A 576,716-nucleotide genomic window follows, 5' to 3' on the forward strand; every position below is an offset into this window, starting at 1 on the left:
TGCAGATAAAAGGAAAGACTCCTTCTGTCTCAATCCATGCTGCATCTTTCTTTAAGGAAGGAAACCATGTTCATCTCAACTGTTATACTTTTGTTTTTGTTAACTTGATAAAGTCTAGTAAGCAGGCTGTGCTTATTCACTTTCTGCAAAAGAAATAGGTTTTCTTGATTAATCCCTTTATCTGGCTGTGAGGTACAAAAGAAAGTATTTCAGTTAACATCTACCTAACCATTGCAATTTAGATTTGGAGTGTTCATTACATTTAGGGAATATATTATTCACCAGCTCATCTTAAAATAACACTGCAGATGCTGTGTTACCAAACATTAGTTTTTGTAAGATTTTCATGGTTCTGATGGTGCTTTTTCTCCACATTTGACATGTTCTCAGTGAACGACCTTTCTGTGATGTTCCTTCCTATGTTATTTTTCATGTTCATTTTCTAGCTCCATGTATATATTGCTAAACACATTCTGTAAACCTTGTATGGGATTTAGTGGGATCTTGTAAAAAAGAAATGCTCTAGATGTGCTAAAGTATTTCTGTAGCAGCACAAAATAAGATGCAATGTGTATGAGGTGGTATATGCTAATGGTTTCTCATGCTCTTACTCTCTTTACTTTGTTTTTTCTGTTTCCCTTGGTGCTCTCTGGTGCCTTCTGTTACGGCTTATTAAAATTCAGGTCCTATAGGTGCTATGTTACCAACAGCTCCCTAATATAATCTACTTCTGGTTTTATACAATTTTTTCATTACAGGTATTTCAGCTGTTGCTCCCTAACTTTTCATAATGCCTTTCTGTGAATTTTCTTTGTGTCCTCCACTATTTCAGTTTTTAGTAAAACAGTCATTGATTATCTTTACATGAATGTTGATAAGAGAATATCTTTTGGTTTAATCCAGGATAGACCTTTTCTCTTGACTAATTGAAGGCCATTCCCCTGAAAACATCTTCTGCAGTGAAAAGACTCCAGCTGTCCCTTTTCTCATTCTAAAATTGAGATAATGTCTTCACCCATGAATTACAAACCTCATTTCAGAACAAACTGTTTATGTCAGGTCAGAGGATGTTTATCAGGAGTGTCTGCGTGTCTGCTTTTCTACGTAGTTAAAACAGAGGCTGCATTACCCCTAAGAAGTGACCTCAGGAAAATCTTACTAGGAAAAAAAAATCAAAATAATATTAATGCATGGCAACTCCATTTAGAGGGTAAGTAAATGTACTCATGGATTCCTCCTTGCACAACCTTAGTCTGGCAGCAGAAGAAAGGGACAAGTGAAGGAGAGAAGCTGTACGTCACACATACCAGGCTCCAGAGGTAGCTGGGCATGAGAGTAAGAGGAAATTTCATACAAAGCTGCTCCCCACGCCAACCATTTATTCTGCTTTCCTCAGTGTGTTCCTCTGTGCTCATCAATCTAAAAAAATTTAAAATCTAGATTCCTGGTTCAGAATTGTTTTGGAGCACACCAGCGATTGGTGCCAGCAGAAAGCATGAACATGGACCAGAATACAGTTCAAGGCCAGCAATGTCCACCTGGATACTCCTGAAGCCAACAGCTGAAGATGAGGTATTAGCAGCCCACTGGAGAGTGAAGAAACAAAAGTATTAATCCAGGGAAAGAAAGGGAAGTGACAAGGATGATGTCAAAAACCAGGATATAGTTCCTGCTACGGGTTTACAGAAATAATTAAGACTTTTTTCAGTGGCAGGACCTGGTGTTGAAAACAGCCTTAATGAAGCTGCTTAATTACAAGAAATGAGGAACCCTATCTAAATACAAATAGAAATTACATGAAAATAGCTATTGGCGTCTCATAACTCATGTAGCTGGAATTCTGTCAAAGAGATTTCCCTGGCATGACAATGGAGCTCTTACTAACATGCCTATCCAGTCTGACCATCTGAATTCTGCTGAATTAATATTCATGCACACCAGGATAATGACATGAGAGAGACACCTGCCTGAGGCTACTCTGGAGAAAATTGTTATGTTCAGGGAGTATTACAGCCATGAGTGTTTGTCAGGTGGAGGATTTGGAGGAGGAGCCACTTTTTTATTTTGAGACCACTGGAGTTTCTCTTGGTGTCTCTGGAGCTCTTTGATTCTTATTCATCGAGGACAAGGTGAATGAGGTGACTGACGATATCTCCCTGTTTTTTGTCCTTTGTGATCACTCCATTATCCATAAGTGCTGTTTGCCCTCTGTTCTTCAGGTTTCCATTTGGCTATCTACATTGTTACTTTCCATCTGGCTGGCCTTTGGTCAGCTCCTTTTTCCTTTCTGCACTGATACCTTCCATGCCTGTGTTGAAAAATGGCACTGATGCTGTCATAAGTGCACCTGCTAAAATATGGAGTCACTGTCTTGTTACACTGATATTTTCTTTCTGCAGACTTTGGCCCATCCTCTTCAAAAAAAATAAAATGGTGGCTCATCATAAGTCCCCAATGACCTTCTCTGGGCTCCCCCAATATCCTGTCTTTTTGTAAAATGATTATTCAGAATTAAACCCCTCCTTGTGCAATTTATTGATACATTTTTTCTTACAAAGTTCAGATGGAAAGGCTATTCAGGATATGGTGGGTCATTCTCTTAAAGACTTTTTGGTCCTCCACATAATTTAACTCCACCAGGGCATTGCTACCACCCTGGGTTACTTTCTCCCTCACAACAATTATGTCCTACATATTTGCTTCCTTCAAACTGGCAGAAGGTTTTCCAAGTTTCTGAACTTGAAAATGAGACCAATATTTCCAATTCAGTTCTCCCTGTTCTTTTAAAAATATCTCTATACATGATTTCATCACAATGAATAAATTGAATTGCTTGTAAACAGTAGCACAGAGTCACAGTACATGCATGCCTTCGTCACATGTGGTTTTATTTTTAAACCCCAGTGAACCATACAAAAGCATCCGTGAAGAAGATTGGTTCAGTGTTTTCAGTCATTAATTTTGACAGCCTGCTCTACCAAGTTGGATTTTAAAAGTCAAATCTCTCAATTGTGTTTCTTTGACTGTGTTTAGTAGCCTATATTTAAAGAAGATTTTTAGTAACCTTTTTGGCAGCCAAGGAAATGAGAATGGAGAGAGAGAATCTGAAGAGCTGCATGGAGCTGTTGCTGGGAGGGTCTTCTGATCTGTGGCCACTCTTCAGGGGAGCTCTGTGTGTTGTTCTGAGCATCTGTTTCAGTATTGCTCTCTACTGAGTATTTTCTCTCTTACCTGTTATTATTTCTCCATTAAGCATACTAACAAAGCTCCCAGTTATACCGTGACAGCAAAACTGAATCCTAAATTAAATAATTAAATTATTAAATTCAGTTTGATGTTGTTCAGGATATTGTCTTAAAAGCTTTGGTTGAAATATCTTTTTCCTCTCCAGGGAGATATATTGCACCTTTCAGTGTTATCTCCAGAGTAATACAATTATCTTTTTAATACATATGTGGGAAGAATGGCTCTTCAGACAATTGGTCATTGACGTCTGTGAACATCAGTGAAATGGACTCGCGAATGTCAGCCTGCTCTAAATATGTGCTGCTGGTAGTGAAACACATCATGATTTAGTTTGATGTAGCAAATTAGAAACATAAAGTAGGTAAAAATGACAAAGATAATTATGAACTATTTCATTCAGAGAGTCTCTTTCTCATCCTATTTCCCAGCTTTTATGGGAAAAAAAACTTTCAATGACTGCAACTAAATAAAAAAAAAAACCACAAGAAAATCACACCTCAACAACCTATAGGCTGCAGAATTTGAAAATATTAAAAAGGACACACTTTGAATGTGTCTCAAATTTTCATGACTGAGAGAATGTAGATCTATAATTAAGCCTTTGCCTAAATATAATTATCACGATATAATATTATATATTATATCGTGATAATTAATATCACTATATTTATTATCAAAAGTGGTTATATACCTTCTCTAAGTTATGTTTGAATGCCCACACATATATATGTTAACAGTGCTAAACAGATTTCTAAAACCTAACAGAGTCTGTGGGGAGACATTGTTGTGCTGAGTGTTCAGAGAGCCCAATCCAGCAGGTCATTGGAAAACATACTTGGATCATCCTGTAAAATGCTGCTGACAAAGGAGAAGAGGGAGAAACTATCCTATATTTTAAATAACATGACATTTATTTTATGTATTTGGAGAGATCATCTGCTGTGTTGGAAACTCTGGTTCCTTTACCTCTTCATCCTCTGTAGAGGTTTAAAGCCACATCTCCCATAAGTGGTCTGGTTACTGAGTCCTAGTGATTGCAGTTGTCCTAACTGGGCTTTGCAAGGAGCCATGGTTCCTTCAGTCACTGTTTCCTCCTGTCCTTTATAGGAAATGGTTGGGTACTTAGCTCTTGCAAAAATAAAGACTCTTCAGTAAATGTAGGTGCTTTCTTATTTTAAGGATTTAGATACCAAAGAGAATGAAAGAGGCTAGGCACGCTCTGAAAGCATGCTAAGTCATAAGCTCCGTGTTTGCTAATTTCTGCACACACTGTTTTCTGTGGACTTTTATTCTGTTCAGTCCCCTTTTTGCAGCATGGATACAGCTTCCACCAGACAGAAGATACCCGGGTCCCCTATAGCATAATTCCCAGTGTAAATACAATTTTCTGTCTAAACTCCACTCTTCATCACTGAGCAGCTACTGCTCATGACAGTTCTTCTCTTTTTAGAAGGTACACCCATGAAAATTCTTCTCTTTTGAAAATGCCTACCACTTCTGATCTCTCGAATCAATTTTAAATATGGCCATTGTATGTTATATTTGACCATTTAAGAGAGACACATTGAAGGTCTTGCAATAACATTTAGGAAGCCCTCAAGCTCACCAGCACTTACATCTGGCAAACACACAGCATTTTTCAGGCCTCGGGATATAAACTGCCATGATACCTCTAGGGTTTGCAATAGTCCCTGGCAGTATAGACTACAGCCTTTGAACTGAAGAAGATTAGATCATTCTGTCTGACAAGAATTTGAGCACTTGTAACCAACCCCAACAGTGATATTCACTAGTGGCAGATAACTGCGTTAAAATATTGCTGAAATAAAAATGTGTCAGAAATGGACACTGAAACGAATATTTAAGGTACTGTAAATGTGAATTCTGATCAATTTCTTCCTGATGGGTCATTCAGGTGCAGCTTTTAATTGCTCTTTGCTGAAAAATCATTTTGACATTGTCACATTTTCTGCTCCTTTAATGTGCCCTTATTTTATATTTTCTTTCTGAAAATTAGTGCCTGTAGTGTGTCTGTTGATAATTCTCTTACTGTAGTTCATATGTAGAGTCTTTAAGTAATTTCAATCATCTTTGAGTTTTTCAGGTGCTTATCTACAAAGAAATAATGTAGTTTCTCAGTTTCTTCCAACTCAGACGGTGAGGACAGAAAGCAGCAAGGTTTTCCTAGTGTGAAAACACGTCCATTAAATTACATTACATTCCTAAGTTATATTACCACTTTCAGTAGTACTGCATGAATGCTTGTGATTGTGGGATCAAAGGCTCAAAGCTTTATGCATTTGGAAACCAAGATTATGTTTCTGTCCTAGAACACCATAAAAATCTAAACATAAGATTCAGTGGCTGATGGATAAATGCATGGATTCAATGTGAATTGTTCTTAAAAACAGGCAGATATTATATTTATTTTTCTGTGCAAGACCTTGGGTAGATATCTAAGTGACATTGATCATAGTATTCAAGAGAAACATAATTTCCCATAAAGCGTTAAGGGAAAGTGACTTATTTTGTGTTCCATATACAGTGAAAGTCTTTTACATGAGACACCAAAAGGCATGAAGAAGAATAAAACACCACTACCAAGACTTGCTTTGCTTAACTGGAGCAGGAAACATCATTAACATCCTTTGATTCTCTATGAGGCAATCATATTTCTGCACAGGATAAAATATAAGTGAACAATTACTTGCCCAAATCAAGAAACCTGGCTTAGGAAAATTAACAGCTCAACCTAGAATGTCCAAAAATACTGGACCAAAGAATATATACTACAAGAACAAGCAGCATAAACTAGCAACTGAGTAAATTTTGTGGGGGAAGGCTCAGGAGCACTGCATGCTGACTCAATTGATCACTGGGAGCCCCAAGTGAATTATGTTTCAACTTAAAGGCTTTGATTAAGGAGGTAAACCTGAGGAACATTTCAAATACTTGAGTTTTGATTACCTTCCCCTAAATAGGTTCACAGATCTATCTCAACTGTGGCAGTAAACAATTTGCCATAGTTCAGGCTATATTTGTCATAGAACCATAGGGTTTAATGACAGAAGGAAGCACTGGATCACACTGGCTGATGTCCTGTATACCCTATTACCCAGATCTGTGAGTCTGTGTTGCGTATGATAGATGCTTTTGCATGCACTGTAAATCCACTCCGCTGATCTCACCTTCTGCACAAGAATCAGGGGTATATCTTGTTCACCAGTTTCATCAGACTCACAGCAATCAAGTGCTGGAGCCCCCACCCTGATGAGCCCGTGCTGAAAATGACCCTGTGGTGCACCTCATTCTGTTTTGTTACCTACTCTCTCTCTTGATCTGAATAATCCATGTCTGAGGAAATTTACCCTTGACTAGTATATGGTTTTCCAAAGAGGACACATTAGGCAAAAGCTGTGTCTAATTTCTATTTTTAATTTTTCTGATATCAGATTCTGAACACTAGTATATTTTTTTTCTTTCCTTTTAGTTTCAGAGCTTCATTAGTATTCACTAATTTTTCCACAATAAAGACAGTTGTACTGTACATGGTATGCCAGTTACCTTTCACTTCTCACCATGAAGAAGAAGATGAAATGACAGTTTGAATTATTTAAAACCCTTTTTTTCCCAAACTACAGACTGATTTTGTGACTCTCGATCATCTTCAATTCTCAAAGCTCTTTTAAAAACACAAATGTTGACAATGGTTGTGTAATCTGAGTTCTAGTTTCACTAAAGTCACAGTCAGGTGTAATTTCTGTTTGCTACTACTGATCACAGCTTTCCCCTTCATCTGTCCTTTTGGCATAGCATGACACTGGGAGTTACTGCTGGGCCTTTGTGCTCTCCCAACCAGGGCTGTCTGATGTTGCTTGTTAGACAGATGACTTAGTGTGAAAATATGTCTTGTTTGAGTGTCCCGTTCTGATGTGGGACTGCTTGCTCTGTGTGATGCACCCCGCTTCTTTTTGTGTTCCCTTACATGAAACGAGCAGCTTTCCCAGTCAACACTATAAGCCAGCTCTCATGCACTCAACACGCCCTACACTGTATGGATCTGATTAGGCAAAGTATGGGCAAAGTATGTACTAGCAACCATTCCCTCACCTATCTGCCCTATACCATGCAAACACATCTGTTGTCATTTGTCCTTTTGCTGATTTTTGTTTCCTCTGAATTTATTACAGCTCTCCAGGTCCTCAGTAAAAATTTAATAACGTGAAGCAAGGTCATTTTGCAGTCTTTGCCTGTCAATTCTCTTAAGGAAAGAAAGTTCCCTACTATTCTATGGGATTTCTATAAATCTCTGTCTCTTGTTAGGTATTTCTCAGTTAGCTCTTTCTTTTTTTCCCAATAAAGTATGCATAAAATTATACTGTGTAGCACTGGCTGTTTGATTAGTATGTCACAGGACACTAAATAAAATGCCTTGCAGAGTTCTGTGTTTATGAGCTCTCCACTCCCCAAATTGTTATCTCCTAAAAGTACAAAATGAGGCCGGGAAGGACATTCCACTTAAAAAAGCCCTAACTCTTATTCTTCAAGACTCAACAGTGTCCTCTTCTTTCTTGCTCTGGTATCAATGTCATATTCAATGGCCCACTGAAGTGTAGCTCATTCTGTCTTTTTTGACTTTATGCAAAGGCCAAATTTATTTTTCCTCTATATGCTGTGGAATGATGGATTTGCCCTTTTGTACTGATATGTTCTGATAATTTCTTTTGTTTTTCTGGGAAACGGATAAAAGTGATACAGAGATAGGACATGGGATAAGGAATGTAACCTCCTGCCAGGAAGCTTGAAGTCCTTTTGCACATGTTACTCGAGAATTGTTGCAGCTGATTTGCTGTGGTTGAACAGTGTAGCAAATGCTGTCATGTTTCAGAAATATTCTGTGCTCATTTCTGCTGCTTGATGTGCCACAGGCATCTTTTAGGAGAATCAGTGCAGAAACCATTTTCAGGTGCATGAGAGGGCAGTGTTTGTCTCATCCTGCTGTGAAATGTTATGATGTAAAATCAATGTAGCTTGCCACTGAGCATTCCCATAACAATTATTGGCTTCATAACCTCTTCTGCTCTGCAGTCTGAGGCATATGTTACATTACAGGCAAGTAGCCATTTCCATATGCAGATAAGTATCTAATCAGAGCAAAAGGTACCCTCCTTGAAGCAGACAAGTAGCTTGTTCCCACAGAAAGGCCGGCAGGAACCAGCTTCGCAATCTGCAGCTGTTGAGAGTATCAGCAGTAGAATGTTCAAATGACAAAAGGGCACATGGTGATCTTTACTTCAGTAACATCCTCTGTAGCTCCTACTACACATGTTTTTTTATCATGAGATCTATGCCACCTCTGGATAGGGCATGAAAAGCTGGATGAGTACATGGCTTACTTTTTGTCTATTTTTCTAGTTAGGAGAAGCTGAATAGATTTGAATGTAGTTAAGAATCTTTATAGAAAATCCCCTCTGTGAAGGACAATTCTGCGCCAATATTTCTGTTAAAGATCTCTGTCAGCTAGTTCTTAATCAATAGTGTGTGTGTAAAGTGGGACTTGGCCTTTATAAAAACACGTTAAATTTGCATCTGAAGTAAGTGCAATACATCAAGCATCTTCTTATGCCACCTTTTCCCACTTGGATCACAGTATTATACTTTATAGTGAAAGGAGATAAAACATTTCTTTTGAACACTGGTTTGGAAGGGCCCCTTGTGCTTGAGCTCCAGATTAATATGCAGCCTGTCCTGTTAAAAAGTATGGGAGTTGTACAGCAACTGTGGCAAGATCAGCATCAGGAAAGAGTCACAACAAGACCGAGACACGGAGATGGCTCATTATCCCAGCACTGCAAAAAATCCCTTCTCCAGCCTTGCTGAGGCAGAAAGGGAAGGGGAAGTGATGATCCCTCTGGAATCTGGCTATTAACACCTATCTGGACTGTATGAGCTCCTGTAAAGGGAAGATCTTTCCTCAGAGGAACTTGCTCCCCAGGAGTGAGATGATGATGAAATGCACTGCAGCTCTTTGCAAAATTCTTTTTGTATAAGGTCTCATTTACAGAACAGACAGAATCTGTAGCTGCTCTGGGGTCAGCAACATGCTGGCAAGCTGTGTTGGATGCTGTCTGGCTGCATCTGCAGGCACAGGCAAACTCCCATCCATCCTGCATCAAAATAGACACCTGAGAGTCCTTACTGAAAGGTGACGGCCAGATGCTGGCCATGATTTGGGCATTTCAGTCTCCATCTAGTACTTATTTTTGCTGGGGTAAGTTGCTAGCCATATGTTAAACTTGTGCAAGCTTTGTTAAGAAGGAAGATAATTTTTTAATGAATATATCAGACCTGACTCCATTGTGCATAAACAGGTGAAAAGACAAAAATATTTACATGAAGGAATAAATGTATTTTGCCTTGGTAACAACCTGTTCCACTGCTTGGGCAGGAATAAAATATGCAATAAATTTACATCAAAATAAATCAGTCCTATGATGTTGAATCAAAGAAGCATAACTCAACAGTTTAATGTGAGTTGATTGTGTGATATTTACATCAATAAAACATGAACCTTGCTAATTTTGCACATTTATGAAAAATCCCTTTTCTGATATAAAGCAATAATAGTATATGAACTGAGGTTTGAAATTCCTCTGTTGTCTGTGTAGCTGGTTGCTATTGCTTGTTTTGGCAAGAGAGATGGAGGTGCTCCAAGGACTGGTATATATGTTCTGGATCACTGACTACATTTCAGAGAAGATTGGCCATAGCTACGTAGTGTGCATGACTTCCTTACTTACAGAAAAATAAGAAATGTTGCTCCTCTGGGAGCAAGTCCCTCCACTCACTCAGATGTGGCTTTGTTAGAGATAACAGTCTTATGGCTGGGCACAAAATAGGGTAGCACAAGAGTGTCTGACACTCAGTCGTCATACACAGGCAAATGGAAATGGCAGAGTGGGACAAAGAACGTGGGGCTTGTGCTCTGGTCATACCAAACATTGGTTTTTCGTTGGAAAACTAGACATAAGGAAGTTAAACATGTTTTTCAGGTATATCACAGTTTTTGTGATAAATCACATCATCTTCCTCTTCCCAATGTGGTATAATTCTGATGTAAATAGTTTAAATTGCCAAGGTAACATGGCCAGTTTTATATGATGTGTGCAGCCTACACCACCAATCGAGGAGTGGCCATAAATTTGTAGGTGATGGTGATAAGAGGCTGAGAGAGAAGAACCTCTTTTACAAGCACCACTACTTGAAAGAGTATGACTATCTATTACGATTGGGCTTGGACTTGTGTTGCAGGCTCATCTTTTCCTATACATTATTCCTTCCTTAGACCCTGGTTCTTCTACCATGTAGCTTATGATGGTGTTCAATTGTTCTTTCTATGTAATTTGAAATACAAATTTTGTAAGCAGGGTATGCGTAATCACTGGAAAGTGCATTCTCTGTGCTGCTATGCTGCACCAGATCATTTGTGTGTTATGCTTACCTTCCAAAACTACTAGTTGTTATGGTTTAGGAATACTACTCCCCAATTCGGTGTCCTCACTGAGACTCTCCCAAACCAGCTGCTGCTTACTTGCTCCCTGCCCCTTCCTCTCCCCCTTCCTGCTCTGGGGATGGAGTTGAGAGTAGGAGGCACAAAAGATGAAAATCACGGGTTGAGATAAGAACAATTTATGGGAAACAGCAATGGGATAAGAAAAATGAACAGTAACAGCAACAATATTAATAATGAAAGGTATAAGACAAAAAAATGACTTACACAGAAAGTAAAACAGTACTGGACCATTTTGCCCACCATGCTTTTTCCCCCAACAAGAAACAAGAGAGAGAATCCCTTACTCCTGCCCCTGGCGAGTGACCTGAGAAAGTACTGAATAACATTAGTTTGGCCATGTTCCCCTCCTGGCTACTGTAAAAAGCTAACCCTGTCCTTGCTGAATCCAGGACAGTAGTGAAATCTGAGCTCATCAGAAACATAATTCAACTCTCCTTTATCTTACCTGTGGAATGTTCTGTAGGACACACATGCCAGAAATCAGACTCTTTACAAACTTTCTATATAATTCTGAGAAAATTACAAGCAAACGTCTTTGATCTATTTAGTGAAGGCGCTTAAGATTTTTCATTTGGAACAACAAATATTTATCATATTAAAAGAAACCAACTAAGCAAACCCAAAACCAACCCAAACCAAAGTCCAGCAATCTGTACAAAGTCAGTATCACAAGGAAAATTGGCTCAAGGAGCTGAGCTGATAGTGCTGAACTTAGTGATACAGAAAAAGTATCTATTTAAACCTCCTGCTCTCTGAACAGATGCTTTGCAGAAGGACCATTTTCAACCTTTGTTTTTAAGTTTCAGACTTTTTGGTTCTTCTATAAGAGCTCATCTCTTTGGAAATCATTCTAGCTATACTTCAGTGTATACCACAATGAAGTCTTCAAACAGTGCTGTTGTTTGGCCCAATCGTATGATCAGTAATTCTTTCAGCCCTTCATCCAGTGAGGTCATAAAAGAAAGAATGACAGCAGTTCCAAAACTCTCTCATACTGCCCCTGTCTGCTCATCTGTCGTTCATTCTGCAACCTGTCCTTTCAAGCCAACAGGCATTAATTCCTTGTAAAATCTGCCAGTTTTAATTCTGATTCTTCAAATTAAAATTAAATATAAATATATATATATATATATATATATATATTTCCCAGAATATTTGGCATCACAGTGATTTTAAAAGTTGAATTCAAAACATGAGAGACTTGTGCCTCACCCAGAGAGGCAAAGCTTCTCTCTACACTGTTTTAAGAAAAAAACTCAGCTGCTTTATCTGTCAGTCATTCTCTTCCAGGAGAAGAAAATACAGGCACTAATAACAAAATGAGATCGCTCTCTAAAAGCAAAAAGTAACAACTTGAAGCTTTTTTATCTCTTCTATGGTCTTTCGTGATCTGTTTCTTGCTGTCAGTAAGGATATAGCTCTAAAAGCAGTGAATTGGACGAACTTGGTTTTTTGTGCTAAACTTCCACTGCTGATGTAGAGAAAGTATAGAGGCATAAAAATAAAAGAAAAAATAGAAGAAAGGAAGATCATGTATGCCTCTATTTCCTGATTGAGAACAGAGCTCAAAATACCTTTTTGGTAGCAACACCACTGAGGCTTCTTCCCCAGTCAGCTCAGCTTCCAAGTGTACTCTAGTCCCTACATATAATGCAACTTCTTTATCCCCAAATATAAAAAATTGCAACACTGAAACAGGCTCTACATCATCACCCTAAACTTAAATCATCTTTCTAAAAATGGCTAGTAATTTATTGCTGGTGCAAATTATTTCCTCTTCAGTACTATCCATAGTAAATATACTGCTGAGTTTATCAAAGTGTAGCAGCAAATTTTCTTCCCATTTATCTGCAGTGTACTGCTAATTAAAGTGGCCTAATACTCCTGTGGCCTCAGGTTTCAAGTACTCTCAAGTAAGTTTTTAGAGACAGAGATGATGAACACCCAATAAGCAAAGAAGACACAGATCTTGAATCACGAGGACATACCCTGCAGCTTCTCCCAAGAACCCCTCATCTTTATCATCATGACATGAGTACACACTGTTCTGCTCTTACATTGCTCCCAATTGATCTCAAAGCTTTGCAAGAGGTGCCATCCATAGTTGATACTACCCTGAAGACTGAAAAATCAATGATCAGAGAAAAAGGGCCATCAATTACCAACCCATTTAGGTCCCGGAGACAAGTTAGTGATGTTTTTTAGAGAAGACATCTTGAAGTCGTTTTAAAAAGACACCAGCTACTATCATTCCAGATGCTAAGAAAACTAAACAGCTTTCTCTAATGATAGTTGTTCCCAGGGGTAAATAACTCCAAAGGCCAGACTAAAATAAGTAAAGTACTCCTCTATTTCAGTCCAACTGTGCCTAGCAAACTAACATTATGTAAATACTGCTTACTGAGAGAACAAAGCATGTGCCTTTGTGAACAGATTTCAGTCTCAAGCTAAATAATACAAGCCTTCTTTTTCTGAAGGGTATTTACATTTCCATGAGTAACACTGGAAGCTTAGTCCTTAAAATTACTTATTTTTCCATATAATTTGTCATAATGATTGTAATGATAAAGGGTTCTTCAAAAGTTCTGAAGAGAACTCAGCATAGGTTTTTCTCCTTTGAAGGCAGAAGTCTTAAGCAACTTAACATATAGAATACAAAGTCCTAGAAAAATATCTGCCCAAATACATCTTGGTCTTTTGGTGGAGGCCCTTCAAATATCAGAGCCAGTCAACTACAGAGTACCTACATGTTTGAAAGGAAAACCAGCTGGTTATGTTTTAAGAAAACAGTTTCCCTTTTAAAAAGCTGCCATCATTTACAAATGGAACCAATTTGTGAGATAACCAAGATAGCCCAAGGTGATATGTGGAAGAAGAGTGAAAGTTCTTTCCACATCTTCAGATTTCTTCAAATTTCAAATTTCTTCAAATTTCATCTTTATCTTTGTTTTAGGTTTGAAATAGAATAATCTTTAGCCAGGCCCTAGAAGTAATCTCTTTTGGGTATCCTTATCAATTACAGATTCTTTTTGTGGCTTTTTTCATCCTTTTCATGGATGTCTTTCATGAATACCATGTGAAAAATATAACCTTGCTTTATTGGATATCTGATTGATAGGTAATGAGTTTTGTAAATCAAGGGGAAAAGTCTACTCATGACAATTCATTTCACCAAAATAGAAATACAAATAATTTTTTCTGTCTTTGACTTGAGAAAACTGGACTGCCTCAGTCTAGTTTTCTTCTTTCTCTCTCTTTTATAATGCTAAGGACACTTTTAGCTCCCTTCAAGATGCATGGTTCCATACTGTGATCCCTTTCTTTTCTGTAAAATATCTGTGATTCACAGCAAAGTAATATTAAGACTCTCCCTGAGAGATGTTTACAGAAGGTGTTCAACTATTTGTGCATATGGAGTTAATGCAGTTAAGTCTGTTCAATTACTTACTCAAACCCATAGATTTCTGGGCACCACTATCATCCTTGAACTTCAGTTTTGTACAAACAGCTGAATTGGATGAGAAACTGAAGCAAATTGTCATTCACTGGAGTTCAAATGGACTACAAATAGAAATTGCATACCTTCCAGAGGAGAGATTTCCAGTCCATCTGGACAGTCATCTGTAACCTCAAGATAAATCTGTCAGAGGCAGATTTCAGACTGTTTCAGACTGTTACACCACATGTCAGCTTGCACTCATGCAATGCCTGAAGCCAGACCTCACCCTTCCTCCTCTGCAGAGCTGGCAGAGGTTGGTATATCAAGCTGTGGAATGTCAAATAGCTATATATGTCTCCTATCTCCGCTTAAACTGACAATGTTCGTAAAGATGCATCTTTCTCACAAAGCCTCGGTTGCTGGCTTACATAAAGGGCTGCTCATTGGGACCATTGGATGATCCATCCTACATGATCCCTGCTACATGAGCCCAGATGGAGACCATACATGAACATTGAAGGCAAGGGAATCAGTGGAAGACATTTGCTCTTCTTTTAACGATTTCCATAGATCAGATGTTCCCAGAAAATACATCACTAAGTCATTGTAAGCACAAGTATGAAAGAGCCCATTAGGGTTTTTTTCCAACGCAATGGCTGGCAACTATTTATATTTTTTTTTTCTTTTCAGGAAACAATCTCTTGTCAGTTTATGCTCTCTTTCATGGTTTGTCCTTGCATCAATGTCTCAACAGTGAGTAAGTCCAGCTAAAGACCTATTCACTATCAAAAATACCTCAAGTGTTTTGTTTTGCTTCATTTTGTTTTGTTTTGTTTCTGCAGAAAGACTCTGATCTCAGAATGTTTGCAAATATAAGGAATAAGGAATTATGCATGAGTTTCCTCTGATCCCCTACCCAGAGTATAAGAAAAAGGAGAAGGAAGGAATTTGGCTATGTTTATCCTAATAGGTTCTACACATTGGGATAGTTGTACTAATGGATTTCTTGCAGTTCATCCCAGCCACTATAAACAAAAGAGAGGAATATTTTCTATGTATCTTGAGATGAAATAGGCATAACGCTGAGTTTTCATTGCCTGACAAAGCCTAATCAGTGCAGTGTGAATCAGGCCGTGGTGCTGACCACTTAATCAGGAATTAGCTATCAGGAGAAACAGTCCCATGGTGTATAATAAGACAGGCTTGTACCTCCCTCCTTACGACTGGACTCTTTCTTAATGCTCTAACAGTAAATTTTCTGGAGATGTGTATGTATTTAAGTTATAATACTTGCTGGAAAACCCATGCTTCCTGACTCCAGTTTTTAAAATTCTTTTATTCCTAATTACTAGTATTCCCCTTTGAGATGCAGAATACCTAATAGATATTTACTTTTATCACTAAAGGATATGTTTGCTTCTAGGAAATACTGACCTTCGAGAAATAGGTATCAGGATTACATCACTATATGAAGTTATGTCACCATATGTAAAGGGATCTGTATGTGTGTAGAAGTAAGTATTGCACTCTGAGGAATAATAAGAAAGCATAGGTAATGGAAGTTATATAAAACTGGGAACAGAAAAGCTGGATTTCGTGGCAGAGATAATGAGTAAGGTACAGAGAGATGATGCAAAATCCTGAACCTGCAATACCCACTAGATCCAGGCTACTGCAGTTCCTCCGAAAGAAAGCTTACAGAGAGCATGGACAACTGGGAGTACGGAGATAAAAAACCCGTACAAATAGAAGTAGCCTTCTATTCAGTAGCACAGACTTCTTTAATCACTTCTTGTACAAGACACATCACACTCACAGGTAAAAGCTGGAATGAAAGTTGTGGAAGCAGACTTAGGCTCTTAAGTTTTGGAAACAGAAATGAAATGACAAATGAGTTAAAATATCAATAAATTCAAGGATTAAGGAAATATGTAGAATCTAATACAAGGCAGATCAGCTGAACTGCCTAGAAGGCCTGAGTGATTGGAAACTTAATTGGTAACTTATGTACTATCTCTGTTCAGTATTAGAAGATGGTCTTTTCAGGAAAGAGAAACACACTTCACTAAAGAGGCCTTCAGTTTTATTTGCAAATTGATGGTGTAAAACCTACTGAGGATATGCAGTCCAGGAAACATCTGGTTCTGTCCTTCTGACACATTTTGTGAAGTCTGCCAACATCATTTATACATAATTATACTGGTTTTAGCAGGACTACTGCCTCTGCAACTCTAATGAGAACAAATATGTTGCAATGTTGGCAGATGTTTGTGCTTTTCTAAACTTTCTGAACTACAATGCTTGTGCAAGATCCCAGCTTAGGAATTTATTTGCTGGGTTGCATCAGTTCAATTTCTGTATGATACAATATAAGTGCTAATTTTGTTATCATTATTGTTCTTAGGACACCCAAGCCCAGATCAGACACTCACTACATAACAGAGCATATTGTCCATCCAAAATAAAGGGTAAAAAACTGAAGACAAACCAGTGTTCCAGGAGATCAGGGGACAATGCCAATTAAATGTGCTTGTCTTCGACACAATAACAGATTAATAATTAGCAGTTGGTTTTTTTTGGGGAGGATTATTAGGCACTACAGCAAAGATGTGAGTGTGAAAGGACCAGGGAAGTGAAAAGCCTAACATTATGTATGTTTATGGGGAGCTCCATATGGGCTTTTTGAACAAATAAGCAGATGGAGCAATAGGTGGACTAATTAAAGCTTGAACCTCATTCCTGGATAATAAATGAAAAATTATTCATAGAATGAGAATAGATGTAAATGTTTTTAAAAATTATTTTTTTGTTTGTTGTGAGGGCTACTGTCGACCTTGCAAAGAGCTGCATGAGCAAATCAAACTGGTGGGTTTTGAAGTCAGCCTTGGCAGCAGTGTATAAGTAGATGTGCCCAGGACAAAAATGCCTTTTTCTGGGGCCAAGATGTTGTAGTAAGGGAGCTGTAAAATAACTGACCTTAATGAGAACTTTAACAGCATGAGTGGATGAAAAAGGCCAAGTTATAGAGATGGTTCTGCGGGCATAGCAAAGAGTCTAAATTAAACCTGGAATCCAGGTTATGGGTGTTTGAAACTAGCAGGACAGGAAGAGTCCTTTCAGAATCTGGAGAAGAGGCAGGGAAGGAGAGGGAGAGAGCACTCTGTTTTAGCTGTACTGAACTTGAGATGACAGCCAAGGCCGTATCAGCAAGGCATGCCTTGATCTTACCCTACAAAGGTAATGTTTTGAGGGAAGAGAGGTCTGGAATGAAGCAGTATCTGAGATCTTCAGGTAAAGATGATAATGGAGTTTTTAGGTGAGATGAAATCAGAAGGGAATCAGGAAGAGAGGGACAAGAACTGTTGGCAGTGTGCAAAATGTGACCTATGAGGAAATGATGAAGGAATAAGGATATTTTTTCCTTAAAAAGAAAAAAGAAAGTTTTGTTACTGTCTACATAAGCATTAAGGGTAACTGGAAAATGGAGAAAATAAACTGCTCTCCATCACACTTGGGAAAACAACATGTCAGTTTAAGGTAAATGACCACAAAAACCTTTGCAATAATATGGGTAGAAATGCATGAAGACTGTGATGTCTCCTCAGCTGGATTTTTTTAGAAACAGATAGTATCTGCCAAGAAAAGCAAGGTACCAAAGCTAGCTACAGCTGAATTTACCAAGGTAAGATGGTTTCTTGCAGTCTCTTCCAATTTTGACAAAATTGAAGGTCCATGAAAAGTCTAAAAATGGGAGACCTTGCATGTATTCTTCACCTTTTAAAATGTTCATATGCTTCCAGTATTATATGTGTGGGTTTCACTGATACTTAGGACTTTTTCACATCTAATATGATTTGAAAGACTAGGTGATACCTATGAACTTCTGTAGTCATTAACCTGTAGTCCAGTAAATATGACTTTTGCCATCGCTAGCAGAAGGTCACAGGCTTGGTAGGCACCTGGCAACATGGGGGCTTGGGACATGTCTGGCTCTGCCTCGGTGGGAGCTGTTTTTAGCTGTGGTAGAAACTGCCTGGTGGACATGTACGTGATGCTTGCCTACACTGGCTTCACTTTGGGAATGCTTAGGCTGGGGGTAGGCACCCCCATGTAGTCACTGTGGGTCAAACAATCCCTGCAGGGTTACAGGGGTAGGGGAGGCAGAGTGCAGTTCCCAGGTTTTGCCTGGGAAACAGAGAGGAGGCAGGCTCTGATAGGAAAACTTATGAAAATAGCCCCATGGGCACCCCAGGGAATGGGTTTCCAGTCACCAGCACAGATCTAAATCTGATGGAAAATCTGGGATGTTGACAAGTGCCTGTGATACCCTTTCATGCCTGAGGAAGCATGGTGCCATCAACCAGAGCAACTGGCAGGAAACAAGAAGGGTGATCATGACATCAGAGAAATGGGGTAGATTTTAGTAAATTTTTTTGAAAAGCAGTTCTTTATGAGTGTCATTATTAATTAGATTTTTCTGTGTATTTTCTGTTGTTGTTATTATTATCATTATCATTATTATTATAATTACTATTATGAATTCTATTAATATTTTTACTAGATGATTTAGATACCAGTTAGGCTCATTGTAAATGGTTAGTTGTGTGTATGTGGTATATTGCCTTTTGCCTGTAAGTATAATCTTTTCATACGAGGGTCTGATGCTGTCTTAGGTTACAATGTAAGACGTAACCTAAAGTATGTATTCTATCACCATCTGTTAAATCCAGGTGGGGCAGGGTTCTTTATCTCTTCCAGGACACATTCCTGATAACTTCCTCCGGGGGATATCTTCTGTTAATGGGCTGTCCAGCCTCACTGCATGACTCATAAAATGACGCAGTCCTGTTGTGAGATGCTCCGCCCAGGGGGAGGAGCCAAGCATTCCTACCTGGATATAATCTGAGGTTTGGAACACCACTCTTAGCCCTTTCCTACTGGATTCTCAGAGGACAAGAGCTACATAACCACCACTGGACCTTCAGAGGAGGACCAGACCCTTCTACAGGATCGCCGCTTCAACAGAACCACATCTATCACCTCAAGAGGACTGCAGCCACCATTTAACTGGACTGCTACCACCACCCTGCCCGACAGGGTGTCAGGCTGTATCCTGGCTCTGTCAGGGTTAAGCCAGTGCTTCTGTATTATTGCCTTGTTATATATACTCGTAAAGAACTGTTATTCCTATTTCCCATATATTTGCCTGAAAGCCCCTTAATTCCAAAATTATAATAATTTGGAGGGAAGAGGATTACATTTTCCATTCCAAGGGAGGCTCCTGCCTTCCTTAGCAGACACCTGTCTTTCAAAACAAGACAGATGCCTGCCTCTGATTCAAAATTGCTCAATTTATTCAATGCATTATTGTTTTAATTTTAATAGGATACTTGATGGATAAGATGGACAGTTTTGGTGCCATATTTCAAAGATAGGATATAAAAATTCTTTGAACATTGAAGAACTGGGACCTGGATATGTATGGGTATTTTCTATGGCAGTCCTATTTATTCAGAAAAAACTTTGTAGCCTAAAATAGTGGTGTTAGAAACCTTTTACATTATGACTGATGTACAAATTGTTGGAGCATTTACAGTATGAAGAGCCACAACTCTTCCACAGAGGCCACAATGAATTAAACTGATAAAAGGAAATAACTTCCCTTAAAAGCCCAGCCTTGTCCTCAGGCTACTCGTTAAAGATGGTATTTGACTCCCACCTGTACAGATTTTTTCTTAAATCTCTGAATAATAGGGAAGGAAATGCAGACAGCTGTGAACCCACTGTGTCTACTGGAAACAGTGACCCAGTCACACTTCCATACTCATTAATTGAATCCCTGAAAATAGGAATTATCAGAAGATAATCCAGTGCCTTGAAGGGATATTAATCCTGTTCTTCTGTTTGTTTTCATCAATATCCTGTTTTCTTCTCATTTTTGCAAATTTTTGTGTTTCTCCTTTTGTTTGTAAAGATTTATGCCTAATTTTTTCAGTGTGTTCAAAAGCCAGAGGCTTATTACACAAAGAATTTAATTAAGCTTTTCCACAAAACAGTTATTCCTTCATCCACTATTTTTTTTATCATGACCTCTTCAATTAGTTTTCTTTATCTCAGATAGTACAGAGAGGACTTTGAAAATTGTGTTTTTATATAAATTAACTTACTCATATTATTTTCTTCATTAAAATGAAGAAAAAGATGGGTAAGTGCCAACCTATTATCTACGAGATATGGGTGTCTGAAATTTTAATATTTAGCAGACATTGGCCAAAAGCATTCTATTATGTGTTCCTTACTTGTTTTAAATTGTGGCCAGTTACAGCTGGAACCAGAAGCTAAAAGGAGCTGCAAGCTGTGAGCTGGTCTGGCACTGTGCATTCACACTTAGTTGTTTTCACTGGTGCAGTTCTGTCATTGTACTACTTGCAGTTCCTCAATAACCTCAGCAGAGCTCCAGAAATAACCAGATTCACTGACTGACCATTGTTTAACACACTTGAATGCCAGTTGTACTTCTTGCACTTTTTCGTCAAAACATCAAACTCAAAAAGTTCTTGTCAGTATTCATCATCAGATCTTAAACTTATGGCTCAAAATGATCACTTCAAACTGAACTGACAATAGTGTCTTACATTCTGATGCTGCTGGTCAAATAAATAATCCAAGCTGTAGAAAATTGTTTGGAAACCCAAACTCTCTGTGTAAAGGCAAGTTTTGTAGGTTTTTTCCAACTCCACCAAAGATCAGTAGAATACTGTTTTCATTTGTACGCATAGCATTATGTTGCATTTTGCTCAAGTGCTTGTAATACTAATTTTAGCTTTTCTGTCTGATATAATCTGATGAAAATTCATCTGTTATTCTTCATGTACTGCAAGAGGTACTTAAGCACATACAGATGATACAGTTATTTTGGGTCTCAAAGATGAAGAACAACTAAAAATTCTGCAGAAAGACCTCAGAATGTGGAGTGAATGGATAAGAGAGGAGGTGAAATTCCATGTATGCAACTGTAATAAGGCACAGAGAAGGAAGCAACCCTTACTTCATGAGAGTGATGGATTCTGAACTTGGTGTTGTCATTCAGGAACAAGATACTGGAATTGCAATAGCTACTTTTGTGAAAACATCAACTCAGTAGTGGTCAAAATTAGTACTGGATGTTAGGAAGTAGTATAAAAGGATAGAGATCAACCAGGATAACCTCCTATTGCTTCTATCTGAGGTTTAATACTATGCAAATCCATACATGCCTAAGCCTAAAAGGCAGTTTGCAGTTCTGATTCCTCCTGTTTAAGGACAGACAGAAAATTCAGAGAAGTGTATGTGGTCTGGAGAGGACAAATAGGTAATGACTAATCACTTTGCTTTATGATACAATGACTTGGGAAACTAGGTGGGAAGCTGTTCAAAACAAAAGGAAGTGCACCCTTTCAAAGGACACTTCAGCTGTGGCATTCCTCAGCCTAAGATGCTGTAGATGCATCAGTGATGGAAGAAATTTTGGAAAGATAGGTCTGTGAAGGACTGTACAAGTGTGCAGAGATCCTGTGTTAATAGATGCCTGTATGTCCTGAATCGCTGATGGGCAGCTGTATGTTTGCCTTGCTTAACTCTTCCTTAAGAATCTCACATGAGTGACCATCAGAGACAGGTTACTTAGGCTGGATGGACTATTGCCCTATTCCATCTCTTGCACTAAAGAATTTGAGTGCTCTGGGTGCAGGGACTATCTGAATATTGTTTGGCAAAGAATGGGTGGATTTCAGGCATAACACTGAAGAAACATTTTATTATTTGGTTGATACAGTGAAGGGCAACATAATTTTGCCTTTTCCTTTTTTCCTTACCCTTAGTTTTTTTTATCTTTCTCCTTTTCCTCATCTGCTTGCTTTGAATCTCTGCTTCTCTTTAAATTATTTTTCCTTTGTATCAAGCAATCCTCCAGCACTAAAGAAAAGTAGGGCTAAAAAAAGTAAGCACCCACACTGGTGAATGTACTCTGAAGCATTTCCAGCTTTCCTTCTTTGCTCTCGGCTCTCTACTGTGGAGCTGTGCTCAGAGTCTGTGTTCTCCCAGCTATCAGACAAGATCAGGAGATGCCATAGGGTGAGATTTGTAGGGAGTTATAATTCTTGTTTAATGTTGTTCTCTCTTATTGTTATTTTATCTACAGAAGAACTTGCAGTTTATTGTATGCTTGTTCATCAGTTGTTTAGAGATCAGGTTAAAAAGTGGTTCCAGAGCAACAGCACTGTCTGAGCTCCTGGTGCAGCATTGGTGGCTGGCATGCGGGGGGGATGCTGGTGGAGTCAGCCTTGTTTGTGCTGGATCTGTTGTGCTTTCCCTGTGTTTTCAGCATTAAGATAGCAATAACAAACATTTGGAGGGATAAAAGTTTTCCTGTTTTTATCCAGACACTGGTGTAAGGCTCTTATTTCTTTCCAAGATGAATCTTTTCTAATCAGGTCACCTTGAATTAACTAACATAAACAAGTGGGGCATTGACAAATTTTTGGAAGTGCTGTAATGCTTTCTTTTCAGTGGGTGGAATTAAGTTGTCCCATTATTAAATTTCTCTCTTTGTCTTCTTTTTTCTCTCTCTGTCTTTATCTCTTAGTTCTTTTACTTAGAGTTCGGATTGAAACGCAGGAGACGCAGGGTTGTTCCTCGGACTCAGATGTTTATTATTTCTTATCTATGGTACAGCTGCACAGAATGTGCCTCTAAGTTAACAAGGTGGAAATGGCCCCGAGTTCTACCTTCCAAGGTCTTTTAAAGTCCAAACTACCCAATTATGGAATTCCAACTAATTTATTTTTACTTATAATCCAGTAACTAATCATTCATGTTCTGCACTGTCATTTTTTGAACCAATACCAGATCACCCAGGCTTGTGAAGAAGAAGGAAGAAGAAAGAAGAAGAACTAACCTACACTCAAAATCCTCCATCTTGTTACATATATATTACCGTATCCCAGAAACCTAAATTTTCTACATCTCTACATATTCCACCCAGTGACATAACAAACTTCTTTTTTAATTACACAGCAACAATCTCAGTGCTATCACATAATTTGGGAAGCTTTTCCCAAGGCCTCAGGTCATATACAGTGTGCTTTTGAGGATCATTGCCTGTCAGCACTGAAAGACTGAAATTCTCTGAATTCAGGGTTCCAACATCCCATGACAAGCTCCATTGAAAATCCAGTATTTCTTGTTATGCTCTTACTAATCTTTTTAGAAAGTGCTTTAAGTGATATATACATAGCACAATATTTCCCCCTTCTCTATTCTAAAATAATCAAAAGGACTTTGGTAAAACACAGGGAATATGCTTGAAATGAGACATGAGATGTTAATTTGGCCTCTACTCCTCTGCCTTGGCATTAGAATAGCAATGCATTGGCAAGTTAAAACATTCCCTTTTAGCTCCTCATGACCCAAACTAGCTTGAGCCCCCAAGCCATCAGTCTTTCTTCATCTACCCTTCCTTCCTTGAGGCCATTGCTATTGGTTTTATAACAAGCAGGGTCTGGTATCATCAAACTCAGCTGTACACATGCAGAGTGATTGCTGTGACATAACAAATTACATTTTCCACAGGCTTTAGTCATATGTATTTTCGTTTATAATGTTACCAGAAAAAAACACTCAAAACAATCAGCAAGACTTGTTCTTCAGCACTTTCAGTTACAAGGAAGAGAGTTATAAGAAAAAGAAGAAAATAAATACCAAGAAAAGATGTATGTTTGTTAGGTAATTAATTTCTGAGAAGCAAAACATACCCTTAAGGATATTTTAATCAGATATAGTTAGACATTTCATTCCTAGGTCCTGGCAGTGTTAAGGAATTCTCAGATCTCTGTATCTGATTATAATATCTTAACATCTATGGCTTTTTTCCCCATCAGATTTGTAGAGTTTATCTGTAGCAGCCTCCACAGAAAAACACAGTGCGTAACTTTCTATCAAGCAGGACTGCCATTGATTGTTTTTTGATACAACATTAATGTCATTGGTAGATCCAAATGAAACCAGAGTCCTGTTGTGGTAACCACTGAGTAAATACACAAAGTTATAAACTTCTCTGTGGTTTCCTCAGGTATGGTATCTGTAGACAACAACACATTATCAGCAGTAACCAGTACTGTTGTGGTCTTAAATAGATAAACCCCCCCCCCCCCCAAAGAACTCTTCATGTTGCATAGTTAGACAACACAGGATATATGTTAGTTAGCTGTATTTTTAGATGAGTGATCTGAATTTGAGAACTGAAATGAAAGCTCATTTAAAATGAAAAGACTCAATTTTGGTTTTCTTTCATGATCTCGACTAACAAATCCGAAGAGTATTTTGGCACACTCTGAGTTTTTTCCTGCTGATTTTTCAGTTGTATTTGCTATACAGAATATGCATTTGAACTTTGTTTTGTGTGTTCCTTTGTAGGGAGTTCCAAGCAGAATGTAATTGATTCAGGTTTAAAGGATAGTTTTTCATGCTGTGTCACTTTTAAGACTTGCAGTGTACTGCAATATGCCACTAAATTCAGCAGGAACTTTTAGCTTTATTTATTTATACTATCTATTAGTTTTCCTCTAATTGCAAATCCCACTGGTGTGCAAGAGAATTGTAGGCACTTCATTTCCTTAAAAGGCTCTTGGTTGTATCAACCCAGAAATGACACAACCCATTCGTGCTCCCACTAAAGTCAGAAAAAAAAAAATCTTTGCCAAGGATTCACTGTTGACCAAAACTTCAAGGTGCTTACTGGTGTTCTTACTGCTGCTAGTGAAGAAGAACAACCCTGTTTAATCAGCCAAGTGGGAGGCTTTGCCTGACAATCTGCTGTAAAGTATATCTAGGGCATTCCTGATGGCAGCTCCATGTCTGCTAACCCTGGCAACATCAACCATTAAGTGTTGAGTAGAAGTGTTTGAAAATTAATTTCCTCAAACATTGTGAAATAAAATTATAAAACAGTAGTATTCTGTCCATTCACATTGCTTTTGATCACAGCAGCAGAATGAAAGCATTTAGGACCATGAAGAGTTTTTCCAGTTCATACAGTTTTTCCCTCAAATGATAGAACATCTCTCCAGTTCCCTCTCTAAAACAAAAGAAGTAACAATGTGAATAGTTTAGAAAAATGCAGACAAAATCTGAGTACCTAAACAAGTAAAAAGGCAATAAAATCGATTATCCCATATGTCTATTGGAGCTGGTCTGTGCTTATTTTCTCCAAAGAGGCCAGAGGACATGGTGGAAGCAGCAAGATCATGAGGGGTGGAGGAACACAGTTCACACCTTTTCCAGAATATCGAAAGCAGGAGGACCTCAGGGTGTCACCATTCAGTCATAGGAGACAGCCTAGGGAAAACAGTCATCACTTATCTTTTCACAGAGCTTCTTGCTTCCACGTGCAGCTGCTGTGACACTGCATTTGCTTTTGTCTCATGGAGAAATTACTATGTAAAACACTCCTAGAACCTGATGATAATGAATGTGTCACTTTTTTTTACTTTTGTTACATGATTTATCATGCTATCACCAGAAACTGCCAACTGTCTACATGTTGAGTGACTGGTTGCTATTCTCCCATGCATACATACTTCAGAAGAACATGTCTCTTCCTTTGTGCTAGTTATCCACTTTTACTCAAAATGAATGGCTTTGGGGAGACTCTCTCAGGAAAGTCCTTAATTTTTGAATGAGTTTTTATCTCCTGGTCAAAGTTGCTGTGTCTTTGGGACATAATACATAGCCTATTTTTGTGAAAAGTCAAGGATGTTGGCAGGCATGGAGGCTTTGGGTTGCAGCTGGAAGAATGTTTTTTTCCTCCTTTTTTTTCTTGGGATAATTCAAGTATTTTTTCCATTTTTCAACTGCGTCCTATTAATGCCTTCATTTTGATAGAACAAGGAAGTGATTATTACAATAAAGAAGATAGCATTACCCATGTAGCGCCTGTGTAGTTTGTCCTTTACTCACTCTTGTCTTTTTAATTAGAATCTCTATCCCCTGCTGACAAACCCAATTGAAATCTGACATTTTTATGCTCATTATTTCATTAACAGTTTTGTCATGCTACAACTATTTTTAAAATGTTAGCCTTTAAATTCTTTGTAAACATATGGCTGATGGAAGAACAAACAGTGAACGGCCATGTTTTGTTTACGTAGTAGCACCAGCGCACACACCAATGCCCCCCACAAGCCCTCCACTTCTGTTCTGGATTGAGAATGTCCACTAGAGAAAAGAGGCACTTTGAGGTGTGTGGACATTAGAGCCTTGGTCTTCTTTTGGTATCTTCTGGTACTATTTAAAGCATGATTTAAAAGGCTAACATGGGTTTAGGTCTCCTTCCTCTCAGCTTGTGTCATTAATGAACCTCCACGTCTGAATAGGTAGTGAAACCCCTTAGAAATTGAGTTGGAGCTTGGCTTAAATGCAAAAAAAAGTAGCTTTTTTTCTTCAACAGCATGTCTGCACATCCCTCCTCCTGCTTGAGTGTTCTGCAATGAGGCTTATTTATGAAAATTCAGGTTTCAAAAATCAAGTTCTGGCTTCCTAGAGCTGACTCAGGCTAGGTCTTCCCTCCTGAAACAAATTCTCTTACAAGTTTTCAGTGTGTCCAACCAAATAATTGTTATGCAGTATTTTTAATAAAGCAGTTTTTATTATGCAAAATATAAAGAAAAAATAAAAATATTTTGAACATGATACTTCTGATTTAAATAATTTCAATAACTACAACGCTTTCAGGCTATGGAAAGGAATAAGAGGGCAACAAATTTAATAACTGAACTTATACTATACAGAATGCTAATTATTGCTAAGGGCAATAAGTCAAGCACTCAAATGTTAGGTAGTAATAGTGGGTGATTTGATCCTGGATAGACACTGGGTAGCCACCAAAGCCATTCTGTCACTCCCCTCCTCAAGTGGGCAGGGGAGAAAAAATATAATGAAGGGCTCATGGGTTGAGATAAGGACATAAGGAGAGATCACTCGCTCATTGCTGTCACAGCTGAAACACAGGCAACACAACTTTGGGAAATTAACTGAACTTATTATTTATTACTTATTACTTATTTTTACCAAGCAAAATAAGAGTATGGTAATGAGAAGTAAAATAAACCCTAAAAACACCTTCCACCCACCACTCCCTCCTTCCTGGGCTTAACTTTATTCCCGATTTTATACCTCAGCCCCAGTGGTGCATGACGATGGGGAAAGGGGGTGACAGACAGTTCATGACATGTTGTTTCTCCTGCCACTTTCTCCACAGGGAGATGAGTCCTTCCCCTGCTCCAGTGTGGGGAGACAGTCCTCCATGGACTTGTCATATATGAGTCCTTCCCATAGGCTGCAGTTCTTCACAAACTGCTCCAGTGTGAGTCCCTTCCATGTGATGCACTCCTGTAGGATCTGGCTGCTCCAGTGTGACCCATCTGGGGTCACAAGTCCTGTAAAAAACCTGTTCCAGTGTGGCTCTCTCTCTGCATGGGGCCACAGGTCCTGCCTGCAGCAAGAAGCATGGGCTTCCCATGGGGTTACAGCCTCCTTTGGACATCCCCCTGCTCTGGCATGGAGCCCTCCAGGGTCTGCAGGGGGATCTCTGCTCCCCTGTGAGCCTTTATGAGCTGCAGGTGGATCTCTACTCCCCTGTGGACCTCCATGGGCTGCAGGAGAATCTCAGCTCCAGCACCTGGAGCATCTCCTTTCTCTCCTTCCTCACCCACCTTGGTGTCTGCAGGGCTGTTGCTCTCATACATCCTCACTCCTCTTTTCTGTGGCCACAATTACTTCTGTGCAACAACTTTTTTTTTCCTTCTTAAATATTACATCCCAGAGATGCTACCACCATTGCTGCTGGCCTCAGCCCTGGCCAGTGGTGTGTCTATCTTAGAGCCAGCCGGCATTGGCTCTGTTGGACATGGGGGAAGCTTCTAGCAGCTTCTCACAGAAGCCATCCATGTAGCCCCTCCACTACCAGAATCTTGCCATGAAAACCCAATACAACTAAAATTAGTATCACCAAGTGATCCTATTTCCATTTTCCTGCAGTGCTACTTCCAATTTTTGTTCATTATGGAATATAACCTTGCTTATACTCTGAACTGACAATGTCACAATGCAGGCTGATTTATTTATATATATATAAGAATGGAAAAAACAACTCATAGTAGAAAACAGCTGTGCACTTTTAAATGGTCTGCCTGCAATAAATGGATATTCTTTACTTTTCCAGCAAGGCTCACAGCTGTTTGGGAAATGGTGGGATCTCTGGTTTGGGGATCACTACGGGACAGAGCACAGAATGAAGGCTAAAAGTTTGACAGCAGAGAGTTCAGCTCAACCCAGATTCTTGACAGATTTTTGGTAGTGCTCATAGGCAATTTTTGAAACACATTAAAAAAATGACACTTGCTAAATTCACAAGTGATAACCAAGATGCACAAAAACTTTGCAGAACTGCGGGCTGGGCTTCTTTTCAAATTGAGAAAGACATAGGTACCTCCTTATACTCTCATTGCTCTAGTCTGGCCTCAGTTAAACTAACAACAAAACAGAAGACCAGACTGCGAGGAGGGGGCTTTAGCGTCTGAGTAAAATCATCAAAGTAACTAAATTCAGTAGGGTTTGCAGAGTGTGTGTGTTTGTGCGTGTGTGCTGGTTATTTGTTTTTATTTCTCAGTAACAAACACTCACTAGTTTTAATTTATTTTCTCTTTTCTCTTTCCCTACTACTGCTTCTATAGCCCCTCTCAAGTTGTTAAGCTTTTTGCTTTATAACAATTCCAGATTACAAAGACTGGCTGTAAACAACACCATCTAGTTCCTTCTGAGCAGGCAACTGAATACAGTGTAGGAGCAACGGAGGAAAAAATCACTTGAACTGGACTTGTAACTGTTATCGCTGCTATCAATGATCTGATAGGAAGTGCATGGCTGGAAAAATGGAAAAATGCTTCCAATATGTCACACGTCTTGTTAAGCTGCTGACTCCCTTTCTACAAAACCCCTCTTGACAAGTACATCTGCCTTATTGTGTTCACTGTCAGTCTTGGAGAGTGAGAAGGCAGAGAGCATCTTGGTTACATAAATATGCTGTCTGTGCCTAACTAAAGGGGCAGAGGAACTAAATCTCATTAAAGACAATCAAACACTGTATAGGAAAACCCATTACTGGTTAGTCTTTTTTTTGTTAATTTCTATTTAATTTAGGTGCAATTTTTAGTGGACTTACGATATGCTCAAAGCAAAGCAAGAAGGTTCATACATAGGTCTGCACTAATTTAGATAATCACTTTTTAAAAGTGACTTATATGTTGGCCTACTTCGAGAATTCAGTATTAAATTCTTGTGCATGGATAACCACCACCATTTGGTAAGCTTGTTTGAGGGCTCCTAGTGCTAGATCAATGCCACAGAAATGTTGTCCAAGTTATGAGGAATTCACAGCTGGTTAAAATTCCTTTTAGAAATGGTGATGGTCTAATTCTATGAAAGCAGGAGTTATGCCAAGTATCCTCTCTATCCAATCATCTCCAAAAAGGCCAGCACAAAACTGAAGTCTAGATGAGCTCTATATCCTGCGTTTTAGACCTCTTGGCAGTGATGAAGTCATATACATATATATGTGTGTGTGTGTGTGTGTGTGTGTGTGTGTGTTTGTGTGTGCTCTCTACCTAAATTCCACTTGTTCTGCTGGGTGATGTAGTAACACAGGAATTCAATATTAATGATTAGGGACAAGCAGACAGAGAGGAGCAACTAATGGATTGCTAATATATATCCTGGCTTAGTTTGAAGAGGTGTCTTGGGGCTAATATAAAAAAAAAAAAAAAGAAAACTTAAATTAAAATTTAAGCCTGTAAAAGAAAGTTGTGTAAGGCAGCAGAATATATTACCATCCAAAGTAGAGGGAAAAAACCCAAATATTTTTATTACGTATCAATTTAAAAATCTGTGAATCTTGATTCAAATTTAATAGCCCTTATGTCTTAGGTTTGTAACTTTACATCATTTCAGTCTAAATTCTGGTCTATGTAATAGACCAGAGTTATTAATATTTACTATTATTTCTACTCCTCCAACTTTATGACTGGATTTCTCCAAGGCATTCTTCATTTTCACTCCTATCTTCCTCTTCAGTTTGAAAGTATCCGTTCAGGGAATTGGCTGAAAGATAGAAAAACAGACACATAAAAATTGTTTGACTGACGGTAATATTTTATTAATATTCTTTTTTTCCTGGAGGAGATATGGAGGTGAATCAGGAAATGGATGGCATTTTCAGATCATATGAATCAGTACCCGAGAGCTCATCATTTTCACCAAATATCTAACTACTTTTAGGGACTTTAAGTTAGATAGCCCTTATTTAGAACTTACATAATAACTTCTTTAACTGCCTTATCTGTCAGAGACTTTAATGGAAAGAAAGCAGCAATTACTAAAAATCAGCTCACAGATTTATAAATACAAGTGCACATATATTTTTGTTATCTAGCTTTGCTGAAAATATCTTATGCATTCATAAAAATAAACCATTTTGTTTATAAAGAGCCTTAATAATAGAAATGCCATGAGAAATATTATTTTGTTGTCTTTTGATCACAAATATAAACTCATCAGAAGAACGTATAGATCTCAAAAGCCAAGTTTTAGGCTCTCACCTAGCTTTCCCTAATTCATAGATAATATGGAGAACAGTCAGTTTAACCTTCAAATACAGCACATAACACAAGACAGTAATTTAATGGAAAACAGCAAAGTTTGTAACTATTGGCATTTTTTCCCCTATGATTTAAATCAAGTATTGCAATGGTGTCTTTTGCTAAGACAATTAAAATTATGCTCAGTCTGGCCTTGCCCTTTGTCTGCTACTGGGCACACAGCTACAGCCTTTCCTGGCCTGCTTTTTAACAGTGTCCTTCCCTACCAGACCCATCTGAGGACAAGGACGGCAAACTTAAATCCTCTGGGTCATCTGCTTCCCTGGGACGAAGACGTCGTTCCTATTTTTACACATAACAATATCACAGGTGCCTGGTATTTAAATATGGCAGACTCATGGTGATCCAGCCTTGGAAGTTGATGCTGCTCAATGCAGGTGGGAATGATAAGGGCTCGCTCAACTCAAATGAAGCAGGGCAAATACTTTCCTGAATCTCAGTGGGAAAGAAGGAGAAACAGTAATGTAGATCTGATGATTAGGTATTTCAACAATGTCATGTAAGTCAGGTGAATTCAAGACACCAGACTGCACAAACTCTCTGTTCTTTAGCATTGGTTCAGGAAAGGCAGCTTGTTTGTATGCACCATCCTCCTGCCTGGTCTGCTCTGGAAAGGCTTTGGCCACCAGTAGGGTTTCTCCTAAGTAATAAATGATGTGGTTAAAAACACAAAAGTAGGCAATTAACTGTGAGACTTCAAAGTTTTCCTCTGCCTGTTTCTCATGAATTAAACAAAAAATGACTAATGTTTTCAATGGTCTGGAAAAAGCAACATGCAGTGGTAATAAAGACTTTGAACTCTGTGATTGTGAAGCAAGGAAAGTCCTTTCCCTATGATGAAAGCATAACTCAAGGCTCAGTTTTACTGAAGCTAACACCTTCTTCCTTTTCTTTCTTTTTTTTTTTTTCTTTTTAACCCAACTTAAACTTTCAATTTACTGTATCTGACTTTGTTTTTCTAAATGGTGAGAGATGCTTACTATTCAAGATTCTTCGATGGGTAATGTGAAGACAGGCCTTCCCTTACACTGTGACTTTCCCACCTAAACAGATGGAAATCCACCCCCTTCCCTGCTTTCTAACACTCCTTATATCCTGCCACCACAGGAATGAGCTGAAATCTGGCTTTCCACCAAACTGGCCAAAAGCCTGAAGGTGCTGTGCAGCCTTTCCTCTTCCAACTGCAGTACCTTTACTGCTTCCACATGCTGCCATCCCTTAATACGCTGGGCTCTATTTTGTTGGAAGGAGAGATCAAAAATTACTATCAGTGAGAAATACAATGTCAGGAAAATACAAGGCAGAGGAGGAGGATGAGCTCCATACTGGAAGAAAAGTTGGTTGGGATGGACTTGGTCTTCTGAGAGGTTTCTTTTTTTTCCCCTTCCTTAAAACAGACAACAGAGCTTCTCTTGCTGCTTTCTCCCTTGCCTTTAGCATAATATTCCTAGATTATATTAGAATATCTTAAATTATTTTGGATATAGTAACACACTGAGGCTTAGCCTAGGATTGAGACACCACTGTGCAACTTGTGAAGAAACAAAAAAAACCTCAGCGCCTACTTGCAAGGGTACATCTGGGGATTGCATCGCCTAAAATGGCTAGGCTCACTCACTCAACTCATCTGGTTTAACTCTATCATTTAGACACAGCACAGAGTTACATGTAAGATTAAAAATGTTACATTTTGTACCTTTATTTCAAACATGGTTAATCTCACAGGCATTTTCAGACATCTTTGCCCTTGAGCTTCTCAAATAAAATTAAATAAAATTAAGCATTGACATCATTACTGTTCTTCCATGAAACTAGTATTGAGCTATGAAGTGCATGACTTAAAAGCTCTGGGGCTGATATAGAGTCAATATGATTCCAGTGGAATTTTTCTTAGAATGCACTGTATGCCATTAACACAGTATGACATAAAGATATAAAAGTGGTGAGTTTTGATAGGTTTTTTTGCTGGCAGTTGGTTTTGGATACTCAGTGCTTACTTTTCACAGATAAAGTAAGGATGTTTTATTTTTTTCACACAGCACTTGGAAAAATAAATATATCTCCTCTTTAAAAAGAAACTCTAAATGTATTGTACTAGGTGGAGATACATAAAAAGTGTGGAACTTGTTGATGTGAAGAAATATGTCTTAATAATACTCCAAAGAAGTTAACAGATACGTGAATCATCTTATATCTGCACTTACTTTGACGGCAACTTTTAGATGTAAAATGAATTCTTATATTTCTATACAAGTATTTTCTGTATCGGAAGGAAATCACATGAGAAAGTGACCCCAGGCATTACAGTAACTACAGTAGTGGCTTATCAAACTTATTGTTATAAATAAGGAAACATCCTTGACTGTCAGGGTTACATGACTATGAAAAAAAAAAAAAAAAAGTTTGGCCTTTAGTATTTGGGTTGTTTTTTTTAATACCAACAAGTAATCAGAAGGAATGTTCCAAATCCCAGGACTTCATTTTTAACGATAATTTCAAACTTTTGTTAATGTTTCTACTTGAACAAGTTTCTTTCATATTCTAGCCAAAGTAAAATTCTCCCTTGAGCTGGAAGTTTAAAGCAATTTGGATTTGCAGCATTTGGCTTGCTGATAAGTTTTGATGCTAGTTGTTTTAATTAGCTAATTTTTATACGATTACTCTAGCAAGGATCAATTCCATGGTTTTATTTGTTTTAATAAACTCTTACTGCTTTTAGTCTTCTAAATGGAGTTCTTGCTGCGAACAACAAAAGTCAGTTTCTGTCGCAGCTTGTAGTAGAAACGCGCAAATGCTGTCATAAAAGAAAAACACAACTCCGATGGAATTAATTACAATGCACACACGAACAAAAATAACCTCCTGGTTTAATACAGGTGAGCTGACAAAACACAAAGGCATGCGCCGAAATCCCGGTGAGCGCGAAAATGCGAACGCACGTACCTGGGGGAGATGCCTGCGCGCCCCGGCTGCAGCCCCGCATTGCCACGTCTTACTGTCCCACGCACGCCCCGGGACCTTTAGACAGGACTCTCCCAGGGCCTGGAAATGAACTTTTGGGGCTGACACGTCGATCGTGCCATGGGGGGAGGGAGGGGACTGGAGGGGGCGGAGAGGGATTCGCCGGAGGCTCTTACGTGGCGGCAGAAATGTCAGCGCCGGGTCCCCTGCGCAGCGGGGCCGGGGTTGCTGCTGCGGGGCTCCTGTTGCCTACGTGGTTCCACGCCGGCCCCCGCAGACGCGGGGCCGGAACATTGGGGCTGACTGACTGACTGACTGCGGCATGGCGTGTGAGGGGTGAGGAGACCCGGCAGGCGCGCAGCTTGGGAGCTCCCGTGGCGATCCCGTGCCCCTTCCATCCCGGGGCAGTCGCTGGCGCCCGGCTCTCCTTCGCCTCCTCTGTGTGCTGCTCCCCGCTTTTGGTACATTCCCCTGGCCCCGGAGCCCCGGGCAGCGGCGGCGCTGCCCGTGTCCCACCGCCTCCCCTCCCTCCTGCTGTCTCTTGCTGCAGCTCGCCGGGATTTGTTGTGCTTAGTTGTACTGGCGCTGGGGCGCCCCTGCTCAGATCTGATGGTAAAGGAGCAGCCTCAGGTCATGTTTTTGTGAGCTGCGGTGATTAAGGAATAAAAGGGAATAAAAACCCCAAACCCCAAGGACAAATATCTCAACCAGTTGCAACTTCTCAGCTGGCCCGGAGGGGGGAGCGCGGGGGAGGGCAAGGAGTAATGCGGGATCGCCCCAGCCCGGGGCAGCGCCGGCTGCGGGACGAGCCGAGCCGCGCACCGCATCGCCGGGGCCGGGCGGCCGTGGCTGCTCCGCCCCCGCGGCGGGGCGCTGGGTCCGGCCGCCGGGCGAGGCGCGCAGCTGCCGCGCCGCAAACTTGGTGGGAGCGAGCGGAGCCCGGGCGGCTCGGCGGGGCTGCGGCCATGGTGGCGTGAGGCGGCAGCGGGCATCAGCGCGGCGGCGGAGCCCCCGCCCGCCCGCTCGCCCGCGGCAAGCGGCCCACGGCGCCTCCAGGTAACCCCTGCCGGCCCCTCTCCCCTCCTCGCCGGGCTCGGACTGCGGGCGGCGGCGCTTCCGGAGCGCCGCGGGCACTGCGCGTTCCCGGGCGCCCTGTCCGTGACCGGGGACGCCTCGCTGGGCGCCGCGGGGCTTCGCCCCTGTGTCCGCCGGGCGCTCCGGGGGGCTCGGAGGCCGGGAGGGCTGGGGTCCGGGTGGGCGCGGCGGCAGGGTGCCGGCAGGGGGAGCCGGCAGCGCGGCGGAGCGCAGCGGCCGCCGGGCACTGGTGCCGGGGAGCGCTGCCGGCGCTCGGAGCCCGTCTCGGGCATTGCCCGGCCCCACCCCCGAAAGTCCACCGAGCCTTTCAGAGCGGGCGGCCGTTCTCCCCGAAGACGGTGCTGTTTGCTCGGGACCAGAAAAACAGACGGGCAGGCTGCCGCATCTCCAGTGGGGCTGGAACCCGGACCGCGGGTGCTCCGCGCAGCGGGACCCCCGCGCCGCTCTTGCCCTCGGTCGCGCCCGCCGGAGCGTGTTCTCGCCCAGCAGAGTGAGGTGCGTTGCTGTCGCTGAGCCCCGGCTGCGGAGAGGCAGCCGCTGGCTCCGGAACGTTTCGGAGGGGTTTTATCGCACTTCAGCAAGTGAAGTTTGCTCAGGCTCATCTGGTGAGAGAAGTGGCGTGGAAGGCACCGGCAGTTGTGTGAGAAACGTGGGTTTTCAGTGTGATGTTTGCGTAATATGATTTGAATCCCCTATCTTCTTTATTCTCGCTGTTGTTTAACTGGACTGCCTTCGGTCTGTGGCGTGACTGTATTTCGGCACTTTCTGAATTGGGGAGTTTGAGTTTACCATTCTACAACGATGCAGATGGAAACACCTCAGTCCGTTGTATACATCTATCATTCTGTGAGGTTTGCTTACAGATAAATGACAACTGTTAGGGTTTGTTTTATCATTCCAGATGCTGAGTGTACATTGTAGACTGACACAACGATAATCTGCCCGGGATTATTCCTGGGGGGCAGCTGGAGTGGGGGGAGCTGTCAGTGCATCTGTTCCTTCAGCAAACCAGGCTATTGGCAGGAGCAGTCTGTGCATGCAGGCACACGCAGCCTTGTGAAGATGGTTAGAATTTGCAAGATTATAGCTGAGAAAAACATCCTAAAACTAAAACATGTTGTTAAAGTTATAGTGATAGCATGTTCCTGGAGCCCTAAGGTAGTGTGTCTGGAGATCCTACTTTCTGAAAGCTGACAAACCACCCTTGGTTTGAGTTTTGGTGTAAAAGGCTGATGTGATGCTAGCCCAGCTAGAGTGCTGTAAAGTAGATTTTTTTTCATAGTGGAAATTGCAATCAAATCTTACTTCTAGCTGTTTGAGCATCTCCTGGTTGTTATTATATAAGGCTGACTCAGTTCAGTAAAGTTTGACTTAGAATTGTTGAACTTGGTGATGTCATATATATAACACATACTCAATCAAAAGTGTATTGCTGCCTTGAAAGGCTTGTATGGCCTTGGGTACTTTGCTTAGTCTAGAGAAAGGTTTTGGTAGATTTCTGGATTTTGTGCTGTGTTCCCACCTTCCTCTCCAGCAGGTACCAATAATATAACTTTATTACGTTTACTAATGAATTCATCTCATTTTCTTATTTTAATGCTGAACAGCTGCGAGGAGTCCTGCTGAGAGCTAAGGTTTTGCTCTGGAGTGTGGCAGTTTACTTCTCTGTTCGAGAGGTTGTTTTGAACTAAGTAGTGTAAACACTGGCTTCTGAGTTGTACTGCTTATTCCTTGGGATGTTGTAACAGATTTGTTTTGGTTGACAAAGCTGAAGGCATTAATATCTGAAGTGTCTAATTTCTTTTAATCTTTAACTAGTGCTGTTTTCATAAAATACTTACAGGTAGTAGGAGTGCCTGTGCACTTTGTAATGATCCATAAACATGGTTGTAGCATGTTTGTTGCACTCATTTCCTGTTGGGCAGAGATGCAGAGGGTGGTAACTGTGTATCTCTGCTGTTTTCGGAAGAAGGAGTTGTGTGGTCGTTTGTTTTTAACTTTCTTCTCCCCCAGCTACTTAGGGAAACCACGTGGATTCTGACTTCTGTTGATATAGTCTTGCACAGACGCAGGATTTTCAATGAATGAAGTTCATTACTTTTCAGGGAGTAACTGTACACTACAATCTATAAACTGCAGAAATACAACATAAGCCTCCTGCAAATTTTGGCTTTTGTGTTAGAGGTTGTATGCAGGAATTCAGCCAAGGGGAGCAACTGAGCTCCTGGAGGTGAGCAGGAGCAGAGAGACCCATTTCTGCCCTCTGGGCTGCAACAGTTTTATCAGCAGTGTTGGCTGGGTCTGATTTCTGTGCTGTAGGACACGTAAGTGGATAGCTGATAGTACTATCAGTGGATAGTAGGTGTGTACTACCAGTACTATCTGTTGATAGTGGGGAGGAGGGTGTGTGAAATCCGATACTGTGCTACTTCATGTAAAGCAGTATCTAGTAATTGGTTAATATGTTGTGATGATGGACTTCTGAATAGCAGTGAAATACGATTTAGCTTTAGATTTAACATCTGGTTTATAAAATTTTGATACGCTCTTGATGTTTGGTAATGTGTGTTCTGAAGTTACTATGGCTCCTGAGATGAATTGCTATTGCTGTGGCCATAATTATAGGAAGCGGCACTGAGGAGCTTCTCCTTTTCTGTAACATCATTTTATGGAAATGTTTAATGGGCATTCTTGTCAATGCAGAGTTCTCCAAATTATTGTTAATCCGTCTGTTTCTCTTTATTATCATCCTTTTATGCTCTTTGGCATGAGTATACATTCCTATTTGGAAACAGTGTTAAGTTATGGCCTAAATGTTCCTTCTCTCCTAATGAGTTTTGCAAAGCTGTAGCTGATTCAAAAGAATGAGTTGTTGGGGTTTTTTGGTTTGTTTTGTTTTGTTTTTGTCAAACACTATAAACGTTTCTCAAACTGACCCTTTTGAGGTATGTTTGCCAACTATTGGCGGTAGGCTGGATTTCATTTCCAGGCTGCAGCATTGCAGCTGTGACCCGTGAAAGGCAGGTGGCACTCTGCTCTCTGCAGTTCTTACAGACACCTGGGGAACGCCACAGCCCGAGCTGTGCATTTCAGGTACGGTTTGCGTTAAATCTGTTGTTGCTGAAACGGCAAATTGTTTGGTTTTTTTTTTTTTTTTTTTTAAAAAAGGCTGGGGCTTTTATTTTAGTTTTCTTTGTAAATTTGTCCTATGATATATTTAAGAAATTTTCCAGTTTGCATCCAACTATAGCACATTTGCTTAACATTTGTCAGGAAGGTAGCAAATGTAAACCAAGTTAATGATCCCCAAACTGCAGTCTAATTAGTGTCCTCTTGATTTTTTTTTTTGCTAGAATGTATATTACAAACTATGAAGCACTTAAATCTTGTCATTTGGTGGATTTGTTCATGCATCTATTCTCAAATTTATGTTTTCCCTCGGGTACTTTGATGCAATCCAATTGTCTGCTGTGTAGTATCAACTCTTTATCTCCATACATAAATATATTAATAAAATCAATCTCCATTTGGGGAGATTGATTTTGGAAGAAATTTCCTGGTGTCCGAGTATATATTAGAAAGTCAGGCAACTCACAAAAAAGCTGATGTTTGTCAGTGATAGTAGCAGAAAACTGGGGTTGATACACAGTCTGCACCGAGGCCTTTGCAGTGAAACTCTTGAGTTTAACTCAACTGTTGAAACTTATCTTTTCAAATATTATCTTTTCTTTGCCAACAGTTTGAATGACTTGTTCAGAAAGTTTAAATGCTGTGTAGCATGTCAGCTGCGCTATCATTTCCAGACTTATCTCCAATTTGCTTATCTGTGTTATGAAATTTCTTGCGTGACAGCCAGATAACACAGCTTTTCATTCCTTTTCCATTTTTTAAAAAATCAGGATATATCCCTCCACTCCATTATACCTTAGAATTGTTGGATCTTAATTTCTGACAGAACTGGTCAATCTTTTCATGGTTACCAACCTCAGTGATGGAGATTAATTTCGTTTAGGGCACGTTGATTGAGCAGCTCTGAATCTTTGGCGTATGATATTTTGATTTTTTAATCCCTTGCTACATTAATAGCAACATGCATCCATTCAGCAGTATTTTTTTGATTTAGGAGAAGTCTCAGAGAAATTATAACTTAGAAAATGCTGAAATGCAGCCTGTTACTCTCCTCTCTCTGTGTAATACTGGGATACATTATTAGACATTACTAAATACATGTGATGAATGAATTAGAGAACATGTGATGGCTGCAGGATTGGCTTATAATGTGAATTGGGTGGGCTGAAAAAATGGGCCACAAAAAATTGTGAGATCTTCCCATTTCTTTTCTCCACCTCTCTCCAAATTTCAAAATTGAGCTGCTATCTTTGGTGCTGTTGTCCTTCTCTGAATTGCTAGTCTAGTTGGACACCCAGAATGCTATTGAAATGTGGTTTCTGGTTCGACCTAGGTTTAACTGGGAATCAGGAATGCTTAATATAAAATTAACTGTAAGGCCTCTGTAGCTAGGGGGAGAATATTTTAATAATTTTGGGCCCTGTCTTCTGACCCACAGTAATCTTACTGCTGAATCAGTCATTTCTAGTACTGGTGAACTCCACAGACAAAGGCATGTGAATGAGTACTTGTTTGTAATTTTAAAAACTATTAGGCAGTTGTTCTTCACTGTAGTTTCTTCAACATAAAGTCACTTCAGAAATTCCTGTTGCCTTTTTCTTTCACTGTCTGTACATGTTTTTTCACCATCTGTGTCATTTCAGTGACCTGCTTTCACTGGAAGCCCACTAACATTTGCATTGCCAAACCCCCTAGTTATGAAGGGCACCCTGGGAGCATGGCTGAAATGACCTTGTTGTGGGAGAAAATGTGTGGGATGAAATGTTAATGTTGACCCTGTCTGATAGTGACATCGCCAAGTACTTGAGGAAGAACTCCTGGCCATGCCAGTTATAGGTCATGTGTATTGCTTTGTGTCTCTCAAAATCTGGCAGAGTTTTAGGGTTTCTTTACTAAGTCATAGTCAAAGCTGAAGAATGTGAAAAGAGATTATCCACAGTCATTGGGCTGTTACATTACTTGAGTTCAGTTGCTGATGGTCTCTTCTCTTGATGGTCTCACTTGCTTTCTTATTCTGAACTTGCAATAGGGATATATGGTTGTTTTCTTAGTTTTTGTCGTATAAACTGCGTGTGTGTATACCAAATTTTGGCTGCTTCTCATGCTCCAGTGCATGCTTTTCCTTCTTGCTTTTTAAACGTAAGCAATGATACTGAAATGTCTAGGAGACAGTACGAACACAAAATTGCTACTAGTGTCTGATGTTATATTACCCAGTGTTGCACAATGGGACTCCTAGCTTAGCCAAAAGATGGGATTTCAGCTTTGGACAGTTTTCTGATAGTTCCCTTCAAGGCAGATCAACCTGAGGTAGGCCAAGAGCCTGATAATTCTTATGGTCCTCCTCAGTAGCTGTGATGCAGAAGTTGCTAAAGATGATGTTGGTGCTGCTGTTGTGTGTTGTGCTCTTTTTCTGACACTGTAAATCCATGTCCTGGCTCTTGATAAAATACTTCAGAAAGCCCAACCAACCAGAAAACCCCCTTTATTCCTGTCCTCTATTAACAACTTCTCTTTGTGACCTGAAGGCCATGGTATGCTGTGTTTCCCGAAGGCAGGCAGATATAGATGGAGGATGCTGTGCTGTCAGAGAGTGCTGTTGTAGTTTGTTGTCCTCCTTGGCAATTCTGGGACTGTGTCAGTCAGTTGCCTACTGGGTCCTTTTAGTTGTGCCAGCATAGCTATTTGTGTGGAACCACAGTGTAAGGGAACTGATTCTTTTAAACGTTGCCTTTGAAGTACCCATGGCCCCGATCCCAGTAAGGCCCCATAGGTGCTGGTCTCACTGTAACTGCAGGTGTGCATTGACTATTGTCAGGTGAGGAAGGAGGGGAGAGGAGGATTGTGTGTGAAGAATAAAATTCGGATTGGTCCCTCAAATAACATGGAAATGTGTAGGATTTTGCCTGAGTGGTTTAGAGTGTATCCAGACAGCTTTTTGTTATGTCAGCTTTATATCAGGCAGCAAGCTCTGTTGTGGAGGCTGCAAATGGGCTGAGGCACAGCTGTATGCCTGTCTTTACCAGCAGTCTAAACTCGCCTCCTGAGGAGTGAGGTACCTGAGAGGCAACGCCTCCTTGCATTGCCCTTGAGTGTGGCAGAAGTGGGGAAATTCAGGGTAATAACCTGTTAAATACTGAAGTTCAGTCTTCCAGAGCTTGTCTGCCAGACCTTACTCTATTCAAAAATGATCGTGGATTCAGATACATGCTGCTGGAATTGATAGTACAAAGCTGCAAAACCCTTCTACATTTATGTGCCAGGAGCATGAGTTCAGGTGTACAGTTCTAGAGACATGCAAGAGGTGAAGCTGGTGTTTGTGGAAAGAAAAACTTCTCTTGATGCATATGGGTAGAAGTCCTAAAATGCTGCTACCCTGGGCTCTGGAGGCTTGTCTAACTGATGTAATTCTGTTGTAAATCTTGGTCAGAGTTTACAGACTTTCTTGAATTGTCCAAGAAAGTTGCTAGATTTTCCAGTTTATCTTCTTTTGCTTTCCTGAGCGCATAGCGTCAGACTCTTTACCTAAGCATTAGTTAAATCTTTAGTATAGAAGGCAAACCAGTGAAGCCTGGGCATCATCCTTTAATGGCTGGCTACAAAAAAAAAAAAAGATGTAACTAGCAACAACAGGAAAAAGAGAGATCTGGGCTCTAGGGCTGAATTGCTGTTCTTTTTGCCATTGTTGTCTGTTGTTTTAAATTAAATTAATGGTCTGGGTGGAGGAACTTGATTTTTTCCATCAGTATTCTTTCTTTAAGCAAGTTTGCAAGTAGCTTTGATTAGAACATTCTTTTTTTGCTCACTTATCTGTAACTGTCAGGAGAGATTGTTTTGCAAATTTATTTAATCTGAAGGCCAATGAGATCAGTGTTGAATTTTGAAGAAAAATAATCTTGAACTAAACACTTAATTCTTATATTTGAGTCTTTATATTTTTCTCTCAAACCCATAACCATAAAGTGCTCTTAAAATAACTTGAGCAAACATTATTTTTCTTAGAGTACCCCTGTGAACTCATTGCTGGCAATGGCTATCTGCCTCTTGGGAAAAGGACACATTAGTCTTTTTATAGGATGACTGTTGACAAAGCTTGTCCTTCAGCTTCACTTGTAGAGCTGCTGTGTTGTAATTGCTTTTTTTTACCAGAAGGCTAAAAAAAGAACTAGTTTGTTGCAGAGGCATATCACTAATATTTTAATAAATGGAAATATAAAACTTGTTTAACTGGAAATGTAGGGAGCTCTGTTTGTTTGTGGGGAACAATTCATGTGCTTAACTTACCTTTCAGATTTACTGTGAATTCTGTATAAACCAGACCTGATTTCTAATTCCATGTATTTGTTTATTTTTGGGATTTAGCATTTCCCTTAAAAAAGTCATTTAAACAAGAGGTTTGTTTTTTTTTCCCCTGCTAATCTTATCAACCTTGATCTTTTTTATAAGCCCCAAATTTCTAACAATGCCAACACTGAAAATTTTGAAAATGGAATTAAAAGTGAGTGGAGCAGTTGACACCAGGCCTTTTCCCAGCTCTCTGCACAAGCTGACACCTTCAAAGACTTACCTGTAGCCATAGATCTAGTTTAGAGAACCTGATTATAGGTGAAACCTGAGGATCTAGAGATTTCTGGTTTTAACTAGCAGCTTTAGTTTGCTTCTTGCTAAGCTGGGTGCTTGTCTTCTCTTGCCACTTTCTGCATTGTGAAAAGTGTTGCTTTATGGTGTCTGAGTACCTTGTCTCCTTGATTATTTGGTAACTAAAACTTTCTAAGCCTTATAAGAAATTTTGCATGTGTTGAATGTTTTTGCTTCCACATAAAAACTTATTTTCTACAAATCAATCTTCATTTGAAGAATAGTGTTTCTGTGTTTGTATTAGTATCTATAGATAATTGATAATTCGAATGATAGGTCTTCGAAAAAAACTGTCTGTTCCTGAATATCACTTGTGTTGTCTTGTAGGTACTTCTAATGCCATCTTTCATCCCAAAACATTGAGAAAAAACCACAACCTTTGGCTTCATAAGAGCATCTGGGTTTACTTCCATAATTGTATCACTTGTCCTACAAACATTAGGGTTGTGTTAACTAGAGTGCTCATAGGAGCCTTACTTTTGTGACTAAGTTGTAAGGATTTGACTTCACCAGACTTAGTATTATGTTGTTCAGGTTTATGTGTTGTACTGTGACTGAAAGGAGTTTGGAATTGCTCTTGCAGTCAGCTGACTAGGGAGAAAGTGATGAGAAGAAGATCTGGATTCTTCAGCTTTAGCAATGGCAACTGGTATAAAACCTAGTAGTTTCTTCTTCTGAAATGTTTCATATGGCTTCTTTTTGCCAGAGTAGTTCCCAAGATTCACCATTTAAACAGCATTTGGGCTTATAACTGGAGTAGTTATGTTGCAAAATGTGGAATATGTAAAATTTTCTCAAAAAAGAATGTTCATTGATGTTTCATCCTTGTATACTTTCAAGCCTAGTCAACAAGAAGGGAGATTTAATGCATGAAACAGATGGCAGCTAACAGGCAAGCTCTAAGTGATGTCCAGGTGTTAGAAGAACAAATTACTTGTTGGTAGAATCGCCTTGTTAAGGTTTAGGGCTTGACATGCTTCAGTGATCTCAGACTTAGGGGGAGGTTAACAAACCTTGGGAAGAAGGATGTCCACCACTGATAGGGGACACACAGAATGCAGAATTTAAGGGCCACAAAGACATCTGGTGGAACTCCCAAGACAATGAAGAAACTACCAAAGCCAGCTCAGCATCTGTGCTGAAATCAGCTCTGTCTGGGTAAAAGGTAATTCTGGCAGGGGCAGATTGCAACCACCAACTCACAGACCACCAACCCAAGAAACCCAGTGACTCAAAAGAAGAGAAACACTGAGCATGGGACTAATTAGCATGGGAAGCAAGAGAATCATTTACCAATAGAAGATAGAATACTAATTAATAAGAGAATTATGTAACTTGTAGCCAAGGAACACTAAAAAAATCTCTGTTTGCTAAAATGTATAAATAGTAAAAAGTTTTGATGGTGTGCTTGATTTGTGTAGTATCACTGAGCACCCAGGCTTGTGCAGCTCTGAAATAAATAATCAATATCTCTTTTGAGTGTGTAATTATTGGCTTGTTGCACACTGGGTAATGAATCCAGTTTTTCTGGACAACATTTACATGTTGGCCCCAGGAACTCATTGACAGAGAAAGCTGTTGCATCAATTTTCCATTATCCAGTTTTTCTGGGGGTATACCTAGCTGTTCAAAAACGAATGGAAATACAGTATCCTTGCCCCAAGGCATCTACGGATGGAATCGGTTTTGTCTGGTATGATCACTCCCAGTGCGTTCCACTGTAGCTCAGCATGGGAAGTGAAGGATGCAAGTCAACGTGCAGAATCCTTGAAATGGTAAGATACTTCTCATACTTCTGGCAGTAATATTTTCATACTTGCAGTCCTGTAGAAAAGATTCTGTACACTCTGTAGTTTGTATTTAAATATCAGCTCCGAACTGTTTTCTTTAAACCTTCCTTACTTAAAGTTCTACTTCAGTAACTCCTGAAAGATTTACTGCTAACTCTTGCCAAGTTTCTAATGTTTCCAGGCCTGTTGGAATGAGTCCAGAGGAGAGCAGAGCTGGAGCACCTCTCCTGTGAGGACTGACTAAGAGTTGGAGCTGTTCAGCCTGGAGAAGGCTCTGGGGAGACCTTGTGGCACCTCACAGTGCCTAAAGGGAACCTACAAGAAAGCTGAAGAGGGACTCTTCACAAGGGCATGTAATGACAGGACAAGGGGTAATGGCCTTAAGATAACAGAGGGCAGGCTTAGATTAGATAGGAAGAAGAAATTCTCTGCTGTGAGGGACGATGGTGAGGCGCTGGAACAGATTGCTCAGAGGGGTTGTGGACTCCCAGTTCCTGGAGGTGTTCAAGACTGGTCTGGATGGGGCTCTCAGTAACCTGGTCTAGTGGAGGGCTCTCTGATCATGGTAGGGGGTTTGGGACTAGATGATCTACCTGAAAGGAGGTTGTAGCAAGGTGGAGGTTGGCCTTTTGTCCCAGGCAACTAGCAACAGGACAAGAGGAAATGGCCTCCAGATGTGTCAGGGCAGGTTCAGGTCAGACATCAGGAAGAATTTCTTCACCTAAAGGGTGGTAAGCATCAGAGTGGGCTGTTCAGGCAAGTGGTGGAGCCACGGTTTCTGGAAGTGTTCAAGATACCACTGGTTGTGGCGCTTACTGCTATGGTTTAGTAGACAAGGTGGTGTTTGGTCAAAGGTTGGACTCCATGACCTTGGAGGTCTTTTCCAACCTTAATGATTCCATGATCTTTAAACTCCCTTCCAACCCTAATCATTCCATGCTTTAATGATTCTGGTGTCTTACGAGTGTGGCATAAAGTAGGCTGGAGACACAAGCTAATTGCCTTCCTCTGGCGTTTCTTTTGGCTGGCAGCTGCCTGTAACCTGCAGGTGACATGTTCAGTTTGCTCAAGGTTCTGAACCATCAAAGGAAAATGAAGTATAACACATCTCTATAGTAAAACTACAGTGTTGATAGATACTTTAGCAATGTGTGATAAATGTTTCTGAATTAAATGAAGGCTGTGCTAGACAGAACTAATTTGAGCAATAATTTCTGTGTAGTAATTGTTGGGTGGAGCTCAGTGACCAAAATTATTCTAGCGAGATAACTGGTTCATAGTAATGTTCCCTCCTGACAGTAAAACTTATATATAATTTAAAAGATTCATATTAATAGTAAAATGTATCTGTGACACTTGTAATTTCCTAAAGAACTCTTTGCAAACAGAATTTATAAACTTCCTGGCTTACTCTATTAATGGTCAAAATTAACCTCACCTTACAGTTCTTACACAGATATGTAAGGGTGCTTGTTTGGGGGTAAGCTTTTTCCCCCCCCTCTCTACACACATGCATGCATTCACCACATTTTAACAGTCTGTTCCAGTTTGTCAAACACTGGCTAGATAATAGATAATAATCTCTTCATTTGTTTAGTCAAATTGCTGCTGTAGTATCCCACAAAGTAATAGTGGAAGGACAGAGAGGCCTTTCTGCTGGGAAGAACTTACTGGCTTCAGTCCAGTGGCTAGTGCACAGGGCTGTTCCAAAGACAAAGTGAATTGAAACAGAGATCAGGACAGTGTTCTGATAGTTGATAGTTTTATTTTGAGCTCTGAAGAGCTCATCTCTTTGAAGAACAAAGGATTATTGGTATCAAATATTGATTATGTGTAATATCTAAAATTCATAGACTTCTTAACTTCTTATTCTGGCAAGCTGGACTGCAGCTGAGAGTGAAGCTTTGTTGGAGAGTGAAAAAAAGTGAATAAAAGAAATGTCCTTTGAATGAATCTTTCATGACTAGTGGGATCTTTTAAAGGCAGATGTGATTAAGTGATTTAACTGGATTCAGAAAATACAATTGAATCAGAAGAATTTTCATAAATTATGAAGTATGTTAATTTAGATGAACCAGAAACATGGACAGGCTAATTGGACTACACTAATGTACACAGATACTTGAGGTTTTAATATACTTTTCTGAAAGCTGGTGAACACTTTTAAGTGCAAATGTTTTTTCATAGTTTGTCTCTGATTTGATGGTATATCTTGCCATGCACTCTTACTACAGGCTGTGATTAAGTCTCTGTGTTCTGGAAGATTTAAGTGCAGTTGTTGTGTTTTAATTTCTAAAGTCTTCAGATTCTGCTGCCTCAAACTACTGTGTAGTTCTGAAAGTGGCATCAATAGGTCCTAATATGTTATTTCAGGTAAAGTGCAGTAATATGTTACTTTTGTAGGGCTCTTAATTAAAGGTTATGTTGCTTAATGTTAATGAAGAGGTGTGGAATATTGAGGGTTGACATTTAGCTCTGCTTCATGTTAAAAAAAATTGGAAATAAAAGTTCTACACAGTTTATCTACATTTCAGATTAGCACAGCCAATAAAATGAGCTCTTATGCTCTGTTGAGCTCGTTTTTGCTGTGTGTACATTTGAAGGCAAAGCCAAATTGGGATATCCCTTGCTTTACTGCTTAGTAATTTGGCTCAGTTCTGCTAGATCTGTCCTGTGCAGGACAATGCCTAAGGTGTAAGACAGGCTGGGGTGCTCCTGCATTCTGCTTCTGGGTTAAATGTGTGTAAATGTATTAATGAACAAATGATTCTCTAGCAGTGCTGCTGTAGTTAGCTGATCCCTCTCTTCCTAATCCATCAACGATAAGAATCTGTTGTGAGTTTTGTAACTAGGTGGAATTACACTTCTCTGCTTTCACTCTGCAGTGAGTCAGCCAAGATGTGTCCCAGCAGGTGAAATTGTGTCTGTGAGCAAGCCGAAGGTTGCCATCAGGAGGTTGCCAAACGCCCTGTTACTGCTATCACATCTGAGACATGCAGGTCACCTTTCCTGCATTCCTGTCACCCAGGCTGAGTGTATTGCTGTCACTGAACTCTGAGCAAGCAGCGGGGCTTGGGCTAGCAGGACTCAGAGCTGTCAGTTTTTTTCCTGCTGCTTTGTGTCCTGAAGCTCAGGACAGAGAAGGGCAGCTGCTGTAGTGTAGGTGGGTGGAGTTTTTTTCTTTTTATTTAAATGCATCATTCAAGGAGCAAAGATAATGATGTAGGTGGTGGCCAAGAGGGGAGAAACAGCTGGTAGAAATAAGAGATGAGATAGGATGTTTTGGATGAGTGAGAGTGGAAGGCTTCAGAGGAAATCAGAGCCCGTGTGCCATAGGAGAACAATGGGGTGGGAGCTAGTAGATGGGCAACTGCAAAGTTGTGAAAGCCTTTCTCCCTTCCCTCCAGCACTACACGCCTGGCACCCTGCTGGGGGGCACAGTGTTACCCTCTTAGTCTCACCCTGACTGCTGCAGCGTCAGTCTCCTTTTGGAATAGACCAAAAACCTGTGTTCCAGCTAACCATATCCACTGCTGCTGCACTGCTTTTCTTAAGTACTTAGAGGTATACAATTAGCTAATGAATGCTTAACACAGAGTTTCTCATACATGTAACTGCGTGAAACTTGATGGCTGTGTTAATGTAAATAATTGCCAGGCAGGAGGAGTTGCTATATAATAGGACCTACAGAAACTGAATTCCAGGTTGGAAAACTGGGTCAGGCTAATTGAAGTAATGTCACCAGCTCTGAGAGTGGACACTGCTCTCATTTGCATGTTGAAGGTCTGTGGATCTACAGGGCTTTCAGCTGTTCTCCAGGTATGAACTTCATGTACCTTGTTTTTTATTTGTTTTGTGTTTCTTTTGTGAATTATTATCTGCTTTGCAGTGGAAGTCTAATAGGGATGATATGGTCCTATAGATGTGTTATGGAAATAAACAAGTTAATTTTTCAAACTTAAAAAATGCACCCTGGTTTCTGGAACCCAGAAGAGGTCGGCAAAGCCATCCCATAAATTAAAGCATGCACTCAGTGTGAAATGATACAACTTTGTTTTATGTCTTCGACAGAGATCTTTGTGTGGTTTAGTGTGGTTACTTCATAACCCAGAGCCAGACTCTTTACTCTTCACCTTTTATTTCTGAAAAAATTAAAAAAGTAATGTTTTTTTACCAAAGCAGTCAAAAAGCCAATCTTCCCATTTGTCTGAGAACTTATGATCATCAGAAGACCTATGAAACATTACAGCTTAGTTTGGTGTGGGAACACAGTTGAAATAGGTTGGAAAATCATGGTGGACTTCTGCCTGAGTTCCATTTATTATGGCGAATATGGAACACAAAATATTTTCTTAAATTATCTGTACTACAAAGCGTACTGTGAGATAATATAGTAAAAAATTCAATACAATTTCTTTATTCCACTGTCAGCACATCCAGACTTTCCTTTTTTCCCCTGTGTCTTTAAATATGTTCTTGAAATCCTTTCAAAGGTAGTTTTATTAACTTAAATGTAGTGCAGATGTTGCTAGCTTGGGAAATAAGTCACAATGACTTGTAGTATTGTGTCAAAAATATCATTTAGAGGCTTAGAATGAGGGAGCAATTAATGAACAGTCTTCACTATGAACAAATAAATGTCAGAGACTCCTCCAGGGCTAAGCTGCTTCTGTGCCCTATTCATTAATTGTTCTTTTGAACAAAGTTGGTGTTGATGAGTGGGTTTAATTAAGCATACCTGATAAAATCCACAAAAACAGATCAGAAGTATTAGAATGAAAAATTTGCATTTAATTTAATAAATAAAGGCTTTTTCCTTCTCAGGGGGTTTCATGCTTCATGTAACTGTCTCTGGCTGACATTTCTCCCTGACTACTGAGTTTTCCTCACTGGAGAGTGGCTGAAGATGTGTCCTATGGTTTGCCTCAGGATGCATGCCAAATACCATGCTCATATTTAAGTCTCTATTATTAAATATGTATTAAATATGTCATAATGGAAGATATCTCTCAGAACAGTCTCAGTCTACCTTTTGAAAAATGGCAGGAAAGGGAAGAAGCACATGTGAGTAGAAAGGTAGAAATCTTAAACTGCTAAAGCTCATTCCAAACTTGCTGACCCTATACCCTGGTTAAAAATACCACCTTGGGAAAAACCTTTGTATTCATATATTTAAAAAAAAAAAAAAAAAAAAAAAAAAAAAAAAAAAAAAAAAATTCATATGTAAATCTGGATTGTTCAATGTACTTGGTGGCTTACAGGTCTAAATTGAAACTTGATGAATGGTGGCCCCCAAAATCCATCTTATTATGTGAAATACAGTAATACATGTATCGGCATGGGTTCTTTGTTACATTTTTGATTCTATTTTCTTAGTTATACTGCTTTAAGTTATTTATTCTGGTTTTATTTGTAAGTTCTGTTGTGTAAAATCAATCAGAATATGAAGAACAGTTTGGTGAAAGTACTCACAGTTTGCAGTTTTGAGCCAAGTGGTAACTGGAAGCTTTAATAGCCTTTCAGTACCACTTCAGAAATGGAGATGTGCCATTGGACAGACATGTCAGAACTCAGTAAAAATAGCATATCCTACAGTGGGCATTCATCCAGAAATCTAAAATTAGCATTGTATCCTGGATATAGTACTGCAGGTGGTCACAAGCACTAAATTGTATTGAGCACCCTCTGTTATTCAAGCAGGTCTCAACATACTTATTTTAAACATTTACTGGTTTTATGCAAGGCTAACTTACTGTCATTACTGTTGTTCTTTATGTGGCATCAAAATATCTGACATGTTTCATAGGAATTAAAACAAAGCCTTAGCCAGAGATGTTTAGCATGGTTCTGTGTGATTGGAAGTCAGTGGCACAATTCCAGCTGACTTCAGCTGGGAGTATCAGTAGATCCTGACTTCTTTCTGTTAATATATATAAACATGCAGCCTGTTGGCAGGTTGGAGTGTGATTTATTTCACATTACTCTATTTTGCTTGTAGCGTTCCAGTAGAGTTTGGCCAAACAAGCTTGAAGAAAAGTTCTTTCCTTGTATCAGGGGAATGTAAAGCTTGAGGAGAAACAGAGCTCAGGTATTATGGTTTGGTTAATTACTTGAATAGTTATGCAAATTACAGTAGGCTCTGATGAGTGTTGTATGGGGAAGGTCTGTACTGACTTTGTTTCCATTATTCTGCTCTCTTCTTCCTGTTTCTGGAAGTATAGTGGGACACAGGCTTTTTAATGACTGTCGGCAGCAGGTTTCTTTAAAACCCACTGGAATGACCTGTAGAAATAAGATAGGATTTTCTTATGACATAATTACTAAGTACAGGTGTTAGTTATTGTGTTTGTTTTCAGATAGGGTAACGAGCATATGTTCCTCACTCTCTCTATAGATGTCTGTATGTGTGTGGGCGGGGTGTGGGAGAGACACGACAGAACTGTGTGTATGTAAATATTCTCCTAGAGGATGAACACCTAAAGAGAAAGAATGTTTCCTTTATTATTTATTTCTTAACTATATATGACCACAATTTTTTAAGTCAGAATATATTGTTTAATATTTTGGAGGTCATAGATAGACTTCTGAATTTTAAACACGATCTTTAAGTAAGGTGAGAGACTGCTGTGTGATGTTTTCAGATTCATCTGTAGATCATTATTGTTTTGGTCACAGTTGTTTTTTTTTTAAAGCAATTCCTTATGTTGAATAGTTGTGAGTATTCCAGCAGGTTCTTGAGTGATAAAATAAATTCTTCATTCTTAATTTACATGATGTCTGATATTTTCATTACTTTCACTTGTAAGAGTTTAAGTAATGCAGGGATGAAGAGGCTGGATTTTTAGGTGTAGCATTCATGACTGCAGTAAAAAGAAAGCCATTCATGTGTACTGAAGGGGGCACAACAAATACAGTGGGTAAGACACAAGTGTAATTTTTCTGAAGATTCATAGCAGAGGCTTATTCTGTTTATTTGCCATAGTAGATTAGTGGCAGGCTTCAAAACACTGATAAGATTGAGCAGTACTTGTGCTTTGAAAGCTGAGGGCAACCCCCCCTCCCTCCCATAAAATGTTTAGTAAAGGTAATTTTAAGTGATTGCAAATGCATCATGTATTTATGGATGTTCCCAGTAAACCTAAACACAGTGGCCTAAGCAAGTTTGCTTTTTTCATTATAAGTCTTTGCTTTTGTAGGAACAGTAAATAAAAAAAAAAAGAAAAGTTTCAGGAAGAAAAGTAAGCTTTTGCCCAGCAAAATAAACGTGGCATTAATGGGCCTGTAGTATGCTGTGGTGCCACACTGATCTCAATTTCTTATTTACATCTTGGAGGTGCAGATGTTACAGCCATGAAAGTGAACAATGTTGATGCCTTTTCCTGGTCTTAAAATCAAGAGTCAAACATGGTTAGAAGGGAAAAAGGGATTTTACCTTGGTATTTATTTTAAGGATCCTTAGGTACACGACATCCAGGTGGAATGCACCGCAATGCACACCCCCAAAAGATTGGGTATAACATTACAGGTCTTACTTATTGGCATATCTATCAAAAATTCCCCAATGAGAGGCTTGAATGAGCCCCCTTCCCCAAGGAACCTTCCCCTGGATGGTTCTATCTTGGTTTACAGAATGTGTTCTGGAGAGGACCTTGGGGTCTGGGGCACACTGGTCCTTAGCAACGAAGCTTCTAAAATGTTTAGTCTCTTAGCTTGACAAACAAGTCCAAGAATGTAGGGAAAAAGCACTAAGAATACAGAAGTTGTGAAAAAGGTATAACAGGGGTATAAAAGAAAAGGGAAGAAATCATCATGGCATCAATGTTACAAAGGCAGCAGCCCCAATGAAACTTAGTGCATTAGATTGAAGCAGAAATGAGTTCTGCAGATCTGGTTTACTTTCCAAGTGAAATTGATGTGTGTGTGTAAATGGGAGCACCAAAAAGAACCTTCTAAGAAGGCAGACTGTACAGGATGAATTTCGGCAAAGCTGAATGCTTTGTCATGAGATCTGATGAAGTTGTAGTTATTTTCTTTGCATGATATCTAATATAAAGGCATATAAATAACAGATTCAAAAAAATACAGGCCTATAATGCCTCTCTCCTGTCTAGGGAGAAATTAATTTGTACATGCTGCTTGCAAAACCTTTTGTAAAGGAGTTCAGACTCCTTCAGCAGAAGGTGCTATATAGGCAAATAGGTCAATTATATCCAAGTTCAGTGAATTTATTTAAAAAATTGACCACTAAGGAGGTACTAATACCCTGATAAAGAAAAAAATCCCATTGTGTTCTAATGTTAACCTGGACAGCAACACAAACAGTTGAAAAACAGATTTAAGATTGAAGAATTCAGAACAGTTTCGGCTTCTCCAGTCTTTCTTTTTATAAAATTCTGATTATGTTCTAAGATTTAGGAAAAAAAAAAGGTAACAACACCTTCCAGCCCTTTCCTGAAAATGACCATTTTAATGCTTATTTCAACTACAGCAGTTGTGCTGGCCTAGATGGGAGCTAGTGAAAAGAAAACTATTGAAGGCTGAGCTTATTCATGGACTCTGCTTCCCCCTCAGCTTCTGTGCTTCTCAGTAAATTCACCCTGTGCAGGCAAAGCATTCTTGATTCATCTCTCTGAACAACCACATCTGTGGCTTAGGTGGTTCATCTCTTTTTATGAAAAGGATTTAAGCTTCACAGAAATAAATTATTCCCATACTGTTGTTAGTTTTAACAGTAATTTTAGACAAAGTTGCTTTAGATGTGGGGAAAAAGAGTCTCCATCTTGTTTAGGTGACAACTGGAGACTTGCATGAGAAGTAGAAAATGTGACTAGTTCTTTATGATATGACATTTTAGGACAGATTGACAAACAGCTTGAATGACATTTGAAATGTGAGATGTTGTAAGAACTCACTGCCTTTGCTATATGTAAACACTACTGGGAGAAAAACAAGCTTTTATTTGAAAAAGAAAAAGGATGAGGGAGAGAAGAGCAAGTTATGCTTTAGGCTATTTCCTTGTGTGATTAACACCTGGACTGTCTTCAGAAAATGGCATGTCTTTCTGCTTCTATAATTTCAGAGTGGTTATTGACTGACTAGTAGGGGGCTTTTTATCTGGTGCCTTACTGAATTCTTTGCAGCCTCTTGACTCTGTTAGGAAGCTAAAATAGCAATTTTAGCTATCAGACATAGAAATCATTAACAACATTTATTGACTTCTAAACACTCTTCTGTTATCTCGATGCTGTCAGATCGCCCTTGCCCACTTTCTACAAAACATAATTGAAAACAATGACATTTCTCAATTTTTGTGGACAGGTTACAGACTGGAGAAGATTTTTATCTGAGAAAACTTCATTCAAGATGAAGCTATAAGAAGCTGCATCTGCAAGCGGTAAGAACAGCTTTAACAAAGAAATCTCAACAAAAAAACCCCTGTGTGCCTTTTCTGCTTTGTCCTTTGCATTAAACTAAGAGATGTTTTTCAGAGGTCACATAAGAAAGTTGTAGTGGAAGTGACACAGAAATCCATTAACACTGACTTCAGATTTCTATATTTCAGTATCTGTAGCTTCCTTGCATAGCTCAGGTCAGTTTTATAGTAACAATTAATGCTCCGGTTTTAATTCTTTAAATTTGATTTATGTATGAAACTCCTTCGAAAGAGTAGGATAGATAACATTGCAACAGCTTCAGGGTGAGGAAGTGAGCAAGAGTAATTAAATGCAGCTTTAAGGTAGTTCTATTTATCGAAGAGCATTCTACATTACGAGTAATAGTATCCTGTCAACTAAGAAATGAAGAAAGGGTAAAGGATAATTTAAATTAAAAAGCAAAGAAATCTTTTAATAGACCAGAAAGTAGGACACAAAGCTGAAAAGCTAAAAAGGAAGCACAGTGTAAAAATGTAAACTCTTTTTGTAATACATTAGCAAGTCAACATATTTCTCTTATGTTTCACTTTGTATTTGGAACCAAAGCTACACACAGATACATCTTGCTGGAAATGTGTGATTATTTTTATTTAGAACCTTGCAAGGTTCTCTGCATATTAAATACAACAAAGGAGTTAGTAAATGGATGTATTAGAATGTTAGAAATAAGGTAAAAAGTAACTTGTATGCTTACTGTTGTGAAATGCTGACTTTGACAGTCTGGGTATGCTAAGTTCTCCCATGTTTTGGAGTACATGTGAAAATTGGGAGTGGTGACAAAAAAGTCTGCTTTCTAATGCTGTATAATAATATCAGTTCTGTATAATAGTATCTGTTCTGAGGGTGACATGGCTGGAACCTTCTTTTCCCCCTCCCTTCCCTCCTTTAAGAAAACAAAATACTACACCTGTTTGCTGAGCTTTGTTCCTTTTTGTCACCTTTGTGTGCTTTTTGTCTCACAGATTGTCCCTCCTCCATAAATTTACCAGACAGTAACATAATCTACTTAGACATCCTATACCATGAGACACTATGAGCTTAAAATGCTCATCAGATCTATGTAGGTGAACTGTATTATTTGTCCTGATCTGGAATCTGTCTTTATTATTATACTTTTTGAATGCTCATTGTGTCATACTGCCAAAGGAAAATAGTTCTCCCTGCCATCTACTGCATTTTGTTGAATTTAAGCAGGTTTTACCAAATTTCTGTCAGGTTGCAGTGCTGTGGCTGTGTGTAGATTAGATGCTAAAAATTGTGTGAGAAGGATAAAAGAAAGGTTGAGAGGATCGGTCAGGAAGTAGCAGGGTGTTAGGAGATGGGTTTGGAGTGAATTCAGAGTGAAGAGGCTGATCAGGATGTGTAGGAAGTGGATATGTTGTTCTCAGACATAAGATGCGGAAGGCTGGTATCAATTTGTTGGGAGGAATGTGATGAAAAATGAGACTCTGATAACTGTTTGAAGGTTTGAAAGCAATCTTTGATGTATTGTGAAGTACGTGTCTGGGGACATTTTCTAAAACCAAGGATGGCAATGCTGTCAGCTCCATTTTAGATGAGGTCTTTAATTGTTTAATGCTGCTACTCTGTGAGTAACAGAGTACAGAAAGTCGCACTTCTGCTAAGCAGTAGAAGTGTTGAGGCTGTGGGGTGCACAGGGAAGGTGCTTGAGACGGGCTGTAAATGGCACCTGAGGCCGTGGTGTGGCACGGGAAGCCGTGTCACTGCCATTGCTACAGCCAGCTTCACGCCTGCCAATGGCCAGGAGCAGTGGGGGACTTCATGGAGAGCGGGTGGTGTTAGCTCCAGAAATAGCTCTGAGGCACCGTCCTGTTGCATCACTTCAAAAAGAGTTAAAGTGATTATCAGGCCATGCCCACAGTGGGTACTCCCTCCAGTAGTCCTCTGGCAGAGGTTTGCCCTCAGCTTTTCCTAAGTGCCTGGGTTCTCCCTGTGGTTTCTGAGGTAGTTGTTTCTGTCACTGAATGTGTGCGGATCACAAAGGTAGCCAAACACTCACTGGTGTTGTGAACTCAAATTTACTGCCTGAACAGTGAATCCCAATCATTATGGGGCACCTGACATTTAAATAAAGAAACAAAATGCCTCAGCCTTGATAATTCAGCTTGCTGCATTCACATACTCATCATTTTGATTGTACAAGGGAGGGAAGGAAAACTTGCCCTGACATGAAGTGCCAAGTGCAGCCAGGCACCAAACTGCAGCAGGTGTTCCCAAGGGATGAAGGACTTGCAATTTGCAAGAAGCCTACTTGGGAGGAGTAGAGGGCTGTCTGCTTTTGAGCAGCAAATTTGCAACTACTTGTTGAAACTTTTGCCTGATGACTGTAGTTGCTGTTGGCCTCTATGAAACATACAGAAGCTTGCTTGCTGTACCGTGGTGATTAGAAATATTAATTTCATTGCACACGAAAATCCCTAATGAAAAGTCCCTAATTAAAGGTTGACCATTTTCTGCCACTGTTAATTTTTTAAACTTTTTTTTTGCAAATGTAATTGCTGCTATGATTACAGAATGCCAAATTGAGTTTGGGGACATATGCAATATTCTTTTACCACTAGTCTAGTCAAATAATTTTTAACGAGACAAAGAGCTCATTGAACAACCAAATTGGTTTGTTTACTTCAGTAGCTTAACTGCATTAAAATCAAAGAGCTTTCATGGGCAGGGGGTAATCTGTGTCATTGCTGGACGCCATTAATCACCCCCTCGACTGAGGGCAGCACTTTTCAAAAGTGACTTATAGATGATTGAATAACTTTACTCTCTACACCATTAATGGTTCCCAGCAGGCTGCTAGCGTGCAATCACAAACATCTGTGCGTTTGAAAGTTTCCACTTCCCCAAACAGAGACACATTTTACAAAGCAAGAAAGAAAAGGGGAAAAAAAGGAGAATTTGTTTTGCATGAGTGGCCTTTTGGAAAAAGGGCTAACGGAAAATGTTCATGCTTTAACTCTTATGTGTTACAGTATCATCTGAGTTTACCTTGAGATCTTTATGCTCTCAATGGCATTAGAAGATTTTTTTGGTTTTAATTTGTTTTTGTTGTTTTTATTCCATAGGATCTTTCTGACATTTGATATCCAGTAGTGAAAGAAAATGTATCCTGCTTGCCTAGTAACTCATGGATGTTTTTGTTTTAACTGTGTTTAAAGTAAATGTAGCCACTTACCCCTAGACACTGCAGAGTGTGCATTATTTATTCAAAGCTGATGATTCAAGTCCTTTTGGAAACCAGCTTAACAGAACAGAGAACAAAAATCGTTTCTGCAGGCAGTCTGCTACTTCTAAAGTGGTCTTTTAGACAAGCATTTAATTACTCAGGGAAAGAGTGCTGGGCATTGATTGTGTTTCCTCTCTTCACAGCGTCACTGTGCTTCCTCACCACACCTGTCCCAGGTGGGTGCTGCATAGCTGTTGTGACCATCACAGAATCACTGAGTGAAGGTTGCTTGGGACTGGAACAGATTGTCCAACCAACCACCCATGTTCAAACCATATTTGTTTTCATTTAGCCTCTTCTAGCACGTTTTATAGAGTATCTCAGCTTTTTACTCTTGAGGACTTCCAGTACTTGTCCTACATATCCTGTAGAGTATTAATCCAAGACTAACATCTTAAAAGCATGAGATTGATGATGCTGTTTCACAATTCACTTTTCACTGTTCTTGCAGTGAAAAGAGCTCATCTAGAAGGACTTGATAAGTAGAAAAAGCAAAAAAAAAGGATGACCCAAAGGAAAGACGAAGAAGGAAGAATGCCTCCGTTATCGGTCAAAGATAATTGGTTCTGTACTGAATACGCATTTTAAGTTATCTATGGGTGAGGATATGACAGGATTAATCAGTTTCATGAAGCAGTGAAAATTTACTGCGTAATTGAGAGGTGAAAGGTTTGCATCCGTTAATCAGATTGGTACTTGGGTAAGATAAAGATAGCCTTGAGTTAGAAGTCTAACAATTAATAATGAAAAGGAAAGTGAGATGAACTGTGTGTGCTCTCTAACAGCTATGCAGAATGGGACTCCTAGGTAAGTATCTGCTACTCCAGAGTATAACAAAAAGTTGAGGTACAGTGGGAGAATAGGACACCTGGAATTTCTGTTAAGTACCTCTTTGACAAAGCTAACTATGATTTTAGAATACTTGGCATGTTTGCCTATTCCAGCATTGCTCCTGGGAGTGGGAAATGTTAGATGGATTCAGAATTCCCACTTTACTACCAGATTTTTCATGCTGTCTCAAATAACTTGTCCAGATACTTAGGCATCCTCTAAGTTGCTGCTTAACGGGTCTTGTGTCCCTAAAAATTCTTCCTATCAAGTTGCTTTTTATGTGAGCTTCTAATCTGTTTAACTTCTGTGGCCTGTGGTTTAAATGTGCTCATCACCAGTGTCTTGGACTGAGCACCCAGGGGGTGATTCTGAGCAGAATATATGAGTTTTGAACTTCCTGAATGTATTCTGGCATGTCATCTGATCTGGTAGTTCCTATTGTTGTTAAGAAAATGGTGGTAAAATCATGGCTGGTAGAGGGATCATGGTGTGCCCTTTTTTTTGCCCACTCAACTCATATGTTTTATCTGCACATGTGTTGCACTACCTGTTTCCTTCTCTTTAGATTCAGAAAATTACTTGATTATTAAAAGCAAATCCACAGTAAGACAAAACTGTCCCATGTACAAATCCTTCCCAGCAGGAATTCTTCTGTAGCCAGAGGAATTTAAGCAGCTACAGTAGCAGTGAAGTGGCAAGGATTGGTCAGAAAACTTCTTTGCCAAAAGGGGATTTTGTTTGGCCTTATGTCCAGCCATACAGATGGTCCTGATCTTGTTAAATGCTTTCTACTACCCAAATTATTTTACATGTATATTTATAATATGCAAGAGAGGGGCTTTGTTTGTCAGGACCAGGAAAATGAGTTTTCATCCCATCAAAGCAGAATCGATAACAGGAGGATCATTAGCTACTGGCACTTGTCCTGGAACAGAAACTGCAGCTGCTATTAAAAGAATGTGTCTGTAGATTAAACCTGTCTTTAGCATGAGTGTCCTGTAGAACATCATGAGGACAGCATATAAATCATATTCAAGTTTTAGAATCCTTTTCTTTTATAAATTAAATTAAGAAATTTATTTGTTCTCTGGATTTCCCCCCCCCCCCCCATGTCCCCTAGTGCCTGTAGGTAGTGTTGGATTATTCAGCTGCAAATAGTTTGTTGAGAATTTATCCCTAAAATTCAGTTTCTTTTTTTTTGTTTGTTTGTTTGTTTTTGGGTTTTTTGTTTTTGGTTTTTTTGTTTGTTTGTTTTCATTGTTAGTGACTGAAACTTGGTTACTTAACTGGTCTTTGTCTTCTCTGCTGCAACTGTCAATGCCAGTGCTCAATTCTGCTGATGGATTTAGTGATACAAAGCTGGGCTCCGATCACCAGTGTTTTCTGTAGGCGGAGGGCAAGCGGTGATATCCAGGAACCGTAACGAGCTGAGAGTGGGTCTGGGCAGGTGCTGGTAGGCACTGGCTGTAGATACCGTGTTCACTTGTGAGTTACTGGTTTATGTCAGCTCTGAGCTTTTCCAGTGAAATTTCTCATTACAGCTTCTGAGCAGCCGTGCTCTCAGGGGGTGGAGAGGGCTCCCTGCACCAGCCCAGTGCATCCTGCAGGCTGCACAGCGTGCTCTGGCTGTTATCTCCTGCCATGTCTCCATACAAGCGAGACCTTGTGGCCTGGCTGCAGGAAACCATCGGGGTCGTTGCAGAAATGGGAGACTGCACTGAGTGAAATGTGCTCTACACGGATCTACAGGTGCTCTGATTTGGAGCTTGTGTGTTTTAGAGATCACAGTAACTAAGGCTAAACAAACCCAAGCAGCCTTTAAAAGAGGTAATATAAACAAACAAGCATGTACATCTCTCTTCCTAGATGCCTTCATTATTCCAGTGGTTTGGAAGTGAGGCTGTAACTAATCTCTGGAAGTGTCAGCCTCCTTTGTTTATACCTGCTTTCTCATCTGAATGATGGAGTCCCACCCTCTCTCATGCTTGCAGTAAAGTTAATTTGGGTTTTTACCCCGCCTTCTAAATTGGTAATCAAAAAGTACAATCATATGTTGTGCTCTTGACTAAGTTTCTTCTGCATCTACCTTTGTTGACACCAAGCATTCATAGCAAAATTTTATTCTCCTGTTTTTGTAGAGAATTGTCTAGCTGAAAACTGAACTCTAAGAGCATGGGGAAAAGTAGTGTGAGCAAAACCAAGCCTGGATATTTAAAAAGAAAATCCAAACTCGTACCTTTACTAATCAGTCTGAACTACGTATAGATGGAGGTTTTGTATTTTGTGAGAACATGCTTTTAGTGTCCTGAACCCTTTGTCTTTGCTTGTAGTCTGGCTTAGGTGTGGCAGCAAAAGCTGTTTGCAGTCTTGCACCATGGCATGGAAATGGCCAGACTTCAACAGCTTTTATGTATCTCTGCTGAATTCCACACTCTAGTGATATTTTTAAAAGTAGCTTCTGGTAAAGCAAAGGCCTGGAAGAAACATTTTTTTCTGGAAGCAGTACTTGTAAAGGACTTGAGGAGTAAGGTACTAGTTAGGGCTTTTTAAGAATACTGAGTTAGTAAGAGTTGCCTTTTAATAAAATAAGATCAAGTGTGTAAGATACATTTACAATATAGCTCTGAAGAGTGTATATGTTCCTAAATCACTGCTGACTGTTTTATGCTTTTCATCCCCAGATGTGAATTTTGAGTACAAATAACAGTATTTAATACTCAGTACTAAAAGTAAAGTGTATGTTTAGTCAATAAATTAAGGAATTATGAAAGGAGTTTTGGATGGTCTGAGTTCACATGTCATACAAAGATAACAACATTAGCTTTATATGAAAAACATGGATCTTTTTGTCCACTAAAGGAAAAAGAGCAACTGCTAATCAAAACTACAATGGGATAGTAATAAATAAATTGGACAGACATATTTTGCTGTGGGTCAATTATGCCACATAAAAAAAGAGTACAACTTTCTTAGGTGTATTAATATAATACAGCACTAGGGTTGTCTCCAGTGTTCACTTCATACTTACTGACACCAGTTTTGACTGGAAGCTATTCAGTAATCATAGAATTGTAGAATATCCTGAGTTGGAAGGGACCCACAGACCCTCAAGTCCAACTCCTAATAATAATGGTGTCCATTTTCTTTTTCCTCTGCCTCTGCTTCTGCCTCTCCTCTCCTCTCTTATTATTCAGCAGGGAACAGTCCAATTGTTCTGGAAGCTAAATACTCTGGTACAGAAAATGTAATACTTTTCATGTTACGGTAAGTGCGGGGAGGTCCTTCTCACAGCGTGGATAAGCATCCAGGGTAGTCTGGCCTGCCTGCATCGTGAGCCAGCAGTGCAGAGTGATCTGCTCTTGTGATGCAGAGTGTTGGGCAGATCAGCTCAGTGTTGCAACCACTGTGGGCTGTGTAGCAAAGGAGCTAGGAGTCCTTTTCCAGTGGGAGCTAGAGTCCTGGTGCTTGGGCTCGTGCATGGAGATGTCAGTGAGAGTTTCCTGGCACAGAAGTTTCTTTCTGGCAACACTTTTAAGCGCTTTTTGTTTTCAGTCATGTAAATTGTGTGTGAGTTGCAGAACAAGGTATATAAAAATGGAAAAAGAGATTAATATTTCTCCTTTGCTAAAGAGCAGGTGGTGGAAATGACACACCTAGCTATTTTGTGCTTTTCACAACTGGGCTGTTACCACCTGGTTTGCGTTAGAAACTGTGAATGAGACTAGTAAAAGAAGTGAACAGAAGAAACTGGCATCTAAGCTAACTACTTTCCCATATCTTAAGGTAGAAATTAAAAAAACCTGACTTTTTTTTATACTTGCGAGGGTAATTACAGCCTGATGAGTATCCTTATAGAAAACAGATTTTTGGCCTTGGGATACTTTGGATTGTGGAAGATAGGCTTCCAGAATAAAAACAACATGTTCAGGCATTTTTAGGTTTTTTTCTAAGAATATGCAATAATTATTTCTTAGCTTAAAGACTTTAGGATAAAAATAGATAAAGCAGTGAGTTGAAAAAGTCTCTTCTGCCCTGGCCAATGGGTTATTGTCTGCTCTTTATATTTAGCTGTATACAAGCAAAGATATGGAGAGAACTCTTCCCCCCCACCAAAAGCTTTGAAGGGTGCTGTTCTTTGTTTCTGAGTGGGCTAGAAAGGGTATTGCTCAGCTTCAAGCCTTGGCTGTCATTTCTTTTAGTATGTATGGAAGTATTCCCCAGCTTCCAGGAACAGACCTGTGAAATCTGTGAGATGAAGACTGTTTTTTAACAAATGTAATCCTGGTATTGGTTTGTGTACTTATTAAGTTACATTTTGAGTATAAATTCTTTGTTTGCAAAGTGCAGAACACAATTTGTTGCTAAACAAATTATAAGCTAATGTAGACTTTTTTTTTTGCAACAAGTCATCTATGATGCTCTTATTTATCTATTTTTATATCAAATACCATCTGTGTTCTTTATTATAATACTGTAGTTTTAGCAATTAGCGCTACATTGATAGAGCTGTACCACATATGTTAATTTCTTTACTAGTTGGCATTGATTTTTTGTTCCATGCTGTTAGTTCTTAAATCTGGAACTCTGTTGCTTGCCTCTGAATTGCTGATCCTTGAGCTGTGAAATATATTTCAGGTTGTTTTGCTATTACGTAGATTAAGCTTAGGATATTTTAAACCCCACAATGCTGTGTGTGTTGATTTATTTATTATTTAAATACAGTACAACTTACCTGAGGTAGCGCAATTCAAATGCAGAAGACATTTGCAGTGCCTCCTGCCCTTTCTGGGAGTTACTGCTCCTTGAATAATTACTGTGTAATCCTTATGCAAGTAACTTCTGGATGAATTGGTGTGTTTTGTAGTCAGAGTCCTTTGTTTGAGGGATAGGGTATTTGGCCTTTTGAACAGGAGGATGTCTCATTAATTATCCACCAATGGCTTCCTCTGACCAAGGAAGAAGTGATACTGAATACCGAGAGGGGTTTGTGATCATCTCTGTTCTACTCTGACTTGACTATAAAGTCAACTGGAGCTAATTCTGTTAGTATAATTCATCCCTCTTGCAGATTAATCTGAACTGGTCAGAAAAATTAGAGAAAGATGACTCTGTGGGAAAGTATCTGATTTCCTCATTCCCACTCCTACAACACTGAAGATGATGGCTAGTTAAGGACCCTCCCAGAACTACCGTTTCCATGTTGTTTGACTCGGCTGCATTGAATGCATCCTGGTATTCAAAAACAAAACAAAACAGCTTTGTGTGATCAGAAGCACAGAGGTACTACTTCTTCCTTGGTGTCCTGTCATGCCTCTCGTTATCATGCTCTGAATGTGCCCACACAACACCTAAAGGCAGAAGGAAGCTTGTTCTGTTTGTGGTTCAAGCTGGCTGGCAGGGAGCCAGCTCCCATCTGAAGGCAGTGCAACTTTTCAGTTCAATGAAGTGTCAGACTTAAGTTAACACAATTCTGCTGTGTCTACAAATCTTATTTTTTCCCCTGGGTTTGTTTGGGCAGCTTGGAGCTCAGGACGTATGACCTTTTCTGCAATAGATGACATAGCTGTATGCTTTATCACATATGCCTTTTTTTTTTTTCTTTGGCAAGCAATTAATTGAGATTCTTCTTAGAAACTTTAAGGCTCTTCACTTTTTGTGCTCTACCTACATGCCCAAATTTGCTGTTTGGAACTTTGAACAACAACAGTTAATGGTTTTGGCTTTTTTTTGTGTTCAGTTGCTCTGTTACTGCAGCACTTAAAAAACAGGGTATGGAAGAAAACCAAAGTAAAGAATTTACAATTTAGAAAATTTGTAGCTAACTTTAAAATTGGAAAATCTAACCCAGGGATTTTATATCTGTGTTGTGACAGTTTAATTCACATTCCACTTGCAAGCTAGGCACCCAGAAAAAAAGGGAGGTGCCTGTGGGAAGTTATGTATATGACTTGTCAATTACAATGGAGTGAAGGGGTACTACTACCCCCAAACTTTGGCTGGAAACCTCAGCTCCGTTGTTCTTTCCTCTATAACCCTCAGCGTTACTAAAGTGAGAACCTACATGTAGATGGCCTCTTCCTGCTCCAGACTCTCCAACTATAAATAAGTGTGTAATAAAAGTGCAGGACTGAACATGAGATGTTGGAAAAGGACAGAGCATCAACAGTCTGGTGAGTGAAACTGCAAAGCTCAAGCAGCTTCCAGCACTGGCTGATGAGCCTGTGCATGTAACGCAACCAAGTCCAAGCATCAAGTGACAGACCAGTAGTGGCTGAGAAAACAGGGAGTGGAATTAGCAATTTGAAGTACCTGTGGTTAGCTTGAGCTGTGCAAGGGCCACCGTTCAAACATGTTTTTCTGCTCTACATGAAAATTTTGAGTCTGTGGATTGGCTGCACTCTTTCTGTATTTATCAGAAAGGACCACTAGGTGCAGGAACTGAGTTGGTGGCAGGTCACCTAATTCCTTTGACCTTTCAACTGGAATAGCAAAAGAAGCCGAAGTCACACTTTGCTTACTTTTTTAATTGCCCCTCTCTAAGGCAGTCATGGTATTCTTGATAATACAAACAGAATTCATTTTTATCAGCAACACTAATTTTATGCTGGTTTCAAAAACTTGAAAATGATCTTTATTAGAAACTGGAGGCCGATCCTTTTGAAAGAAGGCATGATGAAGTCATGAGGGTGCAGGCATTAATCACATCTGCTTGCTGTCAAGCAGGTTTTATGTTCCCTGGATAATCAGAAACCTTGGCTGCTGCTTTGTCTCTTAGCAAGGCTAGCTATGCTTTTACAACCAGAGAAAAGAGAAACTACCTTTTTCTTTTCTCAAGGTTCATCTAGATAGCTCTGGTAATTTCTACACATCTGTTAGCTGGGACTGAAAATCGTTCATTAATTGGCAATGTTCTCTGCAGCAAGGAAATATGATCCCAGTTGTAAGATTAAAGCGTGACCTGTTCCTTTTTAGTGCCAGACCTATATTTCAATATTTGTAGTAATTTTTTTGAAGGGCTTGGCCTGGACACCCATTAAAATGCATTTTTTTAACACTTTCTCCAAAACCTGATAACAGTTTCTTTTTTTAAATGTGCAAGGCTGTGATTTACAGCCCCTCTCTCCAGCTCTGGGGGCACTGTCAAGACCTATGGCTGCTTCAGCATGTGGGTGGGTTGGCAGGTGTGATAGCAGTGCCTGGACTGTGTCTTTTGATTCCACAACAGTTTCTTGTCTATCAAAGATGGTGTTGACCATGAGTTTCATTATTTAAAAGGGTTTTTGTGTCTGTGTGTGTGTGTTGCTTCAATTTTAACACCTTTAACTTAGGATTCTGAAAGGTGTGTTGTTGTTGTTACTTATTTTAAGGAAAACTACTTGAGATGAGAGATTGCTATGTAGTCATTCTTTTAATTTGTTATTTTTATTTTTAGTTTCTCTTTTGTTGCGTGGTTGGAGCAATAGAGCTGATGTGTGTGCAGGATCAGCCTCTTGCTTGTCTTTGGTTCCTCACAGTGTGCATGAGAACTCAGGGGAGTTGCAGATTTAGCAGTTTGTTCTTAGTTGGAAGATCTGATGTTAACCATGATAGTTATATGTATAACTTCTGCCTGTTCTCCACATCAAGGAAGAAGATAAGCTATGGATTTTGGATTCTTTGGCTTCATCTGGGGCTGGATTAGAGGACAAGGACATCGAAGATTACCTTGTTCTTCACTATTGTTTTTCTCTCACTCGTCCTTGTGATTGTTTCAAACCTATGTCTGTATCAGTCCCAAGACCAAGTCTTCAGTGGTCTTGGCTTTGCGGCTGTTTTATGACTTAAGTTTGAAATTTTTTGATTTCAACCTTCTTTAAAAGTTCTTATGGGTGAAGGAGTTATTAATCCTATCTTTCAGAATTTGATACTATTTGGTTTTATAGCTTAATTGTAATGAGTGTTGCCATCTCTTGCGGAATTTAGTATGTCTTTTTTATTGGACATAATGGAATGCATCTTATGGATGGGGAAGAGGAAGCCACAGGGAAGTACATTTAATTTTTTCTGCCACTGAGTCAGAGGACCAAATTTCCCAGACACAGGGCTCTATTACAGCTCTTCATCTACCCTTTTTAATAATTGCACAGCTACCGCCTCAGTTTGATTTGGAAGACTTCACCAGAAACTGGCAGTTCCAGGAGGGATGCTCCTTCCTGTCTGTCTTCCGAGGGCTTGTCCTCACATGTAAACCTCTGGCATACTGTTTGCCAGGTTTGATGCCGGATTTCAGAGGACCTTGCTGCTGTGACCTGGATTTGCTCTGTCTATGGCATTTCAAATTTGTATTTACTTTCCAAAGTACTCAGTCGCTGTCAGATTTGTATGAAAAATCAATCTGAATTCCTGTTCAACACATGTAGCTTACATTTATGCAGCCTTTAGTCTCTTCTCTAAACTTTACAAGAAGCTTAAAAATGTAGAAATTTCCTTAGATGATGATATTGTTATTATGATTATTAGTGGTGGTTGGTGGTATGTTGTACAAAATTTTGAGCACTGCAAAGAGTAAAGGACAATACAGATTGTTTCTGATTGCGACAGAAAATGCATGTGATATAATCAGAAAAAAATATGCAAACGATGATCACGTGTGCTAAATGAAAACAAAGGAAAATGTGAAAAGAAAGTGTAGGTAAATAAGGATCATTTTAAAAAACACTGACAGGAACCTAAATTATCAGGATGGAAAATCATACATAACTTCAGAGAATGTTTGAAGGAGGTTTTTTGGAGTATCTGCAGAATAAACATATATTCTGTGCCAGAGGAATGTTTTCCTGGTGCCAGGTAATTTTTTTGTTGTCCTGACTGAATTTTTTTTTTAATCCTTCTAATCTAGATGAGATTAAAAAAAGCCATAAAACCCTCTTGACTACATTGTTTTCAATATTTTTTTTTCTAACGCTGTCTATTGACATCCCTATCTTATTTTGGTTCTGATACTCTGATGTTTTCTAGTCACGTCATTGAACTAAGTAATATATTTAGGCTTTCTGCGAGATTTAGGATCAAAGGAGAAGTTTACAAGAGGCCAGTTTTCTGGTGTTACAGGTGACTCTTATACTTGTGAAACTGTTATTTTTCCTCACTTCTGTGTCTCTCTTCTCTGCAGTAAAGTGTATAAATCCCACCTTTATTGCATCTTTTTTTTCTTCCTTTTAAATCCAGCATGTCAGCTGTCTGCATCAGGAGAAAGGCATTGTGTGTGTTTGTGTGAAAAGTGTGTGATATGGATCACTACCAGTCATGGAATCTGTCATTCAGGCCTTCCTTACATGAGTTATTGAAGGATATTAAAGGAACTAATTTGCTGCTCTTGAATTTTAGGGCTGTTTGCTAAGGGGAAGCAGGGGTGGAGGCTGGAAATCATCGTAGAGTCGTAACTGGTGGAGTTAGAAGGAACCTTTAAAGACCATCTAGTCTGATCCCACTGCTGTGGACAGGAGCATCTTCCACTAGACCAGGCTGCTCAAACCCATCCAGCCTGACCATGATAACATCAAGGATGGAGATGTTATCAACATCATGGAGTGATGGAGAACTCAGAGTTTCTCTGGGCAACCTGTTCTAGTGTTTCACTGCCCTCATGACAACAAATTTGTTCCTTATGTCCAGTCTAAATCTTTTGATTTAAAACCATTGCCTCCTGCCCTGTCACTGCAGATCTTAGAAAGAGGTCTCTCTCTGTCTTTTTTACAGCCCCCTTTATATATTGTAAGGCCAAAATGTTGGTTTCCCATGCAGTTTCTGTATGGACTTTGCTGTCTGGGTCACTGGGTCGAACAAAACATTATTGTTTTGTTTGTTGTCTACACAGCCCTGTAAGTATATGATATCTCTACTGTTTCTTCCGTTTGTCCCCACTTTTGTATTGTTTCTGCTTCCCTAACCATCCTGTCTTGCCTCTGCAGGCTTTCTGTGCGTGTCTGCTCTGTGCTGTTCAGTCCTGATCTGGCCTCCTGAAGACTTGCTGTCCTATCTCCTCATAGTCCTTCCTTCCTTTCTGTTCCAGCTAATCCTTAATTCATTGCACTTGATAATCTGACTTTTAGCCTTTTTTTTCATTCAGTAATGCAATGTCCTTAAGTTGTTTTTTTAAAAGGTCAACCTTTGCATTTCTTTTCTGTTTAATTTCTGGTTTCTTGTTGAAGTTTTTTCCTCCTTCTTCCCTTCCTTTTATGTCAGGTCTAATGGACTAGCAGATCCTGATTATTATTGTTCCCTCCCTCTCTTGTGCTTTTCTTCCTGAGCCTTACATGGCTGCAGTGGTCTCTTTAACCAGCCAGAAGAATCTGATTTTCAGGTCAAATGAACCCATGTTGTGGGGATATGTAGTTCTCTGCTCATGGCTTTTTTTTTTTTTTTAAGAGATCCTGCCTCAACTGAAGCGTTTTGGTGCCTCTACATAGCTTCCTATCCCCCTTCTTTTCTTCCTTTTTTCCCCAAGCAGCTTCTTTCTGTCTTTGGGTGTCTCAAAAGAGAGTTGCTGCTGATGCAGGAAAGCCCCTGCCTCCCACTGTCAGTCCTTTCTTGTTTTCATCCTTGGTGCAGCTGGATCTATGGGCTGACTTCACTGAGCCTGAGGGAGTGTGCTCTGCAACATCCACATGTCAGTGAGCTGGCCAACTGTTGCTGTTGAAAGATGTGATTTATAATGGATATATTTGTCTCATAGCATTTGACTTCGGCCTAAAGAGAGAGCTAAGTGGAGAAAGTATAGACCTTAGCTGAAATACAATGTACAGCTGTTCTCCAAACATACTGTGTTTATGATCCAGGATAATTCAGCTAAAACTATCTGGAAACCTTCAGAGATAAAATGTGTCATTTAATGGTTATACCTCTTATTTTCTGAAGCAGTAGGAAGCTTGCACTCTTTCACTTTTTGATAGGTGAACAGCTGGAGCTTGGAGTCTAGGATGGGCTGGTTTGTAAGAACAAAAGATCTCAGTTCATTTGGACAGGCTGTATTTTCTCCAAGAGCTGGACCATGCACCTGGTGGATGACAGCTTTTCCAAAGGAGCCAGAATATGGCTGGAAGACACTTCATTCCACCCTGTCGAGTAATAGTGTTATACTGACAGGGAAAAAAAAATTCAGCATGATAGATACCACTCAAGATCACTCTGGACATCTTTGTTTTCACCAGCATATGATGAGGGATCAGCTTATAGTGCAAGGACTGGAATGTGGCCAGGACCATGGAGATGGCTAGACAAGTTACTTATGTGCCTGAGACGCTTGGCCTGAGCCTGGCATTGCTTTTTTTTCCCTCTGTAACCTCTCCAGAGTGGAACTGATGTGCTTCTTATTAGTAGTGCACTGTAACAGTGGTGTGTAAAGGAGGTAAATAACATTTGTTCTCCCATCCGTTAACACACATATTCAATACAAAATGTCAAAATACGTGACTAATAAATGGTGCAAAGTTTCTGTGAAGAATGCCAATAGTTTTTTTTGTTCTCATTTCCACTTAAAAGTTGTTTCTGGTGCTCCAAACAGAAAGCACTGTACATGGCAGTAATTTTCTGTGTGTTTGCTAGAGAACTGCAGGATAGTATCTGTTTATTAACTCCCTGTCAACTTCAATCAGACGTGCTGAATTTTAACCCTAGAACACTTTAACTAATGTGGAAGATTATGATCTCTGGCCTGCGCTCCAGAACAGAGGGAAATTGAAACGGCAGACTTGTAAAAATATTGTGTCAGTCAATATTTGTCTTTACAAAACATCCTGAGGTTGGAAGGTGTTGTAGGTGTTCAGTTCTAGGAAGTGTCTAGCAATTATGTGGCAGTAGATTTTTCTTTTCCTTTTCCAGCTTGTCTCAAGATGTTGCCTAACAAGATTATCTGTGTGCTTGCTGCCACTAGCAGGGCAGTCCTAGTTCTAGCTGTGTGCTGGGTCTTCCTCTATTGAAGGGGACCTGATTCACCCCCAGATGAGAACAGTTTTCTGTTGCTGAGAGGAGTGAACTGGCTTGCAAAGCATCACAGTGAACTCCGAGGAGAGGACAAAGAAAGGTGGACTGTATCCATCTGCTCTGTCAGCAGTACGCCCTTTGCTTACCTCAGCCTCCTTGGCTAACGTAGCAAATGCCACTTGGTTGGTATAGCAAATTTAGGTGGAATTCACAGCAGCAATAGGAAGATGTGTGGTGCCCCATCCTTCCCCTGTTGCCAGAGGCAATGGAATGTCTCAGAAAACAGTCTTGACTAGTCTTCACAATGGTACAGTGTGAGCAAGACCCTGTAATGACCTTGGTCCGTGCAGTGGACCACCATGTAATGACCTTGGTCCACCATGACCTTGGTCCACGCAGTGACTGAACTGTTCAGCTGCAAGTTCCCTGAACTGTTCAGTCTGCTCTTGCCACAAGAGGCTGCAGTTCAAGTGGGTGAAAACAGAATGTGATCGTGTGAGGTGTCGGACAGCCTGGATAGTTGGCAGGGCCGTCCCGCCAGCTCCAGCAGCTCTGCTGGTGCACAGCTCAGGCTGGAGGGAGTCGGGCATTAGGGGAAGGGAGGGAGAAGTGAGGAGAGGAAAGAATAGAGAGAAACATGGAAGGGGAAGAAGTAAAAACAAATGGTGAAAAAGAGAAAGGGAGTAGAAAAAAACCCTTGCATGAGTTTTATATTGCATTAAGATTTTGTAAGGACAGTGTAGTAAAAAAATTATAAGAACAGGTAATTACTTGGATTCCCAAAACTGTCGTCTGATTGCCCTGCATTGTAGTGCCTGACAGATTCTCCTTCATATTTCACTGAAAATGTTTTGGATGGTCAGCTAGAGATTTGGCTGTGGTGTGAGGTGGTAGGGAGGGTCACACTACCTGGCAGAAGCACCCACACTGTCACTCCTCCAGCCCTGCCTTAGGTAGGAGACAGTACTAGAGTTATGCCTGACCTTGTTGCTTGCTTGTTCTGTGGGCCACCATGGGAGCTGGGCATTTGGGATGTCTTTTCTTTCTCCTTCTGGGGTTACTTTGTTCATCCGCTGGCTGTAGCAGGGAGCATATTTTTAAACATGGTAGAATAAGATGTGAGGTGAGAGGATTTGTGATGTACCAGTCTGACAGGAACAAAGATTTGAGGTCCAGCAGTTGGCTTTTGGGGGAGCCATTTTTCATGGAAGTCTTCTGAGAGGGCTTGCATCTATATTACTGTTCTAGTCCCCGGCTGCTTAGCTGAAGCAAACCTCTTACCACAGTTTTAACTTGCATTTTTAATCACAGACCTTGAATCACAGACACTGGATTCCTCACCTATAAAACAAAACAAGAAGGTGTTCTTTATCTACTAATGGATGTTCACACCACGAAACCAGACTAGAAATAGAATGAAGTGAAACACCCCAAAATGTATATGGTATAGTTATGGACATTGTGTTTTTACTGTCGGGGGAAAGTTTTATACAGAAAATGGCCTTTGTATATTTCTTGTTCATTAATTTTCAGTGGCTTTATGTCCTTCTCATTTCAAGGGTATGTGGCTATAGTTACAGATGGTGAAACTTAAACTGGGGAACAGCCTGTGGAAGAAGGACTGGTGGTAGAGGAGGTCCATTTCTGTGTGAAATGCCGATTCCAAGTGGATCCACAGGGATTGGCAGCTTTCCACAGCCTGAGCTGAGTGCTAGTGATCCCTCTGCCAGACAACGAGTGTCACCATGCTAGTGTGTGTTTATACCCGCATTCCAGTTTTGACTTTGTTATTTATAATTTGACTGAATTGCTATAATTATTACTCACTCTTAGGCCAATAGCTGTTGCACCAGATGGCAAAAGTGATCATGCTATGACTCTGCTTTGCCTTGTTTAAGAGTTCTCAGCATCCAACTGCGCCTGCAAAAAAATGCAATCCACTTACTACAGAGCACTTCTGGAGGTTTGACTGCTTTATTAAGGTACTTTGATAAGAATAAAGTTCCAAAAAATCTAAATAGATTTTTTAAGTCTGCATGTACTATGTCATATGAACTTGCAGTGCAGCTGAGCTTGATCTGTAGATGCATTATGGAAACTCATGTCAGCTATTCTGGGCATACGCACACTCATACAAGCTCTGGCCTTAGTTTCATTAACATATGAAAACAGAAGAAATTTTGTTCCTGGTATGAAAATGGATGGATTGCAAAGAAGTTAATTTGATTCCAGTGCCTGGGAATATTCGTTGGTACTGTTTAATCAGCTCGTGCAGATACAGTGTTGGTGGCTTCTATTAGATCACATACAATTAAATAAAATGTTGGAACAAATGATAATTGTGTTTCAATGGCAATAAAATTGCAAGTGGTACTGATGGTACTTTCATGTAATAAGGTACTACTTGTGTATTAATTAATTTGGGCTTCATGCCAACCTATAGCTGTCTGATTTTAGATCCATTTTTAATAGATTGGTGCGTGCAGTAGGTTGGTGTGGTGTGTGCATGCGTGGCATTTGTGCTCTGCAAAATCTTCTAATGGAAATGAGTTCAGGGTGTGACTGAATTCTCTGTCAAAGGTCAGTGGTGTCTCTAAATGAAACCAGGCTGTATCCCATACTTAGATCCCCATAATTCTAAATAACCAGCCAGGGAGTCCACACCAGGTATTTAGACAAGCTAATCTTCTGCATATGTTTCACAGGATTAATCTATTAGTGTGAAAATTAAGATTATTTTTATTCTCTATTGAAGTACATGAAAAACCATGATCAAATTTGCACTGTATCCACTTGGTTATGATAGGGGAAGAGCTTTGTGGACAATATGTTTTTTTAGAGCTGTCCCATTAGGAGCTGCAGGGAGGCTGGTCTGAGATGCTTGTAAGTTTGTGCATGAGGTCTCTGCTCAGCTTTCCCTTAATGTGGCAAGAAGTGGGGGAAGAAGCTTTGAGTGTCAGCACCTTATGGGAACAGAGCTCGTTGTAGGTTTTGGAGGGAGATGCTGGAGATGTCCCCTTAGCAGGAGGGGTGATGTAAAAGGAAGAATGGGGTGAAGGAGGACACCTCGATGCGGGAGCAGATGTCAGAACAGAGGTGTAGTCTCTCACTGTATTTAGATGAGCACAGCTTTTGCCAAACTGGCTATGCCCTCTGCTATCTGTATGTGTTGATTTTGTTGAAAAACCGGGGAGAAGAAATTACAATGCTCTTAGTTGTGCTCTGAGACCGTGATTCACTTTTCAGACTGTTGTCAGAGCTGCTTGGAAGCAGCTTCCACAACAGTATTTAAAGATAAAATTGATTAAGGTTTCTATCAAAAAAGTGTAACAAATTTCTCTGCTTAATTGAATAAAATCCAAGCAGGTATGCATTTGAACCAGTAAAATACTATATTAAATTTTTATATCTGCACTGAGTCTGTCTGAAGGGCAGACGTGGGAACAGAATACTGTCACTAAGCTCTGCCTTCAGGGACCACAGTTGTACATTTTGGAGCTGTCTCCAGGCCACCATTGCAATCAATATTTACTGTAATCACAAATGAAATGAGGGAGTCTTAAAGTGGTGGGTGCATTTAATAAGATGTTATATTAACATAGCAATGAATTGAGGATTAATCGAAACTTTTTAAACTGGTGCTGAATTGATTTAGTGATTTGCATTTGGCTTAGTACTGTATGCCTGTTGACAATAATTTATTAAAAAAAATTGCATTGCAATTTCCTCTTAATTGCACATGGTATGCTTCAGGGTGGCAGGGAAGATATTAAAATATGAGTAACAGATGTGATGTTTGCTAATGGAGCATCACATCCTGTATATTTTCCTCATCCTGTTATTTATTTATCTTTTAGAAAGAGAAAGTCCACTTCTTCCTATCTGTTTTTTTTTCCCAGAGGGCTGAACTAGTCATCTTCTCTCATAAATCAGTAAGTGGAGAACAGCCAAGTATAGTGGTTATGTACCATAATATTATTATTACTTTAGGGTTATTAAGTCTCAGTTTGGCCTTCAGAATTTTAGATGTGCACCACTGTTTGGGATCTGAGCTAAAGATGCCTGGAGATAATAAAAACTTTTGCATTCATGTCAGTGAACTCTCTAGGAAATCCTTTATAGCTGTATTCTGCCAGATGTGTTCTGCTCCAGATGTGGCCAGGTAAAGTTGCTCTTGTCCTAGGTTAACTCTAGGGAAATTCTGTTTTCAAGGGCACTGTTCATATGTTGACCAGCTTTGACAACGTGTGCAGATCTATATATTCTGTTCCCTGCACTCTTGCTCTTCCTTCTCAGTGCAGACACTGTCTCTCTTTTCTGCCATGGGGTGATGCAGCACCTGAAGGAAGCCAGAGGTCTTGGGGTTTCTTTAAAAGCAGGTACAGTTTTGGAGATCTGGTGATTGGAAGGTACTGATCATGGTTCCCAGGCACTTCTCTTGCAGCCTCTTACCCTTTCCCTTGAGAAGAGTGGTGTCTTGCTTAAAGACTTGAAAGGAATTGTTGCTTTAACTCATTGTTTAGCTTGGATTAGATTTCTTTGAAAATAAATTGCATTTCTTTGCCTAGAAGTATTACAAACTTGAGATTTTTGAAGATTCCCCCCCCCCCCCCCCCCGCCTTTTATTTAAGTAAGGGAGGAAAAAAACCAACCTCCAACATGTCTCCCAACCAACCATTAGTAATTATTATTACCAGTAACTATTGCCTGTGCATTTACTTCTTTGGTCACATATCAGAAAGCTTGAAAGAAAACTGTTTAATAAAACTTTGATATAAGAGAAAATGACTTTGCTGAAAGCATAGGAACTTCAAGCTATTTTGGTTTGAGTTTCCTATTAGTTTTCTCTGTAGGTCTGTTGAGAAGTAAAATGTCCTCTAAGACACAGAGCTAGTCTTGTTGTGATGAAATAATATCCTTTAAAGTATTTTTCATATTCTAATATAGCAGTTGTCTTTACTCCTTCTGCTGATACTTAGAACTATAGCCCAGTGTCTTCAGTGGGTGAGAACCTGGTGTTCCTGTTTTGTGAAAAATAATCTCAGTCTGTTGCAAATCAACTTCATGGTCCATGTAACTTCTTGCTAAGAACACATATTTTTAATAGTTTCAGTTAGCTATTCCTGTGTGTTTCCATGGAGACAAAATGGAGCTTTTGAAACAGTCTTTTTCATGAAGAAATGCTGCAAAGTTTTGTGCTCTCTTTTGTTAATAATTCTGATTAATTCCTGTTAATTTCTAAGACATCATATTAGTTTTCTGATTTGTTTCCTTCCAAGTTGTACTGTTCAAATTATCATAACCAATTTCTTTACCATCCCCTAATCATCTGTTTTGACTCCAAACAATACATATTGTATGAAATATGGGTACTAGAAAAATGGCTTTATGCAATAGATATTGGGGAGACTTTCACCAAAAAGATAGTTGCTACCACTGCAAATGAAAAATAACGGGGTGCTACTTTTCCATTACAGTGATCATCCACATAATCCTACATGAACTGGATAGGAATGCTCTGTGCTGCGACTAATACCCTGTTTCAGAATAGCCAATGTTTGATGGGATGCATCACAAATGATAGGACAGATTGATGTTTAGTATTGCCTTTATCCACCTGCATGACCTCTGTGTAGCCTAGGAGTGATGTAGTTGTGCAGAAAGATGGAAAGGTGTGCTGTGTTACCAATAGATTTTTGCTAGGAACAGCCTTTAGAGCATTAAAATGGAACCTAAACTGGCTTTCTGTGGTTTGTATTACAGCTTTGCTGTATTGATGGAGAGTGTGATACAGAGAATAACATCCCAGGTGAGGCTGTGGAGTTTCTATCCGTGGAGACACTCAAAAGCTGCTTGGAAACTGTCATGGCCCAGCTTAAATAGGGCTTTGGACCAGATGACCTCTAGAGGTCCCTGCCAACCTCAGCCCTTATGAGATTTTGTGATATCTTTGCCAGTGTAGTTGCTTCTTAAATGAAAGGAGTAAAGTTGCTATATTGGTAAGGTACTCCTAGTGTAGACTTGACCTGTACTCATTTTGTGCATGGTTTACTATATTGTACCTTTGTTGTCTGTATGGCATTGCAGTAACTGCTTTTTTCCAGCAAGACTTTAGGCACAGAATGAGGGTACTGTACAGTAAGCTGCATTCACTGCTCTGAGATTTAACAGACCTTCTTGTTCTGACATCTGGAATTTTTGTGACCACTGACATCCAGGAATGCATAAAAACAAAAAAATATGGAAGTGCCTATAGGTGAAAAATACTGAGGAATTTTTATTCTGTGTTGTACTTTTGGTGGTGAAAATAGTATTTCTGGAAATTTTTTTTGGCAGGTATGTGGCAAGTGTAATCCATTAATGTGAAAACAACTAGCATTTGTATATAGCTGATAACAGCATTCCAAAAGGCAAGATTGCTAGCTTCTGACAAAATAAAACAACAGAAATATCTGTTTACTGCTTTCCATTTTTACAAATGGACAAATTTGACTTCATTTAACTGAAGTGCTTCTTGGCCCTACCCTCCTGCATATGATAAACTTCAGTAGTTGAGCGAGCCTTGCCAAGATGAACTGTTGCTTCTTCTTGCCTTTTGTAGTGTTCTTAAGCTCCTAAGTAAAGTTGTTCCTAAACTGACCAGCTTTTTTTGGAAATGAACAATGAAAACAAAGATGTATAGGTAGTAGTTAGATGAGACCTTAAAACAGTTTTTTTGTAGGAGCAAACTGTCCTTGACAGTCCAGCTGCTTTTCTTGTAAAACCTGCAGGCTTTTCTGGGTGTGGGCAGTGAACAAGTTGTGAATCTTTGATGTTTATGGCCTTGATGTCTGGCTGGGTGTAATGCTGTCTGGAAGAGTAATGAGAGGGGCTACAGTTCTTCTACCCAGATCCTGACCCCTCTTTAGCCTGCCAGCGGGGGGACTTGCCACATCTGCAAGTTGTATCCGACTGGTAAACAACTCCAGGGTAGATGGCAAAGAGGTTCAAGGAAGGGACCTATCTGCAGGCACTTCCTAGGTGGTTTTTCCTTGATTGCCATGCCTATCAGTTTGTTTTTAAAATCAGTCTGTTTTGTGCTGCATAAAACATTCGTGTGTGTTGTTTCATGGACCGCTGTGTTCAGTGCAATCTCGTGTACGATAAGCACGGAGCTCGCTGCTGAGCAAGGCATGTGTGTAGCCGTTCAAAAGCAGCCTGTGCAATACACACAGAGACGGTAGAAAAGCATATTTGATCTTAGGGCAGCCAGGAACTGCTTGCCTAGCTGACTTCAAGGAAAACAGTTTTTTGCTGGAAACATTGAGTTCAAGTTACTGTGGATTTCTGAGTTTGCTAGACAATTTGTGGGTTTTTTGAAACTCATCTGAGGTGAAACTGAACTCTGAATTGCATCACGAATTTCAGTGCTAATGTGAGTAGAACTTGTTGCATTTTTATATTCACAAAATAAGACACTTAAATTAACTGTTAACACTTGATCTGGGACAAGTCGTGGTTATGAACTGCTGGGTGAGCAACCCAGTCATTTCACTCTCCCAAGAACCAATACTGGTTGTCTTTTGCTAGAACGTTTTTCTTTGTACTTGCTTAACTATTTATTTTTTGTGGTTTTATCATACAAAGGAAAAAGCAAAATGTAAGTAATTGTTATGCAACTGCATAGTCAAAATAGGACTTCATTTAGACATTTTCAGATATAAGTTTTCAAATATAAGTCTTTGACACTGTTTTTATAAAACAAAAGCATGTTGAAATGGATAAAGTGATTTTTGAGGGAAAATAGGATAAAAGAAAAGTTTTCAAACCCCCAAATCTTTGTATATAAAAATCATTTTCATTGACTCTTTTGTAATGCCATGTGTCAAAAATTGCCTTTTAGCAAAAATGTAATCTGATTTGTGGCCTTCAAGGAAAAAAGTATTTGTGATTGTGAAATATTAAAAAAATTAGTAGAGCTTGTGAATATGAATGTGACAAAATAATAGTGTATTGAGGTAAAATTTTGTTTATTCAATGAATGAATAAATACTTGATTGGATAATGGCTGATTAACATGTTGGATCTGGCCAATCTACAAGTGTGTACTTGAACTAGAAGGACTGTGAGGGTTTACCCCTCTTTGTACTTCACAGAGAAGGTATTTTAAACCTCCAAATGTGCAAAATACCCCCAAGTGAGAATTATGTAGTTTTACATTCAAAGTAGCAACTTGTACATTCTTCCTGAATTTATAGGGCTAAAAAGTAGAAAAGGTTGGGATCAAGACTTTAATGAAGGTTTTTAATGAAACAGGAAAGGATCAGTAATTTGGAAATAACCAAAATGACCCTCCTAGTAGAAGGGCTTGGAGTTTTCTTCTGCAAATATATTTATTATTCACTATTAATCATTAACTTAAAAGTCTGCCTCTGCTTTCAAAGTATGTCTTGAAGGTTTGTGCATGAAGGGATACAAACACAGGTTTTCCAAAACAAAAAATAATTTAGATAAATGTTCAGAGAGGAGCCAACTATTCGAATTTGGCTTTGGTTGTGTTACTACTGCCTCGGGACCTGTGGCATAGTTCCTTTATGTAATAAATTATTCTGCCTAATGTGTTTAATTTTTATAGAATCATAGAATATTCGGAGTTGGAAAGGACGCACTAATGATAATATTTGAGCACTAGTGTTTAAGCACTCATTAATAAAATGCAAGTAGTTGTAAAGATGGGTCTCAGTAACAGTGTAAGTAACAGTTCATGAATAGTGGGTCGTACTGAGTTGCCAAATCCGACTTCTCTAGGTACTGAGTTGTGGGGAGGACCATGCTGTATTGGGGAGGTGTGACTGACATGCACACGCATATTCCCAAGCTGGTTTTCCTATATCTATTTCAGTGACTGATGGGTTGGAAACATTGGTGACTTGAGCTTCACCCCGAGTTTAGATTTGTTGGGACGTGATCAGAGTCATGCCTGTCCTGCTATTGATACCTATTCTAACCAACATAAAACTGAATTGGTATGTCTGCAGCATAGATAAACTCTGAAAAGAAAATTTGGTGAAATGCTGCCCTAACCAAATTGACCAAGGGTTTCCACTGGCAAATGGTTTGCAGCATGAGGAGAAAGGAGCCTTTTTTTCAGATGTATTTACAAGCAGTTCCACAATAACCATAGCCACAGAACTGTGTGGGTATTTCCTTGTGTAAACAAGCCCTGCCCTCTGTTTGAAGAGGGTAAATGTGCAGTCTTTCACTATGGTAGTGAGACTTTGGCCGTAGAATGTTGCAGATAGGGAGCTATGTTTACCCTCTGTCTTAGATTTGCCTTGTGAATTTTGAGTCAGAACTCATTTATGGGTATTTAAGGAGTGAGGAATAGCATCATTTGGTTTATAATTCAAACTGAAGTGATCTCTTCACTGCTTGTTAATTGTGTATGTTCACATAAAGGACTGGAAAAGTGATGTTGACAGGAGCTTGGAGTAACTTTACTATACCTGGAGTCATGGGTGTTGAATGCACAAATGTGATTAGAAGAACTGAGTGACTGGTTAAAGGAGTTCACCTTAAAAAAAAAAGTAAAATTAAGGAGATTCTCTTATAGAATGAGGCTAAACATTTGGGTTTCTAGCTGATGACATTTTTGGGTCTAAACTCTTATTCTGTTCCACAGAACATAAACATTTGTTATCTTCCTGGTGCACAAAATACCTGTGTGCCCACTCTGTGATTCATGAAAAAATCATTTGACCAGGAACTTGTAGTTTGGCCAATACTTATCTGTAAAAAGTAGATCATCTTGCAACATTACTCATTTTGAAGAAATTTAGTGAGAAAACAAGGAAAATATTTCTGAAATTTTGTATTTGAAGTCATGTGGAATTTCCTGTATGAAAAAAATCTACTGTAGACTTGGCACACACAGATATGAGTATTTTAAGTTTTTTTGTTTCTATTCTACTTAAAGTGCACTTCCCAGCTGCCAAAGTATTTTTTGCTTTCCAGTTTCCTATGAGGCTGTTCTTTTAATCAGGAGCTGGCTGCTCACATCATTCTTTAAAACACTTGCTCAGCTGCTTCCTAACTCAGGATCAATAACTTCATAGATAATTAAACTAACCATCCCTTAAAAATAGATGCCATCTTCCATATCCCTTATACCCTCAACCTCCCACTTATCCTGTTTGACACTCTGCTTATGCTAGTTTGCCAAGCTGAATATTAATACCGCAGTGCCAGAATGCCTGGCCCAAGCCAGTGAAGGATCCTGGGCAGACAGCTGCACTACCAGCATTGTAACTTCATAGCTTGAAATGCAGGGACTTATTTATTTATCCTAAATATAACTAATGGCAGTAGAAATGCATTTTTTAAAGTACTGCACTTAATTATCAGCCCAGCTGTTGCTGTTACGAACCTTTTCTAGAAAATACTGTTTCAGAAGTTCTGATTTAGTTTTTTTACTTTAAAAGTAAAATTAGCATACACTAACAATATTTTTGAACCTTTAGACACAATATTGAACTTGTGATTTCTATTGAAACACAACTCGTTGACTGTCACAAATGCATAACCTTGAACAACTAAACTGACCTGAAATTTATAATTCTTGTTATGAAACATGACACTGTTCTGCAACAAAAGACATTAAGCTGGTGTAATAAATGCAGTCTTCATTTATTGTTCTTCCTGAATTGTGTTGTCAGCTTTCCTGGAATAAATCATATTTTGTCTATTGATATTTTCAATTGGAAAACAAAGCAGGTATATTCCTTAAGGTAATTCCTGTGTTCTTAGAAATTTTTACTTTACAAAGTTTACTACTGTCAACTCATATTGCATCAAAGAAGTGTGGAATCGAAATCCAGACTTTCTCTGTTAAAGGTTGAGAGATGTTGATAATGGGGATTAGACAAAATCTCTAAAAAGGTTGTCTATAAAATGCAGATTATGGGCCTTTGGGTTGTGTTTTGTAAGAGTATAGACACTAACCTTTTTATCTGTGAAATGTTAGAAAAAACCTTTTGCAAGATCAAAGGAAGTTTAAGGCACAAAACAGAGTTGTGTAAATTTGTGAGGGGGGGGAAATATTTCTGTGCTTAGGTTTCAGATCTCTGTACTTTCAGTCAGTGACATTTTACTTTTGTATGACTTGCTGTGCTGCCTAAGATTTCTGGGGGAAAATAATGCATAAGAATGAGATTATTCTTAAAAGGTATTTGTGTACTTAAAATTTTGCATTCTGACATAGAGAAGACTGTTGCTTCTAAAGTACCTTGAAACATAGAGGTTTTTATCAGTAAAGCTCTGAGTTTGTACTGTGTAATTGAAAGGCTTTTTCATTGTTTGTAAAATTTGGACAAATATCAGTATGTTTAGAAGTCAGTATCTTTCTTACAGGAAATACTACTTGGTTTCTCTGTGAAAACTCTGTTGAAACAGATTAGAGTGGCTCATATGTGGGCCATGATGAAAGACCTGGTAGCATTTGAGTTGTTGTCTTAGTACTTAAAATTACTAATGACACTGAATAAAAATGAATGAGAAATTATGACATAGAGAATAGTAGAACATAATTTTTACAAAGTCACTCTGTGTCTTGATATATGTAGACAAGTTAATTTTTTTTTTTATACACAGCTGTCTCAAAAAGCATTCAGGAACAAATTGCCACATGTAAAGGAAATATATGTTTAATATGTTTAATAACTGCATTCCCATTCCTCTACTGCACCTTTTTTAGTAGTGGATACCTTTTTAGTATTCCAAAATACTGAAGCTGATACAAAATGAATTTGTATCGATCTTTCTATGAATACATATTAGAACATTCAGATGTAGTGTGAATATTCTTATAATCGCATGGTTGGGGTGAACTCTTTTATTTTACTCAATTAAAGTTAAATCTTAATATGATCATTTGGACCTAAGCTTGGGAGGAAGGTGAAAGGAATCAGTTTTCTCTGTAACAAGATGAACTTGTTTTTCTGCCCCTCTCAGCTTCCTCGCAGATTAAAGTTTAATAAAATGTTAGTAACATAGGAACTTTTTAGACATCTTCTTTTTTAAAGTACTTAACTGTTAACACTGTTTCAATGGACTTTAAAGAAACAGTTGAAAAATTTCTAATTAGTAACTTTAACTCAAGTGCTGACAGGTTTTTAATAAACTTTGAAGTAATATGCAATAAAATTTTTTTATTCCCAATAAAAACCACATTTTTATTCCCAATATAAATGCATTAAATAAATTAAATTAATGCCTTTAAAATCTTATCTATTGTACTAGTAAAGTTAATAAACATCTACTGATTGCTTATGTTATGATTCTGATATGACTCTGCCAATACCCACTTGTTGCGGATGATGGAGTTATTTTTCTGAGACGGCTGTGTTTGTAAATGATAGTGCAACATTTTTCAAACTCCATTGGCAGTTACTCAATACATTTCTCCACAGTGTCTCTTTTACTAATGGAAATACTTAGTAGTGGAAAGTATAAATTATCCTTTGCTCAGATGTTGAGGGTTCAGGCTAGTGAAAATCAAATTAGTTTAAAAAGTAGTGGAAACGCCTGGCCTGGGATACACATAGGACTAAACCCAACTGTTCTTTCTGGTGGGAGAAATTTTTTTACCCTCTTGTGTCAGAAGCGTTTGGTTGGTCTCAGCATTTCCAATCTCCTCCCTCCCTGCACTGGGCAGCAGATGTTCCTGCACTGAAGAGATCCAACAGCATGTTAACAAATTCCAAAATATTTTTGGCAGCCAAGTACTATTCATACTGGGTGACTTGAGGAAGATCCTAGGAGCATTGTAGGAGTAGTTTACTAGTTTGGCTGGGAATCCTTTTGGGATGGTGGATTTGTCAGACGGCACAAGTGCCTGTAGTACAGATGAGAGTAATCTTTGCTTGAAATCAAAGCTTTATTTAATTTGAAATGAATGGTATTTATGACACTGGATGATGGATTTTGGTAGTGGGTGGGCTATGAGCTCTTAAAAAGAGATAGGGAGGGGAAGAAGGAAAAAAATAGGGTTGTTATTTAAAAAAAAAAACCCAAATCAACAATATACTTTTCAGTACAAGATACTTTGGAAAATAGGGAAGGTGGGCTGCAAACAAAAAGCTTATTTGTTTCAGATCTTATGAATTTGATATAGTTGCAAATGTTGTATGTGACCTTGGGTCTCTGACTAATTTTTATACTTTTATAGCCACACTATTTCTAATAAGAATAAGGAATTTTGATTTTTCTCTAAATGTGTAAAACTGGGATATGTCCTTTAAAAGCCAGCACTATTTGCTGCAATATTTGCCAAAACTGGGAGGGCTTAAATCAACACAGAAACCTGAAATTATATTCCTTTTTGATAATTTGATGCTGCACCTGCATGTCTGCCTTTGAGTATCTATGGCTGGTGACACACAAGGGTGAACAGCAACATTTGAGTGTGGTGTAGTATTTCCAGCATTGCTTTCAGCTGGTCTAGGGTTGTTTACCATGGATGTGGTGGGTTGACCATGACTGGCTGCCAAAAGCCCATCCAGCTGCTCCTGCTCCTGGAATCTCTGTGTCCCTCCTCGGTGTTTCCCGCACGGTTCCCCCGCTCAGCCCTGGCTGCCGGGCAGCGTTTTGCCCTCCCTTGGCCAGGCTTTTTCCGGGGCTCTCGCCCGCCCGCCCGTGGCTGAGGGGCTCAGCCGTGCCCTGCGCTGGGGCCGCTGCAGCCGTGTCAGCTGCGGGAGCTCCGGACAGATGCTGCACACAGAGGCCGCCCCTTCAGCCCGTGCTGCTACAACAGCTTGACACCTGCACCCAGGTACAGGCACGCGTGTCAGGATGTACGGGCTCTGTCACTGACAGGGGAGGGCTTCATCCCTGTCCTCCAATGCCTTCTGCTCCCAGCTGTGGGGTGCCAGCCTTGCCTTGCCCTGGCTGAGGTGGTTACTGTGCAGTTGCAGGTCACTTCAAGCTGCTTTAAAGGCCGCTTGTGGAGCACCTTGCAGGTGCAAAAACATCAGGGAGGAGCAGTTGTGCCTGTCAGCTGTGTCCTCTCAGTAGTCTGCACAAATGCTGATAGATGTTGTCCCCAGAGGCTTTTTTGTTCATCTCCAGAAACAGGGAAGAACAGGAGCAGGAATAGACTAGTTTTCAGCTTAGTACCTGGTCTCCCTGATTTCATGGCTTTGTCAGTGATGGTGCCTGCCTTGCCCTGGCTGGTAGCTCAGGATCAGAGGGTTCCTGCCACTTTCAAGGGCTTCTTTTGGCAAGCCTTGCCCAGGGCAGAAGGTTGATGGCCTCCCAAAGGCACTGGTCCCTCCATCTCTGTGTGTAAGGTGTCCCTTCTCCAGTTAGAACATTTTACATCTCAAGGATCTAAGTGGATAAGTTTTGAGTCTTGTTCTACCTGCTTTTCTAGAGTTTTGTACAGTGTTTATCTTGTGTGGTGGTGCTGAGCAGCTTCTTAAGGCACTGCATGCAAAAGTAGCATGTTTCCCCACTAAATTCTGTTTTTGAATTTCTAAATACACCCTCTGGAAAACAGAAGACTTCACAAATGCAGTTAAAAGGGATGATCCTGTTTTTCTTGCAGAGATAATGCCGGGTTAGGATTTCAAAGAATGCTTGTCACTATCAGGCTGTGTGCTTGCACAGATACAATCTTTTGTTTGCATGTGTTTGGCCTGAAAGCATATCCCAGTTGTCACTATGATGTGTTACTCTCTTAGGAGCACGTAATTATTTCAGAACTGCGTACAAAGTTCTCATAGCATTTTAATCAAAGGGACATGCAAATATTTCCTCATGGCTGCAGTGTGAAATATTCTCAGCACCCATATAGATGCTTTTCTTCTTTCTACGTCCATTCATCCAGATTGCCAGTAGCATGAACAGCTCAGTTGAGATCTGCTTTGGAGTGGGTTCAGTTTTGGAAGGAGAGCACAAAGCTGCAGTGTTAATGCTTTTCTTTCTTTTCCCACTGGCCAGGTTGTTTTTATCTTTCCTCACTGGATCATCGTGTCAGGGACATAAAAATTGCCTGGAGTAAGAATTACTGTTCCTATTTCATATAAAATGATATACTGGTGTTGAAATTGTGGAGTAGTAGTTCTGACAATACAGACCTCTGAAAATTATTTGGTTTTAATGTACTCAAAGAACGCTGTATGTTTAAATGGTTAGACTCTAGTTTAAGAAAAATAACAGAAAAATTGTACTTACTTCTTAAAAAACAGTGCTTGCAGTCTGATGGTGTTTTTTTATGTCAACACTTTTGAGACCAAGATTGTGATTTGTTTGAAGTTTATTGGTCAGTGTGAAAATTTACTGTGAAAGCTGTCTGTGTTTGTCAAGTTAATTTTTCAGGGGTATGAAACTCAAACTTTGCAAGTTTAAATATTTAGCCTTGAGATTGGAAGCTAATGCACTTCCTATCAAAAATGTTCTAACTCAAATTGTAAGCATAGTGAGTTATTCCAGCATTCATATGGGTAATTTTTATTCTGTTTGTGTGATTAATTAATGCTTGTTATGTTGCAGTGAACTGCAGGATGCTAAAATGAAGAAAAAATACTATATGTATTGATATAAGCTGATTATTTAAATATATTTGATTAATTGAATTTAAAAATTACTTGGGTGTCTTGAAAGCAACACAGTTTAGTCCGTCACATTTTTTTTCTCTATTAGTCTTCAGAATATGTGCTGCATGTTTGTTAAATTGTTAATGACTTGTTCAGATGTCCCCATTCTTTTAAATTCTTAGGAATACTGAAATTGCTGCATGTTGAAGTGGGATAACAAAGCTCTCCAGAGCTTGTCAAATGCAAGTGGAGAGTTATAAATTGGAACTGCTTAATGATTTATGCACACACAGCTCACCAGAAGTTTTGTGAAAAATGTTTAAATTTACGGACTCTTGTGAATGATTACTTTAAAGTTAATTTGAAAATACTTCTGCAGCTGAGAAATCTGCCTCTGGCTAAAACTGCAAGGTGCTACAGTCACAGAAAGGGATAATATGATAACTTGGCTTCATTTCTCCAATTTGTGGGCAGCAAGATCCTAGTACTGTAAAACTGGAAAAATCAGTTTCAGGGTGCCTCCTGATCAGTGTGAAGTTTTGGATTTATTTGTTTCTTATGCCTTTGCGTTTTGGTTAGCTTTTGTGTTCAAATAACTCTTTCTAAACTAAATTTGTTCTTTTTTCTTTTAGCTAGCCTGTTTTTTTCATATGTGAAATAGTTTTCATTAAAAAGTTTATAGTTGTAGCTCAGGGTATCAGTTTTGCATCTGAGAGTATCTGGACGAGTATATTGATCAGTATTATTGTGAGGATAGAAATCATAATGCAACTAAGATGACTTCTTTTAGAGTTAGTTGATCTGGGGATGGGTTGACAGAAGTCTAAACACAGGCAGCTGTGTGCCCTGACAGTGCTGAAGGCTGGCAGTGTTCTGGGTTGTGTCAATGGGAGTAGAGCCAGTAAGTGAAGTGATTATTCCCCATTATTCAACACTTATTAGACCATATGTGGAATCCTGTGTCAGGTTTTGGCTCTCCTGGTACAAGAATGCTGATAAGCCTGAGTGAATCCACAGCCAGTAAGACAGTCAGAGGACTGAAGCATGGAAGGGAGGGAAGAGATTGGGACAGTTGTGCTTGTTCAGACTGCAGAAGAGGTGGTGTCAGGAGGCCTATTAGCAGATACATGGGAGAAAAATGAGAAGTCCTAAATTGAAGCATGGAGCTTCCAGTTCTGAGTGGGGAAAAAAGTCACTATGAAGATGTTTTAGGACTGTAAGCAGTTGCTCAGAGACACTGTGAGCTCTCCATGCTTGAAGGATGTCAAGACCATGCTGGATGAAGCCCTGAGTAGCCTGGTCTAAGTTCTCTGTTGTCCCTGCTTTGAGCAGAATATTGAACATTGCAGCTTGCACCCTAGAATTCTGACAGAATTGCCCATGAAGTCACTGGTGTGACAGCAAAGAGTTTTAGCAACCAATCTATCAAGACAAACACAAATACTTAAGTGGAAAAAAAGGTGAGTGGAAAACAAGAAAACCACCATCTATCTCATATCTCATTGTTCTCATCATGAGAGCTGAAGAGAACAGTTTAAAACGCCAGAGCTATCACCTAAAACACCTGTGTGCTTTGCTGACTTGAAAGACTATACATGTATATTGTCACTATGGTACTATTTATTCAGCTCTTTTTTTTTTTTTTTTTTTTTTTTGTGTTTTTGTTTTGTTTTGTTTTGTTTTTTTTGTGTATTTTGTGTTTTGCTTTTTGCCTTAATTCAGAGTTACTGTCTTCTGTTGTGGTCGTGGGTTTTGTATTGGAACTATATAACACTTTGTAGATGCCTGAACAATAAGCAGCAATGGGAATATTATTGCTGTGACTTGTTAAATGTTTGCTACATTTCAGGCCTTTGCTGATGTGTCAGGGTTTGTGGAAGAGCAGGTATGTGGTGATCCTGCTGTGGCCTTGCTGATATGAATCTGTTAATTGTTTTCATGCTCCTCGCTCAGAACTCACATTGACACCCTGTATTTTCTGAAACCCTTACTAGAGAAGAGAAATTTTGGATGTGAAATATGTATGGGTCTCTTGTTCTGAGATGTTAGGATGCAGTTTCAAAAGGTACCAAGTCCTTCTTTTATACATTTGAGATTTGAAGCATTGCCTGCCTCTTCTTGCACAGGGGATTAATCAAAAAACCAAAAAAGCCAGCCAAAGCTCGCAACTGTTAGTTGTCTGAAGTAATACCAAAATTTTAAATGAGGGTTGACTGAATACTTAATGAAACAATCAGATTAATTTTAAATAGGAAGATCATTTTTAAAAAATGAGGTGTTCATTAATTTGGGGAAGCATTCCTTTCACTAAAGCTGTTTTCCTCTGCATATAGAAGTAAATGCTAGAAGTTTGGGTAGTTTTTGTTGCAGAGACCAAAAAGTCCCTTTTTCATGCTAGTTGCTCAGATGTTTCCCCTCAGAAAACCGGGATGTGTGGATAGGTGATTACATATGGATGTGATATAGGCATACGTTCTTGAAAATACTGATTTAGAAAGCGATACAGTGTTAAAACACTTAATGTTTACTTAAAAAGAAGCAAAAAATCTGCCCTAAACCCACTAAGGCCCCAAAACACTACAGAGAAATGAGGTATTGACAGTTAAAAATGAACTTAACACTCCATCTCCTGAACCAGAATTAGGAATCTTACTGGATTAAATAATTTGAAAGAGTCTTGTGGTATAATTTTTAGTTTACTCTGAAAAAAATTGGTGTGAAAGAATGTAGATGTCTTCAGTAGTTTTTGTTGTGGGTTTCTTTTTTCTTTCTTTTAATTGACTCTTGTCTATTCAGGTCTATATATAGGATCTACATTGCTTTAGCATTCATTGATTTCTTTCAAAAGCAAGTTTGACATGTCTTAGTTTAATGAAGGTGAAATTTTCTTTTGAAAATAATCATTATAAAGATTGTTTTTCAACTTGTGAAGCATTACTTCTGGGATGACTAATATTAAAAGTAAATAAACATCACCTTCTGTTTTTTTGCATGAAATCCCAGTTTAAATGTCAAAAGACTTACTTATAAGAACACATTTTCATTACGAGTTGTGGAAGTGATGGCCATCTTTTATATTTCCCTTTCATTCATTTGCTAAGGCCACTTTAGTTATCAAATAGAAGCAGATTGTTAGACTTGTAATGGCTAATTTTGGTTTTTTGTCTGAATAAACAGAGCCAATCTGAATCTCAAGATACAGCTGACATTATATCTAGAAGATATAAAATAAAATTGAGCATTCTGCTTGTAATTCCAGTTGAGGGTGCAGTCCGGAGAGTTTTGCTTGTTTGGCTTGCTGAAAAAGAGACTCAAACCAGGGATTTTGTATTGGACAGTATTGTAAGGAATTTAGGATTTGCAGTAGAGAATTAAGTATTTATATGGATTGTGAGGCATGTACTGATTTCCTGTAGAAAGACCAAAACTGAAGCATTCAAAACACTGAACCACCCCCCACCCTCGGCCCCCGCCCTTGACTTCAGACTGCCAGGGTGGTAATGGTTTGTCACAGTGAGGTATCTGAATAAAATAAAGCTGTTAATAAATGACATGCATAGTAATTCAGTACAGTGTTCTAGTTAAACATTTGCATCTTTCTGCCACTCTCATAGATTAGAGAGACTGTTGAACATTAGTGGTAACAAGATGCACCTCATATGCATGCTAATGGATTATAACTTTTTATAGGTGCAATTTGTACCTGTCTCTCAGTGGATTGGGAAAGTGGTGCACGAGGAACAGATCGTTAAGCATCAGTAGCCAAGCTTTGCTAATTAGCACATCTTCTAGTGCCAACTCTCTTTGTCCACAGAGAATGTAAATTATTCTTATTTTCTCCCTCAATCTTTTGGGCTTCTTGAGCAACGTATCTCTTAGACTGGAAGATAGAGAGTGCAGATTTGTAGTTTTCAATTCTCATGATTAATTGAAGAACATGCATGGTTTATTCAAAAGCAGGGATACTGCCAAAAATGATCTAATTGGTTAAATAAATAACCCTAAGCTTTTATTACTCAATGTGTTTTTCATTGAATTATTAATGCTATATCACCCTCTGAATCAGTAAGAGTTAATGACTGATTTGCCTGAGGCTATTAATATTTTTCCAATCAGTGGTAAATTGCTATGATGACTTCTTTTGCTGCCTTGTATCTCACTGTATTTGTTCACTTGGTAAAATGGGGTTGATGGTAAGAAAGCACTGAAAAATAGCATCCAAATTTCAGCTTGTTCTAGTTGTTTTTTTGTGCCTGAGGAAATATGTAATTCTGTTCATAAAATTGGTGATGAAGTATGTTTTGGGATAGGGGAAACAAAATGAGGAAATACTTTTTGAGAACCATTTGTTGTAAGTGGGATTAAAACCAGAAAAACATAATGCATTTATTTAGCACCTTTGCTGTGAAAAAAGAGGAGGAATTTGAGCATTATATGATTTTGTAGTGATAAGTAATATTCCCATGTATGAATAGAGGTGTGCACGAGGAAGTGCTGCAATGTAGTATGGAATTGTTCTGATCAGGTGTCCAGAAAATAAGATGAAATAGGCTCTGAACTATGCAATGCACTAAAGGTCTTGAAAATTAAGTTTGAATCCTGTTTCTTTACATTTCTTTAGTTCTAGGAAAGAACCATCACTAAGCAAACCATCACTAAGTGCTTCTAAGTACAGGAATAAGATAGGTAATCATCTAGTTAACTGTATCAGATGGCCCTTATGAATGTGTATGAAAATGTGGGTGTATTTCTGAAAACCAATGAAATAAAAATTATTTTAAAACCAGAAAAACAGTTCATGTTATTAAATATTAGTGGATGATATTACCATGTCTGTATCCAAGCTAGTGTTGCTTAGACCTTTTTGTTTCAAATGTTAGCTTTTGTCCAGCACGTCCGATGTAAGTGAAGTGGCTGTGAGATGCACTTTTTTACTTAACAGATGTTCAAATTTTTTTTTCCTCTTGAAACTTTTCCAAGTGGGTCACACTGCAGTAAATATCAGCCTCTTCCCCTTTTTCAAACCTTCATTTGAGATGAATAGTCACTAAGAGATGGATAAATACAGTAAGAGGAAGGAATAAGGCCATGGACTCTTCATGATGGAGAGGAACAGACTGTGTGTGGGGAAGACAGCTGACTGAGTTTTAGGAAATCACAATGTGGAATTCGGGGAATTGTCATTTGTTAATTCCTGTGATACAAGAACAGAGAGAAACTTGAAACTCAATGATACCCAAACAGCAGTGAACTCCTGGCACTTGCGGCTGCATGAGGTAGTGGAGGCTGATGGTGACAGATGAGATCAAAAAGGGAGCCTGTCTAATTCACATGCCACAGCTCTGTAAGGAGGTATTAGAAATATTGCCTTCCAGCAGCTCTAGTTCAAGAGCTACAGAAATTGGCAAACCTGTGTGTCCCTGTTTGAGACAAATTCAGAGGAACGTCCGAAATGAACATCCTCTGATTCAAGGCAGGTTTCAGCCTCCCCCACCAGGTTTGGAAGAAATTTTCCTCGGCAGAAAGTGAAAGGAAAAAACCTATTTATTTAACAAACACAAGAGAAAAGAATACTAATGCTAAATAATAAAACTCTCCACAGTGAGTTTCTGTCACTGTGGAGAGAAACCTGGGAAGATGTTAGAGTTTTTCTGTGGGTGTGGTCCATCTCTCTCTCCTCTTTGGAGCTGGAGTTCGGCGTGGGGGTGTAAGGTCCGGTGTAAGGTCTCCCAGTGAGGTTCTGATTTTCTGGTGTTCTGAACAGTTCCAGATGAGAAGAAGAAGCCAAAGTCCCAGAAAAACAAAGGAGTTTAACTCTCCATCTCTCTCTTCCCAGAAAAGGAGCCAAGGTCTGGGAAAAGCAGGAAGGTGCTTTCCTCTGCTCTTGCCACCGCAGAAGCACGCAGAGGAGTAGTGACCTTGGAGCACAAACTGCTTTGAAAAGTTCGTCTGGCTTTTTTTTTCTCCTTTCTCTTGCACCCAGTGTTAAAGACACAGAAAGGCACAGGAATCATATCTGGGCATAGAGCGGTGATTGGGGATACACATCATAAAGTCGCCCCAAGACACTGTGGTATTCCTGAGACTCATCTCTTACTACTCTTGGAGATGCAGCACTGGACTAGACACACCTTTGGCCTGACCCTGTGAGGCATTTGCCAGTTACTTAGGGACACTACTATTGATGCATGGAACCCATTTGTGCAAAGAGAATTTGAAGTTCCTTCAGCTGCTGGCCACTGAAATTTTGTATGCCACTGTAGCTTCTAACCTGAATTTGGGATTATCTTTGAGAGGAAAGGATGTAACAGTACTTCAGCATTCTGGTAGTCTCTTAGCTTCCAATGTAGCTTCTTGTGTCATTGAAAAAGTGGATATACCATAGAACAGCTTTGAGGATGTGGGGTCAGAAAATACCCGAAGGCTGGGAGGGGGAAAGTCACTTTGTCACCTTTTGTCCTTTTCCACTCTTGTATGTGTATGTGATAATACTGTTGCCACGAGAGGGTATTGGAGTCTGAATAAGTGCTTTGAGATTAAAGTACTAGCAGTGGATTAGATTAGAGTTCCTATGTCAGTTTTTGTGCATTTGCCTTTTTCATGCAGTCCCTGTAAACTATTACTTTTTTTTTCTATTTCTTGTTGCTAGGTGAAAGACCCAGGGAAAACAAAAAAAGATGGTGCCTGCCCTCCCCATTTATTATTCTCAAGAAACAGTAGTTTGGTGTGTGGAGGGAAAACTGGGACCACTCTCCAATACTTTTTTTAATAGCAATAGCATAAGTTTATTTATAATAATAACAACTAAGTGGTATTTTTAGAAAGAAATACTTTAAATTACTTACCGTTATAAACTCTGCTTCAGTAATAAGCTGGTATAAGAAGTCCATTGTTTACATTAAGAATCGGGTCTGGTTTTGTCACAGAGATTTGGTCAAGTTATAAAATAAACAGGATTTTATTCAGTGCAATGAAGGGAGTTGTTTTCTTGGCTTTTATGAGGATAGTTACCTTTTGCATAGACTTTTATGAAGTTTGCATGCATAAGCCAATCTAATCAGAAGTGTTCTGCATTAGAAAAATACTGCAGTGGCTCTCAGAGAATCAGAGGTAAGGTTAGATGACTTGATTCGCCTTTTGCATTTTCAGTTTTATATTTATGGTTGTGTGATGTAGTTTTGTCACTGGAAGAAAGTGAAAAGTGTGTGTACAGAGAAAGAAACAAAGGCAGAACATGCTGGGGTTTTTTTTTTTGTTTTTGTTTTTTTTTTAAATACTAGTAGTTCTTTGCTCAATGTATTCTTTTCATTGCTCCCTGGCTTTTGGTTATTTTTCTGATGGTGCAAAGGTAGGTCTGTGTTTTTTGCATATTCAGTTTCTTGTGTTACAGGGTCTTAAAGCCTTTTCATCTTATAAAGAAACATAGTGAATGAATGTTTCTTTAGAAAGGGGTTGGATTTTGAGTTGGAAGACCATTGTTGTTGTAGCAGTTGATTTGCTGGGTGATCTGCCTGTGGCTTTGGAGTGGAGCCACTTACAATGCAGCATTCTACAAGTGTTTTAAACTCTTGCAATGGATGGTAGTGCAACGGTTTTAATTTTAAAGATTTCGGCTATTACAAGATTATGTCTACCCGCAAAAGTAATTTCTAGGTCCTTGTAATCAGGAATTTGAGTTTTCCACAGTTCTGCTCAAAGGTATTCTCATCCTGACATTAAAGGTAAGAAGAAATCTTCGAGCAGAAATGCAGTGATTGTGACCAGAAATGGTCACGTCTGTGAACGTGTTTTTTTTTTAAAGTCACATCCTGGTGGTTCATGTGTAGAAATTCTTCTAGACCCCCCACAGAACAGACTTTATCGTGATGGGGAGCTGGGTTAGGGATCAAGCCTGTAGAGAGAGAGGAGGGTGTACCAATATTAGTGTGTACCAATATTTACATTGCTGTGCTTGTACATCAAGGTTATTATCTGAAGGGACATATGTCTCCTGAGAAACAACAAAATATTCAGCATCTGTGCTAAGCTCTGGCCAGCTGGCACTTAGAATAGGAAAAAAGACCCGAATAAAACAAACAAAAAAACCCCCCAAACTTTGTTGCAACTTGCTTCATTTAAAGAAGATAGTGAGAACTTTCTTGAAACAAATAATGAGAATGAACTAATTGACATGATGGATTAGTCATAGCAGAAATACCACTGAGACTTGTGAATCGAAAAGCCTTGAATTCCAACAATGGAAAATGGCATGCTGCCTGTCCATATTTGCCCTGTAAACATCATGATCTGTCATCTTTGTATATGGCTCTGCAGCTGATAAGGATTTAAATCTCCATTTGTCTAATGTTTGGCCTTACATTTTGGGGAATAATCCTAAGAAACATTTATTATCAGATAAAAATTTGGCTATGCATTTAATTATATTATTTATATTTTTAATTCATGGTGTTTATTTGCCCACCATTAAACACATAGCATAATTTTTATTTCCCATATAATAATACAACCAGAAGGTTCTAGTACTATTAGCCACATGTTTGTGCAGGAAGAGAAGGTTCATAAAGCCAATAAGTTATTTTGCATTGAATTTTGTTCAGTACTTGAAAATGAATTTTTTATAGCTATATCAAAATTCTAGTAATACCTGTTCTGGTCACTTCACCTATTCCTGTGTAGCACTTTGACAAGTCAGAAAAGTCAGGATTTCCTTTCTGTAACCAGTGACTTGCCACAGAGCCATTGGGTCCTTCACACAGTTGATTTTCAACTGTACTTGATCAGCTGACACTTGGCCATGCCCTCCTAGCTGCTGCTGTGACGCAGTCCAGGTAGGACACCTTAGTGTATGTTTTGTTATGTGATTTTTTTTTTTTTTTTGACAAAATGGGAACAAGGCTTTTCCATCCCTTTCTCACCTCCCTCCTCTCAATATCTGACAAATCACATTTTGTGCTATTGACCTACACTTTAAAAAGCAATTTTTCAGTGCTTGGAAGCTGATTGTTTTCATGCATGTGAATTGGAAGTAATGCAAAAATCTGCCTCGTGTGCCTCGTTTGAATGAGTTTATGTGAGAGTAGGCCCTTCTCCACTCACTGTCCTACTGACTATATCAAAGGATATGCCACATAAAGCTTTTAACACTTCATTCTCAGTTAGTAGGAAATAATGAAGGAAATCCGTGCCAGGCTGTAGTTGCTGTCTACATCAAGGGCCTCTCTGGTTACCTGGAAGATTTGCTTTTCTCCCTTTTCTCCCCAGGTGTCCTTGCAGCTTGTGCTGCTGAGGACCCCACAAGAGAGACCGTATCTGGTATATACAGATGTAACAGAGTCAGTTAAATGAACTTGTGTTTTTCTCTTGCATTTTAACAAAAGCAAGCCATATCTCACTTTAATCTTTCCCTCTGATTTCTCCTTGTTAGTTTTGGACTTCTTTGTTTTTTCTGTGCATGTATGTGCCGCCTTCTGATTAGAGTACTGCTGACTAGCTAAGTTGCAAGCTGGGTGTACTGAATGCAAAACAAATCTGTTAATTTAGTTCAGTGATGTGCAAATGCTTTTGCTGTTATTCTGCTGGACAAAAGCTACTGGTAAGTATAACCATTTGGAGTGTATTTTCTAGTGCTCTGGACTTTTGGGGAAATTGATTGGATTGGCTCTGATGCCAAGCCAGTGTAGGGGTTGTTTTTGACAATATTTGTATCTTAGCTGAAACTACCAAGACCTCTAAAAACTTTTGTGTGTAAGAATACTGAGAAATGTGAAAAGAGAAGTCAGGAGATTAGAGATACCTGCCAATTAACAGCTAAAATCTGATTTGAAACTTCAATTACTAACTTGGATTAAGTGGTTTTAAAATACTACTTTTTTTTTTTTTTTTTTTTTTTTAAAACAAGTGATGATTTTTTCCTTAGACTTCTAAAACCAGTGTAGTTGCTAAGTTCTACTCTGGTCAAAACTGGATGAGGTATTTAGTCAGAACTGCTATTTCAGAACGGGCAGTAGTTCAGGTGTTGGCATGTGCTCTAGTGTCCCTGCTTGAACTGTGACCCTACCAGGAACTGCATCTCAGCATGGACTGTGTCAAACTTTGTGCCTTCCTGTGAGTTGCTGGCCTAACTATTCTAAATGTAAAAGTGAAACCTGTATTTGTAACTTCCCTAATTCATTTTAGGTAGGTGAAAGCTGTTTTGAGTAAATCCATTTGGTGGTATTTTTTTCTCTTTTTAAAAATTTTTTTCCCCTGTGATGATATGTTTGCATACGTCTTTTGATGAATAACTGCTTCCTAGAATGCAAGAAGTGAAAAGATGAATATCTATATTTAATAATTGTCTGATCAACTTATTTTTTTCTAAATTCTTATCATGATTTTATTTATTGACACATAGTGACTATTACATAATTTCTTTTTAAAGTAGAAAAAAAGAGTTTGGAAGTGGTGATTTTTCTCCTTGTTATTTTATGAACAAGCAACCTGTTCCATTGTTAGAGATGTATTTTGGACACTGACACCAGCTTCAGTCAGGAGCAAATATGCAGCTGAATGTGTTTAGGCTTAATACAAGGTGTTGTTAGTACATCCTGAAGGCTTTGGCACTTTCCCAAATTTATCAGCTGGAAATCATGAGACAAATGAAAATGGTTTATTACTACTCTGTGGTAATTGCTTCTTCCATCCGTCCTTCTTGATTTCCAGCTTCAGAAGAATGCGGCTGACGGGCTGTTCATGCATCTCTTGGGTTGTACTTGCTTCTTCCTCAATCACATGCAATGGGTATACTACTTACATCTATATTTTACTGAAATGTCTGCTTGAAAGAGAGATGTTTGCTCTGATATAAAGGGGATAAGATGGTAGAGTCCAATTAGATGTGGCTTGTATCTTTTAGGCTAATTATGCTGTGGTTTCATGGCAGTAAACCAGTTGACTAAAGAGGAATAATGCTGCAAAGCTGATTATCATAAAAACATGGAGTTTAATAAAGAATTTTGTAAGATAAGAAACAATGGAACCAGTGTAATCTGTTGTCCTTTGATTTTTACCTTGCTTTTCAATGCAAAGTCGGAAGTGGTAAATGTTATGTTTATAGTGAATTTTTGAACAGCTTGAACTGACTGGATTTTATTTCCCTGTATGTAAGAGCTTGCTCCCTTCCAGACTAAAAGGAGGCAGAAAGTACTGTATGTGTACTCAGAAGGGTATCAACCTGTGCATTGTGTGCATGTGTGTGTTGGCATGGTGTGTATGATGGTTGAGCTGCAGTGATATCGGGAGATGTGAACACAAGGTGAGCCACCTTTGTCTAGAGTCTGCTGTGATGTTCTAGAAGTTCAAGATGTTGGAGGAGCAGGGGATGCAAGATGATGGAAATCTTATGAACGAAGAATTAGAACTTAGGCAAAAAAATGAAGCCTTTTAGATTCCTAAAGCATTTGTGATCTGTTCAATATATGAAGCTGGAGAAAAATTAAACAAGAAATGGTTTTATGAGCTTTAGTCTCAATTAAAAAAAAAAATAAAGAAAATAAAAGGGAAACAGGATGCTGGGAAAAAGGTATGAAATAACCAAGATAGTCAAGCTGGAATAATTTGTGTGTGAGTCTAGAAGAATAAATCTAGATAATATTGATACAAAACCCAGTAAGGTCACTCCACATGCATCACAGATCAATTGTAAATAAATGTTAGTTCCCAAGGCATTTTTGAGGAGATCTAGTCTGAAGTTAAATTTGTGTTTTCTGAGATGAAATTTCTGTCATTGTAATAGATGCCAAGTCTTTCTTATTTTGTTAATGTAAGGGATCAGAACACACCCTCATCCCTCCCCCCCACTCCATTAACCCCTAAAAAAGAAAATGTTCTTTGGTTATTATTATTTGGAAAGTCAAGATATAAATGTCAGGGAGCTGCTTTATCCATATTGCTAGAAATTCAAATGATGGGGTGTGATTGGCTATGTGAGTTTCCTACAAACTCCATGTGGGCTTTGGAAGCTGCCTTTTTACAGGGCTAGTTCTTTCCCCAGTATTACTCACACCACAGGGGCACAGGTTTCTAGAAACTGATGTTAATGTTGGTGTGGTGTGGTATTGCAGACTTAAATGTGTGTTCTGTAGATGCTTGTATTATTTCATAGCTCTTTGCATTCCTCAAGTCTCCTATTACTGTTAGAACTGGAATTGCTGTTTGTTTTGACTGGCAGGTAGTCTTATTAACAGGCTGATACTGTTATGGATATTTAATGAGGAATATATTAATTGTTGATAACACTATGGTTAATGCTTTGCATTTTATAAGCATTAAGTAAATATTCAGTGTTTAGTGTTAAATGTTAAGGGAAAAATAGTGAAGCCATGTGTTTCGAAAGAACTTCTCAATGGGGAGAAAATTTCTGCGGGTACTCTTTTGATTGCATGGTGTTAATAAATGCTAAACAACATTTACTTCTTTTTACCCCCAGCATCAGTTTCTTTATGCATATATTTTAAAAATATCTGCATGTAGATAATTAAGAGTACATTGTACTTGCCCTGAGTTAGCTATGGAATGCTCTTTTTATTAGAAATTATTAGAAGCTGATCTAGTTTCATGAAATCAAATACTGTAGGTATGCAGTTACTTCTGGTGAGACAGGTTTATAAAAATGGAAATAGAACTAAATTTAGTTTTTATATTATACGCATCTCAACAAATTTGTGTTTTCTGTAATTAAATAAATTGTTAGGTATTACTCATTTTTGGCTGTGTGCCTCATAAAAGCATGCCTGTTCCTGTTTTTCATAATCCAAGCCAAGATGGGCAATTTAGCAGGCAATCTCTAAGCTGACAGAATGCCAGCTTTGTAGAGAAAAACACTTCAGATGCGTAAGTGATGAGCAGAACACTTTTTTATTGAAGCTGGGTAAGTTGCATAGAAAATGCAAGTTAGAGATAACTGAGTAATATCTTCTTTGTAACCTTTAAAGCAGCCATCACACTGAAAACTCTGTGTTACTGCACAGAGAAACAGCCCTGATGTGGCATTTATTTTCACCTGCTGTACACTTACAGTAGCAAACCATCTGGGACTTTTCATGGTAGATGGTTACATTGTCTTAGAAGATACAGAGGGAATTTCTGCAGCTCTATCTTAGCTTAAAAGCGCAAACATGGTAAGTCATGAAGTTGCTGTCTTTTTAAAAAGAAAACTTACATTGAAGCTGGAAATACTGTGAGCTGTATTCTCCTACACGCTCTTCTAATAAACACGTAACGGTTTGCATTTTTTTGAGTTGCTTCATGGTAGAGAAGAACATCTATTTTAAGAAGTTTAAATAATTTATTTTATTTTAATGGTTTTGGTTGGGTTTTATTTGTGTAGCTCTCAATGTTAGGTTTTTATACATACATGTTTTTAATATGTAACACATATACAGCAAGTGAGTAGACATTGTTTTATGTAGGAAAAAACCACTATAGAAACAGAGTTCTAAGAGAAATGCTAGTGAAGATAGGTGGTGAGCTAGGAAGACTTTTACATTGCTTACTTGGTTCTTGAGGAGAAAGATAGATACAAAGGAAGGAAATATGTAATCCTTTGTTTCTACTTTAGCAAAAAAAAAGTGTTGTACAGAGATATCAGATCATATTTTTATGTAAAAAATTATTTCCTGGAGAGGGTCTTTTGAATCTCAAAGCCTTGTAGTATTGTTTTGTTTCTTTGCTCTAAGATAGAGAGAGAACTTGTGTGGCTTTCCTGGCATGTCCATATGCCCGGCCTTGCTCCATTGGTAAAACTGGGGACCTGAGTTTCCAGGGCAGCTGCCCTCTGTCCAATCTCACCTGGTGCCATTCCTTCCACAGCAGCCAGGTCTCAGCCTTTCTGGCCTCCTCTTTTTAACTTCTCTTAAGGGTGATCCTCTGTGACCCACCCAGACACATAATTTATTAGTTTATGAACTATAAAAATTAAATGTATATGGTTTATAGGAGATAATCCTCTCTGAAGTATTGCTTATCTTTGAATTACAACCGGTTATTTCTATAATAGGCACAGGCCTAATTGCACTGATCACTGTGACTGCAGTTCCACAGGATGACCAGCTCTTTTACCAATAAAAATCATTGAACAGAGTATTTTACTGAGCTTATTGAAATCAGTAAAATGACTGAAAAGCTTAGTGCTGAATACAGAGTTGCTTTTTTTTGTGATGTTCTTGTGATGTTTTACAATGCTTTCGTTGAGATAGGGGTGAAGTTGTTTCTCTCTAATGAGTACTTAATTAATATGAAACCACTTCATCTTCATTGTTGAGACTTTCTTAATCATTGTGGCATAACAGTAGCATAAATAGGAAATAATAAGTCTTGCTTCTTGCTTAAAGGGATTTTGGACTTAATTGAAAAAAAGAATTATATTCTTTATATGAAGAACTTCTCGCTTGTTGTTGTTTTTCTTTTTTAAGGATTTGGACTAATTTACTAGGAATTTTAATGTAGGAAGGTAGGCTCTGGCAAGTGAGTAAAGCCATGATACTTCTTTTTATTAGATAATTTTATTGTGTTTTCTTGCCATGTGCAACCTAAGTTTTATTTAGATGATACACCTTTTCATCCACAATCCAACAATGTATTTATGGTGTTCTGCTTTTATGAAAAGTGAACCTTTTCATCTTGTATGACTGTATCTCTTGAAAGATCATATCTTTTAACATAAAAAAATTGAATAGATTGCACTTCTTATCCGGTATTTCCTGGGTTTCATACTTGTGATGGTAACTGAAGTCAGTGTGCTGTTTTCCTGTGATTTCCCTTCTGACAGGTATTGCTTACATTGGGTCACTTACACTTATGGGATTTCTCACCTCGCACTCAATTGCATTGAAATATATCCATGGAAACTATTTATTTTCTGCATGGGCGTGCTCACTATAAATATTGTATGTGGATTTTTATGAAGGATATTTTATTATTTAATATTTTATTTTGAAAAGGTAATTATCATAAGAGTTGGTCTCTGACTGTCGCATTTATGCCCTCAAGTAGAGGATAAAAGGGAGATGTTTAATAATGAAGAGCTGTAATGAGAACTGTTCTGTTAACCATTGAGGAAGCCTGGAACAAGGCAAAATGTTTCTACCTTAAAATAAAACAATGCATGATGATTTGAAGGGAGTACCCAGGAACAGTGAAACAAGTCTGTCTTGTGTTGTGAACAACGGTGCTCTTGCTAGTTTTTCTTAAGGCATCAACAAATTAAAGTAGGGAGGGACAGCAGAACAGGGAAGGGATTTGCAGATGCTGATGTGCAGCTTCTCTGAAGAGAGATGGAGTGGGAGGAAGGCCTGGTGGTAAATTAGCAACAGTGGCTGGTTGAAAAGGCAGGTTGAAGGTAAAACTAGCAGTAGGTTTTGGAAAAAGATTTTCTAGGAAAACGCTTGTTTACAGTCGTGTACCTGAATGTGTAAGAACAGGCCACAACTGCATTTCCCAGTTAGTGAAAGATGTTGCAGTAATTGCACTTTGCATTTCACCTCTCAAGCATATGTGGCATGGATATCAAGGACCAGGCTTCAGAATATGTGTGTACATTAGATAAAAGGGCTGCTTTGAGTATTTCAGCATGAGAGAATTGCCTGCATGCAATATTGCTGACTCTGATGTCTGTCATGGCTGCAAAAGCCTCCAGCACATTAGAATATCAGGTGACTTTGGTAACTGCCCTGTTTGTGAAAAGCACGTTGCACTTTTTTTCTCATCTGCTGTGTGAAGATGACGGGGAAAGGGTGCTTTAGAAAAGTGGCTGCTGAGGTAAGAAGTTACTCACAACTGCCTTCTGAAAGAAGAACATCCTTACCCGTTCAAATCCCCCAAAATTTACAAAATACTTCAAAACTTTAAAGAATTCTAGTGCTTTTAGACAATTATGCCTTCAGCAATTGCAGTCCTCTGGGAAAGGGTTTTATTTCTTAGGGAATTTTCCCATGAGCTAATATGGTAATTGTTTCACAAAGCATGTTTAGGTAAACTTTTCGATGTTTTCAATGTGGATTCAGCTATAGGGTTTTGTGATTTAGGAGTATTCACATTTATGCACCTTTTTCACTTAGCTTTTAAAAACATTTTCTACTGTTGTATGCAAGAAGCAAACAAAAATTAAATTGTGCAAGCAATAAATTCTGTTTATGTAATCTGTAGGAGAAAATGATAAAGCTTTTTAAACCAGTGGTATTTTTCGAGTACAAAATTATTGAGTTATAAGCTTATGTGCTTTTGTTATTACAGCTGGGTCAGTTTAAGCTTGTTTCTGACCTTAGGTTCCCTTCTTCCCTTTAACCTTTTTGTGCCTCAGAGCTCACTCAGTTCATGGGAAGTCTGGCAGAGAGGAGACACTTGCAGTGTTTGGACAACTGAGCATTTCTAGATACCCAACTGTCACGAATTGTTCTTCGTGCACTTAGGAGGAGGCAAGCTCCAGTAATTTTTGCTAAATGTTTTCCTTCCCCCCACCCCCACACCTTTTTTCAGTTTTACTTTTTAAGAGTAAGAAAGTTGTGAAGTTGTGTTCTGCTTCAAGTACCCTTCTGCTGGTCCTCCTTCATCTGGTGAAGTGCTGGACTATTGATGACTGTGACCAGTGCTAGTTTTAAACCATTAAGCAGTTGGTATTTCCAGCCATTTTGCTGAAGAGTTTAATTTTTTCAAAATCCATCTTAAAAAGTTTGTGTTCATGTCGGGAAAAGAGCAGCTTCTTTTACAGCTTCTGTATAATATGCCAAGAGCTGCAGCTGATTTAAAACAAAGGTTCAGAAAAACCAACAAGGTCTATTCTAAACAGGCTCTGAGTGTGAGTAAAGCATTTCAGGCACATCAGAGGTGAAAATTCTATCCCGTCATTATGTCTCTAGAAGCTGAGGGAGTTGGAACTGATCAGACCTTCTGTAAAGCAGAGTGCAAAGGAGTCATTGGTGGTGTTTTTCCTTGTGTTCAGGATGACATTTTTGTGCTGCATTTACAGTCTGAGGACTACTAGCTGGTGAAATAACATAGCTCAAGCACAGTGTGGTCCTCAGAGCACACAGTGGTCCTTGTCATTAGGCCATTGTTTTTTCATGGGTTTGGTGGCACCAATGTTTTTGTAATCAGATTTCAGTCAGTTGTGATTTGTAACTGGTGAAGTACTTTAAACATCTTGATGATGATGTGATCAATCCCATGAGCTGATTACTATTACTTCTATCATTCTTATCTGGCTTAATTCTGGAGTTTTCTTGGAGGAGGGTTTTTTTTTAATGCTTGGCACAGACTGTGGTCCTTTCTGTGCCTCTTTTTGCATTATTTGCTTCTTGCAATTAAAAGAAACTGTTCTCTGTTCTGGTTAACACCTTGAACACTGTCCCATTTTGTTGGTAATTGTTGTTTCTGTTGTACCTCCATTCTTATCTTTGGTTTCCAGATTGTCCTGAGTCATGGCTGAGATGTTCATATTTTTCCACTTTTCCCTAAAGATGTGCTCTTTATTGGTGGCAGTGTTAATTGTAGGATCCATAGTGTTCAGTTCTTCTCAAGGAAGGGACTTTAATTTCCCCAGTACAGGAACAGAAGGTGATTGTCCTGTGGGGTGACTTTGTTCCTTGACTCTAAATGCATCTCAGATTCTGAACTTCAGTATCCTGATAGCATCCTAGACAAGGATGAAGTAGTGTCTCTGGAGATACCTTCTATGTTAGAAGCTTCTATGTTAGAAGCAAAAAGGACAATGCAGTGTGTGCATGCCTGGATATTAGAAAACTGGGGTTCTCTAAAATATTGTCTTGGGACTTCTGCTGTTGCTTTTTATTTAAATGTATACTGCAGCCTTTTATTTTTAAGTGAAAAATGTTTCTTGGCGTCAGTTCTCAGCTAAATTGTATGTGATGCCCATGACTAGGGATGAAAGAGTTAACACAGTTTTCTAGCAGCTTATTTTTTTCCACTGTTTCATGATTAAATATTTAAAGATTTGTAATGGTTTGGATGACCATGATAAGTGATTCTATTATTGTTCTCTATTTCATATGCATACATGTGTATACGTGTGTTAGAGTTACTTGAATTTTAACGGTGATGGATGATGAAGTTGGAAATAGTACCTACACATCTCTTTCTCTGTTTAAGTGTGAATTACCTATTCAAGCACGCACCATAAAGTGCAATTAAATGTGTGTCTCTTGTGTTTAGGATTGGTGGTGATGGTTTTACTTGTGCTTTCTTTTGTTTACCTCCTCCTAAGTATTAAAGTTCCAGAAAAGGGAAAAACAGTGCAACAAAAAGGGATACTGGAATCCATAGAAATAATTGTAAATTTTGTCTCCTTTTGTAGCTGGAAGTGACCAGCTTTTCTTAGGACTTTAGTGAGAGTTTAGTAAAATAAGTGGTATAGTTAAAATAAATGCTGGATGGGCTTAAGGGATGATTTTTGTTGAGTTTCAAACTTCTATTGTATTTTAAACATATTTCTCATTTTGGTTCAGTTTAATAATCCACGATGTAGAAGTTCTTAGAGCTGTTTTGCAGGACTAAGTTATGGGGTTTCTTTTAATGAAAAACCATGAGGGAACTCAAAGCTTGTCATCTGCAGGATGAGGTACTAGCATTTTAAATTACATTTTGATTTGTGTGTGTGCTGGAGAAAACTCTTTCAAAATACAGCAGGTGATACATTTAAAAAGAATTTCAGAAGAGTTGCCAACCTGTTTGAAGTCTAATTTGCCCAGCCTTGCTACTCATAAAAGTGTTTGAGAGCTCCAGGAGACACCTTTACTTTGTTTTTGTTGCTCTTTGAAATGAGAAGGTAGGGGGATGATTCAAGATAAATAGTGAAGAATTACATTGTAAAATTAGATAATTAAAAGAGGGCAATAAAGCTCTGAAAAACCTTGAAGTGTGGGCCATTTTCTACTTTCACTATGTGTCTGAAGTTCTAGTAGACCAATACCTATGATTAATTTTAAAACAGCATCAGTGCTGCAGAGTATCTTTGAGCAGAAGTATTAGTCCTTCTGTGGAAAGGGAAGGACATCCCGTATTTAGTAAAGAATTTTGCATCTTGGTCAGTTTTCTTGAGGATCAGTTATAACTATTGCCTTGCAAACAAGAGTGTACCCATGTCTTCCTGGTAGTCTGGAACCTGTTTTGAGGAGTAGGGTAGCAACTGAAATGATGTCTGAACTGAGCAAGTTGTCCAAATCCATCCAGAGGTGTTCTTACGTGACAGATAGTTCTCCCTCGTTCACTGTCTCACATCTAATTTGTTTCAAAGGACCTTACTGCATTTTGTAATAATAAATAGAACCATTTTGTGATACAGTTGATTTAAAAACAGGACTGTCCAGGAAGAAAGGCAGAGCAGATGAATGCTCTTCTGCTGTACAATGAAATTATTGGAAATGTTGGATCCATTAAAAATTTAGTTCCCCCACTAGTTCTCCCAGTATTTTAAGGATGAGCTTCATCATGCACAGTATTAAGTGTCTTGCTTTCTGATTATCTGTCAGTATTTCTTAGGAGATGGACTACTGGCTTCCTCATTAGTCCTTTGGGAATAGTTACAGGTATTCAAAGGCTGAAATTGGAGTTGAATCACTTCCAGTCATGTTTGGTGTTTTGTGGAGACCAGTGGGAAAGCTTATAGCGATCTGAATGAAATTTTTACCACAATTGTTGCTCTCCAACTCTCCCTGTACCTTTGCCATCAAGGGGATATCTCTGGCATGCTTAACTAGTCTTTTTTCCCTAAGGAAGTGGATCACACATCATAAGTAGTATGTCTGTAAAAACAAATTGAAAGAAAGTAAAAGCTACTCCACTTGGTTATGCTGTTGTAAATGAAGGTGATTCTTCTGAGGCAATTTTTTTAGAGTACATCCTAAAAAAGGGGTGGTAAACTTATGTTACTGTCCTGACTTTTTCCATCTTTTTCTTTCTTTGAATCTCTGATACACAGAGGCAAGTAAAAGAGCGTAATATGTTTGATGGAAAACAGGCTAATGCAGAATGGGAGAAGACACATGAAATTGTGTTGCTATGCAGTACATAGCATACACAGTTAGCGGTACTAGGCGGGCAACTAACTTAGGGTTTTGTACAGGTTTCTCCACAAGATTTCCACCATGCACTTTGGGAATTCAGAGCTGAGGTGCTCTTGAGCAGCTTTTATTGACTTTGCATCCCATAGTTCTGATAAGATGCCTTGAAAATGAGCTTGTTAATTTTGCCATACTGCTGTCAAAAGGCTTTGACATTTCTAAAGGTGTCACTGAATACGGTGTAGAGAAGATATTGTGATAACTGTAACTTTCTTCTTGAGCTTCCTCTTATTAATTTTTAGTTTTTATGTAGAAAATTGATTTTAATTTGCAAACTGCAAGCCAACCTTGGAACTATGTCTTAAATCCCAGTGATATATCCTCTGTTAAAAATTATAGTAAATTCTGCTGTATTTAAAAAAAAAAAAAAGGAAACCATACTGCACATAGCCTACCCATCCATTACCATTGTCTGTAGTGACTTTTCTGACTTACAGATGTTTCAAGACATGCAGAAATGGAGCATGAATTGGGACGTTGTCAGGGAATGGCAAATAGCAGTGTCTCTTGTTGCATTTTTAAGCATGTAAGAATGTCTAAACAAGAACAAGATTCTTGCTGCTGAGTTTATTAACCTCCCACTTGATGACTTACCTTATCATTTCAATATTAATTTTGATTTCCTTTAGTTACTGAATCGGGATTTCTCCCTCTTCTCTGCCTTAATCCCTACCTCTCAAGTGGGCTCTGCTTTTGTATTTACAGACTATGCAGCACTTTCCTACTGATGCTCTGTATGAAAATGAGGTGTTTTCATGACTACCCAATAGAAAAGTAGATGATCCTTATACTTTGTAAAAAAGGAAGGCAGCCTGTATACCTAAAACTGGTGTATTAAGAAGTGTTTATTGCAGTCTTTCATTGTTAGTATTTTTCTGAGCTGCCCTTCAGTGGATAGGAAGAAAAGGATTTACTGAGTCACAGGAGGGCACGTTCTGCTTTGTGTTTTGTGCCTATAAGCTCCATTCTAACAGCTCTGAGATATAGCATCAACCTGCCATAACAAGATGTGCATAATAAAGTAAAAACAGAGTGCTCATCTTTATTTTCCCTGCGGTTTGGTCTCTGCCTCGAGAACTGCCCCATGCTGCATCCCAGACTCCTTTGATGGTCTGATTGTCTATTTGCTCTATTGTTGCCTTTCCCTGGTCTTAAAATTAAGAGCCAGACACGGTTAAGGGGAAAAGGGGTTTTTACCTCGGTGTTTATTTAAGGATCCTCAAGGTGCACCACTTCCTCCAGGTGGAATGCGCCAAAAGGCACCTACACGATAGATCGCGTATACAATTTATAGGCCTTGCCAATTAGGATATCTGTCAAAGATTCCCCAATGAGAGGCTCAAATGAACCCCCCCATTCCGAGGAATCCCTCCCTGGATGGGTCTATCTTAGTTTACAGGATGTTCTAGGGAAGACCTTGGTTTCTCAGGATAGCATAGGGCTTTCTGACCTCCAACTGCTAGGCCTCCAGGATGTTTGGTCTCCTGGCTTAACAGAATATTGGGTCTAAGCTAAGGTATCAGACTTAAGGAATTACTAGTATGCATTCTAAAAGCACTGGAGATACATAAAAGCTATATAAAAGGTATATATAAAAAAAGGCAAAAAAATCATCGTGGCATCACTATAAACTTTGAGACTTTAGCCGTGAAGTACAAGACCCATAGGTGTTCCCCAGAACAGCATGTTCCAACAGGGAAATAGAAAAACCTTTCCTATTCTTCCCAGTAATTGTCAGTAGTAGCACACAAAGCAGTGAGAAAGATCTATTTCTGGGTAGAGAAAATTTTCATCACAATGCTGCATCTGAACCATGACCTTAAGAGGATTTTTTGGGGAATGAGGAGGGACTGTAACATAGGTTAAAATTGTATAAAGAAGAATGTTTTTGTGAATTCAGAGCCTAATTTTGGGTAACTGGGGAGGTGTATTTGATCTCTCAAAGACCAAGTTGTCCAGATATAACACAGTTAAGACTATGACTCGAATCTTTGTTATGTCACTAGAGGAAATACCTGAAGATAACTCTTTGCATAGAAACGTGTGGACACAAACAAAAGCAAAAGGCATCTTTTGGCTTTATTTTGACTGGCAGTGGAGGGTAACAATAAACTGGTTTTAGTTTCTTTTCTACCACCAAGAAAGGAGAGGGGGGTATAAGAAATTAACAGAAATGAAAGAGGGGGAAAAATAAAACCCAGCACAAATACTGCTTATTTTTTAAAAATTGATTTTGGTGAAGAAAGGACTCTTCTATTAACAGCATAGTGTAGTCCTCAGGCTGGATTAAACAGTTGCTTAATTTTAATTTGATTGAGACAGAGCAGAGCAAGAAGCTTCTACCAGTGTATCTGCTGAGTGCCCTGCTGGGATGCTAATGTTTTCAGTAAGTCAAGGTTGCATATTTAAAAGTAAGTGGTCCCTTTGCGTTATATCCTTCTTCCTGTGGCTAAAAGGAAGAAGTTTTAGTTAGAATTCTGTTTAACTGGAGCCTTCACTATCGCTCAGAGTTTCTGAGGGAGAGAAACAGAGGGTCCTCTTGGATGTGCAAAATATGTGTGCTTTTGGGCCAGCACTGACTGTGTGGTGTCATGGTGGAGGAATGTCTCCCACATGCTTACAGCGTTTTTGTTCAGTTTCATTTCATCTGTGATGATGGTAAAGTAATACAATTTTTTGCAAAATGGTTTGTCTTTTTTAATCCTATTACTTTAACGTTATGCTGTTAAAATCCCATTCTAACATTGTGTTTATATGGGAAAATTTAGTATACCCTTCTGTGTGGTCTAATTTTCATTTGTGATCTCTGTGTATCAGTACTGCCTCCAGCACAAAGTGAAAGCCAGATTAATTTGTTTTGAAAAAATTCAGACCTTGGGGTAGAAAGTGAGAGGATAAGTTGTGTGGTAGGTAGAAGCACTGACAATTTCAGCATGGGCACCAGGTATATGTATTTAGTCTGTGGTAGAGTTTGAAGTTTATCGTAGGCAAAGTGTGATTATCTCACAGATTTATCTGCAGTGCAGTTTCTCTTTGCTTTGTTGCATTGTTTCAAGTTATCTTACCTTTGAAAGCTGATGAGGACTTTGTAATATGGCAGCTTTTCCAGGAGTATTGTTTGAATTTCTGAAGGGAGTACCAGTCTTAAAATCAGAATTTCCATATGAAGTTTAGGTGTGTCTTTGATGTTTCTTCTTCTTGTTTGTACTATTTATTTCCTGCAGTTGTTCTAGGAAAATTTTAGTGACTTGCTCAGATGCAGATGTTCTAATTTTCTTCTTAATTGTATAATTACAAGAGATCAGACAGATTTGAACAGGACATGCATCCTACTATCCTGTCCTAGTAAGCAAAATCTTCTGTTTCACAATTCAAATTCTTGTATGCTCCTAACGGTGTTTCTAATAGGAGTTTCCTGTTAATTGGTGAGTTTACTGCAGTTAGCTTCGTATGAATTACTGATTCATACTGTTAAGTTGTGAATTAACATCTGAGTTGTAAGTGTTGCTTGGTGAACTGTCAAAGATAATGAGAGCCAATACCTGATACTGAAGTTAACATTGCATTTTAATAAACGCTCCTCAGGACCATGCGCCTGTGCCTATGCATACTTTTCTGCTAAGTTCTCCCAAAGTTTGAGTGCCAAAAATTCCAGATCAACCCCAGCACCAGCTACCAAAATCTCTTTCTCTCTCTGTTATGTTCTTGTATGAAAATGGGATCTCAAACAGACTTGAAATACAGGATCAAAATCAGATCTAGGTATTCTTTTCCAGCTGCCTGAGGTGAATGCAGAATCCTGTACTTCATGCTCTACTCAGTGTGAATGTAATATGTTAATTGAAAATAAATATAGATTCTGTGGATCAGAGATACTGGAGGAGGGAGAGCTGTGAAAGGAAGTTCATTGTGGGCACAGTGCAGGGCAATTCTGGGATCTGTTGCCTACATTTTTAAGCCTAGTGCACAGCAGAGCATAGAAGGCGTTTGTTTTTAACGATCGCTTATGATGAACTGGGTGTTGTAATCAAAGACTTGACAGGGATCCTACTTGTATATTAAAACTCTTCTTCCTTAATCTTGTTAGTACTGAACACAAGAGAAAAATATCTGTTGAGGAGCTTGGAAATTATTGTGTGTGTCCTCCCTGGGATGGTGCCCAGGACTGAAGTGTTTACCTCTGTCTGTTTGCTTAGCGTGAGGCATTTGTGATTGCTTCAGCACAGTGAGCAGCCAGGAAGATGGGAGTTTGCATGCATGTTGGGTGGCAAAGGGAGGGGATAGGCTGCTAGAGGAATGCCAAAGCACTGCATGCTTTCATTGCTGATGGGGAAAACATTTGGCCCTGGGTAAGAATATTTCAGACAAGGCTTGGAATATGTCCATATCACAACAACCATATTCTTGCTATCTCTTCAGTCACCTAAAAAAATGAACCCTAAACTCCACAGCATTCAACTTCATGCTGAAGAGAGAGTAGAAGAGCTAAGAATCTTGCTGGGGGAAGCAGGGAGCATCTATCAGTTTGGGATTTATGGTACCAGATGGACTGTGCTGTGTGTTCTGGCTCCAGTGATGGATATGTTAAGATTTGTCTTCCTCTCATGCATGCTGAGATGGAAAAAGGGAAAGCATCCATCACTGAAGGAGAAAAAAGAAAGCCAGAAAAAAAAATTATACAGAATATGAAAGCACCATAGACAAAGAAACTGTTGTTACTTCTCTCTCTTACATCATAAGGGATCTCAATACATTTGGGCTGGGAAATCTAAACTGTATAAACCTTGTTGACGTGTTGTACCAACCAATGCATACACACACTCTGCCCCACTCAACCTCCCCTCCCATAATGTTTAAGGAGTGTCCCCCCATTTGGAAAAGCAGATTACACATCAATTTTTCTTTTCTCGATACATAACAAATAAAACTATTAGTCTTACATAGGATTTAATATGATCTTCTGTATTTAAAATGGAATGGATATGATTTCTTTAAATCGTTTTGGAACACTTAGACTAACAAAGTGGATAAGCCAGCTTTTGGAATAAACTGACATGTGTAAAAACTGGCAGAGTTTTTAAACACTGTACATTTTAATTGCCTTTTGTTGGGGTATTATTACTTCAGCTGCATAATTATGGGAGCCTGCTGCATATTAGCACAGTTTTCCAATAACCTCAGGCTCTATGCACTGAGTTGGATTTTCCTCTTCAGACTATCATCTTGGATTCTCCCAGACTACATACCACTGCTTTTTTTGTCTTTCTCTGTAGCAGTGCATGCTGTAGGCAATAGTGAGTGTAATACTTTCTTCATTGTTAGGAAGTGAACATTATCAGCAGCTGCAATATTCAGGATTAGCCTTTTTGTTATTATTCGGCATCTGCAGTACCTACGTGAATCTGTTCAGTCCTGTTTCTCTAGAAGGCAGCTGGGCTCTCTGACTGAGAGAACACAACCATAAACATTTCCTGTAATTGTCACTATCCTCAGGAGTTCAGTCTTAATTGGAACTGCAGTTTTTCCAATGCAGTTCACTGAGATATATAAAAACTTGCATTTTATTTAAAAAACAGGGGTTATATTAAATGACATCTTCACGCTTTATAATGGTGGAATGGGGTCAGATCAAGGTTCTCAAAGCTACACCACAAATCAGTTCCTGAGTGAGACCTATAATCCAGGTCTCACAACCCCAAGCTTCATCCTTGGTCTGCTAGCAAGCAGATGTCTCTGAATTAATTATGCTACAGAAAATGTATCAGCTGGTATTCTGCTGTACAGCAAATGTATTTCAGAATAGTAGATAAAATCTAGGACTTTCCTGGGGCTTGTGGACTTTATTTTTCTCTAGGAGGTGTCTGTCATCTAAGCTTCATTTGAATTTTTGAAAACTGAAATGAAAAGGTTCACTGGCTTTTGAAAAGGGTCAGAGAAAACAGTATTTCTATTTATTTTTATGGTTACGTGTTTAAAGATGCATTGGCTAAGGACTGAGCTTCCATGATACCCATAATTTTGGTTTTACCTTTCTTACCTTACTTGCCACCTTTGGAAAATAAAGGAGCCATGTACTGGTTAATGAAAGAGAGGAAGGAAGCAACTGTTTCATGTAGACTAAATTACAGGGTATTCAGTTTTTCTTGTTTTTCCTAAATTGTCACAGGTATCGAAAACCATGGTGATCAATGAAATTTAAGATTTACATGCTAGCATCAGTTGCCAGCATGTCACTTAAATCAGAGAATCAGTTAAGACATGAAATTACTTGGAAGAATTCCAGAAAAGGAGTAACATTTTATTCCAAGAATAGTTGCACTCCTGTTAGGGTGGGTGGAGTGATGTTGAGACTATTTATGCTACAGGTGAAAATGGTAGAAGAGGTAGAAGCAGTACAGTGTTGCATTTTAGGGAAGAAAGGAGATTTCTCAAGAAGACCATTGCATGGTATCCTTCTGCAAAATTAAAATGCATGTGCACACAAACATACACACAAAACCAAACCAAAATGAACAAAAGAACCCCAAACCAAACACAATACATCTATTTAGTTTCATCTTAAGGACACCCAAAATTGCTAGAAACATTTTTTTTTTATCTAAATCTTGTAGAGATACACACAGAAACAAATCTTGTGTACATATGCTATAGTGTTCAATAATTCTTTTGTTTGACTTGCATTATGAATTTGATTTCTCTGGTCATGACACTTGTGGCTTTTTGTGTCCTCAGTACTAATGCCATTTGGCTGAAAGGTAGTAAAAGGTGTTATTCTTGTCAGTATCCTGGAACTGGAAAAGTCTGCCTGGATCATCACACCAGTGAAATTCAGGTTCAGAAAACCATGCAAAAGTTTGGAGACATGTAGGCAGCAAATACCAGTGGCAACAGAGCACTTGAAATGTCCTATAGACTTCAGTCAAGACTAGAAAGCACAAGGATACATGGTGTCACAGTCAAGAATAAATATTTTCAGAAGTTTTGCTGTCACGCTCAAGGAGATCAGAGTTGTATCAGAACTGTTTTATTTTAAATAAAATTATTCAGTTGTGTAATTTGCAGAAAGTTGGATAAAAGTCATGTTTTCCCTGCTCTTTGAAGTCGTCATGAAAAACATGACTTCAGTGGGAGCAAGACCACAATAATTTCTCTTTCGTTACTGTTTTTCTCCATTTCTACCATTTTAAACAAGGTAACACTATTTGTTCTGTCAGCAGTCTTAATAATGTATTATACTTTAAAAATGATTATTTTGGGATCATGGATTAGGTTTTGGAAGAACTAAGTGCTGCTCTTGGACTATAAATCTGTGGTGGTTAGTTAAAAGGCTAAATGAACTTTAACATGTCCTGTCACTTTGACCTCAGTGGAGTTAAAGCAAGTAGCAGGGCAAGTTCAGTGGCTTTAGATGAGTTATTATTAGTCAAATCCTTGCAAAGCCAAATAAATGTTACATCATTCTGTTTTGTAATTTTCATCCAGAGAGCTCTGGCTGACTGATGACTTCCCATATTCTGGTCCATGCTTTCCTGCTAGCAATACATTTCCTGTCCTGATACTCCAGTCTCTACATTTCTTCTGATTTTGGCCTAATGGAGTCTGTTCTGATTCTGTTGCGTTTACCATGCCTATGGAGTCAGCCTGACAAACTGAGGATCAGTCAGATCTGTTCCTTATGTGATTTGCCTGCAGCTGTGTGTGTGTGTGCACATGTCCGCAGTTCATGACTGGAGCCTGTGCTCAGCGAGGCAAGAACTTAAGAGAGTCCTGGTACTGCTCCTGTTTTGATCGGATGTAATTTCTGAGTTGAACCAGAAGACACATGTGTCAAGACCTGGAAGTTTCCCAGCCCTGCATGTGAAGCAGAAGTGCACGTAGCACTCTGCACATTGAGCTTCTGGTCTGCAGTACGTGTCTGCAGGTGCCTGTCTGGGATGTGTTTGTATGGGCTGGTTCTGTGGTGTCAAGCAGTGGTGGCTGGGACATGTTCAAGGATGTTATTGATTTTTCATTTGTTCTGCTTTTTCCCCCTAAAAATTCCTACCTTTATTTTATTTTGGTTTTACTCTGCCCAATATTGCGCTTTGGAAAGCACATTAAAAAAATACAGATTTATAAGAAGGCTATTCCTATTTCTTTCATGTTCCTTATGCCTAAATTCTGCTCAATAATTGCCATCTTTCCATGTGCATTCTTTAGTCAAGCAAATAAGCTGAATTTAATGAGATCTTTTTCCTTATGCAAGGACCTTTTCAGCATGAAGAGAGAAAGATAAGTAGTAATATTTGTTAGCATATATCATAAGGAGAAATGTTAGTATTTGTAGAAGGAACACAAGGTTGTGGATTGCAGTTGTAACCATTCATCCTTGAATGATTCCTGAAAGTAGGGTATATTTGCATAATGCAGGCGTGTTTTGGAGGAGGGAAAGAGGAAGGAGAATATTTTTGTCTTTTTATTCTTACTCTTGTTTTCCTCTCTCATTCTCAGTTCTGATACAGTTTCAGTTTTGACAAGATTTTCTCTCTTGCCAGATATCAACACAAGCAAAAATGTGTTCAATAGCAGTACGTGAAGTTTACTTGTATTTGTTCAGTTCTCCTGTGCATAGATGGTGAGAATACTGAAGTGGGGAAAAACCCCATCCACCTGGTGTTCCTGACACTTCTACTTTAGCTCCAACATCAGCCAAAGTCACTTGGAGCAGCTTCCTTAACTCAGGTTGTCAACTTTGTGGAGCAAAAGCTGAGGCTGGCTGGTGAGATGATGTGGAGCTGGCATGATCTTATCCTACTGGTGTCCTTTTTTTGTCTTGCGAGGTGAGCAGGGGTTGACATTAGGTGCTGTGTGAAGATCTTGAGTGCCTGGGCAAGCTCTCAGCTGACTGGGTGAGGTGAGGTTCTGCTGTGGCACACTGCCTGAGCAGTGCCACACAGCTACAGCAGAAGTGGGAAGCCTCAGTGTGCAGAGGCTTCTCTCTGTCATGGTGTCTAGACATGCTGTGATTATTTCTTTGCTCAGTTCAGTGTGTAGCCAAATGTCTTTTCAAGTATAGTAGAGAGGTGTGAGCACAGTGCCTGCACCCATGTAACAGTGAAGGTGGTAACTGCGTGTGTGCTCCGCCAGATTTAATCACGCAGCTTGGTCATACCAGTGACTTTAGTACCATATCCTATCAGCAGCAGGAATCAGCACTGCCATGTGTTTAGCTTTAAACCTTGTGAAGATTTCTTGAAACCTTCCACTAATATACACCTATGTGTATTTTTATCCATTTGCACAAGTCCCACCCTCTGCCCTGCTGTCCCATTCTTTTAAATTAATGGGATTCTGGAAAATAAAATGTATCATGGCTGAATTCCCCTCTTGTGTACCTGTGTTTATCATTGAGAGTAGGGACAAACAGCTGTTTGGAAAGTGAGTTTGTCTGTTGTTTTTCCTGACCATTTTCATGGAAGTTTTTGTGTTAGACTGAAACTGATCATCAGTTCCAGTAGTCATTTTGAAAGGAAAGAGTGGGAGACAGAGGCATGAGGCAAAGCCACACCAGCCTTTTTGCTTTAGCAACTGATACTAAACCAAAGCAAAAGGAAACTAAACCATGGTTGCATACCTCCCAGTAAAATAATTGATGTGGTTTTTTTGCAGTTAGACTTCTAATTTTGGTGACTTTATTTACAGTTTCTGTAAGACAGGTTTGGTGTGGGCTGTGTAGACTGAGTTAGCCTAATTTTAGCTTAAATTAGTGAATACTCAGGCTAGTTTCTGGTGTTACCGTACCCACAGCATGTACTGTGTTGTTCTTGATGAGAGTGCCACCACAGTCATAGGAGCAGCAGGGTTGCCATATGAAGAAGTGTAAGGGAAGGAAGACGTGAATCCGTAGAAATCTAACCTTTATGTATTAGTTTTTATGTGCGTGCACGTTTTCCCTAAATCAATACGGTAGGTTCATACTCCGCTTTCCAGTTTTGTTTAGGCAATTGTTAAGATTAGAATAAAAGTAAACTTGCTATAGCTTTTATTTTGGTCAAATAAAATCTGGTATATTTATGTAGAAATAAGAATTGTGAAGTGAGTGGTGGAGGGACAATGGTCAGGTTCAAGTGGTTGTAGAAAGCACTGGTACTGTTAGGCTTGTTTAGGAAAATTGAGGTGTATATAGCCTTCTTTTCAGAAGTCTAATAATTTCAGAGTCTAATAATTCAGCTGCTCATTCTGGTGTCGTGAGAGCATACATAAATCACTAGCACACTGCATCTTGGAGATGGGTTGCTTGTAGTTGTCTGTAGAACTTACTGCATGGTAACAGTTATAATTAATTACTTGACAGACTGAATGTCTCAGAGTAGTTTGTCATCAACATGCACTGGTGACGGGTAGTTTGAGTGTTGAGGTGTTCGAATATTCTTTGGTACGTAGTAGTATGAAAAGCAGAATTTGGTCCTCTTCCAAGTTTTAAATTTGTCCTTGCCTTTCTGAAAAGTGGGAGGCAAAGAAAAGGTAATGCAATGTCTTGTTGAAAATATAAGCTTCTCCTACCACCTTGGACTATGAAACTGAAAGTGACTTTCTGTCCTTTAGCTTTGATTGATCCCTATGGCATGGAGAAGACCATCTAAATCTGCTTTTGGTAACTTCTACAGCAGAGTTTGACGTCACTGAATTTCACGGAAGGGTGTGTATATGTGCACATATGATATAAATTCTTAATTTAGGAGAAAACATGTAAATTATAATCTGAAGTACTTGGCGATAGGGAGAATGGGATTCTTGGGAAATTTTGATGTGGTAAACATAAATCTGAATCTTTGTTGTCTAACCTGGGGAATTCTTCTTGTTCGTAAGATGTTTCCAAGCATTTTAACCTTACGCGTTTGGTAGATTTCCTGAGACTTCCATTGTCGGTGATTGAATGACGGACCCAGACCGGCAGGGAATCTGAATCATTTATTCCAAGGAGCGAGTTGGTTTTATACACTTTTCTAAGGCACAGTATTTCCTTACATGGCGTGACCTATCCTGTGTTGCCACATCACCAACACACTTCGTAGGGGTCTGCTGTGTGACACCTCCTCCCCCAGGGACCGGTGGGGACAAGCCTCTGTGTGCTGCCATGTGCTTCTTTGTGCTGCCATGTGCCTCTGCAGGCAGGTTTTACAGCTCACAACCCAATTCTATCTTATAATTCCCCATATTCCATAAGTCAAGAAAGCACTGGAAAAAAATCACAAACACTTCTAGTCATCTAGTACACTCATTTCATATAAGTGAGTAAACAGAGTGGAACAATGACTCCTTTTTTGCCTCGTGTCTCTGTTTAGGTTCAAGGGTGAACTGTTGATTGCTAGTGTATTTTTTCTGCTCCGTAGACGTTGTCAATCTAGGAAATGAATGCTTAAACTGGACAGAGTACTACTGTTCTTTCTTGTGAAGTGCCGTTTTCTTGAGGTGTTGAGAGCCGGAAACTGCTGCATGTTTCCTGTCTTCATGTTTCAAGTAGAGATAGCACTTGATTGATTAGAAACGCTTTCTTTGTTTCAATAAATAAAAAAGCAAGATAATTTTTTTAATATTTATATTGTATTTGTCATTCCTACAAGATGGGTTATTGTCTTGAAATGTGCTTAATGATGCATCTCTTTCTTGAAAATGCCCTTTGTATTATTTTGAGATATTAGACAGTAACTGCATTTTTCTCTTGAACTTTATCTTTTGTGGAAAGATGGAAGAATACTAAAGTTTTACCCATCTGAATTTTGTCATGGATTTTACTCAGGGACAGATTTAAGTCCATGTATTTGACCTGTTTAATTTTAGTGGTGTTAAGGCACCAAGGCAAAATTTTATAGTAAGGATTTTTCTCAAATTCATATCTCATGGATTTCGGTAATTCTGCAGCAAGTATTCCTCTTCTGATTCTCATCCCAAACTGCCAGGTATTTTAAAGAATGATTTTTTTTTTCCTGTCTCTTTCCATTTGGTTCTTGTTCACACTGTATTGTTAAAGTGCCTTACATTTCTAATTTATTGACTTGAAAGACATGTTTTATGTCTTCAATAAATGTCTGAGAATTGCTGATGAGCTGTCTCCTCATTATCTATTATCTCTCTTTTGTGTTTCCTTAACTCCTAGGAGCCTTCAAGGTAGACCCACTTTTGCTCTGCACAAATGCTGAACAGAGGCAGTACGTGTTTACAGAGGGATGGTGACTAAAAGGTGGGTAAGAGACTTCATTTTGTTCAGTCAGTAGATGATGATGTCATGGAGAGATTGTAAGATGATGTCTGGAAAAAAGACTTGTGATGTGACTTTGTAGACCATTACAGTTGTTCTGCCTTTCTCTTTTCCCTAAGCGAAGGAAATTCAACAAATGGAAATGGGAGGAAGAAAAAGAACATGCAATTCTCCTCTCATCTTACCTCTCTTAAATTATGCTCAATTTCAGAAAGGGAAACTATGTAAAAAGGGGGATGTTTGTTTAAAGTGACACTTAAAGGGTAACTGTAAGAGTAACATGTTTGTAGGTGACTATTTCAGGATACTGTTTTGAAGGCTCCACACAAATGCTTACCATCAGTCTAAAAATGTCTTAGGAAAAGGAAGCCTGTATAGCTAAATGACAAGGTAGAGGAGACTATTAAAAGCAAGAGGACATCTTAAAAAAAGCTGTGTCTGTGTTCAGAGAAGGAAATAAGACCAGAACATTCCTCTATCAGGCAAAACAGAAAGTTAATAAATGCTTTTTTCAACCACACCAAGAGCAGGAAGCCAGCGTGAAGAGTCTGTGTGGCTGGTGTATGACACTATGAAGTGAACGATCCGAGATAAAGCAATGGCAGAAAACTGAGTAATTCCTGTGTGCATGTGCTCACCACTGAAAAGTGTGGGGTGGTTCCTGTTTTGGAAACCTTATGGGAGGCTTAGGAGATTGCCTTTCTGGAACAAATTGCATGTTCTCAATTTAGCAGGTCCAGATGTAGTTTACCCAGGTTTTTATGAATGGTAGAGTGAAATGGACCAGCTACAGACTGCAGTAGGCAGCCCCTTGCTTTTAAGTGTCTCAGCAGTTGAATACTTAGAGATGTCTAATTTGATGCTGTATTTCAGAAAGCATTCATGTGGACTCAGGGAATCTAAAAACCAACGGGCCTCTTGTTTAAACTGAGTGGATTAATTAAAAAAATTAGATTAGTATCTCTGTTTTAGAAAGGACATTGAGTATTATAGTGGGGATACTGAGAAAGGATTGATTTCTGTGAATAAAAGCCTGATTAAGAGCATATTTAAGAACTGGTGAACTGGTTAATTTTATCCTTCAACTACTTGAAGGATGCTTACAAAGATGAGCCACTGATAGAGCCAATGTTCCTAGTTGTGGCAAACCATATATCAGGAGGTTAATGTGCAGATTGCAAATTAAAGTATTCCGATTTGGCATTGTAGGAAAAACTTTTTCCATAGGAATGTAGTGCAACACTGAATAAAATTACCTGGGGATGTGGTGGGGATGGCACCTCTCCCAGGGGGGAAGCTTTCAAGTCTTAGTTGAACAGTGCTGCCGCTGACCTGATCTTCTGTGGCTTTTAGTGGCTAGTCAGACTGGATAGCTGGATGAATCCCAGAGATCTTACCTAGCTGGCATTTTTGTGATTTGAAGTCAAGTCTTCCTAAAATGCTGTGGTCTTTTGAAGGAGACAACTGGCATGCAGATGAAAGACATCATTGGATGTATTGTTCTACTTAATTTAAGAAAAAGTATTTCATATTCAAAGTTCTCTTGAAAGTTTTTTAAAGGAACTAAACAAGCACAAGTTAAGGAGGAGGACTGACAACTGTGTAAATAATTGGTTAAATGGTAAGGAAAAAAAACTTCAGGAGAAAAGTGTGTTGGAAATCACCAGTGGATTTCCATAGATATCCCTGTGAGTGCCCAGGGGTATTTTCATATTCATAAGTGACTTGAGACAAAAGTGTGGTGACAAGGTTTGTTTCTGAAACTAAGTTATTAAGGACGAAAGAAGGTAAAAAAAAAGGGGGCCGACTGAAAAAATGCAAAAGAACAGTATAAAACCAAGTGGCCATTAAAATGATGGAAGAAATTCAGGATCAGTAATGTTAAAATACTTTGAGTTAGCTTGAGGTCTTGAGACTATAAGCAGCAATTTACTGAAAAAATCAGCCCTATGCTTTAGTAGCAATCAAGAAGTAAATTTATTTCAGGAATTGCTCTGAAAGGAGAGAAATCAAAATATTAGAGTACTTTCTAAATCTGTGATGTTTTACATCTTAGATATGGTGTGCTGTCCTGGTCTTGTCATCTCAGAACAAATGGAGTAGAACAGGAAAAGTTTCAGAAAAGGGCAACAAGAATGAAGAAGAGCAGCAGGATGCAGAATTCATACATGGAGCAGCATCCATGCAAGAACAACTAACTAGATGAGAGTTTCCAGACTGGAAAAGAGATAGTGGCCAGATGCTAATGCTAGGTGTGTATAAAATTAAAGGAACTGTGAGGTGTGTGGATGGGAAATGAATACTCAGTGCTGCCTAATTTTGTATTAGAAAAGAGATGAGGTGAAACAGGCAGGGAACAGTTTTAAAGCTAGGAAAAGAAGTGTTTTGGTTTTTTGCATAGTGTGTAAGTCAGTTCTGAAATTTCTTGCCACAGCATGCTTTGTGTGCTGCATGGGTATAATGTGCTTCTGAACAAAGTTGGAAAAGGAGGTGGGAAAAAAATAGAAGACAAAAAAAAAGAGGTGATAAACAAAGGTATTACATCTGGGTAAGGAAGTGACGGAGCTGCAAACTGTGGAAAGTGTGAAGGGCTTTGGGAGGAGCGGAAGAGAATTTTTGTATATGACTGCTCTGAGCATCTGCTCTTAGCTGCTCCTGGAGACAGAGTAGGAGGTCAGGCTGGATGTTTTGTCTGAGTTGGTTTTGTCATTTCAGCTGGGCTAAACAGCCAGCCTGACCCACTGTGGTGGTTCTTACATACTATTTTATAAACAGTAAGGTTGCAGGGTACAGTCCCAGAAGAGAACTCTGTTGCTAACATTATTTTAAAAAATGCTAAGCTGTTATGTAATTTGAGCTCTCCCACTGAGCTTGGAGCCTTTTCCCTCATTGTGAGATAAATACTTTTAATCTTATTTTGGCACTTGATAAATGACAATTGAATTTTTTTTAATATGTTCAAGCTGTTTCTTTGAGAGTTCAATTCTTAGTCAAAAAATCTCAGTTTTCTGTTTACTGTGTTCCCTGTACAGTCTGTAGTGCCTGTCAGGGAGCGTGGAATTACCAGAACACCTTTTCTCAATCTGAAAGTTCTAGTGATCCCTGTTTTGGTGTAGAGACAGTAGACTTCAAGGGTAGAGATAAGCCAGATGAAATGGCAAAGCCTAAAGGAAGTACAAAGAGAATGAGAAAACACTGATAAATTTGGAGATATTTTTGTGCTTGCAAATTAGCTCAAGAAGCAAAGTGTTGGAGTTATCATGATCAAAGGGGAAAGGCTAAAAGTGACAGTGTTTCATAATGATAGCAGTTGAAATGGAACAGATAAGACTACTGGAAAAAAGATCGTTGTGGGAGAAGATTAGAGGAAAATAGGTAGATTGATCTGAAGGAATTGAATGAAAAGATTGAGAAACTACTGAATAAAATTCTGAAGAATTAACAGAATTTTAGGAGCTTAGAGAGGAGCAGATACTGGGAATGAAAGAAACGGTGTGTTTGGTTTTCTATCAGTGGTTTATGGATGTGAGATGGATGGATCCATGAAAGTATTAAAGAGTATTCCAATGTCCTGTACCAGTATCTGTACTTCTGGGAAGTTTTCCAAGAGAACTTGAAATAAAAAAATTATGGAGGGAAAAATTGGTTGTTTTTTTTTTTGGTTAGGTCAGAGAGGTTAGTAGCTCTTCGCAAAAATGAAATTTGTTTGCAAAAATGAATCTAAAGAAACTGAAATGGAGACTGAGAATTTCTAAGTAATATGGCCAAGACTTGCAGAGACAAAAATGATATGAAAATTTGAAATAGTGATGTACAGTCCTGAAGAAAGAGTATTTTTCTTGCAGGAAGAGGGGATACAAGGGTGTTGTTTTAGATAAATGGATAGGAATTGCAGAATAAGAGCAGTTAAAAGGGAAAGAAGAAGAGGTATATAACATAAATCATGACCAATTTAAAGTATTGCTTAGGTCAGCCGTTTCCCTACCCACCTAATTCTTTGACCTCATCCATTTGTGAATAAAAGTTCTTCTTCCTGGGCTTCTAACTCTTCTGGTGTCTTCCTTGTGGCACTGTGTGTGTAGTGATGGGAGGTTTTCCTTTGTGCCGGACCTGTGGAATTTTAACAAATGAAGCACAACAATGAAAAGCTCATTAGCAATAGTTCTTTGTTACAAGGAACCTGCATTGCTTCAAAGCAGCAATAGCAATTTCCAAGTCGAAGGAGCTTCATTCTCTTTCACAAATTTTGTGCCTGGTGTGTAACACAACTGCAGATCACTGAGCTGCAAAGAGCTTTGTACTGAAGTGATGAATTGTGCTGTGCTTGAATCTGCATATGAGGTGAAGAAGGATCAGAGAGGGATGGATGAGGTCATTGTGCCTAATGGAAGAGTCTTTGTGTCTTGCTACAGAGAATGAGACTCTTCCCATTAAAGCCAGTTAAATCTCTGAGATTAATGGCATCTAGAAGCAGGGTTTTAACACCTGGTCTGAAACTAAATGGTCTTTGATTTATAATTTTAATCTCTCTGGTTTTTTTCTTATGCTTAAAATTCTAGCTAGGGGTAAGGTTAGGCTTCCCCCCCACTGGCACAACTGCCCTCCTTCAGGTCACACTGCTTGCAATAGAGATGCTGCCTTTAATTTTTCCAGATATCTCTCATTTGTCCAAAGTCTCAGGGGATGCTTTCTCTTGTTGTGATGATTGAAAATGTCAAAAGAATTTGTAGAAAAGGGTACTGCTTTGAGACGTTTTGAGCTGACTCTGTTGATCCAAGTTTGGTGCATTTATATATATTTTTTTTCCCACACGACAGAGATTTTTATACTTGCAGTGTGTGCATTAAAATATGTATAATCTGTTTGCTCTGGAAGTCCTTTTGGCAACACCACTGAAGCAGTTTGAATTATTTTTCACTCGGATTCAGATGGTATCTTTATAAAATGTGGTGAAATCCAGTGCTGGAAAACAAGCAAGATTGACAGCCCTGGAAATTGAAATCCCTGTTAATCCATGTCCTAGCTAGCACAGCCTAGCTGGAGCAGACTCTCTATCTTGGCAGCACGGCTCATGGTTAACCTGATGAGATGACCTCTGCTTCAGTTATTTATTGTTTACAGAGCACTGAAGGTTTGCAAAGATTTTTCACAGTGAGAACAATATGTTTCAGTTTCTGTTTTCAACATCTTTCTATATGATGTGTTCATTATGGTATAAATACAGGTTTGTGTCTTTTTAAAAAGCAGAGCTCTGAACTTTGCACTGAATTTCTTCTGTAAAAGTTATAGAAATTGGTAGGGCTATAGTGAAAGAAACAGAATGCATTATGGTGACATGAGCAATTTAGGATTTCTGCTAGGTCACTCTGCAGCTGTCCCATCAGCATCATGGTGAAAGTGGTATGTAACAGAAGAAAGAGTTGGCCACGTATGAAAGGATGGGGGGAATTTGTTCCTATATCTGAAGTTGTGTGCCCCAGAGAGAGTCCCATCCTCTCTTTGGGGTGAAGCATGCTGAGGTAGAGCATAGCAACCACATCATGCTAGGAAGTTTGTTATTACTCTTTGGTAAGTTGAGTGTCATTTGCATTTTCAATATTTGTCTTCTCAAGTTACACATTTCCTAACACTGCCATAAATTGCCAGCTTTTTACTTGGCCAGATGCCTACAATATAAGCAAGTTTCCTTGTTTGGTGTGGGGTTTTTGTGTGTCCAGTCTCTTTTTTTTTTGCCCCTCTCTAGGTCAAAATCCGCATTTTATTATTGCACAAAGTACCCAGTGGAAAGGCATTGAATCCTCAGCATTTTCCTTTTGGGCTCTTTATTTTGAATTCCAACAATAGATTCCACAGGCTCTTCTCATACCTGTGATACTTGCATCTAGTTGCATCACTGTTGCATAGAGGGACACTTTTCTGCTCTGACTTTTCAACACCACACCCACAGCCAAAGAGAAGGGTTTATTTGTAAAATATTTTATTGTACTTGTGTTTTACCTTGTGTCATTAATAGAGACCATTTCCAACGGTTCTTTCTTGTTTGGTTGGTTGATATTTTTATTTAATGGCCATTTTTCCTTGGTATTCCTTCTAGAGATTTGGTCTTGGACTGTTGTACTGGAAGTAGATTTAACAACAAGTCTTTCTGCAGCAATATGCAAATGACATTAAAGCAGAGACTTAGTAAATAAAGGAGAAAGAATATAACTGCAAAAGGATTACAGAAGAGGAGAAGAGATGAAGACTGTGAGATCTTAATATTGTAAGAGCATTTTTAGTACCACTGTCAGGTGAAGAAAAGAAATAAAAGCAAATACAGGAAAGGAAAGGTAGTGTTTTAGCATGTTATTTGTGGTTAAATGAATCCCCTCTTCTGCTGATGACAGAATCTTTTTTTTACCTCGAAAATGAGAGGAACTGAGGTCTACAAGACTGGAAGGCTGGATGGACATAGAGGAGCACAAAAAGGGGTGCAGGCTGTCCTGTATGGTTTTTGGGTGTGCTGTATACATAAAACACACCCAAAAATATATTCATATGTTTTCCTGGTGGCCTCAGGCAGCACCAGCTAAGGATCTTAGAGACTACACGTTATCCAGCCTTGGCATAAAATGAAGGGATGGTCAGGAAGTTTCCCTTTAATCAGCTGTGGGGGTTCTTGAAAATACAAGCTAAGCAGCCCAAGAAAGCTGAATCTGTGCCTTTACTGTTAGAAAAATCTCAGCAAAGACGTAATCATCCTATGTGTTTCTATTTATGAGCTCAAGGTGACCTTGACACATTTGGTCTCTGAAGTGTAGATTCCTCAAAAGGAGCAGTCAGAGCTATGTTTCAATGTATGCAATCTGTGTGTACATACTGTATGCTTATAAGATTCCAAAGTGATAAATGAGAAAGGATGGCTGCAAAGCTACTGAAGTGATTTTGGATATGATGGAGACATCAGTGACACTTCATGTAATTTAGTCTTTGACTGATGAAAGCTGTCAGCCACTGGGAAACCATTGGGATAGATGTCACTAAACAAATTGGATTTTCACAACATTGTTAATTTGTGAAATAACTTTATGGAATAGATTTTTTTCCTGAAAGCTTGTAAATAGAAATCACTAAAAAGAGCGTCATCATTAAGAATTAGATAAAACATGGAAATCTAAGTAATCTAAATAAAATAAGAGGATATATCAGACTTGCAAAAAATAGAGTATATTTATTTTATTATTTTTGTGACACAAATACACAGAGCAGCACAGTGCGTGCTCTGAAGAAAACACACAAGAGGCTTCCCTTTATTGAAGCAAATATGTCAAGAACCATTCATTCCTCATTTAACTTTAGGTTATTTGACATTTCCTTATTTGTTGTTTGACAGCTTAATCAAGAGCATTACACCAGATAGTATATGATTTCTATTGTGTCAAGTCAAGTTTTACTACTTTTAAACAGACTTAAAAATAGAACTGAAATTTTTAACTGTTGTGTTGGAGGAAGAATATAAAATTATGATTTATTCTCCTTAGAAGGATTTTTTCTTTCTTTTCTTTTTTTTTTTCCCTGTTTTTTTTTTCTTTTTTTTTTTTGTGTGTGTCATGCTATATTTTAGGATCTAATAAAAAATAAGCAAGTTTGTACTGACAAGGTTCAGGCATGTGCATGGATGTTCCTCATATGTGTAACACCTATATATGTGAATACATGGGGTCTTGAGTATAAGCATTGTAGTAATAAAGAATTTGGCCTTTTGTTTTTGCAAACTCTGATGGATCGGATGTTTTAGTTGTAGAATGGTCTTTGAAAATCTTTGTGCCTTCCATTGTTTTTAATTTTACCTGGTTTATTTTAGGAAAGATTTATTAACTTGATATTTTGCAGAAATTTTAAAATACCTGTATCTTACTTCAGGATTTAGTGAATAACTAAAACTGTGGATGAACTTTCAGAAAGATCTAGCAGAAATATTTTTTTTTCCTTCTGGCTCCTTTCCAGGACTCTGATAGCTTTTCAGGGTTTCCTGTGTTTCTGATGAACATCTTCAGAAGACAGAACTGATACTGAGGGGAGTTGTCCAGTTTTTCTGTTGCAGTTCTAGTTGAATCAGAGATCTATATGCAAAATCTGATAGGGAAGAGTGTCGTTTGAATTGGTGGAACCCCCTTTGCTTATAGTCATGGGAATTAGAGGAAACATTAAACAGTGCTTTCATTTGTGTGTTAAATCTTTGTAAGTGTGTAGTGAAAATTTTGTTGATGTATAAAATATCTAAATCATCATCTTTGCAGTGATACTGTTAAAGAACAACAAAGTGGAGTAGTAGCCTGCTTGCCCCTTACGCAATCTGCTCTAGTGGGACGTGTCTCTGCCTGTGGGACGCCATGACCAGGGCTGGTCCTAGATGATCTTTAAGGTCCCTTTCAACCCAAACCATTCCGTCATTCTCTGATACTCTAGGCATTTTGTATAATCAGTGCAGACTGACCCATTGGATGGTTCAGGCCACCTATCCCATTTGATACACTATTGCTTATCCAAGAACTGGTGAAAGAATCCAGAAGCTTCGTGAAATAAGTAGGTGTTTTGAATACTTACTTTGATAGAAAAGCTACATATAGATGAATAGGTGGGGAACAGAATTGTTCTGTAGCAGTGATGTGGGATGGGAGCCTGAGCTGCCTCACCACTCCCTGTCCTTCATATCAGTCTGCTAAACTTTGCTGTCACTTAAGCTGTTGCTGTGAAGACAGAATATATTGGTTATTGATGGAAAGAAACAAATCAAAAGCTGGTAATTAGATGGAAGTTGAGAGGAGTTGGGAGTCTGAAATGCATTTGCAAATGGGGCCATGGGGCTGAGTGGATTTTCCATAAAAGGTGTATTCTCCTCCCCTGGTTTGGTTGTCTTAGCTGTGACCACCATGCATTTGCTGAGAAGTGTTTATTTAATACCCACTGCCCTTTAAAACTGTACCAAAGAACTGCAGCACTGAACCCACTGCAAGAAGATGAAGTTGCCTTTATTGTCCAACTGAAGCAGGATGTCACAATAGTAATTTCATGACACTTTGGAGCTCATCCAGCAGTTCCTTAAAGTAGTAACTACCTTAATATAATCTTTATTTTGCAAGTTTGCCTAGTAATAATGTTCAGAATACCCACTCACAGTGTTGTTTTAGCAGTAGAATTTTGTCCTTTAGATTGGTGATTCACATTTGAAATGTATTATATTAAGTTTCTATGAAAGCTAAATACCAGCTACTATCAAGTACTTTTATACAGTGATACACAAAATGACAGAGAACTGTTTTAAGTTGAATATATATTTTTAAAAAAAAACAGCTATTTGAAATTGCTGTATCACTGTCTTCCTTCTGGTTTCTCTTTATATCCATGTACAAATTTTGGCATGTTTTTCAGTACAGTTTACAAATATAAAAAGTGTGTCCAGATGGCTACAGCAATAATCTGTGGTGTGATGATCTTCTTTTTTAATTATTCAACACATGTGACTCCAATCTCTCTGTTGCCTTTTCCCAATTTATATAGAATGCAACAGCTAAGCTTGAATTACTTTCTTATTGCCTCTTTTTTACCTGCTTCTGTTAACCTTGCCTTTGCTTGAAACTACTTTTATCCATCTTCAAGATTTGACAGAAATTTTCATCCAACTCTAATCTTAATCTTTTTCATCCTCTGCTCAAGTGATACAACTTCTCTCTTCCAAGCTAATTTTTTCCTATGGTTATCTTGGTGCATTGTCATCTGCTGCTCTGTTTCATGGATGTCCTTCCAGTCCTGAACTTGTGCTTTTAGTTCAATCAATCCATGTTTCTAAACCATTTTTTTTGGTGGGTTTTGTTTAGTTTTTTGGACAGCTTTCAAAACAGAAACTTTTTTGTAATTTAAGAGTATTTGTATTTATATAGTGAAGTTTCAGCACACTGTTAATGCAAATTAAATCACAGCTTTACTTGTAGTTGTGACTCTGGTCTCACACAGATTCCTAATTCTCACTGGTGAAATTTCAAAATTCACTTTTTCTGTGACTGGAAAGCTTGCAGTACAAGACTCAGACCTTAGCAGAAAATGGGAACATGGCTGTGCTTGGTCAGAGGGGCATCCAGCCCAGCATCTGGTCTTTGTCAGGAGCAGACAGCACGTGGCTCAGGGAAGAGGGTAAGACCGCAGCAATCAGCTAGTGGGATTTTTCCAGAACATAGTGGCAGTTTCAGGCTCAGGATTTTCACACCGCAAAATGGGAGTTTCTAGGTATTTTATAGCTATCAATGGGTCCTTTTTCTGAAGGTCTTCCTGACCCCGTTTTGAAACTCTTTAATTTTTAAAAATGAACAGGACCCTGTGGTATGGACTCTGTTCTGAACTGCTATTACTCTCAGCACTTGAAACTGTGTTTCTACTGCAGAACAGCTTGTGTTCTGTGTTGTTGATGGTGTTGACAGTCTGTTGGGTCCTAAGAAAATGTGTTTGGTTTGTCAGTAATAGTACCAACTGGAAAAGGAGCAGGCAAGTGTTGCGTAGAGAGAAAAGAGAAAATAAAATGCAGGGGTGTGTGTGTCAATCCCTTAATTGCTACAGTTCTTCCTTCTCCATTTCCTTTTCCTGCCCTAGATGACACTTCAGTTCTTCCTTCTCCATTTCCTTTTCCTGCCCTAGCTAACACTTCAGTTCTTCCTTCTCCATTTCCTTTTCCTGCCCTAGCTAACACTTCAGTTCTTCCTTCTCCATTTCCTTTTCCTGCCCTAGCTAACACTGCCATCCTTTCCTGGATCATTTTCTTTCACTTCATGCCTTTCCTTTGTCTGTTAAACCTCCTCTGTTTTTTTCTTCCACCTTTCAAACCTTTATTTGAAAACAATCATTACCATTTTATTTTTCCATTAAAGATATTTTGTAAAAGAAAAACTTTGCAGGCTTTGTAGTTTGTCTGAGGTGGAGAATCCTTCCTTTTATCACCTCATTTCTGATGGCCAGTCTAAGGATCACAGTTCAGTGGACGTCCCAAGCAGTGCATGGGGAAAGGTGCTCCCAATGACTGGAACAAGAGACTAGGTATGAGTGGAAGGAAACTTTAAGTAGGAGTCTGTGCCTTGGGAGGATATCAAAAAGGCTGAGGAGCTAATGGATAGCTAAGAAAAAAAAAGGATTTGAAAAAAGTGCTGAGATGTTGCTGGAACTTGGGCCTAGTCTGTGCTGATTTGACTTTATTCCTACCCTTAAGTTGCCTGTTGTTCTCTTCTGTGTGGGCCTGCTGGGTTGGCCTGTGCTTGCTCAGGAAGCTGTGGTCCACTGGCTCTACACCCCACTGATGAGGCGGAGAAGCCCACAATGTGATAATTGAGTTCCGAGGTGTTATTACAAACTCCTGGCTTCACTCAGGTCACTGTTCTTGAAGCAGTGCTTCCTTTGAACAAATCACAAGTATCAGCTTTTTGAGAAGTGCTGGAGAACTAGCTTTGATGACAGATTCTTCTTTTATTAGTTGTCACCCTCAGCTACAGATATTAGCAGTCTTTTGGCAGAATGTCACTATGAATTCAAGGATTGATTTTTGACTGCGTTAGTCAATGACAGCTGATGGCTGTCTGGCTCTTGCAGAACTTAAAATACATGCCACTGCAGAAATGAATGACAGTATTAAAAGTTGAAGCAACTCAGTAATCAGTTTTTTAATTGAAGCTGACTCTCACTTTATGCAAATACAAATTAGAATATGCTACTCTGCTGCATAGTAAACAGTCTGCATTGCTGGGTCCAGTGATGAGACGTGATAGTGTACAACTAGATTATTTCACTGAAGAAGATCTATAGCCTCCAGTCTCATCTTGATGTTGAGTGAGGTGATCTTTGAGCTGTTGCTCTAATCTAATCGTGTATCTGACTGATAGGCAAATTGTTTTTCTGAAGCTATACTGAGTAAGGAATCTATTTCGAAGTAATTATACTATAAAGAGGTATAGGTTTGGGAGTTTTTGTGCCTTTGACAGGAAACAGGATTTGCTACAGTAAAAGAGATTGCTTGGGTGTTTTGTTTTGGTTTTTTATTTTGGGGGGGGGTTTGTTTGTTTTTTGTGGTTGTTTTTCTTGGAAGAGCCCTCTTGATGCCTGCTTCTGGCCTCCAACCTTTTTTCCTTCTGGGCTCCAGGGCTTGTCACTACTGGTGAATTGAGAGCATACACATTGCCTTAGAATTTAGCTATTTTTTTTGGTAGGTGTGATGACAGAGTCTTTTTAATATATTCCTTTCTCCAACAATCTTCCTCTCAAATGTTTTGTATGAGTTTGAGGGGTTTGGTTTTAACAAGTCAAGAAGAATTACAGAAAGAGGCACTGAGCTACATCGTAGAGGTATTAATGTACTCCAGTTTTATGAGCATATGAGTGCTGGTACCCTCTTTCCTGATTTGTCTATATGCTTACTATATACCCAGCAGTGTGGCCTTCTTTTGGTGAAGAGGAAACAACAGTTCTCCCTGTTTCCTTGTCACTTGCAGCAGGAAGCGTTCTCTTCTTTTAATAAATTGTAACAAAGGTACAGCTAGCAATACAGTAGACAAATTAGGTATTTTTCATAAAATTTTCATGACCAAAGATGAAATAATTATTACTATTTTAAAGTGTGTGCAGTAGCAATATGGGGACAGTATCTTTCTTTGTATTCATAATTCTGTTCTAATGAACCCATGTAATGTATAGTGTGTTTCATTAGTTCAATACTTTTTTTTCCAGGTTTGTGCTACTGCAAAAAGGTTATCTGGAGTTGTTACTTCACATGAGCAATTTTTTTTTTCAAATCTTTACTATTTTGGAAACTAAGATGTCGAGCAAAGTGTCCAGGGAAAGTGGAATGAGTCTCCTTCAACGAATTACATGAGCAGTATCTGCAAGAGTAAACACTGGTGTGCGTGTAAAGAAACCCCAGACCTGCTTGTGAATGCCTGTACTCAGAATCAGCCCTGAAATTGGCATCTTTTAAACATTCCAGACTGCTGTTAGTATACTTATATTGACATAAGCTCACTTCGTCTTTCACTAAAAGTGTAGTTTTAAACTGACACTTACAGAATCAGTAAAGATAATTATTTGAAAGCATCTTTTCTTTGGAACAGCTGCAGCTAGTGTGGCAGCTTTCTTTTGCTTAGCTGTGCACACTTTTTCTGTTTAGCAATAGGTGTCTTTTTTGGCTTGGCTAAAACAGAAGTCTTGAATTGCTGTTTTTTTCTTCGTCAAATACTGTTGTTGGAGAAACCAAATGCTACATTTGTAAGATATAACCTTTGCCTGATGTGCCTCATTCGTCTTTATGTTTTTTCTAGGCAAGCTGGATCAAAACAAAGGGAATGAGGGATAGAGTAAGTGCACAAGACCGTTTACATACAGAAATAAAATAATATATTGAAATAAATTGCATATTGTAGCGCTGCTTATTCTGCTTTATTTTCATTTTGCATCCTCAGGTGGTTTTACAAACTTGTAGAATGCAATTTGTTGAAGTCTGAATAAAGGTCTCTGCTGGAAAAGTTATGCAAATAACAGGTCAATATACAGTCTCCCCAAATATTTAGCAATAGTTATAAAGCTGGTCAGTGTCACTATTTGGATATGTTTTGAAGAGTTTTGACCTGACCATTATTGTCATTGTTGAGAGAGATTTGCATATGAAAATTATACAGAAATCAGGGAAACCAGCCTAATCTTTTCGTGTTTAGGATTCTCTTGGCTTTGTCTTGTCTTGCCTTGTCTTATTGCTTCAGGCTAGCTATCACTTCTTGGCACAAAAGCTGCACTTTCAGTAAGGAGAACAGGTGATTTCAGGAAAGATTGTTTTGTCTGCTTCAAGCCTTCTGACTTTTTGCAGTGTTTCGGGTCTGTGTAGTGTGCTTCCACAGGCTCACTCTTACAGCTGTTGTCTTGGGCAGCGATGGAACTCGCGCAGCGGTCCTTACTCAAGGGTGTACAGAAGGGAGCAATCTCGCCCTTATAAGTTCTGTGGAAAAAGATTCAGTTTTGAAGTCTTTTCTAAGGTGTCTGTTCATTGCTTCGTGCTGTGGGTATATGCTGAAGGTGTTTGTTTCTTTGGAGGGGCTTTAATTGTATTTTTTGTCGGGGTTGGGGATGTGTGGGTCTTTTGGTTCTTGGGGGAGGAGTTTTGTTTGGTTCGTTTTGCTTGTTTAGTTTGGGGATCTTTAAAAAAAAACATTTTTAATTTTTTTACTCCAGCAGTGTATTAGGTGCAGTCTCCAAACTCCTTTCTCCTTCCATGCACGCAGTTGTGTAATGAAGTGGACAGTGACTTAAAGAATTTTTGATGAGGTTTCTATCTAGTGCCTTGATTTACTGTTCTCTTGCCAGTTAGGGCCTCTGAAGGCTCTCCTTTCAGTTGTTGCAAGTAAGCGTCTCCTCACAGTTCCCTACAACAATATTTTTAAATTAATACATCTAAAACCACTAATAGACTTAAATTAATAAAATAGTGCAGTGCATTTAAACAGCTAGAGGTAGAGGTAGAGAAAAATTTAGACTGTTATTGTTTTTTTCTGAGATATATTGTCAAGTGCATTCACACACTTCTTTGTTTCTCCTTTCTCCTTGTCTTTGGATATTGTGATTGAGAGAAAGGAGTGCTTCCTGCCTCAGTTTTTGCCATGTGAGATGCAGGCAGTGAGAGGAAGAGTTCAGCTAGTACGGAAGAAAGTCCTTGGCCCCAAAATTCTTCCACAGCATGACTATGACATGTAAACAACTGTGTCAGAGACCACCTATGGCATGTCAGTAGTCTGATAGGAAAGAGGATACTGTATGGATTTAGAGACCAAGGAAAGGTGGTGGTGTGAAGGAACCTTTGTTTCTGTTACTGAGTTCTGTTCGGGGGGACATTTCAATTCAGGGAGGAGTCCTCTCGATACCTCCAGAGCACAAGACATCAGACCTGTTGACATTTACATCTTAGTCCTTACTAATACCATGATTAGTCCCATGAAGGTAATCATCCTTTTTGTAATGAAAACCAAGGCATCCATACCTGTGTACATATTTAATATTTGGATGAAGAGTAGTGGTGCTTTTCTTTCTTTCTGGAGAAACGGGATTATCTTTCTGTTGTGTTCTGAGTAGAGCTGGGTTTTTTTGAAACTTGGCTGCGATATGGAAGCCTGGTTACATAAAGACCATGGGGCTTCATTTACAGCCAAGGAGACAAAGAAAGCTGTGATTTCAGTACAAATGTTTCATTCTTGTTTAATTCCTTTCCATTATATTCACACATTTATGAGTATTTCTGAGACTTTCAAAATTAAAAGAAACAAAAGGGTGTTTTTTTGGTGGTTTTTTTTAATAACATGAAAGTACTATATTCCTAGGTGTTGGGATACTTGCTGCTGTACTGTGTGCAAGGAAAAACAGCTTTTGAGACCTTCATGAAGGTATTAGACCTTCATTTTGCTTCCTAAATGTACAAACGTAATCTTACAGAAATATGAATTAGAAGTAGCTGTTAGTAGTGTATTTGTATGATCTGTAAGTTAGGAATAGGAATGCTATAACCCACATAAACTGGGTGAATTTGTGTAAGAATAGTGCATAATACATTTAAATATCAACCTTGCAGAAAATGGACTATCAAACATTGGAACAAGTGCTTTATGCACTACGTGCTTCACTACCCAGAATTTCTATGAACAGATACTGCCTGTTGTGAGCCACAAGCAATTTGTAGGGCCACAGTCATACTGGTACATGACATCATAAGATACTGCTTAGGAAGGTAAGACTATGAATTTAATTGCCTAGAAGCTTCCTCCCCTTTTTTTCAGTGACTGAAAAAAATTTAGCAGAGAAGCTAAAATTGACTATTAAATGTGCTGCTGAGATGTATTATGTCTTTGATGTATTTATTTTAGTTTAAATTAATGAGGGTTAGAAGTGTCCAGGCCTAAGCTGGAAGGCAACTAAAGATGGCAAAATAAGGTGGTAAGAGAAGAGCAGTTTCTCTTATGAAGGCTGGTGCTAGTAATGTTAGGGACCAATGTTTACTGTCCATCCTGCCTTCTGAGTGTAGCTTTTGAAACACACTGCTGTTATTGTGGAGTATCCTTGCATTAACAGCCCTTTGTTTTATGCATTTAGGATGTTTATTTTACATAAATAGAAAGTTTCCACCTTATTAAACAGCACACTATAATTCAGTGAGATCAAACGTATTAGAAGTCAAAATTGCTGATTTTCTTTTCCTAAATTGCTCCATAATTTAGCAGAGTGACTTTTCTGCCTTTATGGAGCTGTCTCAGATCTCTGGTCTTCCCTCATGAAAGGCAGTGATGTCTCATATCTGCATGTTATCAGCATGCAAGCCTGTGTGACTCAGTAAAGCTGCTAGTGGTGAAAGTTTCTTTCGGGTTGTATGATGAGGTTGTTACTGCTTGGAATGTTTTTAGTGATAAAACTAAAGAAACTGGGTTGGATCTAAAATTATATTGACACTGTACATATTCTATTACTTATTTAAGTGTCTGGTTATTGGATGTTTCAAAAGATCAGGGAGTTGAACTTCAGCTTTATTCTGATTCTAAATGAAAACCATTGCACTGCTGATTGGTAGCTTAGTTTTACTAAAAAGGGGTCTTCATCATTTGAGTCTGCAATTCCGAGCCTTGTCATCAGTCTTGGCAAATGGATGGGGACTAAGCCAGTGTCAGAACCAGTGACCCTCACTGCTATAAAGCAGAAATATGTGTCAAAGCACTGAGGTGAATCTTGTCCTACCCCTTTCTGTGGTGTTACATCCAAACTCTACAGACAGGCAAAAAATACATGCCCTAGGGCTGTTGTTCTCTCAAAGCAGTCATTCACATGAGGGTACAATTCCTTTTCTACCTTGTGCTTGGAAGAAGTCAAAGCACTCCTTCGTCTCTGAGGAAAGCAGGGCAAGAAGCAGTGGATCCAAGTGAACAGGGAAGATGATTTAGATATGTTTTTTCTATCCAAGAGGATAAAATAAAAAATGTTGGAGAATATTCTTTTCCCCACAAGTTACAAAATAAAAAAGAGGGGGTAATGAATATCAGTTTTTTAATCCTGCTTGGTGATAGATTGATTTTCCTAAATTAGGTAACTGATGATAGGTTTGTGAAGTAATTAGAGGAGCAGCTGACAGCATACTTTTGAGTAGTCAAATGCTACACAGAAAGAAAGCAATATTGTTGTGTTTTAAATGTCAAGAATTGTCTAATTTTTTCTGTGGTTTGCTCTTGTTCTTAAATAAATTTCTTTGAATTCGCCAGGTGCTTTTCCCACATGAGTGCAAGAAGAGTAGATAGTTAAAAGAAGTGACTGCTGTGGAGGACAGCATGACCACCATGAAAGGAAGCTGCCTCCTCACACTGCTCTTGGCAGGACTTGGGGTGTTAGGAATACTGGAACCAACAACAACAGAAGATACCCACTGCCACAGAGCTGAGCATCCAATTATTGCATACAAAGGTAAGATGTAAGTGACAAAAATCTTTTCCAGGACTAGGCTGGAGATTGTGTAATCACTTCATGGAAACCTCTGCTTTTAATGTAGAATGTCATGAGAAAAATAGGTGCATTCAGTGCTGTTAGATAAAAATCTGGGCTGTATTCTATGGAAATTAAATACAACTAGGCTTGTTCAGAATTTGTAACTGAATGTATCACTTAAATGTGGGTGACTCATTTTCCTTTGTGATTAAAACCAGCCTGTACTGTTGCATGGAGTTATTCCTTTCCAAGTGCCCAATTCTACATGTGTACTCTTAATTTCATGAAGTCACTCTTGTCCCCTTCCTTCACCCTGTCTAGGCCTCTCTGGGTGGCAGCTCCACCCTCAAGCTTATCAACTGGTTCTCTGAATTTGGTGTTATCTGCAAACTATACAGAGAGTGCATTCTATTGCCTCCCCTTCTTGATTAAGGTGTTAAACAGGATGGGTCCCGGGATCAACCCTTGTGTTATTCCACTTGTTGCTGGCTCGGGTGGAGTAAGGGGTGTTGAACATTTGCTCTCTAACTGGTAGTTCTGGAACCCCTTCTGCTAAACAACAGATGCCTTTGATACCTTAGTTGTGATATTGAGTCCCTCAGCATCATCCAGGTCTGCTGCCGCTAGGTTACCTGTCCAAGTCAGCAGCAGGCTGATATTTTCCCTGTTCAACCTTCCATTACTACTGGAGCAGTAGAAGCTGTTCCACTTGTCCTGATATTCCATGCAAGTTGTAACTCCCACTGAATTTTGTTTAACCTGATGTAATCCCTGCATGTCCACATGGTCTTTCTAAATTCCTCCTTGTCCCTGCTTACGCCTAATACACACAGACTTTTTGCATTGCAGCTGCACCACAAGTTCCTTCCTTCACCAGGACAGTCTCTTCATACATGTGGTTGTTTGTCATCTTGAGTATTGGGGTGGAATGTGGAGGAACAGTTGGAACAAAGTGAAGAATACTTGGAGAGTATTTTCTGTAAAAACCTGAGGCAGTTAATAACTTACCTGACCTTTTTTTTGTTTATTTGAATTGAGATATTTCCATTAGTGTCACAACTTAAAATGAGTTCCAAACAGTTTGCAGTTATGAGGATGTAGGGATTAAGATGTATTCTATTACATACTGCATTCCTCCTGTTTTTCTAAGAAAGCACATGTGTAAGTTTTTTGTTCCAATGAATTAAAATTTATTGAATTTTAATTGAGAAAAGATTTGTTTCCATTCTTTTCGTAAACTTAGAGAAAATAGTGTTGTGTTTTTTACAGAAAGTGTTTTGTTCTGGCATTTTAATGGTTTAATAATAGTAATAGTACCTGCTGTCCTGTTCTTCAATACACTGGAGAATGAACTCTGTACTCAGAACAACAAACCATCTGTGTATTGTGAAGGAGGGACCTTTATCACTCACTTATTGATGGGCTAAATAGTATGAGTTATTCTGATGAAATATCTGGTTTCCTTAGCATTCATATTGTGCGTATAATTTAGTTTAAAATGCTATTCTTTATCAGAACACGCATACACAATATTGTAAATTAAAGTAATTAAAGTAGCTCAGTTAAAATTATGGCACTTAGCTTTTTAATTTCACAAACTAAGAGATAACTGCATGTACTTTTTGGTTTTGTATATGCAACTGTGAGAGAAAATAATTGAGACTCATTACCAGTCCTGTGTTCTAGGAGCTGATTAAAAATGTGTCGTTTTATGAATCTAATTCAGCCACTATTTAGGAGAGTTTCTTGAATTGAGACTTATCCTGCCTTCTAGACTTCTCTTGTTCTCCGTCATATTTAATTTCTAGTGATGTTCTTCCAGTTCTAAGTCACTATGCTAAGGCTTTTTAGGGACAGAAGCCATCTTGTTGCAGTTGCATCTTTTGGTATAGCCAAAGGTAGTGTCACAGTTAGAGTTTACTGAACAAAACCTATTTCTTTTTGCTGTAAATATATGTGGGAAATAGAATTATATAGCAACATTTATGGTCAGATTTTTACTATGAGATCTAGTATGATTTTCAATGCCAGAGTTCCTCTTGACCTTTGTGGTAAAAATACCATTAATTAGTACATGTCCATGACATACCGTAGCCTTTATGAACGGACATGTCTTGAAAAATATTCTGACAAGCTGTAGTTCACACTTCACACAATAATCTGTTGGGAGTCCTTAGTAACTATTACAACATACATCTAGAAACATATTTGCAATGCAGTATACAGCATGTGATAGCTGGGTAACCTAGTTGGTGTGGGCACATGGCATTTGACTTGGAGTTGCAGGATTGACAGTTAATGGAAAAACAGAAGTTTTGAAACCCCAGGAAAAAGTGCCTGAGAGGTTTGTCTTTGATTCTGTATGTTAGGAATGGATTACTTGGGGTATCAGAGTGTAAGAAGAGAGATGTGTGTGAGAAGGCACTCTCCGAATGAATCCTGCAATAGGGGTTGGCAGGTTTCAACCAGCCATCATGCTGATATCCATATTCTTCCTCTGACATTTGCTGACTTCACGAATGCCTATAGGAAAATGCTCTCTGTATTTATTGACGTTATTAGTGCTGCTAGACCAACATCGAGTTGAGAAATCAATTTGTAACAGTTAAAATCCCTTTGAGTGCTGCATTAATGCCCTACTCTGTAAAGTCACCTAACAGTATTAGATCCACCAGAGCTAAATACTGTGTGGGATGCTGAACATCAACCAAGGCTTTACAGAGATATCAACACTTTTGTTTTATTTATGACTGATCAAAGCCTTTTTTTTTTTTTTTTTTTTTTTTGTAGTTTCTGGTATGCCAAAGTAGCAATGTACTTATTTGATTTGTCTTCCTTTGAGAGGTATGGTAGATGGAGTATAAACTATTAAATAAAACTAATGGGGTGAGAGTCTGGTGTAGTGTATGGATGAACAGCTGCAAAAAAACCTAATAAAAAGACAAAACAGTCCCCAGGAGTTGTCACTGTGAAACATGGAAGAGGAGTATATCTCCTGAAAGAGCTTACTTTCTTTCCCACTGCCTATCAAAAATTGCTCACGTAGGTGATGATTCTGTCAAGCTACCTTGTGTAGAGATGCATATAACTATTTCTAGCACTGATTTTTCCAGCTAAATAGTTTTTAGTTGAAGACTGTGATATATCTTCTGATAGTAAATGGCAAGAATTTAAAGTTGAGAACTTTTACTCAAGTACTTCGTTTGTGGTGGAAGAGGAAAAAGAAGATGCAGTAGCAGGAGATGCACACACTTCGAAAGCATTTTTGACATGATCTAAAAGCTTTCATTTTATGTCTCTCATACACAGTTGCAATAACCATGTTGCAATTTGTTTATCTGCATAATTAATATTAGGACTGCATAATGCACCTTTTTGCTCTCCCAGAATCTATAAATATGAAAGTCTGCTATAGATCAGAAAATGTTGCCACTTCTAAAATTTCTTGTCATAGAGCTTCCTTAAAATAGAATAAGGCACTTTGTGTCTTCCTTGGAAGCTGGAAATTTCCTTTTCTCATAAATTAAAGTTGTTAGTAACTATCACAGAAAACAGATTTATATAATTTATATATATTTATTTATATAAAATAGACCTGCAAGTATTGGAGGGATTGACAGGATCAGCCCAGGAGTGTGCAGTTCAGTGTTTCATGTGGTGAAACTAACTGATGGTGCATGGTCCCTCTATGACATTCCTTTCTCTCTCTCTCTCACTAAGGAGGAGACTGCCTCTAGATGTGCAAAAATGTGCTAATCTCTTGAAATGCAGTCTTAATAAAAAAGTTTAAAAAACCCAAAATCTGTCTGCATATGTTATATGCATGTACTAAGAATTCATCAGCTATACTAACTAATTCCAGTAGTTGGAGTCAAGGGGCTATAAATCAAGTGTAACTTAGAACTGGGTGAATGGAAAGAAGGTGCAGGTTACAGAATGGATACACAGAGCTCAGTGTAAGATCCTTGATCTTTACACCCGTTTCCATATGTTTACAATATGAAAAGAAAGAAATTATACTTGAAATAGCATAAGAGTTAAGAGAGAAAAAGGATTTAAATAAGCTACTCATTAAAAATAGCCTTACAATTTTATTTCTATTAAATTTTATTTTATTTGGATATACTTTCGTTTGCATGTAGATATGGAATGTTAGCTCTGTAAGTGTATTAGGGATTACTGATGGTCTGCTTCTTGGAAAAAAACCATTCCCTTATTATAGTAAAGGAATTATAGTGTAGTGTTTAACCTAAACAGTTAGAAAAGGCTGTAAAAACCACATTTGCTCTATGAGACACAATGATGCTTTATAAAGGTTGAACTCTTCTTAAGCAAAAAAACCCAAAGCAAAACAATTGACTGGTGTAATGTTTGTCTAAATATTTCCAGCATTTCATAGTCCACCTGCTCTACAGAGCCTTCGTGGTAGCTCTGTGTGGACCTGACATTTTATTAGATTAAAAAAAAAGAACAATACCAAAAATGAAAACAATCAACAAAAAGAATAAAAGTAGTTACAGTGGCAGCTTGTTTCCCCAGACACACACATTTGCTGAACTTGAAACACCAGACCTGTCAAAACTCAGGTGAAGACTCGTTCTGTAGACAGACCCCATCCTTGAGGTAGAACTGAAGGGGCTGTCACAACTGCTCAGCAGTGTGTGGGTGAGCTGGAAAAAAAATTGACCCAAATCCAGTTTCAGCTGTGAAATTTTAAGTGTTGACTGTCCTGCAGTTTACCTGCATAAAGTTGCTTTTTTTACCAGAAGTAAAGTGCAGTTGTGAACTTGACTTAATTGGTACTGAGAGAACAGCAGAGAACATTTGCTCTGGGGCAAGTCTCATTCTTCTAGGCTCCCATAAAATAATCAGAATTTAAAGTTGTGCTGTCTCAACAAAAAACCATCAATTTACATAATTTTAGAAGCTATATTTAGCGATAATTTAAATACATACTGGGCTGTAACAAAGTTATCTGTTGAATAAACATGCTTAAAAATAGCATGTCTCAATCCATAGAAGAAATGAATTTAAACCCTTCATTTCAGCTTGAGGTTAACCAGAAAAAAAAAAAATAGCACAGTTATTTTTGATTCCTTGGTTAGAGAATCCTAAGAAATATATTATTTTAACCTTATTGTCTGACCACCACAGAATTCCCTTACTTGATGTTTGTCTAAGTAATATAGACTCAGTGCATCGCTCTGCTCATTTTGTCCTGTGGTTTGTGTACGGAGTGCATGCACTTAACATATGCCAAGAGGAAATAATATGTGGGCTGAATGAAGAAGGATAAATGGCATATGAACTTGTTTTTGTTTGTACTCTTCTCTTTCCCCTAATCTTGTTGCAAGTTTTCTTTTAAACTCAATAGTAGTCTTCTATGCTGTTTAGTTTTTACTTCTTTTTCCTTCTTTTTCCAGTTTTTCATAAATATATTTCAAAGACCTCCTGCCAGAAAGTGCAGTGGGATTAAGGTGTATTGCTTTCCATTCCCTACCACCTTTTGGGTTTTTCCTTAAATGAAGATGATTCATCAGTGAAGAAATGTTGATTGCTAGATACTGCAACTTTGGTTTGTCTAGATGATAGGGCTACGAGATTGATTGTGCTACCTTGCCAAGAACCAGCCCCTCTTAAGGAGAAAAATAATTCCTTGACCAGTTCCACTTTTTTTTTTTCAATTGAGTCATGTTTGTCTTTACCTTTGCATAGGAGATTAAGCTCCTGCTATGGAATGGCAACCTTCAACTCTTTACTGTTAATGAAGAAAATATCTTTAGAGATTGAAGGTTACTATCCCCCTATATTTCCCTAAATCACCCCCTGTCATTGGTGCCCAGTCCCATAAAAATGAGGAAGTGGCAGGGGCTGAATTCTCTAAGGAAAGGACTTGCATACCAGCTACTTTTTTCTTTCACCCTGAAAGTGATCATGTTTTTAAGCAAGCATCAATTTAAATTGTTTTAGCATCCCAGCCAAATTCTGGACCTTCATGTAATGCTAATAATTTTCATAATTTTTGATAAGATAAAATTATCAGTGGCTACAATGGCTAGTGAGCTGTGCAAACATGTCCTATGAGCCTTTCCATGGCTGATTTGTTCCTTATTGCCCTAATGTGGCTGTTTAGAGCATGTGCAGTTCTCTGGTTGTTAACAAAGCAGCAAAATGAGTGAGAGGCTCTTGCTGCATTCTACTAGCTCTACAAAGTGGGCAGATGGAATTAAAATCTGGGGTTTTGGTACTTTTTGTTTTTTTTCTTCTTCTTCAAAAGAGCTGAATTTTTTGCTAAAAGGTTGTAAATCATCCAAACTGGGATCTGTTAAAGAAACAGATCAGCAATCAAGAAATAGAGTTCATAAGCAGATGAAGTTCTGTCATGTTTTTTTTGTGTGTGCTTAAAGCAAGAGGGAGCACAATATTGCTCTGACTTTTTTCTATTTTATTTTTTTTTTCCCACCAGATAGAATTTCAATTTTTTTTCATAAGAAAAGACTGGAGAAAAGGGGGCTCAGGTGTGACCTTATCGTGCTCTACAACTGCCTGAAAGGAAGCTGTAGCCAGATGTGGGCTGATCTCTTTTCCCAAGTAACAAGTGGTGGGACAAGAGGAAATGGCCTCAAGTTGTGTCAGGGAAGGCTTATATTGGATATTAGGAAAAACTTCTTCATTGAAAGCATTGTTGAGTGTTGAGCCAGGTTGCCTAGGGAAGTGGTGGAGTAGCCATCCCTGGATGTATTTGAGACACATGGAGACGTGGCACCCTGGGGAGCTGGTTTAGTGGTGACCCTGGCAGTGCTGGGTTAACAGTTGCTTGATGTCTTAGTGATATTTTCCAACCCAAACCATTCTCTAATTCTAAGTATCCTAGACTACTAGTTCAGAAAATATGTCAACAACTGCAGTTACTGGCCATCTGATCCTGGACAACTTTGTTTTCATACTTGGTAGTTACACCGTTACTGGGAATACTCATTCCAGTGGTCTTCCCTTCCAGATCCTGTGCAGTGTTTTTTATGGGGCCTGTGTTGCAGTCACTTGATGGCACCTTACTGCCTGTCACTGAATGTCACCTTCTGCTGCCTTCTCACTTTGGCTGAGAGATTGGGGAAACCCTGGCCCATCCTTGGGCCTTGCTTGGAGCTCTAAAATTTCCAGGAAATCTTAAGAGTTGGGGAAGAAAAACATTAGTTAATTTTTTTTTTTTCTTCTTAGTTTCTTAAATAACCTTATCAAGACACTTTCTGTTTATTGCATAGATTGGGTGGAAATAGAGAACCATAGCCAGTGCTTCTTCAAAGTGGGGTTTTTTTTTCACGTGCTTTCTTCCCTGTCTTCCTTCTGTGGCAGTGTTTGCCTGCTGTTGACAAGACTGTTGGACAGTGGGTAGCAGCTGATTTTGTGCAGCTGAGCATGGTAGATGCTACGTGACAATTTGTCATATTCAGGTTGGACCAAACTTTAACTTGTCGTAAGCTTGTCTTTCCATTTCCAGTGCTCACTTCAGATTTTGTTTTGGTGGATTTATCACTCTTTTGTACCATTTCTGAGAATTAGGAGGTGACCATGTTACAGCCAGCTCTACAGTAAATCAACTAAAGTAGTTGTTAATAGTGACAAAACCCTGGAGTTTAACAGTGCCTTTTAGAACAAAAGTAAGTTCTACAAAGAGAAGTGTTAATAGTAGTGTTGTGGTTCTTCCTTTTCTTTTTCTTGCTTGTTGCTTTCTTTTTTTTTTGGCTTTGGGGCATCTTTTTGTTTTTGTGGTAGGGGAATGGAGGGGGTGGGGAGTATATTCCTCTTTGATCTCCTGGCTCCAAACTCTTGGAAAGATTAGTGTCAGGCTTTGCTCTCCACACCCTTTGTGTTACAATATGTCTTATTTTGCTGAGTTTTGTGTTTTTTCATGAAATATCATCAGACATGAAAATATTTTATGAGCCCATAAAATTGGGCAGAATTGGTAGGATCGACAAATTTTATTTTGCTGAAACAATGTAAATAAAAAAGTTTAGTATGTTCATATGCCAACATAAGTAAGGATGCATTATTGCAAGATGGTCAATTCTAGAAAAAAGTCTTGCTAATTGAAGCATAGAAATTTTCAACAAAAATACCAGGGCATAACTGTCTGTGGGCAGTTGGCTTTATGTTTCTTCTCCCTACAATACATGTATTAAAATTGAGCAGATTTCTTTACAAAACTCTGTCTTGAGACTAAATACTGATTTCCCATAACTATACGACATGATTTCCTTCAAAATGAATTCTTTGGCTGGCTGCCGAAGCCAGCATTTAAGTGTTAAAATGTGAAAGATTAAACCCCTCTGAAGAGAGTGCATGACTAAGGATGTCAAATGTTTTTCGTGGTCAGTCTGTCCCTCCGTCACATTCAGGAAGATTGGCAGCAGCAGCACAGGGGCCACAGCTGGTAACTGTAAGGAGTAGCTGCTCTCCCTGGGAAGAGCATTAGGGCTCTGTGCTGGATGAAGTGTGAAGTCAGTGGTTTTTGACTCTGCTGGTAGCACTGAAACCACTTTTATCTAGGTGGGGGTTCAGTCTTTTTTCCCTTACACTTTCTTATATTTGTATGCAATATGTGTGTTTGAACAATGAAGCATAAACAATTCCAAACTCTTGTTCAGAAAAATAAGAAATAAGTAGGCATTGCAGCAGATGTTCCTGTCTCTTCCCTGAGGGCACAGACAGTCAGAACCCAGATTCCCTTTAATTATCCCAGTAATAGACATATGCACACACATAAGAATGCAGCAATATGTACTTCTAGCTGGGGGAGCTCTGGCAGGGCAAAGAAAACAGGAATGCAGGCTAGATTTTAGACCTTGAAGGTTAGAGTGGATTGTAAAAACAGGTGAGGGACCCAGGGCAGGGCAACTGCTGTGACTGCTTCTACCCTGCCTAGAGAGCAGTAGACAGGCGGATGGGGCAGCTACTTTGTGCCTACTGAGAGAATCAATGAAAGATGGGAGTAGCTGGGCAGAAGGAAATAAGTTTACCATAGTCTTAAGAAAGAAATTCAGGTGTTCACAGTTAAAGTCAAGAAACATGAACTGTAGGAAATATGCTTCATTTTCTCTTTTCTCCATTAATAATAAATTACTTACAGCCCTGCCTCATTACCTCCAAAATTGTTCTGAAGCTGTAATAGCTGTTCATAAAACGAATGTGCAGTAAACAGGTGGTGAACTTTCTGGAAAATATCAAGAGGTTTATGGTCTTGGGATTTGTTTTATTATAAATGATTTAAAGTGGAGGGGAGTGTGAGATGCTAGCAGAGCTTCTAGATAATGCTAAATATAGATATTTATTTCTTGGCTTCTGCAGTTCTCCTTGTATGGAAAAGCAAGCTTCAGGACTGTATTAACTTTTATTGGTTAGTAGAAGGAAGGCAGGTGACTTGTTTATGTGATCTAGAGACCTCCAGAATACTGCATCTTGAAAGGGATCTGTAGTTTTGAGGTTGCTTTGTCTTTTTGTTGGTTCTTTTTCCTTTTTTTTCTTTTTTCCTTCCCCCTTCCCTATAAGCAAAGATGAGCTCTGAACTGCAGATGGAGATCTGACATGTTTTCATGTTTCCAAAGGAGAGCCAAATGTAATGTGGTAAGACTTAAAAGTGGAATCTTTTAGTTTGTGGTTGCTGATTTAATCATTCTGGGCAACTTTGTAACTTCATATTTTCCTTTATAGAGGATTGGATTGCATTAAATAACCCTGCCTAAACAAAATTTTTATTTTTTTTCCCTGGTGGGAAGATGAGATGTTTTGTTTTCTTATATCTTCCTGGATGCCTATTTTGGAAACTGTAGAGTTCCTACTGTCTAATCACTAATTGTGATTATAGACATTTAGACATTCTGTGTCACTAATAGACACAGAATGTCTATATTTTTCAATGAATTATTCAGATTAAAACATATTCATAATTTCTATGAGAAATATTTTTAATTTTCAATTTTATTAAAAATAAGGGATTGACTAAACATATAAGCATATTTTCTCATGTCCCAGTTATGATGTCTACATGCTTTGTACACAGCCCTGGTGTAAATGAGTTCTGTATTGCAAGTGCAATGTCTTTTTCATTAAAGTGCAGTACTGAGTACTGTAACAGCTCCATCTGTCATAATCCTTTCATTTTACAGAAAAGCATAAAACGGTGTCAGGGGATGCTGTTTTCTTGTTGTTGATCTAGTGCTCTTGTCCTCATATGTTGTGTTCAGCCTGCTTCTGGTGTACTCCATTTAGATTGTTGAAGCCTTCTGGTAGCACAGACCATTAGATCTGTTTACATCCATGGCCCTCCTTAGGCCTGACATATGGATGTTTGTACCTTATCCATGAAAAAGTGGATATGCCAACTATGTTCTAGTAACAGGTGGACCAGGAGTTTTGCTGGAGCATTGAGCTAGGATTGTCTTCTCACTTTTTACTTTTTCTTCTAGAAAACATTTGTCTCTTTCTGTGAGGTTTAAATGTTAGAGATTTGCTTTTTCCATGTTTGTTTATTTGGCTAAAGTTCTCAATGCAGTAGTCTGTCCTTCTTGTGTATGAAAAATTACAGAAAAAGCACCTTCCTGGTGTCTTTTAATTCATCCTGGTGGTGTATATATGTGCCTGGTACTTTATGCCATGTTAATTGGGTATTTTCTTGCTCCTTCTAAGTAACTTCAACTCTGGAACCAAAACGAAGTGCTGGTCCTGCCTTTAGGCTCTACTATTGTAGGATGCATTAATAATTGTTTTGTCTGCCCCTGCAATGCATACTAAAGGAAGACAGCATTAGCAGCCATGTAAAAAGAGTTAATGAATACCCAGAGTGTTGACCCAGGGCTGTAATTGTATTGGGTGTGCCTGGCTTTGCATCCCATAACACCTCTGGATGTACAACCTAGGCAAGGGGCACTCTACAGAATCTCCCTGCGGGATTTTCTCCAGTCCTCTTGTGGAATAAATCTCCCCAGCATGGGCAAGCCAGTCACCGTGGGGATGCAGTTCTGCAACGAGCATAAGCAGACTGCATAAGCAGTCAAGGTCGTAAAGCTCAGGAGGTATATGGTCCTGGAAGCAGATCTACCAACATAACGCTGCCTATAGAAAGCATATGTCTGCAATGAAAGCTTTTGGAAAAGCAGCCTGTAATGGGCAAGCCTTCTCTGCTTTGCAGTGAGCTGCTGTCTTCCAACTGCTTGGCTTCTACCATGGGCCTTATGGAAGAAGAGCAGGACAGATGTTTGTGCTTAGATTTAGAAATTAGTATAGTTAGCATATTGGTTTTGCTGGAGTATTGTAACCCCTAGAATGAATCTTTTCTGTAAGAGATATCAAAAAAAAATCTGCTGTGTTAATTATTGTTGTTAGATGAGGGGTGTTTTTTTTGTTTGTTTATGGTTTCTTGGTCATATCTTTGATTTTCTTTCTCAAAAGAAAAAGAAATTTTAATGATTTCATGGTTGATGCGTCCAACAGGAATAAACCCATTGGGAAAAGTCTGCTCTGGCCTGTTTAGCAACAGAGCTGAGCTAAGGCTAGCATAGTAATTTGGTTCAAAGTAAGTAAAAATAAAGCATGACTTTACAAGTATGTAAAGACTTTATGAGTAGATAAAGAATAACGTGCATTTGCATGGGTTTACACACTTTGTACCAGTAACAGAACCACCATAGCTGTAGTGGAGCTTCACAGCAGCCTGAGGAGTGCACAAAGTAGTTTGTTCAGGTGCAGTGTAGGTTTCTTTCCATTACAATGACAACCACTCAAGTTGTGATGCCTAATCTAGAAGTTTGTTTGCAGCTGTGTTTTCAGAAGCTCGCCTGAGGGGAAAAACCACCTGTATGTGATATCTTATATTGTCAATTACATGTTTGTAAGTATAGCTGGTTTCTACCCAGTATTTACTTTTTTTTTTTTACTTATTGATCAAAATTATTTAAAACATGGAGTCATTGCACAGAAATGCTGAGCAACACATGCCTTGAATAAGTTCTAGAAAAATAAGTTATACTTTTGACAAACTACGCTTCAGCCCCTTTCTGATAAGAAGGGGTGTGAATTTTGATTGGTTTCAGAAGTAATACAGCTGTTCTTTTGCTGAACTTTCTCGAGGGAGTCCTCTTTTTTGTTGGAACCTGTGGAATAGTGTTTGCACGTATTTCCTTTCTTCACTTGAGCTGTGGTGCCTTTTTTCCTTTCATCTGCAGTGAGTCAATGACTTACCACCAAGGGTGTGTTTAGTACATTTCTGTGAGGAGAGAATACAGTGTAAAAGAGGTAAGAGAGACTGGTGATTGGAAGTGTAAGAAAAAAGTGTAGACAAAAGTGAATCATAAAAGATTCTGCAACAGGCTCTGTCATACCATTTTTCTTGCCTATTTTCCCAACATGGAAATCGTTATCCTGAAGTGGTTCGGAGTGAATTTATTATTCACAGATATATTTATAATATAATGGAATTTTAAAATGAGAACTTAACAGTCATGCTGAATTGATACCAATGATGTGCAGAAATGGCTGAAGAAAATCTTGTTTTTCTCAAGTCTTGTTTTAAGATAGAGACTGTGGAGTCTTGATGTCACAGCAGAGCATTTTCAAGTGCTCCTAACTGTGTCCTTCAAGCACAAATGTTGCAAATAAATCCCCAGACAGGACACTCTGAACAGGTGGATCTCCTCTTGCCAGCCCTGACACCTTGCTTAATAGATTTCCTCTGGGGTTAATGGGGCTGTCACCAGGGCACCGGGGGTGATGTAATGGAGTCAGTGTGGCATATCCCTAGGGAGACTTCTGACATGTCTTGCTGCCTTTAAAGAGGATCGTAGTGTAACTTGAGTATCACAGGAAGAGATCTAATTTAGGCTAAAATTATTATACAGCTTCAGGAAGATGGGATTATTGTATCATCCTTAGATTAGATACGTTTAATTATAAAATAACTTCAGCATGCAGAAATATATTCTAATTTTCTTCTGATAAGATTAGTGAATTTGTCGTACTGATGCCACCCAGAGACTTCTGTTAATATTGCAAATCTGCTAGTTTTCAACTGTGGTGTTGTTGTTGTTGTTGCTGTTACTGTGGTGGTATGGTTGTTGTGGTATTATTATTATTATTGCTATTGTTGTTGTTATTTTGCTAACAGTTTCTTCAAGAAGGTGCTACTGTGCATATATTTAACTTTGTGCTCACTATTTTCAAAAAGGACACCATGGCATGAGGTGTCACATACATACACCATAAACACTACTGAAATTTTTAATATCTATGTTAATTTTTAAATGAAATCAGGAGGTCTTTATTGTCTTTTGACTTTGTTATTTGCCAAGTTGTATTATTATTAAAGATCACTTCTGAATTTGTTTCTAAACATACCACTTTATTCCTTGTAAGTAATTTCTCAATTTATTTTACTGTTTACTGTAGCTCTACTTTGAAGTGCTGAATAACGAAACTTAGGTTAGAGAGAACTTTGCAATTTCATTGCAAAGAACTGTAGAGCTCAACCCTTGGCAAGTCCTTGGACAATGTAAACCAAACAAGCCATGGCCTGTTGGGCAGATACTAAATTTAAAGTAAAACAGAGACAGATTTCTGCTCTTTCAGGATTTTTTTTTATATGAGTATCTAATGTCCTTCTGCCCAGCTTTGATAGTTACCCTCCTTTGTCTTTAAACCTCTTGAGGAGACTTCCTTGACCTTTCCTTGGAGCTGAGTGGAATTTGGTGTGTTTGCTTTGCTGTAGATTTATGAACCACGACAAACTTTGTTTTATATTAAATCTAAGCTATTAACCCTCACCTCCAAAACCTGAACCCCCCAGGAAAACCCATAACATGTGATTCCCAGCGTGTGAAAGAGAGCTGTAGCTTTCTCAGATTTTTTTTCAATGTCCGTCTTTTAGTTCCATGAGAAAGAGTTTCTTTTTGGAATGTTTTTGAGTTACAAGGCCTGAAGATTTCAGTCCTATAATAGCAATATTTTTTTTTTGTTTGTTGCTGCTAAGGTTAAGTATGTTTTGAATTACCTAAGGGACCTGGTGTGTGTTGGTAATCAGCAGTTGTCATGACTGCATCTATACCGTGATAGTTTTCCCTGGACAGCTTTAAGTCCTAGACCAATTTCTGCAGAATGGCAAACATGCCTATGTAGCTTTAAAGGAAAAACAAATCCAGGCTGAAGGTGTGTTTCAATAAGTGTTTTCAGTGTCAGGTGTAAGAAGAGAGAAGTCAATAAAGGGCGTGGTGTTTTTACTGTAATTCACATGAAGTGAAGGCAGAGGAAAGGGAGGGGAATGCCAGGAAGGGGAGGATTAGGATTGGAAAGGGTAGGGATGTTGCTGTTTGTCACCTGTGACCAACAATGCAGTCAGGTTATGTGTTGGCAGGGCAGCTTAACTGCCTTACACGTTTATTTATTTATTGTGCTGTTGTAGTACACAAAATGTACAGCTATGTTGTTGTGGAAAGCTTGTCATGTTGCATCTGCATGAAAACCATTAATAAATTGAAATTATTGCTTCTTACCACTTTACCCTTACAGTTTAATTGGAAGAAAAATAATTTATAGGCCTTTAATAACTAATTATGAATTTTTATCTCTAAGGAGATAAGTCATAGCAAAACTAAAAAGTCTTGTTTCACCAATGGATTTTGAGCTAGATTTCAATGTTTTGGTGAAAAGAAGTTTAATTATTCTGTTAATTAGTTACATAAGCTTTTATTTTTGCAGTGTACTTGGGGTTTGGTTTTTTTTTTGGTAGGCACTGTTTTTTTGTTCATTTTCCCTTACGGAAGTATCATGAAGTTGTAGCTTTATCTCATAAATGCCTATTTCTGTGTGACACATGCTGCCACAGTGACACACAAGAGAGAGTTTCAGAGTGTTTTCTGAAAAAAGAGAGCTCTAGCAGCCATTTGCTCTTCCTGACCTTATTCCCTCAAGCAAGAACACTGCTTAATGCAACAAAGACAGGATAAAATAATTTATATTTTGGAGGGGAATCTGATTTCAGAGAGATTTCTTAGCAAGTCCTCATTCTTTTTCTCTAGCTTGGGCTTGCCTTGCCCTGCCTGTCCCCTGCTCCCTTGCTCCAAACCAGGAAGAGGTCTCAATCACCTGCTTGCTGTACCTTGAAGCTTTTTTGTGTCTTGCTGAGACAGCAGGACAAGTGGAAGAGAATTGAGTCTTTGAATCTCAGTCTTCCCTGTAGTCTTCTGGCACTGCAATACTTCTGTGCACTGAACTGTCCCTGGCCTCCCAGGCTGTGGGGAGCCACTCCTCTCCTCTTCTTTCAGAAGACCCTGGGTCTCACTTGTCCTACCAATATGGAGCTGAGGTAATTCCATTCTCAGCTGCTTGTCTTGTCTCTCTTTCAGAGACTGATGTTTCCACAGTGGGTCAGGCTTTGTTTTTGTTTTGTTTCTCTTTTTTGGTTTGGTTTTTTTTAAATCTTCTTTCTCCAGTAAGTGAGATTCTTCGTGATTTACCTCTGGATTTCCTCATCTTCATGTCCTACCTAATTTCTTAACTTTTTAGAACTTTGCAATTGGTTGTTTCATATTAAATGCATGATTGAAAAGTTAAGGTTGCAAAATCAAGTACAAAAAATTTAAGAAACACCTCTTTTATGCTTGCCTGTGAAGTCCTATATATATATATATTTAAATAAATATAGATAAGTAAGTATATATAAGGCTATACAGGCCTGTAATGTATATGAGTGTTTTTCCTCCCTCACAATCCTGCTGGGTTCTCTGCACAGCATCTGCAGTAATAGCTGATGGTAGCTGTAATCACAGTTATCTAATATGTGGCCACATCCCCTTTGCCTCCCAGTGTTTGAATCCTGGTGTGAGCACCTATCCAATGCAGATGGAAATCAACAGTGAATTTAACTGCAAGTACTGCAGAACAAGTACAAACTGGCATTGCGAGCCTGAAATTGCCCAGATGCATACAGGCTGACATTAAAAATGCAGAAGTTACTTTTCTGACATCCAAGTGATTCTGCTTCACAGTTCCATCTGTTTTTCCAAAGTATATGATGATACAGCTTCTGCACAGTGCATTTAATGGTTGTCTGCAATGGCTGAACACGTTTTGACACAGAATAACATGTTTCTCCTGGGCCCATGGATAGCTCTCTTGTGCTAAAACTTTAAATTAGGAACAAATCATCCTGAAACAGGCACCAGACATGGATTATTTCAACTGAGACATTTGCAAAAGCAAAAATATGCTCATGAGTGAAGAAGAGAGCTTAGAATGTATGTTGTTAACCTGAGCTGCAGCTGATGATACCAGTATCAAAAATTGCACTTCTGCAGCACCCTCAGGGGGATTGGTTTTGACTCCGTATTCTAAATGGTCATGACCAGGTGCTCGCCTTTGGTCTTTTAATTGACTGTTTCACATGTGTAGTCTTCAAACAGACAGTCCCACAGTCCCACAGCCTGTTGTGCTGTACATACATAGCCCTCTTCATCTTTCACGTAAATTCCAGACCACTGCTTTGAGACTACATTAAAAAAAAAACCAAAAAAACCTTCAATCAATGTCCTGAGAATTACAGAACTCTAGAGGATGAGGTTTTTGTACAACTGGTCTTTTTTTTAGAGAGCCATTTCTATTGTTACAGCAATTTTATGTATTCTGTGTGTAATTTAAAAGAAGTAAAATTTAAAAAAAAAAAATCTTGCTCTGTTCCCAAAATACTGTGTTTATTTAGCCAAACTGTTGTGTGTCTAGTTAGTGATATGAATGAAAAAAAGATACACTAGTAATGAAAATACTTAAGGGTTTGATTTGCAACTATTTATGTGTATTTAAGTTTGAAAGTAGGAATAAGTTGTATTCTGAATACAAGTAATGCCCCTTGCTGATTTTCAGCAACTCAAATGCTTGTCTGCACTGCTTAATGTAGCACTAAATTGGTCTGAGAAAGGGAGGTGAAAACAACAAGGTTCAATGAATGTCAAGCATTTTTCCTTTTTCATCCCTCATTTCTCAACCTTTTTATTGTGAAAATGATGAAAAGTCAAATTTGCTTGTTTTTCTCATTGTTTTTTTACTTAATCAGATCCTTTTTTAAAGAAAATAAATAACTAAATAGCTAACTAAAAAAACCCTCTAGTCTTCAACTGCTTTTGATGCGTGGAAATTTCATCTACCTTTGCTTGAGTATGTACCAGTGAATTGCAGTTATACTGTGGTGTTTTCTGCTTTACCCGAGGAGGAAAAACAATTCAGGACAAAATATGGATACTTGATTCAAGTGTGTATCAGGTGGCTGCCCTATATATTTTAGAGGCCTGTATTATAAATTAAATGGCATGGTGGTGAAAGTCTCCTATGTTTCCTTAGAGGACCATAAGGAGAAAACTTGCAGACCCACACAAAATATCTGCAAATTTAATGGTTCACCTGATGTATTGCACCTATAACATTTATAGTAAAAGCTGTATTTCTTGATTGTTTTTAGAAATTGCCCCTTGGCTACACGTGTTCAAAGCAGAAGATGCTGTGGACTTCTCACAGCTAACATTTGACCCAGGACAAAAAGAGCTTATTGCTGGAGCAAGGTGAGAAATCTATTTTCCTTTTTGTGTTGCACCAGGTTTTGTTCTTTGTTGATAAGCAATATTTAGCCAAATTCCAATATCAGTGTGCTCTTGTGTGACTCCCTTGCCTTCTAGCCCCATTAAAATGAATGTTATGTTTGTTTATTTCTCTTATCCCTGACCAGAGTTAAAAGATGGACTGCCTGCCTGGTCTCAAGGTTCATAACAGCTTACACTATTCTAATTTTTCAGAGGGCTGTCCTGGATACACAGTCTTTGGGTGCATACAGTAGAACAAGCAGGTGCCGGATGACAATGTGACAAAAGTTGCCATTGCATGAAGCATAGGATGATCCCAAATTTGGCTACAATATGGCTCTTTGTGTTGGGATGTTTCTAATAATTATTCACTACAACGCCGGGAGTGATCTGCTCAAGACTGCAGAATTAGTGGTAAAGTTGGTGATAGTCACTGTTTGCACAGCAGGAGAGCGCTCTGCAAGCTGTGATCAACAGTGACACTGTCGTAGATGTCAACATTGAAGCAGTGACAGTTCTTGAGTACTACTTTTTTTTCTCTCAGCATATGAGGTTTAGTAAAACAACATGGCTGGCCAAAAAATTTTAATCATCTAAAGTTATTATTCACACCTGCCTTCTGAATGTATTTTACTTTTGAGTTAACAAAGTTCCAGTCACTTCACTTACCTGTTAGGTTTAGCACTGGAATATATTTCTGTTTCCCAGTTTGCTCCTTAGCTGAAAATGAGATTCAAAATGCAGAGTCATAAAATGCACTGCAAGAAAACTTTTTTCCATGGGCCAGTGGAAGTTGCTTATCTACAGGGGAAAACTTTCTGAGTGTGGAAATAGGTATGTGTGTGTGTATATGTATTTTTATATCTTTGGGCCACATGAAGTGGTCTATTCTGTGTCCTTGTGTTGATTTTTCAATTCTGTAAGCTACCAAATGAAACGAGGTGTGAGGTTATCAACTGGTGCTACTCCATAAGGACTGTCACCATAAGTTGTCTGAGCCTCTCCCCAGACCCATGGAAATGTGTGTTGGATCAGTGCACTCTGTACAGATATCCCAATAGCTGTTCCAAAAAGAATATTTTTCCCTTTTTCCCTCCTTCCTCTCTCTTTTTTTTTTTTTTTTTCCCTCTCCATACTGTTAGTCTGGGGTTCAAATCTGACCAGAAGTTAAGCTCATTTAAACTGGTGCTTTTGATGAAGCCTTTTGAATCACTGTGGGATAAGCTTTGTATGATTTTGTTGAATAAGCAGTGACCACAAAAAAATGTCAGCTGTTAATTCTGCTTTTTACAAAAGATCCCATTCATCAGAAGATTTCTTTTTACTATAAGTTTATGCTGCTTCAGAGCTTTATATCTCTTGTTCTGACTAAAATTGGAAAATTAAAAACATTCCGGGTTATTAAAATTACAACAGAAAATTTGTTTTACACAGTTCAGTATAGTTGTCTGTTATTTGTTCATAGAAGTTATTAGATTTTCCCTTTCTTTGTTCTGCATTTCAATTCTAAATTCTAAACTTTCCAGTGTTGTTGTGTTTGGCCATGGAGATCTTACTTTAGAATAACTAAACTTGTCAGCAGATTTCTCTAATTGTATATATTACTGATAGCAGTATGTCCTTTTCACTACACAGCTTTCTGTTCTTTAAGCAGAAGGGCCATCTGAACAGAGCATTAAAATTACCATACTTGTGCTATGGCTTGTGGACAAAATTTTAGTACAAGTTTCTTGAACATCTGCCTCACTGGATTCACATATTCAAAGAGCGATTTGAAGAATTAATTTTCTGTCCTAAGCAACAACTGTGCTCTCGTAAAGACAGTGAAGAGAATGCACTGTTAATTGGTTCTTCCTGTAGTATCTTTTGATACTTGGTTATTTCTCTTAGAATATTTCAATTTTTTTATTATTGTCTTCTTGTACTAACACTTCAGTACTGAAAAACTAATTAGCATGTGTTAGTCATGATTTCAGTAAGATCTGAACAGTGAAAAGTTCCCATTCAGTTGTGAAAATTACCATTTGTAGCCTTCTAGCATGGATTTCTCTTTGCTATCCAGTCACTGGTAGAGACAGAAAATGGGAAATGGGGCACATGACAAAGGTACAAATAAACTTATAATACTCTAATTACTCTTCTATTACTCTACTTATATTACACTGCCAAGAGAAGTACTCTCATTATGATTTACTTGTCCAGCATCCACACAAAAACAGTGTACTGGGCTTGCATGGCAAGCCTCTGGTATGGAAGGGAGCTACTGGGGTGGCTTCTGTGAGAAGCTGCTGAGAGCTTCCCCCATGTTCAGCAGAGCCAATGCCAGCTGGCTCCAAGACAGATGTGCTCCTGGTCAAGGCTGAGCCCATCAGCAGTGGTGATGCCTCTGTGATAACATATTTAAGAAGGTAGAAAAGTTACTGAGCACAAATAGTTATGTCCACAGGAGAGAGGAGTGAAAAACTGAGAGAAACAGCCTTGCAGACACAAAGCTCAGTGGAGAAGAAAGGGGAGGAGATGCTCCAGGCTCCAGAGCTCAAATTCCCCTGCAGCCTGGGGTACAGACCATGGTGAAGCAGCTGTCCCCCTGCAGCCTGCGGAGATCCATGGGTATGCAGAGATCCACCTGCAGCCCACGGAGGAGACACACTGGAGCAGGGGGATGCCCAAAGGAGGCTGCGACCCTGTGGGGGAACCAGCAGTCTGTTCCCAAGGGACTGCACCCTGTGGAATGCATCCATTCTGGAGCAGTCTGTGAAGAGCTGTAGACTGTGGGAAGGATCCATGTCGGAAAAGGAGGACTGGAGGACTGTTTTTCATGGGAGGGGACCCCATGCTGGAACAGGGGAAGGACTGCTCTTCCTGAGGTGGAATAATGGCTGAAACAACATGTGATGAACTGACTATAACCCCCATTTCCCTGTCTCCCTGTGCCGCTGGCAGGGAGGAGGTAAAGAGCCAGGAATGAAGTTAAGCCTGGGAAGGAGGGAGGAATGGGGCTAAGGTGTTTTTAAGATTTCTTTTACTTCTCTTATCCTACTCTGATCTTGATTGGTAATAAATTTAGTTAATTTCTTTAAGTTGTTTCTATTTTGCCCGTGAAGGTAATCAGTGAGTGATCTTTCCCTGTCCTTGTCAATTCATGAAACTTTTGTTGTATTTTCTTTTCCTGCCCAGTTGAGGAGGGGAGGGATAGAGCAGTTTTGGTGAGTACCTGGTCTTCAACCAGGGTCAGCCCACCCCATCCTTGCACCTTCAGGATTCTGCTTTAGTAATTTGGTGGTATTCTAAGCTAGAGTAATGATTTTCACTGCTAGGAGCTCTGTTCTGGCTCAGCTTCTGTTCATAATTGATTTTTTCCACCTCAATGGAGTTTAATGAAGTCTTCTTAAATTCCTCTGTCTTAGAAACCAAACCAAATACTATTGTGAAAGTTTGACACTATTGGAAATTTTTAAACCCCTTTTCCATTATTGATATTCACTGCAGGTGACACTTTTTCATTTTTGAAGTTCTACAGCCTCTAATGATATTTACAATTTGTCTTATTGAGAGTGGTAGCAAAGATCCCTCCTGGGATCCAGACTGCATTCCTGTTGGGAGTTGCCAATGTCATGCAGCTATGTGGAAAGACAGGTATGATCCTATGATGCCCCAAAAGGTGTCTCCTGAAGTTGTATAGAGAAATTTTGATTTCTTTGCACAAGATTCTTGGGAGACCTTAAATTTTGGTAGTGTGCGTTATTCTGTTTATATATGCTTGAGCAAGGTTAACTGAAATTAGTTATAAACGTAAGGAAGGACTGCTAAAAGGCAGATGAGAATGAGGTTGGAATTGTAGTGCAGGATAACAAAGACTCTGCATGTGCACAGTGCCTGCCCACAAATCCATCAAAAACATCTAGGGAAGGTAGTAGCAGTGTAAATGGAACAGTAGTGTTGACAGAAAACTAAATAGTGTAAGTTGGCCACAGGTAATTTAGTCAAGAAACAATGAGTTCTGTCACATTTTGCTGAGGCAAAAAAAAAAAGAACAGAAATAATTTTGATATAGAGATCTCTAAAGATATGCAAGGGACTTTATTCCATGGTATTTGCCATAGCAGGCAATAACTGGGAAGGTAATTACTTGTCCTACATTGCTAAGGTTAGTCTTGCTTGTCCAGTTTGGGAAATAAAGGTGGTCTTCTGATGTCCGTGGGCATTCTGTTGCTGTGCAGAAATAGGTTGTTTGTATCTGTTCCCCCTATCCCTAGCCCCAGCTTCCACAGGTTGTCTTCCCCTCCTTGTGAGAAGGTTATCACTGGTTGATAATTTTTTTTTTGTTCTGCAAAACATTCCAGGTATTGAGTTGGTTAAGCTGGAGTCTCGTAGCCTTGTTTCAATTTCCTTACACCATCAGGAGCAATCTGTGAATGGTACAACTCCACCACAAGTGTGTACCTTCACATTAATCATGCAATCCATGCTCCCATGAAACTGTATTTTAAAATTTGCCCCAGGCATTGTTCTTAATATGGTATGTGACCTGGCAGATAAAAATAAATGAGTTCTATTGCAATCTGAAACCTTCTTGGGAATTCATTTGTTTTCTTAGAAAAAAGCCAACCCATATGGCAGGGCAGAATTTACTTTTATAATTAAGTGGCATCAGTGAAGGATTACTCTCAGGGCATCAGCTCCTCAGTAAGCTCAAGGAAATGAGAGACTGCTTGTTTATCTTATTCTGATAAATTCTAATAAAATATTTGAATATTTCATTTCTCTGTGTGTTACTTGGTGGACTGATTTAGCATGTAATAAAATACTGTAGTGATTTCTGTATTTTGAAATACCAGTGAGCATAAAGATTCATGCATTTCTCCAAGAACAACCTTGCCTTCTTTGCTGTATGAAAGTGCTTTGCCATATGTTTCTTTGGAAAGGTCAGTTGAAGGGGGAGAAGACCAGAGTAGGGGAAGGATACAACAGTCCGTGAATTGCCCAGGCAAATTGTGCATTGCCTTTTTTCCTCTTCATTTCCTGACAATGTAGTTAACACGTAGGACCTCTAGTTTTTATAAATCAAAAATTGCTAAAAGCGTTCCAGCCATTTTGGCAAAACAAGAGTTGACTAGAAGCAGGTCTCGAACCCAGTACCTTAGGGCAAGATTTTTTTTTTCCTTTTTTTGTGACTTTTAATTTTATCTTTTTTCTTAGTGATTTTATTCAAACCATGCAAGAAGATTATATCTATTTTTAAAGGGAAGATGATGTTATCCTCTTTTCCCAAGCCTCCTGTGCTTGAAATTTTGAACTGGTAGCAGCCTGGATTGAGTTCATTCCTAAGATGTGGAAAATTTTATTTTATTTTATTTTATTTTATTTTATTTTATTTTATTTTATTAATTCAAGTTGGGCTAGCTCAGCTATACTTTTAAATGATATAGTTACTATCAGAAATAGGTCTCAATGCTATTCAACTTCCTTTTTAGTTGGCTAATATATATTTAGACATATCTTTTTTTGGTTTGTTTTTTTACAGAGAGTATCCTATTAGTGGTGGCTTTCTCCTATATGTTCTCCTGCAAGTTAATTAAACCTGCTTTTTAGGATTATAACTTGCTTTGAGGTGGCTTATTGCCTCAGTCACTGCTTATCTCACTGATGAAGGACTGTAACAGTATGCCTTCTCACTTAATTAGATGTGTGTTTGGGAACGTTAATTTGAACCATTACCGCTACTTGCCATAATAACAGAAAGGCAAATTAAAGGATTCATTAACAGTGTCTTAAGGATCTCTAATAAAGAAATAAATAACTGTACAGGTTTGCTTCTTGCTGTTGTCTGCTCCCAGCAGGAGAATCTGAGAGCTTCTTGTTAATGAGATGCTCTGAGGGCTACATGTATATGTTAATATAAAGGCACAGGGATTTGGTGCTGTGCTCTTTGAGCATCCATCTGGGTTTCACTGCTCATTTAACACTCGATTCAGGGTAATCAATGTCTGTCCTTCCACTGATTGGACTGGGCTAATCTAATCTAATGTATGGTTTAATGCTAAATCTATGAGAAATTATCATCTTACTGCTACAGAAAGAGGTAGGTCTTTTCCCTCTACTGCTTGTCTTTTCTACCTTGCTGGCAGGTTCCTGAATATTTTTAAAAGCTTCATACCTTTCCTGATCATGCCTCATTCCACTCTGCACTTTTCTCGTTCTTTGCACCAGTGCTGGTAATAGTCTGCTTGCAGAGTGACACTAGTCAGTTCACTAACTCCACAAAAGTCACTCCTTTCCTGTGCTGATTGAACGTCTTGGCATTTTAATTAGAGTAGCTGACATGGTGCATCATCACAGGAGCCCTGGAGTTGACTCAGGGTAAGAACAAAAGAGAAACTATAGGGGTAAATGGAACTTCTTTGGCAGAGAATGGTGCTATTTCAGTGTAAGCCAACTTTAGAAATTATATCAGAGGAGTGGTGTACTAAAGGTACCTGTATTTAATGAAGTCATGACTTAATGTATACACATTGCCTCTGAAACTTCCGTGCCTTGTAGGAGTTACAGCACCCTTGTGGATTAACTGGAGAGGCTGCACTGCTCTTCTGGGAGGGTTGCTTGGATGCAGTAGGTGTGGAGGTCTCAGTCCTCATTCCAAGTGTAGAACCAGAAAATTTAACAGCGCAGGGTGTTCATACTGTGCACCTAACTGTCTCCTCTTTGATGGGAGCAAAGTTGTGTTTTATGTAGGGAAATGTTGACTTCATGTTACATTGGTATGAATCCTGCTTCTGAATTTTCTATGTACATTTTCTATGTACATTTTCTACGTACATTTTCCCTCATTTCATTGAGGGAAAGGGCCATCTTGGAAACAAACTGCTTTGCCAGAAGTCTACCAGGGCATGATCGCAGAGGGAAACTCAAGGCTAGCCTTGATAATTTGGGCCGTCAAGCTTAGATTCTCCTTCCTTTTAGTAGCTTTAGCACTAATGTGGCTCACTTACATAATATTTGAACCTTTTGTATTTGCAGTTTATTTTCTAAATAAAAAGAAAGTTAATAAAGAAAATATCCAAACTTGGGATACTTTAGACTCTTTACTTTCTCCTCCTGACCTTTTTCCCACCCTCTGCTCCAACAATTCAAGCAAACTTTATGTGCCCAAGTTGATTACCATAGTAGGAGACCACAAAAAGTTTGAACTGTCTTAAAATTTCTGGTTTTAAGCCCATTTCCATTATCAGTGTTTTTTTGGAGGAGATGTAACAGCTACATTTAAATTTAACTTCAAATTAATCTTGAAAAGAAACAGAAGATTAATATATTGAACAATGAAAGGTAACAAGACCACACAGAATTTGCATGGCTCTTAATTTGAGTAAATACTGTACAGTATATGTAATATCTGCCAAAATAGAAAAACTGGGGGCATGTACTTTGACATATGTGTTGCAGGAATAAAAAAAGTATTAAAGATTCAGTTAACCACAGTTATGAAATACAGGATTAACATTTTGGTTGAGCTGATATTTCAGGATAAAATCGTACCCAACAACAGCTTACTAAATAAATAGCTGAATAACCTCACAAACTCATCTGGACTAAAACATAATATTCAGAAATATCCTTGACCTGCATGCATCAGAGGCAGACAGGTGTCAAATATTGCAGGGCCATTGGCAGCTGGGGAACTTGAGTGCTGTTTGTGAGAAGCCAAGGCCAACAGGGAAAATTTAATGGAAGTTTGAGATGACATGGCATGACTTCAGGAGCAGGGTGACCTCCAGAGCTGCAGGGGCCCTTGGTACACTTCTGCTTTTTCTGGAGAAGCCCATGGCAAGAAATATGTAGAAGTGATGCCTGGCTGTTGTTGAACAGCCGTGCAGGAGTGCTGTGTTCTGTGATCTCCAGCATTGCTGAGGCTGTATGAGGAGCCACTGGGAAGCAAAGTAAGATTTACTAATCCAGAGGAGAAAGCATCAGAGAAGGAAATCAGATTTTACAGGACCCTTGAGTGGATTAATTTAATTTTTAATGGGATTCTTTCCTAATTGACTCCCATAGTGTTTTTCTTACTCTGTTTGACAAGCTCATTGTCTCACTGGTCAGCTTATGATTGCGTGAATCTTTCCTTTGTCATTTTGAATGTTAATAAAACATGGTTAGTCTTCATTCCTCAAGAAAACCTGTAATTTTAGAAATTATTTAAAACAATTTAAGAACAACAGAAATCATTTCTCCATAATTTTTCGGATGGATCAACATGACCTACTAGTCTGAAAATATTTATCTTTGTGCATATACTGTTTTCACATCTTTAGCATTTATCAGTAAGCTCTCATTTCATTATTCTCATTTGCTGAGGCTTCCATTTCACTCAAAATGAAGATAATTTATTACTTCTGGCCATTCTGCTTTTTGTTATTGTAATTTGACTATTTTCGTAAATGGTTCAACTAGAACACTTGGATTAGGTTTCTTTCATTTCCGATGTATCATCCTTGGCTTTTTGAGATTTTTTTTCCTATAGATTCATGATTTAATCAAATAAATTTTCTATATAATAGTTTTATTTATGTTGATTGTCTGCTTTTGTCCTATTCTTCTTTAAAAATTTTCTTTCCACTTGCTGACTTTACTATATTGCAAAATTAGAATTGGCTTTCACCCAGAACTTTGCCATCTTAATTGTGGAGTTGTGAAATTTTGCTCAATAGTTGACTCTTGTGGAGTTTATACTTTACATCTTCAGTCTTTTTTTTTTTTTTCTCCCAGTGAATTGAATAAAATTTTCTTCTTTCATGTGAATTAGTTGCTTGAAAGAAGTGAACAGGAGGTAATCTTTTGCTAGTTTATTTCCAGGAGATATGGCAGCATGTCTGGTCATACCTTGAGTGTCTGAGTTTGCTGCAACCCCTATTTATTGATTTAGGCTTTCAATTGCAGATACGTGTGGAGGCTTAGGATGGGTTGTGGAGATTTTTTGCTATTTATGTTATATATTTTGCCATCTTTTTAAAAAAGGCTTGATCTTGAATCCATGTTTTCCTGAACTGTGTGTGCCATCTTAATGTTCTAATTCATGTCCGTGTCTAATGCAGGAGTGTTTATTGTTGTTCTATTCAGCTTTTATAGCTTGCAGTTTCACAAAGAAAAGGGTAAAATGCTGGATTTAACAACCATAACTAACAAGATATACTTTTGAATCTTTATTCATTTTCAATTGTTTTTGACTTGGACTTCTTCAGGGACATACGGAAGATTAGTTTTATACTTTTAGTTTTAGTCATACTGAATGTACTCACTGCAATAGATTGAAATATATTATTGTGAAGGAGGTGACTGGAGCATGCTTTTTGTGTGCTTTCATTCAGTTCCCACTGATAATGGTGGAAGTCTTTACCCTTGGGTTTGAGCAGGCTCTTGACTAATGGGCTTTAGTTATAACAGCTGAGCTAGAAAAGTTGTTCAGTGCTGTGAATGTAAAGCAAATGCTTCCTGCCTGCTGGATCTCTGAAGGAGTAAAGGATGCTGCTTTATCTCAGTGTTAGTTGTGTTTTCTTCTCATTAAGCGTCCTTCTGTTTGCAGATTTATGTAACATATTTGCTTTCCTCATTCATTAAGCACCAAATGGAAACAAATTTGCCAATTACCGCCAGTGTCAAATCAGTTTAGTTCCAGCGTGCAAAGTTGTATTTGTCTTGCTTATTGGCACCATATTTGGAAAAGAAGCAGGGCTGTGTTTTAAGAGGTCGTATCTGTGCTTCAGAAATGTAATTTCATTTTTATTTCTCATCCTTTGTTGCCTTCAAAGCATAAATGCACTGGAATAAAGCTGAACAGAGGTTGAAAAATGGCAGTCCAGGGCATAATCACAATAACACGTTGAAAAAATGTTGTCACCTGTCTCGTGAGGAGCATAATGGCTCTGCACTTGTCATGAAAATTGGCATTGACTTTTTCTTTGGACTGCCAGATTTATTAATAATACATTTGGTATGTGTTTTTCTACTGTCATGCTTTTTTTCTTTTTCTTTTAGATTTTTTTCTCATATATATGCTTTCTGAACAAGTTCTCACATGCTAGTGGTGCATGCTGTAGAATGTTAAACTGTTGATTTTGTAAAGCTGAATGTAGTCCTGCAAGTTTTACTGAAGTGGACACATCTAGGTAGGAATGGCTCTGATTGCTCTCTGAGTGCTAGTTTGCCCCTTAGCCCAGCATTATTTATTAGTCACAGTCAGTCTGTGCTGTCCATTTGCCCAGTTTACGTTGCTAAGGTGTTTTTACTGTCTCTTGCACATTGCTTTTCTTATTTAATTTTCTTTCTGCTGGCTTTATAAAGCTCAAAATATTTTAATTGGTTATTGGCAGCCACAGGAAATTGAAAAATGTGCACTAATTAGCTCTGCCTCTTGATCATTTGCATGAATATAGACATTTTAGTCTCCCTAACACTTATAGGGTCAATTTTTCTGATTTCACACTGAATATATTAATGTGTAGAAGTGTTTTGCTCTACTGAGTAGGATAAAAATCTCATTTTCTAGGAAGAGAAAGAAGAAAAATGTCGAGTGTCTGTTTTTCTTCAGGCTGGCACTATGTTTGTGCATTTATGAGTTTAGAATCTTTACAGATTGGGACAGCAGCTTATTTTTTAATAGGCTGAAATGATGTCAGAATTGAAGATGATAAAAAGACATTAATAATTTGATAATCTGTCCTAAAAAGGCCTCATTAGGCATCAATTTTCAGCAGATATCTGAAGTACACATAGCGATTGAAATGACACTGTATTGAGTACTGACCCAAAAACTAAATGTGTGAGACCAGACTGTCTGCTCACATATTCTGCAACAGAGACTGCATTTATTTGTAGAGTGAGATGGGGCATTTATGTGCCATTCCTGTGAGTCTCATACCACTGAGTTAAGAAAGCAGTTTATACCTGCTGAGGACGCATTTCAGTTTCTCTGGAAGAAAAGAAGTTGTTTTGCAACAGCAGTGAAGTCGGTTTCTTTGATATCGGAGTGAAAGAAGTACAGTGATGGGTGATGGAAGTTTAAATGCACAGAGATGAGGAGCAGACCAAGGATTTATGCTCCCTGCTGAATCCTTCTGGGCAAGAAATTCTGCAGAAGTGAAGGTATTTTTTGTCTTTACAGAGAGGGTGTAGAAGTGTTAGAAAGACTATAACGCGTTGCTTCCTGGTGTTTTGGTGAAAGTCTTCCAAGTCCGCTTGTATGTAACTTGGTGAAGCTTTGTGTATACATTGGTGTGCAATGTATTGTTTTCTTTGTTTATCCACTTCAGGTCCCTTCATGACTCAAACCCAAGTATTTTATATCTGTCTAATAATAAATATTCTGTCTTTATTTTACTTTCACATGAATTCTTGCCCTTAATAACCCACATCCTCCATTTTGAGTAATTCTCTTTAGCAATACTCCGAGGAAAGACTAGTGACATGGTTCCTGTACAGCAACAGTTTGAGTAGACCATATGTGTACCAGAGTCAATAAATAAACAGCACAGAGCTGTTTCCCAGAGTCCATACATAAAGATACTCATGATAGTGGTTGTGTTTCTGAGTTAGACACAATTTGGTTTTGTTCTTCTCCCCTTCCCTGCCGTCTCATTTAAAAAAATTAATAGGGATGTAAACTATAGGTCCTGAGCATCTGTGCCCATTAACAATACTTCATATCTCTTTGGAAAGAATTAGAATTATTATCTCAAAAAATGTGGCCTAATTTTAATTTTGATTACATGTCTATCAGTTGCATGGTTGTAATATTACAGATAATTTTTGAAAATTGCAAATATTTAAAGTTTAACTTTACTCATCTCTTTATCGTCTGGGGTTTTTTGTTACTTAAGTGAATTTTTAAAAATCTCATAAGTTGATGTTGCAGATTTGTTATGAATAAATTAAGATTGAAATAATTTATATTATTATTTTTAAAATCCTTTTTATTTTCATCTCTAAAACATAATCACTCTGAAGCAACATTGGAAAATCAGAATTGCTTTAGATAAGGTAAAAATTAGGCAGAAGAGGACTGAAGAGTATTATTTCTGTGAAGATGCAGTAAAAAAACTGAATAATGGAAAGAAGAAAAAGAGGTGTGATAAGAGCTAAGAAAGAAAGAAAACAATGGTGCAGGAGGAATATGTCTTGCTTGTGGGTTGCCTGGACTCCTCCCAAGTTCTGTAGGTGCAGTGATGCTGCTGTAGAGAAAAAGTGGAGTGAGAAATACTTTTGCAATAAACCCACAGGCTTTTGAAAAGCGTGCTTGTTTTGTTTGCGTGTAGCCCCTGCTGTGGGAATCTCAGGCTTTGAAGAAATTAGACCACATATGGCAGGACTTTGCTCAAAATTGTGGAAACTCCATGGCTTGTACAGATTCACCATGATACTGGGATCCTTTGCTTCAAACTTTACATATATGTGGCTGAGCTAATTGCATGAGGTTCCCATCTTTGTGGGGAGAAATGGAGAGCTTTAATCTGCCTGTCCACGTATTCTGATAAAGACATCCAACACTGGTGTCATGAATCTGCCAAAGCACTGAGTATTTCTTCCCATGGATTCTAAAGGAAGACTGGAGCAATGAATCAGATGTACATGCATGCAGTATAAATATCTACTTTATTCATGTTCAGCCAGTCCTTCAGACTGAAAATCTGTTTTAGAAATTAGCTTAGTCCTTAGCCCAAAGGGCTGTATGTTAAGACAGCCTCTGAAAGAATTTGAAGTCCTGAATACCTGTCACTTTTAAATTTTTTTCTGCCTTTATCATCATTAATTGTTTTCATTTAAACAGTGGTAACATTTGGGTTTTTTACTGAAATATTAGTAACAATTCATTTTTATCTGCTATCTTTTTAACCCCAGAAACTACCTCTTCAGATTGAAGCTTGAGGATCTCTCTCTAATACAGGTATGTTTATTTCTTTTTCCTTATTTCTTCTGCAAGATGTAGGTAACCAGATGTTTTAAAGCAGATAATAAAGATATTCATAAGCTTCATAGCTGCACATAAATATGCATCTGTTTTTGTCCTTTTTCTGGCCTCTTATTACATAAGTTATATTATCCCTTTTAATTCCAGATTAGCCTTTGTCCCAGGCCATACAGATCTGATGTTGCCTTAGTCTGCTGTGATTTTGTTAGAGTGGATTTTCATAGTCTTCATTAATACAATTTTAAATTAACTACCTTTAGATTCAGTACTATCCCTATTAATTAATGAAGTAATTCTCTACAGCCGAATACAGAAAAGTAAAAGGCATCCAGGTAAGGCTGTACTTGTGATTTGTAAAACAACTTGTGTATGCTTTAATCAGGCTTGTTGACTTTATTTGCCTTCCTAGACTACTAGAAACAAGATCTGATGTTAGCTTATATTTAATCAAAATTGCAATATTAATAAATATTCAATTTCGTTGCTGGTGTTTAAGGCTGTGACACACCAAGCACTTTTAATATACAGAATTTGGGCTGTCCGCTTTCATCTTCTGTGCCATATTCAATATCCTGGCAAATAATTTAAGTCCTAAAGGTTCTTGTTGAGAGGCTGCACTCAGAGGTCTCTGATGGTGCCATTGTACTTTATCCTGCTAATTCATAGATAGAAGTTCATGACTTTCCTCTGTTAGGACCTGTATTAGTAGACTGAATTCACTAGTGAGGGAGAATTCTGCAGATTACAGAGGTTTTTAATTGTGTTGACTGATTGAACCAGACCCCTTCTCACCCCAATCCACAAAAAAATACAAACTGAACACAGAAATCATAGTGTTGATGTTGTAGTGGGTTACTGGGTTTCAGTCTTATGCATGTTAAGAAGCCTTTAAACAGTCTTCTCAAGCTGCCTTTTGGTAAAGTTTCTTATTCTGTCTTCAGTGTTGTAGCACCACTGGTTTGTCTCTGTATTTTCTAACATTCTTCAACAAATCTTTGTGTTTCTAAATCAAAAGTGTTGGGTTTTTTTTCTTTCACCAGCATATCTTTACTATCTCTACACGTATGGTTCAATTTTTTTCCCTCATTTTCAAGCCTACCATTATGATTCCTTCATATTTGTCCTTCACAGATCTCTTCCTCTTCTTTGCCTCTATTTCTTTTATAGTTCTATTAGAGTGGTCCAGGACAGCCATTATCCAAAAGATGTGTTTCCTTGAATGTGCCAGTTTTGGCAGCTCCAAATCAGATGTGAGGCAACTGAGGCCTTTGCTTTAATTTGTAGGGTGAATTGTTCAGGATTCCTAAACTAACTAAACAATACATTCAGGTCTTGTCATGTAATCCGGTATTATGGGTGAAAAAGACAAGAGGAAAAGTGGGAAGCAAAGCAGAGGCTGTATGAAATCCTTGCAAAAGAGAATGATGGAATTTCAGGGGAGAAATAAAGCTTGCTGTGGTTTAACTCGTTGATACTGCATGTGCTAGTTAGCATTTATTTGCCAAAGGACTGAGCACTTCGATATTTCACTTATGGACAGGAGAAATTTTTTTTTACCATTTCTTTTTCTTCACACAGTTTTTGTCATAGTAATAATATAAAAAAAATCTCATTTAATTCTTCTACTTATGTTGCTTGCTTTGATTTTTTTTTTTTTTTTTTCCATGAGCCAGCTTTTGTAAAAACATGCAGATGTTTCACAAGCTAATAAACCATGTTTTCACATCTGGAAGAAAACGCACACAGTGAAGTGCTAGCTATGATAGAAGCTTTCAGCATAGCTCAATAACAAGAAAGAAAAGGCTAGAAACAAGACAGTCTGTATACCTGTTGTTTAATTGTCTTAGAAAATTGCTCGAGCTCTAGTTTTGCTATTGTGTGTGGGAAGCAGGAGAAAAATTACTGACTTCTTCCTCTTTCACAGCAAATACTTCCAGCATGGAAGCAAATTGGAACAATTTGCATCCTCCTTTTCTACAATTTTCAATTGGACTTTTATAACTGTTTATTTTCTTAGCATTGGCACTTTGTTGTTTGTTGGTTTTTTTTTTTTTTTTATAACCGATTCATCAGTTGAATCTTACTTATTGTATTTTTCCTTCTGGAAAATAAAGGGAATGCCTCAAACTAATTTTTGACCATTGACGCACTTCAGTTATTTTCATCTAAGCTCGTTTCCTCATCTGTCATGCTTAAGTGTCTGTTGGAATATGTTATTTTGTGCGCACACTGCCGCTGGGAAGACAATAGGCTTCATGTTACGTGTAATAAACTGCAGCAGTAATAATCTCATATTTATAGAAAAAGCGTATTTGAAAATACTTTGTTTACAAATTTCTGTGTGTTTTTGGAAATATAGACATTTTATAAATAAAGTGTTCTTTTGGAGTATTATCAGACTTTGCAAGATTACCAGATACAGTTTTGTAATAGGAAAGCTTTCTAAAAAGGAATAAATTAAAATAATGACTCCTTGTTTGCAAACTTTTCAAAAAATTTCTTTGTTCCAAAATGTCCTGTCTTTTACAAGTGTGTGCCTGGAAAATAGTTGGGAAATAATCTTCCTTGGAAAAAAAAAAAAAAATACAACAACCCAAACCAAAACCAGACATCCATTTGAAATGCAAGTTATCACAAAAGAAATGCAGCACATGTATTGAAAGGGTACTGTTTCCACCAGTTTAGTGGAAGTTAATCCCTTGTTAAAGTGGGGTTAGAGTGCTTCCAGAGTGCATCAGACAGGATGTGCATTTAAACATGAGCTGGGGCTGTGCACTGAGACATCGTCGCCCATTGTGGGTACATCAAAGTTGTCATCCCACATGTCATGGTTCTGTGCTCCATAGTTTATAGGAACAGCATGTTGTTTGAATAAGCAAGTTTCATATGATAATATCTTTAGCAAACCAGTATTTGATGTGTCTCAGCAATTTTCTTTGTGTAGCAGGATAAAGAAGAATACAGCAAGTGAAAGCCTTTTAAGCTCTTGACGGAGAAGCCTTAGAGTCAAATTGTTCAAAGCTGGCTGTTGGAACAATGCATGCATAATGATTATGGATTAGGGAAGAAGCACTCATTGGGTTGTGGTTATAGAAGAGCAAATATTTTATCACTCTCTCTGCAGCAATAGTAGGCTCACAGACAGAGAAAGCCTGACTCTGTGTGGATTTGTTTTGTGAGCTTTGCTTTGTTGTGTCTCACCTCAAGTAACAGTAACAGGATGATCCATAAAAGCATTGGCCAAGATGAAAGCTAGATTTCCTGAAAACTCTTGTATTTCTTAAAATATAAAAGCAGAAATCTAAATGGTAGTTTTTAAATGAATACATTTATTTTCAAAAATATACTTTAAAACCCATGACATCTAGCAAATGTCAACATTCATAGTGGGGCTTTGACATTATGTGGTGGATGGCTGTCACAAGTGTCTGTTCTCACGTTCTCTTTTTTCCAAAGTTTTTGAGAAGAGAGCTTCTAAATTCAAACGCTTATTTGTGTCTACCTACATGACAAGTCTGCTGATGTGTATGTAAAGAATGGAAAGCTAGTACATGCTGGCTTATAAAAGTCTTTATGCCACAGTTGAAATAAACAATATGCCAGCCTGCATAATCTTTTCACAAACCTCATAGAAAGTGTGCGTGTTTTCTTCTTCCATAAGGTAAACTTCTTTATAAACTCAGGTTGTTAAGGCATTTACAGGGCACATGCTTGAGTTTGCCCTTCTCATATAAATGTTCCATCTATAAAGTCTATTCGCAATTTGAGATGCCCAGAAGGTTGAATATGAGCCTATTCCACCCATTTCTATATTTACATGGTTTTCCACAGGTTTTATTCTCATCCAGAACCTACACATCTTTCAGTTAGGGCAACACATACCTCAAAGTCCATTTTTAAAGGCAATTTTAGCCCATTTTTACTGCAAGATTGAAATTAAATACTTTATGCAGGCTAAGAAGATCATAGTTTCATTTTTATGTGTGTTAATCAACTTTAAATTCTGGAGTCTTGATGGTTTTGGTTTATAGATATGCTTGTGTTTATATATGTTTATATATGCACACCTGTTAATAGGGCATTCAAGGAATTAAAGGCAAGATTGGAGCTATGAGTTTTCTGGAAAAGGAGCTACTTGGTAAAACAAATATTGCCTGAGAGAATTCTCACTATTGTTTACATGTGTCAAGAGTGTCTGAAATACCTGTTACATATGATATACCATATGATATAACATACCAGTTCACTTTGACAGCAGTCATTAGTGGCTAGATGGTAGGCTAAGTACTGAGTTAATTAAATTGTACTATTCTTTGAGTATATATTTTGTGTTTGCCTATGTGAAACAGAGGGAATTTGATTCAGTGATTGAGGTTTTTTAAAAATTCTAATTTATAACCTGAAATGCTTTTTAAAATTTTTACCTGAATTTTAATATAGAATATAAATATTAACAACACCTGATTTTTAATTTTTTAAAATAAATCAAATCCTCACCAGGGCTGTAATTCCATTTTGAAAATAACAATTGCTTGCTATTATTATAAACAGATCTTTCTGTATCTTTTGTGAGAAGCCTTCATAACCTTTGTTTGTCTTTTGGTTACGATGGTACTTGTCCAAGTCTATAAAAAATGGAGGCACAGATCACTCAGACTGTCCTTACAATTAATTTTTGGGTCAGCGCTCTCAAGTTCCCTTTGGTATGAACAAATGAAAAGTTGTAAGTAGTTACCATGTGGGATCAAAACTTTAATTTATGCTCATATTATACACTTGTAGTTATAATCAACAAATTCAGAGATAAAGGTAATGAAGCTTTAATCTTTTAATCTCAAGTTTTTTGGGTAACTAAATAAATAGAATCCTTAAAAGGCTTCTTAATTATGTTTCTAGAACTTTCATTCATTGTATTGCAATCTATTTCTTTTCTGTGTTGTATGTTGCCGTCGCTACTTGTGTAACAGATGTCTGATTTGTGAAATACATGAAGGAAACCTAATGAATCATAATTTTATTTTGGGGTGAAGCAACTGTGCTGAAACGGAAATACAAGAAATACTTTCTCTGACATCACACTTGAAGGCATAAGGGAACCTCAACTAAGGATGTCCTTTGTCCTTAACTGGTGACAATCATAGGTTGGCAATATTGAAATGCCAAGCAGTCTGAGATTTAACATTCTATTTTGAGTGTCTAAGCAGGGAGAAAACCAGCAAAGCAAATGAAAAAAACTCTCTTGGGTTTTCCTTTGCCTGATACCTATTTAAGGGTGAGGAAAGTAAAGAGTATTCCTCCCTTTTACAGGTACTTTTCTCCCTTCTTTATGTGAAGGTAGCATCAGCCACCAAAATATTTTTTCCGCCTAGGCCCTTCACATTTGTGTCTGGGACACACAATGGATAAGCAGAGTGCATAAGTTATTGTCACTTTTGATGCTATTCCAAGTTCCTCAAAGGGTTGGAAGTGAAGGGAGCAACTCGTGTTTGTAAAACTTTTCCAAAGAACACTGAGGTGACCAAATCGCAGAGTGACCAAAAAATAGTAGAGCTGGTGCAAACTTCTGTTTTGGTGCTAGCGATGAGCCAAATGTGCAGAAGTATTTGGACTGTTGCCTTTTGTCTAAATTGGTGCTGAGAGCAGAGTTTAAAAAAGAAAAAAATTAAGAAAAGGCAAAGAGCAGTACATCTACATATAGCAATGCCACCACTATCAAGTACCTCTTCCTGTTGTTGATACCTTTCTGGTGGCAGATTGTTGGATTTGATTATACAATAAGTGCACAAGTAATTAAATTAGAGTATTGGAAATTTAAAGAACAGTTAAAACTATTTGTGAAGCCAGAGCTAGTCCTTTGTAGCAGGTATAGATGGATGTCGTGGCTAGTGTATTCTAGTTTTTTTTCTGCGATCCCATTAGTATTTTCATTATCTTGTTTTCTGTTTGCATGACAGTAGTTTCTGGCCAAAATTACAACTTTATCAAAGCCAGAAGAGGATGAATTCAGCTAGCAGTGCGTAATTTCACTTACCTAATCGTTACCCAAATGACCTCTTTTACATGCAGCTGAAAGCTAGATAAAGCATGTTAGATCCTAAAGCTAGATAAAGCATGTTAGATCACACAAATCCTGACATTCCCTTTATAAGATATTTGTGCAGAAATCAATTACCAGCAGACAGTGCTTCATTTCTTTTGAAAAAATTTCGTTATTGAAACAGCTGGTGCTCTTAGATTCACCTATGTATTAACCAGAGGATGGTTGCTGTCCTAAAACCATTTAGGTCATATTTGGCCAAGTACTGATTCACTCTGCATTCTGAATTTTCTTTCCATGTGTGGGATTTTTCATCTGCAGGGGTGTGGTTACATATATCAGCTAATTGTTTGAGCGTTTTTTTCCTGTGTGTGTTGTTCTAGGTTCATGTGAAGACCCCCACTAAAAAGCTATACAATAGGCATGTGAGGCCTAAACTGGATGTGTTTCTCTTCTGGTCATTTCTGCTAGTTATTAGTTTACACCTGGCTTCTACAAAATTGGAAGGTTTTAGTCTCCAGAATTTGTAATTTCTTACCCTTCAGTACAGTTGAAATTTGTCATGTAGATTTAAAAAGAGTCTAACTGAAGGAAAAGAATGCTGGCAAATTGGCAGGGCTTTGCTGCTGCTTTGGCTTATCTGTATGTGTTAGTATTTTCAGTGATGGAGGAAAAGAATAGAAAAAGAAAGGCAGGCAGAGATGTAATTTTTCATTTATTTGCTGTATCTCTCATTGTTTTGTTCCAGTACTAAAATACAGGTGCAAGTGTATTTCTAGACAAATGAGTCCATTTAGTCAAGAAGCTTAGCTTTTTTTTATTCTTTTTCTTCCCTTATGTCTTCTTCTTAGGCTGCATTTCTTGTATGTTTACAGTGATCTTCTGTTCTGGTTTCACAGTAAAGAACAGAATAGGTACTAAAATTTTTGCCTTCCACTGGAGTAAAGCTCCTGTTTTCTTTGGATATTAAAAATTTGTGGGTTTTGGGTTGTTTTTTGGGTTTTTATAAGATAAAGGGGAAGCCTGGATCACCTGAATATATAAATGAGTGCATTTGTTCTCATGACAAATACAGGTGATATCAAAAAGTATGTGTGTACATTTTTCAGCTGTTACTTCTGAAACAGCTGATTTGGATTTTATAGTGGTACAATTTCACCCTTTCCAATAATTTTCCTGGGTATTATGTATGGTGGTCACCCACACTTCATTACATGCACAAAAGGTAATTGTCAAAATGTCTTTTCCTAAGAAGGTGATGCTTGTTCAAGTTTTCACTAAAATGATAAATCATTAGAGTTCCACAAGAGTAATCACCAAGTAGAATCTGCTTGAAAATAAATCAGGCTGCTGCTTGCCAAATCTCTGGGCTGTATAGAGCCCTGGTGAGCTTCAGCTAATTCTGGACTCAAGCAGCATCCCGTGAAAACAGAATGATATTTATGGAGAGACAGAAGCTCTCTTTGACAATCAGCCTCTTTCAGTGTAGCCTTTATACTGAGAAAGTTCAGAAATGTTAGGAAACTGTAGAAAATGAGAGCAGAAAAACTGATATAGAGACTGAAAGCAGATTGTCTTAATTCTTATATTGTCTTGCCCAGGTGGAGATTGCCACAGGCAGTTGCTGATGGAAAGTTCCAGCTCTTTGGCAACTGGATGCTGCAGCACTGAGCAATTTAGAAAAGAAATGGAATATGCAGTATGCTCTGGAAGACATTATATCTATAATACAGTGTCTGCAAACATATTTTATCAATTTTTGCTTGCAGACCCTGATATGGAACTTCATTGTGTGTTCTGGCCTGTAACAACTAATGAGAGTTTCAACCACAGTTTTTATGCCATGCATATTCAAAGAGGAGGCTTAAAGACACATTTTCTCAGCCACAGGGGGAATTGTCTTTTCCAGTACTACAAAGATCTGTTCAACAGTTCTTCAAGGTTAGGGGGGATTGGGCATAGATGCTTTTGGGTAATGCTACAGAGTGGAGATGAGTTCAGCTTACCCCTGTGTTTTAGTGGTCATCAGTACCTGGCATAAAGGCATTGTTTGGCCTGTAGTATCCCCTGCAATTGGTTTTTGAAATTATAAAAAACCCATGAAATTAAGAAGACCAGCATTTAAACCTAGAGTAATAGAAAAATGGTGGAGCAGCCTCGTGTTCCCTTGCCACAGGGCCAAAAAATTTAAGATACACATCTTGACCTTCAGGTCTAAGAAGCCTTTAACACAGTGACTTTAAAGGATGCACCCAGCTGCTGAACTGTGGGAAAAACTGGCTGTTTCTGTAAGGCAAAAAGTTCTGTTCCCTTCTTTGCTAGGGAGGAGGTGTAAAAATTTTCAAGGTTAGGAGACTAGTTTTTTGCTACTACGATTTTGGAAAACTCAAGATTTTTAAACTTTTAAGGAAACAAAGCAGCCATACTGAGGCTGAGTCATGGACACTTGTTGCTATAACCAAAGCAGAAGGAAGGATTTGAGGAACTTGCAACAAGGACATTAGTTGGTGAGGATCCCATGCAGAAATGTGTGGGAGGGAGGGTCCTACTCTCCTAAATGGTTCAGGGCATGAAGGGAGGGTTGCTGTCAGTATGTTACCTGCCTGGTCAACACTACTATACCCAATTTATGAGGTGGATTGTTGCTCCTAAATGTTTGAGAGAGACACTGCTTAGTCATAGTATAGGAAGCTATTCCTGTTCTGAATTGAGAATAGAGGACTAAAGTTGTTTTACTCCTATAGGTTTATCCAATATTTTGGGATACCTTTTTCCTTCATTTTGCCTTATCCTTATTTTTCTGCTGCCTTTTCCTAACCCTGTTTTTAGCTCTCTTCTGTTTTGGCATGTATTGTCTCACCCATTCCAGATGGTACCTCAATATGATGCTTCTGCTGTCAAGTCTGGGACCAATAAATCATGTCAAACTATGGAAATCAATCAATTTATTAAAATTGAAAGCTAAATGTCCTTTGAAATATCTGGGTTCAGACACATATGTGAGATTTTTGTATTAAATTTTTTGTTTAGCTCTTATTTTGGATTTATTTGAAGGCAGGAAAATCTAGACCCCCACAGACCACGAGTAACTCCTAAAGCTCAGTAGAGCAAATAGCCCTCTAAAGGACATAACCTTACCCATAAAGCAATTAAGAGAAATAATGTCACTGTTTAGGTTGTCAGTATTTTACTTAAATAAATGTTTTAAGTTTGCCTGCCTTCAAATCACAGTATTTTTAGGTGTTTGTCCTCAAAATGGAACTTGGGAGTCTCAGCTTAGGTGTTTAGGCTCTCTGGTGGATGGGGATAGATCAACACCCAAGCCCAAGATCCACAGACATCTGAGTTCTGAACTTTCTAATTCCCCTGAGGAAAAATGTTGAGTGCGCAGGGAAGAATAAATGAATAAATGCCACCTATTTTTTTTTTTTGTTTTGTTTTAATTAAGCATCTCTATTGAACTTGACAATAAGATTTTTTTTTTCTACATCACCCGTATGCAGCAGGCTTCCTTTGTGAGTAAGTGGTATGTAAAATGTGTGTTAAGCTCTTTCTGTCATGGTTTCTAAACTCAACAAGTAGTATGAACTTGAAGACTGTCTGACCACTATTGTGCACTCTTAAGCAAGGCTGAATTGAATATGGGCTGATCTATTACAGGGTTAAGCTAGTTATATGTTTATTTGCTGTATGTTTGGGATTTTTTTTTTCTTTTTTCTTTTTTTCCCCTGATTTTAATACTATCTTCTTCAGTCAGTACTTCTGAATTTTACATGTTTGTTCTAGTGCCTGGGAAAAATTTATTTGCTTCTCTAAATCAGGGATGTGATGGTGGTTGGTATACTGATTTTCCAAACAAATGATCAAAGTACAAAAAGAAAAAAACAGATCATTACAAAATTATGGGAAATGAGAAACTACAGGGTCTGTACTTGGGCCTGTTCATATATATTGAGATATTTTTTGTAATTTAGATTGATAAAAGTAATGACAACTATATAGTTCAAAGAAAACAAATTAATAAAAGAGGAGTTTTACTAGAGGTTAATATTTACACCTACAGTTAGGTCCATATTCAGTTTTGAAAATTACCTCCTTGATGAGAACCTACAGGTCTTTTTCCCAGGGTATAGCTACCATTGTAGTAATCAGAAGTAGTCAGCCACAAAACTGTTTGTGTTTTGGTTTAGGTTTTAAACTGTCTGATTTGGTTAGGTTTATTAAAAATCAAATGAAAGACCTGAGAAAATTCCAGAATTTCATATTTATGTGGGTACCCAGGACAAAGCAACCTTATGGAAATCAGTTCTAGGAGAAACCAGTAACTGCGTCAGAAGCAAAACAAATTTCTCTTAATTATTAGTTAAATAGCAACTTCATTGTGGCATTGACAATTTTATGTGTTTTGTGATTCAGTTTCTTAATACTTTCATTTCTAAATGAAAACTCAGGTGAGCATGAGTTTTCAGAACTTTGAAATCACCTTGGAGAGAATTTGATGAATTAGGAAATATTTCTGAGGTGGGATGGATATTAAGTTGAATCTTTTCCACTGTTTTGGAAAAAAAAAATACAGATTTATGCTGTTCTATTTTTATGACTTTCTGAGCCTTTAAATTGAGCATTTTAAATTAAATACAGTGTCTGGTATGTGTACGTGACATTGGTTTCTGTTAATTGCGTCGAAATATGAATGGCAGTATAAATTAATTCTGAAGCCACAGTGAGTGGAAAATGCAGTAGCTTCCCAGTATTTATTCATACCATTGCTTCTAGGGTATCTGTGGGAACTCTGCTTGAAAGGGTAACAGCTCATAAGCTCCAAGTCTTTGCCTAGGTATTTTGGCAATTCTGGGAGTGATTTTGTGCCTCCTCCCACTCATCTCAGGGAGCTGAAATGGTGAAAGGTGAAACTGTTCCCTACTTTTTCCCCCACTTTGTTACTACGAGATGAATACGAGATCTGGCAAGAGGAGAGACTTTGTGGGAAGTGGAACTGTGGAAGCTCATCTGCATTAATGTTCAGAGTTTTGCACACATTTTACTTTCCATTGGTGAGATGAAACCTTTCTCAGTGAAATTCTTTCTGACTCCTAGGTGCATGGTTATTTTTGTTACTCAGTACAATTATGCATACTCTTTTTTTCTGAATATCTGGGCAATAAAAAGATATGAATTAAGTTTTATGCTGTCAAATACACACAAAACCTTTTTCAGTGGCATTTTTTCTTACTTTAATTAGGCTAGGATTTATTAATGAAGCTTCTATAATATGTCAGGACAGGTCTGAAGAAATAATAATTCTGTATGTTCATAGAAGATCAAAAATATGCCATCGTGTGTTTATGAAGATAGCACTAGGCGCGACTCCACAGTCTTTTCTCACACATCTGTCAGTGATGTTCCTTATAGAATATTGTGCTATTCAGCATGAGAAAATAAAGCTGAATGAGTTGTACTTGACAAAACTCTGGATGTGCGTTGACAAGATAAAGCTGAGTGGAGAATTTCGCATGCTAATGTATATTTAGACAAAATCCTTCATAAACTGATTTTTCTTTTTTTTTTTTTGACAATAAAATGGTCCATACTGAAAACAGCAAGGGCGTCAGGAGACCTGCATGGATATGCAATGAGTTTCCAGCTAACCTCAAGCAAAACAAAGAAGAATTCTAGTGGTAGAAGCAGGGACAGGTGACCAGGGAGGAATACAGAAATTCCTGTCCAAGCAGCCTGGGGTGGGATGAGGAAATCCAAAGCACACATGCAGTTGAATCCCATGAGAGATGGGAAGAGCAACAATAACTTTATTTTAAAAGAAACAAATCAGATCAGAATCAGCTGCTGTCGTGTTTCATCTTGGAGTTGTATTCAGATTATTGTACTCTAGCTACCTCATAAAGGAGGCTGAGAAATAAATTTGAAACTTGGGAACTGGTGCATGGAAAATCATGTGCAAATAATCTACAAAAGCAGGCTTGCTGCATAAACCAAGTATATTATTCCACAAAAATTTGTAGTTTCATTGATTTTTCTGCTACATGCCCAGCTATGACACACAAAAGGAAGAATTGCTTTCATTTTCAATTGTAAAGGAAGTCCAGTCATTCTTATTTCTATAAAATTACATATAAAATATAAGAAGTTATTATTCATTGTACAATTGCACTTTAGTTGACCTAAAAATGAGGGAATAAAGAATGATAAATCTACCCGGGTGAATGTCGAAGAAATATTTGTATTTCTCTCACCAAACTTGCTGAAGCTTCTGTGATGAAATAACAGGTAGCATGGTGAAATGCTGGTTTCTAGTAGTTACATTCTCACTGGGACTTGCAAGTTGCAGAGGAGAGTAGCTAGACAGGACAGAACACAGGTAAAGAATATATTCCTGTGAAGGAATCCAATCAGACTGAGGCACTATAAATGCATTTTAGAGTTGATGCGACTTGCAAAGCTCACGGATAATGCGGTGCTATGGAAGGCCTGTCTCTGCTAATCACCCTTGTGAATTGGGAAAGAAAATGTATCTTGTTGATGCCACGAAGATTTTTTATGTTTTCTTTTATACCCCTGTTACACCTTTTATACAACTTCTGATTTCTTAGTGCTTTTTGCCTACATTCTTGGACTTGTTTGTTCAGCTAGGAGACTAAACATTTTAGAAGCTTCGTAGTTAGGGATCAGTGTGCCCCAGACCCCAAGGTCCTCTCCAGAACACATTCTGTAAACTAAGATAGAACCATCCAGGGGAAGGCTCCTTGGGGAGGGGGGCTCGCTTGAGCCTCTCATTGGGGAATCTTTGATAGATATGCTAATTAGTAAGGCCTATAATGTTATACCCGATCTTTTGGGGCATACTCAGCAGGGTGCATCTCGATGCATTTGACCTGGACGTGTGCACCTAAGGATCCTTAAAATAAATACCAAGGTAAAATCCCTTTTCCCCTTCTAACCGTGTATGACTCTTGATTTTAAGACCAGGAAAAGGCATCATTATAGACTGAGAAACCAGTCATGCTAGGACAAATGCATCTTGCAGATGGAGTCAGGGAGTTTCCAAAAGGGAGAGTTCAATGTTTACTGCAAGAAGTAAGTAAAAATGTGTAGTTTGTTTTTATCTGTGAAGAATAAGTAATATTTGCCAGACTTTTTCAGAACAGCAGGTACATGGGCAATGCAGTACATACCAGAAAGGATCGTGAAGTCCTTGCTGGGAGAACCAGCCATGCATAAACTCCCTGCTGATTCTGAACAGCCAGTTGAAGAAAAAGTGCCAGGAAACTGGAGGTTACCTCTTCAAAAAAACAACACAGATTGAATCTGGTTTGTGTAGCAAATCAGAGCCAAATAGATGAAAGAGCTTTAGTCAGTGTAGCCCAGAAAATGGAGTCCTGAAAGATAAAATCTGAGGAGAAAAGAGGATTAAAACAAGTAATTTCTTCAAGAAGAACATCTGGTCTGGCTGAATACTCTGCACAAAAAGCAGCCCTTTTAAAATGACCGCAAAATGGTCACAAATCTAGAGTATCTCTGGAAGCCAGCCAAGAAGAAAAATCTTCAGCAAAAAAACCCACCTGATCACCATGGCGGAGAAGACTCACAGGGTTCTGGAGCAAGTTGGAGGCAGTGTAAATGTATGATGAGCAGACTGGGGGAGGAAGGCCAATGCTGTTTACCAGGCTGATATGCATATTTTTCAGCCAACATTTTTACAGAACAGATGATTGAGACTCTCCAGATGCACATCTCTGCGAAGATCTGCAAATGGCTTTGTGGATCCTGGGTGTAGTCATTCAAGTTTCTTGGCTGAAACATTGTCTGCTAAGACTTGAATAAGGCCCAGGGACTATCTGAAGTAATTCAAACTTCTAAATCTTCCATCAGGGCAGCACGTTGGTACTGTGCATCTGGGATCACACATCCCAACACAGCCACTCTGCTGCCTGTATCTGGCCTCTTAAATGATACAAGACTGATGCTGACAGTGAAATGGAGTGGCTGAGTAAAAAGAACTTCAGTGCCAAAAGTAGGAAAGGGAAAAACAAAGTACAGAGCACCTAAATCAAGTGGTTCTCAAATTGCTCCTCCTGTAGGAAAGCCTTAATTTTGTTACATATCACAGACTTAGTACAGCTGATAAGCCGATGTACTCTCCCTATGCAGGGCAGGATGTAGCACACAAATATCAAACTCTATTTTTAGAAGTGTTAAATCTATCTGAATCGAAACCTATTTTTGGGCCACCCCAGCCCCAAACCAAAATGTAACTAGAATAAAATTAAGATAATTTAATTGGAAGACCTTGCTTACCAGTCAATTTCATTCCCAAAAATTCCCTTGATTCTGAGATAAAACAGGATGGAGATCTTTGAGGGAGATAATAAAAACTGGCTTGGATGCAAACCTGCACACCCTGCTTTAGGTGAACCTGCTTTAGCAGGGGAGGTGGAACTAGATGATCTTCAGACTCCCTTCCAACCCTTCCAATCACCCATTCGTAAGAGATGGCCGCTGAAAACATGTAATGGATTGGAATAATAGAAGAGGTTGACTACTTTTCTGTCTCATTCAGAGGAAGTTTTTCATATTCCTAATAAACATTTTGGATTTTCTGGGTGAAGTAGAAAGAGGCAAGCAAGAGCTGCAATGTGAAGTAGAATTAGTAGTCCAACAGCTAGCATACTGCTTTTGAGTATTAGAGATTGACTCGTGTCTTTGTTTGTCATCTGATTCACAGCATGGATTTGGATCTCTGTCTCCTGCAGCTTGAGTTTCCTGAACAGAAATACTCAGAAGACAGTTTGTTTTTTCTCATTTTGCAGATATTTAACTCAAGCTCTGAGAAGCTTTTTTTGTAAATTTGTAATGAAACTTGGAAAAGTTTAGGGAATGGTTCAACACTTTCCATAGGCATCATTGTTACTATTGTTGGAAAAGTCCTGGCCATATTTAATGCATTTGTGTAATACAGGCTTCTGGTTTTGAGAGAGAGGAAGCCCACAGGAGTTCTCAAATGTGTCAGTGGCATGCTTCTGGAGCCACAGGGCAATGTGCTGTTAGAAGTGGCTAGTGTTGGTTTTGCTGACATGCATGTGGTGTAGCTGGATTTCTGAAACTCTTCAGGTCTCTCACTTTGAATTAGTGATAGATGAATGAGTGGGTGGATTTGGATAGTGCTGCTCTGCTATCCTTACAGACCTTGCTGGAAGTACTGTAGTGGCTGTGCATATGTGTGGCTTACTGGAGGTGCATTAATCTGGCTAGCACGTGGATTGATGGCAGCATTAGCTGTAGGAGCATGGACTTCTACACAGACTGTGCACCAGACTTCCTAATATCATGGGACTGGAGTAGCAGATGTTTGTGTTAATTAAAGCATGTTGAGATATCCTTTACTTGTCTGTTATATAGATATCTCTTTAAAATGCCTGTTGAACAGAGAGTGGAATTGCTGTGTGGAAGTTTATAAATACTGATGCTACTGATTCTGATGTTAATGCACCGTTATAATAGCCATGGGAATATTGTTTGAGCCCCCTTTCCTACTGGAATTTTTTTCCCTCCTGTTTTGTCTTCGCAAGAGGAGCACAAAAGCAAATTGTACATCAGTCTTCAGAGCAGTCAGACCATATTTGGTATAAGTCACATCAAGAAATGGTTACCTAAATCTATGGTTTTTTGTCTTGAAAGTAAATAGACTGTAACAAGTACCTACAGTAATTTTTACAGAAGTGGAATGACTTCTTTTGTATTTGTCACCTGCTTGCTTAGTAGAGATGTCTGTAATGTGCCTGAGACCATGAAGAGTGTTTAATTCTTCTGGACAGTGGAAAGCAAGGTCCTCACAAGGAGAGTGTTTGGCTTCTTATATAAGTTCTGCTGCTGTTGCTGTCGTGAACACTAGGACAGTTGGACTGCAGAAGTAAGCTTCTTCTTGAAGAAAGAACTCAGAGAGCAGCCATGTGTCCATTTTGTCACCTGAGTATGCATTATGCAGTGCAACCTTTCTGCAAAACTCTTGTAAAGAAAAGCAAACAAAAATGTTACCCTTACAGACTCAATCTAGGATATAGTCTTTCCTTCTTGCGCCTTATTGCTACACCAACAGTCTGTCAGCTTGAATTATATGCTTGGTAATACTCAGAGAATCCTGAAAATAGCTTATAAAAATGAGCTGACTGATTGGAAATCTGATGAATAATCCTGTTGGTAGCCAAAGAGAAAGAAGATCTGAGGTTGCTCTTTCATTGAAGAACAGATGGGGATCTGCTTACACAGGAGTAATTAATTTATAAACTGATTAATGCTGGGAGTAGGTTGCTGGTTTTAATAGGCATAGCTAGTAATGTTTTGATATGCTTTAGTGTCTACCTAATGACGAGAAATTTTTCAGCACGTTTTCTTCTTTCAAGAGGCTCTTAGCATTATTTTGCAGGACCTGAGGATCAATACTTCTATGAACAGAGGCTTTTCAGCTGTCCCCATGGATAATAATTACCTTTTGGAAAAAAAGGCATGTTCATATGGATGCATCCTCCTCACCTAAGTCAGTGGCAAGCCTAAATGTTTACTGTCTGTACAAATTTTGTCTATTGTAAGTTCTTACTTTTTCCACGTGAAAAGTACGAGTCCTCTAATGTCATTTTTGGAATGCTTATCACTCTTGCTAGTACAGGCCTTTTTTGATATCATGGTCAATTTTAGTGTAGTCTTATACAATGAATTTTAACAATATTGCTTTCTCAACTTCACAGACTCAATAATGATAAAGATAATAGTGATGATGATAATAATTACTATTACTCCAAAAAAAAAAAAAAAAAAGCAACAATCTCTTTTCTTGAATTTCTCTGCAGAATGATTCTTGGCTTCCACATGTTCTTGTGTTATGAGACTAAACTATTCATCTAGGTCTAGTTTTGCCATTTTAAGTTTTGAGACCATAGTCAGAACTTCAGTCAAGCACAGAGAACATTTTTTATGGGCTTAGGAAACAAACAGAGGTCTCAGAAGCTTAACTTAAATAGACGAAGGAAAATGTAATACTGAGAAGATGATCTTGCTGTACTGGTTCTAGATGAGGTTCTGTCATAAGATTTATTTTTTGACAAACTGAGACCCATGTTGTTGTGAACAGATGTCATAATACGCAGCAGAGCAGCAAGTGTATTTTAAACAGAAAAGAAACAAGCTTTTAAAAACTTTAAGGAAGAAGAGAGCAGACAGTTTGCATTAAAAGTAGGTGGCCAGAAACTACTATGAAAGTACTGTGTCATATGTGAGCTGGACTGTAGTTTTTTACCAAAGTAGTTATGTTAAAAACAATTTGTGAAAATAAAATGTTGCTTTGTGTACAGAACTTTCCAACACTGAAAAAGCCTTATTGACATTATTTAATGAGAAGCAGCATAGTGTCCTTAGTATTTGTATTTGCATTGAAGGAAGTGCAAGCAGGATGAGTGTGGAGAAGAGAGTTATTTAGAGTAATGGTTGTACCAACGAGGTGATAATGTCAGAAGTCCATACAGCACGTACCAGAAACTGAATTAAATCTCTGACCCTTTGTCTACTTTTTTGCTTGTAGGGGAAACAGAGAATTAGAGTGGGAAAAATATGAAACTTCTGTACAATACATATACCTTGATTTAGATTCAAATTTATTAATTCAAAACACAAACTTGACAATTAAAGCCTGTTTTTTTTTAAAAAAAAGCAACATCAGATGATAAAAGTAATCTTGCAGGGTTTCTCAACACAGTTTTACATGTAAACTTAATAACAAAGCAACATAGGCAATATTTATCTAACATTCTTCTTTGTATGGTTCAAGGGTTATTATTTGTGTTCAAATAGCAAACATTTCTAATGTTTAAAATTAGAAAAGAAAATTTCATTAGAGAAACTCTCTTTCACTGATCTAATGATACCCAGTGTCTACGTATACCTGGGCTGAATGTTTCTCTTCTTACATTGCAGTAAGGTCTTGCCAGTGTTTGAAAGTGCGGAGAATTTGACACCATTATTGAGAAGGAGATTTCACAGAGCACTAAGTCCAAACCTTAACAAGAACTGTAAAATTAGTATGAGTGTCCTGCAGTGTATACTAACAGGAGCAAACTTTCCATAGAAATATGTAGATTTATTTGTTACTGTGTTTGCTATAGGTCTGTCCTTCTCACTTGCTCAACTTCCCTTGTGTGCAAGAAGGCTGTAGAGGGGCACCCATTATTGTTTCAAGGTTGCTTATGAAATCTTTCTGCTCAGGTTCTAGACCATTTATTTAATGGAATGATGGCTAACAGGTACATCAAGCTGACTTATCAGCTGCACCTCTTATAGCAAGGTTTTTATGATACAGTGCTCAGACAGCTTGGTTTCAAGTTTAAATTCTGAAGGTTTGAATCAAAAAATGTGATGTCCCATATACCTTTTTAACTTCAATAAATGGGCAATTTATGGCTCCCTAGATATTATAGTCCAGGGACAATTTCTCTGTTCTCCTATTTGAAAACTATAATACCCTGACAGTGTGGATGGTACAGATTAGAGGAATGCTGATGATAGTGCTCAAATTTTAAACCTTTTATTCAACAGCTGGATAGCCTTTCAGGAGCTGCCACATGCCACTGCCTTCTCTCCTTTCCACTGTTCACTAAAATAACTTGCAACATATGAAAGGTTAACTTGATAAAAAAATTTACTGATCTTTTTCACAAGCTTCAGTCTTTCATGATATACTGAAGGTTTGGACATGTAATCCTGACTTGGGCAAAATTCACATTTGTGTCAAAAGAGGCTTTATAGCTACGGGATCAAGAAGTCTGGATATTCTGCTGCCAGAGTGGTATATAAAGAACAGCTTTATCTTGGATAACTTTGACTTATCATTTGCCATTTTCAGATTCATAGACAGAATCCTAAATCCATTGTTAGATAGTGAGCAAGTAGTGCTCCAAGTGCTATGTTAGTTCTTTTCTGTTTTGTTGAGGCTGCATCCAAACATTATTTTTGTGATTTTGAGTGCCTGAGCCTCATATTTTCCTCAGTTCTAGGATCTTTCTTGAAAGATCACCAAATATTTTCAAAAGAATTAGGAAATAAAACTCCTCATGGGGATGAGAGGGATGGTAGTGTTACTCTGACAGATCCTTGAGGGGCCAAGCTGCTCATATTGGCAACATGATCTGGTTTAGTTGGGCATGTCAGCATTCCTACATATACCCATGCTCCATTTGTGGCTGAACATTGCCTTGCTGTCCCACTCATCACTCTTACCTTTCTGGTCTATAAGGAAAAAGTGGATGTTTTTAGGCCAATTTAAGTGATGTAACCAGTTTACTGTAGTACCATGCAAATGTGATGGCACAGAGGAAGTACCAGGAATTTGTGGATAAAGCGAAAACATTTTGGGCTTAAAGGGAGCACTGAAGAGCAGAACTGGGAATAGAGAGGAGAACCCACCTTTCGACTTAACACCTTATTACTAGATATGAACTCAACCTCTTAAACCAGGAAAAATAAAACCCTCTTTTTTGACTCATCCTCCTAAAAGGTAAAAAAAGTAAAGATAAAAAAGGTAAATATGTCTGGTTGTTTCTATTTATTGAAAAGAGAAAGGGGAAAGAGCTGTAATTTATTTATGAGTTGTAGGTAAAATGCACATGCTGGTAAAGAAAACCAATCAAACAAAAACCCCAGAAGAATCTAAAACCTCTTAAGAGCGCTTACCCTTTTAAAATCAAATTTAGGAAGAGAATCTGAATGTCTAAGTTGCAGCTGGTGGGTATGGGGACATCTTCTTGGAAAGCAGTAGGATGGCAGAGCTCCCCTGCCTTTCAGCTGCTCTTTTCCAGTGCTGTTGCCAGAGATCACAGCACAGCCTGAAAGGCTAAAGGCTATGGCAGTTTAGAGCTCGAGGGAGAATAAATAGCATTATTCTTTTCTTTACTTGTAAGATTCCAAACCCATACTACCACTTTTCCTCTTAAATCTTATCTCCTTGAAGGCATTTTTGCCTCTGCCATTTTGTCTAATCCACGTCACTGAATGCAGCTGGAGTGAAAAATGGCATTAAAATAGCTAGTTTCTTTTCAAACAGAGTTACTTCAATTGAAAATCCATTCTCCCGGATTATAAATCTATTCTGTTCATGTCTTTGTTCAAACTGAAGTTGGTAAACTACCCCTGGAATTTTCATTTAAGTTTGGAGGTTTACATTCTCAAGAGTGTAGAAGAGGGATAAGGAAATAAAAAAAAAAAAATCAGAAAGAAAACCCAACTCCAAATAAAGCCTATGGGCACAATGGAGGAAAAGATTCTCTTAATAAAGAGGTTGATGATGCTGGGTAGTTTTGCAGTGAAGTGCTGATGTTGACACAGGGCTGTTACTCAACTTTCCCAAATCCCACTGTTAAATTAAGAAATGTTCTATGCATGACACTTTTCATCATGTGAGTTGTATTCTGTGGAGTTGCATGAACTCGGAGATTCTCAAAATACCATGCAACTATTATACCTATTCTCAAAATGCACCTATTGTGCTAATGAACTATTATGCTATCAATAGTGAGGGGTTTTATATAAACACAACTGTTGAAAGATCAAATTGTGGTTTTGAATGCACTAAAGAAAAATAAATAAGGAAAGTCACTTCATTTACACTTATTTACATTTATTTTACATTTATTTGTATCACACTTATTTTCAAAATAGGCCTGTAATTTCCACCCAGCCTCCTGCATATTTTGGATTAATTCCCATCTGCCACCATGCTGCAATGTTTAAGCAGTGTCATTCAGGCTGTTCAAATTGTATTTTCATACATTAGCCATCAGGTAGGTGCTGTTTTATGTCTGAAGTTACACCATGCCTCAATATTTTATGTTGAACACCTAGCACAGAGGCTGGATAGACACCTAGGAAAATAGTTTTATACTTAAAAAATAACAGTTTCAGATGGTTCTTGGCCAGCTCCTCTGTCATTTTTATTGGCAGAACTGGGAGCTATGTGTGTCTTTGTCCTGTGCCTAGAAATTTGAGTGGAGCTTTGACTGCCACTAACCTCATTTAAGCCCTACTACTTTTGTTTCAAGGATCTACCTGGCAGGCTTCTGTCCAATAATAAACTCAGTCCAGTGTGTTCTTGTGAGAAACACTGGCTTAATCATAGCAGCATGTTTCTCTCTTTAAATCTGCATCCTGGCTTTCAGTATTACAAGATCTCAAATAGAAAGCAAATAGTAACTTGGCTGATGCCAAGAGCCAGCATAATAAATAAACAAATAAATAAATTAATTAATAAACAATTCAAAACCAAAATGCCACGTTACATAGTTTGTGACTAAATTTTAATAACTTGTCTGTATTGTAGAATTGCCCCTTCTTCTCGAGCATCTCAGCTGGAAGCCTGAAACTATTGCAGTATAAAACAGTACTCATGAGAGAGTCAGAGCATTTCAATAATGCATCACAGTATCAGATTTGCAGAGCTACTGATGAGCAGAATAAGATAGGATATATGCTTATTCATATGAGAAAAACTCATCAAGTGTAGTTTTTCCAGCTGAGATACTTAGCCATGCAGTGGGGGGTTTTGATACTCATTTCAGCAAGTAATCATTTGTCCAATTTTATGTAATTTTTGTTGTCCTATTTTACACTGACATTATTAATAATGCCACACAATGTGATTTGGGGTAATGTTGTTAAACGAAGAAAATGGGAAAAACCTGGCTGTGTTATAAAACCAGTAAGCTTGTTCAAACGAGTACAATAACCACAGGACAAAATTGTGATTTATATCTCTTTCAGTCTCCTCCAGAGTCTCTCTCCCTTGGCTTTCCATTGGTGACAGTTACAGCATTTCTTCCTGGAATCCCAGTGACCAACCCCTGGTGTTTGCTCTTTGGACCAATGAGAAATCATTCCTCTGTTTGGTAGTATTATGTAATCTTTATTGTGAATGAAAGACTACCAAGATGGCTGAATCTATTCAGAAACAGCATCTCCAAAGTGAAATGCTTTTTTAACCCTATTCCTAAACATACAAGGCAGACTAAAGGCTTAAAACAATAAAAAGGACTTTAATCATTAATCAATTCTAATAGTAACCTCAGTTTTTCTCTGTAATTATTTTTTTCTTTTTCTCCAGCTAATTTCCAGTTGTGGATTATCTGGATTCCTGTGGGATCTCTTAATCTATATGTCTCTTTCCTTGCCTGATAGTACTTGCTGACTCTGAGCCGACTGTAGTTTCCCAATTGTCTGTCTGGTTTTGGACTAGCAGATCTTCGATATTTCCAGAAGGGTTTCCAATCCAGGATTTAGCCATGAAAAGGATAAATCTTTCTCTGATTTACTGGAGATTGATAAGGGATATTTTCCAGTAATCAGCACCTTTATTTTTAATCTGGTATCAGTCTATGGCTTTTGTTACTTGCTCATTCTCTTTTGTCATGGACAAACACTTGGGCATTCATTCTGTATTGATAAAGAAGCTTTCTGAAAATTGTGGAGTTCATCTTAAACATAATGGTCACAGGGCCTTCAGAGTAGGGAGGAGACTATTGAAAGACTGTGAGAAATTGTTAAAAGACAATTATAGGAAGAACTAGCTGAAGGCTATAGCCTGATAATTTTTTAGGCTAGATGAGCATTTTGATGATAAAAAAAGGTGAATTCTGTATCTAAGTGAGCTATAGTAATTAAAGTAGGGGAATGTGGGATTATTTCATAAAATCTCAGCATATTTTAAAATTTCTTGAATGAAGCATTTTGATTTTTCCTTCTGGAATAAATTACATTTTGATCTTCAAAATGTACCTCAGAAGCAAAGCCTTTCCTTTTTTATTTGGAGGGTGCTTTGAAATACAGGATGTTACTTTCATTATTCGTTGTGAGAAATTAAAAGCTCTGACTTTGGCATCAGTTTCACACAAATCAAGTCCCTGCTATAGGCAAAATGATGCTTCTTCTTGGCAGGTCCATAGATAGTTCCTTGAGGCAGTGAACCTGTTTATTACCTGGGTTGAGGACAAGGTACAGCAAAGGCTTAAACAGAAACAACAGAGCATTGTGATTCCTGCACTAGTGCTATGGAAGTGGAGGCAGGTGGCTGATACTTCAGTGCAATCATTGCAGTGACAAGGTACTTGAGCACCAGAAAGTGAATACTGAAACCCAAAGCCTTGGTTACTAATTTGAAAGAGTGGATTTTTTTTTTTCTTCCTTGCTGATATCACAATTTAGGAATGGTAATTCCCAATTCCGTGCCCCCACCGAGACTCCCCAAACCATGTGCTGGTCTTTCTTCCCGGTTTTCTCCTCCTGCTTCCCACTGTGGCAGGATGAAGTTGAGAGATGGAGCTACAAAAGGCAAGGATTATGGATTGAAATAACATTTTACTGGAAACAGCAATGAGATAAGAAACCAAACAGTAACAGCAACAATAGTAATGACAGAGGGTATAAGAAAAGAACTGATTCACATGAATAAACCCCCCCCAAAATAGACAATACCAGACAGCTCCCTCCACCACGTTTTCTTGACTGTGAGGATTCCCTTCTCCGTGGAAGAGAGCCCCTGTCCCCTGCCCCTGATTATGACTGATGTGCTATAAAATAACCTCATGTCCTAGTCGTTCCCCTTCCCAGTTACTGCCAAAAATTAACCTTGTCCTGGGTTAATATCTGAAAGTAGTGTACCTGGATTTTTCCTATGAATCAACTGAAAATGGCAAGTAGAAATGAACATGCTTGGAAGAGCATTAAAGGAACAAGGTGCTCCTAACTGAACTCAAAAGACGTAAAAAGGAACTCTACGAAAGATGAAAGATGGGGCTGGTGACCCAGGAGAAGTGTAGAGTCTGATCTTGTGAGGATAGGCTTAGGAGAGCTAAGGTTGACCTTGAGTTAAATCTGGGAAGGGATGTTAAGAGCAACAAAGGATTCTACAAGTGCCTCAGCAGCCAAATAGGGACTGGAGCAAATGTGGTCCCACTGCCGAATGGGCATGGGGAACTGGTGACAAATGACAAGGAAAAGGCCAAGGCACTCAGTGCTGCCTTTACCTCAGGTTTTGCTAGTCGGACCAGACTTTGGGAGTCTCTGGCCCCCAAGACCCATGAGAAAATATAATCTCTTCTTTCACTCCTATCTTTTCTTATTGTCCTTATGGGACAGCATCTAGCATGTCTCACCCTCGGCCTTTCTTCCTCCCTGGGTTGCAAACAACAGTCTGTTCTAACCAGATCTAAATGTCAGCAGTGGATGTGTATTACATTTCCCTGACTTCTCCTAGCAGGAGTGGCAAACTAAAAAAGGCCAGTGTTGATAGCAAGAATGTGTTTATTGCACTGGCATCATCATGGACACAGAGCGTAGCCAGGCAACCGGAAAACAGGGCTTTCATTTATCAGACAGGACACAGAACAATCTCTAGATGTTCTTCCCTCTGCTTTGAATCAGGGAAAGCAATTTGCAAAAGGATATGTGCAGAAGGTGCAAAATTTTGCACAAGGGAAATTTCTCTAGCAAGAAATGTCCAGAAATGGGGGCAACATAGGTAGAAACACATACTCACATTCAGGTAACAAGATCATGAGTGCTGACTTGCAACCTGCCTAGGACACAACAGGCTGTAAGTCACTGGAAGAGTGCTTTCAGTGTAAAATAAATAGCACATGAGCGAAGAACAGGCAGTGTTCTGCCTGAACCTGGATGTTATAATAAAAACAGAACGCACTTTGGGTTGTAGTCTAGGCTTAAGGTAGGATATTGATTCTTGATTTTATTATTTTAATTTGGAAAAACCCCAGACTTGGTCCTTGTTTGATAAGTGTTTCATATAATTTCTGTTGCTATAAAGAATAGCTTTAGTGATATTAATTATAAATTATGCTTGATTTTCTTTCATTTTTGGTGAATTTCTTTTTAAAGAGCATCAAAATATATAATTTTGATGAAAGTTTATTGCTAATTTGAAGTAAATCATGATAAATAGTGGGTGATGTTTCTCTATTTGGAGTTCTAATTAGAAGGTTGTATCAATTCCTGTGCTGGGTCAGACCATACCTGCTGTACTGTCTTGTCTCCAGCCTGCAGCAGGTGCCTGTGAAAAGCCTAAACTTGTAATGATAGTTCCTTTGAAAATTTTCTCATCTACTGGAACCCAGGAGCTGCCTGAGGTGAAGGTAGGGTCTCAAATGGGTTTTTATCCAGTCAGCTCTTAAGCTGTCACAGGGGATTTGCAAAGCGAGGTAACCACAGGAACAAAATCACACCACTCAATGGCAGAAATTTTAATAATAATTAAGCAATTTTCTCTGTTTGATTAGGTTTTGTATCACAAAATAGAATAATGTACTGCCAGCAGGGCAGATTTAATCAAGACCTCACTTCCCTGAGGGATATTTTCATATCAATTTCACCCTGTGACATTTAACTAATTTTTGTATCTTTGTTGTCCTATGGAAGAGAGTTCTGCAGCTCATTATGGGAATGAAGATCTTCTGGGGTTTATATCCTTAAATATTCTTTACAATTCAAAGAGCAGCGAATACACTTGTAATTCACTGTTTAAAATCAGTGAACAATATTCTCTGTGCACCTTTCTCATGACTGTATAACTGTCTATTATCTCTCTCCTCAGATGCATTTTTTCCTAGCCTAAGGAATCAGTCTATTTAATCCTACTCTGTAAAGAAAACACAAAAAGCTGGAGGTCTTTTGTCCCTTTTCTATGCATCTTTCCTAGTTTTACATTCAAATTTGAAATTGTGGGTAGGGACTGAAATGCAAAAAGTGTTCAAAACAAGGGGGTAAATGGATTTGTTCCATGGTACAAGGTTGTTCTCTGTGTTTTGTACTTCTTATAATTTTTTCTTAATTTTTTTTTTAATTATTTTATCTCAAGGTTTTATTTTTGAATAGTGATGTTCAGTTCAGAGTTCATCAATGAATACATGAAAATAAATAATTTCTCTATTTGAGGTAGTTTTTCCTGCTGTGCAACACTTCATTTATTAAAACTGCAAATTAAATTCAATATATATAGCTAGCCATTCAGAATTATAAGGGTTTCCTAGAACTCTATACAGTCAGTTCTTTGCTAATCTCCATAACTTGGTCTGTTTAGCAGGTATTGTCACATCACTGTTCATTCACTTTTCTGCATCACCTAAGGATATGTTCACCATTTATGAGTTCTGCTGCAGATTACTGTGGATCTCAGCTACTCACCTCCTCCCCTCTGAAAACTGACCACCTACTTTTTAATCTCTTTCTCCATTGAAGAACCTTCCCTCATGCCCTGATTTTCTTGAAGAGGTTTTTAAGGGTCCTTTGGTAAGAGAGCTTGTCCAATACATATTGAAAATCCAAACAGAATGTATTTTCTGGATATCCTTTAATCATACTTTGTCCATATCCATATCTATTTTTCTAGACAGTGATGTTTTTAGGCTTTTATTCTATTCCAGATGCAGGACTTGGCCTTTATAGTGCTTGATGTGTCTCCCTTCAGCATATTTCCCCAGTCTGTTGAGGTGCCTCTGAAGAAACGGAGCATTTTGAGCTCTCCAGCGTTTTGATGTCCCATATTCTCTGACTAATCTGTAATTTACAAAACTACTGAGTGTGTACTGTGTCCCATTGTCTGGGTTATTAATGAAGGCATGAAATGATATTGGCCCAAATATCAGTCTTCAACTGACTGGTAACTGGTGACCAGTTGGCTTCTGTGCTGCTGAATGCAGCCCTTCAAGCCTCGTGACTCAGACAGTTTTTCACTTTTGTTGTCATCTGTTAACCCAGTCAGTATCTCAGTAGCCAGGCTCTAAGGGTACTGCAGGAAACAGTGGCAAAGATATTGCTAAAGGTAAGGTAAAACAGTGGGTACTGTTCTCATCAAAGAAGGCAATCATGTTGGTAAGGGGTGATCTTTCCTTGTCAGATTCATGCTGGTTGTTTCCTTGCAAATCTGATAATGATTTTGCAGTGTTTTCAGTCTCCTTCAGTACACTTAGATGCTAATCTGGTCCCATAGACTTGTATAGTTAGTTTAGTTATATTCAGTTTAGATGTCTCCTAACTCTGATCTTCCTCTGCATTTAGTAATGCTTGGCTTCCACAGGCTTTGCCAGGAGGCTCAGAGATGTTGCTCTGGACAGTTTTCACCCAGCAGTCAGGGTGGTTTGAATTTCAAGGTGGCCTTGCATGTTTGTTCACTCTCTTTTTTACTTCGCAATTTTTGATAATTTGCTTGACACAGACATCAGCACTGATGGTTTCTTGGATCTTCCTGGAGCCCATTTTAGAAATATATATTTTCTGTTTTCCAGACCTCAGGTACCAAAGCAGTTGTAAGCTGAAACACTGTTTAATAGTTCAGCACTTTCATCTCTGAATTACTTTTAATATTCTAACCATGCTGAAAATGTTTTGCTTTTCATTTTATCTGTATTCTATAACCTCTTGTAACAACACTATGATTTGAGACGACAGTTTTTCATGAGCAGCCCTGCCCGTTCTGGGATGAGAATTTCCTTGAGCTCTGTGATGATGAATTTGGGCAGGGGGAGGAATATGGGGGCTTTTCGTTGTGGCTTTATCTTAATCACTTCTTTGATCTTTTATTGCTTCTTTGAATTGTCAAGATTCCTGCTTTTAGAGTCTTTGAAAGACTTATTCGTAATAATTATGACTTTTGTAAATTATGCATCAAGTGCTTTATTTTCTTCATTTTGACACTGCTTTAGTTTTTTGAAAGATGCTTACTTCCTTTTGTTAACTACTTCTGTCCTGTTGTTAATCTGTTCCAAGTTGCCCTTTGCCTCAGGTTTTCTTTTTTCCTTTTTGCAAGGTAGTGTTTATTTGTCCTAAGTCTCCAGATAGGTATCCTTAAATGCTGTCTGAAAAAATTTAACTTTTAGCTGCCTGACCTAGCTCCTTCTTATCACATTGCTTCATCCTGAAGTTCCCTTTCATGATGCAAACATGCTGTAGTATCCAAGTACATAATGGTTGCTGTTACAGTGCTATTCCTGCATGCTACCCAGAACAAAGTTAAGAGCTGCTTTTTCACTCAGCCTTATGTTAAGTTGCTTCTTAAAAACCTCGATTTGTGTCTAAAAGTTTACTCTTGCTGCCAGGATATAGTGTAATGCCTGTCCAGACTTTATGAGGGTAGCTGAAGTCTGCCATTCCTACTGCACCCTCTGGCCTCATAGCACTCCTTACAATATGTGTTTGGGGAAACTACCTTTTGCTCTGGAGAGGATGCCCATCTATGTACCCAAGTCTTTTCCTAGCAGGCCACTGGAGACAGGTTTTCCATTTTATCTTTCTGCTTCTATCCTTACTTTCTTTCCATAATTAACTTCGAAGATGATGGACTATGGATCCCTCTAAATGTGTCTCAGCTTCTGTCGTGAAACACGTGATGACCAGATCTCTACTGTACCTTACTTGATTTTGTTGGCATCTTTGCTCCCATAAATTAGTGTAGGTAGAGAGAACCCAGCATTGGATCATTTGCCTCTCCTTCTGTTCACTCACCTGCTACGATATCACTGGATGATCTTTCTCGGGCATAGTACTGTTCTGGAGTGTTCCTGGAGGTCATCTCAACAGATTCCTATGTATCTTTATCTACTTCTTCAACAGTTCGGTGCTCCCCGTGTCCCTTTGTAGGTGTTTAGAGTGAACCCAATTGCAGCATGTAATTTTCTCGGAAAAAACCAAAGGATGCTCATTCTGTCTGCTCACTAGGGCACGTACTCATGTGTGGTAGTGAGATACTCTGCCCAAATATAGCATATTTACTCTTTGTGACTGCCTCTAGTCTTAGCTAGCGCTCTCTCTTCATCCAGTCTTCTTCCACTTGTGGTGTTTAGGTTGAGGAGCATGCATGAAATCTGCAATGTTAGAAAAGAAATTAAAAATTGTGTTGACTTCTTTTGCTAAGATATGAAAGAAGTTCCCCCTGTACTCCCTGTGCAGCAAAAGATACTTGCCTCCTGTGTGCAGAAAGTAACCAACATGTTGACATTTTTGGTTTGTTCTGTGTTGTTTTGATTTATACAAGTGCATGTTGCAGTTTCGAATTGAATCAGAACAGATTAGCATTTGTGGAGAACTGACCTCCTAAAATAGACAAATCTTCAATAAAAGATGTTATTGTAGTGGCGACAGTGGGAGGGATTTGCAAGCATGCATTTTAAGTATGTTCAGGCTGTTACCAAATCAGAATTATTGTCTGTTCTCTGCCTTGCATAACATCTGCATTAACCCCCCAGGATTCTTAAGATACCAATCTCTCTTCATTAAACCAAGAACAAGAGTCAAATGATTGAGATTCCTGCTTGGCTTATCCCATTTGGAAAATTAGCATTCTTTTGACAGTAAGACATGACAAGCTACATCTATACTAGAAAAATAATGTGTGTTGGAAAATAACTTTCAGCTAGCACAACGTCAAACATGATTTTGTATTTAATTTAGATTGAGCTTAAAAATGTTTATGTCAAATGCATTACTCCATTTATTGAGACAAGTTTGTGTTTTTTGATGCCATGATTACTGTATACTAGAAGTTGCTCCTGTGTACCTTAGGAGGCCTTTGGGGGGTTATGGACTGACTAGTTAAAATGTTCTGATTTAGTTAGCAAATTTGCTGAGTTAGTTCTGCTATAGAGGAGTTCATGGGTATGTGTAGAAGGAAGGTATTTAATGTATGAGTAAAAAATTAATTTCTAACTTCCATTAATCCAGTGCAGCACTTTGTTGCCAATGGATTTGGGACAGTGGAATAAGACAAGATGAAAACTAGCAAAGAAAGCCTTATGTTTCCTCTCGCTCTTCCTATTTTTCATTACTGACATGATAGCTTTTATTTTGCATTATTTTAATTCAGGTTTTTTCATATTCTGTCAATGGAGCTTTGCTTAGTTCTAACTATGAGGGGGGAAGTTGGTGCTCTGAAAGGAGGCATACAGACATCTCATTTTGTGGTGCACCTTTTTTCTTGTATCATTTACTCATGCACTTCAATATTGCTATTACTGGTTTTACTGTTGCTGTTGTTACTAGTTCTAGCAGTTTATGTTTTAGGGAATGCATAATATTCTTGCCAAGGGCATTTTTTTTTTTAATGTGCAGAAGAATTTATTTTGAACAATTGAGTTTTCTTGCCTGAGGACATCAGCCATCCCTACAAAGTTATTGAGATGTCATTTAATTGTCCCAGAAAAATGAGCAAAAAAATATGAGATCCAACTCACATACATTTAAAGTTTTAATTCTGTTGTGCTACCCTAATAACTTTGTAAAATCAGTTTTTTCCAGTCGTGCACAGAATACAACTTCTCAAAACCTGCCTACTATGTTATCGTATTTTTCACCCCAATCACTTTGTGTGCATGGAATAAAGGGACAGAAATTTTTTCCAAATAAAAAAATTGAAAAAAAATTATTTTTTGGTACTATCATTTTTACAAAAAAGCTTACTTTGATCATATTTTGCTCTCTAGCAGAGGAAGATTTCAGTCTAAATGGTGGAGGTTTCAGAAAGTTGTGAAGTACCACGAAGACTAAGAAGCAGATTATTTTACTAAAGGCATACTGATTAGTCATAAAAATACGATGTGTGTTAATGGATAGTCTTCATTTTCACTCTGATCCAATCTGTTGTGTAAGAATAGGAACAGACATATATTTTTGGAAGAGTGATTAAAACCAAAAGTAGGTACAAGGTATGCATCAGGATCAATACTTTTAAGAGCTAAAGTGTCTGTGGGAACATTTTTTTTCCCCTCAAACTGATTTCTGACAAATGGAGAGCATCGTGAATGAAGATATTCACATTGGATTTTAGGTGACTTGAAGACAGCAGCATGCAAACTATTACCAAAAAAGTGCAGAATGGAAGCAAAAATGGGCAAACATATGTATAATCATTTAATTTAAAAATTATATATATTTTTATATATACATGTATGTAATGTATTTCTGTCATATACCCAACCATGTAATAATTTCAATGTGGAATGATACGACATTCAAATTTTTAGGGTGTTTTGTTTCTTCTGATTCTCAGTGGAGGGGCTGGTCCTTGCTTGCATGCAACTTATATTGGAATTTATTTGCTGCATCTCACTGTAGTATAGCTTTTGTGGGATTAATGGGAATGGTTTTCTAACAGAACTGCAACTTTTGAAATCATTTTGGCTTAAAAGAAAAGCGTCTCTAGCTATGAAGATTGTACAGAGTAGGGAAAAGTGTGGGGATGACAGAGTGACAGTGTGGGTCCCCGTTCCCTATACCCCTGTGCGGCTGGTGAGGAGGAGGTAGAGTCCAGAGTGAAGGGATGAATTTGTTCCTGTGAAAAGCTGGTCATGGTTGTGGTGGGAAAGTGTTTTAGATATGTCTGTTTCTGACTATCAGACTCTATTCTTAATTGTCAATAAAATGAATTCATGAGAAAGAAGCTGGGTGGGCATCTGGCAGCCAGCCAAGCTGCCTACATTCTAGCATGCTTTCTAAATGTATACACATTCCAGTTTCTGTCCTGCCTTCCCTCTGCTTTTTCCAGAAACTGACAGCTTAAGATTAATATTGAAAATATCCAAATTCAAAGTGCCACATTTAATACAGAATCCTGATAGTCTGGATGAATGTAGCCAAAAATTGTGCCATTTCTAGGAGCATGGGTAGGAAAGAATGCATTGGTTTTGTCCAGTCTTAATCTTACGTTGCTGATGTGAAACTTCTGTTGCACATGAGGAAAGGGTTATGTAGGTTCTCATTCGCAGTTAACATCCAGGCCAAAAGGATGTCTCTACTCCCGCTTTCCTTTGCCATGCAGAACAACCAAAGTTTTTGTTGTTTTGGTCTTGGGCTGGTTTTTTTGCTTTGTTTTGGGGTATTTTTTTTGGGGGGGGGGGAGGGGGGCAGGCAGGGGGGATGTAATTTGTTTCTAAAATTATTTTAATTATTTTTATTTTTATTTTGGTTATTGTTTTTTGGTCAGTCAGTTCGTTTTCTGTGGGGTTTTTTTAGAAGAAATAAAGATTGTCCTTTATTTTTTCCCCTAAAGAATACTGAGATATCTTCATTTTTATATACCTTACACTTACAACAGAAAATTAATTTTGGTTATTTGGATTTTTTTGACTTTGAAGTTTTGTAGATGTGCTCTCAGAACAGCCTGATCTGAGTTTCAAACCCATTTTACAATTCACAGTAAAAGCTAAAATGAGTGGACTTTGGTCTAGTTCTCGAGTTCTTCAGTGTTTCAGACGTATTCTGAGGGGGTTTCCTATTCTAAACTACTGTTTAGAAGCCACCCCTTTTCTGTAGTGGATATTGAGAATGTTTACAATTTCTCACTTTTCTTCTGTTCTTCTTAAACAAAACTCGCTTTGATTTTGGAGTGCTTTGCTCTAGTAAAAGCCTTGGGACTTGGAGCACTGACTTCAAAAGATTTTCAGCAGAAAAAGCTCAGGAGAATTTTTAAGAAATAATTCCTAGTAACAGATTTTGTAACTTTCTGTTTATAATTATAAACTAGCTTCCAAAATAAACCACTGTTAAAGAGCTAAGAGCTATAACATACCCATCAGGGGACAAATTGTTAATAAGGTGTAATTTGAAAGGGGAAAGCTGATGATATCTTGCAAAAGGAAATAAGAGCCCCAAGGCTGCATAGAAGTGCCTTATTACCAGTTGCACTGGGCATTCTGTCGAATGAGTTTTGTTTATCATGTTTTTGTAGTTACTTTCACTGAGCTTTCAGTGACATTGGAAGAAAAATACCAAAGTATAATAGTGTTCTTCTAATGTAGCAGTCAAAGAGTTTCTAAATCAAGAAATATGGAAAAGAGGCTACAGGAGTAGAAAAACATTGCACAGCTGTTTCAGAAATAAATTTTTCAGTTGGCCTCCCTGCATGAGATATTCACTAAAATTTCTGTGTGTCACTGAAATTTAGGAGATACTTATCTCAACACTTGAAGGCCTCTGAATCTAAAGGCTGAGTAGAGTTTTCTGCAAGTCTGCAAGCAGGGAGGGAAATAGGAGGGGGAAAATTGCAGATGAATTATTAAGATGTGATGATTGTTTCAGTAACTGCTTTCCTAAGATTCCTTGTCACTGTGGAATGAGGTAAACACCTTTATATGTAACAGGGGTTAAGCAGCTGTTCCATTGTTTCTGCAAAAGTGGCCAATTTGAGTCTGAATGTTTGTCTTTTAGGAATTGGATAGAAATCACCCACTCATTTAATGTTGCTACTACGAGGTTGCTAGATGTCACTGACCTCCACTAATTAATAACTTGAATGATGTTCAACATATAACCTAGAGGTGCAAAGTTCCATGTGGCACTGACATTGCCCCAGACCATTCACTTGTGTCAAAACAAGAGAGAAAGGAACTTTTGTTCAGGCTTTTTCATAGCCTCAATGTTATCTCAAGTCTTCATGATGAAGTTGTGATTTAGAGTTATGGGTTATGGGTCCCCTGGTTCCCTCTGCTCCTTCCATTGTGTTTGGAGTACATGATGTTCCCTTAAAGACATTTTCATATTCTGAACAGATACCCTCCTTAGTCCTGAGGCTCCTATTTGTCTTTCTCACCCTTGATTTCTGTATAATGTAGCAGTGCAGCTACACTCCAATGATTTTCCTATTAGCTATATGTTCAAGATTTCTGATTTTAATAAACATCTTTTGCATTTTGTGTCTAATGAGAATTTTTCTCAGCCTGCTGGGGTTTTTTTGTCCAACTCTACAGCTCATGATATTATCTATATGTTGATGATACTAATTTACGTGTCTCTCTACTTTTTATTCTTCTCCATATTCTTGATATTTTGTTTCTCATATTATTTTAGCATTTGTCAAATTAAAGCCAATTGTTTCAAAGTAAACAATTGAAATTTCCTTATTCCATATTTCCCTTTGTCAGCTGTCAAATGTGCTGTCATGAACTGTGTTGCCAACTCTGGAAATTTTTGTTGGTTTTTTTTCTTACCGTGTTCAGTTTTGCCCCGTCCACTTTCTAGATGTCTTAATATTTATGTGTTATCCTTGAATGGAAAGAAGAAAACTCAAATCTTGATTTTCACAATCACCTTTCTGGGCAATTAATTTAACCAGAAGGATGTAGAATATGTGTCCCCATGCTGTTGAAACATGTATTTTTTCACTAGGTTTTCACTGGACAAGCTGCATGAATTGGTGGTTCTTACATTTCTTCTGTCATTAGCATTCTACTTCCTCTGCGCTTTCATCAATCTAAAATCTTCTTGATTTTTTTTTGCATATTTAATGGAAAAAAATACATATTTTAAAGTTCCTTCAACAGTTTTTGTCTCTTTGCCATCTTGTGAGATACTGTTTTTAGGTTAACTTTAAAAAAATATTTTTATTACTGTAAATAACAGTTATTTTTAACCTACTAAAATCAATCTTATTTGCAAAAAAAACCCCAGGAAACACTTCAAAACTCAGTGGTAACACAGATGTTAAATCTTGAAGGATTCATATGTAATTTATTCAAAACATTAAATTTACTATATGTAGTACAATTTTAGAATGTGCATTAAAGATGTGTTGTGAAATCTCATTCCTACCTGCTGAATGGCTGCCAAGTTTGGTAGTGCAAGAACATTTTGTTGTTTTACCCCTTCAGCACAATCCTGCATTCAATTTTAAATGTCCATAAAAACTGTAAAAGCCTCAAAATGCCAGATTGGAGCAATAAAAACTTTGAAAGTCACAGTGCAACAGTTTTGGGTTTTTTAATAACTCTCTGGGAGCAGGATTGAAAATCCTAGTTTCAAACACACTCAAGTTTTGAGTTGCTAGCTTCTAAGTTTGGAACTTTATTTTCCTCTATACAACTGTGTCTGTTAAGTGTAAAGCAAGTAGATATTTTGTGACATTTAGAAATCCTTGCAGAAGACAAAGAGTGGAATGCACAGGTGGATGGGTAGCTGGCATTTATGAAAGTTCAGCCTTGGGAAGAGTCCTGTGTCATTCAAGTCAGTGGAGTGGCCCAACACTGAGGGTTTGTGAAAGTCTTAGTAACTCTGAATTCTTCTCTGATAATTCTGATAGAATTCTTCTCTAATCTGGTTAATTTTTTCTTTTATCATATTAGCTCTGACAGTTTTCAACAACTATTTGCACAGTCAGTAAAATCAGATGATTAAAACTTTGGTTGCTTTGTGAATTGGCAGGGTATGTACTTCTCACTTTTTTATATACTTCAGGCTAGTATATTTGGAATAAAATTAAGTTGACATCAGCTCCTTGAAGCCATATAAAGGTTCAGATATTACTTGGTTTAAGTACAGAGTTGTATATCTATCAGGGGATCTCAGTTCTAACTGAATTCCAAAACCTGGAAAATTCAAGCATGATTTTATATTTATTTCCATACATTTCGCAGTGCTTACTTTATAAGAAACTGTAATTTTTTAACTGTGGATGAACAGTAAAAGCTGATTCTGAACAAATGAAAACACACATGATGTTATTCCCAGGAAAATTGGCTGTTACATGTGGCAAAAAAACTTGGAGGCAAAATAATGCAGTGACCGTAGCCAATTAGTAAAGTTGTCCATATGGTGCTGGACTTCTTGTATGAAATGCTGGCCTATCACTTTGTGTGAAAGCCTAACCAGGATGCCTTAAATCCTTAGAAACCAGCTTTTCCTTTTTTTTTTTTTGTGAGCCAAAAAGGAAAGCTATATTAAAGGAAGCCCCTTTTTAATATTTTACTCTAGTTTTTCACTCAGAGAGTGATAGTCCCCAAAGATATTTGTCAGGAGCCTATTGGCAAGATAGCCAGCTCCAGCAGCAATGGCTGCAAGGATGAGGGGTCATGACTCTGTGGAAAACAAGGAAAATGGTTCCTGTGAAGTAGAGAGAGGTATAAATCTTCCTTAAGTGGCTTTACATATTTGCTCGAAGCAAGGATGTCATTATACCAAAGCGGGCCTTAAAATTTCTGGTAACCATCAAAACCACCACTAACTCTGCGGCTGCTAATTTGCTGCTAATGTCTTGCTGGTGTGCTGCGCCATGGCTACATTCTTTCTTTGGGTTTACGATCCTGACACTTTCTTTATGGCCTCTTTAAATTCAGCTTTTGGAATCCAGCATCCAGAGCTAATTAGGCAGGCTGTAAGACACCCTCGCCAAAGAAGCCAAAACATTTTGAAGCCATTCCATTGCTGGACTTGATGTGAACAGTAAGGCAATATTACTCATGTTTGTTGACATATATTATTATGGTTATTGCCATTATACCCCAACTCCCCAGAGTATTGTTTAAATACATGATACAAGAGATGAAAGCAAGCAGATAGTGAAAAAAAGAAAAAAAAAAAAGAAATATCATGTAGTTGTTAGTTTTTGGCATTGTGTAATTAAACTATCTTCTTTAATGTTGTTTTTGCCAGTATCTAATTAGCAGAGCCATCTGCCTAAGAAGTGCTGGACCATCTGTCTGGAATACTGTTCTGTTCATTTCTTGGTTCTTGACTAATTAACTTCTTTCTCTATGAAATGTAATAGTACATTCCGTTTCTACACTTCAAAGTTCATATATAAATATATATATGAATGCATACCTGTCTACCTGTATTTGTTTTGAGTATCTGTGTAGCTATGGGAGCATAGTTCTCCCAGGAGGTCTGATTGTACTCAGTTATGTGTGCAGCTTTCACTGTAGGTGAAAGCCACACTTTTTTTGGTTCCCTGTCAGTAAAACTAATACATCTCTCACTTAAATCATTCTAATTGGCCAGTTCTTTCTTGACTGTGTTCAAACTTTGAATTTCCTGTCTACGTTTACTAATTAAAGTTAGAATTATAGGAAGGGTCCTTATTAAAGTTAAGTACTTAGGGCTCTAATTTTTTTTCTGTTGTATTTTTTAATTTTCTGGAAAATTATATAATAATTTAGGTTGGAAGGGACCTCCAGATGTCTTGCCTAGGGACTTCCTTCATTGCTGCATGTCGGGCATGTAATAGAATCCCTTGAGAGTTACTTCTGTGAACATTATTTACTGTTTCTACACTTTCCATATTTCTCTTTTAGTGTTCTTCAAAGCTATTTGGATAAATCAGTTTGAATTAGAGATTGTCTTCTTTCATTTTTTTTGTTGGAGTTAATTTCTTTGCAGTTGTTTAGTTTAACTTTCTAAAGATACAATAGTTTAACTTCTAAGCAAAACTCTTATTGTTCGTCCAGAGAAGTTACTAAAATGTATTTGTTGTTCCAACGAATATTATTAACTTCAATAATGTAATTTTATCTTACATATAGGTGTTGCATGTACATTTTCTTCATTTTGAAGATAATAGTTTCATTTTATATTCTTGAATTGGAATTTGTTTTCTTTGCTGGCTGGAATTTCTCTCCTCCTACTACCCCTTTAAAATGCCAGGAGAGATTTCATCTGAAGTTTTGAAGTTCTTTACACACATCACTATTTAAAACACTGATACAGTTATTTACAATTGAGATTTTACAAAAAGCTGCCTGCCATCAGTTTGAAACTAGAGTTCAAGCTTTGACTTATGTGTGCACCAAAGGCTTGGTTTTGTTCAATCTGATTTTATGTCAAATCTGTATGGAGCTTTGTGGTTCATGCATTTTTTTAACCAAAGAAAACAATACCTGTTCAAAAGTGATCTGTGACATCCTCATCAGAGTACACTGGGTTAAGTTCAAGTTGTATCTTTCAGCTGCAGTTGAAAGTTGCTCACGTTGACTTTCACAGTGTAAAAAATCACACTACATTACATAATTAAGGTTTATTTATGTATAAGAGAATGTATTTATGAAGAAGATTGGGAAATGAGGAGCTCACTAAGTCAAGGCATTAAATTTACAGAAGTTCTTGAAAGACCATATCGATCACAGGATTTATAAAAGCCATGTCATTGTAAATATTGTCAGCTTGCTATCAGAAACAGATTGATGTGTCACCTTAAACCGTACTCCTTAACCTCTGCAGCTGTGTTCTTTGGAGAGATGTGTAGCAATAGCTGTGTATGACCTGCCCTTACTTTCTCTGACACTGACTTTCAAATCTGTGTTTACTCTTTCCCCAGAGTGAACAAACTTCTGTGTCTATAATTTGGTTCAATGAACTTTGTTGCCAGCTTAAGTAGCATTACAATATTAATTAAAACCAGTACACTGAATGCTGCAAGTTGTGTTTTGCATGTGAAAATTGAAAGTTCTTGTTAAGAAAAGTAGAAAAGAAAATATCCTAACAGGATAAATCTTAGCTGTATAGACCTTCATAGTGAATCAAATATCCAACATGGTTTGCATGTCATATCTGCTCTCCTCCTTTGAACTTCATGGAAATGTCATCAATCAGTATTAAGCAGGAGAATATGTCAATTTAAGGGAAGCAGTGGATAACAGAAACATCTTTAAACATGGTTTTGCACTTGCTTTTTAGAATAATGCAATCCATATGTCTCCATCTGGTCTTTCAGAATGAAAATTTTCAAGTTGTAATCTTCTACTGGCAAAACCCACATTGTTATTACTGTGTTGGGACATTTTGTTTTGTCTTTGTGTGCTGAAGATTCAGGACACATTTTTCTCCCTTTTTTCCCACACTGAAATGCCATTTAGCTTGGTGAGTTTTCTACCTGTCTTCCTCCTGTGTATAAGCAGTAGACTGTGTTGAATATCTAAATTTCCACTTTGTGGGAAACTCCCCTGAATTTCCTGAAGGTTAGAAGGTAAAAAGAAAGCAGCAAGCTCTGTATAGAAATGTTTGCCTGCATTACTGAGCTATGTGGGAGCCTTAGGGACCAAAGCACAACAGATTGAACTACTCAGCTCTCTTCAGATGCCTTTGTACTATATTTCATTTGCAGCCTCCTCTATTTTTATCTCCTCTAGCAGTGGAACCAAGGGCTATAGGACTGTCAGTACGCTTGATTTCAAAGATGGGACTTAGCTTTGTCACCAGTGTGTCTGCATTTATTTCTTGTCCACATAGTATTACTCCTTTTTAGCAGATGTTGTCATTCATAGGGTTTTCCCAGAGAGTTTGCCATTTGGTTAACTTGCAAGCAAACATATTTATATCTAGTTGTAGCAGTTTCTTCTATTTGGGTTCTTATATGTCCTGTTAACTATGATGTCCAGAACTATTACATAATGTTTTAATATTTCACATCCTTCCCTTTCAAATTACTTTTACTGTGGACTTAAAGCCAATTGAAAGCTGGGTATTTTTTTCACTGAAAAATGATTAATTGATAAATATTTTGTATTTAATGCAGTCTTTTTCCTGCTGTTCGTGTTTGACCTATTATTCTCAGTTCAGTTTTGGCAAGAACTTTCCTTCAAACCTTCCTTTTAAGCACCCACATTTTGTTCTCTTTCTACTCTGACCTCCCCCTGGTGACTAACTCTTGACTTTCTCCAGGCATTTGAAATTTTTTGGGTTGTTCAGAGATAACATATTCAGCACTTGTATCTAGTGCCACATAACATGGAGCTTCAGTGTGTCCTAATGACTTGATTAGGAATTTAGTTGGTCGTCCCATGATCTCTGTTACGGACGTGAATTGTTTTTTGCATTACCGAGTCAAAAGAGTTAGGTCATTGCTGCTTTTTTATCTAAGTCGGTATGAGGTTTCTTTCATGCTGCTAGATATAATTTGTTATCAATTCTAGGGTCATTCACAAGCAGATTCTTTCAGAAGTTTTCAATATATTCCCCAATACACCATAGTCATTTAGCATTGCAAAAGCAAATGCTGTAAGTAGGCAGGTTTAGGATGCAGGAAGAGAAGTGATTACATTAGTTTTCATAAGTAGTTTTTTTTTGAAGTGAAGTGAAAAATGCTTATTCTTGGGCTTGTTGAAACACAAATACTCTGAAGGCATTTTCCCCCTTAATTTAAATAGGCTTTCACCCTATTATTAGTTGGAGAATCTGCTTGCTATTAATACAGTCTCCATTAAAACACAGGTACAAAACATTTCCTTTATTAAATCTGGATAAATTGTCTCTCATTATTTCCTTGCAAATAAAAATGAAAAGTCTGTGGTTTCAATAATTAGGCAGCAGTGGTTACTTCAGAAATCTCAATTCTTCTTGATAAATTGTGAAGTGCTTTGTGGCATTTTTATCTAAAGAACATATGGATGTGCACTGTTGAGGTGAAAGAATGCAGGCTGATTTAAAATGCACTTTGACTACACAGCATATATAGGCATTCAAATATGTACATGTATTGGCACATTAACACCAAGCATGCAGCCTGCTCCACTGAGCAGTAAAGTTTGTAAGTCATAGCTGCTGAATGTTAAATATGGAAATAACTGGAATTAACTCATGCAGTGAAACTGTAGTAATGCAGACCAGGCATTACAGTCCTGGCATAAATCTGTTGAAGCAGTGAGACAGCTCAAAAAATGAGGATAAATTGCTTCTGCTTTGCAGTACACTGTTTCACTGTTGTCTTGTACGTCTCTGCCCATTACTTCTTTCTCTGAATGGATGCTTATGATTAGTACTGCAGTCATTCCTTTAGAGACCAAAATCTCCATTTGATGCCTGAGATTAATACTTCAAAAAGTGCAATAGGGCACACTTTCCCACAGCACAAGGTTTATGAGATGCTGTGGTGGTGCAGCCCAACTCTTCTGGAGAAAGAGGTTCAGCCTTTCTGTGTGTTTCTCTAGCTGCTTACCTTAATAAAACTCACCAAAAAAATGGCTAAATAGTATCAAATGTAACTGTGGTTATTTCTGCTGTAGTGATTGATGCACTGAGTCATGATGTTGTCCAGCTTCCTTTTGGATTAAAATAATGAAAAACCTTCAACAGCAAAACTACATTTTGAAGGAGAAAACTCTTAAGAGGCATTTATGGATAGGATCATCCACAGCTAATCATCAGTATCTCTGAAACATATAACACAAACATGGACCTAAATAGGTCAGGGGCTTATATTTCTGTGTTCCCTTCATTTCTAACAAATTCCTTTTGGTTGCAGGCAGTGGAGTGGCAATGTGATGAAGCTACTAAAAGAGCCTGTTACAGTAAAGGCAAATCAAAGGTAAGCATGAGACAGCTGTTCCGCTTTAATAAAAATTTTATGTTAATAGCAGGTGTAATTCAGTGTATAAATCTCTACCTTATGCATTTTTACTGTCTCTCTTTCTGACGAGAGATGCAGGAAAGGGGTCTGGCACTGATGTGTAAGCAAAGAAATAAAGAAGAGCATAGGGAGCACGGGGTGAGAGATACAGTCATGTGATTCTTGTCTGAAATGACCATGAACTTTAGCTTCTACCAATTTACTGTTTTGACACCAAGGTTAAACATGGCATGTCAAATGTAGTGAACTGTGTTCTCACTTCATTTTCTGTGCTGTAAATTCTGAATAACTGTGTAATTACTTTGTAAAATTCTCAATTTATATCCCTGTGTTTAAGATGCAGTTTTATTAACTTTTTTATTTCCTATCTACTGGTGCTATGAAGAAAATAATATTAAATTCACTAACTTCTTAGAAATTGAACTTGATACATTTTTTGTATTTAAAACCAATTCTTTATCTGGCCAGCTGCAATTTCTATTTTTCAGTACAGGTAAATGTAATGCTAAGATGGAACCTGCAGCTGTCCCAATGTGAAGCTAGTTATCAAATTAATTATAAAAGCAATTAGAATTGCATGCAATCTATGTTTTTAATTATTGTACTGTTCAATGGTTAAAGTTAATTCAGTTAAAACATAAAGGGAGAACACATCAAGAGTGATAAGTGCAAAAGAACACACTTGCTTTTATTCTGTAGAATGTGTTGCATACATTACTGTTGTGCAAAACTCAAAAAACTCCAAGCTTCAAAAACATGTTCTGAAAGCTCTGTCATCTAATGGAGGAGGAATCTCTTCTGCATAGTTATCTAATCACTGACTTTTTAACTTCTCCCATTAAACAGTTAATTTCCAGCTCCTTTTTTACTGAGTGCTGGAAAATAAAATTGCAGTGTATGTCTGTACATTCTAGATTGAAGAGGAAGAATGGCCCCCCTTCAGATGCAGGGCCATGTTATACTGTGAGGTATAGAAAAGAAAGAACTCTTGGAACCTCATATTTTAAGCAAATGTTTCATTTTCTAAGTTGTTTTTTCTCCCTAGAAAATTTATGCTTCAATATGTAATATATCCCTCAAGCCTTTATCCTTAGCTTTCAGGTGACAATACTTGGAAGTAAGGGAATATTCTCAAGGGTCAATAGAATATATCACAATGCATTGATCAAGGGGCATATACAGTAGAAACTATCCTGGTAGGAATGCTAAGCGCAACTAAACATATATGGCTTTGTTTTACAGTGATTTTCCAAGTGTAAAGCTGTGAGAATAACATTCAACTTGTCTGAAAGTCATAGTGCAGTGACTGTGATCTAACATGATGGATGGAAGTAATTGTAAATTTGAGGCTATAATAGTGTACTTTTGAATAATATGTTGACAATACTGTTACCACACATTTGATTCAACAGTGTAAAGCATCTGCTGCTATTAAATAATTTTGTTAGGAGAAATACACAACACTGATGACACATATTTAAGAATGGACTTTAGTGTAGTTTTTTATTCATGCAGAGTTTCATTTGTGCCCATCACACCCTTTTGAAGAAAATGCTGATTGGAAGTTGAGCTGTCACTGTAAAATAGTATATATGCTATTCAAATAATGACGTCTGGGATTGTTTCTTAGTATTGTTATTATTTAGCTAAAGATTTCATTTGTACCCACAGCCATGTTCCTCATTCACAATCTAGAAGAGGAGTATAGTCCTTATGCTTCCTTACATTCAAAAGTAATCCTGGGAGTAAATACTTGTCTTCTTATTTTTACCATTTGGGTTTTTTTTTTTTTTGGGGTGCAAACTTTGTGGTCTGAAAGCTTCATGTGGGAGTTGTTGGAGAATGCAGAGATACTGTCTGAGGAAACCTACCCAGCTGGAACGAAAATTGTCTCTTTGAACTTTTCGTGCCTCTTTTGTTTTCACTGATGTGGTCAAGGTTAAAATCAAAGGATAAATTTATGACCAGGGAAAGGATAGCCAAACAATGTTTGTCTTTTATGGCCTTATTTCCAAGACTAAAGCAAGGTCACTATACTCTCTGTAGAAGGAGATGCATGCAGAGCCTTCCCTTGGAAAAACTGGGAATCATCAGATCAGGAGGAGTTCACTCCAGTGCTACAGTGAATTGTCCCTCTTCAGGGGAAATCTCTTGGCAAACACAATTCCAGTTACTATTATCAGAAAAACTTGCCTGCTTGCCTGTTGTATAAATCGATCCAGCCCAAATTGCAGAGTTGATGGGGGTTGCATTTCTGTAACATTTCGCATGTGAATTCAGATTTCAGGGCAGGCTCATGTAACTGTAGGAAGAGACAGGAAATACTGGAGTCAAAATATGTTAAGGCCAGCCCAGACTGTGGCAAAGGAGATGAGGATTGCCGGGATGGCTGTGGGTAGGTTATTCATTCAGATCCTGGTTTCTCTTGAAGCTCTGCTGGCTACAGAGCAGCACAAGGGCAATGAGTTCAGGTGGCAAAACCTGAACTCATTGCCTGAAAGTCACTTTACTGATAGAGTGAATGCCCTGAAGCCAGAAGGTGGCTTCGAACCCTGAAACAACTTGAGTAGTTTTGAGATAACGGTCAGTGAAATACTTTTGTTCTTTTTTTGTTCTTGAGAAAGAAGCTGCATGGAATTTTTGCCTGTAGCTGTTATCAGTTGTTCTGAGGTTTATGCTTTAGAAGCCAACAAGGGAAAAGAGCTGAAGGGAAAAATATATAGGGATATCTGTCACATTTGACAGTGTAATGCACACTTGACTTTTGAAGGCCAATACTTGTTACTCAGACTTTAGACATTTATCCACCAATTTAAGATGTTGCCTAAAATATCTAGTGGCTCCAAAAGTGAGCCACACAAAATTACGTCCTTGTGGCCAGCATGCATTAGCATGTAGAAGTCTAAAACACCAGACATGATTAAGAGAATAAATTTGCTTATTCATACTGACACTTGTGGTAGGGAATGTTAGAAAGAAAAAGTATAAATGCACTTGTTGAGAATGCAATAAGCCAAAGAGAGGTTAAAAATAATAATGCTAATTGAAATTAAGTCCCATTTTTTGCTTATTTACAATTGTAATGGCTGGGTGTGTTAGTATCTGAACCTTCAATAAAAGTATTTAGAAATTAAACACGGGTGTATTTAAAATGTTAACCTATACAAGAAATATTGCTGCAGGAGGATAACTGTACTGCAGCCAGATTGACCTTGGACTGTCAAGGTGGTCTTAAGCCTCAGTAACAACCTAGCCTGCTTGGCTGCTGAATTGTTTCTAATAGTCATATTTTGTTTCTGGTATGCTGATACAAAAGTAGAAAGTACTTCCTAAATGTATTCTTTATTTCAGATATATTTTTATAGGCAAATAGGAAAGTATATGACATAGAGGTCAAGATGAACTGGAGAATAAGACTACATAAAAGATGGCTACCAAACTTTACACCACCCCCTGACCTAAAAAATGTTTTGGTTTTAAAGTCCTTTGCCACTCCTGCAACACACATCTCATTTTTGCATGTGTCAGAAGTGAACCAGGACAGCCAAGCTTGACTTCAGGGCTAGAAAAATGTCTCTGAACAATTCAAGTGACTAAATAGTGAAGTCCTTTTTCAGTATGTTTTTGGGTGGTGACCGTTTTATTCATGACTAATTTTTTAAAACTTTCTTTTGCATTAGTGTGGATATTTTTTCAAATTAAGAAAACAGCCAATTAAGAAAAGCTACTCTTTCAATTTCCCTTTTTTTGCACTGTGTGCCCAACAAAAATTTCATATGAGATATCTTGTTTGCCCTGTTGCCCTATGGATTGTTGTCAAGTTGGCACAGGACTTGGGAACATTAAAGAATCTTGTGATTCCCAAGAATGTCAGAGTTTAAGAAATTAGCATTATTTTTGAACAAAATGAGTGGGTGATCAGCGTGCAAGTAATTTGGAAATTACGCTATTTCAGGGTGCTCTGGAATATGAAGAGGAGAGGTTGGATGGGTTGTAATGTCAGAACCCACTTATTTTTCCTACACTTACATTCCATGCCTTGCTGCAAAGGGCAGAATGGAAACAGACCAAAGAATAAATTACTGCCTTACGTTCTGTGAACCTCCTTGAGCACCCTTCCCACAAAAAAACCCAAAAAACAAACCTCCAAAAATTTGCCTTCTAGTTTTTGGGCATTTTTTGGTGATGGAGTTAAAGCAGTCTGATACAAGGAAGCTGCCAAAACTACCAATGCTGTCAAGAAGTGAAAGAATTACTTTTTAAATGGCTTGTTGCAGTGCCCAACTCAGTTGTATGGTTACGTATTAGTTTCTTTGTGGTTTAAAGAATATTAAGATTATAGTTTTATAAAGTTCAATATAAAAACTTCATATTTTTTACCCAATAGGAATCAAATCTTACTTCCAAGATGTTTGTCTTTTACCTTTAAAGTTTCAAAGAGAAGCATTTAAAAGCTCAATTTTCATGAGAAACTAATGCAAATGTTGGTTTGAGAGGTATTTTCTCCAAGAGGTAGTTTTTTTCCTGAGATTTTACAGGATTTTGTTGAGTTTATTTTAAACTTTACTTTTATGAGGAAAAGTATGGAAGATGAATTCTAAGAGTTTTCTCAGAGACCTTTAAAGTATTTTCCCTGTCTTCTTTTGCAGTCTATTTTGTGCCTGTTCAATTTATTCAGGATTATACTTGTTGTCTTCCAGGATGAGAGTCTATTTTCAAGATAAACAAGCAATCAATTTAATATAACTGTAGGCCAGATAATGGGACTTCTGTGCTATTACTATTGTATGGATTTACTTACATGATTTCACTTAATATCTGCTAGAATTGCATAGCTGTATTTTCACAAGGTTTTTTTCAGGCTTTTTATGAGACTGTCTTGTGGTGAATGCATTCAAATGTATGTTTCCAGGAAACTTTATTTTCTCCAAATGTATTGTTGATCATTTTACTGGATATGGACATTGATTTTTTTCAATAGAAGTGTTTGAATTTTTCATCATACAGTTCTGGGAGATTTTCAGTTTGCAGGACAAAGCTTTCTGTCTGAGTAAGCAGTAGAAATTGCTGTTGCTTTCTAGCTCCTGAAGTGAGAGATATGAACATCATAAAGCTTTCACCTATACTAATGGGGTAAAAAACATGTTAAATTATTCCTCAGGGTGAGCATCTTTGTATTGTTGTAATGAAATTTTTTGAGAAACTTTGAATTAACAGGAAAGTAGATGCTTCTAATAAAACAGGTAGGGTAAATTATTAAATAAGTGGTAATAAACCCACATCTGAACATCTCAAGAATTTTATTTTTACTAGTTTCAGTATATTTTTGTTACTGACAACCTGTTTTTTCCCCTGTTTTCCTCACAACTTCCTTCCTTGGCCTAATCTGTCTTTGAAGTCAACATCTGATCTCTTGAGACAGTAGTGTATTATTTAAGTCAGTGTCTATCAGATCATCTATCTGAACTATCAGTTTGAAATTTAGCCAAGCCTTTGAAATATATCCTGACAGGAAATCTTCAGTACTAGAGAGGTTTATTTTATCCTGTTAAGAACTTTTCAGAAAGGTTGATGGATATATGTGTGTGAATAAGAAATCTGTGCATATTGTGGTTGCTAACTCCAGTATGCTTGAGCCTTGTTTACCTAAAATTTTTCTCTGTGGATAAATACCATGGATGGCAAAGTGTTACTAGTCTCCTCTGTACTCTGCAGTATCACTGAATGTATTCTTTCTTTTCTGTGTGGCAGGAGGAGTGCCAGAACTATATTCGAGTGCTTCTTGTTGGAGGCAACCATCTCTTCACCTGTGGAACCAACGCATTCACTCCTATCTGCACCAATCGCACGGTACGAGTGAAATGTTTCGCCCCACGAGCTGAAGTCCCTGTTCTGAGCCAGTAGACTAAAAGGCAGGGCATGTTATGGCTGACAACTGGCTATTATACTGATGGGTGACCTGATGTGTAAAAGGCTGATTTAGGTGGTGGCAGGCCAAATAGGAGAGCTAACTGATCTCTTTTTGCAGTCTTTTCCTCAGCTATGGGAGATGCACAACTATGAGCAGCTCAATTCCTCCTACATGCCAACTTTTATGAATCTTGGGTGTTTATAAAACTTCTGCCACTGTCTGGTCTGATTGGCATCAATTGGTCTAGTTATAAAATGTGGTTGTGTAGCTACATACGGTGTATGTGTAGTTCTGGAGAAATGACAGTACCTGTATTAGTGATTTCTGACTGGTGAGAATGAGAAATCTTGACTGAGAAGATCTGTCATTGTGTTTTCAGAAAAAGCCTAATTGTAGTATCAGTTGTACTCATAATAAGTATCAAAATGTCACTGTCTGGACTAGGCTGCCTATTTGTTTCAGGAGGGGAGAAAACTACAAAGAATAGATGTATTACTAAAAAACTCACTGACAGATTTATTTAAACCCATTGTACCTTTATTTTCAAATAGCATATTAATATCATGCTGTGGTTTATGGCTGTAAGTCTTTGGGCTACTAATCAGAGATAGTTCTGCTGAGCTGGAAAGCTCCTTTTGTTACTCTCATTTTTCAGGTGAGATTTTTTCCTAAAACACACCAGCAAAACAAATAATAGATTTTGTTGTTGTTGTTGTTGTTGTCTGCCTTATTGATTCTGGCAATCAGGTTTGGATTTATTTTTTGTAATCACAATCTTTGCAAAGATAACTAATGTCTGAGCCCCTTCTAATAGAAAACATTTAGGCATGGTGGATAATGATTGACATGCATACTTTCCATATCAAAGTGGCTAAAGTGAGATCTGACAACATTACAATGAGACTTTCTATATGAGACCATTTCATATTGATGTAGAGGTCGGCTCATCTCTGTTGTACAGTACTTGAGCAGGTAACAGGTGTTTGTCATAGGATTTTGCTCAGATTGATGCAGCTTGGCTGAAATGATAATTTTCAGGTAATTTTAATCCCTTTTTCTAATTCTTTTACAGTTAAGCAACTTGACAGAGATACATGACCAAATCAGTGGCATGGCTCGTTGTCCCTACAGTCCCCAGCACAACTCCACTGCTCTTCTCACTTCCAGTGGAGAATTATATGCTGCTACGGCCATGGATTTTCCAGGAAGGGATCCTGCTATTTATCGGAGTCTGGGGGCCCTTCCTCCTCTCCGAACTGCCCAGTACAACTCCAAGTGGCTGAATGGTGAGTCCTGATGGACTGTGAGACTCATCTTCTTTTAACTCACGTTCATCATATTCATGGTATTGAAATTCCATTCTGAGAATTTGAATGTTTTGGAGTATTGTTTATTTAAATTTTAAATTATTTTGTGCTTTTCTTATATATTATTTTACTAGTATAAGTATTTGGGAGTATATTTAATAGAGCTGAAGTCTGTAGATGTGCCCTTAACATGTGTAAGTCGTGTTTGGAGACACAGCGATGAGCTGCTGTTAGGGTGCTCTTACATGGCAAAACTGAGTCAGCTTTGAGCAGCAGCTTGCATTGAGCATTCTCTTCTGAGTACCTCAAAAACTTAAGGCAGAAAATAAACAGTTTAGAAAGGACTGAATTCTCCAGGCTTTCCCTGCAGGTCCCAGCCTTGACAAGCAGAAGAAGTTCAGCTTTCGAGCTGCTTAGGCGGCAGACTGACATTTTGAGCTGCTTAGGTGGCATCCTGACACCAAAGGATGGGGAATAGTTTACAAAACATATCATAACATTGTGTTTAACAGTCAATTTTGTGTCACGGATGTTAATCACCTGATGAGGATTTCCAGCTGGGAGAATCTGTAAACAGATAGGTATTCCTGAGATACGACAGACGGAGTTGCCTTTTTATTTAATACAAAAAAAGGAAGCAGATTCTTCTAAACTGAAAATTATTATCAAACACAAAGTGTGAAATGATGTGTATTATAGTTTGCCCATGCCTGTTCCAGAAGAAAAAGAAATTTTTCATAATGCATGCTACGTGACACAACAGTCACTATTCCTACAGCACATTTCACGTTATGATGGGATTATTGTCATGTGTGAAATTAAATACAAATATAAATCCTTCTAGCTTCAGATCATTTGGTCAGCTGCAAGTAAAAGACTTTATTTTTAATATTTCAGTTCTCCTATAATGTGAATGCTGAACTGTGCTTATACAATTAGTATTTTTTACTTGAACAATGAACCCATGACAGGTAGCTTGCAGGAATTTGTGACCTTCTCTTAAGGTTAGATGATTTTAGAATGTTAATTAACAACAACAGCAAAATCCTAAATTTTGTGGAACATAAAAGAATTATAGCAGTGCAAAAGAAGTGAGGGGAAAAATGAACTCATATATTCCTGTTCAGGCACCCTTTGTCCACTCAGCTTGGTATTGGAACTAATTACTGTTCTACACCTGTGTTCTTTTGTCAAAGGGGAAGAAGTCTTCACGCAGAATTTGCAGCTTAACTGGATATTTTTATGCCAAAGGCACACTAAAATTCCCTCTAGACTTCTCTAATTAATCATATTCACTGTATTCACATTTTGTCTATTAAAAGCCTCAGATGTACTTATACATTCTCTGTTAGAGTTCATTCTTCTGCCTCAAAACTGTTTATAATTAAGTTACCAGGAAACTGTAGCTTTTATCTTTGGGGAGGAAGAACAAGATGAGTTTTTTAATTGAAGCCAGTTAAAGTACGTCCAATATAAGACTAAAAGCAGCCCAGTTAACTATATTAAAGGAAGGGGGAATATTTTATGGGGTAGCTAGGAGAGGGGGATTCATCTGCTTTTATGTCAATTTGCATGGTTATATGATTCAGTGCCAAGAAACTACATTAGTTTTTCAGTGCTTGGATTGAAGATTTTGCTGCTTTCACTGAGAAAGTAACACAGATCGATAATCCTGCAAGAAAACTAAGTCATCAGCTGGAATGGAAGCCCCCTAGTCAATATCTGTTCAGCAGCAGTAGCTCACAGTTACTGTAATTTGGCCTCATGTGAGGTGTTCATGTGCATGCACGTCTGTCAGTGTTTCCAATTCAAAGGTTTCCTCGGAAGCACCCTGTTTTTTCTCACATAGATTTTCTGCTCTGCGAATCATGTTGGACCAAATCAAATCATCTCTGGGGCTGATGGCAGCACTCAGAAACACAGCTGATTATCTCTCTCAGTGCTTTATTGCTGTGCAATAAAGACGTTGTTTATTTTAATGGCTAGCACAGCAAATTCAGAGATCTTCAATCCCATCAGTCAGGCAAAAAGGACATGCCTATACGCCTAGGCAGTCTGCTCTTGGTGTTCACTGTACCTTTTGGTGCAGGATCTTGACTTGAAAAGCTCTGAATCTTCATCACAGAAGAAAACTTGTTCCTCGTCTTACTTGTCAGAAGGTCTGTAATCACACAAACAATGATATACAGTGTGGGAGGGGAAAATGGACCTGATGTGTCAGGTAGCTGGGGTGAGATCCCATATTACCATGATGTGGTTTCAGCTTCTGGAAGCACAGATTTCACAAATAAAATAACATTTATGTTGTTGACCTGAGTTCCCCATTTGTTCTGGTTCAGCCAGAGTCATGTATTTATTATTGGGTCCTGCCTTCTATTGGGGGCTTGATAGGCCTGGTAGCAATCCACATCAGCTGAGTATGTAAGTTAGCAGCTGTTTACTGAGCATCATTCTGATCAGTTGCTTAACATTAGCAGATTATGGAGAAATCAGTGAACTTTCATTTCTGAATTATCCTTTTCTTGATGCAATCAACACTCAATTATCTGGGGGGACAAAGAGTTGGATAGTTCAGTTAAAAGTATTAATTATTTAGCATATGTGTAAAAGTAAGCTACAGAAATATGCTGAGAGAGTATAACTGAAGGGGAAAAAGAAAATTAATGTGAAGCACAAAGATTTTGAACAAGCACAGATCCAAAAAGGTAGATGGATAGCACAGCAACACCAACATAGAAATCTTATTTTTGACTGGAGCTAGTTATTGTGGAGCCATCCTTGAGGCTCTCTGAATATACTGTTTGTTCACCTACTAGACATCATGCTTCAGGATTTGATTCCCCTGAATTTTGTCTGGTTTAAAAATTTTTATTGGCTCAAAGGACAGTTTACCAAAAATTACAGATATCTGCACACTTCCTTAAAGTTTTTCCTATTTTGGAAAATTTTAGAATGTAGTCAGTCACGTCTTCTTCCCTGATGGAAGAAAGAAGCTTCTGGTGGTAGTTATTGAACTTGTCTCTTTTAACATTTACAGTAGTAATCTCTTCAGCTCTTGAATATCTGTGAATATGATTGCCAGTTAATTTTTTTTTTTTTTTTAACTTCAGAACTTCCCTCCACTTCTAGAAAAAGAAATTGATGTTCTGTTTATTGATCTATTTCTGTCTTCCTGGTGCTCCTATAGACAACATCAAATGCAGCTGGCCCAAAGGAAATGAGCAGGTTTTTGACCACAGTTGTAACCATGCAGAAATTCTGCTCGTCTCCGTGAAGAGATGCTACTGAAGCATCAGGCTCCTCTAGTGGTATGACCTGAGCACTCACCTTAGTTCAACAGAGGTTGGGTTGCTCACAAAGAATTTATCAACTGACAGTTCAGGAGAGACAGACCCCGCGTTGTCCTCTTGCCAACCCCGTCAGTACTTTGTAACTATGTCACTGTACTCAAAGGGAACATGATCACCCACAGAAGTTAACAAGGGCTGCAGACCAGCTCTCTCCCCATCAAACAGCCCAGCTGGCTGCAAAGGTGAAATAGAGAACCCAGCTCTCCCTCCCATGATGTCATATTTTGGCCTTCTCTTTTCCCATGTAGAGGAAAATGTAATGCCTGAAGTTACTCACATGAATATGTATATATGCACAAACAAATGAAGAAGGTGGAAAGACTGCTTACCAGTAATTTACTCTGTAAGGTGTCCTGTTCTGCTACGTACTCTCCTTTCTTTTTCTCTCTGAATCCATGTTCAAGCACTCCTGTGCTTAAGAGAAACAATTTGAGGTGATAGAGCACACACTGAGGATTATGTCTAAAGCAGACATCTCTTCCACTGATTTCTTCCGGGCCAAAGCAGTCAGCAAGACCTTGAGCTTCAGCCAGCTGCTCAGGTCAGTAAAGAGCATCATGTTGCTGGAACATTATAAAATTTCCCTTGTAGTGTTTCATAGAAAGAATAGTCTGCCTTAGCAGTTGGCTTTGGACATTATTAAATGATAAAAAATAAATTATTCTTTCATTAAGCTGGCATGCTGTCTGTTTCAGTGTCCTTAAGCTCTCACTGTAACAATGTTTAAATCATATCTGGAGTTGATATAGTATGCTTCTAATTAGACTTTGCCGTAGAGTTGATCTGCAAAGTGTAGCATGGGCAGAATTCATCATAGCTTGCTCTAGAGAACAGAAGAAAAGGTGATAGTTATATTTGCAGTTCACAGTTTCAGTGTGTCCAGATTGGCAAGGAAAACCTTCACTTTTTAGACTGAGAAACCTCTCCTGTAGTCCAACATTTACAGCTAGTAAAGGTATTACTCCTTTCAATACACCTCTTTAAATCACTAAATGTTTGATCTGATGCCTCAGTGTGAAAGTTTGCCTTAGTCTATAATGTCTGTTCGATTTCCTCAGCCAATAAAGGGCAAAAAATTAAAAAAAAAAAAAGAGAAGGAAATCCCTTCCTGTTTCATCACATGGAGAAACACTACGACATTCGTTTTCATGAGTTGTCAAATGCCTTTGCTTACAATTGCATGGGTCTCCAACTATCTGGAAACGATTGCAGCTGTTTTCTTTACCCTACACATGCAATGATAGATGCTATGGGAACATGTTAAAGAAATAAAAACTGTGTTCTAAATGTCATGACATTTCATCAGTGGGCAGACTATAGATGATTAAAATGTAATCCTATGTCAGATGTAGCCCCAAACCAGAATAAAATAAAATAAAATAAAATAAAATATCTTGCAAATTAGAAGCCTTTCCATCTGAGGAGTGTTTGGATTGTTCTGCTTTACTGGTAGACATAATATTACCATTTTTCCTCTTGCTATCCTAAGCATTTGGTTATTAGATACTTTTACTAAAGAGGTTCCTCTGAGATCACTTTCTTAAAAACATTAATAAAAAGCTTATTAATCAATAGAAGATACTTTTAGTGTTCACAAGTAATAGTAAGAGTAAAATTCTTACAAAGGTGGTTTGGTTAGTGGGGTTTAATACAGCTCTGAATCAATTCCTATTATTGTTTGTTAGCAGACAACTTTTACTGCTAGTAGGATGTGTAGAGACAATTTATGATCTAAGAATAAAAATTAATTCTTTCAATTTTGTTTTTAAGGATTAATGGAAATGGCTGTAATAATTCAGTGTTATCCTTTCGTTTTTCTGGGTTTTAATGAAAAGCCTTGTAATTACATAGTGCAAGCTTTTCTTTATTATGTAGTATTTCATGTAACTCAAAACCAGTGTGTGCTTGAATTTGCAATGTACTCTTTCAGATAAGAGACCTGACTGAAAATATGCAAAGCATATTCTGCTAGTTGTTGCTTATTTTCCAAGAAGATAAATAATTACATTTCTTTGGTTGAGCAACCCATGAGGTTGGTTCTTTTCCTTTGTATCATGATTTTTGCCAGTATCCTAAAATAGGAGAGAAAATACCTGCTGGTTTTGAAACCTGTCCTTAGGCTTCTTCACTGCAACAGCTACCAGAGGAAAAATTGGAGCAGTTAAGCTGTGTTTTTCCTTTCCAATTTGTACATCTTCTCCCTGATGGCAGTGACATAGTAGGAGAGCAGTAAGTTGGTGTGAGATGGAGGTGCCTCCCCTGACTTCCTTTTTTCCAATGCCAGACTGAGTTACTACAAAACACCTTCATAGCATTTCCTTACCTGTTCGAAATGGTAGAGACAAGAAGCACTACCCATGTAGTTGGGGTATTTTTACTTCTTATCTATCCTAGGTAAAACAGCAAGGTCCACCTTCCATTTATTAGAAACACCAGGAGGCTATTGAGGACGGAGTCTGTTCTTTTATATATCATCTTGCCTGCTTATGTCAGGTGTCAATCAGACAGGCTGAATGAGGAAGGAGGACACTTCTGCAAGCAGATCATCTGTTCCCAGCGTCAGAGAGGCACAACAGGAGTGTGGGCATCATTAATGCACAAAACTATGATACACAGTGACCCAGAGAAAATGAAAGAAGTTAGGACTGAAATGCATCTTAACCAGGGGAAGGTGGAAAATTTCAAATTTCAGTGAGCATGAACACAATGAAAACCAGCATTTATCAAAGACAGGAGGAGACTGAACATAAGGAATAAAGCCTTTACTGTGCAAGTAACTGTGCACTGGAACAGACTACCCAGAGAGGTTGTGGAGTTCCATTCACTGCAGATATTCAAGAACAGTCTGGGCACAATCCTGTCCAATGTGCTTTAGGATGATCCCACTTGAGCAGGGAGGTTGGATCAGATGACCTGTTCTAACCTGACTCATTCTGTGATTCTGTGTGATCCTGTGACAGAAATACTGGAGGCAGAGATGGAATTTCAACAGCAGACATACTAAGCCTTAAGGTGGAGGGGACAGAGGATGATTATGAAATTGGCTTCCTTTTTGTTAAAAAAAAAAAAAAGAAAAAAAGAAGAAGGAAAAGAGGAACAGGTGGTAGGGGGTTGATGCTGGCTGTATTCCAGGCACTCACCAACAAAGCCTCTCTGTCACTCCCCTCCACAGCTGGATGTGGGAGAGAAAATATAACGAAGGGTTCATGAGACAAGGACTGGCAGAGATCACTCACCAAATATTATCATGGGCTAAACAGGCTCAAATTAGAGATATGAATTGAATTTATTGCTAACAAAATCAGAGCAGGATAATGAGAAGTAAAATTAAACCTTAAAACCCTCCACCTTCCCCTCACGCCTCCCTCGTTCTCAGCTCTACCTTCTCCCCCAGTGGTGCAGGGAGACAGGGAATGGGAATGGGGGTTATGGTCAGTTCATCACCCATGGCTTTTCCTGCTGTTCAGGGAGAGGAGTCATTCTCCTGCAGCACCGTGGGGTCCCTCCCACGGGAGACAGTTCTCCATGAACTTCTACAGCATGAGTCCACTTCACAGGGAACAGTTCTCCCCAGACTGCTGTAGCGTGGGTCACTCTTTCACAGGGTGCAAAGAGTGCAAAAAGTATTTGTCCCTTTCAAGGACAAACAGCTGCAGCATGGGCTCCTCTTTCCATGGGCCTTCCATGGGGTCACAGACTTCTCTCAGGCATCCCCCTGCTCCAGTGTGGGCTCCTCCATGGGCTGCAGGTGGATCTCTGCATCCCCATGAATCTTCATGGGCTGCAGGAGCACAGCTGCTTCACCATGGTCTGCACCACAGCCTGCAGGGCACTTGGAGCACCTCTTCCACTGGCCTTGGTGTGTGCAGGGCTGCTTCTCTCACGTTCTTTCACTCCTCTCTTCTATGGTCACAATTACGTCTGTGCAGTAGCTTTTCTTCCTTCCTAAATCTGTTATCACAGAGGCATTACCACCAATTGTAATTGGCCCAGCCTTGGCCAGTAGCATGTCCGTCTGTTGGAGCTGCCAGGCATTGGCTTAGCTGGACATGGGGAAAGCTTCTGGCAGCTTCTCACAGAAGCCACCCCTGTAGCCTCCTGCTACCAAAGCTTGGCCATGCAAACCAAATGCGCAGGTCTGCAGGGAAAGTCCTTTCATTGTCACCCTCCCTGTAAAACTAAAACAGAGGAAAAAAATAAAATGGCAGTGCAAATGTTTGGGGAGAAATGGGTAAGCCATCATAACTGGGTTTTCTTTCCATACCATAACTGCTGGTTGGCAAAATCTCTTTAAAGAATACTAGAATCCTGTGTATGTGGAATTCTGGATTCAATTTTAAGTAACTATCCAAACTTCTGGATCTTTTGATAGATCCCCATACTCAAAACTTGCAGAGGTTTTGAGTGAATTAATGTAATCCCTGTGTATTCTTCACCCTTGCCCTCCTGCCCCTGTGTACATGGCTTTACAAGGTGTCTATGCAGTCAAAATAGGTGACATAAAATCCACTGAACTCCTTTTAAGGGCCTCATTGAGGGTTAAGTCAGAGTAGAGAATGGCTTCTGTGAATAAGTTTGTCAGTGGCAAATTTGCATCAGCAAAATGATATAATAAATTGCAAAGTATTATACCATGTAAGAACACTTTACCTTGAAAATGAAGGAGATCTATTTGAAATAAACAACAGGAAATAAAATAAGAAATTTGGTAATACCATATTTGAAAACAATATTTCAGACGAGAAATAATTGCATTTCAGAATTTATTAGAGTACATCAGTAAAAAAGTAATGAGTGCATCCACTTTTATGATTATGCTGAATTGTATTATAAAATCTATCAGCAGTATAAGAGAAGATTGGAAAAAAAATGTCTGGGATACAGAGTTTTAGGGTATTTTGCTGTCCTTGCTCTTCCATACCTATAAAATTTTCAATTTAGCGAAAGGAAAAGAATATAAAAGAAATCATGGAGAGCTAAGGCATTGCAAAGGAAATAGACAAAATAGATTGGTAGCCAGCTACTCTATGACAGGTTAGCATTTTTAGCACGCCTCCTAGGTAATTGTGAAACACAGAGGAAAAATAGCTATTAATAATCCATTTCTGCCAGTTTCATATGGACTTAACGTTTTACAGTTCAGCTCCTGAGGATGGATATAGCTGTGATGACCACAAGTTATGTATTTCTTTTGAGGTATAAAATGCTGTGATTAAAATTTGTCCTTAAACCCTCATGAGGAGTGATGCCTTGATCAGCCTAATGCAAAGTCTGTACTTTTTTTTCTAACAGCTGCAAAGGGCTACAACTAAATGAATGTACTTAATGAATATACAGAGATAGCAAAATGCAATTGCAACTGGACTTCATTGATTAAGTTAATAAGATGAAAGAAAATAATATACACTGGCACATCTGAAGCTTGAATTCTCTCCATTACTTTCAGCATCTCTTTTGGAGAGCACTTGTAGCTGAAATGTGAAGTTTATTCAAAAAAACTCAAATGCGTCTTTCTAGGATTTAATGGTATTAAGCATTTGACTGAATACAAATATGTGGAAGAAATGGGTCTTTAGAGGTCAACAGTATGGTGTGATTCATTGGTCTAGTGAGATCAGTGAACAAGGTCCAGATAGATGTCATTCAACATTAGAGCAGTATCTAAACTCCTAAGATTTTGACTATATAATGTATTCATATATCTTTGTGTGTCTTATTTTGTGTGCATATATACATATAAAATCTGATCTGTGTCTAGATAAGAAAAACTTAATATTTTAGCTTTCTTTTAACATTTCTGGGGTTAATTTCACTTTTGATTGAGTCTTTGAATGCCTTGCACTTCAGATGTGAGTGGTCACATCTCACAGGGACAGTCAGTGGAAATCTTAGCTCTTACTTTCTTAGAGTAGGCTTTGGACCTTTAAATCCTTAAGATTAATTGCTGTTACCTCCTTAAAGAAAGTTAGATCATTTTCTGTCATTTGGTTCACTCTGGGAACAGCAGCATCCACTAACTATGTAAATTAAGCCATGTTAGCTTGCTTCAGAAGATGTGGAATTGTACGGATTAAAGAGCACAAGAGAACTTTCTTGCTCCTAAGCTCAGACAGTGAGAAGAGGCCAGGACTACCTCAAATGCTCTCACAGAGCTCTTTTAGGCTTTTTTCCCATTCCTATACAGGAAAAATTCCTGTACAGTTCCTCTCATCCTTTTACCCACTCAGACTGCATCTACACCACTAAATAAAAAAGGCCCAGGAAATAAGCTTATGCATGACACCTTTGGCAGGTGGAAAAGGAGAGTAATCTAAGAGGCATCATTGTGTCTTCCTGTTAAGTGCTTTCACATTAAGAACAGAGACTGTGCTCCCCAGACAATGTAGGTTTGTCTCCAACCTTCAGAAAAACAATCTTATTGTTTCCAGTGGAAGCACCATCTTGGCTTCATATGGTTGAGTCATCTTTTTTGCAATAACTTAGAAGAGTCTGTGGGGAAACATCCTTGTTGGGCAGCCATGCTGCTTTATGAAGGAAATGGTAGAGATTCCCAGGATTGGTGCTGAGAAAGCAAATTTCAGAAATAGCAGTGATGTGTTTGCCCAGGGGCAGCGCTAACTAGCCACCCAGTGCTTTCAGTGCTTGGGCTTGTGCCTCTGTGTAGCATGGCTCCGTGCCGTTCACTGGAGATACTTGTTGGGTCACATCGGCAAAGTAATTTTCTTGCTTTCCTGATTCCACTGGTTCCATTTAATTTGGGAAAGTCTAGTCAGCCTGACACATCCATAAATTGAGTATATAAAAAACCCTATAAAGGTCATATACAATACTCGTGACATTATTACAGGTTGACATTCTCATACTAACTGCTGTCACATACCAGACTCCTTGCACTTGTTGTGGTGATCTGATAAATCAGAAATGAGATGTGTTTGCCCTTCCAGAACTATTTGCAAAGTCAGCATGAAACAAGAAATTCACTTCATTTGCTGCATTAAAAAATTACATGGTAAGGCCTCCATGTCAACAAATAGCAGTTCACAGCACAATATTTGGACACATAAGAACTGATTTTTTCCTAGCTGAGAAGCTGCTTTTTCCTTTGACGTTTTGAAGTGACCCTCTTCATTTTTCCCAAAGAGAGAATGAAATAAAGTCTGACATGATAATCCTTCCACATCCACTGAATTCCCCAAGGTAGCTCTGAGATTATTACATTTAATGCAAATGAAAGCAGTTTTCACAAGTTTCAACAGCAGGTCACATTTTCATCAGTTCATAAAGTATAAACATAGGTGTTTGCAGATGTATATATTGTTTCTCAGTTTTGAATCCATGAAATATGAGTACTAGGTATATGAGTACTAGGTATTTTTGTACATGTACTATGATTATCAGTGCAACTTTAAAATACTGTCTTTTGAAAGGTTGACATGGATTTTCAAGAACGCTGAACACAGTCTCAATGCATTTCATATTATTTTTACTCCTATAGTCTGTGAAGTTTGTTTTATTTTTGTAATTCATCATTCTTTATGCTGAGTGCTTCCAATAGTGTTTTTTTAACTCTGCAGTGAGATCCTATGGTGCCAATGTAGGGATCTTTTTTATATCAGTGGACCTCCAGTGAGAAGTATCTTCAGGCCTGATTGAAAGGCAGGGCCTCCTTGTTAACATTTGTACAAAATGTGTTTTGCGGGTGGATCAGCTTGGTTTTGAGTATTTGCACAGTAGGTTTTTGAAACCTTTGAAGCAAAATCCCTATTGTAATGAAAGTTTTACACAGATAAGGAATGAAGATTTAAGGTTCCAGTAGGGTTAACATTACTAATAGTTTAGTTCTTTGTATATTGTCAGTGCAGTTTTATTTCTAATGATATCGTAACTCCTGTCGAACTATTTTGCCTTTTTTTTTCTTTTTTTTTAACACAAATGCACTGATACTATGTAACTCATGAAGGCTCAGGGTACCAACAGGTTCTTAAAATTGTTGGGTTGTGATCTGCCAAAAGAATACCTGTGCAGCTCTGAATGTGGGGAAAATGTGGTGTGTTCCAGACTGCTCTCAAGGAAGCACTTCATAAAATAGAGAGTGAAAGTTACAGGGAAGAGTGAGAGCACTATTGGATCTGCTCAGCTTCATGCATCCAAGGCAGCTCATAATCATTGCTGCCAAAAACCTGCCCTGGGAGCTCTCAGCGCAGCAGATAGAGATGGAAGCAGCACAAGAGGCCATATTAGCTGGGATCTGGTCTGTTTTTGAAAAAGAGTTTTCTGACAGTTTGGACTGCTGTGAGGCAATGCCAGCTTGCTTGCCTTTCTAGTGCCCCTCAGAAGTTCTGATAGGTTTGAAACACTCCTGTAAAATACTTACAGCATTTCGAATTACAGCAGCCTTTTTTCTATGCAATAGTGCATAGATGTTCACCTATAAATTGTATTTGAAGTGTTTCCTCAAAATAGATGTTTTTAAAACAGTTTTGTTTATTTGTTTTCCCACTTCAGAATAAAATTTGGGAATGAGAAACAAATTTTTTCTTGTTTCTCAGAGGTATCAGTGTTCTAAAATGGTTCCTTGCACAAGTGGGGCTCTTCTTCACAAATCTGTGTATCAAATTTCTTTCCTTTAAGAACTCATCAGGTTGTCAGCTTCTTTTAAGGTCATGGAGTTTCCTCAGATCTAGTCATCCTTACAGGAAATGGACCACATGTTTATTGTCTTTGGTATCCACTGTTCCTTTTTTTTTTTTTTCTTTCAAAAAATATTGCCATCTGTTGCTTTCCAGATTTTTTTAAATGTATTCTTTAGTTTCTCCATCATCACCATCGGGTATTTTGATCAGTTTTCAATATTTTCTTTAAAGAAGGGGGAAAAAGTCTGTAAAGCTCTAAAAAGCATTAAGTGATACGGAGTTGAAATACAGTTATCTTACCATCAAATATTCTTGTGTAGTGCTCTTTTCTTTTAATTACAGCCTCTGAGCACATTTTTACTCACCATCAACTACTACCTGTTGTCATGCTAATCTGGAGTAATGGCATGGTGGCAAAGCAGAAACAGAGTTAAAAGATAAAACAGTTACATTGCAAGAAATCACTGTGCCCTTATGTGAAGAATGAAAACTCCAAGACACTTTTGATGGTGGAATACAGTGAGCTGGGCCTACGCTGCCCAGCACAGTCATGTTCTGTGAACACCTAGAGCTGAACCTGTCAGACCACGTGTTGTGGTTTGACCCCAAATGGCAGCTCAGCTGTCTATTTGTGCTGGTGGGGTGGTGTGAGAAAGAAAAGGCCTTGGCTCTGTGTGAGTGCTGCTCAACAATAACAAAAACATCCCTGAATTACCAGCACTGTTTCCAGCACAAATCCAAAACACAGTGCCATGCTAGCTACTATGAAAAGAATTAACTCTACCCAGCCAAACCCAGTGCATACTGATCATGTATCTCACAATCCCAGCTGGACATGAGCTGGCCTGTTCAGATGTCATGGTGCCATATCCCTAAAGGATAATAAAAAGTGTCTTTATCTAAATATAAAGCTTGAAGATAAATCCAACTTCCACATTAGTATGAGTGCATGTATCACAAGAAGGCAATAAATGATCTTTCCTTCTGTTATTTTCAGAACCAAATTTTGTATCATCTTATGACATTGGGAACTTTACCTACTTCTTCTTCCGGGAAAATGCAGTGGAACATGACTGTGGGAAAACAGTTTTCTCTCGTGCTGCTCGGGTGTGCAAAAATGATATTGGTGGCAAGTTTGTGCTGGAGGATACCTGGACTACCTTCATGAAAGCTCGTCTGAACTGCTCTCGCCCTGGTGAAATTCCATTTTACTATAATGAACTTCAGAGTACTTTCTTCCTGCCAGAACTGGACTTGATCTACGGGATTTTTACCACTAATGTGTAAGTAAACTGAATGTTATATTTTATTTTCTTGCTGTTCATGACAGCAAAACCTAGAACTTCTGAGCTATTTTCTTCTACATATGCCAAGTAAACATCATAAATTCAAACTACTGTTTTGCCCAATCCACTGGTTTCTGTGAACAGGTATCTGTTCCAAATGTTTTCCATGTGAATTGTTGAAAACACGAGAGAAGGACGAATTCATAAGATTTCCTTATAGCAGGGAGCCAGTTGTGTTTAAGACTATTCTGTCATATTCTTCATTTATTCTTAGAAAGTAATTAATTTTTTTAGTATTGTAATATGTAAACACATTATGTATTTATGAAATAAATGTTTTATAATTGTAATGTGACATAATCATGAACTTGACATGATGGAATTTGACGATGTCATAAAGAACTCATCTCACCCAAAAGAGCACAAGAGGTGTTCTTATGTATTTTAAATTAGCTCTAACATATCCTTATATGAGTTTAAGGGTCAAACCAAGAATTTAACCTGATTTTAAGTAAACCTGTTATATCAATAAGGTAAAATTTTAAAAAAAGAAAAAAGTACAATTTTGTCTTAAAAATCCAAATTTGTTAAATATTAAAAAATTAGAAGAACATAGAAAATAAGACATTTATCTCAGAACTTTGTTAATTAACTTTGTTAATTTAAATATGATGACTGGTGTTCAAATGCTGCTTAGCAAGAGCGACCTCTGTGTTATGGCTGTGCAGCCCAATGTTCAGAACACTGGAACAATTTCAGATTTTGAGTTCTGATTCTCTTACCTTCTTCTAGTGTCTTGCTGTGTAAGTCAGTGCTGGTTTGGATAAATTTGGAGGAAAAATATCCTCTGAGAGAAGGCAGGTTACAACCAGCCTTCCCCCAGCAGGTTCGGGAAAAAAAGAAATTTTCCTCGAAGGAAAGTGAAAGAGATAAAAACTATTTATTTAACAAACACACAGGAAAAGGATAATAATGCTAAATAATAAAACCTCTCGCTGTGGAGAGAAAACCTGGGGAAATTTAAGAGTCCTTCTGTAGATCTCTCTTTCTCTCTCCTTGGAGCTTGGTCGTGGTGGGCCCTCCTCCCGGGCCTCCACCTCAGTGGAAAAAGTCCCGATGTGTTCTGATGTTGAAACAGTCCAGCAGAGAAAAAGGGAAAAAATCAAAGTCCCAGGAAAACAAAAGTTCAACTCTGTCTCCCTCTGGAGAAAAAGAAAGCCGAAAGCTGGCTGGAAAGCAAGCAGTGCTTCCTCCGCTCTCTACCGCAGAAAGCAGAACACAGAGGAGTCTGTATCTCTGTGTCCTTGAAAACAAACTGTAAACTGCTTTGAAAGTTTTGCTGGGGTTTTTTTTTCTCTCCCCCCTCTCAGGCTTAGTTTAAAGGCACAGAAAGGCACAAAAGTAATTTCTGGGCATAGAGGAGTGATAGGGGATACAACATCATAAAGTCACCCGAAGACAGTCGGTTTTGTCTAGAATTTTAAAATGTCCTTGGGCACCTAAAACACAGGTAAGGGACCCTTGAACACAGGGATGCCTACCTTTTATAAATATCCATTAACCAGGTGGAAAGGTTCACAAGTTCATGCCAACAAATTACAATCCCTATGCGTTCCAGACAGTGAGCATGAATTCAAGCTCATTTAGGCATCTTCCAGACTCAGGCTCACCCCTGGGCTGGCAGCTCAGGCTGTGAACAAGACCAGTGATGGGCTGCTTACACCAGGCTGTGGCAATTCCTAACTCATGACATTGGATGATGAGCTCAGCCTGTTTCTGCAATGGAGTAATATAGTGGATCTAAACCCACTGTTTATATAAGGAGAATAGTAGAGACTTTGAGATTACTGGGGATAAGAATATTTGCTGTTGTTTCAATCAGTAATGTTAATTTTGTTGGTCTGTTTGCCTAGTTAATTCATATATCAAAAGACAGCTATTTGTCAGGTGGCATCCCCGTACACTGTTCAACACAATCTTTCATGAGAAGTCAAAAAGCCTAGACATGTTGCTGCCATGAAAAGCCTGAGCAGAGGAATTCTGCTGTAGAAAATCCACAGGGCTTTGGCCATGGAAGGGGAATGATGTTCCTGATGCTTCCTGGCTCTTCTGAAAATGGACTTGCTATTGTTAAGACTACCTTTGCCACATGGAAGTAGACAGCATTTTAAACCTTGCTGCTACTTTCCTCTTCCCCTGTGCCCCAACATTCTGATTGTCCAACAGGCATGGACTATTCAAAGAGGAATTAATTGTAACTGTTTGAGGGTAGGGTTTTTTGATTGCTCTATTTAAATTCCTGCCCCCTAATGTTGTAACTGAATTTTTTGGACATTTTTGAAATGTTTTAGAGTTAGGATTATTTCCCCATGCTGACTACCTGTTCACAGATAGTTTGTGGAACTCATATGATCCACCTTTCTGCCCTGCAAGTGATGGTGGAGAAACGCAAAGGTTTCCTGTGACAGGGAACAACATACTCCTTTCTGTTCATGTCACAGCATCAGATTTAACTTAATGGCATTCGTAATTCTTCAATCTCAATATCTTCAGAATTGCAATGACTTTATCTCCACCTTAATGCTTTTTTTAGTATACTTTGATATATTTGTGAAGGGAAAAAAATGAAATCTTTCTCTGACAGCCAAACCTGCGCTTTTTATATGTGGTTGACTGTTATGTCCACTATAGCCACTGCTTCATGATAAAGCTGATTTTGTTTCTTTCAGATTATCCAAAAAATCTGTAAACATGAGTCTCATATCCTCTTAGGACTTTATGAAATTCAGAAAAGCATTGGTACAGTTAATAATATTAGTGAGATGCATTTAGTGATATAAGCAAGGACTTATCAGCCCCAATGATGATTGATTCTGCAGAAGTTGTAAGCATGGAACTTCCGGTTTTGGGCTTCTTTTGAAGTAAGAGTGACAAGCACAAGAATGTAAATTGCTCTTTTGTCCTGGTATTTAATCCATGTATCCTAACTCTTTTTTCATTTGTTGGGGTTTTTTCCCATCATTATAGTATGTTTTCTTAAGTCTTGTATAAATTAAAGGCTAAGCTTAAAAAAAAAAAAAAAAAGGGGGGAAAAAAAAAGAAAAGAGAGAAGAATCCTGTGTGGATCAATTGCCAGCAGTTTCAACTGCAACAGGAAATCTGTACAAGTGACACCTTCATTATTTATTCCATTATCTCAAAATGAGGAAAGGAACAATGTAGTTTTCCATATGATGAGCTTTCATAGTTATTAGATTATATTCTTTACACTATGCAGAATTACTTTATTGCCTTGAATATCACATTTTCAAGGCAAACCCAGGAAATTGTATGTTTTGTCCATCTGCCATTTATTGATGTTTATTTTTTTAACATGGTATCTTGTATGCAGTCCAAGTTGTTTTCTCTTGATGGGTTTCTGGAACTTGCATTCTTTTTGCTGTACAACATCTCTTGGAAGACAGGATTTTTGTGGGCATGTCTTGTCCAGGGATTCCATGGGGTCTAGAGACATAGCATACCTTGAAAATCCTTATTTGTGTCATGCAGTCATTTGTTGTATGGAAGAAACTTTATTGAACCCTGAGAATAATGTCTTCCTGAACATTGCAACTAGAAAAGAGGTGTCCCTAGTGCATGTGATTATGTGTGGAAGTATAGCCTCGCGGTATTAGAGCAGCAGCAGAAAGTAGGAAGTTGTGAGTTTTTCCCCACACCAGCTTCTTGGTAAGGCCAAAAAATATTTTAAATGCAATGACTATGCTAAATCAGCTCATCATATATCATTATCTTGAGATATCATCTCCTGGCTGATCATATATGCTTCATTAATTACTTGAAGTATTGAAGAGTTATTGCCTTTTTATTTATTTTTCAGCAAACTGGCTTCTTAATGTTATTACCTAGGTTAATGTATTTATTTCTTTTGCAGGAACAGCATAGCAGCCTCAGCAGTTTGTGTTTTCAATCTGAGTGCAATAACTCAGGCCTTTAATGGACCCTTCAAATACCAGGAGAACTCTCGCTCTGCTTGGCTTCCATATCCCAATCCTAACCCTAATTTTCAGGTATGGATACGTGGGAGAAGTACAATATTTTATGTGAGCTTTCTTCAAAGTACTGTATGGTTCATAATTTATGAATCCAGTTTTGCACTATGTTGTAGCCTAAGACCTTAAAAACCCCTAAATTTAAAAAAGTGCTTAGGAGACCCCCTTATTTCAACATACTTAATTTTAATTTTATCCTTCCACAAAATAATTTGGATTGAAAACCAGATATACTTTGAAGGGTAGGAGGAAAAAGGCTTAACTTCAATCTTCTGTCAAAATAAAACACTATAGTTATCTGTCAAGGTGACATTAACTCTTGTCTGAACTATGATCAAACTGCTATTCTGTTTTACATTGTATTTGTGCTGTTAGGACCTAACAAATGGAACAGTGTCTGTCAGAAAAAAGAAAGTGTGAGGGAGGTGGTAAAAGAGGAGTGGTCAGAATTTTATATATTTTCATGTGCAAGGTAGTCCACACTCCTTGAAGAGTCAGATTAAAAGAATTTGCCATGTGTTGTGCCCCTCATTTGAAGTTGTTGGCCTCAGAGGGTGTAATAATCTGCAGCTGTCTGACAGTATAAAAGCAGTTAGTCCAAGGTGGGTTATTCAGAGGAAGTCTACAGAAAGAAAGGGGCATTTCAGTAAGCAGATATCCATTGTTTTCTTCTTTTGCATGGTCGCCAGTCCTACTAGGACAATTTCAATGAGTGTGCTTCTTGCAAGGGAGATGGAAAGAAAAGCAGCATTAATTTAGTGATTAAAAACAATAGCTTTTCATCAAGGTGCTTAAGTGTATTCACCTTTATCCACATTTCACCCTCCCTTAATCTCAATGCAATTTTGTAAGTTCACTTCTTCTCCTGGAACAGCTTTCCCTAGCTTGTAAGAGTCATAAGATCTTTTGCTAGCATGAAAAAGAATCACCCATTGGGGATCATAGGTAGTTTTAATTACTTCCTGATCCATGCAAATGAAGGAAAATAAGGCACAGGTTACAGGCTAGAGCCACAATACCTTTCCTAAGTGGTATGTTCGGCATTAGCCAAGTGACAAGACTCTATTTAAGTACGCCAGAAGCCTGCAGAAGTGAGCTATGTTTGTATACAGCTTTTTACCTGTTGTAGAAATACTTGAATTGTCAAAATAGTCATAGGAAGAAGATCTAAGAGAGGCTAAATTTTTGAAGGAGAAAGCCTGAAAAAATTCTTGTATGTAAAAATCTTATCACCTTTCTGACTAGTAAGCACATCCAATAAAACTTATTAAACTCCCCCTACAAACCTTGCATTAATGTGGTGTTAATTACTGTAAGAACAGCCCATACTGAATGGTACTTACAAAGAAAGATGACAGTGTGATGGCTGTGTAAAAACAGTTTAAGTCTCTGCTGTACTGTTAGTGCACGTCTCCAAGTCCCAGTCAGGACAGGTGTTGAAATTTATTTCTAAGATGGCCTGGCTGATTTTAATAAAGCTGGTACTTCAATTTACAAGAACAGTGACAACAGTTGTATCATATCTCACTGAGCCACAAACAGCTTTGAAGGCAGAGCTAGTGTTAAAAGTGGTAATGTGGCCTTTTACAACAGAATATCGAAGGCAATTGATGTCAACTGATCTCTAGGTATCTCTAGTGATGTACAACTTCTGTTCTGTTGCTGATGCTGCTTTTTACTCCCTTGTAACTTTCTGTTACATTTCTGGCTCCATAACTGCAGCAGTGATGCATACTAGAAGCTAGTCTAATGCTTAGAGCTAGGTGTAACCATTTTTTGTGACTTGATGGGGCTTTAGAGTACACACTTCACGTAGATGAGATATATTCCTTGTGTGAGTCATTGGTTTCCTTCCAAGAAAGGACTTTTCTTCTGTAAAGTCCTTAGGATAAAAGGTCAGAAGTTCTGTTTGTGTAGACTCAGAAGTAGGTTTGTCCTCTGAGTATTTAACCTACTCAGCAGCAACAAAGAGAAGCATGTGATTTGAAGGAAGATTACTGCTATGTAGATATAGTTTACATCAGACATTGTATTTCCAAGTCTGGATTATATTAATGAAATACTTTCCATGTTAGAATACTATTGGAGTCACAGTTTTGAGGAGCATTATTTTCATCAGAGATCATTGCTTTTCTTTTTAGACAGAGCAATGTCTATCGTAACACCAAGGACCATTTGCATTTCAGTGTACTATGAGTGTTCAGCTGGCATTTTTCCTGCTTGATAGATCCAGATAACTACTTCTATGTCATGGTTTATTTTTTTCACTGGTCTGACATACAGAGCAAGTAACTGTTTCCTTCCAGTTGCTAATTAGTCATTCTTCATCATCTGATCTCCCATTAAGAAATAATTTGACTTTTTTTAGCATTTGTGGATTTGGAACGATCACTCAATTTTGGATTGAAAACACGGTAATAATGAAAAAATAACTGGTAGGGTTTTGCACACTATTATTTTGCTTGTGCTGTAATTCATGGCATAATTTATGACATAGTAAAACAGAATGAAAATTATGACTTAGTTATGCCTTTCACATCACCCAAATATTTGATAAATATTGTGAAGCAGTGCTTTACTTCTCTGATGCAATTATGACTGAGTAAATATGTGAATGTTTATATATTCCCATGCATTAAGAAGCTTTCTCTGTTGTGTCCTCAGAAGAACACAAATATGTTAAAATTAACTCCCACTTATTTTGCTTTGTTTATTTGTGTTTGAAACTTGTCTGTGAAGCTCGTGGATGTTTTCCTGTAAGAAAAGAGCCCAGTTTTCAGATTTAAAATATGGTCAGTTTCAAAGCAAAAAAGTCTTTGCTGTGGATAATATTTAATAGAGCTCTGCCCTGTCCATTTTTGCTACTTAAGACAGAGTCCTAAGAAGCTTCTAGAACTGCATGTTGTATGTTCACCTGGGATTCCTGTCAGACCCTGGCTGTGGTAGGACTTACTTGTCTTTAACACTGAGGTCTGTGAAAATTATAAAGAAAACTAGTCAGAAAATAATTTAGTTTTTTGAATGGTAGTTCTTCTCCTTCCTGCCCTGTGAATGTAGGATATAGCAAAATATTTCCATAATCCACTTCTGCTGGTCAGTCTCATGCCCTTCCATATTGTTTAGAATTAGGGAGCCGCAGGAAAACTGAGCTTCCTCAATCCTTGGACAGTCTGGTTAGCACCAACATGGGACCTGGAAGTCGAATTCCACATTGTCATTGCAAGATACACTCTTGCTTTTATTTTCTTGTGCTGTAAATCAGAGAGTAAATCTATTGTTATTGTTAGCACACGTAGTCATGTTACTTTTCTGTGTTTACAGTGTGGCACCATGGACCAGGGTTTGTATGTAAATCTGACTGAGAGAAATCTTCAAGATGCACAAAAATTTTTCTTAATGCACGAAGTTGTTCAACCAGTTATTCCAATTCCTTACTTCATGGAAGACAACAGCCGATTTTCCCATGTGGTTGTGGATGTTGTGCAGGGCAAGGACATGCTTTTCCATATCATCTATCTTGCCACAGGTACGAACTCTTCATTGCTGTCATAACTGCAAATGTTTATGAGGTCTTTGGGTTTTATGTTCTGTTAATTACTTATGGAATACGTGTACAGCACCTTGAACATCAGCTTTTCCTCTTTGATACTATCACTTTTCTATCTTCTACATTTTATGAATAGATTAATTTAGCCATTACAATGTATTTTATGTTATTTTTTGAACTTAAATTTTGGTGTCTGTTTCCTATTCTCCTTTGAAATTGTAAAGCTTGCGTGCTCTTGAGGGAGTCAAAAGCTGGACATTCTACAAACAGGACTTCTCAAGTTTCACTGACTTTTGTTCTTTTTACTTAGTTGAGGGTACAAAGTAAGGGCCCAAGATAAGATTGTTTAGGACCCTCTGATAAAGAAGTAATTTCGTAAATAGCAAATACAGTTACTGCTATTTCTATTTCTGAATTTTCTGCTCAAATATATTTTATTAACTTTCCTTTTCATCTCATTTTTAAGACATCCATTATGCAGTTTTATACCCTGCCTTATTATTTGCCCATTTATATGTAAGCTTAGCAGTGAAAGAAAAACAACCCTCCACCTTATATTGCCTTGGTTACAGCTATTGCCTTCTTGGTTCAAAATTTCATTCTTAAAAACAGCGAGGGTGTTGGAGAATTGTTTTTGCAGAACAAGAATGCCCCCAGCTGAGATTGAAATAGTAGATTGGACTAATGTGTTTAAAGCCTCATGGCATAAAACTTAGGACAGTTCTTAAATACTTGGGCCTATGCACATTAGTCGGGAATAGCTCATCAAAGCAATGGTTTCTTAATGTTCAGTTTGTCTCATTGTGCTCCTTGAAAGCTAGGAAGTAACAGAAAAGCTTTTGATAGGTTAAAACTGTGCTTGGATTTGACCAGTTCTAGTCAAAACAGCCTGCTGGTTGGTAAATCAGAGCATTTTAAGTGAAATCATGCTGACACTAAATGATGTTTGTATTGTAGAGGCCTCCTGATCAAACCTGAGTTACAGAAACATGCACAGAATTGACTTTATATGAAGAGACTATCACTGCACTGTGGGATATTTACATTATTTACAGTTTTGGAAGCCCCAAGAATAATTGCTGTTGTCATAATTCTGATTGTCTTCAGGTTTCAGTTTCCCTTGGTGTGTTACCTTTTATGTTTGAGTCAGCAAATGAGGATCTGAAATTTTACGCTTCACAGTTCATTAATAAATTGTGTTCAGGAGTGATTCTGTGTTCTTTTTGTGCTGCTAAAAAAAGATATTGCTCCTATGCTCCTTGTGATCAGTGCTTGCCTTTCACTTTCATTCTTCTCTGTACGTCTGGTTTTGATCATTCATGGAAGCAGGGTACTTACCTTAGCTGGATCTTTAGTCTAAATTCAGCACATGCTTTCCTGTAACTGGACAGCATATGTTTTATAAGTGTTAGAAAGCATATGATAAAACCCCCGTTCTATTCTTGAAGTTTTCTTGATGTAGTCAATTCTATTTCACATGTATTTCACTGAACCACAATGGATTTTTGTTAACATTACTTCTACCCCAATTGAGTGTAATTATTAAGACTTATTTTCTAAGAAATATTAATACTCACTTTTGGTAGAACTTGAAATTACCACACATGTTTATATACAAATACCACAGAAACAGTGCATAAATGTAGTTTAAAAATCCCAAGATGTACCAAATTACATGGACTAATATATTTATATATTAAGATTCTAGGAGAAAGGTGATACTTTGCCTTCCTTGGGGTGCAGATTATAATTCTAATTTCATTATATTGTTAATTGTGCAGCATCTTATTTCTCCTGACCTCTGCCTTTGCTTACGTAGAAGCTGTGGAGTGGTTAGCATGGAGTTTTCATCGGAAACTGAATATGATAAAAGATTACTGAGAAAAATGCCACTACTTCTGTTAACAACAGGAACTAAAAAGCAGTGGCCTTAACTTTGAAAATAAACAATAATTTTGGGAACAAACCAAGTTTAAGGCGCTTGAATTTCCCCAATGTCCGAGTTTACTCCCACATACAATGTCATCTACCCCAAGCTCTTAACGTCATAAAGCACGTGTATGTTTGGGAGAGATGAAAGACTGGGCTGACAGTTACTACCACTCTGAGAAATGTTGTTGTTGTATCTTTCCTGATTTAATTTATTTGCATTATTAAAAGTGGTGGTAAATTAAATTTGGAATTAAATTTTTACCATGATGCTCCATCTTCAAAAAAAAGACAAAGGGATGAAAGCTGACAAGGAGAAAAGGCTCTGGGGGTGCTAGTTGACAGCTGGCTGAACATGAGCCAGCAGTGTGTCCAGGTGGCCAAGAAGGCCAATTGCATCCTGGCCTGTATCAGCAATAGTGTGGCCAGCAGGACCAAGGCTTGATTTCCCCCCTGTACTGCCCATTGGTGTGTCTGCACCTTGAAACTTGTGCTCAGATTCAGGCCCTTCACTACAAGAAGGACATTGAGGTGCTGGAGAGGGTCCAGAGAAGGGCAGTGAGGCTGATGAAGGGTCTGGAGCACAAGTCCCATGAGGAGCATGGGGTTGTTTAGCATGAAGAAAAGAAGGCTCAGGGGGGACCTCATCATTTTTTACAACTGCCAGAAAAGAGGTTGTAGCCAGGTAGGGGTCAGTCTCTTCTCACAAGTAACAAGTGTTAGGACAAGAGGAAGTTTTCCAGGGGAGATTTAGATTGTATACTAAGAAAAAATTCTTCACTGAAAGGGTATTTAGGCATTGGAACAGGCTGCTCAGGTAAGTGGTGGAATCACCATCCCTGCAGGCATCTGAAAGCCATATAGGCTCAGGGACATGGTTTAGTGGTAGACTTGGCAGTGGTGGGTTAACAGTTGGACTTGATGATCTTAAAAATCTTTTCCAAGTTACGCAGTTCTATGATTCCATGACCTGGGGAGCAATGGTCTAGTGGGCATTCAGTCCCTGAGAAAGTCAAGGAGCACACCTCCTTGGAGCACACTTCTCTGGGCACATGACGGAGGAAAAAGTGATTTGGAACATCCAGAAAGGGTTAAGCTCATCTGAAAATCTCATTACTTTCTGTGGTAAAATGCATGAGGAGAGTAGTACGTAACTTTAGCAAGACTTTTGACACTGTCTCCCACAATATTCATATATCCCAATGAGAATGTATGGTCTGTATGGGTGAGCAGCTGGATCTATAAAAGTTGCTAGAATGTCAGGCTCAGAGGGTAGTTTTAATGGGGTGGATAGAAGTGATAAGGAGCCAAGTACTGTCCTATTTGACATTTTTTAATCAGTGACCTGGAGGAGGAGAAGGAGCACACTCTATCATGTGTGCAGCTGACACCCCACTAGGGACCAGGAGTTACGCTGGAGGATGTGCCATCCAAAGGACTGAAGGGATGCCATCACTGCAAAGACAGCCAATAGCATCTTGGGCTGTATTATCAGGAATGCAGCCAGGAGATCAACTTGTTCCCCAGTTTTGGCCTCCCCCAATACAAGAAGGACATGGATAACGTGGAGCAAATTCAGTGGAAGAGCACCTTCTGTTGGAGGCTGGAGCACTGTGCCCTAGGAAGGAAAGCTGAGGGATCTGGCCTTGTTCATCCCTGAGGAGAAAAGGCTTTGTGGGGAGCAGGATGCTGGTAACATCCTGCTAATACCTACAGGGAGTTTACGTGGAGAGCAGTGGCATGCTCTTCACACTGGTGCGTGCTGGGAAGACAAGAGACAACACACAGAGAATTTCAGACTGCATATAAAGAAAAACTTTCTCACTTCTAGGACAGTCAAGCAACAGGTTGTGCAGTCTCCATTCTTGGAGGTTTTTGAAGCCAGAAAGCGACACAGTGTATTATAGCTAGCTGTCTTTTGGGCAGAAGGTTGGACTTGAGACCTTCTGATCTCCTTTCCGATCTAAATTATCCTGGGCTTATAGTATGCCAGTATCATGTCAAATTGGTTGGGCTGAATTGCATTTTTATTCAACAGTGTGGTAATAGATGTCATTGTACTTTCTGCTGCCTAAAGGAAAGTGCATTCAACTCTGATGTAAATTCTGTCAGTAAGCAATTTGCACTTAGCAGTGTAAAGCAGGATGGACCCAAACTATGCTGTGAGAGATGTACACCACATAACTTTTGTAGTTATAATTCATTCCAACGTTCTTCAAAAATTGTCTTTTAAAATGCACAAAGCTTCAGTGGAAAAGTAGGCATACAGATTGGATTTAATACGAATGAATGTTCTGCTGTCTTTGTTATTCAAAGAAAAAATCCCATTTTTTGAAACAGATGGCCAATAGTTAAGAGAAAGTTCTCTCTTCACTCCCTCACTTACCCACCCTGTTGTTAGAATACAAATACTACAGGGGAGAACAACCCTGGGAGTATAAAAGTATAATTTAGTTTCATTAAACCTTAAATAGATGTAGTATTACTTTAGGAGAGACTGGGAGTAGGCAAACAAATGCATTAATCTGCTGAGTCAACAGTCTTCATTTCCTAAACCTTTGCCAAGTCATCATTCTGCTCGGAGATTCTGGTGTGCTAGGACTTAACAACTACTGCTTATATAAAAAATGCACTTTGGTACTTTGGAGAAACATCTTAATCTTTCACTATACTGACTTCTAACACAGAATGAAGGGATATATCAATTCCTGCACATTTTGTGCTGCTGGCTTTGGGCAAGAAGAAATCACTGGAACAATTTTCAGTGATTTAGAAAGGAAAATCAAGGAAAGCATGCACAGATATTCTGAACTGAAAATCATCTATAACAATACATGAAAAGTAGAGCAAGCTAGAGAAACACTAAATATTCTTAAAACTCTTCAAGTTTGAAAGGCCTCTTTCTTTGTAAAAAAAAAAAAAAAATCAATGTCATAGTTTGTTTCCCTCCCTTCTCTCCCTTCTCCCCTCTCTTCATATTTTTTTCCTCCATTTTATTTCTTTCCCACCCTTTGCCTAGGTGTCCCATGGTTAAAAATGTTTCTGATATTTTTTTTTCAAAATAGGATGCTGCAACAAGAGCAAGTAGCCCTTATTCAGAGGACTTTTTCAAAATATATTTATTTACTCAAATGAATAAGAAAATTATTAGATAGAGTGTCTAGCTTGAGGGAATTATGAAAAAATGAACTTGGGACTTCAGAAAAGGTAGTACTTGCACTGTCTGGTGAAAAACTTTAAAGGTCATCCTTAAAAACTACTTGGTAAAAAAACTCCCATGTTTTTTCTGTTCTTCAATCCCACTGGACAGAGTATGTCCCCTCTGTATCCTGAGTAGAAATGGTATATGCCCAGTGGTGATCTTGGTTATTGGGATTTATAGTACAGCATTGATGAAATTGTGGTGTGGCTGACCTAGTAAGAAAGTATGAAACCTCCAGAAAGGTTTATGGTTGGCTACATTGCATGTCTCTGAAGTGGATTGTTCACTGAAGTGAACCACAATTTTTATGCCATAAATCCAGGTTCTATCTGAGGCTTAAAGGTCACTGGAGGATGTTAACAGGTTTCCAAGAAGTTCTAAAAATTTCAGGTAGCAATGCAGAGAATAATGATGAAAATAATTCTGATGAAACATATACAGCAATTAGAATGAAAAAGTGAAGAGGTTTCATGAAGAAATTTCAAAAGGTATTTTTAGAAAATGCAGATGGAATTTTCATACATTTTCTTTTAGAAGGCTTAAAAATGTAGTAAAACTCCACAAAAGTAACATTTTTTCTCATGAAGCCCTGAAACTGTAGACTATACAGAAACTAGTCCCAACCTAATGAAGAGATTTGGAAGTTTGCATGAAACTCAGTTTGGGAATGCCATCATAACAGTTTGTATTTCTTCTGTTTGTCTTGCTAGATGGGAGCAGAGTACTCCTGATTTGAATCCTCTGTTCAACCTGATGCAAAGTACTCCCTGATTTGATTCCTCTGTGATTTTTGTTACAGTTCTATCTTGTACATTTTGGTTTTGTCATCAGTATGCTACATTTTGTTCTAGGAAACAACCCAAGGCCTTAGCGAGAAAAAGGCTGTGTGCATGTTTTTACTTAAAAATCTCTGATGAGATACTGTCATTTTCCTGGCAGACTGCAGCTTCTGATCAAAGTGTGCAGCTTTCACAGTTTAACATGCATAGTGTCAGAATATATGTAGTATCTGTGCAGTTGCCAACCTGAAAGCTATAAGCAAATATATATGCTTATATCTGTTTCATACATGGTGAAGAGAGCAACAAAGCTTTAGTTGGCTGCATTTTTTCCAATTTGGTGCTTTTCCTGACTACATTATCTTAAGTGCATTGAGGTTCTTGGAAGTAATCTGTAGATAATTTCTGTCGAGAGGAAATACAGACTTTTCATCTCCGTTAAGAACCACTTTCTTCATCTAGAAATTACAATATAAATGCAATAATGATAAGGACCCAAGCAGTTGTAATTCAAGTCAGAAGTCAACTGTGAAAGTAATAGGTAGTCTATTTGTATGTATTAATTCTTTCTAGCTCAGAAACAGGGGAATCTGAGTATACATGGATGATGGGGCATATACACTGTGGCACACAGTCGTCACTTTTTAAAACCATTTCTCTTTTGTTGTTACAGAAAACACAGTTGTTTTGTTTTTTTATCCTTTTGCTTTACAAAGGTATAGTGCGCTTTTTCAGAGTTGTAAAGCACCCTGGCAGTGGTTTTAAAACCATTTCCCTGTAACTTGTTACCCTTCTGGCCTTAGGCAATGTCATTTTAAGATGCTCGAGGCAAGGATACTCATCCTGTAACTTTGATCAGATGCTCACCAGTTACCAGTGGAAAACTAGTGCATGTTGGAAGACACCAGTCTTAACAGCAACATGGTGATCTTTAACATTTGTTTCAAAAAGTCAAACAGTAAACCATAACATTAATAACCTTCCTCTCTTCTGCTTTTGCAGTGACACCTACCTCTGATAAAGAAAAACCATAGCTGAATTAATACTTTGTTTATATTATTAATCTTTTCATGAAACATTTGGCTGCAAAGTTAAAAAAAAAGATGTAAAAGATTGCATGGTTTTGTCTTGAAGAGTCTAATGTTCACTCTGGGATTTATGCTAGCTTTTCAAAGGCTTGCTATATATTTCTGCTAGCATATTTATGTTATTTTCTATGTAGAATATCTCTAAAGGCAAAGAAAGATAATGCAAACCTTCATTGTTTTTCTATATCATTTAAATGAAGGAATGTTGATTTTTCGCTGCCTTGTGTATTGTATCATCTGTACTGGGCAAAGTGGTTTCAAAATGGTGCTAAATGAGAGTGGCTACATCTAAAGTAAAGGCTATAGAGATATAAATGATACTATGGGGCTCCAGAGGATCAAACCCAGCATTTAAAATGTCCAGCAGTACTGATTTCCCTTGGCTTTATCACTGTGTATAGAGATAAATCATTCTGCCAGATCCAGTTGGTGAGCTTTCTTAATAAATAGATGGCTCTAACTAGAGCTGGTTAAATTATTCATTGACAGCAATTTATATGTGAGAATTGTAGCCCTTTATTTGGTTCACAAATTACCCAGCACTTATTTGTAGTAATTTTTTGTTATTATAATCAACCCATAAATAGGTCATGATTTTGATTAGTTTGTTGCTTCTATTTGCTCATAGTGTTTGTTCATATATTAGTTATCATGCTCATGACTTGCCTGCTGCAAGTAGATGGTTTTCTGTTTTCTCAAGGGACAAATTTAAGAAGAGAAGCCCTTTCTTGCTGTTCACAAATTATCATTACGTCTTTATAATTGCCCAGCTCTGTCAGATAAAGACTATAAATAAATGTCCAAAGAACATACGGTGTGTGCACTTCTGTGCGGCCACTGGAAATCAGAATTGCTGCAAGAAGCTACTGGCTGAAGAACAGCTGGCTCTGCTTGCATGGGAGTGAGATTAATGTGTGGGCCAGGGAGGGAAACAGATTGTAAAGAGCTGGAGACAAAGTCTCAACCTTCCATTAAAAAAAGAACAGCTCCTCTTTATCATAGTTATGCTGAGCTTTGAAATCCTGTTTGACTACTTTATAAACTTAGAATGGCCAAGTAGCCTTTCCTTCTTCCTATTTTTTTTGTTGCAACTGTCACCTCTTGTTCCTGGAAGAGAAACTAGACTTGACAACCCCTGTGTTCATTTATTGTTATCTAATTCTAATGCATAGAATGTGAAGCTGTGAGCAAGAGCTTATCTTGCATGGTGCTCAGTGTTGTCCTGCTGTCTCCAAAGCAAAGATCTATTATGATCTATGCTTACCTTCAAAACCCTCATTTTGCCCCAATACTTTGCAGTGCCAGTCAACAGGCTTGGTCTTAATTTTGGAAACAGTGTTGGAATTAGCTTTATTTTGGGGTGAAATTTGATCTTTGTACCAACTGTGTAGCCCTTGTATGAGTACACAGTACTCAGGACCCTTTCTGAGAGATGTGGGGAAGAAGCTTTCCCTTTGAAGAGACTTAACTTTGTCACATGTTGCTGAGCATTGTGAACTTCTTTAGAATGATCTCTAGGGCCTTTTGCTTTTATAAAAGCCTTTCTTTTAAGGTGGACATGCATAAGAGTGACTCAATAAATGCATGCCAACCAAAGAAGAAAGTGGAATAGTTAAATCACAGGAAGAAAGAAAAGTTTGAACCTTTTATTAAACTCAGCTTCGACCTTAAAAACCCCAAAACTGGATCACAAGTATTTTTCCATGATATGTACAATATTTAGTGTGAGCTGTCAGGAAAGCAGTCATTAAATGGGATATTCTACTGAACTCCTGGTTTTGTTGATGTTTATGAGCTTCTTCATTCTGCATCATTTTTCCTGGTAAACCTCAATAAATCCAGATATTTATAACTAAGCATATACAAGCAGTGTCACTAGTAATCACTGGGGTTTTTTTCCTTGTGCTTACCTAGATCTGGTCATAGGCCATGTCAAATCTTAACAAGCTAAAGAATTTCTCAATAAAGATATGCCTTATTCACTTTGTTCTGTGTCTTTTAAGTCATCAAAATGTGAAGATCCTTTATTCCAGATATTGTGGTCTTTGTGTGAAGAGTCCTGTAACCTGCAGGTTATATCATAAAAGGTAGATTAGGTTCCATGCATTTTACTGTAATCAAGTCTCTGGGTAAGACTCATAATATTTGCAGCAAAGAGTTACTTGTTTACAGATTAATTATTCTAATTTTTAGGGGTTTTTTATTTTTCTTTCTTATCTCATAAATCTTGGAAATTTGGTCCTATGGCCACACACCTTTAGGAGGAATAGCCATGACTGCAACACAGTAGATCACTTACCCAGGAAATAAAAGATTTTAAACTAATAAGATCTGTGAGACTTTCTGGTTATTGCCAGATATCCTAGACCATTATATAAAGAATGTAATGTAATGTAATGTAATGTAGTATAATTGTATGTATTGTATGCCATGGCTATGTACTATGGCTATGGCTGCTCTAATGTAGTAGTGAGGGTGATGAGATGAACAGCTTCTAGTGAGAGGTTTTGAGATTTATTTCTCTAATCCCAACTTTGTTTCTGTTTCCTGTTAATTTAATTTCTTATTTACTTTACTTTGATTAGAAAAAAAAAATCAGCATCATTCTTTCCTTCTCTATTTCTCAGCAAAAGCTGAGTTTTATGCTGAAATTGCTGCTGAGGTTCTATATGAATATATGTACTGGATTTGACACATCCTGGGACTGAGGCACAGGGGCACACGCTATGCAAACTACAAATGAGTTTGAGTAGAGGATAGTTCCTGAAACTTTCTCTTCAGTCAAGTTGGTGAGGCTTCTGGATCTGTACAGTAGTTAGTTGTCTTTCTGATGCTTCCAATGACAATAACCACATACGACTCAGTTAAGAGATCAGGCAAGGTTTGTTGTGGGTTATTATCTGAGAAACAGTCTTCTTCACTTGTACATCTAAATGCTTCTTTGATCTGGGCACTGAAAAATTTATTCAGTGGGAAAGCACTATCATATTCATAGCATGTGTTGGGTCGTACAAGGTATTTGTTGTTTTGGTGGAACGAAGGAAGGCAATAAAAAAATAATAGGAGCTGTAAGCACTCCCTGTCCAGTCAGATCCAATCAGAGTTAATGCCTCTCAACTTTGGAAGACTGGCGGAGATCCAAGGCTTGTACTGGATAGTAATTTTTTCCTTCATGCACAGTGTGGCATTCTTCACTGCTGCTCTGTGTCAGATGGCAAGCCTTAAATCACACAAACCACTTCATCTCACGATTAATATCTATGTTTATTACCTACTCTACTACTTTAGTTAGAGGTTACCCAGCTCTTCAGACGTGCTCATCTCCACTATCTGGGAAGTCCAGTCCTAGATACTGATTAAGCATTTTAGAAGATCTCTTCAAAATCAGAGTTTTCTGTTCATGAGAAGTTTATGGGAAATTAATATAGACTTCTTTGTTTGTTTCATAGTCAGTTGTAGACACCAGTCCAGAGTAACAACCTTATGGTTTTATTTCTTTCTCTTTTCAGAATCCAGGATATTGAAATTGCGTGTCTCTTGACAAATGGAATCTTTCCCATTTAGAACCATAAGAATTCTTGTATCATCTTTGCCTCAGGGCTTCAGGTTTTGTGTGTGTATGTGTCATTTTTAGTACAGTAAAAGCTGGATTTTGCCAGAAAAAAGGGACTGTAATTTCAATATATTGCCAAATGGGCATTCTCTGGGATAGGTGTTATTCACATGTAGCTCTTGATTTTGGATCTGTTTAGTTGCTATCTAATTGTACTTATGGAGTAAAATTTTGGGAACAAAACCATGTGGTCAGTCACAGTCTTCTCAGCTAGCTATATCTGAACTGCTGCCTAGGTTGTCCTAGTTTATGTCTGGAAGTACAAACTAGGTAACTCATCATCTAGTGTGTACAACCTTAAGTACAGCCCTAAGCAGTCCTTATATAATTGTTTCTTCTGATAGTGTTGGTTTAAAAGTAGGATTCATATCCTATAGACCAAAACATCCGAGACTTCTGAAGACATCTGATGGGAATCTTGGTACTGATAGTCTCATAGCGCATGCTCACAGGTCAGTGTGGATATTGGCAGCATCTGTTTGATTCAAATGTAGTAATAAAAGTATGATCAACACTAATATATGTACAGTTTGTTTTGTTTGTAGGCTTGGTGCCCCAAAATGGTCTTGGTAATCTATATAATGTTGAATCTGACATTGTTGAAGTCCATTCCTTTCCAAGCTGGAAGAATGTATCTTTTTATATGCCAAATTATTTTAGTGTCATGCAGGACAAAAAAAAATGTTTTACTGGCCTTCTTTGAGCATGCTGATATAATTTTTCATGGTCACTGTATTTATTTTTATTACTGAGTACGTTTGTAGACAGAACTTGGGTAATTTAAATAAGAATTCAGAATGAGAATATTGTTTGGTAAAATCAAGAAATGTTTGCTCGACACTGTTACAAATCATGCCTTGATCTGCATGGCCTGCTTGACATTTCCTGACACCTCCCCAAGGAAGAAAAAGAGTGTGAGGTGCTAGAGCCAAGTTTGAAATTCTTGTCCATCATCTCTTTGCCAAGTCCTGAGAAACAGCTCTCTTTTCCCCAACTCATTAAAGCCTCATCTAAAGATTTTATGCTGTAGTTTTAACCATATCCTCTCTGCTTAAATAGCATTTCTTAAACCAATGGTAGTAACTAAAGTATTGTTATTCACATTTTTATATAACTTCCTGAAGGGGTTAGAAATGGTGATACCTCGTATAGGGACATGATCAAGTAGCTGTGCACTGAGAAAATTGGATACATTTCTCAGGGATTATTCTCAGCAATAAACACAGCAACTCAACATAGAAGGGTCAGTCTGTTAAAGATGTCATCTGGGTGGCAGCAACATTCGTGGGTGTGTGTAGAACTGAGCTTTAATGCCTCATAATTTCAGAGTTCAAAGCCTTTTCTTGCACCTCCATGTTGAATGGTTGATCCAGAAGAGAAGGGGCTGCTGTGAATGGGGATGAGCCCTCCCAAATCCACTTGCTGGCACTGTTTTGATGTGCATGCAGAGCACACAGTTCATGTGGCCATGCAGCTATCAAACCAAGGAGGTAGAGAATTCATCTAGAGAGGTGATGCCTTGTTCCCTGCTCCAAGGATTATTAAAATATTGCCCAATGACTTTTTAATTTAGCAATAAGTTCCTGAAAATTCCCTAAGGACATGCAGGGCATAAAAAAAACATTAATGATTTTTCTTGACTGCAGCTGAGACTTTTCTGTCTTTGGTCCAAATTTCTCCTAAATAGTGAGGGCGAATAAAGTAACTGCCTGTCACTGGTTTTGAATTTGTCATGGAATCAAGTCAGTGGGCAAGCAAGCAGCATAACAAAAGAAGTTTTAAATCTTCAGTAGGGAAATGTACCTGTTAAAGTATTTATGATTGGATATTGTTATAGTTACATGAAACAGTTTTACAAAAAGTGAAGTTTCAAGATTGAATTTTTTTCACTTTAGGTGGTATTACTATTCTGAATACCAGTTTCACGCATGAAATCTAGAGAAAAAAAGTTGGTAATTGAATCCAGATTTCACAAGTGTCCAAATTGTTTCATAACAAAAGTTCCTTTATTAATTGCTATTCTTTATTTATTCTCTATTAAAACTTTTATCATTGGAAAATAATTATATGAGATTTCAAATTAAACATAGATAAAAGATACCCCTTCATAAAGTCTTAAAGTAGATAATGCTTTGTCTGAACAGGTGAAAGGAATGTATCACAGAATGAAATGTTAATAAATGTTTTCTAATCAACTATAGTCTGTTAAAAAACTGTAGCTGCTATATCATTTGCTTATAGGTATTCTACAGACACGTTACTTCTAAGTGGAGTACATGAACTGTTATGGATAGATTAATTTTCAACTTAGACGAAATGTTATGAATTTCTATCTCAGCTGCAAGTCACATCTGTGGCAAGCTGAAAAATCTTCTATAAGATTGGAAATAGAAGTAGTAGATAAAGGTAGGCCAGTGAGCATGATTCATTAAAAATACATACATTTTGGAATTGTTGGAATTTTATTTATTTATGTGTTTATTTATTGGTCAGGCAAGAAAAAACAGCTGGTTTAGATCTAGGAAGGGTACAACTTTTCCACTAGAGTATATAAGCATCGGTCTAATATGCTGAGATAGTTTCATTTTCTTTGTGAAAGAAACAGACATAAATGATGTGGTGGCTGAGACATGTAATTCAGCATGTACTTGTTATTTAGTGTAGGTTTTTGCTTGATCTTCTGGAAAAGACCAAAAGCAGAGAGAAGATATTTCAGTTTGAGGAGTTAGCAGCTTCAACTTTATAGAAATAGTCTTTCAAAAAATGGCATACTGCTTTGGTTTAGCTGCCAGTTGCTTTGCATCTTAGTCTCAAGTAGATCTGAATTTCCCTTTAGAGCTTGAATTCTCTATTTGAATAATTTTTGAATGAGCCTGACTGGAGCTGGATTTAAATTCCTATTTGAGACGCAAAATGGCTGCTGAGGGATGGTACACAAATTGCCCTATTTCCTAAACTTAAATACCTTTTTGATTCATAGGAAATCCTACTAGTGGAAATATATAATAAAGTGTTGTACTTTATGGAGGAGTGAATATTTTCTGTACTAAATGCAGGTATTTAACTCTTTGTATGGTAGCTACTGGAAGAAAGCTTTGCTAATTCAACTGCAAACTGACTATATGCTTGATGCTTTTGAGACATTTTAACGCATAGGAGTTAAATCTACAGGGGACAGAAGTGTTCTAAAGAATGTTGTATGTTTACAAAGTTTTCCTCTGCAAAACAGTAGAGAGAGGATTGAGATGGTGATTCTCCCGATTTCCATTGATAGATACATCCCAAAATTGTTTTATCTTAAAATGGAAGCAATTTTTAAAAAATTCTATTTTATTCTTTTTTAGAGAGGGAATTTGTTCTGTAATCCTTATTGGGCTACATATGTCATGAATTCGTATGTTCTTTTTGTCCTCCCAGACACATGGCTTTGAAGAAAGGTCTTTGTTTTTTAATAACTAGTATCTAGATCAACACTTTTTTATTCAAAAGGTTAAGTCAATAGTTCTAATTTCTGTGTAGAAAGGATAGCTCATAAATATTCCCTTAAAAAAAAAAAAAAAAGTATATAATTTTGACATACTACTATGAGAAAGTCCTCTAGTTGAAGAGGCACAACTGAGTTTCTCTTGGAATAGCCACTAGGGCATTAAGAAGCTTGCTAATAATTTTAGAAGGTATGCAAATAGATTGTGAAAAAAAGTAGAAGTAGTAGATAAAGGTGGGCCAGTGAGGTAAAATTGCTCCTTGCAGATTCTTAATAGCAGATAAATGAGTTAAATTCTCTCCCCTTCATGGAAGTCTGGGGATGTGTAATAGACCATCAGACCTCCTTTGTTGACAAGCATTATTAAAAATGTATCTTATTTCAGTGTTGTTTTAAAATAATTTCCAATACTATAAGGAAGAACATCAATATTTACTTGAAATAGAATAGGAAAGAGGGAATAAGAAGGAGTCAGAGCCAAATATAAAGAACATAAATCTAAAATATTATGTGTACTTGCTTTTTATAAACTGTCTTTCAAAACTGCTGTAGTTGCATCTAAGAATTGAAAAACAAAACCACACCAGATTGCAGAAATACTTGGGGTCTTACCCAGATAAGGATAATTTAATATAGGGTTTTTCTGTGTTTTTCTTCTACTGCTTCCAAAGCTCTCTTCCAAGAAAGAGTCAAACCTTTCCTGTTTCCTAAGTTAAGCAACTATTCTGTGTTTGAAGCTGTTAACACACTAAGGACTGTGTGGTATAACTGTATATAATTTACAATTAGCTTTTAATAAATATATTAAATTATGCATGTACCTTTTTAACACTTCCTTTTTTTTTTCCTTTCTAATTGCCAAGACACCAGACAACTGAATGTCCCATTTTAAGATTGCTATGTATTACATATAGTTTCACAAAAAGCAGAAAACTATTTCATTAGTAGTTGAAGTTGCTTTTTCTTAAATTTAGAGTCTTAACTTCCCTGGTAATTTTTGTTAACTTCTCTGTCTGATAACACACCAGCAGAGGAGCAATGACCATGGACTTTCCTAAAAGCTTTTAAGATGTAAAATTCAATGCTGTTATATGGCCAAATATCCTTAGATTATTATTACTCTCTAGCAATAGCAGCACTACATAAACAATCTCTGAAATGCAAAGCCCTTTGATACTGAGCATGGGGAAAAAATGATTTGCTTCAAATTCTGGAATAATGAAAAAATGACACACCCTATTTTTCTTTTTGTAACATACCTAGAACAGACATGTTTTTATACCTGTTTTTTACTTCACATGGGGTCAAAAATCCCAAGACCAAACATATTCATGATTTTGTACTAAGGTCTCACGTGAACAAGCTGCAAGTTTTTTCAAGCCCCAAAATGTAGCTTTTTTTTTTTTTTTTTTTTGACTAACTTTAGTTAATTTAATTTACTGAAATTTCATTAGATGCCAGTGGGCAATGATTTATGACTTTTCCACTTGCATACTTCTTTTTTCCTCCAAGTATCCTGCAATAGGGTGAGGAAAACTAAGAGACCTGAATAAGGGAAAGCTTAAGCTTTTCTGTTTCCTGCAAGTGATGGCACAGGAGTAACCAGCGTTTCATTTAGCCCTTTTTTGGTGTTTAAAAATAAATCTCCATATCAACAGGACAGATAAATTTGAAACATTTCTCAGAGAAATGCAACAAAATTCTTTTTTCTATTTCCAGCTGCAGTATTTCATAGAAGGTTTTGTTGTACAGTTACATAATTACCTTTTTGATTTAACAAATGTGCTTTATATCTCTATTTCTCTTATTATCCACCCTTGCCTTGTTATCATCACAATGATAATGACCTGTAATTGTGAGGCAGTCACAATGGTTTATTGTTTAAATCCTTCCTAAGCTTTCTTGAACATTTCTTTCTCTGCTAAGCCCACAAAACAGAACATTCAGATTTTTAACCTCCATTTTTGTCTGATACTTGTAGAAAAATCACATCTATGTATTTTATTACACCATGAAAATATATTAAAAGTAGAGCAAAAGAACAAGTTAACTATCACACTGATCAGGTTGTTCAAAGACCGATTTAGTTTCAAATGGAGAGACAAACATGTAAAACAGCTCTGAAAATAAAAAGATGAATTAAAAAAAAAATTGAAATTTATATCTTGATGAAGCATCACAATTCCATATTCATTTTGAAGTTCTCTCTTTTCCCTAAAAAATTAATGAATATACATCTAAAATTATAAAAATATTTAAGTTGTAAATTATTGTGGGAATTTAAAAATTAAATTATATTATTTTTATTTTCTGTGTCATTGTACAAGGACTATGCTTACCCATAGTATATTTTTCATTTTTAAAGAAGAAGGGTAGAAGCCCAGTCTTTCACTTGTCCCTTGGGCTGGAGCACGATTAAAAATGTATTCTTGTATTTCAAGTATAACTATGTATCTCAGAAACCTGAAGGTAAAAGATAAATTAAGTTACAGAGCATGGTTATATTATCTTATCTTCTAAATGTGCCATTGCTTTAAATTAAACTGTACCCCACCCCCATGTGGGAAAAGAGATAATAGCCAGAGCATTAATTATCCATATTCTACTGATGATTTAACTAATTTTAAAGTTATTCTTAGAAAGGGCGGAGAAGAGTAGGATTTAAATCCCATGTATTCTGTGTACCATATGTATCTTTTTTGATGTTAGACAGATTGCTAAATCATAAATCCTGGGCTTCCCCTTTTTAGGCTGAACCAGCTGCTGCATTAGTTGTTCCTGCATCTTTTTTTTCTGTGCCGAGCGCACTAAAGCCCTTATGCAACCTAATACTTTCTGTTTGTTGGAATCATTTTCTGCTGTTAGCCAAATGCACATTCTGCTTCGTGGTAGGGCTTTTTCCCCTTCCTGTGGTGGAGGAAAGCAAATATTGATGATACATTATTTTCACTGTGGCTGAATGGTTATCAATCACCTTGCTCATTCTTTGATTTTTTACTATTACACATTCTGTTAATCAATTTTATATTTGGTGTTTCAATTTTTTATTCTGAGAGAACTCTGCCTTGAAGATGACCCTAATGCCCTATTTTTTTTTTTTTGTTTCTATGGTGTTTAATATAATTTTTATGTGATTAATATAAACACTGTTTATATGCACATATGGATATTATTTACAAGATATTTAACATTATCAGATTTTTTTTTCCTTTAGTTTCAATAGTCTTAAAGCTCTCTGAATGCTTTTATTTTCCAGTGGGAAAAATAATTTGTATACAACAAATAAGATGCAAAACCAGTGTATAATGGATAAAATTAAAGTAGTTATTGAATATAATTTTCCAAAGTCTATTTCAAATTAGATTTCTTGAAAATATACATAATTCATATTTGTTTCAGCTACACTTTAAAATCTGTTCTCTTGAGTCTCCATCTCCCTGATTATTGTGCTGTCAGATTGTTAAGTGTATCAGTGAGTCTGTTTTCACATTATCACATGCAGAGTAGAGTATTCCTTGCATAGGTGGTATCTTTTTCAAGTTTAGTTACATGCATCTCCTGCAGTTCTGAATGTTGCTTTAGCATCTGTGTATTGTGTTGACTGCCCCTTTCCTCTGCATTGACCACATCCTTCAATCTGCTTAAGACATCTTACTATTCTGAAGAATGTTTTGGAATAACAGGCCCACATTTACATAGTTTATAATTTACAATAGATTTTGCTGTTTCTTTATTTTTTTCTTGCTATATGTGAGGAGATTTTCACATCTGTAAAGGCACCTTGTTGTGCTCAGAAAGTGCAGGAATATTTTTAAAGTCTTAAATATAGGCATAGGGCTGGCCTGAAGAGATATTTTGAGGCTATTATAAGTTTCTTTTGCTTGCAACTCATCTAGTTTAGAACACAGCAATGATTTTTTAGCAACATTAATGAAAGACAATACTGTAGGCTTCTCTTCTGAAAACCATTGGTTTGGATTCTGTCTCCTGGTGCTGGTTCAGTTGCTTTCTGGAGACCAACCCACTCTCCAAGGTGCTATGGCAAGAGTTAAGATTGAAAGTGTTTCCCTCTCAAAAAGGGATGGGTAGAGATTTTTTCCCTTCTTTCAAAGAAGAGAAATGCACTTACTTCTACACTGCCTTGGGATGATTTGTTAAAGATGTGTTTGCATGAAGAAGGCAGCAATATTTTGTAAACATAACGGCTCATGTAAATATTTATTCTCCTCTATAGCAAGAATTGCTAAAGATTCCTTGAGTGGTTTTCTTTCTGTCAGGAAATTACAGGTTTATTAGTTTGTTGCATCTGCTGTTTGTTTTGTATGTGCATTTTCTGTTTTGCTTTGCAGGTGTCACCAAAAATGTAATGATTTTAGCTGCACTCTTGCAGTATTTTCCACTGCTGGCTATGATTTATACCACTTACATCTTAAACTTTATTTTTCACCTTTTGAAATCATCCTTTTATTTTGTCCCATTAAAATTTTGTTCATTACAGACTTAGTTGCCTCCAAGCATGTTCTCTAAAACTCCATCTCAGGTTCTCCATGCAGTTCTTCATAGTCTCCTACACATTACACAGCAATATTTTAACAAGAATGTTTCTCTTCTTTCACAGTGATTAGATTTCTAGTGTTCAGTTGTGGGTTTTGCAAGTCTCTGAAAGTATTGCAGTACAAGCTAACAGAGCACATTATTTACTCATTCTGGCCAATGTCATTATCTTTTACTAGTCCTGTATATAGTTGGCCATCCTTAAATAAAGGCTGTCAGGTGTCTGGATCTATCCCAGTGTGTCTTGCTTATGGTCAGGATGCAAAGATGCCATTTATTTGAATTCTTAATTGGCTGTTAGGCTCAGGCTTGACATTTGTGATGAAACTGGAGCTTTCCTTGTGTCCGTGGCAATAGTTACATCCATTAAGATGCTCCGTGCTTACTGTCCTTCTTAGCTGTTTCTTGGCAGAAGTGGACAGTTAGTTTGATTACATAATTAAATACTCACTTGAAAGACTGTGACAGATCTGAAAACCTCCATGCCCTAGAGCCATGTTCCAGACTTCTTTCTTTCTCTACTTTTCCCCCTAGTTTGCTTTACAACTGTGGTGTGAAAATGGCCAGACAGACAACACTTTTGAGGATGGGACTTCTACGAGTTCTTTAGGAAATCTGCAGTCTTTGCTGGAGGCTGTGCATAAGGTTGCACACATTGTAGTAGGATTGGAAACACTGGAGCAAAACACCTGGCATTTGAAAGCACTGGAATCACTGGCTGTGCTTTTCTGCTGTAAGGAAGCCTGATACAGCCACGTTGCACACTAGTGTAGTTTAAGAATGTGGATATCTACACACCCTTGCTACGTACCGTAGGCTGGTGAATATAGCCACCAATTCAATCGGTGCCTGTCCCAAAGTTGTAGAGTAAAACCAGATCCTCACCCTAGTCTGGTCTCCCAGGTGGTGCTTGCAAAATCACTCATAGACAGTAGGAATTTAGGGCAGACAAGATAGGGTCTAGAAGTCAGAAGTAGGGGAGTTTTTTGAGGCAGAAGTAGATCTCAGGTAACATTCTATTCCTTTTTGTTGAGTTTGCATATGACCCACATTGCTCCTGAGAAGAACAGTGTTTCTTCCTGATAATCTGTGGGATCTCAGGCACTGCTTCTTCACTTGAAGCTCCGTCAATTGTGACTTTCAACATTTCTGAGTGCTGATCCTCTTAGACAACAAATGAAAAAGGAATGGCTTGGGAGATGTTGAAAGAGAGCAAAAGGAAATATGAGAAATGGAGAATGTATGCCAAGATAAGAAGGAAGAACAAGAGCAATGACATATATCTTGGGGAAGGCATTAGTGCTGCAGTTCTCAAAGTGAGAATATTTTATTTCTTTCTGGGGTGGTATGCAGCTGTAACCATGATCTCCAGGTCATAGACTTGAATATAAAGAAATGTAAGTTTGTGCTCTATAATAAACGAGCCACAAGAAACACAAAGTGTTTGATCATATTCTCCTGTCCAAAGCTCTACTTCTAAACTGAATGTGTAAGGAGGCATAGGGGAGGGAGGCCTGCAGTCATGTTTTTTTTCTTCTCTTGGGGAAGGTGACAGCAAATGATTCAGTCTGTAGATGCTAGACCCAGCACAGTGGTAGGAAGAAATATTAGTCTGTAGAAGAAGCATGTGCTGAATGCGTACCTGATTTTTGTCTCTTGCAGGAAAACTGTGACAAGCCAAATACAATGCATTGTGAATCATACTGAATCCTTTGTTTGCCAGTTAAGCAAGTGATACAGAGTTGCACTGACTGATCTATAAAGCAATACCAATTAATTTACATCTCTAAAATGATCTTACTGTTTCTTCTTGGTACATTTTTCCAGCTTCTCTGCTCAAAAGAAAATCATTCATCTTTCACTCAGTAATTAGCGCAGTGTCATGGTTTAAGCCCAGACAGCATCCAAGTACCACACAGCCCCTCACTCACTCCCCCACCAGCTGGGTCAAGGAGAGAATCAGAAGAAAACATGTGGGTTGAGATAAAGACAGTTTAATAGCAAAAGCAAAAGCCACACATCACAGGCAAAGCAAAACAAGGAATTAATTCACTCCTTCCCATGGGCAGGCAGCTGTTCAGCCATCTCCAGGAGAGCAGGGTCCCATCACACATAATGGTGACTTGGGAAGAGAAACACCATCACTCTAAATGTCCCCCCCACTTTTTCCTTCTTCCCCCACTTTATATCTGAGCATGATGTCACACGGTCTGGAATATCCCTTTGGTCGTTTTGGGTCACTTGTCTCAGCTGTATCTCCTCCCAGCCTCCCACGCACCCCCAACTTCCTCCCCAGCATGGCAGTGCAAAAAGCAGAAAGGCCTTGGCTCTGTGTAAGCCCTGCTCAGCAACAACAAAAACATCTCTATATTATCAGCCCTGTGCTCAGCACAAACCCAAGACACAGCCCCATACCAGCCAATGTGAAGACAATTAATTCTACCTCAGCCAAAACAAGCACATACAGGCACTGAAATTTTGGGACATGTCTCAGACCATATTTTGACCATGAAACTTACTGTAATTATAGTCAGGATTTTGCATCCAGTAGTCATCAATGGAAACACTGCTTGTTACGCTTTTCAGCTGAGCTGGTTATTGCTTAATTGTGGGGCAAAACTGACTGTTGGCAACAATTTAATTAGTTTTTGAATATAAGGTTGCTTTAGGTTGTTTGGAAAAAAAAGGGATCATCAAATAAGATATTTTAATATCAAAAAGGTTAATAAAAATTAAAATTATAATTTAATGAAGGATTTTTTTCCTAAAGAATGGTCAAGCATGTTTATATCAAGAAAGGAGAAAAATGTAAACAGGTGTATGAAGTGATTGTACTAAAACTTGAGAGGCTAGGTAGAAAATTTTAACATGCATACATGATTTGATATGATCAAAATCTTTTTATGGACTAAGGGGAATCCATTTTATACATTGAGCTAATAATTTATGGTTTATCTAATTAGTTTTGACTGTTTAATGGAATTATATAATATTATGGAATATTATATCTTACACATAAACTTCCTATTAACCTCCCCTGCTGCTTGGTGTATTCTCTCCTTTCCAGTACTTCCCCAGGTCTTAGAATTGAATACTCAGTCTTTCTCAAGACTCAGATTTTCTCAAGAAAAGATTTTAACATTAATTGTTGTCTTGGTTCTCCATCTTCTCTTTAGTTTTGGAGTCTACTTGAGACTACTTTTTTTGTATTTTCTTAAGGTTGCTTACTTGCTGTTTCTCACCACTTCTCAAGCAAAGTTTGGGAATGGCATGTTGCCCTCAGCCCAGTTACCCCGGAGGGTACAGTGACAGTGCAGGGGTGCCAGTCCCTAGCCTCAGGTGCTCCCAGGGTGGAGCCAGTGTAGGGGGTGCAGACACATGGCCACCAGGCATTTGCTGCCAAGGATAAAACCAGCACTAGCCAAGACAGGGCCAGACATGTCCTGAGAGACTGCACAGCCAGCTCTGAGCCAAACCTCTGGCCCTGTGCTAGTCATGGCAAACCCACTGTTTTCCAGACTGCAGAACAGGCCTTCCCAAACATTGCTCTTGCCATTTTTACCCACTCAAAAGGGAAGTCTTTCAAGACTTCATGAGAAAGAGCTTATCTCTGTGTGTGTTTGCAATGTTGGATCCTTAGTACTGCTGCCACATAAAAGATTGCATAATGCTGCGGCTCCCTAAAATATTTATCAGTGTGAGAATGTGGTCCTTTGTGTTCAGAACAAATGTACTTTGATATTTTTAAATTATTTAAAAACTTTGCAGGAGTGAATCATAAATCTTATCATATATTCTGACACTGGTTTTCAGTGTGTAACTGTCTTTCCTGAGAAATCACATTAAGAATAGAAGTGAAGAGTGAATGCTAAAAGCTATGGTTTTTCAGAGGTCAAAATTGAGAGAAGAAAAAGGGATGTAGCCTCATTCTTTGCTATATTCACCTAGACTCAATTAAGACCTGCATATAAGCATATATGTGTGCTTTATTAAATGAATGTGATACATCTCTAACCCCCATAATTTTTAACACAAAGAATATTAAAACAAACTGGGAAAATTATGGACTTTATTGCTTTTTAAATTGCTCTAAATATAGTAAAGTGTAGTACAATCTGGTAGACTGAAACCAGTAACCCTTGGCATGAATGTGCATTTATAAAGCCAGACTTTGAAACCTTGTTTTCTTGTGACTACTGCTGTGAAGGCCGTTCTGCACTAATAACTTTTTAGCTTTTTTTTTTTTTTTTTTTTTTTTAATGTATTGCATCGCATGAAAACAGAATTTAAAGTTTTATAAGTTCGTGTCACTGTACTATAATCAATTTAGGAAACTTCAGTCAAAATAATCCCACGTTCTGAGGCTTCATTGAAAACATCCAGCACAGCACAAAAATTTTTTTCACTGAATGACACCAAGCAGGTAGAATTGCTAGTGTGATTTTTTTAGTAACTCATTTTCCTCTTGCCTTTTCAGACTATGGCACTATTAAGAAAGTACTTGCCCCAATGAACCAGACTTCAAGCAGCTGCCTGCTTGAGGAAATTGAACTCCTGCCGAAAAGTCAGCGAGAGCCCATCAGGAGCCTTCAGATCCTGCACAGCCAGAGTGTCCTTTTTGTGGGCCTTCAGGAACATGTGATTAAGGTCCCCCTGAAGAGATGTCTCTTTTACAAAACATACAGGTATGAAGAATCAGCTATCTTTATTTGACTGGAGAGAAATATATGCAGGGGGTTGCAGAAAAATGGGAAGGATAAATGACTACAAGAAGAAATCCAAATTAATTGTCTCTCTCGGCAATGACTTCCTGTCTACAGTGTTTATCAGTAGTGTCTGACCACTTGTACTAACTTGTTAGGACTAGGTGAGGCTCTCAAAGAATTATATTCACATTGAAGTGTCATTGTGCAGATTCTGAGTTGTGAAGTGAAACAGTAAGAAATGTTTTATATAGAAAACAGTTATCTGGTAAAGTGCAATATAGCTGCTGGTTTAATATGTTTAAAGCTTGTGACTTGGACAAATTGAAGGGGTTTTTTTTGGTTTTTTTTTTTAAATCTGTATTGTAACTGAATAAACAATGTCTCTGGATTCAGAAAAAAAAGTGGGTTGGATGAACTGAGAATTAAAAGTATTTGTAAAAGTGGCTATTTAGAGGCAGTGTTGGATCAGCAAACTGTAATAAATGTAAATATGCTACTAGGTAAAAGGGCTATGCAGCTGACAGATATTCAAAGAGGATAACTTACAAATTATCACTTGGTTCTAGACTGTATTATGATAGTTAAGGAATTTAAAGTTCAGCACACAACTTTTTCAGTAGGCTATCTGAAAATACATCTGGGTTGCAAAACACGCTATTTGAGATTGTTAATTTATTCTTGTTAGTTGTATCTTCCCTTTCATATGTGTGGTCCTGGTAATTCAGTACAATTGTTTTATGTTACATCACATAGACACTGAACCAGCCATGAGGTTTTGAGAACTGTGACAGAGGCATGTGGTTGGTCTTTCAGCTTGTTTTAGCTTCACCTTGTTTAACATATATTCCTTTGAAAAGCTGGCCTGTTAAAGAAGGGTGAAAGGCTTCCACTTGCCTTTCTTGGCTCCTACACTCACAGAGACATTATTTGTGCAGCAGAGATGTTACACCTGCCATAAAAGGCAGCGTGACTATTTGCAGGTAGAGACATTTCTGGCTGTCAGAGGGACCACACAGTTGGTCACAGCAGGGAAGTGACCACAGGACACAGGTGTGGTAAAGCTGTGGCTCAGTGACAGTGGAAGGACATTTCCAAGGGACCTGGCTCACCATGGGGATTGGTACCATGCAAGAAGCCAGTGAAAGGCTACTGGGTTGAGAACAAGACTGAAGGAAAAGTTGTGCCCTAGAAAACAAGCAGACCAGGGGAGGGAAGAATTCTACTTTTTACAATTCTTTACCAGCCCTTTTGTTGTTTATGCTGTCCTATGTAGCATATTTTTGGCATTTTCTTTTGAAAGAGAAGAACACTTGAAGCCCCATTGGAAGTCCTGCCAAGCTTACTTTAGGGAAAAGTTGTATATGGGCAAGTCTCTGCTTCAAGCTTTTTGTTGGTTTAGTGGCCTACATAGGACCAAGTTTCAATTTCCTTGGAAGTTTCATCTTTCCTTGGTTCAGTGAGTTGAAAAAGGATGTGTGCTGGTGTAAATACACCAGCCTGCAGTCCACTTTGGACATTTCAAGGCTGGAGCCTCATTTTGTTTTCAGTGAGATGTGAATGCCCAAGGTCCCTGGTAGCTCTGCTTCTTTCAGGACAATTCCCAAGGAATGGCAATGTTATTCCAGCTTCAGGGCCCAAACATGTTTCTGCCCTCAAAGGCTAGGACTGCTGTTTCAAATCACAGACCCCATGCATGGCTGCAGGCTATTCATTCCTCTCCGTTTAATTGGGCTTTAATTGTCTAACTTTTAAAATGCCTTTTAGAACAAAAGAAAACAAACCAAAAAAATGGTGCCTTTCCCATTTTACTGAGTAGAACGGTAGTTAAATGCCTCAAATACTGCTCAGATGATAATTTATTCCTCTTCCCAGATGTATATGAAGTCTCATCTTCCAGTGGAATGACTTATTTAAAAGGAGATAAAATGATTCCTTGTGGGGTTTTTCAATCATGTCTTTTGTAGTTGTACGACTTCTCTTGTAGTAATTAAATATTCATTGCACCAAAAGACTTGCCATCCTTACTTTCTTCTTGGTTAAAGAGTTCACCAGCAATTCTAGCTCTGTTTTGTGAAAAAGGATAGGATTTACCGATGTGATCCAGATGAAAAAAGGAATTTCCTTGTCATCTATCATTAGGGACTCAGGTTATTTGGAGAATGCAGATGTAATCTTTCTCTCACCTATAATTAACTTTTGGTTTGACTAGTTTTTTCCTGGCTTATGGTGGATCTTTTTTTTTTTTTTTGCATGTGGATAGAGTATGAGGACATTTCTTGGGGCTGTACATTTCTCCAGGCATTGAAGCATCTTAAACTTGCTCACTGCATTGCTGGGTGCTTTAATACTCACATTCTTCTGTTACTACTACTAACTATTGTTGCTAACTATTACTTCTATACCATAGCAATGGGTAAACAGAGTGATGGGTAAACCTTACCTAAGGTAATGCCTTGGAACATTGTGGGGGGTTTTTTGGATTATTTTAATTTTATTTATTCACATTTATCATACTTAGGGCTGTATAACTGTGCCAAAGCTATATCCTGAAATTCCATCAATGATAACTAGAGTCTTCACCAGATCAAGGACATGTACTCTTCAGTATCTACTTCACGTAATTATCGAGGAATAGGGCATGCTAGTGTACGATTAACAGCCTTAAAAAAGCCAAAAGGTTGAAGGTGTGCTACCTCACCTGCTCTGTCTTTTTGTGTAAATGGCAGAATGTTCAGTGCCTAGTCTTATCTAATCTCTTTGTTTAGGTTTATTGCTGGGCTTTCAGACAATACAACTTCAGTCCCTCTGTTGAGCAGACTCTTTCACGAGCTAATATCTCAGTGTCCAGATAAATTTCTTGAGATTGTCAGTTTTAATTTTTTTTCATTATTCTTTGTTTCATCTTCCCACAGTAGCCTCTAAAGCATGGTTATTTCTTTTATTTGTAGTTTATTATGTCTCCTTAATAATCACTCCAATATGCTGTGCATATCATAAGTCTGTTCCTCCAGCACTTTCCAGTGGTGGTGGAACCCTGTGACATGCTGCTGCCTCTGACAGACATTCCCTCTGCTTCAGCACACTCACTCTGGTCATGACTCTACTCCCATAAACACTGTTAACAAAGGCCTTTGAAAATACATTTGGGGACTAATTATTTTGAGGTGGTTTTTGGGGGTTTTTTTGTGATTTACGTGCTGTTTGCTGCACTTTATTACTGTGACAGCAGACCTTACCACAGGTAAAACCTGTTGTCACACCCGTAATTTGGGTTGCTCATCGCTTTCCATTGTGCCACAATGTTACCATCATTCATGAGTTGCACATGCCAGTTATTTTGATTGCCAGTTTCCAAATAATACATGGAGGGGGGCAGGTGGAGCGTATCTCATACAGAATTCTGCCAATGTCAGACTGGTTTTGAACACCCTGTCATAATCATGCTGGTTTCAGGAGTCATCTAGAGAAAAGTCATTTGGGACATGTCACTACTTTGGAGAATCAGTTCTCCCGAAAACACTGCCATCTTCAAGTTGCAGACAGCAGCAGGGCAGTTCACTTCTCCTTGGGAAAAATCCTTAAAGTTTGATCAGGTTATTATCACCTGGGTATTGCAATTCACACGTTTATCAAACTTCTACACAAGTCCGCCAACGTTAGTCACTGGAGCTATTTTCACTGTGAATTCTCCATCTCTCTGTACTTCTTCAGAGTTGAGTAGGCCAAGCATGAAGCACAACTGACTTTAATATATCTGCTAATTAACTATAATGTGAGATAAATAGAATAATTATCATGAGAACATAACTATTAAACTGTCTAAAATTTCAGTGTCTGCAGTTTACTTTGAAGGCTCTATGCGTCTGTAATAAGGAATAAGATTTGTAGTACGGGGGTAGAGACTCTGTCCCCTGAAACAAAGAAACTGTCAACTTTCTTTTATTGGCAGCTGTAGCCTTCAAAAGCAACCCCGCATGGCAGTGATTTTTCTGAGGCAAATTTGTCAAAGTTATACTTTGTACTGGAGTTTTCACTGCATTAGTTCTGAAAGGACAATGGAAGGTGACATCAGCCCAATGTTCTTTAAAATCTTAACAAGCAAGGGTCAAGGATTGGTATTTCTGACAGAAGATAGGTTTCACACCCTTGAAAGGCTTGAAAACTAATCTTACTATGATGTTATGTCTAAGTAAATAAATAGTGCCATCTGCCTAAAGCTGTACAAATAGTGACTTCTCTGGCATAAAAAGACCCCCAACTTCTGGAAATTTTTGAGTATTGTTTTTTACAGTATATGCCTAAGATACTACTGGGTCACAAGGTTGTCTTGCTAAGTAATGTTATTATAGCTATTCTGCTGCAACTAACTTTTTGCTCTTTAAACTTCTTTATTCTTATTTTGGTGTCTCTGTGAGCCATCAGTTAAGCAATCTGTACATACAAAAAAGAAAACTCTATCAGCACAGTAGCTAAAAAGGGTACTGAGTTAACTAACAGAAGAAAACAATATACTTTATTTCATTCCTAGAACTCCAGCAATATTACTGGATTAAGAATTTCAACCACTTTTGCATTCCTTCATTTTGCCTCAGCTGCAGATTTTGCATCCTCAGAAGTACTCTCACATTCAGTAGGAACCTGTCTCTGATAATAAATACTCTATAACATTAAACAGTAAAATAATTATTCCTATATACTGATACTATACAAGTTAATAGCTAGTATGTGGTCTAAACCATGACTAGGTGTCCTGAAGGTCTTGCCAACAAATGGAATTGAAATTGCCATTTGGAAATAATTATTCCAAAGTAGTTATTTTTGGATATTCAGGTGGATTTCCTGATTTTAAAATATGCAGGCTTTATTCCAGTTTAAATATGAGAAATCCGCTGCTGCATTATAATGTCAGAACCTCATGAGGACTGATCTGAATTAGTGATTCCAGAGTAATATTCCAGAATCAGAGTCCTCATAAATTTCTCAGACTGGGATAAATCATACTCCTGTCTTCAAGACTAAATTACAAGCACATATTGAAAATGGCAGTTCTTTTTTTGGGTATTACATACACTGAAAAATTATCTTCAGTTTAGTTTGCAAGGATGTAAGTAAACCAGATGAACCTGACTACATATTTGCAATTCAGATTTCAGATTTTATTGGTAGGATATTATTTTAAACAAAAAAGGGACCTAAGAAAGAAAAAATTAAAACAGGAGTGTGGTTTTCATAGGTCATGATGTAATTAATTTTGTTGCTTTAAAAAATATCAAAAGATCCAGGAATTCTAAGTTCAGTGTGTTTACTCTTAGTAACTGTAGGTGCTTACAGACAAGTTCAGGAAGTGGGGGTTGGATGAGTTGGCAGTGAGGTGGATTGGGAAATAGCTGAATGCCAGCTCTTGGTGGATTGTGATCAGTATCACAGTCTAGTTGGAGGCCTGCTGGTGTCACCTAAAGGTCAATAGTGGGCCCAGTACTGTTTAACTTACTCACCAATGACCTGGCTGAAGGGGCAGATGCCTCCTCAGCGAGTTCCCTGATGACACAAAGCTGGAGGAGAGGCCGATACCCCAGAGGGCTGTGCAGCCCCTCAGGGGGACCCCGACAGGTTGCAGGGATGGGCGGAGAGGAACCTTCTGAAATTCAGCAAAGGCAAGGGCAGGGTCCTCCACCTGGGGAAGAATAACCCTGGGCACCAGCACAGGCTGGGGGCTGACCAGCTGGAAAGCAGCTTTGAGGAGAAGGACCTGGGGGTCCTGGTGGACAAGTTATCCACGAGCCAGCTGTGTGCCCTGGGGGCCAGGGAGGTCAGTTGAATCCTGGGGTGCATTAGGAAGAGCATTGCCAGCAGGTTGAGGGAGCTGATCCTGCCTCTCCGCTCTGGTGAGGCCGTGTCTCGAGTGCTGTGTGCAGTTCTGGGCTCCTCAGGACGAGAGACTTGGAGCTCCTGGAACAGGTCCAGCAGAGGGCAACAAAAATGAGTAGGGACTGGAGCATCTCTTTTATGAGGTGAGACTGAGGGAGTTGGACCTGTTCAGCCTTGAGAGGAGAACACTGAGAGGCGATTTATTAATGTATGTAATCAATGTACATTGTGTATTATCAATGTATATCTGAAGGGACGGCGTCGAGAGGATGGAGTACATGCTCTGAAAGTTGTCCTTCACATTTGATTCATATAGAGTCACTTGGAAGCATCAACATTCAGTGAATTATGTGTTATAAACAACTTTTATACATAAATTTCAGATTCCAGATTTGATGGAAGGGAGCTTGTAGGTTTAAGGCTGGTTTTCTCAGAGATGTTGAAAGATTGAATGGTATCTAAATATATTTTGACTATATTACAAAAATTAAAATAAGAGGAAGCAATGGTAGTTCGCTCAGAGTGTCTGAGATGATTAAAGGATTTGACTTTTCTTACCAGTACAGGTAAGGGTTAAGCAGTATTCTGAATATTTGACATGCATCTTAGTTTGAGCTGCTATGGCTTTTATAAGTTGTGTCCCTACCATTTATGTTCCTCTGCATCATTCATCTGTATCTTTGGATGCCTGTTCTTCATTGCACACACGTATATATGTATATAGCTACAAAACCAGTAGTAATGAAATGATATAGTATGACTGATAGGTACCTTTGTCTGCTATCAGATTCATGTATTCATTCAGAAATGGATAGAACTGTGCATTTGGAACATGAGACAGGCTTATAGCTTCAGTTTTCTGTTCAAATTTGCAGTGATGAATCTGTCTTCTGCAAAATAAGATGGTGACCCTGGTTCAGTTCCTGGTATACAAAGTGTCAAATCACATTTGATGGTAATTGGGACTCTGCAGGCATAGACATTTCAGTGGAAATTATTGAAAGGGTCAGGAGACTGTTCTTCGAAATGCTGTGTATAGGTAAAGACAGAAAAATGTTTCTTGAACAGTCTTAGAAGATGCACCTCTTGCATTTATATATATTGTATGAATAAAATGTTACAGCTCAAGAGGATACCTGATTAGCACTTGTAATGTATATTCATATGGGAATATATTCTCCCCCTCTTTAAAAATCTCTTTGAAATTAATGGTATTATGATACAGCTTTTAAACTGAAGGGGTTTTTTTTTGTACTTTGGAACACACAAAAATTCTTTTTAGTCTAAAACTGTATGGGATATTTAATATATTTTGCTCTGAATGATATTCAATTCTGCCTTACTTTCTGACTCAATGAATCATCTCAAATATAACCGAAGTAGAACAGTTTTGCTGGCCTACTTGATGATAATTATAAAATAGCTGAAGAAATGACCTGCTTTTACTGACTTGCTTTAGAGTGAGGGGGTTTACTGTTTTGTTAGTAGTCAGTCAGAACTCATGGCTGAGGTGTTGCACCACTGTCAGTAGGCACACTGAACCATCACTGCCAAATGAGTACCTTGCAGGAGACACGCTCTGCTACCTATCATTTACGTTCAGTAAAAAATATGAAGTGACAACACAGAGCAAAATTAGAATCAGTCAGGAGAAGCCGAAAGCTGTTGAATGTTTTTGCAGAGAGTGCTGACTCCACAGCGTAAGTAGCATCAAGAGTCTTCGAATTAACCAGTTTAATTTTATTCCTGAATTTCCTTCCTGCACAAAATTGACAGTTTTAGCAGTGCTGGGACAAATCATGTGAAGTCTTAGAGATGTGGGCCGGTGCCTGCTGGGATTAACAGACAAAACATTCATTCTCTGCTGAAATTGAGATGTAAGGTATACTTCTTGAGTATACCTTGTCTCTGTACTAGAGACAAGATGACAAAATGTATTATCCAGCTCTGCTACTTGCGGTGTGACAGTCTGAAAGGGCCCTGTCAAATGAAAGACCTAATACCTACTTTATTTACCTAATTTTTTCAACAGCAGCACCTAAAATGGCTTTAATTTAGACAGAGATTTGGGAGGAAAAGGAGATAAAGATGTGTAGCGGTATCTGATTCTTGACTTTCCTTACTTACATAAAATTGACATAAATTTGACAGCCATGTTGTATAGTTTCTTTTGTTATTTCATGCACACATTGGAGCTGTTCCTCTTACTGCTGTTGCTTGGGAGAGAGATTCATTTAAAAGGAGTTAAAACAGTATGAAATTTTCCAAAGGACACATAATTGCAAGTTAAAAATAGTCCCTTTAAATGTCACATTTCAAATAGAAGTTCTGATATTTTCATACTTATAAGCTTTATTCTATCTGATTTTTTATCTGTTAGCTTCTTTTGTTATCTGTTTCTTTATCTAGGCTTAGTAGATAAAAGCAATTAGCTGCTGTTATTCACACATTAAATCAAAAGAATCATCCCTCGAAGGAAAGAAAATGGTTTTAAAAGGTGGCATAATTAGGCAGTACGGATAAAAACTTACCCTCATATTACCTGACTTCTTTAATTTTAAAGAAATTATATCCACTTTTTAGAGATATTGGTGATCTGAAAAAAATAAATAAGAAAACCCTCTGAGATGTGATGCAGGGGGAAGAACAGAAAAGAATTGTTGTGCCAATACCTGAGAACAGGGCAGCTATTTAAGTCAGGTCCTGCCACATTTCATGAATATGTCTGACATGGTGAACTGAAAGAGGTTGATGATACTGAACTACAGTTTAGTAGTGTGGTTTTGTTTTTTTTTTTTTTTTTTTTGCTGTCTGAATATAAGATTTAAAAAATTAAACTTTTTACAATATGAGACTTAGAGGTAATAATGACTGGGACAATGAATTAGCATGTTAGTAAAAAAACCCCAGCAAAACTAGAGTTTCTCATGTGAAGAATATTTCTCTGACAAAATTTCTTGTTGCTTTGTTTGGAATAGTTCATATGCCTAGAGGATTAATTTCTGTATTGTAGTGTAAAGTGAAAAATTATTGAAGAATGGTAATGCCTCTAATTTGTGGTTGAAGTTATCCTCTTGTCATCTGCATGAGGTTAGCTGAGTTAATAACTTCTTAAAATCATAGTTTTCGCTTGCTCAGTGGATCTTCTTAACTAAATTCTGAAAAGATTCACCTCATTTTACCTTGCCGTAGAGCACTCCAGACGTGGTCAGCTACTGAAATAACCCCATTCAGTGTTCACAGAGTGATCAAACATGCTTTGTCCTAGCAGTAGAACTTTTTTTTTCCCATGAAACTAGGATCTGTTCTGATACCATAAAATTGTAAGGACAGTCAAAATGTGTTTCTAGCACCTTGCTTGAAACTTCTGAGTGACACGTAATGAAAGGTGCAAGCCATTTTGATTTGCTTGAATGGAAGGTAAAATGAGAACAAAAGCAAAAGAGGAAATGGGGTCTAAGAGCAGAGTGGGAGAAGGATCAGCTTACTCCCCAAAAGAGTGAGTATGGTTCTAAGTGAAGGGATACTGACTTTGAAATATTTTTGTTTTTAATAAAAAGTTTCTAAAGCATAATAACTGCATTATAAGTATGAACACTTTGAAGTTAGAAAAGCGAACACTTCAGCTTTGAGGCGTAAGTTCTCATTTCAATGTTAACACTGCTAACATTGCCAGTTGTGCATTATGTCAGCCTTTAATTTGTTTTTGTACTCTTTTCTCATAAAACACATGCTTTATCAGAGTTACTCGGAAGGAGAATACTGGACATCATGTCTTGCAAGCACTGCAAGACACTTAAAATCTCCCGTAATTTGCATTAATGTTCCTTCTTACTTTATAGATAATTAAATGGAAACATGTTTAGCCTGAGTTACAAAAATGCTAAGTGCTCACAGCTGCCAGAAGCATCAGTGGGAACTCTCTTCTGAACACTGAATTTTCTAAACCAAAAGCTTTATCTTTGGACTGGAATCCTGATTAGGGGTACCCATGGAGTTTTGAATGTTATGCCTCTTACATTGTGCCCATTTTGCAGATGAGAGCTATGCTCCAACATCATACTGGCAATCCACATTGCCAAGTGTAATGTGGAAACGAATTCTGTGAAATTTATAAGGGCTAAGAATCCTCTGTGATGGTATTAGCAAATAGCCTACTAGGGAATTCGTAAGTCTGCATTTGGTCAGGTGTTAACATGGAAGTACATGAGGAATGCCAGAGATAAATGGAATTATCACAAGCAAAACACATTTAGTGAGGACAGAATCACAGAACATTTGAGGCTGGCATGGGTCTTTAATAGTCATCTGCTCCAATCTCTTGCTCAAGCTGGACCTCCCAGAACCAACTGTCCAGAGCCATGTGTGGATGGCTTTTGAATATCTCCAAGGAAGGAGACTCTGGAAGCTCTCTGGGCTATCTGAGCCAGTGCTCAGTCACCCTTACTGTCACAGTGTCTCCTGATGTTGAAACCTCCTGTGTTTCAGTTTGTGCCCACTGTCTCTGGTCCTGTCGCTTGGCACAACTGAAGACCCTGGATCTTTTTCTTTGCATGCTCCATTCAGAGTTTTGTACATATTGATGAGATCCTTTCTGAGCCTTCTCTTCTCTAGGCTAAACAGTTCTCCCAGCTCTCTCAGCCTCTACTCGCTGCTTGATCATCTCTGTGGCCCTTCAGTCAACAGAGATGTGATGGGAGCAGATAATTAAAGAGAGAAGGATAATGCCCATGGATTTGAGTTGAACAAAAATGATCAGTCTAACATTTTTACAATCTAAACAAAGTGTTTGAATGCATTATTTTTACGTGTAATTTATAGCTATTCTTACAAGTGTTAAACCAATTATATCATGCTTCACTATAATGGGAGTTCCACCTCCTTTCTTATGGATCTTTAGCTATGAAGCTGGAGACCTATTGCCTGGACTGTTAATGTTTGACCTTAGCAAGAGAAACCTGCTATCTGTTAGAGAAATGAACTTCTGGTTTTGTGCAGTGGGTCTTTCAGAGTCTGTATGAAACTGGACTACCATCCTTCTCTCTAATCCTTTTCTTTCCCTCCTCATGTGCCACTAAGAGCGAATGATGAGGGCAGCATGTGGTATGTAAGAGGTGTGATGGCAGCCACCAGTGCTGCTTTGAACTTCCAGAGGTTTTATACAGGTGCAGAAAATAGATCAGAAGGTTTTCTAATTATTTTTCAAAGAACAAACATTGTCATCTGATTTCTGAAAAAGATGATACCTATAATTTGAAAACTGACAGAAAAGACTAAGAACTGTAACTCCTGAAATTTTTACTTGGAGCAGACAATATACCTTTTTTATGAATTTCTGTAATTCTCTAGTAATTAAGTGCAACAGTCAGTCTAGACAGCATATCATGTATGCAGACAGAAATTCAGCTATGCACTTAAAAGAAATCCTAGCTTTGTGTAGGCATTCAAATTCATTTTTCCTCATTTTTTGTCATTTTGTCTGCGCCATACCACAACAGGGATCAATTTCACTATCTGCCTATGAAATATGAAGAGATGCTACATAGTTATTTAGAGATATTTGGTCAGTGCAAATGAAAATAAATGTCCCAGTGACCTGATTGGTTTTCATCCACAGTGCATGCATTGGATCTCAAGACCCTTATTGTGGCTGGGACATGGTGATGAAGAAATGCACAACGCTGGAAGAAAGTCTGAGCATGAGTCAATGGGAGCAAAGCATTACTGTGTGTCCAGTAAGTCCAAATACATTCATTTGTCTCCCAAAACCTTTGATTCCATGTGAATTTCATGATAATGAGCTGGCATAGATTTTTCAAGCTCAGAAAACTGCATTTAATGCCGTTTTCCTTAGGTTTTCCCATCAGATTTTAACAGAATACCTAGTTTCTTTTCTATTTCTTATCAAACTACTTATATGATAAAATTATTTAGAGTAATTTCAAAGGGTGGTTGTTTTTTACCTGTAATGTCTATTTTCCCACCTTGAAAACAAATGTTTTCTAAGATAAGTTATATTGACGTATTTTTCTCTGCAGAATTTTGCTTTGGAAAAGTTAATTCACTAATGGTATAATCTTTTCTTTTAGGATTATTATTGCTAGTATAAAAAGCCAAATAACATCTTTAAAAGTTCATGAATTGGAAGGGTGAATTCTATGAATTAAATCTCACCCAGATAAATGACAAAGGTGACAATTACAATAAACTCAAGGTTAATATTTGCAGTGGCTTAACACTTCTCTTTAAAAATTGTTCTGAATAAATGTAATATAAAAAAGCAGCAACAAAATTGATTTATAGCTTTCCTTTTAATGTGATTCTGGTGTTGTTTTAATTTTCATTCTTTTCCCTTACTCCAAAGCATGCAAAAAGAGGGTTAAGAAGGACCTTTCTTGTGCTACTAAGCCCTCTTTTTTTTTTTTTGGAGATTGTTGCTGCTTTGTCCTTTTGCCCATGAAGAGGGAGCATTTCCAACTCAATTCTGCTTTCATTCCTAGTAAGAACTTCTTGATCTTGTCCCCACTCACCAGTGGGGCACATACATCTATTAACTTGTGCTCATATGGCGTTCATATTCTAATCTCCATGTGTTTAACAAGCGCCATTTAATATCTTGATGGCACTTCTCTCCCTTAAGCTGGGCTTTGTTTAGTGAACTAGAGATGTGCAAAATCAGTATGAAGGTCTTCCAGCGTTGACTTTGGCTCTCTACATGTGTTGCAGCAGCCTCATAGATACAAACACTACACTGATTCTGAGGGCCTTGAGAATGTGCTCCTGTGTTCTGACTGTGTTTGACATTAAAAAGCAATTTTTTAAGCATTCTTTCAAGTTTTTAAAACTTTAAAAAAAATGTTTATGTCCATTCCTGTCCTTTGCATCCATCTTCTCACATAGAGGACTAATAAAATAGGCTTCTGTTGGATTCATCTGCATTAGCATTTGAGCTGAAATCAGGGGCAGCTTTGGGGGAAATACCATGATTACTGAAATGCCTTATTTTGTTGACATTTGCATGGGCAGTCAGCCTGCTGTGCTCAGTCTTTGAATTGTGGCACTAGGCCGTATTTTCTTTTGTAGATACAGAACATGAGGCCAAGATGGGGTAGAGGGAGGAATAATTTATAAAGAGTAATTCCATTCTGTTCCATTCAACTGGAAAAACAATTATTTAGTATCTATTATATGACGTGCATAGGGTATGGCAGTCTAGTCAAAGCAGAGGAGCACCTAAGGCTTGCTTAGAAAGTCAACCATAGCTGTGAGACTTAAACTGCTGATCTGAGATTCAAAGACTTAGTGAACCTCCAAAGAAAGTTTGTCCTTGAGCAGATTGAGATTGCGTAATATAAGGAAGATTCTAGAATTATCTATTTAAATTGAAAAGTGTGGGTTTACCCCTTTACTGTTTTAAAGCCTTATACACCAAGTAACACATTATTGAACAGGCTGGAAAACTTCATAGAAACTTTCCTCTAAAGTAACACTGTCTTCTGACAAACTGCAATTGATTACAATTTTGCTTAGTGAGGTACTCAAATATTTGTTTAATAGCATTTTTAGGTGCTGTGCTCACAGGATATGTAAGCCAAGATGTAATTAATTTAATTTTGTAAGGGACCGAGCTATGTGCATCCTTAACATGTGCTAGATACATTCAAGACACTGTTGCAGGCAGAACATAACAGAATATTTGAAACCTATTCTCCCCATTTTGGTCCCAATTGCTTCCCATATCTTAATTTTTAGTAAAATTACTCTGATCTTTTAACATTGTAGAAATTTTTTTAGATTAATGAATGGCCAGTTTCTTCTAAAACTGGATCAGAGAGAGGTCTGTTTATACAATCATTTAGTTCAGAATAAAAAGTGTTACCAGTTGCCTTTGAGAAATTATTTCCTACAGAATTATTCATATGGCTGAATACTTATAGGCACTTATAGGTAGAGGATAGAGGTGAATAGGAGAGATAGAAGAGTATCCGTGTTACCATCTCTGAACTTTGGAGATCACTTTTGAAAAATGTGGTTATTTTGGTTACCTTGCTTTGATTTAATTTTCAGTTTGATTTTTAGGTTATTGTTTCAGTTTGCATGAGTACAGCAATTGTGCATAAATATAGACAGTAATTAATGCTATGCACATATATGTACTTTGATCTTCATCCGGTTGGTCATAAATCCCTATTTTTCATCCAATATTTTTTATGGTAATGAAGCTTTGTTGTTTTTTGAAATATTTTCCATTGGGATGACTTGCAATCCATCACTTAAAAATATACTGACATTATCTAAGAGATTTTACAGGAAAAGTAAAATAATTTAAAAGAAAATTTTTCAGGATTTTGGTTTTGGTTTTGGGGGGGTTTTGGGTTTTTTTTTAATTTGTTTTTGTTTGATGGTTTGTTTTTTTAACAAAACTATGCAGCATGAAATGACTTTATTTTTACAGTTCTCAGAGAAAGTGTAGTACGGGATCTGAATTCATTAGCAGCTTCAGGAAATACTACAGACTCATTAAATTCTACAAAAAGTAATCTCAAACCAAAGATCTCAGAGTTAAAAACTGTGACCTTCATTCAGAGTGCAGAGGCACAAAGCAGGAGGATGAGGTGGGTGCAGAGAGACTTGAGACATAGATGGATATTTGGAGGACATTAGGAGGGAGGAACAGTCTAAAGATATCTGCAGAAGGGAAAGGGTGACAAAACCGGGGCGGTAGAGAGGGAAAGCAGAGTGTAGCTGTGCAAGGATAGTACAGCCATGTGGTCTGATTGTGATTTTGCCCTTGAGGTGTCAGGTTGAGAAAGGTTAGTGGGCATGGATTCTGGTGAGGGCTGCAAAGGCCCCTTATCGGTACATTTTGCTTTCCTGCAGTCGTGTGAGGAAATTGTTTGATATCACTGCTGAAAGGGAGATATTCACAGAGAGACAGAGCAGGTGAGTCATGGGGAACAGCAGAGATCCCAGTGGGATGATCTTTGCAGGAGCGAGGAAAAAAAAATGAAGAAAGAGAATATGTCATCAATTTATCTTTCTGAGTTCAAACTTTCGGCTATGTTTTATGTATACCTTGTCTGCCACTTAATATATATTATGGTAACCATAGACAACTGTAGCTTTAGTTTATAATTTTAGGTGCAACAATAAAGATGTTTTGATGCAGCACAGAAACAGAAAGCAGTAAAGGCGTTTTCACATCTCTGACATTATTAGATTGGGGACATAGATTTGTTAATTTATGGACTATAAATATTTGTTAGACCAGCAGTATAAGAGAACGGGTTTACTTGTCACTTAAAAAGTATTTCTTGTTGTCTTACAAAACCCAACAATGTAAACTCTACATGAGCAAAAGTTGGTGAGTTATTTTCAATAAATAGCTGTCAGCAGGTTTTGAAATGATGAATTATGGTTAAGTTGTAGCTGACAGAATATACACATAGATGTTCTTGGACAAGTGATATTTGTGAAAAATAAATTGTGAGAATTGTAATTAGTAGTGAAATTATGGTATCTTTGTCACAGTGGAAAGAATCAGCCAACATCCAGAGTGTCAGTGCAAACATGCCTTCTGTTCTAATTGAATCTCTTGTGTCTTCAAAGTATTTGTGAAATGTACACTTCTCTCACCACTGTTAAAATACTAAAAATAGTAAAGGGAGATACCATTTCAGATCAGTTATGACAATCTACTGCTGTAATTCCTGTTTCAATACATAAGCAAATATTAAAATGTTATGTTCTTACACATTTAATGAAAAAGGCATGACTACAACTGATACATATTTATTCTTACTAAGAGTGAATTTAAATGCTACTTAGCCTGCACTTGTTGGTGCTGTTGTCTTGACTGAAAGTTCAAATATGGGAAACAAAATGCAAATCCCTTAACATTTAAGTGAAAAAGTGGCCATCATTTCCATTTGGGATCACAGATTTGTCAAGATTAACACCTTGATAAAAGAATAATATATGTCTGTCCTTATTGGGAGCTGAATTTTCCATGTCCTCCCTCATTTTCTTTAGAAATTTCAGTGGCCATGTAGGATGCTGCAGTTTCCATTAGCTCATTTTGTTTCAGCTGGACAATAAAGATTTCTTATTGAATGTGTTACAGCTACTTGATGGAAACATTCCAGTCTAGATGAGAATGGTCTGACCCTTCCAGTCAGAAGAAGACTTGAGACCGTTCTCAGACCAGAGAATGGTCTGACAGTCTCTAATGTTTAGAGACTGCCGTATTTAAAACCACATTTCATGAAATGGTACTATATGGTGTATGCTTCAAAAAACTGTTTTCATATGGATATTTGAGTTTAATGGATCCAGTTTTGCTACCCTGGACTATTACAGTATCATAGAATCATAGAATTGTTTCATTGGAAGGGAACATAAAGATCATCTAGTTTGAATCTCCCTGCCAAGGGCAAGGACACCTCCCCCTAGACCAGGTTGCTCAAAGCCCCATCCAACCTGGCCTTGAACACTTCCAGGGATGGGGTATCCACAGTTTCTCAGGGGAAACCTGTTCCAGTGTCTCATCATCCTCATAGAGAATTTCTTCTTCACTTCTTACTTACCTTCTGCTGGCTCCTCCTTTTGATCTTGGGTTTTACAGTCAGTATCTGGGTTCCATTTTCACAGGAAAATTTTAGGAAGTAGGGAATACTGTCATCAGAAGACAATGGAAAAGTAGGCAAGCACAGTTGTGAAAAGTAACAGTTAGCTGTGATTACTGTTATTGTTATGGTGGTGGCATCCAGTGGCTCAGATTGGTTGGAAGTTGTGGAAACTATGCAGCTACAGGAGTAAAGGGGAGATCGCTGTCTGGAAGACATCTCTCTGCAGAAATACATGTTTCTAAAGTGGGGGCTTTTATTGTTGGTGGCTGAAGGCTAAACCTTCATGCACAGCAGAATAAAGAGGTTGTGTGAAGGAACTGTCAAGCTCAGGTAAGCTCTTCTGTTGTGCTTGTTTCTAGATGAGGAACCTGACAGTGGATGGACATTTTGGAACGTGGTCACAGTGGAAACCTTGCACCCACACTGACGGTGCCAGTGTTGGCTCCTGCCTCTGCAGGACACGCGTGTGTGACAATCCTGCTCCTCAGTGTGGAGGATGGCTGTGTGAAGGACCAACCATGGAGATTGCCAACTGTTCCAGGTATGCAAGACAATTTCAGGTTCTATCATTTGAGCTTTAAAAGTTTTTAACATAATCAGAATAAAATCTACCCTTTGAAATCTCACCTGAAATCTACTGATCCTGTTCTGTGCATGAAAGGCCAAATGGGACATTAGAAAGTTTCTCTCAGACTTTGTAGCAGAGAGAGTGAGTCAGAGAGCAAAGAGTCATTTCAAATGCTGCGTGCCAAATAATGTTGAGCTCAGCTAATTTTAACAAAAGCTCTGAAAGAAAAAAAAAATCAGTGTTAGATAATATCCAAAGTATGATACTTTTTCTCAGTTCTGCAATTCATACAACTTTCTTTTCTGGAAGTTAGAATGGCTTACTTTTTTTGGAGGTCTCACATTACCATTGTTGTCCCCCATTCTGCCCTGGAAAAATGTTTTCGTTGTATCTTTCAGTTGTATCATGATAGCAAGTTCTATTATCAGTCTGTATAGGACTCTTTAGCCACTCTTTTGTCTTCTTCAGGCACTTAACCAGTCCCGGAGAAAATCAGTGAGAGCAGATAATTTCAGAGAGACTCAGAACATTACATATTTGGAACTGCCTCAGAAGTTCATGTTTAAAACATTATACGCATACATTATACATACTTTAATTGCAAGATGAAACATATACTGGAGCATTCTGCTTATTTTCAGTGATTCTTTCTGCTTTTTGTCATTTTTTTAAACACCACAATCACGTCATGATAGTGACTAAAACTGATTACATTTCTGCACAAGGTAACTGCAATCTCTGTAAGTGAAAATAGTAAATTTTAGGAAAATTATTAAAAATATAGCAATATATTTTATAACATCAGGTCAGGAGAATATAGAAAAGATAAGCGTGCTGTTAGTTACTGAACAATCAACCAACAGCTGGCAGGTTTAGAAGGGAATTTGGAACGTCATTTGGGACTGGATTCACATTCTACCTTTGGCATTACTACACTACTGTTTTACATCTTCTGTTAACACTGCTAAAATTAGTGAGCCACTATTTTAACTTTTGCTTTTATGACGAAACATCAAAAGCTCATTATAGTTTAGTTTTATTTTTCTCTATTTCTGTTTGTGTTCTCCCAGTACAAAAACTGCAAGCTCGCCATTTAAAGGTTTTGACAACAGCTGAAATGCATCTTTTTTTTTGCCTAGGACAGGATATGGAATATCTAGGTCTATAAAATTTTTTCTAGGGTATATTGGGGAGGGATAGGAGCATCCTTTCTGGAAGTTCACAAATGCAAGGTACAAGGTGTAAACTCTGTTAGCTTTTCTGTTACATTACAAGCAAGGTATTGACATCTTATCAGAGTAACCTGTTGAAATTGAGAACTAATGCCTTTTAACGCTTACTTTAGTGTCATAGAGTCATTTAGGCTGGACAAGAGCTTGAGTCCAACCATTAATAAGCACTGCCTAGTCCATCACTAAACCATGTCCCCAAGCACCACATTTGCAAGTCTTTTGATACCTCCAGGGTTGGTGACTCCACCACTTCCCTGGACAGCCTGCTCCAATGCTTAACAACCCTTTTGGTGAAGGAATTTTTCCTAATAGGCAATCTAAATCTCTCCTGCCTCCAACATGAGGCCATTTCCTCTCATTCTGTCACTTGCTAAAACCCTGGGAGAAGAAACCAACCCCCACCTCATTACAATCTCCTTTCAGGTAGTTGTAGAGAGCAATACCGTGTCCTCTGAGCCTCCTTTTGCTCCAGGCTTTAATCACTTTCCTTTTAGATGAGGTAGCAGAGTTTGACATTTTAATCTCCCTGAAAAAAATATGTAATTAAAAGTTAGCTTCAGAACATTGATACAAGAGTTTGCATGTGTAGTTTGCCCAGAACAAAGTGACCAAAAGCAACTAAATATCTTCATATCTTTGTAGTTCTTGTGTAAGGTGGTAATTTTAGCAGTTGCTGATTGCAAAGCATGGAACATGGAATATCAGAGCACCTTTATTTTGGTTCAGTATTCTAGAAGAAATGGAACACGATGCAGTATTAATGACTTCTACAGAAATATTAATAGGACAGATTCTGCTGTCAGTCACACCTAATCAGCCATTCGCTATGTATAACAGATGACAGAGCCTGAGCTTTTTATTCTACCAGAAATGGAGGCTGGACACCATGGACTTCTTGGTCACCTTGTAGTACCACTTGTGGAATAGGCTTTCAAGTTCGTCAGCGTTCCTGCAGCAATCCAACCCCTCGACATGGAGGACGTGTCTGTGTGGGACAGAATCGTGAGGAGAGGTGAGTTATCTTTTTTCTATTGTCTGTTTTAATTTCTTCTGAGCAGTTGCATTCCACAGGACATTTTCTCCTTTATTTGCCTTGGTTTCCCATTCCCTTTCCTTTCACTCTCTCTTTACCTTCACTGCTGTACAGTACAGTATTCCCATTAACAAGGCTGTGGGTCTGCAGCAGATCTTTCATCTTTCACTTAGCTTCATCCCTCCCAAGCCGCCTGAGAGCTCCTGGAAGTGCCAGAGAATTGTGCTGAAGCAATGTGCTGCTGTCCCTTGAGACCCTGAAAATTGATTCTCCTTGAAAATTGATTGCACTGTGTTTGGATTGTAACTCACCCAGCCTCAAGACCTGGAATTCAGAGCAAAATATAATAAGCTCACAGCACTACGTTACTGATGCTGTGAGTTCATTTTTTCTCTTGTAAATGAATTAAGCATTTCTATAACATGGAAGGAAGTTTCAAGGGCTTTGTTTTCTATTCAATAAGTAGGATAGACCTTGAACTCAGGTATCTTTAGTAAGGTTTCAAGCTTGATGGGTCATTTTAATTGTTCGTATATGTTTTTTAACCCCTGAGCAGATCAAGTTAGCTCAGATTTTGATTTCACCATGTACTGCTTTGGCACCAGACTAAGTGTTTTGTCACTAGCTCAGAATGTCAAGTTCAGGCCTTTCATTCCATTTTACATGCAGCCTAATTACATCTCTAATTTACATGGACCCTACATGGATCTCTAATTTTTTTTGTTCACAGTTTTAACAGGAATTAAATATATTTTTAAATCATGCTAAAATATATTCAGATAAACTGCAACTCTTGTATGCGTTATGTTGTTTCCAGAGGCATACCAGAAAGCTAGATAGCAGAAGACTAGCATTGGTGTGAGAATTTGGAGTCCTGTAGCCATCCATTCCAAGAGATGTATGCGAATACGTTTCCTCCCAATATGCACTCACAGCTTACTTCAGTGTTTCTGTATGGATGATGTAGTATCCTATATTGCTGTTGGATGTAAACTAAATTCAGTAACCTTTGTGAAGAGTTTCAGTGAGGCATTTAATTAAACACCAACTCTGGCATTTCTTCAGATTAGGAGATTCATTGAAGCAAGGTTGCATCACAGATTTATGTATTAATGGATCATCAGGGACCTGGTCTTTCTAACTCTGAAATGTAAAGGATCAGTATCACAGAACATGTGAACATTTCTTGCTGTTTCAAGGCCATGAATATTTACCGTTTCATTGCAGAGGAGAGGATTTTGTTATTTTGTAAACTGCTTTCTGAAAATAGGTTGCCCAACCAAAAAGCCATCACCACCAAACATAAATCGTATCTGCTGTTATTTAGCTCTGTCCCAGCCTGAATAACAGTTATTGATTTTCCTGAACTGAGAAGTCAGCCCAGGGCAGGACACAACAAGACTAAATATAGAAAAAAAAAAATTTAGTTTTGAGAGACTTTTGGGTGATGGACTATAGATGGTAATAGTAATTGTTCATTTTAGTTTAACATGGAATAAAATTCTGACAAGAAGTTTCACAGAAATAAAGAAAACCATGAGAAACACTTTCTGAATTATAGGAGCATTAAGACAATGGGTGCACTTTACAAGCAGTTACAAATTGGAAATTGACTTATGATGAGTTGAAATAATAGCAGCCCAGCAGGATTGAATTTTGGTATGCAACAGTTCTGAAGGAACAATAAGCTTATGTTGCTTTGTTTTTGTAGCCTGCAGGTTATTTGTCCTTTCTGTCTTCATCCAGTTCAGAAGCAATCTGGGATGAATGTGCCTGTGAGTTTACTGCAGGATGCCTTTTTCTCTCAGAGTTCTTCTGTCACTGTTTCCTGTCTCTTTGAAAGACCCTTCACTCCCAATAGCCCTGCACCTTTCTCACTCACAGCTTGCTCACAGCTGACCTTCCTGCCTCTACCCTGGTTTTGTTTGTTATCCATGTTATGTCCTGATACTTTTAATTATCTTTTTAAGTACTTCAATTTTTTTTCCAGAGGGTGTGGTAAGTTAGGAAATTTTGTCAAATAATTCTTAAAGCAGCTAGAAGAATGAGGCATCAGTTGTTTGCCAGGATTTTTGTCAATGTTAAGCCAAGTACTTGGATAAATCTTTTCAGAGCTGTAAAAAGCAGAAAGTCCTGGGACATTTGCCAGCCAGGGCCCATCCCATCACCCGCAGCAGGGGAGCAGGGTAAGCCTGGAGATTGTGACCAGATCCAACCAAGAGTTTAGATCCTAGGTGGCATCATGGCAATGAGAAAAGTCTGAAGTCCAGGTAAGAAGCTAAACCACGGGTCAGGGTTAGGATCAGGTTAAATAGAGCTTTTTGGCCCATTGTCATGGGTGGAGGTCCCAGGTGAAGATGGCTGGGACCGTTAGAGTTTTATGAGTGTCCTCATGGCTCTGCCAGCTTGTAGAGAGTTTTGAGCTGTGAGGGCAATGGAGTACCAGCATTTAGAGTAGTCTTATTCCACTGTTTCACTCTCATTGAGTTACATCTGCACCAGATGAAAACAGTTCCTTTGAGCCCAGTATAATTAGGCAGGCTGAACAAATATTACATGTGCAGTAACTCCTGAGAAACATTTACTGGTTTCGTATCCAAAGTGCCAATAAGCAACTTCTCAGATTTTCTCATTTAAATCAACCGATGTTTATAAATAGCCTAACAGTTTACTTTTTTAATGACCCAGCTCATATGTAAAATTAATATATGTTTAGTATTAGCAAAAATTTTAATTACTCGGTTTACACATTGTGTGCATTTGTCTTTGTAAACGTGCATACTCTAATCACCTGCACATGGTCAGGGGTATAAATAAAGGATTCAGTTTCCACAGTCATCTACATGCCAAACTTTGAAACAGCTTTTCAACAAACAGTGATTTCAGTAGAAATCCAGTACATAACTCCATAGAAAGCAAACACAGAAAAGGCAGCGTATATCTGAGGTAAATTTACCTCCAGATGTGAATGCACATTCAGCTTGAGAGTATTTGTTCATATGTTAAGAGCTAAATGTTTGTCTAAGATATATTTGTTTTACCTCATGAAAGCCATGATCCTATCATGGCTAATGTATCAGGCAGCTTTGTGCTTGCTGGCCATTCCCTTGAAATCAATGGCAATATTTGCCAATTTAAAGCATTGAAAGTAGGTTAAACTGTTACATGCTCTGCTGCTAGAGGGCTGTGTGGGAAGGGGGGGAAAGCATTTGAGACACAGCAGCAAATACTCGTATTATAAAGCAAATTCCCCTTGTAGAGGTATGTCAGAAGTGCAGCTGATGTGCATTTAGACAGAATATGGAGAGGGAGTAAAAATAACATTGTAACAAAACTAATCAGAAAATAATTTTGTAGTTAAGACTCCAGATGGAAGACACCCTGATGAATTCCTTAGGGGCTTAATATTACTGATTTTTCCTGTATAAGAAATATTCACTGAAGCTGCTGGAAATTCTCTAGATCTTCATTTATAGAGTCTGTAGTATCCTGTCTTGACATTATCATGGAGTGAGAATGTTTGTCCTTTCTGTGGAAGATGCTGTAGTTATGGCCTCATTAAGTCCACTGGTCACCCTCCTATCTGTGCAGAAATGAGGGACATTAAAATGAGAATCCCTTGCTTTCAGTGGATGTACTTATCTTTTATTACACAGGAAAGAATAGAAAGAAAAAAAAAGTGGCAATTAGAAAAGTAAACTGGCTGCAGACGAGGAGTAGATGTTTGAAAGCCCTGGATATTTTGGGGTGTATAAAACTATTAGAAGCAGTACATATTGTCACATTATTTTGTACACAGTTCTCAGCAAACACGCAGCTTTTAGGCTTGTTTCCATGAGAAAGAAGAACTGCTGAGAGTCAAGAGCCTGCTCTGTGTAGCACTGCTTGTTTCTGAGCAGCATGAACAAGCCCAGTCCACTTCAGCAGGGCAGATTAAACACCACAAGGCTTTTGGCTTGCCTATGCTCCCATGGATGTCTTGTCTTCTGGGACGTGTCTGTTCCCATCCACCTTGCTTTCTCTGCTACCTCCTCTTCCACAGAAGCCCCTGGGACCACGTGCCACCTTCCACAGTCTCTTGGATGGGTATTTCTGTCAGTGTAACAATCTCAATCCAGGAGGGCATGTGTATGTTGTGTGCCTGCCTTCAATTAAAGGAATTTGGCATTCCCATCAGCCTCGGTATAGTCTGTGTATCCCAGTAAATCACCAGCTGGTAATCATGACTGCCCACCACAGAACAGTATATTGCATAGGAAGGGGCAGACAGGGATGAAGATTAGTTTGTTTTTCTTAAACACATGGTAGTATAATATCGTTCAAAATTAAGAAGTATTTGTTTAAATAACATCTCTCTGTGGAATAAAAAGGGCATGTTTGTAACTGTCATGCAGTTAGCTTGTAGTACTCAGTGCTGGATGGCAGCACTGAAATAAATTGAATAAATTGATGTCTTACTAAAGGTTGAGCTCTTTATAGAAACAAGAATTGTAATGACAGTTGTACTGAAATTGTAGGCGTAAAATTTACTGTAGGCACTAATAGCTGTGGATACAGCTGGACAGAGGATATTCACCCTTCCCCCAGTATGACAATTCCTTTATTAGGGCATTTGAACTTGGGTTCATTTCAAGGGAAATGTGAAGGGTCGCTGTACAAAATCCACATTTCTCTAGGTTGTTCTCCATTCTGACCTCACTGCAGTTGGGTTAAGGGAGAGGGCAGTGGTTTCATAGATTCAAGTTTCTTGCATTGCATGTTTTGTTGAATTACTGTAAAATGTTAGCCCTGTGGGTCCTGAGAACAAAATTAAGATGGGAGGAAAGAGCAAAAGGGAAAAAGGGTTGCTGAGTGACTTGAAATGCAGCCAAGGACAGATATAATGAAACTTGGCTCAAAGCCCCATGCTGTAGCACAGTTCTCAAAGATCAATTGCAGGGATGTCTCTAGCTGTGAAAACGTACCTGATGTTTTCAGAGGCTGGCTGGCTGAAATGAAAATAAGATTCTACTTGATTGCTGTGTTGGGTTTTGGTTTGTTTTCCTTTTTTTTTTGTTTTCCTGAAGATAAAGGAAAAAATTGACTATTCTGCTGTTGACTTTTTTAAAAAAAACCTGTTTCCTAAATTGAAGTCGTTTGCATAGGGATTTTAGGGCTTTTTTTCAGCTGCATCTTTAATTAGTGTTGGATAACAGAATTGCCAGCCCTTTGAAGTGCTTACTGAGAAGGGTCACTGTTATTAGGTTTCTTTTCTGTCTCCTGCTTAAGTGAGAGAGTGGGAGGTCAGGCACATAGACACTAAAAGAGCCACTGCACAGTGGCATGACTGTTCTCGAAGTTGAGATCTGTCATACCTAACTTCAGGTGTTCATGAGTGTGAATGTTTATGAGTGAGTCAGGTGGCTGAACTTCCACTGTGGTCTGTAAAAATTTAGTCAATACAGGCTGTGGAGAGCAGTAATTTGTGTCCTTCTGCTGTATATTTCTTAATTTCCTCAAATCAATCATTCTAGTCTCCCCAGCTTGTATTGACAAAATTTCCATTGGCAGTAATGGTCGCTTAGATGTCTGTGTCTCATGTAGCCTTTAAAGCCAATGAAAATCAATCTATACATCGAGGGGTGTATTTATATGACCTTTGCTTTAGGGTGACATAAACCATATTTTTAACAGGGCTGTTTCTTCCCATGAGCTGTTGCTCAAATTCGGATGACTACTTCATTTGTAGATAGCTACACTGTGCATGCCTTTATTTTAAGGCAAGACAAGTTCCTTAGTTTTACTTTTGCATGGCTGAATATTGGTAATTCTCAGCTTCATGGCAGACGCTTTAGCCTGTGTGTGTGTCCCAAATTAACTTAACTCCTCTTCATAAAGAGCTGAAATTATGCAAAGTATGTACTAATTTGACCAAATAAATGCTGATGTTACATCTATATTTTATTGACTACACATTCTCAGCAAATGATCACAGAGAGAAACTCTCACACACATTCACATAAATGACTGCATGTGATAAAGAATGTGTGCAGCTGGAGTTCTAGGGAAAGAATATCCAGGCACAGAATGTTCCTATGTATCTTTAATGATGGCATAATGTGAACTGTAATGTGTGTACCCAAATCACGCACTGAAGAATTCTGACACCAGATTCATAAATATTGAGGGTTCAGGCATTTTTTCCTCAATTTCCAGAGGAAAGGTCAATACAAGCTGTGAATAATTTTCTTAAATATACAGAAGCAGAAAGCTAAATGTCACTTCCCTATAACTCCACTACCAATCTTTAAGTTTGGATGGAGTTGCCCAGACCTAGGGACAAAGTTTGAATTTTAGGCTCCAGCATATGCAATAAATCTAGTTTTGTGTGTTACTTACACCACCACCATTACTTTCTTGCCCTCTACAGAGGTTCCAAATGTTCAAATTCCTTGATAATGAAGAATTGGAGCTTGCAGATACTGAGGTTTTCTGAAAACAAACAAAAAAATCGTTGTGGTTATTCTTGTTGAAAATGACAACTGTTCATACTGGCATTTCTCTTTTTGTAGAAAATGAATAACTGGAGTATTCAAGTCAGTTTTCTCTGTAGAAGAGTGACAAGAGATGAAAACTTGTTAGAAGGGCAAGAAGAAATTGGAATTTGGATGAATGGTGTAAAAACTGAGGAAATACTGTAACAGATTCATTTGTTCATTCAGGACAGTCAGTATTGGAACAGGAGCTACCCAGATGCATCCATAAAATATTAGAGAATTTCTTTAGGGTTGCCTGTTTCCTGACTATGCTGCATCTTTGCTTTATCTAAGTAACAGCTTGGTCTCTTAGAGACCCCCAGTCACAGTTGCTGATGGCCCAAATCCTTTGGACCTGTGTAGAGGTTCCTTAAAAGCAGCATATGCTATGGCTAGAATTATTGTACCGCACACTCAAAAAATCAGGGATCTAAGGTTTCTACAAAAATTGAAAAAACTCAGCTGAAGCTGGGACCTTCACACATCTGAATGTCTTGTTACAATAATGACAACCCAATAGTGCTTCCCTCAAGAACCAACTAAGCCTCTGAATTGGTTTTCAGCCTACTGGGAAATCCTTCAAAGATTATAGAAGCTAAAAACACTCTTTAAAAGATAAAGTAATAGCATTATTTTAAAAGTACAGTTCTTTGTGCCTAGAATCACTGCTTTAGCTTTTATTTTGCCCTAGAAGCAGAGACGCTGTGAAAAGCAAAAAGCAAGTGTAGCTATCTGAAGACGAGAGAGATGGATCCTAATCAATTCTTAGCTGGAGACTGATAAAAGACTGCCTGCATGAATGTTTGCCTTCCATTTGGTTGATTGCCCCAGAGCGATAGCCACAACTGCTTTTAGTAAAGTAGTTTTTAATCTTGGTTACGTGATCGCAGTACAATCGCAGGGCTGCATTGCATGGGGTGTATAAAGTCACTGAATAAAGCAAACCAGTGCTCCACCCACAAAACTGCAACCTAAAAAAAGCCCACTCAAATGTTTAGACACTCGGTGTAGCATGACAACTGTTAGTGCAGTGCTTAATGAGTAGGGAGAGACCCTTTATATAAAATACTTCCCTGCACAAACATCAATCTGAGTTATGCAAATGAGGGAGGTTTTGGGGGAGGTTCTTGTCTTGCTAATAAATAGATTTCTTTACCTCCTTGTTTCTCTTCTCACAGGTACTGCAATGAGCACTTGTTGTGCCCCCCTCATGTGTTTTGGACAGGCTGGGGGCCTTGGGAGCGCTGCACTGCTCAGTGTGGAGGAGGGATCCAGGCACGGCGCAGGACATGTGAAAACGGTCCTGACTGTCCTGGCTGCAGCGTGGTAAGTAATTTTCAGCTTTCTCTTCATCAAGTATCTATGGCCATATGCCACGGATGTCTCTATGTCATAGAATCATAAAATCATTTAAGTTTGAAAGGACCCTAAAGTTATCAATCCAACCATTAACCCAGCTCTGCCAACTCCTCCATTGAACCATATTCCCAGGAGCCTCATCTTCATGTGTTTTAAATACCTCCAGGGATGGTGACTCTGCACCTTCTCTGGGCAGTCTGTTCCAGTGCTTGACAGCCCTTTCAGTGAAGAATTTTTTCCTAATATCCAATCTAAACTTCCTCTGGCAAAACTTGAAGCCATTTCCACCTGTTCTATCACTAATGCTCTATGCCCATAATGCATCTGTGTATGTCTGTAAGCTGTATCCCTAACATGAGTAATCACTCATTGTTTTGTCTCTGTGTTGCTTTTGTGTGCTGAAATCCACACAATTTATTAATCAGAAATATATATAATTCAGCTTTTTCACACTATCATCTAGGAAATAAGCTTCCTGAGGCAAGGTTGGTGCAGATGTAGATGTGTCCTTGCAGGTTCATGGTGGTTTTTATTTTTATCACCAGAGTACATGGAAACCCTATCTATGAGCCTAGGACTCCAGTGTACTAGGTTCTGTACAACAGAGAAAAGCTAATTTTCACATCTGAATACATAAGGAGCCAATCAGTGAATACATGGAAGCCCCAGGAAAGTGCTGAGGTGAGATTGGACAGCAGTAGTGATCTTGGCACAGCAGCAGCCTAGCAGCTGTTAGGCTTTGAAGCTACAGTAGGATGATTTGAATGAGTAGAATTGCTTTATGGATACCCAATTTATTAAGAGAAGCGTGTGGGAAAACATGTAGGGGATTTTTCTTATATCTGAACAAGCATAGGTGGTAGGTGAAGAAGTAGAAGAATTTTTTTTCTTTTAATAATTAAACCAACTTTTTCATGTCTTAATTTCAGAGAGACTTAATTCTGAGGTTTGTCATTATCGGTGGTCTATTTGTTAGATTGGCAGTAATTCAATACTAAAGAAAGGATAATTTATTACCTTTCTCTAACTTGAAGATTTTGTGCATTTTCCCAGGATATTTCTCTTTCTGAAATTTATTCTGGTGATAGAATTGCATTTTCACTAAATTAAAAACATCCAACAGGCTTGTTGTTTTATTTCAGTTGAACTTTAAGAATTAACCTAATAACTCAGAATTCTACCAAGTGTTCCAAAATACTTGTCTCTCTCTGATGGAACACGAAAAAAAGAAGACATATGGTCTAGATCTATTGTTAAACCTTCCTGACTGGCACTGAAAAGAGCACAATATGAAGGTTTTCTCTCTAATTTGTTCCTATTTATCCTATAATAATGTTCTTGAAATATAGCGGTATTTTATTTAGCAGAGAATCTTCCCATGGTCTTAAATCAAAAATATGTGGTTCTAATTTTCTTGGAAAGTTCCGTGAGGAAAGTAGGAAAACCTTTAGTGTAAAAATTACTTATTATAACTGATTAGAGATTAATGGTATTGGGGGTTGTAATTTATTAACCATCTTAGCACATACTCTGCTGCATCACAGAATAGTTACCAGTTCAGCTATGGAAATGTTCTGGAGATTTTTTATTAATTAGAAAATTATTGTGTTGATCATTTCAAGCTTTGGAGTACGTAGTTATCTTGCTAAAACTTAGGCACCAGTGAAAAGCCAACCAGCATAGAAATCCTCTATAAATGTTGGTGTTCTTGCAAGACAAAGGACTGTGGTACAAAGTCTGTGTTCAGTTTAAGTTTCACTGAATTTTCATTGAACCCTTGAGTTACCTGTCTTGACTCAGAGGCTTTGCAGCCATAGCAGGGCCTTGACACTAAGTGTAGCTGGAAAAAAAAGTACTTTATTTCTTCTCAGAGTTTGTTTCATTAGTGTAAGAAACTGCAATCAGAAATACCTTTTATACCTTCTTGTAATTGTTGAATGGTTTAAATATTTATATTAATATAGTCTTACGAATGAGGAGCACGAATATGAAATTTATTTGTTGGATGTTCTTCTGCTTCAGCCAAATTTTTTGTTTTATTATAGCAGGTATGTATCTTTCCAAATAGTGAATTTAGTTTATTTCAAAAAACTTTTATCCTATCTCTGAGTACTTGAGAAGCTGAAAAATCTCAGGACATGTTGCAGTGAAAGTGGTAATAATCTATACTATCTCCTGTTTGTTTTGTCTGGAGTAAAAGATGTTATGAACCATACATTTAGCATGTGAATTAAAGCATAATTGGAAGTAGACTCAGAGACTTAAAATGCCTGGTTTTCTCAACCATTAAATGATAGCTTTAACCTGTGAAGAGACTCTCCAGGTTTCTGGTTTGCCTTCTTCAGTGAGGATGAATTCTGTGAAACTTTCACAACATATGAGCAGCGTGAGTTGCAGCTGAATAGTTCAGTGTCTGTGGCCTGTGAAGAGGAGAAGGAAAAAAGCGTAGAGGACTGAAGAACGTGTTATTTAAGAAGACAGTAACTATGTTAGGCTTCATTTCATCCTGAAATGAAAAGAAATTTTTGATGCATCAGAGGTGTAGGATGGACTAAATGCTGTCTTGGGACCCCTTTCAACCATGCCAATTCTTTGTTTTTAGAACTGTTTTCAATAGGGAATCATGAGAGAAAAAACAAAACCAAAAGTTTTTATAAGACTTAAGAAAGGAAGTCTTACAGTGTGCTTGCCAGCACTATCGGTGGATCAGATTTAATTTCCTAGGAGAACCTGCCTGTTCTGTTTTCCAATCTGCAACCTGGCTGTGAGACTGCAATATAACCAATCCTAATCTATTTTTCTGTCCCTATTTTGCAGCATTTACCATATTAATGGCTATTGTCTGTATCCGCTTAATGATTTATACCACATAATTTTTAATGAACAGTGTTTCTTCCTTTTAGTTTGATTGTATTGCTCCTAGGCTGCAATATCACAGCAGGCAGCTAGTGCCTGTGTTTGTATTTTTGCATGTTTCTCATCAGTTGGTTCCTTGACTTCATCTGTCTTGTAGCAGGTATCAGCCAAGCCACTTGAATATTTTTTATCAGGACTCACTGGAGCTCCCTACCATTATTTCCAACTTATTTTATAAAATAATAATGATAAATCTTTTGATGCATATAAATATTCCACAGAGAGAAAACCATGGTGATATCTTAAAGATGCGTCTCTTGCTTAAGTGCACTCAATACATGAAAATGGATGACCAGAGACTTAGGAGTGAAGGCATTTTCACTGAATATAGAAAACCATAAATCAATATGATACAGGAGAATTAGACCATAGAGACTCATGAAGGCCAAAAAGATGAAGTTAGAAATCAAAATGTGGATTCATAAGGACCTGTTAAAATCTTTAAGTTAATCAAAGCTACTAAAGACTGCTTAAAATTGTCTAATAAGAGATAGAACCATCACAACCAAATTTAAGAGAGCTAAGTTCTCATAATACAAAGCTTAAGTGGATCACAAAACAGGTATTAATCTCATGTATGCAGGTGATACAGGCACTAGAGAAGGAACTGCAGAATTCTCTGGACTGTGCTAATGTGACTCAGAGGACAAACATCTTCAGATTTTACAGCATACTCAGATAAGCTGTGTGTTTCCTTCAGAAAATGCTGGTTTTCCCCTGAGAAGCGTAATCGCACTTGAGTTTGCCTCAGACCAGTAATAAAAGAATAACTTTTATAAAGAATTATAATTAGAATGAGGAATTTCGTTTGAGGCTCAAGTTGGGTGACATGCTTTATGTGTATATTTGTCTGTGTTCTCATTTCAGTCATGCTAACATATACATTAATCTTAGTTTTTGTGCTGGGAGACCGATAAAGGGCATATGCTTTCCACATACCAGAACAAAGCATGCTGTATTTTGCTGTGGAGTTAAAAAAAAAAAAAAAAAAGAGGAGGAAATTTATTCGTTCCTTAGAAAATAGTAGCTAGTTTTGCACTAATCTTTTTTTTTTTTTTTAAATTATTAGTATTATTGTTTCAGCATTCTGGAATTGTTCTGAACACAAACTTTTTTAAGAAAATATATCTGCGTTTTAGAGTTTTTGTAATGACACAGGGTGAAAAAGAAAAAAACAGATGTCAGAATTTTTTCTTCCATCAATTTTTTAAAGGGAATTTGAAGATGGAAGGTTTTCAGAAGTACTTTGTCCATCAGAAAAAACAGTCTGTCTTTTTTTACTTGCCATCTCACAAAATAAATGTAAAATGTCTAGTCCAAAAAAATGAACAGAAAATAAGATTGTTATTATGCTTTTTTTTAGAGATTTTTTTTAAGTTTCCATTTGACTTAAGAAAAACAGTGTATTTCAAAGCCAGAAAGCAATCTCACAAGCATGATTTATAGGAAATTTTACTATTTATATGATGTTTTCCTTCTTTATGCTCATTTCCTTTTTCCATCCTTTTTTCTTCTGTAATGCAAACTCCATTGGGTATTAACTGTTTTTTTTATGTTTTAAAAGTTTAGCAAAGTAGATCCTCTCTTCTTTTCATGCTGCACATGCTACTGCAATTGTGAGCAATAAGAAGTTACTTAAAGATGGTAAAACCAAAAAAATTATCAAAATCATAAGAAATAGTTTCAGAAAATACAAAAACATTGTACCATTGATCAATGGTACATTTCTGCTTACTTTGTTCGGTAAATGGCTTGGCATTCATGGTTGAGGTAAATGTGAAATACAAACTGGTTGGACTGATGTGCATATATATCCAAATGTGAGCTGTTTAAGGTGGTATTTGGGCAGACATCCAGCAATCATTTCGCTGTTTCATTTGTTTGATTTTGAAAAAGAGACTAAACTGTAAGTTGTTTGCTGTCTTGCTTAAAACAGAATAGTGTGAAGCATCTCTTTTTTGAGAAATGTAATTTTGAAAGTAATTTAAAGCTGTGAAATATATTTTTAGCTGCTGGGAAACTGTCTCTACTTCAAACTATTCCATTCAACCTGTGACAACTGACACTGACTGCAGTCCTGTTCTGAGATTCCTGTAGCAAGGTCTTTCAGGGACTTCCAGGTCATGTGAAATAACTTCTTTTGGGGACCAATGCCATCTGATTTGTAATCTCTTTCAAATCTAATTATGAGGGTTTGCCAAAGCGAGTGTTCTCCCATTCAAGAACTTTGTATTGGGCACATGTGTATCTGTCATACAGATCATGAATGTTTGTTTCAGAAGTCCAAATCTTATTTAAAAAAACATAGGAAACAAATTTTAGTGTAACTGTCCATAAACTTTCCCAAGACTTTGGGTGTAGGCAACAGCCAGTTGCCTACACCAGTGTGCCTCAAGATCAAGTGCCTTTATCCAGTTAGGGAGTTGTACTGATCAGAGATAGGAGACCCAATTTGGTCCAGTCAGAATTTGCCCCACTGTTTCCTAAAACACCAGGCACACTGGAGTGTGTCCTGCCCCAGGTAGTGCTATTTGTTGTAGTTTTCAGCGGTTCCTATGCTGTAGATGTAGAGCTCATTATTGATACTTAGATGTATACTTAGATGTAATACTGTACCCCCCGTTCTGTGAGGCCCTGTGTTTGAGCTGTGGTCACTGCTGTCTCTGATAACCACAGAAAGCTGAAGTACCTGAAACCCCCTTCATTCTGTGCCCAGCAGGCACCGTGCTGGGCTCAAGGACTCAGCGTTAGGAGATGTGAACTTCACTTTCCTTTGACTGGACGAGTTTTGAATGTGAATGAAAAAGGAGAAAGATAGGAAGAAAGAAACTTGGGTGCTGAAGTTTTGTGCTGCACTAATTTTAAACTGAATTAATGAGCAAAACCAAAACTGGAGGATATTTCCTAAGGACTTGTGCATCATGGAGCTTGAGTTGTTTTCATTGCTGTGGACCTAGAACATTCAGTTATCTCTGGAAAGTAATCCATAACTGTCAATGAAGACTAAAAACCAGAACAAAAAAAGTAGATGGCATAGTTTTAGCTGAGTTTTATCAAGTAATAGGACTTCCAGGATCATATTGTGGTCTGTCAGGTATTCTTACTCTTCTGCTCCTAAGTAAAGCACCCACTCCTCCATTACAACTGCGTTTGACTGGAGGGTGGTCTTAGATGGTGACATGGAATTGCAACAAGTTTCATGAAAAACAGTGGCCCAGTAGAGTTTAAAAAAACTGAATTCGTTTCTACATTGAGAGACAGAATTGCAGCTGAATCCATTGTTTGATCCAAGTGGTGTCAGGTGCTGCTCACCTGAGTGTATGTATCAGCACACGTGTTGCTTGGGACTAGACACTGCATCTCTTTTAATTTTTAGCAGTTGGACTCCTAAATGCTATGGGCAGGAGATATGGGAAGGGGCAGAGAGGAAAAACTTCAAAAACTTGAAACACAAACTTACAGGAAATCAGGCTTTATTAATTCCGGTGTTTGTGGATCTAGTATTTTATGTACGGGTTGTGTAGCTTTATTTAATACGTAAGTAGTGTTTACATGAAATCAGAATTGACATAAACAGGGAGAGCTGTAAAAAAAAAAAAGAGAGCTGTTGGAACAACTAGAACAGTATTTAATACAGAGTATTTTTCTCTTTTTTTGTGTTTAAAAAAAAAGTATAGTAAGCCTCTAATCCAGATTTAACAAAAATTAAAAATTAATACAGGTAGTGATGGACTGCTTCACCTGGTCTCTGATTTTCAAAGTCTCTTCCATTACAAAGATATGTCTTTGTTGAGTATGCAGAAACCTTAATTTTACTGTAGTCAGTTCAGTAGCAACCTTCATTGTACAGTTGCAATCAAAATGAGAAAAATGGGTGTATGAAGCATAACGTTGAAAATTACCTCAGAAACCTGATAGAGCAGTTACATAAAACTGTTCTGTAGCCATGCTTACTGTTTTTAAAGGATATGGCCTGTGGTGGAAGTGAGCTGAGCTTGGGAAAGTGTTCCAAAGAAAGGCAAAAGATTGGGATTCTCATAAGTCAGAGTACACAGGGTTCTAGTGTATGAAGGACTAATATATGAATTAATGACAGGTTTAGAGAGGGAACACTGGCATTTCTGTGCACTCTGTACTGTAATATAATGAGTTTTAAGGAAATATGAAGCCTGTGAAGGGAATTAATTTCTATCCAGGGCATTGTTAAATGATGTAACTTGCTGCAAGAAATTGTTGAGGCTTAAATCTTAAGAACCAATAAAACTCCACACAACTAAAATTGTGCAGGATATCAGGATGAAGTAGAATTATAATAGACAAAAAAAAATAGATTTTTGTTAGCATAGTAAATCAAATTTTAAAGTTTTAAATCTTTTTCCTGAATATTAACAGTCAAATTTAGAGCTGTGCTTTTAGCATTCTTCTTATTTCTGTGCTGCCATTTGACAATAAACAGGGAAGGCACATCTGATCTGGAATGGCATTTCCAATGTTCCTCTTTGTAAGTGATTGTTGAATCAGTTTGCAACAAATTGTCCCTCTGATTTATTTTGTTCCTTTTAGGTTTACTCACCTGTACTTAAAATGGTACGGTGCAAACACAGTAATTGTGTTTACACATTTTATACCAAAAAGTCTGCTCACATGTAGACCTTAACACAAAGCAGAGTTTTGTTTCAGTATTCTTCAATTTGACCTCAGTAAACTGAGGGATGGATGAAGCCTGAATAAGTAATATGCACTTTTGCCATTTACAGCCTCACGAATGCAGTAACTCCTGACGAGTGCGAGACTGATTTGTTAGCTGAGCTGACTGACAGCAGTCGTTAGCCATCTGAGTGCAATTAAATGGAACTCCATCCAAATCAATTACATTTATGTGCCAGCTTTTATTTTTACTTAGTCTCAGGGCATCATAGCAATTTTTAATTTATTAGGCTGTGGTAGGATTTTGATTTTCATTGAAAATAGTGTCAGGCAGCCCAGTTCTTACACAAGTTATATGTGGTTGGGAAATAATTAAAAAATTCGGAATATTTATTGATGGAATTATCAAAACTTCCTTTTTTTTTCCTCCTTGGTTTAGTCCCTTCTCCCTTTCACATTAAGTTGTCGACAGAATACTTCTGCTCTAATACTACAGCCACCAAATAAAAGACATTGTTATTCAAAGAGTCTGACATTCATCTTGAACAAATATGTTCACAAGCCTTAAAAAAGACAAATACACATTTTCACTGTGTTTATTTACAACTTATTTTGTATCTTCAGGATGATGTGACTCAGCCTATTGCAGCAATCTGAAATAATAATATTTATATCTGAATACTCCAGTAGATGGGATTGTATTCTTCATGTCTGAGAATATAAACTCATGCAAACACTGAGCTCATTTACCAGAATACACAGTGATTTGTCCTTGCAGCTTGAAAGGCAGGAAAAAGTGTCACTGTCACCCTATCAAGACCCCTTGTGTTTCTTGAAAGCAGCATCATGCTGCATCTTTCTTTCAGCTAGAGAAATGCAGCCAAAAGTAAAAGTATTAATCCTGTGTCTTCCAGAACAGAGTTTTTCTAATTGAACAATACTTGTTATTTCATTTGAAACATCAGAAAGCTGAAAGCATAAAAACAGGCTTTCAGTTTATGTTATGACAATCTCCAAGTTCGTTACTTATAACAATTTCTAGCATGAGAGATCAGTGAAACAAGTTACTACTTTGTAAAGATGCAGGTGTTCATTTATCTTTCGTTTGAAATTTGTGACGCCCCTACACAGATGGGGACTGGTCCAGAAATAGGTCAGCCCCAAAATGCAGTTCTTGCTTTGCCTTGTCAGAGAGGCTTTAGATGGAGAAAAGCAGCTGTAGACTGTACCTGTATTTTTTCTGCTATCTGACTCCGAGGAAGGACAGATTCACTTTGGTCTCTTTGTACTTTCAATCAATCTCCAGAAGTGAGAGTGGAAAAAAACCCCACCCACAACAGTAGAGTTGTCCTGTGGTGCTAGAGATACTTTGCCAATTCCACAGGCTGGATTGCCAGGTGCCAGGTCAGGTACGAGACTTACTCAGCCAACATCTGCACAGTGCTCAGCACGAGACTCTTCTGTGTTATTGCTCTGCTGCTCAAAAGCAGCCCCATCTTTATTTCATGAAGATTTTTTATGAAGGTAGTGGCAGATTCCAGGATTCCTTATAAAAGACCATTTATATGTTGGTGCTTGTGAGGACATTGTATGTGGCTTTGTCAATTTACTGTTCTGGTAATGTCATACTGCTGTGGATATACCACTTATTAACAAAAATTTCATTTTTTCACAGCTGAGTTTATTCTGCCCCCAGCCCCTCAGTATAAGCTCTATGAAAAACATGAGAGCTAGTCAACAGACCCACATCTCTTGGCATTGCCTGGCTTAGCTAAGTCTTTTCACAGCCTTGGATGACATCAGCAAGCAGAAGTCCAGAGGGTATATCTGGCTGTTACTCTACCTAGAAGACCTGTAATTCTGCTTTAAGCTGAAATGAAGTATGCTCACTATATTTAAAGCATAAGAAGAGATTCATTCAGAAGTTTCAAAAATTTTCAAGCAACTATTCACAAAAGTGGAAGTATACTGTATTCTTTCACATAGGAGCACACAAACCTCTTTGCAAAGGCACTAAGCTCCCTATTAAAAATAGTTAATTTATGTATCCTATCCCATACTGAAAAGCGTATCCAGAATCCCAATGCACATATTGAAGCATTTTAGTGAGATAACTTGGCAGAATGAATATTTTGTTAAAGAATTTTAAAGTACTTAGAAAAAGAAATAATAGCAGTGCATATTATCTTCTTCTGAAATGTCGGGCTAAAAGGAATTTTAGACATATAGTGAAATCTATCATCAGCAATTTGGTATGAAGTATAAAAATGATCCATTACACAGAATGCAAGAAAAAAAGCAACTGGTGGATTATAGGAATTAATCCTTCAAAATCTTGCTGGGAGTCATATGAATGTAATTTTGAAAAAAAAAAAAAAAAGGTAAAAAAAATGCAGTGTTGTTTGGCATCTCTAGCCAGGGAAATGTTTTCACTTCTTTCCTTTGTTTTCAGAATGAATGTTTTTTTTATTTCCTGGGTAATTTTCTAAGTAAAACTGAAGAAGAAGTAGAATAATATGAGATGCCCTATCTGTAAAGTAAAATTTGGCTGTCCATGATAGTCCCAAGAAAACTAACTAATGTTGCCTTAAACTTCATAGGAAGAATAGTATATATGAACAGAATTTGCTGTGTTGTGAGAGGCAGGTAGGGTGAAATGTGGAAAAGAAAGGAAAATCTGAAAAACACGAAGGCAAGATGTTACAAAAGTGTTTCTCCTTTCTAAAGCTACAGAAGTTCTTTGCCTAATATAGTCAGACAAATAAAGATGAAAATGAACTATTAATCTTTTGCCTTTTGTGAGGTAGGTGCCTTTGATTATTTGGGGGAAATTTATTCATGAGTTTCATTCTTAGAACTGCGTTCTGCCTGCAGTCCCAGCCTGATGAAGAGCGTGTGCTTCATAAACTTTATACTCACCCTTTCCTTTTTCCCTCTGCATCACACCTACCAGAGTGGTTTTTTGAAAGTAGGTGCCGTCTTAGGTACAGTACTTTCCCTGCTGTTGAATCGGTTTAACCACACAGGTTTACAGCACAGACCATACTGAACACCATTCATTGTGAAAAACTGACCATTTATTCCTCTCTTCCATTTACCACCTCTTAAGCAGTTAATTATCTGTGAAAGAGGAATACATTTTTATTTAGCTTTTGGCTGCAAGTCTCCTAAGAGAGAATGATTCCTTTGAGATACATTGTGAAATATCCGTTTGAATTCAAAGTAAACTGTATCAGCTTACTACCTGTATCCATGTTTGCTGACTCCTTCAGAGATTCTGATAGGTTCCTTTTAAAGAAAAGCAGAGCATATAATTTTGCTCTCCAGCAGATCATATTTGTTCATGTTCCACTAATTTCATGCTTTATTATGATTTCCCTGATTTGCCCAATTCAGATGTCATGCTCAATTTTTTTAGATCCCCTGAACTTCCTGATGTATCTTTTAAAAGTGATGTCACATTTAACATCTTCCGGGCTTCAGATAGGAAGGCAAATTTAAGCAAGAAGCTGTGTGTCATTAGTATTAGTTTTCTTATTTCTGCTTCTGTAGTTACATTCTTTGGTGACATTTTTTTTGCTCATTTTATCTATTTGTGCCATCATGTCTTCAATTAACACAGCCTGCTGTGGTCTTGCCATTTCTAAATACCCCTTGTATGCCTGCACAGAATACTGGGCCTGTAGACTCTGTAGCAGTCTTTCTGTCCCTAATGTCCTTGAAATAGGAGTGCATCTTAGCCTTTAGACCTTACAAAGTACTTCCTTGAATTCTTTCCTGGCCTCTTACTGTGTTTTTACATTTAATGTGCTAGATTCATATTCATTTTTTGTTTGTACCCCACTTTTTAGATTGTTACAGGGTGTTGTCATCTCCCTGTTGTTTAGTTATGATGATTTCTTTTTGCCCTTCCTTAGATTTCTTGATTGGCAGCAAGGATTTGCTCTCTGCCTCTAATACACTGCCCCTGGAGAGCTTCCCTCCTGTAGTACTCTGCTGGGTCATGTCCCTCTGCATGTCCCTCATTAATGGTTGTACTGAACCCAGCTCTCTGTTCATTTGTACTGTAGAGGAGGGGTCAGGGATTAGCCCCCTAATACTTTTCTCTTGAGTAGAGTCACCTCTCAAGGGAGCAGAATTCAGCAAAGAAAATTCTTTTTATGCTTTTCTAGGGAAAAAAACCAAAACAGTTGGCCAAATTATACATGTTTTTGTTGTTTTATTCATATTTCTTAACCTTGGGTAGTTAAACCAGTAACCTAGTTTGCTTAGTCAAGGGTAAAAGCTGAGTTTCTGCAGAGAACTTTTCACAACTGCTGAACGGTTATATTACATTTAAAATCCCCAAAATACCCCTTGCCCCACACTTGCACCCTAAGGGTGGTCAAACAGGAGGACTCAATCCATGATCACTGAAAGTTATGGAAAAAATGCAGCATTTGGTTTCTGCAGCTCTTCAAAGTCATATTGTACTTTGTATGGAGTCGCAAACTGACACAAAAAGTGGTTTTAGTGTTTGACTGTCACTGCTAAAACGGGGCCTTACAGAAAAGGCGTTGAAGTCAATTTAGTCTTCCTCTGATTTCGGGAATAACTGAGTCAGCCTCAGATGTTTTGTCATTCTGACTGCTTTTTAAAACAGATAAGGACTTATTCATAAATGGATTCCCAGCAATTAAAGAATTGTTTAATATTGCCATCAGAGAGATTTATTATGAATTGGATGTGAGGGGCTTTTGTTTGTTGGCAGCTTAATTGTAATTTTAGGCATCTTTTTCTCTCTACACAGTTCAATGAGTATAATTTCTATTCTTTTTTTTAATCCAGCTTATTTTTAAAAATTGTCACTTATCAAACCCAAATTTTGAACCTTCAAATTTGACATGTTCTCTTGGGGAAATGACTTTAAAGGCTGTGGGAGTATGAGCAGTCCCTGATGAATTAACTCTCCGAATCTAAATGCGCAGAACCAAGTACTTACTCATTGGAATAAGGAACGTGATTAAGAAAGCAAAAAGCTCTAAACTCCACAGCTGGAGCACAGATTCCAACAAACATAACTTTGATGTTTCACAGATGATTTTGAACACAAAGCTGTTCCAATTGATTCCTTCCCTGCATTTTCCTTGGAAAAACATTAAGTACTCTGTGGTTTGTTTGTTGGTGTTCTTAAGTGGTGAAGGGATTATACAAGTTCATAAAGAAAGGGTTTTTCATAAATAGATGCGTGCTTGTTCAATTCCATTAGTTAAAGTTAACAAACCATATGTCTGTAGTAAGTGTACAGTACAGTGCAGTTTTCAGTGCCTTTCTGGATGTGAGTTTTTAAAGGTAAGTGAGGAAGTGATACAGTTATTCTGTGATAGGAAACTTGGAGGTTTAATGCTAGACAGCTTATACCATCTCAGAAGACCTTTTTTTAACTTTAAAAAAGCAGATAAGCACTTAAAGGCCACCTCTAACACTTGCCAATTAAAATCTTGCAGTGGAGTCTAACTTTCAGTTAGTGTTGAAGTTACAGAAGGTATGTACCCATATATATAGGCATATCTGTGGCATATACTGGATTGTAAGTAGGTATTTTTAAAGATGTGTAGGCTCTAACGTCCGTGGTAGCTGAGCACATTTTAAGGTTTTAGTAAGAATCAATAGCACAGCCATATTGGGAGTATAAAACAGACGCCAGACACCTGAGTTCTGGGGAGCAACTTCATCCACGTTTGTCTGGGTGACTGCCTGAGGTAAAGGATACTGAAGGTAAAGGAAACTAATTAAAAAATGTCTAAAAGGATTTTTGAGCTCTGACCCGGCTGAATCACTGTTGGTCCTGCTGGGATGAGGCTCTTTGGAGAACTCACACTCACCTAGGTTTCCTGAAAGCCATTTTGTTGTGGAATGATCATTTAGATATAGAATGACTTTACCTGTTTCAGTTAGTGGTTCTTCAAGTATTGTTCTCATTTCTCATACTTTGAATGATACCAATCATTGCATGAGCCTGGGTCTGTTTCATTCATCAAAAGCAGCAAAGCATGAATGGCTTCTCTGAGTTACTACCAATAAAATCTGTATCTCAGTCACCGTAAGTCCTGCACAGTCCCAGCTATAATTGAAAACATTGCAGAGCAGGACTTCTGAATCATATTGGCAGTATTCTAGGTTACACAGACAGATTAGACAAAAAAAAAAAACACCAAAAAACCACAAAACAGCCCAACATTAGAAAACATAAAGGTTTATCTTAAATAGCTTGTTTAATAACAATGCTGATATTTTCAGGTTGGGAACCAAAGAGCAGTAACTGTAATGCCTGTTGCATGGTAGAGCATCTTCCTAACTTTCCAAATTATGATGTCTCCATTGTCTTACACTGTGTCTAGGACAGATAGTGCCCATTTAAGGATTTAAGTACTGTAATTAATACAAAAATATTGCAAATTTTGAGGACACTTTTTTTAAATTCAGCTCATCTTTTACATGGCTTCAAAAATACAAATAAATCTGGAGAATATGTATTGGTGAGGGAGAAACAAATGACACAGATAGTGTATGATGAATGCAGTTTTACCTATGCTAAGACATCCTGCAGATTCACAGTTCACCACTTGCTTATGTTGCAGTAAAGTCCTGAACTAAAGAAACCAGAGCTGAATTGTGCCGGGACCTTTATTACTGTTCTCCTCTTCCCACTACCTAAAATTCTTAAATACTTGGGCAGTTTTTTTGGTTGGTAAAAAATTATTACATGCTAGATCTTCACAATGTAGCAAATGAAGTAAATAACCTCACTCTTTTCAGAAAAGCAAAAAAAAGAAAGGGGAAACCATTTTTCACTCACCATTGCCTAAGCTTTTGATGGGATTTGAAATGTTGGAGAAGAACTTCTCCTCTCATCACTGCTAATCTAAGGACTAATGACTGGCTGCCTGCAGGTGAGAGAGTAGCTCTACCTGATTGAGGCCTCATGCTCAGAATTTAATTTATGATTTACAATATTCTCCATGACTTGATGCTGATGAGGATTCCTTTCTGTCACTTTTTTCTCCCACTCCAACATTGAAATAGCATGCTGTGAATGAGAAGTCTGAGTTTGATTCTTTTCTGAAAAGGGTATGAAAATGGAAGTTTGAAGCTCCATGGAAAAAATAAAATCAACAAATAAAGCAAAAATTTAAAAAATTGAAAGTCTCTGCCTTACAACAATTCTTAGAGAAGTATCCAAATACTCAGAAACAAATTTTAAACCCTTTTCATAGTTCTCATTATTTTACTGGGTATCCATTCTAAAGAGATATCCATTTTACAGTCCTATTCATACCCTCTCGATCAGATGAGTATAATTATTATATAATCATAATCAGGCCAGGACATTCATAGGTCTTTGCTGATATCCCATGATAACAAAGGCATCTTAGATATAGAGCATCTGGATTTTTGTTTCACATTTTCTCATCTCATAGTTCTGAATTCAAAGACACAGGTGATAAATAAGTTTCATATACTTTTGTTGATATTGGTAAAGTCTTCATCAAAATAAGAAACATGATTTATTTTTTTGTTTAGATTTAAAGAAATTATGAAGTTGCAAACTCAAGCATTCCAATACAGGCTCTAATAAGAGTAATAGAATTAAAGCGAAATTGAATATGAAATTGAAAATATTCTTACTGTGAAGTATTTTATGAGACATTTGTTGCAGTTAAGTTAGAGAACAAATTGCTTGGACTCCCACCTATTTACTAACACTTGCAGTCCTGTTACAGGCAAGAAAGAATACACCATTTATGAGCAGCCAAGAACTTAATCTTAGTTTGATTACAGTCTTAATGTTTCTACTTTCATAACAGCCTTATCAAATAGTGTAAATTACAGGCTGGTAACATAAATACACAAACCTTTTAGTCTCCACCTTTCTCTGGTGTTAGGCTTGCCCTCCCACTGCCCCTCGATGTGGGGGTTGATGATTTCAGTCTGGGCATGGGTTTACAGCAACTGGTCAGTATCCTGAGCCCTTGGCCAGAAGTACGACGTTGATGTTGATTTCTTTCGTCTCAATTTAGGATGTAGTTGGGATCTTTTTTATGTTTGTTAAGAGGCTTTGCAGCTTGCTTATTATTTGCTGAGCTGCAGCTGAATTTACTGCGTAATGTGTGTTTTACAGATGTTGGGTGCTTGTTCTTTGTTCTCTCTGCTACCCCTAAGGCTTGACAAGAATGGCTTGACTTGCCTTGCTCCTGAGGTTGCATTCATTTGATGACCAGTAATTGGCCATCAGAGATGTTTATAACCCTTGGGCTGCAGTTATTGCTCTCTTCCAGTTCTTTCAAAGCTTCCTCTGTGCCGTGTTTTATTAAGGGAGTCTAATAGGTCGTTCTACCCCCGGTAACTACCTGTTACAAATGCCCATTAGTTACAAAATATGTGCTGGTGTAGACATTACATTGCACAATTATAACAGAGCTGGTGAAAAGTTGAAACAAAGCAGGTGGTAGAGATGTGGTAGTTAGATAATTGCTATTGCTTGCAAAAACAAATCTTCAGGCAAACCAACATAAGCAGAGGCAAGGCCCAGCCTAGGGTAGGTAGGTCCTGTAGCCTGTCTTGTTAGCCTAATGCAAAACCTGTGGCCTGGTACAAACAGCACTTACTCCCTATCTACTGAGCTACAAAGCCAGGAAGCATGTTAGTGGTTTAGTTATGTTTAGATTTCAGGTGGACCATTCATGCTGGAATGCAAGTGTCTCCTCACATGATTTAATGGTATTGCCATACCCATGAAACGAAAAGAAAACACACTGGATTTTCAAACCCGAATTTCTTAGTATTCACACCTATGTTTCAGAAATCCCAATTTAGCTAAGGATTGGGATAGCTGTCTCTTTCTGGAATTTATGCAGTAGACTTCACATCCGCTGGAATAAATCACTTATGTCATGAACTTAGGATTCTTAATGCTAGCTAGTAGCCTTATCCTATGGGCAAATAAAGATACATCGGGTTTTTTTTGGTCCTACTAGGGAACATTGGACATTCTCATTTAACTTCTGATTAGTAGGAAACTCCCTTGATCAAATGCAACTGTTGTATATTCATATCTCACTGGCTGTGATGCCAGGCAGGCCCACATTTGCTTTCACTTAGCCAAAAAAAAGATGATACACTGTACTGATAAAACTACACAGTCTTAACATTACATGTTGCTGTTCTGATCAAAAGCTCCTCTGAGCCAGATGCTTCTGTTTATTACTCAATTAAAGTAGATATAAAGTACACAGCTCTTCTTCTCATCGCTTTTCTTAAGCGCCTGTGCCTAAAATGGTAATATTTTTTTAAAATTAATAATCTTCAGTGTATGAAAGGGGCACATGGGACCTCATTAAAAGAGTATCAAGGAAATCTGAATTTGGCATAATGTAAATCCATGTGACCCTCTAGCAAGGAATTCCTTTGTTTGTTAGAAATGCAAGCAATCTGTGCAACCATTTGTCCTTACCCCTAGAAGAAAGGATCTCTTCAGATAAAAAACAACTTTAGGGTGTGAGTAAGAATCACATTTAGTACTATTATAGCAGGAAATGTGGTTCCTGTATCTCAGTTTCCTTCTGTGGTAAGAATTGTTCTCTGAGGCTAAATTGATGGAAGGAGTGATGGGCATGTAAAGTGTTTGAGGATGTTATTCTCATTTGACTTGAAATACTGAATGATTTAAATTTTCTTGAGGTTTAATGTCACTGAATCCTATAAAAAGTAATTTGCATTTTCTGTAATGTTTTGTGTCTTTGAGACGTGAACAGCCATATGATGGCAGATCCTGTGTTCAAGTGTGAGGTAGATGCTCTTTGGAACATTCACACATACTAAATGAAATGTCTTTTTGCCTCTGAGCAGGATAAAGCCCTGACACATTGGACTGATTCTTTCCAGAATCCTTGTTTAAAAACAAAAAATCACCCTGATGCATCTGCCACAGATTCTTTCAAAAGAAACAGATCGTGAACTCTCCATTTTGTAAAGTCAGATACTTTCTCTGTCATCCCGCAGAGTGATCACATTAACTTTTTTTCCTTTATCATGGGATTTTGAAAAACACTTCCACAATTTTGGTTTGGCTATGTCAGCTACAGTTCAAGGAACAAACAGCTTCAAAGTTGTGACTTCTCACAGACTTGTCTAAACACAGAGAGACAGAGATGCAATCTTAGGTGGCAATACAGCTACAAAAATATTCTTTTGCTTGTATGAAATGTAAAAGGAAGAAAAAGACAAAGTAAAATAGTTCTGTTCCAAAACAGTATCTATTGAAACAATTTGTCTAAGCAATACTTGATGTTAAAAGTAAGAAAGCTGGGTGATGATGCATGATTTTTTACACCTTAAAAAAATCTTTAGTAAACTTACATGTTGTGTTCCTCCCTCCTGAAAGCCTTTTAGGCATCTCTTTCATGCCTGTCTCTGATACAAAAATACCTTGGTTGAATGGCTTAGGTTTCATATAGTATAGGGATCCATTAAGACAGAGAGTTCATATATCATTCAGTGTCTGCCGAGTGATTGCTTTTATAAACCAAGCATTAGCTGAACAGCATGTTCTGTACCTCATCACTGACACTAAAATATTTACTAAAACACCTATGCCTTGATGAGAAGCCACTGTGCTAAGATGTACTAGAAGCTGTGACCAAAACTTAAGTCCCACATAAACAAATTTATGAATTATGGAACTAAAAGTTAAAAGATACACCATTTCTTGTGCTCTTTTAAAACTGCAACAGTATGAGTAGGTGAATTAGCATTTAGGAAACCACATTTGAGTCTTCCCTTTAAGGATTTGTGAGAATTTTATCTGTATGAAGGTTATTGAAAATTACATTCTGTCATCTTTCTTTCTTCTCCCTTGGGATCCTATAGACTGCTTGCACCCTCACATTTTCATCCCCAAATTCCTGCCAAGTACCTGTGTTTTCTTATCTACAGAATTTCTTCAGCTGTAACTGCTTTTATTTTATGTAGTACACTAGCAACTGCCTGTGGATATGCAAACAGCTCAGTGTCATTATCTTTTATTTATTATCTTTATTACTTTTCTTTTTTTCTTTTTATTTTATTTTCCCTTTAACAATCTTGTATTAGGCTTCTTAAGGAAGAATAAGAAACAAAGCAGACTGCCTGTACTACCTATTCTGGCCCAATTTCTACCTTTGCTGGTCTTACTGGTGTTGCCTTGTCTTTGAGCATCTGGAAGAAAGATTTATTTTCCCAAGAACTTCTGTATTTCAGTGACAAATTCCTCTGAATGTCAAAGAAGGCTGTCAGACAGAAGGATGCTTTACCAGCTTGTCCAATGGGGAAAGAAACCCCACAACACAAAAATCTTTCACTATAATTTTCCCTTTCCATCTGTATAGTATCAGACTACCTTTGCAGCCCTGCCATGTCGTGCACTGAGCCCTGCTGGAGGCCAAAGCTGCTCTGTTGCTCCCCTCCTCATCCTGGCAGGCAAAAGAAAATATAATAAGAGGCTCTTGGGTTGAGAAAGGACAGGGGGAGATCTCTCACCAAGCAGCATCATGAGTAAAACAGACTTGACTGGGGAAATTATTTTATTTTATTTTATTTTATTTTATTTTATTTTATTTTATTTTATTTTATTTTATTTCCAGTCAAATGAGAATAAGGTAATGAGATTTAAAACTAAATCTTAAAAACACCTTCCCCCACTTCTCCCTTCTTTCCAGGCTAAACTTCATGGGACTGGGGACTGAGGTCACTTCATCACACGTCATCTCGGCTGCTCCTTCCTCCTCAGGGGTAGAACTCTTCAGAGTCTTCCCCTGCTCCTGCATGGGGTCCCTCCCACATGAAAACAGTTCTTCATTAACTTGCCCAACTTGGGTCCTTCCCACAGACTGTAGTTCTTCAAGAACTGCTCCAGCATGGGTGCCTTCCACAGAGTGTAGTCCTTCAGGGATAGACTGCTCCAGCAATGTAGTTCTCATCAAACTGACCTTCAAAGTTTTATTTGATAGGCCAGAATGCTTTATAAACGGTCAGACATTTCAAATTTAAAATCAGTGTGAATACAAAATACTTACACAGAGCAAATTGCCTGTTTTAGGGATAACACTTTTATTTTCCAGCTGTTAATGTCATTGTCCTGCAAATGCCACAGAGTTGATGGTATGCTTACAGAGCTGTCAAAATGAAGCCTGTATTTTAAAGCCTGAAGTGTAAATTCAGGGCACCCATCCTGACCTTGAGCTAAAATTCTGTCACATGAGTTTGACTTGTGTACTCCAGCCATGGTTACACAGTTGCAGGCCGTGAGTTCTCTCCCATTGCTAGGAATGTCAGAAATATGACATCATGTATTACCCATCCCTCTTTTCCGATGAGCTACCATGGGTTTGTTTGCATATTGCTTTGATAAGCAAGCACAACATTCCTAACTACCCAATGGCAGTCTGCAGTCTCAGCATCCTGGAGGCATGTGCCACAGTTAAATTTTCCAACCTCTGGCATGTAACTCAACTCTTGTAGCTTGTAGCTATTTATGTCCCTTTTCTAGTGTGGAAGGGAAAAATTTTAGCAGATGTCATATTCTGATAAATATTTTGGGTTTTTTTCTGCCCAGTTTGATCACTGCGGTATGAATCAATCCTTGTTCATCTCCTTTCTTTCTTCCTCTCATAAATGAGTTTATGTGAATGTTGTGTCAAGAAATGGGGCAAAGCTGGCAGAAATTTGATTTGCAGCAAGACTGAGATGAGCATAGCTGTGTATAAAGAGAAGCTTAGGATCCTGTGTGTACATTAAGTATTAAAGTCCTTCCTTAAGAGCTCTCATGAGTATTGTGTTAAGAAAATATATTGTTATATGTTCAACTTGTTGAAACTCATAAAATGCTCCATTTGAACTGTGATTTGATTTAATTTTGTCAGGAAACCAGACCTGTTTCTGGTCAGTTTATTTTCATTACCACAGTATTTTCTTTCCTATGATTTTTTTACAGTCTCTAATCTCCTTCTCCTTTTTTTTTCTTCATTAAGCTTCTGGCTTCAGTGTCTTTAGCAGTGCCACCTTGCCCTTATATAGTGCTTAGCCTTTCTGCTGAGACGTCAAACAAGGTGTAAAATGAAAGAGCTTTAATCCTAAGAAATTTCCCCAGAGCAGCAGAGCATAGTGTTCAGAAATCCTGAGCTGAAACACACAGGCTATTGTCAATTAAAACCTGATCTTTTTTACACCAGGGTCATGTCGCCTACAGGACAGCTGCTGTTTGAGGAGGTGCAAAGGAAGCACGCAGTTATTTTTGCTGTATCTTCCTCATGCTGGGAACAGAGCATAATATGAAGTCAGCGTACAAGTAGTGCTTTTTATTTTTTTTACCTCAGAAACATCTGTCTTACCAGGAATTGGCTGAAGATCAAAAAGTGTTTTCTTTGCAAACACTTTTGAGTTTCAAAAATAAAATGTAGACAGATTAAAAGCTTTTTAAATAAACTTTATATAAAACCAAGAACATTAAAATGTCTAAAAATAAAGAGTGTTGTATGAGAGACATTGATTTATAAGGAGTTTTTTAGATTGACACAAATCAAATAGAAAATGTGAAACAGGAGGTTCAGTTCTGATGTGATTCTGAAAAATGACAGGCACTATTGGTGGATACAAGGGCAGGATGCAGATTAACCTAAAGAGAGACATGTGTGCTTTTGGGAAGCTGTAGGGCGTGTGAAATTCTGGGTGAAAGTTATAGTGAAGATATGTCAGAGGCCATGTGAGAGACCCACATGCTTTTAGAACAGTTTGGAAGCTAGGTGAGATAACCCACAGCATTTAAAATGGCAACAGAGCCATACATTTGGGAAACTGAATCCTGTGTTAAGTGTATAAGCTTTGAGAAATTTATACCCACTCATGAGAAAATGACAGACAGTTGTATATTTATAATTGTCTGTGCAATTTCACTTACTGAGCATGTTAAGCACAAACCTGTGAAAATTTGTAGGTAATTTGAATTTACATTTATTATCACAACTAGAGGCATAGTTTTCAAATATCTCTTTCTATGTTTCTGCTTTTCAATCAGTAACTTGTAAAATTTTATGCTGTTATTTTGATTGTCCTTTTTCTTTTTTGTGGTATTTTTTTCCCATGTAGCCAGGGGCTACACACATGAGTTAAACTGATGCTTGCTACAACAATTTAACCAGTTCAGGTGTCCCCCTTTACTAAAGGTCATGGTTTCCCATAGTGGAGTTGGCAGAAATAAATATGTTGGCTTTTTGGTTGCAGTACTTCCTTGTCCAAGTGATTACAAGCTATAACTAAGATGATTTTGTGTTTATCTACTTGACTGTAGCAGCAGTGATTGAGGTGTGGGCACACAGTCACGTCTGTCAGCTCAGCTGTAACTTCTGCCCTGGGGAAAGGCAGATGTTTGTGGTGTGATAATGTATTAAATTGTGCTTAAGTGCATTTTTGGTTCAGTTTGCTTCCACAGGCCTTGGTCAAGGCCTGAAAAAATGTTTATAGCACAATGTATTTTTTTAAAACCTACCTTCTATATCCATTTTCCATAGGTGATGTCCAGTCACTGAACATCTAAAAGATTTTTTTTTGCTTTAAAGGAATGTGGGAAACCAGAGTTGTGTTTGTTTTTCTCCTTTCACTCAAATACAGAGGAGTGGCCTTTGAGCTATGAAGATATGGATTTTCATATGCACATTAACTTTCCATGTTTGAATTTCCTCTGAGTAGATAATTGGAACTTTCTGGTATTTGGCATTTTGAAGATGAGATAAAAACGGTCTAGTCCTGGATGGATCTGGCAACTGTATTTTGCCATCTTCACTGGGCTTCCAAATCCATACTCAGATCCCTTACTAAGTGACTTCCTTTTCAGAAGTGCAGAGCACAGCCTTTCTGCTACCTCATCAGAAAGTGCAGTGATCAAAATCTCTGAACCTGTCTCATTTGTGTGACTAAATCCATTTCCAACGGGTTTAAATACTTCCACAGTTCAACATATTTCAGCAAGCAGTTCTGCTTTTTACCACAGCTCCTGGGTTTGGACTGGCAATGCTGAATTAAAGTTCGTGGCTCCTCATCTGTTCAGTTGCTACCATTTCTATTGCTTGCACATTTGTCACTTAGTAGCTGCTTTAACATTTGAAGTGTTACCTCAGAAGTGGTGACGTTCTTGGATTTTCCCCCCCGGTGATTGGTCTGTCATTTAAGCCATCCTTTAAATGAAAAATACAGTAAGAATATTAGGATAATCAGCTTTTCAAAGCAAAACCAGGCTTCAGCTCTTCCCGACACTAGTTTTCTCAAATTTTGCTTCCATTTTCTTGATAAAACACAATTCATCCATCTTTATAGTTAATGTGGGAAAACCCCAAGCAAACAATAAAATAAGCTGAAACTGAGTGCCTGTTGTCTAAATGATTGAATAAGCAGCTAATACTTTCACACTCTCAGGTCAGTTTTGGTGTACCAGTGATCAGTAGCTGCATTTTTTTCCCCTCATATTTTGATCCTAACCTAAAAGCTGAACCTGAAAGATTGTCTTATTGTAGAAAATGAGATCAATGATGAGCTGTAGGCTGATAAAAGCATTACTTGTAATATAAGGCTGCACTGATTATATAATAAATGACTATGGACAAATTAATAAGAATCTAAAAGTGTGATCTCTGGATGCATCTAAAATAGTAATGACTGCTTTAATTTTCTGCATTACTTGGCTGAAGGCTTGTCACACAGTTGATTTTTCAGGTTTAAGTATGATGGAAGTAAATGTGTCCTTGGTATGCACATTGCAAGAACCACTTTACTGCTGTGCCTAATTGGAAACTGCCTTGTTAAAGAAAGCAACCATTTCACCACATTGCCAAATATTGTAGCTAGCAGTGGGTGAATCTAAGCATCAGATATCTAAGAATCAAACTTTTTCCAGGTCACAAAGTAGCCAAGTAACTCTGGTGTTGCCTGTGAAAATTGAAATTCCAGATTTTCTTCCACTTTTGGTGTTTAAAAATTTCTTGTTAGGGATCTTTTACAATAAGAACATAGGTCTCTTTTTTCTTTCTAGAAACCTACATGAGGGAAAAAGGTAATTTATGAGTGAAAACAGATTTGCAGTGATTATGGAGCAGCACTGTTTAAAACTGATGAGTTGATAGCCTTTTCATGCCTTTTTGACTATTGGATTATCTCCTAAAGTTCTTACTCTCAGTTAATAAATACCTGGATAGCCATGATTTCCAGCAGTTTAAAAAAATATATTTTAAGTCAATAATAACTCTTTCAGCAATTTAGAAGATTTTTGTTAGGAATTATAGAGCCTACATAAAAATGTTAAGCTTCTCAGTAAGAGTATTTGAAACTAATTGCGAACAATTGAGTTATTACAGCAAAATAAATCACCCATTTTCCATCTGACTTAATCCTCCTTCCTTTGCATTTGCATTTGTAATGAATAAAGCCACATGCACAGATCGTTAGCATGGCCCAGCTGAGTGGTAACTCCTTGAGCTGCAGGAACTTACTTTTTTCCCATTGGTTGATCATACCTCCCAAAATGGAATTTTGAACAGCCTCCTTTTCCCCACTTCTGAAGTACTGAGTGATCAGAGAAGCTACATCTCTTTTCCTGGTCTTTTCAAATGGCACATTCCTGATTTTAAAGGTAAAATTGAATTCCCTCTCTTTATAATTAAATGTATAAGTATGTATTTCAAGGCTCTACTTACATGCTGATTTTAAATTCTGAAAAGATTAATTTTGGTTCATTTACAAGTACCACATCATTTGCCTTTAATGATATTTATATTTCACCATCTACTTGTCATGATGTTGCTCACATTTTGGTCCTGGCTTTCCTACTGCAGTTGAGGCCTTCACTATGTGGCAATATAGAAATCACTTTTGAGTCAGTTTTGGTAAATCCATGCAGTCATTTTTAGGTGGACGATCCCTTCAGCCTTGCGGCCTTGATTATATATGGTCCTGTGTGTTCTGTTTTCATCAGGTCAGTAATATCTTATACTTCCTTTCTTTACAGCAGTCTAAATGACAACACCCAGGGCAAAAATAACTGAATCTTTAGTCCTCTGACAGGCCCTTCTGGTCTTCTGAAATTTTACTGGGTTCAAGTTGTGACATCCCCATCTTCTCGTCCCCCACTTCTGGAGGTTCCTGCCTCACAGTGGAGCTGCTAGAACAAGAGGCATGTTTATTATGTGACAGATTGTAACACTGCATACTAAACCACAGACAAGGTGGGATTTGCAATAAGATTCCTCACTATGAACTGGAGAAAATACCCCTGGACACCAATCTCCTAAGCAGCAACTTACCTGCAAACCAGTAATTTTCAGTAGTAGCAATTTCTTTCAGGAAAGTTTGATGAGTTTGGCATAAAATGTAGCTTTTGAGCAGGGAGTTACAAATGGCTGGTAGAAAAAAAATAAGAAGCAAGCAGTGGCTTTGTTCACTCCGAAAACTGATGGGTTTATGAAGAGGTGATGAAAATAGGAGCTTTCCTTATTGAAGTAAAATTAGTGATACTGAATATAGGAAGGATTTGAGGCCTGAACTGCCCTAATCCACTGATCTGTCCATGGGGCCTTGATCTCCTCCATGGAAAAGGGATCCACATCCAGCCTTTAATTCCTTTTAAATTGGCCTTTACACCAATGGAGATTTTTCCAATTCTTTTCTTTAAAATACACAAAATTGGAACAAAAGGTTGTGTGCAGTCAGTATTTTCAGCCAAAACCTACATCTTTTTGGTTCAGAAGACACGCGTTCTTTTTGCATGGGGTAAATTATTTTCCTCCCTCTATCTATCAAAATATTTTTAAAAACCCATTCTGGACACAACCTCCTAACCTTACTATACATCGCTGCAGGATTGTATCTGCAGTGAGCAGTAGTCTCTGGAGTCCTAGTTCCACTGGAATCAGTAGAACTCCTCCTATGGATGTCAATTGAAGCTAAAACGCTGCCTACAAACTAGCATGTCTTAGTGTGGTTAAAATAAAATGGGGGATCTCAGAAATTCTTCTAGGGCTTGTTTTCTAACTATAGCTGTGAAATTTTCAGGGTAGAAGATGTTTTGTTTAACGGATCGAAATTATTGGGGTTTGGGTGTTCTTTCTTGTCATGCTTTCGAAATAGTATTGTAGCAGCAAAATTACACTCAACTAAGGTATGTCTAATGGTATTTGGTTGAAGAACCTGTCTTTTTAAATTATGGAATAAATAGAGATATGATCAGGGTCATGTCTTTTGTTTGTTTTAGTTTGAAAATGCTTCTTTAAATAGCCAAGTCTTTACATTTCTGTAGTAAAAACAAAGTAACCATTTCTTTTTTAAAGTTCAGTAAGTGATTTTTCTGTGTGTTTTTCAACCACTGGAAGATAAATTTTATCTACCTTTTGGTTCTTAGAGAGAGACAGGGTGTATAAATCCTTCAGGAAACTTCGGTTTTGACGTGCAAACAAGGCCCCCTCTACATGGGAACTGTTTTTCTCTGGCGTTTTAGAAAACTATTGCATTCAGTTTGGCCTTTGTTTTGCTTGCATGTGAGAGCTATCCTTTCTTCTAACTATATATTGCTATGACAAACTCAGAGACTGAGAGATGGCTGAGACTGAGTTTCTGATATCTAACAGCCCTGTCTAGTCTCAGGTGACAGATATTCTACACCATTCAATTTATGAATCAGTGACACTCTTTTCTGCTGTTGTCTCAATACCTGAAGAATTATTTTGGACTAGTCAAATTGAAGTTTAGCATGAATGGAGCAAAAAGCAAAAATGTATTTTTTAATCAATGGATTGTTTGGTGATTAAAAAAATGTTTGAGAACTAATACAATATATTAAAAGCAAATAATAAAAGATAACTCTTGGGCTGAAAATATTTAAATTCATTGTCAATGCTGATTTAGCTGCTTTGTCTGTCACAGTAACAGGTGAGAAAGAAAAACACAGATGAGAACTAAAGAAGTGCCTTCCACATATACATACTGTATACATCAAAGAAATAAAGAGTTTGTTAGGAGAAATACCTCCATAATATAAAAATACAATATAAATGGGAATAGAAGTCTCTATCTGAATTCTGGTTTGCATGAAAAAAATTGCACTTCAAGTGTAGATAATACGGTGAATTAGACCACAGGTTCTGGAACAACTTGCAAAGAGAACTTTGAGAATGTGATTAAGCTTGAACTATTGCAATGATATTTTTTGATTCTGTAAATGGCCTCAAGTAATTATTGCTCTGAGTCCACAAGCATACCCTAAGGATTAATGTGAATAAGCCATCACTTGAGCCCCTGAAGTATTTCTCGGAGTATCTAGAGAATCTCCCAGGAGAGCTTGACCTTATCTCTCTGTTCAGTCCATGTGGAACATCGGAGGTGGAATTTAGCAGCTGCTGTCTCAGTTCCTCTCAGCAGCGCTATCAAAGCAGAATGCTTCACTGCTTTTCTAGCTCTGTCTTACCACTGAGATGAGACCTCAGTGTTTCATCTGGGACTTTTATTCATTTGAGACTTATATGTGGTTACTTGATTAATGTGCCCATGATTCTAGCTGATAGAATTGCTTTGGAGGAGAGCCACATTCTTGAAATCCCTCTTGGGTGAATTGTTCAAGCATTGGACAAGGTGATAAGGGGAGGATAATCCAAGCAGAGGTATCAGTTTCCATATTCTCTGTCTCTTCCCTGTCAAATCTTTCCCATCAAACTATGTCTTCATACTAGCAGCACTTAATATATCCATGTGTAATCTGAACTATGCCTTTTCTCTCCCCCTTTCCATACTTCCAGATCTGAGGCTATCCAGAGCAAGTTCATTGTTCTGCTTATACCAGATTTTTCAGCATCAGATCACATCGATGATCTGAACAAGCACTGTGCAGTTTTCAACTCCTCCGTGGCAGACGTGGTAGTCAATAGAGCGATGCTGCACTCACTATTTGTGAGAGGAGCCAGTGGGCTCTGCCAGGCCATTGTTAGTGCCAGAACTCCAAGGAGTCGTCTATTCTGGCCACAGTCCTCTGAATGGTCTCACAGAGAGATTATTTACTGCTGTAAATATTCTCCAGTTAAACTACATGTACTTTTGTTTCCCCTCGTTATTTGTTTGTTTCGTGGTCTTTATCCAGTGGTTGAATAGACAAGCATGACAGCAGTCAGACTTTCATATAAGCTATGCAGCAAGCTAGAAGAAAGGAAAAACTAACAAATGGTCTCCACAGACACTCTTCAGGAACATCTTTGTTTCTGGCTCGTGTAACAGCATAGGAGAATGCTCTCTGTCAGGGTGTAGGAAGGGACTACACATCCTGGAGCACACTGAACACTGATAGTCTGTCTTTCTAGAAGCAAGGGAGCTGATGTGTTCATCTCAGAAGTGAGTTAGCAAAGCAACATTAATACATTGCCACTAAATTAACTTCTTTCTCTACTAGCTATATTTATTTGACAAAGAGTTCATTACATACCTCACGTATTCTGCTTTACATGACTCTCACCTGTCTGTGCCATGTCTAATAAAGCAAGCCCCCACATTTCTAGCAGCTTTTGGTTTCAACTAAAAAATATCAGTACAAAAAGCAATAGCAAATGAAGAACTGAAACTTTTAGACCATTGTGACTATATTGAAATAAACATTGTAGTAGCTACTATACTGGTTGATTTTTTTCCTGCTTACTAATAGAAAAGAGTTTGGGTTTCAAGGTGTTTGAAAGTAATACAGCACATCACCTCTTCCAAGACATTTACCTTTACAACAGAAAATAATTTGATTCAGAAAACTGAAATATGTGACAAATGTTAAATGGATTAAAAGCTGGTTCACTGACAAATTGAAAAATGTGATGTCAATGGGCAGATATAAATTACTGGGATGTGTCTAGCAGAGTCTGCCTGGAATCAGTTGTTGGGTCAATAGCACTTAACATTTTTATCAACAGTCTAGACAGTGATATAAGACATTTTCAGTAAAGCTTGAGCATGACAGAGATTGGTGAGGTAGTAAATAGTATGTTAGATAATTGCAGAAGCTAATAAAACATATTTTAATATTGCCAGATACTACCAGCCTCTTGTGTGGGATAAAAAACTATAGGTAGCTGTTAAGCTGTGATTTAGAAAAGGACAGGTTATTAAAGATAATTGAGTCTACTTAGATTCTTTGTACAATGTTATGGAAGGAAAAAGCACTAATGCAATAATATACATATTAAAGTCAGACTCTCAGGCAAATGGGATGATGATTGCCATTGCATGCTGTATAGATAAGACTTCTTCTGGGATGCCAAGGCAAATATTGGTGTCCAGTCCTAGGAAAAATAAGGAAATAGGACAAATGGAAGACATTGGAGTGCGCAGGACCTGGAGATCAGGTTTCAAATCCTGTGTAGGTTTAACAAGTTAAGCTTAGTTTATTATTATGTATGGGTATTTGGGCATGAAAAAATTTTTTGTAGGTTTGGGACAAGAAACACTTTCAGCATCATTGATAAAGGCCTAGCGAAATTCAGTGATTGGAAAATAATATTAAGGGGAAAATGCAGCCTCATATTAACTTGCAATTTGTTAGCTTTGAGGATTACCAATTAGTGGATCAGCTGAGCTGGGGAGGTGATAGATTCATCAGTACTAGATGTCTTAAAAAAAAAAAAAAAAAGGAGAGGGAAAAGCAGAGTGCTCTTGGTAAAAGATGCACTGTAATCCAGTCACTGGAGGTACTGCACTTTGAAGGTGGGTAGCCAGATCAGATAGCAAGCAGGGTAGTTCTGGCTGTGGCTAGCATCTGTTAATTTTATGATTTCTTTTTTTACAGTTTATGTGCTGCAAGGAGAACAGTCATACCTGCTCTCTCCTAAGTCTAAAACATACCTGATTTAAACAGTTGACTCCTGAGGGGTCATGGAGAAATTACTTCCCCTGCTGTACCAGGACCAGATAGTTTGCTTGTTCTTTGCTGTCTTCTGCACCAGAAACCAGACAAGGCTGAAACTCAAATCCCAGAAACTCAGATCCTCTTTCCTAAATGGTGTCTGAGTATGACTTGTGGTCACCACAGTAGTGATCAACAGATGTTAAGGTGGGAAGGGACTTTGCACAGCCTTGAGGAGGGAACAAGAGTAGTCCAGCAGAAGCCTTTGGGCCAAGAGTCTTTATTTCTGAAGTACCACAAAACTGTGAAAACACAAGGTTGTCACAAGTCCCTGTGGCCTCAGAACTTGAGACTCTTGAGCATGATGGTGGGTTGTCTGGTGCATCACTGTGTTAGTGGGGCAGGGATTTCTGGGGAATTTTTTATCCAGCTCTAACAGATGAAAAAATTAGAGAGGCTTTCAGACAATAAGCTTATTTTAGGTCTGAAATAGCAACACAGCCTTTAAACCAAAATATGGGTTGAAAGCAATTGCTCTAAACCTAATTGTGTATGTTCCTAAGTTAGACTATGAGAAGAGGTAGTGGGCTGAGGAAAGTATGAGATAAAAAGGCTATTATCACCATGGGAAAGAGAGGAGTAGGTAATCTATTGCTTGTTAGAACATGGTGGTATCAACTGGGGTAGAGGTTATGGAAGAAGGAGGTTGTACTATATGATAACACCATTATTTCTATTGTTTCCTTTTTTTTTTTAGCATTTAGTGGAATTACAAACTTTAGTAGGCTTCTTTTCAGAAAGTACTTTCTGCTGAGTTTCTCTCTATAACAGGCAAGAGGTAAAGAGAAAATTTTCAAGTTTTCCCTCTGATGCCTAATTCTTTTGATCAGTGGGTATTTATTCTGATATTCAGTGGTTGTTTATTTTAACCACATTTTTTACAAAGCATTTGCATCAGATGGAGTATATTTTGTTGTGGAAAATGAATAGGCAGGATCTACAGATCTTGATGACATTCATCAGAAGACATACATTGTGGGGCTTGAGAATACTGACAAGTCTGTGTTTGTTAAGAATACTGGCAATTCTGCATTAGTTTCTTAGATAACATCTTCCTTTTAGTGCATATCACTCCACAGGGAATTTGCTTCTGAAGATAGGTTTAGCAGTTCTGGAGCTATGAGTAACATGCACCTCAGGGAGCCAGAATCTGTAATAGAAAACATATTTTGTCTGTTGTCCTTTTTGAAGTATGTAAGCAATATACAAAATGGACAGTGGCTTGCTTATTCATATGCCACTAATTTACTGATTTGTGTCATGTATGTGCAGTTTATCAGAATTTTTCTTAATTAAAAGCTTTAGCATATTTAGCTTCACCTAACTTGGGACTAATAATTTATGAAGGATATGCTTTGTTGTGGTACTTAGAGTGTCCGATTGACTGTTTCTATGGATGTGATAGATCTAATTTTACTGGTATATTATTGCTTTAAGTAGTGTGGTACTGTGCTTGCACAGAAGCTGAAAAAACACTTTCAAGTTAAAAGTTCATTGATGATCAATGCTATTGGAAAAGCTGGAAAGATATCAGAGGCTTTTTTTAAATGGTTGTCTTTTTGTCTGAGTGTTTCTGGAGCGTTTCTAAGGTCATATTTGATGATTATGTTTATTATGACCTTTTTCTTTCAGGAATATCAGCCTTGTAACACCAACGCCTGCCCAGAGTTAAAAAAGACAACTCCTTGGACCCCCTGGACCCCAGTGAACATTTCAGACAACGGAGGTCACTACGAGCAGCGTTTCCGATATACCTGCAAGGCGCGCTTGCCTGACCCAAACCTGCTGGAGGTGGGACGGCAGCGCATCGAGATGCGCTACTGCTCCAGCGATGGCACCAGCGGATGCCTGACAGATGGTGAGCAAAGCGGGACAGGCTCACCATGCCCCCTGCTAGTGACATGCCTGCAGTTCCATTTTCAGCACAGACTGGAAGTTTCTGCTTGCTGGTGTTGTGTAACAGAGCTGATAATGAAAAGGAGGGCATAGTGATCCCAGTAGGGAACCCAGCCTGTATTTCTTCTGGATGTAGAGTCATGATTCAGACTAAGCAAGTGTCTTTCACCACCAGTTATGAGATTTGCCAGGTTATTTTAATACTCTTTACAATAATCCTATTCTTGGAAGTTTCTGTTACCTCCTTATACTCCCCCAAGCTTTTACTAGGGGTCAATTTGTGGAACATTAACATATTTCCGGAACATCTTGCTAGAGTATGGAATATTCTAAGAACTTTTGCTCAGTAATTTGAAAGTAACAACCGTAAGATTCATGCAGGTGTTTAAATAAATAAGGAGCTTATGTACTGGGTAATTTCTGTTATAAAAGTTTATGTTGTGCTTTTGCTAGTAATTTAAAGTTCTGTTTATTTCTGAGATCGAAAACCAAACTCCTTCAAAATCTTTTCAGCTTTAGATGACTTTAAATTGGAATTATTTTGTTTCAGAATACTCTTATTTTCCTATCAGTAATACATAGTTTTGTATATGTATAAAAAAATCAAAACTAGGAGAAATTCCGGCACTCATTCTAATTTTATTAAGGCATTTCATTGATTATCCAGTTTTAATTGTATATCAGTGTATCTTTTTAATTATATTTTAGTCATACAATCTAAAAAAGTACTGATTTCTGGTTATTATATTTTAGTATTTATAGGCCCGTTTTCCATTTGCATAGTCTTTTGTATCTTCACAAGATCCAGGTTAGCTGAAAAAAAAATTGTGTTACTCAAGGCATTTGGCTTATCTCAGACCACAAAGAGAGAACAGTTTTTAAGTCCTTGGACTTCCTAATTCTCAATATTTTTCAGACAGACCACCTATTGTGAAAGTCAGTGTTAAACTCCTGCCTGTACTGGGTTTGCATGTTGAGGTTTTGGAAGCAGGAGAGGCTGTAGATTTGGTTTCTGTGATGATATGCTAGAAACTTCCATCCTGCCTGCCCCCGCCCTTCATCCTGTACAAAACCTTTATTGTTTCACTTGGCATCTGTGTCTCTTTGGAGGGGGCAGGATGTTAGTAATTTTTTTAAGAAATATATAGTAGTGAACTGTGTGAAATTAAACAAAACCCATGGTACTCCAGATAAGATTTAGTTTTGTGCTCTGCGTCATTCCCATTTCAGATAATCTACAGTGTCAAATGTTGGAGATTTTTTTTAGGTCTGGATAGCAAGGCAGATATTGACATGGAGCAGCTCTTGACACAAGTGTTTCTTCTATTCTGTTTTCATCCATACTAAATTTCAAACTAGTTTTGAGCAAAGACTTTGCTCTGCTAGGATTGGTGTATGACCTGTCTCTCTTGTCCTTAATGAGAATTCAGGGTGGTGGTGCTCTTTTTGCACTCTGCCAGCACTTCAGCATTGATGACATGTTTTTAAAATTTCATGAGATTAAATGAGAAAGGGAATATTTTTCCCACCAGGGAGTGCAGATGTGGGAAAGTTATCACAACAAGTAGAAGCAGAGCTACAGGAGAGTCTAGGTATAATCTGGTCTGACAGCTGAGATGGCAGCACGTAAGAAAGGAGTATACAAAAGCCAACGCATGACATAAGAGAGGAGATCAGTAAGGCAAACCAGTGCAAGGGTTATAGATCACATTGCTGCAAAAAAATTAAACTTGGCATGGAGACACCTCTCTCAGCTCTGAAATCATGATCATAAGACATCTCCTGGAGCTGGATGCATAAGCTGACTCCTACAGAATGTAGGCAGAAGTAACAGACCCTACAATTTTTAAAATAAAGCATTTTTTCAGTGTGCAAGTGGCAGGGGTGGGGATGATGGTTTAGGTGCATTCTTTGCCTGATTAGCTTGAAGATTTTTTTCTTTGCACTTGAACATAATACTCCTGAATTTCCTGGCATTGTACTTTTTTTTGTTGCATCTTGCTGAAGCTGCTCCTTTGATTCATTTGGAAATAATTCATCATTGGAGCAATGTGCATGACCCCAGTCCTGTTGCATAGTAATAGAAATATTCATCTGGGTGAAGGATTTTTGCTGACTAATCCCAAAACTACTGAATATTTAAGTACTTTTTATTGAATACTTGACGGGGCAGAAACTATTATACATCTGTCTGTTCTTCTTAGTGAGTGCCCTTATAGCTTTGTCATTAATTTGCACTCATTCTTTGATTCTTTTTTGGCCAGTGAGACTTTAATTATTCTGTAATGAAAGATGAAACTTGATCGGTGCTCCAAGTGGCTGCATTAACCAATACACTGCTGGTGAAAATAGCACATTTTATTTTGAGACGGTTTGCTTAGTCATTTTCTGGTTATGGACGTCAGAACAGTATGGAGTGGAACATTTGCTGAGGGAGGGGTGAGGGGGGAATAATTTTGATTTGCTGATGAGGTGAAACTTGCTGACTACCTCCAAACTGCAGGATCCAGGAGCACTTGCCTGCTCCCAGGTTTAGATATGGGCCAACGCACCACCAATCTACTGCTCCTTTGTTTCATTGGAAGAAAATACATGAATAAGAGTCATGTAGAGTAGCCATGAGAATGGGAAACCATGAATTGTGGCAGACACCATTTCTGGCTAGATAGCAAGAAAACATCCTAACTTCCTTCCACCTGACCAGAGCCTGGATGCTGTGAAACATTCTTTTCATTATCTCCATGTTGAATTGTAGCATGGCTTTTACAGAAAGATTAATTCTGGTACAGAATGCTTGGCATACCTCATTACCAAAGATGTGTTCTGCAGAGATCAGTTCTCTGTTCCTTGCAGATAGGAGCCATTTGTTAGAAATTTTCCCATTGCCTATAATATCCCACTGTGCAACTATAGTCATGCTGTGTTAAACAGAATCATGTTTCACTGTCAGATGCTAGCAAAGCAAACTTTCTTTGCAGTCTGAGCTTAGAGATAGAACTTCTTGCCAGAAACCCACTAGACTCCTCCTGAGTGTGGTAAGATTTCTATCTCAATCAAGTAAGCAGTAGCATTTGCAGACCGTGTTCATGCTTTTCTGATTTGAAGTTTGATTAAGAGGAAAAAAAAATAAATCTTTGTCCCTGTCTCTGCGTTTTCATAGTGCTCAGATAGGAAAGAGACAGCTATATCAAATAAACTGAAAGAGGTTGTGTACATTGTTGTATGTCTTAATGCACTGTCTGTACAATCCAGCATTTAGAATATAGAAATTACAATACCCTAGACTTTCATGGGTGCTTGTGAAACATATTAAATGTCTACAGGAAACATGCTGGCTCTCCGTAAGGTTATCTCATATATAAACAGTAATAATTTCATTCAAAACATAATTTTTTAATCCAGGGATAAATATTTTGCAAGGTATGGGGTTGCCTGGTTTTTCTAGGTTGAATTTATCTTACCAAAGTCTAGACTCCATAGTAGTCTGCAGAGAGAGCTTTAGCACCCTGAGGAACTAGGGATCCATTGAAGATAAGCATCTGATACAATGGGCACAATTCTCCCTCTGGAGATACTGCCTTCTTTGCATGGAGTACAATGCAAACAGCAATGGTGGGCTCAGACAAGACACTTGACTTTGACATGGCCAGAGTTAGACCAGGTTAGCTTCCAAAATGCCTTCTGAAGGCCATTAAACAAAGGCAATACTTCTAATTTTAGTCATCTCAGTCTTAAAGACTTTTGTTTGCTTCTTTTTTTATCCCAGTCACCTGGAAATCTGCACCTAGATTCCTAGTTGTTGCTGCTTCCTCTATCTCAAACTTCAAAATAATAGTTTTTTTTGAAGGAAGGATGTGATTTTGTCTGAATTACTCTTCTAGTGGTTATGATCTCTTGTGAAAAGTTTGATTAAATCTTTCCTTGTGTTACCCACAGGAAATCTAGAGTGCATTCAGAATTCATTACAGAATAGAATGTGCTGATAATCAGGAATGTCCTGTAGTCAGGAGGAGTATGTGTTGAGATGATATCTCTTATACTGTTGTATTGAAGCTAAGATTTGGTATTCTGAGTAAGAACAAAATGAATTCTGGAAGTTAGAACTGAATCTGATGACAAATTCAAGTTTGTTTGACAAAGTACAACTCAGTGGAACTTCGGGGTTAAATACTTAAGCACAGAAAAGCTAGGTACAAGAAATAAGATTCTCATGCTAACATGACGTTCTCCATCTGCATACTCTTTGGGTTTTTTAAATAGGGCATCTTTGCATTGCATTAGTGTTTGCCATTACATTTTACTATTTCAATTTTACTGTGTTTTGTAGGTTTATAAAGTTTTTATAAGTTTTGGATATTTAGGCCTGAATTTATGCAAGTTTTATGCTTCAATAATACGGTCAAATAACTTGCAGACTATCTTCAGAGAGTGACAATGCTGAAACAATCTTTGCTTATCCTTGTTACCTCTGCACTTCAAGCAGTGTTTCAGGCTGTCATTTAGAAGTGATTCAGGATACTTGAATTTTGGCTTCAGATCATCTTTTCCTAAAGTCATGAACCTAGACTGCTTGGATAATTGAATTTTCTTTGTTAGGTTGGAACTGGAGGACATAAGTCATAAATCAGTCAAGTAATATAATTTATCAGGTGTCACAGCTACTTCTCTCTTACTTAGAGCTGTATTACTTAGCTACAGGCTAGACTATGGAATTATTATTAATCTATGTGCTTTAATAGAGCCTCACTTTTAAGGCAAATTAATTCAACTTGGCTGAGTGTGTTGCAGTTTTCAAGCAGAATCAGGCCAACCAAGCTCTCATCACAGGCTTTTGCAAAGGCAGATTTTTTCTCCTGTGCTAGTCAGGGCAGGTGACTTTCATGTTAGCATGTCTCCAAACAGGATTAATTTCTTGTGTATTTATGAAGCTATTTCAATTCAACCAAAAAGTTCTAAAAATTTACTTAGAAATCATTGAATCATCTTGGTTTATATCAGAATTATGTAAATTACTTGGGCAACTGTTTTCAGTTATATCTGCATTATGGAATAAGTAAATCACCAGCAAAGCAGTACTAATTTCTCTGTAATTTTACTGATACTGAACAAAGCAGAAGTATTTGAAATGAGAGAAAAGTTTTCTGTTTAGATGTCAGTTCATATCTTCTCTCTTCCCTGATCTTAGAAGTCTATGGTTATTTTGTCCACAAAATCACTGTGATTGCTTTTACTGAAGTTTTTGCAGTACTTGCTGCTACCCATGGAACTTTCCACCTTAGAGAAGCACAGCTGCCTTTTTAAAATTGTACTGGGATCAAGTACTTAAATCCCCTTTTCTAGCCTCTGTGTGCAGCAGTTTATTACTTGAGTACAACTTCTGAACAACTGAAAATGAGCCCTTGATAAGCTGCGAGCAGAATTCATGCTTCTAGTTGTTCACAGGGCTCTAAGGCAGTCCTAGGCTTTCTGAGAACAAGTTAGTTTAAAACATTTGAATGATGAATCTGTCATAAAGGTCAGATCAGAATTTGACTTACAGATGTTCTGTCTGTCTTGGGAAAACTATTCATTAATTTATTGATGATGCTATGACCGATCATTCTCCTTGCAGATTTTACAACTGTTTCTGTAGATGGGCTTTAAATAAGGGGGACGTGTTTTGGCAACTAGACTTTTGCTGCTACCATGCCAAGGGCATTGGCCCTTGCATCCTGGTTTGGCTGTATATTTTTATCTTGGGTGCAGTAAGCTGAGAAAAACAGCTTAATGTGGGGTTTTGTTGGGTGGCACAATCTGGTTTCTGTCCCTGGAGGTGGATGTAGAGCAATCTGAAAGTGGCCCAAACTGCAAACAGAAGTGGCAAGAAAACCACAGTTTAATGAGAAAAGTTGGAGTTTTCAGTTTTGTGCCACTTGCTCTGAAAGATTGCAATACTTTTCTATTTTTGCCTTCTCCCATCAAATTTGATGTAAACTGTGATAAGGCTAGGACTTGGTTCTGTATATACACTTACTTTCTGAAGAAGTTTTGCTTGAACAAATTCTAAAATACAATCTTTTGATTAATTTTGCATTGTCACACATCTCCTCTGCCACCTCAGTCAATAAACAGCACTTGTCAGCTGAAGGACTCAGGAACCCAGAACTGGGGCCAGCACTCTAGATGTGCTCTCTACCAGTGCTGAGGTGAGGGGAAGGATTCTGCCTTGACATACTGGAAAAACTCTTCCCAATGTAACCCAAGCCCCTTCTTTTCCACAAGGGCGCACTGCTGGCTCACATTCAGCTTTTTGTCCTCCAAGACCCCAAGACCTTTCTCTGCTTTCTAGGTCATTGGCCTCGAAGTGTGGTTGCATGGGGTTGTTCCTCTCTAGGTTCAAGACTTTGCATTTTCCCTAGTTGAACTCCATGAGGTTTCTCCCTGCCTTGTCAAAGTGTGACACGACCCTTTGGTTTATCAGCCACTCTTCCCAGGCAAGGCAAATTTGTCCAGGTCATTAATGATGGTGTTAAGCAGGATTGAACCTTGTGACTTTTCTGCAGCTGGCCTCTTAATGACTGATCACTGTCCTCTGGGCCTGGTTGCTCGGACAGTTTTCAATGCATTGCACTGTCCACTTATCTAGCTCATACTTTTTTGACTTGTCTAGCAGGAAGTTATGGGAGTCAGTGGTAAAACCCATGCTAAAGTTGAGATAAGTAATATCCACTGTTCTCCCCTCATCTGTACACCTTGTCCCCTCCTTGTAGAAGTCTATAATGTTGTTCAAGGAATTTATAGAACAGTATTTCCAGAATGCAAACTGATCTTGTCACTTTTCATGCTATTAATGGCATAATGTTAATTTTTTACTGCGTAGTTTCTGTCTGAAGAGAAAATCCTAAAAGCCCATTTATGAACACTGTATTAATTACTGTAAAACTGTGGAAAGACTGGTCCTTATAATAAATTTTTTAATGCTTTGGAAAGAAGAAAACTCAGGGGAGCACTTGCTGCAGACCAAACTCCACACTGAAAAGATTTTTTGTAATATTTTTCTCTTTCAGAGCTAAACTACCTCAGAGCTTTTGCTTAGACGATTCCACTCCCCAGTCCCCAATTTAAATCACAAGAAATCTAATACCATAATGTCAGATAAGGTCACACATTTTCCTTAGGACTTAAAAAGCTACACGTATGCTGCAAAGATACCTTCAAAATACCCTAGTATGGTTACGAAGTGGTACACCCTGCAGTGATTTATGAATGGAATGAATGGCAGTCTGGTCTGATTAATACTTTTTTCATTGTTTGCATTGCTCTTAATTTAATAACTTAATTTAGAATTCTGGTGTAAAATATACTATTTGCTCTTACAGCTCATTGTGTACATAAGCTGAGCATTTCCATGACCAGAGTGATACAAAATTGCAAAAAAAGGGTCTTAGAAGAAGGAAAGTATTCATAAATCACATTCTATTTCTCTGTACTTGCTCCCTTTTTTGCATTTGAATGTATGTCATGTTTTTTGAAATGCTGCTTTTAATATCTGTGTAATAGAGTCTGGCTCAGCAGGAGAGAAATAGTTACCCTCTATAATTCCTGGAAGGTTTTATCCATTTTTAGTCATTTTTATATTGCAGTTCTGCTGTTTTCTTACTAATTTCAGCAGTTTCTTATTACCAGTATTTCTGTGTCAATGCATCATCCTTCCACTATTGCAAGTTATCAAGAGTTGAATAAAAATATGCAAACCCTCATCTACTTTGGGATGATTGTGAATGTATTTCTTGGGGAAGGAGTTAAGCAGTGTTACTAATGCCATAACCACAGGTAAAAATAGGGTGGACACTGCGAATAAGAGGCTCCTCCATCATGGTTATGCAGAATACTGATCTTGTTCTTTCCAGGACAACTGTTGGGCAGACTCTTCATGGTATTATTTCTGTCTGTTTTCATGGCATTGTTCTTCTGTTTCTTTATCTCCATTCAATACTCCTACAGTGCCTATGGCTGTGGGCAGGGCACAAAATAATTTCTTAAGAACAGACGTGCTGTAGTTAGAGCTGCAAACAATACCCTGCATTTCTCCACTGTTAATGGTACAGTTCATCTGTACTTATGCTGGCAATACTGAAGCTCTATCACAGAGAGCCAGCCACATCCTCTGCTGGCTGAAGTGCCATTCACAGGACCTTCTCTCATCACAGCTACTTAAATAAGGACCTCTAATAAAAACAGCAATTATGGTTCCATTGATCATAGAGTTTTCAATGGGAAAGGTGAACTGCTTTGGCAGCAGTAGGAAATCCCTGTAGTGTTGGTGGAGATACTTAGTGATGCTTAGAGGTAAGGCTACAGCTCAAGAGTGATTCCAGTGTTGTGCTTAGTACAGTGGAGGGAGTCTTTTCCCATGCAGGACCAAGCCCAAAAGCAACAGAGATACTCATGAACTGCAGGTTATTAGAACTTCACCCAGGGCTGTATCCAGGTCTATTGTCTGTGTGTTGTGAACAAGATCTGTGTGTCCCTTCTCACTGATAAACAGCAGACATCATCCATTGCTGTTTAATCTAATGCATTTTCTCTGTCCTAAACTTACTTAGAAAATACATTTTCCACTTGCCAGATGTTTATTTTAAAAAGGAATAATCTGTGGGGTGTGTGTGTGCATGTGTCCAAAAGGCTGATTTCCATAGCTCATATGTGGTTTAGAGCACTTCAACTCGGTGGAAAATAAACTGGTTTTTAAAGTGGCAAAACATTGCTCTTTACAAAAGGGCAGTTTTGCTAGACTTTGTGGAATTATTAGTGGACTATCTAATGGCTAGGATAGGTGCAGTGCACTGGATACCCCGAGCCTCTGTGCAGAGCCAGCAGTAGTAGAGGCAGGCTGGGTGGGTCAAGTGGGCAGAGCCCTGCAGGAGGAACAGGGCAGCTGGCTCGATGAGTGGTCATGGGAAGCTCAATCCTGTCTTCTTTGTTACCTTCTTCCTGTAAAACAGAGGCAACAATATCTATGTAATATATTTGGAGATTCTCTGATGGTAATTCCCGTGCAAGAGAGAGATAATTTTTACCATTATTAGATGGAGTAAATTGTCTAGTTCAGTTAATGCAACCATAAAGTTTTAACTAAAGTGTTGGATCCAACTCTTTGCTGTAGTTCTGTGCAAATGATTATGAAGTTTCTATTATAAAAGAGATTCTTGAGATGAAACTAGGGTTTGGATTGTGAGGCTAAAGGACAGGATCCTTCTGTTCATATTACTTATTATTAGAAGCCTAGGAGTAAATTTGAAGAGGAAAATCTTATTTTGGGGTGAGATACTGTTTTCATTCAATATGACCTTTTTGATCCTTATTTTATTAGGACTGTCAGGGGATTTCTTGCGTTCTGGACGATACTCTGCTCATACCATCAATGGTGCCTGGTCACCCTGGTCTCCGTGGTCTCAGTGCAGTCGTGACTGCAGCAGAGGTATCCGGAATCGCAAACGGGTCTGCAGCAATCCTGAGCCCAAGTATGGGGGACTTCCTTGCCTTGGCCCATCTCTAGAGTACCAGGAATGCAACATTTTGCCTTGCCCAGGTAAGTTTCAAATGAAATGGAAGAAGTGAAAATAAAATAGCTCATCCTCAAGATTATATCTTGCAATATTTGATATGGGGTTCTTTTTCTGTTTTAGTTGGTGAGTTTTGGGTTTGTTTTGGTTCTGAAATCAGTTACAGCTCAAATTTACCTTTATAATATAAGTGGGTTTGGTAATATTCCCATGTGAAGTCAATAAATTTATCATCAACCCTATTAATAGCTATGTCCTTTTTCACTTGTGAGACTGACTGTAAAAATATAAATTTAGTATGTAAACTTACAGGAAAAAAAAGACATAAGAATTCTGGCAAGACATGAGAAATCTGGCCTAGTCTTTATTTAAACTCAAAATATCACTTTCATCACAGTGGTTGCTGGCATTAAGTCTGTGTTAGCTTTTAAGTGTAGAGTTGCCAGCAAATAATGTTCACTACTGATCACCAAATGGAATGGTAATTCAAGTAGTCCATTAAGATTGTTCTTGGAATCTTCAGTTTCTCCTTAATTTAAAGTTGTTTTATGATTCTATGAAAGGGATTACAAGTAGAATATATATTTTCAAGAAACTACTTTGGATTAAAAATCATTGTTGTGTATCCAGCATAGCGGGAAAAAAACCCCTCAGTTTCAGTCACATCTCACCCTTCATAAAACAGGCATTCAAACTGGAGGGCTTTTGAGCTTTGCAGAGGCTTTGTGGGAAAAGAAAGGGGAAGGATATAGAAGAACACATGAAGAAAAGAAGGTTCTATTGGTTTAGGAAGAGAGAATTCAAGGTAAGAAGCAATAGAGAGGAAGAAGGAAGGAAGACTGAAAGACTCAGTTCTTTCCAGCAGCAGCAAGTAAATTTAGAAATAAGCTGTCATACATCCTTAATTGTGTTAATTATGTATAGCAGTGCTGCATATTTTCTTGTTGAAGACTTGAAGCTTTTGTCATTTCTTCAAGTGTGGACCTGAAGAATTACTAAGGCAATATACATACTATGTATGTGTATCACTATTGTCAAGCATACATGTGTATTAACATACACATATATGGTTTCAAATTAAAACTGTATTCCCTAAATCATGGATACATTGGTTTTTATAATATGAGTATTTTGTCCAATCTTTTTGCAGTGTTTTCCCTAAGCTTTTTAAGCCCTCTAACAGTCACTGTCCATTCTTTGCATCTGAATTTAAGCAGAAGATCTGTGCAGAACACAACACTTCCCTCTTGGGAGGACACAGCTTCTTGAAAAGCATGTTTCCATCTTGAATTGAACCTAAGCAATGTGTTTTGGCACACAGCCTGCAAACCCAGCAGCTCTCTAAGCATTCTGGCTGTTCACTGAAAGCAAATTTCTCTGCAGTTTTATTGCTAACAGGAGCAGTAGGATTATCTGACAACTTGAATGCCCTGAGGCACTCAAGCCCCCAGCTCTCCTGCTGGTAGGGCAGATCCATGGGGAATTTCTATTGAGGATCCCTGTTTCAGTCTGGGGAAATGCCCATTAAGCCACTGAAGTTCTGAAAGAGGCACTTGGGCACAACCAGCCAGTGCTTTCTGGTGAAATTTTCTTGCTGTATCCAAGGAGGAAAGTAGCCTCAGTTGTTCACTGTGTAGCTTCTCTATCTGGGAGTGTGAACATCTGAGGAGATGAAGGGAAGAGACGATGCTTCTTTCTGAGCACAGAGGCATGGCCAGGGCAGGGTGTCCGTATTTTCTACGTTAAGCACTATTGGAGAGAGGTGGCAGGGAACTAGCAAAGAACCAACATTTTTCAGAGAATTATAAAATCGTGGTCCAAATCTTCTCCTTGTGTGCGCAGCCCTAGTGCATGATCTGATTCATTAGCTCCCGGACTGCAATCATAACACCTTGCTTTTCCCAGGATAATAAAATTATAACGATTCTGTTTCATGTAACTGCCCTATTCAAGTAGTTTGGCAGTAATTAGTTAAGTCAAAGATCTAGAAGACCATTGTACTAATGTGTGCAAGCCTGCCTGGGGATGGGTGCAGTAGGTGAAGCAAGCAAGAACATAGCAACTCCTCATTGGCTCCTGCTTCCCTTGCAAAGGGAATGTCTCCATAGGACACTGCCTTCAGCTTCCCTTGAAGCATCTGTGATGTGGTATAAGGTAACAGCTCTGCTCACAAGCTCTGAGATATCTGTACCACCATGCTGTAGTAACTGAAATACATTCATCAAATGGGCACAGAGTATCTATAAAACAGGGCTGGATTTGTTGTTCATCCCTTGCTGTTCATTTTCAAATTAAATGCTATCTTGAATTTGCTGGATTTTTTTGAAGTTAAAATAAGTCAAAGGTTTTCAGAAGCGGTATTTTTATTAAGCTCTGTAGCTATTCACTGTTACGTTTTTTGAAAGAAATTGTTTTAACCAGTAAAACATGCTTATAAGTTTGTTGTAGAGGCCCTAGTTTTTTATGACATAGACAATACCCCAGACTAAAAAACATGAAGTTGTAAGGCAGAAGTTGAAACTGTGCTTTGAATTTGAAAATATTTTAAAAGATCAGTTGATATAAAGTGTGGTGGGCCTTTCTGAAGCCCAAGCAGTGACCTAATCTATCTAATAATTTTATTTAGGGACAAGTTTCATTTTTCTTTTTAGTGCAAAGCAAATTTGAATAGAGATGTAGAGCATGAATAAAGTATTTAGATGTATCATAGCCTGCAACAAGGAATCACAAAGTTCCTCAGCTACAGAACTACTGTTTGCCAGTAATTAAGAAAAAAACACAGGAGACTAAATCAGATCTCAGATAAATCTGAAGGGAAAACTTTGCAAGCACTAGATGTAATTGATTTTTTTTTTTTTTTTAAGACAGGGGAGAGTAAAATATTGTTGCAGAATAAGGCTTATCCATAAATTAGACCTGATTATAAACTTGTAGGAGGGAAATAAATTCTTACTGGAGAAGAATACCAATAAATTTAAATTCTCTTAATTTTTAATGAAAGAGACAGAAAGGCTAAGGAGTGTGGGGGGATTTTGTTCTGACCTTGACCTGAAAGTGTTTTCCATAGTACTAGAATTAAAACAAAAAATTTGATGGTCTCTAAGATTTTCCTGAGTTCTCCCAGGGTAAGGAAAGCTTTACCTGCTCCCTTCTGGCACAGAACCCTTTAATTACAGTCCAGCCCAGTCATTACACTTCCAGAAATATTCTGGTTAGCAGGAAGAGGTGCAATGGCAGCCATAAAGAACCCTTCCTGCTACTGCAACCTCAGGTTCTGCTTTGCTTCCTCTTCTGCTTATTGCAGGCAGGATCAACCCCTCATGATGTAAACTGCTGAGAAAGGGGAGTCGTAGAGAAATATACTGAGCAGTATTTAAGTCATGCTGAAAGTCAGCAGGACTTTATGCTTCTCAATGAATTAATCTGGGCTCAGTGTCATCCTGGAAGATGCCAAGGATGCTCTGAAGGACTAACACAAGGAGAAAGTGTACAAGGCTGTCTTGTCTGGTTAAGTGTCTTGCAACACTTGCAGCATCTTAAGTATACTTATTAATATATTAATAAACAGAAATTGATAGTTAAATGCAGGATCCCAGAACTTTAAAAAATTACTGAAGTTATCTGGACCCTGCCTTCAGTGAGTTCTATTAAGCCTTTTTTAAGCCTCCAGGAGAGAGAGAAACTGAATTTTTTTTCTGCGGTAGTAAATGGTCCACCAGTGTGCAGATTGGTAGCAGTCACTGAGCCTTTTGTTCATAGTATTTGAAGGCTGAATATATAATAGCAAATTGAACAGTGCCAGAAAATTGCCAGAAATTGTATCCAGGTCCTGGAAGATGATTTATCTGTATTGTTCAAGTTTTAGAATGATCCCCCATAAAATTTTGCCTTCAACTATCACTCTCCCAAATAAGCTGCAAGAAGAGTTTGTGAGGCAGTGTAGGGCAAAGGCATGTTCTCAGTACTCAGTTTCCATCTGGCTAAGCTACTTTGAGGGGCAGGAGAATTTGAACTATTGTCTTGCACTAGCAAATTATGCCTTGAACCTGTGCCTCAGCTCTTTTTTTTATGTCTCAGAGATGTGAATAGCATTGAACTGGCAAGAATTGAACTGAACAGCCTCAATAACTATGGAAAGGGTCTCTGAATGCTCACTGACATTTATGTTTTCTTTGAGTTACTAAAATGCAGTCAATAATAAAAGAAAGTAATCTAATATCAGTCATATCAGGGTTGTGTTATCCTTGGTGGCTCGCAAGATATTTACATTATGAAGAGAAATAGATGATGAAGAGAAGTGTTGTTTAATTCTGAAAATCTACAAAAATTACAGGAATCTATTAACTAAAAGATCTGTTTGCCTGACAATAATAACAACCAAACATAAAGAGCACTGTCCTAATTTACAGTATTGCACCTCTTTTCATTTATTTCTGCAGAAAAAGACAACTTTTCTTCATTTGTGTTTTGTTTTGTTTCTTGTTGCTTTCTCTTGTATTCCGTTGCATAGGGACATAAGGACGCTTGGCCTGTGTGCCTTAATTAGACAATTAAAGCAGAGCTGTGTGAGCACCACGGAGTACCATGAGCTACAGGAGTTCCTGTTCCCTCTTCCCCTCAGAGTGTAGTGGAGGATCACAGGGAAAGGACAGTTGCCATCTCTTAGATATGAAGTTCTGATACTTCATGGCACTATTTTGGGATTTTACCAATTATGGATTTTTATTATGGTACTTTTAGTTTAGTTTCGTTGTGACATTTTAGCTGGGAAGATCTGAATCAATTCATATATCACTAAACTTGCTAATAACAATAATGAGTTTCAGATATACAAAAATCCCTGAAAGACTATTTAAGTTATTTATGCATCCCCTAAAGCCAGTTGTTCTTTATTGGTTTTATTTTTTTTTTCTTCATTATTGTTTTTATTTCCTCCTATTATTTTTTTCTTTGAAGTCATACTTGGCCACAAGGAAACAGGAATGTATTTAAAAGAATAAAATTTATCCTGCAATAGCTTCCTAGATCAGGAGGAAAAAAAATTACTCCAGTAAATGGAGGCTGAAGCCCATCTCATAACATGAACTGATCTCTCAAGGCTGATTCTATAGCTAGCAGGAAGAGGGATGAACTGCACTTGGAAGCAACTGTTGCTTTTCTAACTTAAAACTCTCAGTTACAGACTTAAACCCGAGTGGACCTTTAGATTTTGTTATTGCTCTTTTCAAGAACCATTTGTTTGCCTTGTGTTTCTGCATTGCACTATGTTGACTGTTTCATCCAGCATTGCTTCTATGAATAAAAGGTATCACAGAAATAATACTTTGCCTTTGTAAACTGTGATGTGAAAATTGCTCTTTCCCCACACTGAAACATGCAGCAGTATCCCACAGGATTGGGAAAAAGCAGCAGACTAAGTGATGTGGAATGGGATGATCCCCCAGGTGTCTGGAAGGGAGCAGTAGGCTGCCCAGGATGCAGGCAGTTTATAAAGGAGCCTGCAATTCCATCTGCCTTCTCATGAAAGCAGGTGAGGTCAGTGTGTGCCCACACTTCCTTGTAAAACCTGAAGTGCATAGCAGGGTATCCAGTTTACCTAATTATCTCTTGGAAGTTCTCCAGCAGTGTGGATGTTTTGTTGTGTCCTCAGGAGATCCCATTTCTGTACGCTGTTTCTTCCTGGTACATCCCTCTTCTCTATGGTGTGTGTTCTTTTCATTACAGTGAAGAAATATTTATTAACCGCAACAACAGCCAGTAGGCAAAAAGTTGTTTGGTTTACTATAAAGGAAACAGCATTGTTTGATAGCACACTGCTAGCTGAAGAGACCCTTCTTCCTAAAGGGACCAACCTCAGCAATTGTCAGAAAATGTAGAGACTCTTTAAGTCTTTCATTGTGGAGCTACTTTAATGACGTTCTTTTGTCCAACAGCTCTACAAAATTATTATGTAAAGAAACTGTGGTGACTGGAACTTTCCTTTCTGCTGTGTATTTTTTCTTCCTATAAGAGGCAGAAATAACATTAAGGGCTCCATGACAAAAAGAAAAAAAAGAAAAAAAACCTAGATGGTGCTAGGTTGCTAAGCAACTTAAAGAAAGATGAAAGAAACCACAGAGTTCTACTTAGGTCTTGTAAAAACTCAAGCAGTAAATACCCACTCCTTTGATCTTATTTAACCATGATGATGCCTTATTATCCTCTATTGCTGAAAAGAAAAAGTTCTAGGGACAAGTAAAAGAGGTAGTTACAATAGTCCTTGAAAGGTTAGAGATTTAGGAAGGCAGCCTGTCAGTAAATAGTTGCTAAAAAAAAAGTTATAATTGCACTGTCTAGCTCAACTAGGATCAAATCTAACATTGTCTATTATATTTGTCCTTCCCCACCTTCCCCAGGCCCAATTCTCCCTTTACATCTGAAGTACATAGTACAGCCATGATCACTGCAGTTGTGGAACATGGTGACATTCCTGGGTGTCACATCGGTCTCTGTGTTCTCGGCCACCTGTTGATAGATGGCAGTTTCAAATGCACGTGCATTTGTAATTCTCACTCTGGTCCATTGAAAAATAAGTAGAAAAGTGTTGGGGGTCACTGTCTCCATTACCGTGAACAATGCACCTGTAATATTTGCAGACAATTCATGTTTTGTGTGGTCAATCTCAGGCAGAATCAGTTCATTTTTGTGGAGTCTATATGCTGCAGCAGACATGCCTCTGATTATTCATTTGAGCTAGTCAAAGATGACTTTAAAGAAAAAATAAAAAAAAGAAAAAAGGGAGCATCTAGAAAGGTAAGGTCTTAATATCATATGAAATGAATAGCTTGGGTAACAGCTTCTGCTTTTATTTGATGTAATTTAAAAAGAAGGAAAAAAGAGGCAAGTTCTGAATAAAAGATACCATGTCTTGAAATTGTTATAAAATTGCACAGAATATTTCACCTGCACTGAAGACAAATAACCTAGGGCTTTCTTAGATATGAGTTTGCATAATACTGCATTAATAGAGTTATCTCAGGCAAAAAGACATATTTGTTTTCCAGTGAAAAGTATGAATAAGAAAAATATGAGTATGAGAGCAAGTCAGATACTCTACCGAGATGTAGTATTTATTTATGACAGGTGGTATAAAACTCTCTCATACATCTCTATAGCTGGATGATTTGGTGTATGATGTAACTATCATTGAATTCCTTAATAACAGAAGTAATTTATTTAAATTGCATACTAGATCACAGAAATCCTGTCTGTTGAATTAGGCTTCAGAGTCCAGACAAATTACTTGCGAGAGTTTTCACAACTACAGTTCTTAGCAAGGAAGTGCCAAGTCCATGCTCTCTTGATGTTTAGGGTGGTGTTGCAAACAAACAGTACAGGGAATAAAATGCAGTATATTCAACAACTTCAGTTAGAGGATTAGTAGATAATCTTAGGTATGGAATAGTGAATTATCTGTTTGATTAACAGTTGAGAACCTGAGGATATACTGTATCTGAAATTACATTAAAAAATGCATGTATAGCTTTTAATATCAAAATTCTCCTATCTCATTTTCTCACTGTTGAAGACTTTGCATAGAAATCATTCTGCTCAGTTCACCAAGTGCATTTGTGATATGAAATCCTGCAAAGCCAAAATGAGTATTTTTTAAATGTTCTACATCTTCGTCTAAGAGAGAATTTAAATGCAAATACCACATAGATATTTTCATTGTAAGTTAATTTTCTTAAGATTTGTAAACTCTTTTTTTTTTTTATGGTAAGAGATAATGATGGAATAGCATTTCAGTAAACCAGTAGAAACTACCCCTTGAAAGGCTGTTTCATTAATTGAACAGAAAAGATCAAAAAGACATAGTAAATAATTTACTTCCTTAAGAATTTAAGTGATAACACTTTAAATAGAGGTTTGAAAAGAAATTCATTTTTTGTAGGATATGAAAATTTTGAAAGTTTAGGTTTTTGTCTCTTCTTTAAAAAAAAAAAAAAAAAAAGAAAGATAAATGAAGAAAATACTGAGATTCTTTGCAGAAGGAATACTTCCCTGGGAGAAGTACATCTGACTTTGTCATGTGGCTACAAAAACGAAGCCTTTGGCAGATGAGCTGCAATGTGGCTGTAAATATCAGAAATACATCCTGGAGCAGTAGCTTTAAGAACAGAGGCTCAAAGGAGCCAGGCTGGTGCAGGCAATGAGGTGAACTTTCATTTAAATCTTTTCTAGTGTCCATGTGTCATAAACCATCTGACAAATGGGTCTCCCATGAAATCTAGCCTACATTTCAGAAGAATGTTGTGAAAACTCTGACTGGAGAACAGTTTGACATACTTGAATTAGTAAATACAAAAGGGGGTGTGGAGGGGAAGGTAAATAATAATATTTAGGGGAGAAGGTAAGTAATAATATTTCTTTTCAAAAATTGTCTTAGAAACTTAAAGTAGCAACTCCTTTTTGTCAATGTGTGTTGCTTTTTTAAACTTCTGCCATTGTTCTGCTGCTGATGTCTATGTGGAGGGCTGTATTAAGACTGTAACATTATATTGTCACATCAAATCCTACAACTGTTTTAGATCATTTGAAAAGGGTTGTAGGGTTAAGGCAATCCACCTGGATTGTGAAACAAATTCTGGATTCCTCCATCCTTCTGTTGCTATTATTGGGCCAAGTTTTATTTACATCAATAAAAAAACTACTCTGAGCTTACAATAGTTCTGCTAAACTGCTAAGCTTACAATATTTCTACTAAGCTTTGGTATTTTGTTTCCTCAAAACTGAGAAAAGGAAAGGAAAAGAAAAATAAAAATATTTTCATCCTAAAGATATTATGATGCCCTAAAAATGTCTTATATGGATGAGTAATTTTGTTAGGCTTTCCAGCATACCAGGGGGTCTTAAAATTAAATTGCATCGTGATAAGATTAAATTTGTGGCAACTATGTACAGTGGCAGCCAAAAATATCCAATAATTACAGTAGGCCATGAAGTAGATCCACAGAATATGAGAAAAATGAGTTGGATTGTGTCATGTCTCACATCAGCTTGGAAAAATGCAGTATTCTTTGTCTTTTCAGTGGATGGAGGCTGGTCTTGTTGGTCATCGTGGTCAAAGTGCTCAGCAACTTGTGGAGGAGGGCATTACATGAGAACCCGCTCCTGCACAAACCCAGCCCCGGCGTATGGAGGAGACATCTGCCTTGGCCTGCACACTGAAGAAGCTCTCTGCAACACACAGCCATGTCCAGGTACGGCCAATCAGCCCATCCATCTTTGTTCTTTATGTGCCACTGAATAAGGCATTCCCACTTAGGCAATATGATGTCCTTGATCTATTATTTAGAAGCAAATAATTTCTCTCCCTTATTAAGTGCACAATCAGCTCTTACATGCTACAATGCTGTGGTAAATCAAGTACTAGCAGAATATGTTCTATAGGACACAAACTCCTTCGTCCCTCTTTAAAAATTAAAATCCTAAGTTACCATGTCTGGATCTGGATTAAGTAAAGTTGTGTAATATTTGAAGTGGACCATGCAAACAGTTTATGAGACTTTTAATAAAAATGTCACAAAGTGCTTTTGTTATAACACCAAATGTTCACAGCAAGAAAATTGCTGAGGTTAATAAGCAATGCATGTTCTCTCTAGGTCCTTCAAGTAGATAATATTTGCCCTGTTTTGATATAAAACACAAAGAAAACCCTTGTAGGCTTTGTAAAATTCCTTCTTCAACTTTGGATGTTAAGGAACAAAGACTCGATCTTTTTAAATGACTGTGGTGTGTTTAGTAGATTAAATGTCTCAGCACTCCTGCTGGTTGTATGACATTATGGGTCATGTCTATTTCTGTCACTTTGACTCTGTCTTTTGACTCATATTAAAGGAAAATAATTTTTTTTAAATGACTTTGAGTGAGAAATTGAAACCACATAAACTTTCATTTATTGCTTATTAGTGGATTACAGGAAGAAGCTCTGATGCCACGCTGTATTACTTGCTTCACTTAGAGCTCCTAGACTTCAGAGCAAATGTTTTCTGCTCATATGATGAGGCTGTGCATGCAAGGGCAAAAGCCCCATGAGATGAAATGGATCATATTACCTGTTATGATTTTTTCCCTTTCTAGGCACTACATATCTTCCAGCAGAATAAATGTACCTACTTTGTCAAAATTAAAGCAGATGCAACATTCTGTCTTGGGTTTAAAGAAAAAAAAAAGCCAAGCATCGAAATCCGTTGATGATTTGATTTTTTGAGACAAATAGTGTACATTTGTGTGTAGAAGTTGCATAGCTGCATTGAAATCCTTAAGGCATCTTTAAAAGGTCAGAGCTGGGGTGTTCATTGTGCTAGTATTGTAGCTATTTCTCTTGTTGTGCATTTATTTTCTACCACCATTTTCCTATAAATGACAGTTTGCAAACATTCATAAATAATGTCTTCATCTTATTTTGACCTGCCTGTGACCCAAATTTTGGAGCAGATACAGGATGGAGTAGGAGGTTGGTTTCATTCATCTTGGTTCAAGAAAGTGGAAACCCTTATAAAACAATAACATTTCAGAAGCTTAAAGTGTATTTCTCACATTCTGTAATATTTTATTAATATTTCAATCTCACTGAAAATTTGCCATCGGTTTTTGAAACAGCACATCATCCACTAGCTGTGAGACTGGCCCTTGCCTCATGTTTACAGTATATATTTCAAAACCACTCTTTACTGCTCTTATTTCACATGGGTATGGGTCAAAAATAACCACAGTGCCACACAGATCAAGTTTGGACAGACGCCTGATCGCCTGCAGAGCCAGTTTCTTGTGGTAAGGACCAGGTGAAGAGTGGTTCTTCCTTGTGCAGATCTGAAAGTACCATTGCTGACATTCACTGCTTGAGTGACATGCTCAATATAAGAAGAGAATAGTAATGACACTTGGAATCTAAGAACAACCAACCAACACAGAAATACATATGCAAAAATGGAAATGATTTATAACATTTCTTAAGTTGTGAAAAGAGTGAAGATTTTTTTGGCATTTGAAATACTGCTTTTTTTTTTCCCCCCAAACAAAACTAGCAGAAAATTGATAGTAAAGATTTGTTGAGGATATAGAGATTTAATGGCAAATCCAACTGAAAGTATTCAAGTATGCACTTAAGTAACAGGTTTATGTCTGCAAAACACATCAGTTGTTCCTCATCTTTCATTTTAAAAGCTCTGTCATTGAGTTTGTAGTTTTTCTTTTAATTTATCCAAATGCAATCACAGCAATATGAAAGGAAGCATTGCAGTATTGATCAGCAGTGGCTGATTATCAGTAAGCGTAACCAGTTGCAGTGGTGTCTGTAATATGTTGCATAAAACAGTATTTTATACCTAAAGTATTTACTGCTTCTGTAAGAGGTGAAAATGCATTCTATCCTTGGATTGGTAACTCACATGTACAAATAATGGACAAAGCAGCTGAGCATTTAGGAATGGTGGTGTAATTCTGCATAAAAGAAATTTATAATGTTACATTGATTAAGCTGATCTTTCTGCAGTGCTGCCTTCACCAAGGGGTCTCTTAGAAACTGCTTTATCTTTACCTGTCTTCAAAGACCAGCCAAGACTGTACGAAGAAGACATGACATGTCATGAGTTAGAGGTGAAAAACAGTTCCAGGTTAAACACCACTCCAGTCCACCCTCTCTTTTACATTCTCATGACTTTTGCACAGAACTGAGGAGCAAGCTGAGAGGAGCCTGCCTGAGGTGCAAGAGAGCCTCAGATACTTTAAAGATACAGAAATCAAAGGAATTGGGCAAGATAGCCGAGTCAGTAGAAGAGCATGCAAAAGCTATGGGTTCAGCTTCCCAGTGAAGGCAGAGGAAGTGGCTCCACAAAGGGCAGATCTGACAATTTGAAATCATACATCTGTTATCCTGGCTGCTTTACTTCTTCGCAGCTCTCTGAGCTCCCAACAACCTCCTCAAACCACAGGTTTGGTGTGAGGATCCACCACTGCAGGGGTGACCCTCTGTTTCATGCTTGCACTGATGTCCCTCCTTTTCTCCTCTGTGATTCTGTGTGCCAGATGAAGCTGATCAGCTCGGCGCCAGACCCACGGACTACCTGTTCTGTAGTGTCTGGGTGCACCACAGGACTCACGTAATTTCCATGTGGCTCCCCTAAGGAGCATGATAAAACAGTAACCTTGCCAAGTCACCTGATTGGGACTTAGCATGACCTGTGTGTACTCTGACATTCCTATTTTATCATGGGATGTAGCTTCTTCAACAAAGAAACTGGCAGGTCAAAAGCATTGGATGAGACGGGGCTGCAGAGTGCACCAGCCAACAAGATGCATTTAGGATGCCCACAAGTATTTTGGCACCTGCTGTGTATATCCCAATTATACCAGGACTGGACAAGAGCCTTGGCTCTGGCTTAAGCATGCTCTCTGCCACCAGTGAGAACTGGGCCAAGATTTGTAATGAGCAACATTCCTTTAAACCTGAATGAGCAGGGCTTTATTGTTACTAAATATTTAGAGTAAAGATCCATATACTTATTTTATTTAGACCCAGCAGCTGACACTGGAGGTGATAACAGCAACTCCTGGATGTGCCACACTAAGTAAGCAGGAAGAAGCCTGTCCAATTGCTTGACTCCCACCTCAGGTCTCCTACCTCCTGAATTAGGATTGAACTACATTTTGGCATCCGCCTGTGTGCTTCTAGTACTCACTCTGCAAATGAGGCCCTCCCAGAACCTCTCCTAGGAAACAGAAAAGCCAAAGGACAGAGCTGAGTATTTCTGCCACTCACAATAACAAGATCCCACAAGCTGATTGTATCGAGGTATTTCTCCTGTTGCTCAAAGAAGACCTCATCCGGACAGTTGCTAATTGTTCATAAAGATTGATATCCTGGTTCTTACCTGACCTGCTAAGTAAATCTGTGTATTTAACAACATCTATTGCTTGGCATTTTTCAAGATTGCAGTCTCAAATATTCCTGCTGGAGTCTGTTAAATTTTAGATGGCTGAGAGTTTTAATTTCTTTCCTGTGTGAACAAGGGCAAAGTAATGAGTAAATGTGAACCTTGTATGCTGGAATTATACAATGTATTGGAAGGGGCCCCAAAGAGTGTAAAACTTCCTTAACTTTCCACCTGACTGACAGCATAGAAAAGCTTCACTACAAATGGTAAAAAAGCTGTGTTACAAATTGTAATGTTCTTTAATCTAACTTGACTCAAAATTAGAAAATACAGTTTTTCATCTGAAGCAAAAAGAAATTTGTAAATTTGCTTCATATTGGCATAAAATCACTTAAAATGTTGAAGTAGAAACAAGTTTGGTTTGGGATAGTACAACTATTTATTCCATATCAAAACCATAAAATCTATCTCTGTGGAAAAGCTGGCAGAAGAAAGGAAGTTTACCTGAGCTCTGTCTTTACTATATTTGCCAAAATCAGAAGACTCCTATGAAGGCAAGGCTTCACCTTGAGTTGTAGGAATGCTGAGTGCGGGAAACTCACGGCACCTCATGGGAATGAGATCAGTTCATTTCATTTAAGGAAAGCATCTGAGGTCACACAGGCATGAAATAAAAAAATCTTAATCAAAGCTACATGAGGAGAGGAAAAAATACAGAAAATAAATAGAAGGTGACAAACTGAATGGGGAAGAGAAGATGAGAATCTACAGCCAAGAGATGGACCTGAAATAGCAAAAGAAAACTTTAAAAAATCTTCAAGATGCTACTATTTTTGTGGTTAAATACACATCCTGTTTCAGATTGGAATATATACTCTTATGTTGCTACATCTCAGGTACATAAAAAAATACAGTGGCCTTGTCCACCCTAATGACCTAGACTGGAATTAATTCTACAGCTATCATGCTTTCAGTCGTCCCCCACAGAATCCCCCGGCTTCTAACTTCTACACACAAAGGCCATGGCAGAAGCCAAAACCATGATATGTCTGCAGCAAATCACACTCCCCACTTCAGAGACTTCTGCCAAAGCCAAAATGCCTTTGTTTTATCAGAAAGAAGGAGCTGCCCTCTTCTAGGTGGTGGTAGCTGTGGAGGAGGCCTTTTGTCCTAACTCAGAAATATGAGCTTTTTCTGTCTCACTCAGTGTACTTGAACTCCTTAATCTCAGTGCCTGCATGTGTCCCTCTCTACCTGTTGCAGACAGCTGGTCCGAGTGGTCCCAGTGGTCTGACTGTGACTCGTCTGGCTTCCAGACCCGCACTCGTCAGTGCATCATTTTGTTTCCTGTGGGCAGCCAGTGCACGGGCAACACTACAGAGAGCCGAGCCTGTGCTGTGGACTCCAACCTTATACCAGGTGAGATCAGCCACCTCCTTGAAGGATTAGTGAAATCTCTCAAGATTTCAGGACTGAGGCATAGCACTATTTGAGACTGCACTGTGCAGATCCATGAGCTGGTGGAGAACTTGCCTGTAGTCAGCACAAGGATGTTGGTCTGCTGTGTAGAGACAATTCACTGCCCGGGACTTTGGTTAGTCACTGTCACAGCATTCTGCAGGTCTCTCACATCTTACTTGGTAGCAGGGGATGAGTACATGCAGCAAGTAGAAATAGTTTGCTTTTTATTTTAAGTGTTTTTGAGACTAGGATTATTAGAGAAACATTGCTATAGGTTTTCTGGTTTGCATGTACAAAATGGGTTCTGTGGTTGTTAATCTGGAAATCATTTCAGAGACTCCCTTACATTATTAGCTGCTCAGAAAGGTAATTACTATTGGCTTTGCCTACAGTCCTTATCTCCCCCATGACTGCTAAGTACCTGATGGATAGTCACGTTATGCATTATTCTATAGTATTTGTCAAAACTCATGACTGTACTTTTGTTTTTAAATCACAGCAGTCATTTAAATCCACACAACAGTATGAGTGGTCACAATGCACTGCTGTTAACAGTCAACTTTCTCCCTATGTACATTAAAAAAAGCTAGGGGTCTTTTCACAGACAGAAGAATTTACATTTTAATTTATCATTTGAAATGTAGCTGCATTTACTCAGTGCAGAAACCTTTTCTTTGTGTGACTATGCAATAAACTTTAGTGCAGTGTAACGAAGACATCAACAAAGTTAAACGCTGTTTTTATGGATGGTGCATAATGCTCAAACTCCCACACTATTTTCCCTTTTCTAAGGCTTTTGAAGCTCTATTAATATTCACATTCTGTGAATCTGCAGCTTAATCCAGTATAAGCTCTACATCTTGTTTTGGAAAGTAGGCATTTTCAGAATCTGAAGCAAGCCACCATGTCTCTTGCCCTTCTGGTTTGTTTGCTGCTCCTCCTCACATTACCAGTAACAGAGCAGATAAGGTCATGCCCATTACTCTCACCTTAGGGAATCTATCTTGCTTTCTTTGGTTCACTCAGCTCGCTTTTATTTGCCCAGGTCCTTTAACTCCTTTCCTCCCTAGTTCTTCTGCAGAAGTAGCAACCTTCCTCTGTTGTAAGAACTGGGTACATAATGCTAGCCGGTTTCTGTATCTTTTCCCTCGCTTCATTTGTTGCTTGGAAAGGAAATTTGTTGCGAAGAACTTAAAATCCTGCTTTTTTGAAATCCAGGTATACTGTGTCAGCTACCCCACTTGTTTACACATGATTCTTGATCCTTTCAGAGGGGTTCAAGAGACTGATTTGTAAGGCAGAACTTCCCTTCATAGAAACCATGGTCTGGAAGTAAGGAGTGGAAAAACTTGATTGCCAACAGATTTTATTCTGTATTTTCAAAGTAAAAATGTTAAGGATACAAGCTAGAATTGTATTTTATTAGTTTATGACTGAGACCTATAAAATTGGCAGTCCTCTTTTTTGAAGATGCATAAATTCCCACTTTTCACATTAGTGCTAGATGTGACTTGTAGAAGTAATGAGCCCATTTGAGTGCAAGGTAATTAAACTGTAGTTAATTTTACTTCAGTAAATCAACTCCTTCTCCACAAGCCTAAACTCCACAAAGAATGTTTTCATGTGCATTTCATCCTTTTTATTCCAGAGATGTTTTGAGGCGAGAATTAGAAATAAGTTGCTGCTTTTGCTTGGGAAAATAAGGAACCTGAAGATGTCGTGGGTCCTTTCTATTAATTCAACCACACAGTAAAAATATCTTTTACCTTTAATTTGAAGTGGATGTAATAGGATGGATTTTTAAATCCTTACTGTGTTAATCTAACTAGAAGTTCTCGGTAATATTTTTTCTCCTTGGCCTGAGTGGTTTATTTATTTTTTCTAGAAATATCTGTGGCACGATCCAGCAGCATAGAAGAGAAACGATGTGGCGGTAAGCTTTTCAGCTCAAGATGTCTATTAAATGCTGAAATATTGATTCCCCATTTTTTGCTTTTGTTTCACCTTTTGCACTCCCTTAGCATTATTCTGCTGTCTAAATGCTGCATTCTCATTATTTACACTTGTACAGAAAAATGTAGTTACTACAGGATTTCTCATTAAATATCCATCTGTCATTGGTGACCTTTGAGAGTAGAAGACACAGTACTGGATGTTTGTATTTTCTTCTTTTTCAGTGTGGCAGTCATCCTTGTACTCAAAAAGAAATATCTGTATAATGTGGTTATCAGTAGGTCAAAATTTGTGAAGTTGCTCCACCTTTTTCAGGATAATAAGTCCACAAACCTCTTTTGGACTCCAAATAAACAGCAGAAAACCAGCCTGCTAACCTATTTAATAGCTGAGACTCTGTCTGGGACTCATTTTCAGCTTCATTGCCAGAGACAAAACTAAAAAGTAAATAAAAGGTTCCATTCTGAAGAGTCATGGTACTAGCAAAACCAATCTTGAAAGGAAAAGCTTTTAAAGCCACTAAACAAGAAGAAGAAGAAAAGAAAAAGGAAAATGAACTTTTTTTTGTTTCTGTGTTGAGCTATCACGCTTAGTCTGTGTCGTCATGGTAATAGCTCTGGCCAGTTCTAGTATTCTTCCATGCACAGATAAGCTTCATTTTTAACCTAATAAAGGACAGTGAAAACACAGAGGTTGTGCAAGGGTACTTGTGCATATGGTAGCTTCTTATTTGAGCCAGGATAATGTAATTTGATTTTTTTGCTAATTAGCAGTAGTACTTTGACAACATTCTTCCAAGTTCTACAGTACTGGGAAGCTCTCATAAAGATGTAGAAGGATATTTCAGTGATAGATTGATATACTGATACAGTCAACTGGGCCACCTAAATACTAGTTCATGTTTCTAAGTACTCAGTAGGCATGTAAAGGTCCTACCTGAGGTTTTAAAAAAAAATAGCACCATGTGCCAGCCCATTTTTCTGTATTACAGTGAAAAAGATCTGACAGATGGTTTTAAGACTAGCACCAGTATATCAGCTTAAAATGTGTCATTAAGGCCACAACAAACAAATTTTCAGTCATGTTAAGATGAAATTTCCAACATGAGCTTCGCAGTGATACTTCTTTCCTAATCAAAAAGCACACCTCCAGTTCGATATAACTATGGAAAGCAATATAATTTGTTTATTTTCAGCTAATCCTACTGGTGCCATATCTGACCTGGTATCTCTGTTCAGCAACATCAGAGGATGATAGTGCTTTAGATTCCCTTCTACAGTTTCATGCAGCAATGGGCTTCCTCTCAGTTTTAGTCCTTGCGTAGGTGGAGAGGGCTTCCCATGGTCTGATCCCATCAGACCTTTGATAAGCAGAGCAGATAGGAGACTGCTGGGCTCTGAGTTGTTGACTTTGCACTCTCTGGCTGCTGTGCTTAAAAGTATATTGAGAGTCAAGGAGTCCATCTCTCACCACTTCCAGTTTTCCCCTAAAATGCTACCATTTCTTCCTTACTCCCCCTTATATAAAGAAAAAATTCTAAGAGCTGGAGAGGGGAACTGGCCAAGATACAGAAAGAATGGTAACCAGCAAGAATCAAAGCAGGGATGGAAAAATAGGTGCTGCTGCTTCTGGGACATGCATCCTATAAAAGGGATATGGAAAACATTTATGAGAATCACAAATGTGCTTCAACGATATCAGGATTTTGTCAGTTCTGCCACAAGTCACTATGTGTAAGAGAAAGAACTGTGATAGCAGCAGAGGAGGTGATACTTCAGTTCACTGAAAGAAAAAAAGCTGTGTATGTACACTATATACATAATTTTTATATAACAAGGCTTTGTTAGACAGTCTGAAGAAAAAATGATGAACTATTCAAACATACGGAATGCAATTAATTTTTCTTTTATTTGTGTTCTGAACTTGTTTAAGCATCTTTCAAAGATCTCAATACTTACAGAGATGTATGGGTATCTAAGATTCTTACAATCTTCAGGGAAGCAAAATGAATTTACTACTGTAGGGATGAACCATTGCAATTGAGAGTTTTCAGGGAAACACATGAAAATTCCCTTATCCTTATTTGAATCAAACACTCGTCTACATTTTTCCCCGAGCTGAAGCTTTTACTGCTACTGCCTTAAAATTAAGATTGTCTTCTTTTCTCCTCTCTGCAGAGTTCAACATGTTCCACATGATCGCAGTGGGATTAAGTAGCTCAATCCTTGGTTGCCTTCTCACCCTGCTTGTTTACACTTACTGCCAGCGGTACCAGCAGCAGTCCCACGACGCGACTGTCATCCACCCGGTGTCGCCCGCTCCGCTCAACACCAGCATCACCAACCACATCAACAAACTGGACAAATATGACTCTGTAGAAGCCATCAAGGTGAGCAGAGGGCTGGGAGCTGCTCAATGCACCTAGACAACATTTCTGCTATATCAAAAGAATTCTCCTTGCCGCTTTTCCGCAGTGGCATTTGAGATCAACTTACGCTGATTGTTAATGACAAAAGTAGATTTCACTTGAGGTATTGTAATTGTAGATCCTTTTGCTTGTCAATCCCTTTTAGGCAGGAAGTTGGATTTTGCATGTGTGTATAATTTATACAGCAGGCTTTCCTGGAAAAAGCAAATCACTCAAGATCTTTTGTGGGACTTTTTTCCTAATTGTGTTCCCTGGTGGCTTGTTCAAGAAGTAAATAGGGCCATTAGCAATCACCATGGCATCTCCTGAAGAAAATCCTTTGGCTCTGATGACCCAATATCAAGGTCACTCTTCATTTTCCTGCACTATATCTCTATAGAGGAGATGTATCTGCTGAATATATTCTGGGTCAGACTTTCAGCTAGTGTTTATACCCAACCTATTCTGTGAAAAAGCAGGACAGAGGTACTGAGAGTCTATAATGATATCCATACTATTTCATCATTTTTCCCAAAGTGCTGTTTTCTTTTTGTGACCTTTTAAAATAACTCTGCTTTTCAGATCCACTGAATTAAGAAAGGATGTGCATTCTGGAAATACCTAGTTCAGTATGTCCAGATTACACAGTTTGTTCATGCAGCTGCAAAGCTTTTTTGCAAATGAGGATTTTTCTTAAATCCTACCTGGATAATCCAGTTCTTAATTTATGCATTTTTCTTTGTAATTAAAGACATTTTAATGAAATTCATTATAAACAGCAAGAAAAGTCTGGATCTTCTAGTTGGCAGTGCAATATGAACTTAATTTAAAGCTTTTTCAAATTCCACTAATCATCTCTCTAGATAGCTACAGAAACAAAAAAAAACCCCAATCCTTTGAAAATTCGTATTCTAAATACCCATATTACTTTTTTAAAAAACAGGATTTATGCTCTTAAGGCCTTCAGACATTTCTGCCACTTGAAAATCAGGGAATTAATGCAGTAAAGAGGAAATAATTCTTATTCAGTAAAAAGATAGTATGTGACTCATTGTAATAGGAAGAACTGCGTATATATGATTAAAAATATTCATAGAATCATAAAATTAGTTTTGTAATATTGGGGGGAAAATGACTGGCTTTATTAAGTAGAATTTATTTCTGTAGGAATGTTATTACATAAGAAGATACTTCTTGCAAATGCAAGTTTCTGTAAATGCACAGGTATTTCTCAGTGTATTTTTGCCTGGCTTACAGATACTTGCCACGAAAACTGCCTTGGTGAAAGAGCACTTGGTGGTTACCTTTCCTGTGTCCTTTTTATTTTCTGATTTCTTTTTTTTTCTTTATCTTCCCAGGCATTTAACAAAAACAACCTGATTCTAGAGGAGAGAAACAAATACTTCAATCCACATCTTACTGCAAAGACTTATTCTAATACCTATTTTACAGATTTCAATAATTATGATGAGTACTAATGGGCTTGTGTATTTTCTGGCCTCCTGTAACTCCCCAGTCCCCAAGGCCTGTGCTACTCGAGTGCTCATGTGATTGAGGCTTCAGAGATGAAGTTCAGAGACATTTCAAGCACGATCCAAGCCATCAATGTCCCATTGCTGCCAAAAGCCCAAACCGCCTGTTTGTGACATGATGTTTTCTTTGCAGAATGCAAGGTTGGCCTTCAGTGTCAGGGGCAGCTGTAGCCCCTCGGTGTTGCTGGACTATTCATGAGGATTGCATTGCTTTGCTCAGTTTCATAAATTTCTGCTTATATTTCTCTAACAAGTGACTAAGTAATGCCTGAGTTTTAAAAAGAAATAATAATGTTACCCCTTAAACCTGTGCCAGGAGTACAAATCTAATTTTTTTTTTAGGTGTTGTCTTTTATTTCCTTGGGGTGTAAAAAGGGATCTTTACTGTTAGTCCTCTGTGCAGTCTCCTGAAGCTCACACTGCCAAAAAAAGCTCACAAGGTGCTGGGGATGACAAGAAGAAATATGGTGGTTTAGTGATCCTCTGCAGCAGCTCTGGGCTCTGTAGTCTGATCTTCCTGGGCTGTAAATCACTCTGGCTGCAGTTCAGCTGCTCAGAGTACAGAGAAGTACTAAGGGATACAGTCTTGTAATTAACCTGGACACCTCCGGGGTCAGTGGCTCGCAGTTGCAAGCCAAGCCCAGTCACATAAAGCCTTCACCTTGTTCAGTTTAATTTTTGTGAGGGTGTGGAAGGGCATGTCCCACAGGGAGGCCAGGGGAGGAGGGCAGATGGGAGAGGTACGCTGGGAGGTTTTTCTCTGTGTCTGTAGTAAACCAGCCTTGCTGCAGCACGTGAGTTTGCTGTGGCATTCCACAGGCTTCCTCTCTCTAGTGCGTGTGCATGGAACACGCTTGTCTCTGATGGCTGTGGCACTCGCCACCAGCCTGGCCACAGAACAGTGCAGCTGCACCGTGTTTTGTGTGCCCTCTCTGGCTCTTGGGGGTATGTACGCATAATCATAGGTCTGCTTTTTTCTTTCCAGCTTTTACTTTATATGCACATGTCCGACAAACAAAGCTGGCTCAGAGAACATAGATATATTTGCAAAGGGCTGTCTCATCTTGCGGTGGTGTCTGACCTGCATCAGTCAGCTCCTAGAGGAACATTCTTTTTGTGTTTTAAATGATGATCTTGTTGGACTTCATTGATGTAAATATTTAAAGTACTGTTTGAGTTTTAAGTTATCAGTTTTAATTCCTTTTTTAGTGGTAGATGAGGAAAGACAAAGTTTTATACCATTTTTCTTTGTTCTGTCTGTCTTCACCCGCATTCATGGCATTGTTATTTTTGTGTCTGAAATTCCAGATGTATACCTAAAAAGAAAGTTGCAGGGATTTGAGTCAGATTTTCCAGAGTATATAGTAGCAAGGAAGCATTTGCTACGCTCAGAAGCTTGTGAGAAGAAATTATAAGTGAATACTAAGGATTAAAGAACTGGGCTTTCATTTTCTTGCTAAAAGCAAAGACCATTGCACTAGAATACTAGGGAGGCATGCAGGGAGAAGCAGAGTGGAAATGTTTCCATTCTGTTTAGAGCCCTTGCTAATTAGGTTATGTTATGATAGGCAAATAGAGAAGAAACATGTATAGATTAAAATGATTCACAACTATGTATGAAAAAATCAAAAAGTACCAAGAAACACTTACATAGCAATGGTAAACACTGTATCTACTGATAGCAGTGAGCTACATATTTGAATGGGGATAGATCTGAATGTAGCACTATGTTTCCAATCTGTTCTGCAGAAAAATGAAAAAATTCAAAGTGGTCTTTAAAATGCTATGCAGTAAAATGAACACACATTTACTATCTATGAAAGTAATTAAGCTCAGCCGCCTATTTTTTCCAGCTGAGTAGTTCTCCCTGTTACTAACTCAGTCAAATGAAAGCACCTCACCTTCACACCAGCTCATCTCCAGAAAGCATAATAATGCTGGGTCTCTATAATTTGTGATTTTTTACTGTACATTAGATTTGGTTTTCCAGGAACAAATTAGCTGATTGCCCTGGGTAAGAGAAAATTTTCTTTGCAAGAGATAGAGGGGAGAAAAGCTCTCCAAATCATAAACAGTATGGTATTTGAATTACTGTGTTCATGCCAAAAGATAGATGTTATATTTAAATAAGGTAAAATAAAACCTATATTGTTGCTACTGCCAAGAAAAAGCAGCACATGTACATACACACATATGAGCAACGTTCCTTTCTGCCCCTGTACTAAGAGCACATTAGTCCAACTTCTGGATTTTATATTTAGACTATTAGTTTTAAGACCAATATATTTAAAATATTTGAACTATGTATTTTTATTTTAACCTTTTTTAATTAAAATTACTGACATTATCTTTTTTTCCTAAGTCTTCAGTAGTTTGAGGCACACCTATTTTCCGTTCTTTTCATGGATAAACACATACGTTAGGTACATGTTATATGGGTGATAATAATACCCTAGGTTAAGTCTGCATGATCATAGCTAGAAGTGCATTTAGCAGATGCTCAGTCTGCTCACACTTCCCTCTCCCAAGGGAGTATTTCAGGTGTTCCAGATCTTTGAGCAGCTCCCGTGCCAACGTGTCAGGAAAGTGTTTCTTTTAATTATTTTTCTTTGTCATTTAGTTTCCTAGATTTAATTGTTCTATATCACAGGCAGAAATATATTCAAAACTCTCTCTGAAGCAGGAGGATAAACATGGAAATTTCACAGCACTTAAATGACAAAAACTTGATGGCAAGAGCTCCTTGTCAAGCTAGATTGTGAGACAACAGATTTTAAAGCCTTTAGATATTTGTGTCTTAGGTAATTTAGAGGACCCCAGATGCGCTGCCTGTATCAGTATTTTCATCTTCTGAATTCTGTGTAGCTGCCCAGGTAGCTTAGTACAGCTTTTCCTAGTACATGGAGCAAAGCAAAGTGCAATCTCTATTAATTTTCAACTTACTTTTCTAAAATAGGCTGCATACGTTTTGGTGAAAAGCAGATTTCATAGAATTGTTTAGGTTGGAAGACGTCAAAGATTGAGTCCAACCATTAACCTAGCACTGCCAAGTCCCCTATTAAATGATGTCCATTTCTTCATGAAAGCTCTTATTTTTCTTTCTGTCAAAAATATAACAAGTGGGCATTTCCTGCAAACCTTGTTTAAGCCAACAGACCTCTCAAATTTTCTCAAGGATAAAATTTGGTTATGAAAGCATTGTTCTGTTCTTTGAAAGGGAAAATCAAATCAAGTCCCTTGCTCATCAAATGCCGTGCTTAAATATAGTTCATCCTTTCTCTTGGATAAAGTGATCTATCCTGGATAAATAATTATATTACCTCCGATGGCATTAATTAATATTACTAACTGTGTTTACACTGATGGCATAAATTTAAAAATGCTTTTCTATTTTGAATGCAAACAGTTTGGCAGATAAATGAAAATTCCCTAAGTAAAGCTGTTTCCGTGTAGCCCTGCTGCATGGAGGGAGGAGGAAGCAAGATTGCCAGTGACATCCTGCATGGTATATACACTCATTGGCCAACTCAAAGTACAACTAGGGTTGAGTGCACATTTTGTGCTTATTTTTTTATGTCTGAATCATAGCATATGTTCCTCAGTTGCTTAAAAAATGGACTCCTGTGCTTGCAGATATATCTTGGACTTTGATTTGAGTCTGATTATCTTTATGACCTTTTTAAGTTACTCTATGTAGAAGCTTTTCCAGCCATTTGCAGTCACCTGATGTTGAAGCAATGTGGTTTGGCTAAAACTAATCAAGAGATTTTTGACTAGGATTAGGAATTTCATAAGAGAGTGGAAGAAAGAATGGGGCTTAAACGGCTTTGATTTCCAGGCTATTAAGCAGTACTGATTAAAGTCTCACATGGGTGTAGGATACTGTGCATTTAGTTAGCTCTACCAGAGCTCCACAACAGCCTCTGGGAAAACACCGTGCCAGCGTACAAGTCAAGAGCTACTGAAACACACATGTTAGTAAAGAAAGTTCTCAGAGCATCAGACCATATGGCTGTTCAAACCAGAAAAGAGATTAAGAGGTCCCAGATGCAAGTAAAATGTTAATAGGATTAAATGCTTCAATATTTTTTTCCTCATAATTATTGAATGAATATATTCACTTCTTTAAATGTGGGACCAGTTTTAATAAAATCAGCACAACATGAGCACATTCCTAATGTTGATTGTATGCATAATGGCTTTGCTGTATGAGATCAATTCTGTAAACAGTTTGGTCCAAGCTTATCGCGCTCTGCTTGAGGCGTCTGGCCAATTTTGATTGTAGCTGCCATCAGCATCCTCTATGTCTCGTCCAGGAAAGCATACTTAGATGGGCAGAGTTACATCCTGATGAGGGCTTGTGTCTCTCCACCAACACTGCAGTGAGCCTAGAGAGATATACTTCTAATTTTCAGTGTCATTTCCATGCCTAGGCTGGCATAAGATAGGCTCTTGAGTATAATTTTTACTCATCACGTAAGTAAAAATCAATGGTATAGATGTAACAAGTTACTTATTTTAGTGTGTTTACAGAATTGACCCCAAAATGTATTGCTTCTGCACAAATCCATGCACAGTACAAGATGACTTCAATAGTAAGAAAACAGATTCATTTAAAATTGTTCACAAGCGAATCTGCATCTTGATATCAGGGAATAATATGTGTTCATTGTGTGGGGTATTTGAATTCATTCCTTTCTTTGCTAAATAAATGAATGATAAAACAAGATACTGCTTGACTTCATTTAAAAGCCATTCTTCCAAATAAAGAAGGATTGTGGGATTTGTGGACATTTTCCCTTTTTTTCTGTCTGCTCTTCTCCACAAAAATGAATGCATGTGTGGCTGAAATAGCCTTTAACTAGACTGTTCTGTGTCACTAAATGAATGTTTTACATTGTGTTGCCATGCGACGACATTCTCTAACTGGGATGGTACAAAGAGGAAAATATGCAAACCTGGGAGGTTTGGCAACAACTTCAGCCCCAGAAGAAGCAAGGGTAGGCAGAAGTGAAAACAAAAATGTGGGAAACAAAAACGTAGAAGAATGTGACTGGAGATTTGGCTAACTTGTCAATAAAGTCACAGGAACACAGAGGCTTTTGGGGAACTGCCAAGGGTGAGGCTATCCGGACTGTAAGCTCCTGGATAATCAAGCCAGCTAGTAGCTCAAGAAAAGCAGTCTGATTGCAACAGGTATTTGTGCAAAGTTGCAGTTTTTACTCAGAATCGGGTGAGAAATTAGCTGGTGACACTGTCAGCATCAGGTTAACCAGAAGGGGTGGAAATGCTCTCACAAGTGGGGAGTGCCACCATACAGGTGGCATTTCGACTATACCAAATATCCTTGTTGGCATGAAGGATAAGGCAAGAAGGTTAAGAGCAGATCTGTAGAGCTGGTGCTGAACTCATGGACTTTGGACTAGCTCCAGGCTAGTCCCACAGGCTGAACACCCACAATAAGTTAGAGGGTGTACCCCTTTAGTTTCCCTCATTTACTGAAGAAAAAAAAAGCACCATGCAGATGGCATGCTCTGAGACTGCTTCATGGTGCAAGTTAAAGCACACTGAGAGGTGTACTGGGAACTGATAAACCTTTTGTTTTCTGGTGGCTTTTTGGATTCAGGTGGACACTTTCTCACATATTTTCCCCTTGCCTTTACTGCTTGTGGGGAATTGATCACAGCTTCTACCTTGCTGAGTATTTATCAATTTGAAGGAGAGATTTTGTGCCAGTAGTGAGGCCTGCTAAAAATTTTTACAGTAAGACTGACATCAAGGGCTATGGAAAACTGCTATAGTGATACCAAGTCTGTCTTACTGTAATTGGTCTTAAACTGAAGGTACCATAGCAATTCCTCAACTGAAATGATCATCTGAGATATGGTAATTTTCAGAAAAAGATTCAGTGTAACTTTCAGCATTCTCCTAATCCAATCCTAGAGGCTGAGAATGCAGAAGGAAGGTGTTATTTGCACTTGGTTTTGTTATTTTTTCTCCCAAGGATTCATCCACAAACCTCATCCAACAGTAGATTTGGATTTCAAAATATCATGGAAGGTAATTAACAATAACAAAATAGTTTTGGTCACTGCAATATAAGAGAGACATTGAACTACTAGAGAGTCCAAAGGAGGGCAACAAAGATGGTGAAGGGCCTTGAGGGGAAGCTGAATGAGGGGTGGCTGAGGTCACTTGTTCTGTTCAGCCTGGAGGAGACTGAGGGGAGACCTCATTGCAGTTACAAGTTCCTTGTGAGGGGAGGAGAAGGGGCAGGCACTGATCTCTTCTGTGTGGTGACCAGTGACAGGACCCGAGGGAATGGCCTGAAGCTGTGTCAGGGAAGGTTTAGGGTGGATATTAGGAAGAGGTTTTTCACCCAGAGGGTGTTTGAGCACTGGAACAGCTCCCCAGGGAAGCGGTCACAGCACCAATCCTGACAGAGTTCAAGAAGCATTTGGGCAATACTCTTGGGTACCTGGTGTGACTGTTGTGGTGTCCTCTGCAGGGCCAGAAGGTGGACTTTGATCATCCTTATGAATCCCTTCCAGCTCAGCTTATTCTGTGTTTCTGTGTGATTCTGTGATATGTTCCAGGATTTAGCAACCATATTTCCTAATCCACTAAGCCCATGGTTTTGAATGAATTCTCACTTTTGTTAACTACAGCAGTAGACATTGAATGAAAGTGAAAGAAATATAAAATTTCAAATAGATGGAACATTTAAAGTCCCAGCTTTTAAATAAAGCTTTGATGACAGGAAAGCTGCAGAAAAAATTGCTTTTATATCCTTGTGCTGAAAAGTGTTTTCTTTTGTCGTGGCCATATGAAATATCCTGTATAATGGAAAAATTGTTTATAATAGTGATGCATCAAAGATAAAATAATTGATATTGAGCTGGGAGATTTTTAGCAGTAGTAAACATTTTGGTTTGTTTTCAGGACAATGCCACTGTTTGTTGCGATAATGGGAGTAAATGATCCCTATACAAATCTTTATAGGGAATAATTTTTCCTTGCCATTAACTCCTTCAAAAATAGCTTTGTTAGCAAAACTTCTCATGAGAGCTGCTAAAGATACATTTAAGAAGAAACATTGGTGTGGTGGCTCGAGCATAGAAACACAGGTGCAGGGATCTAAGCCAGTTAAAACTGCAGCTTCATTCCACTGGTGCCAAGCTCTCTTTGGATGTACACCTATTCAGACAGCTTATCAAATTTGTCCCAGCTTGTCAAATTTATCAGCCTGTCCACTGGCTTATTTAGTGCTCCACATGCTTTACTGATCATCTGGGACATAAAGAAGCAGCTCAAATGATGGGTGATGGCTGCTTTTCCATCATACATCCCATCACATATTATCCTCTCCAGTGATGTTTTGGATATTTTAAATAATTTAATTTGATGAATTATCTTTTATCAAATTGGATTCTAGACTAGGGAGAGTGAGGAGTATATCATTTTTCTGGTCTTCATTACTCAGATTTATATTATTTGACCGCTTTTTTTTTTTCTTGACTTAGTGTCTTGTTTCAAACTTTGGTAATAAAGATTTTTCTGCCCCATTCAGGTATTTAATGTCAGCATAACCTGAGCATCATCTTTTTGTGCTCACCTAACACTTTGCTCCAAATCAGAACACTCAACATGTGTATTCAAATCTCAGTCACACATCTGTGGTCCTCTAAGCCATACTTTTTGTTTGCCTCGTTTTTGTGGTAGCGGAAGCAGCACTAACCTGGAAGTGAACACCAAGTTCTGCAGTGATAAATTTGGAGTCTGTTCAGAAGAAAAGAAAAATCAAGAAAAGAAAAATATTTACCTTTTTATATTCCCTTTGAAGCTTTCTTCCTGATGTTATTCAGGTGCTGCAGTGTATGAGTATATTTCTCTCTGAGTGCTCTTCCAGTCAATGTTTACTGTAAACGCCATGTTTATGGGATTTCTTGATCCCATGAAATGCTAAATGTGTCTGGTACTAAAACAGAAATAAAACTTGCCATCAACCCATAAAACAGAGATGGGTAGAAATGTTTTCACATCTCATGATTTGGCCCCAAATATGGATTTCCTAGACATATTCATAACTTCTCAAGAACATCCCTTGTATGGGTGATTTTTTGAATCCTTGTCAACTACTTGTCCATGGCCATAATAAGTCCACCTTTGCCTATGATTTCCCATGATACCCGAGTTAGGATTTCTCCTAAGGTACAGATTAGTGTGGAAGATACTTTCTAGTCGTAAAAATGTTGCTGTTAACATACACCATGCCGCAGAAAGGCACAGGTTGAACAGGGAATTTTACTCTTCCGTTCATTGGCATTTATGTAAAAAATGAAAATAAGAGAAAGTTAGCAGCTTGGCTTGCTGGGAGTGGTTTTGGAATATGAATTCGTCATATAGATTACAGCAATTAATGTACCATAATAAGAGCCGTCATGTTAGGCTACACCAAAAGTGTCTTCAAGCCTCTTTCCTGAGAGTAAATGCAAGCATCCGTATTTGTACTTCAGGTTTTCCTTATTTTGATATAATCCTTTTAAAGGATAGCCTTTCCTTGCTATGGAATCAAATATTTCTTCATTTTTTATTTTTACTTTTTCTCACAGGAATTGGAACTGCCCAAGTCGTAATGGGATTACTTTCTGCATAGCAATCCTCCTCTCCACCGTAACTGAAAAGCCCACCCACCTGTTACCCTGTGCTACAGCACTAAGTTTGTGCCATCCTCCGACCCCTATTCCAGTACAAGTTTCCAGACACTTTTGCAGTTGCCTCCATCTGATCTGTTTCCAGTCAAAAGCTGGTTTCTGGTTATGAATTTTAAATCTGATACCTGTGTACTCTCTGGTCATCTGTGACTAGGTTGCTTCAGACTCCACCTGACAAGCCATCTCAGTTCCACAATAAAAATTTGATTACAGAAGGCTCATGTGTGTACTTAGGGACAGACAACATTACCAAAATTTTAGTAGTTTTTCAGATAAAGGTAAATATTTTTCTGAGAAAAAAACACAGTAGGTAAAGTGAGTACAACCCTCCATGTTAAAAATCATTTATGACAGGTAAATCTGTGAATCAGATGTCAAAATCTTACCCAGCCTTTATGATTAAAGTTCATAGGAGACCTTGATAAAACAAAACCAGAAAGCACCAAAACCCCTAAATCAATAAACACATAGAAATTTCAGGAAAGGAAAGTTCATCCACCACAACTCTTCAGCACACGCACTTAATCTAGAATTCAATATCTATTAAAAATCTGCACTCCATTTTTAAATGCTCACAAACCCAAAATAAGTAAGGGAACAATCAAAAAGTGTCCTAATATTCAGGAGAGCTGCACTCCTATCCTGTTGCAAGAACTGTGTGATGACATCAGCCAGTTATCAACCTGGAAAATTTTCAGATTATAACGTTTAAACGTTAGGTGGCTGTTTTAGCCAACACCAGGAGCCTTCCTCAAAGCTTTCCTGGAAAAGCAGAAAGACTTGTGCTGCTGAGCAGGTCAGGATTTGATGTATTTCATCTGCACATTTTCTAACATCAATAACAGCTGTGATTCAAGGCTGTTGTTTTTTTTACATAACTCATGTGTGTGTTTCTGTGGATGAAGAGTCTCTGCTCAAAAATAGACTGCTGTACAACTGCCTTATGGCTTTTTACCTGCTGTTTGTAGCCTGGTTTTGAAAAGAACATGTATATTCTTGTGTTTCTGGGCTCACATACTCTCTCTCCTATGCACATGTGTACACAAGCACATACATACCCAGCATGACAAAGAGACTGGGACAAGGATTGCTGAAGTCACTGTCAGATCACAGTTTTAGCTTTTTGTGTATGTAATGATACTTTTTTACTCCTGATATTTTTTTCTTTCTATTCCCTGTGATCATGTTTCTTCCTGATGCTGGAAAGCTCACACACCGAGGCCTGGTACATAAACACAAAACAGCAAATCAGGTTTCTGTGTGGGAGTTCTTAATGTGAGTTGCCTCAATATTTGAGCAGTTGTCGATGACAGTATTTGGCTTAGATAATGTGTTATTATCTCCGAAGAAAAGCATCTAGAGGGTTACTCAGACAGTCAATACAAAATTGAGTTTAATATCCTCTTTATTTCCTCATTAAAAAAGCAATACCAGGGTTTCAGGGGCCAAATAGTGATCATTAGCAGGAGTACCACTGCCTTGCTACAAGCTGGTCTGCCATTCCTGCTCTGAAACATTGCTCTATGAAGTTTCAATGAGAGTCAAAAGGGATACCAATAAATACTAAAGCACAACAACTTTGCCTTCTAAAGTATGCCCACTCACAGGCGGGTTCTCTTCCTAAGAACCACAAGTGTCTGTTAGGCATGGAATCAAAGTTGAATAGTGTTTCCTGAGGAAAAAACCATGCTGACCAGCAGTAACAAGGCACCTCTAGGCCAGGAGTCTTAAAGGTTTATGTCTAATGAAATGGGCCAAATGTAGTGAACTCAGAGCTATCATTAAAAAGTGGGCAATTGGCAGCAGTGAAGCATCACGGTTTTTTCCTCTAATAGCAGACTCAGAAATGTGTATCAGAAATGGCAACTGCACCTGGAGGTGCTGTTTATTGGAGCTCTGTGTCCAGATGGTAGGCTTCAGTCTGCTTTGTCCGCATTATAATAAACTCCTGGTTCCTTCTCTGCAACAAATAAAATTTCTAAGAGAATATTAGCCACTTTAACCAGTTAGTAATTTAAATTAACTTCAGCAATAGCCCTGTAACCAACCTATAATGACCGTTTCCTCACCAAAGCCTACATTACTAAAAAGTAAAGAGAAATATTATTTCACAGTCTGGCTTTTATCCACTACAAGTATTAAAGTTAAAATGTTCTTGTTCAGTGTTTTTGTCATGCTATCTGCTTCAGCCAAATCAACAAGTAAAACAGACTATTGCCAAGAATTTTTATCTTTGTGAAAACATGTGAAATGGCATTTAATTTACCTAATGCTGACCAAGTGTTAAATTTTGAAAGCCACTTTAAAGACAATAAATGTAGTTGCAAAATAATTTCAGTCCAAGAAGACTGAAGCAGAGTTTAAAATGTTGGTGATAAATATGATTAGAAGTCCTAGGGTGAGAATTAAAAACAAACAAATGAAAAAATGGGGAATGTCTACATAGATCAAAAGGAAATATGCCATGTAACGGGCAGGAATACTTGTGGCTCTTTCTTACCAGTGCCAGTAGGTGAGATGGGTAAGTGATGTTTTGCTCTTTTATGCTTTGATGGGTTGAAATTATTTATGAGTCTGAATCCAGATCATAAACTTAGTCCACCAATTGTTGTGAACGATAATCTTTGTTCCAGAGAAGCCATAGGCAGCTGGCAAAACAAGAAACTCTTCCTTCACAAGAACAGATTAAAAGTGGCACCTTGGTTTTGTGACAAACACTGCAGTACTTTGTAGGGCATATTTATCCATGTACTGGGGATGCCCTTACAGTACTTCAAATCTGTTAAGCAGCCAGAAGCCCACCTGTTCTGTCTGGTTAACTGAGGCTTCCAGCTTCTGGGGGCTGCTGAGTAAGGTCTGACAGCTGGGATGAGCTGGTCCCAGAACTTTCTTTCTGTAATTTGTCTTTGCTGGGTGGTGCTGCTTGCCCACACCAAGGCACCAGGGTGGGTGGTCAGCCCAACCACACCTGATCCTCCCTGTTGGCATGCAGCACTGTGCAGGACCAAGGAACATTGTAACATCTCACCTAGCAGTTGTCTGAGCATCAGTAACCAGGATGAAAAAGAAGAGATGGTACAATCCTTTTTTATTGGTGAGGGATAGTGGCATGGTAAGATAAAGGAGCAATTTTATCAAGGCACAAGGCTAAATGTCTCTCACTGATGGGAGAGTGAGCATTAAATTTGTTTGTAAATTCTCTGAGAAGCAAAACTAGTTTTGTGGCAAAGGCAGGCATCAAACCATAGCCTCTGACCTAGAAATTTATCCAGAGAAGATAATCCTTTATCTCACGGAGGTGGTTTTGAGTTAAAAATGTCACAAGGCTCCACATCTCACCTATGACATCCTTAGAAAGGGGTGGGGTCTCATTTTTGCCTGCATGGTCCATTATCAGAGAAAGATCTGACACAGATCCAAGCAAACTCTGAAATCTGGATGAAAATATGTCACATTTTAAAGTGTTCTCTAATTTTTTGTCATGCTGTAGCTCATCAACAGTTTTGGCAAAACCCACAGATTTTTCAAGTCTTTTTTCCATAATGTAGTGCAGAAATATGCATTGGCATTATCCACCTCAGCAGTAGGAAATGTGAGAATACTTGAGCAAATATGAACAGTCCATCATCTCTCTCAAGCTTTTATAAATTCACCTGTGGAACTGGGATGCTATAAATCTGCACATAACTAGGAAAATTCTAACATAAGCTGAACTATGCTGTGATCCTTGAGAAAGGAATAACCATTAGCCTGTAGGAACTTGGACACGCTGTTTAGCATGCTGTTATTCCCTTCTCACATTCCATGTGCTATTGCTTAGCAATTTCACTGCAAAGATAAAACAATACCACTGGAATGAAACACATTAACACTGGCTAATTGGTAGGTCACTAGAAAAGAATTCTCCTCTGGATGGAGAGAGTGTTTTTAATAGGCTTCCACAGAAACCTATTTTCACCCTGATGTCGTTTTATGTCAGTCAGGATGAAAAAAAAAAAAAAAGCAATATTGAGGTTGTGGACACAGAAACACAGAATTAATAACTGAAGACAAGGAAAAGCTACAAAACCAGCACATTGTGGAAACAAATAGACCATGCAAACTGTTGTAGAGCCTAGTGTAATATTTCTTGGACCCATGCTTTCCAACCTGAAGGTAGAGCTTGATGACTGCAGCTGATTGTACCTATCTGTGAAGCCAGATGTCCTTGGAAAGCTGAGACCATTTGCCATTCTCTTTCTCACATCCAGTGACCACCTGTTGTCAGTGGAGTGGCTGTGTGTCCCACAGAAGGGGATAATCAGTATCCAATGAGAGAAAGGGGAATAAGGAGGAAATGAAATTTTTTTTGTCATAGGATTATTCATGGCTTTGATAGAGCAGAAGCGTCTAGAAATAGACAGACATGTTTTCCTGATGTTTTATCTATGCTGTCCCTTGCAATTACCCTGTTCCAAGCTGAATGGATGGATCATTATTCCATGAAATGTAACCTTGGAGCTCTTTATAAACTCTACTGTGTTCCTCTTGAGTCTTCTTTCTTTTTCTTTTTTTTTCCTTTGTAATAGCAATTGCATAATTCACAGAGATAATTTGGTTTGTTAGGCAAATAACATTGGATGTTTAAAGATTAAGCTGAGGCATCATTCAGATTTCCAATGGGCAGCCCATTCTGAGAGCTCACCAAGGGGTGATGCTGCCACATAAAATGCAGTCGCTAAAAGGATGTATTTTTAGCTTCAATTTTAGCTTTATTTAATGGATGTTTTCTAATGGTGTAGAATGTGTCCTTAATTTGCCTTTCTGTAATGTGAGATCCTTGAATAAGGAATTTGGAGGCAATAATTTTAATATTTTTTCTCCCAGTAGTGTAATTTATTATGGAGGCAATCAGCATTAAAACACACCATTTTTTTGGGATATCTGTAGTGGCAAGATGTCACTTTGGAATGCAGGTGGTCTCTAGTGAATGACCCATAAAAAAGATCTGCACACAAGCATTAATAACAATGTTAGAGACAGGGCAAAGGACAGCCAAAGCTCTGAATGGAGATTTGTATACTATACAAAAAAAAATGGAAATTAATATGCTTTTACTGTAAACAAGGACAAAGGATCAAAAATGAAGTTCAGGGCAGAACCAGCGGAACAGTGGTCTCTGCCCCAATGAATACAATTCCCAACAGGGAGTCTTCCTGAGACGTGCAGCACTTTGGAGCAAGCCATTCAACTGCTCCTATTAAAGCCTGAAGTGCCCATACATATGTAAATGTAAAGCACGGGGCATGGACATAATATTAGTGTCCATGATTTTCTTTCCTCCTCCAGAAGCCATCCAACAGATCTGCCTAAGCCCCTGAAGGATGTTGGTGGGTGGATTTTCCGAAGATGGGTGTGAGCTGCTGCTGTAAAATCCAGTCTGGCAGATTGCAGTCAGTCCATGCAGCTGTCAATGGCAATGAACAGCAGAAGTTACGGGCAGCACTATTTTCTACAATATTCTATCAAATTTCCATTTGACAAACGAAAGGCAACACCTGGATCTACTGAAGATTTCAAGCACAGCCCTTGGAGGCAGCCTGATACTGGGAACATAAGGAAATGAAGGCTTTGCCCTCAGCTGCCCTGTCCTGGCTCCCCATGCTGAGGAAGTGGCTCTCGTTCTGACAAGCAGGTGGGGTTTTCAGACACAGGGCAAGACTGGCTGCAGTGTAAAGCTGGTGGAGGTCATGTGAGGTAGCTCCTAATAGGGGGCTGATGCTTGGGAGTGGAGAAATAGTTTACCAGCCTGTTTCATGTACTCTGGTTTACAGAGCTGCCAATGTCATGCTGAGAATGTGACAGCTTCCTTCCACCTCCCTATAGCCCAGCCTGACCCCCATTCATCTGGCTGTGCAGTACCACTGCGCTGTATTTGCTTTAGTCAGCTGCCAAGGACCCCTGTGTTGTTGGCTCTGCCGAGTCCCACAGCCTGAGAGCTCCTTCACTCCTTGTCCTTTCAGCCCCTTCTCATAGCTCCACTACAGCATAAATAGCAGCAGTCCTGAGATAGAAAGATGGCAACTGTCAGAAGATGATGAGAGAGAAGGGGTCAAACACAGGAGGGAGGAGAGGAGTGCAGGAGCAGTCAATGCTCTCAGGGTTGATGCATAGGGAATGATGACGAATTGCAGCTGGACTGAGATGTCTAATCAGCCACGGTTTCTGAGGCCTGTGAAAGAAAGGTGCCTCCAGCACCTAGGCCTCATATGGACTAATCTGTACTGTGGATGTGCCTGGTTTGGCCAGGAAGTCTCTGTCTGTTCTCAGCTGGAGCAGGCTTTGGGTGTGTGTTGTGCTCAGACCCTCTGACAAAAGCAAGAGAGCGCTGTAAGGAACAGCCATGCTTTAAAGACTAAAGGTCCAGGTCAGAGTTGTGACAGAGTTGAGAACATGTGTAGGTTCTGCTCGGAGAGCAGGTGATGGCAACCTGCAGAAGTTATATTGATTGTCAACTGTCAGCAACTCAGAAAGAAATCACTCTCCACTTAAAACTAGATAAGGGTGAAAACAGTATGGGTTGGCTTTCTTCTTCACCCTTTCTCTAAAGAATGTGATGTGTAACCAGGTTGTGTGTAAAAGGCAGGTCACACTGATTATGGATATTGCAATTGTGTTGTACCTGCTTGACATTTTCCACATTACTTTCCGATGTGACAGCTTGTGATGGCAGGGATCGAACTAATTGTGTATCCTGTTTCCAGCAGCTCCCATATTAACAGATGGACATACATGTGTCCACGTGACGATTAATTTTTACTAAACAAAAGTATAAAAGCAGTTCTGGGATAAAAGCTGTAAGGTTTTTCAGTAATGTCTGGACTGCTGAATAATGGTGAAAAATGGGGTGGCATATCCCTCAGAAGAGATTATTTTTGTCTCAGCCTGCAGTAGTAGGATAAAGTCTCATTTGCAGAAAATGATTCTGCACACCTTTGGTCTCTATCATTCTTGCTTTATTCTGGAAAGCATCTAATCACAAAACCCCAAAATTAAAATAAACTTAGTAGAGTTTCCTGCTGTTCTTTCACAAAATTCAATAGACTTTCATCTGGGCAAAGGTTGAATAATTTACTTTTGAAATCTCCCTCCTCGCCCACCCCAAACACAAAGAACCCGAGAAATAATTCTCCTATTTATATCATGAGTGTGAAAGTTACAAAATATTTCTTTCCCATCCCAGTCTATCTGATGGGATCATCTAATTCCCAGGAATGCTGCCAGAGCGAGACAGCACCATGTAAGCCACCAGGAAAAATCCCTTCACTTGCAAGCATCTGTATGGGCCAACGGGGTTGTGAGGAAGGGGGGTTGAGTTGCAAGAGAATATTCCTGTCCTGATAGATTAGAAGGTGAGTCATCAGAGCTGGATCACAGCTGAAAAAAGCAAGGCCAAGGACAACTAGGGATAAGGTCATTAGCCTCAGATGCACAGAAATCCCATGGAGTCCCCCACGGTCATGCTGGAGATGGGAGAGAACATGCTGCATTACATACAACAAAGCAGGGAAGACGGACAGGGAGGCCACCCAGTTACCTACATTTTGAGGGTAGAGTAGAAAGAGAAGTGAATTAAATATGGGACATTTAGGAGGGAGCCCACTGACTTTGTCAGATGTCCTCATTACAGCAGTGTCAGCCAAGCCCACAGTAGGGATTTCTGGGCACAGCTGAGCTGTAGCCTCACAGGTGAGAAGCCAGAGGAACATGTATCCAAGCAGGCCCATGGGGAAGCTTGTTCCAGACATGTATCAATAAAGGAAGCAGTGGAGCAGTGCACTGCAGATCCTAGAGCAGTGGCACTGTAATGTGTTCCCTGGGAGATGTTGCAGAAGGGTGGAGGCGGAGCAGTCACGTATTTCTGAAAGAACAGAAAAAATCAAAATCTTTTGTAGGAAAATGTCACTTTTAAGAAATTATTTGACATGGAAGTTTTGAAGCAGAGCAACAATTCTGTATTGACTTAGGCTGATTTTCTTTCAGTTTCTGTTTTCTCAAATTATTTCAGCTCTGATTTCATCTCAGCATTCTTTCCTCATGTAATTGCTTTTAAGCTAGGCAGCAGCATTTAAGCCTGCACAGAAATAGTTTTGTTTCAGCGTGACTGGGCAATCTTTTGGGGGTTTGCCCTGTGTTTCCAGTCCAAGGGACGTGCAGTTTTCAGATTTACACATTTTACAAGAGCCCACTGTGGTGGGCTGGCAGCTGTCACTTAGACTAGACTCAGTCTTTGAAATCAGTAACAGGCATCACTCTGGATCTGAATGTGTGGCAACAGGAGCTGGGATTGCCAGTTTCTGTGGCTGACTCTCAGATGTGAATGTGAAACAGTGAATACTATTTTATTTCATGATACAGACTCTATCCTCCTTTCCTGAAGGAATGTAGAATGAAATTCAAGTATTAGGACTTGTCTGATTTCCTAGGCAAAAACTCAATGCAGCATTTATCTCACCATACAATGAGTGCTGCTGAAGTGCTGTATTAATTGGGAAGATCACAACCCAGCTCAAAACCAACATTCTTCCATGTAAATGTTTCAGAAAATAAGACGAAAAAATACAGCTGGAGGGTCTCACCTTTCTTGTTATGTGTTTTTTGCTGAGTGCATGTTACAAAGCACCTTTGCAGCAGTCTACAGACGAGATGAGGTGCCACAGCCCTTACTCTGCAGATAAGTAATATTCATTGAACTGTGCAGATGCCTTTCTCAGTGCTAATATATTCCCACTGCGGAAGAGCAACTGTGGACACTCAGCACTGAAGGAGTGGAGGGGAATCATGGCAGGATTCACAGTCAGCATTCCCGGAACAATTTTCTGTGTCATAATCAATGGCTGACCATAAAAATGAGTAAACAGTAACATGTTTCTAGTAAGTGTTAGGGAATGGCCCTAAGACTATCTGTCACAGCTACTTCTAAAATATTTCTCTACTTCTGTTCAGGATAGAGCTCAGTGAAAACTGCTGTTACTTGTCATAATGCAAAGTTAAAAAGAAAAGCTGTTTTATGTTTTCGAGAGGTGTTAATGAATGAAATGCATGTTCTTTCTTCACTCTGACATCTGCTTATCCTAAAAAATAAAGGAAAAATAGAGAGAAAAATGAAAGATATGCAAAAAGTAACATGCAGATGACTCATATAGTTTAAGATGATAACAAGGCGCTTTCTGTTTCCACCCCCATTTGGTCTGGGAAAGGTCTCAGGGGAGAAGGTACAATAGTTAGAATAAATGCACGACTGGATTCTCAGAGGGAGTGATGCAGGGATGCAGTAATGCAGCTGTAGTTCTCTGCTATATATGCTTGCATCCTAAACTCTGCCTAACAGCCAAGCACTGGTAGCTGCTTTTGGATCTCCCACTCTTGGTCAAAATCATTCCTTTCAGTAACACTGAACAATGCTACTTAAATTAATGACTTTAATTTAAATCAGCTATGCATTTATTATACGTACACATATCAGTTTACTGATGACAGGAAAATGAGCAGAGTGGCTGATACAGCTGAAGGCTGTGCTGACGTTCATCAGGACCTTGATAGGCTAGAAAATTGGACAGAGAGAAACCTAATGAGGTTCAACAAGGGCCAGTGTAGGGTCCTGCACCTGGGGAAGAATAGCCCCAAGCACCAACACAGGCTGGGGTCTGACCTACTTGAAAGCAGGTGTGTGAAGGACCTGAGAGTCTTGGTGGATGACAAGCTGGCTGTGCCCTTGTGGCCGATGGTATCTGTGGGTGCATTGGGAAGAGTGTGGCCAGTAGGTCAAGGGAGATCACCCTGTTCCTCTGCTCAGCCCTAGTGAGTCCACATCTGGAATACTGTGTTCTGGGGTCCTCAGTACAAGAGAGACAAGGAGTCACTGGAGTGGGTCCAGTGGAAGCCACAAAGATTGTTTGGAGTCTGTAGCCTCATCTGAGGAGAGACTGTGGGAGCTCGGCCTGTTTAGTCTGGAGAAGACAGAGGAGATCTCTTCAGTACATAAAATATCTCAAAGGCGGCTGTCAAGAGGATGGTGCCAGGCTCTTCAGTGGTGTGCAGAGACAGGACAAGAAGCAATGTCCATAAACTAAAACACAAGACTTTCCACCTCAACATGAGGAACAACTTCCTTAACATTGAGCGTGGCGGAGCACTGGAACTGGCTGCCCAAGGACATCATGGAATCTCCCTCTCTGGAAGCATTCAAAACCCACCTGTTCCTATGTGATCTACTCTAGGTGACCCTATCTTGGCATGGAGTTGGGCTAGATGAGCTCCAGAGGTCCCTTCCAACCTTAACAATTCTGTGAGTCTGTGATTTCCTAATACTATAACTTATATAGTATACTTTACAGTGCCATACTGCACATAGCATTTTATATTTTCTCATATATAATTCCACATTTTGTATCTAACTGTGATGTAACATATTACAACTTCCTAATGTATGAATATAAAATTACATAAAACCCAATAATTTATGTTATAAATCACAGTTGTTTTTTAGTGTTTCCACATCAACATGCCCTTGTCCAACACTTTGACACATTATTAGGTCGTGGTATGAACAGATACTGAAATGTCATTATCTAGGCAGATATATTTTATGGGAAGGTGTATAGGAGTGCTGTCCAGAAAGAGCTGGGGAACAACTGGGGAACCACTGGACTAGGTGCCTGACTTGGGTGAGTTAAAGGTATGGTTGCTCTGACTGCAAGGACTGCAAGAAGACGTATAGGTATAGATATACATATACATAGACATAGATATATAGATATAAAGATATAGCACAAACCAGAAAATCAAACCTCTGCCACTTTCTTCATGCTAGATGTCTTAGTTAATACATTACCCACATTTAACATCACCCCTTCCAAAGGCTTCCTAAATGCTTGGATGAGGTTAAGTAATTCAAAATGCTGCTGCCTGCCTTACACCTATCCGTTGCCCACAAGCAACCTGCACCAGTGCACTGCTCACTTCTGCAGCAAGTGGTCTTTGCAGCCACTTTGTGTTGGCGGCCCACTGACAGCCCCTGCTGGCCTCTGACCACCCTGCTCCCATGGTGCTGTCTCAGGCACCAAGCTTCAGCCAGTCAGGAATATCAGCTGATGCTGTCCATCCTCCTGTGGTGCACTGCATGCACTGGCATGGGCCTGTCTCACCCTGCTGGCACAATCCTGCTTCTCCAAGATCATTCTGCTTCTTTATCCTCGTGGAAGCTACTAAGCCCCTGCTGCAGCAAAATTGAGCATGCAGGTTTCTTGTCAAAATATCACACCTTGCTCTTGGCTGGAGCCAAAAGGGAAAGGGCACTGTGGGGACTATGGAAGGAGAGGGTCAGGTAGACTTCCTGGCTGGTGTGCAGGACATGCTTCTGGAGCCCACCTGCCTGTCCTGGGGCCAGACACTTCCCTTTGCTCCCTGGCACAACTCCAGGAAGCAGCATTTGGGAGCCCACTGATGGCCTGCTCATAGCCATGAACAGTCACAGAGTTCTTTCCCAGCCCTGCCCAACTACAATCATACTGCCTGCCTCTCCCAGGGGTGGAAAAACTATATGAAAGCTTACACAAAACCTTTTCAGGGGATCTTTTTCTTTTCTTTTAACTAAACAGCTAGGGTATCTTGACTTCAAATATTCATGATTTGAAATGAAAATGAGTAGCTGGGATATTACTGGTGCCTTTCAGCAGTCAGTCATCCTTGTTCCCACCAGGTAGCACAGCTTTTTTCCCTCTCATTAAGGAAAGCTACAAATCACTGCCCATTTGATCACATCCTTGTCAAAGAAACAAATAAAATAAATTAAAACTCACTCTACTTCATGCTGCTCTTTCATTTTTAATGATAGTTTCATTTGGTACTTTTATCTCACTTTTAGCTCTTTTAGCTCACCAAAAGGACTACATGGTCCCTTTTATTGAAATCTCAGTGCATTTCATTCTGCTCACTATCCATATTTGAGCATGGAAGATGGAAAAATCCCCCAAAAATATTTTTCATGGAATGTGGTTTGAGCTAACTTGCTTAGCCCTTCCCTGATGCAATGCTCCAGGTTACTACTCATTGTAGACCTAAAGAGAAAGAAGACTGCAGCATATTTTGGACAAGGGCAGCAGGGAACTTGTGTTAATACCCAACACTTCTTCAGGGGTGAAGAAGTGAGATTTTGAGGCTGACATCAACATCCACTGCACAATTAATGTGCCTGGAATTCCTGAAGCAGTATAAAAATAGCTTCAAATGTAATTGTCTTCCCCCAAAAAAGGTTTTGTGTAAGTCTCCATCCAGTTTTTAATTCACCTTTTTTCTAGAATGTTGAGTGCAGAAAACGGAAAATACTTGCCAAAACAAACTGAGTATATATATTTGCCTCTCATAAAATGTGATATGGTTTGGATATGACTTGAAGTAGAATTTCAAATAAGTTTCTAATACCAAGGTCTGCCCAGGCTTGCTCCATAAATCCGTGTCCTATTAAGGCTGGTTGGGACTTCTCAAGAGAAAACATGAAACCTAGGTCATGTTTAAGCAAAGATTACGCAATGACAACAGCCTTCCCTAGAAATATACAGCCGACTAGGGATAAATTGGAGTCAGGCAAAACTTACCATCTTGAATTCAGATTCATTTTAGGGTTTGTTCAATATAGAAATGAGAGAACAGTACTATGGCTGCTTAAAAGCTGGTTTTGAATTGGAAAAAAAAGGACTTGTCAGTGAAATTTCAGCTACTTCTTTGCCAGCACTCTGCTCTCTGTAATACCTCCTCCCTGAAAAAAAAAAAAAAACAAAAAACAGAAAAACAAAAACAAAACCACCCCAAAAAAACCAAAATAAATCCAAACACACCAAACCCCCAATACGTTAACAATAGAAAGATTAATATTGGAAAATTTTTTCTAACAAAGTTTACTGCATGTTTGTTGAAATTTTGCATCTGATGCTTTGTGTCCACTTCTCCTCTGTTGATGTAGTTGCACACCATGTGTCCAGGAATATAGCATAACCTTCCCTCTTCCCAAGGCATTCTGGTGCTACTGCTGTTAGAGACCTGACGCAGTTTAATTCCCAAGAAATACTTCACAGCAAGTACTGAAAGACAATTCTTTTTTTTTTTTTAATATCCAGGTATTCACATTTTCTGACAAAAGAAATGGTTAATCTCTTGTAGTAAAGTGGGATGCTATGACAGCAAACCCCACCTTTCTGCTAAAAGCAGTTCTGGAGGAAAACTTCAAATATGCTGCGAGCCAGAACTACACAAAATGGGAGCAAAAAAGAGTGTTAAGAACTGTAGTCTGATACACAGCATGTCATAGAGGATAATAATATAAAATTTGGCATTTAAATCCATTCAGGATTTAGGTATCTTTGTTACAGGCTGAAATCTACTCGCTGTAGGCTGCTAGCATAAATAGCAGTTGTTTTTGCCAAATGCCATGTTACAGTCATTTGTGTTTTGGTCTAATTTTAGTGTATCTGCACCTAGAATTACTGGCATTTATTTCTGTTCTCTCTGTTGTTGAAGATGAGTAATATTTAATTTTAAGCTCCAAAGACAGTTGCTGTGTCAACAGATAAACTCCCAAACTCTCATATCTATTTGAAGCAGAATTCTTAGTGTGGCAGTGCTTAGAGAAATTAGCGGGAAATGTGGCACACTCTGTACTTTTGAAAACAAGTTTTATTTAGATATTTCAAAATGGATTAAGCTGCCTATTGCAAAGTTTCCATCTTTTAAAACCTGATAGTTGATTCATAAAAGAGAGTTTTGTACTTGGCTCGTTCTTTCTCTATAATGTATTCATCCAAATCATTAAACTTTCTTGGCTTCTCCAAAATAATTTTATCAATGCAAACACTGTTTTGGAAAACATTTGCAACTATTAATACAGGTTAAATTATAATGGCAACACCAACAGCAAAAAAACTCCCCGTGTCTGGAATTTTACCTGTAAATGAGACACAATTGGTCAGATTTCCTTGCTGATGCCCAACTAAATCTATGGATTAAAAGCTTGTGTATTAGTTAGTGTTTTAGTTAATTACAAATGTTTGTAAATTTTAAAAGTTGAATTGCATAGCTGGCTGTCTCAGAGCAGGACATGAGCTTGACTACACAGGTTCATATGTCTCCTGGCACAACCAGAGTGTACATTGTTTTTACTTAGTTTTGATGTTGTCTGTCAAAATAGGAGAACTATATGAAAATGTTTAGAATATTAATTTTACACTGAATTAGAATACAAAAGGCTATGAAAACATTAGCTTCTTGAATTCCCTTTCGAAAAATAATTACATATTCCCCTGCTTCTCCCCTTTCTGAACATCTGTAGCAATTTTTCCAGGAGTGTGTTGAGAGCAATAATAGCTTTTACAAGATTCAGAAATGTTGCTAAGAAAAGCCAGATCATGTCCCACCCATAAAATTTGAATTTCAAATTTTGATGCGACCTGAGGTTATGTCTCTTCTGTTGCAACCAGTAATCTTTTTTTGCTTAATGGATTATGTGTTATTAAAGGGAGAAAGGAAGAAAACAAGGCAGATGAATGCTCAGCACCTCCTTTCAGAAAGGTGTTTTTCTTAGTGTAGCATCTCGCAGACCAGCTGTTTGCTTTCCTGCCCCTCTGTGAGGAGGGTAACTGTTGCAGCGGGGATTTCTGCAATATGTATAGACAGTGAGGCCCTTGGAAAGAAACAGGGAGCGATTCTTGATAGAAGTTTCAGAGATTTTTTTCCAACCACATGGCCGACGGACTGCCGAAGAACTGAGCAATCACGGGACAACCAGGGTCCTCCCCATGAAGGGGAAGACAAAACAACTAAAGGCGAACAGGATTGACCAGGAAGTAGGCAAACCCCATAGGCCATGCCTCTACTCCGTGGTCCCCTCCCCCCGGACCCCACGCCAGTGGGGAGGAACCCCAACACTTCACCCTTTTGTTTTAACTAAAAGAGATGTAAAACTTAACATTGAAAACAACTGGATAAACATAAGATAACAAGAACAGTTTCAAAAGAAAACAAGACACCCTCCTGAGTCTCTAAATGTCCAAACAGCTTTTTTCTCTGGAACATCTTAGGGCTGGGAGGCTGGCAGAAGGGAGACAGGACTCTCTGAGCATGCTTTGTGGGGAAACTGAGGAAACTGACCCTCTTTCATTTGTACCTGTTGGAACTCTAAACAACAATAGTTAATTTCCACCCCCCCCCGTCATCCCCCACTCGGCATTGGAAAGGGATTTTTGGGGAAACAGTTGGTAAAGACATGGTTTTGTGAGGGAAACCATGGGTGGAAAAACAGGTAACAGGATATGGGATAAAAGAGGAAGGTAGGATTAGGAAAGGGAGACTGTATGGGCTGTTTATAATGGGGATATTGTCTGACATTACTATGATTTGCAGCATATATACTGCCTTTCACAGAAACACCACCAGGCCCAGTAACATTTGCTGCTTGCAGGCCTTTCCTTCCTTGAATAATCTTAAACTCTACCATTTCTCCATCTCCTAACCTTGGGATATATTTTTTGGGGTTATTCTTCCTAATGGCAGTATGATGAACAAATATGTCTTCCTGGTTGTCACATCTTGTTATAAAACCGTAATTTTGTTTAACATTGTACCATTTTACTATTCCTAAAACTTTAGCTACGATGATTTTTTTCTTTTTCCGTGTCGCTGCTGTTTTCTGTCTCTCTGTGTTCTTGCTTTCACTTTCGTTTTCGCTCACGCCCGCGTTGGAGCTGCCAGAGCTGCCAGGGCTGCCGGGGCCTTCGGGGCTGCTCGTGCCTGCGCGCTCTCACCGTGGAGTCTCGACTTCTCAGGGTTGCATCTGGGGCCATGTAGGCCGGGCTGGGCCGTGCCGCTCAGCTCCTTGCGCGCTGCCACTGCCTCTGGTCACAGCTGCGCTGCCGCTGCCTGGCATTGCGCCCATGTCTTGGCCAGGCCCCTGCATGGCAGCCCTGCCATGCCCTGCAAACGACTCTCTTCTGGCGCACGCTTCAGCTGTGCGCGGCTCCCTCCACCGCCATAGCTGTCGGCCGCTGCCCGCGCGCTGCCCGTCTTGGCCGGGAGTTCACGGGGCTTGCTCCACCATGTGCTGCGCGGGGCCAGGCGTGCACCGCCGCGTCTGCTCCATTGCGCCGTTCCCACTGCGCCTGGCTCCACTACCAACACCACAGCTCGCGCTGGCTTGTCTGTGCATGGGAACTGCCTCACCGCCATCCGCAGTGCTCTGGGCACACGTGGCTGAGGCCACGTGGTCCCTGAGACACGTTTTCCTCTGCAAGGACGCAGCTGATATTGTTCAACAGTCTCTGTAATTAGGTAATATTCACGGAAATATTTCTCCATCGGGATATATTTTGACTCAGAAATTAACTGTGTCCAAACATTCTTCCAAAAGTCTTTGGTAAGAATCAAGTCCCAAGAAACATAGAAAAAGTTTTTAAACAACCATGCTAGGAAGTGTTTCAGTTCTTTTTGAGCTTGAATTAAGCTAAAATTTACATATCGCTGTTCAAGTGTCTTTTCAATTTAAGATAAATGTCCCTTTGTGGCTTGGATAGCCATGAGTCTTTCCATGATTCCTCCATAGTTTATGGAACAGCAAGACAAAAGCAAGAAGAGAGATCCAGAAAGTTTCTTTACTCACGAATTTTTGGGGATCTTCAAAATCTTGATTGTTTCACAGTCGCTGACTCCAGGGAATGGTTGTGTTGCCCGCGTTTTCTACCATTTGTTGCAGCGGGGATTTCTGCAACATATATAGACAGTGATGCTCGTGGGAAGAAATAGAGACCAATTCTTGATAGATGTTTCAGAGATCTTTATTTTCCAGCCACATGGCCAGGGGACTGCTGAAGAACTGAGCAATCATGGGACAACCAGGGTCCTCCCCGGGCAGGGGAACACACAACAACCAAAGGGGAACAAGATTGACCAGGGAGTAGGGAAACCCTGTAGGCCGTGCCTCTACTCCTGCCGGACCCCATGCCGGGGAGGGGAACCCCAACAGGTAACATCGCTTGGAGGCTTGGATCTCCACGTGGATACCGGAGCTCAGGGCAGCAAGCTGGTCTTAAGTGGCTGCTGCCAGTGTCATGGGAGCTGGTCCCTAGGTGCAGCCAAATGGTCTGCATTCTTCCCACTGACTGCCAGCAAGGGCATCACGTTGCTGGCCTGGCTGTTTTGGCTGGCCACTATCAGCTGGTTCCATTGCTGCAGCTCTGCAACAAGCACAGAGATGATTTTAAAGACTGACATCCCTCTCTTATGTGCAGAAGACTTGCAAGCAGATCCTCTTGCTTCACACCTTTCAGCAAAGTCCCAGACAAATTCTCCTTTCCTTATCCTGTTTTCATACAAGAACCCATGTGGGAAGCTGCTGCCAGACATCAGTGTGACTGCTCTTCCTGCCACACATGCACAGCTGGCAGGGCCAGGCCCTACTGTGCTGCTGCAAATCACAAGAAATTCCCTCCTTAGGACAGGCTTCCTGTTTTGAAAGAAATGTTTCTCTAGCATAATAAAATTATGTAAGAGTCAAGGCCAGCCATTAGTCCCTTTCTGTTCCTTTTTTTTTGTTTTCCATCATATGTCATAAAAGCAATTTACTTCCTTTTTTGGTTTCCTCTTCTGAGAAATCTTTGGGTAGATGGAAGGAAAAGATGATTCAGGTCTCCATTACCCTGTTTACAATTAGTGTCTTCTGCTTAAATAATAGATCAATTCCACCATCTATTATAGAAGTCAAAAGACAAAGCACTTTTTAGTTTCAATCACAGACTTGATACTTGTGTCTTGGGCAAAGACACAAAGCGGGGAATGACTAGACTTTGATTCTGTGGATAATCAGGGCAGGGAAGTTCTCCTCTGAGGGGAAATGCAGATTATGAAGAAAAGTAGTTCTTCTCAGAGGGAAGAGAGAACTATTTTCCACATACAAAATATTTGAAGGCCACATCAATTTTGCCCACTTACTGTTTTCTTTTTTTTTTTCCCCAACAGTTTACACCTATCTGAGATTACTCTTCATGCACTGGGCAACAAAATTGATTTGGTTATGGTAGGAAATAAAGTGAGAACAAAAGGGAAGCATCAGCTTTTGATCTCTCTTGCACTCAAAAAAACTTAATCTTTCTCCAAGCAACATGAAGAATTTCTACAGCTTCTGAGGACCCTAGCACACCTGATGGGAACCTGTCAATACATTGCTCCTGATAAAGTGCAAACTTATAAAGCGATGTGGCAGAATGTATACTGTAAATTTCTGCCTTTTGATGGCAGTTGGACATGACGTTTGTTCTGACTGTGAATTTTTTTCCTTTTTCTACTCCCCTGGATGAAAAGAAATTGTTGACATTGTTGAGATGTCAAAGGAGAAATTGGAATAGAGGAAAGGAAAGGCAAAGACTGAGTGTAAAGGCTTTAATTAAGAAGTATATCCAGTCTTTTTGACTGAGTAAGCTTTTGGAAGTCATGAAGATTCTGTATAGGAAAACAGCAAGCTACTTTAAGACTGAAGGAGGTCTAAAGGGGAGTTTTACCTAATTGAAACACTTTTCAGCTTCTCTGAGAGGATAAGTTATGAAGAAATCAATGAAGAGTACAGAGAGTGAAGCAGCTTTGACCAGCATGACATTGACAGCATGCCTTAGTAAAAGCAGAGATGTGTTCTCTTTTTATTTGTCAAAATTAGGCACTGCATCTCCATAAAACCGCTCTAATACTTCGGCTGTCTGAGACTTCACTTACTGAATGTGCCTCTGTGTATGAAGAACTGCAGCTGAGCAATTTTAGGGAGTTTTTCTTTGCCAGCCAAATTTGTAGGCAGGTGGTAGTGATTGGCCTGGAAATTGTATTCTCCTTATTTCTCAGTATTTCAATCCGAATAAAAACAAATTTGTTTTCTTTTCTTTGTGCTGGTCTACAGCTAACCTTTTCACACCCACACAAGTAATAATATCCTTTTGATACAATATCATCATAAAAATATTGGATAAAATAGTTAAAAACAGAATCAGCATGCATTATAAAAAGCTTTGAGAAAATAAAAAAGTAACAGTTTAGAACAACCAAATTCTTGTATATCTGGAAAGATAAACAGAGTCTAAGACAAAAGAAGAGCAGGTAACATCTATTTTATTCTTGCTAACATAGTTTTCTTGAGTCAATCAGGGCAAGATGTTATACATCCAATAATGTGTAAAGAAAATTTTTAAATTGAGCTATACACAATTATTTTATTTTTTCAGGCTCATCTTGATAAAGTTAGAAAGTATAAAAGCAATGATAAGCTAATAGAGGTTTAAGGTTGACATATTTCTGTGATGTAAATGGGGTTTATGAAGATAATCATGAACATGCTACTTTATCTTTTCTCTGTCTCTCTTTCTTTCCTTTCTTTGTCCCTCTGATTTCTCCCATCTCCAATAATCTACTGTTTTGCTGCCTACATCCTATCCCAAACTCGCTGTTGATATATCTGGCTTTTTTTCTCTTTCCATAAATTCTCCTTCCACTTACTGAGATTTTGTCTATTCTTTTCAACCAATTTCCTCCTCCTCAGGCTGGATTACAACTAAAATAAAAGCCTAACATGAGAAGAAAAAAAAATATGTGCTGTACCCTAAAAGATTCTGTAAGCTTCTAACGCTGTGTTTGAAAGGGTTTGGTTGCTGTTGTTCATGTGGCATACACCTTTGAACTAGCTTAGCTGCTCAGGATAATCTCTAACCTTGTCACTTTAATCTTTGTTACTTTTTTCTCCTCCTCCAAACCTTTCTATGCCTGTTGCTTGTTATTACACACCATTTTCTCCCTTTGGAATGCTTTTAATTAACTGGGCCATCATAAGATTTCCTCCTTGAAGCTGATGCCAGGAGGCATGAGTGGGCAGTACTAGGGGTGACGAAATACTTGGGAATGTACCAGTAAGAGATGTTATAATCAGACTATTGTTTCACTTTGTCATCAGATGTCTGACCAATGTAGTGCTACACCAAATATAGAGAGACCTGTGTGACAGAACCATGCATGTGGTGAGAGAATATGGTGTTTATTACCGGCATCTTTGGATCCTCGTAACTGAGTTTAAGATATATGCAATTGACATTGCATCAATGTGTGCTTTGTTCATGACATCTGTATTCTCAGAAAGACTACCTAAGAGAGTTTTTAGGAATCACTTTAGGGGTAATGAGGCTCTTTGCTCCTGATTAGATATTTAGTGTGACCCAGTTATTAGTAGAACAATTACATTGTGTTCAGAGAAAAACATGCATATATACATATAAATATAAAATTTCAAAAACTGTATTCCTTCGGAAATTCTCATTTGGAAGATGCCTTTGAATAATGCAGTTCAACACGTGAATGAATTCTTTTCTTTAAAGAAATCCTGATCATTCTAGCTGCATATCATGCTCATTTTAAAGTTTTATCCTTCCGTTTAAAATGAATTTAGCTAAATTGGTGTTCTGGAGTCAGGGCTAAACAATTACATAATTGGACCAATGATCAGTGCTTCGTTTTTCCAGTATAGGAGCTAATATCACCGAGCAGCTATGTATTTTTATTTGCAACAGAGTAAACAGAATTCTTCTGTGATTTTAGACAACCTGGACAAATAACATCAATTCTCACAGGTTTTCTGATGTTCAGCAGTTTGTTAACAAATTCCATCATCAGTATGCAAGGAATAAACTTAAATGGAAGAGATTACTCGCAAGGTAATGCCCTCTCTGAGTAGCATTTTGCACCCTTTCATTAAAAGTGGCAGAATATGTCCCTAAACTTACCTGCAATTTTTCACTCTACTTTTTTTTTTGCAGTCTGGTGTCGTGATAGATTTTTCATATTTCACCTTCATTTGCTTAACTGGATGTCCATGTTCCAAGGCTCTGCTTATATTTTATACAACACTATGTACTTCATTGTGGTTTTCCTTTCATATTTCAGGCACACAGCTGTGCCGTGACTTCACAGTGAAGAAAACAATTTTGGTTAACTTTGTATAGCTTCCTTTAGTTTAAGAACCTTTTCTGGTTTTTTCTCCATAGTAAATTTCAAGCATCGAATTTTTAATACTTAAAAAAGAAATTGAGGTAAAACAATCCAGGGAAAATTATAAGTAATAAGAGATTGCTCAGAATAAAAGGTCCTGGAAACTTTTATGCCTTTTTTTTTTTTTAATGGAAATATTCTATTTCATCCCTTCTCAAGATAGCATTTATTTTGAATATATAAGCAACTTTTGGAGAAAATACAAATAAGCTCCTTGTATAAGTGTAAGTAACCTAAGACACCTTTAAAAATTTATTGTGTCAGTACTTTGTCTGCCCTGCATCAATGTGATAGAATAGCAAAGACATTTAAAATAACCGTTATCATTAATATTTGCTACAAGTTTGAAACAAAGATAAATTTATATGGGGGTACCTAGGTGCTTCAATGGAAAACAGGCAATAGATGTTCAACTTTTCTCATTTGTGGGCTCCTTAAAAAAATTTCCACTTCATCTTGGTGAAGCATTTAGGTTTATTTGTGACATGACATATTTCAGGCTACTAGCAACAGATTGGTGGGGCTTGTGCTGAGAAGGATGTTCGGTTAACATTTGCAGAGTACTTATATGAAAGGCCACAAACTCCAGTGGTCTGCAGATCACAATTTTGAGAACCACAGATACTTGGCTATACTCTGGGCCTGGGCAAAACTCAGGTGTATTTTAAACAGGCTTTTTGTGCCATCATCATTAAGGCATTCAGTTACCTCTAATTTGCGATGAAGCTCTCTCAGCGACAATACCACAATCAGATGATGAGGGTTGGCCACATGCACCAGAAGTTCTGGGAAATTGTTTCCTCCAGCAATCCCAAATATTTAAAGACTGCATTTGAATATTTGCCACTCCTTCCACAGCTCTCCAAGCCAGGAACTTAAACCAAAGTGCAGGCCTTGGCTGCCTGCTTTGTGCTGCTCTGCCAAGGTTTGCAGATGACTTCTTCTGTGCTTGTCCCCATGCCGGTAAGGTGAAGCTGGGATGAGAGTGCCATCCCATACAGAAGAGGCGTGCATGACAGGAAAGGAGGGAGAGAAGTGGAAGCAGCTGCTTCAGGGTGTGGAAAAGCCTCTTCCAGGACTCAGTTATCTGCTCCCTCCTAGTTCTGCCAAAGTCATCACATTCTTGCAGGCTTTGGAGTGCACTGCTGCTGCGAAAAATCCAGCCTTGGGTGTTTGAACCACCAACATAATTTAAACTAAATTTAGCAGCCTTATCATCAGACTTTTACTGTTGGACTCAGAAATACACTTCAGTAGTGTTTGGACTTCTTTTTTACTGTTAAGGAATAACATTAATAACCTGTTAATTTTTTTCCTCTGATGAAGAAATACTATGAAAAAACAGGCAGATAAAATGGAACAACTATTTGTGTGGGCATGTGGAAGTATCTAGGTGTTAGAATTTTCTTAAAATCGGCACTTTAAATCCAGGGAAATCTGAATTTAGGGTTTACTGGAAGCAAATCTTCTTAAGTTAAAATGAATAGCATACACACAACCTTTCTTCTGGCTTTTACTGCCATCACAAGTGGGGGTGCCGGGGGAGGAAGAATGCAAATGCCAATCTCAAGACTTTAAAAGTCTAATTTAATACCTTGAGCAATGCTTTAATCACAGTTATACATGGATCATAACCTATAAAATTATTATGGGGTGACTGCATCACTGCTCCAAACTGCTGTCAAAGAGTGATTACAGGATTCTGTCAAACTAGAGGGCATATCAGGGAGGGGCCCATGAGTCTCTCTTCTTGACTCAGTAATAGGCAATACCAGCATTAAAACTGTTAGGATGATGGACAATAACCTTCTTCCAAAATCTACAGATGACACCAAAGGGGAAAACAACTGCAAATACTTTTTTAAAAGTGTCCAATTCAAAGTGATCTTGAAAACTTGGAGAAATAGCCCCAAACCACTGAGGTGATCTTCTGTAAAGCAGAGTACAAAGCACTGCATTTAAAAAGAATGACAGAAGTAAAAAATAGAGGAAAAACTGGTTAGGCTGCAGGCAATGTGGAAGGGATGAGTGTTTATTGTGGACTAGAGACTAAATACAAGTTGAATAACACAACGTGTATGCAGAAATTGGAAACTCATTTCATATTCTCAACATTAGTGATTTCTCAGATGGAATACTGACATCCACTGCTCAGAGAAAAGCCAGACAAACACAGAGAATAATGTCTAAAAACAGACAAAGAACAAAAACTTTAAAAAAGAAAAGTTGATAAATTATCTGATTTTTGTCTGTTTTAAAGCATCAAGAATAAAGCATGACCTACATGGATACTTGCAGGAAACAGTTTTATTAAGTGTTTAAAAAAATCGTGACTGGGAGGATGTTTTATAATATTTTAGTACATAAAACTCTTCTCTGAAGAAGGCAGGCTCAGCTGTACTCTATGTCCATACAGAGTAAACAAGGGATGGTAGGGCTTAAAAAAAACTGGAGGAGCTGAAGACAGGCTAGCACAAAAAAGATTTTAGGTTATCTCACTGGTTAGCAAGAAAACTTGAGGCATCTGTGAGTAGGCATAAAAGGAAACTGGAGATACATAGGAAGGACCTGCAAAATATCTTTGAACCTGTCTCAGAGCAGAAGAATGCCCTGGATGATATTTTGATATCCCAGAGTTCTTGGGTTGTCCTGTGCACTGTGCAGTCTTTTTTTCCCTTAATGACTCCATAAAGATTTTAACCCAAGGCTCTCTAAGCCTGAGTGTACCTCAGAGGAATCACAGATTCTGCATATCTGTTCCACATCTGTCACTTGAATACCATTCCATCAAATTGTTGTTAGACTATCTCCCCTTCTGGTTTCTGTAAATGTTTCTTCTTGGTATGTGACAATTGGGCCCAGAGATTAATTTGTCTTCTTGACAGTTTATCTGAGGTTGGTGTAGAGGAGATGTATGGAGGCAGGAACCACCTGGCCAAATCAAAGGGTAAATGCAGGTCCCAGCTCCTTTCCCTAATGTCCTAGCACTCACCTGTAGCAATATTTTGGCAGAGATTTGCATTCAAAGAATGTGATCTGTGGGGAGTTTTGTGCTTTCACCTGGATACAAGCTTTTTCATGGTTAGTGGACAGGTTTCTCTTAAGTACCGTTCCACAAAGCTATGTGGCCCACCTATTTTTCAAGGAGACAAGTCACTAAAAGTTTGTGTGGAAGATATCAAAACCAACACTTTTTCTTCCAGAGATCAGTATCAATGCAGCTGATCACAAACCACAGGTGGTTCAACTCTGTGGTAATCAATGCTAAAGGTAATTTCTTGCTACTCTCAAAGTTTGAACAACTTAAGTATAACAAAATTTAAAAAGTACTTTCTGAGCAATTTGGTGATGAAAAAATATCCATTATTGAAAAAGTTTGCCCATGTGCAATTGTGTATCACCAGCTGTTTCCTTCCATTTGTATTCAAAGGGCCTGCAGCCCTGCTGTTTAAATTACTCAGGGTATTGGCTAAATGGATGGAGTGGGACATGTTATTTGCATATTGATTTGTTTTGTATGGAAATAATTTTGATGAGTTTTTACCTTATTAGATTGTGCATTGTCATAGTGTGTATATGAATACAACAATCTCAGAGTGGGGAGAAGTTTTGAAAAATGGAAATGCAAACACACATAAATTTTATCTCATTAAAAAGCATTATGTATTTAATTACTAGACTCTCATGAATTTAGGGACTGGAAATTAGAAAAACACAAGATTTAAGAACTTTTATGTATCAGTTGTGAGCCTGTATCCTAGGTGTGTAATCATCAGCAACCCTCAGCTTAGCTCAAAGATGCAGGCTGAGGTCTTTTGGGTATGCTAGCAAAGGGTTCTGTAGGCTGGGTGCTTAGTTCTCAACCAGCATGCTCTGTATTCTTGCTCATAAAAATTTTAAACTATTACTTAAAGAAGTAACCACCACACAGGGTCTTACATAAAGTTACTCCAGAAGTCTATGAAGGGCAGCATATTGGTAGTAATACAGGGGGACCAGATTTGATTAACAAGTTGTTCTCCTGATTTCTTGTATGCAAATAAAAAAATCAGCAATAGTTTAATCTTGAGAGTAATTAATGACCTTATGTATATAAATATATATCACACTTTTGGCATTGCAGAGGTAAATGCATTAGTGACTGGAGTGTGCCCTGTTTAGCTATTTATGCCTTTCCACATAAAGCCAATTGAGTGCTTGCTTCATTGAGCATTGTCTCAAGGCTCCTGGGGATTTAAGGGCCATACCCGCAGCTGTTTGTGTCCTTAGTCACAGTTGTCAGGGGGACCAGCTAATGGTGTCATGTCCAAGGCACAGCCATTCTGGCTAATTAGCTATTAGTCTGGCGGAAATCCCTCCTCAATGAAGTTTCAGTACAGCTTGTCTTACTTTTAAGAAGCAAGTCTGATACAATTTCACCAGCAGTGACCATTTCCTTGTTTGCAGGGCATTGTAAGAGCGTTATTTCTTGCCTTATAATGCTCCTGTCAGACATCAAAGGGCAGCTGACCAATTGTATTTAACTGTTTTACAGAGGTGCACCTCAGAAAAACATCAGAAGATGGAAACTCCAGTCAAACATTGCAGAAAAAAGTGTTTATTTATATTAATAGAACCTTCCATTCTCTAGACTTCCTAATTGTTTTGTTGTTAATGTGAAGCCTCAGCCTTTATTATTAGAACCTCTGCATTTCTATTGTTCTATATTTTAACATGTTAACTAGTCATGTAACTGCTGCAGAGTTCAGAAACATTTATTTTGTATAATTTGCAGAGTGACTCTGAAGATCAACAAACTGCAAAGCTCAGAAATCTGCCAGATGGTCCAAGCAGAGCAAGTACATTACTCCTGCACTTTTCACAATTAGGACTGAAATAGTGGGGTTTGGAATGGATCTGAAATGACCTCTTGGGTTACAAATCTTACAAAAAAAAAATAGATTTGTTATTAATAAATCAGTATTGCAATTGTACTCCATAGAAATACGTACTTTCACCACTGATGATTTTTTGAGAGAGGACAATAAAGCATGAAATTGTATTTTACAAATGGGCCTGCTCAAAACCCCAGGACCCATGCCTTTAACCTGGTAGAAATCCATTTCTGAACCTCACAGTCTGCCCCTCCAGAAGTTTATGGAAGTGTGCTTATGCCTTTTGAGGAGCACTCTTGTACTCACTCCTGATGACAGGAGGATCAAGAAAGGTGTGTGGTGGATTGACGCTGGCTGGATGCTGGCACCCACCAAAGCCTCTCTCTCACTCCTCTCCACAGCTGAGCAGGGGAGAGAAAATTTGGAGGTTCCTGAGTTGAGATAAGGACTGGGCGGGTTCACTCACCAAATACTGCCACAGACAAAACAGACTCAAATTGGGGATATTAATTGAATTCATTACTAACAAAATCAGGGCAGGATAACAAGTAAAATAAATCTCCTTCTCTCACTCCTCCATCCTACATGGGCTCTACCTGTCCCCCTGCAGGGGGCCAGGGAGATGTGGAATGGGGCTTATGGTGAGTTAATCAAATTCTGTTCCTGCCACTGCTCAAAGACGAGTCCTCCCCCTGCTCCAGCATGGGGTCCCTTCCATGGGAGACAGTCCTCCATGAAGTTTTCCAGCATGGGTCCGTCCCATGGACAACAGTTCTCCACGAACTGCTGCAGTGTGGGTCACTCTTCCGTGGGGTAAGTACTTCAAGGATAGGCTGCTCCAGCATGGGTCTCCCACAGGGTCACAAGTGCTACCAGGAAATCTGCTCCAGTGTGGGTCCCTCTCTCCATGGGTCTGCAGGTCCCTGCCAGGACTCTGCTCCAGCAGAGGCCTCCCATGGGGTCACAGCCTCCTCTTAGGCATTCACCTGCTCCAGCATGGGGCTCCTCCATGGGCTGAGGTGGATCTCTGCATCCCCATGGTCCTTCATGGGCTGCAGAGGCACAGCTGCTTCACTGTGGTCTGCACCATGGACTGCTGGGGAACCTCATGTCCAGTGCCTGGAGCAGCTCCTTCCCCTCCTTCTGCACTGACCTTGGTGTCTGCAGAGTTGCTCTCATCTACTCTCACTCCATTCTTCTCTGGCCACAGTTACCTCTGCCCAATAACTTTTTTTTAAAATATGTTATCACAGAGATGTTATGACCATCGCTGCTGGGCTCGGCCTTGGCTAGTGTCATGTTCATCTTGGAGCCACTTGACATTGGCTCTGTCAGACACGAACAAAGCTTCCAGCAGCTTCTCACCCCTGTAGCCCCCCACTACCAAAGTATGATCATGCAAACCCAACACATGGAGGAAACACAGGATGAGCAGCAGGTTTCTCTTCCCAAAGGTTTCAATGTTGGTGCTCTTTACACATGAAGGCACATACAGGGGCTGGTTTGGAAAGTGTTCATGAATGGCATAAAGGCTTTTGGTGTCTACTCTAACAGCCTTTGAAATCAATGGGAACTTTGTCCAGTGATTTCAGAGAGTTTTAAATTACAGCTCTAAGTTAGTCTAGTAATGGAAGTTAAAAGTACAGGGATTTCTGCCAGTTCATCAGATGAGTTCTGGATATATGGTCCAGTTGTTCATGGTTCTCACATGCTTTTGAAACACTGTTTGTGAATTTATTTAATATCATCTCAGAATAAAGAAAAGAAAATTTACCATGGCCTGAAGTACAGAAATGGCTAATATGAAGAACTAATTTTTTCTCTCTTTACCGTGAAAAGGCATTTCAGAATGTATTTTTAGTTTCAAATTAAAGTACCTTGTACTAGAAAGCTACCTGAGATAGTAGCCTGAAGCTAGCAGAAAAAGTCTGAAATTTAATTGCATCTTCAACGCTGCCATGATGTCATTTCAAGGACACACCTGCATGATCAAAAACTAGTGAAATGAAAAATTGCCAAAAGCTCTTAATGAATCAATGAATGAAGAGTCCAACTCTTCAGTGAATGAATGAAGTGTCAACTCTTCAATTCTAAATAACTGCACAATGATAGTGATCAATAACACAGATAATTCAGTGTGCAGGACATTCTGACTTCTGACGTTCATGTTTGAATGTGCAAAACAAATTACAATTAATGACTGCTGTGAAGCTCTGTACATAACCTAGGATACCCAGCATGATTTATCACTTCTTATCTGCATGTGATCTCAATGTATGCTAAATCATTTAGAAATTAAATGAACCAGGCTCACCCCAAACTTCACCTATCATGGCCAGACCAGTATGCTGCAGCCTGCACTGGAGGCAAGCTATTATTTATTTCTCCAAACCAGCTTCCTCTTTTAATACAAAACCCCAAACAAACCGTGGCAGTTTTTCTATGCTAGTATCAGCTGAGGGGTAGGTGTGCCTCGTCCCTGTTCCTCATGTCATTCTTTTTTCCTGGCTCTTGTGGGCCAGCTTTGTTGGCCATGTGCCTGACTCATAACAGTCCAATCTTCAGTATTTCATTCAGTAGAAATATTTGGCAACATGTTCTAGATCATCTAACATATAGGAGCTTTAAGGCATTATTGACACTTGAGAAATAGTCCTCAAACTTTTGCTGGCAAAAAGCCTCTAAGGAAGTTGATAAGCTGCATATTCCAGGTCAGAACACAAAATGTCAGTAAATAGAGGTAGTGTATTTAACTTCTCAATGATTTGAGCACTACGCAATTTTGCTTTTGTATGTATTGTACATGTTAAGTAGTGACAATTTGAAATGAAATAGCATTATACTTACACAGAAGTATGTAAGCACTCATCAGCAGCTGAGGCTGGTGTACTAGATGGCACATGGTGGGAAGGTCATAAGGTAAGCAAAAGCATGAGCTGCGGCACACTCATGGCTCAGATCACAGATGAGATATGACCTATGACGCTCCCTTTGGGAACCACCAGGCCACTCAATGCACAGTGCAGGCACTCACCTTGCTCTGTGCAAAGCAGCTCAGAACAGTAGAATTTGTCCTGGTGGCCAGTTAAAGAGTTAGTCTGTCCTACTTTTGAAATGAGTGCCCTACTTACCAGGTTGCTCAGAAGGTGATGGTGTTAGTTCTCCTTTAACCCATGTTCTGAAGGAGCTGAATGAGCCAGACTGGCTTTTTGAAACAAAATCGATTCAGATAAAGATTCAGATCTGAGCAGAGCAAGCATGTACATTTTAAAAATTCTATATTTATATTCCTGGTACAGTAGCCTCATGGTTAGATCCTTTAGTACTGCTGTTCAACCAGTGGCAGGCAGGGACTCCTCACCCTCCCTTTTTGTTGTAAGTGGCGTTGTTGTCCTCCCTCATTGGTAAAAGCAACATCATTGATTGAGGCAGAAGGGCTTCCTCCTTCTCTTCCTTTTCCCCCATGCTGTCTCCAATGAACTCTTGTAGGATTTGGGGTTCTTTTTTCTGTGTTGAATCTGTAGGATCTGTTTCTTTGAAACCTTTAAGAGAAAGAAAATGCAGTTAGCACATTCTATTTTGTGCTCCTTTGTGGTAATGCTAATTAACTACTGTTTCAGCGCTACCCTTCAGTACCCAGTCATGAAAAAGTAGTAGTTGCAAAGAGATAATTTAAACTTCCTGTCTGGAAATTGCTGCCAACGATTTGTTCTTTTTTTTTTAACATTATCATACTTGTTGCTTTCTAGCCAAGTAATATGATTCTACTGAGCTGTACACATGGATGCATGTGCATATTTTAAATTTTTATTCCTATAATAAGAGCAGGTCTCTGAGTTCATACACTCTGATGAGAGTCACAGATCAAGATTTTACCAGCTTCCCATCAGGAGTTGTACATGAGGAGTTGCAAGAATCATGAGGAAGTACAAGACTATTAATCAAAAGGAACAGGCAGACTGGTGGATATACAGTGTCTTCATTCTCACAACCATACCCACCAGTCAACCAAAATCATTTGGCTGAATTAAATAGTGATATCAAGACATTTGTCTTCTCTGTTTCAATATGGTTTCAGTAGGCTACTTTGCAGTGTGCAGATTTCTGTTAGAAGTTACAAACATAAAGCACTACTGAAATTAAAGAAAAAGCAGAAGGCAGAAGTACTTTAGGTTTTCCCTTCCTTCAAGACTGAATTTCATGCTCCTGACAGAAGGCTACCATGCTAAGTCTCCCAAGGTTTTTTTGTCTTTTACTCTCCATTTTCCCACTCTGACAGGACTGGGAACATAGAATTAATCTTCAGAAAAAACTGAAATCTTTAAAAGCAGTTGCAAATATATTCAAGATCTTGGCTGGAGACAAGGATAAGAAATTTATTAGTTTCTTATTCTGGGCTTTATTACCACAGCCCTAGGCCCTAGGGTACATCACCATGTCCTGCAGCCATAGGGAGGAGGAGGAGAGAATATCCAGAAGACAGGAATTGTGCAGCAATATTGATTTATTTAATTATTTTACAAACTCTTTTATAGACTTCTTTCTTCATAGTCTAATTGGACAAGGATCAGCCACCCCTTGGGGTGATCGGCTAAAATCCTAAACATCCATTGTCAAAATATTTTCCTACTATACCATAAACAAGACTTTTCAAGGTTGCAGGTGTTTGGTAGTTTACAGAACTGCTACCTCTTCTGTGAGAGAGAAAAGTCTCTCACGGGCTTAGAAAATAGCAAGAAAATCCTTGCTAGCAGCACTTTTGTATCCACAGGTCTTAGATACTGCTGGCATCAAGAATCAAGCTCTTCCAAGACAGAAAATGAAGTTTCTTTATGTGATAGAGGCAATATCAATTTGATTGAAATTATGTGATAAATCTCAACAAAGGGCTATATTCTTATAGCATCACTGTGAAGAGCAGAGCATGTGCAGGCACAATTTCACAGAGGACTTCAGGTATGAAGATACAGGAACTACTGGGCACCTGAAGAATACTCAAATTTGATCTGTAAGAACAGCAATGTTTATCATCCATAATCTATTAAGATGAAAATATTTTACCACACTTTGTGGTTTTTCCCAAATAGTTTGTTTTATTTTTATATTAATCTTCTCAAATTATTTGTTGGGCAGGTTTCATAAGTATATTTGAACTATGTTAGCATACTTTCCATCACAGAAAGTTTTGTATAGGAACTGGAAGGCTTTTTTTTAAATTTTGGAGTTTGCTACTTGGAATTTTTGACTGAGCACCTTCACTTAAATTCATCTCATCTAATATCAGCCACTTTTCTAGACACAGGATTTTGTAGAGTGTGGCTTGGTCCACTTGAAGTCTGCAGCATTCCCTGGCTATGCAGAATTCCCATGGAACTGTCCAAGCATACAAGTTAGACTGGTGTTGTAAATCTGGAACCTGGTGATACTTTGGTTCTCTGAATGGTGTTATCATTATCAAGGGTTTTTACTGAAGTAGTTTCTTCTGTTTACCTGAAGAAACACTGTGTTGTTTGTTCTACTAAATGCACATATTTCCAGGGGCTTAAAAGTCCCTACTAAGCAAAGCTTCATACTGAGCAAAATTTTGTCTTAGTACCTGACCTTGCTGTAAATTTGAAAAAAGAGCATGACAGTGCATGACAGTGTAAGTACAGGAAGGACCTGACAAAACAAGACAAAATACTGAACATTGAGGAATTTAATTATTCTGACATTTCTTCTGAAAGCACTAATGGGAATAGTAATGCAGAATATATATTTTTCCATAGCCGATAAAACAAAGCAATTAGATAAAATAGAGTTATCAGTGGTGGGCATTAGGGGACCTTTTTGTTGCAATGAATGAAGAGTGAAATGCTCATGTCTGTCTAACAGAAGAGGCAGATACTACATCTATTTTTTCTCTTGCACATCATCCCAGGATAATGTACCCCTAGGTGTTTTGTTCTGCCTGATTTTAATTTAAGTGGTTTCTGCAAATTATGATATAATTTCAAAATTACCTTAGTAAATCCCTTGGGAATAATTATTTTAGCACGGCGCAAAAACGACATCTTGTAATGTCCTATGCTTCATGTTTGAATAAAAAAATGCTTCCTCATCAATTTAAGTCATATAACCTGTATAAAATCCAAGAGATCAGTGACTCAAGTGGGTTTTTTTACCTAAATATTTGTAATAGAAATTTAAGTTTTCAATAACCAGAATTATCATATGTTCATCTCATAAATCTTCTCTGAATAATTTTCAGACATTTAGTTCACATGGTTATAGGGATCTTGGAGTATCTGCTAGGATAATTTTTCCATCTATGTGGCCTTTTAAAATTACTTCTATGGTGGAAATATCAATATTTTATTCTGCCTTATCTATCAAAAATCCTTCACTTTGACATCCACAGATTACTTTAAATTTAGACCTGATACATAGTGACATGGACCCAAGTATTTTCTGCATTTAAGTAGGTCTTGCACAGGCAGCCTAAAGAGCTACGGTTTTTAGCATTTGCTATTCTTGTCATTATTTATTCTAAATGTGCTTTATGTTGTTATTCTTAGACCATTAGACATTGTCTTGCTAATTGCTGTGCAGACTGTCTTTCCCTTAGTTTTTTCATAAATCAGTCCCTTAAATCTTGCTAATCCCTTTCATTATTCCATTTCATGCTCCCGACGCTGAGAGTACATTTCTAGAAACAATACACTCTGAGCTGTGCACATCACCCCAGTGCAGGAGCTTGTCAGGTCTTGGTTCTGCTACTGTGCTTGGACAAGCTGGAACCAGCCTGTACATATTTGGCAGAGTTTGTGAGGCATCATGATAACCTGGGTGGCATTACTTTGTTATAATATATATGACAATTATGTATAATAATACAACAATTTACAAAGGCAATAACATATTTTTTTTAGAGCTACATTATATTCATTTCCACACTTCAGACAATATTGCATTTTCAGAGGAAGCCTGCAAAGTGTATTGTCAACTGGAGTACTCAAGACAGCAAATGAGGAAAGAGGTGTGCCTCCGCAAGTATTTAGTAGAGCCACGCCTTTGGACCCCTCTCTGACTGTCGGCAAGACACAGAACTGTTTGTTGGCAGCACTGGTACTTTTTGTTGGGAATGTGCTCAGCTTCAGTTCTGCTCATTTCTCCAAAATGATCAATATGCTGTACATAGAACTCTCTTGCAGGCAGCAATGAGGGTAGCAGGAAAAGTATATGACCACAATGTAGATGGCGCAATTGGTGGTGTAAGCCTCATCTCTAATGACCAGGAGAGACACAGGACCTTTGGTGGGAGAGGGAGGAGGTGAGACTGAGGTGTAAACAATCAAAATGCTTGAAAGGGATAAAATAAGACAAGGTAGAAAAGATGGGCAGAGTTTACATCATGGTTAAGAAAGAGAAAATGAAAAAGCAGTCGTGTGATACAGACTGCAAAAATAGAAGAACATCTGAGCAGTGAGCGAGTGAGAGGTGGGAATAGTGCAGCCTCTGCTCAGAGCAGCAAAGAGAGAACATGCAGGTGGTAACAAAACTTTCCAGGTACATCCTCAGAAGACAGAACTGAAGACAAGTTACAGCACTTAGAGGAAAGTGAGTTTGGGAGGTAGTTTGTGGGATGAAGAGCAGAGTCTTTGAAGTCAGTAGTGTTCTTAGCCACTAGAAACTAAGTGTGCAGCCATCTTTTTATTCTGTCTCACTACCTTCATATGCATCTCAGTCATGACAGGGCATCCCAGTGCTGGTCTAGGGAAGAATCTGATAGGTAGTTTAGATCAAAATGGAAACATTCACTATTTTCTAGGTCTATACTCAATTATCTGTCATCTGCACTCCCGTTCCTTTGGTGAATTTGATTCATAAATCATGGAACTCGATGAACTTTTTGGAGCAGAAGTAGTTTGAGTTGAACTGCGATTCATTTATTTCTCGTAAAAGCTCATTACAGGCTGATAATTGACCCAATACTTTCCATCAAATTTGAATTAAATCACACTGGAAATCAATTACTGAAATTCCCGAAGGTACTTTTACTCTATAGGAAAATGAAAATGAAAAGATTTGGGAGGGTGCTAAAAGGGCAATACTGTAACTGACATTTGTGAAAAGTGTCGGTTTCTCCACTTTTTCCTTCTCCATCTGAGTGTTTGGAGAAAATAATGATTGCAAGTATTTCACTATTTTGCTTTGAATTATGAAACAAATAATTTGTTTAGATCTTTCTAGATTATGGAATTCCTGTGGAAACATGGCAGTGCAGGGGAGGAGATAAAAAAATTCAAATTTCTGTTTCAGTTGTCAGCTCTGTTGTTTCAAGCATGGCCTCAGTTAAATTAACAGCAGTCATGGATCATCCAAATGCTGAACAAAATTTGGATGCAGCAATTCCAGAGGGCTGGAGCTGGTGATGCTGCTCTCCTGCCACTCTGATCTTGCTGGGATTTGGAACCCAGCCTGAAACATCATCAGGTCATAACAGAGGATATCTTGAAAGGAGACTGAATGGGGACTTGGACCACTGTGACCTCTCCTGTCTGATGCAGCCTTCTTGCCAACATGAGACAAAGCCTTCCCTCACTCTCCTCCCCTCCTCTGATCCATGAACTCACTCTGAGCTCATGGCAGAGGATCTGCTAGGGTGGTGGAGGAGCATGGTGCAAGAAACATGGAAAACAGATGCTGATCTCCCCACTTCTCAAGTGCAGAGGAAATTTTAATTTGTACGTTCCTCCTGCTAGTTGTGCTGGTTCTGCAGTAAACAAAAAGGCATCCAGGTTGATTACTTAAAGCCAGTCTTCCCATCTAAACTGATACAGTTCCACAAATACAACTTGACCGCTACTGTGGAAAATAAATACTGTACTTGAAGGAAATAGCTCATGTTCAGCTGACTGTAAACCTGCTTCAAAGGTTAAACTGTTCACTCTTCCTTGTCAGTTTTCAGTTGAAACATTTTGATTGGTGGGAAGACATATTTATTTTAGTTGAGTTTTAGTTCAAGAAAGCATCCAACTGAACTTCAAAAGGAAAATTTAGGGTCAGACTGAGAAAAAATAACAGATTTTTTTTTAGTGGGAGTTCAGTTCAGCACCTGTCTTTTCCTTTACAGTGTGATTCACTTCTGTCCAGATTTCTCTCTTCTTTGACTGAATAGATGACTTTCAGCTAATTTCTCATTGTATTACCTCACAGGTTTTCTATTTGGATCTTTTTCTATCTTTGCACATTTTGGATATCTCTAGTTCCCAGTGTACTATTCCTCTGCTCTCAGAGGTATTTGCAGTTTCTGCCCATTTGTTTTGAGTGAATTTCATTAAGGTTTTTATTTGTTCTATTCCCTAAATCGCTAAGGCTAACTTGCCATATTCCCAATGCATATTTTGCCCCGCATTACTTTCCTGCCTGACAAGTCCCTTTGCATAACAGGTTTTCAGTTATATGCCGGTGATTTTACAAAGACTGGATATGAATTAATTTTGAGACATGCTTTAAATGATAACGAACCCAAAGAGTTTTCATATACCCTTCCAGATTTGCTATCAATTCTTTTTTAAAAATCAAGCTTAACGGAAGACATTTCTTCTTTCTACAGCTTTCGGTTTCCACCAATGATTCATTCTTAGACTTGACCTTTTGGTCAGTCACTGGAGACCTTGAAAGTGAAGACTATGGTACAGTTGTTTAATTCTTACTTTCATTTTGAATTAAACCAAAATTCTCTCTCTCCATGTATAGGTATGTTTGTTTGCCTGAATCCATGATGCTTCCTGTACTAACTCTGACCTGGCGCTCCTGCAGATGGTGATGGCCAGTAGCAGATGCCTTGGTTAGAACAAAAGGGCAAGGTCAAGATGTAATGTTATTTTCCCATCACACCCTCTCAGCCTCCAGCCAGCTACTTCTCAAGGACTTCCTGCGAGAAGGATGTCTTTGAATTGAAAAGTCTCAGTAGGACTCTTCTCTCAGAGCTTTGTCCAATTGATTTTTCAATTCATGCATTCACAAAATCCTGTAGCAAGAAGTTTGAAAACATTAGATATGTATTACATGATGGATATTTCAGCCCAGCTATCTTGGATAGAAATATACCGAGGTACTCAATTAAAGTAAACTGACAGGCCTTTTCCTTTCATTTCTTGTCTGTTTTCCCTGTTTCTTGGCCTTTTCCCCCTTAAAATAAATTTGTTTTATAACTACTTCAAGGAGGTAAAAGCCCTGATGAGAACCCAGCTGAGGAAAGCAATTCAGTCAGTTTATGAAGTTAAGACTTTAAAAAAATGTAACCCAGACAATTACCCCAAGAGAATCTATACTTTTGCTCTATAATGTAGTCAGGCAAACATACTGTAGAAGAATAGATTAAGATATGAAATATGATTAAGCTGCAATTAAATATTTACATTTGTTTTCACTAGAATATATTTGATATACTTCTCCTAAATGGACATTTAATGGAAACAGCACTCAGCCAATGACATGTCATAAATTACTCATCCCAGGAGAGGGACCATACTGGTCCAGGTTTGGAGACAGCCTGCCAGCCACAGAGCTACCTCCTGTCTCCTCCTGAGTTTGGTGGAAGCAGCAGCTACTTAGAAAGTTAAAATATATTGTTGCCTTTCCCAGCGAATCAAAATAAGTCATGGACACCAGCTGCTGCTTCCTCACTTCCCACCTGTTCTGGTACACATGCATGTCCTGATCAAAACAGAATTCTGGCCAACTCATATAGGAGTTCTCCTTTTTGCTGCCTAATCCCTCTGTGCTTGAGCTACTACTGTTTTCACCAGCTTTTGGCATCACAGTAAATATACTCCCATTAAAGTTTAAACCTCTAAGCACTGAACAGTCTCTCCTCATGTAACATTCGCTAGGACCTGTTCATATACTAAGTTTTTATCTTGTCTGCAAAGAATGATTAATCAGTTCACAGGAAACTATGCCTGTCTGAGGAGGGAAATCTTTGCCCTGTATTCATGCAAAAGATGAAATATTTTTCTATTGCCAGTCCTGAGGTATTTGTGGGTGGGTGGCAAAGAGAAGGGAGGAATTATATGAGTGGTATAAAATATATGTTAATAGGTTAGGAAATTAAAACAAATGAAACTTTGTCTATAATATTTGAGTTTCTTCTAAAAATATGTCTTGCTTTAATTTCTAGTTTCATGGGTTAGAGGGATTTCAATCTACTCCATTTACTGCCTTCTGGAAAAAGATTGCAGCAGCCTTGGGGTAATTTGAAAGTGATGAAAGAGACACTACAGAATCTTCCTTTCAAATATTATTGTACATGGTCCAATCAGATTTGCTTTAAAGCAAACCTCCAATGTTGCACCTTTACCAGCTTTTATTATCCACCTGAGCATGCAGATTTTCTTAAAGAGAGAATAAGTTTCCTGTTGTCCGAGTACAAACATTTTCTGGTAATGAACCGTGCCATACAGTTAGTAACATAAGTCCTTTATATTCTCTTTAAATCGTTGCGCAGCATAAGAATCAAATCCCACACCAGGTTCTTTTGCTTGCACAAGAAAACCAAATTTTTGATTGCTATATGCATTCTTTGTGCTATCCAGACATATACCTTTGTAAGAGTCTAACCAGAGACAGAGAGCACGGGATAGTCTCTAACAGATTAGCCACAGGATGGAACTGAACCTGCACAATCAAAGCCAATGATACTTTCCCAAAGACAAATTGCCATTGTATTTAGGGATTGGAAAGCACCCATTATTCTGTTGTGTGTTTATGGGAGACAAAGGGTAGTAAAACCACTGATTTTATCACTGCTATGATATGTCCAAAGATTTAGAAAAAGTAAAAATCTATTTTGTAAAAAGTTAAAATCTGTTTTGTATTTTTTTCCAGAAAAAAATGCGGGCAAAAGTTGCATAAATCAGTGACTAGACTTCCAAGGACAGTATATGAAGAACATGATAATAAGTTAGCTGTAAAATGAGTGAATGATAGAGATTAGAAACCATTTAAATTGATGGACCAGTTTATCCAGAAAGTATACAGAGCTGCAAGAAGTACTCAGAAGTGCATAGGAAAAATAAGCAAATTTATTGCAAACATTTATTCAATTCATAGGAACCATCACAGATAAGAAGATGGCTGAAGTATAACATACCACTATTATTTCAAAAAGCCTTGGGATATACCATAAAACTGTAAACAAGATATATGAGAAGCTACACTTATTTTTGGAAAGGCCTGCGTTTGAAGCAACTGAACTCTGGGTGGGGAACTGCAGCAATATATTAACATTCACTTGGTGTCCAGACTGTAAATTAAGTGGAAATTGATGCACGTTCTCTATGACACGTAGAAAGAAAAGAAATCCACTAAACAGGCTTGTGTATTCAACAAGACATTAAGACCAAGAATTAGTCATCTTACAGTGCAAGTCAATTAAAGGGGCTGCAGTGCTCTCTTGGGTCCTGCTGATTCTTTCTGATGTGAATATTACTTTTTTTCATTCCTGCTGCATACATATAGAGGGGTATCAGCTCAGGAGAGGCTTACAGGAATGAAAGGGCAAGAGCGGGATAGGAAATGGCAATTTTCTTTTTACCATGAGGACTAGAGTTAGATAAGGGAAGTCATGGTTAAATAATTTAATTCTTGAATTTCCAGATTCTATCTGCAGTATGTCTATCAGCATCACACTGTTTGCACCACACATTTGCTAATGGCTTATGAACACAACTCTCCCACTGCAGTCAAATTACTTATATCAAGGTAGAAATATTTCTTTAGGTGTGGGAGTAGAGAACATGATAAAAAGGTGGTGTAAATTTTGCTAGGAGCACGGGATAGCTCTGAAATTACCTTCCAATTTAGTTGTTCATACATTTTTTTATATATAAGCTGAAATGTTCATACGAGGTGAGCTTCAGAGAAGACAACCTTGGGACATTTAGAACTGAGGCCAGAGAAAAAAAGCACTGGATTATGAATAATGGGTTTACCTGTAATATTTCAGTCACTTTAAATTTTGGAGTAAGGGCTAGAAATATTGTTTGGAGGAGCAACAGCTTTTTAATGAAGGGTGTACTATTTCTTTGCTCACCAAATCTGACAACATGGAGGGAACCATGAGCACTCAGGGAAGGACAAAATACTGAGCCAGGGTTGTAGAAAAGACAAAAAGTCTGTGACAGAGCCCCTGGTGAAATGGGAAGGACTAGGCCATCAAATCAGAGTCAGGATGACAAGTCTGAGGAGTGCAGGTTGGCATTGAACTGGAATGAGGTCCCAAGTATTTGGGACTGGAGCATTCCTCATTTTATATTTTTATAGCTGGCTGAGCCTACTTCAGCTGGCCCTCATCCACACCAAACTGTGTCTTGCTTTAAAGACTCAGACCATGGGTCTTAAAGACCCAGTTTTCCAATGAGTTTTCCATCTGCTTTTCAGCAGTTTTATCTAATCCATATTTCCTTGGCTCATTGAGGATATCATCCCTGTACATGACCAACATGAAAAGAATCTGAATTCTGTGATTACATTTTCACTTTTTGCATGGATTCCAGTCTCTCTTTGAACACCAAATTCTTCTTTGGGATGAATTAGGAGTATGTGATGAAACAGGCCTATTTTTTGAAGGATCCTTGCTTCAGTTGTAGCAAAAGCTGAAAGCTGTGTAGAAAATGGAAAAGAAATTGGGGGAAAAGAATGAATAATGGTCTCCTGGCTGAGGATGTTGAAATCCATCCAAGAGATTGGATTATAAATGTACATCTGCCAAAAATTTCTCAGTGTGATCCTGGGCGAGTCATTCACCCAAACTTCTCACAGGTGTTCTGTGGTTGTGTTTTTTACCCACTGTTAGGTATCAGTATGACTGGGTTCTTGCTGTTTTGTTGCAGAACTGCCAAGTAGTGACAAGTCAGACTGCAGGAGGTTTTATTATTTAAAGGACTTGAAGATTTTGAAATACAGATTTGTTCCAAATCAGCATATATTCCTTAGATTAGGTAATTTCTGGTGGGTCAATTTTTATTGAACAAGTGATTTCACACTGTTTAAGCAGAGTAGTTAATTTTGAGGTTGTACTACCATAGAAGAAGTCTATCAGCTTTTTAAACATTTGAAGTACCATAAAAAAAAATCAAACCTCAGTTTAGCCATTGGATATTCTCAAAATTCAGTGCTCCTTTCCAGAAGAAATATCAGTGTGTAGAGAAATAGAACCATATTTGTAAAAATCCTGCTTTCAAGATAAGGTTCTGTTCTAGAAGACAGGATTTCATTTGTTTCCATCACTGGTACTCTTCACAATGATAAGCCAGTGGTGTGGGGTCTCAAACACACATTGCTTTGTAGTGTCAATGTTCTGAAAATTTAGGGCCCTGAAGTCTCAAACTGGCCACTTTAAATTAATGGGGTTTTAACTTAATGGATCTGTGCCTTGGCTCTCCAGACAAAAAGGGAAGATAGTAAACTCTCAGGAATTTTCTGTGAATATTCAGAGATAACAGTAACAACTGTAATTGAAGAGCCTAAGAAGAAGTTATTATTTCTAACTTTTAGCAGGATTTGGATGTTGTACAGTAAATAAGACCTGGGGCCATACTCTGTAAAGTTAAAATTGCCAAGCAGCTCATCAATAATTAGATATCAGCTATTTTGTGCCCTGATGCAGCTGAAATGGCACAGACAAAGCAGTATATGATCATGCAGTAAAACAGTATCATAAACATTAATCCCAAGGAACTGAATTGAGATTTTACAAGGAACCGAATTCTGGTGTCTGTTCTGTGAGAGTTCACAAAGTAGGAGAGATTGCTAATTATAAAGCTAAATATTTCTGCCTGGAAAATTATTGCAAAAATTATTTCAATTAAGTTTAGGTTGTCACAGACTCTCCTACACTTTCAGTAAGTGTATATCTATAAATATCTGTAAATTATCTTGAGAGAGAACAGTCTATATTTATTTATAGTATGCTTTCTTTTTGAACCAAATTTTTCAGGCTAATTAATGAAACCTGTACAAAGTAAGTATGCTCCTAATATTTCCAGTGCGAGTAGATTTCAGGAGAAGTCTTTCCTGTTTGAAAATCCTTGTTTATTAATTCTAGGTCCAGCTGCAGGCTATGGAATGCAGTTACAGAATTTGTGATATGCTTTATTAATCAAAAAAATTTTCATCATATTGAAAAGAAAGCACTGAATTCTATCTATAACAAATCCTCAAAATGAAAGACTTACCAGGCTTTTAAGTTGTAAATTGAGTATAACTGCTGAAGAACTGTTGAGAACAGGCAAAATCTGTTAAATTTGATGAAAGATACTCCTCTGAAAAGCCTCTCTACTTTCTTAATGAATAAAAAGGAGTAACTTTCAGGGAATACCAAAGGGGCCAGCAGATTTTCAATGCCATACAAACCTAGGAGAGAAAGATCTTTTTTTTCCACTCTCCCATTTCTTTTTCTGAAACAACAGAAAAATTCAATTTGAGCCCTACCTAAGAGTTAAGAATACTCTCAAAAGATAATATTTATTTTTACAAGCACAATCAACATTTAAGGCTTTTAGAAGGAACTATATCCATATTTAGAAAAAAAGGTTTTGAGCTATCAAAACTCTGTTAAGATAATTTTTGTTGTTGTTGCTAGTATTATTAATACAGTGTTAATATTCTTATATTTGTTAAATGAAAACCTATTTGAAAATAAAGAATAATCGTATTCACTTGAGGATTAGCTGGCTACAAGGCATTATTTATGCAGCAGACTTTCAAAAATAGGACAGACAATACTTTCCTCTTCTGAATTTTTAAGAACTGTATGTGTGTCTGTGGGGACTGTTTATGTTAAAGAATTACTTTAAAAACTGTAAAAAAAAAAAATAAAATCAAACACTTAATTGGGAATTACTTATTTATAAAAACATGCATGTTTGGACTAACTTGAAACAGAATTTGAACTTCTCTCAAAAGCTAATTGAACTAAAAAAATGTCTGAGAAAAAGAAATGAATACAGAAAAGACCTGAAATTGGAAGTATCGTGACATGGAGCACATGTATCCCCCTGCATGCACACGAACTGAAGAAGCTGCCGGCACTGCACTAACAAAGGAAGCAGCAGCTCACATGCAAATTTGGGGGAAGTCCTGGACAGATGTTCTCTCTTTTCTGAAAATATGGAACTGGGAAGGTAAATTATCTTCAAATGAAGCAAGGGAAACAAAGTACACTTCTTATGTTTCACCTTCAGTTCTTTTGCTGTCTCAGCACACTCCCCTGACTTTTTCAAGTAAAGAGTCAAGAAAACCCAGAAAGGAGCTGATTGACATCATTGTGAATGGTTACCTGCTGTTGGACTGTAAATTCTGCAAGATAAGAGTATTACCTTAATACTGTCACCAAAGTAAAGAGCCAGAGAAAAATTATGAAAACTTACTGATTACATTTATCTCCTTCTTCTAATGATCTAAGAAATAATAGAATGTCATTTTATTTTAAGCACCAGAAGAATTCCCTGCTGAACAGCAAAATAACCCAGACTGTAACCTTTAGTAGATGTTACAGTAGGTTCATTTTTGTCATATAAGATTTTCAGACTTAAGGCAGGTACTCAGACAACTGATGAACTAAATTTAAATATTCTCTTGGCTGACTGCAAACTGTACTGCTACACCACAAAACAGAAGCCAGGTCATAACTTGAGTGAAATGTGCTTCATTGAGTTAGATGGAAAAGTCTTCCCCCTCTCAGAGGTCACATCAGTCTCAAATTGTGTCTTTTATTATATCAGGGAAGTCAGCAGCAAATGCTTTGTCTCTTTTTAAATGATAAAAAAACTTACTGTTTTGCTGCTTTTTCACTTACAATTTCCCTCCAAACATGGGAAAAAAGTTAATTAACTAAAAAAATAGTGAGTCAGAATTCTGAGTGGCTCTTGAGAAAAGTAGTATTTAAGATCTGACACTTTCTGTTTCTCCATATAGGTGACTTCTTGGTACGGTACTAGGTTAAAACTAAATGTTGTGCTCTGCCAAGGCTGTTTTAATGGGATGTTGGCCATATGTAACATACATGGGGGCTAAGAGAAGGACTCAGAGCAGCCAGGCTTACTTTTTACTTTATATGATTAACATTTTAAGCAGATTTAGTGCTGCTAGGTTCTGTGGGAAAAATCCCATTGCGCTCTGACAAGTGTTTCATAGCTGTTTGTGCTGACATCCAGCACTAATTGGTTTTTGGCACTTTGGAGGACATTTGAATTCTACCATCCACTCTGCAGATTTGTCTGGGAGAGTACTCTGGAGCACCGTGCAGTCTACACACAGATAGCCCCCTAATTAGCCTCTCTGGAGGTACTTTCCCACAGGTACCAGCTGAGCATGATGTCTGTGTAAGCAGGAAACATCAGGCTAATTTAAAGTGCTTTTTCTCAATACAGAGAGTACATAAGAACTTACTTTGCTTCACAGATGGGCTTCTGCAAATAAATACATTAAAAAAATAAAAGAAAAAAAGATGTGTTTATTTGTTAGAGAAAAGTCTAGCTAAAATCTTGATGCTTTAAAGGCAGGGCTTTTCAGGTTGAGTTCAGATCACCTAAACCTGCCAGGTGAGTAATGTTTTATGTCTCTACTCAGTGCCACAGAGAGACTGAAAATGCCAGTTAGAGGACGAGACAATGGTGTGGCTATGTACATGTGAGAGGTGTTATTCATGATGAACAAAAGAGGAATTTAACATTTAAATTAAACATTTAAGTTTCCAGTATAAGATGACTACTTTTGAGATTCATCTGCCCAGGTCTAGAGCTATAAAGAGCTTACAGGTACCACAGGAGGCTGTTAGGACACCTACAAGTGGTTCTTCCACTCATCTGCCTTTTAGCCTGGCATATCAGATGCTGTATGCGGGCATACCGGGAAGCCTAGTCTCCAAAGGTGTCTTACATGAGCTGCTGTAAAGACTGATTTCTCAACTCTTCCCACCCTGTGTCAATGCTGAGCTGCTAATTCAAGGTACTGAACAGTCAAACACATGACTTTGCAGCTCCTAGAGATGAGAGGTTATGCATAGAACAAGAAGAGGATAAGAGCCCTGGGATTTAATCTGTGCCTTCTGGCTGATGTGCCATATCAAGGGAGATAGCAGAAGGAGGAAGTAAAGCTAGGAGAGAATGAGGGGGCTTATGTTCTCATGCCACCAGACTGCCTACTGAAAAATAAATTCAAGCCCTTGGTTAGGCCAATGGTGGTTGCTCAAAGTGGTGTGGGTCAGCTGTGCACCACGTATGTGGCTCGAGGACAAATTGGGGCACAGATGGGAGGAAAATCTTTGCGTGCAGAATGTTCCACTTGTAACTAAGCCAACTTGGACTGCTTTGTACTGGGGAAGAGACAGAGTGTTTATAGGATAGCCAGGAATGGCGGCCAGAAACTTCAACATTGTCCTGCTGACTGTCCAGATTTTCAGTGACGTAATGGCACAAATCTTCTCTTAGGAATTAGCTCTTTTGCTGCCTGATCTTCTATTTCCATCCTATGTGTAGCATGAAGCATATGCTGTGGGAATAGAAATAAGAAACAAGTCTGTTTTCTTCATTTTAGATGCTATTTCCAGTTTTCTTCAGGGGAATGCAGCTGCAGATGTAGGTATGCTCAGTAAGGGGGCTGAAGAAATGGAAGTTTCCCATGTTGTAAGTGATGGAGAGCTCGTTTCCCCCAATAGTGAAGATAGTGAAGCAGTAGCTTCACTAGTAGATAGTGAAGATAGTGAAGTAGATAGTGAAGCAATAGCAGTGTGAGGAAGAGTTTCTGCTTTGTTCTGTTTAGCTAGAAAATTGTGTAAGCAAAATCAGGCTGCCGCTACTACTCACAAGAACTCACAAAGGCCAGAGGCTCAAGTAGCACAAACCAGCAGGGAAACAAAACAATGAAGTAGGTGACAAAGTAAAGTAGATGGTGATTATTCAAGTTGTTTTAGAAAAACAAAAAAAGTTGGGAAAAAAAGCATCTTTGTTAATAATTACTTTCCTCCTTTTAACTTCAGAAAGGCTGCTGGAGAACCTTCAGCAGACTAGATAAACATGCTAGAAAAACCAGCTGAACAAAATATTTTCATTCCATACGTGTGTATCTACTTAAACTCAGCAGAGAAAACATAAGTCCTAATGAAAACAAAGCACAAATATGGAAAATTCTAATCCAGACTTTAATTGTGTTGCATCTGCAACAGCTGTAATGGGGCTGTGACAGAAAATAATTTACTTCCATTCTCTGAGCTGAACTTCTTTTTCATTCTCAGTTTTTCCTTAAAGAATATGGAAGCAATTTTCATACTCTGAATGCAGATTTTGCCACTGAAGTACCTCCAAATTCTTTTAATTCACCAGGCAAGGGAACAGCTGTTTACAAAGCAGTCTGTTGTCATCATCCAAAGACCTCATGAGACAAGCAGGAAAATTCGGTTTATATTCACAGTGGGAAAAAAAGGCATGGTTGCAAAATGTGGAAGAAAATGATCTTTAATATAAGCCATTTCTTCTCAGAACAGTATATGACTTTGTTCAGAGTTAAGTGTTTCAAAGGAAAACTAAGAAACCTGGAATAGTTACTTGTGATACTTGGGTACATTTTGCCCTTCTTTCCTTTTCAAGGCTTGTGGAGGACAAACTCTCCTCTTTCCAAGTGGGAAGGATGACTCAGAAGAAAGAGTGTTCACTTAGGATCTGACACACCTGGGTCATGTTCCTTACTCTTGCAGATTTATTGCAGCAGTTTACATACGGCATCCAGACCGAACTTGAAACTAATGTCAAAATGAGGCAGTGAGGCATCACTAACATTCATAAGGTCCTTGCAGAGTTTTAAGCACTGGTGGCTTTTGCCTATGCATAGGTGATATCCTCAAGCGGTGATTGGCATGTTGAAAGGATATGTTACTTACGGAAAAGAGCAGCTGCAGATCAAAACTTTCTGGGATGGTTAAGTGCTTTTTTTTATTGCAATAAAACTACGTTTAGAGTATCATTCTGGGCTTAGATCATCACTGTGCCATATTAATAGTAAAAAAGTTGATCTATAGGTATAGGGTTATTGAGAGGCAAACACCAGGCTCTTGAATGTGTTGCAGTGTTTTGCTCACAGTCCATTTTTGAAGCTGTTCTGTCTGTTCATTTTTTTCCTTAAATAATTAAAACATTCATTATGTCTAAGAATGAAGAAAGAAGTCAAGAAGCTGACTCTCTAAGCCAATTGGCAGGCAAGAGAATTGAAACAAAAGTCTCATTTTATACTGTGTACTTTCCATCTGGCTGTGCTATACACCTTCACAGAATTACAGGATTATTGAGGTTGGGAAGGACCTCTGGAGACAATGAGTAAGACAAAAGTTCTTTGAAGTTATAGATTTTACTCACAGGCTATACCAAAACTGCAGGAAATGCAAAGACCTCCCAGCTCCCATACCCTTTTGTCCAATCTACCTGCATCCTGATTTGATGTCAGGGTGAGATGTAGGTGTGTACTATTTTCATCCTCACTCCCCCTCCTCTGCTGTCATTTACACAGGAAGAAGCCCTTGGAATAACAGAGGCTGACAGGACCCTGGGTCCTCATTTGTGAAGTGAGGAAAGTGCAACATTACCAAACAGCAACACTTAATGTGTTTTCCAAGGATTTAGGCCTTAAGAAAGTGTCAGAGGAGCAATCATTTTTGCTCAATTCATTTCTTTCCCTTCATAGTAAGTAGTACATAACAAAATTTAATCTTTGAGCCTCCCACATTTCGTGACATGAAGGTTTCCTGTAAGCCTGGCTCTTATGTGTTCTGCTTTCCATCTCATTTCCAAACTTTGGTGCCACTGTATGTACATGCACCAGAAAATGAGGGAGAGCTGTAAGGGGGGCATTTGTCTTCATCCTGTCGTTAAGGAGGATGTCCCACGAGTCTGCAATTTGCAGCACAGGCACAGCCCTTCCCAGAGCAACGAGAGTTGTCATGACCCTGCCTCTCCCAGCATCACTGGAACAGAAACAAGACCAAGCTTCCTTCTTCCAAAGATAACCTCTTTTCTTCCAAATACAGGCTGACGATAGCTTCATATATGATACATTGTAAATCTACGCATCACCGGCCAGAATGAAGTCCCAGAAGGGAATTCATTTTGTGGGAAAAGACTGAGAGAGTTGTGCTCTTTCTCAAGGGAGAGGAAAACATTTCATGCTAAGCTAAAAGCTTGCATTTGTTATTTTTAGTCAAACTAATAAATGTTTCATGTTGGCAAAGATAAAAGCAAGGACGTGAGCAAAGAAATAAATACATGAACAAAAAACCATGTCATATTGAGGGAACAAATAGGTATAGAGAGGTTCTAGGGGAGTAAAAACACAAGCATTTTCTACATTTTATGGAAAGGTTCTTTTTCTTGTTTTTATTCCAGTACTGAACAAAACTGAAAATAAGCCACTATTTGTTTATGAGAGAGGGCTAGCATTTCTTCCAGTTCTACTAGACAGCACATTTTCTGTCTGCAGCTACAAGATTCTGGGCAAGTCTTCATTTAAAAAGATAGTGGTGGGAGAAGGAGGAAGGAAGGAATATGACTGCCACTAATATTTGCTATAGTCCAGTCAAAGGGAGGTTGCCAAGAGATTTAGCAAACCTCGGTGTCCAAAGAAATCATAAGGACCTGCTACAGAGGAAAAACCATCTTTTAGGACGGCTGATGGGAAAATTTCTACCAGAGCATAAGGTGGATGGAGAAATAGTTTGCTTGCTGAATGAGCACAATGAGGAAAAATTAAAGGTCAATATATGACTGTAGGAGGGAAAGGAGCTTTGCATTATAGTCACTGAGAAAACAAATATTTTGTCAAGTATGCATGCCAGAAAAACCTGAAGGCTTGTTCAGTGTGGCAGCTCTAATGAGATCACCTGATGCATTTCACAAATAACATCCAAGAAACAGCTAAGTTTTACAGTTAGTCTGTGAAAAAAAAAAGCATATAAATGATTGATTGAGTCTAAATTAATTGCATGAGGACACTCCATGAATAGCGAGGGTCTTCACCAGAATAAATAATTGCTCAAGGAAATTTCTGGTTTTCAGGGTTAAACATTTACAAGGACACTTAAATCCTTTCTTTGATCAAAAAATTAATATCCTTAGTGAGTTATAAAAAGGAAGTATGATATAGAACTTAATAATTACAATTTATAACAATAACACAACTATGGATTATTAATGTTAGCAAGATTTTTTTACTGTTTCACAGAATAAAACATATGAAAATTGAAGATTTGCAGGTCAGAAGAATATGAAATTGGTTGAAAAAAAAGCCTTAAATACCCAAAGACCAAAAATCATATTTCAGGAGATTCCTTAAATGCCATTCTAGGTACAGAACTATTCAGAGTTTTCCATATTACAATCTTTACAATTGAATTGAAATATTTGCATTGACCTCAGGGCATAATTGTGAGGAGACTTTCCAAAGCTGAAAAGATTACTAATGCTTGGAAAGATAGAAATAAATCAAATAATTAGGATGATACTCAACAAAAATAAACATTAGTTCTCCAAACAGGATATATGGCAATTACAAATGAAATTATTTCATCAGTCAGATACTTCCTGTTACACCACTGGCTAGAATTGCTTATAAACATAAAAATTTGTTTGAGTAAGAAGTTGTGATTGTAAATGTAAAACATATGATGACCTAGTGCTTGTAAGCTTATTCCAGGCAAATCCACACACTAATTTAATCATGCAAATTAGGTTTGTGAAAGAACTGCCTCTGCAGTACAGATTATGAATGTTCTTTTTATTACCAGGTGATAGAAAAGGAGTTAAATTATAACAGGCAGGAAAACTTCTTGTAAAATCCAACATACGTGCACTCTAGTGAGTGGTACGTGGCAGGCCAAGGAAGCGTATATGATGGGAAGAGTAGGGATTTCTTCATGGCTTTTCATGAGTAGGGATTTCTTCATGGCTTTTCACGAGGTGCACCATTTTATTTGTGTGGTTTGCAAAGGGCAGAACAGAACCATGCAAATTTGAGAGAACTGCTTATGATTTTAATTTGATGAGTAAAATATTGTAATGCTTAATCACTTCTTGCATCCCACCTGTCCTCCAAGCATTCATTTAATTTAATCTTGTTGAAAGTTGAGTGGAATTTCACCCTACTTCACTCTAAAAAAAATCTGACCTCAGGCTGGAGATACCATAAAACTAGAGAGCAAACTGTTGTATAGGTAATTAATATTTGTCAAAGGCAAAGACTATAAAATATTTATTACTTGGATGTCACTTGTTTTCTTCCTGCAGCAGTTCAGAGCCCACGTAGTTAAGCACCAGCAGAATGATGGATACACGTGCCACTCTCAGCATTTACACCCAGGCAGTGATTGATTAGGCATGAGAAAGGAAAGGAGCAGATAAGTCCCACACTCAGACAAAGCCATTCAATTAGTAAGGAAGCAACAAGAGCCAGAAGAAATTCAGTGGGTCTTTGATTAAATTAGGAAAACCAAAAGGTTGTCAGTTTACGTTTGAGATAAAGGGCAAAGTCCATACTTTTTCTAAAAAGTTCAGAATTAGAGGACAGGCATCTTTATGCTGAGGTTGAAGAGGAGAATTGGTAAATGAAATGCTTCTTGAAGACAATCAGATGCTAAAAAAGAAGAAAAATGGAAAGTTTATGTACCTTTTTATTTTATATGATGAAATTAAAAGAATTATTTGATGCATACTGTAAAAATAGTCTTCAGAATATTCTTTTTTTTTTTGCTTCCTATTCCCTCTGAATTCATCATGAGCAACTGGAAAACTGGTAAATTTATGACATCAGCAGAAATGCAGCTGTTTCCTTGAGGGAGAAACAATTATTAAACTAGCACCTAGTTTTTAATATACTAGGCACTAGAAAAAATGACACTATTTAAAACTTTGTTTTTTATTTTTTAACTCTTTTATGAGTTACATTTAATTCTAATACCTGGAATTGCAGCTGTCAGGAAAAAAAAATAATTTCTGTTGGAGACTCAAACTGTCAGCTCTGTTTAGGAAAACCTGCAGGATAGCTCCCCAGCCAGTTCTTAGTTAACCACAGAAACTTTTCTGACTGAGCCAGGAATTACTAAACTTGACACTAAAGATATATAAAGTGTATAGTAAAATAATATAATCCTTTTACCACCCAGAAATTACATTTAAAATAATTAATCGTTTACTTTGGAAGGGTCCTCTAGAGGCCATTTGATCCAAACTACACTAAAAGCAGGACTAGCTTTGAATGTTTGTCCAAATTTAAATTCAGATTAGGTTGCTTGGAACCTTGGCTATAAAATTGTTGATTCCAACTCATTCCAAAAAGAACAACACCCATCATTAATGCCCTGGAGAAATGTTAATACAGATTTAAAGTGTCTTAAGAGTTATTTCAACTCTATCCTTCAGATACAATGAAATTATGGAAGACCACAAGGGCACAAATCTGTTGCTGAAATAACTACCAAAAGTCTGCTTGGGGTAATTCACAATCATGCAAGATTTCAGTGGAAATTGTGTCCATCCAGAGGACATGTCAGAGCAATACCATGTAGCCTAGCTGCTCTAAGAGGGAACTGTGACCTGAATATCTCCATGCTCTCCTCTAAAATTCTGTCTGTTAGCACCAAACCTAAGCCACTGCCTGCCTAATGTCACTGCCTGTAGCCTAGTTGCAGTCACCCTTCAGCATGCTCCAGACCATTCAGGGAGATGCAATTGCCACGTTCATAGCACTCCATGTGTTTGTCCTCCAGAGATGCTGACATGCTTTTCTGGAGTGGGATGGCCCTTCTTTAGTCCAGAAGTAGCTTCTTTTATAGCATTTTTCAGAGATTTCATTTAGGCAAAGAACATTGACGACCTCCTTGATCTTCTGTGCCTACCCATGCAGTAGATTTTATGTCTCAGCCATATTGCCAATAGTTAACTCTCTTTAGATATATCTAATTGCATTGCCCTAAAATGCTTCTGTAGTATCTGTTTCCTGTGTTGTTTGAATGGCTTCTACTTCCTTATTAAGTGAAATTACTCCTCTTCCTTGAAACTATTGGGCCAAAATTTGGCTTCCTTTATAATTTTCAAACAACAGTATAAGAAGGTTGTTATCTTTAAAAGGCTCCAAAAATCTGTGTGCATATATGTCTGTAAGCTGCAATCCAAGCAAGCTGTCTGCTCTCATTGGGCATTCCTAGAAATGGAGCTTAGCAGCAGTGCTGTCTCTTAGCAGCAAACCTTTCCTGCAGCTGTAAGACAGCCCCCTGGTTTGTTCTTTACTTACTGTCCCTTTCTAAGTACTGCTTGTGTTTGTAATTCCAAATGCTATTGATTTTTATCTGTTATCTACAGAGGGTACAAAGCCCAGCACCTCTTAGATTCTATCTTCATCCCTTAGCTGGTTATATTGTATGAGTCATATTGATTTGAAGGAAAAGAAGCTAACAGCAGCACTTGTTTTTAGATAAGAGTAGTATGTATCTTGAAATTCTACTCCCTTTCATGGAAAGAAAATCTGTGATCTGAAAAACTATTTATTTATTTATTTTCCACAGCAGTCTTGGTGAAAACAGAGTCAAATTGTGTCCTGTGAGATGATGAACAGCAATAGTTCACGCTTCAATCATCTTCAATCATTTTTACTTATGGAACAGGACAAGGGCTGATGGTTACACAGAGAGAGTACACCCTTAATGGACAAAGCCTACTATGCTCTTAATGAATACAGTATTTTGTTGCATGCAATCTTCCATGCTACTTTGGAGAATTAGTAGTGTGCTGAAAATGGACAAAATAATAATTACAGAGAAATAAGTGATGCTGAGACTTTTGTTAAACTGGAATAACTATTTATATATTTTGTTCAAGCCTTATCGCACCATAACACTACTGAACAAAGATATATAAACTGCTAATCTCAGATGGTGCAAAGTACTTCATAGTGGCAATGCTACCTTCTTGTAGCGAATTCTGGAGGAAAAGTGTGAATGAGTGACTCAGCTGTAGTTTGCATTGATATCCAAAGCAGAGTGGTACAAAACCACCAGAAAGTACAGAAAAGTCATTTACAACCTCTGACTACAGGTGTACTATGTAGAAATGAAAAAGCCTTTAACAGACAACAGTTTTCAAAGTTCTGATGCAAGTAAGGTAAGTGTTCAAAGAAACAGTAAGAAACAGTCTAGACCACATTATTGGTGCCTGTTTTTCAAGAAATATCCTGCCTCACATTGTAAACAAGGATTCTGCCACTGGATTTAATGGGAACCATCTTATAGGCAGCATCGGCTTCTGAGCTGGAAGTTCAACCTACTGCTGGAGTAAGGAATACTGTACTGCACTCAGCCAGTGCTTGTACAACTGACCGCTTACAGCTCTGGGCTCCTGATGTAAAATGTTGGGTGCTTCCAACACACTGTGACCTCATGCCTGAGCACAGCAGTCCCTTTAGCCCAGCCTGGAGTCAAGGTTGGTGTCATAGGTTAGCAAGCATAGTCCCGGATGTTCTTGCAAAGGGCTGCTTACAGCTTCCTCTATGACCTGATAGAACCTATCAGTGGCCAGTTTGACTATGGACAATTCTTTAAGCCACTTTAAGTTGTGACTGCCTCTGTGATCCACATTTAAGAATAGAAACCCTGAGACAGAGGCTCTCTGTCTCATTTCCAGTGTTGGGACAGATGGCTGCGGGCCCCATGTGGGGGCCAGCGGGCCTGGCCCAGGCCCTGCTCAGGCCAGGCCAGGCCGGGCCACGGCCATCCAGGAGCTGATGGGCCCTGTTCCACCCGCAGAACCACCCCACAGCCCTGCTGTGGGCAGCTGGAGCTGCTCGGCTCCCCCCCCCTCCACTGCGATAAGCCACATTCCAGCTTCAAGGCCTAGGTGAGATTAACCCTTTTAGGGCTGTGAAGAGCTGAAAACCTGAGGAAAGAGAAAGAGGAGATGCTTAAAGCTGAAAGTCTGTTGTGAAGCTATGATATGTCAGAGTATCCGTTGTTATTTCATGAAGATATGGGGGGTGGAGCATTCAACTTGTACGTGTGAGCAAAAGCACCTGGGCTGAGATAGGCAGATGCTGATGCAGCTGTAATTTCATGAGAAGTTTGGACAGGGAGAGATGGAAGTGATGAGGACTTTTGCTCCAAATGGGAAAGGAGAAAACCTCAGTTCCTAGAGATGCTCCCAGAGATAGTCCTAACGATGAAGATGAGGAGGACCCTTTGCTCCCAGGGAAGGAGAAGGGCCTCTGTTCTTGGAGATGAAATGCTCCCAGAGATGGGTGAAGAGAACTTTTGTTTCTGAATGGCTCAACCTTAAAATTGTACCCCAAAAAACTTCAAGAGTGGACCCTCAAAAGCAGTTGTGGGAAAAGCTGCAAGTTGGGGGAAGAGACTCACATGCAAGCAGAGAGACTCCTCTTCCTAAATGGACTGAACAAAGTTATTTGGAAGTGGGCGGCTGTCTCGTTGTGATAATGTGTTCATAGCATGGGCAAGAGAGACTCCTCTTCCTAAATGGACTGAACAAGGTTATTATGGAAGTGATAAACAGACTGAACATCTGAAGGGTTGTCTTTTTACATTGTCAGTGGGAGAAGGGAGGAAGGTGGGGGGAGGAGAAGAGTTCTGAAGGTGTGGTATGATTTTTTTTCTCTTCTTTTAAGTCTGTTAATAAACTTCTTTATATTCTTTCAAGTTTGGTGCCTGCTTTGCATTTCTCCTAATTCTTATCTCACAGCAGATAAACAGTAATGAGTATTTTGGACCAAACCACTACACTAAATTGGTGTTTCCGCCCGGTTACAAACCCAACCCGCTACAGTTGGGTGGCCCAACCAGCCTGGGAAGGACACCCCTGATGACAGAGCAGAGGAGCAGCCCCATGTAAGCCCCAGCTTCTGCACAACAATCACAAATTTTGTTAGAAGAGGAGAAGCTAAGGCAATTTAGGAAGCATTGTACTATTTCTGATGATTTTTATGTTCCCTGTAGGATGAATTGTTCATGAAAAGAGAAGACATAAGTCTGCATGCAGCTCTGGAAGAGCTGGGAATATTCCAGCTGTTTGGGCAGAGTCTCTAAACACATTTGGTTTTGAATATTTAAATTTCTTTAACAGTGCTTGTGAATGTACTAATTAATTCGCACACAAGTACTTATAAAAGAATAAATGAAATTATTTGTAAATATCTTTTTCATAGTTTCCTTGGCTATATCATATCCATATCAATGTCCATAATTTTCATCTGCAATGCCAGTTGCTTTGGCTGTTTCTGTGTCAAATAATTTGTCTTTCTCTTTCTATCACATAAACTACATGAGCATTTTTGAAATTGCTGTCCCATTTATTCCTTGATGGGCTATAATAGTCCTAATCAATATTGTGTTGGAGTCCATTTGGCCCACAGTGCTGTCATTTTTGCAGCAAATGGGAGTCATTTGCTGTCTTGCTGTCTCATACAAAAATAAAAAAGAGATTTATACTTTTTTTATTCTTGCCGTTAACTCTGCTTGTTCTTTGCGCAGAAAGAAAATAAAGCAGGGTTTCTCTTTTTCTTTTTTTTTTCCAACTAGAAATCAGCAATATGTTTTCTCTAAAATTGTTGGATGGGAAGGGAAAAGCTGAAGAACCTCCTACCTGCTGGGCACCTTCAAAAAATTTGTCACTTACGATCTTCCATGAGTGGAGGGTTAGTGGTCATAGCTCTGAGAGAGTCTTTTCTGCTGTGTTCATTTTAGACCCTTGGAATATCATGCTGCGCTTGACATAAATTTGCCTGGATCTCAGCTTTAATATCAATTAATTTGTTATAGATGCACGAACTGGAAGGCAGGAAAGCATTTCCTATACTTTTTTTAGTGTTTCCATTTCCTATCTTATGTCATACCAAATGCAATCATCAAAAATTTTGCTTTTTAAAAATTAAAAACTATAAAGGTCAAAATATACTTGTTTCCCAGGACCTTCCCATCTTCTCCTGAATATTCATGGCATACCTCTGGATTGAATGTCAGATGTAAAACAGGAGATTCAGAAAGCTAGGTTTTGCAGAATTTTTCTGAACAGCTTCTTTATTTAAAGATAAAAACAGAAGGGAGGACATCTTAAATTAGAGCCTCCAGCTTTAGCTTCTTTCTTTGGTTTTTCTTTCTGCACCACTCTGAAACATTCCTTCAGGCTGGGCATTCTGCAAGGGCATAGAGTTCCACCTTGTGCAGAATCACAGAGGCTTGTCCGTTTTTGAGCTTGTTAATTTTGCAGTTGCTATGGAACATTGTCTGGTAAAAAGCATGCCTGTCTTTTCCTATCTTCTACTTCTGTCAAAATTTTCTGTGTGGATCTATGGTGCCTCTGAATCTTTTCAAGGTTTTTTCTACAGTTTGTATGACTTAGGGATTTTTCCACTACCTGCGCTCTTCTCCCTCTCCAGAAAGCCTTTATTAATGTCTCCCAGCTCAGTTGGTCACCTTTACAAACTTGTGTGTACACAGCAGATTAACAATGGCCCATTTTCCCCAGTGCACCAGAAACATAAAATGTTTCTTCACCACAACCCTGTATTCTTCCTCCTTACAGAGGCAAACAATATCATACCATTAACTTTCTAACATCAACTAGCTTTTCTCAGAGTTCTCAGTCATTACAATGCCCTCAGTATTTCATTATCTCTGCTTTTCATTAAGTTTTTCTTCTGGTTTGGACAGATCTGTATTACATCTCAAAAATTATTTCCTTTCCTCTTTTCCTTTCTCAGCCTTTTCCCACTTTGGTATGTCATATAATCTTTATCAAAATTAATCTCCACAGAAAACAAAGACGTTTAAAAGATAATTTTAAATGTAAAATCTGTAGCCAGGCCACATGATAAACTAAGTCTTCATGGAGTTGAATACCAAAAATTAGTTGTTAATTTTCTGCCTCTCCCTCCTTCCTTAGTTTTCAGAGAGATTTTTAGTGATCACCGATCACATAACAGTGTCTCAAAAGACACATTCCACATTCTTTGTTACATGTCTTTTAACCTCATACACCTCTTAGATTTTTCTCATCTCCCCTCTGCAAAACAAATTCTGTTGAAAGCAAAACTTTGTTTCTGCTTGTGATTTACAAATTTCTGGTGACTTCAGTATGCAGGACTGCAGTCGTTCTCTCACTTAATTAGTTTTCACTGATTGTTTTGAAGCTTTTGCTTACCAGTAGGAAAGCAGTACTTCATTGTACAGTCATCCAAAGGAAGGCAAAATTACTCTTCATGTCCATGGGAAGGACTCTTCCATCAGCTGATATGGATGATCTTTTGGCTAAGGTTGTTAGTGAAATCTGCTCATATTAGAATTTGGGACTGCTTTTTTTTTTCTTTTGGCTGGCAATAATACTCTGTCCCATTAAGAAGATACAACCTGTGTTAGATCAACCTCTCTGGAATAAAGATGGTTAGGGGAAAATTCTTGGAGAAGCAGACCTTCTGAGGGGGGCAGCAGAATCACAGTACAACGTGGGTGCTTGCAGTTCATACCAAGAGAGAACATATTAAAAGCAATGGGGAACTTGTACATGCTTCTTCCTTAGTAGTATTTTTTTTTGAACTTTAATTCCATATTTTGAATAATGGATTTGATTCTACAGTTGTTCTTTCTCTTTACCCTCAAACCCACGTTTCAGTGTGTCTGTGCTTTGCAACCTAATAAGCAGGTAGAACACCCTATAAATGATGTTTCTTCATTTATAAAGAAGCTTCTGTTTGCCTTAAGTCAACCATATGCTACACATTCATGAGCTTTATAAATGCATATTCTGATCAGGAAATCTTCCCTACCAGCAGAAAATTGCCTTAAAAATACTTCACTTGGACAGAAACTGGTGACCCTTGGGGACAGATAAGATCTGATTCTGTGGAAAATGTCCTTTTGCTCATAGGAATTTTAGCCTAAAAGCATTCAAGTATCTTGACATTCTTGTGTGTGTTGTGACATCTGCATCTTTCATCAGTTTTATATTTTCAAAGGTTCCTGCTTCACATTGGCAAAAGGAGCCGTTTTCACAAACCTTTTGAAACCAGACTTGGCATGAAAGTCAAGGAGAACTAGGTAAGCCAGGTCTTGGCACATGTTTAATAGTTTTAAGATCAGAAGGAGCTTGGCTTTTACAAATCTCATTTCAGAACGGCTCATTTTTGTTCTTCCTGCATCTGCAAATAGCTAATGTCAATCAGTCAAATGCACACCTAAATGCACAGCTAAGCCATGAAAAACGTATCTGTCAAAAGACAGACTGAATATTATGATTCTGTCTGTTTGTCTTTGAATACTAGTGTTGATGCTGCAGCCTTTTTCCACATATTATCTCAAATGAAGCTTTTATCTTTTCTTGTATTTTTGGAGAGGCAATGATATTTTTTCTATTGAACAGAAACAGGGTAAACCAAGACTGTACTAAAAGTTCCAAAGAATTGGGTGTCAGTTGTTTGAAAGAATTTTTGGGAATATATTCAGTTTTTTTGAGGGGCATTTTGTGGGCCATAAAGGTTATTGTTTCTGACTAAAAGAAGGAAAGGGAGGTTTAGCGAAGGAAAGAATGAGAAAAAGTACATATTAAGACCATTAGAGTAGAAGTCATAGTAATGTCAAGTAAGGGAGTTGGTAATTTTCAGCAATGTTTTGAGAGAGATTCCAAGAAAAGCTTCAACTAATTTATTTTGGGAAGAACCCATAGCAAAATCCCTAGATACTTTTGTATCCAGTCATTTCCTGAAAGATTTTCATACTATAAATTTTCAAGAATTTTCGAGAAAGGTTTTCAATCATTTACGCATAGCTGTTATACTTCCAGGCTATCTCAGTGCCCAAACATTGTCTGTACAATCTTTAGATGAACAGGAGAACACTGTTCAGAGACAGATCACAGAAAATTGTTTTTCCATTAACTGATAATGTTGAACTGACAATTTTGATGGCTAAAGGATAAAACTAGGAATGAAAACAAGTGCTTCATGCTATAGCAAAGAGCAAGTGAAGAGAAAGTGTCACTCTTCATTTGCTGAAAATCACCCATTTCTAACCAGACTGGATTTGCAAACACGAAGGATGTCAGTAGCCGAAGATTGAACACTTCTATACTTAACCATCAGACTATTTTTTTATTGATGGAGTCAGATAGGAGAAAAAGAGCTCCAGCAAGGACTAATACAAGATAAAAAACCTTTTTGAAGCTGCTCAGAGGTTTTAAGTCTTCAAAATAATCCTGCTAGAAGTGAGTTAGTGTGCAGAAATCTGGCCAACTTATTCATTCTAAAATTCTGCCAGTGTGCAACACAGAAAGCATGTGACTTTGTTATAACTTCCCATAACACCTGCAGCTAACATTATCTGCCCCTTTCTAGGTCAGAGAGCCTCTTCATTATTTAAAATACTGTCAACATTTTAACTTCTGGTGATAAAATATCCCTTATTTGGTGCCTGACATTATTTTTTCTAAGTTTGAATGAAAATATGACAGTTGTATTAAATGACTAATGGCATAATATTTTGTCATTACCATAAATCACAAAATTTTATTTTATGGCATTGTATTTCATCAATTAAAAAAAGCATTTGAAATTAATCACAGGCAGGGTCTAAAGTTTGCATATTTGTACCCAACCTGAGGCAAGTCAAGTTCAAACGGTAAATATTAAGAGTATGAAGAAACATTGATATGTTTTCATAATTCTGTCACATATTTCAGTGTTGTTTTGGAGTACATTGCATGCAAGCAAAAACAATGAGCAGAAAATCACTGTATGAATGTTACATTTATACATTAATACAATGGAAAATCATTGTTTCCTTCACTTTAACTTACTCTGGCAATTAGTAATTCTGTCCAGTTTTGTCAGGTTTTGCCAATAGTACCTCTCTTTGTTACTGTCTTAACAAAATCTTTTGACTTAGGTTTCCTCCCATTAATAAGTAACTATTGACAAAGCTCAATCAGAAAGTGTCAAACATAATGCAGCATTATTACCTATGAATAAATTGACTATCACCACTTTCTATAAGATTCTTCTGCGGAGTTTACCAAGACTGTTGTCCATCAGACACAGCAAAAAACGTTCCTGGTCTCATTTATATTCTATATGCACTGTGGAGTTTGTCATCAGAAAGGAAAACTTCTGAAATCCTATTTAAATCAAACTTTCTAACCCAACCATTGCTGTAGTTAAGTTCTACTCATCCCTCCTTTTGTCTTGACAGCCTAGGAATACTGAGAAATTATATTACTTTCCTTCAAACTAGTAAAATGCAATTTGCCAGGTATCACATTTTATAATACCCAATGCAATCTGTATTATATCATTGTCAGGAAAGAAGGCATTTAAAGCACAGACCTTCAAGCAACCAAGTCCAATGGGCCAAAGGGGAAAGAGAATTAAGTAGAAAGGGAACATAATTTGATATTTGAAATACTGACTGTGCATAAAAAGGTGGATAACTCTTGTCACATTCACTGTGTTCCACACAGTGGAACTTGATTTCCAGCTGCCTGAGTTTTATGCTATAAAAAAAAAACAAAAGGAGAAAACCAATATTTTCAGATGATGTATATTTCTGAAGTATTTCAAATGAGTCAGACAGAAAATGAAATATAAGGTGAAAAAGATACCAGAAATGAGATGTGATTAGAGAGAATTATTTTTTATGGGGAAGAATGTAAGCTTAGGGAAGGGAACAAGTTTGCTCATTAAAGTCCTGGTTTTGAGTGGGTCTACAGGATTAATTAATATCTGCTGATCCCATAATCACAAAAGCATTGATTTTGGAAGGGGCCTCTGAAGGTCAGATGGTCCAACCCCCTATTCAAGCAGGACTACCCAGAGCTGGTTGCCCAAGACCATATTGAGTCAGATGGCTTTTGAGTACCCCCAAAGAGGGAGGTGTTATGTGCTCCTTTTCCTCTGGTCCTGTCACTGGGCACCACTGAAAAAAACATTTCTTCTTCTTCTTATCAACCTTCCTTCATGTATTTATATAAATTTATAGGAACCCACTTTGATGTCAGATAACGCTCACTGTATCACTCCTCCTATTTTCCTATAAAGCAGATAACAAAGAAAGTAACCTCCTTTAACAATAATCATTTAACATGGTAAAGAAAAGGGTTTTCAGGTAAGGATCCATGAAAAATACAGAAGCAAAGGATTTGGAGTAGCTACTGAAAAAATTTCAATGCAAACACAAAAGCAAGATGTAGAAAGTTGGGGGCAAATGATAGATATTTGGAAGCAATAGTAATTATCAGTGATTCACGGTAAATAATTAGCAGCAGTCAGATTACAATCAGAAAATGGCAGGAGCAGAGAATAATTGTTAAAAACAAAGTAGGAGCTAATTGCTGGTATCTAATATTGTCAATCAATTGCTTAAACAAAGAAAAGTATTTGAAATTAAATAGCAGTTGTTTAATTGCAATGATATAAAGAGATGGTTTTTGGTGACAAAGAGAAGCAGATGGAAAATGAGAGTAGTAATGGTAAGCTGATAAATCCAGGTTACTGTAAACTTGATCAGGTAAAGTGGCATAGCAGGGAGAGAGGTGTCAATGCAAGTTCAGTAAACAGGATGAATGAGGTAGATATGTGAATAAATGTGGATCAAAAGTAATCAAAGCTGTGGTTTTAGAAATATTTTTTTCTGAGCTGCCTAGCATTCTTCTAGTGGAGATGTTGATCTACAATAAATTTAAGTTTATACATATTTAATATTAATTTGTTGTAGGACTACAGATCTACAGATTAGATTGAAAATTACTTTTCTGAGGAAGGACTGGAAAGCAAAAATTGCAGTTCTAAAATCCTTAGTTTTAGTCGTAAGTGAAAATATGTGCAATGCTTGAGAACAACCATTACAGTGACAACAGTGCTGACATAAAGAAAGTAAAAGCAGTTTCTGGTGCTAAAGAAATAAATGTGCAATAAATTAAAGCAAGAGACAAAAAAATGCAAGGAAGATGAAGATTAAACTAAGCCTATTGTCATGAAGCCTATTCTCATAGAAACAGTTTTTACAATTCTTTGCCTTTGTTCAAATAACCCTTTGGACATGTGCCATGGAAGGGTGCTAGCCGATTTCAGTGAGCTGTCTAATTCCAACCCATTTTCTGTCCACAGGCAACAGTGGAAACAAATCTGTCAGCTGTGAGAATTCTTTGATTTCCACTGTGGGCTGGGTCCAAGTATAAGGATAGAGAAAAGGAAAGTTGTTGGAAGAAATAGAGTAATTCTAGGTGGTGGATTCTCAAACTCTTACTTTAAGTTTCTGTACTTCCTTCTTTAAACTTCCTGTCTCACAACTCAAGGTTTTCTTTTTAATATTTAGCTTGAGGATCAGTCCCTGAAACTGATGAAAAAGAAACAGAATGATAATATAAAACCACTGAGAAAATGTTACTTGGATGGGTGATATTTTCCACCTAATAAAATTAACCTTGGTGTCTGGTTTTGGGTTACTTGGGGAAAGAAGTGATTGACTTTAACTAACCCTTGTTAATACCACTGTAATAGTCTCTAAACAAGATCTTGCTTGAATTTGTCCCTGATACTGCTGCATTTAGAGTTAGGGTGTAATATATTTCAGCTCTCCTATTCACTTTAATGTTGTATAAACAGATTGTGGGTTTGTCCAACTGGTTCAATAAAATAGCTGCAAAGAGTCTCAAACTTTGTATGACAAAAAACTCAATATTCACTTTCTGAAGAGAAGCAGGTAACCAAAGCACCACATGCCAGCTTGTTTAAACTTTCTATTTGAATTTGGCAATCTTTTTCTGAATAGTGTAATACTTGGCTCTTAAAAGAACTAAAGATTGTGCTGTACCTTTTTTTAAGATTTAGGAGTAGAATGAATGCTGCAGAAATAGTTCAAACTCTTGCAGTTCATGGAGGTTATGCTCTGAAAGACACAATATTTGGGACTTTGCAGGTGATTCCATCTATTGTAAAGAAATACAAATAGTTATCTACCAATATATCAGAAGGATATAAACAGAAAAAATTGTACCCATAATTCTGAAGAGAGCTGTGGTCACCAGTTTATCACTGACAAGAACAGCACATCTCACCCATGCAGGAGACAGACTTCACACAGGGACAGGGAACTGAATAATGTAAACCAGACTTTTACAGACTTTACAAACTGATATCATGGAAAAATAATTTTTTTATTTGTTCTTTCTGCTACAGAAGTTCATAATAGTTTGTGTGTGTCTAATTAAACAACATGAAAAGAAAAATATTCCACTGTACTCATTCTTCCCTATGGGAGAGAGATTGAAAAAACAAATACATGGCACATGTTAAGTAAGATCTTTCAGACTTTATTTAGGAACAGCTTAAATGAGATGAATATGACATAAAAACTTATAGACTAGAATATGTTTGATAGAAGGATTAGTGTGTAGAAACCACAATTTATGCTTAAAATGTTTTTAAAATTCCTTATAAGCTAGAAGACACTTTGCTATTAAAAAATAATTTCAAGCACACGAGGAGTTGAAGAGACTAAAATATGAAACAAATCTTAAGAGAAAGCATGTTTTAACATTCATTCTTAGCATATTCAAAGTCTGTGTGAGGATCATGATTAGCCTTCCTTCCCACAAAGTTGTTTCATGTTAATCAAAATATGGATAATGGAATGAAAAAAGTCTTTGGTTTGAAAGCATATAGAAGACATTTCTGTCAAGCCAGAAGGATCTTCCAGGATACGGTCTTGAGTGGGCCTAAAAAAGAGTAGCATGCACAAAGGGGAACTTTGATATTTGGGATTCAGGGTTTGGCTAAACACTGCTTGGGAAAGCCCCTTGGAGTCTTAACTTGTGCCCAATAGAATGATCAGCATAGGCTGGACTAACTCCAGGGCTGATAGAAGCTGCAATAATTTGTAATAGTGTATTACTGTAAAGTCAAATGCCCTGTATTATAGGTGTGTGTTACAGACATTACAACTTTGCTCCTTTAGAATCCCACAGCACCTCAATACATACATCTAAAGGCAAACCAAATTCCCAAGAAACACTATGCTTTAAGTAACAAGTTTCCATAAGATAAACCAACCAAATTTAACCGATATTTAATTGCCCTTCTTTGGTCATTGTGATTCTGAAAGTCCCCTTGCAATACTTTAAAATGTGTACCTTTTAAGAAAGACAAAGCAAGCAAGCAGATTTAAATAGTAATTTTGTGCATGTATCATCATGGTGCCTTGAATCTTTTTTAACAATCTGGTGCAATTTTCTGTGTCTAGCTCCCATGAATGGGAGAAGTTTTTCTGGCAGAATCAGGATTTTTGATCCATATTTCTAATGCTCAAGTGGCTCAGTTTCTTCTCAGGGAAGAAAAAAGCAACCAAACAACAACCCAACTCCCCCTCAAAAAAATAAACCAAAGAAAATACCACAAGAAAAAAATATCAGAACAGCATGGGCATTGTGAGCTGGGTAAAATTTAGGTCTCATTTTTGTTTCTGCATCCTGGTGAGTGCACCAGGACAACCAGTGTGCTCAGATAAAAAGCTACAGTAGTCATTGGATATTGATAATGGTAGGGTCTTAAGTCTCTTCTACTCTTAGGAAGGGTCGCCCTTTTCTCATCTGTAAAATCTAAGGCATGTCAGGGGGAAGTGCCCTTTAATGCAGTCATCCAGTGGAGCAGGAGAGAGTAAAATACTGTTTATCTTTTTTTGCTGGGCAGTGACCTAAAGCTGAATCACAGACTCTGCTGGGAACAAATCTGAATCCCAAAGATATGGACAAAGCTGGGATAGAATTTCTTTCTGTTTGGTTGAAGTGAGTAGTTTTAAGGAGAAAAAGGCAGCACAAAAGTCAGCAGACAAATGATTGAACTAGAACACAATTTACCTGAGGGTATTCTTACCAGGGATGGTAAAATCCCACCCCCATGGTAAGGATTGTGAACACGTTGGGCCATACTGTTGCAATGGCGGCAACTTTGAGTACAGCTGATAATGTTCAGGGCTCATTTTCTCAGAAGAGAAACATGGACGTTGATGCCAAAAGCTGAGGTGCTCAAGAAATGTAGGTGCCTCAAGACCTAGATGGGTCTGGCTACAAAAGGCTCTAAAGACTCACGCCCTGAGCACTTATATTGCTGTTAGAATGTCACCCCAGGCATCTGAACCCGTGATCTTAGCAACTCTAGGCCCATCAGAATCTCTCACAAATACAGCAGTGCAAACAGGGTTACATGGAAGTCATCTCGAGATAGGTCCCAGCCTGCCACAGAAGCAAGATACTGCTATTCAGTATCTCACAGCCCTGAAAGATAGATATAGGGTGCAATAACCACAGATAACTTTGCCTTGCTACTGGTTATGACACAATGGGCATAGAAAGAAAGAATCTTTGTGATTTGTTTGAGGAGCCAATTGCCATCATTTTAGAATTCTCTGATCAACACACAGTGTTGTAGTCTTACAATGAAGTTTTCTAACAAAATTGGGGTTGCTACCATACCACAGCACAGTGAAAAATGCAGGATTTATATGTAAGAAGACAAGAAAAAAATTATTTACTACAGGATCACTAGTATATTTCCAACAGGATTAAAAAACAAAATCTGAAGGAAGAAGAAGTGAAGGCATGAAGGTAAAGCAAAAATGGAAATAGACTTTTTGCCAAAGCTACAATATACCACATAACCTAACAGCTTCTTATCTTACTGTAACTGATTTTCCAGACTAAGAAAAACAGATTTAAGTCAAATGACAATACTGAAACCAAACAAGAAGATAAATGACCATTATTAAATTTAACTCAGAAACTGGTTGAAGTTTTCTTTTGCTGTTTCCCAACAAAGTTCAGGACTGAAGTTTTTACTTAGATTTTAAACTTCTACTTGTTTTTCCTCTAGTGGTCCTTAAATATTTCTTAACATGGCTATTTCAGTTAGCAAACTTAATTGACAAGTAGAATTTCAGAAGACCCTTTATCACTTGAAAAAAAAAAATTGGGCGACTTAAATCAGGAAACTTAATATTGTAGCCTAAATTTTCTGTGAACTTTGAACACCCTAAATAATTAAGAAAGCTTATGACCAAGTGTAACATTAGATTATCAGGTGAAAATGCCATTTTGCAGACAGACCCCTCGGTTTATTGAAAGATATTGAATAAATATTTTTTCTACAAGCCATGGTAAATTTAATTCCTTACATTCTTGGAATCTCATTAGTGAGTTATTAAGCTGCATGGATGGAATTTTGCAGCTAACGTAGATTATATAGCCCATGTGCTACCTCAGTGTCTTTTGAGGAATCAGGAGAGAGAGAGAACAGGGAAAACTGGTTTTAGGTTTCCCTTGGGAATTCTTGTTTACTTCATTTCTAAATTCACTCTTAAAATTATAGAGATCCATCAGTCACTGTTACTGCTAGGGTGCTAGACCCTTTCATACTTCCTCAGTCTTAGACATCTCAAAGAGGAAAATATAAAATGATCAGCAAGGTGATTAAAAAAACAAGCAAGTAGACAATATGTATTGGGAACAAATCACCTCTCTAAGTACATAAAATTCCACTGGAAGGAATGGAAGGTTGTTTTCTCAATTAAGCTGTTGAGTCACTTTTTATTAATTGCTCTTTTCCTTCATCAAATACTAATGTGTTAAAGAAAAATGTTATTGAACTATCTTGGAAGTAATTAAAAGATATCAATAGCTGTGCATTGTATTACTGATAAAAATCAGGCTCATCATTGCAGTGATGCTGAAAAGGAGTATTAAAATACCCATTTTGCAAGATTACACAACTGCAGCATTATTTATGAGGAAGAGGCAACATGAATTTACAGAGCAAACAGATTACAGGCAGTCACACAATGAACCTCTTCTTCACTTTGAATTGTAGGTTATGTCACATTCAAGCACTTATTAAGTATCTGAGCCCCAGTCTGCATGCCCACTAAACAAATATACAGGCTGAGATGAATTGCTTGAAGCAGAAGAAATATCCCCACTGAAATCAACAGGCACAGATGCAACACTTCTTGTGTGAGCAATATTAATGTATAAACACACTCTCCAGTTCACTGTCAGCAGGTCTGCCAGGCAGCCCCCAGAGGCACACGAAATGCTCCCTACTGTCACAGAGCATAAAACACATCTGAGTATCCAGGTTTCCACCTTGCACTGTTTCTTCTAGGGTACTGCAGTATTATTACCTCACTGGAGCTCTGCAGATCTGGTTCTCTGATGGGGTTGGGGTGCTCCAGATTTGGTGTACAATACTTGGATTCTCAAGTATCTTGTAACAAGACTGCTTTAGCACTGCAATAGGACTTCCAGGATACACCAGCTGTTACTGTGCTTCAGATTTCAAACAGGTGCTACTGATGGATGTCCTACCAGACACCGTCCATGAACTCTTGCTGTGGCACCACCATCAGTAACAGGCCCTGTAGATTTACAGAGAAGACAAGGTTCGGACTAGTGTTGTGAGTCACCCACTACACATCTACCTACATTGTCATTATATGGATGAAAATAAACAGCTCAGATTGTGTGTTATTATACTGTTAATAAATTTAATATTAATTATACTTGTCAAGTCAAGAAGAGGTCACCCTCAGCACATTCCTTGGGGCAATGAAGTTAAAAAGAGTATTCAAACATTCTGCAAATTTTAGCTTAGTGTTGCAAAATTAATCACTGTGACATAGTAATAAAAACAGTGTCTTACGTTGGAGAGACAAGTAAAAGGTCTCAACAGAGAAAAGTTTTTTTGGTTGGTTGGTTGGTTTTTTTCTCTTGTCCTTCAGTACAGAGGATTTATTTATTTGAACTAGAGCTAACTGCACATGTAAATGATATTCCGATCATTTTATCCTGGTCTTCATTCTTCTAGGAGCATCTTTGCTGTCTTCCATTTAGTTTCAGTGAATGACTAGCATCCTCTGTATTTTAGAAGGATTGAACCCGTGCATCAAGAGAACATAAACTGTCATAACACAGCAAAACTTAAGGTCCAATACAAACGTGTATCAGAACATGAAAGCTGTCACAAAGAATTTTAGATCATAAGGCTTGGCTCATTAATTGTTTATTCAGGCTAGGAGGCCATTCTGCAATTTTCAGATTGACAGGTAAATAAACACAATAACAGCTGATAAACTTTCAGTGCAGAAAGAATTGAAACTTTCTGATCTTGTTTTCATTTTCAATCATATTTTTCATCATTTGGTGGTGCCAGAATTGTTGTTGATTGTAATGAGCTTAAATAGTATTGTGAAAAAATGCAGTGTCTCTCAAAAAGAACTTTCATCCTCTATAGGCATCTTCATTACTAGATTGAGCTTCAAATGCTAGATGTTAAATAAGTTTTCCCAAATAGGTTTAAACCATCAGTTTAAACCATCAGCTGAGCAGATTCTTTTCTTTCCTCCTGCTTCCAAGTAACTTCCTTCTTCCACAAACCTCCCCATAAGAATCACAGGGGTTGTAGCCCTGAAAAAAGATATCGTCATCTTTTGAAACAAAGAAGTTTCTGGTGAGAATAAGAGTAAGTGCAAATTAACAAAGAGCAGAATTAAGGTAACAGACACATGGATGGATATGATCTCTTCCCAATGGGAAAGAGTCAACAGGATATCTGGTAAGCAAAATCCTCTTTCTTAGACCCATTAGAGTTCCCTGAAGGGATTAAAAGCAAATGCATAAAAGCCAGTTACTTTAAAGTAAACCAAGCAGTGCAGTACTGTGTAAGCCAGTAGGCAAGGCCCTTATTTTCACACAAGTCAGGAAATACTCAAAGTAAAGGACCGGCCAGTTCTTGCAAGGAAGGAAAGAATGACAACTTTGGGATCTGTGTTCTTCCTCATATTTATACACAACCTCAAAAAGAATACAAGATAAGAGGTGGCTAAATACATTAGCGATTCTAAATTATTTAGAGTAGCAAAAAAGAGGGCCAATTTTAGAGAGGCCTTTAGAGAATACATGACATGATAATAAATTGTATTTGAATTTCACTGTAGATAAACTTGAAATGATACACAGAAAATAGTGTAATCTCATATATGAAATGATTGTAAGCTTTGAATTACTGTTATCAGTCAAGACAACAAGAATCTTGCAATTAAAGTGTTTATTCAGTAGCACTATGGTCTTTCCTGTACTTCTTCCCACACATTTTTGAATGGTGTCTATGCGTGATATAGTTCACCAACAGCTTGAAAAATGTGAAATTCTGATTCTTTCATCTCCATAAAGGTATTAACAAAGTTCAGAGAAGGACAATAAATTACACAGATACAGAATGAAGAGCAGGTCAGCAAAGTAGAACTGATCAATTTGGAAAGGAGGTAACTGAAGACAAATATGATACATGTCAACAAAACCAGCAGTGTCACATAGCAGTTGGGTTCCAATTCAAGAACCAGGAGGCATAAAATAAAAGCAATATGAGAAAGTTTCATAACAAGCCCAAAGAGAAAGTTCTTCCCACAAATGAAGAAGATAAATCTGCGGAAGTTGTTTACACGAGATGTTGCAGGTGCTATAGTTTTCCTTGGATTCAGAGAGAGGTTTGACAAATTCGTGGAACAGAAATCTATCGGGTGGTGTTAAATAGAAAAAGTTTCTCGTGGCGCTGGAAATCACTTAGAAATATATTAGGGCTAAATATATCATATATTGTTCCCTCATTCTTTGGCAATGGCCTTTGTTGAAGGCAAAAACTAGATCTTGCTGTGCCATTTTCAGTAAACACAAACAGTGGATCAGTAACAACAAGTGTTTCCATCAGTGATAGATCTGTCTTTGGATGTCCAGTCAACAGGGAAGAGGCCTCCATACCCTCAGCTATTGCAATTGAGGGAATGGAGATAATTTTTTCAAATTGATAATCACTTCTGCATACCAGATGAATTTAACAGACCTCCATCTAATGCACCTAGTAACCTACCATAATCCTGGATTTCATTCTAGAATTAATTTATCCCTAGAAACTGGCTGATTCATTAATCACCAAGAAGTACATTGTCACACTGAACAACGAGCATCTATTCCCTGCATTTTTGCAGCCGTCTAACAGGATTAGATATTTGGATTTGCATATGTGTGTGACTTGAATCACTGTGATAAAAATTAATGCAATTAATTATTGCAGTTAATTTAATGAATGTAAAGAGGAACATGTCTTCAAAGACCAAGTACTCAGTCTGGGAAACATTCTTCTCAATAGTTTAAAAGGTCTCACTTTCTACACTTTTGAGTTAAAAGTTTTTTCTTTCCCAAATGGCTAAATGGGCTTGTTTGGTATAATCAAACAAATGGTTTGAACCTAATAAGTTTTGTCCAAAAATGTAATGATATGATGATAGTTATTATATGTGTGTGCTCCAAGCCAGGTATTTTACCACTGAATTTCAAATATTTTCCTTTAATGACTTGCTTTATTCCAGAAAATGAATAATGCTATTAATTCAGTTTCCTCCCTCAAAAAGGTACTGTGCAAAAAGGCTGCTTTTTAAAAAGAAATAATCTGATATGAATACTGATGATTATTAAATGTAAAATAAAGACATTTCATTCCCAAAGACCCAATAGGAAAAAAAATTGTACTCTATAAAAAAATATTGCAAGAAATATCCTTAAAATGAGTTGCAGTATTCTTTACTAGGCACTAGTATTGAAGAGTATGAAAATGTTTTCCTTTTCGTTATTTCAGGCTTGATGAATAGATGAGGTAGTAAACTGAATGCAAAGAGCTTCTTTTTCCCATGGATAGTTGACCTGCTCTTCTGTGTGCCTGTGCCTGAGAGCAGCACATCAGAAAGCAGCTTTAAGTTTGACAATGTAGACTGAGTATTTTCAGATCAGGATATAATTACTTAGAAATTATGCAAGAACTTGGTACCTACTGGTGAAGAAGTCAGGAACAGAAATTTCGTTTATGACTGTGACTAAAACGTTAGATCTTTTCTTGGGTTACTCTTTTTTAGGGTCTTTATTTAAACAAATACATCAAGTAAAAAAAAAAAATCACCAGGCCTCTCTCCTTCTAAATTGAAAAGTAGTTTACAAAATCTTTTCAAACATAAATAAATCTAAAAAAAAAAAAAAAACAAAAAACAAACCACAGAACACAAACCATTCTAACAAAAATTGAAAAATCATTTTCCAACAGTTCACAGTTTACATACCAGTGTGACAAAAGGGCAACCATTTTCATTCTGAGAGAAAGAGTAAATAAGAAAAAATTAGTTTACAATATACAGAAAAAATGCCTGTGAAATATCTATTTTCTTTCTTATTATGGCTGGAAAATTCAGCTAGTTGAGTTAGAATATGCAGAGATTAAAAATGACTACCTAAAACAAGAGTCAGTGGAAACAGCAGAAGGCACCGGGGACATTTCATTAATTATTTATTCAGCAGTTATCTTCAACCTAATGTATAAAGACACTGTCAAAGATTGTGAGCCAAAATATGGCTTGGTTTTTGCTCCGCTTCCAATCAAATAGATGTTTGTTTCCTTTTTCTCTTTTCTTGTTTTACACTGATGCTTCTCATTAGGCGTTAGCCTTGATCTATGTATGTCATCTGGTGTACATGCACTGTGATATAGATGAGGAGCTCCACTGTAATTTACCATGGTTAGTTGTAATGTAGAACACATCAACTGGAAATAGCTTCCATTTGGCTAGGCACATTCTTCAGCGGTTAAAGCATTTGGGAATTGTTACCAGAAATGCTGATACCATTCCTCCAGAACTATAACTTCCATTACCTACCAAATATTTTGGCTTATATTTTAAGTTCTTCTGTATGTTGAAGATAACATACTATCGTGTCATATTTTGCTTTTGTATTTTAAGAGCTAGGCTATTTCTTCACTTCGTTCTAATTCTGGGTTATATATTTGTTGCTTTGCAGGACATGGAAATGCTATGTAAGAGCCTGCGCAGATCTGAACAGTCAAGAAACAAGCCACACTAAAACGTGGAATTCTGCCTCTGTACTTCAGTTGCACTTGAACAATTAACTACCAACATTGTAATGTAATTTACAAGGAGTTGTTAAAATTTTGAAGCCTCCCCTTTACCACAGGTAAATTTTTTTCAGTGTTGCCTATTATTTCTTTCTTGGTTTTTGGTTGTTTTTTTTTTTTTTTTGGGGGGGGCATGTCTTGTCAGAAGTTTTTTGGGGATTTTTTAAATAATGTAATCTCACTAGAGAAAAGGAATGCAGTTTGGCAGCTGGGATGCAATGCTTTCATCATTGAAACCTGTTGCAAAGGTTAGCTTAATTCAGACGTCTATTGATCAACAAGTCATTGCTTAACGACAAAGTTAAAATACCAATTCTTTGTTTGTGTGTTCTATAAACAGTGAAAGTGGAGGAAGGAAACACGTTAATCAAAAGAACATTTCCAAAGCATGTGAGGGAAATACTGTTCTAAAGATCTAACGCCTTTAGCGTGCTTCTTTTCTGATTTGCAAATCAACAGTGAACCTGATATATTATCAGACATTGAGCCTGGGAGGATGAAAGCAGGACAAATTCAGTTCCTTCCTTTAGACAAGCATCAAAGTAACTTCAAGACAAGAGAAGACATGAGAAAGACTGAATGGCCTTGATCATGACCTTCAGACATCTGCAAATCAGACCAGCCAGGAAATTGAATTATAAGGTTACTGTAGACAAACCAGTTTCATTGATCAGTAGCTACTCGGAAAGAGTGGAATCATGGATGTAATGTCATAATCCTGATGGCCTCATCTCTCCAGAGGGTATAGTGAGGATTCATTTCAGGCTGTTCACATCAAAATGGTGATAGAAAGGATGATAGACAAAAACAGTGGTTTTTTTCAGTTTGCTATCACTTTACAAGGCAAGGTGTAAATTAAATTGAATATCATCAATATATTTAGAAAGACAAGGTGGCTGTTGATCCTCTAGTTCTAAAATTTCTCCATGTTATATGTCTGCACATGCCTACAATTGTAGGAAGAGGAAAGGGGAATCTCAGATTCTGGCTAATCTTCCTTTAAGTTTCAAAACCTCTGAAGTTCAAATTTGCCTGGATCATGTTCTTGTTTTGATTTATGACTGTGTAGGTGGGAAGGTGCAGCTGCTCTGAAATTCCATTAATGATTCTGGCTTAAATTTAGGCTTTCTGAAATAAACAGATTTTGAATCAGGCCAATTTCTAACTGGTGATTTTCAACAGCTGTGGAAATGGAACAACTTTAAGAAAATAAGAGACAGATGACAAGGAGGACTCAGGGCTGCCTTGTAGCTATGGCCAAACTGAAATGGGAATAGTTGAATATCAATAAATACCAGTCAAAGATCACTGTCCAATGGAAAAGATTGCCCTCACTTTGATGAAGGGATAGGAGTAGCCTGAAGGCAAGTATAGAGATAGATAGCTGAGCTATGAAAACACAGAGATTCCATCACTTGTTTCAAAGTTCGTTAATTCTGCACAGGTTGAGTAATCTCTCTGCATGACAATACATGCCATGGGAATGTAAGTACAGGTTACAGAGTAGAGGGTTGTTCAGGCTGAGGAAAGGGAAAATAATTATTTCCTAGCTTATACGTTCCCTTTTTTTCTATATGGGCAGCTACTATTCATACCAAAAAACCCACCCAAATGCCTTCTTTGCTATCACAATTCTGTCCTTGTATTCATATGTAAACATTAAGGAATTTCTTAATTTCTTATTCAAGGACTGCAGTATTTAAATTCTGCAAGTGTCAGGAAAGATGTTCTTTTCCTCTGGTCTTAACATATCAGTTGATATTATTCCATAGTTTCCTCTGAACACTGACATCCATCTATGTGACAACAATGCATCCTTTCAGCCACAGGATCCACAGAGTTGGTTGCGGAGCCATGTCAGTTACCAACAGGCCTGTTTTCTTCAAATATCTGGGATACAGAATTAGGATGGCAGAAGCAATTGTAAAAGTCATGCAAGCCTTGGCTCTGGGACAGAATCTCTCATCAAAAGATCAACAGCAAAGCCAGGAGCTCCAGCCTCTCAGTTCTCAGGTCTTTCAGCCAACTTGACTTTTTGTGAGGCCACCAGGGAGCTGATGTGGTATAGTGACTGCACACAATTGAACACCAACTAAAACACCAAACCAGAGCTCTTGTATCAGGTAAATATATCAAAATCTTGGGAAACTCATTTCTGGCAAAATGCAGGAGTTTGCTAGTCTGAATTCTTGAAATGAGATATTATTCTCTACAACAGAGTAGAACTACTCTGCAGTAATTGAGTATCATTATATAAAACAGGCTGAGATACTGCAAGTTGTAATATATGCTTAATAAACCAATTTCATAATTTGATAGTTTAATCAAGACATTCTGATTGTCAAATATATTTTCATCATCTTTCTTTCAGTTGAGATGTCTCTCTAACTTCTCTTTTCCCAGTGAAAGTCCATTATCCACTAAGGTTAGCTAAATCTATTTTTTTGTCTGGTTTGAAAAAAAAGCTCATAAGGATACAACTAATCAAAGTGTACTGTCATAATGGAAAGTGCATTCTACTGTCTTTTAGCTTGGGAAGTTTTATGGAAAGCTTTTGCTTTTGCCAGACATTTTCTTTACTGAGCTCTTTTGTTCTAAATTTGACTTAAGCACCAATAATTCAAGCAAAGTATGATGGTTGTTCTCCATTTCCTCCTTGTCCTGGTCTCTTCTCCGTTATGGAAGTTGTAGAGTCCTTGTTCAGGCAGCTAACAGAGGAATGTCACACTCATTTCAGGTTTGGTATGCTGAACGGAGAAGTAGAGTCAGAACCTGTGTTTCTCCCACTGTTCTGCACTCCTGTTATCATGCAGAAAACTAGAGAAGCAGCAGGGTCCTGTTACTGAGTACTAGATTGTAAAATAGAAATATGTAGTCACTAATTCCCTTTAACACCCAAACTACTGTTTACACAATATACTGTATATTTTGTTTCTCCATGCTTCCTAAACTAAAATATTCAATTGCATCAAATATGTGCAAAGTGAAAGTGTCAATATGGCCGTCTCCATAACACTGTAACACACCTTGATGTATTTCATGATGAGGACTGGAAAGGCCATGGCCTAGCACTACCTAGAGCATTACATACAGTTCACATCCCAAGGGAAAATAAATTTGGATTATTGTTTCAGTGCTTACTCTGGATTTAAGTCTAACAGGATCTGGCTTTTTTTTCCCTGTCTCTGTAAAGTCAAAATTTGCCATTAGGTGACTGGACACGTCAAGAAAATCCATGTACTTGAGTGCAAGTCTCTTCCTTCAGTCACTGAATCAGCATTCCCATGGAGCTCAGCTGAGCGCTACTCAGCACTGTCTCCTACAGCATTAACATTTCAGAGGACAACTCACAGTTTAGCTAGCAGAAAGATAAGCTGTTAGGTGAGTCCTTTTTGCTGTAATGATAAGAAATCTCCAGACTCACCAGAAAGAATTATGAACCAGATTATACTAGGAAGATTCATAGGCTCCAGCAAATTCACAGCCCCAAGGCAATAACTTCTTTTTCACCTGCTGGCTGAAGAAATAAGGAACTGATGAATAATTGCCCCTCCTGATCAGTCTCAGTGACAAACTTCAAGAAACAAATGGATTCCAATTACTAGTCATGTTCTTCAATGAAGTCCTAGAATGTCTGAAATCCAGAAAAGGGTATAAGCGCACTGTACATAGTAGAGAAAACCAAAAACTCCACTAGAATCTATATAAAAGTCATAATCAGACTTTAAATACAAGCCCAATTTTATTTTTTTTTCGGTTAGTACCCAAATCTTTAAAAACATCAGCTGTATGTACAATTTTAGTATGGTTGTCTGTACTGCATTTGGAATTAAATGGTGACTGCAGGGAACCTTAATGAGCTGTAAACTGCATGAGCATTTTTTGTGTTTTCTATCTGTTGTTCGTGTTGACCACTTTTGGAATACATTATGGTTTTTCCATATGTTTTCATACTCTTCAACCTATTCAATTCCCTGTGTGAGCAGCACCTTGATATGTGTATGCAACTCCATCTCATGGCACATGAGGTTTCTTCCAACAGTTTTGGAAATAAAATTGTAGCTCTAGAAATTCCTTAAAAAACACCTACTTTTCTCGAAAATATTAATCTTTTAAAAGAAATATTAGCTACTCCTTTCAGTCTAACACTGTGATTTAAATCTCATCTATTTCTTATTCTGAAGATTTATGTAATCTGGACTGTGCTGGAACAGCTTAATGGTCAGATACTTGTGTCCTAGACTGTGAAGAGACAGTGCTAATGGCTGTTTCAGAAAGGCTAGAAGTTCACAGTTATTCAAAAGCACATTTTCAACTCATATATTCTGCTAACAGCAACTGCAGAGAATTGCTAGGAATCACATCTTTAAAATACATCAGCAGAATCTAAGACAGATGTTATTTGAAGGCATACAATTAAACTGAACCAGTATCATGGCTCCGATGTCAACTGGCAAGACTGCAACAAAACTGATTGAGAGGTGACCAACTAACAGTTATAGTTTGAAATGGAAACTATGTCACTGGAAAAGACAAAGACTGAATGACAATTGCATTTTCCATTAAGCGTGCCTTTTAACAGAACAGGTGAAATTCAAATTCTGGAAGAGAGAGCAATTTTTAGAACACAGATCTATGTATCTTCCAAGGACTTCAGCCTTTAAGAAATGTCACAGGATTGGAAAGAAACTATTACACTGTGTCACATTCACTCTGCTCCCCAGATCATTTACATTCTTGGAAAGAAAAACAATTTAGGTGTTAAGAAAGAAACACAACAGAGTAAAGAATAAGACAATATTTTTGAGCAACAGAATAAGTGGGATGGAAAAGATAGGTATAAAATATGTATGAATCTCAACTCTATTCTGTCTTAGTAGAGACTCTCTTAGGGGATATTGGATTATACTCCTTCTATCAGTGTCAACTTTACAGTTAAGATAACTTTCTTCACCGCTGGCATCAAATCATACTGTTCAAATGTACTGTAGGGGTTTGTCGTCAATCCTGAAGAGATTTTCCAAAGAAAAAATTCTAGTTTGCATATAGCCAACATGAGTATATTTCATGGGCTGAAATAAAATACCTGTCAAAGGCCTGTGTTTCACCTGAACAGCCTTGTCCTCTTTAGCATTGACTCCTTAAGTCTGCTCCTTCAGTCATGTTTGTCATCAGTGCACTGATTTAGCAAAATTTATTTTTGTATTCCTGCAGTCACACAGGAAATATTTCACCTCCTCTGTCCCAAAGATGTGATCCCCTTTTGACAGGAAGCAGGGCCAGGAGAAAAAAAATTCTATGCATCTGACTGAGAAACATGTTTTAGAAGTTCTACTCACCTTCTGCTAGAATAAAATCTAGTATCACCCTGCAGCAGTAGCAGCAGCAGCAGCACCTGTTTCCAGAACATTTGCAAGTGTCTCCAAGTTCGTACCTTGCCTTTTCAAGCTTGGCTGGTAAATTAAACTGGGGGTTATCTTTGCAGTCAAACTAAAGTCTTTGAAGTGCTATGAAAAAGAGGCCCATATTCAGTCATGTCTCCTAGTCTTCAATCGATGTTGGGCTTTGTATCATACATACATACCTGCATACATACCTGCATACTCAGCAGGACACATCTCTTCACATCTTTCTCTGGAGATGTTATTCTAACTCACAGATTCCTTGCTTCTGACTGGTAGTCAATCATAGAAGGGACATTTTCCATTAGACCAGGTTGCTCAAAGCCCCATCCAACCTAACCTCAATCTTTATCAGCGTAAGGGATTCACTTATCTTGCAGACACTCATTTAAACTTCCACTGACATTTTCTGGTATTTCCAAATGGACATCTGGTTGGATACCTCTAAATACAAGTCGCCTACTAGAAGGTTTGTTACAGGCAGGAGAATTTTCAGAATCCAACATTCTAGCATGGTTATCTGTACTGCATTTGGAAATAAATGGTAAGTGCAGGGAAAAATGAATGACCTGTAAACCACATGGATGTATTTTGTGTTTTCTATATCTTATCCTTACTGACAACTTTTGGAATGAATTATGTTTCTTTCCATATGCTTTCGGGCTCTTCAACCTATTCAATTCCCTATCTGAGCAAGACCTTGGTATGCATATTCAACTTCATACTATGATACACAGCAAGATTTCTTCCAACACTTTTGGAAACAAACCTGTGGCTCTAGAAATTCCTTAAGCAATATCTGTCTTACCTATAAGAATTTTTTTAAAGAAATCTTAGTTTCTTCTTTCAGTCTAAGACTGTAATCTGAATCTCATCCATTTCTTATTCTGAAGATTTATGTGATCTAGATTGTGCTGGAACAGTTTAATAGTCATGTCCTAGATCGTCAAGACACAGTGCCAATGGTATTTCAAAAGGGCTGGAAGTTCACTGTTATACAAAAGCACATTCAGAAAAACATGGAAAGGACTTTAAATTGTGCTAATCTATTTCAAATCCCATATTCTACTAACAGCAATTGCAGATAATTGTTTCAGAGTAAGGTAGGACTTAAAAGAGCTCAGTGTAAAGATGTTAAAACTGTAACAGCTGTTTGGCAGGTTGGTTGGTAGTGCACTGAGAATAACCTAACATAAGTTTAAGTAACTCTTTTTTTGATTTGCCACTTCTTTCATATTGCCACATGGCAGTAAGCAATGGAGAGGCATAATGAAAACCAGAAAGCAATGGAGAAATAAAATCTGGCAATGGGCTGACAAAAAAACCTCAAAATCTGTCTTTATGTTTCATCTCCACCATAGTGGCTGAATGCTGTTGTCCTGATTTTGTCAGGAATAGAATTCTTTTTTTTCTCTGTAGCTGGTACAGTGCTGAATTTTGGATTAAGTATGAGAATAATGCTGATAACACACTGAAGTTTCAGTTGTTGCTGAACAGTGCTTATCCTAAGTCAAGGACTTTTCAGTTTTCCATGCTCTGCCAATGCACAAGAAGTTGGAAGGGAGCATGACCAGGACAGCTGATCCAAACTGGCAAGAGGGATATTCCATACAAGAGAATGTCATGCCCAGTATATAAACTGTGGGAGTTAGCTGGAAGAGAGAGCTGATCCCAATTCAAAGATGGGATCTTGGCATCACTGGCAGGGTGGTCAACAATTGCTTTGTTCATCCCTTTTTTTTCCTTTGGTTTTATCTCTCTATTTTTTTAATTACTATTACTATTATCCTATTTTATTCTGATTATTAAACTGTTTTCATCTTAACCCACAAGTTTTACTTTTGATTGTCAGAAGTGAGCAAATGGCTGTGTGGTTCTTATTTGCTCACTGGGGTTAAACCATGACATACATGAATTTCCAAAGGCAACTTAGCCATTTTATTTTATTTAGTTTGGAAAGTTATCTATTACTGCCTCCTGATACAAAAGCTTTTCTGCAGAATGCCCTTAAGAAATAATTTATCTGAAACTTTGATTAGCTTTAATTGCTAGAAAATTACAGCTGAGCAAAATAATGCTGAATAAATTATTATTATTAGACAAATAGGGAAATTTCTGGATGATCTGCTACTAAAAAAAGAAAATAAATTATGTTGTCAAATTTTACATCTGAAGGCAACTGTCTAAAGATTGAACCTACATGAAGAGGTCCTCTGTGACAATTCAAACATGCCTGAGATGTAAATACACCTTGGTATTTTGTTGATTCATCAGGCTGCTTTTGATCTTAAATTGTGATTTTCTCATTTTATACATAGGATGATGCGTTGTCTGGTTTTTTAACTAGCCCATGGAATAGATTTATTTCCTGCAGTAGATTTTGCTGAGGGTATTAAGATGCTGAATTGTCATGGTAACAAGAAGCAAGTACTAGCTGATGGAATAGAGACAGGCTTGTATTAACCTTGGTATCAATATATACAAATGCATTAGATTTTAAATATTTTTGGTTCCTTTTATGAATAATTCTCTGAGGTAGTTTATGTTACATAGTAAATTTACATTCCATGCATTGTAAGGGATAGTAAATTTTAGAGGAACAAGTGTTTTATTTTTATATGTGGAGAATAGTGCAATTGTGTGTGAAGAACAGTATAATTGAATGACTAGTACAGCAGACTTTTCTCTGACATTGAATTAAAGTGTGCAACTTCAGGTGAAGGAGGCACTAGCTTTTATGATCTCAACTTGGTGATTCAATCATTTGCAGATGTGTGAATGGACACATACATGTTACCAGGACAACCACCAAACCACAACTGAAATGCAAAGAGTAGATTTATCTTGTTACCTCATTAGCAATGCAGGGTGGTAGAGACACACACGGGGACATGGGCTCTGTTTGGCCTAGTTCATCCCAGCAAACAGAGACACACAGGGACACGGGCTCTGTTTGGCCTAGTTCATCCCAGCAAACAGAGACACGCAGGGACACAGGCTCTGTTTGGCCTAGTTCATGCCATGGGGGAGTTGCTGCCTGCCTCGCAGGAACAAAAAGCTACAGGCATGTCTGAGAGTCTATTATGTCTCTGCAGGAATTCTTCTCCAAACAGGCAGAGGATGCACAACACTAGTAAGAAATGGCGTTTTCCCACACTGGCATTTTTATCATTCCCAAATACAAGGTCACTTTAAAGCTCTTCCCTTGTCCTTGCCAAATCTTCTGGTTTTAAGCCTTTCCTCCCAACAGCATGTTTCCTCTTCCGATCGCTGGCACAGTCAACAGCTTGTGTACCTCCTGGTTAAGGTGTTCTCTGCTTCTTTCTCTCCACTGCATGAAAGCCAGAAAATATCTTCCTAAATTTTCTTTTCTGGATAGAGAAAAATAATGTCTGCTTTCAACAGCTGTTCAGGATACCATGTGCTTTTGGAAGTAATGGTTGATTATACCCATGGATGTGAAAATGGCATATTCAGAGTGAGAAACCTGCTAATCCAAACCAGATCACATATGCAAGTTGTGCTAAACTTGGTATTTGATGTCATGCCTGCTCAGAACATTTGTTTGGAGCAGGAATCCTTCACCTGGCCCCCAAAATACTCTTGGTTTTGCTCTTCCAAAGCCATCATCAAACATGGGAAATATGCCCTGCATTGATTTGTAAAGAAAACATATAAACAGATAAACAAAATAGAAAGTTACTTAACAATCTCTTAGAAAAAGGTAGAGGAAAAACATATTGGCTATTTGTCTAAGGTGGAGAGGAAACAAATTAAAAGATACACTAAAACGATTAACACTTTACACAGAAGCTGTGAAAAAGAAAATTCCACGCAATATATGTAAGAAAATGCACATTGCTTTATGCCACTTTTCTGAGTTTACAATCTTTCAGCTCTAGGATGTACATTTTCTAAGAAAGTCTCTGCCCAAAATCTTTGCTTTGTTGCCCTGTCAACTCTGAGATGAGGAAGCCCTGCTGTGTCCTAACTTCTTAGTAAAGCAGGGTCTTGCACTCATCTCTTGGACTGCCAGTGTGTCTCAGTTTGAGACAAGTTTGGAAGGAAAATGCTCTGGAATGAATGTCCACCCCAAAGACAGGTTTTTGGCACTCCCTCCCCCACCAATGCGAAAGGAATTTCTTAGATGAAAGTGAAAAAACCTATTTATTTAACAAACAGAGTGCCAGCAGGGCACAGGAAAAATGAATGACTGTTTAAATATTAAACCTCCTCGATGCAGAGAAAGCTGGTGGATTTAGAGTTCCCTCTGTAGCTGGCTCAGGCCCTCCTGAGGGCCCAAGGCTTGGATGCAGTGTCCCTGCAGCTTCTCTGCTGGTCCAGGGGGTCCGATGATCTGGTTCTTGGGTCACAGCTAGGCCGAACAGTTCCAGAAGAAGAAGAAGTTACCAGAGGATTTTGGTATGCCAGTATGCAGTCCTGGGGAAAAACCTCTTCCCTCAGCTCACAAGCTGGCTAGAAGCAGGAACACACTGTCTCCCACTGCAAGCAGAGCCGAGCAATATGGGAGAGTGTGTGTAAGTTCTTGAACACAAACCACGCTGAGGAATTTTCCCAGCTTTCCCCCCACTCTTCCCTTGGACCCAGCTTAAAGCTGCCGGACCCATTTCTGGGCAATAAGCAGACGATAGGGGAATACAGTATTATCATAAAATCACCCCAAGACACAGTTCTAGAAGAATTCCCACAAGAGCATCCTTATGGCAGCATTTTGCCTCCTCAGAAAAGGTTGGAGTAGGAGTGAGAGTATTAAAATGCAGGATTTCTCTTTTACTGTCTTATAGTGTCTAAGCAAGCAGAGCAGTGTATTTATTGAAAGGTGTCACTCTGCTAAATGATACTGATTTCTACTGCTGGGGGTAATTGATTACTTTTATGTAAGTAGTTCTCCTTCTCTTACAAGCACCTATAAATGTCTATTGATATAACAAAAAATAACCTAGCTGATCCCATAATTTGTCTTAAAATTTATATTGCAAGTTATTTTCTGTGCCATCCTCTACCAAATTTGAATTCTAAGAATCATATAGGAAAATATTTTCTACTAGTTATGTAAAATTCTTCACAGAATCATGCAATCATAGAATATGTTGAGTTGGAAGAGACCTGTCAAGACCATTGAGTCCAAACCCTGGCCCTGTGCAGGACACCCCAGGACTCACATGTCCCTGAGAGTGTTGTCCAAACACTTCTTGAACTCTGTCAGGATTGGTGCTTTCACCACTTCCCTGGGGAGCTGTTCCAGCCCCCAACCACCCTCTGGGTGAAAAACTTTTTCCTGATATCCAGCCTAAACCTCCCATGACACAACTTCAAGCCATTCCTTTGGATCCTGTCCTTGGTCACCACAGAAATGAGATCAATGTCTGCCCCTCCTCCTCCCCATGGGAGGAAGTTGCAGACTGCAATGAGGTCTTCTCTCGGTCTCCTCTTCTCTGGGCTGAACAGACCAAGTGACCTCAGCCACTCCTCATACAGCTTCCCCTTAAGGCCTTTCACCATACTTGTGGTCCACCTTTGGACACTCTCTAGTAGTTTAATGGGGTTTTTTTTATATTTTGGCACCCAAAACTGCCCCCAGTACTCCAGGTGAGGCTGCCCCAGTGCAGAGCAGAGCAGGACAATCCCCTCCCCTACCCAGCTGGCGATGCTGTGCCTGATGCCCCCTAGGAAAGGATGGCCCTCCTGGCTGCCAGGCCACTGCTGACTTAGATTCATCTTTCTGTTGACCAGGACCCCCAGGTCCCTTTCCACAGCACAAGTCCCTTTCTCCAGCCTCTTGTTCATGTCTATACACACAACCAGGGTTGACTTGTCCCAGGTGTAGAGTCCTGTGCAGGGGAAAAAGCCACTGAAATTTATCTTAAATAGAAACAGTTTCTATGAAAGGTCATGAGAACAAAACAAATTACACTAAAACATATGAGATAAAAATGTTACTCTTCTTGAAAGAGTGTTCTGCTTGTATTTACCCACAGCAGAATGGGGACACAAACAGTTTAGAGATCTTAGGTAGCACTGCAATACAATAGACAACAAACTGAAAATCTGAGGACAGGTTCTGTCCTTCATCTTCAGAGCAATTTCTTTCCCAAATTTTCATGTGCACACTTGTTTCCAACTCAAGGTTTTATTTCAAAGAAGGTCTTGCATTGTAGCCATTTGAACAAAATTTCATTCTCTCTGGAATTCACAGCTCCCGCACAAGCAAAGATGAACTCTGCAGAACTGACATAGAAAATCCAGAATCGGCCAGACCTGCTACTGTGATGGGTATTTAGCTCCCAATTCTGCAGTGCTATGGATACGTTGCATTGAATAGATTGATTGCATAGGACATGCACAGCAGAAATGGATCTAAAACATGCTATTACCCACCATCTTCAGGAGTAATTACACTTTTCTGCTTGGAAACCTAAAGCAGAAACATATCGCCATCACTTCAACTACCTGGAAAAATTAATATCTAATCTTTCTTATTTGTTTCTACATGACACCTCCGGCTTGTCTTCACCCATCTGGACTTGTTTTTCATTCATCAGCCATAACTGGTCTTTACTATCATAGTTTACTTTGTATAGGAGTTTCTCTTATATTACATTTCTACATTACCTAGAATAATGTAGATCAATATACCTGAGATATTTATATACAAATACAAACCACTCTGTAACATTATTATTATTGTTATTATTATTATTATTATTATTATTATTTGCCGCTAGAACAAATATTTATGTCAGCGTGGGCACATTTCAGTACTTTATCAGCTGAAGTGCTCAGGAGCATTTAGCAATGAGCAATCTGTGTTTTGCCATTTCTTCAGTATTATTAGGAAACAGCAAGAAGTTTTGTCAATAAAAAGGCCATTGAGCTAAATATCTAAAGCCTCATAAATTAGTTCAAAGCAAATCATCTCTGATCTTTAGTGGATCCAATTCCCACTTCATTAATTGCTAATTGTCTTGACAATAAAAATATCAGTTCAAATAACAAGAAGTGAATTACAATAACTGCTCAAATGTCCATTCAGATAAGCATGAAAAAACATAAGTAACTTACCATGAAAATTAATGTGAAAATCCATTCAAAATCCATTGGTATAGGTATTAAATTAGAACTGGTTTTCTTCATGTCAAAGAAAATTATACTCTACAGGAAATGCCTAAAAGTGGAAAAAGGTATTTCTGCTAATAGCACAGTAAAAAACCATTGTGATGATCACTCCAGTAGTTTTGAATATTTCACCTAATTTTCTACTGTCATAATAATAAATATGTAATTGTGTGGAACGAAAGAGAAAAAATAGAAATTAATTAGATTTGCAGAATACAGGCATTTTCTACTGTTTTCTAATTTTTGCTGTCTAAAGCAGGTCATGAAATTTTACAGCACAGTTGAGTTTGATGCTTTTATGAAACCATATTTCCACTCCCTATTTAAATGCAGAAATCTGTATTAATGCCACATTTGGAGTGAGGATAACACAGTAACAACTTCAGCACGTCTAATGTTATGTTCACATAAAAATACTTCTCCTATATACGAACCTAAATTGCTAATAGTTGTTTTGAATTCCAGTTAGGAGATGCCTTTTCAAGTTGAACTGAAAGCTTCTTGATTCTTCACTCTCCAACAAACATACTGAGAGCTTGGAGAGACAATAAACTGTCACCGGAGTGATCATTTCAACTTGCTGCTGGAAGTAAAGCCTTTGTTTCTAGTGTGGCAAGACTGATAGTCCTGTTCAGTGTGAAATCTTTCATGATAAATTCAGAGTGAAAAGTTTCTCTGTTCCCCTCTTGATGACTGTGACTTCAATACGTTTTCTTAAAAAAAAAATTTACATAGACATCCATTTAAAATATCATTGTAAGTGTGGTGGCTTATGGCTCCTGTAGTATAAGATACCTCCTAAGAGGTAAAAATTTTGGACAGAACTTGTCACAGAAGCCAGTCTCAAAGCAGTCTTGAGACTTTCTAGCTTGTCTAGAAATTCAGTATAAATGTCTCATTCATCTCCATTCTCATTTTCCTTCTAAAAACAAAGCCATGTTTTCAGCATGGTGAACACCAGCCTGTGACTCACTTATTTTAATGTCTTTGACATTATGATTCAGATTGTCATGTTGACAGGCTTGCAGACTCATGAATAAATTTGAACTGCAGTCTGTGAAGTTCCAGAAGAAAAGTTTTTAAGTTATTATTTTTGTGACACTTCAATTCCTAATCATACATAATCACTAGCTCCAGAAAAGCATTTTGGCATCATTTTGCTGCTCAGACATCAGATTACATTCAATACAGAGCCCAGGATTTCCTATCTCAGCATTCTTTCTGGGCACTACTCAGAGTCACAAATTGAAAAATGCCAATATTAGGCATTGTTTTTATTTCGAAAGTATTCATTATTCCTTTTTGATCTTCATTTAAGAATGTGTCTTCATTTCACAGTGTTACTCTCTTTCTGACTGATGGGCAGATTTCAATTCCAAGCTTAAATACAAAAATAGATATAAAAAGAAAGTAATTTATTTCTTCCCCTGGGGTCATCCAGTCCAATATCCCTCTGGAAGGCAGACAATCACCAACTCAATCAGGTTAGCCACAGCTGTGTAAGGACAAGTCTTATAAACCTCCAAAGACAGAGATGAGCTCCTTTTCCGAGCCATCACCAGTTCCAGAGTTGCATCACACTCCTTGTGAAATGGTTAGAGGAGATTAGACATATCGCAGCAAGTTTCAGGGTCAGAAGACCCAGAGAGATGACTTCAAAGAGCAGCTTATGCTGCCAGTTATGACTTGTCCAAAAAGTGCATTTCTAAGGCTGTCACTGTCATCTAAAATGAAGGAAAAAGATTTGCCATGCTATGCCTAAGGAAGACATACAGTTGCAGATATATAGAAACAACAAGTGTTTTGAAATGATTTTTAATTTTCTTTTTCTCTACTAAATTTTCTTTTCATCATATTACAGTCAGATAGGTCAAGCATCTGCATCCACAGTAGTACAGACATTGCTGTATTACTGACATGGCAAACAATTATTTAAGTGCAAGTCAAAAATAATTACTTCTTTGTTGATTTTTTTTTCCTACTGTCATTCATAGAGAGCAGAACCCTACTCAGATTGTTTACAGACTAAGGGAAAAGCATAATTTATCTCAATGTACTTTTATCATTATCCTTCTTACCGTCCAATGTATGCAAAAGTTAGTGGAAAATGAGAAAGTCTGAGAAAGAGTGACATCCACATCTAAAACATATGTGATCTGAAGTGTCCTGTTGAAGATGTCCTATTCAGTACAGAAGATGGGTAATAGGCAGATGGCTTTTTCCTTTCAGTGATCCGTAGAGGGCATGTGTGAGAGGGGAATTAAAAGAAGCCCAAAGTGGTGCTTCCCAAGTTAGCTTTGGAAGCATCACTGCCAGGTTATGTCAAGGCCATCTTGTGTAATACTTATTCATGTGATGAATCTCTTTAATTCTGTTGTTTTCCACAGAGAAATCAATTTCAGTGGTATTGCCTGGATGAACTCAGACATTGCACAACAAGCTAGTAAGCACATCTGAATTAATAGCTTATTTGCAAGTGTCAAGCTGCAAACAGTGTAGGCATCATCCTTAGCATTGATCATGACTAGACATCATATTTCTAAAGCAAGTTTAATGTGTCTCTGGTAGCTGCTAACTGTGAAATAGTATTCTAAGCACATGCTAATAAAAATGCATGAACTCGTATGCTTTAAAATAACATCAATTTCCTAGGCCTGAGGAGGACTAACATGCATAGAGGCTTCATATTTGGGTCCTATCCAGGATTTTTCCTGCCAAATAAAACACTACTAGTTAGGTTTTGAACTGTATGGACTTAAATTTTTCCTTAAATGAAAAAACACACTAATGACTGAAATATTTAGTAGGTGATTTTTACAATTAAGGCAACATCCAGGTAACACTCCTCACAACAACTGAAGTGCTCATCTTCTGCTGGCAAATCTCCAGGCCAGCCCATACAGCCCACCTCTGCCCTTTCAGTGGCATATACATTCTACATTCTCTTTCAGAAGTACTGTTGGTCTCATGCAGACCTGTTTAACAGCTACTTTTCCTGTCATGAGAAAATTTATTTCAATAAAGAATAAGATTATTAGGTGAGGTGGTTTGGAAGAGTTCTCTGGATGATTCTGATTCTGCAAGGACTCCAAAAAGAAGAGGTAATTGCTCCTATTAGGAGCTTTTTAGGATGTCTGTTCCACATTTGCTTTTCCCCTATGAGCATATATGTGACTTGCCAATGAAGACAGGAATATTTTCCTCCTTTCCATGACAATAGAAGTCTAGCTGACATTTAGCCACCACCACCGCCACCATTTTGGTTTCTTTTGATTTCCTTATCAAGCAAAAGTGCTCCACTTCTATGAGTTTCTTCAGCTGCATGGAAAATTTTCCCTGTTAATTTTGCTCTGAGAACAAGTTTGTATTACACTCCAGAGACTAGAAAGACTAATTTCATCATATAACATCAATTGGATGTCAGCTTGGCAGCCTTGCTAAGCTCTTTGAACTTAACTGAAAAGAAAACAAGCCTCAATTTGCATGTGGTCTCTCAGTACCTCATGAGAAGTAGACATTCAGCCACAGAATGGGGACAGATACCACCAGTACTGGGAACAAAACTTAGGCTTACAAACTGGAAGCACAGAACTTGAAGAATACTTTTTTAGAAGACATTTCTCATAATGAATAGAAGGAAAGAATCTGAGCTGACCTGGCAGCATGCTGAGGGCTCAAATTGGCAAGCACTTTTGACAGGCAAGAATTTCACCGAAAAATAATTGTATGGGAAGAGGGTAACCAGACTCAGTAATTAAGTTTTCTTTAGGATTTCAACGAGCACTATTTTTTTGGCTGCTAAATAAATGTTCTTCAAAGGATTAAGATTGCAGATTGCTTTTTAAATACCTCTGTACTAATAAATAATAGTCAGTACTAAACATTTATAATGTTCCTTTATAATTCACAACCTTTCCCTCCAAATCATGGCACTTTCTTCTACTTGGATAAAATCCAAAAGCAAAAAATACTTTTCTCTGAAACACCCCTGCTCTCAGAACTCTAGCTCTTACAGCCTTTCCCTTTAATCAGGTCAATGCAGATATGTTCTTCCCAAAATCTAGCTTGTTTCTTTCCAAACTCCTCTGTAGATCTCCAGAGCTGTACACCCTGAAATTAGTAGCAACTTCTAGGAAACCTACTTAATATGTGCACTTGGGTTTTCATGTATTTTCCTTTTTTTTTGTACATACCCTGTAAAAAAATCGAGCTGCTCTCTCAATTTCCTGCATGGACAGGTAGAGCAAAATTTTAATACAAAGAGCTCCTACGACAGCAGGACTCACAGCAGAATACAATTATCTGCTGTTACCTAAGACTTCTCTTCATCTCATCTTTTTTATTTCAAATACAAATATGAAATTAACTTTTGAGTGTTAAAATTATTTTTTGGGGAAAAAAAGAATTCATATGTTTTCAAGGAAGAAGTGCTTTGTAAAATGCAGTATAAGAAAACTGACATAAGTCTTCCAGCTGGTGTAAAATGCTGCATGAAAATATTCAATGATCAATTCCATACTATCGTAAAATTCAACCAGAAAGAATATAAATTACTTCTATTTAGATTTAGAGTTTTGTTTGCTTTTTGGATCATGGAGAACATATTTATTGGTAATGAGTAAGCATTCTTCTTGTTCAGTGATTTTTTTGAAAATGAAAAAAACCACAGGGCCAGAGGGCCTGAACATCTACTTCTTCAGTCTGGTCTTGTTTCATCAGCAACTTAAGTAGGTTTGAATTCTTTGGATGTTTGCACCCCATGGGGTGTATAGTCATCTATTTTTTGAGAGAGAGTAACAAAACGAGACATATGTATGGTATAATTGAGATGTGCTGGGAGTAGTGCAAGGGGCAATTTTGTCCCAGGTAGGAAGTCACAGAAGCCACAGCCCTGACTTCCAGTGGAAGCTCTGTCCCTGACAGCTGCCACACGACTTCACCTTTCTATACCTGGGCATCACCTTTTTGGAAGCCGTTATTCCTGGTGTATTCAGAGCCATCTCTGCGACTGGTTGGCAGGACACAACTACCAAGAAGTGCCTCCCAATAGGAAGCTTCTGCCCACTGTATGCAAAGAGGTGACCTCTTTGACAACTTCGTGTTTTCACACTGATCTGTGAATGGCTGGTTGCTTTTTCCAGAATCCATCATATGAACACGATTTCAGATCACCGTCTGATGGGATGCCCAGTTTCTTAGGAAAACAGTGTCCTTGTATGTGAAAATACACCTTTATTTTCATCACCATTTTTATCTTGATATTGATATGAATGTACAAATAGGAGATAAAGTTTAACAGCAATGGTTTTCATTCAAGACAGCTTAAAAAAAATGCACCAAATCTGAGCCGTATTTCTTTAATTTGAGTCTTTAATTGGAATCAAACTCTTCTCAGCTGATATCTCTATTGCAATTGGCATAGTTAACATTAGCCAGTGTGTTAGACCTTGAAAAACCTGTGTCAGGACATCTGTAGCAGGTCAATGAATGAGTATTCACAGAGAGAGTATTTGGAATATTATTTAAGAGTGGAAGAAATACTTCTTCCACTATTCAAAAGATTTTCTTTCTCCCATCAATGGCAAATGGCTGTACTCCTTCCTCCCAAACCTGCTTCTATTTTATTTTGGATAAAAAAGGAGAAAGTAAGGTGACTAACATGGGGTGAGAAAGTATAAACGTACACCATACCCACAATACAATAAAATAGAGAAATAAAATATGAAGATTGGATCACATTAGAATTTAGAGCCAAAACAATTGCATAGAAGCAAATTATATTCTTTTTTTGGGTCAAGAAAGTGATGGTGAAATACTGAGGAGCAACACAAGAAGCTTGGGAGACTGAATATAGGTGTCATTTTTTGTCCAGCGGGTACCAAATTGCCTATAATATATTTTAAAGTTAATGCCCAAGGATCATCCAGTGCTGTAGAAAAAGGCAAAAAAAAATGTTTGCGTTGATATGAATGGGGAGTGAATATGAAGCCATGGGCCCAAAATTGTAGCAAAAAGGTTACTAAAATGATATGTATTCCTGACAGCTACAGTGGTTGGTCATCAACATCCAAGCATGCATCAGCTGGAGATTTTCATGACAACCAGATCTGAAAGAGTGACTAAATTCTGAAATGTCACAGAGGTGGGACAGGATAGAAATTAATCACAGCTTCTGAAGAGCATGGCGAGAAAAAATTCTAATTGAGCTTGCTCCTGTGAAGAACTAAGGGAGGGATGTGGAAGGGATGCAAAATATGATGTTCCTTGTCCTCTATGCCATTGTAACCAATCCTTAATAAGTAACTTATTAATCACTTAGTAAAGTTGTGATAGGGGTGAAGCAGAACAATTATTTTTTTCATTTATATTGTTTCTAGAAGTACCTGCCACCTGTATATGGATTTTTTTTCCAGTGAAAACATGTCTTTTCTGTAAATGGGCTTTCAAGTATTGTTGCTGCAGAAAAGAGTAAAAAGTTTTTTGTCCCATTTCTGATATTATTTTTTGACTAAGGTTCATTCTTAAAAGTATGTTGAGGGTTTTTAATCTTTAATTGAGTCAAATCTCAACATTGTGTAAATAGCTGCCACTCATTTCACAAATAATAAAAAAGCCTGAAAAGGTTTTGGCAACCTGTAAGAAAACTTAAAAACTGAATTAATTTTCTTTAGAAAAGAATGTGGAAAAGTCAACCCTAAAGAAAAAAATAGTACTGTCATTCCAAATGCCTCCATAATGTGCAATCTGGAGTTGTATTCAGGCCTTAGAAAATCTTCCATTCTCATTTTCAAAAGATACCCAATAGCTGTATACATTTACTAAGTCTGTTTGGATTTCTTTTAGCAGCATTCAATTTAAGGAAACTTATTAACTCAACTTTCTTGTAAGAGTCTGTGGAAATTGTTTTAGGATCCCTTTTAAGATAGAATGTCCTAAAGTAATTATGTCTTGGAGGTATTCCCATTTCATTCTTTTCCATGTCTAATATAATTCATATTTGATTAAACATTATTAGGCATTTTGGCTTTCTTCCAGTGAAGGGGGAGTAGATAGATAAGTGTGTGAAATCAAACTCTTACCACAAGATCCTATTTAAAGTCCTAGAGAAGCAGTGTATGTCTTATATGTTTACTGGGGGGGGGGAACCCCATCTTGAAACCCATGGAATTTGTAAAGTGTAAATTCTGGTTGCTAATCACAGTCTCAGTTTTCCATGTAGCTGTCTAGCCAGAAAAGGATAAGCTAACACTTGTCTGTACATACAGAAGGATAATCCTTCAAAGTAAACAGGACTGTTTGTCATTTGGCTCTTTTCTGATTTGGATAGGTTTGCAGCTATGGTGTCAATAATTCAAGCACTGGAAGATGGGACTTAAATCAGAAGTGTCTCATTTTCTTGAAATGCTCATGAAAATCACTTTGTGTTTGATATCGATATATCAGGAAAGACTGCTAAGAAAGGTGAGGATACTCTTGGCATAACAGAGCTCATTGCTGAGCTGGGTAGGCAGTCAGCCTATGAAACCCAGTGATACCAGCATCAGTTCTTTTTAGTAACTTGCTTTCTCTCTTTACCCCAAAGACCTAATGTTAACTAATGTGTTGCCATTTAATCACCTCTGACAGAGCGGTGCAAACACACAATAACTAAGCTTCTCTTAGATAAGCTAAAATGTGTTATTGCATCAAGGGCTGTAAAAACCCTAACAGGAAATGATGATTTTATAGTAGAGTATAATATAACAGTCAAGGTTATGACTAGATCCAACCACTGGAAGATGAAGATAAAAAATTCAGTGCTGAAAAAGAGTTCTGGTTTCTTTATGTAACTTAAAAAAGACTTCAGAAAAAGTAGCATGTGTGAAAGTGTGTATGTCTGCTAGTGTTGAAATTGCTCCAGATTGGTTCATAGGAAGGTAGAGAGTCAAATTCTTCTTACAAACCTAATTCGTGATGCAAGTTATTTCAACTCCAACTATGTAAGTAAATCACATTATATAATTAGATAATTAGTGCTGAACACATCTGATGTCCATGAAGACCCATAAGTCATAAGAAAAATAAGTTCGTGATATGGATTGCTTACATAATGTGCTTAAAAATCTACTGTTCCAATGGATTTTTACAATCAGAGCAGCATGGGATGGTGCTCTGACAGCATGGGATGGTGCGTTATGCTGAATCAAACTGAGAAAAGTCTTTTAACAAAAGCAGAACACTGTTCCTTCCCTTTTTTCCTGATATGACTTCGGCCATATCAAGGAAAGGGCTTATGCTCAAGAGCTAACAAAAGAAAGATATATCTCCTTTCATAAAATCTTGGGTGGATAAATAAGCAAAGATGGGGTATCCAAGCAGGTAGACAAAGAAAAGCAATGCAATTAAGAAATTAAGCTGTATCTGCAGTGCCATCTGTAGTGTAACTACCTTTAAGCCACTTGTTTGGGGGTTTTTGGTCATGGACATGTATCTACACACCATATCTCTTCTGAGTTTGTTTTCATGTTTCAGACATGCTATATTTGCAATCACAACATAGAAGCTTCTCATACATGCAGGCCATAGTCAAGTGCGGGGATTTTTAAATACTGATAATAGTGTTATGGATGTCAATTCCAGACAAAGAAGAATGTCTTTTTTGAGAAGAAGTCTTTCTACCTACTTCTAGCAGGAGTCTTTTGTAGCTATTCCACTGTGAAAGTATTCACTCAGTCTGTCCTTGCCAAATCTTTTCCATTAAGATTTATAATCTTAATACTTAATCTTTTGGTATTAAACGCTAACACTCCTTGTTAGTAAAAATGTGAAGTCAAACTGTGTGTGTGTGTGTACCAAACACACAAAAAAGATGTGTTTGCCAAAAACTGATCATGTGTAAGAGAAAGACCACCATCAGCAGGATTAAACAGTAATGGGGGAACTTTAGAAACAAAGAATAAATTAATCTTGAAAGCAGTATAAAAGAATCATGAAAATTCATAGCAGGAATCAGAGACCTTGGATTGGAAACAACAGCCATTAAAACTTGGTTTGACACTGCCACAGTTTGCCCCACCAACATCACCTCTTTGCTTTGGCCAGCAAGAACAGACTCCCCATGAGACACTCCCCATGAGCTGTCTGCTCTGCAGCTTATGGGACAGCAGTTCAGTCAGCAAAAACAGGGACAGACACCTTGCGTTTGTCTGTGCACAAGAACTCACAAGGTGCTTTCTCACCAGCTCGTGAATGAATAGGTTATAGAGAGCAACATGGACACCTACAAAGCTGTAGCGTCCATCACAGGACACAATGCAAGTAGGGTAACCTGTGCTTTTGAAGGAGTGATGGTGCTTGTAAACAAGACATCCTTTGAGGGTGCCATGGATGTGATGGTAGCTCTGTGAATATCTCTGTATGTGTTTATGAGTATAAATTCTGGGGACTGCTTATTAAAAAATATTTAGAAAATTTTAGGTGCTTGATAGATTTTGAAAGTGTCTTGTATTGTGATTTATATGTTGTATTACTGATATTGACCCTGCAAATAAAAATGATTGGAGATTTTGTTTATGCCATTTATAAATCTATAACTTTTTTCTATCCTGATTCAGTTTAAACTAAATAAACTGGGAATTTTTTCTCTGTGACATAGTATTTCATCAATTTTTTCCTTAACTAGCTCTGAGGACTTTTTTCTGAGTTTACTGACAGCACAGCTCACCCTTATACTGTTATGAATATTAATTCTTTTCATGTTGTGCTACTGGACACCACATTGTTCATACAGGTATGGTCCAGAACACTGTAATTCCAGCATTCACACTAGGAATATATGAAAGCAGAAAGTTCCTCATTCCTCAGGGCATTTCCTGTGTTTTGAAATAAGAGTATGATGAGGATGAAACACAAACTCTGTCCTTTGTCAAAGATCTTGGGAGCCTGTCCAATTGAAAGGTGTAGTTGTAAGCAGATACACTTTTTTTTTGGCTCCTTTTTCAATAAGTAGATGAGGAGAATACAGCTGTCAGCAATTAGAGGTAGATCAAAAATGGAAACATCTGGAAAAAAAGTTAAAGTTTCCATCATGTTTAAGACTTGGAATGTGGAAACACTGTAAGTAATATGGGTGAAATGATTTATTTACATGAATTTCAGAGTACCTAGGGCAATAAGTTACACTGGCTTAGAACTGGAGTCCAGGCAAAACTTTTATTTTTAAGAATCCCATCATAGTTATAAACAGGGTGACTAACCATACGAAACATAATCACATACACGGATCTTAATATAAGTGATAATACAGGACAAGGAACAGGAACCTCAGAGTCTGAAACAAGGAAGCATCCAATAAATATAGGCCACTTCCACTTTAAGCATCTGTCATTCCTAGCATATCATTTTCCTAAAACACAGATGACTCTTTGACAGAAAGATTAGAAACATCTGAAAGTATTGATGTAGTGGATGGTTATTATGTCTCAGCTGAATGTCATTCTATTAATACAGGGTCCATGCAGCATATCATTCTAAAGAATGAAAGTACTGGAGTTCCTGTTGAATAACAATCAGGTGTAAATTCCTTCAGGGACTCCAGACGATGTACCATTCTGAAAGCTGTTTTGTAATTGGAACAGTTCTTGAACTGCTCTTCATTTACTTAGAGATTCAAATTTCTGTAGGATCCTTTACACATCAAGCACAAATCTTATCCTCGTGTTTAACTTGCTTGTTCTAGTTTCCAGGTAAATAACCTGATCTTCCCAGTAAAAATTGGGGCAAGTAATCAATTATCAAAAACGCTTGAAAAAACATAATTAATTAATAGAAATTTTGCATATTATTTTATATATTTCCATCATTATTCAGCTTGCCACTGGCAAGCTTCTGTGCCTTCATTTCTGCAGTTTATGTCTTACCCTATCATGTGGTCATGTGGTAAAAGTCCAAGGAGCAAAACTATAAAATCACTGAAATGTGGAATAATAGAAAAGTCTACAGTGGAAGGGATCTCTGGAGATCATCTGATTGAACTCTAAATTAAATCAACCAGGTAAAGCACAGTCCTGTATGTTTCCAGCAAGGGATATTCCATCACTTTTCTGGGCAAACTATTCTGAAATATAATTGTTCTCATGGTGAACGAACTTTTTCTTAGTCCAGGTGGAATATCCCTTGAAGCAACTTGTGCCCATTGCCTGTTGTCACTGTGGATCCTTGTGAGGAGATCTTTACCTTCTCTACCTTTTAGGTATTGGAAGACTGGATTCCCCGAGGCTCCGTTTTTCCCCAGGCTAAACAAGAACTGGTCCCACAGCCTTTCTCTGGTTGTCATGGTCTCCGAGACTGTGTTCATTTTGGTGGGCTTCAGAGGACCATCTCAAGGTTTGCAATGACTCTCTTGAACTGGGGAAACCAACCTGGACTTCTGCTTGTTACTAATGCACCTGTAAAGTCCTTGCTATTCTTGATGTCTCTTGCCAGTTTGAGAGACAGCTGAGCCCTGCTTTGCCTTTCTGGGCCACCACACTTGCTGAGACCCAGCTAAATAGCAAAGAGAAGGCACAGGCACCTGCTGGTCATGTGTGAGGCCTCTGCCCCATGGGTCCCTCCGAAGAACATGGTGAGCCCCACCCAGCCCCTGTCCCTCAACACTTTCCATGTGTAGTTTGTTTGGATCATGAGTGTAGCTGCTACCACACACCCACACTTCTCCCACTACAATGTTTAGGAAAAAAATCACTGTTTGTTTTTTTTTCCCCTGATGTATTTTTAGGTATAAGCTCTTTCAAACAGTGGAATAATTCTCAAGCACCAATTTGCCAGAGTGGGAAAACTAGGCAAGAAAAATGCTGCATTTGTTGCTTGTAAGCTAATGGAAGCAGAATAGAGACAGGGCAGAAAAGTACATGTATATTCATCTGTACCAGACTAGAAACCAATAAAAAGTAATTTGTCTTTCTGTCAAAGAGAGCTAGAAATAACTATTCTGCTCTGCTGATGGTGAGTAACACATCACATTATACTGTCTGTATAAGCAGAAGGAACATGATTATGCTCTCATATACCTACTTAAAAAAATTCCAGACTGGCTTATACACTTTAAACAGTAAATGTTTTAATATGACAGATCCTTTTGCTTTCACTTTTTTGATCACAGAATCACAGAATGACCTAGGTTGGAAAAGACCATTGAGATCATCAGGTCCAGCCTGTGACCTAACACCACCTCATCAACTAAACCATGGCACTGAGTGCCACATCCAGTCTTTTCAAACACCTGCAGGGACGGTGACTCCACCACCACCCTGGGCAGATGATTCCAGGGCCCAATCACTCTTTCAGTGAAGATTTTTTTTCCTAATGTCAAGACATTGGTGCAGATTGCTCTGGTCAACACAATTTTAAGAGGTGATAAATTAAAGTATTCAAATATGCAAAGTGCATAATTTTTAACCAGTTCTCAAAAGAAACAAACACTATCAAAACCAGTAATTATATGTCATACTGCATTGCTGGTGGGTCTGAGCTGAGTGTTTACAGATGAGCAATATAAATGATTGTTGTGAATTATTGAAATTCCCTTTAACATCTGCACACTGAAAAAGTATAATGATAAAGTCTGAAAAAGGGTGCTGTAGTATGACAAATGAGTTGAAGCAGTTGTGAGTCTGTAAACTAATTCTGCACACAGATTAAATACCGATTTCAGTAATATATGTACATGCAAATGTGCTTGAACAACAGTGTAATAAAGGATGAATGGTGCATTATGTTCAAGTGGAAGGATTCTGTCTTCTTATTCCAGTATGTTTGTATTACAATGTTGACTAAAAATTAGGCTGTGTAGTGTACGTGGAAACCATGTGTTCTTTTGCCGTTCAGGCAGCATGCACTGCAGAGTGCTGTAACCCAGCCATTGTGGTCATTTTTCTGGAAGAGACAACAGTTAGGGAGAGGAAGAATGATTGAATCCACGATCATTCATCATTCTTTTAGATTGCAAAGACTTCCTACCTCATCAAAAGTCAACCTCCCAATCTGAGATGTTTCATATCAACACAGTTGTTAAGTTTGTAGCATTTGAACTACACTGTTGTCGCTATCTAAAAACACGATGCAAAAAGTACTTCGAAAGATTTTTAAAAAGTCAAAACATGAGATTCCACAGACAGGCAAATCTGAATATGCAGGAAAGGCAGCCAGCTCCTTTCATACACTGAAATGAGACTATTCTTTTAGCTATGCTATGTAACATTGTCATCTCTGTGTGAATCCAAGACGGAATTTCAAATATTATTATCCACTTTAGAGAACAACTAATGTAGATCACTTTTCTGTAACAACCTTTGGTATTCATCACCCCTAGAAACAGCATTTTTGAGTTGAAGTGAAATAACAGGATGCAAAAACAGTTACATTCTTTTTCTAAAAGGAGGCAATGGGTGATACAATAAAAAAAAATCTCATTTTCCTGTAGAGAAATTAAATGTGGAACGCTCTTTGACATCAGCTGCATTATCTGTTGGTATGACTAGCTGTAGTACAATATTAATAAATATTACAAATGCACAAATGCAGCAAGAAGTAAATGGTTTTAATATAATAAGTTTTTTTTATTTGATCTCTCTCCATATTAAATTATAATATAGTAAATATAAAATACTAGCTGGATACAATCTATAAATGATCTCAAGCTTTTTCTAATAACTTTGTAAAAATCTAATAAGAAAGCAATATTTCATGACAGAATTTCATACCTGGAGTATAACATTATGTTGTACCCAAGCATGAAATCTTTCCTTTAGGTATCTAACGTTAATTAAACCAGTTTCAAGCTGTAATTCAGACATTAAAAAGTCTAGTTTGGTTTTTCAAAGTCAGGAAGCATTTTTTTACTATTTCATAAGAAACAAGATTTATGATTCTGAAGACGTGGCATTCTCATAAATGAAAACCATATTTTTTTGTGTGTTCCTTGCTTAGATGGTGGAGCTGCTGAATAAAACTTTAGTGTGTCTTTTCTTTCTGCAAGTTCTATGCCAAAACATTGATTTACATACATAATTACCTCAGCCCCCATGCTCAAAGGGTTTATGTAGAGAATCCTTCTTCCTCAGACACTCCCCCACCATCAAGTGAAGAAATATACAAGTCATTTTTTAGCTCTTACTGGAAAAACCCTGGGTAGCTGAGTGTGGAGTGGTGTAAGAGATTCTCCTTTCTGCTGCTGTTTAAATTGAAAAGGAAAAAACTTGGACTTTTCAACTCAGTCTGTCCTTTCCCTTTTCTCTCCCTCCCAGCCTCTCAGCACTACTAGATTACTGCATGGTTGCCAGAAGCTCCATGCAATTTCAAAAGCAGGAAAATGTATTTTTTCTTTTTATTTCTTCATCCCCATTGTTTTTCCATGTGACACTGTTTCAAACACAAATTCAGTTTCTATGTTTTTTTCTAATTTAGGCAGTTAATAACTGTGTCATTGGACAAATTTTCTGTTATTTGATTTAGTGTAATAAAGTCTATTTCCATTCAATCTGTTGTTATTCAAGACTTTACATTCAATTAATCAAAATCTACTAAGTCACTATGCCCACTTTGAAACCTTTCAGACAATTAATTTAATTTCAACAATTTTATTATATTTTCACAATAATACTTCCACAGAGATCCCTGAAGGGTCCATACAAAGTGCTTTGATTAAACTTAATCTGAAGACAAAGATGGGATACTAAATTCTGATCTTTTGGTGTAGTAAATGGAAATTCAAGTAAGGATTGAAAACAGTGAAGTCCTATGTTCATGTTTTTCCTTTCAGCAATGGATAAGTGCATTTTAAACCTAAGAAATCACAAGATAGCCACCTATAGTATTTCTATGTACATGGAAAATATATATTATATAAAGCACCTCTCAGTTCCTTATCTTTGTTTGTAGTTTATAGTTGTTGTAAAAGTAGACTGACTTTACTTTTTCATGGTAGTCTGTTTTTACTACAGTTTTTCAAATGCAATCGGACCCTTATTTAATGACTCAATATGTTGATGCAAGTCCAGTTGCAAAAAAAGAACTGTAGGTTAGTTTCTGATTACCTTGTTCCTTAGGTAGGCCAATTGCACCTAGAAATATGTGTTAGACTTTATATTAATGTTTAAAATAGTGTTTAAAAAGCATAAAACTTTGGACTTTTAATACTGCAGAAAATGAGTGTTCTTGTTTTCACAAACAGGATGAGTACACACGCATTGATCTCACAACACAGTGTGAGGGAAAATTTTGTACATTGCAAATAAACACAATTAATTAATTAATAATTAATTCTATTCATTACTTCAATTTAGTTCTCTTAGAAGAATTATTACATATACTATGTGACTTAAGCAAAGCCTTATTGAGCAGATAATTTGCCTTTTTTTTTTTTTTAATGATGCTCTTGCTAGTTTTGGACACGAGTGTTGTGATAAAACCCCATGAACTTTTTATTTATCTAAAATATTTGGTAGTGAGGAATTTCACTCTGTTCGAAATTCACCAGTATTTGCATGAATCACACAAAGCATATAGCTTTTTCATTAGGAGTAGGAATTCAGTAAGCCTTTTTTTTAGATAAAAAGCCTGAAGTCAAAACATTACATTTGGAATACTCACCAAAATTCCATGCAATTCTGAAGAATGTCAAGACAGGAGCATTATAGATATTATATTAGGCCTCATGTAGGTTGTGAGATGCATGTGAAGTTACTTGAGTACTAGAAGATGAACATACTAAAATAAGAGCTGGAGAAGCATATTTGCTTAAGAACTAGATGTTTGCACTGAATAGCATAGTTTGAACACTTATAAGGGGGAGGAAATGTTTTATTATTAAACTTAGGTGAATATCAGTGAGAAATAAGAGCTAAATTTTTCTGGGTCATATTGTCACAGCTCTGGGCTGTGGGAGGATAATGCTGTTCTCAACAGCTCTGTGAGCTATACAAGAGAAAGCCCTACAGGAGATGAAGAATTTGACAGATGTATTCCACTTTCTGCCTACACTAAAGAGAAATTTATTCCTGCCATAGTGTTGCACATGTCAATAGACATTTCTGAATCTAGGACTGTCATGATGCAGAAGTCACTTTAATGCAGGCTTAGCACTGACATTAACACATCTACTATATTATTTTTGATTAATAAAAGTCCTGTATAGGGTTTTTAAACCACCTACATTCTGTCCTGCACAGTCCAAATCCGCACATCATTAGATGTGAATATACTTCTTCCTGAAAGTTATTGTTATTTGTAAGCCTTTGAATATATTTTCCAAAGCTGTGAGGTTTGACCAGACTTTTCAATAGTTCACTTAGCAATTTGGGAATTCTAATGCCCTTCTTAATAGCACTTCAAAATATGAAAAAAATATCTTTGGTGACCTGGTAGTCTCCCCTGCAAAATCAATACATGTGAATAATTTTTTTAATCCACTGTAATCTATACTACAAAACTACTGTTTCCTTTCCTGCCCTCCACGGTTTTACTCTGGAGTAAAACCCTCTATGGATTTTAGTCAGTGTTTTTCTCATGATTTTCCTTATTTGATCTGAAACATTGCTTTGAATCAATTTATTGTCTGATACACTATTACAACAAAACACTTTAAATCCAGCATGAGAGGAAACGAAGTTTTCTTTTCTGCAATAAGTATTTATGAGAAGAAGGAATTTCAGGACTTGCTTACTCAGCTTGAAAAAAAAGCCCAAAATCTTTTACCATTTATCTTGCCTGTTAAATGCAAATGTGACATACAGATTTTTGAAAACATGACAGTGTATTAATGACAGATTAGCAAAGTATTGCAAATATATTAGGGCAGGAAGTTTAATGGAGGCAGACATCTTTCTCTAACGCAACTTACGTTTTTCCAAAAACATACAGAAATTTGAGATGGTAGAATTTGCTTAAATGCAATGTTAGTGACTGGCCTACCTCTGAAAATTATTGTCTCCATTGATTAAAAAAGGAGTCAACACCTCTCAGACTGAATATAAATGCATAGCTGAAAGAATTCTCTTTAATCTTTTTTTTCTTTGGTAGAGGTATACTGTGGAATTGCAATACCATGGTGATTGATGAGGACCAGTTACAGAACACATATTAGTTAGGCCAAAGAGTCTTGGTTGAATGAATCATTCAAAGCCACAAGTAGCAGATTCTAATGAATACAGCTTATTCCTGAAAGATTACTTGAAGACGGGATTCTTTATATTTCTGAAGATGATGGAGCCCTGAAATACCAATTAGATCCACCAAATGGCTTTTAAAGAATTTTTTCATGTTAAACCCGTTGCCTTTTTAGAAGAGCAAGAGATGTGTGTATAGCATCCTTATCTGGACTATAGCTAACGAAAGAAAAACAGCCCCTAAGGATAAATAAAACTGGCATCAGCTGATTTTCTTCACAGCACAGAACAGAAAACAAGAAGGAGTGGAACACACTGAATTGCCATGGGAGAAGTTAGAGCTGCTTTCGCATTTGGCTTGCACTGCCCCAAATGCATTTTTATCGTAGATCATTTCTCACTTCAGTCTCTAAAGCCAGCTCCTCTCCACTGGATGTTAATGTGTTCATCAGTCCCCAGAGGGTCCTTAACTAGGCCAAACAGTGTTTGCCCTTGAAGAGCTGCTTTTGGAGCATTCAAGAGCTTGACTATGAACTTGTGGAGCTTCAGCGTTCACGATTTTGTTGTGTTTGATCCATGATGCTCTGTGCTACAAAGCAAACATGATGGGAGCAAGAGATAATGGCTCACAATTTACAATACTGATGTTGAAATCAGCTTTGCCATCCTCTGGAATCATGATCAGCTTAGTTACATGGCAGCAAAGTGGGAATCATGAGCAGCTTTCAGCCTTTTGCATGTCTGATGGAGAAGAAAGTCTCAGCCACAAGCTTCTGAGGAAACCTGCCAACCCATCTGCAGGGCACTCACCTCTGTCCCGGGAGTTTTGGGCTCTGTGGTTACTGTGGTGTTCACCTGCTTCATGGGAAGAACTGGGTCCACTGTGCTTTAGGTTTGTATCTTGTTTTCCTCTAGATGTCAACACTACAGCCCGAACATCTGATCTTAAAACAGAAATTTAACTTTCTACAATAGGTCCTTAACACAGAAAAGGGATCCAAGAAAGTGAACGTTCACAATTTAATAACTAAGAAGTTTCTGTAACCAAATCACATGGAAATGTTTGAGTGGCAAAGATGTCACAGGCTTCAGGAACAGTGTCAGATTCTCCATGTTATTTCCATGGAAATATTAAATCTCTTATAACTACGAATAGCAGGCTTTGTTTTCCATGTCTGCTTGCATGAAAGAGTGTCTTAATTTTTGGTTATTGTGGGAGAGCAATTGCACCTGTGCATACATATGCATACAGTCTAGGCTTGCCTACGTACTGGCACTTGGAAATTTAAAAAAAAATGGAAACACAGGTTCTGCATCAATTCCTCTAGCTATACAAAACCATTATTTTAATCCAAATAAAGTGATTTCACAGCTTAAAATTCCAAACATTCGCAGAAAACTACCCTATGATCTATTCACAATGTAACATATTTAGGAATGGAAAGGCATTTAATAGTTTATAGGGTGTAGTTTGCAGCTGGAAAGGTGTTGATAGCAGGGGAGGGGGGAGCATCTTGCAGTGGTGGCCCCAAATCAAACTCTTTTTCTAGTAACTAGTGAGTGTTTTCCTTATCTTGATTTTGACCCATGAGTTTCCTCAGTCCTACACCTCCCCTTTTCTCTCCTGTCCCACTGGTTTTGTGGGGATGGGGAGGTGAGCAAGCACCTGGGTGAGTCCCACCTGCCAGCAACAGCCTGGGTCAACAACCCAGAGACAGCAATTTCAAAATTCTTTGGCATTTTAGCCATAGAGGTGGAATTTGTGTAATTGTTAAATATTTTTACCCTAATACATACAGTGCATAATGCATTTTCAACTATTAATTTTAAAGGGCCAATCACCAAGCCGAAAGAATTTCCCTATCCAATAACTACCACCTTTTTTTCCTTCTATGTTTCTGGAGTATAATAAAAATGCAATTAAAAAAATCCATTCTTTGCTGTTTTGCATTGAGATTCCAGACTGTTCTGCTTAAGACTGCAGCCTCTTCCTTTAACCTTTGTGCTGGCACATTAGTCTGTTCAACCACAACTGCAAAGGCTGGATGATAGCCTTTTTACATGGTAGGCAGTTCCATTTTTCAGCAGACATTTCCCATTTCTCTTTTTCCAAACAGTTTAGCTCAACTCATTTTCTACCTGACTATCAGTATAGCAGCATAAGGCAGTAATGATTCTTAATTAAAATACAGGGCTACCTGCAGTCTAATTTGAGCAGAATCCAATTTTGAGAGAAGAATTTTAGTGGGATCACACATTTTTGTATCTCAGAGCTAGTAAAGTGAGTTAAGGGAATTGTCATTGATATGACATTAAGATCTTTGGGGTTTCCAGAACTTACACTGCTGCAACACAGAGATAAAATATGAGTTTAGTTTTCTAATGTTTTGTTGCCAAGTTTTCAGCAATAAGTAGAACTGTACAAAGCACATAAGCACCAAAAATTCTTGTTAAACTTTTGCATATGATATTTACAAACTAATCTTGCTTATAGCCAGCTGCTCTTCTAACAATTACATACTGCAGGTATATTGATACAGTGTTTTTACATTATAAACATTAAAATTACACTCCTCTGCTTGCTGAAAAAACAATCTTTTGTTCTGCTGAAGCATGTGAAGTTCCTCAAACATATTTTGACTTATTAGGTTTATATTTAAATGAGTTTTATATATGTAATAGAATAGAATATTATTATATTTGTATTTTGATTGGTGTGACTGATCTTAATAAAGAGGCTTAATAAACTTCAGAGGCTATGACTTATAAGAGTACTTTTCAAGCTTACTTTTTATATAATAAAAAAGGTATTTTGTTTAATTTTGACACATTCAGTCATGATTCCATAATCTCATCTGGAACATAAAATTTACTGTGTCAACTCAAATCCATATGCTGAAAAAGCTATAGATATCCACCATAACCTTACAGCAAACTTGAACTAACAAATCTTTTATTAACAAATCTATTTATTCACAAAGAATTATACTCTACTACCAGCCTTCCTAAACCAGTTGTTGTAGTTCATCTTATAGTTGTCATTTTTTATTTGAATTTTTTAAATTGCTTTTTCTGAATTTTTTATATTAATTTAAGCATTCAAAGAATGGTGTTTTAAATTTAATGTATAAAATGTTTGAAAATATATGGAGTACAGCTCAGATCCCTTGCATGCATCTTAGCATAGAAAGTTACACATGAGAAACCATTTCTTCTGCATCTCAGAGAAGAGACTAACTCATTTTCACTTTGAAAACTAATCAGAAAAGTGTGCTTTAAGTCATGTTTTCACATTTAAAGATAAAAACAATGCAATATTAGTTTTACTGGTAGAAGAGCTGTTACTTAAGTATCCCATTTAGCTTGACTACTTTGGCATAAAGTCTTTTGAAATACAAACTAAAAACCCTAAAAAGCGTCCTGAACTCCACAGAGTTTCTGTTTCAAATATTTGTCCTTGATACTGCTTCTCTCACAATCCATCATCAATACTTTACCATAGCCAAAAAAATTTCTCAAATTATTACTGAGGGCCTTTTACCTTGCCTTCCCTTCCCTCCCTTTTTTTTTTTTTTCTTGGATTTTTGTTCCCCATTAGAAATCTCACATCTGTCACATGCTCAACTATTTTAAAGAGCAAACGCAAATAAGAGAGCGTTGGGTTCACATAAAGCAGTCACCCAAGGAGCAGCATTCACCACTCTGGTCTAGCTGACAGGCTGATGCAGATGTGCAGTGCCCTCTGCCCCCCAGAAACTAGGAGAATATACACTTGATGGAGTGAGGTGAGAAAGCCTGCATAACCTCAGGGATAATGTCCTCCATGAAACTCTCTCAGAGAGAGAAGAGAACAACTTTGTATCAGCAGAGCAGGTGACCAGAATTAACTTGTAATGAAACTGCTCTGGAATGCCTTTGTTATGCTTTCAAATTACAGTCAATACAGTGTTAATCTGGTGTCCTTTTGGATTTTTAAAATCAGTATGTGCTTTTGCACAGACTTTTGTAGGCTTGGGTTTACTGCACTGCTGTACTTTGAAAGCAATGTCAGACCTTTGTCATCTGTTCTAGTCACTTGTTTATGATGGTTCTTAAAAGCGTGGCAGTGGGTAAGCCAAACCACCATTTTTAAACATCCTCGACAAAACCAAACAGACTTTCTTGAGATTTCCAGGTGCATTCAGAAAACTTCAAGTAATTGGCAAGAGCTGGGAAGCTGAGAAGGATCAGATGGGATATTGTTGAACAGCTTTGAGCAGACAAGGCGTCCCAGATGGCTGCTCCCTCTGGGTACTGAGCACAGCAAAACACAAGAAATTATGCAGCTGTAGAGGGCTCTGCCCAGCCTGCTGCCGTTCTGGGATAGAGGGAAGCCCCTGATGCAGTCCAAGGCCACCACCTAGAACCCATGTACCTGCTTCCAGCAGCATCCTCTTCTGACAACCTCCTGGCTGACCAGTTTGGAAATGTCTCACAAGTGTGATGGGTCTTAGTTCAGAGCTCTTACTGAACGAAGTCTTAGCCCAGCAGGGATTGTGGGACCTTGGTGTGGGAGTAAAGCCTTACTTCTCCAAGAAAGGCAGTACCTTTTGACTCCCACTTCTCATCAAACCCGACAAAAACCAGGCTAATGAGTCCAACTGCTACTGAGCTGGGACTATACTCCCATAAGTCTTCTGCCTCTCACACTGAGCACTTGCAGTAACTTTTGCTCAAACATACATTTCTATATGCTATAATGTCCTTTTGTGTTCTGTGGCAACTCTCTTTGTGCCATTTCTTCTGTGTCTGTGACCAGAATCATCACCATGGCACAGAAATTCTCTTTGTTGTGACATCAAGGATTAGTTTGTTTCCTAAAGCTTGTGTTATGATTGAGACATTACTCATTGAGAAGCAGAGGTCTGCATGTTTTGTCTTCCCTCTAAAGGCACTGAACCAAATTGTTTTCAGACCATTCAGCTGAAATCCGTATTCTTAAATTAGGTCATTGCCCTGATAAATCCTTCCTAACTATATATCCAGAGAGCTGATTAAAATCCAATCTATTTGACATTATAATTAAGCCTCACATCTAGTTTACAATTTTATAATTACAGCTCTGCATCCTGAGAAAGATCAGAGGTCTCTCCTGTTCAGCTGAGGGATCAGAACAGTTCTGCTGAGAGCATCTGAGGGAAGGCAGAACTGGTCTTTACACATATGTTGGAGATAGATAAATGCTGTTGAAAGAGGCCCTTGCTGATGAGCAGATTTGCCCAGACCTACAGATGTGTCCTGCAGGAGCCATGTGACATTTGGAATATGAGGGGGGAGACTGATTTTTCAATGTGACTTAGCAAGTGAATTTCAGTGACTAGGAGCAACACAGGCTGATTCTTTTTTATCAGTATGATATGATCCAACTCTCTACAAAAGTCTACTGTTGCACTTAGTTGTCTAATTTCTGTATGATTCATTTTCCTAGCCAGTGTTTACTTTTTCCTGTTTCTGAAAAGCAGGGGAGGGAACAAAAAAGGTGGAGAGCTGCCCATAAAACTTCAAGGTTTTGGATCACTTTGAACTTATTTAAAATGTGCCCAGAGGAGATGGAAGTTTGTGCTTTTTCTTCTTCTGACAGCAATGAGTCTGAAGTTATTTAGAAACTAAGTGGAGAAGACTGAGATACTTCTTCTACACATCCCAGAAGAAGACCACCCATCTTCCAGTAAGAGGTACAAAAATCCCTCCCATTTTCCTTGTTAGACAGACACTTTCTTTATGGATGGATTTCTCCTCTTCATTCAGAAGGTTCCTTTGTTCATTTAATGCCTCTTCAGCATCTGACATGACCAGATGATTTCAACCTCACCCCAGAACTTTTGCTATTGTACCATGAACTGAAGCATGCAGTCCTCTTGCTGAGAGCAGTGAAAACTGGTGCACAAGAACAATCCATGTATTACTTCCAATGGGATTTCTTTAAAAGGGTGGCAACATCTGCCCTTACATACTTTAAAGACCATTTACCTACTTACCTGTTGAACACCTACATGAAAAGCAGTATTATACTTTTCACCAGCATTATACTGTTTGGAGTAAGTGTGAACAAGGGTGCATGGGCAGAGAAAAAAAAGGCCTGGCACTTATATTGTGTCCAATTGAAAACAAAACCTCCATGTATCCATTTTAGCTCCTCTGTACTTCAGCTTTCCTTTCAAAGCATAGCACAGATTTCTAAATCACCTTTTCTTCAGGTCCTTTACCAGCCCATTAGTCAAAAATTTCCCACTGATACATCTTTAAAAGAGAGAAAAGTTTTATCAGATTATTAGCTTTAGAAAATTTCTGGCCATGGTAGAAAGATAATTTTCGCAGCTGTTATGTGACAGACTGGCCATACCTTGGTTGCATTTTAGGTGTCCCAAGAGTCAGTGGTGGTTTGCATTTACTGTCTGTTCAATTCAGTTGCCATTACTCAGATTACATAGCATCATTTTGTTAGAAGAACCTTTACCTCTGTATTGCACAGCAGGATGAGGAACATTCACTGATCAAATATTTTTCCCATTCAAACAGATGGTGTGCTACTCTTCATTACCCTGGGAAGCTTCCCAATTCATCCTAATTCTGCTCTTTGCTTTTTCACTGAAAAAAAAAAAGAAAAGCAAAAAGCAAAGCTAAATAGGGTTATAGTTAGCTCTCCAAATAAACCCATTTGTCAGCTTTGGAAATTATATTGCTTTTACAAGGTGGTTCTTCCATACATAGCATTTTTGTTTGATTTCTCCTGTACTATATACATCTTCACAAAATATTAAAATGTTTTCTTATACTTTTGTGATCAGTTACTTCAGTGCCTCCAGACCTCTTTCTTAGTGAATGTGAAGAATTTTATAAGGCTATTTTGATATGTATTGGAAAATCTCAAATAAAGCATTTGCTCCTGCTTTAACATGATATTGCTTGCTCTGTTTACGAAAATACTGTATGTATTTAGGTGTTGCACTGAGGAGACTAGGGAATATCCTCTTATCAGTGCTTTCTCCAGCTGAAATCTCATTTCCTTTTTAGTGCATGCTCCTACACAGTGATCTCCTTTTGTAAAGGTATTTCTAAGTATTCACAATTCTAGTGTTATCTACCCTTTTTATCAGGTAAATATATATTTCAAAATGATATTAAGTGCTTTCTTTTCTGATGGGAATTGGTTGTGCAGACATATATACACTTTTAAATTTGGCTTTATTTTCAGCATATGGTCAATCACATTCAAATTTTATTTTACAACACAGATTAACCAGTACATAAAATGGCCTTGTGTTACCTCTGGGATCTGCAAAATATTCTGCAGTAAGACAAATAGGGTTTGTTTTTCCTTCTGCGTGTTTTTTCTTGTCTATTTTGATTGGTAATATGCACCTCTTGCTCCACGAGAATCAACAACATTTGTTTCTTACAAATTGCTTTATTTTGCTTCAGTCATATAACTCAGGTTGTGATTCTTGGGGTGCCCTGCATAGGGCCAGGGGTTGGACTCAATGATCCTGATGGCCCTTTCCAACTCAGCATATTCCATGATTCTATGATTTTCTTTACTTATCCAACTTCTGTTTCCCTCTATGAGGCATGAATGAATAAAATCCATGTGTTCTGTTACCTTCCTACAACAGACACAGAGGCAAAGTTAATGTAATTCATCTAAAAGGACCATTTGTCAAAGCCTGTTGTCTGCGGTCGGTTTCATTTAGTCACCTTTTCCTGTTGGGAATCCACGAGCCAGTCAGTGTTGTCCCTCTCAAATACAGCTCTGTGCAGGGAGATGGCAATTAAAGTTAACACAAGGAAGTTTGATCCCCTAGTTGACATTTGCTCTCCATTAACTTAGATCAGTCAGAGTTTCTCTTTTATCCTACTTTCTCTGTGTTTTAGTGCATGTGAAGAAGCTTTGCCCTGCCATCAAGCTTGAAAGAACTGAGAAAAAGGATATTTAGCTAAGTCAATAATGATTCTTTCTAAACTCTATTCCCTCCATGCAATTAATTTAACTGTAGCCTGCTCTGAGAGGCTCAGACTGAGACAATTCTTCTTACCCATTGTGTTGTGCAACCAGGAAAACATTTACATTTGGTTGCATTGTGTTTGTGTAGGCTCTAGGCTTTCTTTCATATCAATACTAACACTACTGGGAAAACAGTTAAACAATTTCTTGCTAGACAATTGTCTAAATCCCTAATTCGATGAAGCACTAAAATTTTATATATAAAAGTATAGAAATATGAGAGAGTGTGTGAGTGTGCGTGTATGAATGTTTTAAGTAAATAATTAGACTCACGTGACTTGATATTGTAATACAGTCTTCTGCCCTACTGGTTTATGTAGCCCATCTTTCCAATTGTTTGACAGCAATTGGAAAGATGGGCTACATAAACAGATACTCATATTCATGTAAGAGTAGAAACTAACCACACTTAACTAAAACTCATTACTTGGCAAGAAAACACTAGCTACTAAAGTCTAATTCCCATCTATATCAATGTAACAGCATCCTGAGGAAAGAAACTGAACGCAATGAGCTCAAAAACCAGAATTATTTGGAGGAAAAAACCTGGTATTTATGATTCAGTGATATTACCTGCACATTGACTGCTGAATTGGAATCCACAAAAAATGGGTTATAATGGAAGCACAATGACAACAGGCGCAGTGCCTGCATTTAACAGTTATAATTTTTCCTAAATACTAAAATGCTGAATTTTTAAAGAGAAGATGTAGCAGAAGATGGCAAGAGAATGAATAAGTTCCCATGAATGAATAAGCTTCGTGCACTCCTACTATTATTTTGGAGATATTTATAGTTGAATTTCCATGGAAAAAGCAGTTGTTGTTAGATATAACTTGTGATAGAGAAATAAAAGGAAGTATGTAAAGTTAGAACAAAAGAAAAAACAACAGCAAAAAAAAAATTAAAAAAAGGAATAAGGTGCTAGTAAAGAAGGTGCTGGTACTATTTTAAGCACCCTGTATATAATTTCTTTGTTATTGATTTACTTTCAGAAGTCAAAATAGTCATCTAATTAGTTTCTCCACTAGCTGATAAATATTTTTTAATGAAAGACTGACACATAGGAGGACTAAAAACATTTTATCTAGCAAATGAGAACAACAAATTAAGCATGACAGTCCAAGTGTAAAATAAATCCAGTCACTAGGGTCAAGTGTTCCCTGTGTGCACAGGATTTTCAAAGGGGTTATAAGTAGGTAATTTCTATTATGATGAACATTTTAATGCAAACTTTCTTTTCTTGATGATATTTCTTTATATTCATGTATCCAAAGTCTTGTGAAATGGGCAATTGTACAAAGTCAGCATCAACCTGAGCAAAATGAAGCAGGAAAGTGGAAAGCAGGAGAATGAGTAACATGTGAGCAACATCTAGTGGCTAACATCTCATTATGAAGCCCGGAGGCACTGGGCATTATCTTAAGCCTATTTTTGACACTGAATGCTTCTGTGAGGAAGCAAAGCATATGAGGGAGAAAAGGCAGCACTGCCTGCTGGTGCAGCCTCTGAACTAAAAGTTCCCAAGAGCTCCTCTTGACTCCTTCTTCACCTTGTGGCCTCAGGTAATAAACAGCATTTTAAGGATAAGCCAATACCTGCTCATGACTGTGCTTTGGGCTCACTGCCCAGGGGATGTGACAAAAAGCCATTTTTTGTAGTGGGCACTATAGCACTGTGACTCCATTCCTTCAGTGGGCTGGAACTTGTCCATAACAGCCCTTTCCAGATGTGCAGTAAAAAGAAGTGGGGGAGACATCCTATCCTTGTTTTCTGAGAGTAATTTTCATTCTGCCTGAGCAGTTGCTGAACTTGCATATCAGCCACAGGCTGTACAAATGAGGAAAATTATCCTACTGTAATCCTGCCTCTCCTGCCTTCTCATCACCAAAGACACAGAACAAGGGATATTTAAAAGATCTAGATATGGATCATTTAAAGACAGGTGTTTTAAAGGAAAATCCAATTGCTTCGTACTGCCACAGAAACAGGCAACCCAAGTGATTGAATAACCCACAATCTTGTCACCTCGTTCCTTTGGAAAAACAGAGCAGCTGTAGAGAATGAGATCCCAGTGTTCTTCTACCTAGGAGGGGGAAAAAGTCAATACACAATCATCAATATTTTTTGCACCTTATAAAAAAGAAGCGATAGATTGCACATCCACACATGTCCACAGACAACTTTAAAGCAATGTTAAAGAATACAGTGAAAAAAACATAGTATGCTCTATGCAACTATTTTTGTGCTATCTCATTTCAAAAAATTTCCAGATGTACTAAGTAGCTGATTCTCCACGTGTATCTGTGGTAAATATGAAGTAGGAACACAGACCTCTAAGCTAATATGTATCTTGAAAAAATTCCATACATCACTTCATGATTGTACCTTATGAGATAACACCAGGTGCATAATTTATCTGAAGAGTTATAGTTTCTTTCATCAAGAATTTTAGTTTTTCCTACACTGTCATGATCTCATTCACAGTTCCTGCAAGCAATCATTTTCTATTGCTACTGAACCAAATCCCACTCCTACAGATCTGCCTTAATTTTTTCTAGCTATAAGCCAAAAGTGAATAAAAACATACCTTCCTTTAGCAAGATTTATCTAAAATTGTCATAAAAATCATGTAACTTCCCTACTTAGAATATTTTATGTTTAAACTGTATCTCCTACTACCACTTTTAGAGACAAAATACTGCTGTAGTAGGAATACGTTTGAGTACATTTTATAGTGTTTTATCTTCTTATCTTTTCGGTGGATTACTATTCACAGCCTTGTCACTGGAGTATTGCCTTCTTCTACAGTTAGAGAAGATTCCTTTCTCTTTATCTTTTTCAAATCCTCCAAACCTTATTAGAAGTTGAGAAGCAGTTCTGTGAAGACCACAATCTGGAGAGTCAGCACCCAGTCCTCGCTGAGAATCCTGGAGGAACGATAAGTCACTCCCTGCAGTTACACCAGAGGAGGCCATGGAGACAGAAGGCTACATGATTTCATTGACCTGTTCCATATTATGGAGGCCTTCTAAAGTAGAGCAGTTATAAGAGATGCTGTCGAAGGACACAACTTGTGCACTCAGTTCCTGGGCAGTGAATCTGGAGCCATAGGTTTGTTTTGCTGGTTTTTGATGAACAAACCAGACCTGTTTGTCAGACATTGTTACTGAATGTCTGGGTAGTATTTCAGTGTTTGTCAGAGTATTTTTCATAGTTCATTGGGACAGCTGAACACCAGTACCTATTCTGTTCCCTTTGGAAATTCTGAAAGCACAAGAGGAACAAAAAACAGTGAGACAGCAGAACTAGTTTAGAGGCCCCTTGTGCAAGTCATAACTCTCTAGCACAAAGCTGGACAGCTCTCACAGGTCTCACTCAACCCTGGTTAGCTATAGAGATATTATATTTTGTGGAAATGCACACAGTCATTTTTAAATGTTTCTTCTCATTTAAAATGCAAATGCCTCTCCCCAAGCTGTTAAGCCCATCACAGTTTGGCAAAAACACACTTTGGAGAATACATCCTTTAATTTTACAATACATTGAACACAACACCTTTTATTCCATCTTATCCTACTTCTGGGAAAACAGCTCTGCTTGTCTTCAACTAATAAAAGTAATTGAAAAGCTATTTAGAAACTTTCCTTATTTCTTGTTGTATGTCCTCCTGGCAAGCCTTAAGAGGTGACCAGCTGCAGAAGACATTACCAGGTAACTTCACTAAACAGTTTTCTTCCCCATGATAAAAGCTTTCCCAAGAAAAAGAAAGAGGAAAATACTTCTATATTAACTCTGAATTGTGAACTGCTATCTTTTGACATCCTATTGTATCACGGATTTAAAAGGATAACTGGGAACGTGGCAGGCCCATTCTGCATGGGAGGCTGTACAAGATGACCTCCAGACCACCCCTCAGTTTCTTTAATTCTGTGAAATAATCCCACACTGACTCTCCAGGCTGATGAATCAGCCCATAGAGGAATCTAGCTAGAAGCAGAATTCAGGACCTGAACAGACTCCCAAAACTGTAGTTTCCTTCATCTCAGACCCTCAGAATACATCACCTAATTGCCTCCTATCCTCAGCTGTCATTTTCAGTCCTTCATAGTAAAGTTCTGAGTGAACTCAGAAATGGGCTACTCATTTTTCTGCAGACATCTGTCAGATCTATGGAGTTTATGCCATATTGGAAGGCTTTTTTTAAAGGGTCAACAACCTTATCAGGCAGTGCAGAAGAAATATAATCAAAGACCAACCACACTAAATTGCAATAGATTCTAAATTACATATTTTGCACTTTCAAAAGATGATTCACAGTTTTCTAGTTCTTCAGCTGACATGTTTAAAATTGGTGCTTCAAAATGTCTGCCTTTTAGCACCCAGATGCTGACCTCAAACCTGTTATTTGTGCAAAAAAAAAGGAAAAGGAAAAAAGCAGGAAAGAAAAAGAACCCGAGGAAAGAGTACCTGAGGAAAGCCTATACTAAAAGAGCAGGATAAAGGGGGAAACAGAAAAAAAGGTGTAGAAATGTTCAAAACAACACAGGTCAAAACGAAAGGGGAAAAAGGCAATTAAAATAGAAAGATAACTGGGAAGGGGAATAGAAATGCAGCAAAGCTAATGTAAGAACACACTGCCTTATGGAAAACCTTTGTTTACTAGAGGAGATGCATTTTCTCTGAGTATTCATGTTCTGTAGTTAATATCAGGGTGATAATTTGAGACAATGTTCAAGTAATAGCAATATGTCTTAGTTCCAGCTGTCAGTCTTAGTTCCTGTTATCTGTGTGTGTTCACTGGTCTTTTTTGAGTTTGAACTGTTTGGGATATGATGGAATACCCAGAAATTTTTTGTAAGGAACTTGTTCCTTGGAAATTTTAGGATAAAAGAAAATTGGTATATAACAATATAGAAGGAAGAGCAATGATTTTAATACCCAAAAGATCATGATGACATGTACTTCAAGAGAGTCCAAGATTTAAAAACAAAGGCTTGGGCAGCCTTCTTAATGTTTATGAGTACTTGATGAAAGAGACTAAAGAAGATAGAGACAGACTCTTCTCAGTCATTCCAGTTAAAGGGCCAGAGACAATAGGCAAAATTTAAAATATGGCAAATTACATTTAAACCTAGGAATTACCCAGAGGCTGTGGAGTCTCCATGGCTGGAGATAATCAAAACACAACTGTGCAAGGCCAAACATGGCTTTGGGAGACATGTTGAGACTTTCTGGTTTTGATGCTCAGCTTTGAAGACTTTATTTTGATTAAACACTGTGCGTGATATCACAAATCCTTAAAAGAACAGCCAAAACACAGTGATTCAATCATGCTGACATGTACCTTGATCATCAGTGGAATTAGCACCACTAGAAACCTTACAATTACTACTCTTTGTGTCACTTATGGCAGATTTTTGGCATCAAGAGAGACAAGGGTCTCAGGCTTTACCTTTATGGATCAGTTCATCCACACCCCACTGTTTAACAGGTATAAGACATGCAGCTACCTAGTCAGAATAAACACCTGTGAAGAATTGAAACATATTCCCTGGAAAAAAGTGCATAAATTTTCCCCACTATACTCTATGTATCCATGGAGTGTGCATGAACTGAAATTATTTTCAAAATTAACTTTGAGTAGTTTTTCACTGGGCCATCAAAAAACATGCCCAGGAGCAAAGAAAAAGTAACTACTCTATTATTTAGTTCCGATATTGGTATAGTTAATAATGCACATGTTTCTCATCATCTTATTGTCAGAACTTACTTGTATGATTCATTTCCAGAATAAAAGCAAATCTTCTCTTCAGCCACAGGCAGAACATTGACTTAGAGAATTTCATTCCCAACTTTTACACTGATAGAGAACTGACCCATAATAAAGGCTATCATGCAAATTATTTGATAAGATTAAGTAATGTCAACAACTCTCCTTCCCAAATATTTCAATTTGAATATGATTTGAAATCCTGAAGCTTCAATTTATTATCCCATTTACTGAGCAGAAACATCTTGGGTGCAATAGTACAGTAAAGTTTTGCTTATACAGCAGTATAAGATTCTCAGTATTAACTCTAACACAGGAGCATTTTTCCTTTTATGGATAATACCCATCTTATGCCAATATATTTGCCACAACTGAATCCTTTTAGAAAAGAACTATAAAAAGTTTCAAGTCCAAGTCAGTTATCAGTAATGTGTGTAAATACTAACTGAATTTGAAAGAATGAGTTAGAGAAAAAACACACGGATTTTTTGTGCTTTCTACTCTTTTTTCTGCCATGAAAATATAATACAGTTAAAACGCTCACACTGACTCAGGCATAGGAGGGAGAGATGTCAAAATAAAAGCAAAGGTATGTTGGCACATTGCTGTGGTATTTCTGCATGTTATTGTTTTATATTCTGTCTAGAAAGTGGCTCCTTTGCTTTTAGAAGGAAATCCTTCCTACACACATATTGAAACAGATGATAGTGACTCCCAGAAGAATGAAGAACTCAATCAGTTATGTGAAGATCTAGTAACAATATCATATGTTTTTGAAAGATGAACTCAGTGTAGGATGAAATATTTAACAGCTCTATTTTGCCCCAGATGCATCTGAGATAAGAAACAAATCCTAAGAGTTTTATCCCACATAACAGGCAGAGACTGATGATTCATTTTCTGACACCATTGAAATTAGCATTAATATTTATCATGCAAAAGGTGCAGTAACAAACTTTGGGTTTATCATCTATTTAAATTCAATTAAAGTGCCAGCTAATAACCAGAATTAATTATTCTGCAAGCATGCATCCACTCAAAGGTCACATTCAGTGAATCCTTCTGCCATTCTCTGGCATTTTGTACCCTGAGATAAAATACTTTGTGGCTCCATCTATTACAAATATAGTTCTACCGTATAATATTTTCTGTATTTATATCTGATTAGTTGAGAAGTTTATTATTCTAGTTCACTTATTTTATTCAATTCAACAGATGATTGTTCAGGGCAAGGTACAGGAAGGTAGGAGCAGCTCAAACTATGTTATCTTCAGTAGTTGCCTGACAGCAGTTTAGCCACCAGCATTGAATATTTTGCCTCCATGCCTGCCAGCCTAAAACAGTATTTAAACCATGAACAGAAGCAGCCCACAATGAATAACAAAAATCAAAGGAACTATGGTTAGTCTATGAGGAAAACTTTAGGCAGTAAAATAGGACCAATTCTTTGAAAGAACAAGATTCAAATCTGAGCCCTCTCAAAAGTATCTCTAGAAGTTTTGACATTTCCATTCTTATAATACACCAGTGTGGAAGACTTTTTAAAAAACATTTCTCTAATGACTTGCATCTATAAATAAAAAAAACCCAGAATTTTTGTTTTGAGAAGACTGTTTTTTCCATGGATTGCAACAGTGCAAGAAGAAACATATTTTGGACCTCCAAGTAGAGAAGTGTTCAGACACCAGCCTAGGAAGAAGAGAAGTGACAAAATTCCACCAAGGAACATGGAAAGGCAAAACTTCTGTCATGTACGATGACAACATGGAGACAACAGCTAACAGTGAATCAAATCCTTTCACATGGATTGACATTTTCTGGATAAAAGGTAAAGAATTCTTGAAGTTTGAAGAGCTATATTTTCTTAGAAATGTATTATTATTCACACAATGAATCTACATATAGGATTTAACTAGAAACCAGTATTGAATTTTCAAGAATAAATTTTGCACTTGCATGGGTGCTAGAACTATTAAACAAAGCTTAAGCCACACTGTTAACTCATTATCTTTTAGTTTCTTATGCTACCTTCTACCTGATGGTAACTCAGAACTCAGCATGTGTGGCATGATTTATCTGTCCTGTGTGGGTCAATCTTGTCATAACCACTCTCCCAGAATGAAAGCATCCCACACTTGGACTGAGACTAACCCTTCAAAGTGTTTTGTTTATCTAAGTGATGACTTCAATCCTTGCTGCAAACAGTACAGTTGTGCCTAAAGGGATGTACTGGATGTTCTCATAAAGCTACTGACTGCTATCATAAAGCTTTTGTACATCTCCTTTTACGGGGTCTAGATCACTGGGTGACATACAAATGAAACCTTGACTTTAAGGGTGGGGAGAAATGCAGGAAGCTCACAGTAGCCTGCAAAGCAAAAAACCCACACCTTTTTCTGATGTAGAAATAAAATACACTTTCTTCTAGTCTTGATGGCAAATCTCACCAGTAAAGGAAAGTCTGTGCATGGCAATGCATTAAAAGTCACAACTATACATTTTAGTCTTTCTGGTTTCATGAGATATTACCCAGTTTTGATACTCAGTCACTTTTCCCTGTGTGCTTTCTTCTAAGCTGGCTGTGGCTTAAAGACATATTGGGTTACCCTATCACTCAGCTGGACCTCTACTATTCTTTCTGTTAATTAGTTTGTTCAGTTTGGAAGGCTGGCTACATAAAATAAATGTGTGCTATATAAAATCATTATTTCCATTAAAGCAAAAAAGCAATACTGTATATGAAAAATTTTGTTGCAGTTCCAACAGAGTAAATTATCTGAAAGCCATTAGGACTTCTCTCTTTGAAGGTTATTGTACATAAAATGCATTATTAACTTACTAAATGTTATTGAAATGTACAGTTAAAGTAATGTGATTAAAAGACAGTGACTCTAAACCCAAATTGTCCTTTCCATTATAAAGTAAAGTTTTCTTTTTCTAACAGACTATAGAGGTGCTTAGTTTACTAGCAGGAACAATTTTCATTATAAAAATAATATTTTACTTCTCTCTCAGCTGTAAATATTCATTCATGGTAAAATCTTTCAAGCATTTAAGGAATAAAGAATAAATTTGAATCAAAGATATTAAAATGTGTTTCAGCATTTTTAATCTACTGATGGTAGAAGCTGATTTGTGGAAAATTATAGAACCACAGAATCATTTAGGTTGGAAAATACCTCTAGGATCATCAAGTCCAACATTAACCCAGCACTGCCAAGTCTACCACTTAACCATGTCCCTCAGTGCCACATCCACACATCCTTCAAGTACCTCCACAGTGCTCCACAACTTCCCTAGATAGCCTGTTACAATGCTTGACAACTGCTTTGGCGAATAATTTTTTTCCAATATCCAATCTAAATATCCAGTCTAAATATCCTCTGGCACATCTTGATGCCATTTCCTCTTGTCCTACCATTTGTTTCTTGGGAGAAGAGACCCACATCCACCTCACTACAACTTCCTTTCAGGTAGTTGTAAAGAACAGTAAGGTCCTATGAGTATGTCACCCCACAGAGACATCCTCCACACACAAGGAAAGCAACAGACCAACAGGGATGTTGGACCTTGCAAAATTCTAGTTGCATCCATGTAGTAGAAGGATGCTGACAAGCATAAGTGAAATAGGTTATATGGTTATACAGTTGTCTGGGCTTGTACCAGAGCTGAGCAAGAATCACTCACACTTGTGACTGGCAGTACATGTAAGCTACATCCAAACAGAGAGACATGTACATGCATCCTCACTGTGCACCAAAATTGTTGGGGCAACATCTTGCAAACACACTCTTTTTTGCCTTGTTTTTTTTGAGAGAACGGAATCTGAGTGACAAGAAAGGTGCTTCACCTAGGCGGCTCCCTTCTCAGGATGGTCAGTGTGTCAGTGCTGCAGAAAATATCTTGGCATATACTCACTCTTGATTCAGTCTAGAAGAGAATGCAAGGAGTGTTCAGAAGGCACAGATTAACACATTGGGAACTCTGGCAGCTTTCAGACTTCAGGAAATTGATAGACCTCATGAAAATTGGTCTTGCTTCTTTCCATTTAATCAAATCTTCAAAATCCTCTAACTTTATTTTTCATTTTACTTATCTCCTGCATATCTTCTTTTGCAAAACCTCTACTTCTTGCAGAATATCAGCTTTTGGAAAGGATGTAAATATCATTTCTCTACTGACACGACCTGAATGTCACCAGTGTATTTATTCTGGTTTGTGTTTATATTGGGATAGTACTAGAGAGAACCAAACACAGACCTGTGTCCAGTGTCACATAAAACAAAAAAAAAAGTGATCTTACAGTATAATCAATAAAATTCTTTATTTTCCAGTGTGTGTTGTTGAGTGGCTCTGTGGAAGACATATATATAATATGGAAAGTCAAAGAGGGAAAGCCTGGAATTTCTAGTACATACTTGAATAACTCAAGTAATACAATTTCAGTGATCTATGAAGTATCAATTCACAAGGGCTTTGAAGCAAATCAAGTCATTTAGGTCACCTGGGAAAATCTAGTAAGTTTAACTCTGTTCCCCGCAGTAACACATGAAATTATGGAATGAATTATTTACAGCTTCAGAGGTCTCCATCTGTTCTTATTTTGCAATACTAACATTGTATACGCACTTCTTTATACCTCACTTGATCTGGTATGTCTCCCAGTCTTAATAATTCACTTCCAGCCTCATAATCTGTTAATAAGCAGCCAATTCCCAAATTGATGTCTACCAGAGCTCTTCAATGATCCTTGTATATATAAACCACTGGAAAGCTGTACAAATGTTACAACCAGATAAGTAAAGTTGTAAATTTCTAGACAGCTTTGAAATCGTTAGCCTTATTTATAGCATTGTTGCAACAGCTGTTGAGCATCTTAAACTTGAGAGTTGGTGGTAATTGTATAATACACGTTTTATTAAATCAAAACTGTATTGAAAACCAGTTCAAAAGATGTACATATTTTTATATTAAGACTTGAAAAGAAACAGAGGAGCTCTTTTTGTTGGTTTTGGTGTTACTAATAATAGATATGCACAACCTTCAAGGTAATCTATCTTTTTAGCAGCTCTAGTTTTCCCACTCTTTCCTGATAAACAGGCCATACACAACATAAGATCAAAGGAAAAACTAATACTTCTTTCAAGTACAAGAACAGTACATACTACATGTTCACAGAGTTTATATACTTAGGTCAAAGGTGTTCACAAATGACAGAGAGGAAAGCAACCAAAAGATTCTCCATTAAAAATAAGCAATGAGGAATGACAGATTTCAGGTTTTAAATGGAGAAACATCCAGCAATTCCTTAATGTTTTTAAGACATTAAATGTGGAAGGTCACGTCTCCTGTTCCTTTTACCCTAATCCTAGTCAAACATTTGCCAAAAGCCTGAGTTTGGACAAATGTTCAGTGCATCGTACTTCATCTGGACTTGTTTACTCAAGAAAAAATGAACAGTTGTTAATGCTGTTGTGGTCCCATGGGTCAGCAGGCCACCCTGTGTTGCTGCTGGCTTTCATTGTCAGCAAATGGATAGCAATATCCTCAAGAAAAAAGGAACTTACATTCTTGGTTTTATTAGGATATCTTCTAGTGGTTGTGTTGCATGCTGTGTTTCACTGCAGCTGTCACTGCAATGTCTTGCACTGAGCGACATGTGTTTCACAAAATGCTTGCTCCCAGTACTGCTAATTGAACTGGGCAGTTTTCAACTGTATGCTTATTTACTCTAGAGTTGTGCCTATGCCTTGGTAAGCAATTTAAATTCTACCATTTTTTCAGATTCTTGTTCAAGGTTAACTGTTTTAACTTACTCTGAAAAATACCTCTGTGTCTTGGCAGTATCCAGAGCCTACATGGACCAAATTAGACTAGTCAGTCAGTGTTCTCACTGATATTAAATGTGGGGGGTTGTTTGGGGTTTTTTTATTATTTCCATAACAAAGCAATTTACTTTCTGTTTATTGCTTTACTTGCATATGATTCACTTTTCACAGTGTGGTAGGAAAAAGGACAGAGAAAAATTACAAATCCCTCAACCATTTAGCCCTTCAACCATTTAGCCCAAAGCCACAAATTCCAGTCTGAAAATTTTTGGGGTAGGTAGGCTCAGAGTTGCAACCTCTTTGACTGAAGTGGATGAACCAGCCCTTCAGATTCAGGTAAATTATTCTTTTAACACAGCCCTTTTAGAAATTTTTTCATTACCATACTTGATTTTTGCTTTTTAATTGTGTTGATATATGCTTTTCTCGATGGATATTTGGGAATGAAAGGCACACTATCCAGTGGTGTTTTTTCCCTGTGATCTCTCTTTCTAGCTAAATTTCCAGTCTTAGGAAGACATGTTGTGTATGTTATCACTGTGTATGTTATTATACCAAGATATATGTTCAAAACTTTTTTGTCAACATGAGAGAAGGAAAAACTTTAATACTTTCCTCTCTATTGTTAAGCCTGTTGACACAAAATTATTCTTTCATATAGCTGAATGAAGGTATTGTTTTACTATGTGGTATATTGTATTCTTTTACCTCTAGTCCAGATATAACTGAAATATTGTTGATACTGAAAGGCTGAATTCACTTTCATGTGAAACTCCTTCCATACCTTAAAGAGGCTATACTATTAGGTCTAGGGTTTGCATCTTATGCATACCTCTTGATTTCTCTGTTCTATCAGTTACTTTCAGGAGATTTATGCAAATGAAATGACCTCTTCTAATTTTATGTACGAGTCCAGTCTGCCAGAGAGGTATAGTATATTTGCCTATTCATTGTTTTCCATAATTAATTGAAATTATTTTTCCTTTAGTACTACACAAAGAATGGGACCATAGAGAAGCTATTTAAATTTCTTGCATTCAATAAAGGTCACAGCTATAGGGAGCTCCAGTGCCAAACTCTGTCTTTAGTGAGTCGCTGCATGGAACTGCATGGGGTGCCTCACAGAGAGGTGGAGCCAGCAAGCAGCTGGGTGGGGATTTCGCAGTTAGCCGAGGCTAACCCACCACAAGAACTGGAAAGGATTAATGCATAACAACACCCTTGAAACTAGCACTCATCACCACAGCTACTCACTGTGTAGTAGGAAGCAGTAGGAAGAAATGTTTGCACATGCATGTAGGAGTCGATCTTTTTATTTGATGCTCCATTGCTTCAAGCCAGGCATCACCGTTTCACAGAGAAACAGACAAACCATTGCATCCTCCATCATCAGTGACCTAAATTACAGGTGTATCATGTGTATCTTTATGGACAACCATACCTTTACACAGATTTTTACCAAAAGTCTGGTGAAAAGAGTAAAAATATTCTTCATTCCATATGTGGGGTTTTTTGCTGTAGTTGAATACAGTTACTCAGCCAGTGAATATCAATAAAGGTAGAAAATATTAAGCCAAGAGTTAGATCTTTAAAGGAAAAATATCTTCAATACTTTCAATTTTAATTAATTTACTGATTAAAAGACCTCCCTATCTGTAGACACCATTCATTTGGAAAGAACAAATGAAAACAGGTTTAATAGGACAGATTTAGAGAACACACTCATAGCAATTGTAAAGTCAGCTCAAGCTGCTTTGAAAGAGACAATCACTGTCTCAGTGATAGTATAATGAAAAAAGAGATAGAAAAAAATCGCTAGGAAAAGGAAAATAGAATCTCTGTTACATTTATAGAAATTGCCTAGTTCCTGGCAATTTTATAATAAGCAGTTAAAATTTTTGTCTCCTATATATATATATATCTATTCCAAATCAGTTCATAAAATAGATAAAATATGAAAATCACAAATCAAAATATACAAAAAGAAAAATGAAGAGCAAATAAAAGTTTCTAATTCGAGGATAGGGGTTTGCTGATCAGTCTTCAAAAAGTAAATGTATTTTAATGTTATCTTGCTAGTTAGTTATTAATAGAATGAATTCTTTTAAATAATTGCTATACCTAGGAAGTCTAGATCCAATGATACTACCTTTTTTTAAATTGCTAATGAGTCACCGTCAGGTGACTTGAACATGATAATCATATATTCCTTGAAAAATGGATGTGCATACTTGCAGAGATTTCACAGAGCTGTTTAAAAAATGAACACAAAGCTTACAGGTTGGAGTGAACCTGAATGGTGGATAAATGAAGAAAAATTATGATCCTTCTAACATACACCCAGTTAACAGAAGAAGATAATTTAACTGAGTAAATTATTTACTCATCTTTAGTCTTAAACACTCTTGCTAAAATGACATCATTTCCAACTCTACAAATTTTAAAATGATTAGGTTATTGAAGTTAAGTTTCTATCCCCATTATACCTGTAATAAACTTCTCTTACAGTCAGCAGTTTTATCTGGCCCAGTTATTGCTATAGTCTGTAAATACAGCCCTTACATTTTGCCATCAAAAACGACACTGAAACTTGCATGGCTAAAAAATTTATGCGCTGTAACTTTACTGAAATGAAATTATAATGTTCCCATAAATCTTCAGTATTTAGTATGAAAATACACTCCCATATTATTTACTATGCTTTTCATATATTTTTGTCTAAAATTTAAAAGGAACAGAAATAAGTGAGGTGATAATTTAACACCTGAGTTTTTTTGCAAAGAGTAAATTGCACAAAATACGATCTGTCTGTAATCATAATTGCTACCTAATAAGATTATTCAACTGCTAATTAAAGGTACTGAAACCTGAGAATTGTAAAGGATTAGGGATTCTGTAAAAACTACTATTCCTATTAGAAATAGTCATTCAAACTCAGGAACGGGAAGACTCAGAGCATGTATTATGAGTGATTTTTATGAGATCAATCTTGATGGGAAGATATGTACATTGGAAATTATGAAAACTTAAAAGAGTATAAGAAAACTAAAAAAATATTGAAAGTACAGTACATAGTGAGATCTAAGCCCAAAACATCTAAAATGCCTGAGTATGTCCACATAACTAAAATATGATAAATATTTGATAACCTTTTATACTTTAGTGGGACTACAAAATATATTGTCTTCTAGGATGTCACAGTAGGCTTTTGGAGACAGAAATTCAGGCAGTCCATTTCTCTGGTGTAGTATATTAGTTTACGAAAAATGCTTTTTACATCTGTTTTTCACCATGGAGCTATACATGATTGTTGATTTGTCTCTATAGCACTGGATGGGAGAAGCAGAATCCCCTCCCTCGCCCTGCTGCCCACGCTGCTTTGGATGCAGCCCAGGACACGTTTGGCTTTCTGGGCTGTGAGTGCACAGTGCTGGGTCACGTCCAGCCTCTCATCCCCCAGCACCCCCACGTCCTTCTGGGCAGGGCTGCTCTGATTTGTTCATCCCCCAGCCTGTGCTGGTGCTGGGGGTTGCCCTGACCCAGGTGTAGCACCTTGCACTCGGTCTTGTTAAACTTCAAGAGTTTCCCATGCACCAACTTTTTGAGCTTGCCTGAGTCCCTCTGGATGCCAGCCCATCCTCAGGTGTGTCAACCGCAACCCTCAGCTTGGTGTCATCTGCAAATTTTCTGAGGGTGCATTCAATCCCTTTTTCTATGTAATTAATGAAGATATTAAATGCAGGTGGTCCCAACACAGGTCCCTGAGGGACACTGCTTATCACTGATGTCTATCAGGATTCTGAGCCATTGACCATAACCCTCTGGATGCAACCATCCAAAGACTTTCTTATCCATCTAGCAGTTCACCCACCAAATCCTTCTCTCTCCAATATGGAGAAAAGGATATTGTGGGGGACTGTGTCAAAGGCCTTACAGAAGTCCAGATAAACAACACCTGTAATCCTTACCTTGTTGACTGATGTAGCCACTCCATCATAGAAGGCCACTAGGCTCATCAGTCAGGACTTGCCCTTGGTGAAGCTGCACTGGTTGTATCAAATCACCTCAAGATATTTCAGTCTAACTTCTAGGAGGACCTATTCCATGATATTCCCAGGCACAGAGGTGAGGCTGACAGGTCAGTAGTTTCCTGGGTCCTCCTTTGTATTCATTACCAAGATGTACAAATCCTTATTGTCAAAACCTGGGGCCAAAAGGAACAACTTTGTCTCCCCTGCTTGTTGACTGTTGGTCAACTGCTGTTTCAACAAATGAGCTACTGATGTATTTCTCTTTTTCAGGAGTACCTTCAGTATGAATCCAGGAACCTTACTTTCATGGCCTAAATTTGAAAATAATTCACTTTTATGCCAGTCAGAAGTTTCAGAAAAAAAAAATGGATTAATTTATTGTGTTGTTAGTCTAAGATCATTAGATAAGGAGTCTAAGCTCCTTTTGTGCTTCTAGACTCTTTGTGTTCCTGAATAATTTACACAGATACAATTTTGAACTATGTTTTTCTACCTGTAGATTGTGTTTAAATTACTTTATTTCATTCTTGCATTTCAAGTTCAGGACTGTTACGATCCGGTTTAAACCCAGAAAAGCAAAGCAAGCTAAGTCTCTGAGCATAAACTGGAAAGAACTTAGAAGGTTCAAAATATTCCCAGAAATGAGACTAAAACCAAACGAGGTTAGATGTTGCTGCCAAAAAATGGATGTTTTTTATTTAATAGAAAAAGAGGCAAAGAGAAGGGAAGAGAAAAGAGAGAGAGAAAGAAATAGAAAATAGAAGTGTGTGTGGGGGGGTGGGGGAACAGGGAGAGGTGACAGGGGTTAGGTGAAAGCATATCACCCATCCAAGGGTCCCAATGACGTCTCGTTGCTCCCCTCCATCCGGTCTGCTGGTGGTGAGGGTCCCCCGTCGCTGCCATGGCCACGCCGCCACACGCCACCACACCACATGCCAAAGAGTACAGAATCCCGTGGATTAATAGACACTTCAGGCCAGGTGGGAACGCCCACGTGCCTCTCTTGCAGGGGCTGGCTTGACACACTGTCCCCTGCACCACCGAGGGTCTGTTGCATCATCTCTGGTGCTCTGGTGCAGGGTCTGGGGACCCCTTGGTGGGGGGCGCCTGTGATGGGCCATGTCACCCCCTTCTGCTGTGGATAAGCTTCCTCCCCCCTGGTGAGGACCCCTCAGCTGGGCTCCTCTGCACAGTGGAGGATGGGCAGTCACGGCACCTCTGACCACAGGCTTTTCCCAGATACCCAGAGCCTCTCCTCCCTCCACGCCTTGGTGCGAGGGTCTGTGCGAGCCTGGCAGCTGATAGCCCTGGGGCTGTGGTCCTCATCCTGGAGGTGTTAAGCCTGTGCTCAGTGAGTGTCCCCAGCCCTGAGTTGTTACTTTATCTTCTCTTCATCAGCGAGCAGTGTCAGGCCTCAGTCAGGGCCCCATCCAGGGTGCGGTAGTCTTCTCTGCAGCTTTTGTAATACAGTTTTAAAAGTCCTTCAAGAACATGTTTAAGTCATAAACTGTAATATTTCAGTCTCTGGCAACGTCAAATCTAATTTTTCTTTAAAAATATATTGAGCTAACTTTGGTAGAAAAGCAGCAAAAGAGGAAAACTGACGCATAAGAAACGTACCTATTTAGGAGGCTAAAAATTTTGAATTAAGAGCTTGATAAATTGTTGCACATACTCAGCATCATGTGCATATTATTTACTAAAGTAGATTGAACGATGATAAGAGGCTATTTCCATTTGAATTCAGCTCAATGCTTCATTTTACCACAGGGGCGAGTAAAGAGGCTTGTCTAAAGCAAGTAATTACATAAGACAAGAGTGTTCTTAAAGTTTTGAAAGATTTGATTAGTCTTTTAATTTCTTCATTGTTTTTGTACATTTGTCCAGATCTTTAAAGGGTTTCAAATGGATAATAAAAATGCAATGAAAAACAGGAAAAGTGTCAGAGAATCTCAAACGATGCAAATAAGTGTATTTTATAGAATTCCAAGGGACTTAAAGATGTTTACCTTAATTGTGAAAGTGGCCTATTTGTTTTTTACAATAGTGTTTAAACAAGCAGTATTTATAGTTTATCAAGGAAAGAAAAGACTGCATGTATTATTATTATTATTATTATTATTACTTACCACCTTATCCAGACAGCCTTAAGAAAAAGGAGAGGAAACAAATCGCATGAATATTGATGTGTTGAGCCAAACAAGAGGCACAGGATGTCAATCACTTGCACATGATGGTGTCCATCAAGTTTGCTAGAAGTCTTTTCAAACAGTGGAAAAATATCATAGCCTTGTAATGATTGTAAATTGCATGGATTTCCCATTCTCATGAGCTAGCTCTGGTTTGGATATTAAATCCACAGCCCATACACAGGTTTCTTTATATAAATATCAATCCTTCTGCTGGTGGTGCATGAAACATACCTTGCAACATAAGGTATTAAGATCATCCATCAGCAGCATTTCAAAAAGGTTTCATCACTTTCTTCTCTTGGTTGGCTTTTCTAAATGCCAAATAGAACTTAGCTGGATATTCATATCTCAGAGAAACTGTGGGCCATTAAACATGTCTCCATACATAAGGATTTGTATGAGAAAATGTTGACATTTGCACTGGCAGGAATAGCACTGATTAAAGTGTTTTGCTTTCATTTTTGATATTTTCTTGACCAAGAAAGGACAGATTTTTTAGAAACAGAGAATTCTCCCTCAAATTCCCCATGTTATTGAAATCCCTTGTTTCGTAAATTTACTGTTTCTCAATTGTGTAACAGGGAAGAGGAATATTACCTTGTTAGCATGTCTCTCTGTCTGATAAACAAATACATTATGATGTGTGCTAAAAGAAAAGTGAGGGAGAAAATCTATGTAGGTAAGAAGTCATGTACTCATAAAAGACATTTTTTCTTATAAAATAAAATTGAGGAAGTGAGGAAGTTAAATACAAACTGCAAAGTTTTACATTTAATCTCAGTAATAAAAAGATTAATTCATTCTCTCCTTGTATTTCACTCTTTCTGTAGTTCAGAACTGAAAGATCAACACATTTCTCACCATGTCACAGTCTTTTCTACATACTAATTTACCACACTGGTAACTAAAAATACAGTAGATCAAAGTATTTGAAGATAGTCACAATTATCTTGTTCATGTGACTGCTCATGTTTGGCAAAGCTAGTTATTCCTTGCTTCTTCCAGGTTTATAGTAATTGCCAAAGCATGTTTTTAGAAGAATAGCTGCCAGAAGGGCAGAAGAAAAAGCTCAGAGAATGCTAATAGGACTTGTAAACAGCAGCTTTTTAAAGGCATGTGACTTGTCATACCAGAGTATCTGACTGCTGCATCTTAAATAAGAGCAGGGGAGGAGGGCCAGTAGTCTGATTTTGTGATTTGACTTGAAACTGATGACACTGCTTCAATCCACAGAATAACAAAACTTATATGGCAGAGATCATAGTATTTATGATTTGCTGGAAGGAGCAGGTGTTGCCCTAAAGTTTCTTTCAATACTTCACTGGCAATGTATATCTGTATGTATAGCCAGATCTTTAAGTTAAAAAAAAAACAGACTCATTTTCAATTGAATATACTTGTTTATTTTCAACAGGCACTTGATTTTAAAGAGCAACCAACTAAAACTGTTTTGTATAAACCCTGGAAAAAATTTGAGGATGGCACAGCTAAATCATGCAGAAAGTGACACAGAAATAAAATTGATGGAAGCTTTGGTAGGAAGACTAGTTAATAGCTTACTTCTTCCCACTGTAAAATAAATACAATTCCAAATTTCTTATTAGATCAGCTACAGTATATTTCAATATCTTGAATTTTTAATATCAGATTATCAACATTCATGAAGCAAAGTGTTTGCAGTCAAACCTTAATTGAGGAATATTTTTTAAAAGTAAGAGCATAGATTTAAAATTCTACTAACTTCAAAGATATTGCCCTTTGCTTAGACATTCAAGGCAATAAAAAGTAGTTAAAGCCAAAAAGCACATTCTTTAAAATGGGTTGGGTTTTTGCTCTTTAAACACACAGAGATACTGCTGAAAGCTGCAGCAATATAACTCTTCTAACCTACATTCTCTGTTTCCCAGCAATACTGAGTAAATTACTGGTGCGACATGGTAAAGAAGGAAATTTTTAGAATTTAACATTTTAATATTGTCATTAGTACAAGTCTCATAGCGATTAAACTGCTGCTATTACCTAACAAAGTAGGTTCTTAGAAACAAATGCATAATGTAAATCAAAACATAATATGAGTCCAGCCATGACTGAGATTTAAAGTTGCAAAGGTGATCCATTTTAATGCAGTAATTTGCACTAGGAAAATCGTGACCAATCCCAGGCCAAGGTTATGGAAGACAGATCCAGCTCCACCTGCAACTTGATACAGCTTAAATTTACTCTTTGAATATCCTCAAAGGCTGTTGGCCATTGTGGATGAAAGCACTGAAATTGATGATTTTTGTTAAAATATTCAGTGGGCACTAGACCAGAGAAAGGAATTAAGAACAGCAGTAAGCATGGCTTCAAAGATTAATGATTAAGCAGGTAGGATCAAAAGAATCATTACTGTCAAGTGCTATTCAAAGGACTGGTAATGTTCTCCATACAGTGACTTCATCTGAGAACTATGCTCAAATTTCCTGTTGAGGACCTTCTTTTTGTAAGGCTTTGACCGCCCCATTTCATCTAGCAGTGACCCAAAGAGGAAAGGAAGTGAAGGATGTGCTCTGAAGACCCACCAATTGACTAGCAAAAGTCCATTGGACGTACAGCCTTTGTGTACACTACAGAGTGATATTCTTGTGAATAGTTAGTTGTTACATGCTCATTTTAATTCTTAAAATTCCAATATTTTGTCCATCAATATATCACACAAGAAATTTTGCTTTACTTGCCTCTTTATCTGACAATTTTTGCAGTATTTCTGATTCTGTAGGATACACCTGAGATAAGAAACTACTGTTGCTAAGATCTAATTTGTATTGACTGCACTTTGTAGAAAGGTTATGAAATTTTATGGTACTGAAACATTTAGTTAAGCACCAGCACTCAGCCTCCAAGCACTGTCTTAGAGGTAATATGAATTTCTTTCTTCTGACATATCAGTGATTTTGTTCCATTTTCTTGGATATCATTAACACATTTAAGTGCTATAGCTAATAATGAAATCCTAAGATTGTGGGTTTCACTCTGCCACTGGAAGCAGTGATCAATCAGTGTCTAGGAAGAAATGAAGTCAATTTACTTTAATATCATTGAAAATGATCTGCCTATACAAGATGTGTGAGCTATTTAACAGCCGAAATACCCGCTCTATTGGATTAGTTTATTTTATTTGTTTTGTACAGGAGATGCAGTGCAGTAGTGTCTGAAAAATCATACATGGTATTTTGTGATATTTTAATACCTTTGGGGTGCTCATCTAACAGACATTCCAATTCTGATCTAATTAGTTATGGGAATAAGCTAAATGTGGGAATGATTTTCCAGTTTTAATACACTGAACTCAGTGAAACAGTGACAGTAAAGGTAATGGGGTGAAACTGCTCATATTGCTGCTTTCAGAGGATTCTTTCAATATGACCCTTTTCAATATGACCATGCAGATCTTGTTGATAGCATTATATTACTGTGACTTTATTTATTGCAGAATCAAGAAACAGCAAATGCTTTTATTTTTTAATAATTTCTTCCTTACAAAGAAAAATGCGTGCTATGAATGAGCACCACATTGAGACTATTCATCATATAACTGCTACAAAATATGTGGGTTTTTTCCAGGCACGGTTGATCTTGTACTGAAATTGGTTCTATTATTTGTTGGAAAACCCCTTCAGGAGTCTTGCTCTTGCACACAGTGCTGGAAGACCTCTCGTCATACTAAGTCCTCACTGTCAGCAGATCCTTCCAGGGTTGCACAGACAATTTACTCTCTCTGGGATATGAACAGAATGGAAAAGGCTATTCTTTTTAAAGCAGAGGTAGAATAAATCAGTCACCAAACAAGGACAATTTAAGGTAGCTTTCTAATTCTTGGAGTGAAAGTTACATGAGAGAAGTGTCTCAATCGTATGTATTTGGATTTAATGCAAGAGTTTGAAAATGCTGGATAAGCATCTCTTTGCAGCATTGATATTGATTTACAATATCACCTGGAACACTGGTAATGATCCAAAAGACTGAAATAAAACAAATATTATGACCATATTTTGAAAGAGAGAGACAGGCAAGAGAAATGGTCTGACAGGAATATAATCAGCACAAGAAATGAAAATGCGAAGTCTTGCACATGGGGAGGAACAACCTGATGCTCTGCTCTATGCTGGGGACACCCAGCTGGAAAGCAGCTTTGCAGAAAAGAACCTTGGGATCATGATGGACACCTAGTTGAACACGTCTGACCAGGAAATTGAGTCCCCATCCCTGGAGATATTTAAGATGTGTAATCATGGCACTTAGGGACATGGTTTAGCGGTGGACTTGGTGGTGCTGGGTTAATGGTTGGACTCAGTGGTCTTAAGGGTCTTTTCTAACCTACATTAATCTATGAGCCTGCGATGTGCACATGCCACAAGGAACCCGTATGATATTCTGGGCTACCTTAGGCAAAGCCTTTCAAGCAGTTAAAAGGAGGTGATCTCCTTTATTCAGCACTGGCGAGGCCATGTCTGATGTACGGGGTCCAGTTCTGGGATCCCAGTGACTGTGGCAGTGAGGATAGAATTAGATATCTGTGACTGATTAGTCTTGACAATAGGAAGCTCAGGGGAGATTTTAATATCATGTATAAATGCCTCATGAAAGTGAAGAAGAAGAGGGAGGCAGACTCTTTTCAGTGATGCCCAGTGGCAAGACCAGAGACAATGGGCACAAGCTGAAACACAGGAGGCTCCCCCTGAGGATCAGAAAACACATTTTTACTGTGAGGGTGAGCAAGTACTGGCACAGGTTGCCCAGAGAGGTTGGGGAGTGTCTGACATTAAAAATATTCTAAAGCCACCTGGACACTGGTCCTGGTGAACTGGCTCAATCTAAGTGGCCCTGCTTGAGCAGAGAGGTTGGACCAGATCACCTCCAGAGAACCCTGGGAAACTCAACAGTTTTGTACTTCTGAAATTGATAAGATAGTTTTTTGTTCCATCAGCTTAACATTCATCTTAGAAAACAAATTAAAAAAAATATATAAATGAAACATATTGTGATAGCACACGTGTGTTTTAGGTGTTCATTTCATATTGCAGTGTCCAATCCTTAAAGAGGAATGTGTCCAGATCATGTGGATTTTTGGGGAAGGAGATAGTGGATGGCTTTTTCTCTTTAAGTCATCTGACTCTTCTAACAGGAAGACTTAAATACAGGACACAAAAAGCAGAATTATTGAAGCTGATTTTTAGCACAGAACTGTATACCACTTTTAGCAATGATCAGAAAAGATGTTACAGGTACAGTTTACAGATTACACAAAAACTGAGGGAATAGTAAATAAAGGAGAAAAAAAACAGCAAGACAAAACATTCTGAGTTTCAATATTGCCAAATATAAAGTCAAAGCTATTTAAGAGCAGATGGCTTGCCATGAATATCTGGCAGAAAAAATTATCTCTGAGAAAGCCTTGTTAAGAGTGGTAAACTTTCATAAACGTCATTGTGACCTAGAAAAAGTCTATATGACATGGTTATGTGAAGATGTTAATTGAGACTTATAAAGACAGATTAACTGAATTAGACTGAACCCTACCAATTAACATTCCTACAAGTTGTCAAGATCACCAATGGTAAAGTAAAAACCTAGAGTCAAATAGATACAAAATAAAAATAGTCAAATGAGTGAAAATCTTAGTGACAGACTTTGTTATATTACATTATTTGAGTTGTTAAGGGAGATTTAACAGTGGGGTTGTATTTTCTGGAAACAGCATAGATTGAAATCAGTTCCAGACAATGCTGACTTAGTTGACAGAAACCTGTCAACTCTTACATATTTGCCAAGCCAACGACCTGAACTCTAGGCTACCACAGGCAGAGCAAGAAATAAAGACAAAGATCTAAAACCAGTATATACTATATTGCCTTCTCCCTATCCTACACATGAAGGGAGACTTGGCTCTTGCTGTCACTCCATTCTTAGCAGGTTCTTCTGCTTCCCCTCCTTATTTCTCATGTTTTTCTTAATCCCACATTTTTTGCACTCCACTACAAAAATCCTGCCTCAGATAGTAAAAGACTTCCTTCCTTCCACTATTGTTTTGTGCAGGCACACAGGAAAAGAGAATATCTTGAAAATCACCATTGTACAAATCTGTCAGGGTTCAGACAACCTTTGTTTCCAGTAGTAAAATTGTAGGTGAAGGTGTAAAGGAGAAGGTGTACAAGTGAAGTTGTAGGTGGACCTCTTCACATACTTAATTTATCATTCATGTTTTTCTCCTTTTATGTGCATGTTTATTTTATGGTAAAAAAGACAAGATCAGAGTTTTACAATGACCATGGAAATAATACCCAGCTTATTTTTAAGTAACTTTCTCATTATTCAGGAAGACTAATTACAGCTATTCTAATACCATTAAAAAGGCAAAACCCTTGGCTGTCATGAAAAGTAATAATGAGTCTTAAAAAGAAATGCTAACTTAATGTATCATATTTTGATATTATAAAGTTTTATTTATCTTTATCTTTACTGAAGAGGATTCTAAAAAAAAGTTTTAAAAATTACCAGTTGCTGTGCAACTAAGCAAATTGAATTCTGCACACTTGAAATGCCAAATGTTACATAGCCATTTAATAGAGATGTTCTATAACTATTTAATATTGAACATGAATGGGTTAAACTGATATTGTTATTCTTCTAGGCCAATTTATTTAATCAGGAGTACTACAGAAGCTCCAAGTGCAGTGATTATCCCAAAGGAATAAAGCAATACTCTGATTTATAAACATGGAAATCTCAAATGGCAGGAGCTGGAGTCCCTTACATCTGAAATTGGCACTGCAGCTGATGCTGAGCACAGTCATGGTTTCACATCAAAAGATGAATGTTAATACATGGTACCTGGATAAGTACTGAAGAAATCAGAATGATTAAATCCCTGGGAAATATTTAGAGCAATATATCTTCCAGTTTTGTATCATGAGAAGAAGAATAATTTTCTTAATCAATTTTCTTAATCACAGTCCTTACATAAATGCAAAGAGAAAGAATATTTTAATTAGTAAGGGCATTGCAGGAGCCTGTGGCTAAAAACTGACAGTGGAAAAGTGCAAACCAGAATAAATCTGCTATATTGTAGCAGGTATGATATTTAACCATTAAACCAACTTTTTTTTTTCAAAAATTATCTTAGATCTCTTTTTCTATAGTGTTTAAATTGTGATAGAAATACAAGTATATTCCTGTCTTAGATCTGAAATCAGACTACATTGTCACAGCAGTCCATACTAGCTTTCCAGCCTGTGATCTGAGCAGTGGCTAGTGACATATATGAGACAAGGTTCAGAATCCAAAGCAGTTACACTTTTTATGTTTAATTTCCTCCCCCAGCCCTTTGTGGGAAATAAGTAAATTACTCTCTAGCTTCAGCTTCAGAACTTAACACTCCTTTTAGGTTGCTGGATGTACTTGGACTAGGGTAGAAACCAGGTAAGTCACATCACACAATCTTTCTGTGCCCTCCACAGAAGAGTGTAACATTCCCAGAAAATTTGACTCAATTTTCTCCAAAATATCACCTAAATTACTTATGCTCCAGTATGGGGGTCTGTGTTTTTTTGGTCTCTCTCTCTTTTTTTTACCTAATCTACTGTATTATGCCTCATAGAGCCTAACTTCCTGAAGAACTGATGAAGATTAGTACTTTCAGTGAAGAAAATCTATCTTTTATAGATAACTGTAACTTCGTGGCATTTCCTTTGGCATGGTACAGAAAATTTCACCTCAACTTCATGCACTACAAAATCAAAAGATTCCTTATAGATAATTTCAAATTTGCATATAACAGCATAAACGTACCTGTATTATATTCGTAACATGATGTTACTCAAATAGACAATGCAATTTTTCATACTTTAAACTCAGGATTTATACAGAACATTGGACAGTGGATATTTCTGTTTAAGAGGCAGCAGTCTCATTTACAAAACTCGAACACATGCACCACTAACATAATATTCCTGTTGTGTATAAATTTCTGCATAGAAAGATACATTTTCTAAAACCTTATTGCATACAAGCGTTTATTTCAGCTCATGTTTTGGGATATGCCTAATACTATGTACATGATCTGAAGAAGTCAACAACAGGCAAGATGGGGCTAGAAGGATACAAACACCACCACATCAGAGATACATAGAGTTAACTCAAAGAAGTAAGTGTGAAACATCTTTCCCTCATGTGACGTTTGTATATAATCGTCACTGTAGCATCTATACCTCAGATTCCACAGAAGTAACTTAGGCCTAATGTATGAGTGAGCCAGGGTTGCTGACTCAGCAGCTGCCAGTCTCCTCCAGCCAGATGGTTATTCTTTAGACAAAACTTAATTTGCCTTCCTGTAAAGGTCCTGCATCTTCTCTAGGACTACAGAGTGTTGATCTTGACATGTATTTATCTTCTTGTCTTTCTGAACAAAATGCCTTATTCAAATGCATCAGCAGTTTTCAGCTTGCATGTGTGAACTGAATATGTGATAGGAAATCATAAAATGTCTGTGAATAGGGCTGGTAGGTCAATGGGAGTCTCCTTCTCTAGAGCCTCTGTATCAAACATAGCTGTACTTTCTACGCAAGTGTCGATGAAAATGTTTAATTAAGATACATCCCCACTTTTTAGTGATTCAGCCATCCTTCTTGCATGGCTACACAGTATTTATGCATCTATTAACTGATGGTGTTCAGCTAACTGGTGTACTGGAAAATAAATTTGGCAGAAAGGGACCTGGATCTTATGCAGGAAAAGTTCAGGAATTCATAGCAAGTACAGGGGAAGAGACAGAAACCAGGACTACCCTTTTTCAAGACAATTTTCTGTTATATTTTCCTAGTCTTTACATCAAGATACAACAATACTCAGAGGTATGATATAATCCAAGGCTAAGAGAAATTCTCAGTTTTATTCCCCATTTTGATTTATCTCAAGCTAACTAGATATGTGTAAGAAGTTTATGATGTTGCTGTTTGTCACCATGTTATTCATGTTCTGCCCACTGAAAGTCAACAGTGACGTTCCCATTCCTTGTTTAGGACTGGGGAGGTGCTATAACCTGCACAGGATTAGATTTTTGCTTTTATTACAATTTATTACACTTACTTTGCAAGGTCAGTTCGGGTAGCTGTGGAAGGCTTGAATAACAATTCCAATTTTGTAGAAAATATGTAAATATATGAACTCGCTATCTGTGTCACAGCTGGAGAATATGTTTAACATTGAACTTGCTGCCAGCACTTCATGAATAACAGTGAATTTGCCTAAACATATAAGTTTGTGTTTTTATTAATACTGTTTACTTCCTGCAGAGTGTTTACATACTCAATGTAAGTAGCCATAGGTTATTTTCATAGCTATTAAATGAAACTTTTTAAATTCTTTAATAAAAAATATTAAAGAATTAAAAGAATAGATATCATTCTATTTTACTTATAAATTTTAGACAAACATTTAATGTTTTAATAGGAAATGTCCTTTCCCTTATCTTATCTGCACAGTAAATCCCCCTTTACATATTTTGGTCCCTGCAGAATTTGTAGTGTACTGTAGAAAACATGTATATTCAGTTGGTTAGGCACAGCTACAAGTAACTCAACAATGACTAATACTGGAAAGAAAATTTTTAAAAATCCACCGAATTGAATCCAGTTGAATCCAAATGAAAGAGGACTAAAAGGAATAGTCTGACCTGGCACAGGCTGCACAAGGAAATAAAAAATGCAGAGAAATACCATTCAGCTTTCTGGTAGTAGGTAATATAGCTCAATATTTTTCTTATCTATCAGTGCAACCTTGTTGATTTCTCTACAGAAAATTCAGATGCAAACAATGATATTTAGGTAGAGAAGCTTTTAGCACACTGTTATCAATTCCATTTAATGATGCTCCTCTTCACAGCTTTTATTTCAAGTGCAAATAGAAGGTGTATTTTCCACTGATTCCTGTCCTGTCTCCTGTGAATATTTACTGAACATCAAAGGAAAATAGCAATGTTCCCTGAAGCTGTGGTCTCAAAGGACATGAACTCTCTAAAGTGTTGTGCTTAGGATGTCATTGCAGCTTCTGCAAACATTGCAATGAATCCTTCTCCTGCATCTGCAGATTTATGCCTTAATCCATTGCTGACTTAGTAATAATAATGAGACACAGTGATATGGCTGAAAATATAAAGCTAGCATAACTTCCAGCTTGTTTTTCAGCTGACTTAGGGCATTTTTTTAAGCAGCTAATTCTCAGAGTGAAAATGGAGCTCAACAGTGACCTGGACACAGAAGTTGAGTGCACACTAAAATAAGTTTTCCAAAAATACTAGCTTAGGAGGAGTCACTGATTCCCTCAAGGATAGAGGGGCTGTACAGAGAGATCTTGGTAGAGCATAGAGCTATCACCAACCATACGAAATTTAACAAGGACAGATGCTGGATTCTGCATCTGCAATGGTGTAATCCTGCATGTACATATGGACCGGGAGACATGGCTGAAGCCCAGGCCTGAAGAAAGGGACCTGGGGGTTTGGGCCGATTGCTAGCTCAGTCAACAGTTTGTGCTGGCAGCCAAAAGGGCCAGCCACATCCTGGAGCGTGTTAAGCACAGGATAGCTGACTGTTCAGGAGTGTGGTTGTCCCACTGTACTCAGGACTCAAACTGCCTCAGGGTGAGTAATGTGTGCAGTTTAGGGCTTCCCAATATAAGGAGGACATTCACTAGAATGTGTCCGAAGGAAGGCAATAAAGATGGTGAAAGGAATAGAGGGCATGAATTACGAAGAGTAACTAAGGATACTGGGTTTGTTCAGCTTAGAGGCGAGGAGACTGTGGGGTGCTCACATTGCTGTCCACAGCTTCCTCACTAAGGGGAGCAGAGAGGGAGGTGCTGAACTTTTCTCTCTGGTGTCCAATGACAGGACACAATGGAATGGCTTCAAGTTACATCGGAGGAAGTTCAGATGAGCTATTAGAAAAAAATTCTTCACTTGGAAGGTGGCTGGGCACTGGAGCAAGTTCACCATGGAAAAGGTCACAACCCTAAGCCTTCCAGCATTCAAGAGGCACTCAAACAGTGGTCCTAGATACATGGTTTAACTTACAGGTTGCCTTGTATGGAGACAGGATTTGGAGTCCTGTTTGCACAGCAAAAGCTGTTTATCTTTTAAACTAAAGTAAGTCATTCTACTTAAGTTTTGACTCATTTATTTAGTTCTAATTTAGCACAGACAAGTTCTTATTCTATGCATAGATTATTTACATGAGTGAAAAACAAATTCACATGCTTTTCATATTCTGGTTTTGTGCTCACACAACACCCTTGCCCTTGAAAAGCTTTTAACTTCTTTTCTTGATGTATGCAAAGGTCTTAGCTGAGCTAGTTACAAGGCTTTTGCAGCAGCAGGACCTCTTGCTTACAGTAAGACAAGTCCCAAACCCAGAAATTTTGGGGGATCTCTGCTGTGTGGCTATAAGCAGAGTTCAGTGTTATTCAGCACTGTAAACAGTAGTATTAAGAATACATGTGCTGTGCCTAAACAGTTGTTATACAAGCCATGCTACTTTGTATTGTTTTTCTTTTCCTTGGAGAGCACAAAACATTGTAATGACACACAGTATGAATAATTTTCTTCTTCCTTTTCTGCACTGAACCTTGTGCAGTAGCCTGAGATAGTGGTTCTTCTCTCATAGTGATCAGTAGTTTCTCCACAATTAGCCAATGTTGGCAGTGCACTGAGGAAAATCTTTGCTAGACACCCTGTGAGGAGAAGGAATTTCTTAGGATTTTAAAAATTTTTCCACATCTTGATAGGTCTAATTACTTTTTAAAGTCATATAAGCATAGTCAGTGTCTTTTAACCATACCCGAAGCAACCCCAGCCATGCGTTGTGAAAAGTCCAGTGCCCACACCACAGCCTGGTCCTAAATGATCTGCTCATGGCCACATTGAAAATTTGCAGTAGTGTGCAGAACAGAACCAAGCAAGACTGACAGAGTGCTAAACACGGCACACTTCCTACCCCTCAGTTCAGTACCCTTTATTACCAAGTAAAATACCAATATAGTAAGTAAAAATGCCAAATTTTACAGATTTTGTGATTCTCTATATCAAGAAATAACTTTCCTTCTCAGATACAGAGTCTTCTGATAAATCGTCATATTCCAGAGAGTCTGGTCTACGTCCTAAAAACAGTTCTACTGCTGAAAGCAAACTTAGTAAACCTCTTGCTCTCTTAGAGGTGAGAATATAGGCTTTTCTTACCTTTGATGGATTGGGAATATTCAGTGATGCAATGATGAGTAGTTTTTTTTATGAATAAGGATTAAATTACATGTCTTTAAAAATATATATTTATGAAAGAAGAGCATGAAGATATTAGAAAGTTAAATGACAGTCAAATAACTGTTTTATTTCCATTTTCTTCATTTAATAATAACAAAAATCTGAACAGTATGACTTTCAACTAACATGCACTGTATTTCATATTAGTCTCATTCTGAGTGACAGTAGTGCCCTGACCTGAGGTAATAACAGGTTGTATGTTGTAATAGAGAGATTTTGTCCTCTGTTAACAATAAAACCAGTGTGAACTTCACCATTTACCTTACTGAGAACAAGGCTATACCTACATATCCAGTTTTATACCTATGGTACATCACTGACTTCTCTCTTTGTTTGCATTGCCTGTTGTTTTAAAATTCCTTCAAGACCATATTCACTTCGGCTTCACAAAGAACATTTTTCAGAGTATTTACTGATCAGTGAACTATGTACTATGATTATGAACCTGATTTCATATAATTTCATGTCACTTGAAAAGATTAATGTGACTGAGTAATATGTCTCTGCAGCTTACAGTCATGCAGATGTGCAAGTTCTCCTTCACTTGTGACCTCTTTCTTCAAATGCATCAATTTCCTAGACTTAATACTAAAAGTCTAGTCATAAAGTGCTCTGAAAGAATTTTCCTCTGGAGCTATTCTGAGATTTTTCCAATTAAGTTAAAAAATGACTGATGCTATAAAGGTCACATATTCCATCTCCTTTTCTGCAACACCACAATGTCAGAGAAAGGTTTGCAATAGTCACATAGGATCTTTTTTGTTCTAGTGTTTTTTTTATGTTTCTTTTAATTATGATGTAAGAAGATTCCAGTGCATGAAAGAAGTGACAATAGGGGGAAAAAAAGCAGCAAAAAAAGCAATATAATTTTTTTTCATGGCAGACACCTACATTACTGACATTAGCTTAGCTTCCTAAGCAATTACAGTCTGTAATGGCAGGTGCACGTTTGTCCCCAATAATTTTTGAACTGATTCAAGATATTCAAACAGATGTCTTCCTACAGATGTTGTAGAGGAAAGTTGAGCAGAAAGCCCTCATCCCATGAAAGCCTGTCTCAGTCATATCAGACATCGAGATCAACTACACGAGACTTTCACAGTCAGTGAGATTTTATTAATGTTGTCATATCTACAATTAATTGCTTGATTTAAGTGTGTTAGTTTGCCTAAAACCCTCTGAAAAATACAGAAAAAATTCATCATAATATTCTTTGGAAAACAAACATTGGTGACTTCCTGAGAAGTCAAGAATGGAGAGGTATGTGGTTTGTAATTAAAATCTATCTTTGTTATAAAATGTTATGGTATTTGCATATTTCAGTATGGTTTGCTTTTCAGATTTACAGCTAATTTGTGGTAAGACTTTCATATAAATTAGGCCTCATAAGATAGTCAAGACATCAAATAACAAAGAAAGCATTTCTTGGATTTATTTTTAGCTTAAAAAAGGGCCTTTAAAAACTCAGGAGTATTTCTGCAGCTGTTGCTTAAGTATTTATTTTAGGCATCTATGCCTTATTTCATCTTTGCTTTGCTTTTTCTTACAATAAGATATTTTTATTGTAACCATATTTTTTCTTCATATCCAGTCATTCTCACCTAGCCTGGCTACTCTTCTTTGACAGGAAACAACACTGAATATCATCAGATAATAACTCTATTGTTAGTAACCTTCATTAGTTCTTTTCACAGATTTTGAAGATGAAATTTCATTTTTTGTTTGCCAGTAGCCCCAATTAATATATTTTGAACAGGGTTTTAGAACTTATCTGCTTCAAAGAGAGGATAAGAAGAAAGTGTAGTGGAAGTATTTCTGGAGGAGATCTACTAGTTCCCATCACATGTCCTTGGCACATTTACTGAGACCTGGTCACCAAATCAAGCCCTCTCAGTAGTGAAAGCAAAATGTGGCTTCCTTGACGTGTGTCAAAGGTCGGCTATCAAAGCAATCTCTCCAGGAAAACGGGATATACTTTGTAAGGTTAGGATAAGCTTCTATGGAAATCTGGCTGATGGAAAAACAAGGAAACATGGAATGGTGTCTATGCACAACACTGCCTTATACCATTAGTGTGACCCTGGGAGTAGATAGGGTGTGTATACAAAAATGCTGCTAGCACGGATTTTCTTGCTATTTTCTAAGCCCATGAGAGACTTTTCTCTCTCGCAGAAGAGGTAGCAGAGTATGTAAACAACCAAGCCACCTGCAACCTTGAAAAGTCTTGTTTATGGTATAGTAGGAAATATTTTGACAATGGATGTTTTAGGATTTTAGCACCCCAAGGGGTGGCTGATCCTTTGTCCAATTAGACTATGAAGAAAAAAGTCTATAAAAGAGTTTGTAAAATAATTAAATAAATCAATCTTGCTGCACAATTCCTGCCTGCTGGATCTTCTCTCCTCCTCCCTACGGCTGCGGGACATGGTAATATACCTTAGGGCAATTTTATTTTTTTTTAATAGTTAGAGGTTCAGTAAGATGTAAAGAAATTATAGCCAATATTTGACAGGCTGACACAGCACTCAGAACAATAATAAAACCCCTAGACACAGCATTCTTTTTCCATCATTTTTAAATTAAGATTACAAAGATGAAGTGTTAGGATATTTATAGGAACATAGTCTATCAAAAACAGCAGAAGGAAGGATTCTGTCATCCACTGGAGAGGCTCATGTTGTTACTGCACTCTCGTATCACTAAATGCAATGTGCAACACGTTACAAAAACAAACAATCTCATAAGAAATGGAAAAGAAAATTGGAAAAGCCTCTACTGAAAGAAAGAAAAAAGTACAGTAACTGGTCAGAGAATCAGTAAAGTGCATTCCTTCACTGATGGCTCAAATTCATCTCTGGATGCTACACGGTTATAAGAATTCCAAGTTTCAGATAAGAGCAAGAGGCCCATGCAAGGCCATGCAGAAATGAAGAAAATCTAGACAAAGCAAGGAGGAATTCACAAGGAGGCTCTACTTCTCTGAAGACACGAAAAGACTGGAGTGTATTGTATTGGACACTTTCAAAAAGAAAGATATCCCTGTTGATTTTTTTCAGTGTGCTGAGGATGGAGAAATTAAAACTTAAATGAAATAATTTCTTACAGGTAAAAATAAAACAATTCTGAGAAAACCTCTAAACTCTTTGTGCCTTCAGTGAATCATACCACAAAAATAAAAGTGCTGTTTCAGTGATCACTTCCAAGCCCTTGCTGACTGTGGGGAGCAGAATGCTGATCCGTTCAGGTTGCCCAGATCTTGCCCTCACTTCACAAGTAAGATTGCAGGCAGTGTCAGAAAACCTATCGCAAGTCTTAATCTGGAAAAAATAACTGCCTGTTTTCAGATTTAACTATCAAAATGTTCTGGTTAATTTATCACAAGTCCACCAAAGCATCTGTCACTGTATTAAAGCACATCCAGAACAACTGCATTAATTTTAGAACAACAGCAATTCTGCAGTCAGTGAGGGGAAGACTGAGGTTAAGAATTACATTGTATTCCCACTTCCTAAGGAAAAGAACCAGGAGAGAAATGTTTTTCCTCAGACTTTTTAAATTACTTTAGTGAGAACATATCTGAAATCTCCGTGTGCTTCTCAGCAGTAGTACAGGTAACTATTGCTTTGATTAAACAATAATTTCATCTTATTATACCTTTAATCATTGGATCATTTAATATAGACCATTTAATTTCTTGTGAAATTATTTTGACGCTCTTTTTCTCAACATGTGTTGACAGAAGGTGTTATCCATCAGCCTGTCAATAGCATATCACAGAGTAATTCCTGTCTCTCTGCAGTGAACTGAACAGGTCCTGACATGCTAGAAAGCAGTTTTTCAACTTAATACTCTGATTGAATTTAATATTAATAGCATTAGCATTCTGGCTATGCAAGGAAAGATAATGACACAGGTTATTAAACTTCACGCTGGAGGGAGGAAGCTAATTGTCTGTAGAAGTCAGGAAAGAAGTTCCCTTTACTACAGTCTATCATCTCACAATAGGTTGTTGTATTACCCAAGAGTTCACTTTCATTTAGAGTATCAGCTTCAACCTTTCTTTCAGGGGAGAATACCAGATGAGTCTATGTTCTGCCCTCAACAGGAATTCTTATATTTTTGCATATGATCACTTTTTTCTTATCACTTACTGTTAATATTAGACAACATCATGTTTGATTACCTACCTATTATGAATTTCTGCCCCACTCATTTACATGGGAAACATGTCTCCTATGATCTCTTCATTTTGGATGAGAATGCTGCTTAATCTAATGTCCTACACTCCCAAAATCACATGCTGAGAAACTGCAAAGTACCCTTAATAAAGCAGAAGTATTAAATACTGTACAAAGTATTTGAAGCACTTTTTCACTGTATATTGTGCCATTTATAGTGTTTAACTTCTGATGGCACAAAGTATTGCTCCACAAATACTAATCATAAATTCAAATGTGCAAAGCTGTTCAACCTGTATTCAAAAAGCATATAACAGCCAATTCATTCTCCTTTTACATGTAGAGACGGCTGCTAACAAAATTTTATTTTGATTTTGATAGGGAAATTAAGTGACACAAAGAGCTATGTTTATAAAGAAACCTGTAAAAATATCTACCTACCTCACAGGAGTACTTGAAATCCAAATGCTCTCAAAACCACTTGATATTCCTTTGTGAAATAATCTCTGTTCAGTGTAATGTAACATTAATACTCCTTGTTGTTACTTGTAAGTTGGTTTATCTACCTGATGTTTGTGGGTGCCACACAGATATAAGGTACAGAGTGGGATCCAGTATTGATCCCTGCAGGACTTCACTTGTGACAGGTTGCCAGCCTGAGTAAAACCCATTGATTACCACTATCTGAGTATGACCTGTTAGCCAGTTTCCTACCTATCTTACAGACCACCCATCCAATTTGTATCTCACCAGTTTGCCCATGAGACTGCAATGGGGAAAAATCTTGGATGCTTTGCTCAAATCCAGGTAAACAACATCCATTGCTCTCGCTGTGTTGACAGAAGATGTTATTTTGTTGTAGAGGATCATTAAATTAATCTGGCATTATTATCTTTTGTGACACTCCTCACCAGTGTGTCTGAAAACTTCCCTTCTTTCATTAGCTGCCACTTCTATGCAGTGGAAAGGCATTTCATATTAGTCTCTAATTTGTTCAGGGTATAGAAATCTTGTTCTGAATGTTGTTATTTTCTTCTTGAGGTGACCTCTTGAGAGTAACTTTCTGACTAGGAAACACAGGCAGTGAAAGTGAGTGAGCCTGACACCGAAAGGGATTTCTTGCTATAATCTAATTTCATAATTACTTTATTTCCAGGGCAATCAGTTCTATTTTCAGACCTTCTTTCACAGCTATCAACTATACTAGGTGAAAAGTGGAAAGAGGATACTACTACTTACTGTTTAATGGATGAGTCAAAATTGTGTTGCATTTATCTGCCCTGTCTCTGCAAAGAAGAGAATGCTGCATATGCTTTGTCTACTGAAAAATCCTCCTGGATAGCGTATCCAGAAATAAAATAAAGTGGATCACTAATTAATAATTCTCATCAACCTCTGAGCTTTTAGTTTGGGAGGGAAAGTGTTGAAATGTTTGCAAATAACTTTTAATTGCTCATTTTTTTATTACTTTTAATTTCCCACTCCAGTCAGTTAGAGTCAGTGCAGGCTGGTTGAATTTACACTGAGCTCAGGGATCCATGACAAACTCTTGACAAACTGTACTTGCTTTTTTCTGCTTGGTAGGCAACCAAGCAAAGACTTTAACTTACCAAATGTGTTAACAGTGAAAATGTCCTTTCATTTAGTATTTTAAAAGTCTTTTCTGTATGCAGTGATATAATTTGTTTTGTCACAGTGTTACCTTTCTGTTAGTGCCAAGAACATTATAGCAGCAATTAAACTGACCAGGTCTTGAGCTATAGGACAATTACATTGTCAGCAGTAGAACTCTACATATTAGTATGCTTAGAAGGATTGCAAACTTTGGGTTGTTCTGAAGTCTGATGGAGAGTTTCTTTGCTATGTCAGATGTTGAAATTACAGTCTTGAACTGGAAACTATACTTTAGAAATCTTTGCTAACAACTTGTTACAGAGGAGTCAGGCTTTTCAGGGGCTATAGTTCTTCTTTTTCTGAATGTATCAAAGCCTCTTTTACCTCCTTCATATAGGGGTCCTCAAATATTCAGACTGGATTTGCAATAACTTCAAAAGTAGGAGACAATGTTAGAAGCTGTTTTTCAGCTAAAGATAACTTATGCTTTCACTTACCAGCTTATTACTGGAATCAGACAGCCATGGAGAGGTTTGCTCAGGAAGGTAACTCTGGAAGTTCAAGCTCCTTCTCCAAGAAAGTCTACATTCAAAGCTATATCGGTTTGCTCAGGACCACAGAGAGGTTGAAGATATTCAAGGATGGAGATTCCACAGATTCTCTGGTTAAAATTTCCCAGTGCTAAATCATTGACTATTTTTTTCCCTTATCGTCATCCAGGCATATGACCAACTTGCCAAGTGTGTATTTGCATCGCATAATCATATCCAAAGGCTAACTGGCGTTAAAAAGACATGCAAGAAAGAAAGATTTACAGTCCCACTGAGCTACGAGAGAGGACTAAAAAGAAAAGAAAGACAGCTACTTAAGGAACTGTTTCTTGATAAAGATAGTTGTATTGGGAAGCAGCTGGTTGCTATTTAATTCCCTCTTCTTTACGGAGATACAGAATCTTATTGCCTTTTTTGACATGGCTATAGCTAACTCTTGATTCTGACTGTGTTTGCCTTCAAAGAAGAAAATCTGATTACAAAAGAAAACTGTAAAGCTGTTGGCATGAAATTAAGCAAACAGACAACAATATCCAGTTCCTTTCTCCATTGTGCCTGCAATTTGTCTTGTAACAGTGTAGGTGATTTGACATGCTGTTGATTTCCATCATAAGTCACCTTCTGCATTAAGCCTTCTCTTATCCTCTTTGAGTGATACACTTGGCTTCCTGGGTAATGCTCAGAATGTTATAAATTTGTCATACTTAACTGTCCCAAGACTGCTGGCATATAGAAAATTTATCAATGGTTTTGATTATCTGTGGTCTGCCTGTTTTCTACTTTGGTGCCCTTCTAGCATTGTGTTAAGCCACCTGAACATTGAAGCAAATATTAAGTAACCAGTGATATGACCTTATCAAGGAAATATCTCAGGAACTTGAATCTAGCAGCAGCCACACTATTGATTCACTGCTGTAAGCATGTGCTTGGAGCCTCAAGGTTTATTGCCGAGTCATATGAAGTATCAAGCAGAACATAATCATGGGCAAATTCTGTTCATTTATTGCTGCATCCCAAGGGTGTGAATGCTAGCAGAACATCCCAATTTTATCTAGTACTGATGTAGTTCATTGGGTTTTTAACATGCTGTTCTCACAGGGAAAGTTTACATCTGCTTAATTAGAAATTGACTGAAGCCACCTTCCCCAGCAACATTTTATAAGCTTTTTTCTTCCAGTATTCTTACTGATTTTAAATTTGAAGCAGTGACAGATCTTGACACCATTGTAAGGAATGTGAAAAAACTTTTAGAAAATATTCAGTGGCTTGAGGGATCTTAGGGACGGCCCCCAACTTCTGTAAAATGATTAGAGGAAGGTTCTGGCCCTTAATCCAACTTTGACCTTTGTACTGAAATTAGTGCTATTTTCATATTCTCTCCAACAACTTTATTTCCCTATACATCACGACCTACATAATAGGATCTAAAAGACTCACCACTCCAGCTGTGATTTGTGTTTCAAGAAGGGAAAGAAATATAAAGCCCTACAGTTCAGTGTGGCCTTATCTGTTGTGTTTTTCCATAGTTTGCAGCATCAGCTGCAAGTCCATGTTCTTCTTCCCCTTTCCTTCTTTCATCCTCATGCAAAAACCCTCTCCTAACTAAATTCCCTGCTCTACCAAGCAGCCATCCAGATCCTCAAAGAATGACAAATTTCCACAACACTGACTATTTTTCAATTACACTGACATTAAACAATGGCAAAAGGAAAACAACCATAAGCTTTACGGTGGCTTCAAGGATGATGCATTATCTGATTACTCCCCAAAAGGGAAGACATTGTGTCCATCATTTACCACTTTCTGGTGATCAGAGCAATCTTCTGTGGTTCTTCCAAGACCCGGATGGTACCCTCGTACAGGATTAATTATGAGCTGTTTGTGCTGAGCATTGCTGATGGGAAGTTAGCTTCTGCATTTCTACTAATAAAATATTGGCACTACTCAAAGTCCAGGTTCATGACTTGTTTTTATTCTTTTTGTAACCATCTTCTTCTCAAGTGTCACAGCAGTCTTCGCTGTGGGCCTGCCCCATCCACCTTTATCCTTACAAACCATGAACACCACCTCAGCGCACTGTTAACAGAGGCATCACAAACGGCTAGTTCCAATCTTGTTTATGTACAAAAGAGGATATTCCAAAATCACTTTTCTTCCATCCATGAGAAAAGAAATAGGTACTCAGGTTTCCAAAACTCTGCTGAGAAGTGCTCTCAGTTTTCCATGAGGGTCACCTTTCAAATCGTTTGCAAGTGTTTGCTCCATGACTGCTATACCCACCACACCAAACCAGGCCCTTGCTCTGTGTCCATTATGAATAGCAGTGCAGGCAGTATTCCTTGCATGTATCTAGACTCATGGCTTCCTGTTTTCTTTCCTGGTAATAAACATGTGGACAATTAACTGTTTCCTCATTCTACCTGACAATTCCAACAAAATAACTTTGTTGTTTGCTCACCACAGTATTATACTACTTATATCTTATATTAATTGTGAATGCTTGCAAATGATCAGGTTGCTGAGGTGAACCCAAAGAACATGGAGGACTACTACATATGATATTAGAAGCTATTAGATGTGGCAGTTAACAGTATAAAAAGTGTCCAGAAGTTAGATAAAACACTGTGAAAGATGACTGGATTTCACAGGTTGCTAAGGAAAAGTCAAGTGAGAAAAATGGCCAGAATTTGCAGATCATGGAAGGGGAATATCAGAGAGCTTTTGAGTAGTGAAGCCACAACGTGGGCAGACAGTACCTATGTAATCATATTAGTAATATAATTTATGCTAGATTCAAGGTAAAAGTATCAGAAATATGAAATTTTGTTGTAGCAAAATCAGGATTAATGGGAAAGAAGCAATTAAGAGTGGGCTGTTTATTTGGGAGGAAGCTGGCTTGGAGAAAGTATGGTACAAGAGCAGTGAAAAGGAGGATCAAAAAAAGTGGAAAAGGGTTAAAAAAATCAAATCATGTTATTGGTGTTCTCTGGGGTTAGCTATGGGACAGCCCCACTGCTATCCTGCAGGTACAGCAGGATAAAAAACCAAATCTGTTGTTCTGACCATGACACACAGGTCAAAAATATTACCACAGTCAAGAGGAATGGAGCAGAAACTTTACCTGTCAGGAAAACACCTGGATCATCAGATGAACCATTACTGTGTCGTTGCTCATGCTAGACCTAGTGGCATTGACATCTTCCCAAGCACTTCCAAACAGTGCATCGTATCCCTGTGTACTAATTCCTCAGGGAAACCTGGGTGATTATTTCAGTCCAAATCAACCTCTGCTTGGAAACCCTCTAGGAATAGAGCAAAGGAAACATGAAAAACAAATGTGAAGCTGAAGAATCACTGCTATGTTTTCATTTTATTGCTCTGGAGTACCATTAAGCTCTGACATTTCCCCAGCTGTTTACTGGAGAGATACAGAAAATGTAACTTTCCCAATTTTCTTAGCACAGTATTTGTGCAGCCAACCTTTCCAATGATCATTTTCAACAAACATTCACACAGAATAAATGCCCACAAGTTTGATGTACCATTCTATTTAAAAGTTCCTAACAATGGAAAGTTCTCTCATGTCCTTTTTATGTTTTTCTTTTCTGCTAGATTTATTTTTGGTTTTTGGTTAGCATAACAGGATTACCCTGTAACTTGTCAGATATTCTTAAAACACCTTCCCACAGTTCAACTGCATTTTTCCCAGGCAATGTAGAGACTTTGCTTATGTGGACAGCTTTGCTTTGGGGAGTTTGTTTTTTAGTGCAGTTGGCTATGAACATTCACATGTGTAAGTTTAAAAGATCCATGACCTGATTTATGTAACACCAAGATTCCTTTGTCACTGGTCATGTAGGGATTGGAGAGCACTGCCTCTACCTACAAGTGAAATTTCCCAGCACCTCCAGTGCTTAAATATAAGAAACTACTCACAAAATTTAGAAAGTGTGAAACCAAAGGTAGGAATTGCAGCAACACTGTTTATTTGCATTGACTTATGCTTTCTTCTACATATGATTTGCAACACAATCTCTGATTGCATGTTCACATAGCATTTTTCCCTTAGGATCCTGTCTTACTTGGTACACAAAGTAGTACTGCTGTATTGATTCCTTGCCTTTTTATTAAAAAGAATTAAGGAAGTGTCTGTCAGTAGAACCTTTGCCTGTTTTGTTGCAGAAGCTAAAGGTTTGGTAACAAATGAGACAGGAATTGCAGGAACATAAAGAGGGCTCAAGTCAATGAGTATTGGCTGGAAAAGTGCTGTAATATTCTTATGCCAAGCTTATCCTCTTTTTGCCTGTTAATCTAAAATATTACTAACACCTGGGACCAATGTAGCCCATGCTGACAAACTTATATGACACTAGAGGTCATATTCTTCCTTGCCCTTCTACACAGAGTGACGATTATGGCATTTTCACATCTACTTGTGCAAATGCATAATTTTTGAAGTATTCAGGTCTCTCAGTTCTCCTATTTGTTCTCCATTCTAGCTTCAAATGAGAAAACACCAGCCAAAATTGGGTTTTCCCCATAATATTGTCCTGTCAGCATTCCCTTAATTGGGGAAATATATTTGGGGTGGTCCCTTTCTGGCTTTATTTTTTTGAAGTCTCCCTTGTGCATCTCTGGAGAAACAATTTGTATGGACTATTTAAATCTGCAATGGAATCACTCCTGCAACAGGAATGGGAACCTCTGGGCCAGTCAGATTTTCTACGCAGCATCTCAATTAACAATTAATAACAAAAAAAATAGGTCTAGGCTCAGCAAGAAGTTATCTTGAACTGGCAAAAAATTCTCCACAGAAACTCCTTTAACCATCTGTCAAATACTTAATTCTTAAAATGGTTGTGTGTTCAATCACCTAGTTTCAAATCAGTCATCTAGGGAAGAGTTTCAGCATTCCTCTAAATTCCTAATGGAATTAGGTCCTTCTATTGAACCATATCTTTAATTGTAAGACACCATGATGCTCTGGTTCCTTGTTATTTTCAGGATCCAATGTAAGCCTTATTCCAGTTAATATTTTCTCTAATTACTTCAGCAACACATGAGAGAATACATTCATAAATGTGTGGAGGGAGAGGAGCAAAACTCTATTTTTCAGTTGAGGTACTAAATAAAATTTGTTGAAAACCAGTCATAATCCTGACCAATCCTTTTAGTATAGACCTTTTCTCCAGTCTGGCAGATTTCAGAGGGTTGAGCACACTCTGCACAGGTCCACTCATTCCTAAAAAAAAAAATTTTGGGCTGTCACCTCATTTCTAGGCTATGTGTGGCTTCTCTGCCTCTCTCAGAGCTTTCCAGCTTGCAGATTCCACTGACTTCTAGCTGTCTGCACCATTCCTCTGCCTTCTCCACCCTGGAGCTTCTTTCAGTTGCATTGCTCCAGTGACACTCAGGAGACATCTAAAATCCATGCTTTCCCCAGAGATCTGTGCAAACCAAGGTGTAATATCCAAGATGAAGGAAATAAAGGGCCTGCAAACAAACTAGAGTCCTACCAACTTTTCTTATTATAACCCCCTTAACTTAAAAATATAAATTGTTTGAGGCAAAGGGCCTTTGAACCCTCCTGCTTCTTTTCTAGGGCAGTTGTTGCCTTGACCATTAATGCCCAAAGCATGCTTACAGGGTCCCAGAACAAGAATGGAGTCTGCAGTTAGGAGGCAAAGCCCCAGAGGTCAGTCACACAGCACCAGCAGAGAGGTACTGGGATGGTAGGGACTTCTGTCTGCTCTTCCCCTCAAAGGTCTTAGTTGAAGCTGTGTCCAATTTTGACTGGCTCTATGTGCAGCTTGGGGTATTGTAAACTGAAAATTTTCTTGTGAGCTTTCTCTGTCTAGTCTGAAGTTTGAAGGAATTAGGATTTCTTTAAAAAACATAAGCTATCAGGGGAGACAGATAAATTGCCATTTGTGACCACCAGAAAGGTGTGAGTGGAAAAATGAACTTAATCTACAAAGATACTTGTTAGCAGGGTGATGGGAAAAGCTCTTCTACTGTGGGATGGTAGAGGACTGAAACAGAAAACCTAGGGAAAAACACAGTAAGTGTTCTTCAGTGTTTGAGATAGATCAATGTCTGTCAAGAATGGTCTTCTCCTTCCTCAGGGCATGGGGTTAAGACTAGATCTCTTGGAAAAGACCATTTCCATATCTTCATTTCTGTGATTTCTATTAATGAAGCTGCATGAAATGAACCCTGAAAAAAAATTTAAATTTAAATAAATGGAGGTGCAAGTGGATATCCATACACCTCAACACATACTGAACAAACTGCTGTTTTCAGCTGGCAATGGCAGCAAATAGGGGGTAAAAATGAGATGTGGAATAAACTCTCCTTGATATAGAACACCTTTAAGACTCCTTCACCTACAGGATATGCTTATACCAACTATCATTTCCAAAAAGAGTTGAAAATTGTTCTAATAGCATTTATTTAACCCAGAGATGGGGTATTGAGTCTACATCATAAGCAATTACTGTTACATCTTTTTGCAGTAGCATAGACAACCACCAATGGAAGATAAATAAAATCCCAGTACGAATGTTTCCTAATAGGAACCAATAACAACTTTTGTTTGATTCAACTCAAATTCATTTATGCATTCATATGTTCATTTATGTTCTTGTAGCTGTTGCTTAACCTTGAACAATCTTGGTAACATGCTTTTTTATTTAATGAGTGTGTATGGAAGACCGAAGGCTAATGAGGCATTAATATGATTTATCCACTTTAAAAATGTTTAGCATGAACTATTCTTCTTGTGGTGTATCAGCCTTGTCTGGTTTGGTGGCACTAAAAAGGTCAACAGCTGTTGCATACCTGAGTCACATAAAACATAATTACAACATCAGTGCAATTAGCCCATTAGTTCTGTAAAACTAATACATAAAGATGTTACTCTGAAAGATATAAATAGCCCTGCAAATGGCTGCACCATTACTTCAGAAACTGTTAATAGCTTTTTTAAATACTGCTCCTTATAAGGAGGTATTGACACTCTAAGCAATTTCAATTAATACAGCAGTACAGAGGAATTCATGTTGAAATCCATTTTTCTAGGTCAGCAAGTATCTTAGAATGTATATGTAGAGCATGTTCCTATAGAGGTGCTTTGTTCATAGTGGCTCATGGCCATGACTTCCACCTACAGGGGCAGTTTGTCAGACGACACAAACTGTTGTAATATTGGTGGCTTTGCCAGCATTATGGTGGTGTCCAAGGGCCCTGTCCCCATGGGTTTGGTTACCTTGTAATTCCTGGTAATTCCCAGCACACATACAGTTTGCAGAATTAAGGCAATTGGGTCAAGGGCTCACTAAGTCCCCAAGATATAACATAATATGACATAACATGACATGATATAACATATAACATCATAGCATAACATAACATAACAACATAACATAGCATACAGACAATACATAGTACGTGACTCTCTGCATTCTTCCTTTATCAAGAGATAAGAAAGAGGAAAGAAGCCAGGTAATGAAAACAGCAACTGATTGCATCGACCATAGGCACGCATCTGGGATTCTGTGCTCTGAATCCTAAACCCTCTTCCAGCTCACCAAGAAGCTCCCACATTTCAAGAATACCTACTTTCCTTACAGTCAAAGTTGCATGGTTTATGTCACCCTACCTGTACTATCTGGACTAGAATACAAGTTTTCACTCTTTTCCCTAACCTCTAGCAAGCAGGCTTACTGCTCACTGTTTTATGATAATGAGATCCCAAGCTTTCTACCCTGCACTTAGTGAAGTAGATATTACCATAAAATTCTCACTCTCTGTGTGCAGTTATTAACATCTGTGCATGTTTTTCTTTTTGAAGGACTGACACAGAGCACTGTAATCTGGAAACTGCAAATGAGCTGTCAGTTATGTCACTAAACCTATCAAAATTCTTACTGTCACGTCATAATTCTAAGAGTCATGGCAAATTCCTAAGTAGAATTGAGCATAATGATAACAATCAATGAACAGAACAAGAATATGGGGCATTAAGTGTATTATCAAAGTAAAATGTGAAAATCATGTACCAATCTACACTTGTAGTATGAGTTTTGCTTATATCACGGTGACAGGTTTTTTTCCCATGCTTGCCAAATGTTCATTTCAGAAATATTTCACACTTGACTTGAACCTATAATTTGCCTTTTCCAATATCAAATAACACCAAATTGACCTATTATTTCAATAACATTGTGTTAGATACTCCCACAATTTTACAACACATTAGAAAAGTTTTGTTAAAAGACTTTGCCTTATATTTTTTTTTTAAGAGGAAAAAAATCTTTCATTTTGTTTGAACTTCTCATTTTTAAACAATTCATTTAATTGACTGTAATTCCCATCACACCCTGAGAAAAGGGTCCTGGGAGCTACCCAGCTAACAGCCTCACCTCTGTACCTGGAAAGGTCATGGAACAGATCCTCCTAGAAGTTTTGCTAAGGCACAGGGAGGTGATTTGAGACAGCCAGCATGGCGTCAACCAAGGGCAAGTCCTGACTGACCAGACTGGTGACCTTCTATGATAGAGTAACTACATCAGTGGATGAGGGAAGGTGTCATTTATCTGAACTTCTGTGAAGCCTTTGACACAGTCCCCCACATCATCCTTTTCTCAAAATTGGAGAATGATAGATTTGATTGATGGACTGTTCAGTGCACAAGGATTTAGTTGGATGGTTTGGTCCAGAGGGTAGTGGTCAACAGCTCAATGTCCAGAGGGTCATCCGTGGCAAGTGGTGTCCTTCAGGGTCCATATGGGGACCAGCCCTGCTTAATCTTCATCAGTTACATAGTTAGTAAAATGGAGTACACCCTCAGCAAGTTTGCCGGCAAGACCAAGTGACAGCAAGCTGACACACCTGATGGAAGGGATGCCATCCAGAGGGACCTGGACAAACTTGAGAGGGGGGCCTATGCAAACCTCACAACCAAGGCCAAATGCAAGGTCCTGTACCTGGGTCAGGGGAATCCCAAGCACAAATACAGGCTGGGTGGAGAATGGATTAAGGGCTGCCCTGAGGAGAAGGACTTGTTTGATGGGAGGTTCAACATGAGCTGACGGTGTGCATTTGCAGCCCAGAAAGCCAAGTGTGTCCTGGGCTGCATCCAGAGCAGCTTGGCCAGCAAAGCGAGGGGGAATTCTGCCCCTCTGCTCTGCTCTGCTCTGCTCTGCTCTGGTGTGGCCCCACCTGGAGAGCTGTGTCCAGCTCTGGAGCCCCCAACATAAAAAGGACATGGACCTGCTGGAGACAGTGAAGAGGAGGGTTATGATGGTGACCAGAGGGCTGGAGATCCTTTCCTACAAGGAAAGACTCAGAGAGTAGGATTTGTTCATCCTGGAGAAGTCTCCAGGGAGACCTCCTTGTCTCCCTTCAGTACTTAAAAGGGGCTTATAAAAAAAATGAGGATATATGGTTTAGTAGGACCTGTTGTGATAAGGCAAGGTTTTAAACTAAATGATGATCGATTTAGACTAGACATAATAAAGAAATTTTTATCACAAATGTGGTAAAACACTGGAACAGGTTGCCCAGAGAGGTGGCAGATGCTCCATCCCTGGGAACATTCAAGATCAGGCTGGATGGAGGTCTGAGTAACCTGATCTAGTTGAAGATGTCCCTGCTCATTGCAGGGGGCTGGACTAGATGACATTTACTGGTCCCTTCCAACCCAAGCTATTCAGTGATTCTAAAAGTAGATCTTGATGCCACAACATTGATTAAGGCCGATTTTGCAGGATTTATTTCTCTGCTCTAAGAGATGGTGTCCAGAACCTTTTAAAAATGCCTCCAGAGCAAGTATTTCTCATTGAAACATTTGTCTTTTTCCCTGTAATTATGTATTATTGACCACCCTCTGTTTGTTATAACACTTTGATTTATGGCACAGTGGAAGGAAAATTTTCATGTGACTGTATATTGACAAAAAAGATACAACAAAGGAATTTTTTCTTTACCATTTTCTTTACCAGTGGTCAGTTGGCTCATGATTATTCTCTGAAGCTCAAATATGTTATATAGATATATTATAGTTCAGAGATCAGGGAGGAGGTAGACTGATGTACAAGAGTTTTGCTTGGTACGCACAGAATAAATACTTGGAAGATTTCAAGCAGCATATTGTAGAATGCTTTTTAGAAGTGTTTACAGAAGAAGAATTGTGGCTCTCTCGCCTCAAAGTACTAATTACTCGTTTCTTTTTGAAATAAAAAATATCCAGATAGAGGCCTCCTGGGTTGCTTCTTTTGATTAAAAACCTCTCTTCGTAATAAATAGAATTATCTTGAAATAACCTTCAATTTCCAAACTACCTTTGCTCCTAGTGACTTTATATATAATATTGTTCAATATTTTTAATTTTCATAATTGGTGAGTCTTTCTATTCACACAAAAGTGTTTACCCATTATTCACTGTGCTGTGCTAAATAAGCTAACTGGTCTTTACACTACTGAATTTCACAGGTATTATTTAAATCTAACCCTCAAAATTACTCATTTTATTATGTTCCCTATTCCAGCCCTCCTGTGTATCTGCCTCCAGACTTTGCTTCATGAAATTGATGTGCCATGGACTTTGGTTTGTAGATAAATGGTACCAAGAATTTAGATCTCAAGGTCACTTTTAGCAGCGCCATATAAGCACTGGCAGTTATTGGATTACATAAAGTCAATGAAGTTAATCAGGGACTTAAAACCACTTCTAGTAATTAACATATACAACATATGCTCTGTGGGAAAACTACATGAAAGTGAAAAGGATAGTATAAATCAGACCAGGGCAATTACTCTTTCAAATTAATATAATTCCCAAAACAGTGCATAACATCTCTGATAAAAGCTTAAATAATTTCAGAAGTTTCTATAACCAGTGAATACTTTCTAGCACACAATTAAAGACTACTCTAGAGTATCCTCATGGTGTTTCAAGTTCCAATGTACCACGATTTATTACAATAATTAGTTGAAACTACTCAAAAATTGGATCATCGTAGCCAGATATCAGCTGTTAATAGTGATCTCTTGAGTAGAATTGAATAAAATATTATTAAACATTGTACAAGGTGAATGGTTCAAGTTTCAAGCAGACATACAGGATACTTATAAATATTTTCATACAGAATATTGTGGAATTACATACAGTTTAGTCAATTAAACATAGAATGAAACATATGAAAAGGCCAAATACTTAGATTTCTTCAAAAGAACGTGTTGTAATTTTTCCTCTTTAAATTTTAGCCTCTCAAGCACTAATATAGTTCTTTTCATCTATCTAGAGAAAAAATTGTGAAGAATGTCAATACTTATTAATATTTTCAAAGTAGTCATACAAGTCAAATATTAATGTCTGTACACAGAACAAAAGCATTGCACAAACAATTCTCAGAAAGTGCACATGTCAGGAAGTTCCCTGTAAGTCAGTATGAAATATCTAGCTATGCTCAGCTGTTGTTATTTTACCTTGGGTCTTCAGGATAAAATACCCTTTATGATACAAAAGCAGAGGAAGCCCAAGGAATCAAAGGTATTTTCTACAGGTTCACAACACATAAAATCAGAATAACATTCAAACCTAAGAAAAAATTTGTAATTACTGTTGATAATTTTCTGGAAAGCTAAAAAATATAAAGAAGTTTAATTCTTTAAAAAGAAATCCCAGTAGAACCTACAAAATTAGAAGTATCACAGTGAAGTAATGTATTTTATGAAACTATTTTGCTAGAAGGTTTTATTCCATGAGCTGGAGGCATAGATTGCTTTTGCAGCAGCCATTGAAAGCAAAGAAATTATATATATTTGCAACGGTATTTACTCACAAACTCCCTGTTGGCCAGCAGTTCTGTTTAGAAGTACAACTGCTTCCTTTTGAAAGGTGTCAGAGAGGTGTGGAATTTGATTGCAGCCTGCCCTCTATTTTAGCAATATCAAAATATTTAAACTGAGATGCAAGAGTGGCTGAACTGACAAAGTTGTCATGCTCTAGAGCAGTTCAGATATTCTTGTTTTAATTTTAGAATAACTCTATAGGTAGAATATGCTTCCTCTCTAATGCACAAAGGAGGGTAGAAAGGCTTTTAAACATTGTACTCAACTGTCTGCAAATACAGAACTTTTCTGTGGGAAACAATTTTTCTGATATTTGTATTTATAGTTTGTGAGAAGTAGAGGGACTCCATAGTCAGCTTGCCTCTTGCCTGTCTTTAATGTTCAGTGGTAATTTAAGCTATCATATCACCACATCTATATTGCATTCTCATGAAATTCCTTGACCTATCCTTCTCACTCCATAATGCCAATCTTCCACAAAAGTTTTGTGCCTGATTTAGTATTGCCCCCATAAAAATCCTGCATCTTTTCACTCACTTAATCATTCCCCAGAGGCTTCTTCTTCAGCATCCTGACTTTTTTATCATTTTTCTCTATGTTCATTTTCAGATTTTGCTGAGGTACAGCCCAGAATTGTGGCAGATACTATTCATAATGTCCATGGACAGTAAGAGGCTGATACCCTCATGCTGTGTACAACTCACAACAGCTTTGGCTCTTACCTAGGTATTTTACACAGCAAAATCATTGATCACTTGCTATTTGGTATCTTGGCTCTGTATTGCTAATCTCCTTTTCTTCTTCCCTATCAAAGAACTCAATCCAGCCACAAGTCTGAGAAAATTTTTCCAGTGGACTTTGATCCAATCCAGCTTCAGATATTAAATGAGGGTTATAACAACATAGATGTTATAAACAGGGCAAACCCTGCTTTTTGTTTATTTCAGTGTTGAATCCTACCAGAAGGCTTCCTTGCAGATAGCAGTTTCCCTGTATACAGATATAGGAATTTCCGCTACTGGGTAGTAAAAAAAAAAAGCCAATTTCTTATGGATCAAAAGGCTTGTTTTTCAGTCAGCTCTGCTATCAAAATCAACTGAAGTGGCAATGATTTTTGCCTGCAAGGCATATTACTTGAGAGATTTATCAGAATGGCTCGTTCGTCCTAGAAATGTGGAATGCACAGAAACATGGTAATTCGACAACAAATTAATTGGTCTTTACATCATTGATTCTTATGCTCATTTTGCTCCCCATGAACAGTTGAGTAATAATGAGTTTCGTGTTTAAGGTTGAAAGATACATAAAAAAACCAGTGACTTCTGAAGTCTAAACCCGGCCTTCTGAATTTCCTTTCTTTACTCCCCATCTTTTGCTCTTCCTCTTAGTTAGTTTTTGATAAATCTCATTAGTGTTCATTTGGCACCATCAAAGTGCAAAACATTAGAAAACATAAAGCAGTTGCCACAGTCATTGACTGATTATTTCATTTTGCTGCCCAACTTGTAGTAATCTATGCTCTGTTCTAAGGTAAAGATGTGCACACAGTCATATCTCCTCTCGTGGGTTTTATTTAAATAAGAAACAGTCAGCATTAAAAGCTTTCTATGTGAAATCACAGATAGGCAAACATAACTGGACCTCACTCCAAACCTCAGTGTGGTTTAAATAATTTAGAAATTAAGGACTCACACTTCCTCTGTTTAAGAAACAATAATTAATCTCTCTTCCTGCAGGATTTGGAAACTGTGTAGCAGAAGAGGCAGATTGGAGCACTTAATGTTCTAATTCTCCAGTGGGATGGGGGGTAGAATGGGAAGAATGAGGGTGACAGAACCCATGTATTGATATAAAGGCAGTTTAAAAGGTAAAGCAAAAGCCACACATACAAGCAGAGCCAAACAAGGAATTCATTCACCACTTTCCTTGGGCAGGCAGCAGTTCAGCCACCCCCAGGAAAGCAGGGCTCCATCACACTTGTTTTAGGAAGACAAACTCCATCACTCCAAATGTCTCCCTCTTCCTTCTTTTTCCCCCAGCTTTACATGCTGAGCATGATGCCATGTGGTATGGAGTGTCCCTTTGGTCAGCCAGGTTCAGCCAGGGTCAGCTGTCCCACTGTGGCCCTTCCCAGCTTCTGGTGTACCCCTATTCTCCTCACTGGTGGGTGGGGTGAAGAGCAGAAAACACCTTGTCTCTGTGTAAGGGCTGCTCAGCAATTGCTAAAACTCTCCTGTATTAACAATGCTGTTACCAGCACAAATCCAAAACATGGCCTCCTACCAGCTACTGTGAAGAAAATTAACTCTATCCCAGCTAAACCCAGGATGTTATAAAAAAAAAAATAGAACTCCTAAGAGGCTTTAAGGTAGTCATGAACTTACCTGGTTTTCTAAGATGTCTGTGATGGCTTTTCCTCTTTTTCTGTCAACAGCAGGATAATAAGCAACATGTTGAAATGTATTTGCATAAAAAAAACCCAAAATATTTTTAAGCAGCACTTGGAAACACAGTGATCTGATTTGCATCTACGTCAGTATGGCTGGAAGACATGGTAAGTGAAAGCTTCTATTACAGCTTCTATCAAAAAAGATATCAGGCTCAAAATTATTGGTGCAGTTATCACTAAATATATATATAATTTTGCACATGTGTACATAATATGTGTACGTATTTTGTGTGCTGCTCTGTGATGCTCTTATGAGAATTCTTCCCTAATCCTTGGAAAGATTCTCTGTTCAAAGCAGAATTCAAGCTCTGACTATTCCTAGTGTTTTATATGGCAACAAAACTGTCTGTTTAAATGAAACCTGAGGAAACCTTCACAGCAGGAGATTGCTGTGAAACACTAATGTATTCATCTGACATTTTCAGATATGTTGCCTGGGGTTACATCCAAATACTTCCCACACAGTTTTATTGAGTAGTTTGTTCTTGTGTGACAAAACAGAGATAACATTCAAAATGCACAAAATTATATTTCTATTATTTTCTGCTTTTAAGTGTGAATATAAGAACAAAGCTCACAATGATGCTGCAAATCAATAGCAAATTCAAGAAAGTCTTTAATATCAGCTCTTTACCCATAAAACTGTCAAAAATTCAGATGAATAAGGAAGGAGGAAGAGTTTGACTTCTCTTGAAACAGTGGGTGGAATAAGCATATCTTCTTTCCTCCTGTGTTATCTACAGCATTTAGCCTTTTATTTTATATGTACAGAAGTAAAACCCACCTTTTAATTTATAAGTATTCAAAGTCCACTGATACCCTTTTTGATACTGTTTGCTGGTATATCCTGGAGACTTGGAGCCACAATTCCGATACCTCTTTTCAAACATATTTGATGTGACCCTTCTGTTTTCAGTGACCTGAATTTTGCTCCATCTTTAGTCAGTATTTTGAATCAATGTCAATATCAAGGAAATTTCAATCTTCATGTGTTTCTACAAGATTAGGCATAACCTAATACATAGGTAGGAGGACAGAGAGGCTTACTTGGCTCAAGACACAGTGTCTCAAAAGAACATGTAACCCTAGTTCTTCTAAGTTTTCCTTGCCTTTGCCAGCCGCTTCTCATTTGTTTTTCAGAGCTTTCATAGGGAAAACTAATTTTTTTTTAAATATGCCAAGGAACAAAACAAGAATCTGGATTTTTAGTTAAAACCCACCCATTCTGATAAGCATGTCCCTGCAAACCTTTCCTTTAGAGGTGAAAATGTATCCAAATAGTCAAATATCTGTTTCTCAGTCTCTAAAATTATTAAAATAAAATGTAATATTGACTGATGAGGGCTGAAATATTTTCAGTTTGTAAAAGTTATGGAAATGTTGGTTAATGCTGTAAGAAGCTAAAAAAAATTAACACTATTGAGAAATTGTTTGAGGAAGTGATGTTTGCCTCAGCTGGGTGAAAAAAAAAGTAAAATAAATAACACAGTTTATAAACTGGGTTTAGGTGAACCCAGAAGGAATCCAAAATTCCACTTGAAAATCTTAAAGGTATCCTGGAAATTTTAATGTATGTTTTTTAAAACCGTTCTATCAGCAGTTGTGCATTTATAAATAAATATCCAAATGCATCAGTGGCAGACTGAAGGATAGCCAGTAGCTCCTAATAGATAGAAAAGGAATCAGGACTGTCTATATACCTCTGAAAACTGAGGAAGTAGACATAGTTTGATAAAACAGAATTGCCGGAGACAAAAAATTAAATATGTGGTTTGAATTCCTGAGTATCTCATAGCGTCTCCAACAAGAGCAAAATGTGCATCTTTGCTCTGTATTTATGTTGGTATTTATCTTATGTGAGGCTTCCTCTCGTCACTGGTGAGACATAGAGAAGCATTGCTCTGCTTGCCTCTGAAACACACGACTGTGAGAAAAAGAGGTGTGCTGTAGATGGCACAAAATAGCATTGTAATCACTGACCTCTTCACTGAGGGTGGTCAGGCATCGGAATAGGCTGCCCAGGAAGTGGTGGAATCACCTTCCCTGAAAGAGTTCAAAAGTCATGTGGATGTGGCAGCTGGGAATATGGTTCAGTGGTGAACACAGTGGTGATGGGTTAACGGTGGGACTCAGGCCTCTTGAAGGTCTTTTCCAACCTTAGTGAACCTCCAATTCTATCTCCTGCATGCTCAAGACTAATCTATTCACCAACAGGCAGGGAATGACAAGGAATTTTCTGCACCGGTCAAGGTATATGACACCTCTTTTGGAAATGTTAAGGGAATCTGTTTCTTAGGAGTAAGTGGGAGTTGGTATTGCAGGATCCAGCTATGCCTGAGATTGCTCCTAACTCTTTTCCAACAAAATTTACCACCTCCCCGTGGCCCTATTCATATTCATTGTGGAATAGCTGTCCTGTGGAACTTTCTGGATTGCGCTCCTCAAGGTAACAGACGAGATGTCTGTGGGAGGAGCCAACGCTGAGGTCTCTGCTGATACCTCTTTCCTCTCAGCCAGCTATGAAATGAAGCTGTGACTCAGCTGCCGCTGAACTCAGCTGACTAATTTCTAGGAGCAGTCTAGTATGAGGGAGAAGGGTTGAGCTTGGAGCAGATACAAAGCAATCCTTGTGCTTTGTTCCATGATCCTTATTTCCTGCATGTATTTGTATTCACTTCAGTGAATAGCATTGCCAGACTCAGCTGGAAAGGGGAAGGGAGGGCAGGTGCAAAGTGCCTATGACAAATCTGGGTCTATTCATCCACAGGAGTCTCGGAGAAGTGTGGTGTGGCCAATACTGTTCAGTGAGATATCCTCAGCTGAATCAGACCATGCAATGAATGCTGTTAGAAAGTGAGACACAGCTGGCCCCCTCCCAGATACACACTACTCCTCTTGCACAGAGTTAGTGTTTTAATTCATACATGGAAAGGCAGAGGGAAAGGTTCAGATCTTACACGGAATGTCCCTAAGACTGCAAATGCTCAAAGCAGATCCTTGTCCTTGCATAAAAGGAAGGGTGAAGGAGCAGCTGTTTCCCCACTCTATTTAATACATATGTTCTCCTCTTTTACGTCTGATATGATCCACTCATTCCTTATTCCCTGCTTGCACCACTCAATCATCTAGTGTCAGAGGATTTGCCCCTATCATCACTGTTCCAGCCTGCTGCATCACTTAGCTCCTTCTCAAAAATATGTAACCTGAACAATTGCAAGTAGCTCACACTTGTTATGGCTATGTGTGTGAAATCTCTTGACAAAAGAGCCTGCACTGCTCTAATCACCCACAGTGAGTCTTCAGGAAACTTGATTTGCACTGTAGCTTTTGCCTGCCCTTTGCTTGGTCAGTGTTTGTTGCCTAGCTAAAGTAAAACCATAGTCTGCATGCAACTTTGAAAGCACACAGAGGGTTTTGCCTTTGAAGGAGAATGGTGTTTGGGCTAACTGCAACCATGCTGATATTGTGCTGTAGCTTGGCTTTGACTCTGCAGGATAGTGATGAATAATACATTCTATACGGAGTAAATTAACCAAAAGACGAATTTCTGGTTATTTTCTCTTGGTAAAAAGCCTGGCATTTGTATGTTAATGTCAAAGTTAGTGTGCCTGCAAGGATCAATGCCAATCATGATGTGCTGAAGGAGTAGCTTGTTTCTTCTCTGGATACCAATATTTAATATTGTGCATTTTTGTCTTCTCCTTATCTGCAGTGCTGCTGGTTTGCTGTTTTCCATACTACCAGTTTTCTTTAAACTGTAAAATCTTAACTGGAAAAGCCATGTATCTATCTCTGTATGTCTCTATACATTTATCTAGCTATGTATACATATATATCAAATTCAGCTGCAGAAAGCTGAAAGCCACCAAGTAATTGAACTGAAATATTAAATTAAATATTATGAGAACACCGTGAAGGGAATGCTCCAGTAACTCAAAAAAGCCTTATAAAAATTACATCAGGAAATATAAAAGCACTTATTATGAAATGTATCAAATTATTCAAAACCACCAAATAACTATGTGTTATGTGTTATCCCATGTGTTCTTGCTGTGACTGAGTGCATTTTTTTATTAGGTTAACTTCATCTAAATGTTATTTAAAATAGTGGATAGCATGTGGTTGGGGGGGGGGGGGGTTGGGTGGTTTTTTGGGGGTTTTTTGGGTTGGTTTTTTTTGGTTGTTGTTGGTTTTGTGTTTTTTCGGGGTTTTTTTGAACTTCATTATGAAACATGTTCGTCTCTGAAGAGAAAAGACTGGGGCAGGCAAATCTCTGGAAGAGGGTGAGTAGGATTGCTTGATCCCCCTGGAATAACCAGAGGTTCTTCAGAAGACAAGGTGGACACTACAGAGTAAGTCTGAAGGGGAGGCTTCCTTCATGAGCAGGGACTGAAGAGAAGAGGATGAATTGAAGCAAGCACACCTATGAGATGAGTAGCATCTCCGTGAGGACTGAGGAGGAGCACACAGAATATGTTCCTTTCTAGGAAGACACTGAGTTAACAGAAACCAAATGCAAGAGCAAAGGCACGTCCTCTAAGGGTACAGCAGTAGGAGGAGATTGATTTACCAAACCTGCTTTTCTGTCATGACTTAGTCATTTTGGGTTTTCTCTATTCTAAAAGTTAAATAAGCTGGTTTACATTCTGTTCATATAGACTTGGATTTAAAGCTTTCTTGGAGTTACAGGGAGACCTTGAGCTCACTATTAGCAAAAAGTGTAATTCAGCCCACCTCGTAACTCGAGCTGATTTGTCTTCTTGTGACAGAGATCATCATGGTTTATTAAATAAAGTTTTAAAAAGTGTGTGTGTATTCACAACTGTGTGTATATGGGTTTTTACATTACACTGGAAATAAATTGGAAATCTGAATACTTAAGGACAAAAATTGGTTAAACATCATAAATTACTGTCTTTGTGAATTTACAGCTTAAGATTATCGGGTTTTCACCCCATATTTGTTTTCTATTCTTTACCATAGGAATAATCATCTTGACCTCCTTCTAGGAAGCATTTGAAATTCAGTGGATGTAACATGTAAGGGTAAGAAATTATTAGTTACAACTACTGTTAATACACCCCTAGCACTACCATGATACCAGAGATATTAAGTGAGTAGCTGTTTCAAGTGATAAACACACTGGTCCATATGTGATAAAGGAGTTTAACAATGAGAATGTCACCTTTCTCTTTGCAAACTTCCTCTTCTTTTCCAAACATCGGTAATGCACAAGCAACATTTTATTGGTGGGCATTATAAAATAATGTCAAGTCCTTTATTTCCTCATGCACAGAATTAAATTTTCCCCTTACATTTATTATTTTCTATTTATTTCTACTTCCTCCCCTTCTTTTCACCTCTTTCTAAAGTCTTTAGGCAGGTCTAGCATTTAAAGAAGGCAAATTCTCAGGCTGATTTAAACTATTTGAAATTAAATGGTAGGCTTTGAATATTTTCTACAAATTCATGAGATGTCTAAAGCACAATTAGACTTTGGACATTTGTATAACAATAATAAATAAAAATATTTTTTTAGCTGGGAGATTTTTCCTTTTTTGCAATGATTAACCAATTCGTACCCATTTGCTGAGAACTTTAGAATTTGTCAGGGGAACACTTAAATAATTTGGCTCATCTTTTGGGTTTTTTTCCCACAGACATTCCTTAGGACAGTTTATAGGGTGTTTTAATGCTTGCATTTCTAGCAAATGATGGCTTTTATTTTGCTTCTCTTGTGAGCAAATAAGATATCTTTTCACAAAATCACAGAAAGGGTGGATAAAATTGGAAGGCACCTCTTCCTTCCTGTCTTCCTCAATAATGCATCAGGGATACCTAAGATTTGCCATGATCTAGGTGTTGGTCTAATGAGAAGATAGCCATTTGATTGATTGTTCACAGATGCTGTGAACTGTGAGTGTCCAGAGTGTACTTTTATTTAAATAACAGCATATAACTTATGAACACCTCCTTTAAAAGAAACTACATTTTAGGTTTTTCCTTTCTAATGATTCTGACCAATCAAGTTTTAGATGTATTCAATTTACATTTTTTAACTTGAAATGCTTCCTAGGCTATTTACCTTATAATTAAAAGTTGCTGATGGTATAATCTCTTTACACGAAATCACAGTACAAAGTCTTTGAAGAGCAGTTAACAGAAATAATAAAAGATAATAACTTTTTCTCACTGTAGATTAGGAGCAGAAAACTTAGTTGTAAGTAACTTGAACTAACTGGAGAGCAACATGGAAAAAGGAGGCTCAGAAAAAGATCTGGATCTTGTACAGGCACTAAATCAGTTCTCTGTTTACCATGACAGAATCTAGGGAAATTCCCATGTTTTATCCCTTTTTTCTGAGTGAATAATCAGATCACTTGCTGAAAATGGAAAAGAGTATAGAAGAGGGTAAGAAAAAAATTTACACAATGCACAATAAAAATATTTCCAGAGCCAGATGGCATTTATCGAAGAGTTATAAGAATGAATGGAGCCACCTGTAGAACTATAAAGGTTGGCATAGTGTCTCTTGCTTGAAATTGTCTTGGTCTGACATCAGCTTTTAAAGAGGCTTCCAGTGCTGCTCTGGGAACAATAGATCTGTAAACCTGATGTCTCTAAGGACCAAATAGCAGGAAATTTAATAAAGCAGAGAAATGGGGAGCACTGGTAAACATTATCTAGTCAACCAATGTCAACACAGCTCTTTTAAAAAAACAAGGCAGGAGTTGAAGAAATCACTGCAGTTCTTTGAATTGTTAAACAAACAGGAGGATAAACAAGTCAAAAGGGATTTCTGAAAGACTTCTGACAAAGCACCTCACCTACAGGCTTTTGAGGAAATTCAGCAGTCATGGAATAAAATGGAAGATCCTTGTTTGGGTGAACAACTTCTTAAAATAAAGAAAACAAATAAACAGATCATTCTTACCGTGAAGAAAAGCAACCAGAGAAGTTCGGCAGGATTTTGTTGCTGTCTGGGTGCTGACTTTCTGCTTATCTCTCATATGACATCATATCAATATGGCCATTTGTTGTTGCTGTATAATTCCTCTTCTTTTAAACCACTCCCTGCGTACTAACTTTGGCTGATTCTTCTCTGCAGAGTCCCTTGTTGATTGAAAATCAATCTTTATTTCTTTTGGTCATGGAGGAATCTTTAACGATTCTTATTGTGAACTTCATTTGTTTTCCCCCCCATTATTCCTCCTTTCTGTCCATTCAGGTTTTAAAAAGGTCGGGTAATTCCCTGTAGAAACGCACTGGGTGTTTTCAGTGCTTTGTCACAGCCTTCACAATGACGTGCAAGATGACAGTGCTGATTAGCTGGTGTCATCAAAGCCGTGGTGCACCACCTCCATCATCAGTGACTAGCTGTCAACATTGTTGTTTCATCTTTCCCGGAACTGAAGAATGGCAGCTCAAGATTCTGTTCTCCAAATGAGTCACTGCACATGACTTTCACAGAAGGTCCACGCAACTGTGAAAAACTTCCTGCTTGTCAGTTTGGGATCTCAGCTAGAAAAACATTGTATTAATACAGAATAAATAAAATGCTCTGGAGGGCAAGACATATGAGAAGCAGCTGAGTTCACTTGGTTTATTCATCCTGGAGGAGACTGAGGAGAGAGAGACCCCATCGCAGTCTAGAGCTTCCTTGTGAGGGGAAGAGGAGCGGCAGACACTGACCTCTTCTCTGTGGTGACCAGTGACAGGATCCAAGAGAATGAGCTAAAGTTGTGTCAGGGGAGGTTTAGGTTGGATGTTAGAGAAGGTTCCTCACCCAGAGGGTGGTTGGGCACTGGAACAGCTCCACATGGAAGAGGTCACAGCACCAAGCCTGACAGAGTTCAAGAAGCATTTGGACAATGCTCTCAGGCACATGGTGTGACTCTTGGGGTGTCCTGTGCAGGACCAGAAGTTGGACTGCGGACTTATGGATCTCTTCTAACACAACATATTCATGATTTTATGAAATTAATTGCAAAATGATTCAAATTACTTTTGCTAAATAATAGAAAAAAGCAATCTCTCTACATGATGAAAAATCTGATTGGTTTAGAAATTGTTTCTGTATTGAGTTATAAGCTGACAGAATAACCTGTAACAAATGTTTTCAAGTGTCCTTCATTTCCCCCAGTGTCCTGATGACAGTTGACCCCCACTGACCAAAGGGGCATTCCACACCATACATCATCATTCTCAGTATATAAAGTGGGAGGAAGAAGGAGAAAAGTGGGGGGGTGGGGGGCTGGAGGGGATATTTGGAGAGGTGATGTTTGTCTTCCTAAATAACCATTGCACATGATAGAGCCAAGCTGTCCTGGGGATGGCTGAATCCCCTCTGCCTATGGGAAGTGGGGATTGAACTTCTTGTTCTGCTTTGCTTGCATGTGCAGCTTTTGCTTTCCCTATAAAACTGTCTTTATCTCAAAACATGAGTTTTCTCACTTGTACTTATCTGACTCTCTCCTCTATCCCATCAGGGAGTAGTGAGTGAGCAGCTCTGTGGAGCTTAGCTGCCAGCTGGGGTAAAACCACAACACCCATTTTTCAAAACATACACAAATACTTATAATATCTTTGAATATGTTCAACAAATAAATAATTCGTCTACTTAGAGAACATTTGCAGGTGGTTGACCTTTGAAAAGTTTTAGTGCCTGTCTTTGAACACGTGGAAGCACATGACAATTTTCTTTACTCTATGTCACAATTATGCAACATTTTCTACTGAGAATACCTAAAACTTAAGATTCATTTAAGATATCTAAAACCAGATTGATACGTGATTGTGAAACTGGCTCTTTTTAAGCAGTCACATTGATTAAAATAAAGTACTTTAAGCACTGCTGGCTGCAATTTCATTGGGATGTCTCCAAGAGGTCTCATGTTCTGTACAGCACCACGAGGGCTTATAGAAACTATGTGTGAAAGGCAATATACAAACACAGCAGAAGTGAATATTCAGGACAGAATTTCTGAAATTCAGGAAGATGTTACTGTCAGATTCTACAACGTTCACCAACCTCTGTTGCTAATGTCAGGTGCTGTTAGTGAAAAAGTAAAATGTCTCCATTCAGTACAAAAGAAAAAAGTAAAATGTCTCCATTCAGTACTCCAAACTTCACATATGGCTTTACTATTGCTAATATGTAGAGAGAAACAAGTGTGTTTGTTTGTTTGTTCAACTGGAAGGTAAGATACTTTTCTTACCACTTTAGGTTTCTATTGAGGTAGTAGCACATCTTTTATTTAATGGAGATGTAATGCACATTTAGCAGCACTTTTCAGTTGCTATAGTGCTGGGATATTAATAAACTGGGTTATTATCAGCGGTAAATTTAATTTACAGGAGTGTAGTTATGGGCAAGTAAATGTAAAATTGAGAACCCCCTAGATGACAAGATCATAGCATAATTTAAGCTGAAAAGGGCCTCTGGAGTTTTCTGGCCTAACTCCCATTTTACAACAGGCCTAAATTCAAAGTCAGATTAGGTGAGTCAGGACCTGTATTTCTCACTTTTAAGGATCAATTTAAACTGCTGTAATGTATTACATGTAGTACTGATAACATGTATTGGTACTGAAACTGTGGGTTGGAGGTCGGGTAGCCATATACAGAAAGGCAACGTCTGGCCCAAAGGGCACATAACCTAAGTCAGCTCAGGAAGCTGAACAAATAATCCTGGTGAACTGATGCAGGCCACTCAAGCAGTGCCAAGACAGTCAGCATCAGTAAGTAATTATCAAGGTGTCAGCTTTTAAATTTCTGAACCCTGCATAAAAAAGTTTAGCACCATCAGTTTTAGGCTCGGCCAGAAGCAGATTGATCGACGTTTTTTCTTGGAAAGGTATTGCAGAGATCAAGTCCTGCCAGTTACAGTCTAGAGACTGAAAGAGGTTGACATTGCAAGTAGTAATGCTGAGTAGTGTGGTGAAAAAAGAAAGCAAACCTGATAATGCAGTGATAAGTCTGATTGTGGCTTCATGGGGTTCTCCAAATTAGCATTTATCAAGCTATATCAGATCCTAACTGCGGTGCAAATAACTTTAGGACTAAAGATGCTGTATTGGACCTTCAGATTTCCTAGTGCAATATGAAAGCTATTAATTTAATGCTCTCCAGAAAAGTCTTTGAAAATGTGAAATAAATGGTTCTTTTTACGACCAACAGGGGCTATGTGTATCTCAGTCTTGTGGGACTGACAACAAATGTGAATGTTGTTCACTGATGTAAAATTAATAACTTCAAAGTTATTAAACGGTGATTTATTTTGCTACAGCAATTAAGTGGTTGAACTCAAGAGGTTCAGTGTAATTTATTATTGATTATTTTATATGTATAACTTAATTTTCCTCTTAGGTCTAGTAGTATAGTTTCACAATGAGTCTAATTTAAAACTATAAGTCTAAAATACCATTTATGTTTTAAGAAAGCTCTGAGGAATGGAAAAAAAGGCCTGCAATTTTCTTTTCCTGAAATACAGGGCACACACTAAAATTAAAATTAACTTTAAATTCAAATCACCCACTGCTGGATTGCTGCTTTTTTATGCATTTGACTCCTCTATTCTACAAAAAATTTATTTCTAAGTTTGTATTAATTTACTCAAAAAAGTAGTTATTTTATGCAGCCTAATAAGGTAATTAACACTGTATTTGAAGGCCACTTTAAGAAATTAACAAGGAAGAGTCAGCAACTTTATGAATTTGCAATACCATGGCTTTACTCCATACATCTTGATGAATAATTCAACTTCATCGTGCAAGCAACATAATGAGTTTCAAGAGTATTACTACTGAATAAATGAAGATGATTAAGAAGGGCCTGGACCTGTTAGAGAGAGTTCAGAGATGACCAGGGGGCTGGAGCACCTCTCCTATGAACCCAAGCTGAGAGAGCTGGGGAAGAGAAGGCTCCAGGCAGACCTAAAGCACTTTCCAGTGCCTAAAGGGGACCTACAAGAAAGCTGGAGAGGGATCTTTCACAAGGACACGCAGTCATAGGAAAAAAAGGGAATGGTTTCAAACTGAAAGAGGGTGAATTTAGATTAGGTATTTGAAAGAAATTCTTCACTCCTGTGGCGGGTTCGGTTTGTTCCCGGGCGGAAACACCAATTTTAGTGTAGTGGTGTGGTCCAAAATACTCATTACTGTTTATCTTCTGTGGGATAAGAATTAGGAGAAATGCAAAGCAGGCACCAAACTTGAAAAATATATAAAAAAGTTTATTAACAGACCTAAAAGAGGGAAGTAAAAAAATTATACCACCTTCAGAACTCTCCTCCTCCCCCCCCACCTTCCTCCCTTCTCCCACTGACAATGTAAAAAGACAACCCTTAAGATGTTCAGTCTGTTTACCACTTCCATAATAACCTTGTTTAGTCCATTTAGAAAGAGAAGTCTCTTCTTGCTCATGCTATGAAAACATTATCACAACGAGACAGCCGCCCACTTCCAAATAACTTTGTTCAGTCCATTTAGGAAGAGGAGTCTCTCTGCCTGCGTGTGAGTCCCTTCCCCCAACTTGCAGCTTTTCCCACAACTGCTTTCGAGGGTCCACTCTTGAAGTTTTTTGGGGTACAATTTTAAGGTTGAGCTATTCAGAAACAAAAACAGAGGCCCTTCTCCTTCCCTGGGAGCAAAGGGTCTTCATCATCTTCATCTCTAGGACTATCTCTGGGAGCATCTCTAGGGACTGAGGTTTTCTCCTTTCCCATTTGGAGCAAAAGTCCTCATCTGGCTCATCTCTCCCTGTCCAAACTTCTCATGAAATTACAGCTGCGTCAGCATCTGCCTATCTCAGCGCAGGTGCTTTTGCTCACAAGTTGAACACTCCACCCCCCATATCTTCATGGAATTACAACAGGATACTCTGATATATCATAGCTTCACAACAGAATTTCAGCTTTAAGCATCTCCTCTCTCTCTTCCCTCAGGTTTTCAGCTCTTCACAGCAATAAAAGGGTTACTCTCACCTCGGCCTTGCAGCTTTGCAGCTGGAATGTTGAATTTTTCTTATCGCAGTGGAGAGGGGGGAGAGCCGAGCCGCTCCGGCTGCCCACGGCAAGGCAGTGGGGGGGGTTCCATGGATGGAACAGGGCCCATCGGCTCCAGGATGGCCGTGGCCCAGCCCGGCCTGGCCCAAGCAGGGCCTGGCCGGGCCCGCTGACCCCCACACGGGGCCCGCAGCCACCTGTCCCAGCGCCGGAAATGAGAGAGAGCTTGGAGGGGGAGTTTGCCTATTCTTAAATGTGGATCACAGAGGTGGTCACAACTTTAAGTGGCTTAGAGAATTGTCCGTATTCAAACTGGCCAGCTGATAGGTTCTATCAGTTCCCAGAGGAAACTGTAAGCACCCCTTAGCAAGGACATCCCTTCCGGGACTATGCTTGCTAACCTATGACAACTCCACTCTTCAAAAACAATTCCCTTTTAAATATGTGCTGTCAACTTGGCTGAAACTTACTAAAAGAGTGGGACATGACAGGAGAAAATATTTTTATCAAATTTACTGATTGTCAAGGGAGAAGACAAAGTCCAGTTGGAAAAATTTGTGGATCCATTCAATTCTGAAATCCAAAGTAAAAACAGTAGTGGCATAAGTAAACTCAGGTCTAAAATGCTTTCTTTTTGTTTTCTCTTGAAACAGGAAATTAATTCAATTAGTTGGAATAGGCCATGCGTGTTTAATGTGACAATTTGAACTGGGAGTGCTACCTTTTAGCCTCAAGAATTCTAATGGCATCATTAAGGTTGTTTATAGAAATCTACAAAATTAAATGATTGCTATTAAATACCATCCTTTCAGAGATGGAAGCTGGAATGGCTCTTGGGTTTGATAAGAGAAAACAGTCTTTCATTTCTAGATCACTGCTTTGAATTCGAGCCAGGATAACAACAATGAGAAGTTTTTATCAACAAAAGACAGGCAATGTGCTCCATGAAAGGAAATTATGGAGTCAGGCAGTTTCTTAGGGTGTTTCTTAGGGTGCTGGTACCTTCCTGGGAAGTGTGTTTTGCACACAGTGCTGTTCTAAAAGGATATTAAGATCAAGCTATTGCCTAGACGAGAGTACAGTCACTCCTCTGCAGAGATCATAGTTGCAAGTATCATCAAATACCCATCTTCCACCAAAATTAAAGTCATTTTTTAAGACAGAAAGTAATGGCCTCTAGAATAAAAATTGCTCATGTTTACGAGAAAAAGTGATCTACTTCTACAGACTAAACAGCCTCTGTGATGGGAGAAATCCTGAAGAATATCCCTGGGTGTGACTGGCATGTAAGTCCGTGATCTGGACCTTAATGCTCACTCATAGACTTAATTTCCTGCCTTGTTCTTGGGTTTACCTCACCACTTTCCTGGAGAGGACTGAGCTGTGGCTGACCCTGGATACTATGTCTGGATCTGACCCGGACCATGGCTGTGCCTTGCCGTCTTGACTTCCTTGTTTGACTTCTTACTCATCATGGACTTATCAGGGGATCTGGACTTGTGGCTGGACTTAGTGACCGTCACCACACCTGTCCTGCTCACCTTGCTCAGGTCTGCAGGACCTTGTCAATGAGGTCCCTTTGACTTAGACTGTTTTGTTCTTGTGTGTGTTCCTGGCTACCTGTCCCGGGCAGAGCAGCCTTCTCCTGCTGCTCCCTGGCCCTCTGTGTTGGGCATAATCAACAGGGTTTGGGTAGCAGGAGCTGTGCCCTTAAGTAGAAGGAGGTGATGAACAACCCTGTGTCAGTCAGTCAGCTCCCACTGTCTGGGCAAAAACCAACACCATTCCACTTCATGCCAAAACATCAAAGGAGAACACAGCGCCCCTGCTGAAATATATTTTTTAAGGGATAGGGGTAGGAAAGACAGAATGGGTTCCTGCTAGTGTCAGGAGACACAGGAGATGTGAGGACATCCACAGGAAAGGACACAAAGGAAGATACCAGTGGAGGGATGTCAAAGATGACAAGTTGAGGGACACAGCTGGGACACATCTTAGAATGAGGGACTCCTTGCTAGAGCAGGTACAACCTGAAGGGACTGGAGCCAGTGGATGACCCATGGCAGACCACAGGAAATGAGTAAGAAGGAAGAAGCAGCAGAAAAAAGGAGTAAGGAACAAGGAATGACAGAAAGAAAACATTTTGTCTCTTAATACCTCCAATCAGAAGTTAAAAGTCTATGTTATTTAGAAATAAAATTAATTCACGGAAATTCCCAGAGTGGAGGTGTGTTTTACTCATGACACCCTGGCAAGGCAAGTGACACCAAGTTACCCAGATTTTTTCTAAAAAAGCTACTGCAGTATTGACTCTCCTAAAGTCCTGGTGTGAAAGGTTATGTCTAGAAGACCAGCATGATTCTAGATATTTCAGAGACTTCCCTTTAATGGCACTTAAGATATAGCTGGATGAAATATATTGCGTGCAGGGAGATGGACATGGAGGTTTCCTATTCAGTGCTTCTTTCTGGTGCTCACCTCGCAGATCTGACAAGTCTTTAACCCTGTTCAGCAAGACACTACAAGTTTCTACCATGCACATTTGGAAATGGTACCAAACCTTTAAAGATCAAGGGGTATTCTTTGAAGAAACAGCTGGTAATCCCATTTCCTTACAATAATTATACATGCTCTAGAAAAATGAGTGGATGACAAACAATGCCACAATAATGGTATTAAAGAAAGCATCTCTTCACACAGTTTGGACTTTTAAGCTCAGACGTGCCATTTTTAAAAATAAAATATTTTCATTCAAGTGATTATTTATAGAATTTGGCACACTTTTTTTGGCATAAACATTAAGAAATTAATTTTTATATGCTGAGGCCTGTATTTAAGACTGAAATTAGCTGAGAGAAATGGCACTGAGTTAGTTTAAACTGTTACATTGTGTGCTAGTTGTTCTCAGAAACACTTTTGAAGAGCAGAGTGTGTCCTTGCTTATGTTTTTAACAGCTTCTCTGAGTTATAGTGTGCTAGTAGAGACTGTATGAAAGGATCATTCTTTGATTGCCACAGCCTCTGAAAAGACTGAACGGGTTAATTTTATTTCTCTTTACAGAATACTTCCATCTTGATGCCATTTAAAAGATTCTTTTTTTTTCTTCCTTCCAGAGCAGCGTTAGAAAATTGCAGTGGTTATAAATCCTTCACTGTGGCTTTTGAAGCTGGAAATGCCAAGGTGTATTCACCATTTACCTCAACAGGCCTGCTCATGGCAGCTATTACAAATGAGGTGAAATATATGTCAATGTCATGCAGCATTATTCTGACTTATCACTGCAGCTGTTTTTGTAAATAACCTTTACAGCACCAAAAATAGAATCTTTTACTATTTCTAGTATTTAAACACTTGTTTTTAAATGGCATTTCAATAAATTGCTGGTATCCTTCAGTTTCAAACAAAGGACTATTGCCTGGAAGCAAATACAAAAGCATGGCTCCAAGTTATTCACACTGTTAGATTTCTTTTGAGTCCTGCTTTGGAGTGAACTAACCAGATCCCTGGGGGTCCAAGCCTGAGATAGTTGTGGGGAAAGGATTTTCAGAAAACCCACCATACAGGTTGTAGGGTTGAGATTGCTCAAGTATATCTTGCTGCACTTGGCACAGTCCTCTTAGCCTATGCCAACCAGTTTATTTGCCCTCACAGTATTGCTCCAGGGAGTTCTGATCCACAGAAGAATCATATCATAATAAAACAGTACTTTGAGGCATTAGGAAACATCCAGCCATGCTTGGAAGCTGCACGAGGAGTTGAAGGGATGATGACAGAGGCTTCTATCTCCTTATCTGCAATTGCAGACACCGAGACCTCTTTTGCATGTGAGTGTCTCCAGACACTGGCGCATATACCCTACAGGACTCACACATAGGATAGAAAGTGGCTTTATACAAGAAAATTTGTTAAGAAAACAATTTAATAGGTAGATTGGCTAGATTGAGGTGATCAGGAATAGGGCTCAGACAAACTAACTGACCAGCAGACTGTTTAAGCAGCCTATATTTCTACCTTTTCCCTATTTTCTCAAGTTTGTTCCTCTTAGATCCACCCTGACCATAATTTCTCAGCCTTTGGCCCTTCCTTTAGGCTTCCCACAATGAGTTTTGTAAAGTCCACAGGGCCCCTCAAGCATCTCATAATACTCAGCCTTGTTTCCAGCTGCTTATCTGTTACAAGGTTCATCTTGACCCCCTTCAAGACTGTGCCTGAGTAGTTTTTCAGTGAACTATCAATCACTGTCTGAGCAGTTCTGGTTTTCATTGCTGTGTCCATTATCACCCACCTGTCAGATTTGTGTATCTGTGTGTTCAATTTATCACCTTTCTTGTTATTTATTATTTAATTTATAATGAATAGTCAGGTAATCAATGGTCTCACATTCCCCATACTCTTACAATGATCAATCAGCCTGAATGGTCTGCAAATGAAGTCCAGGATGCACTGTGTGTGCATAAAAGATAATAGATTTTTTTTTCTTTATGTGGTCTTTGATTTCTGGAATGAAAATGGTACATTTTTATAAAGTAATGTAAAATGTTGTATTATGTCCATTGTGAGGGCTGGGTGGACCCTCTGTACGGCCTTCTTCTGTGTCAGTGAGTGAGCAGGCTCCTGTAGGCACAAAACCACAAATGGAATACTTTTATCTGTGTTCTGTGCTGCACATTGAACTGTCCCAACTGTCCACTTTCAGACTGGACATGCAAAAGCTGAAAGGCCAAATGCCTCAGCAACTGGTCTCTAAGGTAAGGCAGTAACATTCTCACACAGCTTGTGCCAAATGCAGCTAGAACTTTGTACTGTTTAGGAGATCTTGATGTCCAGCCTCTCCTCAGCATTTGCCACCTCGTAAGCAGCTGGACATTTGCACATGCCAGATTTCTCACCCATCAGCATCCCCAAGTCCTTCTCCCTCAGCCCCTGCCCCACACAGCTTCCCATCCCCTGAAAACATGCTGACGGTGAGCTCCATCAGCTCTCTGTGTCATTGGGGAAGCCATTTAAGAGCCCTGGTGCCAAGGCAGAGCCCTGAGGGATACTCCTCATCCCCAGCCTTCACCTGGACATGGAGCCACTGATCACAACTCCCTGGCTGTGCCCGTCTGGCCAATTCATCATGATCCAAGTAGGCCACCCTCAAAGCCAGGGCTCTGCAGTGTGGGGCTCAGGGTGTGATGTGGGACTGTATCCAAAGCCTCACAGGGGCTCTGGGAATATCAGGGCTGTCAGAGACTGAAATGTTATGGTTAATGGCTGAAAAATTGTTATGAAGAGGTTTTGTCCATTGTGGCAAAACTGATAAAGAAGGTGTGACCACCCAAGCCTGCCCCTCCCTGACCTGACTGGACTGTGGACTGTGAGTTAAGCCACCTAAGAGAACTCGAGATAAGAAAACTAATTTTCAATTACCTCAGGTCTAGGGACAAGTAAAAAAGACTAAGGGAGAAGAATGTATCCACAAGGAAGCCAAACCCAGCAGCTGTCCTGAAAATCATCCCTGCCTGTGTTCAAGGTGGGGAAGGCCATAGCCCACAGGCTCATCTGCTGAGGCCAGTGAAGACACTCCCCCACAACAAAGGGGGAAAGAGGACAGTTTTGGGGGTGTGGCATAACCTGTGGTCACAATGCACTGAGAAAGGGCTGTTCCAAGGAGAAGTCAGTAACTACCATGAACCAACTGGAATGAATGCATCTGGAGCTGACAGGTCCTCCCAAGGAGTTCAGTATGATCTTCAGCTCTTCCAGCCTATCCCATTTGCAGAGGAGTGGATACTGGTTTTCTGGCTCCCAAATCTCTCCACACTGTGGGAAAGCTGTGGGCCTCAGCAACTCAGGCAGCCCACCAGACTGATGCTGCTGACCATGACTGGCAAACTGCATTTTTAGCAGTCATTCTGGTGGCTAGCCTGCACCTCCTGGGATGTCTTGCTCAAATGGCATGCAAACAACATGCCAGATGCTATTGCAGACAGTGAGAGTTCTGCCAGTGGCCTGCAAAAGTGCCAAATCAGCCTGACAAAACGCAGCAGTGGCCAAAGTATCAGAGTTACCAGCAGCCTGCAGAGCAACAGATGATGCAGCAGGGAGCCTGGCTTTACTGTAGGCAGCAGATACAGACTGCCTGGCTGCACCCCAGTGTGGAGGCTACTGACGCAGTCACATGTCACACAGGGAGCTAATGAGCAGCGAGCACGTTTTGTGTTGTACTAGTAAAGCACTTCCATGAGAAGGCACAAAGCTCTGTGTCATGTGGTGCAGAGAAAGATATCCCTTCAAGCGCAATGCAATGCGGATATAGCACTTCTCTCCAGAGTGCTTGCAGCAATATACATGTGAATGAATCCACATGAGCAGTCCAGAGGGGCAGTGAAAACTCTCTAAGCTGAATACTGTCAGCAGCATAGGCACAGAAATAATGCACTTAAGATGGTAAAGAACAAAGAAGTATCCCCATTTTTTCATTTTTTTTTAAGAGCCAAGCAGATCATACACATCTTTTCTTGATCAGATTGAGACACTGTAAAGAAATAAAAATGCCCTGTGTAGGTGGAAAATAAAGCAAACTAGATGAAATAATACCCTTATTATTTTTGATGCTGAATTGCAATTTCACAGCACTGTTATAACAGGATGATTTAGCTCAGTGTAATACTCCCAGTTGTCTTATTTTCCTGTTAACAATGTTTGTTTCTCTCCGTAGCTGAAGTAACTCTTCAAGTTTCCACAAGAATGATGTATGGAAACTTCTGCTAGTCAGTAGTGACTGCTAGTGGAGAAAACACTAAGGAAATATTTTCTTCATCCACACTTTATTATCTAGGACATAAACCAACATTTCCTGGTGAAAGGGAGCAGATATAAAACACAAGAGAAAAGGAAAGACAGGGAATGACTGAGAAGGTAATTTCAAATTCTTTGCATTTTTTTTCAGTAAAACATGAATGTGGAGAAGTTACAATAATGTCTGGGATAAGACAAATCAACCGTCAGCCATTGTTCAAATTAAGTGTAGAAAATCAAGGTACTTGCATTTCCAGTAGCCTTGGATTAGCACTTGGGCTGTGCTGTGATATGTCTATGGTCTAAAACTTAAGGCTCTAGAACAAATGTATGCAGTCAATAGCCCATAGATTTTAATTTTTTTTTTTTTTTAGATAAAACAGAAGGCTTCTACAGCAACAGCCTCTGCCATGGAAGCAGATCTGGATTCATTTGGAGTTGGAGCAGGAGGAATTTTGGGGACTCTGGTGCTCTCCACATACTGGAGAGCATATTCCCATGTCTGCTTCCTCTCCCCAAAATCTTCCCTCCTCTCTTACATGTTTAGACTTAACCGTCTGCCCTTAGTTTACAAAATCAGACTCCACTGAAATCAATGTTTTTGCCATTGATTTAATTCATTTCCACATGCACCCTGTGCTTCTCCGACACACCCATTTTAGGAATATACCTCCAAGTTACAGCAGGAGGCACTCTGGTGTGCTTTTTGATGGAATAAGCAAGGCAAAAACATCTGTTGATACGTACAGGTGTAAGTGTGTGTGAAGAGGGAAACATGGTCCTTTCCATTTGCCTGTGATCTTTACAAGAAATTGGTTTGTGCCACAGATATCTCTAAACATCTCCAAAGTTAAAAATTGAAAGATGGTTTCAGTTTAAAGTAAAATTTGATAGTTTGAACATATCTCCACCTTGCATAAACCTCTTAGCTAAACTTAAAATATGATTTTTCATACTATCATGACAATGACTGGTTCTCCCATACCTTTGTTTCTCAGTGATATTGGCTGAAAAAGAAATGTCTGATGTCTTTGAACACCACAACTGGAGAGGACTACTTAAAACCTAGCATTTGAAAAAAGCACTTTGATTTGTGGCACTGTTTCAGACTTTTATATTCAAAAATTGAGTGAAAAACTATACTCTTCATTTTGCAGCATTCTACTATTTTAATTTCTGACCCACCAATATGAATAATGTTAATTTAACAAAAAAACACAAAATAATTCCACTTTAGATACTTGAAATGTAATGGATTTTCTGTAGCTTTCAGAATATCACTCACAGATCTTCCTGTGCTGGTTCATAAAAGGTCAAAACAATTTCAAAGATGAGGTAATTAATGAAATAGCAGAGCCCTTCTAAGTGAAACTGTTTCAGAGCATTCCTGTGTCCTATTGAAAAAGAGAAAAATGTGCCTTACAGAGCAGATCCTGAGATTAGATATGGCATTTATTCCCAAGGCTGCTTATATCAGCATGATGGACTCAAGACCCAAACCCATCAGTGAGGACTTTGAGCAGATACTTTGTACATGCAAGCTGTCCTGTTGTCTTCATCACCTCTCATCTATAAAAATGTGAAGCAATACTGCTATTCCCTGTGACAGTATAAAGATGTCACTTAAAGCTTATAAAGAAGAATTCATTAAGCATTCGAATATCATAGCAATAAATGCACAAAAAAAAGACTTAATTATTTCTGTCGGAGAGGGATTTGGATGTGATTCCGTAAATAAAGCATTCAGCCACATGCTCAATGAGTATAAAAAGACATATAAAACAGCTGGTTCCTCCCTTGAGCAGATCCATTCTGTGTTGCAAGGCCGTAATCCAAAGTCAGTGATTGTCACAAAAAGGTTTCAGCTAACAGCAGTCAGCTGTGGACTAACTCTTGGCGAGGAAGGCATCTGCTCTAAAATTAGCAGCAAAACATTTCTATAGACTCAGAACATATACTCACACAAACAGGAAGGATCCTGGAGTCATGGAATAATTTGGCTTGGAAGGGACCTCTGAAGTCCTACAGCCCAATGTTCTGCTCAAAGAAGGGCCAACTTAATCACTAGAACAGGCTGCTCAGGATCTTTTCCTCTTGAGCTTTTAAAATCAATGATCTCTTTAAAGCCAGCAGGCAGCCTGTTCCAGGGCCCAAGACACTCTTGCTGTGAAATCTACATAGGGAATCATCCTTCAGACACTTTTGAGGTTTTTGGTGTTAAATTTTGCAGGTATACTTTAGAATAGTTACTTTTTCAAGTTCATATCCAAGGTCATTGTATGTATGTGGGTAAGCTCTTTGAGAGGGACCTGCATTTGACACAAGCTTTGATATAGTTCATTCTTAATTAGTGAATTTGGTAACAAGTGTAACATCACCCGTAAAACTAGGATGTAAGGTAAGCAAGACACAGTTATGTTTTATATTCAATGTTTTTGAGTATTTGGGTATTTGGGTATTTCAAGCCTCTTGCTGCATTAAAAGGTTCTTTGCCCTAGAGATAGGAGTGATGAGTGTCTTTCAAGAAATCACTGACGAAACTGAGAAACACTTTAGAAAATCCCTTTCTTCTCTAATGCAGACAAGAAGGTTTTCCTATCTTAGGACACTTAGAAGGGTGAGATTGTATATATTTTCAATTTAATAATGCATAAGGAAAGAAATTTCATGGGGAAGAAAAGCAGCTTTTCTGTCATTAGATACACCTAAAATCACTGGATGGTGAAGTACCTGTAGTGACACAGCTGCTTGTTCAGAAGAGAGCTGAAGTCTGCCTTCAACATACACATAAAATAACAAAGCATTCTTTCCTCTTGTCAAATCAATTTTATAGATTTAACATTCTTGGCTTATTGTAAAAGACAAATCATTTCATTTTGCCTGATTGATTTATAAATGTTTACATATTCTGTTTTTCAGTGCAATGCTTATCCATGGTCTTTTGACTTGGTAAAAGTTATTAGCCATTTTCAAAAAACAGGCTAGTTCTAAGGACTGCTACCAGCACATAGTATCAGACAGTTTACATAAAGTCTCATTTTCTGGTGTGTTTGCTTTTTGTGGGCCATTTCATTATCATGCAAATAGAGTTAGGCCATTTTGCAGACAATTTAATTGTTAGCATAATATGTCCTCATTATTTGTATAGTGCAGCAGTTTGCATTAGGCATTACCAAGTGTAACAGATACCAATATAACAGCATGATTTTTGAGAAACAGAGGCTACTTTTCATCAAAGGGTGTGCATACTGGTTACTAAATCCAGTCTAGAATCACCAACAGCCCTCAGCAAACCTAAACTGCACAGCTCTCCCATACCCTAAACGTGCTCCATTGGGTCAATAGTAGCAACATCACTTTTCTGACCCACACATTTGAAGTTTTCATCCTCTAATGCTTTCATTTCTGCACAAGCTTTAGCTCTTAAATGTTGAAGACAGTATTGCATTATGCCTACATAGTTGGAGCAAAGGAATAAAGATAAATAAAGCACTATTAAAATAGCAAATGGAAACCAAACTGATCTCTTTTTACCTAGCAATAGGAATTTAAAGCTGAAACTTCCATCCTGTTTCCAAACAGTAAATCTTATCTTTTCAGAAAATACTGCCAATTTAGCACTGTTGAACTTTGGAATACAGCCATCCACACATAAACACATTTGCACATTATTTTGGTTGGCTCTTTGCTAAAGCCATATGCTGGGGATTTTTTTAATTAAAAAGACACCTCAGAAAGTCTTGCAGTGTTCACACAGAATAAAACATCCTTAAAGGTTCTAAAATGTCATCAAAATACTAAAGTAGAAAGAACAGCTTTCTCCTCTCCACTAATGTAAATAATGTTTGCAGAGTGAATTTTAACAGCCATTTCTTACGTGGTTATGAAGACACTTCGGTCACTTATGTTCTGACATTTAAAGTTTTGATACAGGAAGGATCAGTCAGTTCTAAACCCTACTGACTGAAAACACGCAATCCATACTCCTTTGCCAGTTACCAGAGCTGTAATCCTCATCTATGTAGCGCAGAGTATCAACGCACCTAAAGACTAAGGGATAGTTTTCATTTTTAAACAATATGCAAAATTACTTGATGTAATTGAGTAGATGAAAACTGAAGTATCAGAGGAGGGTTTCTATTTTTTTCACTCTCAATTTCCAGCTAAAAAATGTACCCTGTATGTTGCAGTAGGGTGTCCTGCAGCCTGCAATAGACAGCGAGGCCTGTGGAAAGAAACAGGGAGCGATTCTTGACAGAAGTTTCAGAGATCTTTATTCTCCAGCCACATGGCCGAGGGACTGCTGAAGAACTGAGTAATCACGGGACAACCAGGGTCCTCCCCACACAGGGGAACACAAAACAACCAAAGGGGAACAAGATTGACCAGGGAGTAGGGAAACCCCATAGGCCATGCCTCTACTCCAGGGTCCCCTCCCACCGGACCCCATGCCAGGGGAAAGGAGCCCCAACACCTGTAAATATATATGTTGTGCTAACTAAGAATAGATTAGACTGCAACTGCCATGGTACCTCAAACTTTAAGGGATTTTTTTCTTGTCTCCTTTGACTTTTGGCACTGAACTTGTGGATTATTGAACAGTACTGAATGTAGATTTGCCTCTTCTAGTCATCAGGAAATGATCAATCACTATTGAACCGGGTATATAACTGCAGGGTATCCAGCTGCCATCGCTAGTGCCACTGTTTCTCAGCCATAAGAGGGGACAACACAAGTTCCCTTTCCTTCCTTGCACAAAACCTCCAACATTTAAACAGACTTCTCCAGTCTTCCAATAGCTTCCAGTTTGCCAGTCTCTTTGCTGGAAAAGGCCTGAAAGCCTTTTCTTGAATTAAACCAAACATTTATTCCATAGAAAGGACAGAGAAAAGGAGCAGAAGAACCAGCTATGTTGGGGGGGCGGGGGGTGGGTTCCATTTCGAGTCCTTTTCTGAGTTACTTCCAGCAACAATTCTGCTGCTGGTACTGCTGGAGTAGTTGCAAGGAACTATGGCTGTGCAATGGTTGCAAGGAACATTGTCTGTGCTGGGGATGGTGAGAGGAAGCTTTTTCCCTTGATATGAAAGTGAGGAAGAACATCTCCTCTTTGTTCCATACAGATCAGTGATCTCCTGAGCATTAATCAGACAGTGAATATTTTAAACGAAGATTCATGTTTACAGCAATCCACAGCAGCACAGAAATCTAAATTCTTCAGGAAGAAACAGATGTACTGTCAAGAGGATATGTACACACACTCTGATACAACTATGGTAGACTTCTGTAGTATCAGAGGGAGCAGTAATTTGATGTTTGTTCCTTCCTCCTTTGCAGAGATTCCTGTATCTCCCTTTCCTCCCTGGTGCCAGTGATGGAAATGCTGGTAACCTCATAATCTTGTGTCAGGATGTGGGTGGGTTTGGATGTGAGTCAGTTTCTGTAGAGCAGTGGCAGCTGGAACCAGTCATAGGCTTCGGGCTGATGCTGTTTGCCTCACATTAGCAGATTCCTTTGTACTGTCGTCGCCGCTACCTCACCTTCACAGGACTGATTTCAACCTTGGCTCAGGTCTCACAGTGTTTCTGCAAATACCTGTCTGAGTCTCTTCATCTTCTATTCCAAAACTTCCTGTAGAAATACCGGCTGATTGCAGTTGTTTTATATGAGATAAGAAATACATTGTTACAGAGCCTTCCAGCAATTTGATTTATAGCAGTGTGAACACTTTGGTAATTGTGTGTAATAATTTACTGGTCCAGACTACAGTATTTTACACTTATTAATGCAGATGAAAACTTTTTATCTGTAAGGATTTTCTGAGTCTTGCCCACTTTTCTTGGTTCATTTTTGATACATTTTTAAAAGGATGCTTTGTTGCACTGGGAAAACTGTCTGATGGGAAAGTCCTTTTTAATGTACTTTGTGTTTATGCCCTCAGACAGATTTATAAACAATATTTTAGATATATTTGGACATTTTTTCACCATGCATATTCTCATCCAAAAGGTCAATAAATATTTCCATTAAACTTTTGGACTAAATGATGGCATAAAATAATAAGATTCATAGTTATAAACATTTTTGTTAATCAGTGATGTGATCACATCATGTGAATTGGTGTCTTCTTCCTGATTTGTGAAAAATGGTGAACACTTTAAGCTTTCCAACTTTTCTGTTTCCACTTGGGTTCATTATTCATCTTGGATCCCTTTTGTTTGGCAATCATGTTACCACAGAGAAGAATCTGCATATATTCTGTCAATATACATAATAGTTTTATGTTGTTTAACCTTTCTCTATTTATTTCTCTCTTTATTCATTCTCATGTTCTTTGGTTTTTTGCTGAGCTAGGACTTTTCATGTGCAACCTATAGCAATGCACAGCTCTTTCCACCTGTTACAGTTAATCTGGAGTCCAGGAATACATTTGGTGGTCAATATTCCTCTGGAACTTGTATTTATTAACAATGAACGCCACCTGATGCCACAATTTCTGCTTATCTGACAAGATATATTTGGGACTCTGAAAAGCCTCCAGCTGCTATAGTCTAAGTAACATCCTGCCATCTGAAAAAATTTAGTTCTTCTTATTTATTGTCCTTTCAGCCTTGTTAACATATCTTACAGTGGTCCAGAAATCAGGTTTTTTTTACCTCTGTCACCATATTTTATTAGAATTTTCAGAGAAGCTGTGAATCCCAAGTCGTAACAAAAGATGACATAGAAGTAATGGATGCCAGTCTTCATTGGGAAGATGTGAAAAAGCTTGAAACTAAATTGTCCAATTCATCGGGCAAGAGCACAATACCTAGAAATTGTTTCCGCTAGAAAAACTGGGAGTTGAACAGATTTCTTCCTCTTTGAACAGTGATTACTGTTCAGTCTGCCCAGGAAGGTAGCTCTGCACTTTTCTATGCAAAAGTACACTGCCAAGCTAGGGAGAATGGAAAGGGCAAAGGAGGAACTGCTGATTTTGATGAAATGGAGGAACAGACCGAAAAAAATGCAATTTAATTACATCTAGATACAATTAAACAATGGCACATACACAAGCCAAGGTCCACTAAGAAAGGCTCTGAAAGGTATTGTACCTGAAGCACACAGGAATACAACCTGCAAGAACAGTAAACAGGGCTCTTGCTGCACTTGGTAAGGCTTGAGCCAGGAAAATGTTCATATTGCAGTGCCAGTGAGTAGCCTGGGGGTGCACAAGAAAATGGGAGTGGTCACAGCTGGGGACAGCTGACCCTAACTGGACAAACAAGTATTCCACACCATAACAGTTCATGGTGAACAGTTCAGCTGGGGAGAGCTGGCCAGAGAGCTGTCCCACTGCTGGAGCAGGCTGGGCATGGTCAGTGGTTGGTGAGAAATTGCAATGTGCATCACTCATTTTGTATATTGTCTTATAATCATTATTAACATTTTCCTTTCCTTTTCTGTCCTACTAAACTGTCTTTATCTCAACTCATGTGTTTTACCTGTTTTCCTGTTCTCTCCCCCATCTCTGGGGGACAGTGAGCAAACAGCTCTATGGTGTTCAGCTGCCTGAAGGTTAAACCATAGCAAAGGGAGAGGCAAGAGGCATGTTGTATGTTAGAAAAACAATCCTTTCTAACATTCAGCACCAGGTGGGATTGCTAAAGAAGCTGTGAAGCTGCAGGAGCCCTATAAAACAAATGTCTGTTGTGAATATCTTGGGGCACGGCATAGCTGGGATTCATCTTGCCCAATCCTATCTGTCAAAAAGCATTCACCATTCAGTTTATCCTCTGGGAAGCCTTCACGGTTAGTGGAGGCAGACTTAATGCCAGAGACAATTTATCTTATGCTAAATGAGGTATCTAGACTTTATGGAATCACAGGGTGTTTGCTTGGTTAACCTAAAAGGAGTCTGGAGGCACCACAGAGTTTTGGGCCTGTGACTGGCTTCTATGGTATTATTTTAATGGCTGTAAGAAAAAGGAAAAGTGTTCACCCTTTTTCACAAACCAGGAAGAAAAAACCAATTCACATTATGTGATCACAATTGCCGGTTAGCAAAAATATTTATAACTGTGAATCTTATCATTTTATACCATCATTTAGTCCAAAAGGTTACTGGAAACATTTACAGACATTTTGGATGAGAATATGCATGGTAAAAAAAGGTTGACATGTATCTAAAATAAAAAGCATTACATTGTGCTTGTTCAAGATATCTACATCTTTAGAGATCTGTCAGTGACACAGATTGCTAAATTTTCCCGTGAGTGACTGTAAAAAATGCATGAGTATGGTTTGAACCAATTGTTCATTTGAATGATGGTTAATCAACTTTTAAAAATAACTGAGGAACTCCTGACATTTCAAAATCTTTAGCCTACAGCTTTCTCTGAAAGATGAAATTGTTAACAGCTATGTTTCGTTACATGCTACTTGCTCATATTTTGGAAAGCTTAACTTGTGCAGACAGAGAGAAAAGCTTGAGTGGAACCCTTGTGACTGTCTGTATACCGAAGAAAATCAATAGTTTAAGATAACAACTTACAAGAATTCCATGAAAAAACAATGTCATGTTTTTTACACTTACAAATCATATCTGCATTCAAAAATGAAAACAAAGGTTATCATCCTTGAATGGCTTATTCAACATGAGTTATTTTGCTGTCTTTAATAATAACAACAATGATATAATTAATAATAATTTAATAATAAGTAGTGCAGGAGAAAACCCAACTCAGTAAGAAAGATAAGGTATGAAGAAGCGTTGATCCTGAGCAAAGAAGAGAAATTCCAGAAACAATTTTCTCACTGTCAGATAACTTTGTAAAGCTGATGTAAATAGGATAGTAAATACCTTAACTGACACTCACATTAAGTACCTTCCATTTGTAAGCAGCTCAGGCAGGAGATTAAAACAGAATGTGTTAAATGTGATATGACCATTGTATATGAAATTTCTTACTTTAGAGAAATACAAACACTTTGGAAGGAAAAGGCCATGCCATTACCATCATGCTAATTATTAATGATGGGTTCCCTAGTAGTAAATCTTATATCCTAGATAAAAGAGAAAATCATAAAAATTAGAGCACAACTGCACTTTTCCTTCCCAAGCCAGACTGCTCACACAGGTTTGCAGTCCAACAGCTACAGTGCATTTTAATGAGAGCTGAGTCCATACAACTGTTGTCCTTATACCCCATTTCAGGTTAATAGCACAGGAAAAATTTCCCTTTTACCAGTAGTAAGTTAACACATGGCTGATGTGGGTGTAGAGGGAATACATACTAACTTCCTGCCTGACAATGCACTGGAACCATAAGCTGTCAATTCTCTTTCAACCAGCTACAACAAAAAAACCTTTGACACCGTTAAAGCTTTGATTAAAGCATTGATTTAAATCAGTAGAAATAGAAGATTAATTAAGTGTACCCAAAATAATTATTTTAAAATTATCTTGACATTCATACTGGTCACACAACAGGAAGGAGATTCTTTCTTCAGTATAGAATTGAAACAGCAAATTAGATTTCACTCAGGCAGAAAAACTTACAGATTCTAATTCAGGAAAACATATGCTTACAGAATTGGCCATGGGTGTAGTAACCAATCTTGGACAATTGCAGTGTAATGGGCTCTCATCCCTTGAGGACTTGTCCTAAAGTTACTAGTAAAATCTGACTAGGCCAGTGACTTGGCAAACTGCCATTAGGGCTCATATTTTTTGTGATGAAGTTTGTGCAAGATTACAGATAAAATAGGAGATGATATATACCTTATGCAACGGTATGAAAACTTCCTGGGATGGTGAAACTAATAAATTAGGGGGACACTCTACTTGGAAAGTCACTGTGGAAATTTTTTCTACTGACACATAAATCCATGTTTAAATCAATATGAAATGCTTTTTGGGTTTTTTTTTAATTTGGGAAAGAATCAAATCATAAACATTATCATCATAAAGTGACCTACACAAGACATCACTGATATTGTTACAGGTGGAAGATAGCATGTAGGCAGAAACTTGGCAAGTATCGGCCTTTGCAATGTACAACACATTATCCAAAGGATGGAAAGACGAATTGCAACTGCATCTATCTGCTTTTGAAAGATGCTTTTGTTTTTCTTTTAGCAATACATTCAACAGAAAAAGAGCAACTCACTAAAATGTCATTCTGACTACAAATTACTCCTGTGGTGTCTCACGCAGTTTAACACAGAGAAACTACAAGATGCGACAAAGACATGGAATTATAAATTATGAATTTAAAGTGCCAGTCACGCCACTATTTATAAAATGAAATCATGCAGAGTATAAACTAATGTCCTGGAAACATTAGGGTTGCAATTCATCTGCTACAACTTCAGACAGCTTTTCAGAAACTATCTGATTTATGTTGGAAACCCACATCGAGACAAGAAGAATCTAATTCTGAGATTATCTCTTTCTATACCCAACAATAAAAGGAGTCCAAACAACTAAAAGTATATTAGACATCTACAGTCTAATACTGAATTATTGCAATGCACATTGCAATGCTGAAAAATTCTGTGTGCACTCAGGTGAATGTCAGTCTAAGAGAGTTTCTCTGAATTTGAAAATTTTAGAATTGCTTGCATTCCATTAGAATTAGCAGAATGTCTATGGAAACCAGTATGAAAGCAGGTGTCTTCCACCTCAAAGTATTGTATGTATCAATAGAGGACAGAATATCTTTATCTTCGATTCTCAGCACATCATACAATTTTTAAGGGTGGACCTATCAGAAGCAACAATGGTGAAACATTGCAGGAAGCATGTGGACCATGTCTTCTGCACACAGTGGACTTTTCCTATGAGCTCAGGCTAAGCATAGGACTCATGGATTTTCTCAAAGCAGTAGCCGTAAAGATGCAATGCTAACTTCCACACATGCAGTTTGAACTGATGCCTTAGGTTTTAACTTTCATATTTTCGAATCCTGTACTGCCTAATGTGTAACTCTGAAGTTTCTTGTAGCCTGTTAAATTCTGCTCTCTCGTTCTAGGTAGACATAACAAAGCCTCTCCAGGCCTCCTCTCCAGGGACATTCAGACTGTCCTAGGCCCAAAATGTGTAAACCAAAAGCCTCTGAAAGGGGGGAAAGCTGAGGGGAATTACATCATTAAACTGAAGCTTTAATTGGAGAATTAACTCTGATATGCAAATGAACCAAACCTATAAAAGTGTGGAGAACTCGTGACCTGTCGTCCATCTTAGGGTCCATCTTGGCAACAGCCTCTGGCTCCTCAGGGTGTACCTTTGAAGGCCTTTCAAATAAATACCTACCTTTATTTCCTTATTCTTGTCTAGTCTCTGTTTCTAGGAGGCCTCTTAAGGCATCAGAACCAGTGCTCCCTTTACAGATTTTGCTTTGTGTTGTATTGTGCAGCATCAGCAAATACTGATTATCAGAACCTGGTACATGCGAGATAGCACCAACTGCCTCAGAAATATAACCTCAATTTCAGAAGTGAATAAAAGAAGAAAGAGGGAGGGTTCCCTCCAATCATGTGGGGTAAATCTGAGAGTGAGCTTTCTTATATCTGCAGTATCAGTCACACCAGGATCACAGAATAGCATCCTGACCACCAAGCTGAACCAGAAAACTGCTTGAGTCACAAAATTACTACAGCCTGTACATAAATGTTAGCATTCCAGACCCTCAGACAGTTGTTGCACTCAATGAAAGAGCTCTTCCAAGCAAAGGTTCTTTGGTGAGCAAACAGAATTATTCTTAAATGTTAATTAACAAATAATACATACTTAAATAGAATTAATAATTATTCATTCTTAAAACTTTATTGTGAAAAAAAGGTCTTAGGTAAACTATAGTTTGTTCACTTAAACTTGATTTGTTTGTGGAGAGGTCAACGAGGTCTGTGTTGACTGCACTACTGCATTAGGTCACCAACACTGTTTCAGTATCTGTGTGTAGATAGACAAAGTATGTATCAACCTCCTATGGTAGCTGTAAAATCTGCATTCTCAGGAGGTATTGGCATCAATTCCAGAGGTTCATATAATGCCACAGTGGCTGCTCTCTCTTATTGTGCATATTTTGATACCTCTGCCAGGAAAATTTAGGTGCCGTTTTGAATGAAGAAGAATGTTTCTGCAAAACCTAACGCTACAAAAACTGTGGCTTATTCTCCACTTTTACTCTTGATTTAAAGATAGCATTTTTCCTGTATATCATGGTCTGTTATTTCCATGCCTTGCAAATCTGAAGGTGAGATGGTGTTCAGTTATGGGTAGCATTTTTTATATTTTGCCTCGAGCTCAATAGAGTTTTAGAGATTTAGAGGGTCACAGCAATGCTTGCTAAATGACAGTCCTGCAATCTGCTCTTTTACATTCCTGAAGAGGAAAATAACCACCTATTGCAAATGCAGTAGCCAGTATTCCCTGGTAATAAATTGGGTGACATGAAATCTCAGCATACACATGAAACAGGGCTTTGGTCTTTCAGTAGGTAAATTTCTAACCCATTCCAGGATCCCATTGTTTGAATGATAGCTAGGCTTCTGGAAACATATATCCTGACTAATTAGGAGTGTTACTTGTGTTTGTTGCTGCATTTTTTATGACTGCTATCCAAACTGTAGTGCTACAAAACAATCAATTCTATGACACAGTCTGGGCTTCTTCTAAAACTATGTACTACACCAAAACTTTAGCATCTCCAGAAATGCTATGTTCTTGTAGTTTACAAGTATCTCCAGAAATGTTATGTTCTTGTTGATTATGTTAGTGGCTGATGGTTTATGTTGGCCATGATTTCAGTTTTGCTGTCATCTGGCTGTATTCCTCCTGAAGACAGAAGGGATTTCATGTGATTAACTTAGATTTCTGCAGGCTGGATAATATCTTGATCGAACTTCACATAGTCTGTTTGGGTCCTTGCCATCACTTGCATTTCTGATTGTGTTCTGAGTTGATGTGGGTTTTATCATACCATCAGCTCTTTAATAACAGTGCCTCCAAAAGTTATTGTTCTTTTGCTGAAACTTTTCATTAGTTGGCCCTAATGGAAAATATAGACAAAAATGTTTACAGCACCTGGGTGTATAGTTGAGAAATATATCTTTCTCAAACCAAATTGCATATGTCTGACTTTATTATCCATTACAATATTTTTAACTGCTTTTTTGGCTCCAAATGTATGTCAATCCAGAAACAGAAAAGTTCCAACTCATTATAGCCTTCATTAAACTGGTGGAATCCAAAAAATGCTAAAAAATACGTCATCTCTCTACTCATAAATACCCCTGAAAAGTAACACTAATAATAAACCCTAATGCCTGAACAAAACAAAAGAGGAACCCTGATCTTTAACCTTTAACCCTAATCTTAAAGTTAAACAAAACCCTAAACATAAACCCAAAACCTTAATCTAACCCAAATTTTAAATTTAGCCTTAATTCCACCCATTAATTTAAGACTAACCACAATCAAACACAAAATCCAAATTTTAAGCACAACCCTGATCCTAAAAGCTACTATAATGCTAAAGCTAAACTTAATCACTAAATAATACCAGTTAATCATAACTCCACCCTTAAATATCCCTCTTTGAAGAGCTGGAGTAACCTTGACCCTGAACCCTAAACATAAAACCAAACCATAATGCAAATTGTTGTCTGCACAGACATAATTCTAAACCTAATCCTGACCCAAACTCTAGTTCTGCTCTGCCCAAACCCACAATTATAATTTCAAGCCCTAATACTAAACCTGGCAATAATATTTGGCCACCCTGTTAGCTTCACTCCAGCAATAAATCAAATCCTTGTCTTGACATGAAGCATTAGCACAAAAACAAACTTAAACTGAATCCTAACTCTAATGTTATCCACAAGATTAGATTTATGGCTGTGGTGTTACAGCATGAATGAGGGGCTGGGTGTTAGAGGTTAGGGGTTTGTTTCTGGTTTGGGATTAGGGTTTTAACTATGAGTTGATTTTTTTCTTAGGATACGGTTTATAATGATGTTAATGATTGGAGTTTGTGATAGGGTCTGGGGCTTGTATTTGGGGTTAGAAGTTGAAGTCAAGATTGCCATTACGGAGTGCTTTCCCATGGCATGGGGAATGTCATAGAGGAATAAATTTTAAATTGAAATGCAAGCAGAATATTCAAAGAAAAATATGTTAATGAGATCAAGTTACTGGCTCAAGACAATTTCACTCAGGCATTCCTTAAAAACTGTAGTGTAAAGTAGTTGAGCAAGCAAGCAGGGTTTGTAACCTCTCACATAAAATGGCCAGAAAACCAGAATACAGTGCTAATTTTAATTATATTGGTGGGATCCAGTAACTACAGACCAATACATCTGATGCTTACACAGTAAAATTACTGGCAATCATGATTAAATATGGAATTAGAGAAGTCATAGCTAGATCCTGGGCACTGGGGAAGCCTAGAAAAGTTTTGTAGGGTTAAATTATGTATATTTTATCTCTAAAAAAATCATGTAAAGAGTTAGAGAAGATAGACATACATTTCACAAAATCTGTGTAGATATGTAAAAGGTATTCAAAAAAGTTGGTCACGAAATGCTCTTCAAAACATTATTCTGTGATGGGATAAGAAGCAAATCCTTCACACGACAGAATAACAATTAAAAGATTGGACTCATTTATCAGTTTTCAGAATATATGGAAGCTGCAAGTGGAATACAGTCTGCATCACCATATTGATGGATATTAAAGTGACAGAGCTTGATACCTGATATTTGGGATTTTAAAAACAACAAACGAATGTGCAAGAAGGTCTTATGAGATTGGTTGATACAGAAAAGTGAAGGAGCAAAATCACATTTCCTGTAAAATGGATGCAAAATGACAGAGAGAAAAAAATAACTCTAACATTGTATGCAGAGGGATTGATTCTGCATATGTGCTGAGTGGTAATTGATTACTGGGACTTACAAAAAGCTCTTCAAAGCATTTGAGAAAAAAAAATAGAAAATAGACTACCACTACACTCTGCTCTGAAGGTAAAATAACACAGAACAGAAAACATGATAGTACCAATGCACACAGGAAATACCTACCTGTTCTTGGAGTATTCTGTGTAAGTCCAATACCTCTCTTACAAAAAAGGATGGAGTAGATTTAAAAGACAAAAGAGGGTACCCAAGCAACTGAAATAGTTTCAACACAAAACCAAATTAAATAGACTAGTACTCTTCAGCTTGGTAAAGAGAACAGGGCTGTGAACAGCTGTTCAGTGTCTCTTCCAGGATAGGAACAAGGTGATACCAAATACAACTACATTTAAAAGTAATATAAAAAGTGTAATGTATAGTTAAACTCAGGAAACACTTTCCTGCTGAATGCTGGGGTAAGGTTGACAACAGTTCACTAAATGAATGGTTGATATGTTGAAGAAAAGTTGACTGCATTGAGAAATGCAAAGTTATCACTAACTCAAGAATCTTAATTTACTAGGAGAATTTCTGCAGTATAAAAAAATATTTTTACCTATGTATCTATGGTCACTGGCCATAAGGAGATAAGATGCTAGCCTAATTATGCACTTTGATTTATCTTGAAGTGACACTTCTAAAACTTCACTTTGGTAGAACGGATAAGGAACCAGACCAGAGTGGATGGATAAAAAGGAAATACATAAATGAATCAAAGAAATAGCAGAATGAAAATAGGTCAGATCACAGAACAGAGAATAGAGAAGGATTAAAAAGGAACAGCAGAGCAGTGATAGAGAAAAAAAAATGGAACAAAATATAGAAAACAATGCAAGCATCTTTCAACACACATGATCTCTGACTGGAACAAATGTAGAGAATGACTGCTGGGATAAATAGAACAGGGGCATGTATTACAGGGAAAGGCAAAAAAAATTTGAAAATTTGGAGTTCCATCAATCTAACTAAAAATTGACCATGACTATGACTGTTCTACACAAGTAAGTTTACATACATCAGGAGCATAAGCTGAAGGGCAACACTATGAGAATGAAAAGGCGTAAGATGGCCACGTATAGATCAGGAATGGAAATTCAGTCAGCAAAGCAGTGAGGCTCTGAAACAGACTTTGAGTTGGAATAGTTGGTGCTATTTCCAAAATTGTGAAAAAATACTGCAACATGTCAAAAAAGGAGACTAGAGTCTGCGAACTCATAGTCCATTACTTTTCTAGGTCCCATGTTTTAAATGCCAGCAAAAAATTTAAGGGAAAAAATGTCAGACTTGTCTCAGGTTTGTGGTTTTTTTGCTTTCTTTAATGGATGGGTTTATGCATCTCTTTACCACACAGCAAGCAGATTCACACAGTGTAGAGCTTGCAGAGACCATTCAGTTACATAATTTGGTGTCCAGTGATACCAGGCCATTACATTCCCTTCAGCTAACTGCCTCTTGAGTGCAATAAACTCTCTTTGCCCAAAACACATTTTCTAGGTAGGTATCTGAGTTCAGTTCAAGGAACTCAAAAGACTGAGAGTGCACCACTGCCTTCAGAATTTGTGCCTTTGGATGACCATGCACAGAATTAAACTTATTTATGGAATATTTGTCATTTGAACTTCGTTGCCTTTAGGTTTTTACTGTACTATTCTCCATGAGGTCAAAAATCATCTTGGGAACTGATATTTTCTGCCTGTTCAAGTATTTATACAATACAGCCAAGTAACTCAAATCTTCTGGAAGAGACAAAAAAGCCTGAGCTAAGCCATTTGTTGTAAGTTGTTTCTTCTAACCCACAAACACTGCTTGTGTACGTCTTCTAATTTTTGCTATTTTTTCAGCAATCTTCTTGAAATATGGATAGCATATTCATTTGTACAAGCCTTCTGTGCTGGAGTTCATATTTTGGAACCATAGGTCTTTCAAATACAAATATATTGAAAAGTTATGTATTATTAATCTACAAAATTTGGCAAAAGACTGTTATATCAATGTATCCTTGTTATATGCACCTGTTTTTCTGGCCCAGTGAGTGATGATTTTTGGAGAAAACACTGAAAAGATGAGGGGAATTGCGGTGAATCATGAATGAAGTATATTCACCTGTGGAAATTTCCACATTCAAGAGGCTTAAAAAACTGTGCACAATGAGAGGAAAAATACAGGGTGCAGATACCAGCAACAAAGCAAAGTCTCTGATGAAAAGATAACAGACCTGAGTCATCTGAAGCAACAGAGTCCAATATTCTGATCAATTTGTATTAGCTATTCCACACATGGAGGATTTAAAGTTCAACATCAAATTTACTGATTTGAATCTCTTTTGACATTAAATAGAAATTTGATTTTGCAAGGTGATACAGCAACATACTTGAATCACAACACAAGTACAAATAATCAGAGTATACAGCTGGAATAAATAGTTCAATCACAGTACTAACATAATTCTCAATAATATGCTCGCTGTCCTCAGTTGCTGTCAAGATATGTATGACAAGAATCCTGATCATGTCTGTCATTCTCGTTTGTTGTTAAGTTTTTATACTCTGTGTTGTTCACGTTCTGTACTGGGTACCTTATTGAAAGTAGTGTGACTATTTCTGCTCTTTTTATTAACTGAGGGACAGAAAAGCGGTTGATCTGCTCAGATGGTACTATTGGTTGATTTACACAACTAGTACAGCCAGTTGATCCACTCCCCCAGTATAGGTGGCCAATCACAGATCACAGGATACTCTGAGTGGGAAGGAACCGACAAGGATCATCAAGCCAATCTCTTAAATGAATGGCCCACACAGGGGTTGAACCCACAACCTTGGCACCATGCTCTGACCAACTGAGCTAATCCACTCAACTAATGTAGCCATTTATACAGAAGAAAGATGACCATCTAGTCCTATTTGTGCTGAGTTCATCTTTCTTTGCAACAGCCATGACGATCCCGTACATGGGCATGTCACCATCCAAATCCCCTGTAAGCCTTCTGACACTGTTGTGGGTCGTTGATCAGTCATAGCCAGATAGGCTCTGGAAAACTTGTAAGGTTAGGAACATAAGAATTGCCTTTTTTTTTAGTACTATTTTCTGCTACATGACCTGAATTTGCATCCCAAAACCTAGTCATCACTAGCTAATTAAATCATTGCTTAAAAAAGGGTGAATTGCATTTTCACATCAAAACTTGGACCTGAGGTGATGGCAGATGGGCTAGAGTCATAATGCTGGTCTTTTGGGACATGAACATTAATTTAGTCAAAAGAGGTAAAGTTAGAAGATGACCTAAGGCAGCCTCGAGTCCAAAGTAGAAGTTTATCTTTTATATTTGTGCCGTGCAGAGTAAGTCATCTCAGTGTTCCTTCCTCGTGCAACCAAGTATTGTGTTATCTTTATATTGCCACATTACAACATGAGAGCTAATAGTGAGTTGTCCATCAATTGTGCTTCCTAAATTGTTTTTAATGACAATGTTTTCCAAGGTATCATCTTCAATTTTAGCTCAGTTGGTAAGAGCATGGTGCTAAAAACACCAGGGTTGTGGGTTCAATCCCTATATGGACCATAAGAGCTGGACTTGATGATCCTTCTGGGTCCCTTCCAACTCAGGCTATTCTGTGATTCATTTCTGTGATTAGTTCAGACAGTCTTAATTATGTGTTTGTTATCTTAAAACATATATAGAGTAATTCAAATTTTTCTATCTGGAAATCTCCAATACTAAATAATAAATTCCAATACAATTGCTCTGACTAAAGACAGTTGTTGCACTCCAGGATAGCTGTTCTGTCTGTCATTGCAGGGACCATCAAGGAGCCCTCAGTGTCATGAGGAGTTCTAATGCCCTTGAAAGCTGCACCAAATTGTGCCAGACTGCCATTCCACAATCCAATGGATCAAAGGGACACTTGTCTTTGGTAACAGGCAATTTGAGCCTTTATGTAAAATTTTCTGTGTGCTAGAAATGAATGTCATAATAGCCAAGACAGGTACAAACAGGCAAGAAAGAAAAGGCTAACTACTGGAGGTGGCTCTGGTTTGAAAGTTATAAACAAAGCAAAGAGAAGCTGAAGAAGAAAGTTCTAGAGTAATTGAAAAAAATATAACCCTCAAAATGTTTATTTTTAGATTATAGAAGTGCTGACAATGAAACAATCTGAAAGAATGGTAAAAATTTCCTCAGCAACAGAAGGGGGACAGGAGGTACTGGCAGATCACATTCCTGTGATTCTGTTCAATATATTCATGTAACACATGACTGTACTATATATAAGCTGGAATACAATGACAAAACCAGGTGTCTCCAAGTCTAGAAAGTGTATCAGACTTAGAAAACATTAGGAATATTTTTGCAGAGCTTCACATTCCAATTTACCTGAATGCGTTACAGAGTTATTATTAAAACATATGACTTTATTTTAAAGAAGTTTCTTTTCTTCATCTTGCAGTATTTTTTATTTGCTCAAACAAAATAATAAAATCAAATAGAAAATATATGCTGAAAAATGGATAAAAACCTAAGGATGACTATCGCATGCTAAAATATTATCAGAAACTCAGCCCAAGGAATGTTGAAATGTGTTTTTCTCTGAATATGTGACTATGGAAATAGATGTAATCCACATACCAAATGTTAAGTTTTATAAAAACCAAAACAGCCTCCTTGAGGTTGATTCTATTTTTGCTTCTGTAAATATGTGGGTTTTCTTTAGTTGAAGTGGGATAGATAGCTAAAAAACTTCTTAAACATAATAAACTAAACTATATAAATCAGTAAACTAGCATGCATACATATGAAACTTAGAATTAAAATAGCAAGATTGCAATGTAGTTCCTTTTTAGTGTGAACCTTTAGATGCCATAGGAATGTTAACATTTTACAAAGACGTATGCACCTGGATAACTCACTGAGTATCAAATTTGCTGAATGAGAACTTGGTTAAAATTATTACATCAAGGTTATGGTTGGTCTGTTGTACAACAACCTCCACAGAAGAAATGCAGTTTTTAATGACTTGTTTGGTGATTTAACAAGTAGGTAGACCTGCTCTTACAGACTGCAGTGGATTCTTGAAAGCACAGCAATATTGAGCAGTCTGGATTGAGAGAGAATCAGCAGTATCTCTACGTTTCAAGGTTGAAATCATCATGGCAAGATACAAAATCCAAAAGCAAGAAAAACGAAACAAAGCTAATCAGGATTTTCAGTCTAGTTGGGACCTCACTGGGAATTATCATGCCATCAAATGGAGTTTTCAGGGTAGCTGGTTTTGGCTGGAGCTGGTGTAAGGCTACACAACAATAACAAATTTCCAGCAAGGAAACTCTTCCCCTCTGTCTGGCCAGTAAAGATGTCTTTAGATGTCTCGTTGGGATGAGGAGCATGCTCATGTTTAGCCTAACAGCTTTTTGCTCACAAATAGCTTTGCAGGGATTGGGCACCTAAATGCCTCTTTTCCTGCTGCTTCTTTTCTCTGGCTCTCCAGCAGCAAATTTATTGTGATACAATCAAGCATTTATAGCTATATTTCTTATTTTTGAGAAGCTCTCCTGTTGGAGAGCCGAGGTATGTTGCTAGCTGCTGCACTGGGGAGGTGAGGAAGGTATAGAAGGATCATTATAATCTTCCTTTAAGTTCTCTTCAAGAAATTGACTATACAGGTACTGAGAACATCCCAAGGGAGATGCACTGCTGCAGGGACCCCCAAGGAGAGCACAGAGTGTCCAAGGACCAGCATGTTATGTAGAACCAGCTTTCACAGGAAGTGGGGAAAGAGGATCAAAGTCATGGCTAGATTTAAAGTCTATCTTTGCCTTGTTCAAAAGAATGTGATACAGCACAATTCTGGGTGTCTTCAGGTTTTTGTGAAGGTCATGACTACTATTGTCCAAAATCTGGTATATGAAGTCTTTCTTTCCTCCTTGTAGTCCTTTTGATCCTACAAAAAAGTAATTTTTCTTCTCCTCACTGTCATAAATTTTCAGCTTACCTCTTATAATTCTGTCCTGATAGTCTCATATCTGTGAGTGGCAGTAGATATGAGCCACATTAATCCATTGTATCCAGCTTTATGAACTTCTCAGAACCTGTGCCTGGTGCCAATTTGTGTCACTTTGGGTGACTGAACAGATGAAGGTAATGCATTCATGTCATCACCTTGATCCGCCGCAGTCGTTTACGTGCTGTTTGCACAAGCAGGACTCTTGCCCATGAAGGCTGTCAGGCCTGACATTGGATCAGGTCTCTTTTAAGACTCTAAGCCCCAAGGGTGTTAGTGGAAATACTTCTTCCACATCTTAAGATTCTGCCTGATTAACCTCCCTGTACATTCTGAATCTGAATCTATTGCACTGAGCTGTGCAAATACCCTTATGTTTAAACAAATAAACAAAAACTCAGAAAGGCCATAAACCTTAGAAAAGAGTCCTGTTGGCTGCTTCTGCCTGGGATAGAACTCAGTCTAACATACTGCAGAAACCAAATAGAGAAAAGTGAAGAATACACAGCTATGCACTACAAAGCAAAATATTTAGGACCATTTTGTGACATTCTTTGAATAGAAATGTAAGTGGCGGATAGAAAAAAAAATAACAAAATAAACATGAATAAACGCTTTTATATTTCCTGATGCTTCATAAAAATGTGAAAATCTGCTTCTTCTCTGTGTGAAATTTTTTTTTTTTTTGAGTTCTGATAATCCACTGGGAAGTGGTAGGGAAATATTTTGATGTTAGGGAAATAGTTTCTTTTACCTGAAATGAAATAATTTTCTTTAGTTCTGAATATGCTTTGATATGTAAAGCAGTCAGAAAGAAATTATGAAGCAAAACAATTTTAGATCAAATGAACTAAACATTTTGTGGTTTGATTTTTTTCCTTCATTGAATATGCTTATGTCCAAAGAAAGTTTCCATTCTTCCCTGGAAAACATATGATAACTCTAGAATCTATCAGAAAGAAATAGGCAACGTAAATTGTCTGTTTCAAAGGCACCAGGGTACTCATTTGGGAGGTTAAAGACCCAAATTCAAGCTGTTGTTTTGCCCTTGTGTTGGCTGTGTGTTGGGCAGCCCCCTAACCACTACCCTTTTCTAAGATGAGCAGCTTTCTCTTTCAATAGAGATGTAGGATATGCTTATATGAAGCACTTCACAGTACTAACAACAGAAAAGATAAATTGCAAATACAAAGGAAGAGAGGATATAAACAATTTGATTACCAACCTCTGGCTCAGATGCAGTAAAAAAGTTACACTAATCCAAGCTCTTCTGGCTAACATATTTCAGAAGATATTTCCAAATGTTACCTAGAAACTTGAGGAAAAAATATCCCAGGAGAGCTTATGAAAATTAGGCTCGTGCAGTATTGCTTTGAATGTCTTGGTCACTACATTGTTAAAACAAACAAACAAAAAAACAAACAATCACCCCCTTCCCCCCTAAAAAAAAAAAGATAATATTTTAATCATATTTGCAAAAAAAAAAAAAGCAATTATCATCACAAGCTTTGTTTCAAAGTTGAAAACAAAAATGGGAGTAAGTCTTTGGGTAAAATTTCCAGTTAAGCCCTAATCTTTAATAAGACAGGTTTCCAACAAACTTTAGGGATTTTTTACCTTTATGTATTTCAAAATATGCATCAAACTGCCAAAATTTTAAGGGACCAGTAACTCAACACTTATTTCCCTATGGAAACTGGGCTCCTCACATTGAAGTAATACTTAACATCTGTTTTTCACACCATGCAATCATTTTTCAAATAAAACACATACAAAATACCTAGGGAACAAATACCATTTCAGCAGAATAAAACCTCACCAAAAAATGTTCTAGAAATGGAAACGTTGCCATATGAGCAACACCTGAGAAAATTCTCTGTCATAAACAGATAGTAGAGAAAGGCTACAGCAAACTTTGTCATTTACTCAATGTTCAGATCCTTGACCTCAACAATTTTTATAATGATGTGGCATTAAGCTACAACACTCCAATTACTTTTGTTAGTCCACCCAAGTAGGTAAAACACCTGAGGACAATTAATTCATCATTTCTTTTCAAAATTATATTTATTTTATGAGGATTATTGGTTTTTTTAGATTAAAATAATTTCTTGCAAGTGAAGGTGCTACTTGCATTGTCTCAAATGAGTATTTCAAGTTTCCTGTCTTATTCTCTTCTTTAACTGACCTTTGCCACACCTCTTTGTACATTTTACTTGATGTTTTTCTGCTAAGGAAAAAGATTAATAATTTGAAGGAGGTTGCATTTGCCAGTTCAAGAAATCAGATTTTTCTGCTGAGTTAGTTTAATGTATGCTGAATTATGCCTTTCACATGCTCACTGGAATCAAGACAAATGAGCATAAACACATTCTGAACATTCATCATTTTTCTAGCAAGCTTCAGTCACTTGAGAAACTGTTTAGTATGCACAGAGTGGTAACAATTAATTTTTATATATTTGGTTAAGTTTAATAAGCCCTTTCTTCATAGCATATTGTGACTACTTCTTGAATTAACATTTAAACATACTTACAAGATGGATGTCAAATATTAAAAGACCAGACCTTTTATCTGTGCCAAGCAGTATCATCTGCAGCAAGTTACAGAAAGGGCTTGTTTGCCCTTGAAAGCCTTGGTGTCCTCTCCACTAGGGACACTACATCAAAATTCAGAACACCATTGGACAAGCCATAACCTATCAGGGGGAGCCCATTCAGTGCCTAACCACCCTCTGGGTGGAAAACTTCTAATATCCAACCTAAACATCCCCTGACACAGTTCTGTGAGGTTCCACCAAGTCCTATTGCTGATCACCAGAGAGAAGAGATCAGTGCCTCTTCATCAACTGGTCTAAAGTACGGAGGAAATATAGTGTATGTCCCAGATGACGCTGAACTGTAAATTGTACTTTCCTAGGGCAGTCACTTTTTTGTATCACACTGTGTCTTTAGCCAATGAAATTAATATATTTTAAGGGAAAAAGGAGACAGAAATCTAAACGTGTGACTGCTGCATAGTGTCTACATTGCTATGGTTGTACAGCACCAAGATCAATTACCTTCCTTTCTTCCAGTGAGAACCCGCTTTGTGATTTATAAAGCAGCTTACCAAAAGGCTGAAAAGAAAATGTTTACAAAATGTGAGACCACAAATGAAAAAATGTTGAGAATATTGGAATTCTGTTAAAGTATTATTATTATTATTATTATCTTGTTCTTAGCTACATTCATATGGAACTACAATTTCAGGCTCTGCCCATTGACACCATAAACCACTTTAATATCCAGGTGTATATTTCAAAAATAAACATCTATGTATTATTATAAATTAGGTCATTATTACACTGATATAGGTGTCAAATATTTGAATGCCTTAAACAAATCACCATGTCAATGGCATTTTTTTTCATAATTTCTTTTGTGACAGAAAATAAAAGGTCAGATGTTTTCTCCATTTACACTGGGCTTCCAATTTATTTGAACACAAACGGGTCTCCAAACTTGCCATCTGGGCTTGGGAACTCCTTGCCTTCTTTCATTCACATTGTAGGTTTCCCACAGACACTGAAAGCAAGATCTGGATACTACTTAGATCTCATTTCCCTCTGCCCAGTCCTACCACTTGCTTCTCTAAACATCTCCCAGCATCCACAGGGGTGTCGTACTGCAGTAATTCCATGTCAGTTTCCTAGCTCAGCGCATTGATCCACCACCAGATAAAGCTCTCCAAAGATAAGATCCCTGCTTCCAATGCTGCACAAAAGTGGGGTTCCCAGCATTTAGAGTGCTGTCAGCATTTAGTTGTTATCTATATTCCTTTCTTTACCCTACCATTTTATTGTAATCTTATTAAAACCTCTGTTTTATGGAGTTATTCGTTTCCAGGCCTGTATCATTAAGCTCAAGAAAGAACCTGCACTGTTTCCCTCTCTCTCACCCCCTGTACTGGTGCAGACCAGTTTCAATCTCTGAATAAGCATCTGTGAAAGTGGGTGCAGAAGGGGTTCTGCTTCAGAACATTGCTTTTTAGTGATTCTGTTTCCCTCTCTCTTCCATCCTAGTACGCAAATAGTGCACAGCAATACCACCCATGTTTGTAATTTAAAAAAAAATCCTGAAAAATGGGCAAATTTCAGTCGTCCTTTGGATTTTCTAGTGATACAAGTCCTCTTTCCAGCTCCATGCTGAAAATAAACATCATCCTTGTTCTTTAGGGCTGGCAGTTAAATTTAAAACAGAAATAATCTTCAGCTAGCTGTTGGAGGGTTCTCCTGTTTATGATGAATAAAAACATTTCAGTTCAGCTCTGTTTATGCCTGGCCATGTATCTAGCCATTGGTCCAGATCCTGATCCCTGGCACTGATTTCTCAGGTTCACCTCAGACCTCCCTCATCACTATGGGCTTACATGATGATCATTGAGCCCTGGTTACCATCACTGGACCTGATCCTGACTTCAGTTCATAGCTCGACCTTGGACTTGCCTTTTCCCCATGGTCGTACCTAATGACCTGGACCCTCAGGTGGCCCTGATCGCCTTTCTCAGTCAGTCCTGCTTGTCTTGGGGTGGTGAGGCTGAGCCTCAGCTATCAAGGTCTCTGTCCTACCCTGACATCATGCTTCAGCTGGACCTGGGTCCTTCTGCTCCCCAGCATAACAATGTGACAGTCTGTCATGCAGTTGTGCACTACTTTGTTTGATCACCATCTAAGTTATTTGTTATCGAGCACTTTAAAGGACAAAATTAAAACTGATATATTGGCTGCACAAACCTCCTGGACCAGAGGGAAAAAAAAAAAAGCAGATTGAAAGTAAAATGAAGGCTCAGTTGAGTGTTTCATCTATCATTAAAAAAGCAAGAAGATATAAAAGTGAAGGAGAAAATTAATAAATACCAGGAATAAAACTGACAGGTTTTGACTGCATCTCAAACTTTAAATAATTGCTAGAGGCTAGAGGGTCCTGAGGTGATTTACAATGAATACTAACAAAAAAGCTTGTCGACCGTAAGTAAATAAATCCATGACTCTAAAGGCCTGTGCTGGTCTGACATAATTCAATATGCATAGTGTAAAAAAAATGTGGAAACTACTCAGCTCACACCTCACATAAAGTAATAGATGTTGTCAGATGAACACTTAAGTCAGGACGTTATTGGTTTTTGAGGGAAAGTTACTTCCAGAACTCAACTCCTGCTCATTCTTCAAGCCCTCTGTAGGGCACTATTTTGTAACGATACGTACATGTCTATTTTGCCATTTCATGGTATTTGAGAAACATTATTCAGATCTTTACTGTTTAATGAAAATGCCTAAAAATATTCAATGTTACAGCAAGTGAATTTGAGTGTAAATGTCCTTTCCAGTGAAAAAGTGAGGGCAAGGATGGAAAAATCTGAGACATGTCTCAGAGACCTAGCTCTTCAAGGAAGCTGATCGTTGTGTGTTATCCCTGTGGGGACTCCTTTTGAAAGATTAACAGGAGAAGGCTGGAGTGGCTCTGTGAACAAATGGGGGTTCAAGGCCTTTATCTTCTAAAGATTACGTATCAGTGAGGAAAACAGACTTTAGCATACTGTGAGTCTTGGATCATCTTACCTCTGACAGCAGGAGACTCCAGGAATCCTTCTGTTATTGTTTTCTCCATGTTCTTCTCCTCAGTCTTACACCAGATGATGAAGGGTGAAAGTTAATGGTGTTAAAAGTTGATTGATTTACATCAATTTTTCAAACTTTCATTTCATTAGTGCGTTAGAAGACAGAATCTAATGTCAAATTCTGCATATCCGGCCCTCACCACCTGAGGAAAAATGCACAGGGCTCTTAATTGCCCTTGGCTACTGATACTTTGCTACTGTTCATGTTGCCCTATGCAATAACACGCTCAGTCAGGATCAGATCCTACTGTATTGCATGCTGTAAAATCCAAAAGACAGAGTTTTTTCTCTAAAAGTAATATATTCAAAACCAAAACAAGGGCAAAATGCACCTATGCAATGTAAGACAAGTCAAAAGTATTAAAACTCCACTTACCTTTCATTGAAATAATGTTTAAGAAACAATCTATTTGTTGGGAATCACCTTGAAATTAAGATACAGGATGTGAATTGCTAACAAAAAATAGTAATTATATATACAATTCATACCACTTTTACAGACTACAAATCTTGATGGAGGTGTTTGCTCACAAATTCAACTCTAATAGCTCTGTTTTTAATGTCTCTATTAATTTTGTCATGTGTATTGTTGTAAATGTATCACCATTCTCCTGCTCACTGAGACGAAACTCATCTTTTTTTCTTACTGCTGCTTCCCAGGAGTATGAAACACAAATGAGTTACACCTCATCAAACCTCACATTTTTCTTCTGTGATACAGCTAGTCATGTTTTCTTGCTGGTACATAATTCAACTTGCAGATGTCTCATCAGCCTCCCTCTCTCCTTGACACCTGTCAACTGTTTGTCCTCTTGGTGAAGGTGTTCAGCACATTTATCATTCCAGTCTGAGGAAAGTCCTTGGAAAGTGTCTGTCAATAGGGTGTGTAAGACCACTGACATACAAACTCATACTTTTCTCTAAGCCACTATTCAGGAATGGCATGAGTCAGAATGCTAAGGCGATAATGAGAAATACTCGTTACATCCCTTATGCGTTAGAGACAAATCAAATTGCCACATATTCTGAGGATCCTGATCCTGCAGCAAGCTCAGTGCATGTAACAGAGAACCTTGGATCATAAATTTGCATAGCTGCCTGTAAGATTAAATTTTTAATTACTTGAACTGTGTGAAGCTACTCAAAAAGTGGCCAAAGTGTTTTTTATTTCAGCGCTGAAATAGAGCATGAAAGAACCCCATGCTACACCATATTTATTACCTGGCATGCTTTAAAGGACAGAAGTAGGCAGCATGAGCAAACAGTAATGGTTGAAAAAAACCCCTAAAATTAAGGTATGTTACTGACAAGGATTCATGGCCTAAACAGAGATGTCAGTGACTCTCACAACTAAAGGAAAGGACAAGTGCTGGCAGGTGAGATTATCACAATTTTGTCAGAAAATTATGATCTTCAGGATTTGTGCAGTAACTTTTTCTAGGCATGTGATCTCTTGTAAAGTCAGAGCAGCATTTCTGAACCATGCGAGAGTGAAACACACGAAGAAGTAAGTTATAGAATCACAGATTGTTTTGGATTGGAAGGGACATTAAAAACTCATCTAGTTCCAGTCCCCCTGCCATGGGCTGGGACACTTTCCACAAAACCAGATGTCTCAGAGTCCCATCCAGCTTTTACCTCAAGTCCCATCCCTTGAACACCTCCAGAGATGGGGCATCCCCAACTTATCTGGGCAACCTGTTCCAGTGCCTCACCACCCTCAAAGTGATTAATTTCTTCCTAATATCCAATCTAAACTTACCCTCTTTTAGCTTAAAGCCATTACTCCTTGTTCTAACCCTACATTCCTTGTAAATAGTCCCTCACCTCTCTTTTTGATTGCCTCTAGGTACTTGAAGTCCTCAGCATGCACTCACATACAGAAAACAAAAGCAGCCTGGGATCAGCAACTTCAGGCCTGCTCTGAAATGACCAAGTCTTGGAGTGACAAAATCAAAGCCTCAAAACTCTTTCAGTGCTTGACCTCTGAAGATACTGCCAAATAGACAACAGTGCCAGTTATAGTATCTACTTGTATATTGTAGACATCTGTCAGCTGAAAACTGTCCTCCATCTACATTTCAGTGAAGCCACCAAAAAGCCGTCACTCAGAAGCATGCCTCAAAGGCAAGCCTGCCCAAGCCTAGAGTGAAATGTACACTACACTTTCTTCAGTGAAGTTTTTACCTTTCCAAATAAAGGCAAAAAATACTGCATCAAGCATAAGCACACAGAAAAAAAAATGCATCAAACACTGCAAAGAGTCACTCAGGTCTCTGAAACTGAGAAGATAAAGATATGACAGAACATTAGAAGATGAAAGAAGGAAATGAGAGAATCAGATCAACAGGGCCTCAGAGACCAATTTTATAAAGGTCTGGGTGATGGGTGCATTTGGAAAAGTGGGAGCAGAAAGGTGGTGATACTCATTGTACGATAATATGTGAGCTAAATGGGAAATTTGGAATAAGGCGATGAAAACGAGTTGAACTGGGGTAACGATGAAGATGAAAATGCAGCAGCACAGGGATATCTCATGGTTATCTGATGTAAAAGAGCAAAACGTGACCCACAGATTAGGTTGTTAAAAGTTGTCAACTAGAACAGAGGTGGAGAGGAAGAGAAGCTATGAAATAAACTTAAGGCGTTGATTTTTGGTCATACTGAGTTTAAAATGATGATGGCTCATCCCAGGTAAAGTACTGGGGGTGCCACCATCAGCATGTGATTAGAAAATACATAAATCAGCACAGAGCAGATGTGTATGGATGAACTGTCAGAAATAATGTACTTAGTGGGACAAACAGAGAGTGAAAGGATAGCGTTTTGGAGTACCTCAGGGACTAGAGGAGAAAAGAGATGCCATCAAAATAGCTGATAAAAAACCAGTTAAAGGAAAACAAAGTGAATGGACTATTATCTGGAAATCAAATGGCCCACAAGCACCAGCAGCATTGCTAACAACTTTCAAAGAGAAGAAATAAAGCCAATTCCCTAAGATGCAATAGCAACTAACACACTGTGGGTTCTGCTTAGGGCAGTACTCAGAAACCCAGCAACAGGAAACCAGCAGAAAATCAGCAATATCCATCTCAGTTGAAATGAATAAAGATGATGGAGCTCTGATTTTTGGGCACAAACAGGCATTACCAGCAGTAGATGCATATAATATATATTTAGAGGGGAGAAGTCAACATGTAAACAGTGTTCCTGAGAAACAAAGGGAAAAATCAGATGAAAAGGCTGCACTTTGTCTAAAATATTTCTACTTGTTTTTAAAGAACAAAACCAAACTCATCCAAGTTTTTGGTGCCATAAATCAGTATTTCAGGAATTTCAGTTGATAAACACCTCAGAAGTATTCATACATCTATGCCCTAGAAATGAATGCAGCTTACGAGTAAATGCCCATGTTTACATAAAAATATGTCCAATTTTGTCCACAATAAACAATAAAAAAGAAATAGTTTATAGGCCATAGAAGAGATTATATAGAATTATAGAATCATAATATTATTAATTAATACAGAAGGACAACTGAAATCTGGTCTAAAGTTTTAAAGTCCACTTATTGAATGTCAAAGTTTTTGTTAAGGGACTCTTAACTGCACTTGGCCACAGAGCTAAACTCTTACAATTAGAATCATAGAATTGTTTTGGTTGGAAAGGACCTCTAAGATCATCAAGTCCAAATAATTTCGCTGTGTTGGGTGCAGAATATTATTACCAGAAGCCCTATTTACTCCAGAAATGTTTGACAACCACCATGCCTGAATTCTGCATTGCTCTAGGGCCTTCACAAAGAAGTAACAGTTTTGAAAAAAGAGCAATATTTTTAGAGGAAACTTCTGGTATTATAGGAAATAAAAGCTAAAGGCAATCTGTGACACAAACATAGCTTTCTGTAGTACTGTGATTATAGCTATTTTTGTGCTGGAAAAATCCAGAACAGCCAGAAACAGTTCCACCTGTCAGCTGCCATATTATTTGTAACTTCTTATGTGTTTATGCTCCAAGTGCCTCTCTCCATATAAATTAGTTCTATATGTGTTACATTAAAATCAACATTTTTTAGCTCACAAGGTATTTCAAGATTACTGTATCTAAAAATAAATATTTAGTGTCTTAATCACGTTAATGGAGAAAATTTCAATAAAAAGATCTCATTCTTATCAAGTGAAAAATAAACAGATTGAGGAGCATCTTCACAGGACATTCAGTGCTGAACCCTTTTCATTTAAATGAGCTCTGCCACTAACTTCAGCTGGAGCAACAATAAGCCTGCAGTTATTTGTTCTCAGTTAAGTTTTCAATAAGCTTTGATTGATGTGTGTGTACTTTGCTGAATTCAGCAGTACAGCACAGTAATCAATGCATTGTAGAAGCAAGCTGTTATCTCAGAAGCACCTGCCTCTCATATCAGATTGGAAAAATTCGTAGAGAATAACTGTTTGTTTCATATGGCTCTGGAAACAGATACTCAAGTTGTATCTATCTGTTCATGTGTATTTTATGTGACATCCTCAAAGAAAAGTCTTTCTTAAACTATGTAATCTCCTATATCTTATTTTTATTATATTCAAGTTAACCTTCACATTTCAAGATAAGTTAATTCTTTTATAATGCAAGCTGTTGTTATTTTATCAAAAGCACCAAGAAAAACTGAGTTCCAGCATTTGGTCTATAACAGAAAGCTGAGGGAATATCAACATAAAGCTGTCCCACAGGGATTTTGTACAGAATGATGAGCTCAGACACATGCCATGGAAATTGCCATGCAGGAGACGTACTGTGAATTGTAAACACCACATCACAAAGCTGATAGCTTCAGGCTGTGGGCTTGCTTTCTTTCTTGATAGGACTTTCATTGGTGGTTTCAGAAGACAACATGGGTATTATTCCCACATATCTACCTCAGTCAAAAAGTTAGCCAAGATACAGCATTCCTGTGCTATTTCTTTTTGAGTAAATTCAATCAGAAAATTTTAAAAAGTCATTTAACAAGCAAATAAACCTCTGTATGCATGTCATTGTCCTCCTCGTACTCAAAAGGCTTGTGTGGCTTGACCTCAAAGGACAGGGTTAACCCTGAATGGAGAGAAGGGCAACACTCTTCTCAACTTGACTGATCTACTGCAAAGCGTTTATAAGGAATAATTATCTTTTCCTGTAATAAGAAAACGAGAACAAGTTGCTTCTGTGAAATGTGTTTGAATATCTGGGCAATAACAACAGCCTAAGGTCAACCCCTAAATAAACTAGAATCTGCTCCAAAAATTAATGTTTTGAGTCTAAAATTGAAATAAGCAGTGACAATTAAGATATGGTTTGGGACTTTTTATTCTTCTAAATATACTTTTCCTGCTATATAATTCTATTATGTAGATAAATGATAGAAGGAGTGATAATGCTGAAAATATCACAAGAAATCTTTCCTAAATATTTTCAGTAAGGTCATAAACAATACTCACCTCTGATTGCTCATCAGGGGTAAAAAAAAAGAGAGAGAGATAACATAGCCCAAGAAATTTAGAATCTCCTCCTTGAGCTTTTCATACAGGGCTGGACTGATGTCTTACTTTGCCAGGGCTTGCTTGGATCTAAAAACCCCATCTGTCTATCAGTGCTTCACTCAGCTAGGTATCCAGAGACCCTCTGAAGACAAAAGAATCCAGGAAAAAGTTTTCTCGGGCACCAGACTGACTAACACAAACATATTTGCTTAGCATCAGTAAATGGGTATGTTTCTTTCAGCTATTATCATCTAATTACAAGTTGGTGTGCTAACTAGCATCAATCCCCTCCAAACACCTTTTACTCTAGCATAACCAGACTGCTACGGGAGAACCATCAAAGAAAATTGCAGGATTGTAAAATCATTCTGGAAAAGAGGGAAGAGATCTTTAGAATTCTTTCTTTTTTACACAACATGGTCTTTAGGTAAACCAAAGTATTTTACTGCAAAAAAAGATTTAAATACAGTAAGTAGTTACCAGAATGTTCCATTTAACCAGCAATGCACTGGGTGAAGAGAATGCATAAGTATTAGTGGGCAATTTGAATCCACAAGTGTCTAACTTTGCCCATTCACTCCTGTGGTCAAAAGTGTTTCAGATGCACAGGAAAATCCTCGATTAGATTGAAGTTTTATGATGTAATTGTGACCCAGTGAATGTTTTCAAATCAGAGGCAAATGTGGAGCAAACAGATGGAGAATCAGGGACACTAATTATGCTTAAGGAGTGCCTAACACTGGTCCTATACATTTATACATAATAAGGTCATAATCCTGAGGCAACTGATGCACTCTTATAAATTTGAGATTGAACATTCTCTGACACACAATATTTTAATGTATTATTTTAAATAAAATATCCCAATTATATTTGACCATCTCTTCTTCTTATATTTAATGAGGCAGGGGAAATGAGCACAGACTAAAAGACAATATTGAAATACATGGCCATTTATATGGTATGTGTTAAATTGATTTTTAAACTTCAATATGCATAAGTTCAACCTAAAGCAGAATATTTTTGGATACATGATCTTTTCCAGAACAAGTATTCATAAAAAATTGAAAGTAATTGTCCTATCAAAGATTATTTTTAGTATTGATGTTCTGAATTACCATGATTCCCAGTCATCAAGTGTTTTACCCTCCTTTTTTTTTCCTAGTTAATTGTTTGTAAATTAATTTGGTATGTGAGTAAATGTTATTCTAGGTATTCAACAACCATATTTTCCAGGATGCAGATTTTTATCATTCATCTCTAAAAAATTAACATTAATAAAATCAGTTTCATGCTGCCTTCCAAAAGAAACCACAATTTTATTTTAGAAGCAACTTTCCTTAAGTTCCCAAATTAGAGGGAATTTTAGTGAACATAGTGAATATTTTTTCCCTTAAGAAATATTTTTGGCCTTTCTAGAAAAAATATTTAATCACTCTCTCTGATTCTCTCTTTCTTTTTTCTTTTCTTTCTTTTTAATCTATGTACTGGTTATAGGTGGATGCATGACGTAACAATTAGACAGTTATTAGCAATGTGAGCTTTGCCTTTAATTTCTAATGGGCAATTTTCATCAGCTCTGGTGGGAAGTAGCTCAGACAAAGTGAATATATATATTTATATATCTGAATGATTTTGTTGACTGTTTGCAGCTTGGAATGGCCACATGCACCCAAACTGCTGAGTCTTTATGGACCATCCTGTAGGTAAGGAAGAAGGAACTTGAGGTATGACCAGAAACTGGTTTACAGCAGTTTTTAAACTTCTCCCTTCTTCAAAATACAATACAGAAGAGCAGCCTTTGGGTCTTTATTGCAATCCTTCACTAGGAAATGCTACACCCTGACAAATGCTACAGATATTTAGAAAAATCTACATTAAATTTACATATCAAAATCTCCCTTCCTATCCCATCTACCCAAGAATATATGAAACTTGGTTCCCTGGGTATACTCCTCAAACACATTTCAACAGTTTCTGGCAGATTTCATCTGATGGTTTCTCTGGGGACATTGAAAAATGGGACAGCCTGAGTTACTTAAATTTTTCAAATGCAGTGTTAATAAAATTGACTACTACAATCGCTATAAAATGTCTGTGGATTTTTCCTTTTTAATTTGCTTGGCTAAATTAAGAGCAGCTAAGTTCATGGCCTGATTCATTTTTTCTGTGCTCATAATATAATGCATTTGCATAAAGCAAAGAGGGAAACATTGACTAAACTTTTAGCAATTTTAAAACCCCCTAAGGACACATTAGGATTATGCCAAGTGATCCAGGGGCAGGTGCTAATATTAAAATGTCACATTCACACTATATAGGCAATGGTTTACCTGTCACAAGAAACCGAAGGAACAGACTTGTGGGATTTTTTTCCCCTTTTATAATAAGATGCAGTTCTTAAGGCATTCCCAGCTACCAGTGAAAGAACCCTTGTTTCCTTTTGCATCTTTAAAAGCTTTAAAATATTCAGTTCTCAACCACAAGTAATTTGATGATGATAAAATAAATATTATCTGTCTTTAGGATTCTCTATTCTGGAAGATTTTTTTCTCATCAATCAGACAGCTCAACTAAGAGGACACTGGCAGAAATATTGAGTTGTTTTCTTCGTTTTCCAGTTTGGGTCTCTTCTGTACTCACAGTTGCTTCTCATATCTGCCTAAATTCTTTTCCAGCCTCTTTCCAACATACCAATTCTCTATTTCAGTCTCTTGTTCTGGCTAGTTCCAGTCTTGCCTGTAAACTATTTCCCACTGACACGGGAAATCCTTCCTCTTTTTATGTCTTTGCACCAATCTCTCTTTCATGAGATCAGTAGTCTTGCTGAATCTGTCACTTCAGCAATGGGCCTGAACTAAAGCACCTGGTTAAAGGGTTTCAAACATTCCTGTAGGTGATCATACATAAAGTTAATAAATTAATGTAATTTTTCTAAGTTTATTAGAGCAACCTAATTTCTTGAAACAAATGTGACTTTATTGGTACTAAATGAAAGAGTAAACAATCTTGAAAGTCAGCAGCAAAGAGTGTGCTCTGCATGACAGTCATTGACTTATTTGAAAGGCGTTGAGGGTTTTTACATTTTAGGATTAGGATATGCAGTAGAAAAAAGCAAATCTAGTTCTATTCAGATTGAAACAAATGACTGATACTTCCACAGTGATCACAAATAATCACTGTTATGATTTTTCCTTTAAGGGAAGTATGCTTCTGTCATGTTGTCCCAATAGATGAGTGCTGCAAGAATCTAGAGGAAGAAGAATAAGAAAACTGACCTTGTGTCTTAACTTCCTGTATTTCTGACATATCCTCATGCTATGTAAGTAATTAATTTCCCATTTCCCATCACATGATCTTCTCACTAGTTCAGAGACATGCTTACAGTCACTGAAGTATCATGTCATCTTGTCAGTGTTGTCCTGCTTTCTCCTACTCACTCTTCCTACAGTTTTATTATTTATTCACAGTCTTTCTTTTCAAGAAGGATCTGTCTGGCTGAACCTACTGTATAAGGCCACCATATATATACACCAATCACATGCTTAAAGTATTATTTCACTACGTCTCACCAAACTGAGAACATCTGTGCTGTCAGGCAAGCTGACACAGGAATCTGTAAAGTAAAAACACTGTGCTGTAAGTACCATTTATTTCTTTCTAGATTCTGTCTTACAAATTTTTCTTTGTCCTTTTGTTTAGGGTTTAGAACAGTCTGTCCATGAAATGACAGTTTATATGAACCTTCTGGCTTTCATTGGAGACACTTAAGTGCAAATTAACCTGTTCTTTCAGAACTGCATTGCTTTATTTTGCTTTAAAAGGCTGCATGAATATTACTGATTTTAAAGGTGTTAGGTTTGTTATCTCCCCTCTCTCAGGATTCAATAATTGTTCTTTACCCAATTTTAGCTAGATTTACAGGCAGGCATCCTAATGTAGATTTCAGCCTGTAAGTACCACTTCCTTTCAGCTTAGTCTGGGTGCCATGGCTACACTGTTCTATCACAGATTCCCAAGAAATTTTCTTAGGTGTTAAAATAAAATTTCAATAGAGTTACCTTGCTTGAAAGGTCCTTGGCATAGTTTTGGTCAGGGCCAAGTTGAACACCAGAACAATTTCCACTTATGGTTCAGGAATTAAAATCGACAAGTGTCTGTTTCTAGCAGTGATTGAAATAGTGATCGCCTAGTTTTAGGGTTTGGGGAACTAGATTTTGTAAGCACTCTCATGGGTCAGAACAGAAAGTGTCCAGATTTTATTCACTACCATAGACATTGCAGATGTACAGAAAAATTCAGATCAAACATCAGTGGCAGTTAATGAGATGTTTTTAGCGGAAGAGTGGAAATGATGAGTAGTAGGAATAGACTAGACCACAACTATGCATGAAGCAAGAGCCTTGTCCTCTCCATCTGGCAATTGCATACTTGAATAATATGTAGAAACCATCAGTGATTTGTATAACATAGCAACCAGCTTCCCCTTCATTAAAGGCTTGTTCTGCAGCATATCATGATTCCTCATGATTGCATTGGTAAGGAACGTTTTCAGTTTTGTATTTTCTCATCATTGGTTTCCAGACTTAAGGACTACACTCTAGCTGACAACAGAGATTTCCACTGTCTTGCCTTCTCACTCAGGTCACAGAGATGATGATTGTTCCTTCTCTTGAGAGCTCATGGGCTTATTCATGTTACCCTGGCTACTCATTTCTTTATTCTGTTTTGTTGGTAGGGTTTGGGGTTGGTTTTTTTTTCTGAGGGAGGACGGGTAGTATGGGGAGGAGCAGGCTATCCACACAGTCTTATTTTTCAAGTTTTCTTTCTCAGACTTTCTGAACGTTTCATCTTATTACTTTTCCTAGTTTTGACTATTTCAGGTATTCATCTGAATGTCCTCCATCATTTGATTTACAGCAGTCCTTCAAAACATGAGAGAAATTTTCATACTCTGCCTGAATACCACAATTATTTTAATCCATCACATGCATTTTAAAACTATTTTTCAGCTCATGTTCACATTCTTTACCTTACTTGTTGGACAATCCAGAACTTGTCTTAGTGCCAGGATATGCTATTAGTTTAAATTAGAGCTGCTGTAAGAAATTCATCAACAGACTGATGTCTGATGAAAAAAGCTTCCTCACATTCTTGTATAAAATGATTATAGCTGTTCTCCTCTTGTCTGAGCTAGAGAAAAAATGCAGACCAATGGAGGGAAGAAGGAGTGGGAAGTGGGGAGAAAATAAGTTAGAAATAAATTAGAATCATACTAAACAAGCTTGGAAAGACAATCTGCACCAGTATGAAATTTGGTGAATAAAAACAGCTGCCTGTATTTGCAATTACAGACTTATGATGCAATTGCCTGTTAATGGCCCAGTTAAATTGTGAAGTAGATACAACTATATTTGTTACACAGATAATAACAGATTAAACAGGCTATAAATTTGATTTATATAAGGACTTTTTCCATGACTTCATCAATGCATTAGCACAAAACATCTTCATGGAGAATAGTTGCTGATCTGGTAACTCAGTCATCCATTGTCTATCATTCCATTTGGGCAAGAGTAGGACTCACTTCTGGGTCACTACTGTTGCATTTATAAGTGTAGCAGTACTTGACAATAAATCTATGGATATCTGTGGTTTTTTCATTTTTTTCTCTAAAGCTACCATACTACCAGTTTGGCCAGTGCTGGACTGTTCCTTAAGGGTTAGCACACAATACACAAACTCAGATTTCTTACAGATAGCTTATTCCATTGTAAGCATGTTTCTAGCTGCATCCCGCATTCTGGGTTGAAAACAAATCCCATAACTGGACACATCTCCCAGGAGGGCTCTAGAATATACACCTTTCAAAAGACTGTCTCTACAACACCCATGATTATATGCTGATTGCCACATAGTTCTGGGAAACAATGGCTTCTGAAGATCCCAACACATTTGTTTGGGCAAGCTATAAATAAAATCAGGATGGAAAGTTGATGCAAAAGTAAAGCAGCATAGAAACCTTGTTTCCTTTTCATGCAGTACCACAAGACTTCTCTGCAGATCATTTAGCAGCAGCCACAGGGTGAATTTCAAGCTAAATGTCTCTGCAGTCAGAGGGCCTGAGACTTGGAGCCATGGGCCGGAGCTCACCTTTACCCTTGCTCATATTTCAGACATTCCCACATTCTCCCACTGTGTTTCACAAGCAGGAGACACTGCAGCAGAACAAAAAGAGAACTCTGTATACATTTGCTGAGACAGTGCTCCTGGAGGTGAAGACCAAACAGCCTGGGGTCAGCCAGTTCCACAGTGCTGAAGTAGGACCAGTAATCCCCTCTTTCTAGGTCAGCTTATCATAGCATAGTCTGTTTCCCATTACATGCTTGTTGGAACCTCCCTGAGAAAACCAAAAAGGGACTATGCTGCAGCCATCTTGACAAGACTTCTCTTTCCTTTAATCCAGAACACAGTACTCTAAAAATGTATAAGGCTAGTTAGCTCCATTTTACAGACTGGTTAAATACCAGAGCTTGAAGCAGCAACCTGAAATCTATGCTTAGCCTAAAACTCCATGACTGTGAGAATGAGAGGCTGTGATATTAAGATGAAAGAGCTGACACAGTGAAACTGATATTGATGGTGGATTTCAATAAGTAAATGCAGAATCATATTCAGATAAGTATTCTTACAGTCACTGTAAAGAATTTGCCTTCCAACAGCTATTCTTCTGAATAAAAGAGAACAGCATCTATTACAATACAGGTGTTGACAGTCAGCTACCCAAAGCCTCAACAAAAGCATTAGAAATTTTGATAAATTATAAAATTTTATTTTCCTTTGCCTTCCATCTGTGCATAATTTGGATGTGTTAGACAATACTCATTGTTTCTTGACTACTTACTCTAGCATGTGTTTAAATACAGTCAATTTTCATTAAATTCCTTGCTTGTGGTTTCTGAGCAGAAGTTCTTTTTATTGTTTTTCTTTTTATTTTATTTTCCACCTTGTTTATTTGTTTGTTGTAAAAATTGGAAATGACTAGTTGATGAGAAAAAAGAATGTGTAGGATGAATCTCAGGGGACCATATTTATTTCTATGTTTAATTAGTTTGATGGTCTTACTGTTATTGTCCCTACACAAAACTTCTACATCTATAGGTAAGAACTTCATGCCTGTAGCAGAAGATGAAAAAATTCCTCACTTCAAGTTCATTTCTATTTTTGGAACTTGTAGAGGAATTTATTTGGCCAACTTCCTCTCTGTTCAAATGGCCAATTGATTGGCAGCGCCCCAGGTAATAGGATCTGTCTGCCTCATCTATTTTAAAACATCTGCAATGTAGACATCTACATATGATCTAATTTCCTAGAACTCTTCCACAAGTGGAAGAACAGCTACTGCTGTATCTCATCTCAAGGTAGGCATATCAGAAGTATATCAGATGCATCATGCACCTCACATCTTACTCTCTTTACAAAAGTAATATAGGCAACTGTCTCCGGCACAGATATTCAAAATTACATAAGTGAAATTCTTCCTTCAGATTGTTCTGTTGCGAGACCAAAATGGAGATTAACAATAATTCTTCCATCTGTGGATCATTAGATACATTTTAGCATGCAGATTCTAACTAATAGGTCTTTCACAGATAAAATGCTTGGAGCAAGCAGGCCCCTGAAATTAACCGAGCAAAAAGAGGACTTAGCTTCCTTCAGCCCTTAGCTGCTGAAGGAAGGAGATCAGCAGGGTGTCCACCTCTGAAGGCAAGTCATAAAGAGGCCAGGAGTTACCTGGGCACAGAAGAAAACAATGAACCACCTAAAAAACTAGACTCCTTCTGGTAAATGAACTGCATGAGGAAGTACAGGAAGTTCTTATTTTTCTGCATGTGGTTGTCTTTCTGATGGGCAGGTGATATATGTGTGCACATTTCTCAAGGGAAAGGATTTTTCCTGAACTACAGGATGAGAGGAGCTCTGTGGGAAAAGGGAAGTTCAGTAGCACCTATGTAGAGTCCAACCTCCAACTTAGCAGTTCCAGTTTTGCTGCAAAAGTTGAAACTGGAGAAGTTTATCACTACAGCTTCCAGGAAAATCAATGTCCAGTGTCACTGTCAGGCAGTCATTTGTGGACAAGCACTAGAATAGGCCCACAGTCTGTGAGCCTAGGACATATGTCCAGGGAGCATTTTACAACAGCATTACCAAAAAGTCTGAGATACATAAGTGTCTTTATCACTTGGCTCAGAAATTACTGTTTTCCCCACAAGTTCAGTTAAATGCACTCTTCTGTCAAATTACTTCCGAAATACTGTTATGCAAATCTCTCTCTTCTAAACAGCATGGTCAGCATAAACAATGTGAACTTACAAACTATGATACATGGAAGACTGCATGCCAGAATCCCTATCTACATAGACCACCTACCACCTGAAACAAACAAAAGCTAAAAGGTGAAGGTGAAGTCTCTTCTGCCATTGCATTTGGTTTGCAATAGCCACTTAGGAAATAAAAGAGGACTTTTATCCAACAAAGGTACTTAGAGAAATAAATCATTTTTCTAAGAGTTCCCTGAACACTACATGAAGAATTTTCTAGCTGTAAGGAAAAAAGTAAATCCCACTTAGCACATACTGTTCTATCCTGGAACTTGAATACAAAGTCATTAAACAAAGTTGGAAGAAAATGCTGGAAATAAATCTTTCCAAAACCACATTCCTGAGACTTTAAGCAGCTTCTCAGTCTCATGAAATCAACCAACAGAAGCAAATTCTCCATAATCCTAGCAGCACTGAACACAGACTGCATGTATAACTTCTCTGCGCTAATTGCCATGAACACTCCCTGCAACAGACCCCTGAGCAGCTCTGGCTGCTACACTTGCACAAACATAGAAGGTTTCACCCTGTGCACCAGAGGTTATCAAGGCATATAGGTAATTGATAATAGGCAACTATTAGACACCAGCATGAACTCATATATCCAGGCTGTGCATAACAGAAATATCCAGCTGTCAGTAAAAGGCATTTCCCAGAAAACAATCATTCCATCTTCATCTTTGTGGAGATATTTTCATCTCCACAAAGGAAACATAACAAGAAAAACCTCAGAACTCTCTTTATAACATCTTATGTTGTCTCCCCTCAGCACTGACCTCTCCATATTCCACAGACTATACATCACATGTCTCATTCCCTTAAGTGATCAGTATCTATTCACCTCTGTCCGCTTCTCTTTTTCTTGCTTTCCATCTCTGTTTTTCTCTCCATTCAGTCCTTTTCACCCTCCCAAAGTTCCTTCTGCTTCCTATTTAACAATACCTATTTCTTACAAAGATGGTTTAGGTGGTGCATAGTTGAGGGAATTCTGACTAATTGTTCTTAACATGTATTTTGTTTTGAAAACTGTTACCTCTATTTTGAGACCTGAAAGACACTTCAGGCACGTGTGCAAGCTAATTTTTCTTCCTAAAGAATATTAGCATGTGCTATTAAAGGACACCGACTGTGCCTACAAAAGCCTGTCCTGCCTATGGATCCTTAGAAAATCCTGTCAAAGGGTAAAATATTCTCATTATTAGTTTTCTTAAATAGTTAAATTTCCTATTTAAATTTCCCAAATGCTTTTCATAATATACATTTTATGAAGTTATCATTTGTTCTTGCTTGTGTTGTGTAGCACATTCTTGATGAAGTAGCAAAGAGATGAATAGTCCACTTTAAAATTTTTGCTGATGATATTAAGTTATTCAATATAATAAAGATGGGAAATGATTATGAAGAAGAACTTGATACCGAAAAACTGAGCAGTAAAACAGTATATGAAATTCAATGTACATAAACAAAAATTTACACACATTTGTAAATACAACACAGACTTTCTTCATGCTCTGATCTCATGCAATTGTGGGAATATATATTTGGATTGAGAAATATTATGTTTTGTTGTCAAGACAGGAAATTAAATATTAGGAACACATAAGAAAGTAACAAAATAGAAAGTATCATTAAGCTGTGGTGTAAATCCATGGTGCACCACTTTCTGAGTTACTGTGTGGGATTCATATCTCTCCATTAAAAAGTGTACATAGAGTCTGAAAGGACTCTTATTGTGGTATAACAATAAGAGAAAGTGGTATGAACACTTAAGGATTTGGAAGAGATTCCGTGCAAGGAATGAGTAATGAGATTAACTTCTGCCTAAATGGATCACAGAGACAATAATGGTGTGGCTGTAAAGTCATGTGTGACATGGAGAAGGTGAGCAGTCAAAACTCACTTGATCTTCCTCTTTAAGAACCAGGGACAACAAATATGCCTTTACGATACAAGCCAAAAGGA

The 576,716-nt window shown here is 38.1% G+C and overlaps 1 protein-coding gene, 1 long non-coding RNA gene and 1 other non-coding gene across 10 annotated transcripts; 1 reads left to right on the forward strand and 2 right to left on the reverse strand.

Annotated features, from left to right (window-relative positions):
* Positions 1-30,187: 30,187 nt before the first annotated feature.
* LOC104685878 lies at positions 30,188-34,452 on the reverse strand. 3 transcript variants are annotated; one of them, XR_751218.3, is made up of 3 exons: positions 34,144-34,452; positions 33,950-34,059; positions 30,188-30,449 (listed from the first exon to the last, which is right to left on the reverse strand). It is a non-coding gene; the product is annotated as an uncharacterized LOC104685878 (long non-coding RNA). The 3 variants fall into 3 exon arrangements; XR_751217.3 differs by having other exon boundaries at positions 33,950-34,048; positions 34,144-34,445; XR_751216.3 differs by lacking the exon at positions 34,144-34,452 and having other exon boundaries at positions 33,950-34,123.
* Positions 30,538-30,606, reverse strand: LOC120409845. The gene has a single exon (XR_005601666.1). It is a non-coding gene; the product is annotated as a small nucleolar RNA SNORD123 (small nucleolar RNA).
* A 470-nt stretch (positions 34,453-34,922) lies between the features above and the next one.
* On the forward strand, positions 34,923-351,969 carry SEMA5A (semaphorin 5A). 6 transcript variants are annotated; one of them, XM_039548448.1, is made up of 25 exons: positions 35,322-35,557; positions 53,938-54,013; positions 116,360-116,453; positions 117,912-117,995; positions 135,305-135,503; positions 153,022-153,121; positions 166,025-166,070; positions 207,182-207,244; positions 213,038-213,136; positions 214,270-214,483; positions 227,485-227,770; positions 231,705-231,840; positions 235,144-235,348; positions 258,496-258,703; positions 270,210-270,327; positions 275,580-275,761; positions 277,889-278,032; positions 285,747-285,894; positions 317,108-317,333; positions 326,724-326,942; positions 335,988-336,158; positions 341,097-341,252; positions 343,180-343,227; positions 345,425-345,636; positions 347,013-351,969. In XM_039548448.1, the coding sequence occupies exons 5-25, from the start codon at positions 135,371-135,373 to the stop codon at positions 347,130-347,132; spliced, it is 3,234 nt and encodes a 1,077-aa protein (XP_039404382.1). In that variant the 5' UTR covers positions 35,322-35,557; positions 53,938-54,013; positions 116,360-116,453; positions 117,912-117,995; positions 135,305-135,370; the 3' UTR covers positions 347,133-351,969. The 6 variants fall into 6 exon arrangements, with proteins under 6 accessions (XP_039404381.1, XP_039404384.1, XP_039404382.1 ...); XM_039548451.1 differs by lacking the exon at positions 116,360-116,453 and adding an exon at positions 131,342-131,377; XM_039548447.1 differs by lacking the exons at positions 35,322-35,557; positions 116,360-116,453 and adding an exon at positions 34,923-35,023.
* The last annotated feature ends 224,747 nt before the right edge of the window (positions 351,970-576,716 follow it).

Source organism: Corvus cornix, chromosome 2, assembly GCF_000738735.6.
Source record: "Corvus cornix cornix isolate S_Up_H32 chromosome 2, ASM73873v5, whole genome shotgun sequence".
In the NCBI taxonomy this organism is placed as follows: domain Eukaryota; kingdom Metazoa; phylum Chordata; class Aves; order Passeriformes; family Corvidae; genus Corvus; species Corvus cornix.

Excerpts from the sequence above, each read along its gene's own strand:
- SEMA5A (XM_039548447.1), top strand. The coding sequence starts at position 135,371 with ATGACCACCATGAAAGGAAGCTGCCTCCTCACACTGCTCTTGGCAGGA. Across the intron at positions 166,071-207,181 it reads AGGATCTCTCTCTAATACAG|GCAGTGGAGTGGCAATGTGA; the intron begins GTATGTTTATTT and ends TTTTGGTTGCAG. Across the intron at positions 231,841-235,143 it reads ATCCTAACCCTAATTTTCAG|TGTGGCACCATGGACCAGGG; the intron begins GTATGGATACGT and ends CTGTGTTTACAG.